General features: G+C 37.3%; 1 protein-coding gene, 2 non-coding genes and 3 pseudogenes across 4 annotated transcripts; 3 read left to right on the forward strand and 3 right to left on the reverse strand.

Moving 5' to 3' along the window:
* Positions 1 to 12,904: 12,904 nt before the first annotated feature.
* Positions 12,905 to 12,986, reverse strand: LOC140628977 (U4 spliceosomal RNA; annotated as a pseudogene).
* A 5,944-nt stretch (positions 12,987 to 18,930) lies between these two features.
* On the forward strand, positions 18,931 to 19,062 carry LOC140628947 (U11 spliceosomal RNA). Its single transcript, XR_012026860.1, has one exon. It is a non-coding gene; the product is annotated as a U11 spliceosomal RNA (small nuclear RNA).
* Positions 19,063 to 72,346: 53,284 nt separating this feature from the next.
* On the reverse strand, positions 72,347 to 72,964 carry LOC140627884 (chromobox protein homolog 3 pseudogene; annotated as a pseudogene).
* Positions 72,965 to 79,221: 6,257 nt separating this feature from the next.
* Positions 79,222 to 79,988, reverse strand: LOC140628248 (small ribosomal subunit protein eS6-like; annotated as a pseudogene).
* A 44,961-nt stretch (positions 79,989 to 124,949) lies between these two features.
* On the forward strand, positions 124,950 to 439,810 carry GABRA3 (gamma-aminobutyric acid type A receptor subunit alpha3). Of its 2 annotated transcripts, none has more exons than XM_072818120.1 (10): positions 124,950 to 125,093; positions 206,595 to 206,769; positions 231,363 to 231,484; positions 317,361 to 317,428; positions 341,999 to 342,219; positions 371,676 to 371,758; positions 387,372 to 387,515; positions 403,670 to 403,822; positions 416,834 to 417,045; positions 437,529 to 439,810. In XM_072818120.1, the coding sequence occupies exons 2-10, from the start codon at positions 206,630 to 206,632 to the stop codon at positions 437,862 to 437,864; spliced, it is 1,479 nt and encodes a 492-aa protein (XP_072674221.1). In that variant the 5' UTR covers positions 124,950 to 125,093; positions 206,595 to 206,629; the 3' UTR covers positions 437,865 to 439,810. The 2 variants fall into 2 exon arrangements, with proteins under 2 accessions (XP_072674221.1, XP_072674220.1); XM_072818119.1 differs by lacking the exon at positions 124,950 to 125,093 and adding an exon at positions 125,402 to 125,609.
* Positions 347,410 to 347,514, forward strand: LOC140628922 (U6 spliceosomal RNA). The gene has a single exon (XR_012026842.1). It is a non-coding gene; the product is annotated as a U6 spliceosomal RNA (small nuclear RNA).
* Positions 439,811 to 522,941: the final 83,131 nt, after the last annotated feature.

Raw genomic sequence — 522,941 nt, forward strand, 5'->3', positions numbered from 1 at the left:
TCTGCATAAGCATTATGATCAAAGAACATAGTTTTATGACATTAATCCTCTGGAGTCCTTTGAGGCTTCCTTTTTTCTAATTCATATTTTATTTCTGTAAGTGAATAATGTTCATCAAAAGAATTGGTATTCTCTTTTTGTTGCATGTATGTAGAGTTTTATTTTATCTATTAGCTCAAATTTATTATTGCATCTTTGATATTGCTGCTTATTTTGTTTGTTTGAACCTTCAGTTTCTGAGAGTCATAGGTTAAAATATTCAGTTATAGTTGTTAATGTATGTTTTTCCCCACAGTCTTTAAAAAATTTTTGTTTCAAAATTTTACTTAAATTTGATTTAGTTAACATATAGTGTAATATTGGTTTCAGGAGTAGAATTTAGTGATTCATGCCTTACATATAACACACGGTGCTCATCACAATACCTCTCACTGATTTAGTCATTTCCTCAGCCACCTCCCTCCAGCAATCCTCAGTTTATTCTCTACAGTTAAGAGTCTCTCATGGTTTGCTTCCCTCTCTCTCTTTTTTCCCTTCACCTATGTTCACCTGTTTTGTTTCTTAAATTACACATATGAGTGAAATCATATGGTATTGTCTCTCTGACTGATGTATTTTGCTTAGTATAATACACTGTAGCTCCATCCATGTCATTGTAAATGGCAAGATTTCATTCTTTTTTTTGATGGCTGAGTAATATATATGTATATATATCTCACATATTCTTTGTCCATTCATCATTCCATAGACATTAGGGCTCTTTCCATAATTTTGCTATTGTGGATAATGCTGCTACAAACATCAGGGTAGTATGTTCCCCTTTGAATCACTATTTTTATATCCTTTTCTCCCAATAGTCTGAAAATCTGTTGTACACCTAATGATGTACAGGTCTTCCTCAATTTATGATGGGGTTGTGTCCTGATATAGCCATTATAAGTTGAAAATATTCTATGTTGAAAGTGCATTTACTACAGCTAACATACTGAACATCATAGCTTAGCCTGGCCTACTTTAAACATGCTCAAAATGCTTACATTAGCCTACAATTGGAAAAATCATCTAACACAAAACCTATTTTATAATAAGCTACTGAATATCTCATATGATTTATTAAATACAATTAAATGTATTGAAAGTGAAAAATAGAATGGTTATATGGGTACAGAATGGTTTTAAAGTGTATCATTGTTTACCCTCATGATTGTGTGGCTGACTGGAAGTTTTAACTCGATGATGCTGCCCAGCATCATAAGTATCATACTACATACCACTAACTGGAGAAAAGATAAAAATTCAAGGTTTGAAGTGCAGTTTCTACTGAATGCATACTGCTTTCACACCATTGTAAAGTCAAAAATCATATATTAAAACATTGTAAATGGAGGACTGTGGACTAAAAATACAAGAGTAAAAATTGACATAATTATTAGAAGAAATGAGCAATGGTAGTTGCATATTTTAACACATTTTTCCATAATTGATAGAACAAGCATAACAAAAACCAATAAGTATATAGGCAAACTGGGAAAAAATTTAATAAACTTGACCTAATGGAGACATGTATCTATATGCACCCATATCTGTATATCTATTTCCATACCTATTCCTGTATCTATACCTACATCTACATCTATGCCTATATCTACTGGAGAGTGTAATTTTTCCCAGCACATGTGTAACATTTACAAAAATTGACTATATTATGTCCAGAAGGCAAGTCTTGACAAATTTCAAAGAATTGAAACCATACAGAGTATGTTCTCTAGCCACATTGGAATTAAGCTAGACATCAGTAGTAAATGCTAACTAGAAAAATCCCCATATTTTGAAAATTGTCAATTTAACTCATAGATAAAAGGAGAAATCATAATAGGAGTTTGAAAATAATTTGAACTGAAAACCAATGAAAGTACCAAAAAGCAAAAGTTTAGGGATGTAAAGTAGTAATCAAGTGAGAGAAGAAAGTTTGACAATTCATGAGCTAAGTATTTCCTACCAAGAAGTTAGAAAAAAGACAGGAATATCAACTCAAGAAAATAGTTCAGGAAAGGAGAAAAAATGAGTGGGAAATATCAGAAAGGGAGACAGAACATGAGAGACTCCTAACTCTGGGAAACGAACTAGGGGTGGTAGAAAGGGAGGTGGGCGGGGGGTTGGGGTGACTGGGTGACGGGCACTGAGGGGGGGGCACTTGATGGGATGAGCCTTGGGTGTTATTCTATATGTTGGCAAATTGAACACCAATAAAAAATAAATTTATTAAAAAAATAACAAAACAAAACAAAACAAAAAAGTAAAATCTTTATGTTAGATGCTGGCAAAAAAAAAGAAAATAGTTCAAAAATTAAATTAAAAATTAAAATTTGATATTAAAAATTAAATTTTGATATTAAAAATATAAAGTACTCAGGAACAACTCTAATATAAAATGTGTAAGACCTTCATAGAGAAAATGATGGACAATGGGAGACATGAAATAGGCCTGAAATAAATACAGATGCCATATTCATAGATTAAAAGATTCAATATTGTAATATGTCAATATTCTCCTAATTTATTGATAATTCAATGAAAATGCAGTAAAAATTCTAATAGATTCTATTTTGTGAAATTTATCAATCTAACTTTAAAATTTGCATAGAAAAGCAAAGGTCCAAGAATAATCAAGATAGTTCTAAAGAACTTGGTAGAAGATTTTACTTTGCCTAATATCATTATAAGGCTATAATGATTAAGACAGTGAAGTCCTAGCAGGAGGATAGATAAATACATCAATTGAAAAGAACAGGGAACCTAGGACATTTTCACTCCAACCTGTCTCTGAATGATCTCTTCATCTTTAGGCCTTAACTGCACCCCAGTTATTTGCTAAGGATATAGGTTACCCTGAAGTCACAGCTTATCCTGAAGTCCTTTCCAGTGGAGGCTTTGTTTTCCCAAACACCTTGTACCTTAGGGCTGGAAAAAAGATGGGTCTTCCTCACTCCCACGTTGTTTCTAGGCCAAATAATATCTGCCTCTTTTGAGGTTTATGCTATTTTGCTATGTCATCTATGTTTCTTCATGCTATCATCCATTGGCTTCCTAATTGTTCTATCTTATCAAGGACTTGGGAGTCTGGCTCATGATCTTCCTCTCCACACCATCCCATCATCTCCCAGATGATTTAAACATCCATATTAACCACTTAACAATTTAGACTTCTCATTTCCATGAACTTCTCTACCTCATACTAGCCACGCTCTCCCACAGACATATTCTGGTTTATTCTTCACCAGAAACTACTCTACCTCTGAGTACATACGTTAAAATATCACAGATCACAACCTCCTAGCCATTCTGCTCTCTCATTCTTCTATATCTCTTCTCTGATCTTACTGAGGTCTCTGTAGCTTGATATCTCTATTTCCTGCCTATCTGTCCTCTCCCTCTTCTCTTTCATCTCCTCATTGATTTGGTTCAGTGAAAGTCTCTTCTCTACTTTCTTTTCCTGTTTACATGTAGGCTTACTAAGTTGTCAACACATCCACTATCACTTATGTTCCTATAATAGCAACATCTCCTGTATTTCCATATCCAGTCATGGACCACATGCAATCAATTATTGATTCCAAATTCTATGTACTTCTCATTGTGTCTTCTAATACTACTCTCAGCATTTCTCACATAAATTTTGCTATAGTCTGTAATACATTGTTGCCCTTTGATCCTTTCTTCACAGTGCTTCCAGAGTGATACTTCTAAAACACAAATCACTTCCCTAATTGAAGCCTTCTAATGGCTTCTCATAGCCTTAAAGATAAGTCCAAATTAGTGACTCTGGTATCCAAAGCTCTTTCTTGCTTCTTTACTCATGCCTCCTTACCATTCCACCTCTCAAAATCCTTTGGTACACTCATACTGAAACATACCCCAAATGTATAGTACTCTTTCATGACTCTGATTTTCTTTGAACATGGTATTCCCTCTGCTTGGAAGTCCCCTTTCCCTTTACTACTTCTCTAAGTACCTCCTCATAATTCAAAACTTAGCCTTCCTCATATTCCTGTGTGCTCACTTTGCACTATTATGACATCTATCCAACTGAACTGTGGTTATTTCCTCTGCTAGTTGAGAAACTTTTTACCACTAGATTTTGAGCAGCTCTGAGATCAGAAATCATGTCTTGTTCTTTCTGTTCCTAGTTGTGAGACCAAGGCCAGGATACACAGTTTTTTTCTCTCTCTCTGCAATAGCAGTAGCTCACACTTATTGAGAGCTTACTTGAACTATGTGCTGTGCTCAATTCACTGACTCCTTTACAACCCTGAGGATAATAATTATTATTATCTCCATTTTACAGATGAGGTGCTTGACTTCTAGAGAAGTAAACAGAGTTGTCCAAGGTCATATCCCTAGTGGCAGAAGCTAGGATTTGAACCCAAGAGGGTTTTTTTTTAAAGATTTTATTTACTTATTCATGAGAGACACACACACACACACAGAGACAGACAGACAGACACAGACACAAACACGACACAGACAGAGGGAGAAGCAGGCTCCATGCAGGGAGCCCAATGTGGGACTCGATCCCGGGACTCCAGGATCACGCCCTGGGCCGAAGGCAGGCACTAAACCGCTGAGCCACCCAGGGATCCCCATAAAAAATATTTTATTCACTTATTCATGACAGACACACAGAGAGGCAGAGACATAGGCAGAGGGAGAAACAGGCTTCCTGCAGGGATCCCAATGTGGGACTTGATCCTGGGACCCCAGGATTACAACCTGAGCCAAAGGCAGATGCTCAATTGCTGAGCCACCCAGGTGCTCCCTGAACCCAAGAGGTTTACTCCAAGGCTAGGGTCCTTAAGCACTATGGACCTTCCTGGAGTTGCAAAGAATTTAACCATGTATTAAAGGAACAAGCATCATTTTTGGCAAATTGAAGTCATTTCCCCTAACTAACATTGAAGTTACAATCTCAGGAAGACTACAGTTAACATCCCATTGGCTGGAGACTTTTGAGTAGGCCTAAAACTTGATATCCTGGTGTCAGTAGATGTTCTTTTTTTTTAAATATCTTATTTATTTATTCATGAGAGACACAGAGAGGCGGGGCGGGGGTGGGGTTGGGCAGAGACAGGCAGAGGAAGAAGCAGGTTCCATGCAGGGAGCCCAACGTGAGACTCCATCCCAGGACTCCAGAATCACGCCCCGGGCCAAAGGCAGGCACTAAACCGCTGAGCCACCCAGGGATCCCTCAGTAGATGTTCTTGAAATAAATTTTTGTTGGTTGAATGAAGAAATGAACTAATGTGGTCCTAATTATGCCTTGGAAAAAGTAACACAATAGTTTTTCCAGGTTTTAGAGACTTTGTTTCTCACAAGACAGAGCTTAGTCAGAATAAAACCTCTTATTTTGTACCTCAAATTAAATGTGAGTCAGCTAGATTGCTGTTAAGGCTGTCCAGAGACCTGTCATCTAGATACAGCTTGGCAAAAGACCACCTCAAAATAAATCCTTGAGTTTATCAATAAATCTTTAGAGAGCAAGAAACAAATTTGAATTCTTGGAAATCTGAATAGGTAGGATACATGATGGAGATTGATATAAAGATCTGTGCAGTTTTGGGCCTCGGCAGACCAACTCCTCCATGGTTTATGATACACCAGATAATGCTACTTTGTCTAAAGTAGCTTCAATGTCATTGACTTTCCTCAGCCACATAATAAGGGACCAAAAGCCCAGCCTCACTTAAAGACAAAGTTATTAGCCCGAGTCAGCTGTAAGGAGACTAGCAAGGTAGTCTCTTAAGGTAAAGAGTCAGGAAAAGAAAATAATTTTAAAGAAATGCAGTCATGACTGGTCATTACCCAGAGCATAGAGTAGGAAAAGATTAGGTGGAAGTTGGCAACCTTTAGACAGGGCTGGCTTTCCAGATTTTCTTTCATTCCTTTTCCCAAACCAGGGAGTTAAAGACAGCAGTTTTTCTTTTCACATTGGGTGGGCAAAGGAAAAGTTGAAAGAAGATACAGCAAGGGGAAGCCTTTTTCTGCCTTCTCTCATTGTAGACCTGGATCAGGCTGGAGGTTCCCTAAGGCTCCACTGTGCCCTCCCCCCTGCCACAGCTTCATTGGACCCAAGATCCAAGCCACAACACAAGGAGTGGAGTACATGGCTCTTGTACTGCTCCCTTTCCATAGTCTCCTTCAGCTCTTCCTAATGGCCATCAAGGACAGAATGGAAACAAGAGGGGCCTAGAGCACCTAGGGAAAGTCCAAAGAGAGAGACTGATTATACACCTTGCCAGCTAAAGCTAACCCAGGAAGCTCAGCTCTCCCCTTCCTGCTCCTCTGGAGCTCTACAACCCTTTTGAATGCCCATATGAAAAATCTTGACTGAAGGGCAAATTCTGATGGATGGGAGCCCAAGGATTGGTTGGAGACTGGAAAAAATTAGGCTCCAAGCTCTGGATGCTTCCTGGAATCGATCTTGGGGGCTACTTCTAAGTTTAGGGGATTGGGGTGGGGAAAACCATGAAAGGAACAGGCAGAGAGCTGTATTGGCTGTTCTGTTTATTGCTATACCTCCAGCATTTAGAATTGTTCCTGGCACATAATGGGTACTCAACAAAGTATGTGATTATTAATTGACTGAATGAATGGACACATGAATGAAGAAACAAATGACTATAAGAAAGAGTAAGACTTCAACAATAAAGATGACACAGAGAGCAGAGAAAGGCCAAAGCTAGGGCTACCAAACAGATTGGTATTGCTAGGTATACAGAACTAATGGAGCCTTTCTGTGTAATTCCTGAATGATATGCTTATTTTGTATGCAGTAAGTCCACAAAAGTTTCCTCACAGGAATTTCGCATGCTCAGAGTTGGGTTTTAGAAAGTTTAATTTGGCATTAATATGAAGAATGGGCATGTGGGGAAAGAGATGAAAATAAGAGAAAAGTTAGGTTGGAAAGTATGAGCAAAAGTTCAGGCAATAAGTAGTGAAGGTAATGACACAGAGTTCATGAGTGGAACATGGAACATATAGAGCTCTTATCCTCCGACATCAGGAGTGCAAATTGGTACAACCACTTTGCAAGATAATTGGCATCACCTAGTAAAGTTTAACTAGCAAGACCTGATGACCTGGAAATTTTGTGCATAGGCATATACTCTAGATCAGGGTTGCTCAACTTCAGCATTATTGACATTTGGGGCCAATAATTCTTTGTTCTGGATTCTGTCCTGTGCACTATAGAATGTTTAGAGCAGTATTCCTGGCCTCTACCCATTAAATGCCAGTAGTACCTCCATAGTCATAACCAAAAATGTCTCCAGAGATTGACAAATGTCCCCCAAGGGGACTAAATTGCCCCCCATCGAGAACTATTGTGGTAGAGATACTCTTGTACGTGGGCATCAGGAGATAAGCATGAGAAGGTTCATAGCACTATAATTTGCAAAAGCATAAAACTGGAAACAACCCACATGTCTATCAATAGGAGGATGAATAAATTATGGAATTTTCATATAATGAATAACTAGATAGCAGTGAAAATTAATTACTATAGCTATACACATCAACATAGATCAATTTCAAAGTTGGGAGAGCAAAGGAAGAAGGAAAAATATAATACAAAAAGCATGATTATATTTATATTAAGTCCCCAATGGACATGAAAAATAACACATTGTTTAACAGAACATACTAATAAAGTGAACTTAAAAAGAAAAGCAAGAGAATGATAACAAAATTCAAGACAGTGGTCTGGTAGGGAATGAGGAGTAACTCAGTGAGAACACATGTGGGCTTCAGAGGCATTGATTATGTTCTAGTTCTCAAGCTTGGTGATAGGTATACAGGTTTTCATTTTATTATGATGCATACTGTTGTGAAAGCAGCTATTCCAAACCTGCTGCCTTTTTTTGGGATTGTCCAATTACTGCCCTGAGCATGGAACATTCTTCTATATGAAATATAGCTATCTTTTGGCCTTGAATTCTTTCTTACTAGAAGAAGAAAATGACTAGGGTCATCAGGTCTTGCCAGTTAAACTTTTCTCTATTCTGAGTATGAAGTGAATGTCCTTGTACTGCTTAATTGTGAGTGTCATATGGCACCTGGCCAGCTCTAACTAGTACATCCGCCCCACTGTGGGAAATGGACAGGGTCTTAACCTTTCCCAAGTGTGTGGGTGGAAAGGAAACTAGCCTTTTTCTAGAAAAGGCATAAGGTTTTCAAGGTTGAGGGACTGAAGGACTCGCTGAGCACAGATTTTACCCACATGAAAATAGAAAAACCCACAAATACGCAGATAAACAGGAAATGGCCCTGACCTGATATAGGGATGAGCACTCAGAGACGGAGAGAAACCTGTAATATTAGAGCTGTATCAAACTGCACAGAGCAGCAAGTCTAACTTCTGAGTATGGACATAGGAGGGGGGAGCAGGGCCCAGGGAGAAAGTTTCTCAGTTACCCAGAGGTAGTGCTGAGGTTAGAGCCATACAGATCTCTTACTCCAAGCTCAATGCCTTTGTTCTAGAGGTTAAGTTTCCCATCAAAAGCCATGGATAGGGGATCCCTGGGTTGCTCAGTGGTTTGGCGCCTGCCTTTAGCCCAGGGCGTGATCCTGCAGTCCCGGGATCGAGTCCCACATCGGGCTCCCTGCATGGAGCCTGCTTCTCCCTCTGCCTGTGTCTCTACCTCTCTCTCTCTCTCTGTGTGCGTCTCTCATGAATAAATAAATAAAATATTTTTAAAAAAGCCATGGATATTGCAATTCTGAATGTTAAAACAGGAAGTAACCTACGATTTTGTAGATTTGGTAAAATTCTTCCTTTATACTGGTGAGAAAACTGAGACTAGAGAAGAGAAGTAACTGGCAAAATTTACATACACCCAGGGTAAGCAATGGGGAAGGGAAGATGAATGTGAGGTGTGGGAGAGCAAGGATGAGCTGGGCCCCACAAGCATGGGTTAGAACCCACAGGATAGGCTAAAACCCATCTTAGTTATTTTTGCCTTTTCCTTTGATGATGTGCCTTTGCCTTCTGCCCTGCAGAGGTTGGATATTTGGCCCTTTGTCATTAATTAAACATATACCTGGTCCAGAGGTCAGAAAATTTGAAATAGAGTCTAGAAGAAGGTGGAGGATTTGCAGGCTTGGGTACTGTCTTATGTCAACAAGGTGAGTCAACAGGTAAGGGACAGTGTATGTAAGCTACAAAATGGTGGCTGCTTCCTTCCACCATCTAAATCTCTCATAAGAATCTCTTGTGGCCTATTGTAACCTACGGGAAAGGTAATTCTGTGAAATGCAGTTAAGTTTAGCCAGGTTGACACCATTATGAAGCTAAGTGCTATGTGAAAACAAAGGTGAGGAATACCACCTGATTAGAAGAGGAAGGAGATATAAGCCTAGGAGGCATTGATGGGAGGTATGGAATATGTTTGGGAACCAGCAAGTAGTCTAGTTTGTCAAATACTCAGGTTATATGTAGGAAATATGCAGATATTAACTTGAAAAGGGAGGTTTGGAACAATATTAAGTGGATCTTGAATGCCAGAGTGATGAAACTAATACCATAATAAGTGGACAAATTATTGAAGTTTGTTGAGCAGGCAAATGGCATATTTGGAAACTTAATCTGTCAGCAAATAAAGGATGGATCAAAGGGAAGATACTGGTAGGACAAAATCATGGGGTAAACAGAAGACTTTAGCTCATTTCTGCTTTATTCCAGCCTTCAAGCATTAGAGAGGCTTGAGAAGGAACAGGAATTGCTCAACTTCTCCATGGCACTCAGTTATCAACTCTTTTCTATCTGATCCTGCAGGCTCTTTGGTCCTAGTCACAAAATGCTCTCATCTCTCAAATATTCTTCTCCATATTATGAGGTTTTGCAACTATTGGTGGTTAGTCTGAAAATGAAAGAGGCAAGGTTTTCCTGAGAGTATGGGTGTCCAGAGATATCTCAAGAGGTTGTTAGAAGCTGGCTGTATACCCAAACCAATTAAGCTCTGCTTTGGGAGGTACAGATGGACATGTTTGCAGATTAGGGGGAAAGAAGATGAAATAAGCCTCCTCTTGGCTTTAGACATTGCAATAACTCTTCAGTTCTCACTTTAGTAGGTAGTGGAGAGCAAGCATCTCACCAGTGAGTCCACCACACTTAGTATGTGATTGAAGAGTCCAAGCAGATCAGTACCCCAGCCCCAGCTCTGGAACTTGGAGTCAGAGCTCCAGTTCCAAACAACCACTCTTCCTCTTAGACCCTCAGTTTCTTCAAGTGTAGAATTGAAGTAAAAAATAATCCCTGCATTGCCTACCTCAGAGCTGCAGTAAGGGTCCTGTGAGATGGCAGCTGTGAAAGTACTTGGTAAACTGTAAAGAGCTGAGTCATCATTGTGGTTATTATAAAAGAAGATCTTTAGTGGGAAGAGCAATGCTGTGGAACTAGTAGTGCTTAATAAAGAATTCCTGGTGGTGCTGCTGCAACTGAGCATTTGGTTTATGAGAAAAAGAATTACAGTTGGAAACAGAAACTGGGTAACTTTCATTGTGAAGTAAAAGTAACACAGAAGCCATCAGTAGAGGGACCTGGGAAAAGGGGTCCCTCCTGCTGACTCCATTACCCCTTCATTCCCTCTTTCGGATGTCTCTCTTTTGAGCTTTTCTCCTCTCCCTTTTTTTAATCAACTGAATTAATCTCATAGCCTATCTCTTGAACCTCTCTCCATTTCACCTTTCCTCTAAATTCATTCTCATTCTCTCATTTCTTTTCTTTGTTTATTAAATTCTCCTCTTTTCTCATCTTTGTCTATTAATCTTTAAATTTCACTCTTTTCTGTCCTTTTCTCTTTTTCCCTTTCTCTCTCTCTCCCTCCCTCTCTCTCTCTCTCTCTCTCTCACACACACACACACACACACACACACACACACACAAAACCAATTCTTTCTGCTGAGAGGCTCAAGGAGAGCCTCCCAGCCAGTGTTGCTAGGCAACTGAGTATCACATGGCCAGCCCCACATTTTCTGTCTGCTTCTTCAGAACGCTATTGCTCAGACTCTGTACTATATAGCTCACATTGAGTATATCTGAGTAAAGAAAGGGCTCAGGTGATACACTTACGGTTGGCCAAAGGTGTCAGCTTGCTTTGGGGTATCTAAGTTGCTGTAAATATAGTAGGAAGGGGAGGAAAGCTAAATAAATGAGAACTACAATAGGATGTCATGAGTTCTTGAAAACAACTCTTCAGAGTGGGGGGTTCTTGTATCCATGGAACTCCTAGGTACAATATGGAAAGGCTACAGGTACTGTATATACTCATGTAAAAATCAAATATACTCAATTGATTCTTGTTATTGTGAAAGTTTATAGCTTTTATCAAATTATCAAAGGGAGAAAGTCTTTCCAGGAAGTTCTTACATATATTTCCAATTCCTATCAAGTTGTCTGTGCTGAATGTTTTCTATTGCCCACCTCCATACCCAAGATTCCTATTTCTACATCCTGCTTTGATTTGCATGTGCTACTTCAATGGATTCCCTTGTCCTGTGGCTTCCAGGTGGGTCCAGCCAATGGGAAGTGCTAATAGAAGATCAAAAAGAGGGGTTGGAGAAGAGTAAGGACAGAGCCTCCTCCCTGCCAGCTTGCCAGAGGTTTGTTGTACTCCTCAATTGAAGAGCACAGATCATGTCTCGAAGCCTTCTCCATATAGCTACCATCTACCTCTGGGCTCTGGTAACTGCTATGTCCTCTTGCCCCTTCAGGCTCAAGGACAGTAAGGGCTCTGGCAGTTAACATTTCCAGGGAAACTGGTTGGTGTCTTTAAACCATGATCACACCTCAGTAAATATTAAATTTTATTAAACTCTCCTCAAATGATCCAGTTTGAAAGGGTTATACACTTCCTATAATAGGACCCTCCTAATAAATGGAGTCTTAAAAAATTAAAAGGTGGAGGCAAGAGATAAGGATTTTGAAATTATCTGCAAATAGCTATATAATTCTCTCTGAGATATCTTCATCTTGTTCTACGAAGATTCATTGCCAGGAAAGGAAGAAACATGACTAAGTTTGATGGTTCCTAACTCTGACATAATTCCAATGGATCAACTGATGGTACTTGCCTCCACAACAATGACAACTTCAGATTAAGAGGGAACCTTATAGCAATGGGTATTTCAACACTCTTGATTCCATGGGTTTTTCTCAAGACGGTTTTCTCATGCCACCTTGCTCAGTTGTTCAGGAGTTTATGAGGGTCCAGGACTGCTGAATAGTTATATCCAGGTATTACTCTGCTTGACAATTAATCAGTTGAGCAATGGGCTCCTTGGCATATGGCTTTCTGGTGTTGGCCACTGATGGAGTTTTCTTCAGTAAAGTCTCTGACTCTCCTCTACTTCTACTCCCGCCCTCTGACTCTACCCCTTTCCCTGTACTCTGTCTCTTCTTTTCTCCCCAGTCTGTGGAATCTGGGGCAGGAGAGAAAAAGTAGGTTACAAATGCTTCCAAAGCTTCTCTGTCTTACACCTGAACCTCTGGCTTTTGAAAAACTCAACAGCCAAGATTTAGACACCTTTTTTTCTCTGGTTACACTCTGACAACTTTCCCTAAAGCCATAGGTGACTCATGTCTAGCATCTTGACTGGGAGGGATAGGGTCTTGGGGAAATTTTAATGAAGCACAGAAAAAGAAAATGCACAGGTTAATGTTTCAATACCTTATCTTGTCATGGTCACTTTATGTTGACTGTAGATGTCTTGAGCATTCAGGGTCATTTAGACTTAGAAATTCCTCTTTTTTCTCAACTGGTAGCCTTTTTTGAATAAGATTGTGGAGGGTGGGCAATATGAAGAAAAAAACAGGGAGAACAAATAATTTCTGGGCTCTTCATATGTGTAGGAGGGTTTCATTTGTTTTTAATTAGCAATAATCGCACTTCGGATAAACCTCATTGGCTACAATAATGCCACTGCGCAAAGCTGGAGGGTTTCATTTGTAATTGAGGATACCACTTGGGAAGTCCTTAGCAATCTATCAGACAAGGTGATTTGATCCAGAGATCCCACTTTTATGAGTCAATTGAACATTTTCACATTTTTATGTTCCTGATTTCACATCTAACTGGTTGTTCTAGAGATATTGCAGTAGAGCTTGTAGCTGGCTAGTCATGTTCACCTAATGTAATAGAAAAGACTAAGATATTGTCCTGACAGTGATAAGCTGGTTCATTAAGTCTCTCGGGATTTTGCTGGAAAGGCTGGGAAATTACACAGCAAAAACAGCATAGTGCTGTATGCAAAGAGTCTTGTCTCAGGAAGAATGCTGTGTTCCATTTATTGCCTTTGTGCACCCAGACCTGATTATAGATTCCCTGGAGGTTTTACTTTGTGAACCATCTGGCCTATCAAAAATGTTTGAATAATTCAGGGATGAGAGGAAGCACTTGCCCATTTCTTACAGTAAATTGGCTGAGTATAGTAATCAATATGGAAGAATTTTTTTCAGTTTTTCATTATTTTTCTTAGTGCAATACCCTGGCTAATGACGTTTGAGATTGTGTAAGGGGGTGGGAGAAGGAGCAGACTGAATAAATACATCAGTTCCCCATGAAATTTCTTATATTACAAGTAGATGATTGAGTCTTCTAGGGAGCAGATGCTGGATTGGAGATATAGGAGTGCAAGAGGCTCAACATCTGTGAAAAATAAAAGAGGCATGAAGCATGACTGGGCTGGAGGCCCCTTAGATTTCAGTGCACATCTGACAGTTTCAGCCAATCTAACAGAGAGCTCTGGAGCAAAGATTTCCCATTACAGGAATTCTTTGTTGGGCAGAAATGGCCAAGGCCTTGTTAGTCATTGGCTAGGGACTACCTAGGAACTGTGTGGTCTCCTTTCAAAAAGTGAGATGGATCATGAATGTGCTAATAGCTGGAGGCTGTCAGATAACTGCAGTCTTTTCAGGTGAACTGCAAGTTCTTACTTGAAGGGAGACTTGAATGGTACACCTCTGTAGCTGCCACAATGATCTGCTGAATTTGGTAGTAGAAATGTTTTGGTTATTCTATTCTGTCATTCATCTCACTTCACAAACATTTGACCCTGTGGCCATTGAATGGCATGAATAACATATAAAGAAGCTTGAGCCTTCAGATAAGTAGTATGTTCTTTATGTAGCCTTAGTATGGAAGTGAGTCATTTGGAAGAGGAGATAATGCATATAGAGTTGAACTCTGTTCTAAAGAATTACAATGTCCAAGACTTCTAAGAACCAAGAGAATGCAGGATTCAGAATATCTTTGGAAAGAAAACTCCAAATTTTGTTAGTGTGGCAGATCCAGAGGTGAAGGCCTCTAAACAATCTTACCCATAGCCACCAAGAGTACTTGTGCCATAAAATGATATCTGTCCTATAAACCTGCCATTTATGGAACTAGTTGGAGCCTTAGGGACACTCAAAGTCAATATAGATAATTTCTCAAGTATTTGACCTCATAATGGATATGTGTTTCCTTGGAGGCTTTCATCCTAACCGTCTACTCTATGATACACTAAGGCTTTGGGGCTCTCTGCTGAGAAAAAAATCTTCATAATAATCTGGTTCCTTGGAAGGCCATTTTTCAACCTCTGGGAGGCTTTACTTCTACTTATTTGGTTTCAGAGTTACCAACCTCTATGGCCCTTTCACGGAAACTCTACCTATGCCATCCCCTACTCCTAACTTAACATAACTAGTGTCAGTTAAGCTCCTCTAATTCTATGGTATTGTAATTTGTGCAGGCTCATTCCTCATAGTCTGACTCCTAGTCTGGTGTAGAAGAACTTGGTCAACTCATTCCATATGGTATATGAAGACTAGAAATAATGATGGGCTAATATTATTGATGATACCTAATAATTATTAAGCGTTCATTATTTTCCAGGGGCTGTATACAAACACACACACACACACACACACACACACACACACACACACAGTATATATAATTATTATCCTTGTTTTACATATGAGAAACTGGAGATTTGGTAGATTAACTAACTTGTCCTAATTTACCTCAGCAAATGAAAGGTAGAGCTGGGATTCAAATCCAGGCTTTTAATCACTACACTGATGCAGAGTCTGTAGGTCACCTCAGCCATATGGAGTGAATCTCTCTCTTTCAGAAGATTCAGGAAATAATAAAAGACAAGGAGTAAATAATTTAGATGGGAGTCATAAGACTTAAAGTTTAATTCTATTGGAGAAGAAAGATATTTGGACAGCCACAGAAATGGAGATGGCAGTAACAGTTAGGCAAACTAGTTAGGGAAAAACATGGTAAAGGGGAATTGCTCATGAAGGAGTCTGCCTTAGCCCACAAGGGAATTCACTACAAGGCATGTTCTGGCAGTCAGTTATTTTACTTCCTGCCTGTACCTAGAAGGAATGTCATATCAAAATATGGTCAGCATACAACAGGGGTACCTGGAAGGTCCTAGTTATTGGGAACCTAGCTATGCAAAAAACTATGGCAGAAACCCAGTTCTAGCTAAGCCACAAATCAAGTTTTGAGGAGTTAAGAATGATAAGCAGAAGCAAGCAGATGCTACAAGTTCAAGCTGGTTGGTAGGTAAGATCCAGAAACCAGAAAGTCAGAGCTTACAAGTAACCAACAACAACAATAAGTTGGATGTTGATTCAAAATAGAAACTCTCTGGCCTCTGCTATTTCTATCCTCCCTTTTAAATCAGGCCTTCTAATGCCAGCAGTCTGAATTGTAGTTAGAAAACTTGCTGGCGATCCCACCCTTGAGTACAGAGAGTTACTCTCATGCTTCAGATATTGTGAAATTGTCAATGTGACTTTTAGTTTATTTATGTTTTACATATATCTACTATGATTTTAGTCATGCTTTATAGAAAAAAAGAAGCAAATTCAGTGTTTTTTTTTCAAATACAGTGCTTTTAAACTTTACATTAGGCAGAAATTCAGCCATCCTACCAATGTCAAAATGAGTCTTGGTTTTCAGTGAATTAATTCTTCACAAGAAAGATAAAAAAAAATACAACTTCGAGTTTACCAAAATTGAATTAACAAGGTTAAGAGGTTGAATAAATAGAGCTAGAAAGAAATATAAATTTTCGTGAAAAGTAAGTTTTGTTTCAAAATATAATTTGAATGTAAATAGAACCAGACAGAGGATCAGAGTTGGGGCCATTGCAAGAGTTTTGAGGAAGTGCAGATTAAGCACTATTTAAGTTGGAGCAAGCATTTAGACTAAAGTGAAAAAACAACTTCTTTCCAACTATGCTTTCCCCAGAAAATCAAAGTGAATCTAGCCTCCTAGTTGTTCTCTAAGTTGGATCTGGCCATAACAACTACCAGGAAAGTACAAAAATCAGACCAAGAATTGGGCTTTATGTTTTGGGGACCAAATGATACAAAATAACAGATTCTGCTGACTTCTTACTGAATATCTCTTTCATTCTCTTTCTTGTCTTTCTTCCTCTTCTCTTTGTCTCCAGCCTTCCCTATTTCAACCCTTGACTCTTTGGTAATGAATCCGAGTAGTTAATACATTCTATTCCAAATGGCTTTTGGCTTCCTGGTAGTGATTGCTTTTAGCAGGCATCCTTCTTTCCAAATATGTGTCATCAATAAATATTTTTAGAAGAAGAGTGGATTGAAGGTTGAAAAAAACCTCAGTCCAACAGTGTTCTATTCTCCTTTGCTCCATTTAAGAATTATTAGTACTTGTTAAGCACTATGTTCTTCTCTTACTGAGTCTAGATTTGTCCTTGCCAGGGCCCCATTTTTCATCTTATTTCCTACAGGACTACACATCTTTTTGAGGGCAAAGTCTGTATCTCATTCATCTCTACTTTTCCAGGCCCTAAAGAAGCACTAGTGCTTAGCAAAATATTGTTGAATGAATACTATCTTATTCTTGCCTCACCACAGGACTTCTTTTTAAAAAAAATTATTTATTTATTTATTTATTTAGTTAGTTAGTTAGTTAGTTTTTATTTAACTGGAATAACTTATTCCAGTTAGTTAACATACAGTGTAATATTTATTTCAGGTGTACAATTTAGTGATTCGACACTTACATGCATCATCCGTGCTCATCACAAGTACATTCCTTAATCTCCATCACCTATGTAACCCATCCTCCTACTTACCTCCCCTCTGGTAACCATCAGTGTGTCTCTATAGTTAAGAGTGTGTTTCTTGGTTTGTCTCTCTCTTTATCCCCCCCATGATCATTTTTTTTTGTTTCTTAAGTTTCACATATGAGTGAAATCATATTATATTTGTTTTCCTCTGACTGACTTATTTTGCTTAGCATAGTATTCCCTAGATCCATCTATGTCATTGCAGATGGCAAGATTTCATTCTTTTTTATGGCTGAGTAATATTCCATTATTATTTCATCATATATAACATATCCTTATCCATTCATCAGTTGAAGGACATTTGGCTGTCTGTATAATTTGGCTACTTCTGATAATGCTGCTATAAACATTGGGGTGCATGCATGTATCTCCCTGAATTAGCACTTTTGGGTGCTTTGGGTAAATATCTAATAGAGCGATTACTGGATCACATGGTAGTTCTATTTTTAATTTTTTGAAGAACTTCCATACTATTTCCCAGAGTGGCTGCAGCAGGTTGCATTCCCACCAACAGTGTAAGAGGGTTCCCCTTTCACCACATCCTTGCCAACATCTGTTGTTTCTTGTGTTGTTAATTTTAGCCATTTTGACAGTTGTGAGGTGATATCTCATTGTAGTTTTGATTTGTGTTTCCCTGATGATGAATGATGTTGAGCATCTTTTCATATGTCTGTTGGCCATTTGTATGTCTTCCTTGGAAGAATGTCTATTTATGTCCTCAACCCATTTTTTTAACTGGGTTATGTGTTTTTTGAATGTTGACTTTGATAAGTTCTTTATATATTTTGGATGCTAACCCTTTATCAGTAAAATCGCAGGACACAAAATCAACATAAAGAAATCTGTTGCATTTCCATATACCAATAATGAAGCAACAGAGAGAGAAATCAAGGAATCAATCCCATTTACAATCACACCAAAAGCCATGATACCTAGGAATAAACTTAACTGTAGAGGTAAAGGACCTGTTTTCTGAAAATTATAAAACATTGATGAAAGAAATTGAAGATGACACAAAGAAATGGAAAAAGATTCCATGCTCATGGATTGGAAGAACAAATATCATTAGAATGTCTCTATTACCCAAAGCAACCTACACATTTAATGCAATCCCTATCAAAATACCACCAGTATTTTTCACAGAGCTAGAACAAACCATCCTAAAATTTGTATGGACCCACAAAAGACCCTGAATAGCCAAAGCAACCTTGAAAAAGCAAAGCAAAGCTGGAGGCATTAAAATTCTAGACTTCATGGTATATTACAAAGCTGTAGTGAATAAAACAGTATGGTACTGGCACAAAAATAGACACATACATCAGTGGAATAGAACAGAAAACCCAGGAATGAATCCACAACTATATGGTCAGGGAAGAACATCCAATGGAAAAAAGACAGTCTCTTCAACAAATGATGTTGTGAAAACTGGACAGCCGCATGCAAAACAATGGAACTGGACCACCTGCTTACATCAGACACAAAAATAAATTCAAAACGGATGAAAAACATAAATGTGAGATAAGAAACTATTAAAATCCTAGAAGAGAACTCAGGCAGTAAGCTATTTGATATTTGCCACAGCAACTTCTTGCTAGATATATCTCCTAAGGCAAGGGAACCAAAAGCAAAAATGAACTATTGGGACTTCATTAAAAAAAAAAAAAACTTCTTCACAGTGAAGGAAACAATCAACAAAACTAAAAAGCAGCCTACAGAATGGGAAACGATATTTGCAACATGGTACTTCTATCTTTGAAACAGTCAAGAAGTATAAAGGACTTCTCTTGTGAGTGGCATGTGTAGGACAGTTCCATATCTCTTCTTGCAGAATTGACATCAAGAGATTTTAGAAGCATGATTTTTGTACCTGGGCAGCTGGTGATTGTTGGTCTCAGTGCCTCCCCCAAATAAAATACAGATTTAGAGATACATGCACCCCAATGTTTATAGCAGCATTACTAACATTAGCCAAACTATGGAGAAAGCCCAAGTATCCATCAACTGATGAATGGATAAAGAAGAAGTGGTATATATAATGGAATATTACTCAGCCATCAAAAAGATGAAACCTTGGCATTTCTAATGACACGGATGGAAAACAGATGAAAATATGGGGAGGGGGAAAAAGAAAAAAAGGAGAGGGGATCCCTGGGTGGCTCAGTGGTTTAGCACCTGCCTTCGGCCCAGGGCGTGATTCTGGAGTCCTGGAATCGAGTCCTACATCAGGCTCCCTGCATGGAGCCTGCTTCTCCCTCTGCCTGTATCTCTGCCTCTCTCTCTCTCTCTCTCTCTGTGTCTCTCATGAATAAATAAATATATCTTTAAAAAAAAGAAAAAAAAGGAGAGAGGGAAACAAGTCATAAGAGACTCCTAAAGATAGAGAACAAACTGAGGGTTGATGGAAGGAGGTGGGTGGGGAATGGGAAAGATGGGTGACGAGTATTAAGGAGGGTACCCATTATGATGAACACTATGTGTTGTATGTAAGGGATGAATCACTGAATTCTACTCCAGAAATCAATATTGCGCACTGTATGCTAACTACCTAAAATTTAAATTAAAAAAAGAACAGAAAAAAAGTCAAGTAGCCAACTTCCATTAATCAATTAATTGATTAACTAATTAAAGTGTTTAGTTTTTTATTACTCTTCTGCTAGGGACTGTGCTGTAACAAAGCCTATAGGCAAGAAAAGAAATAAATAGGGAATCTATTGCAATATGTAAGATAACCGCTGGAGGTATCTAGGAACAGAATCTAACTACGGAAACAGTGCCAGGTTTGTTTCTTAAAGGGAATATTTGATCTGATTCCTGAAAAATGCATAGAATTTGATTATCCAGTTGAAATAAGAGAGAGGTGAGTAGGGAGAGTAATATGTGTAAAAGCACAAAATCAGGATAGAATATAAAGAGTTTAGCAAGTGGCATGGCATTCAAGATGACCAGAGAGTAGAGTATGGAATGGAGAGATTAGGTTTGTGAAGTATTGAGGGCCATGTAACTTACCACACTATATAAAGGCTTTAGGAGATTAAACTTTATTATGTGTGCAATGGAAAGTGGCATCAGTTTGTCTGTTATGACTCATGTGGCACTATGGAATATAGACTAAAGAAAGCTCGGCTCAAGAGATACTTGGAAGGTCGAACTAAAAATAATCAGATGCGAAAGGGTGAGAGAAATAAGAGTCATGGATCACTTAAAAATTATGGTGTCAATAACTAAGGTGGAAACAGGAACAGACAGAAGGCAGGAAAGGTGAAAACAGTTTTGATATGAATTTAAAGGATATGTAGTACATCAGAGTCAAGATCATATTCTTCAGGAAGTTGGATAGGAAAGATAGTTCAGGAAAGAATATGGTAGATAAAGATTTTCATGTCATCAGCATAGAGGTGATACTTGAGATTGTAATATATGAGGTCAACCAGGGAGGGAGAAAAGAAGAGCGCCTAGGAGAGCCTTGATAAACACTAATGTTTATTTTTTTTTTTTTTTTTTTTTTATGATAGTCACACAGAGAGAGAGAGAGAGGCAGAGACACAGGCAGAGGGAGAAGCAGGCTCCATGCACCGGGAGCCCGACGTGGGATTCGATCCTGGGTCTCCAGGATCGCGCCCTGGGCCAAAGGCAGGCGCCAAACCGCTGCGCCACCCAGGGATCCCAACACTAATGTTTAAAAGCAGGTAGAAGAAGAGAGCTTCTGAGGGAGGCTGAGGTGGATCAGCCAGAGAGGCTGTCAGCTGTTAAAACCAAAGGATATAATGTTTCTGGAATTGGAAAATGACCCCAGGCCTCTTTCTGCCTTCTATCTTCCCTTGCTGGAAAAGGGTTTTAACTGGTTTTAACTCCTGGTGATTGGCTTTATTTTCTTGCAAGGTTAGTTATACATTTATATGGAAATTCACTGTAATTTATCCAGATTTTGGTTTGTGGAGCAAGAAAGTATTTCAGAATACTAATCCACCACACTGGCAGGAGTATTCCACTGTATTGCTTTTAAAATTAAAAACAGCTGGTTACAACTTGATAAAAGCATTCATGCAAAACCTATAGCCAGCATCACACATAAAGGTGAAAGACTGAATGCTTTCCTTTAAGATCGAGAACAAGACAAGGATGTCAGCTCTCACCATCTATTTGAGGTTGTACTGAAGAGTCTAGCCAGTGCAATAAACAAAACAAAACAAGACAAAAAAACCCCAAGAAGTAACAGGTCACATTGGAAAGGAAGGATATCAAAACTGCATTTTGCAGATGACATGTTCATCTATGTAGCAAATTCTATGACTTCTACAAAGAATATTAGAAGAAATTAGTGAGTTTGGCAAGATGCCAGATCAATATACAAAAAACAACTGAATTTCTATATACTAGCAATGAACAATTAGAAATTGAAAAAAAGGTTCCAGTTACAATGTTATTAAAATATGAAATACTCAGGACCTGTGCAGTGAAAATTAAGAAACATCATTGAGAGAAATTAAAGAATACCTTAAAAATGGAGAGATGTGTTTACAGGACAAGAGACTCAATATTATTAAATGTTATTTATCTCCCCAGTTGACCTATAAATATAATGAAATCTCAATCATAATCCTAGCAGGCATTTGTGTGGAAATTGACAAGCTAATTCTAAAGTTCCCATGGAAGTGCAAATGACCTAAAATAGCCAAACCAATTTTGGAAACACCAAAGGAAGGACTTACTTTAATTGATCAAGAGATAGTATTTATACAATATAAAATACAATATAAAACCATAGTAATCAAAGCAGTGTGATATTGGCATAAAGACAAGTGGAACAGAACAGATAGTACAGAAATAGAACCACATATTTATGCCCAATTGATTTTTGACAAAGGTACAAATACAATTCAGTGGAGAAAGTATGGTCTTTTCAATAAAAATAGTGTTGGGGGTAATTGGATAACCATATGCAAAAAAAAAAAAACTTTGACCCATACCTTGCACCATATAAAAAATTAAGTCAAAATGAATCATAGGCCTATATGTAGAACTTAAAACTATAAAACTTCTAGAAAAAATATAGGATAAAATTATTGAGAGCTTGGGTTAGTTAGTTAAGCAAAAAATAATTTGATAGATTACAAAAAAGCATGATCCATATAAGAAAATTTGGATGAATTAAACTTTATAAAAATTAAAAGCTTTTACTCATTGAAAGGCTCTGTTAAGGGAAAGAAAAAGCAAGCCACAGAATTGGAGAAAATATTTGCAAATCATATGTCTAAGAATGGACTTGTATACAGAACATATAAAGTACTCTTATAATTCAATAAGACAAACAATAAATGAGCAAAGGATATGAATGCTTCACCAAAGAAGATATGTTGATGACAAGCATACAAAAAAATCCTAAATATCATTAGTCATTAATCAAATGCAAATTAAAACCACAGTGAGGTGTAAACACCCACTCACTAGAATGGCTAACATTCAAAGACCAATTACAACTGTTGGTGAGGATATGAAACAAGTGGAACACTCATATATTGCTTTTGGGAATATAAAATTGTACAACCACTTTGGAAAATATTTCATCAGTTTCTTAAAAGTTAAACAAACATACATCTACCATATTACTAGGCATACTACTCCTAGGTATTTACCCAAGTAACTAAAATATCTGTTGATTCAAGACTAGTAACAAATGTTAATAGTAACTTTATTTGTAATAAAAAACTGGAAATGGACAATCCAAATATCCATCAACAAGTCAATGAATAAACAAGTTGTGGTACATATATAAAATGAAATAATACTCAGCAATAAGAGCGAACTACTGATACATGCTACTGCATGGGTGAAACTCAAGATAATTATGCCAAGTTTAAAAAGCTAGACAAAAAGAGTACATGCTGTAATTATTTATATAAAATACAAACTCATCATAGTGACAGAAAGTAGGTCAATGTTTGTTCAGGGATTAGATTATGGGGAGGTACAGAAAGGAAGGGTACAGGGGAATGAGGAAAACTTTTGAGGATAATGGATATGTTCACTCTCTTCATACTATGGTTCCATAGTATGTATGTACATATGTCAAAACTTTAAATATTTAAATATGTGCATTTAATTACATGTCAATTAAACTTCAATAAAGCTATTAAAAACAATTGATTAAAAAATATACATATTTTAAAAATAGGGTCCCACAGACTGGTCACTTGGAACATAAACTTACAAATTTGTATGAATACTCACTTTATCTTATGTTCTCAATCTCAGGCAAACTTCCATGAATCCACTACCCAGTTTTACAGATAGATAGTCTCACCCCAGCAATTCTGCCTCTGTGAAAAGACCTTCGTGGGCATCTGGGTGGCTCAGTCAGTTAAACGTGCAATTCTTGGTTTCACCTCAGATCAGGATCTCAGGGTCCTGGGATCAAGCCCTGCATTGGGCTCCACACTCAGCAGGGAGTCTGCTTGAGAATTCCCTTCCTCTCCATCTTCCTGTCCCTACCTAAATAAATAAATAAGTAAATAAGTAAATAAATACATATTTTTTAAAAAGAAAGAAAAGACCTTTCATATTTACTCTTTTCTCTGTCCCTATGAATCTAGACTCATTCAAGAAGTTTTTAGCAGTGCCTTTCAATTTAACTATAAAAGCAACATCAGAAAAAAATCAAATGAACTACTATAAAAAAAGAACTACTATATAGGATGAATGCAGGCATAAGCTATAGCGTATTTTATTTTGTAATAATAATACCAGGAATCCAAGTGAAAACTGGTTTAAATGTTGCAGATAAAATGACTAGAGATGCATAAATTGGATGACTTCTTTTATGAGCACAATCTTAAAATATGACCCCTTCTTACCCTTAGAAGCTCATTTTCATTTGGTCTATTTTAATCCTCCCAATTTATTTTAAAGCTGACATCATAACCACTCTGCTCTGAGTATTATAATGGCATTTGGCCAAAAGCAATACAATCTTGATGTGATCAGAATATCAGGAAAATGTTCTAATAAAGAAAATGGTCAAACAGCTGAGCTGTCAGAGGGTTTCATTGATAGAGTCCCTTCCTGCTTCAACTTTTGAGGATTCTATAATCTCTTATACTACGTGGGTTCTTAACCTGGAGTCTGATCACCACTTGAGAATGCAAGCAAGTTTTTGAAGTTTCTGGAGAAAATGTTCAAATTTTTCATCACTTCTCCCTTCCTTTGTGAGGTATGCCCAGGTCATACTCTCTATCCCAAATGTAAATTATTCGTGGACTTATCCTTTTATGAATATAAAGAGAGAGATTGAGAGAGAGAGAAGGAGAGAGGAGTTCTGGGGCTTCCTATTTGAAGACACAGCTGTGGCATTTGAAATCAACAGGCCTGGGTCTGGTTCTGATTCTGCCATGTACCGTGTGTGTGGCTTTATTCAAGTGCCCTCCCCCAATCTTGGCCTGTTTTGTTATCCTTTCAAATTAAGAAGTTGAATTAGATGACTGCTAAGAGCCTTCTCTTCCAGTTCCAACTTTTTGGGGTCCTATGTTCTAAGGAAGGATTTTTAAAAAGATTTTATTTATTTATTCTTGAGAGACACAAAGAGAGAGAGAGAGAGGGAGGGAGAGAGGTAGAGACACAGGCAGAGGGAGAGAGAGGCAGAGACACAGGCAGAGGGAGAAGCAGGATCCATGCAGGGAGACGTGGGACTCAATCCCAAGACTTCAGGATCAAGCCCTGGGCTGAAGGCAGGCGCTAAACCACTGAGCCATCCGAGCTGCCCCTAAGGAAGGATTTAACCTTGATTTTACTTCCAGTTTCCCAGGTTTTTGGTGTTTTCCTCCTCTCTATCAAGGATCTGCATCAGAGTGATATATTTGTTGAGTTATATTGGCTTCTAGCCTCAGTTAGTACCATTGCTCTGCATGGCAAAGACAAAGCTATCACAATGAGAAGGACTGCTGCCTTTCCCACTGAGGCTACAGGGTCTGAGGCACTGTTTAACTTTCACATTCTCTGATACAGGGTGAACCTTGAATTCCATGATGGCTTGCCCTACAGCCATATCCTAACTCGCTGTACTTGATAAATTCACTGTTTAGCAAGTTGTGGTCTCTCTTGTCATAGGACATCAAGTCAATAGGAGCCCTTAGAAATCACCTAGTCCATCACCCTCTCCACCATTACCCCATTGTTTTCCAGATATGTGTAAGGATAAGGGGAGGGAGGGGACTTGCATAAAGCCACAAATGGAATTTATAGATCAGGATGAAAGCCTAGGTGCTCTGACTCTGTGTTCAGTGCTATTTCCAAAGCACTTTGTTCCTAATCATATTGCCAGGCATAATATCCTATTTTATCTGGTTCTTCATTCATTGTGTTATTAAAAACAATCATGAACCACTATTATGTGCCAAACACTGTGCTTGCTAGGGAAAATGCTAACAGGAGCAAGCCATCTCTGTCCTAAGGTTTTCCCAGTCTGTAGACCAACATATTTTCTTGTAGTATTGTCTTGGGCTTAGTGCAATAGAACAAGTTGATTATCATCATTTCCATTATCCTCACCACCAAGCACCCACCCACTTGCACTTAGCTAACTGTGGTCTAAAATTATTTGAAACATAAGCACCACATAGCATTTAACACCACTTCATTGATTCACTTGAATACCCAAGCATTTACTGAGCACCTGCTGATTCAATCCTCACATAGATGGAATTAATCATCAAAAGAGAAAGCTCAGGTTCCCACAGTGTTTGCTATGAAAATTAATTTTATTTTAACCATGAACATTCTTTGCAATGGTCATTTTCATGTTGTATTAGATTTTTACAACTGTGTCAACTGGGAGGTTGAAAATTATTATCCCCAATTTACAGAGGCTTAAAGTATCTCAGATGTGCTAGAGCTGAAGCTCTTGAGTTCTACTCCCTTATAATTCTCTGCCTATATTTTTCAATGAAACTACCACATAGAGCAGTTTATATTCATTTAGAAAATGTGAAAACCAATGCAATTAGCTAAGAAACACAGTTTTCTGCTTTGACAAAAAAAAAAAAAAAAAACAAAAAAACAAAAAAACAAACAAAAAAAAAAAACAAAAAAAAACAAACAAGTCTTCCAGAGAGCAGCTGTATTTTAGGGAGGAGATTCCAAGCGAATGACACACAAAAGAATGGGTACAAATAACAGGGGCCAAATTCAGGAAGTAAAGGATGTAGGAGACACCTGGAAAATTTCCCAGTTTGTGGTATGCATCAGGCCAAGGTCTAGTGGAAATAGAAGGAGTAGTAAGCTGGTGCCAGAGAACCAGGGGAAGTGCAAGTTCTAAAAAGGAAGTAAAGGTGGGAAGAGCAGGCAAGTATCATGAGCAAATATCCTCTCTGACAAAGGGTAAAATGGAGGGAGGAACAAGCAAGTCACCAATAGTTGGATAGAAGAGTCATTGTCTTTTAGGAATTAAACTTACATTCAAATATACTTGCTGGCAAAAGACATGGGATAGGGGAGGAAGGAGGGTGATTGACGCTGCCTGTTGATGAATTTGTAGCCTAGGGTGCATGTGAGGCAGAGACATAATCCAGATGTAATCTCAGTTGGCCTTACTCCTGAGAGCTTCTAATCTTGGGCAAAGCAGTGTCTGAGCATGATTCCAGTAGATAAGATAGACATTTTGCAACCAGTATGATTATTGCTCCTGAATGCATGCTAAAGGCATCACATGGTGCTCAACTGGACACAGTGGTCTCTTCCTGTGCTGAGGGGAAGCTGGTGGTGATGGACATACTGGCACATGGTATGCCTGTACACTCTACTTGATGGTAGCAGCTGAAGTGAGCCTTTTAAAACCAAAGTCCCATTAGAAGGAGCTCTCCACAGTGGCTAAGTGGGTGGACTTTGGGGCCAGCTTACCTGGCTTTGCAGCCTGGCTCTTCCACATACTAGCTGTGTAGCCTTGGGCAACTTGCCTAGCCTTGCCTGCCTCACTTTCCTTGTTTGAATAATGTGGATGGTAATAGCACCTATTTGCCAGAGGAGTGCTGTGAGGATTGAATATATTGGTATCTGTAAAGTCTACATATGAGTTTGTTATCATTATTTTGTCACTTCTTCACTCAAAAATCTGCAATAGTTTTGTTGTTTTGTCCCTCAAAGTAAAAGCCAAAATTCTTACAATAGTCCTATAAAACCCTACACAATCTGGCTTCCATCGCCTCTCTGCCTTCTCCTCCTCCTCCCCTTTCCTTGTTTCACTCAGTTCCAGTCTTGTTGGCCTCCTCCCTGATCCTCTAACATGCCATGCATGCCCCTGCCTCAAGGCCTTGTCACTGGCTGGTCACTCCGCTTGGATCTTCAATGCAAACTCCCTCACCTCCTTTAAATTCCTGTTCCAATGTCAGATGCTCAATGAGGCTTACCCTGACCATCTGGCTCAAAGTTGCAGCTCCACCTCAACACTCCTGATCCTTTTTTATTTTGTTTTGTTCTTTTCTTAAATAGCACTTACTATCTTCTAACATGCTAAGTCACTTAATCATTATATTTATCATTTATTGTCTGTTTTCTGTTGGAAGTGAAGCTCCACGGGCAGAAAACTTTGTTTTGTTCATTGTTGCATCTCAAGCATTCAGAGCAGTGCCTAGCACAAATCAAGTGCTCAATAAATATTTGTTGAATAAATGAATGAATTGTGGTTTAAGGATTTTCAAGAGTAGACTGACTACACTTAATTTTCAGTCTTTGTGTGGCCTTGTTTTCTTCCTTTAGATCTTTGGATGCACAGAACCAAATTGATCATACTCTGTAGTTCAAAGCACACCAATGTCATCAAATGGTGTGGGGTGCCCTTTTATTTTCTTCCTTTGTTTTCCATTTCATTTCCCATCCCCTTTCTAATTTCTCTTCCTAGCCCACTCTTGTGTATTTAGTGTATGTCCTTCTAATCCAATTTCCATATGAGTGTTTAGATGTATATCATTGAAAAAAAACATAGCATTGTATTTAATTGAAAAAATATCATTGTATTTTAAATATCCATTCATTCCTTGCCCTTTTCTTCCTTTTGTTCATGCATTATGTTTTGAAGTCTATCCTCTGGCTGCACATAAATGTAATTCCTTACTTGTAACTATTACTTACTACTCTACCAACCTAATGATGGACATCAAGGATACTTCTGTCTTTACTCTACAAAACACCACTTCAGAAAACACTTTTTTACATGTCTCTTTTGGATCTTGGTGTATAATCCCAGGTACAGGGTTGCCTATCATACTCTTTGCTCATTTTCCTAGTGGAATTCATATCTTTCATTTACTCCTTGGAAGAGATTTCTTGTCCATCCTAGATATTATTCCTTTGTTTATAGACATGACAAGTATCTTTCTCACCCTTTAATTAACTTTGTCTATGGTGTTCACTGTTGAAAATAAATCTTTAATTTTAGCATAGCCAAATCCATTGCTTTTTTTTTTTTTTTTTTTACCTTGCTATCTGTGCTTTTGGAGGTTTAAGAATCCCCCTATGGTGAAGTCTTAGAGATATTCTTAGTTTGCTTTTATTATCTCAAGATAATAAATAGTTTTACTTTTTTTTTAGATTTTATTTATTTATTCATGAGAGACACACATACACACAGAGGCAGAGACACAAGCAGAGGGAGAAGCAGGTCCCATGCAGGGAGCCCTACGACGTAGAACTTGATCCCGGGTCTCCAGGATCACACTCTGGGCCGAAGGTGGCGCTAAACCGCTGAGCCACCTGGGCTGCCCAATAGTTTTACTTTTTATCTTTATTTCTTTAATCTATTTGAAGTTTATTTTTATACATAGCGTAAAAAGTCAACAAAGTCCTATTTCTGTATGCAGTGAGCTAATTTTATCAATAATGTTTACTAGATGATCTATCTTCCCTACATTAATTTTTGATACCAGCTCTCATATACTAAGATCCCATGTATACATAGATGTTTCTGGACAATTTTGTTCCACTGGACTGATTTCTAGTTCCTGAACCACTGCTGCACTACTTTTTTATTACTAGGGTTTTACAATAATTCTTAATGTCTGTGAGGTGCTTAAAGAAGATGCTTTCTAATTATTTTTAAAAACAGTCTAAAGATTGCTGCATACATTTCTTCCAATATTTTTGCCAGCACTACTGCTTCACACAATCACTTGAAAAAGGTTTGTCCTTCAACCTCAGATCTACAAATGTGGCAATGAGGCAATGCAATTGCTTACCATTTTCAGCATCTTCCCTGGAATACAGTAATGGGAGTACCTTTACAGCAATTGCATGTAAAATATACTCCCAGTCTCAAGACATGTCAGTTTGGTGACTTTTTCAGCAGATTCTAGGGAACTATTTTCTCTGCAAGCAACCAGTAGTTGTCAGTTAGTCCTGCTTTGTTGGTATGTTGCCTCCAAAGTATTAAGGCTTTCTTCTCTTCAATAATTCCCCTTTTAACATGTAACATCTGCTGCTGTTCCATGTTGTTTGAATATCTTTATAAATACACAAACGAAGCATTTCCCCAGTTCTATATGACATGCAGGTAGAATGGTCCACTACCTTTCTGCTGAAGGCCTAGAGTTCTGATGTGTTACTTGTGGAACTTTTTAAGCATTGGAACTATCATGTGAGAAAATTAGTTTCCTCACCATAAACTAACTGTAAAATTTGTAACCTTGGAAATTTTCCCCCTTTAAATCCATTTAAGCCATGCGTCTTTCAAAGAAGTCTTATTTGAGAATTCTTCATATCTAGTAAAGATTGAAAATTTACTGAAAACCAGATTGTAAATTTAGATAATTAGTATACCCTAAATCGCACAATATTAGGATTATACTTTAATCATTGTTATTCCTTTTTGTAGGATTAAATTTAAGATCTAAGCAAAAACAACAACAAAAGATTTGAGCAACAAAGGAAGCCTCAGGGGCGAATGGTTTTAGGAAAGCAAAGGAGGTTAAAAGGTTTGCAAGATAGTCAAGAGTCTAAAAGGAGTAGTGAAGTGTTTAAGGAAGGGGAGGAGTAGGGTGATATTCTGTATGTTGGCAAATTGAACACTAATAAAAAATAAATTTATTATAAAAAATAAAAAATAAAAAAAAACTGAAAAAAAAGAAGGGGAGGAGTAAAAACAAAAAGAAACAGATTTACAAGGTGGTTACTGAGCTTACATTTAGTTTATAGTGGAAAACAACAGTTTTCTAACATGATTACAAATTTTTAAAAGGATCATAGCATATCTGTAGGCATTGGCATCATTAAAGGGAGATAACTGATTTTGTTAGTCAGTAGCTGACAGGAAAGGCTTAAAGATTCATCTATTTTGGGGGGACTAAAATTAGAAAGGGTGACTCTGGTTTTTTGTTAGTTTATCTCAGAGTATGAACTGTTTCTTTCCCCTTTCAACTATGGGATGTAAGATCTATAATTATTAATGATGACTTCAGAGCAAGGTAGCATTTCTGCATCCACATGATTAATAGGAATTCTAGAAAGAAACACCAATGGGAGGAAATTACCAAAATAATAATACAAGTAAATTTCCTCAAACTGAAGAATAATATCAACCTTAAGCTTGAAAGAGCCTAGCAGGCACCCACTATAGTAAAGAGGAAATTTTTAAGAACTTGAAAGCAGATTAACATGAGATTCCCAAACACCAGTCATAAAATGTAGACCTAAATACATCCAAAAAGGAGTGAAAATAGGTTACATTCAAAAGAACAAATGTTGTGCCCAAGATTGCGAATCCAAGAAACCACCAAGGAGCCGACACTGATACAAGTACACGAGGGTTTATTTGCAAGCTCGAGCTTGGGTCCAAGTATACCCGACACAGTAGAGCAGGGACTTGGATCCCAAGGTGGGTTCCAGCTTAGTTTTCTGGGCTGGTCTAGGGGACCTCCAGAAGGGGTGGAGGAATTTCTCAAGTTCTGTTTACATTCTGATATGGGGCTTTCAAGGGCATTAAGCTCTGTTCTCATTCTAATATGGGGCTTAACTGAAGTAAGGTAAAGTTCAGCTCTTATTCACAAGGGCCTGAGATGGCTGTACTTGTGCTAACGCTGAACTTAAGGTGGAATGGCCTTAATTTTCTCGGCCTCCACATAAACTTCCAAATCTGAGGGAAAATTAGTTTTGACCTAAAATCTAAGACTTGAAAATTATCAATCAAATGTGAGAGTAGAATAAAGACATTTAAAAAGTTAAATTAAATTAAATTGAGACAATTGAATGTACATGCACCTTTTCATAGTCTGTTCCTTGTGTATGTGTGTAAAACTGAGGTGTAACAAGTCAATCCAACTGAGTGAATCAATGAAAGGAACTCCTGGGATATCAACTGAGCAATAATTCTACAGAGAAATTAGTCCCCATAGATGTAGGAGGACATTCAGAGGGGAGCATCTGGAAATAAAGATTTCAGAGACTTATTAGGATCCTTAAGAATATGGATCATGCTAAGAAGGAGATAAAGGCAGTAAAGGGAACAAGATATGCAAATAGATCCTCAGGAAAGTGAAAAAAGTTGTACTAGGAAAAGAATATAACACATTACTGAGTTGCACAGTAAGCAATATTTAATAGTCATAAAAATACAAATATTGTATATTGATTTTCAGCTTTTAAAACCAACTATAGACAAAGCACTGATAGACTTATAGAACAGAATGTAAGTGTCATCAACCTTGACAATATAAAAATATAAATACAGAAGCAGTAATGACTAGATAGAAGAAAGAATAAATGAAGGGAAGAGTAAGAGTATTATATATTCATTTTACATGGGAATCAGGGAATTTTATGATAGTTCAAGAACAAGAAATGGAAGTGTAAGTATAGGAATTCCTCATTATCCAAATCTAATTCATTCCTGAAAACATGTTGGAAAGCAAATATTCAGATAGTAGAAGAATTTTTCCATTATTTAAATAGAAAAAAACACTTCATTAATAGCCCATTCAAAAACCCTAACCCATTTCCCTAAATATTACTGAACACTCTGAGACATCTATATAACAACGTACCAAAGACTTCCACATAACATAAAGCATTTTAAGCACCAATTACCTAATTATTCAATAGTTAAAGACTCATTAGTGGGCATGTTTGTGAACAAAAGGCAACAACAAATGGGGGTTGCTTCCAGAACTCTCTGGTCTGAAGGGCTGGTGAGCACCATGGTTTATGTTCCTTCTTCACCTTGATAGCACAGATGGGAGCAGGGTCTTGATGCCATAGTTGGCCTGCTGCCTCATCATGCCCCAGGCCTCTAGCTTACACTAGCCCCAGACACCCTGGGGCACAGAAAAAAAATCTGTGGTTTAAAAGAGCAACTAGAATATAGAGGAACTAGTCCAAGAACCTTGCTAAATGGCAGGGGAGCTGCTGGAACTTTCTCCAGGTTGGAGGGGCTGGTGAGTGCCATACTTCACATTTCCCATCAACCATGGACAGAAGCAGGATCCTGGTACCCTAGCTGGCCTACCACCTCAGTAAGCCCTAGGCTCCTAGCCAACACCAGCCCCAGTCATGCCATCCAGGTGACCCCAGTGTACATGCACAATAGGATACTGCTGGTCAGTGTTCACTATAGCTTTAGCCATTGTGCCAAGTTTACACAGGTTCAAAGCACCCCAGAACACTCCATGCCTGTACCACTTAGGCTCCCAATGGCTTGCTAGGGCACCCTTGGCACAAAATGCTCCAGGACCTCCTGACTCACAAATGCTTCAGCTGAAGCTGCCTCACCAGGGTGCCCCCTGTGCAGAGTGCCTCAGGAACCCTTAGCCCTTGCCCATCTTAGTTCCAGCTGCCCCTCTAGGGTACCTCTTGTATGGAATACAGAAACCTGTATTAGCCTCCAGCTTCCCTGCCAGGGTGCCACCAGTGTGGAGTGACCCACAACACCCCAGCTCCAGTTGCCCTTGTCAGGACATCGCCTGTACTAAGCACCCATCAGCAATCAGCTTATTTTTCAGCAGAAAAATAGCAGGCCAGAAGAGTGGCATGATATATTCAAAGCCCTGAAAGGAAAAAACCCACAACCAAGAATACTCTACCCAGCAAAATTATCATTCATAATAGAAGAAGAGACTTTCCCAGACAAACAAGAATTAAAAAAGCTCATCCCCACTAAAACCAGCCTTACAAAAAATATTAAAGGGACTTCTTTTTAAAAATTTATTTATTTATTTATTTATTTGGCAGAGAGAGGGAACTAGAGAGCACAAACAGGGGGAATGGCAGAGGGAGAGGTAGAAGCAGGCTCCCTGCACTGGGATTGATGCGGGGCTCAATTCCAGGACTCTGGGATCATGACCTGAGCCAAAAGCAGATGCTTAACCAACTGAACCACCCAGGCACCCCAAAGGGACTTCTTAAATGGAAAAAAAAGCCATAATTAGATTAAAAAATAATGAATAAAAAGTTGTAAAATATAACAACATATACATAAAACATGGAGGGGGGAAAAAGGATGTTATTTTAGAATGTGCTCTAATTTAGTTGCCCTAGGAAGCATGTATGAATTAAAGCATGCTTCGCATATCAGCAAGTTACCCAAGGGCAAGTACAATGTCAAAGGTTTGGGCAAAACTATCCCTGACCCTTCAGCTAGTATTACTATGGATGGTGTAGAAGTTTCTCTTAAGGCTGGGATTTCATCAGGCATTAACAACAGCTATCTGCTGCATAATGAGTATCTTGTGTTTGACATTGCTTGGGTAAATCTGAAATACCTGCTGAAGCTGAAGTTCAACTCTAAGACATCCCTGCCGTGAGCTCAGGGGTGTGGCTAAGGCACACCCCAGTGACTGGTATGAATGTGCCTGGCACTCTTGTTGCTTACTGACCAGGCAGAGACCTCTGTGCAGCTGCCAAGAGATCATACCTTCAGTAAATTTCCTTAGGATTTTCTGTGAATGTTTGGTCACATGTTAAATGATTTTCCCCAGATTTTCAAATCACAAGTTTATATTGTTCTGGGTGTGGGATGGGGGTTGAGATCTTCCTGCCAGCCAGAATCCTGGTGGGGACAACTGACAATAGAGGTGATGTTGGGTCTCCCTAGAGTTCTGTTTAGACTAGTCCTATGGGAAGAACCACACATGTCAGAAAGTCTCCCTTACTGGCTTCCCCAGGGAAGGAAAAAATAATCTTCCACCCTTCTTTCTAAGTGTTCACCTTTAGTTTTGGTTTTGGAAATGTGTTAAGCATTTATTTTGAGGTAAAAACAAAAGCTCATTTCATACTACTTAAAAAATATTATGTGTTCCAACTTAAGTGACCAACTTAATATAGACTGCTATATACTTAAGATGTTATATGTCAACCTCGTGGTAACTGCAAATCAGAAATCTATGGTAGATACACAAAGAACAAAGAGAAAGAAAGCCAAACATTCCACTACAGAAAGTCATCAATCATAAGGAAAAGGAACAAGAGAAGAAAGGAAGAGAGAATAACTACAAAAGCAGTCAGAACACAGTTAACAAAATGGCAATAAATATATACCTATCAATAATTACTTTACATATAAATGGTCTAAATGCTCCAATGAAAAGTCTTAGGGTGACAGAATGAATAAAAGAACAAGACCATCTATACGCTGCCTACAAGAGACTCACTTCAGAACAGGCACATACAGACTAAAAATGAAAAGATGAAAAAAGATAATTCTTGCAAATGTAAATGAAAAAAAGCCATGGTAGCAATACTTCTATCAGACAAAATAGACTTTAAAACAAAGACTATAACAAGAGACAAGGAAGTACAATGCATAATGAAAGGGGGGGTTCAATCCAATAAGAGGATATAACTTGTAAATATTTATGCACCCAATATTGGAGCACCTAAATACATAAAGCAAATATTAACAGATATAAATGAAGAAATTGACAGTAATATATTAGTAGTAATGTATTACTATCAATGGATATATCATCCAGGCAGAAATCAATAAAGAAACTGTGTTTTTTTTAATTTATTTATGATAGTCATACAGAGAGAGAGAGAGAGAGAGGCAGAGACACAACAGGCAGAGGGAGAAGCAGGCTCCATGCACCAGGAGCCCGATGTGGGATTCGATCCCGGGTCTCCAGGATCGCGTCCTGGGCCAAAGGCAGGCGCCAAACTGCTGCGCCACCCAGGGATCCCCAAGAAACTGTGTTTGAACAACACATTAGACTAGACGGATTTAACAGATATATGCAGAATATTCCACCCAAAAATAACAGAATACACATTCTTTCAAGTGCACATGGAATATTCTCCAGGATAGACCACATGTTAGGCCACAAAACAAGTCACAATCAATTTAACAAGATTGAAATAATATCATGCATTTTTTCCAACCACAAATAGAAATCAACTGAAAGAAAAAACTGGAAAAACCACAAACATGTGGAGGCTAAACAACATGGTACTAAACAGGCAATGGGTCAACAAAGAAATCAAAGAGGAAATTAAAAAACACATGGAGATAATTAAATAAAATCACAAAGTCCAAAACTTCTGGGATGCAGTGAAAGCAATGCTCAGAGGGAGATTTATAATGATACAGCCTACCTCAAGAAACAAGACAAATCTCAAAGAAATCTAACTTATACTGAAAGGAACTAGAAAAAGGAGAGCAAAAAAAGCCCAAGATGAATGAAGGAAAGAAAATAATAAAGATCAGAGCAGAAATAAATGAAATAGAGACTAAAAAAATCAGTGAAACCAAGAGCTGTTTTTTTTTTTAAAGATAAACAAAATTGACAAATCTTTAGCCAGACTCATCAAGGAAAAAAAGAGAAAGGACCCAAATTTTAAAAACTAGAAACAAAACAAGTGACAACCAACACCACAGAAATACAGAGGATTATAAAAGAATACTACAAAACTTATATGCCAAGAAATTGGGCAGCCTAGAAGAAATGGATAAATTCCTAGAGTCATACAATCTTTCAAAACTGAACCAGGAGGAAACGGAAAATCTGAATAGACCAATGACTAGTAATGGAGTTGAACTGATAATTTAAAAAAACAACTCCCAAAGAACAAAAGTGCAGGACCAGATGGATTCACAGGTGAATTTCACCAAACATTTAAAGAACAATTAATATCTATTCTCCTCAAAATATTCCAAAAAATAGAAGGGGAAGGAAAGCTTCTAAATATATTTGGAAAGGCCAGCATTACCATGATACCAAAACCAAAGACAATACAAAAAAAAAAAAAAAAACAAACCAAACCAAAACAAAACAAAACAAAAAACAAGAAAAAAAGAAAACTACAGGCTAACATGCCTGGTGAATATAAATGCAAAAATCCTCAACAAAATATTAGTAAACCACATTCAACGATAAATTAAAAGGATCATTCCCCACAATCAAGTGGGATTTATTCTGGGGATGCAACGATGGTTTAATACCCACAAATCATTCCACAGGATACACTGCATCAACAAACTGAGGGATGAAAATTTTATAATCATCTCAATAGATACAGAAAAACATTTGATAAAAATCAACATCTGTTCATGATAAAAACTCTCAACAAAGTACATTTAAAGGAAACATACCTTAACATAATAAAAGCCGTATGTGAAAAACCTACAGCTGATACCATACTCAACAGTGAAAAACTGAGAGCTTTTCCTCTAAGATCCGGGACAAGACAAGGATGTCCATTCTCACCACTTTTATTCAACATAGTACTGGAAGTCCTAGCAATCAGATAAGAAAAAGAAATAAAAGGCATCTAAATTGGTAAGGAAGAAGTAAAACTTTCACTACTTGCAGGTGACATAATACTATACATAGAAAACTATAAAGAATCCACTAAAACACTATAAGGAGTAATGAATTCAGTAAAGTCGCAAGATACAAAATTCCCAGAAATTGCTAGCATTTCTATACACTAATAATGAAGTAGCAGACAGAGAAAAAATGATAAGGCACAAAACAAGAGTAAAAGAAAATGATTTAGAGATGTGGTACAAGTCTTCTGGTGAGAAGATAAAATTCAGATAGGAATGTTCAAAAAGTTCCTTCTGGGGAGCAGGACTGGGGTTATGTAGAAGACTACTGCTTTGCATTATTAAATTTGTATATTGTTTGATTTTTAAAATTTGGATATTTGTTTTTTAAAAGGCAAATCTGGCCAAGTCACACCATAGGCTATAATAATCTTCAAAGTTGCCTCCACCCTCTCTCATTCACTTCTTTTTGTTTGTTTTGTTTTTTGGATATAGCCCTCTTATGACCGTATTTATTTTATTTTATTTTATTTTTCATATTTATTACATACATTTATAAATACTTCTCTACATTTATTACAGAGTGACTATCACATCCAGTGCCTTAAATAAAACTCTTCTCAGTGTAGCAAATGGGTATTACTCTTATGAAAATAGTTATTTCATATATTTTTAGTTTTAAATATTAATTTATTTTTAAACTGAAATATAATTGATCTTTAACATTGCATAAGTTTAAGGTAACATGTTGATTTGATGAATTTCTATATTGCAATATGATTACCAGAGTATCTTTTCACACCTCTATTACATCAGTTATCATTTCTTTTTTGCTGTGAGAACATTTTAAATTTTAATCTCTTAGCATCTTTAATGTTTACAATACAGTATTGTTGACTATAATCAGTATGTTGTGCGTTAGATCTCCAGAACTTATTCATCTTCTAGTGGCAAGTTTTTACCCTTTAATAATACCTCTCCAATCCCACATACCCTAGACTGTGGCAACTACTATTCTACTCTGTTTCTACAAGTTTCGCTTTTTAGCTCCTTTTTTAAGAAAGATTTTATTTATTCATGAGAGACATGCAGGGAGAGGCAGAGACACAGGCAGAGGGAAAAGCAGGCTCCCTGCAGGGAGCCTGATGTGGGACTTGATCCTAGGTCCCCAGGATCACAACCTGAGCCAAAGGCAGATGCTCAACCACTGAGCCACCCAGGTGCCCCTGGCTTTTTAGGTTCTATGTATAAGTGATATCATATTATATTTGTCTTTATCTAGCTGATCTCACTAAGCATAATGCCCTCAAGGATCATCCATTTTGTTGCAAATGCAATATTTTTTTCCTCATGGCTGAATAATATTTCATTGTCTATATAACATATCAGATCTTCTTTATCCACTCATTAATTGATGGATATTTAGGTTGTTTCCATATCTTGGCTATTGTGAATACCACAATAAACAGGGTAGTGCAGATATCTCTTCAAGATTGTTTTCATTTTCTTTGAATAAATACCCAGAAGCGGGATTGCTGGATCCTATGGTAATTCTATTTTTAATTTTTTGAAAAACCTCCATACTGTTTTCCATAATGGTTGTACTGATTCACATTCTCACTAACAGAACAAAAGTATTCCTATTTCTCTATGTCCTTGCCAACACTTATCTTTTGTCTCTATGATAATAGCCATTCTAACAGATGTGAAGTGATAACTCACTGTGGTTTTGATTTGCATTTCCCAGATGATTAGTGATGTTGAGCACCTTTTTATTTACCTGTTGTCCATTTGTGTGTCTTGTTTTGAGAAATGTCTATTCAAGTCCTTTGCCCATTTTTAAATCAAGTTATTTGTTTTCTTATGGAGTGGCTTGAGTTCTTTTTTTTTTCTTTTTTTTTTTTTGAGTTCTTTATGTATTTTGGATATTAACCCTTCATCATGTATATGATTTGCAAATATTTTCTCCTGCTTCATAGGCTGTCTCTTCACTCTGTTGATTGTAATAAATTGTAATAGCCCATGTGTAGTTTACCTGAAATTTATAGTGATGATCGCAACGGCGTGCTTGTACCTGGTATGACAACTAGAGGAGGAGAAGAGAATAACAAAAAATGGCACCTTGAGCCCCTCCCAAGCTTAGGTATTATGGTATTATAAGCAGGAGCAGTCAGCAACTGCCATGTTTGCTACCCTCAAGGAGGTGAGCAGTAAAGTGGTAGGGCTGGCAGACACACCCTAAGATGACTTTTAATGAGTCCTACCCTTCTATAACCTTTTCCCTAGAGTATGAGCAAAATATCTGAAACTTGCTTTTAAACAACAATATGAACAAGGTAATGGGATACCACTTTCATGACTATGTTATGTTAAGACTCTATCCTAGCAGTCTAGATTCTAATGCTGGTCTTGAAGAAGCAAACAGCCATGTTGTAGCTGCGTTAGTCCCTGGGACCTGAGGGATGCCTACAGTTAAAAGCCAGCAAAAATCAGGGCTCTTAGTTATATAGCACAGTGAAATGAATTCTGCTAACAACTACAGGAGCTTGGAAGGGGCACCTAAACTCTAGATGAAAAGGCAGCCTGCCTGAAACTTTTATTGCAGTCTTGTAAGACCCTGAGCAGAGGGACCCAACTAAGCTGTACCTAGACCCCTGACCTGCAGAAATTGAGCTAATAGATGTGTGTTGTTTATTGCTGCTAAATTTAGTAATTTGTTTCATAGCAATATAAAACTAATACAGGGTGAGAGAGGGTAGGAGGGGGATAGAAGATAAATATAGCCAGCTGGTGTCCAACAAATAGGCTGGTAACTTTGCTGTAGGTGATCACTTTTGTTTCCAGGCCTGGGGCAAGCAGTTGCTTCTGAGAAGGCCCCAGTTTGGAAGAAGCTTGAGAACATCAGTCTGGGCCCAAAGTGGAGGCTGATGTAAACACTTCTTTTGCACAGAATTAATTGGCAACTTTGAGACTTCTAACTTTAGCAGTGCCACCTCAGCATCTCACCACATTTGACATTCAGTGACTCAGGAACCCAGGAGCCAGCTTGCATGCTTGTGACAGGGCTAAAAACTATTGGTTTGAAGTAAAGGAACTCTAACTATGGGGTGCTAATTTAGTTTCACTCATGTCTAGGTTGCAATTATTCCTGCTGCCTGGGGAAGGCTCTCAAAAGGAGCTCTTGTGCTCATAATGATAAAGCATGAATTTGATTACCCAGGTTTTTCACTCACTATTTTCTTATGAAATCCAGTACCTAGAGTCAGGGCTCATCCTTTGAATCTTACAAACCTAGTGAAAGGCAAGTCATAGGAAAGGCTATAACAAGTCGGTTTTGTATATGGAAGGGTAGAGGAGCAGAGTGGGCAGCAACAGTAGTAGCAGCAGCATTTCCTTAGCTGTTATAGAGGTCCATTGATGTACCTGCCCAGCCAACACTGAGATAGATCTGAAGGTTTTCCCCAGACTCCCCAGGAGTCCTAATGAAACTCTTGGTGTACACTAGAACTCTTCCCCTTAAGGACCTCTGTATTCATTTGCATGGGCTGATATAAGAAAGTACCAGGATAACTTTATCAGACCCTCCTGGTCTGGAGCTCACTTTGTGTCCAGTAGATCTAAAAAATTCTAGGCATTCTCCTTTCCCTAGTGTTCAGTGACCCTGACACAGAGATAAGGTTCATTTTCAGAAGGATTTGAGGAAATCTATTTCCATCAACCTATCATCTGTCTATCCATTTATGGGTTTTTTTGTTTTTTTTTATAAATTTATTTTTTATTGGTGTTCAATTTGCCAACATATAGATGTGGAATTTAAAAACAAAACAAATGAACATGGAAGAGGGGTGGAAAAGAGAGAGGCAAACCAAGAAATAGACTCAACTATAGAAAACAATCAGATGGGTACTAGAGGGGAGGTGGGTGGGAGGATGGGTTAAATGGGTGATGGGGATTAAGGAGGGCACTTGTAATGAACACCAAGTGTTGGAAGTAGGTGTTGGTTGAATCACTAAATTCTACACTTGAACTCATATTACACTGTATGTTATATGGAATTTAAATAAAAACTTGGAAAAAGAAAAAAAAAGAAAGTACCATAGACTGGATGGCTTAAACGACATATATTTATTGTCCCACAGTTTTGAAAGTCTTACAGTTGTGAGTCTGAGATCAAGGTGTCAGCAGGCTGGTTCCTTCTAAGGCCTATCTCCTTGGCATATAGATGACCATCTTCTCCCTGTGTCTTCACATGTTCCTCCCTCTGTGTGGCTGTGACCTAATTGTTCTGTGTGTGTCTGTGTCCTAATCATTTTGTAAGGATACCAGTCATATTGCATTAGGGCCCACTCTAATGACCTCTGTAAAGACCCTATATCCAAATACTAGAGGTCAAATCTATTGATTTCCAGTCCACTCCTCTCTTCAAAGGTCTAGTGTACCACTTCCAGTTCAGTTCTCCACTACAATACCCTTTAGAATAGTGTTATTTGTCCACTTTTCATTAGTGTTATACTCTTTTCTTTGAGTGATTTTATGCAGTCAGTCTATCCATAAAACCTTTCCAGATTCTTAATATGATACATGTACCAATTTGAGTTCTATGGGAAGCAGACATTGGGATGGAGTTGGGAGTACAGAAGTTGTTGGAGAGTAATATCTGTGAAAAGAAAAGGGAGGAAATAGAACTGGATAGAGGTAGCAGTCAGATTCTAATGTAGACATGACAATGTCTCTGCTATCCCAAAGGAGAGATAAAAGCAAAGACTGCCTCTTACAGGAGTACTACTAAGATGTCCTGCTAAGTCCCACTGGATGCAAACAGCAAGGTCTTTGTATTACTATTTTTCTCAGTCATTAGTTGAGCCATCTTGTTAAGAGCATGCTGGCACAAATGCTGAGGTGGGCTCTGAAGGGGTTCACAACTGAAGGATGTCTTTTACAGCTGGGCAGGAAATCCTTTATTGAAGGCTGTTCTAAGTGGCATATCCCCATATCTGCTAAAACACTCAATATAATATCAATTTTATACAAACACAACGTTTTTCTTTTGATTTTAAAGTTTGAACTCATACTTCTAGAAGTACAGCCAAATAAATGTTCCTCAAAAGCCCTTAGAATACCCATAAAGGGTAAAATACCCTCAGAAATGTTGTATAAAATACAATAAACCTCTTATCTTAGTTCAGGAGAAAGTAACAAGCTAGTACCAAGTGTCCTGAGTGGAGATGAGAATGTGGAATATATACTTGGTATATAACAGAGGTTATTCCCAGGCCTGTACATTCATGCCAGGGACCAGACCCAGGAAATGCTACTGGAGCTCTCTTTCCAATAGATATGGATTTAGTGTAGCCTTGTGATATGTATAAAAGCCCCTTAAGTATTTCAGAAAATGTCCTTACATTTTCAGCCCCTGGGATTGTGTCAGAGAACTGGAGGTGAGAGTTAAGAAGTGGTACATCAGTGCTTGTATGGACCTCCAGTTGGGACTTGATTTCTAGTTGACAGAAAATTCTGAGTCATAACACTCAAGCCTCAATAAGCAGTTGATTTTAAGCACTTCTTGCTAAATGGGAATACGTATTTACTTTATGTAAAAGTCAGAGTTTTTAATTGTTTGAAAAGCTACTGGATTTCCTTTTCCTGAATGTCAGTCCAGCTAAGGTGATCTTTCTAGTTCCTTCTCCAAATACCACAAAGAGTTCAGTATCCCAGGAGAGAGATTTCAATATTGAATAAAATAAAATTACTCAACCATGCTACTGATTCTCAATTGGGTATGTATAGATAAGAAAGAAGAACTTGGGGAAATGTACTCAAATTACACATCCCTCCCATTTCTCCCCTTCTTCTGGTTCCCTGCCCATACCCTCCAAATGAAAACTGTTAATTTATGCAATCCTTACCCCTCTTTTCCCACCCATAATTCTATAGGTTTCGTGGTTGTCATACTGAATTTTGATGTTCTCTCAATGGACACATTCATGTGGGCTAGTACTTGGGGCAAACTTTAGGAATGGTGGATGCAGGCAGTGGAGTTAAACTTTAGGGTCCACCACATAGTCAAGAAGTGTATTAGATAATATCTGTAGGTAGTTATAGAGTTGAAACTTATTATTCCATGGGAGCACTAGCTTTTCAGATATGCAGTGAGGCTGACTGTACTGGTTTGTCAATTTTGTTAGCTTAGGATGCACTGTACTGTAGGCAGGGCAGCTGCTAACAAGAGAACTTCCCTTGACCTTTAGCCTGGTAGCTGAGGCTTCATACCTGCTAGTGAATCTCTCTGTTGCCGAAAGATTGTTTCCCTGGAACATACGCATTATCTTCCTCTAAATTTCCTATCATTATACTTGGGCCACCTGTTGTGATACTCAGTATCTACTTAGGCTTGGACTCTTGCCATCCCACTTCTTTAAGCTATAGCTGTCGCTGTACAACACCTTTAACTTCCAGACCAAATTGTCTTCCAGAGGGATCCCTGGGTGGCTCAGTGGTTTAGCACCTGCCTTTGGCCCAGAGCGTGATCCTGGAGTCCCAGGATGGGGTCCCACATCAGGCTCCCTGCATGGAGCCTGCTTCTCTCTCTGCCTGTGTCTCTGCCTCTCTCTCTGTGTGTCTCTCATGAATAAATAAATAAAATCTTTAAAAAAATTGTCTTCCAGAATCTAAAGAAGGGCCTCGTGCTTATTTTGCTTCATTAATCCAGCATATTTTCAGGTCTTGGTCCCATCTAGCTTATTTTGTCTTGCAATAAAGCAAGCCATACCCAGCTCTATTCTGAGCTAGAATAGAAGTGTTCATAAACATGGGAAGCTGAAACTATAGTTCCACTATGTAAGTTCAGATGCACTTATAATTGGGTTATGTTTATTTGTTCATATATCTTTCATTCTAGGCAGTGAAGTCTGTAAAGAGAGTTATTCTGTGTCTATAGGATTTGGATATGGAGTAGGCCCTCTATGAATGTTAGTTGAAATGAAAATGAAAAGTATAACTGTGCACATGCCTTCTTAGTGACTTGTGAGTCTCCTCAGAACATCCCCAGTGGTGCTGCCACTGACCTGAGAGGACCATAAAACTTTTTGGGAGGAACAAAACTTCCTTGAGGGTAAATGAGGAATGGATGGAAATTTGCATTCATGGGATGCTTCCTCCAAATTCTTTCCTGTTAGATGTAAGCTCCTCCTGAGGATTTTTGAGAAGTGACAACTGTGGACAAGCTAATTTTATTTAAAAAATTAGACAATAGTCATTTTTAAAAAATACCCACCAGTGATTTTTAAGTTCCAACAATTTGGCCAGGTAGAAATACATTGTTTGTGGGCACTTGTGTTGTGAGGTGACCATCAGCAGAAGATAGCATGGGGATATGGAGTAGAGATCACTCCAAACAACCTCATTTCATCATTCTTTTTAAGTTTTCAACAGGCTTCTTCCTATTCCTGTAGATCAAGGAAATGTTGAGCACAGTGAATGTGAATTTGGCATCTGGCAAAGTCCTTCATGATATTTTCATGGACATGGTAGAGAGAACGGGGCTAAATGAGAAAATTATTAGGTCAATTTCTTTTTTTTAATTTTTATTTATTTATGATAGTCACAGAGAGAGAGAGAGGCAGAGACACAGGCAGAGGGAGAAGCAGGCTCCATGCACCGGGAGCCTGATGTGGGATTCGATCCCGGGTCTCCAGGATCGCGCCCTGGGCCAAAGGCAGGGGCCAAACCGCTGCGCCACCCAGGGATCCCTTAGGTCAATTTCTAATTGAGTGGCTATACCCCCAAATAAGCTGCTTAAATTACCAATATTATCACCATTTACAGATGAAGAAATAAATTCAGGGAAGTAAAGTGACACTCATGGTCACATAACCAGCATCAGGCTGTTTTCAAAGCATTTTGTATAAATCCAAGGGATTATTACTGACATAGGTTTTTCCTTATTGGACATGATACAAAGTAATCAAAATTTGACTCCTTTCCTCACTTTTGCCTCCTGATGAAATCTGTGACCACCCAGGGCCTGTCTACCTATGAAGATCAATTTGAAAGAGAAAATAGAAGAAAGAAGGAAAACTGAGAGGCTCTTATATAATTGGATTACAAAAAGATTCTAAATGCTAACACTGGGTATGAAGAAGATGAAACTAAGTGGCTGGATAACTGCCTATCAACAGATGCTTTAAGATGATTTAGTTCCTCCTCAATTCACATTAAAATAGAAACAGAACATGTGAAATTGGTGGAGCATCTCATTGGGTAAAATAATCTTTGGATGAACAAATTAACAACATAACCTATATTGCAAGAGTTTTCTTCCCAAGGACCATGTTACCCCAATATTGTGTGACATGCTAGGTGTAAAAAAGAGGGTAAAGACTTCGCTGTGGGGTGTGTGTGTGTGTGTGTGTGTGTGTGCATGTGCATGCATGTGTATGTGTGTGTATGACAGAGATAAAGCATGTATGCATTTGTGTTTATATATTTAATCATATGTGTGGGCCCAGGTCTACACTGTACGCATTTAAGGTATCACTAGTATATGTCCTTATGCAACACTACACAAATAATCTAGGAATCATTTCCCTTTCTCCTTTTTTGGCCTCATGAAGAAGAACTCAGGGCATGTTTGCCTACAAAGATGAGTTCAAAGTAGAAACTGAGAAAAAAAGATAAAGAAAATCAAAGGCTGTTAGATGAATAAATTATAAAAATATTCTAGATGATAATACTGGGATATAAAGAATGTGAAACTAAGTGGCACATGAGGGAAAAAAAACAAATGTCATTTTTGTTCTGGCTTTGTTGGTACTTATGTAAATCTTCCATCACTAGCCCCTTAGATAGGCTTGGCTCTTGATGGTTTGCAAAATCTTTTTACACATGTCGTGTTATGGGATTTACAATGTATATTAGGTAAAAATCAGAGATTAAAAAATACTGCCAACATTTAGGTTGGTTCCATTTTACAAAAAATCAAACTGAGAAGCAAAGAGTAGTAGAGTTTTGCCCAAAATCACACATGCTGGAAGGTTTTTTTCTGCCTTCCCTCTCTGCATTACTTTTGTTTTCATTTCTTTACCTTCCAACTCCTCCATTGGCCATTTGTCTTCCTTACATCTTATTTCCCATCTGATTTGGAAAAATCCAAAGCAGAAAATAGATGTGTAAGCTGATATGGCAAAGCAATTTATATTTCCAAACTTTAATCCTGTGTGGAAAAGAATAGGGATATATGACAAATGTGAGTGCAGGGAATGGGGAATGCAAGAGGTGAGGTTTAGGCTAGGGTTGAGATCAATAAGAGAGAAGATCAGGACAAGAATAGAACTTCAATCTGACCATAATTCCCAAGTTTCATAGAAGAAGCATCAGCCCTACTAATCTCTCTTTTAAAAAATACCCACCATTTGCTTCAACGTGGATGGAACTGGAGGGTATTATGCTGAGTGAAGTAAGTCAATCGGAGAAGGACAAACAGTGTATGTTCTCATTCATTTGGGTAATATAAATAATAGTGAAAAGGAATATAAGGGAAGGGAGAAGAAATGTGTGGGAAATATCAGAAAGGGAGACAGAACATAAAGACTCCTTTTTTTTTTAAATTTTATTTATTTATGATAGTCACAGAGAGAGACAGAGACATAGGCAGAGGGAGAAGCAGGCTCCATGCAAGGAGCCTGACATGGGATTCGATCCCGGGTCTCCAGGATCGCGCCCTGGGCCAAAGGCAGGCGCCAAACCGCTGCGCCACCCAGGGATCCCAGAACGTAAAGACTCCTAACTCTGGGAAATGAACTAGGGGTGGTGGAAGGGCAGGAGGGCGGGGGGTGGGGGTGAGTGGGTGACGGGCACTGAGGGGGACACTTGACGGGATGAGCACTGGGAGTTATTCTGTATGTTGGTAAATTGAACACCAATAAAAAATTATTTTATTAAAAAAAAAACCTCTTTTATGGAGGTATGATCGGCATACAAAAATCGGTATGCATTTAATATAAACAGCTTGATGAGTTTGGAGATAATTTTACACCCTTAAAACCATCACCACAATTGATGTTATACACATATCTATCACCTCCAAAAGTTTCCTCCTACCTTCCTTATTAATTATGATTATTTGTGTGTGTGATAAGAACACTTAACATAAAATCTACCCTAGTAGCAAGTTTTTTTAAAGATTTTATTTATTTATTCATGAGACACAGAGAGAGAGAGAGAGAGAAAGAGAGAGGCAGAGACAGAGGCAGAGGGAGAAGCAGGCTCCATGCAAGGAGCCCGTGGTGGGACTCGATCCCGGGTCTTCAGGATCACACCTGGGCTAAAGGCGGCACCAAACCACTGAGCCACCCGGGCTGCCCTACTCTAGTAGCAAGTTTTAAAGTATACAATATGGTACTATTTACTATAGGCACTGTGATGTAGAGTAGGTCTCTAGGACTTATTCATCTTGCATAATTGAAACTTTGTTCCCTTTGACCAACATCTCTTATTCCCCCCTCCCTACCTCCCACCCTCTGGCAGCCACGATTCTACCTTCTGCTTCTATGAGTTTTACTATTTCAGATTCCTCATTATAAGTAGTATCATGTAGTATTTGTCTTTCTGTGCCTGGCTTGTTTCACTTAGCATAATGCTCTCCAGGTCCATCTATATTGCTACAAATGGCAGGATTTCCTGCCAATATATTGCTATATTGCTATAAATGGCAGGATTTTTGGATATATATATTGTATTTTCTTGATCTATTCATCCATTGGTGAACATTTAGGTTGGTTCCAAGTCTTGGCTATTGTTAATAATGCTTCAATGAACATGTAAGTACAGTTTTCTCTTCAAGATCCTAATTATAATTCCTTTGAGTGTACAACCAGAAATGAGACTGCTGGATCTTATGTCTATGAGTCTTTTGACAGGCTGGTTACCAAAGCATACAGAAACCTGCTCTCAGTAAGTAACACAAACCATCACATTAACAATTGTTTAGTAGTATCCTGATAAAAAAATCTCAGGTAAAATAAATTCTGTAAGTTCCTTCACTTCAGGTTTCAGTAGACCACACTGGATCTACAGAATGGATTTCCTAACCCCAAACTCTTACAGTACAACTGGAGGCCATCTTCGGTTTGGCAGAGAACATCTTCCTGAAAACAAGCATACCTTCACACTGTGCAGAGAAACCTGGTGCCAGCATACCTCCAAATAGCTTTTGTAATGTAAACTCAAGTCTGGGAAGAAGACAGATGAAAAGCAGTTGGGATTTCCAGACTGGAAGAGGTGGGCATTTTGGCTCTCTGAAATGCCACTGCCTACGCAACAACAAAAAATAGAAAACGAGGACCAAGGAAGGAAGAAATATGCTACCAAAGGGGTTGATATTATGCTGTGATTTAAATTCAGATTGGATTTTGAGTTTCTTGACAGCCATGACAAAAATGAAAAATGACCTGAAACACCCTTCCTGTCCCTGATAATGTGACTAGGGCTGAAGTTACCCAAACAGTTATTATATCACTTCTTTGAAATGTTAAAAAAAATCAAAGACTTTTCTTTTGCTGTTTATTGTATCTACCTCTGATTTAACCTCTAATCTCCTGTCATCTTTTTGTGAGTATTTTTCTTCTATTAAAAATAGGTAACTAGGATTTTGATGGACCAAATGCTTTTAAAAAATACATTGATATGGCTAATTTAATTCATCTATCTCTGTCATTCATTGGGGTGGAATTTATTTATAGAAACAGTAAGATAAGGTTGTTTTTGTATCAGTGATTTACTCGTGTAGATATGAAAAAACAACATGCATGTTACTTGCAGAGCAATTCTACCCTAAGGGACTAATTCTTTTTTTTTTTAATATTTTATTTATTATTTATTTATTTAAGTCACAGACAGAGAGAGAGAGGCAGAGACACAGGCAGAGAGAGAAGCAGGCTCCATGCACCAGGAGCCCGATGTGGGATTCGATCCCGGGTCTCCAGGATCGCGCCCTGGGCCAAAGGCAGGCGCCAAACCGCTGCGCCACCCAGGGATCCCGTAAGGGACTAATTCTTGTAAGGCTTATTAGTCTGATGATGTTTCTCCATGTTGGCAACTCTAACAGCTATGCTATTTGTAATCTCTGTGTACCCTTTGCTATGTAAAGGCTAATGCTCCAGAAACTGTACATTTCACTCTGTTCTCTCTGCAGTTTGAATAAGCTGCCAACAAGTGGAAGGTGTGTTTTGGTTATGGTATCATGTCATGAAGAGCTCAGCATGATAAACAGAATTAAAGAGAATTATCATGATTTTTCACTAATTTACATTTTTTCCATAGAGAGAGAACACTTTGCTAAATCAACTGTGCATAAATAGTAACTAGTATTGGCATAAATATTAAATATAAACAGGATATAATTTAAAGCAAGATTTAGAGAACTACAAACACCTGGGTACAATTAGGCCTCTTACTCATCTTTGTTACAAATTGTAATTTTTTTACTTGTTTTGCATCAGGTTTTAGTGAGAAAAATATTTAACTCTCTTTTACCTAAGTGCAGCGTGTGAAAAGGCTCTGGCCTTGTATTCAGCATTCTGACTGTTGGAGTGAAAGTTATAGCATTCTTCTGGGGTCAGAGATGGCCCCCTGCAATTGAGTGGAACGTTAAGATAATTCTCCTTGATTCTGTGAATATATCATAGACTGCTATTGAATTAATTCCTCCAAGTTTTCCTCTTTACAGAGATCTTCTTCCTTATAGGCTGCTGTGCAAAAATTAGCATAGAAATTCCATAGTGGAGCAGCTGTGGCCCAGTGGTTTAGCGCCCCCTTGGGACTGGGGCGTGATCCTGGGGCCCCGGAATCGAGTCCCGCATGGTTCTCCCTGCATGGAGCCTGCTTCTCCCTCTGCCTGTGTCTGACTCTCTCTCTCTGTCTGTCTATCATGAATAAATAAATAAATAATATTTAAAAAAAAGAAATTCCATAGTCATTGTGGAGTGTCCTATAGCTTAGGCCCTTTTTTTTTCCAAAGATTTTATTTATTTATACATGAGAGATGCAGAGAGAGAGAATGAGAGAGAGAGGCAGAGACCCAGGCAGAGGGAGAAGCAGGCTCCATGCAGGGAGCCCGATGTGGGACTCGATCCGAGACTCCAGGATCACACCCCGGGGCAAAGGCAGGCGCTAAACTGCTGAGCCACCCAGGGATCCCCTAGCTCAGGCCTTTTACTACACTTTAATCCTGTACACTTTCATCTAGTGTTACGGATTTAAATATTACCTCTGTGTATGCATGTAATTTATAACTCTATTCCAACTGTTTACCTGATTTTTTTCCACCTAAATGTATCATAAGTATTTCAAACATTATATCCCTATTTGAACTCTTGATTACCACCATCTCAATCCTCCCCAGTAAGTGGTACCACTATCAACCCAATTGTTTAAGATTTCATTTATTTATTCATGAGAGACACACAGAGAGAAGCAGACACACAGGCAGAGGGAGAAGCTGGCTCCATGCAGGGAGCCGGATGCGGGACCCCATCCCGGGTCTCCAAGATCAGGCCCTGGACCGGAGGTGGCATTAAAGCGCTGAGCCACCCAGCCTGCCCTCAACCTAATTGTTTAAACCCCAAACCTAGGAATCATCCTTGATCCCTGCCTTTTCCTCATAATCCACAGAAAATGTGTCTTAATCTATCTCTAAAATATATCTTTAGTGCACCTACTTCTCTTTGTATCCAATGCTGCCACCCTGGTCCCAGCCACCATATGTGTTACTTGGACCATGGCAACAGCTTCTGGCTGGAGCTCATGTCTCCTCCCTTGCTCCCTTAAATTCCATTCTTCATAGGCAGCCAGAATTATCCCTTAAAAAATAAACCAGTCCATTTATATCCTCTTATGAAACCATTTAAAGGTTTTCCATAACATTTAGTATAAAATTCCATCTTCTTTCCACGACCTATAAGGTTTACCTGGTCTAGTTCCTGCCTAACTTGCCACCCGTCTCCTTCATGGAACTGCCACCTATCTGGATCTTTGTTGTTTGTTACACAAAGTTCATTCTAGTCTCAAGACTACATTGCAATTGCTATTCTCTTTGCCTGAAACTCTTTCCCAGACTCTTTGAGTGCCTGTCTCCTTGCTATGCTTCAGATTTTGGCTCAGATATCTGTTCTTAGAGTAGTCTTCCTTGACAGCTCTAAAATAGCCTCACACCCTTCACTCTATCACATCCTCCAGTTTTCTTTCTTTCATATCAACTATCACAACTTTTATTTACTTTGTCTTATCACAAATCTTATTTACTTATTTCTGGTATGTCTATCCATTATTAGAATGTAAGCTCCTGGAGGACAAGGATCTTATCTATATCGACAGGTCTGTATTCCAGAATCTTAAGCTCTACCAAGAACTCATGCATACTTAATAAATATGAAACATGCAAACTAAGAATAGTCTATCACCAGTAGTATGAATACAAGATTCTTTTTTAAAGATCAATATGGGAGTATTATGGCCTTTCAAAAGAGTAAAATTTCTTTATCTCTTCAAGCATTTCTTTGGGATACATATAATTAAAATATGCTGAGTAAGATATTTTCTGTTGTATCTGTGGCTGAAGGACCAACTCTGCCAAAAATAGCTTCTGAGCAACCCTATGATCTAAATAGGGCCACATTGCCCTCTTTGCACACATTCCATAGGACTAAGAAATCATTTGCATATATAAGCAGAAAGGGAGACCCAGAGGAGGGAGGGGTAGTTGGCAGAGGGCAACCTCTTTCTCACTGCAAATTCTCCTGGGAAAGCCTAGCTGGCACCTGCTTAGGAGGGAAGGCTCTGAGATTAAAATTTGCAATTGACTGAATTAGCCTGCAATGGAATTTTTCCTGCTGCAAGTGACCTAAATGCTGTGAGAACTGCCTGAGATGTCATTAGGAAACAAGGACATAGTTGAAGGCAGTGATGAGGCTGGGAGGGGCATGGTGGTGATAGCATGGACTTCTTGTTTATTATAACTCATTACCTTCTGACTTATCAATAAAGACATTATAATAACAAAGCTCACATTTCCTTGATCAGCACTAAAATGATAAAGACTACATGGTTTTTACTACATGGTTTCTTTAAAAATATCTATGTCCATTCCCCATCCATCTTCCTTCTGGTAGCTATAAGTTTCTTAAGTGATGGGGATTAAGGAGTACACTTGTGATGAGCACTGGGTAATGTCAGGAAGTATCGAGTCACAATATTGCACACCTGAAACTAATATTACATTGTATGTTTACTAACGAATTTAAACAAGAACTTAAAACAAACCCATGCCCTTTATATGTTTTGGATACTAATCCTTAATCAGATACGTCATTTGCAAAGATTTTCTCCTATTCCAGAGGTTGCCTTTTAGTTTTGTTGATTGTTTACTTTGCTATGCTGAAGCTTTTTATCTTGGTGGAGTTAAAGGAGAATATTTTCTTTTTGTCACTGCTTCTAGTGACTATTGATTGTCCTGAATACAACTGACATTATGCTGAAATGAATTAGATACAGACTTGCTCAAATGGCATGCATTTCAGTTAATTATGAAAGTTTGAGAGTTGACAAGTTTTACAAATTTGATGTTTAACAAGTTCTGTTAGCCCTTTTCATAAATATATTGATTTCTGAAAAAATATTTTTAGTAACTATATTTAGTTTTAAAAAATACATATTGATCAGAAGTGCAAATTAAAACTCTACTTATTAAATTAATAGTACTTATGATAATTAAAAATGGATTCACCTCTCAAACGAATGGATTCATCTCTCCACAAGTCTTTTTTTTTTAAAGATTTTATTTATCCAAGTTTATTTTTGCTTTTGTTTCCCTTGCCTCAGGAGATGTATCTAGTAAGAAGTTGCTATGGCCAATGTCAAAGATTTTAGGTTTCTTGTCTCACATTTAGGTTTTTCATTCATTTTGAATTTATTTTTGTGTCTGATGTAAGAAAGAGGTCCAGTTCCATTCTTTTGCATGTGGCTGTCCAGTTTTCACAGCACCATTTGTTGAAAAGACTATCTTTTTTTTCCCATTGGATATTCTTCCCTGCTTTGTTGAAAATTAGCTGACCATATAGTTGTGGGTTCATTTCTGGGTTTCCTATTCTGTTCCATTGATGTATGTGTCTATTTTTGTACCAGTGCCATACTGTCTTGATCACTATAGCTCTGCGATATAACTTGAAGTCCAGAATTGTGATGCCCCACTTTTGCTTTTCCTTTTTTAAGATTGCTTTGGCTATTCAGGGTCTTTTATGGCTCAATACAAATTTTAGCTAGCTCTGTGAAAAATGCTGGTGGTATTTTGATAGTTTTCAGAGTACAGGTCTTTTACCTCTTTGTCAGGTTTATTCTTAGGTATCTTATGGCTTTTGGTGTGATTGTAAATGGGATTGATTCCTTGATTTCTCTCTCTGCTGCTTCTTTATTGGTGTATGAAAATGCAACAGATTTCTGTATGTTGATTTTGTGTCCTGAGGTTTTACTGATAAGGCATTAATGTCCAAAATATATAAAAACTTATTAAAGTCAACATTCAAAAAAACATATAACCCAGTTAAAAAATGGGCTGAAAACATGAATAGATATTTTTCCAAAGAAGACATACAGACAGCCAAGAGACACATGAAAAGATGTTCAACATCACTTATCATCAGGGAAAAACAAATCAAAACTACAATGAGAAAAAAAAAAACTACAATGAGATATAATTTTATACCATTCAGAATGGCTAAGATTATCAACTCAGGAAACAACAGGTGTTGGCAAGGATGCAGAGAAAGGGTCACCCTCTTACACTGCTGGTGGGAATGCAAACTGGTGCAGCCACTCTGGGAAACAGTATGAAGGTTTCTCAGAAACTTAAAAATAGAATTACCCTATGATCAAGCAATTTCACTACTAGGTATTTACTCAAAGAATACAAAAATGCTGATTTGAAGGGATAAATGCACCCCCGTGTTTATAGCAGCATGATCAACAATAGCCAAATTATGGAAAGAGACCAAATGTCTATTGACTGATGAATCGATAAATAAGTGGTATATACATACAATGGAATATTACTCAGCTACAAAAAGAATGAAATCTTGCCATTTGCAATGACATGGATGGAGCTAGAGAGTATTATGCTAAGCAAAATAAATCAGTCAGAGAAAGACAAATACCATATGATTTCATTATGTGGAATTTAAGAAACAAACAAAAAGTGAGCATAGGTGAAAAAAGAGAGGCCAGCCAAGAAACAAACTTTTAACTATGGAGAGCAAACTGATGGTTACCAGAGGGGAGGTGTGCAGGGGATGGGTTAAATAGGTGATAGGTATTAAGGAGTGCACTTGTGATGAGCACTGAGTGTTGTATGGAAGTGTTGAATCACTAAATTCTATACCTGAAACTAATATCACATTGTATGTTGACTAACTAGAATTTAAATGAAAACTTGGAAGAAAAAAAGATGCTAAAAATTGATGCCAAGTTACAAAATGAATATAAGAATATAACTAGAATGAATATAGAATAAAACTAGACAAAAGGTATAGGTTAGGTAAAAATGGAGGTTGAGTAGATGTCCTTTTTTTAATCCAAAAGTCCTTAATACACTAGAAAGATAGCTCAGTGGCTAGACGAAGTTAAGATTTACTTTTGGCACAGAGTCTGATGTGAGTTGAGTTGTGCTCATATGTCTTGTTCCCTCTGGAACATGTGGGCTTCTATATTACCAAGGCAGAAGAAGAGAGAACTTTGAACCCTTATGTTAGCCCTACTTGAGCCATAAAATCTAAAGTTTTTTCCTAGGGCAGCCCCAGTGGCCCAGCGGTTTAGCGCTGCCTTCAGCCTGGGGTGTGATCCTGGAAACCAGGGATTGAGTCCCACGTCAGGCTCCCTGCATGGAGCCTGCTTCTCCCTCTGCCTGTGTCTCTGCCTCTCTCTCTCTCTCTCTCTGTGTGTGTGTGTCTGTCATGAACAAATAAATAAAATCTTTAAAAAAATAAAGTTTTTTTCCTAAAAATAAAAAAGTGAAATTGGTTAAGTGTGATTTTAAAAGTAAGAAAAACACAGATGATATTGGAAATGATAAATGAGGCATAACCCAGAAGATGTTTTATTAAATAATACTATATTAAACATCTGCTAGGAATTTTGTAAATTTTTTCAAGAAGGGATAGAAAATCTAAATAGAAATAATTCCTGAATTACTGATAGAATTTCTGAATTAATCTTATATAAGAATAACTAATAGCTATAGATAAATTGGAAACATATGCAAAAGTTTATCCCTAAAAAATAATAATAGGTCCAAGTAATTTTATAGGTAACTTGTATCAAATCTTCAAGAAACAGATAATCTCTATGTTATATAAAAGGTTCTAGAGGATAGAGAAATGTGGAATGCCATCCAACTTATTTTCCAAAGCTGTCACAATAATGACACAAAAACTAATCAAGGATAACACAAAAAAGGAACTGTAGACTAATTTTATGTATAATAATAGCATAATCTCATTGAGTACATACTATCATGCCAGACTTAGTTCAAAGTCTTTTAAGCACTATGCTGTCTCCCAAAATAATGGAGAAATTCCACTTCCAGTAATGGTGGAATAGGTTGTTCCATATTAACCCTCCCATTAAGGATAATTACCACTGAGAATGGCTTGAGAAGCTGAACAAAATATTTTAAAACACTTCTTAAATTCATCAGGGAGCTGCTAAGAAAAGATTTCCAGGGCCAACATCCCAGAGAAAATGGAAGTCAATAAGAGGAGTCTGGCATTTGGTGGGGCTTCACCATTCTAGGAAATAGCTGATTCTGAAAACCTGTGTATAAGAGACTAAGAAGTTGGCCTGAGCTTTTGCCAGACTCGTGGAAATCAATAAATCAAGAGTTTAATAGATATGTGTAAGAACTGATTTAAGTATAGCTGAAGAGAAAACTAGTGAACAGGAAGATAATTGTAAAGAACAATTTTTAGACTAAAGGACAAAGGGACAAAATGATAGAAAATACAGAAATGAAGGTTAGAAAGTATGGCATAGTGTGAAAAATATCTAACGTATCTGGGATTAGAATTTCAGAAGGAGGGAAAAGAGAGAAGCAATGTTTGATGAGATAATAGCTGAGATTTTCTAAAATTGATGCAACATGTTAAGCCAAAGATTCAGGAGTTTCTCCCACACACATCATAGTTAAGCTTCTGAAAACCAAAGACAAAGCAAAAATCTTAAAAGCAGCCAGAAGAAGAAAAGATATATTCTCTTCAAAGGAGAAACCGTAATGATAATGACTTTTCGTAAAAATAACAGAAGCCAGAAGCAAACAAAATGACATACTGAAAGTAATTAAATAAAATAACTGCCAATTTGGAGCTCTGTATTCATGAGGTTATCTTTTGTAAATAAAGGCAAAACAAAGACTTTCAAATAAAAAATGCTTTAGAGAATTCATCACCAACAGGCTGACACTAAAGGAAAAACCTTAAAGAGCATTCTTCAGGCAGCAGGAACATTACCCAAGAGGAAGCCAATAGATTTACAGAGCAATGGAAAAGTAATTATTACTATATAGAAAAATCTAAATAAATGTTGATTATGTTAAACAGAAACCATGTCATATAAATATAAATATTATATGTATACCTCACCATAAATAGCTCAAGTGACAGGAGAGAGTTAATGAGATTAAAGTGTTTTAAGGCCCCATATAGCCAGCCCTGTACTACTTCATAATTCACTCTGAAAATTCAGCCATACATTTGCATTCCCTAAATTAATTACTAAAAGAATAAGCAGATAAAAACATCTAAGTATATAGAACATGTATATGGTTAACATGCTTGGCCAATTGACATTTAACAATGGTGGAATGTACTTTTTTTCAACTGCACATGGAATATCTACCAAAATTGAGCATATATTGGACCATAAATGAAGTTTCAAAGAATTCAAATCATGCAGAATAAATTGTCTAACCATAGTAGAATTGAGCTAGAAATCGATAACAAAAAGATAACTGGAAAATCCCCACATATTTGGGAATTCAGCGACATATTGCTAAATAACCAATGGATCAGAAATGGAATCATAGTGGAAATTAACAAATACTTAGAAAGGCAAGGAAAATGAAATATAAAACTGTAATGGAAAGGAAAAAGGCAAACTGTCATTATGTACATTTCTAATTATAAAATCCAAGAAAATCAACCTGAAGACTATTGGAACTAATAAGCACTGAAAGAAATGACTTATGACCACATAAAACTCAATAGCTTTTTTATATGCTAGCAAAAGCTAATTGGAAGATATCATGGTAAAAATATTCCACATCACAATAGCAAGAAATCCTATCAATACCTAGAAAGAAATCTAACAAGAAACATTATACCTTACTGATAATGGATAGAAAGACATGAATAAATGGAAAAGCCTGAATGGGATGTAGTGTAGAGTTCAGAATACTGACTCTGGCTCCGGGAATCTGGAGCTTATAATGCTCAAGTTCAAATCCTGGATCTGTGACTTCCTAGCAGTCAGGCCTTAGCCAAGTTACTTAACCTCTTTTTGCCTTAGTTTCCTTTACCTGTAAAGGAGTGATAATTATGATAGTTTGTACCTTATATAGGAAGTACTAAATGAGATACTGTTCCACAAGTAATGTATGGAAAGCTATGACCTGTACCCTGCTGTCCTGACCCCTTTATTACCTTTTAACATGCTATGCCATTTACTTATTTCTTATATTTTTGCTTATTGCCTGCCTATTTCTGCGAAAATATATGCCCACTGAGGGCAAGAATCTATTATTATTTTTCAATTTTTAGAAATTTCTGTATTTTTTTGCAAATATATCCCAGATGCATAGAAAATTACCTGGCAAATAACAAGCACTATTCTTAAAGTGTCAATTCTCTAGAAATTATAAATGTAATTCAATCCCAATAGCTATCCCAGTGAGATATTTTATAGAGCTTGAGAAGCTGACTCTAAAATTCCTTAGAAAGAGAAATCAGGCAACAACAGCCAAGAAAAATTGTACAAAGAACATGGGGGAAGGGCTTGTCTTACTAATAATTAGCACAGGGCAGCCCTGGTGGCCCAGCGGTTTAGCGCCACCTTCGGCCTGAGGTGTGATCCTGGAGACCCTGGATCGAGTCCCATGTCAGGCTCCCTGCATGGAGCCTGCTTCTCCCTCTGCCTGTGTCTCTGCCTCTCTCTCTGTGTGTGTCTGTCATGAATAAAATAAATAAAATCTTTAAAAAAAACTAATAATTAGCACAACGAGTTATTGGCATGAGAATAGACAAAAAGATCAGCGAAATTTTCCCTGTGTGTGTGTGTAAAAATGGAATTTCATATAAGTGGGGGAAGAATAAACCCTTCCATACATAATGTGGAGGTAATTGGCTGTTAGTTATTTATCTATGAGATCACTCCCACACACTACAAGCTTAAAAGCAATTCTCAATGGTTTAAATAGCTTTTGTGTTTGATCATCTACTATCATGTTTTTTAAATTAAATCAATATTTTCTCATTACTGCTTACAACGATTTGAAGGTAGTTATGTATGAGCTCTGTACATATATTAAGCTGGACCCCAAATCAAAAGAGCCCTGGTTTAAACTCTTGCAGCTGCTACTAATTTTCTTTGTGTCCTTGAGCAAATCACTTCCCCTTTCAGTGCTCAGTTCCATTGTCTACAAAGTGAGAACATTTTATTAGATTAATTGATGCAGATCCAGACAGGTTCAACTATAATCTCTTGAGTTCCTGCAACTGTTTGGTGATATTAATTAATCCTCACAACTCCATTTTCTCCCTGTTTAGTTGAGGAAAGTAGGGGTGGTAAGAACATTTAGCCAACTTTGGGACCTACTGGGTTAAGGCACTGAAGGCAAAATATTGATGAATTAATTATTATATTTGGTACCATTATATCATTATGACATATAAAGTATTTATAATATTACATACTATTATTATTATCAATAGAATTTTCCATCAGCTTCCCCATGAATGGGTATGAAGGCTGGGAGGCTGTGTCACAAGCACCTTGCCTGCAGAGAACCAAGTAACCCAGAGGTTATCACACATTAAGGAGTTTGCCTCCTTCCTTGCCAGAGGGTGCCATATTTGGAAGAGCCTAACTTATTGGTGCTGCATCCTCCATTAGCACTTTCACAAGGTGCTTTAGCACACATTTGAGGCTTCCTGGGTTGAAAAGCCAACACAAGCAATTTGCAAAGATGTATCTCCTGGGATTTACAAAAGTACTTACAAATAAATCTCTTCTCTCTTATCCCCTAACTAGTGGGTCAGGTAGCTTTGTTTCACTTCTGTGTAGGATCTGCGCTGCACAGGGGTTAAGAGTCCAGCTGTAGAGTTGGTAGTGTCAGTGGACAAGGCTGGACCTGCTCTGGAGCTAGTGAGGAAGCCAAGCTCTGACTGGAGTTCCAGGCCAAGGTGTGGCTCAGGAGCCAGTGCAAATCTGGAACTCACCTCTCATCTTTGCAACCAGCTTCCTGCCTTTCCCAACACAGAGGCTGGAGAAGCAGAGGTAAGTGACCATCATCTGGGTAAATTAGCTCATTACCAGTAAAATTTGCCTTGCTCAGTGTAAATTTTTGTGGGTTGTCACAGAAAAAGATGCAATTAGGGTGAAAGCCTACCTCTGGCTGCCAGGTAGGAGAAGAGTGTGAACAAGGGGTCTGCAGAGGCCAATCAGGCTCAGTTTACAAATGGGAGCTGAAAGTGCCTTGTCTGTTGGTCGAATTTATTTATAAGCCATATATTTTTGGACATGGGTAGAGGCAGCTTACAAAAAAGACACAATGATGCATAAACTATTTAGTTTAGTAAAAGTTAAAGTAAATAGCATTTGTTATTTCAGTATTTCCTCATCAAAGTCTCACCAGAACAATAATTCTGGAGCGCATTCAGAGTGGATGGATCAGTCCAATTACTAAACTACTGTAATTAAGGCTGAGCAAGAGGGATTTGCTATTACAAGGATAAGGTGCAGGAAAAAGAGAAAGGGCAATTGTTGATCTGTAGCGGGAGGTATTCATTACCCCAGTGAGGGCCAGGTTTGCTGAAGAAAGAAGCCTATCTATAAAGGTTTTGGTCTAAATGTTAATAGCATGGATACCACAAAAGCTTTATCAAGGATACTTTCATCAAAAGATAGATAAATTATGGAAAGTGAGAAAAAAGAGAGGCAGTTGGAGAAGGACATGAATGTATTTCAAGAAGAGATTTTGGACGATTTATTTATTTTTTAAGATTTTATTTATTTATTCATAGAGACACAGCTAGAGAGAGAGGCAGAGACACAGGCAGAGGGAGAAGCAGGCTCCATGCAGGGAGCCCCACATGGGACTCGATCCCGGGTCTCCAGGATCATGCCCTGGGCTAAAGGCAGCACTAAACCACTAAGCCACCGGGGCTGCCCCAGATTTTGGATGATTTAGAACAAGTTTGCTGGTTAAGTAAACAGAAAAGTAATGGTTAATAATCACCTAGTTATAACTACATATCAGACACTGTTCCAAATATTTTTTAAGATTTTATTTACTTATGAGAGAGAGAGAGAGAGAGAGAGAGAGAGAGAGAGAGAGAGAGAGGCAGAGACACAGGCAGAGGGAGAAGCAGGCTCCACGTAGGAGCCCAATGTGGGACTCAATCCCAGGGCTCCAGGATTGCGCCCTGGGCCAAAGGCAGGCACCAAACCACTGAGCCACCCAGGGATCCCCTGTTCCAAATATTTTACAGGTATTAACTCATATTTATGCTCACACTAATCTTATGTGGTAGATACTAGTATTATCATTCCCATTTTATAGTTGAAGAAACTATAGACAAAGAGAGGTTAAATAATTTTTCAAGGCCAAAATGCTAGTAAGTGTTGGAACCAAAACTTGATACCAGAAAGTCTGGTTCCAGACCCCATTCTCTCAATCAGGGGCATTCAAAGTGTGGTTCCTGAACCCACAGCATCATGAGCACTTTGGAACTTATTTAAAATGCAAACTCTGAAGCCACCTCCAACCCCCACAGACCAGCTGAGTCAGTAACCTCATTGGAGATCAACAATTTGGTCTAATCTAAGTTACCTCTCTTTCTCTCTGCATTTGTGTCTGGTAAAAATGTCAACACCGTGTGAACATAGAAAATAGAAGTCTCGATCCTATAATCCCACTTGCCAGAAATTATATATTAGTTTTTGATTGCTGCTATAAGAAATTACCACAGGGATCCCTGGGTGGCTCAGTGGTTTAGCACCTACCTTCAGCCCAGGGCGTGATCCTGGAGTCCCGGGATCGAGTCCCACATCAGGCTCCCTGCATGGAGCCTGCTTCTCTCTCTGCCTGTGTCTCTGTCTCTGTCTCTCATGAATAAATAAATAGAATCTTTAAAAAAATTTTTTATTGGCGTTCAATTTGCCAACATATAGCATAACACCCAGTGCTCATCCCACCAAGTGCCCCCCTCAGTGCCCATCAGTGAGGGTGACAAAACATGAGAGACACCTAACTCTGGGAAATGGGGTGACTAGGTAATAAATATAATCTGTATAAAAAAAGAAATCACCACAAATTTAGTGGCTTAAAACAGGATACATTTATTATCCTACAGTTCTAAATATCAGAAATCTGCTACAGGTCTTATTAGGCTAAAATCAAGTTGTTGGCAGGTTGCAGTCCCTTCTGAAGGCTCTAGGGAAGAATCTTCTTGTAAACTCATTCAGGTGTTGACAGAATTCAGTGACCTGGCAATCCTGAGGTCCTCTTTGCATCACTGACTGTCTTCCAGGGGCTGTCCTTAGCTCCTGGAAGTGTCTTTCTGGTCCTCTCGCATGGCTTTGTACTTCTCAGAACTAGCAAAGGGTTGTCAAGGACTTCTCACACTGCCATCTCTTTGATTCATCTGGGGTTTTTCCACTTTTAAGGACACATGTGTTTAGATTGGGTTTACCCAGATAAACCAGCATGATCTCCCTATTTGAAGGGCCACAGCCTTCATCACATCTGCAAAGTCATTTTTGCCATGTAAGGTAACATATTTACAGATACCAGGGATAAGGTGTGAATGTTTTTGAGAGACACATGTGTTTCTAGTAGATATGAATGTGCATGCATGTGTGCATGTCTATGTTTGCCCTATATATTTTATCTCTTTTGTTTTTAAGTAAACAAAGATTTTTACCATTTTGTTGTGCACGTGGCTTTTTGTTCACTTAACAGTATATCATATACTTCTTTCCAAATCATTACATATGGTCCTGCCTCATTCTTTTGAATGACTGCCTAGTGATCCAGGAGACGGTTTCACCACCATTTCTATTAACCTATTATCATTAATAGACACATGAACTATTTCTATGCTTTTAAATGCAGAGGTAGTGATCATAATTGTACAATTCTACATGTTTGTTTTCTTTTTTTTTTTTAATTTTGATTTTTTTTAAATTTTTTTTTAAATTTATTTATGATAGTCACAGAGAGAGAGAGAGAGAGAGGCAGAGACACAGGCAGAGGGAGTAGCAGGCTCCATGCACCGGGAGCCCGACGTGGGATTCGATCCCGGGTCTCCAGGATCGCGCCCTGGGCCAAAGGCAGGCGCCAAACCGCTGCGCCACCCAGGGATCCCCTGTTTTCTTTTTTTTAAATTTTTATGATAGTCAGAGAGAGAGAAAGAGAGAGGCAGAGACACAGGCAGAGGGAGAAGCAGGCTCCATGCACCGGGAGCCAGATGTGGGATTCGATCCCGGGTCTCCAGGATCGCGCCCTGGGCCAAAGGCAGGCGCCAAACCGCTGCGCCACCCAGGGATCCCCATGTTTGTTTTCTTAAAGTCTGTCCTCCACATAGCAAACAGGTTATGATCATTATATAATATAAGCTTAATGAATACCTTTCAATGTCTTCCCATCTCACTTAGCTAGAATTTAACTTCTTTACCATGGTCTATCAGGGCCTTCAGGATATGGCTACCTGTCACCTCCATGACCATCATTTTTCCTATTGCTCACTCCACTCCAGCCACAATGGCATTTTCTTAAACATACCAAGCCACTTTCTGCTTCAGAACCTCTGAATTTTCTGTGTGGCTCACTCCCTGACTTGCTTCAGGTCTCTCTGACATGTCATCTTATTAGAGAAGCGTTCCCTAGCTGTCCACCCAACAAACAATGATATCGCTCCAGTCCTCCTATTATGTTTTCTCTTTCATTTGTTATATATTATTTCATACATGTGAAATGCATACAAAATAAAGCATGCCATGTATATTTAGGTTATGAATGATTATGAACAAGGCAACAAAATGAACACAGCTATACTTTATTTTCCTTCAGAGCACTGATTACCATCTGACAGTTTTTGTAGTCTTACTCTCTACTGGAATATAAGAACCCTGTAAAGGATGCCTGGGTGGCTCAGCGGTTGAGCATCTGCCTTTGGCTCAGGGTGTGATCCCAGATTCCTGGGATGAGGTCCCACATCGGGCTCCTTGCATGAAGCCTGCTTCTCCTCCCTCTGCCTGTGTCTCTGCCTCTCTTTCTGTGTCTCTCATAAATAAATAAATAAATAAATAAATAAATAAATAAATAATCTTTTTAAAAAAAGGAACCCTGTAAGACTGTAGCTTTAAGTTGTTTACTGCTATCTCTTCAGTGTTCAGCTCAGTATCTGGCACACAGTAGGTGTTTATTTGTTGGACAAATACATTTGTGAAGATGAATTACTAGAAGTGTAATTTCCAGATCAAAGGAATTTCAAATTACCTTTTAAAAGGCCACACTACTATACACTCCCACCAACAGTATATTGTTTCCATTTTAATGACTTTTTATGTGAGATACTGTTTTTGAAATATGTAGGTTGTTAGTTATAAATAAAAATGAATCATAGGACTCTGGCAGTAAAGAATAACTTTTTTTCTTACAGAGGATGTGCTGAAAGCTTGACAATGGAGGAGTTTATCTTCAGCTTGCTTTCCACAATTTTGGAATAGAAGGGCTTCTCTCTCACAATGTTTTTCAGCTGGAAGAAAACATAGAGAGCAAGGAAAGAGAGTAAATTTCTGTGAAATAAAAGATTAGAGGTTAAATGCAGTCAGATAAAATGTTTTCTTCTCATGAAAGTCTTCTCAGACTAGTCTGTATAATATCATAACTCCCATCCTATTAGTTTTTTTATTTATCAGTTGTATTGAGGCTTTATTTACATAGAAATTCATACATTTTAAGTATTTTAAATGGTATATGGCCCTGAGGTACTTCTCTGGATAATTAGAAGATTGTTTCCTACCAGGAGGACACCCTGGATTTGGTGTTTAACAATTAGCACTTTAATGTGAGGAGCTTGATGTAGGCAAGACAACTGGACTAGGAGATAGAAGGCCTGGTCTAGTTGCCATTAACTCCTGAATTCACAGACTACTTAGATATTTAAATCTATATGACATATAACTGTGATATGAAGCAAAAAGAGCGTAAAATTTTCTAGAATATTCTTAGAAAAGTTCAGATGACAGAGAGATTAACTCCAGCTACTGGAATCAAGGGAAATTCCATGGAGGTGGTGGCATCTGAACTGGCACTTTGTGATTCTGGCAATCTGAATGTTTGGAAATACAGAAACAATCCAGGCAGAAACAGAGGACAGAAAGTTTGGTATATGTATAGGGAGCATTGGGTAATTGTTTTCTGAAATGTGGATTATATTGAGTAAAGAATCTGAGATGAATATGGAAAGATTAGTTAGAATAAGATCATGGAATGGATAACATTTTCCTTTAAAACTCCAACCGTGTATGATCCTACTCTTCCTTCCTTTGGCTTCTCTTGCTTGGTTGAATCATGTTGGTCTCTTCAAAACTAACTTGGCTAAATACTCAAAGAAGCCAGTAAAGAAACTGTCAAAATGCAAATGGGCACATGAAAAAATGTTCAACATCGTTATCCATTAGGGAAATGAAAATTGAAAACACAATGAAATGTCACTACACGTGGTATAGCTAAAATAAAAGACAGTGACAACACCAAATGCTGGTGAGGATGCAGACAAACTGGTGGAATGTAAAATGGTACAGCCATTCCAGAAAACATTTTGGCAGTTTCTTAATTAAAAAAAACTAAACACACAACTATAATCCAACTCAGCAATTGCATCTCTGGGCATTTATCCCAGAACAATAAAAACTTATATTCACACAAAAATCTATTCAAGAATGTTTACAGCTAAATATTGGGGGGAAACATTCATGTGTCCTTCAGTGGCTAAATGGCTAAATAATCTATGGCACACCCATATCATGAAATACAGCAAGCAATAAAAAATAATACACTTCTGATACATGCAAAAACTTAGATGTATCTCAGGGGCATTATGTTGAGTGAAAAAAATGAATCTCAAGTGGTTACACAGTGGATTATTCCATGTGTATAACATTTTCAAAATGAGAAAATTTGAGAGATGAACAATTGTTGGTTTCCAGGGACAGAAATAGGGATAAGAATGTGGGAGCAAAGTAAGCAAGGTTATAAAAGGGGAACATGAGGGATCTGTGTGGTGATAGAACTATTCAGGATCATGACTATCATTTTAGTCACACACACATATACACAAATGAGTAGAGATAAAACAGGAAATCTGAATAAGATTGGTGGATTGTATCAATGTCAGTATCCTGGTTGTGATGTTATACTATAGTTTGGTAAAAATGTTACTGTTTGAGGAAACCAGATAAACTGTACCTGGGAACTCTCTGTATTAGTTCTTGCAACTGCATTAGAATCTACAATTAATAAAAATTTCTTTCTTTCCTTTTTAAAGATTTTAGTTATTTATTCATGAGAGACACAGAGAGGCAGAGACATAGGCAGAGGGAGAAGCAGGCTCCCTGTAGGGAGCCCGAAGTGGGACTTAATCCCAGGACCCCGGGATCACGTCCTGAGCCAAAGGCAGGCACTCAACCACTGAGCCACCCAGGTGTCCCTCAATAAAAATTTCAATTAAAAAATACCAATAGTACTTAGTTCTCAAACCCAATTTTTGGAACTACAGTAATTAACATGAAGCCTTAAAAAGCACACGTCTTCATAGTTCCTCTGCCTGGCCCCCAAATCCCTAATTAATGTTTATGTGGTCATCTTATATTCCGTTTCTCAGAAACTGGTCAACGTATTCTCTCCTTTGAACATGTCAAAAGTCCATATTCTAACAGTGTCACCTACCTAGGATTCTCCCATTAAGCCTTGTTTTCTAATTCAAAAGACCTGCTTCAGTCACAGATGATTAGAATGAGTGGCTATAACTTCTGGGTGAAATTTGATCTCCTTGTGTGGCAGCCATGACAATGCATTGGTTGGATCTCTCTTTAAGAAATAGCTTGCTGGTCATCTGCAAGGAGTGCAGTGATCTGTGTTGAGGAACATCATCAGAAAGACTTGACATCCAATTGGTCTGTAAGCTGGACTCTGGCACTTGATGCTCCTCATCTCCTCTCCTGTCCTCGGAATTTGGGTTCCACTTGCCTTTTCCACTCCACTCCCAGAGGCTGTCCCAAGGACATAGCCTTGAGATAGTGATGTGGTGTTGGGAACACCTGCCTGGTATACATGACTGAACCAGTTAAAGCCTCTTTATAAATTTTTAAGATTTGGCAGATAGGTACAGGGACCCATTTATCTTGCCTCTGCCCAAGACAAGCCTCATATGTAACTTCCCATTGCTTATTAATACTGCTACTTACCAACCTGGGGTCTTTTGGGTCTTTCTTTGCCCTCTGAGTACAGGGGCTAGTTTCAGATTCTACCAGGGAAATTTCTGGGAGGTTATAAACTAACAAGCTGACACCCTCCAGGTGTAACATCTTTATGATCTGCCTTAGTGTTTGAGGGGAGGCTCAAGAGTGTCTTAGACCTGCATTTTGATCTGAAGCTCTCCTTGCCAAGTCTTTTTTCCTCCCCATTTTCCTTTCATAGATCCCAGATCTGCAGCACAGTTGGAAGGCTTTTTCTGCTCATCCTGTTTCTTTCCTTTCCTTTCTTTCTTTCACAGGCATTACTCCTCAGTAAGCCTCTTACACTCCTAAACTCTTCAAGACTTGCTTCCTGGACACCCAGACTGACATACAATAAAAGTACCTTTAAAAAGTCCTCCAGTTATATGCTTGCCATACAGTAATTCTTTAGCTGAATAGTAACCATGGCAACTCTACTCCAAGAATTATGAAAATTCAATAATAGGATGCTTGTCTTCTCATAGTAGTGGTTATATTCAGTACAGTCAGATGCTGTTTTATAGTAAAGTTGGCATAAGGTGATATGTGGCTGGAATGAAATGCAGATAAAGGAAGGAGGTCAGTGGGGTTAAAGTGTGAGGAGAACAGCATGGTTCAAGCATTCATTGGGACACTTATGGATGTCAAACTTCCAACGTCAAAAGTACAAGACAAATACCATACGATTTCACTCATGTGTGGAATTTAAAAAACAAAAAATATGAACATAGGGGAAGGGAAGGAAAAATAAAATAAATGAAAATAAAGAGGAAGGCAAACCATAAGGGACTCTTAACTATAGAGAACAAGCTGACGGTTGCTAGAAGGGAGGTGGGTGGGGGATGGGGTAATTGGGTGATGGGCATTAACGAGGGCATGTGAGCTGATGAGCACTGGGTGTTATATACAACTGATAAATTATTGAACACTACATCTGAAACTAATAACACACTATATGTTAACTATCTTGAATTTAAATAAAGGATTTTTTTAAAGTACAAGATAGGAAAGAAGAATCTCAGCAGTCATGCGAGACACCTACTTATTGGATTGGTTGAAATTTATGTTTCTTGGAAATTGAGTGGTGATCTCATTAAGGGCAAAGTTTGCAATCAATATGACTTTGCCAACTTCCCCCTCACTGCTTTAGAGAGAGATTTTGACTTAAGCTCATGACTGTTTATAAAATCCATGATAACTTAAAATTAGTGCAAGAATATTACAGGCTCTTAATTAAAAAAAAAAAACAGGAAACCTAGAGGTTCCTGGGCAGCATATATATATATATATTTAATCAGAAAGTCATTTCATATTTTGAAAAAGACACTCCTCCTCACATACTTACTCTGCCCTCTTAGGAAATGACTCCACTTCTGTTACTCCTTTTGATTTGTCAGATTTTCTGGCATGTCATTCTGACCCTACTGATCACAACTAGAATTCATGCTGGCAGATTCTCTGGGTACAGTGGGTCAACTAGAGAAAGAAAATAACTGTATTTGGTGAAGATGTTTTCTTCTCTGTTCTTAATGCAAATTAGGACTGTCTGAATTAGTTTATTTTGTGTAGTTCAAATTCTTTTAACTTTGCTTTAATTTTTGCTATTCATTGGGATTTTGAATTCATGATATTTTAATCATTCAGAGCTTATTTTAAGTAAACTAATGTGGGAATCAATTTTATTTTCCATATTAAGTATCTCAAGAAGGATCCAGAAATTGAAAGGCTGGGTAACCTGTGTATTATACATAACATATCTGGCTTGATACTTTTATTTTAGTTATGATGTGAAAATTAAGAATATTTAGGTTTCAGGTGACTCAACTTGACATGTGACTCTCTAGACCTAAATCATTCATCGATTTGTTTATTCTTTCAACAAAGTTTTGAGTACTTGCTGCATGCCAGGCTTGATTCTAGGTCCTGGAGTTTGCCACAGTAAATAAGACAATATCCCTGTCCTAATTTAAGCTTATAGATTAGTGGGAGAAAGAGACAATTAGATTTTTGATATTGTTTTTTTATATAATGGATATTGTTAAGTGTGAAGAAAAATAGAGCAGGGTGCAGGGCTAGAGATATCTAAGGCATTCTGTTTTAGAAAAGCTAGTCAGAAAAGTTCTTTTCAAGGAAGTATCATTTGGACACAGATTTCAAAGAAGTGAGAGTAAGCCATGAAGATTTCTAGGGAAGAAGTGGTCCATTTAGAGGAAACAGCAAAGGTGAAAGCACTGAGTAGGAGTTGCTTGGTACCTGTGTAGTAAGACTGCCATGTTTGGAGTATAGTGAGGTTTTGAAAGTCAGCAGAAGCAAGATACTGTAGGACTCATGATAAGGATAAGAATTGTTTCTAAGCATCACACTTCCATCATCTTTATCACCTTAATCCATCAGTCATCATATTTATCAGCGTTGTCAATAAGTGTCTGATCCCCTCACTCTAAATTGCCATTGGATTATTTAACACTCATTTGCTAGGCACCTATTTTGACTTAAGCACTGTGCTTATTGTGTTTAGCTGTGGACATAAAAAGAGAAACAATACCTAGTCTCTGCCCTTTGATTGCTAACAGTCCAGTGAAGAGATGCAGACACATGCAATATCACCACCATTTGCTTCTTGTTAGCAAACCTTGAGAAAAGTATGAGGCACTATGGAATACTGTCTGCTAATTTTCCTATTGTAAGGGAGAGAGTGCAGCATTAACACACCACAAAAGTAATTTCTTACATTTTTAAAGTGTTTACTGTTTATAAGGTATTTTTCATTATGGTTATAATCTTTACTGAGATAATCTTTTATTTATTTATTTATTTATTTATTTATTTATTTATTTATTTATTTATTTATTTATAAATTCCTGCACAGATTCAGAGAGAGGAAAACACATAGACAATAGTGAAAGGAATATACAGCATGTTGGGGCCTTTCACTCTAATGAGTTGGGGGATATGAATGTGCATGGCTGATATATATACAGAATCCCCAGACAAAAGGGAAAATTTTACTTAGCATAATGCCCTCCAGTTTCATCCACGTTGTCAAAAATGGCAGATTTTCTTCTTTATTAATGCTGAATAATATTCCATTGTATAAATACAGTACATGTTCTTTATCCATTCACCTGCCAACCTAAGTTACTTCTATACCTTTGCTACTGTGAATAATGCTGCTCTGAACATGGAAGTACAGGTATGTCTTTTATATAATGGTTTTGTTTTCTTTGGATATATTCCCAGATGTAGGATTTCTGGATCATAATGGTAGCTTCCTGCACCCATTTAAAAATTTCTTTGTTATATCCTATAATATTTATTAATGAAAGCCCTATTGGCTGTCAGAGTTAGGTGATTTGGAGTCTCATCCTGGGTGGCAGCTGCAAAAGAGTGACCAGTTTGTGTACAAGCTCTTTCCAGGGAGATACTGGTGGCTTGGTTTATCATTTGAGCCAGGAGGAAGGAAGGGGTGAGGGCAGTTCCCACTGGCTTCCCTATCTCTGAGGAGGATTGCAGCCAGCCTCTAAATGCATATTAAAGTTAGGATCCAGACTTTCAGGCAACACCTTGTAAAATACACAGACCACTTTCATGGAAAGACTGGGAGATGGGTGTTTCTGTCTGCTATCTCTGTGCCAAGACCTGGTGTACCTATGCTGAGCCTGCTTGTACCCATTAAGAATTGCCTCTTTGGGGCAGCCCAGGTGGCTTAGCGGTTTATTGCTGCCTTAACCCCGGGGCCTGATCCCGGAGACCTGGGATTGAGTCCCACGTCGAGCTCCCTGCATGGAGCCTGCTTCTCCCTCTGCCTGTGTCTCTGCCTTTCTCTCTCTGTCTGTCCCTCATGAATAAATAAAATCTTTAAAAAAAAAAAAAAAGAATTGCCTCTTTGTTTGCTATAGTTGTCCAGGTCTTATGAATGAAAACCCTGTTGTCTTTCAGATATAGGTGTTTTGGGGGGCCCATTTGGGGGTAAGAGTCTTAAAAGTTGGGGCACTAGAAGCAAAGCGTCAAAACGTCAAAGCGTCCAAACGCTTTGCTTAGGGCGGGGGTGGGGGTGAATGGGTGACGGGCACTGAGGGGGGCACTTGACGGGATGAGCACTGGGTGTTATTCTGTATGTTGGCAAATTGAACAACAATAAAAAATAAATTTATTATTTAAAAAAAACGCTTTGCTTCTCAGTGAGAAGCTGGGGACTGGGGGGTCCCTCCCAATTGTACAACACTTTGCTTGGGTGGGATTTTTGGTGAGAGTGTCTCAGCCTTTCCTACCCATTTTGCTATGGGTATTTTCTCAATTGCCTGATGTATAGAAGTTGCTCAGCTAGTTTCTGGGTTTCTTTCAGAGGAAATTGCTCCATGTGTAGCTGTACGTTTGGCATGTGCATGGGAGGAGGGAAGTCCAAGAGCCCTCTATGTCACTATCTTGTTTTTTGTTTTTTTTTTAAAGGAATGTGAAACTATTTATTGACCACTGTTTACCAGTATTTACAATAAAGTAAACAATATACAGTTGGATAACATTCTGACTACAAAGTTATTGTTTTTCCTGGTTTCTGCTGAACCAGTAATTCAAATACTGAGAAGATTGAGCCTACATGTTAGGAATGAGTTGGGGTGAAGAAAAAACATGCAGGTCAAGAATTTGGATTATAGAAGTCTGTCCACCCATTTATCCCAGTAGGTGCTAAATTGCCAACATTTCTAACACCTGGTTATGATTAGGTTTCCACGAATGAAGTCTTAGACACTCCATGAATCATGACCTTTTAGTCAATATAGCACAAGGGTTTTCAACTTCTTGGAAAGGAATGGTTCACTAGAAGGAACCTTTAAATGCCCATTTAACTAAGTTTTGCTTACCTAATTAAAGTACACCAAAACTTATCTAGTTTTGCCCTTTGAGTGGGGAGGTTGTCCTTTCAGGGATCTTGCAAATAAACTTGCATTTATATGACTGTAACTAGGGATATGGATTCTTTTTTTGGGAGGGGTATGGATTCTTATATGGCTGCTTTAAAATTGTCCAATTCAAACTCTTTAATTATATTTATATTGTCCTAATTACAAAATTTGAAAGGCTTCAGGAAAAATTTCAATGTAACTTAAAATGATTTATTTCTTAAGTTGCTGAAAATTATAGCATCCCAGAAACATGGGCTTATCCATGGTTATAAAATGCTGTTTTTGGTTCGGTGAATGTTTCAAAAATAACAAATAGAAAAGAAAACCATTTATGTATGTACTTTTAAGTATACACACAAGAAGCCCTAAATAAACAAGAAACCCAGAATGGTCCTTAGGCATATAGGAGTTAAACACCAATTCTGACTGAATAACGACTATGAAGATTTCCCCCAACATTTAGAAAAGGTGTTCTCTAATGCAGGGGGATAGTATGCCATGGTCTCAAATATTCTTTTCTGATAAAGGAAACAACTACAGAAAGCTTTTATTTGTTCAAAGTAACTAGTGCTATAGATGCAAAAAACCCCAACAACTCCCCCAATACTACTTCAAAACAAACATATCAAACTTGATTTTCATTAGAATGTTATTTCTTCACTAATAAATAAAAAACAAAGACCCAGATTTTATATATATATACATAAATATATATAAAAAGCAACACAAACAATTACTGAGCTTCATCTTCTGGACAAGAATGACAAGTTAGTCTCTCTTCATAAAACACAATTACAATTTGAGAACATTTCATATTTGCCTCTTTTGCCAGCACCAAGTCTGCCTCATCTGAATCTTTCCATTTCATGAGAAACATTAATTCTCCACTGCTGTCTGTGGCACCAATTATTCGTTCAGGATCAAGACCTCTGGCAAAGCCTCTTGGTTTATTAGCCTTTTCACTTTGGCTGCTAAAGCATCCAGAACCAAATTTGTAGTCAACATTTTTGCTTCTCATAGCATCTCTTTTCTTCTTTGATTTGCTATCATGTGATTTGCTGTCAGATAAAGATTTTCTTTTTGTACCATCTTTTTCTTTACCAACTTTTTGAGAATTAAGAAATGTTTCAGTTAACCCTGGACAGTCTAAATTTTCTTCAGGTTCCCAAGTATAGTCAGCATCTATAAATCCCTTCCACTTCAGGAAATACTCCACTTTCCCATTCACTACACGGTGGTCCAGTAGGTTTTCCACCACAAATTCTTCAGGCTCCGCCTCTTCTACTTTTTTACTCTTTCCATTCTGTTTCTTTCCAATTTTTTTTTGCAATGTAGTTTTATTGGAGGCCATTTTTTATTGCAGACTTGAAGAGCTATTTATTACTCACCGCCTCCAAGGTGCTCCAGGGCCACGGTCTGCAGGGTCTCCTGTCACTATCTGGTTAAAGTCCTCTGGATGCTTTCTATTTTGATTGGACCATTTGCTAATTTACCCAGTTGACTGGAATTGTAAACATGTAGGAACTGCCAATGGAGGCAGAAAGCAACAAAACCTCTCAAGAAGCATTGCTCTTTTGGTTTGCATGTTAGATTATCACTGAGGAACTTGGTTCAGACAAATTTGAGTTAAATAGTTCAGCATATTTGGTCATTTGATACTTGAATGGAAATTTGTACCAGTCCTCAGGGGCAAGAGCTGAGAACATTGCCAGGAAGAATTTATTTAAGACTCTAAATCTATCTTTAAACAGGCATTACACCTCCTGCTCTGTTCTAGAGTTTCCAATTGCATGCAATGTCTGGAAAATTACAGAGTCCAGGAGACCTGGGAGAGTGGCTGAGCATAGCTTCTAGCAGCTGTTTCCTCTGTATTCCATTTCTCTCTGGGAATCCTATAAGACCTTTTGATTCAGAGTTCTATGAAGAAGAGGGCTGCTTTTGTATCTGGAGTCGCTTTTCCCTCTTGGATGGTCCTTCCTTTCCTTATTTTCCCTTTCATATTTACTAAGTGCTTGCTATGAACCAGCCCCTGCTCTGCCTTCATCCTCAATCACGAACACATGAGTTGATTCATCATCCTAAAGCTTAGCTCTGATTTATGCCACTTGCCTATTTAAAAAATCTTCGTGAATTTCTCTGTAGCATCTAACAGAAAGCTCGATCTCTGCCTTGGGCACTAGTCTTGATCTTTGCTTTGTGATCTTGGACTAGAGATTATCTGAGACTTCTCTCTTGGGGCTTGTGTGATTCCGGGCTAGGGGGCCCAGCTTAGGTTCCGACCTCGTTTATTTGTTTACTACTATATCCCTTAGTCAATACAACAGTGTATGATCCGTAGTAGTCACCCAATAAATACTAGTTGAGTGTATAAGACAAAATAAATTGCTTGTCTAATCTACCAAATCATGGCTCCCTGGAAAGATCCAGTTCTATATGTTGTCCCTGATCATTAATCATAAGAAAAGATGCTTAACTTCGTTTACATAAGAAACATGCAAATTAAAATTGCAATTATAGGGGCACCTGGGTGGCTTTGACAATTAAGCATCTGCCTTCATGATCCCAGGGTCCTGAGATGGAGCCCTGGATCAGGCTCCCTGCTTAGCAGGGAGGAGCTTCTCCCTTGCCCTCTGCCCCTCCCCCCCATGCTAGCTCATGCTCTCTCTTTCTCTCTCTCTCTCTCTCTCAGATGACTAAATCTTAAAAAAAGAAATAAAATAAAATTACAATTATATTACCTTCAACTGTTGGATTGGGAAAGGTGAAAATGTTTGATAGCATACCGTGTTGGCAAAAGCTTGGGAAAGCAGGCATTATTATATGTGGGAACGTGAACTAATACAACCTCAGAGGGTAATTAGGTAGTATTTAACAAAATTAGAATTGTATTACTCATGTACATATAGCAGTTCTATGTGCAGGATTGTTTTTTTTTTTGTACAAATGTACTAGTTCTTTCACCTTTAAGATCTTCTGAACAACAATTTGATTTTTTTCTCCTGGAATGTTGTGTCATAGCAGGAATGAATGTATCGCATACTGAATTTCTGTCCTTACTCCCAAACACAGTTATTGCACAATCTTCCCTTGTTAATATATGGCAAAGCAACCTTGTGGTTGTTCAGATCTAAAATCTTGTAGTCACTTTTGATTTCTCACTTTCATATATTTATTTAGGGCAGGGGACCTGAGTAGACGGTTTTCCAAGGAAGACATACAGATGGGCAACAGACACATGAAAGATGTTCAACGTCACTAATCATAAGGGAAATGCAAATTGAAAACATTTAAAAAATTTTCCTCTAGTTGTTGTAAGTTTTTATCTAGTTTATAGTCTTGCAAAGTTGATTCTGATATTTTTCGCCAGTTTATTGGTTGCTTTTGTGGAACACAGAGCTATGGAGTGCCCATTCTGCCATTTTCTGTGATAACATTATGTTCATTTTGATAAATTTATTGAATTTTCCTTATTCTTTTTTATTCTTCAGTGCTTGGTTGATTTTCATTTTTTACTTGTATTCTACTTGTGGTTACTTGAAATTTTTCTTTTCATCAATTTTATAAAAAGCAAATACCTGTGTTTATAAAGCTAAGACCTGTGTAATCATGATTCAGCTCAATGATAGAATATTAGCAGCACCCTGAAAGTTCAATGCATGTCCTTTAGAATTCATTTCCCTCTATTTCTTTCATAGGAGAAATAGATATCCTGAGTTTTCTGATTAGAATGTTTTTGTTTTCATTACAGTTTTACCATACATATATGTATCCCTACACAATATTGTATAGTTGTACATATTTTTTGAACATTATATAAGTATAATCACAGTGTATATATTTTATTATATTGGTTCTTGCTGCTTTCTCTCAATGTGAAATTTATGAGATTCATGCATATTTGGTAAAATGAGAGTTCAAGGATTTTGCCCACTTAAAGAATTAGGCTGTTTGCCTTTTTATTCTTGAAGTGTAGGAGTTTGATATAATCTCTATACAATTCCCTTGTCAGATATATATACTTTTTTCCAAGTTCTTTGTAAAAAACTTCTCTTAGTCTTCTTTTTTTTTTTTTTTTAATTTTTATTTATTTATGATAGTCACACAGAGAGAGAGAGAGAGGCAGAGACACAGGCAGAGGGAGAAGCAGGCACCGGGAGCCTGATGTGGGATTCGATCCCGGGTCTCCAGGATCGCGCCCTGGGCCAAAGGCAGGCGCTAAACCGCTGCGCCACCCAGGGATCCCTCTCTTAGTCTTCTTAACAGTATCTTTGGAAAAGAAAAAACCTTTAATTTTAATGAAGTCCAATTCATCACCTTTTCTTTTGTTTAAGATTTTATTTATTTATTCATGAGAGACAGAGAGAGAGGCAGAGACATAGGCAGAGGGAGAAGAAGGCTCCCTGCAAGAAGCCCAATGCGGGACTCGATTCCGGAACCCCGGGATAACGCCCTGAGCCAAATACAGACGCTCAACCGCTGAGCCACCCAGGCATCCTGCATCACCTTTCCTTTTAGATTTGTGGCTGTTGTGTCCTATTTAAAAAATATGTTCCTATTCCAAAGTCACTCAAATTTTTAAGTTTTCTTCTAGAACTTTTATAGTTTTAGCTATTACATTTAAGTCTATGATTGATTTCAAGTTAATGTTTTTATATGCTGAGAAGTATCGGTCACGGCTCTTTTTCTTCATATGGATATTTAGGTATTCCAGTACCATTTTGTTGAAATGATTATTCTTTTTTCACTTTATTGCCTTTTCATTTTGTCTGTATGTCAATTGGCCATGTATGTGTGAGTCTACTTCTACACATTTCACTCTGTTTTTTTTTAAATTTACTTTTTATTGGTGTTCAATTTACCAACATACAGAATAACCAGTGCCCGTCACCCATTCACTCCCACCCCCCGCCCTCCTCCCCTTCTACCACCCTTAGTTTGTTTCCCAGAGTTAGCGGTCTTTACGTTTTATTGAACCATATGTTTATATTTATACCAATGCTACACTGTCTTGATTACTGTAGTTTTATAGTAATTCTTTCTTTCTTTATTTTTTATTTATTTATTTTTTATTTTATATTTTGTAAGATTTTATTTATTCATTCATGAGACACAGAGAGAGAAGCAGAGACATAGAGGGAGAAGCAGGCTCCTCACAGGGAGCCCTATGCAGGACTTGATCCCCAGACCCAGGATCACTCCTGAAGCCAAAGGCAGATGCTAAACTGCTGAGCCACCCAGGCATCCCTATAGTAATTCTTTAAATAATTATAATTATTTTCTTTTTCAAAATTGTTTGGTTATTTTGCATTTCCATATGAATGTTAGAATCAGTTTGTCAGCTTCTACAAAATAGTTTGCTGGGGTTTGATTGGCATTGCATTGAATATATAGATCAATATTAACAATAATAAATTTTTTATCTATGAATGTAGTATATTTCTTCATTTATTTTGGTCTTCTTTGGTTTCTCCCAACAAGGCTTTGTAAATTCTATTTTTCATGTCTTGCATATCTATTGTCAAAATTTTCCATTTTATTTGAACATTTTCTTATGCTATTTGAGAGTATTTAATTTTTCATTTTTGGGATGGTATTTTAATGGTAATTTGAAATTTGTATGTCAATTTCTAAGTGTTTATAGCTAGTACCTAGAAATGAAATTAATTTTATATATGGACCTTATATATTCTCTAAATTTTTTCATAGTTCATATTAGTTCTAGCAGCTTATTTGTGGATTCTCTAAAATTTTCTACACAGATAATCATGTCTCTACACAGATGACCATGTCTTCTGCTAATAAATACAATGTTTAATCTTTTTCTTTTCAAGCCCTATGCTTGTTTTCCTTGTATCTTTTCTTAATGCAGTGGATAGCACCTCCAATACAACTTTAAACAGAAGTCTTACCTTAAAAATGTTATACCACTTTTCATGTCAGAACAATACAGCAGTATGCTTCCATTTTTTCCTCAAGCTTTTGTGTTTTTTTTAAATACATTTTATTTAAATTCAATTTGATTTTTGTGCTACTTTTGTTGCACATTTTACTGCTCTGTGTTTCAAATGCCATACTCAGTATGTTGTCATTATTTTTTGTTAAAAAATTATATTCCCCCCTTTTTCACTTTTAACTTTTTTTGGCAAGATAACACTGCACAAACTGTTCAGTAACTATAACACAGCTCACACTGCATGCTAAATTCATGTACATTATCAGCAGCAAATTAAAAACAGAAAAAGACATTATTGAGCTATAAATCTTTTTTTTTTTTAAAGTAAAAGGAAGAGGGATCCCTGGGTGGCGCAGCGGTTTGGCGCCTGCCTTTGGCCCGGGGCGCGATCCTGGAGACCCGGGATCGAGTCCCACGTCGGGCTCCCGGTGCGTGGAGCCTGCTTCTCCCTCAGCCTGTGTCTCTGCCTCTCTCTCTCTCTCTCTGTGACTATCATAAATAAATAAAAATTAAAAAAAAATAAAGTAAAAGGAAGAACAATATTAGTTAAGTCTGATCTGAACAGCTGAAGATTTGAAGGAGCTTCTTCACCTGCCATCTTCTTAAGTTTTAATATTTACAAATGCCTAATTTAAAGGTAACAAATCAGCTGGTTGTATCTACGGCATACTATTCTGGTACCACATTAAAAAGCTTTCAGACATTATATGTTCTCATTCATTTGGGGAATATAAATAGTAGTGAAAGGGAATATAAGGGAAGGGAGAAGAAATGTGTGGGAAATATCAGAAAGGGAGACAGAACGTATAGACTGCTAACTCTGGGAAACGATCTAGGGGTGGTAGAAGGGGAGGAGGGCGGGGGGTGGGAGTGAATGGGTGACGGGCACTGGGGGTTATTCTGTATGTTAGTAAATTGAACACCAATAAAAAATAAATTAAAAAAAAAGCTTTCAGAAAGGAAGTTCATGTATATTTTCTTAGTAGCATCTAACAGATATCCAAATACCAAGAATCTTAACTTATGAATTATAGTGTTCTGATACTCAAAAGCAATCTGATAAATTAGTATCGGAATACAATTAAGTGTCTAAGAAAAGAAAAATCCCTTGTCAAAATCAGAATTCACAAACTAAGTTTTCCATTTTGCAGAACTACTTTTAATATTGGGCTTGGATCTATAAGATTATAGTTTTCATCAAATTTGTAAATTTGGCCATTATTTTTTCAAATAATTGCACTCACTTCTCAGTCACCAGTTATGCATATGTTAAGCCACTTGTTGTCCAATAGGTCTCTAATACTCTAATAATTTTAAAAAATATTCTTTCCCTCTGTTTCATTTTGGATAGTTTCTATTGCTATGTTTGAAGCTCTAGCAGGGTTTTTTTTTTCTGCAATGCTTAATCTGTTGCTAATTTAATCCAGTGATTTTTCATCCCAGATATTATATTTTTCTCTAAAATTTTAATTTGGATCTTATATCATCTATTTCTTTGCTCATCATGTTCATATTTCCTCTACCTTCTTATATATATGGCATATACTTATAATTGATGTTTTGTCATCTTTGTCTACGAATTCTTTTTGGTTTTTTGTTTTTTTTTTTTTGTTTTTTTTTTTTTTTTTTTTGGTGTCTGATCTTATTTATTTTGTCACTCTTAGAAAATCTCATTTTTGACTGGACTCAGACTTAGAGGTAGAAGCTCTCAGAGAGGACAGCCTCCGTCTCTTGGCAATCTGTTCCTGGCGTTTTTCTTTGGCCTCCTTCGTTCTCTTGGCCAAAAGTTTAGCATATTCTGCAGCCTCTTCCTTATTTTTCTTAGTATGCTGTTTCTTCAAAGCAATACGCCAACGTTTGTATTGGAGGACACGTGGAGTAACAAGACACTGAATCTTGGGTGCTTTGGTTCTAGGTTTCTTACCTTCTTTGTTTAGGGGCTTTCTAACAACATACTGGTGAACACCGTCTTCTTTTGACAGATTAAAAAGCCTTCGGATGCTGCTGGCTCTTTTGGGCCCCAGGCGAGGAGGCACAGTAGTATCAGTGAGTCCAGGAATATCCTTCTCCCCTTTTTTCACAATAACCAAATTGAGAACACTGAGATTGGCATCCACAATGCAACCCTCCAACAGATTTGCGCTTCCTCTCTCCAGTCCTCCTGGGTCAGTAGCAGGAATGCCTCTTTACTCAACAGCAGGCGCACATGGCCATGGGTCAAGACACCCTGCTTCATGGGGAAGCCTTGTTTGTCATTGCCACCACTGATTCGCACCACGTAACCCTTCCATTCCTCGCCCAGAGCATCGGCAGCAACTTCTGTCGCCATAGGCTTCTTATAAAAGGTACGCAGTTTGCACTCATCATCCACTTCAATGAGTTTCTAGCAGCCAGTAGCTGGGAAAGAGATGTTCAGCTTCATCCTGAAGCGGCCTACCGCCACGGAAGCGCCACGAAAAAGAGCTTTGTTGTTGTTCTTGCTTGTTTTTTAGTTTTTTAATTTAAATTCAATTTATTTAACATATAATGTATTATTAGTTTCAGATGTAGTGTTCAATTATTTATCAGTTGTGTATAATACCCAGTGCTCACCACATCACATGCCCTCCTTAATGCTCATCACTCAATTACTCCATTCCCCTACCCACCTCCCCTCCAGCAACCCCCAGTTTGTTTCCTATAGTTAAGGGTTGTCTACTAATTATATCATGTGTCATTTATAGTTCTTTTTCTGTGGATTGATTTTTCTTACCATTAAGGATTTTAAGTTTTTATTTTTTTAAGTTTTTATTTTAATTACAGTTAGTTAACATACAATGTTGTATTCGTTTTAGGTGTACAATATAGTGATTCAACGCTTCCATACAACACCCTGTTCTCATCAGGACAAGTGCACTCCTTAATCCCCATCACCCATTTAACCCATCACCTACATCCTCCTCTCTGGTAACCATCAGTGTGTTTCTATAATGAAGAGTCTGTTTCTTGGTTTGCCTTTCTCTCTCTTTTTTTTCTCTCTGCTCTTTGTTTTGTTTCTTAAATTCTACATGTGAATGAAATCATATGGTATTGTCTTTCTCTGATTTATTTTGCTTCATGTCATACTCTAGTTCCATCTATGTCATTGTAAATGGCAATATTTTATTCTTTTTTATGGCTGAATGATATTCCACTGATGGACAACACTTGGGCTGCTTCCATCATTTGGCTATTGTAAATAATGCTGATATAAACATACAGGTGGATGTATCCCTTTGAATTAGTGATTTTGTATTCTTTGGGTAAATATCCAGTAGTACAATTGCTGGATCTATTTTTAATTTTTTGAGGGATCGCCATACTGTTTCCCACAGTGGCTGTACCAGTTTGCATTCCCACCAACCATATATGAGGGTTTCTTTTTTCTTCACATCCTTGCCAATACCTGTTGTTTCATATGTTGTTGATTTTAGCCATTCTGACAGGTGTAAGGTGATATCTCATTGTCTGATAAAGGGCTACCATCCAAAATATATAAAGAACTTATAAAACTCAACACCCAAAAATGAATAATTCAATTAAAAAATGGGCAAAGACATGAACAGATATTTCTCCAAAGAAGACATACAGATGGCCAACAGACACATAAAAAAATGTGTATCATTACTTATCATCAGGGAAATGCAAATCAAAACTACAATGGATCATAGTTTTTATTTTTTGCATGCCAGGTAATTTTTATTGGATGCCAGACATTGTGTTGTAAATTGTGCATTGGATTATTTTTGTATTCCTCTAAATATTCATATATTTTTTTCTGAGACAAAGTTAAGTTACTTATAAAATTTTTGATCTGTTCAAGCCTTGCTTTTCAGTTTTATTAGGCAAGTCCAGAATAGATTTTAGTCTAGAGCTAATTTGTCCCCACTATTAAGGCAATATTCTTTTGAGGTCAACTCTTGATAGATTTATTCCAAACTAGTTTAGTTTTTATGGTATTGTAAATAGTATTTTTATTTTATTTTATTATTGTTAATGGCTGTTATGTAGAAATACAGAAACCGTGCTACATTTATTTATTCTAATAATTTATAGATTCTTTTGGATTTTATATATATGCATGCTTATGCTGAGAATGGTAGTTTTATTTCTTCCTCTCAAATTGTACTCCTTTCTATTTTTATTGGCTATGACCTCTAGTACAATGCTGATTAAAAGTTGAGCTAGAAAAAAAAAAGTTGAGCTGGTTATCATCCTGGCTCTCTCCTGATCTTGGAAAATTACTAAGATTATATTAAATATGATATTAGCTATAGATTTATTTGTAGCTACTCTTCATTAGATTAAGGAAATTCCTATCTATTCATAATTTTTAAGACTTTTTTTAAAAAAAGATTTATTTATTTTATTGGAGAGAGTGAGAGAGACAGAGAATGAGAGAGAGCATGAGCAGGGAGGAGAGGGAGAAGCAGGCTCCCCACTGGGGAGCCTGTGGCAGGGCTCCATCCCAGGACCCCAGGATCATGACCTGAGCCAAAGGCAGGTGCTTAACTGGTTGAGCCATTCAGGTGTTCCCCTAATTTTTAAGACTTTAAAAATATCATTGATGGAACACTTTTTATTTAACTATTGAAATGTTACATATTTTTTCTTCTTTATTTTGTTAATGTGATGAATTATATTGATTTAAAAATTTGTAGCCACCTGTGCATTTCTGAAATAGATTTAACTTTCTCATGATGTTTTTAAATCTTCTTTATATATTCCGTTATTCAGCTTGCTAACCTTTTGTTTAGGACTTTTGCTTCTATATTTATGAGTAATAATCACCTCTAATTCTCTTTCCCATACCATTTAAAATTTTTTTTTAAGATTTGTATTTATTTATGAGAGACCGAGAGAGAGAGAGAGAGAGACAGAGACAGAGACACAGGCAGGGAGATAAGCAGGCTCCATGCAGGGAGCCCGAAACGGAACTCGATTCCGGGTCTCCAGGATCACGCCCTGGGCTGAAGGCGGCGCTGAACCGCTGAGCCACCCGGGCTGTCCTCCCATACCATTTTTATCAGGTTTTGGTATCAAGGTTATGTTGATCTTATAATATGAGTTGAAATATTACCTTATTTTCTCTTTGCAGAAAGAGGTTACGTAATATTGGCCTTTTTTTTCTATAATTGTTTGATTGAATTCACCAAAGGTATTTTGAACTGAAGCTTTATCTGTGGGGAAGTTTCAATTACAGGGAATTTTAAATCACTATAGGATTAATCAAATAATATACTCCATCTGTTGTCTTTGTCTTGATTGTTATATTATTTTCCTTTCTTAGAGATTTCAGGGAGAATATCCTACTTAGGTCTTGCAAGTCACTAATTTAATCTTTAGCTATCGTTTTCCTCAGTTTTATTTTATGTTGAATTATTAAAACTTTAATAATAAGTATTTTAATTTATTAGAAATCAGGTCAGTACAGTTTCATAGCAGCATGTTCTTGTTTTATTGTTTTTGAATTCCTGTTCCTGTTGACTTTTTTTAAAAGATTATTTACTTATTTATTTATGAGAGACACAGAGAGAGAGGCAGAGACATGGACAGAGGGAGAAGCAGGCTCCTTGCAGGGAGCCTGATATGGGACTTGATCCCCAGAGCCGGGATCACTCCCTGAGCTGAAGGCAGACGCTCAACCGCTGAGCCACCCAGGTGTCCCTCCTGTTGACTTTCTAAGAAGTTATTAAGTAAAATCATTGTAAAGTCTTTCTAAAAAATTATCTCTCTTAGGGAAATTGTTGAATTTGTTCATCTTGTCTTTTGTCTTTGATTGCCATGGTTTTCTTCAAATATCTGGTGATTCTTGATTGCCTATTCATATTCACCAAGGAAGGTCTTGGTTCATGAATACTAGCCGAAATGGATTTATTTTGCAGTTATGAAGGGTACATTGTCTCAGTAAACCTCTTCAGTGAATGGAAGATTGAGTAGTTTTCCCTGTGTATAATTGAGTGGATGTGTTGATAGGCTTCCCTCCAGTGTACTTTGGTATAAAGCTGCTAGGCAAGCCAGAGATTGTCATTACTGTTGTTATTGCCAAAGTAAGGAAGTCTTCATCCTGGTGTAGAATACTTTAGTGTACTTACCTCCTATGCAAAGCCGTATTTCCACATATCCTACCTTTTTTTTTTATTTGAAGCTAACACTTGTAGTCCCAATACACATAATAGAAGTCTATCATGGAATATACTCCATGTTTTCAAAACTTACAACTGACGTTAGAGTCAAAATACTGTATGCAGGTACTCCCTATACATATCTTGGTATTTGTATTGGTGTTGGGAGATGTAGATAATTGTTTCAGCTGTTCTCCAGTATTTTGTCACCATGATGACTTTTCTATGACCTGCTTATGCTTACAGCTTTTGCTTCCTCAAAGCTTGTAATTTCCTCTTATCTCTGCAAGAGTTGCCTCCCTACTCTTCCTATTTCCTATGCTCTGGTTTTACCATCAATATTATACTTGCTTTCTATCTTGTAAAAGTTCTTCAGGGTTTCTTTTTTGTCTAATGATAGTTCCCCTATTTGTATTTTTCATTGTAATATATCATTTTCTTTACATTTTTCTATTATTTCAATGGGCACTTGGAACTCAAAGAGGTAAATAACTGAGCGCAATTCACAGACTCAAGAAAGAAATCCATGTTATCTCTCTAATATTGATCTCCTTTGCATTCCTTTTCCACTGGACTTTTCTTTCTGAGTTACAAGGAGGTAGTAGGTATTTCTTGTTTGTGTGTGTGTGTGTTTCTTTGCTTTATAGAATAATTGTCGCCTAATTTCAAAATGTTGAACTAATTTAATATACTTTTTTTTTTTTTTTACAGATAATCTTCTACAGCCCTTGGTGGTTGGGAGAACTTCTAAGATATTATTTCCAAAGTTTTCCTCCTCATGAAACAGAGTTATTAGCTTAAAGCCTTAAGTAAAGCTATTAATATAGGCTGCAGATAAATAGATGTCACATATAGTCTTGACCAAGGAGAATAGGCTAAACTTTTCCAATCACATTGTGTCAGAGGAAGATGGGCCTTTAAAGACCATTCAGACTAACTCCTTCATACATATGTGGGATAAACTGAGTTAAATAAATTGTTCAGGTTCACACAGATAGCTAGAGATAGAACCAAGGGTGAATCTTAGACCTTTTGTGCCTTACACTCTAACATGATGCTTCTTACCATAAAATAATGATAGTAAGCTCTGTTATTTAATGTTATCAGAGTGGTTTAAAGTCCAAATTCAATTTCCTGACTTTCAAATATTCTAGTCATGTGACCACCCCATCTGTTTTTTATTACTTTATCTGCTCTATCTAGATAGATTGTTACTTGCAAACTTATCTTTCTGTATACTTTCCCTTTCTTTTGTGAACATCTTTTCCCCTTTTATCATGGATTATTTAATTTTTAATTAAATTATATATTTAATACTTTAAATAAAAATTTAATTAATTAAATTTTAATTAAATTATTAAATATTTAATAAATTAAAGATTTATTTATTTTAGAGAAAGAGAAAGCAAGTGAGTAGGGGAGGGGCAGAGGGAGAGGAGCTTCAAGCAGGCTCCTCACTCATGGCCCCTGATACAGGGCTTAATTCCATGACCCATAAGATCATGACCTGAGCTGAAACCAAAAGCTGGATGCCCAACCAACTGAGCTACCCAAGTGCCCCTTAGTTGTTTATTATGCAGGGACACATTTCCCATGAAGACTTTTCAACCTTTCCCAGTCATCAGCAATGGTTACTATATTTATGTTCCTATAGTACTTCTTCATGTGCTTGTCATGGTGCTTATTTCATGATGCTCTTCAAAACTTGTGAGTTTTAAGATAGATTAGAGATTTTTATTTTATAATGGTTCCTTTGGGTTGACAATAGACCTCTTTCAGCTCCAATCTTGTGCCAAGAAGTGTAGAGGAGTCATATTACCTTATCGTGATATGACAGAAGAAGAGATACAATGTCAGTTTTAGAATTGGACTTAATATTCCCATTAAGGACAGGAGGTTGGGAGACAGAAGTCACTAGAATGGGTTAGACACTAGAGATAACAGAAATAGACCTGCGAAGTTCCCCTGTGGATATGAAGAATTCTCTGGTGAAGCCTTGACACCCTGTTGAATTCTGAGCAGACTTTACCTGAGTAAAACTGTTCGGAGTAGACCTGAGTAGACCATCAAAGACACAAATTTATTTGAGCCTGATAATAATGACTAATTTATTCTTGAAGGGAGATTTGTGATTGGTTCTGTCCAGTAACAAGACTATTCCTATGACATGCTTGTTGAATGTGCCAACAGTGAAAGAAATCCCATGAAGAAGTCTTACTTTCAAAGGCTAGGAGTTATGTTGGGTACTACTCACTGGGAGCTTGGAAGAACTGAGCATATGCAAATAGTTTTGAGAGATCAAAGAACATTGGCAGAACTTTGAGAGACTAAGAAATTTGGTCTTAATCTGTTGATGCTATTTTCTTTTAAATCAGATCTCTACCCACTCTGCCATCCAGGGGTGATATTCTAGGTGTAGGTTCAGCCAAACAAAGGGTGATAAATCTCTTAGTATGTAAATTATGCCTTTCATCCTAAATGAGTTGTTTTATACTTGTGTTATTCTCTCTGTTCAAATACAAGCACAGATGGAGCTGATACAGAGCAGATTGCATTTGTCTCAATGTTCCTTTCCTAGCTTTTCTTTTCTACTTTCAAACCCCTGGCTTGGCACAGAATTTGGTTCAGGGAGATGTTATTGACAGGATCGAGTGCATGTTGTAAGTTTCATTTTGTAAGCTGTATTGCTGGAGACATGGCCATGATGGGGGCAAAGTTGCTTTCTAAATATTTTCCTAAAATCTTAGTGACTTATTAAACATTTTTCTCTTTCTGTTGAAGACCAGGTCAGACCATTCATCCCAGTCCCATTAAATGATGGAGAAAAGTTTTTTTTTTTTTTATAGCAGTGTGAGAGGCACCTCTAGTTACCAATGACCTTTCCCAAAGTTACAGATGGGCCAAATATTGCAAAGTTTGTATTTTAATTAAACAGTTTAACTTTTTGTTGGACAGCTTTATCATGCTCTCATCAATTCATCTATCTACCTCTCATTATCTGTACTCAATAACCTGCATCACTTCTATTTCTTTGAACTATGTGCACTTCCAATGTTAATCCCTCCACTTGTACAGCACTCCATTAAGTTTCACCTCTCTCTTGCATCACCAACCTTTCCTTTTCTACTGAATTATCTACATCTGTTGACTAACATGCTACAATACCTTCTATCTTAAAAAAAATGAAAAATGACTCCTTGGACTTCACTTTCACCTTCTGATTCCTTAAGTATGTCTTTACTTTTCTTTACAGCAAGTTTTCTCAGAAGAGTTTTCTATGCTTTCTGTTTCCTCTTTCTCTGTCCATTGTCTCATAAATCCATTGCAGTCAGGTTTTCAGCTTCATCACTGCAATGAAATTTCTCTTGTCAAGTTTGCCAAAGAACTTTATCAAATCCAATGGTCAAATCTCATTCTTCTTTGTACCCAATTTTTCAGAAGCATCTGAAACTTTATTTTCCTTTCCTTTTCTTCTTGAAATTCTATCTTCCCCTGGCTTCTGTCACCCCATTCTCTCTTTATTTTCCTGCCTTATTGGCCACCCTCCGTTTCTGTCATTCATTTCCTTTCCTACTTTCCAAATATTGGGGTGTCCCTAGGTTCAGTCCTAAGACCTCTTATCTCGATTTAGTCTCTTCCTAGGTTATCTTCTCAATGACTTTAAGTATGATCTCCATGGTGACAACTCATATCTCCAGGCTTATCACCTTTCCTAACAGGTATATTTCCAACTACTTAGCATTTCCACGGAGAAGCATGTCCCAAATCCAACTCCTAACTGTCTATGTCTCCTAAAACAGAAAACAAAAACCTAACAGCAATAAGCCATCACTATATACACCCTTCATTTTCCCTACCTAAATTATCCTTGAGGTTACCTTTATCAGCTACATAATTTGGAACAGCTGGTATAAAGTTAACAGATGTCAGACAGAAAGCAGAACTACTCAGCTTTCATTTTGTGCCCATATTTTCCAATAAGGAGAAGAGTCATCAAACTGGAAATGATAGATTGAGTCTCAACCAGCAGAGGTACTATTCCACTAGTGAGTGTTTGTTATCATATGTGTAGGTTCTATAGTTACACAATAACTGAAGGAGGGGAACATGTTGCTGGCGTTTAGTAGGCAGGACCTAGATATGCTAAAAGTCCTTCAAATTGCAGGATGGTATATGATAGAGAATTGTTCTACTCCAGATGCTACCAGTGCCCTCATTTCAAAAAAACTAGAGTACATTTTTTAGAGAAAGAATTACATTCTGAGAGAAGATGGAAAACAAATAAATACATAAATTCAGTTCATAACACAGGTGAATTTCATCTTAGAATGCTGAAAGAACTTTATGATATTATATTTGAAGCTTCGTCAATCTCCTTTGTAGAATTATAACCAGCAGATGGGAGCAGATCCAGTTTAGTAGTCAAACAAAAAATAGTCTTAATGTGTTATAGACCCATCTCATTCCTTATCAAACTTGTGTTCCTAAGCCCACTGTAATTCATTTTAGTTTAAATATAGGAATATTTATTGAGCATCTATTGCTTCTTAGCCAATGGTTAATCTTCTGTCCTTATCTTACTTGATCTCTCAGCTGCATAATCTTTGAAGTTCCTTCTAACCGTGGAATGTGAATATTCTGAATTTTGGGCTCTAAATGGTAAAAGCATTACTTGAAGCTTCTTCCAAGAAGAATAGCCTCTTATTGGGCATCAGCAACTTGAAGCATGTCTGTTTGGTTTGGGTAGAGCTATGCCTTGCTGTTGTGAAAGTAGTTATTGAATTATGAAGTTTTATATCCTTTGGGCAGCTGAATTAATAGCATGGGATGATGGGGCATACGTGTGTCCTGCTTTGGTTCTACAGAGAAAAATGGGCACTGCCTTCCCTGGCCAATCTTCCTTTCCAGTGCTTTTTCTATATGATGTACCAGCTTCTGCCATTAGGAAGAAGTGCAGAAGCATGGCTTCCATTACAAACCATTCTCCAATTCCTCCTTAGATGGGGAGGAGGAAAAAGCAGTTATAATATAATATATGATTAATAACACAATTATAACTGCTTTTCCTTCCTCCCTAACTGGGTATTTGGTGGAGGGGTGGAATTGGAGAATGGTTTATAATAGTGATGCATAGAGCACACAACTTGGCTGCTGGTTTTAGTAAACAAACATACTCTAGTTATAGAGAATCTGACAGGTCATAGGTTTGTGTTGTTTTTCACAAAGACCAGTGACTGTGAGATAAATTGGTCCTAGAGCTTCTCCCAAGTGTCACATACAGTCTCAGTTCTGAAAATTCTCCAGGTAGTTTTACATTTCCTTGGAATTTTGATTCTACGTTTCAGCTGGCTGATTGTTAAGGCCTTAGTAGGTTAATATCTTACCTTCCAACCCTGATAAATCATCTATAATTTTTATGGGTTCTTCAATGTATAAAGATAATGGGATAGTTCTAATGGTGGACACAGCAATGTAACAGACTTGTGAGGACAGAGTTCTTTCTGGGGCATAAAATTAGACTTAGAGCCCATTCTCCCAAGTTTTCAGAGACCCTGAGGTTTTTTTTTTTTTTTTTTTACTGCTCTATTTTATTTATTTATTTATTTATTTATTTATTTATTTATTATTTTTAGAAACACAGCATGTCCGAGTGTGTGTATTTATAGTACAATTTTTTAATAAATTTATTTTTTATTGGTGTTCAATTTGCCAACATATAGAATAACACCCATTGCTAATCCCATCAAGTGCCCCCCTCATTGCCCGCCACCAAGTCACCCTCACTCCTTCCCACCTCCCCTTCCACCACCCCTAGTTCATTTCCCCGAGTTAGGAGTCTCTCATGTTCTGTCTCCCTTTCTGATATTTCCCACTCATTTTTTCTCCTTTCCCCTTTATTCCCTTTCACCATTTTTTATATTCCCCAAATGAATGAGACCATATAAGGTTTGTCTTTCTCTGATTGACTTATTTCACTCAGCATCATACCCTCCAGTTCCATCCACGTTGAAGCAAATGGAGGGTATTTGTCGTTTCTAATGGCTGAGTAATATTCCATTGTATTCATAAACCACATCTTCTTTATCCATTCATCTTTCGATGGACACCGAGACTCCTTCCACAGTTTGGCTATTGTGGACATTGCTGCTATAAACATCGGGATGCAGGTGTCCCGGCGTTTCATTGCATCTGTATTTTGGGGTAAATCCCCAGCAATGCAATTGCTGGGTCGTAGGGCAGATCTATTTTTAACTCTTTGAGGAACCTCCACACAGTTTTCCAGAGTGGTTGCACCAGTTCACATTCCCACCAACAGTGCAAGAGGTTTTCCATTTTCTCCACATCCTCTCCAACATGTGTTGTTTCCTGCCTTGTTAATTTTCCCCATTCTCACTGGTGTGAGGTGGGATCTCATTGTGGTTTTGATTTGTATTTCCCTGATGGCAAGTGATGCGGAGCATTTTCTCGTGTGCTTGTTGGCCATGTCTATGTCTTCCTCTGTGAGATTTCTCTTCATGTCTTTTGCCCATTTCATGATTGGATTGTTGGTTTCTTTGGTGTTGAGTTTAATAAGTTCTTTATAGATCTTGGAAACTAGCCCTTTATCTGATAGTCATTTGCAAATATCTTCTCCCATTCTGTAGGTTGTATTTCAGTTTTGTTGACTGTATCTTTTGCTGTGCAAAAGCTTCTTATCTTGAAGAAGTCCCAATAATTCATTTTTGCTTTTGTTTCTCTTGCCTTCATGGATGTATCTTGCAAGAAGTTGCCGTGGCCAAGTTCAAAAAGGGTGTTGCCTGTGTTCTCCTCTAGGATTTTGAAGAATTCTTGTCTCACATTTAGATCTTTCATCCATTTTGAGTTTATCTTTGTGTATGGTGCAAGAGAGTGGTCTAGTTTCATTCTTCTGCATGTGGATGTCCAATTTTCCCAGCACCATTTATTGAAGAGACTGTCTTTTTTCCAGTGGATAGTCTTTCCTCCTTTGTCAAATATTAGGACCATAAAGTTGAGGGTCCACTTCTGGATTCTCTAATCTGTTCCATTGATCTCTGTGTCTTTTTTTGTGCCAGGACCACACTGTCTTGATGACCACAGCTTTGTAGTACAACCTGAAATCTGGCATTGTGATGCCCCCAGCTAAGGTTTTCTTTTTTAATATTCCCCTGGCTATTCAGGAGACCCTGAGGTTTATATAGTGATGAGCAGTTCCTTAAGGAAGCTGATGGTGGAGGAGCAGGAGGCCAACTTTTTGGATATGGCAATTGCTGCTAAAGGAGATCTGAAGCAAATGTACACAATTAAAATTGAAGCACCATAATAATGATAGCTACCACTTATATGCAGCCTACTACATGCTGAGTATTACTCTAAGTACCCCTCCCATATTAATGCCTTTAAGGTATGTGGCAGGTTAGGTCTTATTCCCCATTTTACAGTTCAGAAGCTGAGGTACAGAAGCATCCAATAACTTTCACAAGATCACAGAATTAGAAATGATAGAACTGGGATTTTAACATAGCCACCTCTGGCTCCATAGTCTAGGCAATTTATTACTTGTTAATTTCTGCTTCCTCCTCCCACACTTCTCTTTGAGACTAGAACATTGTCTTTTTTTAAAAAAAATATTTTAGGTATTTATGCATGAGAGACACACAGAGAGAGGCAGAGACACAGGCAGGGGGAGAAGCAGGCTCCCTGTAGGGAGCCTGATGTGGGACTTGATCCCAGGACCCCAGAATCATGACCTGAGCCAAAGGCAGACACTCAACCACTGAGCCCCCCAGGTGCCTCCACATTGTCCTTTAAGCTTTAACTCTAGTAACTGCCTTTAGTAGCTGCATAACTTTGGGAAATCACTTTACTTCTCTATGTCTCCATTTTCTTGAGAGCAAAATGAGACCTTTTTGACAGGGCTGGTGTAAAGTTTATAGGAGTTCATGTATGTCAAAGCATACTTCAGAGCACTTAATAGGTGTTTTGTGTTAACATAATCTGAATTTAATCATCTAATTTTGCCTGATTTACTCGAGGGACTCTGGAACTTCCAGGTACATCAGAATCATCTGGTGTGTTATAAAGATGCAGAGTTGTGGGTTTCATCCCAACACTGACTCAGTAGTCTTTTGCAGCACACAGGAATTTTTATTTTGCAAGAGGTTCTGCTATACATAATTTTGGAACTACATTTTGAGAAGCATTGTATATGATAAAATGTCCTTTCCCTCCATACCTGCCCTGTTACTCTCTCTAAATATATTTAAATATAGGTATATGGATACTTCATTTGGGTAGTGTTCTATCTGTATTTGGCATGGGACTACAGCCTTTATGTAAGAGTAGAATACCATCTGTGAGGTCATTCACCAGGGAGAGAGAGGAGTATGATTTAGCCTAGAAGCCAGAAAGCCAGATCTGAGTGAAAGGATTATAAGTAGTTAATATAGGGGAATCAATTTCTTGTGTGTCTGTCTCTCTTTCTCTTTCTCTGTCTCTCTCTCTCTCCATTCAATGGATGTTATTAGCTTGTCCAGGGGGAATCTTTGGGTGGTAGGTTGATGTAAAAAAGAAAACACAATAGTCATAAGGTAAAGAAGGAATCAAGGCAAGGTGCTGCAAGGTTGTGTCAGTTCTTTAGATCAAGACAGTGGATGGAGTCGGTGGGGACTTTTTGTGTTTTGTACTGTTTATGTTTGTTTTTAAAAATTCCTCTTTTTTCAGATGATTATTCCATTTTATTTTTTATTTTATTTTGTTTTTTTATTGGAGTTCAATTTGCCAACATATAGCATAACACCCAATGTTCATCCCATCCAGTGCCCCCCTCAGTGCCCGTCACCCAGTCACCCCAACCCCCTGCCCACCTCCCTTTCCACCACCCCTTGTTCATTTCCTAGAGTTAGGAGTCTCTCATGGTCTGCCACCCTCACTGATATTTCCCACTCATTTTCTCTCCTTTCCCCTTTATTCCCTTTCACTATTTTTTATATTCCCCGAATGAATGAGACCATAGAATGTTTGTCCTTCTCCGATTGACTTACTTCACTCAGCATAATACCCCTTAATATTTAAAACAGGGTTTTTTTTTCTTTGAAAAAAATTCTGATCTTTCTTAGTTATGTTAAGGGGAAACTAAGTGATAGGATTCTGGGGGGCCAAAGTGTTAAATTGCACCCTTGAAGAAAAAGTGAGAGTCAGGGTGATGTAGAGTTAGTACTTATTAGGTATCTTCAACTTGAAATTCAATTTCTAGTATTAAACTTTTGTCTGTGTTTGATTTTACCACAGTAAGTACATGAGTCAACTTAATCCTACTAAAGATATGTTTAAGCAGCATCCATTCCCAGGACAAGAGCAGACATGGTTAGCATAGTTTAAGACTGGTAATATGTGTAGGGCATGCCAGAGTCTTCTAGTAGCCTTGTGTAGAAAGTTTTGGGTCCTACCTCTAGGGCCACCATCATCCGTATTTATGACATAACAGTTCTGAGATCTTGACCAAATTTGTCTTGAATGCATATACATTTTAGTCCCTCAAATCCTTGCCAATGGCACTAAATATTGTTTTGATATAAGATGTACTTTGTTTAAAACTATTGAAAGATAATAGACTTCTTGAATCATTCACTCCCTCAGAGCATACATGTCCAAAACAGCACTGATTTGATTCTACCTAATATTGTATTTAGGTGACTAGCTTTCTACCTCCCTATTAGACTTTGATCTCCTTGAGAAAAGACACTGTGAGTTTCAATCTGAATCATTTCCCATAATTTATTCTCAGGAAATGCTAAATTGAAAAAATATAAGGAAACCAAGAAACAGCTGCATACAAAACTCATCTGTAAAAAACTAGTTATAGACCTAAAGGTCACCTTCATTTGTAGCAAACTGAGATGAGACTGTGCTCTAAACATTTCTGAGCATCTGGTCTCAGGAGGAGATACGGTCAGGCCCCACATTACTCTTCCTGTGGAGATCAACACAACTAGATGTTCTGTTCATTTCTCTTAGAATAAATCTCCCCAAGTGGCTTTCTTTAGCTACGTCTTCAGACAGAAACTATATATGTCTTACTCGGTTGCTGAGAGACTGACTTCAACCTGAGTCACTTGGCAAAGGACTTGGAGATGCCTGTCAGTGAGAGTGTGTTAGTCAGGTTTGGGTAGGCAATGCTGTGGTAACATATTCCTCCCTCTCCTCATCTTAATATCTAAACACAACTGACATTTGTTTCTTCCTTTAACTACCTTTCCAGTGCTGATTAGCTTGGATAGCTTTGCTCCAGTCACTCAGGGACTCAGACTGATGGCATCTTATGGCTGCATCATTTGGCACATTGACCTTCGTGGTTCTCATGGCAAAATAAAAGAACTGAGGAATGATACAGGAGCTTTTCAGAACCTCACCATAGAAGTGGTACATACATACATTGAGTTGGCCAGAACTAGTCATGTGATGCTACTCAACATGAAGGGAACTGGAAAATATAGGAGAGCAAAAGAATATTTGGTGAACTTTAATGTCTCTGTCAGATAACCCAAAAGCATCTGGGACATCGAGTGGTAAATTCTGGCATTAGAGGAGAAGCCTGGATGACTTACGGCTGGTGAGTAGTAGTATATATGAATAGTTGGCAGATGGATGGTTTTGAATTTTATATCAATAGAAGCAGCAGAGCGTCTTTTTGCCTTCTTTATGAATGTTATTGGTCCAATTAAAAAACCACCAGAATCCTAGTTGGAAAATACCTTACTGGTTACCTAATCCGACCTCCTATTTGGTGCACTAACCCCCTGGAAAAAAACCCTGTTAAATAGCCATCAAGGCTCTCTTTTCTCCCCGATGTGTATTGGTAGAGAAACTATGTAATACATAATCCAAATTGTAATACTTTTGTGAATAAAAGTGGACACTATGAATAATTATGCTGGGACAACAGGTAGAACCTGAGAGTTTTCTGCGCAAAATGGAATGTATGGTCACCATAGATATTGAAGACTCACTTACCATTTCTTATAATTCATTCCATTTAGAACAATTCTTTTAAAATTATTTTTTAAGGTAACATGTACATATAGTTATATCAAATAATACAGTCAACCTCCAAACTTAGATAAATGCCTGATACTAGAGCAGCTGACTAGCACTGGCAAAAAACTACAAAATTGGATAATTTGGTGGTTTGGTGCCAGTAAAACATCATTTTTTTCTTCCATTCTCGACTAAAACCTCAACACTGACATTATTTTTGTCTTGTGGTTGGCATATTGTTTTTCTTGTCCAAAAGTCATACAACAAACCATGAAATAATGCTGAGACCTCCACCCAATGTGCCTCAGAGAGACTTTCACAAAGCCTTTTTTTCCTATCAACATCACACATATACATGGTTTTATTTTTTTATATTTTTTATTTTTTTAAAGATTTATTTATTTATGATAGACTAGGGAGAGAGAGGCAGAGACACAGGAGGAGGGAGAAGCAGGCTCCATGTCGGGAGCCTGACTCAGGACTCAATTCTGGGACTCCAGGATCGCGCCCTGGGCCAAAGGCAGGCGTTAAACCACTGTGCCACCCAGGGATCCCCCATACACATGGTTTTAAAAGTCTGATAGTAATATTAAACTTCAAAAAAAGTTGTCTCCTTCCCTAATTCCCTTCATATCTAATTCTCTGTACCCGAACATAATCACTTGAAATGACACTTTTCTGTTAATTCCATATTTCTAAATAACTTTTATAAGCTGTTATTTCTTTATATTTTTCTATTTTTTATATTATCTATTTGCTTTTCTATATGAATGATAAGGACAACTTTCTCATATTCATTCTGATCAACCAACACACACACACACACAGAGACATATACACACTCAGACACACCCACATATCTTTTTTTTCCATCCTCTCAATAGAACTTGGTAACATAGTATAACATGGTCACAGTTCTGTTATACAACCTGTTGTCTTCCCAGGAGTTCATGGTATCTTGTTTATTTGTCTGTTTCCTTTTACCCTGATCAATCATGAAGCATAAATATCTTTTATTTTCATTTTATTTTTTTATTTATTTATGATAGTCACAGAGAGAGAGAAAGAGAGGCAGAGACACAGGCAGGGGGAGCAGCAGGCTCCATGCACCGGGAGCCCGATGTGGGATTCCATCCCGGGTCTCCAGGATTGCGCCCTGGGCCAAAGGCAAGCGCCAAACCGCTGCGCCACCCAGGGATCCCATAAATATCTTTTAAATATGTTAATTCTTTCAAGAATAAATATTAGGTAAGCTCTCAATTACATATTTTTGGTTGGAGCCCTCAGTGTTGCTTTAGTTTGAACTGGTTGCTCTTCTAGGTCTGCTACACAGCTATTGTCCTAGGAATATCCATTATCAGGACAATTTGGGAATTTCCTTTTGTACTATTTTGGACTATAATTCTTGTTTATTTGTTTCTCATTTCTTTCTGTTTCTTTTTTTTATGATAGTCACACAGAGAGCGAGAGAGAGAGAGAGAGAGAGAGAGAGAGAGGCAGAGACACAGGCAGAGGGAGAAGCAGGCTCCATGCACCGGGAGCCCGACATGGGATTCGATCCTAGGTCTCCAGGATCGCACCCCGGGCCAAAGACAGGCGCCAAACCGCTGCGCCACCCAGGGATCCCTTCTTTCTGTTTCTTAAATGATGACTATTTTACTGGAGCATCTCTTCTAGTAGCTCCCTGAGAAAGAATGTATTGGTGATAAAATGTTTTAGCTCTCAGATGTCTGTACAAACATTTATTTTGTTTTACTTTATTTTATTTATTTATTTTTGAAGTAATCTCTACACCCAACGTGGTGCTTGAACTCACAACCCTGAGACAGAGTTATGTGTTCTTCCAACTGAGCCAGCCAGACACCACTAAAAACATTTATTTTAGGGGAGAGGGGCAAGATGGCGGAAGAGTAGGGTCCCCAAATCACCTGTCCCCACCAAATTACCTAGATGACCTTCAAATCATCCTGAAAACCTATGAATTCGGCCTGAGATTTAAAGAGAGACCAGCTGGAATGCTACAGTGAGAAGAGTTCATGCTTCTATCAAGGTAGGAAGAGGGGGAAAAAGAAATAAAGAAAGAAAAGGCCTCCAAGGGGGAGGGGTCCCCGAGGAGCCGGGCTGAGGCCGGGGCGAGTGTCCCCAGGACAGGAGAGCCCCGTCCCGGAGAAGCAGGAGCTGCACCAACCTTCCCGGGCGGAAAGGGGCTCCAGGGAGTTGGAGCAGGACCCAGGAGGGCGGGGATGCCCTCGGGCTCCCGGGGACACTAACAGGCACCTGGGCCGCGGGAGAGTGCGCCGAGCTCCCTAAGGGCTGCAGCGCGCACGGCGGGATCAGGGAGCAGCTCGGAGGGGCTCGGGGGCGGCTCCGCGTAGGGGGCTGCGGGGCAGGAGCAGCTCGGAGAGGCTCGGGGGCGGCTCCGCGGAGGGGACTGAGGGGCGGGAGCAGCTGGGGGGGGGCTCAGGCGGCGGCTCTGTGGAGGGGGCTGAGGGGCGGGAGCAGCTCGGAGGGGCTCGGGGGCGGCTCCGCGGAGGGGGCTGCGGGGTGGGAGCAGCTCTGGGGGCTCGGGGGCGGCTCCGCAGAGGGGGCTGCGGGGTGGGAGCAGCTCTGGGGGCTCGGGGGCGGCTCCCCGGAGGGGGCTGCCGGGCGGGAGCAGCTCGGGGGGGCTCGGGCGGCTCAGCGGAGGGGGCTGCAGGGCGGGAGCAGCTCGGGGAGCTCGGGGGAGGCTCCGCGGAGGGGGCTGCGGGGCGGGAGCGCGAATCCAACAGCGCAGGCCCCGGGGCACAGGGCGCCGGGACACAGCCCAGGATCCGGCCTCCCCCCGGGACAGGCAGAGGCCGGGAGGGCCCAGGACAGCAAGGACGCTCCTGGCCCGAGCTGAGCAGATCAGCGGCCCCGCCCCGGAGCCTCCAGGCCCTGCAGACAGAGAGCTCCAGAGTTCCTGCGGGAGCTGACTCCAGGGCTCCAGAGCTGGCCCCGCCACTGGGGTTCTTCCTCCTGGGGCCTCACGGGGTAAACATCCCCCACTAAGCCCTGCACCGGGCAGGGGGCAGAGCAGCTCCCCCAAGTGCTAACACCTGAAAATCAGCACAACAGGCCCCTCCCCCAGAAGACCAGCTAGACGGATAAGTTCCAAGGGAAGTCAAGGGACTTACAGTATACAGAATCAGAAGATACTCCCCTGTGGTTTGTTTGTTTGTTTGTTTGTTTTTTTTTTGATTTCTGATTGCTTCCCCCACCCTTTTTTTTCACCTTTCTTTCTTTTTCTTTCTCTTTTTCTTCTCTTTTTTCCTTTTTTTCTTCCTTTTTTCTCTTTTCTTTCCTTCTTTCTCTCTCTTTTTCTTTTCCCAATACAACTTGTTTTTGGCCACTCTGCACTGAGCAAAATGACTAGGAGGAAAACCTCACCTCAAAAGAAAGAATCAGAAACAGTCCTCTCTCCCACACAGTTACAAAATCTGGCTCACAATTCAATGTCAGAAAGCCAATTCAGAAGCACTATTATAAAGCTACTGGTGGCTCTAGAAAACAGCATAAAGGACTCAAGAGACTTCATGACTGCAGAATTTAGATCGAATCAGGCAGAAATTAAAAATCAATTGAATGAGATGCAATCCAAACTAGAAGTCCTAACGACGAGGGTTAACGAGGTGGAAGAACGAGTGAGTGACATAGAAGACAAGTTGATGGCAAAGAGGGAAACTGAGGGAAAAAGAGACAAACAATTAAAAGACCATGAAGATAGATTAAGGGAAATAAACGACAGCCTGAGGAAGAAAAACCTACATTTAATTGGGGTTCCCGAGGGCGCCAAAAGGGACAGAGGGCCAGAATATGTATTTGAACAAATCATAGCTGAAAACTTTCCTAATCTGGGAAGGGAAACAGGCATTCAGATCCAGGAAATAGAGATCCCCCCCTAAATTCAATAAAAACCGCTCAACACCTTGACATTTAATAGTGAACCTTGCAAATTCCAAAGATAAAGAGAAGATCCTTAAAGCAGCAAGAGACAAGAAATCCCTGACTTTTATGGGGAGGAGTATTAGGGTAACAGCAGACCTCTCCACAGAGACCTGGCAGGCCAGAAAGGGCTGGCAGGATATATTCAGGGTCCTAAATGAGAAGAACATGCAACCAAGAATACTTTATCCAGCAAGGCTCTCATTCAGAATGGAAGGAGAGATAAAGAGCTTCCAAGACAGGCAGGAACTGAAAGAATATGTGACCTCCAAACCAGCTCTGCAAGAAATTTTAAGGGGGACTCTTAAAATTCCCCTTTAAGAAGAAGTCCAGTGGAACAATCCACAAAAACAAGGACTGAATAGATATCATGATGACACTAAACTCATATCTTTCAATAGTAACTCTGAATGTGAACGGGCTTAATGACCCCATCAAAAGGCGCAGGGTTTCAGACTGGATAAAAAAGCAGGACCCATCTATTTGCTGTCTACAAGAGACTCATTTTAGACAGAAGGACACCTACAGCCTGAAAATAAAAGGTTGGAGAACCATTTACCATTCAAATGGTCCTCCAAAGAAAGCAGGGGTATCCATCCTTATATCAGATGAACTAAAATTTACCCCCAAGACTGTAGTGAGAGATGAAGAGGGACACTATATCATACTTAAAGGATCTATCCAACAAGAGGACTTAACAATTCTCAATATATATGCCCCGAATGTGAGAGCTGCCAAATATATCAATCAATTAATAACCAATGTGAAGAAGTACTTAGATAATAATACACTTATACTTGGTGACCTCAATCTAGTGCTTTCTATACTTAATAGGTTTTCTAAACACAACATCTCCAAAGAAACGAGAGCTTTAAATGATACACTGGACCAGATGGATTTCACAGATATCTACAGAACTTTACATCCAAACTCAACTGAATACACCTTTTTCTTAAGTGCACATGGAACTTTCTCCAGAATAGACCACATACTGGGTCACAAATCGGGTCTGAACCGATACCAAAAGATTGGGATCGTCCCCTGCATATTCTCAGACCATAATGCCTTGAAATTAGAACTAAATCACAACAAGAAGTTTGGAAGGACCCCAAACACGTGGAGGTTAAGGACCATCCTGCTAAAAGATGAAAGGGTTAACCAGGAAATTAAGGAAGAATTAAAAAGATTCATGGAAACAGGGATCCCTGGGTGGCGCAGCGGTTTGGCACCTGCCTTTGGCCTAGGGCGCGATCCTGGAGACCCAGGATCGATTCCCACGTCGGGCTCCCGGTGCATGGAGCCTGCTTCTCTCTGCCTGTGTCTCTGCCTCTCTTTCTCTTTCTGTGACTATCATAAATAAATAAAAATTAAAAAAAAGATTCATGGAAACTAATGAGAATGAAGATACAAGCATTCAAAATCTTTGGGATGCAGCAAAAGCAGTCCTGAGGGGGAAATACATCACAATACAAGCATCCATTAAAAAACTGGAAAGAACTCAAATACAAAAGCTAACCTTACACATAAAGGAGCTAGAGAAAAAAACAGCAAATAGATCCTACACCCAGCAGAAGAAGAGAGTTAATAAAGATTCGTGCAGAACTCAACGAAATCGAGACCAGAAGAACTGTGGAACAGATCAACAAAATCAGGAGTTGGTTCTTTGAAAGAATTAATAAGATAGATAAACCATTAGCTAGCCTTATTAAAAAGAAGAGAGAGAAGACTCAAAATAATAAAATCATGAATGAGAAAGGAGAGATCACTACCAACACCAAGGAAATACAAACAATTTTAAAAACATATTATGAACAGCTATACGCCAATAAATTAGGCAATCTGGAAGAAATAGACGCATTCCTGGAAAGCCACAAACTACCAAAACTGGAACAGGAAGAAATAGAAAACCTGAACAGGCCAATAACCAGGGAGGAAATTGAAGCAGTCATCAAAAACCTCCCAAGACACAAAAGTCCACCGCCAGATGGCTTCCCAGGGGAATTCTATCAAACGTTTAAAGAAGAAACCATACCTATTTTACTAAATCTGTTTGGAAAGATAGAAAGAGATGGAGTACTTCCAAATTCGTTCTATGAGGCCAGCATCACTTTAATTCCAAAACCAGACAAAGACCCCACCAAAAAGGAGAATTATAGACCAATATCCCTGATGAACATGGATACAAAAATTCTCAACAAGATACTAGCCAATAGGGTCCAGCAGTACATTAAGAAAATTATTCACCATGACCAAGTAGGATTTATCCCCGGGACACAAGGCTGGTTCAACACTCGTAAAACAATCAATGTGATTCATCATATCAGCAAGAGAAAAACCAAGCACCATAGGATCCTCTTATTAGATGCAGAGAAAGCATTTGACAAAATACAGCATCCATTCCTGATCGAAACTCTTCAGAGTGTAGGGATAGAGGGAACATTCCTCAACATCTTAAAAACCATCTACCAAAAGCCCACAGCAAATATCATTCTCAGTGGGGAAGCACTGGGGCCTTTCCCCTAAGATCAGGAACAAGACAGGGATGTCCACTCTCACCACTGCTATTCAACATAGTACTGGAAGTCCTAGCCTCAGCAATCAGACAACAAAAAGACATTAAAGGCATTCAAATTGGCAAAGAAGAAGTCAAACTCTCCCTCTTCGCCGATGACATGATACTCTACATAGAAAACCCAAAAGCCTCCACCCCAAGATTGCTAGAACTCATACAGCAATTTGGTAGCGTTGCAGGATACAAAATCAATGCCCAGAAATCAATGGCATTTCTATACACTAACAATGAGACTGAAGAAAGAGAAATTAAGGAGTCAATCCCATTTACAATTGCACCCAAAAGCATAAGATACCTAGGAATAAACCTAACGAAAGAGGTAAAGGATCTATACCCTAAAAACTATAGAACACTTCTGAAAGAAATGGAGGAAGACACAAAGAGATGGAAAAATATTCCATGCTCATGGATTGGCAGAATTAATATTGTGAAAATGTCAATGTTACCCAGGGCAGTTTACACATTTAATGCAATCCCTATCAAAATACCATGGACTTTCTGCAGAGAGTTAGAACAAATTATTTTAAGATTTGTGTGGAATCAGAAAAGACCCCAAATAGCCAGGGGAATTTTATTTTATTTTAATTTTTTAAAAATTTATTTATTATAGTCACACAGAAAGAGAGAGAGAGAGGCAGAGACATAGGCAGAGGGAGAAGCAGGCTCCATGCACTGGGAGCCCAACATGGGATTCGATCCCGGGTCTCCAGGATTGCGCCCTGGGCCAAAGGCAGGCGGTAAACTGCTGCGCCACCCAGGGATCCCAGCCAGGGGAATTTTAAAAAAGAAAACCATATCTGGGGGCATCACAATGCCAGATTTCAGGTTTTACTACAAAGCTGTGGTCATCAAGACAGTGTGGTACTGGCACAAAAACAGACACATAGATCAATGGAACAGAATAGAGAATCCAGAAGTGGACCCTCAACTTTATGGTCAACTAATATTTGACAAAGGAGGAATGACTATCCATTGGAAGAAAGACAGTCTCTTCAATAAATGGTGCTGGGAAAATTGGACATCCACATGCAGAAGAATAAAACTAGACCACTCTCTTGCACCATACACAAAGATAAACTCAAAATGGATGAAAGATCTAAATGTGAAACAAGATTCCATTAAAATCCTAGAGGAGAACACAGGCAACACCCTTTATGAACTTGGCCACAGTAACTTCTTGCAAGATACATCCACGAAGGAAAAGAAACAAAAGCAAAAGTGAACCATTGGGACTTCATCAAGATAAGAAGCTTCTGCACAGCAAAGGATACAGTCAATAAAACTAAAAGACAACCTACAGAATGGGAGAAGATATTTGCAAATGACATATCAGATAAAGGGCTAGTTTCCAAGATCTATAAAGAACTTATTAAACTCAACACCAAAAAAACAAACAATCCAATCATGATATGGGCAAAAGACATGAAGACAAATGTCACAGAGGAAGACATAGACATGGCCAACATGCACATGAGAAAATGCTCTGCATCACTTGCCATCAGGGAAATACAAATCAAAAACACAATGAGATACCACCTCACACCCGTGAGAATGGGGAAAATTAACAAGGCGGGAAACCACAAATGTTGGAGAGGATGCGGAGAAAAGGGAACCCTCTTACACTGTTGGTGGGAATGTGAACTGGTGCAACCACTCTGGAAAACTGTGTGGAGGTTCCTCAAAGAGTTAAAAATAGATCTGCCCTATGACCCAGCAATTGCACTGTTGGGGATTTACCCCAACGATACAGATGCAATGAAACGCCGGGACACCTGCACCCCGATGTTTATAGCAGCAATGTCCACAATAGCCAAACTGTGGAAGGAGCCTCGGTGTCCATTGAAAGATGAATGGATAAAGAAGATGTGGTCTATGTATACAATGGAATATTCCTCATCCATTAGAAACGACAAATACCCTCCATTTGCTTCAACGTGGATGGAACTGGAGGGTATTATGCTAAGTGAAGTAAGTCAATCGGAGAAGGACAAACATTATATGTTCTCATTTATTTGGGGAATATAAATAATAGTGAAAGGGAATATAAGGGAAGGGAGAAGAAATGTGTGGGAAACATCAGAAATGAAGACAGAACATGAACACTCCTAACTCTGGGAAACGAACTAGGGGTGGTGGAAGGGGAGGAGGGCGGGGGTGAATGGGTGACGGACACTGAGTGGGGCACTTGACGGGATGAGCACTGGGTTTTATTCTGTATGTTGGCAAATTGAACACCAATAAAAATAAATTTATAAAAAAATTTATTTTAGCTTCAAAATTGCTTAGTACTTTGTCTGGTACAGAATTCTAGGTTGGAAATAATTATTTTCCAGAACTTTACGGTAATATCCCATTGTTTTCTAGCTTTCAGTGCTGATCTATAGAAGTATTTTTTTTATTAAACATATTGGATATTTGGTGATCAAGTTACCTGATTTTTCTGTTACTTAGTTTCCTAATGCATTAGAATTTGAGGTAATAATAATAACTATCAATTAGCATGATTTAGGATAGTAACAACTAATTAGTGTGGCTTTACATATAGCATCTTAAGGAATTAAGATTCAATAAAATTCAATTTAAATCCAAAAAATTGCTGCATGTAAAGTGTTTAGAACAATGGCCTAGTGCACAGTTAACACTATATAAGTGTAACCTATTTTACTTTTTGAATTACTCTTCTACCTTGTTGTAGGCTGAATGATGTCCTTCAAAGATGTCCATGTCCTAATCCCAGGAATCTGTTAATACTCTACCTGACATAGCAAAAAAGGACTCTTGCAGATGTCATTAGGTTAAGGATCTTGAGATGGGGAGATTATTATTCATTATCTGGGTGGGCCCAGTGTAATCACAAGAGAAAGGTAAGAAGGTAAGAATCAGAGAGATATATTACAATGAAACAAGGAGAATAGAGGAGAGGAGAGGAGAGAGAGAAAGAGTGACAAAGATGTTAAGAATTGAAGATCCTGTGCTGCTGCTTTGAAGTTGATGGAAGGAGCCATGAGACAGTGATTGAGGGTAGGCACTGGAAGCTGGTAAAAACAAATAATAGATTCACCCCTAAAGCCTCCAACAGAAAGGTAGATTTTAGTTTTCTGACCTCTATAATTGTAAAAGAGTAAGCTAGTGTTGCTTTAACCCAGTAGGTTTCTGGTAATTTGTTATAACACTTTCAGGAAACGATTTCATTCCTGAATTGTATATCTCATCAGAATTCCTTTTAAAAACTAGGTAAACAAACCACTTATTTTTTCATTATTTTGCTATTGTTTATTAGAATGCTTTATATGAGGGAAGAGGGAATAATAGGTACAATGTTTCATTTGTTCATGTATTCTTTTTTTAAAAAGATTTTATTTATTTATTTATGATAGACACACACACACACACACACACACACACAGAGAGAGAGGCAGAGACACAGTCAGAGGGAGAAGCAGGCTCCATGCAGGGAGTCTGATGCGGGACTCGACTCCGGGACTCCAGGGTCATGCCCTGGGCGGAAGGCAGGCACTAAACCCCTGAGCCACCCAGGGATCCCTGTTCATGTATTCTTTCAATAAATATTTATTAGAAACTTTTTGTATGTGAGGAGCTATTATATTTTCTGAGGATGAGCAAGTATAAAAAATTCAGGCAAGTTGTTTGCCTTGATAAAGATTATATTCTTGTGAAAGGATAGAAAATAAAGTAATAGATTTGGTCAAATGGTAAGCGCTATGGAGAACATAACACAGTAAACGGGAAAGAGTATGTGAGTATAGGTTATTGTTAAGTTTTAACTTAGTAAGATAGTAAACCACTCTATCGAAGTTACATCTGAGCAGAGACCTGAGTGAAGGGAGGGAGCCATGTGGGCAGAGTGTTCCAGGAAGAAGCGAACTCACACTTGATGTATTTGAGAATGGCAAAGAGTGAAGTGATGGAAAAGGAGAGTAGTAGTTTAAAAAGATAAAGTTTAAAAAGTTATTTAGGGTTTTGTAGGACATTATGAAAACTCTATCTTTGTTTTTTAAAAAGAGAGACACAGAAAGAGGCAGAGACACAGGCAGAGGGAGAAGCAGGCTCCCTGTGGGGAGCCGGATGTGGTACTGGATCCCAGGACTCCAGGATCATGCCCTGAGCTGAAGGCAGATGCTCAACCACTAAGCCACCCAGGTGCCCCAAAAACTCTGGCTTTGACTTTGAGTGATGTGACAGGTTGTAGAATTGTAAGCAGATGAATGACATAATATTTTGTATATTTTGAAAGGCTCACTCTGGTTGCAGAGAGAAGAGGCAGTAGGGGTTCAAAGGTAGATGCAGGAATTCATGAGGCTATTACAATAGGCCAGGTTAAAGATAAGGATGGCCAAGACTATAGTGGTAGCAGATAAAATGGATGTAGTGAGATGTGATTGGATTATTAGTGTACTTCAGAAGCAGGGTCAAAAGGATTTGCTCATGGATTGGATGTAGGATGTGAGAAAAAGAGTGAAGTTAAGATAACTCTCAAGTTCTTTGTGGCATCTGTAATGGGAAGGTTGTAGTTGTTATTTTATGAGATTATGAAGACTGTAGGTTGAACAAGTTTAGTGGTAGAAATCTGTATTTTTGGTTTTGGATATGTTAAGTTAGAGGTGCCCTTCAGGGAAGTGATCCAGTCTAGAAATATAAATTTTGGAGTCATAAGCATATAAACATATTTAAAATGAAGAGGCTAGATGATATTACCTAAGGAATGAGCACAAAAAGAAAAGTTAAAAAAAGAAAAGTTTTAAGCACTAAACTCTAGGGTTTTCCAATATTAGTAGCAGAGAAATGAAGAATGGACAGCAAAGGAGACTAATGATAAGCAGCCAGTGGAGGAGGTGGAAAATAAAGAGGGAAAAGTAATGGTATTCTGGAAGCCAAATAAAGAAAATGTTTCAAGGAGTCAGTGCAATACTCATGTTGCTGAAAAGTTGTGTGCATTGTCCATCGGATTTGGATTTGGCAAAAGATTCAGCAAGGGTGAAGTTAAGTGATATTCTATATAAAATTATCAGTGGAGTGGTGGTGGTGTTCTCTCTCTCTCAAGAGAGAACAGAAGAAGAGAAATTTAGGATAGTGTGTTTAGACAACACTTTGAGGAGTTTTACTGTACAGGTGAGCAGAGAAATGAGGCTGTAGCTGACAAGAGATATGGAATTTAAAGAATGTTTTTACTGATGGGATATATTACACAATACTGATGAGGATGATTCAGTCAAGAGGGAGAAATGATGACACACAAGACAGAGGGTAGAATTTTTGCAGTTCTGTGCTTGAAGAAACATAGATGGCAACCAGTGCGGAAGTGGAAATGTAGGAGCAAGGATAGTTTATCCACAGTACTGAAAAGAAGGCATGATATATAGGCATGATGCTAGTTAGTGAATAGATATTGTAAACTGGTAGACATTTTCTTTGAATCCCCTGTCTTTTCTCAGTGAAACAGGAAGCAAGGTTACAAAGTGAGAGGGTGGGATGGAAAAAAGTATTGATGGTTTCAATAAAGAGAAAGTAGGACATAGTCTTCTAGGAGAGTCTGAGAATGGATCGAAAGGACATGTGGTTGGATTGTTGAGTACCATCAAGGACCTATTTGTGTTCAGACAGGCCAATTTGATTATATTTATTTTTTTGTCAAGCCACAATCACAGTATTTGTAAAAATGTGTAATGCACAGCAATCTAAATCTTACAAACAAAATGTTGAGGAAAAGAACATAAGCTTTGGGCATAAACCACATACTCAGAAATAGAAATAGCTTTTTAACCCAATTATTTAACCTCTCTAAGCTTCAGTTTACTGATTTGCAAAATGGGGATAAAAGTAGCAATTTAGAACATGTTTACATAAGGATTATGAGACTATACACATAAAGTAATTAAAATAATGTCTAGAGCATAAAAAACACTCAATAATAGTTTTAACATTATTGTTGTTTTTATTACTATTGTGACTAAGAAAATCCTATTCAGGTGAATTTTAAATTGTTTTTTATTTGACATCACAAGTAAAGACAGTAAAAGCAAAAACAAACAAGTGGGAATACATCAGATTGAAAAGTTTCTGTACTGCAAAGGGAATAATCAACAAAACCGAAAGGCAACCTATGGAATGGGAAAAGATATTAGCATATGACATACCTAATAAAGGGTTAAAATCCAAAATACATGGGCAGCCGGGGTGGCTCAGCGGTTTAGCACCGCCTTCAGTCCAGGGCCTGATCCTGGAGACCCTGGATGGAGTCCCACATCCGGCTCCCTGCATGGGGCCTGCTTCTCCCTCTGCCTGTGTCTCTGCCTCTCTCTCTCTCTCTCTCTCTCTCTCTCTCATGAATAAATAAATAAAATCTTTTTAAAAAGCCCAAAATACATAAAGAACTTATAAAACTCAACATGTATATGATGAGATGAGCACTGGGTGTTAGACTATATGTTGGCAAAGTGAATTTGAACAAAATTTTAAAAACACAACTCAATACCCCAAAATGAATAATCCAATTAAAAATGGGCAGAAGACATGAATAGACATTTTTCTAAATGTCTATTGGCTAATAGACACAGGAAAAGATGATCAACATCACTGATCATCAGAGAAATGCAAATCAAAACAAGATGAATTATCACCCCATGTGTCAAAATGGCTAAAATCAACAACACAGGAAACAACAAGTGTTGGCAAGGGCGTGGGAAAAAAAGGAATCCTTTTGCATTATTGGTGGGAATGCATATTGGTGCAGCCACTTTGGAAAGTAGTATGGAGTTTCCTCAAAAAGTTAATAATAATAAAACTAGTCTATGACCCAGTAATCATACTACTGGGTATTTACCCCCTTAAAACCAAAAACACTAATTTGGGCTAATGTTCAAAATACATAAAGAACTTGTAACACTTAATATCAAATAAACAAATAATCTAATTTAAAAATGGTCAAAGGACCTGAATAGACATTTTCCCAAAGATATACAAATAGCTAACAAGTACATGGAAAGGTAATTTTTTAAACCTTTTTTCACTTCTAAATAGATTTCATAATCAACCTATATAGTTGCACAAAATAAAACAAAAACCACTGCTAATATTTTTACTGTCTCATAGTTTTGCCTTTTCCAGAGTGTCATATGGTTGGAATCATACAGTACGAAACCTTCCCAGATTGGCCTCTTTCACTTAGTAATACACATTGAAGATTGCTCCATGCCTTTTCATGGCTTGATAGCTCATTTCTTTTTTTTTAAGTTTTAATTTTAATTCAAGTTAGTTAATATCTAGTTTTATATTAGTTTTAGGTATATAATATAGTGATTCAACACTTCTAGACATCACCCTGTGCTCATCATGACAAGTGCACTCCTTGCTCATTTCTTTTTAACACTGAATAAGATTCCATCTTCTGATTGTATCATAGTTTATCTATTCACCTACTAAGGGACATCTTGGTTGCTTACAGGTTTTGAAAATTATGAATAAAGTTGCTATAAACACCTGTGTGTAGCTTTTCATATGGTCATAAGTTTTCAACTGCTTTAGGTAAATGCCAAGGAGCATGATTGCTGGATCATAGAGTAAAATTAGATTTAGTTTCGTAAGAAGCCTCCAAACTGTCTTACCATTTTTTTTTTATTCCCAACGGCAATGAATGAAAATTCCTGTGCTCCACATCCTCACCAGCATTTCATGTGCCCAGGATTCTGGATTTTGGTACTCTAGTAATTTTTTACTGCAAGTCATGCACCATGTATAAAAGAACCACAAAGGCTCTTGAGGAGATTTTTTAAAAAAGATTTTACTTATTTATTTATGAGACACACACACAGAGGCAGAGGGAGAAGTAGGCTCAATGCAGGGAGCCCAACGTGGGACTTGATCCCGGGTTTCCAGGAAGTCCTGGGTCTCCATGATGAGGCCCTGGGCTGAAGGTGGCACTAAACCGCTGAGCCACCCGGGCTGCCCTTGATGAGATATTCTAAAGAGAGTTACACCTTTCCCCTTTTAGGCAGATAGGGTGAGGGGAATGCTTACCTCAGTCCAATTAGATATTGAACTGAGTGAGGGCTAGACTGCAGTTTTAGTAAATCTCAGTTTACTGGTTTGTTCTTCTTATCTAAAATATAAAACCTAAAAAAAATAAAAAAATAAAAAAAATAAAATATAAAACCTTGGTGGGTCTTTTTTTTTTTAAGTTGTTGAAAGACTGCAAAGGATCCACATCTGCCATTCACAGTTTACAGCCTCCCATGACTTCAAATTCTAGCACATTTGTTTCCTAAAAACTGGGTGGTTTCTGGAGATTTCACTTTACTTTTTAGAAGTATTTGACCTAGCTCCCTGTATTCTTGTGTAGTACCAGAAGTCAGCAAATGTCTGGTAGGGGAAATCTGCTGAGCATTTAAGTCTCATCAACTTTTCAATTTGTCAACTAGCCCTGTCAAACTGTTAAAGGCTTTGTTGGTTTTTCTTTCTCCCAGTAGAGGCTTTTTGCCTGGGTAAGCCTGATCCTCAACCTGTTCTTAGTGTTGGTACATTTTCCAGAGGAGAAAAACAGTTGGGGATTGTCATTCCACTTTGGGAAAGTTTTGCCTTCCTTGGAATGTTGATTTATTTAATCCTTATTGTTTCTGTCACTGGTACATTTAAAATTATTTTTGTCAATTATTTAGTTTTTTTCTAGTTATAGAAGGATTTGTTGGCTCTCATGACTTCTCAGAGGTATATCTGAATAAATATTTTTGATCTTATAACTGGAATCTTTTAACTGCTATGTTTCCTGCTCATTTATAGAAAATTGATTTTTGTGTATCATTTTTATATCCAGCAATTTTCCTAAAGTTCTATCTTAATGTAATAGTTTATCCATAGTTTCTTTTATTTTTTTTTAAAGATTTTATTTATTTATTCACAGACACAGAGAGAGAGAGGCAGAGACACAGGCAGAGGGAGAAGCAGGCTCCATGCAGGGAGCCCGATGTGGGAATCGATCCCAGGTCTTCAGGATCACAGCCCAGGCTGCAGGCGGCGCCAAACCGCTGCGCCACCGGGGCTGCCCCATAGTTTTTTTTTAGATTTTTCGATGTAATTCATATAATCTATGAATAATGATAATTTTATATTTCTTTTCCCATATTTATGTTTGAATTTCTTTTTTGGGAGGCAGGCTGGGTGGCTCAGCAGTTTAGTGCCGCCTTTGGCCCAGGGCGTGATCCTGGAGACCTGGGATCAAGTCCGGGATCCAGTCCTACATCGGGCTCCCTGCATGGAAGCTGCTTCTCCCTCTGCCTGTGTCTCTGTCTCTCTCTTTCTGTGTCTCTCATGAATAAATAAATAAAATATTTTTTAAAATTTTCTTTTTTTGTTCTTAATGAACTGAACTAAATAGGGCTTCCACTATAATGTTGAATAGTAGTGATGATGGCAGTCACCTTGTCATATTCTCAATGTCAAGGGAGTATTTTAATATATTACAGATAAGTGTGATGTTTTCAATAAGTATTTTTATAGATACATCCTACCATATTAAAGAAGCTCTTTTATATTCTTTGTTTTTTTGGAAAAGAATGATCATCAAATTTTATCAAAAGCTTTTTTTCTATGCCTTTTTGCATAATCAAAATATTCTTCTCCAAAATATTAACGTGGTGATTTACATTTTAAAATTTTTGACCAGAATAGCATTTCTGAGATAAACCCAACTAGGTCATGATATATTAGGCTGTTTATATATTGTTAAATATGATTTATGAACAATTTTTAGGATTTGTTCATTCATGACTATGAATAAGAAAAGACTTATAATGTTATTTGCCCATATAGTCCTTGTCAGGTTTTAGTGTCAAGGTTATGCTAGTGTCATAAAATTATTTTGGTACTGTTGTACCTTTGTTTACTCTATGGAAGAATTTTGTTAGATTATAATTATTTCTTTCTTAAATGATTGGTAGAAATTGCAGTAAAGCCAATTTGGCCTAGGGTTTCTCTGTAAGAAAATTTTAGTTTTTCACTTAATAGTTATAGTAATATTCAGATGATCCTTTTGTTTTTGTTTTCTAACAGTTTTATTATTATGTAATATGCATACAGGGGAAAATCCCCAATCTCAAATAAAGAAAAAGATGAATTTTGAAAAAAAGATACATTCATTTAAGCATTATCTAGATTGAGATAAAGAACATTCCATGATCCTAGAAAGTTCTCTGGGCCCCTTCTAGTCACTCTCCACTCCCTTAAGTTACCATTGTTCTGACTTCTCATTTATAGATTACTTTTGCCTGTTCCTGCTCTTTATAAAAATGGAACCATAGAGTATATACTCCTCTTTTATCTCACTTCTTTTGCTTAGCATCATGTTTTTGAGATCTGTGCATGCTGTATTTGTGAGTAGCTTGTTTATATATTCTATTGCTGTGGACTTTGTTTATCCTCCATTTTTTAGCTATTACAAATATAGCTGCTATGAGTTTTCTTGTACAAAGCTTTTTGTGAAAATATAATTTTCTTTCTATTGGTTATATAGCTATGAACAGTATTACCAGACTATAGGTATAGGTTTATGTTAAATTTTATGAGAAACTGCCAAAGAGATTTTTCAACCATTTTGTACCATTTTATACTTCCACCCTTAATGTATGAGAGTTCCATTTGTTTACATACTTAATACAGTGAATATAAGTTTATCTTTATCCATCCCAGTGAATTACAGGGATATCTCATTGTAGTGTAAATTTGGCTTTCTATAATGACTAATGATGCATCTATACTTATCAGCCACTGTTTATCTTTTTTTAAAGAATTTACTTATTGACTTGACAGAGAGATAGAGTCAGAGAGCACAAGCTGGGGGAATGGAAGATGGAGAGGGAGAAGCAGGGTCCCCACTGGGCAGGGAACCTGACATGGGACTCCATCCCAGGACCCCAGGATCATGACTTGAGCCAAAAGTAGATTCTTAACTGACTGAGCCACTCAGGTATCTTCAGGTATCTTAACTGACTGAGCCCCCTGTGTATCTTCATGTATCTTCTTTTTGCAGTATCTATAAACGTATTTTTCCAACTTTTTGTTATTTATAGGTCATTTTGAAACTCTAGTATAAATGTCAAAAATATTAAAAATAAATGTGACTATAATAACTTTCAATGGATACATAACATAAAAAGATGTAAATTATGACATAAAAATATAAAATGTGTTTGGGGGAGTAACAGGGTAGTTTTTGTATGCAACTGAAGTTAAGTTGTTATTAGCTCAAAATAGGCTATTGTAACCATAATATGCTTTTTAAAAAGAGTTTATGTATTCATGAGACACACAGACAGAGAGGGGCAGAGACTTAGGCAGAGGGAGAAGCAGCCTCCATGCAGGGAGCCCGATGTGGGGCTTGATCCCAGGACTTCGCGTTCACGCCCTGAGCTGAAGGCAGAGCTGAAGGCAGACGTTCAACCGCTGAGCCACCCAGGCATCCCACCATAATACGTTTTATGTAAGTCTGGTGATAACCACAAAGTGGAAGCCCATAGAAGTTATACAAAAGAAAAAGAGAAAGGAATGAAAGTGTACATAAATCATCAAATCATAAAGGAAGATAGTAAGAGATGAAGATGGGAACAAAATGCTATAAAATAGAAAACAACAGGATGATAATATTAAGTTCTTATATATCGATAGTTACTTTACACATAAATGGATTAAATATTCCAACCAAAAGACACAGAGTTGCTGAATAGAGTTAAAAAAAAAACCTGAAAAAACAAGACCTAACTCTATGATGCTTATCAGAGATTTATTTCAGTTTTAAAGACACTCATAGACTCAAAGTGAAGGAACGGATATCAGGTGTAGCTATAATCACATCAGATAAAGTAATCTTCAGTATCCCAATTTCAATATTGAATAGATAATCCTGACAAAAAATCAATAAGGAAAACAGTAGATTTGAAATACACTAGGCCAAATGAAGCTAATATATACAGAACATTCCATTCAATGGCAACAGAATACACATTCTTCTCAAGTGTACATTGTACTTCCTCTAGCACACATCATATGTTGTGCCACAAGCGAATCTTAACAAATTTCAGATAAGTGAAATCATATCAAATATTTTTTTTGACCACAATGGCATGAGACTAGAAATCAATAATAGCAAGAAAAGTGGAAAATTTACAAATGCATGGAAAATAACACAGTGCTAAAAAAATCAGTGGGTCAGAAAAGAAATCAAAATGTAAATCAGGGAACCCTGGGTGGCGCAGCGGGTTTAGCGCCTGCCTTTGGCCCAGGGCGCGATCCTGGAGACCCGGGATCGAATCCCACATCGGGCTCCCGGTGCATGGAGCCTGCTTCGTCCTCTGCCTATGTCTCTGCCTCTCTCTCTCTCTGTGACTATCATAAATAATAAATAAATAAAAAAATAAAGTTTAAAAAAAATGTAAATCAGAAAGTATCTAGAGACAAGTGAAAATGGAAACGCAGCATATGGAAACATATGGGATGCAGCAAAAGCATTCTAAGAGGGAAGTTTACGCTGATAAACACCTACAATAAGAAAAAGAGACCTTAAATAAACAACCTAATTTTATACCTCAAGGAACTAGAAAAAGAATAACAAATTAAACCCAAAGTTAGCATACAGAAAGATATAATAAAAATTAAAGCAGAAATAAATGGAATGGAGACCAGAAAGAAAATAGAAAAAAAAATCAAAACCAAGAGTTAGGGTTTGTTTTTTTTTTTTTTTTTTAGATTTTATTTATTTGAGAGAGAGAGAGAGAGAGAGAGAGGAGCAGGCATATGCATAAGGGGGTGAGGGGTAGAGGGGGAAGCAGACTCCCTGATGTGGGGCTTGATCCCAGGATCCTGAGATCATGAATTGAGACAAAGGCAGATGCTTAACTGACTGAGCCACCCAGGTGCCCCGAGAGTTAGTTTTTTAAAAAGATAAACAAAATTGACAGATCTACCTAGATTAACCAAGAAAAAAAGAGAGGAGTTAAACATAATTATAAATGAAAGAGGAAACATTATGACTGATACCACAAAATATAAAGAATCATAACACTACTATGAACAATTATATACAAATTGGATAACAGAAAAAAAAAGAAAAATTCCTAGAAATATATAATCTACTAAGACTGAATCATGAAGAAGTAGACAGTATGAACAGAACAGAGTGAGGATATTAAAGCAGTAATCAAAGATCTCCCAACAAAGAAAAACCCAGGAGAAACAGGTTCACTGGCAAATTGTGCCAAATATTTAAAGAAGAATGAAGGCTGATGCTTTTCAAATTCTTCCAAAAAACTGAAGAGAAGGACCACTACTGAACCGATTTATGAGGCCAGCAATACCATGATACCAGTGCCAGATAAGGACACTACAAGGAAATGAAACTGATGAATATAGATGCAAATATTACAACAAAACACTAACATACTAAATTCAGCAGCACATCAAAAAAAAAAAAAAACCATACACCATGATCAAACTGGATTTATCCCTAGGATGCAAGGATGGTTCAACGTACACAAATCAATAAATGCGATAACCATATTAATAGAATGAAGGATAAAAAAGCATATGATAATCTCAAAAAAATGCAGAAAAACCAGTTGAAATAATTCTATATCTTTTTATGATAAAAACTCTAAACAATTTGGGTATAGAAGGATTGTACCTCAACATATTAAAAGCCACATATGAGAAACCCACAGCTAACATGATACTCAATGGTAAAAGGCTGAAAGCTTTTCCTCTAAGATCAGCAATAAGACAAAAGATCCACTCTCACCACTCCTATTCAGCATAGTATTGGAAGTCCTACCCAGACCAACTAGGCAAGAAAAATCAAAAGCATCCAAATTATAAGGAAGAAGTTAAATTTTCTGTTTGTAGATGACATAATCTTATATTTAGAAAACCCTAAAGTTTCCACAAAAATTGTTAGAATTAATAAATAAATTCAGCAGAGTTGTAGAGTACAAAATTAACACACAAAAATGAATTGTATTTGTATATCTTAAAAGTGAATGATCTGAAAAATAATGTAGAAAACAATTCCATTCACAATATCATCAAAAAATAATATCCTTAGGAATAGATTTAATTAAGGCGGTGAAAGATCTGGACACTGAAAATGATAAGACATTGGTAAAAAAAAAAAAAAACTGAAGGAAATACAACTAAATGGAAAGAGATCCCAAGTATACAGATCAGAAGAATTAATATTGTTAAAATGCCCATACTACCCAAAGATATCTATAGATTTAATGCAATACCTATCAAAATTCCAATGGTATTTTCAATAGCAATTGAAAACAATACTAAAATTTGTATGGAACCACCAAAATCCCTAAATAGCTAAAGTGATTCTGAGAAAAAGTATCAAATCTGGAGGCATCATGCTTCCTAATGTCAAACTGTTTTAAAAAAGATATAGTAATCAAATCAATATGGTACTAAGAACAGATACATAGACCAATGAAACAGGATTGAGAGCCCAGATAAAAACCTACATATATATGGTCAACTAATACTTGCCAAAGCAGCCAAGAATACTCAATGGGGGGATCCCTGGGTGGCGCAGCGGTTTGGCGCCTGCCTTTGGCCCAGGGCGCGATCCTGGAGACCCGGGATCGAGTCCCACGTCGGGGTCCCGGTGCATGGAGCCTGCTTCTCCCTCTGCCTGTGTCTCTGCCTCTCTCTCTCTCTGTGACTATCATAAATAAATAAAAATTAAAAAAAATACTCAATGGGGGAAAGGATAGTCTCCTTAATAAATGGTGCTGGAAAACTGGATATTCACATGCAAAAGAATAAAATTGAGATGGATTAAATCTTAAATGTGAGACTGGGAACCATAAAACTTCTTGAAGAAAATATAGGGGAGGGCAGCCCTGGTGGTGCAGCGGTTTAGCGCCGCCTGCAGCCCAGGGCGTGATCCTGGAGACCCTGGATCGAGTCCCATGTCAGGCTCTCTGCATGGAGCCTGCTTCTCCCTCTGCCTCTCATTCTCTCTCTGTGTCTCTATTAATAAATAAATAAAATTAAAACAAATATATAGGGGAAAAAAGCTCCATGACATTGGGATTGACAATAACTTTTTGGATATTATACCAAAAGTGCAAGCCACAAGTTAACAAATGGGAATACATCAAACTAAAATGCTTCTGCATGGAAAAAGAAACAATAAACACAATGAACAATGAAAAGGCAACCTACATGGGGATCCCTGGGTGGCTCAGCGGTTTGGCGCCTGCCTTTGGCCCAGGGCGCGATCCTGGAGTCCCGGAATCGAGTCCCGCGTTGGGCTCCCGGCATAGAGCCTGCTTCTCTCTCTGCCTCTCTCTCTTTCTCTATCATAAAAAAAAAAAAAAAAAAAAAAAAAAAAAAAAAACTTAAAAAAAAATCTCCCTGGAGAAAACCTGGACATTAAAAAAAAAATGGCAACCTACAGAATGTGAGAACATATTTACAAGCCATGTATTTGATAAAGGGTTAATATCCAAAACGTAAAAAAATATCCAAAACATATTTTAATAACCTTCATAATATTCAATAGCAAAAACAAAAAAACAAATAAACAAATAATTCAGTTAAAAATGAGCAAAGGACCTGAATAGACATTTTCTCAAAGAAGATATACAAATGACTGACAGGTACATTAAAAGGCTCTCAACATAAAAAAAATTCTCAATCAAAACTACAATTCAAAAAAGATAAGAGGCAACAAGTGGAGGATGTGCAGAAAGTGCAACTGCTACGCACTGTTGATGAGAATTTAAGTGGTACAGCCATCATGGTAAGCAGTATGGAGATCCTTCAACAAATTAAAACTACCATATAATCCACAAATCTCACTTCTAGTTATATATCTGAAGGAAGTGGCATTAATACCTCCAAGAGAAGTCTGTATTCTCAAGTTCAGTGTGGCATTATTTACAATATCCAACACATGGAAACAATCTAAATGTCTATTGATGGATGAATGGATTTTAAAAATGTGGTATATATATGCAATTGAGGGGATCCCTGGGTGGCTCAGCAGTTAAGCATCTGCCTTTGGCTCAGGGCATGATCCTGGAATCCCGGGATCAAGTCTCACGTCGGGCTCCTTGCATGGAGCCTGCTTCTGTCTCTGCCTCTCTCTCCCTCTGTGCCTCTTATGAATAAATAAATAAAATCTTAAAAAAATATACATGCAATTGAATATTAGCCATAAAAAAGAAGGAAATCCTGACATTTTTGACAATATGGATGGATGTTGAGGTCATTTATACTCAGTGAAATAATCAAGCAGAGAAAGACAAATACTGTATGATTTCACTTATATGTGGAATCTAAAAAAGCTGAACCCATGGAAACTAAGAGTAGATTGGTGGTTGCTAGCGGTTGGGCAAAAAAGGAAGGAACACTCCCAAAGTAATTTTAGGAGGCCAGCATTAATTACCCTGATACCAAAACTGGAAAAGGATACCACAAGAAAAGTATAGACCAATATCCCTGGTAAATATAGATGCAAAAATTCTCAGCAATTATCAACAAATTAAATTCAACAATTAAAGAATCACATACCATGATCAAGTGGTATTTATCCCTGGGATACAGGATAGTTCAACATACAAAAATCAATAATTGTGATACACCACATTAATAGAATGAAAGACAAAAATCATGTGATCATCTCAATAGGTGCAGAAAACGTTCTTGTGAAAAGACAGCATCCTGTCATGATAAAAACTCAACAAATTGGTTATAGGAAAAATGTACCTCAACATAATAAAGATCATATATGACAAAACCACAACTAACATTATTTTCAAAAGTGAAAGGTTGAAAGCTTTTTCTCTAAGATTAGAAACAAGACAAGGGTGCCTACTCTCACCACTCTTATTCAACATAGTACTAGAAGTTTTTTTTTTTTTAAGATTTTATTTCTTTATTCATGAGAGACAGAGAGAAAGAGAGGCAGAGACACAGGCAGAGGGAGAAGCAGGCTCCATGCAGGGAGCCCGACGTGGGACTCGATCCCAGAACTCCAGGATCACGCCCCGGGCTGAAGGCAGATGCTCAACTACTGCGCCACCCAGGTGCCCCAGTAATAGAAGTTTTAGCTAAAGCAATCAGGCAAGACAAAGAAGTAAAAAGCATCCAAAAAGAAAGGTAGAAGCAAATTGTTATTTGCAGATGATATAATCTTATATATAGAAAATCACAAAGCAAAATCTGTTGGAACTAATTAACGAATTCATTAAAGTTGCAGGGTTTAAGATCCATATGAAATTAGTTGCTTTCTATACAGTAGCAATAAAATATCTGAAAAAGTAATAAAGAAAACTATTCCATTCACAAAAGCATCAAAAACAGTAAAACAAATTTCAATATTTGATTAAATCATTTATTTTACTAAATAAATTTATTTTTAATAAATAATAAATTTTTATTAAATAAATATTAGTGATATTTATTAAAATTCATTTTATTGTTTAAATAAATAAATTTAACCAAGGAAGTGAAATATCTGTACAGTGAAAACTATAAATTTTGATGAAAGATGTTAAAGAAAACACAAATAAGTGGAAAGATATTTTGTATTCATGGATTGAAAGAATTAATATTGTTAAAAAGTCCATGCTACCCAAAGCCATCCATATATACAGTGCAATCCCTATTAAAATTCCAATGACATTTTTCAGAAAAAAGAAAAACTATCATAAAATTAGTATGGAACTACAAAAGACCCCAAATAGCCAAAACAATCTTGAGAAAGAAGAACAAAGCCAGAGACATCACACTTTCATGTCACATTTTATGATTTCAAACTATACTACAAAGCTATAGCAATTAAAACATGATTTTTTTTCTTTATCTTCAATTTTTCGTAGTTTGAGAATGATATACCTAAGTGTAGTTTATTTTTGTTGGGGGCATTTTTCATGCATGGCGTTCTATGAGCTCCTGGAACAGTAGTTTGGGAGACATTCTCAGTCAATATTGTTTCAGATATTTCTTTTGTTCCTTTTTCTTCCGTATCTGGTATTCCTATTATGCATATGTCACAGATTTTGTAGTTGTCCCAAATCTTTGGATATTGTGTTCTATTTTTTTCAGTCTTTGTTCTTTTTGCTCTTCAGTTTTGGAGTTTTTATTGATATATGCCCTAGTGTAGAGATTCTTTCCTTAGTAGACTGTGTCCAGTCTACTAATAAGCCCATCAAAGCATTCTTCATTTCTATTACATTACTTTTGATCTTGCATTTCTTTTTTTTTTTTTTTGGCATTTCTTTTTGGTTCTTAGGATTTCTTTTTTTTTTAAGATTTTATTTATTTTATTTATTCATGAGCGACACATAGAGAGAGGCAGAGAAATAGGTAGAGAGAGAAGCAGGCTCCCTGTAGGCAGCCCTATGTGGGACTCCAGGATCACTCCCTGAGCCTAAGGTGGATACTCAGCCACCCAGGCATCCTTGGTTCTTTCTTAGGATTTCCATCTCTGTTTACATTGCCCATTTGTTCTTCATGCTGTTTTATCCATGAGAGCCCTTAGTGTATTTATCACAGTTGTTTTAAATTCTTAGTCCAATAATTCCAACATCCTTGTCATGCCTGTTTCTGATGCTTGTTCTGTTTCTTCAGATTGGGTTTTTTCACCTTTTGGCATGCCTCGTTATTTTTTCTTGGTAGTTGGGCATGATATACCACCTATAAGGAACTGCTCTATATAGGCCTTCACTAATGTGATGGTGAGATGTGGGGGGAAGTGTCCTATTGTCCTATGATTAGGTCTTAGTCTTTAGGAAGCCTCTGCCCTTGGGCTGTGAACTTCACATGTGCTTCTCAGTTCTTTTCTCTCAGGGGAGAATGAGTAGCCTGGGCTGGAATCAAACTAGTGCTGATTGGAGTTGGGTATTTCCTTTCCCCCAGTCACTCTCTGATAATACTCTAGCAGATTAGGCTGTGATTAACTAGGTTCTCCTGAGGGCGGGCCTTGTTAAGAACAGAGAGCTCAGGCATATTTCAAAATGGTTCCTTTTTCCCCTCCCACTGCCAGAAGCCCAAGGGATTTTTTTTCTCCGATATTTATCGTGAGAACCTGGTCAAGCTCTCCGAAGTAAATGTCACAATATTGTGAGGGCCCCCCTATTAATGAATTTCCCCTGGGATTTTTAACTCTCATACTTGCTCACACTGAACCTCCAAGAATTCATGAAATTGTAATTCAGATTTTCCTACCTTGGCATTGGGTTCTTTGCCAGTTTCAGTGAGGAAGTCTCTGTTGTGAGTCCCTAAATTAATTTCTATGTCTCTCCAGTCTTGGAGGCAGCAGTTTGCTCTGTGTCTTCACCTCTTTTATGGATCCAAGACTTGTGTTTTTTTTTTCAGTCTGTTCAGGGTTTACTTGTTAGAATGAAATGGTGATTTCCAAGTTCTTCACATGGGGAACTGGAATATATATATATTTTTTCTTAAATTTCAGCACTTTAGAGATAACTTTTTTCTAGTGAGAGGTCAACAATTGTATTGTTGTTCCTCAGTATGTTATTTTTTCTAGATTCTTTTAAGATTTTGTCTTTATATTTGATTTTGAGTAGTTTGACCAATTTTTTTTTCAAGATTTTATTTATTTATTCATGAGAGACACAGAGGGAGAAGCAGGCTCCTCGCAAGGAGCCTGACATGGGACGCAATTCCCAGACCTGGGATCATGACCTGAGCTGAAGGCAGACAGTCAACTGCTGAGCTCCCCAGGTGTCCCTAGTTTGACCCATTTATCTGGCTGTGGTATCCCGCTTAGTAGGGGGCTGACTTTCTTGAATATACTAATTAATGTTTCATTATATTTGGAAATATTTTAGGCATTATTTTTCAAACATTTTCCCTCTCTTATTCTTTGCCTTCTGAGACTCCAATTATATATGTTAGAGTTTGAAATTATCCAACAAATTACCTAGGCTCTGTTAATCTTTTTTTTAAATTTTTATTTATTTATGATCGTCACACAGAGAGAGAGAGGCAGAGACATAGGCAGAGGGAGAAGCAGGCTCCATGCACCGGGAGCCCGACGTGGGATTTGATTCCGGGTCTCCAGGATCGCGCCCTGGGCCAAAGGCAGGCGCTAAACCACTGTGCCACCCAGGGATCCCTGTTAATCTTTTTCAATCTTTTCTTTCTCTGTAGTTCAGATTGAATAATATTTATTAATATGTCTTCAAGTTAACTTATTCTTTCTTTTCTCATTTCCAGTCTGCTGGTGAGCCCACTCAGGTAATTTTATTTCAGATATTTTCATTTTCAGTTCTGGAATTTGCATCTGACCATTTTTAATTGTTTCTATATCTCTGATATGAGTTTCTATTTGCTCATTTGTTAAAATGTATTGTCCTTTATGTTCATTAGTGTAGTTATGATAGATGACTTAAAATTCTTTTCTGCTAATTCCAACATCTGGTCCACATGGAGCTGTTGTCCCCTGATTGCCTTTTCTCTTGAGTAAATATTTTCCAGTCTCTTTGTGTTCTTTTTCCTAGTAATTTTGGAGTATACCCTGAACTTTGTGAATCTCTACATTCTTTTCTCTAGAAAGTAATGCTCTTTTAACATTTTTTTTTAATTTTTAATTTTTTTTAGGAGTCTCATGCTCTAATGACTGAGCTAGCCAGGTGCTTTTTTTCCTTTTTTGTTTTTTTTTAAGTAGGCAGTTAACTGAACTGAAACTCTAAACTCTCCCTTGTGGTGGGCAGCAGTGAAAACTGTTTAATTCGTTCAGCTTTATTTAGACTCTTTGGAATCTGTCCCCACATGCATAATTTATGGTTCCAACAGAGATTTGGTTGGGCAGTTTATACAAAGAATTGGGGTCTCCCACTGTGGTGTTCTCTCCATTCTTGAATTTCTCTCATCGCATTCCAGCTTCAGTGGTTATCCTGAATTTTGTCTTCTTGTTCTTCAAGCCACTAGGACTGTGAGCAATTGTGTTAGGCAGCTGAATGGCACTGGCTTGTGAGAGCCAACTGTGTACATCTCTTCCCAACTCTGTGTTGCTGGAATTGGCCGTGGTGGGAATATTTACACTATGGAAATTGAGAAATGCTATGAATCAGGCTTTTATTTATTTTATTTTCCTGAAGAGCCAGTTGTTTAACATTTAACAGCTGCAACACTTACAGTTTTTCTAAGTTTTAGTTACTGTTTTGGCATGGGACCTGCCCACAGGCAAAAATTCCTTAAAAATGGAAATTCACTTTCTTATAATTGTCAATCTTTCATTGTTAACTCTTTCAATTTATGCCTGCTTATGATCAGTTTCCAAAGCATTCAGATTGTTGTTTTATTTTTGTCCAGAATTTATTGTTATCTGCAGCAGGATAGGCTTGATAGAAACTGCTTTATCACTACCAGTAGTGGTCTAGTAAAGTTTTTCTGTGGTTTGCAGTGAACTGAGAACGTTTATGAAAATGCTATTAATTTTACCCAGAGCTAAAATTGTATGATTTAAAAGAATAGCTTTTATTATGAGAATATCTTCATCTAGCTTATTTGAGTTAAAATATCTTTTCTTTATTTTTTTAGACTTTATTTATTTATTCATGAGAGACACAGAGAGAGGGGCAGAGGGAGAAGCAGGCTCCATGCAGGGAGCCTGATGTGGGATTTGATCCCTGGACTCCAGGATCACACCCTGGCCGAAAGCAGGCTCCAAACCACTGAGCCACTCAGGGATCCCTAAAGATTTTATTTATTCATGAGAGACACACACAGAAAGGCAGAGACATAGACAGAGGGAGAAGCAGGCTCCCCATGGGGTATCTGATATGGGACTCCATCCCAGGACCCCAGGATCACAACCTGAGCCGAAGGCAGATGCTCAACCACTGAGCCACCCAGGCGTCCCAATATCTTTTCTTTAAAAAGGATATAACAGATGGCTTATTTGTTAGTATCTTTATTTCACAAAAATAAAGTTTGCCACCATAGTGCGTTGAATAGCATTTCTCCCCAAATTCATGTACACTCAGAACCTAAGGATGTAATCTCATTTGGATGTGTGATCTTTGCAGAATTAAAGATCTCAAGATAAAATCATTCTGGACTTAGGATCGGCCCAAATCTAATGACTGGTGTCTTTATAACAAAACAGATGGGGAAATTTGGTCATACAGAGACACAGAGGAAAAGACAATTTGAAGATTGAGGCAGAGATTAGAGTGATTCTTCTACAAGCCAAGGAATGCCAGGAGCTACCAGAAGCTGGAATAAGCAAGGGACAATTCTCCTCTAGAGCGTTTGGGGGAAGTGTGGCCCTGCCAGCCAGCACTTTGATATTAGACTTTAGGTGGCCTCCAAAACTGTGAGACAATAAATTGTTGTTGTTTTAAGCCATCAAATTTATTGTAAGTTGTTATGGCAGACCTAGGAAATAACACAGCAGCCTTATGTCAGTTCATACATTTCTTTTTGCCATTTTGCTAATCCATTAAATCCAACAGACATTTATGTAAACAAATATGCTTGCTTTATGTAAAACTTACCTGTTGCTTTGGTGGAGAAAAATACTATGGGACCAGCAGACTGAGTGCTGGTTTTGATTTTATCACTAATTCACTATAAGATTGTGTGAGCTATATCAATTTCTCTTTTCTGCAGGTCAATTCTCTTCTGCAGGTCAATTTCTCTTCTGCATAATGAAATGGTTATCTCTCTGGGTCCTTTTAGCTCAGTGACTCTGAGCCTATGGATCCCTAACTCTCTGTATAATCAGTATAGGGGTATATGCTTTAGAAGAAGTGTGTTAGTTGAAGTGAACACATGTTTCTCACTGGACAAGAGTAGAGTATTGGGAATTCGGGGTAGGGGATAAAAATAGCCCACTGTGGGATAAATTTTAAATGCTTACCATGTCTGAGTCACTGTAGGTACATTGAGACCAGTATTTTTATGCTAAACATTGTATGTAGGCTAGGAGTAGCTCTTAAAACATATGCTTATATTCGTATTGCCCTTAAAACATTCAAAATGGAATGTCATGTCGTGATTTGGGATCCCATTTGAGGACCCATCTTTGGAGAAATCTTGAAATTTGGTAGTATTTTTTTCACTATCAACAAATGAATTTCTTCATCACCTGGGATTTTTTTTTTCCTGTTTTAGAGCCTAGATTCTTAGGTATCAAAGAGTCTTTCAAGATCATCTACATCTCACCATTCGTTTTGCCATTGAAGATATACGTTGAGAGCCAGATTAAAGAAGTAACTTGTCAAGGTACAGTGGAGCAATTTTTAGAGGCAGGATTCAAACCTAAGTTCCTTTATTTTATTCTTAGCCTAGGTCTCTTTACCCTCTGCTACAATTCTTCTATTTTAAAGAATCTCCTTCTCTTCTCCGTCCCATTCCCCCATGTGCAAATGCACATGAGGCTCACACACTTACCTATACCTATATTCCCTTCTGAGGTTCTTGAAAGGAAAGCATTGTGGTTCTGCAGCCTGTCTGTTTTGCCTAGAGGGAAGCTCCAATTGACAGTTCTGAATTGGTTTCACACCTACTTGGTGGGGGGTGGAGGTGGCAGTTAGGTCGTTAGGGAATCGATGTGGCTGAACCCTTTCTTCTTAGTGGAGAGGGAATGACAACCTCTTTGATGTAATTTTTTTTTTTAGCTCATTACTGTTCGTAGAGATGGAATGTGAACAGACAGGATTGTGAAACCTTTATTTGGAGCCTGAGCTAAGAAGACACACCCATAGGGATATAAGGGAGACAGACCGCTTGTTTTCTGTCTTGGAGCAGCTAGCAAGCATTACACATCAGCATGGTAATCCATACTTCCTTTATCCTCCTATTCACTGCTCTTACCCTTTTGCTCTCTTTCTCTTTCCCTTGCTTCCTCTGCTCCTCCCCTTCCCTCTGAGCTTCTCTCTATTTCTCTGCTGGAAACCTTAAATAATAAAATACTACTTTAGTCTTTCCTAAAAGCACCACAGATCCAAAGCCTTGCAGCACTGTATTCCGGAGCCCTAGCACAGCCGCGTGCTCAGCACCAGGGAATGGTGAATCTAAAGCCAGCAAGGGGGAGGGGAGGAGGGAAGAGAGAAGAGATAGGGAGAGGCGGGAGAAAGAGAGAGAGAGGGAGAGGGGGAGGAGAGAGAGGGAGAGGGAGAGCGTGAGCGCGCGCAAGCTAGCGAGCAAAGCAGAGAGACGAGAGGGACCAGGAGAGAGACCCAGAGAAAGAGAAGAGGAAGCCGAGCTCTGTGAGGACTCAATCTCCAACTTGTTTCAATACATTCATCCTTCTCTTCTCTCCGCTTCGGGGAAGTGACTGTGGCGCTTGGTAAGGAGCATAGCTGGCCCTCCTTCCCCCTCCCCCAAGCCCAGGTCTCCTTTAGCGATAGCATCTCTCCCCCGTACTGAGAGTCTCCTTGGGTTGGCCGGGGAGGCGAGACACGCTCTGCAGCTGTGATGCTATCCTGGGTTCCCCTGTGGGGCTGGTGGGAGCCCAGAGTTGGCATCTGGGCAGGGAGGAACTGGGGTAAAACCTGATTTGGGGAGGGGGGTTGTGATGTGGTGTATGCGTGATTTGCTTCATTGTCAGTGAATTGTTTTGTTCCTTTTTGGAAACAGGTCAGCCTTGACCTTGCAAATTGCTTGGGGGGCCCGGCAGCTGCTGCAGAAAGCCACCCAGTGTCCCCTAGCCAGAGCAGACAGCACAGTCATGACCCCCCAGACAGCCCTAGGCACGGGGATGGGGTAATGGCTGGAGCTTCCTTCCTCCTTTAACTCTTTCTCTGCAGCTGTTTCTCATTGCTGGAATTGAGAAAGAGGGAGAACACCATGCAGCCCTTCCCCTCCTCTCCCTGTTACCTTTCCCAGATGCAACTGAGTAGAAAGTTGTAAATAACTGCTTCCTTTGAAAGCAGCTTGAGACCTCCCCCCTTCCTTTAAGGGGTTCATTGTGGGGTTGGGCCTGAGTTCCTTTACAAACTTGGGAGGCTTCTCTTGCTTCCCCGTGGGAAGCCCCATTGCCTGCGCACTCCCCATCCTAGGTAGTTGAACAGATAGGCTAGACCAGGGATTCAGATACCCTACCCCATCCCACTGGCAGGTTTGGTATTAAGTCCAGCTATGTCCTTGAGAAGGAAGAAACACCTGATGGTTTGTCTGGAATTGGCCTCGCAGTTTGCTGGTCCTCTAATTGTGGCCGAGGGTGGCATAGGCAGGAGGACTGGGGGAGGGGTGGCTTTTGGATTTAGAGCAGGGTGAGGAGCCAGCATTCCTGGTGCGAATTGTATGGTTTATCGAGGATCAGCTGGTTCTGGATGTCTGGAGGATTGGCTGAAGCTGTTGTAGTAAGCCCCTCTGAACTGGTAGGAGAAGGGATCTGGATGCTTGATGGAGCTTTCTGAGTTAGCAACACTGCCATGCTTATGGCAGTAATTATTACATCAATACTAATCGCTAACATTGTTGAGTGCCCAGTATGTTTTGGATCTCAGGCTGAGGGTTTAATGTGTATTCTTACACCAACACTATGAAGCAGATACTATTATTATCCTTGGTTTACTGATGAGGAAACTGAAGCACAGAGAGGTTAAGTAACTTGTCTAAGGTTACAGAGTAATTAAATGTCCCAGTTAGGAGTTAAAACACAAGCACCCTGGGCCTAGAATGCATAGTCTTGACGTTAAGCACTACTGCTTCCTTGGGGAAAATTTTGCACCTCTGTTGGTTAAGCAAGTGTAGGTGTAGTAGGAAGGGTACTGCTTGGCAAAAGAATTTTTTTTGGAAAGTAGTAGCCTAGCCTTTGTGTAAGGTAATAGGAACTTAGAGTGGGGGGGCCTAGAGGCTGGCCTAGTGGCTGGCCCAAGCTTCACCTGGGTTTCCTGGAGTTGCCGCCCAAAAGGCTTCCTTGGCCAGCCTTCTTTCCTTGGAAAGGCTACCTGGAAAGACTTCACTTTTTCAGTCGTCTATCTCATATCCACAAAGGCTGCCTTTTCTCAGGACCAGATCTTTCTCTTATTTTCTGAGGGCTTAGAGTCACCTTGTCCTGAAAATTTTAGAATATTAAAAACTTGGAACTGGAAGGTCATTAGGCTTTACTTCTCCACCCAGTTCTTCAATTTGTCCTAAGCATTCAATTCATTGACTGATTTCTATTTGATCTCCCTGCAGTGACAGGGAGCTCATTAGATGGCTCTTTTTATCTTTGACCAATTCTGGTTGCCAGAAAGTAATCCCCATTATAAGCCAAGGTCTGTCTTCCTGTAACTTGTATTCATTGGTTCTTTGGGACTAGCTGCAACAAATTTGCTTCTTCTTAATAATAGCTCTTCAGATAGTTGAAGACAGCAGTCATACTTCTGCCCTCAAAGCCTCAGATATGACAAGATCACAAGTAAAGGATCATCGCTTGCCTCATTTTGGAAGCTAGACTTTTATTAATATGGCGCAGTATCCCATTCTCTTGTTTGTCAGTCACAAACTGAGCATACTGAGCTTTCTTAAGCAGTCTTAATGGTGTATGTTGTCTTCCTTGGAAAAGCTTGCTTTTTGGTATCAGGTGGACTCGTGGGAACAAAGAAGCTCTCTTTTTTCCCCTAAAGACCAGAATCAGTTAGTGTTAGTCCTTCTGAAGCTCCAGAATGTCCATTATAGCAGCCAGAGAATAGGCATGTGGGAAGATTTGAGCAACAGGGATTAAGGGCAATTAGCATAAAGGAGACACTTGAAATAGTGGTGATTCAAGGTTCACACAGTATATGGAAGGTAGAAGAATATATTCTTGAGTCAGAAAGTATCTCAGAAACAGTGACATCACCGAGGGGATGGTGCAGAATGAGACTGGGTGGAGTAGGAGTGAACACCCAGTGTGTTAGAGTGGAGGACTGAGCTGGGAGTTAGGGAATTTGAGTTCTATTCCTAGCTCTGCTAATTTGCCAGTTTCCTTGGACACCTGAGTCCTTCTCCATGGACCTCAGTTTTACATCTAAAAATGATAAGGTGGATTGTATCACCAAGGGACTTTTCAGATCCATGATTCTCCATCTGAAGTAAATTATAAAATCTCAGGGTTCTTAGGGATTCCAAAATCATCTAGGGGAGTGCTTCTCAAACTTTAATATGCAAAAGAATCTCTTGGTGATCTTGTTAAAATGCTAATTCTGATTGATAGGGTCTGGGGGTATAATCTGAGATTTTTCCATTTTAACTAATTACCAGGTAATCCTGAATCTGCTGTTCCAGTGCTTTTCAAACTACCTTGTTCAAAGACCAGTTTTTAAAAATCTTTCAATCCATCATAGACTGTTAGTTCAATAAAATACATTATGAATTATTAGAAAATGAAAGAGAAGGCAAAATATAAGCCCACATTTTTATTACTAGATTCAATAGACATAAAAATAATTTTTAGGAACGCTTGGGTGGCTCAGTGGTTGAGTGGCTGTCTTTGGCTCAGGTCCTTATCCTGGGGTCCTGGGATCGAGTCCCACATTGGGTTCCCCATACGGAGCCTGCTTCTCTCTCTGCCTATGTCTCTGCCTCTCTTTGTGTGTCTCTTATGAATAAATAACTAAAATACTTAAATATTTTTTAAATTGCTATAATATTTTATAAGTGCTTATTCTCAATTTCTGCACCTAGGTCATTACTGCCTGGCAATAATAGTTTGCAGACAGGCATTGATCTGTAGACCACACTTTGAATGGCAATGCACTAGGCTGCCACTAATTTAAGAGGCCCACTTATAATTTCAAAGTCATTTTTGCTAAATGATTTTTCACCATCAGGTTAAATGTCTCCTTTGACAGAGAACTTAATATTCTTACAAAGTAGCATCACTTGTTGTGACTGTCATAAACATTTTTTTTTAGATTTTATAAATGCCCCTCTTAGATATATATTACAAGTAAATTGTCACTCCAATTTATTGTACTAACAGCCACTATCCTAGTGTGTGGTGTAGAGTAGATGTTTAATAAATGTTCATTAAGTGAATGAACAAGTTACTTGGTGTTGGTTATGCCTTTTGAAGCCATACATTCCTTAAAGAAAGGTAATTTTGGTTTCCTTCTAGTATTTGGGAGGCAGTATTTATTCTATTTTATAAATCTCTAATGATAGATATAAGGCCAGTTTACCTGGCATCCCTATTTTATTTTATTTTATTTTATTTAGATTTTATTTATTCATGAGAGAGACACACAGAGGCAGAGACACACAGGCAGAGAGAGAAGCAGGCTCCTCACAGGGAGCCTGATGCGGAACTCGATCCCGGGACTCCAGGATCACGCCCTGAGCCAATGTCAGGCGCTAAATGGCTGAGCCACCCAGGGATCTCCCCAATTTTATTTTAAATGAATTATAGCAAGCCAGGCAAAGATTTTATACACCCTAAGTCCCAAATCTTTACCTTTAAATTGGTTGTTCATCAATTTAGTGGTTCAACAGCTATTTATTCAGTGATGTGATTAAGCACCATGCAGATGATACAAGGGTGAGCAAAACAGATATGGCCTTTGCTTGCTTGGAACTTATAGTTTGATGGGGAAGAGGCCATAAATCAGATACTCACACAACTGTTATTTCAGTCAGTAATAAATGCTATGAAAGAAAAATATGAGGTTGGGGCTATAAAAGTATATAACAGAAAAAAAACTGATCTAGTGTGGGGTTTAAGAAAACCTTCCAAAAAAAAGAAAACCTTCCTTGAGGAACTGATCTTAAGGTTGAGTAGAGACATGGGGGCGGGTGGGATGAGGTTATGGTGGGGTGGAGCAGTTTTGTAGATTAAGAGAAGAGCATGCATGAGGGCCTTGAGATGCACAGTGAATTTAAGAAATCAACAAAAGCTGGTGTGGCTGAAGTGGGACATTTTAGGGATTTTGATGTTTATTCCAGAAACACAGGGACTGATTAAAGGCTTTTTAAGCAGGATGACTGATATCGCCTAAACTGAATCCATTCAGTATAAGGTTACTAAGTGCTATGAACCAAAGGCAATGTGGGAGATACAGGCTGATTTAGGAATAGCTTCTGCCCTCTGAGATGACAGAGTCAAGTAAGAGAGCGAAGAAATATATAAACAACTATAATTCTAGGAGAATGAAATCCACACACATAAAAGAAGGGCATGCAAGGAGATCAAAGACAGCTTCCCAGAAGTGCTGTTTGAAGTGGGCTTCAAAGATTAGGCAAACTTTGGAGACACAGTTTGCTGTTCTAGGAAGAGGCCAGAAAAGCAGAGGACATGGATTAGGAACAGTGAGGAGCTTAGTTATGTTAGAGTAAAATGTATGGTAAAAGTATGTAAGGAATATTCGGCTTGGCTGTAAAATAATGTTAAATGCTAGCTTGGAGAATTAGAACTTCTATATGCAGTAGAGAAGCAATTCCCTTATTTTATGGGTGATCCTGACTGATCCTGAGACGGGGAGTCACTTGATTTGACTGAGGTCACACAGGCCAGCTAAAGGTACTGGGTACAGTTGAAAGAAATGTGGAATTGGAGCTCTCAAAATAAGTCAGCTGGAGAGTGATTTGGGAGTCATTGATATAGACACAGTACTTGAAGTAGAAAGAATGGATCCAAAGATCTCTTCTTTGAGGAATGCTTATGCTTTAGGATATGAGAAAACAAAGATGAGCTTGTGTGAAGGCTACAGAGGAGAGGACAGGCGTGTGGAAGGAGCATTTGAGAATACAGCATGATGAAAGAGCCAGTAGAGGAGAGGTCTCATCTATTAGTTGGACAAATATTTCTTGAATACCTATCATTTACTAACATGGAGAATGTAATGGTGAGCAAAATAAACATGGTTTTTGCTGTTTGGGCTCACGAATTAGATACTGAGATAGACCTTATTCTACAAACTATTGAATTATGTGCTTGTACATTGTGATTAGTGTAGAGAGGAAAATATACTGCTCTAAGAAGGAAGGCTGGGTTACCATTATTAGACTTTTCAGCAAAACTGTGTACTGACAACACCCAGTTTCTAATAGTCCTCCCCGTTATGATGCTCACAGTGCTTACTAAAAGACTGGATGATCATATCCATTTTGCTGTTGTTTGGCAGATGATAGTGCTGTAAGGAAAGGTAAGATTCCCTCTAGTCTCATGTCCTCAAGAACACAGGCTTACTTGAAACCAGGTTATATGTCGTGCTGCTTAACTGAAATTCTCAATGAGTCAGCACTCTTTCCAGATGTTCACTCTTCCCATTCAACAAGTGAGAGAAAGACACACTTGATAAGACAAAAATATGAAGAGTTGGATATTAAAAAACTCTCTGAAGATGAGATTTCAGATAGCCTAGTCTAGATTCTAGTCTTAGTTTGGATGCTTAGTTTCTTGTGACAATCACTTGTTTGAGCCTGTTTCCATAACTGTAAAATGAAGAAAATTGGACTAAACCACACTGAAAGATTGTATAGTTTATGCTCTATTCTTTACTACATTCTGATGGTCCAGTGCTGGTAGTTCAGGCTCAGTCACTTATTTGAGCAACACTCAGGATTTTATATGGAATTCTGAAGGTTGCTAATTTTGTTGGAAGTATTCATAGGGCTTAGAAGAGATCACAGGAATGCCCTTTCCTGTTCTATTCCTGAGATGGCTGAAATCATCACTGTTCTGAAAGCTAAGAAAAGAACTGACTGTGTTTTAAAATCTGTAGTAACTGAGTACTGGGTGATATTTTCACCACTGCTGATTATAATATGAACTAAGGGCACTGTAAAGAAAATGGTACAGGATACTGTGGAACAGAGGCAAGGTGATTATCTCATATGCTGAAATGTAGTGGTCCAGACAGTCTCTTCCTATGTGAAACATAGATGTGGTAAAGGGAAATACTGGTTGGTAATAGAAAAACATTTTTTATACTTAAAACATGATTTTAAAGGTATTGATGTTTGTACACAATGTCTCCTCACTATACACAGAAAGAAGAATAAAAATCTCCAGGATGTATATTTTGAAGGGTATTCTTTTCTGTTTAAAAATGATTTCTTAAAAGGAATCAAGTATTACATAGATTTTTGGAAGGGAAGGGGAGGTGGATGGGGGTGGAATTATGTAAGTGATCATAGCATAAAATAACTTTTTAAAATAGTACAAGAGGAGCTCAGAAATAGCAGGGTCCTTACCAATCATATAAAGGCAGTCTTATCAACTGATACATATGGTCATTTATTTTCAGTATGAATAGCTCTGGGAAAGGTTGCTTAACACCACCTGATAACTGTGATTGTTAGCAAGTTCTTTATACTGATCTGACATCTGTCTTCTGAATCTAACCCATTGGTTGCTCCTTGGAGCAACAGGAATGCTGACTAATTTCCATTTCCTTGCCCTGTAATTAGCCATTCAAAAGTTTAAAGAGAGTTTGTTCTTTTCATCTTTTCTTCAGTCCATATATTCCCAATTCTTGAGCTCATATGACATATATTTTGAGTATCTTCTATAGGAGATACTTAAGTTTTTAATATCACTCTTAATATAAAATATCCAAAGCTGGACCCAGTGTCCTTGACATGGCTGATTAGCACCACCATTTAAAAAACTTTGTACATTTATTAATCTTCCTTGAGACTGTAATATCTACTTCTAATTCTTTCTACTTATAAAATGAAACAACCTCATAATGGAAAATTTTTAAAATGGAGAGAAAACACAAATCACCTCTAAATGCCTTGTCCAAAGACAACTTGCTCTGCTTCCTCCCAGGTGTGTTTCCATGTTTACATAATTGGGATCATACCTTACATGTATTATTTCGTATCTGGCTTCTCCATTGGTATTACACTGTAAGCATTTCATCATATCATTCACCAGCCTTCAGACAGTTTTTAATGGCTTCATAATTTTCATTTGTACAGTTGTACCTACATTATTCAACAGATCCTTTATCAGTCATTTAAATTACTTTTAATCATAAGTTATCATGAATAACCCTGCAATGTATACCTTTATGCACAAAACTTTGCTTCTTTGAACCTCACCTGTTTTAGGCCTTTAATTCAAATGTTACCTCCATAAGGTCTCCTATAACAATATCCATAAAAATGTAAGCCCTACACCTCCAACACTCACTCTTCTCTTTTCCTACTTTATCTTTTTCTCCCTGATCTGTATCATAACCTAATAGTTCAGATAGTTTACTAATTTATTGTCTGGATCTTTGTATTAAATTGCAAGCCCCTTAAGCACAGAGATTTTTCTTTATTTTGCATTCACTATTGTACCTTCCAGTACCTAGAGCAATTTATTGATACATTATAGATCCTTACTAGATATTTGTTGAATAAATGATTTTCTTAAGATGGGTTTTTATAAGAGGCATTATTGTACCAAAGAATTAAATTTTTAAAGGCTCTTGATATATGTGTGAAGTTGTCTCACTGTATAAGACAGACCATTGCTCATACACCTATACTAATACTGGGTGTTTGTTCTTTTAAAATCTGCAAATATAATAGAGGCAAAATGATATCTTACTGGTTTAATATGTTTTTTTATTAAACTGAGTATGAAGACTATCTTGTGTTTCTTGGTCACTTTTGTTCCCTCCCCATGAACATATATTCATGACATGTATACATTTTTCTATTGAGAACTTACATGTCATTCATTTGTATGGACAGTGTATAGATTTAATAGACATTAGACCTTTCTTTGGTATATGTGGAAAATATTTCCCAGGTTTGTGTTTTAAATGAAATTTTATGCACAAATTAACATTTATGTAATTACATATATCTTTCCATTCGTATTTTTTAAGGTTTTATTTATTCATTTATGAGAGACACAGAGAGAGGCAGAGACACAGGCAGAGAGAGAAGCAGGCTCCATGCAGGAAGCCGGATGCGGGACTTGATCCCGGGACTCCAGGGTCATGCCCTGGGCTGAAGGCAGGCGCTAAACCACTGAGCCACCCAGGGATCCCCTCATTTGTGTTTTTTTCTGAATTCATGTGTAAGTTTTTCCCCACCCAAGTTAGATAAGTGCTTAAATGGATTTTTTTCATTTTTATTGCTTACATTTAATTGTTTAATCCTTTTGGAATTTATTTTGGTGTGTGATACGACATAATTTTCTAAATTGTTTTCCCTTTCAATGTTTTCACAGTAACAAATACTGAATAATTAATCCTTTTCCACTGTTCTGTGATGCCACATTTAATATATATAAATTGTTATATATATAGTGGATTCTCTTTGGGATTTATTTAATTTCCATATTTTGTAGCCTGACTCTTTCTGTCCTAGTTACAAAGTTTAAATATTTTGTAGCTTTAAAATAATTTTTATTACCTCAGCTCTTCTACTTACCAGCTGGGTGGAATCTGACCCTCTATATATCTATCTCTATAGAGTGTATAATAGTAAGATTTATGTTATGCTTTTAATTTTGTGAAAGGGATCTTTCATTATTTCTGCTAATTTATTATGGCTGGTATACAGGAAATTTGCTATTTATAATTTTAATTTCTATTTCTTCATTTTGCTCAAATTTATTATTATAAATTTATCATTTATACATTTATTTTATGTTTCTTTTTTAAAGTTTTGAATACTCTGAAGTATTTAGAAACTCAGAGAAGCATCTAAAACAATGAGCAGATTACTACATATATTTGCCTGTATGTTGATCGGGACATTGGCTTGTAAGTTCTCTTTTTTAGTGGTGTCTTTACCTGATTTTGGTGTCAGGGTAATGTTACCCTCATGGAATAATTTGCAAGTTTTCTTTCCTTTCCTATATTTTGCAGTAGTTTAAGAATAGGTATTAAATCTTCTTTAAATAGTTGATAGAATCTGCCTGTGAAGCCATCTGGTCCTGGACTTTTGTTTGTTGGGAGTTTTTTGATTATCAACTTAATTTCTTTGCTGGTTAATGTTCTGTTCAATTTTTCTATTTCTTCCCTTTTAAGTTTTGGTAGTTTATGTTACTAGGAATTTAACCATTTCTTTTAGGTTGTCCAATTTGTTGGCATATAGTTTTTCATAATATTCTCTTATGACTGTTTATTTCTGTGGTGGTGTTTATTATTTCTTCTCTGTCATTTGTGATTTTGTTTGAGTCCTTTCACTTTTTTTCTTGATAATTCTGGCTAGAGGTTTATCAGTTTTGTTGATTTTCTTGAAAGAACCAACTTCTTGTTTCTTGATCTCTTCTATTTTTTTATTTTATTTTTCAGTATCCATTCATTTATTTCTGCTCCAATCTTTATCATTTCCTTCCTGCTGCTGGCTTTGGATTTTGTTCTTTTTCTTACTCATTTAGGTATAAGGTTAGGTTGTTTGAGATTTTTCTGGCTTCTTGAGGTAGGTCTGTATTGCTATAAACTTCCCTCTTAGAACTGCTTTTGTTGCATCTCAGAAGTTTTGGACCACTGTGTTTTCATTTACATTTGTTTCCATGTATTTTTATTTCTTCTTTGATTTCCTGGTTGACTCATTCATTGTTTAGTAGCATGTCATTTAACCTCCATGTATCTGTGGTCTTTCCAGATTTTTTTCTTGTGGTTGACTTCTAGTTACATAGCATTGTGGTCAGAAAAGATTCATGGTATGAATTCGAACTTCTTGAATTTGTTGTGGTTTGTTTTGTGGGCTAGTATGCGATCTATTCTGGAGCATGTTCCACGTGTACTTGAAAAGGATGTGTATTCTGCTGTTTTACGATAGAATGTTCTGAATATATCTATTAAATCCATCTGTTCCAGTATGTCATTCAAAGCCCTTGTTTCCTTGTTGATATTCTGTTTAGATTATCTGTCCATTGATGTAAGTGGGGTGGTCAAGTCTGCTACTGTTTTTTTTAAAGATTTTATTTATTTATTCATGAGAGAGAGAGAGAGAGAGAGAGAGAGGCAGAGAGACACAGGCAGAGGGAGAAGCAGGATCCATGCAGGGACCCTGATGTGGGACTCGATCCTGGGACTCCAGGATCACGCCCTGGGCCAAAGGCAGGCACCAAACCGCTGAGCCACCCAGGGATCCCCCTGCTACTGTTATTGTATTATTATTGATTAGTGCCTTTATGTTTGTTATTAACTGTTTTATGTATTTGGGTGCTCCTGTGTTGGGCTCAAAAATATTTAAAATTGTTATATATTCTCGTTGGATTGTCCCCTTTATTATTATTTTTTTAAAGATTGTATTTATTTATTCATGAGAGGCAGAGACACAGGCAGAGAGACAAGCAGGCTCCATGCAGGAAGCCTGATGTGGGACTCAATCTCGGGACTCCAGGATCACTCCCTGGGCCAAAGGCAGGCGCTAAACCACTGAGCCACCCAGGGATCCCCATCCCCTTTATTATTATATAGTGTCCTTCTTTGTCTCTTTTTACAGTCTGTTTTATTTTTTATTTTTTAAGAGATTTTATTTATTTATTTATTTATTTATTTATTTATTTATTTGAGAGAGAGAAATAGTGAGAGAGCATGAACAGAGGGGAGAGAGAGAAGCAGACTCCCTAATGAGCAGGGAACCTGATATGGCACTCCATCCCAGCACCCCGGGATCATGACCTGAGCCGAAAGTAGACATTCAACTGACTGAGCCACTCAGGTGTCCTACAGTATGTTTTAAAGTCTTTTTTTTCTGATATAAGTATTGCTACTTCAGCTTTCTTTTGACATTCATTTGCATGCAAAATATTTCACCATCTTCTCACTTTCAATCTGCAGGTGTCTTTAAGTCTAAAATGGGCCTCTTTGTAGGCAGCAGATAGATGGTCTTATTTTTTATCCATTCTGTTACCCTATGTCTTTTGATGGGAGCATATAGTCCATTTACATTCAAAGTAATTGTTGATAGCAGTGTACTGTCGTTTTGTTATTTGTTTTGGGTTGTTTCGGGAGATTTTCTGTGATTCTTTCATGTTTTGCTGATTTTTAAATGATATATTCTTTCTCCTTATTCTTTGCATATTTATTAGTGGTTTTTGATATATTGTTGCCATTAGGTTTGTAAATAACCTCCTGTGTATGTAGCAGTTTACATTATACTGATGGTCATTGAAGTTTGAACTCATTGTTTTCTCCTCCCCACATGTTAGGTATATATCCTTTTTTGTGAGTTCCTTGACTGATTTTTAAAGTAGAGCTCATTTTGCTGATTTTTACTACTCATTTTCTGACACCATACTGTCGCTTTTGGTCTCTCCTTTCCACTTAAAAAGTATCCTTTAATATTTCTTGCAGAGCTGGTTTAGTGGTCATGAAGTCCTTTAGTTTTTGTTTGTCTGGGAAATTCTCTTATCTCTCCTTCTATTTGGAACCATAGCCTTGCTGGATAGAGTATTCTTGGCTGCAGATTTTTCCCATTTAGCACTTTGAGTATACCACGCTACTCCCTTCTGGCTTGCAAAGATTATTTTGAAAAATCTCTTGCTCGTCTTGTAAGTAATGACTTCTTTTGTCTTGCTGCTTTTAAACTTTTTTCTTTATCACAATATTTGCAAATTTAATTACAATATGTCTTGGTGTGGATCTGCTTTTGTTGATTCCGTTGGGAGTTCTCTGTGCCTCCTGGAATAGGATGTCTGTTTCCTTCCCCAGATTAGTGAAGTTTTCAACTATTCTTTCTTCAAATAAATTTTCTATCCCTTTTCCTCTTTTTCTGGGACTCCTATAATATGAATATTACTCTGTTTGATGGAGACACTGAGTTCCCTAAGTCCATTCTTGTTTTGCATAATTCTTTTCTCTCTCTTTTGTTCAGTTTATTTTCCATTACTCTGTTTTCTAGGTCACTAATTCATTCCTTTGCTTCTTTTTTTTTAAAGATTTTATTTATTCATTTGAGACAGAGAAGGAGAAAGAGAGAGAGAGAGAGAGAGAGAATGAGAATATGAGAATACATGCATGAGAAGAGGCTGAGGCAGAGGGATAGGGAGAAGCAGATTCCCTACCGAGCAGGGAGCCCCACACAGGGAGCCCCACACAGGGCTTGACCCCAGTACCTAGAGGTAGATGCTTAACCATCTGTGCCACCCGGGTGCCCCCATTCCTCTGCTTCTTGCATTCTACTGTTCATTCTATCAAGTGTATTTCTCATTTCATTTTTTTGTGACCTTTATCTCTGCTACGTTATTCCTCATCTCTGTATTAAGCATCTCCCTCATGTCTTCCACTCTCTTCTCAAGTCCAGTGATTATCGTTATGATCTTTGCTTTAAATTATCTATCAGTTATGTTACTTCTATCTTCTTCTCTGGCGGTGGCCTTGTCTTGTTATTTCATTTGGGATAAATTTCTCTGTCTCCTCATTTGCCCCTCTGTGTCTATTTTTCTGTGTTAAGAAAGTCAGCTGTGCCTTCTGCTCTTGAAGGTAGTGATTTTATCAAGAAGAGATCCTGGAGTGCCTTGCAGTGCACTGTCCCCTGTTCACTAGAACCTGGCACTTCAGGAGAGTCTCCTATGTGTGTTGTTTATACCTTGCTATTCTGTCTATGTAGCTTTGCCTTTCAGTCCAGACTACTGCACTGACTCTCTGCCTGTTGTGAGCTGTTCTTGCTCTCTGTGGTGTTAGTGGGACACAGGCAGGCCAATTCTGAGGGGGTGTGCCCATTAGAGAACTTGGGAGCAGGGCAGCAGCATTAGCAAAATTTGTGCTGGGCCACTAGTCCTATGCTGGATCACCTGAAGCTATGTAGCAGCTGGGGGCCACATGCAAGGTTGGCCAGGGGTGTGAGGCTGGGTGTGACATGCTACAGTGGCTGAGGCCATGCAGGGTGGCACATGAAGTAGGCTGTGGGTGAGCAACTAAGTGCTGTGTGCAAAGGAGGGTTGGGCATATGCTCCATGGTGTGTGATGGCAGCTGAGGGCTTAAGGCTGGGTACAGCATCTCAGTGTCTGGGGATGTGTGGCCAGGCACATCACAGTGGATGTGTGCAGTGCCTGATGGCAGCTGGGTACCCAATGGTTGGGCAGGGTCCCTACATGGCTTTAACAAAATTTGCCATGAGCTCAGGGCTGAGTCCAGCAGGCTTGGAGTAGGTAAGTCCTTAGGATAGCTCATGGGTTTGGCACACTGCTAGCAGATTAAGTAGCAAGTGTCTATGCAGCCCTACATCTCACAGGTGTCTCTGTACTTATGCTGGGGGTTGGGGGAGAAAAATGGTGTCTGCCAAGTACTTTGTTTTCAGAGAACTCCCCTAACAAGCTCCAAAATCAGTATAGACAGATCTATCTCCTGTTTGCCCCAGGCATTGTGTAAACTGCCATTTTTATTTTGGTTCATCTCTACAAGCTGCTGTCTCTTTAAGGGCCAGCACTCAGCTATCGCTTGCCCTCTGAGGTCACCCAGTGCTGTCAACTGGCTTTTAAAGATCCAAGCTTCAAGTCCCAGTGGTTATACAAACTTATGGAATTCAGCCCCTCTGATTTTTTTTTTAAAGATTTTATCAATTTACTCATGAGACACACACACACACACACACACAGAGGCAGAGACACGAGCAGGCTCCATGCAGGGAGCCCGACATAGGACTCCATCCGGGTCTCCAGGATCACACCCTGGGCCCAAGGCAGCGCTAAACCGCTGAGCCACCCGGGCTGCCCAGCCCCTCTGATTTTTAAAGCTATGTGGATTAGTCTTTAGTCTTCCCTGTGTGAGCTCCCTGGTTCAAGGGCCCATTTTTCTGCCCTCTGCATGCCCAGCTCCCTCCCTTCTGTGGGCAGCCTCCTTTGCCTTTCACCTTTTGCCTTTCTGACTGTCCCAATGTTTCAGATGCAGCTTCTTCTCTATATTTGGTTGTAGAGTTTTTCTGCCAGGCTTGGAAACATTGTCCAGTTTATTGACTTGGAAGTGGATGATATCTGGTTGTAAACATGGGACATGGTGAACTTAGGGTCCTCCTACTCTGCTATCTTCACAAGCTCCCAATAGAAAAAAAACCAAAAAAAAAAAAAAAAAGCTCCCAATAGTGTCGTGTTTTTAATTTCAAATTTCAATTGTTTATTGCTGGTATACAGGAAAATAATTGACTTTTGTATATATTAACCTTCTATCTTGCCTTGTCTGTCTTTATTTTAGCCCTTCTAGTGAGTATATAGTGGTAGCTCATTGTAGTTTAATTTGCATATATATCTCTGTGACTATTGATGTTGAACATCTTTTCGTGTGCTTACTGGTCATCTATACGTCTTCTTTGGAGAAATGTCCATTCAAATGGTTTGCCTATTTTAAAATTGAGATATTTGTATTATATTTCTTTTATTAAGTCGTAAAATAAATGTATATTACAATCCTTTAAGAGACAGGTATTTTGAAAAATATTTTCTCTCATTCTGTGATTTGTGTTTTCATTTTCTATGTGGAGTTTGTATTATGACTTTATCTTTTGTATTCTGAGAAATCTTTGCCTTAACTAAGTTCAAAATGGTTTTCTCATTTGTTTTCTAAAATTTTATAGTTTCGGTTCTTTGATTTACATCTTTACATCTTAAAATAAGTTATTATGGATCTTTCAGCTTTGTTCTTCACACAAAAATATTTTGCCTATTCTAGGTCCTTTGCATTTCCATGTCAATTTTATAACCAACTGATCAGTTTCTTCTCCCAAAAAATCCAGCTGAAAGTTTTAATGGGACTGAAATCAATTCATACATTAATTTGGGGATAAATTACATCTTAATAATCTCGAGTCTCCTGAAATATGAACACGGTATAGTTTTGCATTATTTATTTCTTTAAATTCTCTCAATGTTTTTATAGTTTTCAGTGTACAAGTCTTGAATATATTTTGTTAAATTTATTCTTAGTATTACATTTTTGATGCTTTTATGGCATTTAAAAATTTCAACTTTTGAATGTTTATTTTTATATACAGAAATATAATTAATTTTTATATAGTGACTGCATTCTGTGACCTTACATAACTCACTAGTTCTAGTGACTTTTTTTCTTAGATTGTATTTTCTATGTAGATGATTATATTGTCTAAAAATACATTTTTAGGGGATCCCTGGGTGGCGCAGCGGTTTGGCGCCTGCCTTTGGCCCAGGGCACGATCCTGGAGACTCGGGATCAAGTCCCACGTCGGGTTCCCGGTGCATGGAGCCTGCTTCTCCCTCTGCCTGTGTCTCTGCCTCTCTCTCTCTCTCTCTCTCTCTGACTATCATAAATAAATAAAAAAATAAAAAATACATTTTTATTTCCTCTTTTCTAAATTGTATACTTGTTTTGTTTTGTTTTTGCTGTATTTGAACTGAATAGAGCCTGTAATACAATGTTGAATTGAAGTGGTTAGAGCAGATCTCCTTGCCTTGCTCTTGATCTTACTGGGGAAAGTATTCCATCTTTATCCATTCAGAGCATTAGACTTGTCTTACATGTCATTTTTAAGTTTGAGGGAGTTCTCTTCTATCTGAAGTTTGCTGAGGAATTTTATCATGAATATATGTTGGATTTTTTTTTCAAATGATTTTTCTGTATCTATTGAAATAATCTTTTAAAAAAATCTGTTGATGTGCAGAATTACAGTGATTATTTTTCCAGTGTTGAGCTACCTTTGCAGTCTCAAGATAAAACTCTACTTGGTTATGATGTATTATTGTCCTTTTACATATTTCTGGATTCCAGTTGCTAATATTTTGTTAAAAGATTTTTATTTGTATGCTCATTAGGATTATTGGCCTTTAATTTTCTTTTCTTACATTTATTTGGATATGGTAGTTATTCTTGTCTCATAAAGTGAGTTGGGCGGTGTTTCTTCCTCTTTTATTTTTCTAGAAGAGTTTGTGTAAAATTGGTGCTATTTCTTCCTTAAGCATTTGGTAGAAATCATTACTGAAGCCATCTGGGCTTTTCAGAGTTTTTTTTTGTTTGTTTGGAATTTTCTTTATGATCAAAGTTTTAAACTATGAATTTAATTGATTTAATACCGAAAGGTCTATTCATATTATATATTCTTAAGAATTGGTGATTTATGTCTTTAAAGAAATTTGTTCATCTCATCTACATTATCTCTATAAACTTATTCATGTTTCTTTGTAATCCTTTTAATGTTTGTAATGTCTATAGTGACATACTTGTCTTCATAACTGATAATGGTAATTTTTATCTTGTCTTTTTCTCTATACCAGTTTGTATAAAAGTTTACTAATTCTATTGATCTTTTCGAAATACCAACTTTTTGCTTCACTTATTTTAAAAATTGTTTTCCTATTTTCTCTTTTATTGAATTCTTGTTTCCTTTCTTTTCTTCTGCTTTCCTTGAATTTAATTTGCTCTTCATTTTCAAGTTTCTTTTTTTTCTTTAATTTATTTTTTATTGGTGTTCAATTTACTAACATACAGAATAACCCCCAGTGCCCGTCACCCATTCACTCCCACCCCCCACCCTCCTCCCCTTCTACCACCCCTAGTTCGTTTCCCAGAGTTAGCAGTCTTTACGTTCTGTCTCCCTTTCTGATATTTCCCACACATTTCTTCTCCCTTCCCTTATATTCCCTTTCACTATTATTTATATTCCCCAAATGAATGAGAACATATAATGTTTGTCCTTCTCCGACTGACTTACTTCACTCAGCATAATACCCTCCAGTTCCATCCACGTTGAAGCAAATGGTGGGTATTTATCATTTCTAATAGCTGAGTAATATTCCATTGTATACATAAACCACATCTTCTTTATCCATTCATCTTTCGTTGGACACCGAGGCTCCTTCCACAGTTTGGCTATCGTGGCCATTGCTGCTATAAACATCGGGGTGCAGGTGTCCCGGAGTTTCACTGCATCTGTATCTTTGGGGTAAATCCCCAACAAGTTTCTTTTTTCTTTAATCCCCTTTATCTATTTCATCTACCCCCCTGCCCTGTTCCAATCCACCTCTCCTCTGACAACCATCAACTCTCAGTATTTAAGAGTTTGTTTTTTGTTATCTGTGTTTCTTTGTTTGTTTTGTTTTTTAGATTCTACATATAAGTTAAATCATATGGTATTTGTCTTTCTCAGTCTGATTTATTTTACTTAGCATATTACCCTCTAGATCTATGTTGTCACAAATGGCAACATCTCATTCTCTTCTATGGTTGAATATATATATATATCTCACATCATTTTTATTCATTCATCTGTTGATGGACACTTGGGTTATATCCATATCTTGGCTATTGTAAATAATACTTCAATAAACATGATGTACATTTATCTTTTCAAATTAGTGTTTTTGTTTTTGGGGGATAAATCCTAGTAGTGAAAGTATGTTAGAGAAATTAGTGCCTGTGTTCTCTTCTAGGATTTTTATGATTTCAGGTCTCACTTTTACGACTTTAATCCATTTTGAATTTATTTTTCTGTATGATGTAAGAAAGTGGTCCAGTTCATTCTTCTGCGTATTGCTGTCCAGTTTTACCAGCACCATTTTTGAAAAGACTTTCTTTCCCCCATTGCATATTCCTGCCTCTTTTGTCATAGATTAATTGACCATATAATTGTGGGTTTATTTCTGGGCTATCTATTCTATTCTATTCTGTTGATCTACATGTCTATTTTTGTGTTTTGGTGTTCTTTTTAATGAAACCTTGGAGAAATATTTAACTTTAAATTCAATCTCCATATAATTTTGATAAAGGTCAAAACAGATTTAAAAAAATCATGACAGTATTATGAATAGTTTTAGGCCATTACATTAAAAAACAAAATAAATGGATAAATTCCTATGAAAATAATATAAGAAATTGCAAACTGGAAGAAACAGAAAATTGGACCAGGAGGTTAAACATTAAATCTCCCTCCATATACCCTGTATAAAGAGGGAATGGGATCACACAAGAATCAAGTCAGTGGTGTTAAACTATTATGAAAGTTAATCTTGACTTCTGCAAACTGTTCCAGAAACTGAAAAAAATTGAGCTATACAACCCGTTTTGTGAACTTAGCATAATGTTGATTTCAAAATTGAAGAGAAATAATAAAATCAACTTAATGAACACAGATAAATTTTAAAAGCGAAAACAAATACAGTCACATATAGTACATAGCCAAGTAGATTTATCCAAAAAATGAAAGGACAGTTCAGTATTAAATAATCTATCAATGCAATTCACCATTCTGAAAAAATGAGAAGGGTCCAGAAGGGGTTGAATTACCTACAGTAATTTAAAAATATGTATGTTAACATTATATTAAGAGAAATGTGTGAACAGCTCAATAAATGAAGAAAAAAGCATGCAATGAAAGTCTCCTCTTATTCATGATAAAAATCTTAGCATAGAGCCACAAGGAAACTTCTTTTATTTGAACAGTATCTACCAAAATCTACACCAAATGCTGTACTTAATGAAGACATTTTCAAAACAATCTCACTTAAATCAGGAACAAAACTAAAACTGCTGTATCCCTATCTCTAAGCAATATTCTTTTCTATGTCCTAGCCAAAATAATTAGAAAAGAAATAATACATCAATATAAGAATTTCAGAAGGGAGAAAACATAGTTAATATATGCAGGAGATATGAAACACCATAGAATTTTTAAAAATAACATAAGAATGAATAAGAATCTTCAAAATTATATATCTCTCCAATTTTATACATTGGACTCCCCATAGAGAACCTGCTTCTCCCTCTGCTTGTGTCTCTGCCTCTCTGTGTCTTTCATTAATAAATAAATAAAATCTCAAAAAAGAAAAGCAAAGAAAAAGGATCCTAATTGAAATGGACGTGAAAATAAAAGGCATTTATCAAAAGTTATCAAATACAGCTAAATAAGTATTGAAGTATTTATAGCACTAAATGCATCTATTAGACAAAAACAAACATGAATCAATGACCTAAGATTCTACCTAAGAAATATGAGATCTAAAAAACATCTAAAAACTAATCAAGATCTAATAAACCTGAAAATGCAGAAATGAACCCATGCTTATATGGATCAATTGATCTGTCACAGAGGAGGCAAGAATTTACAGTGGGGAGAATACCGAATCTTTAGTAAATGATGCTGAGAAAACTGGGCAGCAACATGCAAAAGAATGAAATTGGACCACTTTATTATACCATATACAAAAATAAACTAAAATGGGATTAGAGACCTAAATGTGAAACCTGAAACCATAAAATTCCTAGAAGAATACATAGGCAGTAATTTCTTTGACATCGGCCTTAGCAACATTTTTTAAGATAGGTCTCCTAAGGCAAGGGAAACAAAAGCAAAAGTAAGCTATTGGGACTACACCAAAATAAAAAGCTTTTACACAGTGAAGAAGACCATCAACAAAACAAAAAGACAACCTTCTGAATGGGAGAAGATAGTTGCAAATGATATATACAATAAGGAGTTGATAGCCAAAATATACAAAGAACTTATGCAATACAACACCAAAAACCCCCCAAACAATTTGATTTAAAAAAATGGCAGAGAACCTGAATAGATATTTTTCCAAAGAAAACATATATGGTCAACAGACACATGAAAAGGTGCTCAACATCAGTTATCTGGGAAATGCAAATCAAAACCACAATGAGATCTCTCCTTTTACCTGTCAGGATGGTTAAAATCAAAGACGAGTGTTGGTGAGAATGTGGAGCAAAAGGAGCCCTTGTAGTTGGTGGGAATGTAAATTGGTATAGCCATTGTGGAAAACAGTATGGAGTTTCCTCAAAAAATTAAAAATAGAAATACCATATGATTCAATGCTTTTACTATTGAGTATTTACCCAAAAAAAAAATGAAACACTAATTTGAAAAGATAAATGCACCCCTATGTTTATTGCAATATTATTAACAATAGCTAAGATAAGGATACAACCTAAGTGTCCATCAATAGATGAATCAATAAGGAAAATGTGTGTATATGTACACACACACACACACACACAATGAAACATTATGAAGCCATAAGAAAGGATGAGATTGTGCCATGTGAGACAACATGGATGGAGCTAGAGTGTATTATGCTAAGTGGAATAAGGCAGGCTGAGAAATACAAATACCACATGGGTCCACTCATAAATGGAATTTAGAAAAAAAAAACCCCCAAAAGCAGAATCAAAAATGTAACTACACAGAACAAATGGGATGGTTGCCAGAGGTTAAGGGGGGGTGGGGGATTGCATAAAATGAGAGAAGGGGAGAGGGAGATACAGGTTTCTAATAATGGAATGAATAAATCACAGGAATAAAAGGCACAGCATAGGGAATATAGTCAATGATATTGTAATAGCATTGTATGGTGACTTGTCAAATCACTAAATTGTACATCTGAAACTAATGTAACATTTTGTGTCAACTGTATGCAAAACCCCCCACCAAAATCAATAAGGCAACGTGCTCATTCCCAACACTTCTATTAAAAAAGAAAAAAAAAACAGTAGTTCCCTGCCCTCTTCCCAGACACAACCAATTTCAACCCTTTTAGGTAATTTTTAGGTATTTATAACCTATCCGTAAATGACATGCTTATTATTGATCCTTCTTAATTTTAAATGTTTAGGCACTACTTCTTAACTTTCCACTCTGGAAGATAGAGATTTTGGTACTTTTAAAACCCCCTATCTGGACAATCTTCACACTGTTTAATCACAGCCTAATATTGATTTAATTTTGTGTTATTGTGACTATGTTAATCCCATTCATAGCTGAGCCTGATAATATATTGTATTCATTTTCTGTTGTCACTGTAACAAATTGCCACAAATCTAGTGGTTTTAAAAACAACACAAATTTATCTTCTTATAGTTCTGGAGGTTTTCCAGGGCTAAAATCAAGGTGTTGGCAAAGCTGTGTTCCTTTCTTGAGGCTCTGGAGGAATATTCATTTCCATGCCTTTTCCAGCATCTAGAGGCTACCCACCTTCTTGGTTCTTCTGCTTCTTGGTTGGTTGTTCCTGTTGAAGAGTGGAACATTAAAACTGATTAGAAATGCTGAGTGAATTGATAGGTATATTATATGCTGAGGTTATTTTGTTGAGAACTAGGATGTCGATGTTTGTAGGTCCTTTCTTTTGTACTAACAAGGTTCAACGGAAATTAATATTCTAAGTATCTCCCTTGAAGGATAAAGATCTAATTCCTTGTATTCTGAGTGATAAATAGGGTTGAAGAAGTCTTGTACAATTTTTTTTGTCCCATCTCCCTTTCTCTTTGTTGGTTTTTGAATTAAATTCTTTTACTGCCAATTTACTGGGGTTTCAGTACAAAGCAGAAACAAATGCTTATGTTCAATTGACTATCTGTAGCTGCAAAGGACTCTTAAGTTTTTAAAAATCTTGTAGTTTGTAATTTTTTATAATTATTTTCTCTATTGAAAGTCTGTAGGTGGTAAATTCTCAGTTTAGTATATATACAAGTATCTTTCCTTTGCCATCACTATTCTGATAGTTTAAATTAGTCTAAAATTTGCCATTATCATTCCTCTGTACTCGTTATTTTCTACTTCTGGAACCATTATTAGGCTTTGTTGGAGCTTCTAAGTCTGTTCTCCAGGTCTCTTAACCTCTTTTTCATTTTATCAGGTTCTTTGTCTTTATCTCTCAGTGTTTCATTCTCAGGCTGGTTCTTAGAAACATCTTAAAGTTGACTATTTCTTCATCCATATCCAGTTCAGGGTTTATGCTCTCTTTTGCGCTTTTTTTTCAGAGTCTGTAGACTTGATTTACAGCATTTGTATTTTTTAATTTACACATTTTCTGATTTGCATGTCTTTTTTATTTTATAATCTCTGTTCTTGCTCTTCATAAGCTTATTCCTATTTTTGGAGGATGTCAAACATTTGTTTTAAAGTCTTTTTCAAATTGCTATATTTCCCTAGGACTTCAACCTCACACTTCTTGAATTTATTATTTTTTCAAGATTTTTTTATGGGCTTGGAATTTTGCTGCAAACTTACCTTAAATGAGAAAATTCAGTTATTCTATCTGCTTTACTAATCCCTTTTAGGTCTGGCTGGATTATGTTTTATTTGATCAGCTCCCCATTCAGAAGAAGTGCTTATGTTGTCAGTTTGGAATTTTTGTTCCATGAGGATACAAAGGTCCAGTTTTTTTTTTTTCAAAGGTCCAGTTTTTGAGCCAGTGGATGGTATGACACAAGTCTCAGTTGCATAGCTATCTCTAATACTTCCTATCACTCTGGTAACACCTCAGTTGCCAATCTCAGCTATGCATACATATCATAGAACATTTTTTTAAAGATTATTTATTTATTTATTTATGGGGGGGGGGCAGAGACACAGGCAGAGGGAGAAGCAGGCACCATGCAGGGAGCCCGATGTGGGACTCGATCCCGGAACTCCAGGATCACGCCCTGGGCTGAAGGCGGCGCCAAACCGCTGCGCCACCGGGGCTGCCCTCATAGAACTTTTTAAGTCATAATGTACAGCTAGGAAATCCTTGTTTCCCTTTTTAGTTTTCTTTAGTAACCTAGCTTTGCTACTGTGCCACAATTCCCACAGAATTTGAACTCCTTTCTGCCTCTGCGTGTTTCCTAGTAGGTGAGTGACTTTAGGTAACTCTATTGCTAAGTTTCTTTTTTTTGTTTGTTTCAGCTCCATGGACATATTTTCTCTCTTTTTTTTCTATTTTCTTATAAAGCAATTGTGGTTGTGTTTTTATTCTTAAAGTATGTTTTATGATGTAGTTATCATTACTATACATTGTTTGGAGCTGAGGAGGGAATTTTTCCTATCTGAACCTACAATGCTAGCTTAATGTAATGATACCTTGGGATTTCTAGATGGACAATAATTTTCCTTTCAAATAAATGACTACTCACCATTTGAAGCCTTAGTTAAAAGAGTTCTCCTTGATTAGTTTTCCATGCGTAATCTGTAATCATGGATTCTAACATTTATGTATCTGAGTTTCACTCTAGATTGTGAAGCAAGGGAGGCATGAGTCCACCTCAAACAGCAGGTGTTTTTGACAATAGAGGCAGGAACATTTGACTTGCCTAAAATTAGGGCTACAGACTGATTGCAGAGGATTTTTGTAGGTCAGGTGGACAGCAATGGTCACCCAAGCAGGAGGGTCTTGTGACAGATAGGAGGAAGAGACAATAGTAGTAAAAAAAAAAAATCAGGATCCCTGGGTGGCGCAGCAGTTTAGCGCCTGCCTTTGGCCCAGGGCGCGATCCTGGAGACCCGGGATCGAATCCCACATCGGGCTCCCGGTGCATGGAGTCTGCTTCTCCCTCTGCCTGTGTCTCTGTCTCTCTCTCTCTCTCTGTGTGACTATCATAAAAAAAAATCATGGTCACTAGGTTGATGTTGGAACTTGAAACAGAACTGGAGGAAATTGATGAGGTAACAACTAACCTTTGGGGAGAAGACAATGGTTTTCATTGGTTCCAGAAGGGTGAATGGCCCAATGGAGGTTTTTCTATGGTCTTAGGTCATCTGTAAGGTTGGGAGTCAATGGTGCCAATGCATTAGAGATAGTGAGAGGAAGCTTATGTGGCATTGACACTGAGAAGCCAAGTACTAGGAGTTCAGCCTGGAGGCCTAGGATTTTGCTAATTATTAAAGGACCTTTTAGGCCAAATTCAAGAGTTTATAGTCTTTTCCCAACTGCAGTAAGGAGGCTTTGAAGAGTTTTAAGCAGAGGAGTAAAATAATTTGATTTGCATTTTAATAGGTCCCTCAGATTGCTGTGTGAGGAATGAATTAAAGCAGTTTAAAAGTAGAGTGAATGTAAGGAGGCCAATACCACTTAAAAAGGTTGGTATATGGAAAGAGGGAGAGGGAAGGAGGGAAGGAGAAGGAAGATGGGTTTGAGTGATATATTAGAAGTAGATTAATAAGAATAGTCATTTGAATGTTTAGCAAACATTTGGATGTCCCACATGGCTGAACTTGTTCCAATTGTGTTTCTTTGCTTAAATTTATTTCCGACCAGTTTTTCTGACCTGTCTCATTCGCCTGTATATACTATAATTCTTCTTCCTCTCTTTTAATTCCATTCTTTTCTTCTCCTCTAACCTTTTAAGCTTCTGCTTTCTCTCACTGACACACAGGCTTGGCTATATTTTTGTATTTTTGTGCCTGAATCCCTTAATCAACCTCTCATTTTTTTTTTTTTATTCTGCTTCCATGTTGGTGACTCATTAAGAGAATTCTTCATTTTCAGTGGTCTGTATTGCTTTCCCCCATTCCTTGCTTTCTTTCAATACATCTTTCTCAGTTTTTAGCTGGGTTTATTTTGAGAAAGAAACTCTTGTTCTAGGAGAGTGGGTGTATGCTTGCCAAATGTTTGCAAAAGGTATCTCATTGTTACAAGCAGCATTCCAGCAGCATTAACATCCAGGCAGAAATAAGTAGATATTCAGCCTTAGAAGTCATTCTCATCTTTACTACAGGAGTGATTTCCTCCTGCTTTTCGGGTGCCTGTTTAGCAATCCAGTCTCCAGAAACATTTGGGGATCCAGGACAATATCCATGTTACAACAATGCTCCCAGTTATATTCTCAGTGTGGTCTGGAAGCTGAAATTGGTATATATGAGCATAACCTTTCTGTGTTTTTATGTCTGGTCTGTAGATTTCCCATTTTTAGATAAAGGTATGTTGCCTGAACAATGAACATTGCACATTCCTGTTTATAGCTTCTGCACCCTGGAGACAAACTACAAATCTGCAGTTACTCTTCAGTATACAGTTTCATCTGTCTGCCTGCAGCCCCAGAGACAACTATTGAGAGAAGCTCTTTAGATGAGAGGCAGGACACAGCAGCATAGCATAGCTCCAGGGCTCTGAATCATTGTCTGTGGGGTGAATGTTTTGGAATCTGGATGCTGAGTTGGAAGGGACTATGAGTCAATGCACTCTTATAATAGAGCTAGTTGTAAATCAGGCCAGCAGTGATTGTGTAAATTACACATGGTATCTTCTCTTCTTTGGTGATTTGGTTCTTGAATTACTGTCTCTAATTGGTGGGTCTGTGAGTCTCTGTCTATAAGTGGTTTTGTTGCTTTGCCAAGTACCTCCCAGAGGTAAGTAAAAAAAATAATTTGAATTATCACCTGTTAGGGTCATTTAAGTGATACATATGGATGGGTGACAGTTTCCCAGATGTTTTGGTGTGCTATAGCCCTAAGCAGAATTTACCTGTAAATATTGTGGCCAGAGTTGACAAGGTCAGTGTTCACTTATTAGAGCTTCTGTGTCATCAGTCTCTGCAGAACTTCTTGGATGTCTTCAAGTTCTACTTTATGCATCCCTTTCTTTATTTTAAAAATGTTTTAAGGTTCTATTTATTTATTTGAGAAGAAGAAGAAAGAGAGCAAGCGAGAGAGCACATGCACGTGCACGAGTGAGAGTGTGAGAGCAGGGAGAGGGAGAAGCAGACTCCCTGCCAAGCAGGGAATCTGACTCAGGGCTCCATCCCAGGACCCTAAGATCATGACCTGAGCCAAAGGCAGATGCTTAACCCACTGAGCCACCCAGGTGCGCCTCTGAACCCCTTTCTTGAGTATTTTTTCTTGGTGAGAGAGAAAAGAACTTATAATTTTCGTTTAAATATCTATTTATTGAGTATGTTAAATACATCAGTTCACTGTGTTAGGTATTAGGGATATGATAGTGAATTATATAGACCTAGTCCTTGTTCTATTGGAGCTTACAATCTAAAATGGAAGGAATACTTTGAATAAGTAATTTGAAGGTTAGCTGAATGTTGTGGAGTAGGGTGTTATAGAGCAATTAAAATACACACTTAGCTTAGTTGGGGATATGAGAGACAAAGTTTCATTAGTGAAGTGATACTCAAGCTTAGAACATAAAGATCTACAACTGTTAGCCACTTCAGTAGTAATGGGGGTGCGAGGCAGGAGATGGAAAAGAAAATATTTCAGGGAGAGGAAATAGGTTTTGTGAAGGTCTTGGATTATTAGAAAATTCACATCTCATTTTAGGAGGCAAGAGAAGGCCAGTATGTCTTGAGTGTAGACAGAGAGAGGGATGAGAATAAAGAGAATATTATTCAGGTCATATCATGGTGTCTTATGGGCCATATCAAGTTTAGATCTTATTCTGCTGTCATAGATGAGTCATTAAAGGGCTTTAAATATAAAATGACAGGATCAAAATTGCATTTTTCAAAACTAATTTTGGCAGCAAAGAATGGGTTGGCTTTCAAGAAAGTCAAAAGTAGATACGAAGGAAGAATTAAATGATGGACAGATATGGAGGGAGATGAGAGCTCATGATGGTAACTTTTTCTCCACATTCTCACCAACACCTGTTGTTTCTTGTGTTGTAGATTTTAACCATTTTGACAGATGTGAGTTGATGTTTCCTTATAGTTTTGACTTGCATTTCCCTGATGATCAGTGATATTGAGGCTTAGGCTGCTGGTGTGGATCCTGAGCTCTGGCAGAGATTGTGGGGTAGGGAACAGGGAAGGACTCAGGTGCTTGCCATCTGTGAATGCTATTACTTGTAGGACAATAGCCAGTGAAATCTACAGGAAGTTTATGACAGCTATGCTGGCCATTGGTTTCTTCAGTGGGAAAAGTTATTGGAGTCCTCTGCACAGCAGATTGTGGATAACTAATACTGGGAGCCCCTCTTTTCTTCTTTGTTTCTATTCATCTCTATATGTCTCAGCTTTGCCAGCCTGGGTGAGCTAAAATCAAAGCACATTCTTTGTGTGGTATTTTGAAAGGCTGAGGAAGATGGTCACTCACTCCAATCTCCCTTTCCCAGAATGGGGAACTCTTTCTAGCTGCACCAGCACTGAACAGTGCCAGCCTAGAAGACAGGATATTGCCAGTCAAAACAAACTGTTCATCTTTTCCTTTGTGTGCAGTTATTCTCAGGTTTTTGTTCTACTGTGTTGCTGGTTTCTTCAATGGGCTCTTGAGCTCTCCCAGAGCTATTTTAGTTTATAAATAGTTATCTATGATCTTTTGGGGGAGATGGGGCCTAGGGCTTCCTACTTTGCCATTGTGGTGATGTCTTTAAAAGGGTTTTAAGTTACAGGTTCCATTTCTTTAATATTTTGGTACTGTTCTGATTTTCTATTTTGACTTGAGCAGGAATTTGTACATTTTAATTATAATTTTCAAATCAAAGACATAAAGTATTTCATAGTATCTTATATATTTAAAAAGTGTTATGTTTATTATTTTTTAAGTGAACCCTATACCCAAAGTGGGGTGCTAACTCATGACTCTGAGATCAAGAGTTGCAAGCTCCACCGACTGAGCCACCCAGGTGCCCCTATCTTATGATATTTTTAATATCTGTAGGACCTGTAGTTATATCTCTTTTATGTTCCACATTTTATTTGTGCTTTTTCTCTTTTTTTTAATTCATTGGTCCTTATCAAGTTTTATCAATTTTGTTATTTTCAAACAAACAACTTTTGTTTTGGTTGACCTTCTTGATTATATATTTGCTTTCTGTTTCATTTCTTTCTGGTCTTATTTAGTTTATTCCACTTTCCTTGATGAGATGATGTTTAGCTTGTTGATTTTCAACACTTCTTTGCTAATTTTTTTTAAGATCACAAATGTCCCTCTGTGCATGACTTTAGCTGTAGCCTATAAGTTTTCATATCTATCATTTTCAATATTATTCAGTTTATTTTTTTAATTTTTATTTATTTATGATAGTCACACAGAGAGAGAGAGAGAGAGAGAGAGAGAGAGAGAGAGAGAGAGGCAGAGACACAGGCAGAGGGAGAAGCAGGCTCCATGCACAGGGAGCCCGATGTGGGATTCGATCCCGGGTCTCCAGGATCGCGCCCTGGGCCAAAGGCAGGCGCTAAACCGCTGCACCACCCAGGGATCCCATATTCAGTTTAAAATATTGTCAAATCTTCAGTGTGATTTTTTTTTTCCTAGACCCAGGGTTATTTAGAAGTGTATTTCTTTTTTTTTTTTTTTTTTTTTTTTTTTAGAAGTGTATTTCTTAATTTGGAAATGATGTGGATTTTCTAATTGTCATTTGATTATTTCTTTCTTGCTTAATTGCACTGTGGTCAGAGTATACTCTGTAGTATTTCAATTTGAAATTTGTTGAGAGTTGCCTACAACAGAGGTCAGCAAATTGTGGTCCACAGGCCAAACTTGGCTTGTGACCCTCAATCTAAAACCATTTTTTTTTTACATTTTTAAAAGGTGATTAAAAAATATGTGACAACAATATCATGAAGCTCACAAAGCTTAAAGCATTTACTGTCTGGCCCTTTATAGAAAGAGCTTGCTGACCTTTGTCCTAAAGTATGTTCAGTATATGTCAATGTTCCATGTGTTTATGAAAAGAATGTGTATTCTTCAGTTGTTGAGTATCGTGTTCCATATATGTCAGTTAGGTCCAATTTGTTAATGTTATTCACTTGCTGTATATCCTTACTCATTTTTTTCTCCTTGTTTTATCAGTTACTGAGAAAGATGTATTAAAATCTTCCACTATGGGATCCCTGGGTGGCGCAGTGGTTTGGCGCCTGCCTTTGGCCCAGGGCGCGATCCTGGAGACCCGGGATCGAATCCCACATCTGGCTCCCGGTGCATGGAGCCTGCTTCTCCCTCTGCCTGTGTCTCTGCCTCTCTCTCTCTGTGACTATCATAAATAAATAAAAAATTAAAAAAAAATCTTCCACTATGATATTGTATTTCTTATTGTGGTTTTGCCTGGTTTTTCTTCATCTCGTATCTTCCTCATATCTTTTAAGGCAATATTAGGTACATACAAATTTAGAATTGTTATATCTTTCTGGTAAATGGAATCTTTTATCATTCTGGAATGTCTCTTTTTATTGCTAGTAATGATTTTTGTCTTAATGTCTACTTTTGTCTGATATTGATTTAGCTGAGCCAGCTTTCTTTTTTTTTAATTGAAGTATAATTAACATACAATGTTATATTAATTTCAGGCATACAACATATTGATTCAACAATTATATACATTACTCACTGCTCATGATGATAAGTGTAGTCCCCATCTATCACCATATAACATTATTATAATATTATTGATCATATTCCCTATGCTGTACCTTTCATCTCTGCAATTTATTTATCCCATAATTGGAAATTTGTACTTCTTAATCCACCTTTATCCACTTTACTTATCCCCACATATACCTCCCCCTTGGCAACCACCACCTGGTTTTCTGTATTTAAGAATTTGTTTTTTGTTTGTTTGTGAATGTAAATTGGTGCATACTGTGGAAAACAGGATAAAGGTTCTCCAAAATATTAAAAATAGAATTACCATATGATCTAGTAATTCCACTACTAGGTACTTACCCAAAGAAGATAAAAACATTAATTTGAAGATACATGCACCGCTACATTTATTGTGGCATTATTTACAATAGCCAAGATGTGGAAGCAACCCAAATGTCCAGTGATAGATAAATAGATAAAGAAGATGTGGTGTACATACACAGCAGAATATTACTCAGCCATGAAAAGAATGACATCTTGCCATTTGTGACAATACAGATGGACCTAAAGGACTATTATATATAGTAAGTGAGCAAGTCAGAGAAAAACAAATACCATATTATTTTATTTTTTATTTTTTAAAGATTTTATTTATTCATGAGAGACACACAGAAAGAGGCAGAGACACAGGCAGAGGGAGAAGCAGGCTCCACCCAGGGAGCCCGACGCGGGACCCGATCCTGAGACCCCAGGACCACGCCCTGGGCCAAAGGCAGGCGCTAAACCACTGACCCACCCGGGGATCCCCCCTTATTATTTTACTTATATGTGGAATCAAATTAGCTTTTTAAAAATTAATGTTCGGTGAATCTCTTACCAACCTTTTATTTTCAACCTTTCTGCATCCTTCTATTTTAGATGTTATATCTTGTAACAGTTTTTGTGCATTTAGTCTGATAATGCTTGCTTTTAATAAGAGGATTCAGTTTATATATAGTGCAATTATTGGTGTGTTTGATTGCAAATACTAGTTATTAAAGAATGCTTTCTATTTAGTTCTGAGTGCTTTTTTTAAATTAAGAGTTTACTAGGCAAAGGGCTATTGAGTTTATGGGGATATGATGTCTATGCAAAATAAACAATATGGTGCATTGTAGGATGTGAAAGGAGGACCGTGTGGCTTGAGATTATGGTAGACCTGAGCCTGGTGTAGATAAAGGCTGAAAAAGTAGTTTGGACCTGATCATGCAGTTAATTTTTGCCTGGGTTAATAATTATTAATTCACTTAAGGTTATAGGCATATCTCATTTTATTGTGCTTCACTTGATTGTGGTTTGCAGATTTTTTTACTAATTAAAGGTTTACAGCAACCTTGCGTCTGGCAAGTCTATTGGCACTATTTTTCCAAAGACATTTGTTCACTTCATGTCTCTGTTATGTTTAGGTAATTCTCGCATTTCAAACTTTTTCGTTATTATTATCTTTGTTCTAGTGATCTGTGATCATTGATTATGACTCACTGAAAGCTCAGATGATGGCACTTTTTTAGCAATGAAGTATTTTTTAAATTAAGGTATGTACATTGCTCTTTTAGACATAATGCCATTGTGCACTTAACAGACTACAGTATAGTGTAAACATAGCTTTTAAAAAATATTGTATTTATTTATTCATGAGAGACAGAGAGAGAGAGAGAGAGAGAGAGGCAGAGAGCTGGCAGAGGGAGAAGCAGGCTCCATGCAGGGAGCCCGATGTGGGACTCGATCCTGGGACTTCAGGATCACGCCTTGAACTGAAGGCAGATGCTCAACCACTGAGCTGCCCAGGCATCCCCAAACATAACTTTCATATGCACTGGGAAACCAAAAAATTTATTTGACTCACTTTATTGCTATATTTGCTTTATTGCAGTGGTCTGGAACCATACTTGCAATATCTCCAAGGTATGTCTGTACTTTGAAGTCACTAATGTATTTAAAGTGGTGGGGGAGCTGCTGACAAAATCAGATTTTGAAATGCTAAACTTGACTGCAGTGTGTAGGTTGGTTTAGAAAGAAAGTAGGTTCCAGAAAACCAGTTAGCACTGTATCAGATACAAGGTAGATGCTTAGTAAATATTCCTGTGTGAATAAAGTTTTAGCAGTGGTAAAAGAGTGAGTACATGACAGCTTGCACTAGGGTTGAAATGGAACATGTGAAGAGAAATAATGTTTTGAGAAGGACTTGGAAGTAAAATTGGTAGAACTTTAAATAGAATAGTGTGGAAATGTTGGAGAGGGAGATGTGAAAGATGATTCTAGGTTTCTGATTCTGTAGTTGATAGATGATGGTACCATTCACTGAGATAGGGAATAATGGAAGAGTATTTGGTTTTGAAAAAATGCTGGGACTCTGAGAAAATGAATAGTACAAAAATAAAATAAATAATGATATAGAACATAAATTTTGTTCCTTTCGCAATCCTCATCAATCTTGTTTTCTTCCCCAACTCTACAACAGCTAACTTTTAAATTAATGTATTAGTTATCTTTCCATAGTTTTTAAATGCAAATGTCTGGTTGTTTTAGTTCGTATATCTCTAATTGCTATTGAGGTTGGGTATATTTTTATGTTTATTATTCATTTGTAATATTCTCTTGTGAATTGTTTTTTTTACATCCTTTGTTCAATTTTGTATTTTGTATCATCTTTTTGTTCCTGATTCATATTAACCCTTTATATAACAGAAACATTAATATTTTGTTTATAAATCCCAGTCTCTTGCTTTTCTCTAACTTTATCAGTGAGGGCTTTTTGTTGCAGAGAAGTTTAAAACTAACGTGTACTTAAGACTCTTGGTCTTTCCTTTCATGGCTTCTGAGTTTTAAGTTTTACTTTGGAAGCTCCTCTGTACCTCGAGTACATTTACTATTTGCTGTTTATATGTAGTAGCACTGTATTCCATTGTTCATGTGGGTGTGACATTTTTAAAATAAGTAGCCATTTGTCCAGTGCAATTTATTAAATTGTCCATAATTTCCTTATTGATCATAAATTGCTTGTTAATGCTACACTAAACTCCTATATACATATGGATCTGTTTCTGGGAACCTATGTTTGATTTCACTTATTCTTTTCCTGTTTTTACCTAAATATTAAGGTTTAAATTTTGTTAAACTTTTATTTCAATTCTAGTTAGTTGACATACAGTGCAATATTGGTTTCAGGAGTAGAATTCAGTGATTCATCACTTACATATAACACCCAGTACTGCAATATTGGTTTCAGGAGTAGAATTCAGTGATTCATCACTTACATATAACACCCAGTACTCATCATAACGAGTACCCCGTTTAGTACCCATAACCCATCTAGCCCCAACCCTACCCACTTCCCTCCACCAACCCTCAATTTGTTCTCTGTCATAAGAGTCCCTTATGGTTTATTTCTCTCTCTCTTTTTTCCTCCTTCCCCTATGTTCCTCTGTTCTGTTTCTTAAATTCCACATATGAGTGAAATCATATGGTGTTGTCTTTCTCTGACTGATGTATTTTGCTTAGCATAATACACTCTAGCTCTATCCAAGTCACTGTGAATGGCAAGACTTCATTCTTTCTTATGGCTGAGTAATAAGCCATAATTACTCCTTCCTTATCCATTCATCAGTTGATGGACACTTGGGCTCTTTCCATAATTTGGCTATTGTTGATAATGCTGCTATAAACATTGGGGTGCATGTACTCCTTCAAATCTGTATTTTTGTACCATTCAGATAAATACCTAGTAGTGCAATTGCTGGGGTGTAGGGTAGCTCTATTTTAAAATTTATGAGGAACCTCCATACTGTTTTCCACAGTGGCCACACCAGTTTGCATTCCTACCAACAGTGCAAGAGGGTTCCCCTTTTTCTGTACCCTCATCAACACCTGTTATTTCTTGTGTTTTTAATTTTAGCCATTCTGACAGGTGGAAGGTGGTATCTCATCATGGTTTTTATTTGTATTTCCCTGATGCTGAGTGATGTTGAGCATTTTTCATGTGTTTGTTGGCCATTTGGATGTCTTCTTTGGAGAAATGTCTGTTCATGTCTTCTTACCATTTCTTGACTGGATTTTTTGTTTATTGAGTGTTGAGTTTTATAAGATCTTTATTGATTTTATATATTAACCATTTTTCTGATAAGACATTTGTAAACATCTTCCATTTCATAGGTTGTCTTTGAGTTTTGTTGACTGTTTGCTGTGCAGAAGCTTTTTATCTTGATCAAATCCCAATAGTTCATTTTTGCTTTTGTTTCTTTTGCCTTTGATAAGTTCTTTATAGGTTTTGAATTTAACTCTTTATCAGATATGACATTTGCAAATATCTTCTCCCATTCTTTAGCCTGCCTTTTAGTTTTGTTAACTGTTTCCTTTGCCGTGCTGAAGTCCCACCAGTTCATTTTTGCTTTTGTTTCTCGTCTCCAGTGATGTGTCTAGTAAGAAGTTGCTACAATCAAGATCAAAGAGGTTGTTGACTGTGTTCTCTCCTAGTTTAATGGTTTCTTGTCTCACATTTAGATCTTTCATCCATTTGGAATTTATTTTTGTGAATGGTGTAAGAAAGTAGTCCAGTTTCATTCCTCTGCATGTGGCTGCCCAATTTTCCCAACATCATTTGTTGAAGAGACTGTCTTTTTTTTCCTTTGGATATTTTTCCATGCTTTGTCAAAGATTAGTTCACCATATAGTTGTGGGTTCATTTATGGGTTTTCTATTCTGTTCCAATGATGTATGTATCTCTTTTTGTGCCAGTACCATACAGTCTTGACCACTATAGCTTTGTAATATAACTTAAAATATTGAATCATGATGTCTCCAGCTTTGTTTTTTTTTTTTTTTTTTTTTTCAGAATTGCTTTCACTATTCGGGGTCTTTTGTGGTTCCATAGTCATTTTAGGATGGTTTATTCTAGCTCTGTGAAAAATGGTGGTATTTTGATAGGTATTGCATTAAATGTGTAGATTGCTTTAGGTGGTATAGACATTTTAACAATATTTGTTCTTACAGTCCATGAGCATGGCTGTATTTCCATTTCTTTGTGCTCTTTTCAATTTCTTTCATAATTGTGTTCTATAGATTTCAGAGTAAAAATCTTTTACATCTTTGGTTAGGTTTATATCTAGGTATCTTATGGGTTTTGGTGCAAATATAAATGGGATTGACTCCTTGATTTCTCTTTTTGCTTGATATATAGAAATGCAATGCAACAGATTTCTGTATACGGATTTTATATCCTGTAACTTTGCTAAATTCATGTATTAGTTCTAGCAATTTTTTAGTGGAATCTTTCAGGTTTTCTACATAGAGTATCAGGTCATCTGCAGATAGTGAAAATTTGACTTCTTCCTTGCCCATTTGGATGTTTTTTTTTGTTTGTTTGTTTGTTTCTTTTTGTTTGATTGCTGAGGCTAAGACTTCCAGTATTATGTTACATAGTAATGGTGAGAATGGGGGATCCCTGGGTGGCTCAGCGGTTTGGCACCTGCCTTCGGCTTGGGGCTGGGGCGTGATCCTGGAGTCTCGGGATCGAGTCCCACATTGGGCTCCCTGCATGGGGCCTGCTTCTCCCTCTGCCTGTGTCTCTGCCTCTCTCTCTCTCTCTCTCTCTCTCTGTGTGTCTCATGAATAAATAAATAAAATCTTAAAAAAATAGTAATGGTGAGAATGGACATCCATGTCTTGTTCCTAACCATAGGGGAAACGCTCTCAGTTTGTCCCTATTGAGGATGATATTAGCTGTGGGTCTTTCATATATGATCTTTACCATGTTGAGGTATCCTTCTATCCCTACTTTGTTGAGGGCTGAATGGATGCTGTATTTTGTCAAATGCCTTTTCTGCAAGTATTGAGAGGATCATATGGTTCTTATCCTTTCTTTTATTCATGTGGTACATGAGGTTGATTGATTTGCGAATATTGAACTATGCTTGTAGCTCAGGAATAAATCCCACTTGATTGTGTTGAATAATTCTTTTAATGTACTGTTGGGTTTGATTTGCTAGTATCTTTTTGAGAATTTTTGCATCCATATTCATCAGAGAACTTGACCTATAATTTGTCTTTTCAGTGGGGTTTTGTCTGGTTTTGGAAAGAAGGTAATGTTGGCCTCATTGAAGGAGTTTGGAAGTTTTCCTTCAATTTCCATTTTTTCGAGCAGTTTGGGAAGGGTAGGTATTAACTTTTCTTTAAATGTTTGGTATAATTCCCCTGGGAAGCCATCTGGCCTTGGACTCTTGTTTTTTTGGGAGATTTTTGATTACTGAATCAATTACTTTGCTGGTTATGAGTCTGTTCAAATTTTCTATTTTTCCTTTTTGGTAGCTTGTATGTTTCTAGAAATTTTTCCATTTCTTTTAGATTGTGCAGTATGTTGGCATATAATGTTTTTAATATTCTTTTATAATTGTTCATATTTCTGTGGTGTTGGTTGTGATCTTTCCTCTTTCATCTGTGATTTTATTTTTGGGGGTCCTTTCTCTTTTGTTTTTGAAAAGTCTGGCTATGGGTTTATTAATTTTATTAATATTTTCTAAGAATCAATTCTTAGTTTTGTTGATCCATTCTCCTGTTTTCTTGTTTGTTTGTATCTATATTGTTAATTTCTGGTCTAATATTTATTATTTCCCTTCTTCTGGCTTTAGGCTTTATTTGCTATTCCTTTTCCAGCTCTTTTAGTTGTAAGTTTAGGTTGTGTATTCGAGACTTTTCTTGTTTTTTGAGGTAGGCCTGTATTTCAATATCCTCTCTCTTAAGACTGCCTTTGCTGCATCTCAAAGGTTTTGGACTGTTGTGTTTTCATTTGCCTCCATGTACTTTTTAATTTTCTCTCTAATATCCTGGTTAACCCATTCATTGTTTAGTAGGATGTTCTTTAATCTCCATGAATTTGTGGACTTTCCAATTTTTTTCTTGCAGTTGACTTCAAATTTCATAGCATTGTAGAAAACATGCATGGTATGATCTCATTCTTTTTGTGCTTGTTGAGGGCTGATTTGTGATCCAGTATGTGATCTATTGTGGAGAATTTTCCATGTTCACTTGAGAAGAATGCGTATTTTGCTTCTTTAGGATGAAATGTTCTGAATTTATCTGTTAAGTCCATCTGGTCCAGTGTGACATTTAAAGCCCTTGTTTCCTTGTTGATCTTGTGCATAGATGATCTGTCCATTGCTGGAGGTGGGTGTTAAAATCTCCTACTATTATTGTATTATTATCAATGAGTTTATTTATGTATGTTATTAACTTATTTATATATTTGGGTGCTCTCAGTTTGGGAGCATAAATAATTACAGTTGTTAGATCTTGATGGATAGATCCATTAATTATGATGTTATGCTCTTCTTCATTTCTTGTTATAGTCTTTGGTTTGAAATCTAGTTTTTTTGATATATGTATGAATAGTTCTGCTGTCTTTTGGTGCCCATTAGAATGATAGGTGGTTTTCCATTCCCTCCCTATCAATCTGCAGGTGTCTTTAGATCTAAAATGAGTCTCTTGTAGGCAGTATATAGACGTGTCTTGTTTTTTTTTCCCCCATTCTGACACCCTATGTCTTTTGATTGGATCATTTAGTGCATTTGCATTCAGAGTGATTATTGAATGTTATGAATTTAATGCCATTCTGTTACCTATAAAGTCGGTATTTCTGGTGATGTTCTCCATTGCTTTCTAGTCTTTGTTGCTTTTGGTCTTCCGCCACCAAAGAATCCACTTTAATATCTCCAGCAGGGCTGGTTTAGTGTTCATAAACTCCTTTAGTTCTTTCTTGTCTGAGGAAGCTCTTTATCACTCCTTCTATTCTGAATGACAGCCTTGCTGCATAAAGTATTCTTGGTTGCATATTTTTCCCATTTAGCATATTAAATATATTATGCCAGCCCTTTCTGGCCTGCGAGGTGTGTGGACAGATCTGCTGTGAACCTGATGTCTTCCCTTGTAGGTTAAAGACTTTTTTCCCTTTGCTGCTTTCAGGATTCTTTCCCTGTCTGTGTTTTGTGAATTTGACTATGATATGTCTTGGTGATGGCTGGCTTTTGTTGAATTTAATGGGAATTCTCTGTGCTTCTTGGATTTCAATGTCTGTTTCCTTCCCCAATTAGGGAAGTTTTCAGCTATAATTTGCTCAAGCAAACCTTCTGCCCCTTCTCTCTGTTTATCTTCTGGGACTCCTATAATATGAATGTTGTTTCACTTTAAGGAGTCACTGGGTTCCCTAAATCTACCTCATGATCAATACCTTTTTTTTCAGCTTCATTATTTTCCATAATTTTATCTTCTATATTACTGATTCATTCCTCTGCTTCATCCATCCTCATTGTCATGACATCTATTCGGGTTTTCATCTTGGCTATAGCATTTTTAATTTTGGCCTGACTAGATTTTAGTTCTTTTTTCTCTGCTATAAGGGATTCTCTAGTGTCTTCTATGCTTTTTTTCCAAATCCAGCCAGTATCCTTATAATTGTTGTTTTATTTTATTTTATTTTAATTTATTTATTTATTCATGAGAGGCACAGAGAGAGAGAGGCAGAGACAGGCAGAGAGAGAAGCAGGCTCTATGCAGGGAGCCTGATGTGGGACTTGATCCCGGGACTCTAGGATCACACTCTGGGCGGAAGGCAGGTGCTAAACAACTGAGCCACCCAGGGATCCCCTGTTGTTTTAAATTATATTTTAGACATCTTATATCTGTATTGACTAAATCCTTGGCCGTTACTTCTTCCTATTCTTCCTTTTGGGGTAAGCTTTAATTTTTTAAAATTTGTCTTTTTCATAAGTAATTCATGTACAAGGGTCATAATCTAATGGGTACAAAGTGGTATAGAGTGAAAAGTAAATATTCTTATTCTTACCCAGTCACTCAGTTCCCTTTCCAGAAGGCAACATCTGTTACTAGTGCTTTGGTGCATACAGATATCAGCATGCAAGTGTTCTAGTTCTATAATGTTTTATTTTGTTAGATCTATAGTATGTTTTCTTTATTAGGTCAAATTCCCTTTTAAAAATTAGTTGCAAGCATTTTCCTATGAACTTTAAAATAAACCTGGCAAGTTTTATTTTAAGGAAATTGTTTTGGGACTTTTATTATGATTACATTGAATTATAAATAAGCTTGGGAACATCGGTGTCTTTTAATTAATTAGTTCTTCCCAGCCAGAAAACATGCTATGTTGTCATTTATTCTGGTCTTCTTTTCAGTAGTTTGTTATTGTTGTTTGTTTAAAGTAAAGTTTTTAATTGAAGTACAGCACATGTAAAAAATTCAAAATCATAAATGTATACCTCAGTGAATATTTTTCAAATGTACAAATTCCATGTAACCACCACCTGGATTGGGAAATTGAAAAATAACACCTCAAATCATTCCTCATGTGTTTTCTCAGTCACTGTCCATATTCCCCTTCTCAAAGGTAACTGCAAGCCTGAATTCTTATGCTACAGATAATTTCATCTGATATTGAACTTTATTTAAGCAATAATACAGTAGACGCTCCTTTGTGTATGGTTTGACACAATATAATGTTTTTGAGATTCATTCATGTCATTGCATTGGCTATAGTTAATTAATTTTCAGTGCTGTATATGATTCCATTCTATAAATAAATCACATTTTATATATCCATTTTACTATTACCAGGAATTTGGATTTATTATTTTTTTGCTGAATACATGTTTTCAATTCTCTTGTTTGTATAACTAGGAGTGAGATTGCTGGGTCATAGGCTATGCATATACTCAGTTTATTATAAACTGCCAAGGAGTTTCCAAAGTATTCACAGAAAGTTACATGTCCACCAATACTATACAAGAGTGCCTATGGCTCTCCATTCTTTCCAGCACTTAGTACTGTTATACTTTGAAATTTTAGCCATTATAATATTCATGTTTTGGCATCTCATAGTAGTTTATGTTTGCACTTCCCTAATGCCCTATGGGTTTGATTATGGTTTCATATGCTGTTTGCCATTTGAATGTCTTGAAAAAAATTTTTTGAAAGCCTGTCGAAATCATTTTTGCATTTGTCTATTCAATTGTCTATAATTTAACTGATTTGTAGTTCTTAATATACTGAGTACTATACCATGGTAAAATGTACGTATTGTATATATCTTTCCCTACCCTGTTAAGTTTGTCTTTTTACTCTCTTAATGTTGTGTTTTGATGAACAGTGATTCATAATTTTAGTGTAATCTAATTCATCAGTCTTTATTTCCTGGTTCGTACTTTTTTGTTCCATTTAAGAAATCTTTGCCTAACCCAATGTCATGAATATCTTTTTTTCTAAAAGCCACACACAATACACACAATTTATATGTTGATAAACAAATACATAGATATACATATATCAATATATACATATATATAGCATATAATATCAATATATATGCATATGAGAGTATATGATGTAAGATATTATTAAAGAGCCTTTCATTTTGATGTGGATAGCCAAAAGATATTCAATTAATTGCAAAATATTTTAATAAGTCTTATAGTCTGGTAGTATAATTCTCTAACTTTGTCCTTCTCCTAAATTTTAGAATCAGGTTGCCAATTTCCATATAGTAAAGGACCTTCCTGGAATTTGTATTGCAATTGCACTAAATCTATTGTTCAGTGTTAGGAATAACTGTTATTTTACCAAATGGGGTCTTCCAGTCTGTAGACATGAATATCTGTCCATTTATTTAGATTTTTACTTTTCCTCAATATTTTATGTGGTTTATTACATATGGACCTTGCACAAGTTTAAAAAAAGATTATTTATTTGTTTTTTTATTTGTTCATTCATTCATTCAAGAATGTGAGAGAGACACTGTGAGAGTAAGGGGAGGAACAGAGGGAGAGAGATAAGCAGACTGTGCTGAGTGTGGAGCCTAATGTGGGACTTGATCAGGACCCTGAGATCATGGGCCAAAATCAAGAACCAGACGCTTAACTGACTAAGTCACCCAGGTGCCCCGATCTTGCACAATTTTAAAATTTATTCTTAGTTATTTAGTGTTATTTGGTACTATTATAAAGTGTTTTTAAATTTATAAAGGTCTTTAAAAATTTCATTTTCTTTTTCTTTTTATTTATTTATTTATTATAATTTTTTTTAAATTTTTTTTATTTATTTATGATAGTCACAGAGAGAGAGAGAGAGGCGCAGAGACACAGGCAGAGGGAGAAGCAGGCTCCATGCACCGGGAGCCCGATGTGGGATTCGATCCCGGGTCTCCAGGATCGCGCCCTGGGCCAAAGGCAGGCACCAAACCGCTGCGCCACCCAGGGATCCCTTTTTATTTATTTTTAAAAGATTTTATTTATTTATTCATGAGAGACACAGAGAAAGAGAGAGGCAGAGACAGGCAGAGGGAGAAGCAGGCTCCATGCAGGGAGCCCGACGTGGGACTTGATCCCAGGTCTCCAGGATCAGGCCCTGGGCTGAGGGCGGTGCTAAACCACTGAGCCACCTGGGCTGCCCTAAAAATTTCATTTTCTAACATTTTTGTCGTTAGACAGAAATATAATTGAGTCTTGAATATTGATCTTACAATCAGAGATACTGATGAGCCCAGTTATTAATAGTGCCAATTTATTTGCAGTTTCATGAAATCTTCAGATAATTCTATATTCATTTATTTCAAATTTTTATATGTTTAATTTTTCATGACTTATTTTATTGCCTAGTTCCTGTGGTACAATGCTGAATAGAAGTGGAGATAACTTATTTGTGGCCTGAGAAAAGATTTTCATTGTTTCACCATCAAGCATTTTTTTTGCTATAGCTTTGCAGGTGCTCTTCATCAGATTTAAGGAAATATTTTTTAATTTTTGGTTTACATAGAATTTTTTTTTAAATCATGGACAGGTGTTGAATTTTTTGCCCAGCTTTATTGAGATATAATTGACATATAACATTGTATAAGTTTAAGGTGCACAGCATGATGATTTGATATAAATATATATTGAAAAATGACTACCACAAAAAGATTAGTTAACACATAAATGCATGTTGAATTTTAACAGATTTTTTCTGTTGAGTTAATCACATTTTCTCTTTTGTTCTGTAAATGTGGTGAACTGCATTAATTGATTTTCAAGAGTTAAGCCAACATCTTATTCTCAGTATAAACCCTGCTTTTCCAGTTATTTTGCATAACAGCATGGAATATGTATGAATATTCATATGTGTGTGTGTATTTTAGAATGTTTGAATCCCTGTTCATAAGTGAGATTGGCCTTCAGTTTTCCTTTATTTGTCAAGTTCTTTGTTAGGTTTTAGTATTAAGGTTATGTTAGCTTTTAAATTGAATTGCAATACAAAATTTTTTTTATACTCTGGAAGAGATTATGTAAGACTGATGCTATTTATTCTTTAAATGTTTAGAAGAATTCATTGGTAATGCCATCTGGACCGCAGTTTTTCTTTTTGGGAAATTCTTTAGTTATAGATTCAATATTTTGGAGGATATAAGAGTATTCGGATTTTTAATTTTCTTTTATTGGTTATACTTTTTAGGAAATGTCCATTCTTCTAAATCTTTATATTTATTGACATAAAATCTCTTAAAAATAACATCCTTTCATCTTTTTAATCTCTATTGGATTTTTAATGACATATGCCTTTCCATTCTGAACATTGGTTATTTGTTTTCTTTGTTATTCATTAATCTTACTGGTGGTTTTTCATTTTCATCAGAACTTTTTTTAAATTGAGGTATAATTGACATACAACATTATGTTCATTTCAGATGTACAACATGATAATTTAATATTTGTATATATTGCAAAGTAATCACCACAATAAGGTATGGTTAACATCCATCACTATATGTAGTTCCACATTTTTTCCCTGAGAACTTTAAAGATCTACTCTCAGCAACTTTTATTTTTTTAATTTTTTAAAGATTTTATTTATTTATTCATAGAGACAGAGAGAGAGGCAGAGACACAGGCAGAGGGAGAAGCAGGCTCCATGCAGGGAGCCCGACGTGGGACTTGATCTCGGGTCTTCAGGATCACGCCCTGGGCTGAAGGTGGCGCTAAACCGCTGCACCACCGGGGCTGCCCTACTCTCAGCAACTTTTAAATATGCAATGCAGTATTGTTAATTATTGTCAACGTGATGTACATTACATATGCATGACTTATTTATTTTATAAGTGGAAGTTTGTACCTTTGACCCCCTTCACCCATTTCACCTTTGCCAATCCCCTACCTCTGGCAACCTGTTGTTTGTATCTATGAATTTTGCTGTTTTTTTTGTTTTAGATTTCACATGTAACTGAGATCATAAGTATTTGTCTTTTCCTTCACTTAGCATAATACCCTCAACATCTATGTTGCCACAAATGGCAAGATTTCATTCTTTTTTATAGATGAATAATATTCCATTTTTTTTGTGTGTATCACATTTTCTTTGTCCATTTATCTGTTATTGGACACTTAGGTAGTTTCTGTATCTTGGCTATTGTGAATCATGCTGCAATGAACATGGTGCATATGTCTTTTCAAGTTAGAATTTTTATTCTTCAGATAAATATCTATAAGTGGAATCGCTGAATCATATGGTAGTTCTATTTTTTTTTTTTTATGTTTTGAGGAAACTCCATATTGTATCACAGCCACACCAATTTAAATTCCCACCAACAGGGATGCCTGGGTGGCTCAGTGGTTGAGCATCTGCCTTTGGCTCAGGGCGTGATCCTGATCTGAGGATCGAGTCTCATGTCAGGCTCCCTGTGAGGAACCTGCTTCTCTCTCTGCCTGTGTTTCTGCCTCTCTCTGTCTCTCATAAATAAATAAATAAAATCTTAAAAAAAATTCCTACCAACAGTACACAAGAGTTTTCTTTTCTTCACATCCTTGATGATACTTGTATTAACTAGGCCACAAACCTCATTAACTGTATTGTACTGTAGTCATACGAGAATGTTTTTACATGCACTTATTTTTGTTTGTGTGTTTGTAGTTCCTTTTGTGTATGTTTGTGTTTGTAGTTATATGCAATTTAATCCCATGTATAGATTTGTATAACTACCACCACAGTCAAGATACAGAACTGTTCAATCACCACAAAGAAATTCCTGTGTGTTACCCTTTTAAAATAGCACCTAAGGGGATCCCTGGGTGGCTCAGCAGTTTAGCGCCTACCTTTGGTCCAGGGTGTGATCCTGGAGTCCTGGGATCCAGTCCCACGTCGGGCTCCCTGCATGGAGCTTGCTTCTCCCTCTGCCTGTGTCTGCCTCTCTCTCTCTCCCTCTGTGTGTGTGTGTGTCCCTGATGAATAAATAAATAAAATCTTTAAAAAAATAAAAATAAAATAAAATAAGATAGCACCTAATACTTCCCACCCCTGTCTCTTACCCTGGAAAACATTAATCTGTTTTCTATAGTTTTGCCAGTTTGATAATACTATATAAATATAATTCTAGGAGTGCCTGGGGGGTGCAGTCAGTTGGACATCTGACTCTTGGTTTCTGCTCAGGTTGTGATCTCACGGTCATGCAATTGGGACCTGTGTTGGGCTTGGCACTCAATACAGAGTCTGCTTAAGACTCTTCCTCTCCCTCTGCCTCTCTCCCCTGCTCTCTCTTGCTTCAATCAATTAATCCTTTTTAAAAATGTAATTATATATTATGTATCCTTTTTGGGATTTGCTTTTAAAAATTAAAGAACTTTATTTTTAGAGCAACTTTAGGTTTACAGAAAAATTGAGCAGTAAGTACAGAGTACCCTTTTCCCCTCCCCTCCCAGTCTTCCTTATTATTGACATCTTGCATTAGTGTGGTACATTTGTCATAATTGATGAACAAATATTAATATGTTACTACTAACAAGAGTCCATAGTTTGCAGTTGGGTTTACTCTTTGTGTTCTATAGTTCTATGAGTTTTAATACTATATCTATGGGCTTATCTACCATTATCTGTACCATGCACAATAGTTTCACTAACCCTAAAAATCCCTGTGTTCTACTTATTCATCTCTTCCTCTCTCCTCCTTGAACTCCTGGCAACCACTGATCTTTTTAGTCTTTATATTATCACCTTTTCAAGAAGGTCCTGTAATTGGAATCATATAGTATATCGCCTTTTCAGACTGTTTTTTTTTTCACTTTGCAATATGCACTTAGGGATCCTCCATGTATTTTCATTGCTTAATAGCTCATATCTTATTGCTAGATAATATTAAGTTGTATGGATGTACCAAAGTTTTTCAGTCATCCATTGATGGACATCTTAGTTGCTTCTATTTTTGGCAATTATGAATAATGTTGCTATCAACATTCATGTGTACATTTTTGCATGTAAATAAGTTTTCAGCTTGTTTGGGTAAATACTAAGGAGCACAATTGCTGGATCATATGGTAAGGCTCTGTTTAGCTTTGCAAGTAACTGTCAGATTGTCTTCTGAAGTGGCTGTACTATTTTGCATTTCTACCAGCAATGAATGAGAGTTCTGTTGCCCTTCATCCTTGCTAGCATTTGCTGTTGTCAGTATTTTGGATTTTAGCCATTCTAACAGGTGGTAGTGATATCTCATTATTGTTTCAATCTGCAACTCTCTAATGAGAAATGATATTGAGAATCTTTTCATATTCTTATTTCTCATCCGTGTATCTTCTTTGGTAAAATACTGGCATTTTTACTAAACGTGATACTTTTGAGATCCATTCAAGTTGTTGCATGCATCAACAGTTGATTCCTTTTATTGCTCAGTGGTATTCTATAGTATATAGTTATCAAAACTTGTTCAGCAATTTACCTGTTGAAAAACTTTTATATTGTCTCCAGTTTGGGCCTATTAAGAATAAGCTGTTGTAAGTATATATGTTTTTGTGTGTACATAAAATTTCATTTCTTCAGGACAAATGCCCAAAAGTGTGATCTTATGGTATGAAAATGTTTACGTTTTTAAAAAGCCGCCAAACAATTTTCCATAGTGCTTATATAGTTGACCTTTGAACAATAGGGGTTTGAACTATGAACTATATCCATTCATATGTGGATTTGTTTTTATAAATACAGTGCAGTACTATAAATACATTTTCTCTTCCTTATGACTTTCTTAAAATTGTATTTAAAATCAAGTAATTAATGTATAGTGCATATTAGTTTTAGAGGTAGAATTTAGTGATTCATCCATTGCATGTAACATCCAGTGCTCATTACATCAAGTGCCTTCCTTAATGCCAATCACCCAGTTACCTCATTCCCCCAACCTACTCCCCTCTAGCAACCCTCAGTTTGTTCTATAGAGTTAAGAATCTCTTATGGTTTGTCTCTGTGACTTTGCCTTATTTTATTTCCCCTCCCTTCCCCATGTTCATCTGTTTTGTTTCTTAACATTTTCTTTTCTCTAGCTTACTTTATTATAACTATGCAGTATATGATACATATAACATATAAAATAGGTGTTAATCAGTTATTTATGTTATTAGCAAGGCTTCCACTCAACAGTAGATGATTAGTAGTTAAGTTTTTAGAGAGTTAAAAGTTATATGTGAATTTTTGACTGTGAAGGAGGTCAGTGCCCCTAGCCCCTGTGTTGTTCAAGGTCAAGTATATAGTATTTTATATTCAACCAGAATTGTTTTTTTAAAATTTTGCTTTACACATTAGTTGGTATTGTATCAAAGTACTAGTGTTGCAAGTTTTTATTACAAAAAGATGTTGGAATTTCTGAAGTTATTTTTCTATGTCGGTTGATATGATTCTATGATTTTGCTTCTTTAGCATTTGTTATGGTGTATTAAATTGATACTCAAACATTGAACCAACCTTGCATAACTGGAGTAGATCCTATTTAGTTATAGTGTACAATTGTCTTTATATATTATGCTGGATTCAATTTACAAATATTTTCTTAAGGGTCTAAGAAACCTATATTCATGTAGAATATTGGCTTGTAATTTTCTTTAAAAAATACTGCCTTGGGCAGCCTGAGTGGCTCAGCGGTTTAGTGCTGCCTTCAGCCCAGGGCGTGATCCTGGAGACCTGGGATCGAGTCTCACGTCGGGCTCCCTGCATGGAGCCTGCTTCTCCCTCTCCCTGTGTCTCTCTCCTGTGTTTCTCATGAATATATAAATAAAAATAAAAAAAATACTGCCTTTGGTTTTGGAATCAGGACAATATTGGCTTCATAAAATGAGTTTGCTACTGTTCCCTCCTCTTCTAATTCTAGAAGAAAATTTGTCAAATTTGTGCCATATCTTTAAAGTATTTGGTAAATTTTCTAGTGAATCATCTGTCCCTGGGTTTATTTTCTGAAAGTTTTTTTTTTTTTTTTTTTTTTTTTTGTTGTTGTTTTTTTTTTTTTTTTTTTTTTTATTTTCTGAAAGTTTTTGATGAAAAATTAGGTGATAATCTTATTGAGGATCACTGGTATGTGATGCCACTTTTCTTTTGCTTGTTTCACAGTATTTTCTTTGTCTTTGAAAATTTGCCTATAGCATGTCTTGGTTTGGGATCGTTTTGAATTTGACCAATATGTAGTTTGTAAATAAAAAAAAAAAATATGTAGTTTGTTTAGGTTCTTGGGTGTGTAGATTTGTGTCTTTCTTCATATTTGGAAAGTTTCCAGTCGTTATTTCTTTAAACTCTTTTCTGTTTTTATACTCTCCCTCTTCCTTTGGAGTACTCATGCAGATGTCCCACAGGTCTCTTGGGCTTATTTATTGATTTGTTTATTACCACTTTAATTATTTTATTGTATATACTTCAGTGAGATTTAGTGTATTCACATTGTTTTGCACTATCTATGTCCAGGTCCAGAATATTTTGTCACCTCAGTAGGAAAGCTTATGTCTATTACTAGGCACTCCATTGCACCCTTTCTCAAGCCCTTGACAGCCTACTAATTGGCTTTGTCTATCTATGAATTTACCTGTTTTACATATTTCATATAAGTGGAATCATACAATATGTGGCCTTTTGTGTCTTGTTTCTTAGAATGTTTTCAAGTTTCATTCATGTTGTAGCATGTATCACTACTTCATTACTTTCTATGCCTGAATGACATTTGATTGTATAGATATGCCACATTTTATTTATTCATTCATCTTTTAATGGACATTGGGTTATTTCCATCTTTTGTCTATTGTGAATAGTGCTATCTGTAAACATTTATGTACAATTTTTTGTTTAAACACCTGTTTTACAATTTTTTAGTTGTATTCTCAGGAGTGCAGTTGTTGAGTCATATACTAATTCTATGTTTAACTTATTGAGGACTTACCAAACTGTCCATTTTGCGTTCCCACCAACACTATATAACAATGCCAAATTCTCCACATCCTTACCAGTATTTGTTATTTTCTGTATGTTTCCTTTTCTTTATAGATATTTTAGTGGCTATGAAATGTTATCTTATTTATTATGGATTTAATTTTCATTTCCTGAATGACATTAGCATCTTTTCATGTGTTTGTTGGTCATTTGTATAGCTTTGGAGAAATGGCTATTCAAGTACTTTTGCCAATTTAAAAAGAATTGGTAGAAAGAAGGGAATTTTATGTGATACTTCTTTTTAACGGCTTTATTGAGATATAATCCACATACCATAAAATTTACCCTTGGTCCATCTTTTATAATTGGGTTGTTCGGCTTTGTTGTTGAGTTGTAAGAACTCTATATTCAGGATACTAGATCTTTATCGGATATACGATTAGCAAATGTTTCTCTCATTTGTCTTTTCACTCTCTTGATTGTGTCTTTTGATGCACAAGAGTTATTAATTTTGATGGAGTCCAATTTATCTATTTTTTCTTTTGTTTCTTGTGTTTTCGGTGTCTCTGAGAAACTGCTGCTTAGTCCATATTTGTGAAGACTTACTTCTATTTTTCTTCTAAGAATTTCATATATCATAAATTTAGCTCTTATATTTAGGCCTCTGATTCATTTTGAATTAATTTTTGTAAATGCTGAGTAAAAAGGATCCAACTTCCTTTTTTTTTTTTGCGTGTCTACATTCAGTTGTGTTCATTTTTCTCATTCTTTCATTTCTTTTTTCCTTCAGACTGAAAAACTTAATTGAGCTGTCTTCAAGTTTGATTTCTTTTTTTCTGCTACTCAAATCTGCTGAACCCTTCTAATGAATTTTTCATTCCAGTTATTGTATTTTTCAACTTCAGAATTTATAACTTCTATTTCTTTGTTGATATTCTCTGTTTGGTCAGACATTGTTCTCTTGTTTTTTTTTTAGCATATTTAAAACAATTGAAGTCTCTGTTTAGTAAGTCTAATATCTCAGCCTCATTTGGGATAGTTTCCATTTCTTGTTTTTCTATGAACATACCATATTTTCTCTTATCTTTACATGCCTTCTGATTTTTTTTTTTTTGTAAAGTAGACATTATGGGAATATACTGTGTTAACTCTGGAGACCAAATACTCTCTGCCTCTACCACAGGGTTTGTTGTTGCTGCTTTTTGTGGGTTATAGTTTTTGTTTGTGTAGAAGTTCTTTTAAGCTAGTTTCTAAATACTGTATTCTTTGTTCTTGTGGTTGATGAAGTCTGTGTTTTGTTAGCTAGTCAGCTAGTGATTTAACAGAAATTTCCTTAAACAATGAAAACTAAAAATATCTTCTGATTCTTCTGCTTTCCCTCTGTTTAGAGTCCAGACCCCTCACTCAGCCACTACTGGTGCTGTATCCACAGAGGAAGGGATCATGAGGTCAGATTGTCTGTACTGTTGGATAGAGTTGGAAGTTCAAACTCCTTACTTGGACTCCTCTAGCCCTCACTGCTGGTGGTGGGGGGTTTGTAGTGGTTGGATAGGGTAGAGCAGGTATTATCAGTAAGTTTTCTGTTTTGCTGAACTGCTGTCTTTTTTCATTCTTTGGCTAGAGTGAGCAGGCTTTTCTTAGGGTGTTGTGTTTTTTTGTTTGTTTTTGTTTTGTTTTTGGTCTGCTGCTTTGTTGCAGGGATAGTTTGGGATAATTGGGAGGTAAAAAGAAAATGTAAGGAACTCATTGCTGTGTTGTTCCATAAGTCCCAAGGTCCTTAGCCAGTCTGCCTTTCTCTTTCTACCTCTCAGCATCCCTTAATGATTTTCTATTGCTTTATGCCTAGGGTTTTAATTATAATGACTTGGAAGGAATAGGGAGAAATAAATTTATTGTCATCTGGAAACAAAAGTTCTCCGTTATAATTTTTAGAAAGTATTTGCTTTAGCTTCTGGCAGGCAATTAAAATGGAAGCAGGTTACTTTAGTCAGATATTAAGATACGTCAAGGATGAGGTTGGTTGGTTGTTGTTTGTTTTGGTAAGGCATTGTATCTTTGTAGTCCACTTTTTACTCTTTGTGTAGTTCTTTAGCATCTGAACTGAAAATTTAGATGCTTATTATGGACTCCTCACCATCTTGGGCCCCAAGCTCCCTAAGACTGCTGATAACTGCCCACTTTGTCGTCATTTTAATATCTCTTTTCTATTTGTGTTCTCCAGTACAGCCATTTAGAAATAAGTGAATTTCCCACTATGGAAAATGTGGTGCAGACTATCATACTCATTTATTTACTCTTCTCCCAAATCTTGTTATTTAAACCAGAGTTACTTGAATTTCTGAACTTTGATTTTTGTCTCATCATCTCCATGAAACTGTAAAAAGCTCTGTTCACCTTGTCTATTTCTTAGTAGCTGCTTTCTCCTTAATTTTTAAGCTTTTCTGCCTATGTTTCTTGCCAGCCAGCTAATTCCTACAGAGATTAAGAGGTGTAGTAGATCAGATCCACATCAGTGAGTTTCCCTTTACTCCGAGGCCTGTGCCCCTCAAATTCTGTTTGTCTTGCTAGCTTTTTGATGGAATAAAACATACACATACTTCACCTCAATTTTCTAGATTTTCTTAGTGGGTGTATTGGTCTGTATAAAGTCTTTCCCAACCATTTCAGAAGTTCTAAGTAAAGTTTTATAGTGTCCTTTAAATAGGTTTTTAAATATATTTCTCTATTTATTAAAGGCTCTACCTATTTATTTTACACACAGAGAGACAAACAAGCAGGGGGGAGTGGCAGGCAGAGGGAGAGGATGAAGCAGGCTCCCTATTAAGCATGGAGCCCAGCATGGGGCTGAATCCTCAGACCCTAGTACCGTGACCTGAGCCAAAGGCAGACACACTTAACCAAATGAGCCACCCAGGCACCTCATATTTCTCAATTTTTATAGTTTCATTTCTAATGTTAAATGTTGCTTTTTTTCCTGTTACATTTTCCAATTAGTTATTGCTGGTGTTTACAAAGGGTGTTAACTGGTATGTTTTTATAGCATAGAAATTCTTTATTCCAAAGTGATAGTTTTTTCTCTTGTAGTATTTATCCATTTTCCTTTCTTAGCTTAATTTACTGGCTTGGGTTTTATAATAATATATGATATAATACTGTTAAAAGTCAATTTTATCTTTTTTCTCACTTTATTGAGAAGTCTTTTAATGTTTCAACATCAAGTCTGAAGTTTTCCATAAACTTCATATGGATGTATTTTTACTGAATTTAGATGTTTAAACAAATATTCCTTGTTAAGCCAGGCTGTTTTTTTTAAAACAGGTATAAAGTATTAACTCTTACAAACATCTATCCAATTTCTTGATATCTTTTTCAAGTTTCACTAAGTTGTAAACTTCTTTCTCTAATTCTACACTCTTTTTGGTCTTTCCAAATCATGATTGATTTTTCGTTCTCCATTTGGCTAGCATCACATTGCTTATAATGTTGTTTCAGTTATTTATTTCTGCCTTAAAGTAAATGTTATTCTTTGTTTTTCCCCTTAAGGACTTTTTGCCTTTTAAAAATATCAGTATTCCCATCCCTAGTACAGAATTTGTCCCTTGCTATATAGTCAATAATTTCATGAAATAAATTTTCATTAATATTTTTACTATTACCTCAGAATTAATAGAGGTGGAGGTTTCTAATCCTAAGCAAAGCTTAGAGCTAGGGAAAAAAAGGTAAATATGGACTCAATGCTGCTTATGTTCCTGCTTCATTCTCAGTTGATATTTCTCTGAATTATGGAATATTGGACCTGGAAATTTAGTTATCATCTAGTTCAAGCCATATATCAGTGATGTCTGTCTATGTACCATGGTTACTTCAGCACTTACCATGGTCATCTTTTCTTGATCTTCTTTAGGTAGAGCCAGGGCCTATAACTTCCAGTGTTCTGTACAACTTACATTTTTGGTAGTTCACCTTAACACAGACTATGACATTATATACTATTATTGGAGCTTTAAGCTACTGTAATATGATTATAAGCTCATGAATCATTGTTTTCTTGATATGTTACATTATTTAAATATACATATATGTATATACATATATATAAAGTCTTTTTATATACAATGTTGACTACAGTTAAAGATAGATACTTGTAAATGACTACACTCCACTTCTAATAGATAAATGTCAGCACACTTTACTTGACTGATATATATTCACTCATATATTATGGCTGACTGATAATATTTGGAGGTTTTCTGAGTGTGCATTTTGTTCAGATAGTAAAACTATAGAGAGATATATTTTTATATATTTACTTATACATTTAATCATGTACCATGACCTCTCCTTTTGCAACAATGCTATTTATATTAGTTTTTATTTATTTTTTAAAAGATTTTATTCATTTATTCATGAGAGATACACAGAGAGAGGCAGAGACATAGGCAGGGGAGAAGCAGGCTCCCTGAGGGGAGCCTGATATGGGACTCGATCCCAGGATCCCGGGATCATGCCCTGAGCCAAAGACTGATGCTCAACCACTGAGCCACCCAGGCACCCCATATTAGTTTTTAAAGGGCTGCTGTAACAAAGTACAACAAACTGGGTAGCTTAAAACAATAGAAATTTGTTTTCTCACGGTTCTGGAGGCTAAAAGTCCAAAATCAAGATGTTGGGAGGGCTATTCTCCCTCCAAAGGCTCTAGAAGAGTATCTATCCTTGCCTCTTCAAGTTTCTGGTAATCATCACTGAAATCTTTGCCTCTGTTGTTACAGAACGTTCTCTCTAAATTTCCCTCTTCTTATAAGGATACCAGCCATTGGATTTAGGACCTACCCTAATCCAGTATGATCCTCATCTTAAATTTGATTATATCTTCAAAGTCACTATAACCAAATCAGGTCACATTTATAGATACTAGGAGTTAGAACTTCCAAGTCTGTTTTTGGAGGAGACATAATTCTACCCATAACAGCATCTACACTTAAAGATATTTATTCTTTAAAGCTTTTCAATAATATTTATTATTTACTTAAAATGCATTTAAAATTTTATACATGATGAAGCACTGAATAGAATTTTTGAAGAACCAAAATTGGTAGACCATTGCAATCAAGATTTAGAGTCTATCTTGATGAAGATGTGACATACTTACTGAAATGAGAGAATAACATTTTGGAAAATATGGTGAGTAAGATAATGAAATCTTCATCACTATTAACTGATACTTAACAGTTTCAACATTTGCTTTTCTTTGTTCTTCATGTTATGGTTTATTTATCTTAATTTTGTTATAATATGGAAGTAAGCATTTTGTACATTATGTCTCTGAATATGTATAATTTAAAAATTATTATTTATTTTGTGTTGGCACACAGAGTTACATTAGTTTCGGGTGTACAATATAATGATTTGACAAGTTTATACATCATGCTGTGTTCACTACAAGTGTGGCTGCCATCTGTCCTGATCCATTGCTATCATAATATCATTGATTATATTCCTTATGCTGTGACGTTTATTCCCATGATTTATTCATTCCAAAACTGAAAACTTGTATTTCTCACTCAAAATTTGCTTTTATGTTTGTTTGTTTATGTATTTATTTATTTTTTAAAAGTTTTTATTTATTTATTCATGAGAAGCAGAGAGAGAGGCAGAGGCACAGGCAGAGGAAGAAGCAGGCTCCCTGCAGGGAGCCAGACGTGGGACTTAATCCCAGAACCCTGAGATCACAACCTGAGCTGGAGGCAGACACTCAACCACTGAGCCACCCAGGTGCCCCTGGGTATTGACTCTTATATTGTGGTCATTAGTTCCTACACAATGGTTGTTTCCTCCGTATTTGCTGTCTACTTCTGTACCATGTCTACTAACTGTATCATAGCTGTTAGCTCACATAATGGCGTAGTTTGAGTATATAACAGGCTCAAACACAAATTCTAGATATTCATGATTATTTTTAGTTAGGCATTATGTTAATCTGAGTCTCCCTTTGTACCATTGTCCTCTTCTCCCAGACCAAAATCCTTCATTGCTTGTATGGTAACTTTTTTTTAAAATCACGTATCATATTTATCTGAGTAAGAATCATACCATAGTTTATTTCTATATCTTGTACATCTATGCCTGTATTGTAATTAACATCTTATGTCCTATAGGTGTGTGGTTGTGCATGTCCTACAGGTGTGTGGGTGTGATCTGCTCCTGGACTAATGCCATACATTCCAGTAACTAAAAAAACTTATCTGAGCAATTTTTCACTCTATGGTTCTTTGTTGGTGTACCATATAAGTCCCCTCTTTCATATATGAATTGACTCATTTTCCATGATAGTCTAAACGTGCATAATGAATTTCTGCTTATATACTATGTTTGACGTTATACTATGCATTTCCACTTAAACACTCTGCTTGTTTGAAAATACACTATCACTGTGTACTCTTATACTGGGAATTTCTATTTTGTACCATGTATATTAGTTTGTGCACCATGGTTTTGCTATTATAATGAGTTTTCTCTCCTTTTTCATCACTGTTTACTCCTATAACCTGGATGTCACTCATGTTGCAGGTTCTTCTGTGTGTGCATCATGGTCAAATGCTCAGACTCCTTGGTGGCTGCTTATGCACCATGAATGTTTGAGCATGTGCTATGGTGTCTACTTGTGCAACATCACCATCTGCTTTTGGAACAATGCCATTCATTATTCTGTTTTTAAATCTTCTATCATGTCTGTCAAAAGAATCACAGCATATTGACATTTATTGTAGTATTTAAGAGCCAAAATGAGTAGAATTGAATCCTGAATTATCCACTTACTAGCTGTGGGATCCTGGGGATATCAATTCATATTTCTATGCTTTGTTTTCTTGCAAAAAGACAGAAATAATACCTCATTAGATTATTGTGAGGATTATGTGAGTTATTATACATAAATATCTTGAACACTACCTGGCATGTAGTAAGATGTATGTGGTGATGATTATGATAAATGATACTGTGTCCCTTGATTCTCTATCATGATTGTCAGCTCAAATTCTGGAGTTCTCTAGGTATCCATTATGGCATAATACTCAGACATTGTGCATTATACTAGCATTTAATGCACCATGACATGAGCGTATGCCATCGAGTCTCCCTTTGAATAACTGCTATCTGCACTACCCTATTAGCTCCTGCGTAATTGTTTTCAGCTCTTTTATCATCATTATCTCGCTTAATATTCTTGTTCATTTGCCCCTATATTGTGGTCCTCAGCTCCTTTTCATGGAGTGTCTGGGTGTACATCACAGTAATATGCTCAAACATTAGTGGTAGTTGTTTATGCACCATGATTGAACATTTGCCATGATATCCCCTCTAGCATTATTGCCATATGCTGCTGACCTAAAGAAAATGTATTCATGTATTGTTTCCTTTATCCATATGCCCAGTCTATCTAAGCCTATTCCACTACATGTTTGCTTTTGTATCACGCCCCCATACTTTTGTATTCTAGGTTTTTGCTCACACACATTGTTGTCTGAGCATGCAGCATGCTTGTATACTCATATCCCATGGTTCCTGAGCAGAAAACTTCATTGCCTACAGCTCCACAGGGAAATGGTGTTTCATGCATCGTGTATATGAGTTTATGTTTTATAGTAATTTGCTCCTATTCTGTGGCTCTCTACTCCTTCATCACTCCTGCTTTTTCCTGCACTATATATGTTCAAAGATGATAGATGTTTTTGCATGTCACTGGCTTCTCTGAGTGTGCATTACAGTGAAATGCCTGTGGTGGCTGTTCAGGTATCAGGTTGTTTGAACATGTACCCTAATTCCACCTGTTTCATCATTGCCATCTGCTTCTAAAGAAATACGTTGTGTTTTTAAAAATCACCAACCTTGTCCATTTCAGGAAGCATACTGGCATGTTTATTTGCTTCTGTGTCATTGCTTTTGATTCATGCTATAGGTTTGTATAGGTAAGCGTCATAATCAAGTGCTCAAATACTAGGTGTGGCTCTTAATGCAACACGGTCATCTGAGTATCTGGTGTCAGGTCTCCTTTGGCAAATCTAACTTATAGTTATGGACAAAACTATTCACTCCTCTACCATGGCTTTTATGTAAAGCACAGTATCTGAGTATCAGATATCAGCACCATAACATGGTTTTCTTCTCCAAAAACAAGTTTTTATATCATAGCCTCTGTCTTGTGGCTCCTGTATCAAGACTGCTATAATATAGTATAGAGGGTTTTTGTTTACCTGTATACATTATAATCAAATGATAAAGCATTGCTGATGGCTTTCATCAAGTGTTATGTGAACATATTTCATGGTGTCTCTATATGGTATTGACATCTGATTCTGAAACAATCATTTATGTATTGAGATGTTTTGATTGTGTACCAAATTCATCTGTGATGTCTCCACTCATGGTTATTTTCTGTTGTACTTTGTCTCTTGACTCTAAATAGCTGTTGGTTCATCCTCTATAGTTATATAAAACTGCATAATGCATTCTACTTTTCTATTGTGCTTGAAGTTTTACTATAACGTTCTGTTTATTCATCATGTGTGTTAAAATGCACCATCACTGTCTGCTTTTTACTAAGAATGAAAATTTCTGTACCATAAATATCATTTTGTGCACCATGGGTATTTACCTCAATGTGTTTACTTCCTCCTTCGTCTTCAGTATCTACTCCTATACACTGGATGTCAGCTCATGTTGCAGGATCTTCTGAGTGTGCATCGTAGTCAAATGCTCAGACTCCTGTGGTGGCTGCTCATGCACCACGGATGTTTGAGCATGTGCTACGGTGTCTACTTTTGCTACATTGCCGCCTACTTCTGGACCAAAGCCATTTGTTCCTGTACTTTGTATTTTTAAATCTTGTACCATGTCCATTTGAGGAAGCATGGCACCATCAGTGTATATGCACAGTGCTGACTCTGAAGTTAGAATGCTTGTATTTAATCCCAGTTCTGCCATTTAATAGCTTGGTGTCCTTGCACAAGTCATTTCACCCCTTTGTGTCCCTGTTTTCTCAACTGCAAAATAATAGTAATGATAATACCTACCTCATAGGGTTGTTGTGAGGATTCAAAGTGTTACATGTAAAATGCTTAGATTAGTGCCTGGCATATAGTAAATGCTGACAATATTAAGTTAGTACGTCTTTTTGTTCTTTACTGTGATTGTCAGCCTGCATTCTGAGATTATCTGATTGTACGTCTCAGTCATATGCTACATTACTGGTGGTGGCTCTGCTTCCAACATGGTCATCTGATGTTATGCCTTATTTCTCCTTTCTGTAATAATGTCTCCCTCAATAAAGTCATTTATTGCTGTGTTATGTTCTTCATTACTCATCACATCTACCTGAGCAAGAACAGCACAAAGACTACTTTACCATTTCCACCTGTATTTGTATAATTGATATATGTTCAAAGCATATTGATATGTGTCATGTTCAAACAATTAACAGTGATTGATTGATTTTGCATTGTGATCATCTGAGCATATATCATATTTCCCCACCATTACCCTCTGCTCCTGGAGCAAGTAATTCCTTCCTGTGTTGTGGCTTTTTGATCTTATATTGTGATTATCTGTGCAATTTTCGCTAAGTGGTTATTTTCTTTGTTTTATATAGGTGTTGGCTCATTTTTCCTGGTGGTCTGAACATGCATAAGGAATTTCTGTTCATATGATATGTTTGGGTTTATAGATTTCTACTCATATACTATGATTCTGTAAAAATGTAGTTATTGTCTACTTCTGAATTAGGAATGGAATCTTCTGTATCATGAATAACAGTTTATTAATTTTGACAGCATCTGGTTTGCCTATACCTGTGTAATCCTGGTATTAGCCCACATTGCAGGATGATTGGATTGTGCCTTGTGGTCAAATGTTCTACCTACTGTGGTGGCTGCTCATGCACCTCGGATGTTTGATAATGGGCTATGAATCTACTTAGGCAACAGTGTTCACTGTCTGTGTGAACAATATGGCCATTAGCTTCTTTACTGTGTATTTTTGATCACCCACCATGTATATCAGAGATAGCACAGCATCATTGATATATAGTGTGGTTAGACTGATGTAAAAGTCACTTCCTACCTTTATACCTTAGTTTCCTCAATCCTAAAATAATAGTAATAGTAATACCTACCTCATGTACCTGTTGTGAAAGTAAAATAATTATTATATGTAAAGTTCTTAGTTCCTGGTATATAATAAGTACTAAATAAGTATGAACTATTATCATCATCATTGGCATTATTATTATACTAGTATTGTTTTCCTTTCTCCATATTATGAGTGATATCCTATGTTCTGAGATTGTCTTGGTTTACATTATAGTCAAATGTTTAAGCACTCATGGTATCTTCACAACACACAAATGTCTGAGCATTTGCCATGATGTCATGTATTGAGTAATTGCCATCTGCTCCTGGACCATTCCATGTCATCTTATTTTATAATTTCTTAATTATTATATTAAGCCTACTTCAGTAAGTATTATTCTATGGCTTTCTCTACTTACTAACTTCTCTTATATGTGCATCATGTTTATCTGATATGTTCATATACCATATACCATGTTTTTGTGTATGACATAATCATGTCTACTGTTGTAATGAGATTGCCATTTTCTGTTTTACAGAAATAAGTTTATATAGCAAATTTATTTTGAACTCCCTTTTTATGGCTTCCAATTATTGCTGTCAGTTTCTTTTTTAAACATTTTTTTTAATTTTTATTTATTTATGATAGTCACAGAGAGAGAGAGAGAGAGGCAGAGACATAGGCAGAAGGAGAAGCAGGCTCCATGCAGGCTCCATGCACCAGGAGCCTGACGTGGGATTCGATCCCGGGTCTCCAGGATCGCGCCCTGGGCCAAAGACAGGCGCTAAACCGCTGCGCCACCCAGGGATCCCCAGTTTCTTTTTTAAATATTTTTTTTTATGAGAGAGAGAGAGAGAGAGAGAGAGAGAGAGAATGAATGAGCAGGGGGTGAGAAGAGGGAGAAGCAGGCTCTCCACTGAGCAGAAAACCTGATGTGTGGTTCCATCCCAGGACTCTGGGATCATAACCTGAGCCAACGGCAGATGCTTAACCAACTGAGCCACCCAGGCATCCCTATTGCTGTCAGTTTCTATATTACCCTTTTGCCTCTGTATCCTGGCTCTTAGCATATAATTTGATTGTACATTATAATTTGATTGTACATTAGAAGCTCAAGTGCCAGGGATCTTTGTTCATGCCCCATTGCTATTTGAGTATATACTGTGATGTTTCCCTTTTCACTATTTGCACCTGCTTTTGCCCCCAAATTTCTGTTCCTGTATTGTATTTTTGATCTCATACCATATCCATGTGAACAAGCTCTAAACCATGATTCTCTGCTCCTTTAAGTTTTTGATCATTCACCATGCTTCCATTTGTGCCTTTTGATCATTCACCATACTCATACTCCATATGACATATCATACTTTTCTTAGCATGAATCATTATCATTTGATCCTATACTGAAAATGCCATCTTCTGTACCTTGGACTATGTATTAGCTTATGCATGCTGTTTTTCAGGTCCGGGCTGAGGTATTCTTCTCCTTCACTGCTGTCTGCTCCTATACCATCTAAATAAATCATGGCTAAAAGCTTGTTTTGGAGTTTTCTGAGAAGTATTATGATTATGTAGTGTTCATGGTCTCCTTTTGCCTTATTGCTATCTACTATATTCCTTCATATGTCAATTACTGCCTGCACTTGGGTGATAGATATCTGCTCTTGAATCATTGCTCTCTCCTCTATAATAACTGGCTTCTTGTTCACAGGGCTTTCTGATTGTGCATCATTTTCAGATGCTCACACTCCTATAGTGCATCTTCAAAATGCACTGTAGTTTCTTGGGTATGCACCATGGAATCTCCATTTACATTAATTCCTTTAGCTCTTGGAGCAAAGCCATTTAAAAAAAACCCATGATCCATGTTTTAATCACATAGCAGCATTTGTGATTGCATCTTTACTATGTCCATTTATTCCTGCACTATGGCTGTTTCCTCCTGTTTCATAAATTTCAGTTAAGTTCTGAGATTGTGTGGTATGCATGATGGTCAAATTATCAAAAAGCTGTTGGTGGATATTCATGTGCCTTTTTGATCTATGCTAGAGTGGTCCCTTTTTACACTATTACCCTCTATTTCTGGGTCAAACTCATTTCTTTCATGTTTTGTGCATGTTTAATTCATGCAGCATATATACCTCAGTAAGCAGATCATTAATATTATTTCCTTCTGTCTTAAGTTGTAGAAGTGTACTTCTTTACTATGTGCTTGAACTTTGATTGTCCATACCAGTCCTGAGAATGAAGGATTTTTTAAAAAGATTTATTTATTTATTAATGAGAGATACAGGGAGAGAGGCAGAGACACAGGCAGAGGGAGAAGCAGGCTCCTCGCAGGAAGCCCGATGTGGGACTCGATCCCAGATCCTGGAATCATGCCCTGAGCCGAAGGCAGATTGCCCAACTTCTGAGCCACCCAGGCGTCCTGAGAATGAAGGATTATAAGCATTAGATAATTGGCTCATGTACCATGATTGCCTACTTTTCTATCACTATTCTGCCCCTTTCTCATGTTCAGATGTCTATTGCTTCACACCTTTCAGCATGTATTGCAGATTGTTTCAGTGTTCATCATGATCAACTGCTCAAACTTAAGTAGTAGCTGTTTTTGAACCATGGGTGCTTAAATATGTATCAGTGTACTCTTGCATTGTTGCATCTGTTCCTGAAGCAAGTTCATTTGTTTCAATGTTTTTAAATTATATGCAATATCTATCTGAATAATTACTATTCTATCATTATGTGCTCCAGCACTACCATGACATGTTCCATGGTTGAATGACTTCATGGTAATATCATGGATTCTTTAATTCACCATGGTCATCTACTCATTTACTATTGACACTTTAGCATGCTTCCTGAGTTTATTAAAATATTAATGATTTCTCAAACACAATGGTTGTCAACTTATATATATGAATATCTGCTCCTTTATGATCAAGTTCATTTGAGCACATGTAAGTTGATAATCCATAGTTGGGTCCTGATTATCATAACAGATCACTAATTCCTTTGGTTCTATGGCTAAACTCTTAGTAATGTCTATTTATCCACTGTAGCAATTGTATATAGGCAATGTACCATGATCAGAGGGGCACTCATATTGGTTATATGCTCCTATACCATAGTTATTCTCAGAGCGTTTCTATGTTCAATTCCATTCCCTGTTTTAACTGGTATTGTGACCTTCAGTAAGTCACTGCCCAAGTGACTTTGGGCAAAAACTTACCTTTCTGGATTACATATCCTGGTTTTGCACATATTTATATATCATATACATTTTCCCCATGTGAAAAGAGTTTTAAAATGTAATCTTCATTTATAGAACATTAATCGTTTTACCAATTTCTTAATATATTTAAATTATTTTAAATTTCACTAATATAGTATTGTAATAAATATTTTAAACATGAATTATTTTTTGCATTTCTGAATTTTTCTGTATAGTAGATTCCTAGAAGTAGAGTTGTAGAATCAGAGCATTTTTTATAGACTTTTTATTCATGCTGCCAAATTATTTTCAAGGAAAGTTGTATAGACTTATGCTCTCCTTAGCATAAAATTCCTTTCTTGTCCTGTCTTTAACAGGACTGTTTACCATTTTTTATTAAGTTTTTAATTTAATTTTAATTCCATTATAGTCAACATATAGTGTTGTATTAGTTTCTGGTGATTCAACAATTCTATACATTACTAAGTGCTCATCTTGATAAGTATACCCTTTAATTCACATCACGAGGGATCCCTGGGTGGCGCAGCGGTTTAGCGCCTGCCTTTGGCCCAGGGCGTGATCCTGGAGATCCGGGATCGAATCCCACGTCAGGCTCCCGGTGCATGGAGCCTGCTTCTCCCTCTGCCTATGTCTCTGCCTCTCTCTCTCTCTCACTGTGTGCCTATCATAAATAAATAAAAATTAAAAAAAAAATAATTCACATCACGTATTTTACCCATCCCCCCCCCCCATCAACTTCCCCTCTGGTAACCATCATTTTTTTCTCTTTAGTTAAGAGTCTGTTTCTTGGTTTGTCTCTCTCTCTTTTTTCCCTTTGCTTGTTTTGATTATTAAATTCTATATATGAGTGAAATTATATGCTATTTGTCTTTCTGACTAATTTCACTTAGAGTTGTACTCTAACTCCATCTACGTTGTTGCAAATGGCGAGGTTTCATTCGTTTGTTTGGCTGAATAACATTACACTGTGTGTGTGTGTGTGTGTGTGTGTGTGTGTAATCACTTCTTTATCCATTCATCTATCCATAGACACTTGGGCTACTTCCGAAATATCTTGGTTATTGAAAATGCTGCTATAAACATAGGGGTGCATGTATCCCCTTGAATTAGTATTTTTGTATTCTTTGGGTAAATACCCAGTAGTGTGATTGCTGGATCATAGAGTAGTTCTATTTTTAACTTTTTGAGGAAACTCCATACTGTTTTCCAGAGTGGCTACACCAGTTTTCATTCCTACCAACACTACAAGAGAATTTTCCCACTACGAGAGAATCCTCGCCAATACCTATTGTTTCTTGTGTTGTTCATTTTAGCCATTCTGACAGTAGTGAGATACTATTTCATTGTAATTTTGAATTTGCATTTCCCTGATGATGAGTGATGTTGAGTATCTTTTCATGTGTTTGTTAGTCATCTGAATGTCTTCCTTGGAGAAATGTCTTTTCATGTCTTTCTGTTTTTTAACCAGGTTATTCATTTTTGGGGTGTTGAATTTCATAAGTTCTTTATATATTTTGGATACTAACCTTTTATCAGATATGTCATTTGCAAATATCCTATCAGTCCATAGGTTGCCTTTTAGTTTTATCGATTGTTTCCTTTGCTGTGTAAAAGCTTTTTATTTTGATGTAGTCCCAATAGTTTAGTTTTGCTTTTGTTTCCTTTGCCTCAGGAGACATATCTAGAAAAATGTTGCTAACAGTTGATGTCAAAGAAATTACTGCCTGTACTCACTTCTAGGATTTATATGATTTCAAGTCCCACATTTAGGTCTTTAATCCGTTTTGAATTTATTTTTGTGCATAAGAAAGTGGTCTAGTTTCATTTTTTTTTTGCTTGTTGCTATCCAGTTTTCCCAGCACCATTTGCTGAAAAGACTGTCTCTTTCCTATTATATCTTCTTTCCTGCTTTGTCAAAGATTAGTTGACCATAGAGTCAAGGGTACTTTTCTGGGTTTTCTATTCTGTTCTATTGACCTATATGTCTGTTTTTGTGCTGGTATTATACTGTTTTGACTACTAAAGCCTTGTAATATAACTTGAAGTCTGCAATTATGATGCTTCCATCTTTGCTTTTCTTTTTCAAGATTGTTTTGGCTATTTGGGGTCTTTTGTGGTTCCATATGAATTTTAGCGTTGTTTGTTCTAGTTTTGTGAAAAATGCTCTTGATATTTTGATAGGGGTTGCATTAAATGTGTAGATTGCTTTGGGTAGTATAGACATTTTAACAATACCTATTTCAGTCCATGAGCATCGAATGTCCTTCCATTTCTTTGTGTCATCTTCAGTTTTCTTTGTCGTTGTTTTATACTTTTCAGATTACAGGCTTTCAACCTCTTTGGTTAAGTTTTTTCCTAAGTATTTTACATTTTTAGTGCAACTTTAAATGAGATTGTTTTCTTAATTTCTGTTTCTACAGCTTCATCATTAGTGTATAGAAATACAACAGATTTCTCTGGATTGATTTTAGCCTATCACTTCACTGATCATTTATCAGTTCATGTAAGTAGTCTTTAGGGCTTTCTATACAGTCTCATGTAATGTGCAAATAGTGAGAGTTTTACATCTTCCTTTTTGATTTAGTTGCTTTTTATTTTCTTATGTTGTCTAATTGCTATGTTTAGAATTTATAGTATTTTGAATAAAAGTGGTGAAAGTGGACATCATTTTCTTGTTCCTGACCTTTGAAGAAAAGCTCTCAGATTTTCCCCATTGAGGATGATGTTCATTGTGGGTTTTGCATATAAAGCCTTTATTATATTGAGGTATGCTCCCTCTAAACCTACTTTGCTGAGAGTTTTTATCATGAATGGATGTTGTACTTTGTCAAATGCTTTTTCTGCATTTATTGAAATGATCGTATATGGTCTTGATACATTCTCTTATTGATGTGATGTATCATGTTGATTGACTTGCAAATATTGAAACACCCTTGTATCCCAAGAATAAATCTCACTTGATCATGGCAAATGATTTTTTTTAAATGTGTTGTTGAATTCAGTTTGCTGATATATTGTTGAGGATTTTTGCATCTATGTTCATTAAGGATGTATACCTGAAGTTCTCTTTTCTAGTGGTGTCTTTATATGGTTTTGATATCACAGAAATGATGGATATGTAGAATGAATTTGGAAATTTTCTTTCCTTTTCTATTTTTTTTTGGATAGTTTGAGAAGAATAGTTATTATCTCTTCTTAAATGTTTGGTAAAATTTACCTATGAAGCTCTCTGGTCCTGGACTTTTGTTTGTTTGGAGTTTTTTTTTTTTATTACTGATTTCATGTCATTGCTGGTAATCATTCTGTTCAAATTTCCTATTATTTCCTACTTCAGTTTTGGTAGGTTATATGTTTCTAGGAATTTATCCATTTCTTCTATGTTGTACAATGTTTTGGCATATAGTTTTTCATAATATTCTCTTAAAATTGTATTTGTGTGATGTTGTTATTTTTCCTCTTTCATTTCTGATTTGTTTGAGTCCTCTCTCTTTTTTGATAAGTCTGGATAGAGGTTTATCATTTTATTTTATTTAAAAATTTTTATTTATTTATTTATTATAGTCACACAGAGAGAGAGAGAGAGGCAGAGACATAGGCAGAGGGAGAAGCAGGCTCCATGCACCAGGAGCCCAACGTGGGATTCGATCCAGGGTCTCCAGGATCGTGCCCTGGGCCAAAGGCAGGCGCCAAACCGCTGCGCCACCCAGGGATCCCGCATTTAAAAAAAATCTTTGCAAAGAACCAATTCCTGGTTTCATTCTACTATTTTTTAGTTTCTATAACCTTTCTTTCTTTCTTTCTTTCTTTCTTTCTTTCTTTCTTTCTTTCTTTCTTTCTTCTTTCTTTCTTTCTTCTTTCTTTTTCTTTCTTTCTTCCTCCACATTGTTTGTTTGTTTGTTTATTTATTTATTTATTTATTTATTTTATTGGAGTTCAATTTGCCAACATAAGGCATAACACCCAGTGCTCATCCCATCAAGTGCCCCCCTCGGTGCCTGTCACCCAGTCACTCCCACCCCCCGCCCACCTCCCTTTCCACCACTCCTTGTTCATTTCCCAGAGTTAGGAGTCTCTCATGTTCTGTCTCCCTTTCTGATATTTCCCACTCATTTTTTCTCCTTTCCCCTTTATTCCCTTTCACTATTTTTTATATTCCCCAAATGAATGAGACCATATAATGTTTGTCCTTCTCTGATTGACTTATTTCACTCAGCATAATACCCTCCAGTTCCATCCACGTCAAAGCAAATGGTGGGTATTTGTTGTTTCTAATGGCTGAGTAATATTCCATTGTATCCATAGACCACATCTTCTTTATCCATTCATCTTTCGATGGACACCGAGGCTCCTTCCACAGTTTGGCTATTGTGGACATTGCTGCTATAAACATCAGGGTGCAGGTGTCCCGGTGTTTCATTGCATCTGCATCTTTGGAGTAAATCCCTAGCAGTGCAATTGCTAGGTCCTAGGACAGATCTATTTTTAACTCTTTGAGGAACCTCCACACAGTTTTCCAGAGTGGCTGCACCAGTTCACATTCCCACCAACAGTGCAAGAGGGTTCCCCTTTCTTCACATCCTCTCCAACATGTGTTGTTTCCTGCCTTGTTAATTTTCCCCATTCTCACTGGTGTGAGGTGGGATCTCATTGTGGTTTTGATTTGTATTTCCCTGATGTCAAGTGATGCGGAGCATTTTCTCATGTGTTGTTGGCCATGTCTATGTCTTCCTCTGTGAAATTTCTGTTCATGTCTTTTGCCCATTTCATGATTGGATTGTTTGTTTCTTTGGTGTTGAGTTTAATAAGTTCTTTATAGATCTTGGATACTAGTCCTTTATCTGATCGTCATTTGCAAATATCTTCTTCTATTCTGTAGGTTGTCTTTTAGTTTTGTTGACTATAACATTTATTTCTAATCTAATCATTATCATTTTCTTTCTTCTGCTGGTTTGGGATTTTGTTTGTTATTTTTCAGCTCATTCAGATATAAGGTTAGGTTGTTTATTTGAGATATTTCTTGCTTCTTGAGGTAGACCTGTATTGCTATAAACTTCCTTCTTATGGTCTTTGTTTTATTGTCTGTTTTGTCCAGTATACTTATTGCTACCCTGGCTTTCTTTTCACTTCCATTTGCTTGATAAATGTTTTTTCCTTCCTTTTCTTTCAATCTGCAGGTGTCTTTAGGCCTGAAATGAGTCTCTTGTAGGCAGCATATAGATGAATCTTTTTTTTTTTTAATATACTCTAATACTCGATGTCTTTTGATTGGAGCATTTAGTTCATTTACATCTAAAGTAATTATTGATAGTTACGTGTGCATTGCCATTTTGCTACTTGTTTTATGTTTTTTTGTAGTTTTTCTCTGATTCTTATCTCACTTGCTTTCATTGTTTACTGGCTTTCGTTAGTGATATACTTGGAATCATTTATTCTACACATATCTATTACTGGTTTTTAATTTTGATTTGTGGTTACTATTACATTTGTATATAACGTCTGCATATAGCATTCTATATGAAATTGATGGTCACTTAAGTTTAAGCCCTTTCTTTACTCCTCTACCGCCTCCCCATTTTTAGGTATATGGTGTCATATTTTATATCCTTTATTTTGTGAATCCCTTGACTGATTTTTATAGAAATAATTATTTGTACTACTTTTGTGTTTCTTATTTTTCATATTCTCACTTATGTCTTTCCTTTCTATTCAAAGAATCCTCTTTCATATTTCTTATAGGGCTGGTTTAGTGCTCCTGAATTCCTATAGTTTTTGTTTGAGAAATTCTTTACCTCTCCTTCTATTCTGAATGATAGCCTTGCTGGATAGAGTATTCTTGTCTGCAGATTTTTCCCTTACAGCACTTTGAATATATCGTGTCACTGTATTCTAGCCTGTAAAGTTTCTGCTGAAAAGTCTGCTCATAGCCTCACAAGGTTTCCTTTGTGTATAACTGTCTCTTTTCTCTTGATACTTTTAGAATTTTTTCTTTTTCACTACTTTCCCCCATTCTAATTGCTACGTTTCTTGATGTGGACCTCCTTGGGTTAAATTTGTTGGGGGATCTTTGTGCCTCATGGATCTGGATAGCTGTTTCCTTCCCCAGATTTGGGAAATTTTCAGCTATTATTTCTTCAAATAAAATTGCTGTCTCCTTTTTCTCTCTTCTGGTATCCCAATAATATGAGTGCTATTACACTTGATGGAGTCGCTCAGTTCCCTAAGTCAACTTGTGTATTTTTTTTCCTCTCACTTAAGTAATACTCAGGTTGATTTCTTTCCTGTTCTCTGGCTTCCATTTCACTGATTTGTTCTTCTGCTTCATTTATCCTGCTGTTTATTCCATCAAGTATATTTTTAATTTCATTTATTTTGTTCTTCAACTCTTATTGGTTCTTTTTTATTTCTTTGTTATGGGTCGCACTGATGTCCTCTACTCTTATCTCAAGTCCAGGGAGTATCTTTATGATCATTACTTTAAATTCCCTTTCCAGCATATTACTTATGTCCATTTTGCTTAGGTCTCTTGCTGTGGTTTTGTCCTCTGCTTTTATTTGGGACATATCCTCTGTCTCCTAACTTTATATAACTCTCTGTGTCTGTTTCTCCCTGTTAGGAAAGTCAGCTGTGTCTTCTATTCTTAAAGGTAGCAATTGCCCTGCAGTGCAATGTCCCCTGTTCTCTATTACCTGACACTTCAGGGAGTGTCCTCTGTGTGTGTTGCCCTTGCCCTGCTCTTGGGTCCTGGTGCACCCCCTTTAGTCATCCACAGAGGTTCTCTTTGTCTGTTGTGGGTAGTGTTTGGTCCCAGCCACAGCAGAGCACATTTTAACAAGGAGTGTGCTGGTCTGCCTGTGAAATGAGACGTCCTATTGTTGGTGGAATTGAGGCCCTGAAAAATGTGTGGGTCAGGAGATACAGTGTTGGCAGTGTTTTTGCCAGTCTTCTGGGGATGGAGATCTGCAGCAAGAGCACTGAGGCAAGCATGACTGGGAAAGGTGGGTCTGTTGAATCATAGGAGGCCAGGGCTTGGTGTAAGCATGAGAGTAGGGTGTGTAGGTGGTGGGCTGGTTATTGTAGATGGCTGTGTGTTTATGCTGGGGTGGGGAGGGGAGTGGCACCTGCCAGCTCCCTTTGTTCCTGGAGGAGTCTACCTGCGATCCCTTCCTCTCTGAAATATGCTCTGAGATGGGTAAATAACTCTCTATCCCATATGTCTAGCAGTAGAAATGTGGATCATGGATATGTGTGTTATCAACTTGACAATCTACTGCCAAACTTTTCTCTAAGGAGTTTGTGACATTTTAGACACCTGCCAAGAGTGTAGGAGAATTCCTTTTGCTTCATATCTTTGTCAAACTTGATGTTTATGAGACTAAAATTTTTGTCAATCAATGGAGGTGTAATGAGAATTTATTATGGCTCTAATTTTAATTTCCATGATTACTAATAAAACACTTTTTCTTGAAAACAATATTTTGTAGTTCCTCTTTCGTGAAGTACCTCTTCAAGTCTTTTGTCCATTTTTGTTATTGGATTTTCTCTCTTTCTTATGGTATTATAGGAATTCTTCACATATTTTAGATGTTTCTTTATTTTTTTTTTAATTTAAATGTATGTTGTGTGACAAGAATATACCATTTTATGAGCTTCTTTTACTCTTTTTCTTACGTCTTTTGATGAACAGAGCTCTGAATTTTAATATGTTGTTTTATTAGTTGCTTCCTTTATAATTTACACTTTGTGTATGCTTAAGAAATATTTTCTTACTTTAGTTTGTGAAGAAGTTCACTTTTATTATGTGGTCTTATAATTTTGACTTTCATGTTTAAATCTTCAACCCACCTTTAGTAAATTTTTTCATGCTCTTGGTAAGGTTCCAATTTAATTGTTGTATGAGGTATGAAAATAAACAATGATCTTAGCACCATTTATTGAAAATCCTGTATTTACCAGACAATTCTTCAGTGCTACCTCAGCCATAAATCAAATGTCCATATATGCCTAGATTTTTTTTTCCTGAATATACTTTTCTCTTTGCCTCTCCTGGCATCAATACCCTTCTGCCCATTACAATTTTTAAAATCAATCTTGATATTAGTAGAAAAAATCCTGTTACTGTATTCTTCTTTAAGACTTCAGAAAGAGGGACACTTGGGTTGCTTGGTGATTGGGTGTCTGCCTTTGGCTCAGGTCATGATCCCGGAATCCGGGATCAAGTCCCGCATTGGGCTCATGTGAGGAGCCTGCTTCTCCTTCTGCCTATGTCTCTGCCTCTCTCTCTCTACTGTCTCTCTCATGAATAAATAAATCTTTAAAAAAAGACTTCAGAATGATATTCTTGGCCCTTTGCATTTCCATGCAAAATTTTAGAATCAGCTTGTCAAACCTGACCAATCAGTCAAAAAATAAACTGAGCAGTATTGACAACTTGACAGTATTCTGTTTAAAGTTGTATTTCTGCATTTATTTAGGTCTTCATCATCTCTTTACATTTTATAGTTTTATCTTACAGAGGCGTTGTACATCATTTGTTAGATTTATTTATAGGCCTAGGTGATTTTTAAAATTGAAATATAATTAGCATGCAGTGTTATATTAGTTTCAGGTATACAGTATAATGTTTCAACAATTATATATATATATATTACTCCGTACTCATGATAAATGTGCTTTTAATCTCCTTTATCTCACCCATCAACCCCAACCACCTCCCCTCTGGTAACCACCAGTTTATTCTCTGTATTTAAAAGTCACTTTTGGTTGTTATTTGCCTGTATTTTTTTTCTTTGTTTTGTTTCTTAAATTACACATGAGTGAAATCACACAGTACTTCTCTCTCTTTCTGACTTATTTCACCTAACATTATACCCTCTGGGTTAATCCGTGTTGTTGCAAATAGCAAGATCTTATTCTTTTTATGGCTGATTAATATTCCATTATGTATGTATGTATGTGTGTGTGTATACACACACACACACACACACACCATGTCTTTATTCATTAATCTATGGATGGACAGTGGACACTTGGATTGCTTCCATATCTTGGCTATTGTAAATAATGCTTCAATAAACATAGGGGTGCATATATCTTTTGAAAATAGTTTTTTGGTTTTCTTTAGTTAAATACCCAGTAACAGAATTACTGGATCATATGATACCTCTTTTTTTTAAGATTTTATTTATTTATTCATGAGAGACAGAGAGCGAGCGAGCGAGAGAGAGAGAGACAGAGACAGAGACACAGGCAGAGAGAGAAGCAAGCTCCATGCAGGGAGCCCGACATGGGACTTGCTCCCGGGACCCCAGGATCACACCCTGGGCTGAAGGTGGCGCTAAATCACTGAGCCACCTGGGCTGCTTCATATGATACCTCTTTTTTAAATATATATATATATATATATATATATATATATATAAATTTACATTTATTTATATAAATTTATATATATATAATTTACTTTTATTGGTGTTCAATTTGCCAACATATAGAATAACACCCAGTGCTCGTCCCGTCAAGTGCCCACCTCAGTGCCCGTCACCTATTCACCCCCACCCCCCGCCCACCTCCCCTTCCACCACCCCTAGTTCATTTCCCCGAGTTAGGAGTCTCTCATGTTCTGCCTCCCTTTCTGATATTTCCCACTCATTTGATCCCCTTTCCCCTTTATTCCCTTTTATTATTTTTTATATTCCCCAAATGAATGAGACCATATAACGTTTGTCCTTCTCCGATTAACTTATTTCACTCAGCATACATAATACCCTCCAGTTCCATCCATGTCAAAGCAAATGGTGGGTATTTGTCGTTTCTAATGGCTGAGTAATATTCCATTGTATCCATAGACCACATCTTCTTTATCCATTCATCTGCCGATGGACACTGAGGCTCCTTCCACAGTTTGGCTATTGTGGACATTGCTGCCTAGAAATATCGGGGTGGAGGTGTCCCAGTGTTTCATTGCATCTGCATCTTTGGAGTAAATCCCCAGCAGTGCAATTGCTGGGTCGTAGGGCAGATCTATTTTTAAATCTTTGAGGAACCTCCACAGTTTTCCAGAGTGGCTGCACCAGTTCACATTCCCACCAACAGTGTAAGAGGGTTCCCCTTTCTCCACATCCTCTCCAACATTTGTGGTTTCCTGCTTTATTAGTTTTCCCCTCCTGCTTTGTTAGTTTCCCCCCCATATGATACCTCTTAACTTTATGTTATACCATATGGATTTTAAAATTAAATATATAATTATTCATCTTGAGAATTTGATTTCTGGGTATTAATTTTGTATCCAGCTATTTTGATAAAGTCTTTTACAAGTTATAATAATTTATCTGTTGATTATATAGAATTTTCTATATACACAGTCATAGAATATCCAGGTAATGAGTTTTGTTTCTTCCTTTCCAAACTACCTCTTTTCTTAGTCTTATTTTCTTCTGCTACCTAGGACTTAGAATAGCAGTTGCATTATGTCCCTGATTTCAAAGGGACAGTTTTTATAATTTTTCTTTTTTGGTATGTTGTTTTCTATATGTTGTTTTGTAGATTCCCTTCAATAAATCAAAGAAATCCCCTTCTAGTCTTACTTTGATTGATATGGTCATAACTTAAAAAAAATCTGTTGATGTAGGTGAATTTTATTAATTAATATTCTAATATTCAACATTTTGAATATCTAGGATAAGCCCTATTTGGCTATGATGTATTATTCATTTTACATATTGTATACAATTTGCTAAATTTCTTCTGGATTTTTACTGGTAATTTTCTGTTCTCATGCTGTCATTGTCAGGATTTGGTATTAAGGTTATGTTAATCTAGTAACACAAATTTAGAGATGTTGTACCTTTTGTTATTTTATGAATAAATTTACATATAATTTACATTATTTCTTCCTTGAGTGTTCAGCAAAACTCACTGGCTAAATCATCTGGGCCCTGGGTTTTCTTTGTGGGCATATTTTTTACTACTATTTCCATTTATTTACTGTTTACAGGACTATTATTTTCTCTAATTTCTTGATTCTGTTTTAGTGAGTTATATTTTTCTAGGAATTTGTTCATTTCATCTAAATCTTCAAACGAGTTGTTAGAAAGTTGCTGAACTATGCACATGATCTGCTTCTTAGTTATTTTCAATGAATCAACTTTTGGCTTTCTTAATCATCTCTTTTATAAATTATTTATTTTCTATTTCAAAAATTGATGCTCCATCTTTATTAGTATCTTTACTCTATGAGCTTATTTTGATCATCTTCTTCCCTCATTAAGTTTTTTTTTCTTTTTGATATACAGGCCATGTCTTTTTCTTTAAGTACTGTTAGCTGCATACCCTAAGTTTTAATAGTGATTTTGGTTTTGTGCATTTATGATGTTCTCATTTGTATTTTGATTTTATTTGGCCATGAGTTTCATGTATATCCATATCCTATGTATATATATCCTATATTATTTTAATCATTTGAAATTTGTAATTTATTTTATAGTCTTGTACATTTTTGTAAATATATCCAGTGAGATAAAAAAATAAGGTGTATTTTTGCCATCAAAGGATACAGTATTCTGTATATTTCCCATTGTTCAGATTTGTTATTCATCTTGTTAAAATCTTTTCTATCCTGATTTTTAAAAGCTTTCTAATGTGTCAATTTCTGAAAGAGGTATGTTAAGGTACTCCATTATGGTCATAGATATGTCTATGTTTCTTTGTAGTTCTTTCCATTTTTGCTTTACATATTTTAGAGCTGTGTTATTAGGGATGCCTGGGTGGCTCAGCAGTTGAGTGTCTGCCTCTGGCTCAGGGCGTGATCCTGGGGTCCAGAATTGGGTCCTCCATTGGGCTCCTTGCAGAGAGCCTGCTTCTCCCTCTGCCTATGTCTCTGCCTCTCTTTCTGTGTCTCTCATGAATAAATAAATAAAATCTTTAAAAAAATAATAAAGCTGTCTTATTAGATGTATAGAATTTTATTATACTTGTTAAATTGAACCTTTTACCATATGGAATTTTCCTCTTTATCTTTAATAAGCCTTTGAATTATAGTCTTTACTTTCTGAATATTAAAAAGTGTTTTGGTTAATATTTGCATAGCATTACTTTTTACTTTTACTTTCAATTTTTCTGTTCCTTTGTGTTTGAGATATGACTCTTATAAACAACATGCAGATAATTTAGTTTTAGTATTTTTAATCTAGTCTGATAATCTTTTTATTTCAAATGGGCCTTAGAGACTAAAGTTGCTAATATATCTGAGTTAGAAACTACCATCTTTTAATGTTTTCTATTTAGCATGCTTATTTTATGTTTTTTCTTTTATTTCTTATTTTGATTGGCATTTCTTAAGTCATTTTATTTTTTCTCCTCTTCTAATGTAAAAGATATGCAATCTGTTTCTATTTATATGTAACATGTGTCCTGCTAAGATATACATTTGACTTTTCAAAGTCTTTTTATTTCCAGAAGTTATATTTGATTCTTTTTCAAGTCTCCTGGTTTATTATTCATAATATTCTGTTCTCTGCAGATGTTTTAAGCTTTTATGGGTAGAGGTTATAGATATTTCATCATTCGTGTCTGATAGGGGATATATTTTGAATTGTATTAATCCCAAGCCAGGGAACCTAAAGTTTTAGAGGGTTCCCTCTAAAGGGGAAGCCCACTAAGAAGATAGAATAGAAATGGCCAGAGGTGTAGTATAACTAGGGTGGTAATATGGAGTTTAAGGAATTTCAGAGGAGGAGGTTGTGGCCAGTGCTGATTTATGTTTTTCCAGGCAGGTACAACAGAGTAAGAGAGAGGCAAGTGTGTTGAAGATACATACCAGAGAATGATTTTAATGATATTAATTATAGACTATGGGGATCCCTGGGTGGCGCAGCGGTTTGGCGCCTGCCTTTGGCCCAGGGCGCGATCCTGGAGACCGGGGATCGAATCCCACGTCAGGCTCCCGGTGCATGGAGCCTGGTTCTCCCTCTGCCTGTGTCTCTGCCTCTCTCTCTCTCTCTCTCTCTCTCTCTCTCTCTCTGTGACTATCATAAATAAATAAAAAAAATAAAAAAAATTATAGACTATGTATATAACAAGTACTGCAAGAAAGGAAATAACATGAAGGTGATGATGGGCAATTTGAAGGTGGTGGGATCAAGGTATTACAGATTGGGAGGGTAGAAGAATTGACAGTAGGGTTGAGAGGATGTGGTCATATAGTTATTTGAGATCATGGATTTGTAATGACAAGATTTAGTATTTGACCATGAGAAAGTTTGACTGGATTAGGGTGAAGCCGAGGCTCATTGGAAGGCAAGAGGTCAAGGAATTGACCTGCATTTTATAGTGACCAAAGATTACTATATGTCAAACATAATGCTTAATTCTGCCCACAAATTATTCCATTTAATTGTCATAACACTCCTGTATGGCAGTATTATCATTATCAACATTTTATAGAGGAGAATGTTGAGTCAAATCATTCACCCAATGTCAGGTTTCTGTGTGGTATGTCAAGAATTGGCACTAAGATGTTTCTGGCTCCAGAGCTTTTAATAATGGTAGTACTTTGAGGCTAAGTGGAATTAGATGGCCTTAAATGAAACTGTTGTTTCAAACTGAGGCAACAAAATGTCAGAGTTTTGTAGTATGTGAGTAGCAACAATTGCGATGCCTCTGTTTAGGTAAAGTACTGGCAGATAGTGCCTCATAGCATCCAAGTGGGGTGCTGGTGGGTAGAGTGTTAGTATCTGGTAGTTTCTAGGCACTGAGGTAAAGAAGTTTTAAGAATCCCATTTGAAGTCCATGCCTTTTACATAGTAGATGCTCAAAAGTTTGTGATAAAATGAATTTGTATGTTGACAGGATCTAACAGCAAACTCATCCTGGTAGCAGGTCTTTTTTTTATTTATTTTGAAGATTTTATTTATTTATTCATGAGAGTCAGAGACATAGGCAGAGGGAGAACCAGATTCCCTGCAGGGAGCCTGATGTGAGACTCTATCCCAGGACCCTGGGATCATGCCCTGAGCCGAAGGCAGATGTTTCAACCACTGAGCTACCCAGGCGTCCCTGGTAGCAGGTCAGGTATTTTATGTATATTATTTAATCTAGAATTAGATTATGAGTATTATTATTCCCATTTTACATTGAAGTAGGAAGTCTTTTAAAGCCTAACATGACTAGTATTTGGTAATGCTGAGTAGTCTCTTGATCTGGTAGTATGAAGGTGATCTTTATACTATTTTACCCCATTTATGGATGTGACTTTTTCAAAATAACATTCATTAATTAACTATTTATTAAGTATACATTATTTATTAGGCATTCTTCTGTGTATTGGGCATATATATGTGAATAAGATAAGCAAAATTCCTTGTCCCTGTTGGGCTTGTATTATACTGGAATAACAGACAATAACAAAAAACATGAAATATATCTTAGAAGTGCAAATGATGAAAAATAGAGCAACTGCATAGGAAGTATCCAGGATGTGAAGAAAGATTGAAATTTTAGATAGAGTGAAATTTTAGATAGGCCTCATTGAGAGAGGTGATCTTTGAGCAAAAACATGAAGTGAGAGAAGGAACAAACTATGTGGAAATTAGATGAAGAACATTCCCAGTGGAGGCAAAGGCCCTAGAGCTGGAACATGCCTGATATATCCAATTGGCAGCAAGGAGGTCACAGTGGCTGAAGTGGAGTGAGTAACAGAGGATGGTAGAAGAGGATAAGGTTAGCCAGCTATTTGGAGATTAGATCCTGTAGGTCCTTGTAGATCATAACATGGCTTTTGACCTGGGAAGCAATTGGAGGATTTTGAGCAGAAGAGAGACATGATCTGACTTAACACTTTTAAAGTTCACTCTGTTATATAGAGAAAAGACTTAAGGAAGCAAGAGCAGAGTCAACAAGCCCAATTAAGAGGCTTTTACAATGATTTCAGCAAAAGATGCTGAGCCCAAGTAGTAGCAGCAGAGGTGATGACCAGTGGTTTTATTTTGGATATGTTTCTTTTTTTAAATTTTTTTTATTTATTTATGATAGTCACACAGAGAGAGAGAGAGAGGCAGAGACATAGGCAGAGGGAGAAGCAGGCTCCATGCACCGGGAGCCCAATGTGGGATTCGATCCCGGGTCTCCAGGATCGCGCCCTGGGCCAAAGGCAGGCGCCAAACCGCTGTACCACCCAGGGATCCCTGGATATGTTTCTTTTTAAATGGAATACCAATGAGACTTGTTGATGGATTGAATGTGGGATATGAGATTAAAAGAGGAGTCAAGAATGATATCAGGGTTTTTACTTTGAGCAAATGGAAGGGTAATTACTGTTACCTGAGATTAAGGGATTACAGGGGGACAGTGTTTTTGTATGTGTGCGGAGGTGAATGAATATCTGAACCTCAGATTTTAACATGTTATTTCTCAGACATCTAAGTGCAGGTGTGGGTTTCAGGACATATCTTGGATAGAGATATTAATTTGTAAGTTTATAGATAGTATTTCCCTCTGGTTTGTTACTTGTACTCTCCTTTAGATCTTGAGCAGAGTGAATTGGTTGATCATTTGCTATTTTGGCTGTGCAATCAGGTATTATGGTGGCTGGAGCATGTGTCATAATTGTATGTTCATGTACCATGGATAATCCATTCTAACACCAAGATTATCTGAGCCTGCACAAAGGTTATCCCCTCCTATTTCATAGTCAACCTGCTTCTTTCACAGGCATCTGCTATTGTGCCCATGGTTATCTGAATATGCTTATTGTTTGTAAGTTCATATGTCATTGGTGTTTATCCATGTGCTGTACTTATAGGAGCACATGTCATGGTTGTCTGCTTTTGCAATGTGGCCTGGCTTCTTTATACTAATTTTAAAACTAGTATTAGGGTTACATTCTGTTTGTGCAGCATAGTTGTTTAAATATCCATGGCATTATATGATGTTCCTTTACTGTAATTTTCAGTTTATTCACCATGGATGTGTGTATGCTATACTTCTTTGTTCATATGTTATAGCTAGCTCTTTACTATTGGTCATCATTACTAAAGAGATACTAGTTATTCATTGTGGCCACATGCATCTATATCTTATCTCTCTACTGCAGTGAGAAAAATTTTGAGCATGTCTGCTTACTCTTGGACCATGCCCTTCTGTTCCTGCACCATGGCAGTCTACTCCACAAGTATGGCCATCTACTCCTAAACAATGTCACTTAATTCCTGATCATGGTTGCTATGATACACACAGTGTGTGCACACATTATGGTTAAGGACTGATATACCAAATATCTCTAAGCATACTATAATTATCTATAGCTACATGGATACTTTATCATGTTTAAAGACTTTAAAGTATTACAGTTTTTGCACTACGGTCTGCTGTCTTACAGTCCTTGTTTGCTCTTCTTTGCTGGTCATCTGAGCATGTGTCATGGATACATGTTCATTTAATACTAGTTACTGCTAATGTGCCACATTTCTGTGTATACATGCCACAGTTGGTGACTGTTTTGTAGCTATTTGCTAACTTGCTAAGGCTACCTGTTCCAGTACAATTTTTTTAATTAAAAATTTAATTGTGGTTAAAAAGCACATAAAAATCTTAACCATTTTTAAATGTGCAGTTTTTTATTTTTTATTTTATTTTTATTTATTTTTTATTTATTATTTATGATAGTCACAGAGAGAGAGAGGCAGAGACACAGGCAGAGGGAGAAGCAGGCTCCATGCAGAGAGCCTGACATGGGACTTGATCCAGGGTCTCCAGGATCATGCCCTGGGTTGAAGGTGGCACTAAACCGCTGAGCCACATGGGCTGCCCTAAATGTGCAGTTTAATAGTGTTAAGTATTCACATTATTGTGCAACAGTCAAGTGGCATGCTTTTGATCATGTATAATGTCTTAAGGAAGTGTTTACCAAGGTTCTGTTGTCTTGTTCGGTGATCATTAGGCTCACGTACTTTGGTTTTCTGACATATAGTGTGATCAAATGGTTTTATACATACATGTCTTCACATGCATTATAATAATGATGTTTGTTAACAAAATGTTATGGTAGTTGGAGGACACATATTATGTCCAACCTCCTCTATATGTGACGGCTGCCTTCTCATAGTTATGCAAACATGTACCTTAGTCTGAGTATATATAACATTGTTGTCCTCTTATGCATCATATGATATATCATAGTTTTCTTCTTCCAAATCATAAACGTTTGCTTCTGTATCATTTGCATCTATTCTTAGTGTGAGAACAATTGCTGCTTGTTTACCATAATCATGATCCATAGTATAGAGTAGGATAGTGTAGTTGAGCACACACTATGGTTTTCTTTGCTCATGCAGCATAGCTGTTTTCTTCTATACACAGGATTATTGCTCATATACTTAGGTTTTCTGAGGATCCATCATAGTTCTTTTTTATATTCCATGGGTTATTTTTGCATTTTGGGCTTCATACCGTGTACCAAGTGTTTTTGTTCCTATAGGGTAATTGTCAATTTTGTATTATGATTATTTGAGCATTAACATTTGTCATGTAATCATACAACATTAGGGTATGCTAAAGCACTGTGGATGGTTAAGCATATATCATGGTTACTGTTCATACTACAGCTGATTTTCATGCCCCAGAATCATCTGCTCATGTACCATATTTTCTTACTTATATACTATGCTTTTCTGAACTGTACTGTTTGTTCATTTCTGTAAAATAAGCATTAACTCTTGTGTAGTTACTGAATCATGGATGCCACAGCCTATATATTAGATTTACCATAAAAATTTGCTGTTTTTGTAAAACAAAAATTGTCAAATATTGGCAATTTTATAAGATACAACCTAATTTTATGACTATTTTTATCTGTAATGTGGACACTTTCTCATGTCAAAAGTTCATCTTCTCCAGTATCATAGTTTTCTATGCCTGTACCAGATTCTGTTGAGAGAGAACCATAGCTCGTGTATTAAGAATATGAAGATTATACCTTGATAAATTAAGAGGCACAAGCCACCCATATGAGGTCGACAGGTAGCTCCCCCAGCATCTGAGCTTCCACTTTGGGGAAGTGAAAACCCTGGGATTGTTTTGATTGCAGGTGCAGTTTTAATACATTCACACATAAAAAGTAAAGTCACAAGATTTATTTACTTACAAATCCCACAATTGGGCAGTAAAATGAGCTGGGGGGAAGGTCAGGTCATAAGCTAGCAAGAGATAGAAAGCAGAATTACGAGCATCTATTACTTATAAAGTGGTTGAGGTGGAGATCACTAACTTTTTGTGGGCTCAACTCTAAGGGGTTATTTTTAAAAGATACCTTGGGAAAAGCAAAGCAGAAACTTGTGGTGGGAATCCTAAGCTTGGGTCCTTATCTAAATGTCCAGACTCTGGGTATGTGCAAGGTTGCCATACTGTAAAATGCCTAGGCAACAACTCAAGAATAGATGTTTTCTCATCACAAAGATTCAAGAAGACAATTGAATATAGAGCCTAGTGGCTACTTTTTTGGGGGTGGGATAAATTTAAAAAGACTTGTTCTTCATTTTCTCATCAACCGTAATAGCTCTCCAGCATGTATCTGTATTACATATTAGTCAATTGCATAAACTTTCCTTGGAAAAAAAGTTTTTAAATCCTTTCTTTCTCACTGGAAGTTAAACCACTGATATAACTTAAAAAGAATATGATATTGGGTCAGAATTAGGTCTCCTTTAAGTGGGCAATGTATCAGATTCAAAGAAGCCATAATCTTCAGAGAGAGCAAGAAAGTGCCATTTTATATTGTTTTTTTCCTTTTTTTTTCTTGTGCTATCCAAATGAGAAGTCTTTTTTTTCAAATAAATTTATTTTTTATTGGTGTTCAATTTGCCAACATACAGAATAACACCCAGTGCTCATCCCGTCAAGTGCCCACCTCAGTGCCCACCACCCAGTCACCCCCACCCTCCGCCCACCTCCCCTTCCACCACCCCTAGTTCGTTTCCCAGAGTTAGGGGTCTGTCATGTTCTGTCTCCCTTTCTGATATTTCCCACTTATTTTTTCTCCTTTCCCCTTTATTCCCTTTCACTATTTTTTTATATTCCCCAAATGAATGAGACCATTTAATGTTTGTTATATTGTTTTTTTTTAACTCCATGTCTTAGGTAAATGTCCACCAGTCCAGAGTTCATAAAATAGCCTTGAACATAGGCAAATCTAAATCACGTAATTCTATCATCAGTATAATTTGCTGGCCTTTTTGAGTCTTCTGTACTAGGAGAATAGACTTGGATTTCTTATGTTGTGGCCCCTACATGGAGTTAACTTTGCCCTCAAATATCTTTACGGGGAAACATCCTATTTCAGAGGAAACAGTTCATCTACTCCAAGACCTTTGATCTTTTAGAAAATTGCTTAACTGTATTGAAATGAGAATCAATCTCAAAAATGCTATAGAGTTCAGGTCTTATAATATTCTCTACAATACTACACAGTTAACTATGGCAAAGATATTTGTGAGTAAAGATAAAATGGGATTTGGGGAAAATAAAATGAAGACATGAGAGATTCTTTTAAACTCTTGGATTATGAAAAAGTAACTAAAGCTGAGAGGAAACAGGGAAAGAGATGAAACTGCCACCTAAGACTGAATTAGTGATTTAGAGCTCTTTACTCTTTCTTGAATGGGTTTTGGTATATTCAAGAAAGGAGTTTGTTGGGAATGAATTTTGGTGGCATTTATAAACCGAGGAAAGGGGATTGTCATATTAATCATTTAGTAACTAGATACTAGGGAAGTTAAATGACTCTAATACAGTTGAATAATATATATATTTTTTTACCTTGTTTTTTTTTTTTTTTTTTTTTTTTTTTTTTGTCTTCTACTCCTTTTTCTTCCTCTTTTCCCCAAACACAGATCTCACAGGTCTCTCCAAGTTGTTGCCTAAGAAGATGATAGTCACACAAATGAGTCACTTCTACACAATCATCCTTGGGCTTCTTTTCCTGATTAATATTTTTCCTGGAACAACTGGCCAAGGGGAATCAAGACGACAAGAACCTGGGGATTTTGTGAAGCAGGATATTGGCGGGTAAGAACCCTTACCTCTTAAAAAAAAAAAAAAAAGAAAACTGTGATAGATTCTTGCCTTAAACCAAAACTTTTTATTTTTTTCCTAGATGAACTCAGGTACACTAGTTCCTGCTGCTTAAACATTATATATATATATATATATATATATATATATATATATATATATATTTAAAACATCAACTCAGACTCTCAAAGTAGAAATAGATCTCAAAGGTCTTCTTGAGCAGCTCCTTAGTCCATGCTGAAATTCCCTTTGCAACATCTTAAAAGCACTTCTCTCCAGCCATTTGCACTCAATTGTTTTTTTTTTCTTTCTTAGATCTTCAACTTGTCCCTTTTTATTTGCTGTGTCTTATTAGCATATAAATGTGATCTAGAAGCTCCCATGTTAAGTTTGAAAATCTGCCCTCTAAATAGTGCCTTAAGTATTTCCTCTTTTTCACACTCCTACTTTCTGACAAAACAGTTTTCTTTACTTTCTCTACTTACCTCTCATCCATTCTTCCCATGCTGCTGCCTGACTTCCAAGCTCATGACTTTTTTTTTTTTTTTATTGGTGTTCAATTTACTAACATACAGAATAACACCCAGTGCCCGTCACCCATTCACTCCCACCCCCCGCCCTCCTCCCCTTCTACCACCCCTAGTTCGTTTCCCAGAGTTAGCAGTCTTTACGTTCTGTCTCCCTTTCTGATATTTCCCACACATTTCTTCTCCCTTCCCTTATTTTCCCTTTCACTATTATTTATATTCCCCAAATGAATGAGAACATATAATGTTTGTCCTTCTCCGACTGACTTACTTCACTCAGCATAATACCCTCCAGTTCCATCCACGTTGAAGCAAATGGTGGGTATTTGTCATTTCTAATAGCTGAGTAATATTCCATTGTATACATAAACCACATCTTCTTTATCCATTCATCTTTCGTTGGACACCGAGGCTCCTTCCACAGTTTGGCTATCGTGGCCATTGCTGCTAGAAACATCGGGGTGCAGGTGTCCCGGCGTTTCATTGCATTTGTATCTTTGGGGTAAATCCCCAACAGTGCAATTGCTGGGTCGTAGGGCAGGTCTATTTTTAACTCTTTGAGCAAGCTCATGACTTTTAAGCAATCCCTGCAACCAAGATAGCCAATGTTGGCTCTGTTACTAAAATGAACACTTATTTGTTCTTATATTACTCAACTTTTTATTTTTTACTTTTTTAGCAGCATGTAGCAACATTTAGCATTGTTTATTCTTCCTTCCCTCCTTAACTTCTTTTTTTTTATGAAATAACACACACATATATAAACATGCATAACATAAAAATATGTGGTTTAACAATAATTCTTTTACTTCAGAGACATCACAATTCTCTGTTTCTTAGATTAAATTCTTTAGAAAAAAAAAGAAAAAAGAAAAATAAATTCTTTAGAAGCAGGGCCTAAGACAAGTATTCAAAAGCGAATAATTTAGAGTGCTCTAAGAGAAACTTGTAAATGAAGCAAGGAAAGCAACATAGAGAAGGGGAAAAGGTAAACCAAAGATGTGATTTCACTTGAAGAGTAGCCTCTATTTGACCCCTCCGAGACGAATGGCACTACAGATTTGGCCCACCTTCAGGCAAGGGGCTGGACTTCTCCTATAGTCTCTTCCTAATCAGCCATTGCCTGTGGGCTACCTGGAGGAAGGCATACATTTCCAGGCATTTTAAAGCAAGGTGGCATCCTTCAGGCAATGTTAATATTCTGAAGTAGGAGAGAGATAGTTTCACTGGCCCAGTAAAAGGGATCTGGACATAGTACCAGTAGTGAATACTACACCTGATTTTCTTCATACTTTTATGGCTGTGTTTTCTATAGTATTTTCCACAATATTACACAGCTGTATTAAAGGCCTTTGTGATATAAATATCTTTTGTAGTCTTTTTGGTAATCTTCTTTTCCTTTGTTCACTTATATGCTGGTGTTTGTTTTGTTCTAGTAGTTATTACCGCACAGACTCTGGGTGATTTAATCTATCCCCATGACCTTTTATATATACCAATGACTCTCATCTCAATTGTTATTCCTAACTTGTCTTGAGTGTCAACCTCTATGTTCAACATCTATTAGACATGTCCACTTGGCTATTCCATAAACTCCTTTAAGTACGTTCAAATTAGCTTCATCATCTCTATCGCCCTCTTCTACTCTTAAAATAACAAACAAACATGATATGCTTATCTTCCATTTTCCTTATTTTAGTCAATAGCACCAGTATGCACCCCATTGCTCAAGCTAGAAACTTGGAATTATCTTTCCCAATTTTTTACCCTTTGCTTTCTAGATTGAATTATTCATCAACATATGTAATTTCTACCTCCCACATCTTTTGGATTCATTTACTCTTCTCCAACTTTCCAGCTACTACTCTAGTTTGATCCAGTATTGTCTTCCACTTGGACTACTACAAAAGTCTCTAGTTGGTCTTACTTCCTAAAGTCTTGCTCCCACCCAAACTAACCTCTATTCCGTATCCAATATTTCTTCTACAATGCAGGTTGAATCACAGCTATTCCAAGTCATTTAACAGGATCCTATTGTCCCTAGACTAAAGTCTGAATTCCTTAACATGATTTTATTAGGCCCATTGTAACCCAGGCTCTACCTATCTTGCAGACTTATTTCTTAGTTCTCCTGTCCTCAAACTCTGTGTTCCTCAGCTCTATTAAACTTCTTTTGATTTTAAAACCCTATCTCATTCAGAGAATATTATTACTAGAAATGATCCTCTTAAACCTTGACATATTTAAGTATTACACAGGATATTTTATTCTTTAATGGTGGCTTTTGTGTTATTGTTTTACACTTGGTTACTACCCTGTATTCTTGAAAGTATTAGGACCTATTCCTAATTATTTTTGCAGGGTTACTTAATACACTATGAGTCTTTCTATCCATCAGAAATAATTTTTGAGGCTGAGGGCTACAGAACTGGATTAACATGTCCTTAGGAGTTTGGGCAATGAGGCCCTCTTTGTTCTTTAATCCAGTCTGGAAAAACAGACTAATTCTATTTTATTAACTTGTCATGTATCTGATAGATGGTCTAAATAAGATGGAAGTTCTAAGTAAATGACCTTTATTTCTTCAAGTGTGAAGCCCTCTAAATTTTAATTCTGAGAATAAAGTTCTCTAAGAATATATTGCATCTTATAATCTTAAATAAAAATATTGAACACAATAGTCCCTTCTCTTTGTGACTTTATGACCATCATAAAGAACATTCATTATGTTAATTCTGTATTTGTCTTTTTCTTCTTATATCTTCATGCTCAGTGTTAGTTGTAGCCTCTCCTGTTTACACTGGTTTGTTTACATCCTACTGGTGCTTAGGAAACCAGATAGCCAAACCTTTTAGTACTTATATTAAAGAAGACTTCAAGAAATCCTTGAAAAAGCCAAAATAGTGCTTAGATTTAATATATGGGCATTAGAAACTTTTTCAGGGAGATTACTTTCTTCCAAGTTCAGGGCAATTCTGATTTGGAGGGATGAGACTACTAAAATCCTGGCTCTAAATATTAGGGTTAGCACTGTATTTGTATTTTCTAGAAATAAAGAAACCAATACAACTTAGAACTATGTGGTATATACTGGTAGTTCTGATACTTGGCAGAGCTGCTTCTTTTTGTCTGCTTGTTTTCATACCTTCTTAATGATATTTTGTGTGTTGAAAAAAATCCATTTGCTGCATTGTTTTATCTTTTTTTCAAGATTTATTTATTCCAGTTAGTTAACATACAATGTAATAATAGGTGTAGAACTTAGTGATTCATCTTACATATAACACCCACTGCTGATCACAAGTGCCCTCCTTAATCCCCGTACCTATTTAACCCATCTTATCCTTCTCCCCTCCCCTCTAGTAACCATCAGTTTGTTCTCTACAGTTAAAAGTCTGTTTTATGGTTTGCCTCTCTCTTTTTTCACCCTATGTTCATCTGTTTTGTTTCTTAAATTCCATATATTAGTGAAATTATATGGTATTTCTCTTTCTCTCACTGACTTCTTTCACTTTACATAGTACAGTCTAGCTCCATCCATGTCTTCACAAATGACAAGATTTCATTCTCTTTTTATGGCTGAATAATATTCCTGTGTGTGTGTGTGTGTGTGTGTGTGTGTGTGTGTGTGAGAGAGAGAGAGAGAGAGAGAGAGAGAGAGAGAGAGAGAGACTTCCTTATCCATTCATCAGTTGATTGAAATTTGGGCTCTTGATATGAGTACTGGGTGTTATATGCAACTTAAGAATCACTAACATCTACCTCTGAAACTTATAATACACTATATGTTAACTAATTAAATTTAAATTAAAAAAACATAAAAAGATTTGGGCTCTTTCCATAATTGGGCTATTGTTGATAATGCTACTAAAACATTGGGGTGTGTGTGTCACTTTGAATCAGTATTATTGTATCCTTTGGATAGATACCTAGTAGTACAATTGCTAGGTCATAGAGTAGTTCTATTTTAACTTTTTGAGGAACCTCCATACTGTTTTCCAGAGTTACTGCACCAGTTTGCTTTCCTATCAACAGTGTAAGAGAGTTCCCCTTTCTCTGAATGCTTACCAACATTTGTTGTTTCCTGTGTTGTTAACTTTAGCCATTCTGACCTGTGTGAGGTAATAATTCTTAGTAGTTTTGATTTTTATTTCCCTGAAGATGAGTGATGTTAAGCATCTTTTCATGTCTGTTACCCATCTGGATGTCTTCTTTGGAAAAATGTCTATTCATGTCTTCTGTGCATTTCTTAACTGGATTGTTTTTTTTTTGAGTGTTAAGTTTGATAAGTTCTTTATAGATTTTGAATATTAACTCTTTATCAGATATATCATTTGCAAATATCTTCTCCCCTCCCAACGGTTGCCTTTTATTTTATTTTTTATTTTTTAGATTTATATTTATTTTTTAAAATTTATTTTTTATTGGTGTTCAATTTGACAACGTATAAAATAACACGCAGTGCTCATCCCATCAAGTGCCTATCACCCAGTCACCCCCACCCCCCACCCACCTCCCCTTCCACCACCCCTAGTTCATTTCCTAGAGTTAGGAGTCCCTCACATTGTGTCTCCCTTTCTGATATTTCCCACTCATTTTTTCTCCTTTCCCCTTTATTCCCTTTCATTATTATCTATATTCCCCAAATGAATGAGACCATATAATGTTTGTCCTTCTCCGATTGACTTATTTCACTCAGCATAATACCCTCCAGTTCCATCCACGTTGAAGCAAATGGTGGGTATTTGTCGTTTCTAATGGCTGAATAATATTCCATTGTATACATAGACCACATCTTCTTTATCCATTCATCTTTCGATGGACACTGAGGCTCCCTCCACAGTTTGGCTATTGTGGTGATAGGGATCACATTAAATCTGTAGATTGCTGGGTTTTATGGACATTTTAACAGGATTCTTCCACTCCATGAGTATGGTATATGTTTCCATTTGTTTGTTTTTTTTTTAATTTAAGTAAATTATTATGTTTCCATTTGTTTGTGTCATCTTCAATTTCTTTCATGTCTTACTGGTTTTCAGAGTATAGGTCTTTCAACTTCTTGGTTAAATTTATTCCTAGGTATTGTGTTCATTTTGATGCAATTATAAGTGGAAATGTTTTCTCAATTTCTCTTTCTGCTACTTCATTATTAGTGTATAGAAATGTAACAGAATTCTGTATATTAATTTTATATCCTGCAACTTTACTCAATTCATTTATCTGTTCTAATAGTTATTGAGTGGAGATTTTAGGGCTTTTTATATACTGTCATGTCATTTACAAATAATGACAGTTTTATTTTTTCCAAACCAATCTGGATGCCTTTCTTTTTTTTCTCTCTCTCTTATTTGATTACTGTGGATAGGACTTCCAGTACTATGTTGAATAAAAAGTGGTTAGAGTGGACATCCATGTCTTGTTTCTGATCTTAGAGAAAACACTTTCAGTTTTCCCCCATTGAGTATGATGTTAGCTGTGGGTTTTTCATCTATGGCCTTTATTATGTTGAGGTGTATTTCTTCTAACCCCACTTTGTTTAGAGTATTATGAATAGATGCTGTATTTTGTCAAATGCTTTTTCTGCATCTGTTATGAACATCATATGGTTTTTATCCTTCCTTTTGATAATGTGATGAATTATATAGACTGGCTATCATTGAACCATCCTTCATCCCTGGGATACATCCCACTCAATCATAGTGGATTATTCTTTTAGTTTATTGTTGAATTTGATTTGCTAATATTTTGTTGAGGATTTTTGCATCCATGTTCGTCAGAGATATTGGCCTGTAGTTGTGTTGTTGTTGTTGTTGTTTTTTATAGTGTCTATCTCAGGTTTTGGTATCAGGATAATGCTGGCCACAAAAAATAAATTTGTATTTTTTCCTTTCTCTTCTATTTTTGGAATAGTTTGAAAAGAATAGATATTAACTTTTCTTTAAATGTTGGAGGAGAATTCCCCTGTGAAGCCATCTGTTCCTGGACTTTGTTGTGAGGTTTTTAAAATTATTATTATTGGTTCAATTTCATTATTAGTAATCTGTTCAAATCTCCTAATTCATCCTGATTTAGTTTTGGAAGACTGTATGTTTCTAGGAATTTATCTATTTATCCTAGATTGTTCAATTTGTTAGCATATACTTTTTAATAATATTGTCTTATAATTCTTGTTATTTCTATGGTGTTATTTGTTATTTCTATTTCATTTCTGATTTCATTCATTTGACTCATCTCTCTTTCCTACTTGATGAGTCTGGCTAAAGGTTTATCAATTTTGTTGATCTTTTCAAAGGACAAACTTCTGTTTTTATTGATCTTTTCTATTATTTTTTAAGTCTCTATTTCATTTATTTTTGCTTTAATCTTTATTATTTCCTTTCTTCTACTGGCTTTGGGCTTTGTTCTTTTTTCTAGTTTCTTTGGGTGTAAAGTTAGATCATGTGAGACTTTTCTTATTTCTTGAGGTAGGCACATAAACTTCCATCTTAGATCTGCTTTTGCTGTATCCCAGTGATTTTGGACTGTTGTGTTTTCATTTTCATTTGTCTATGTATGTTTTGGTTTCCTGTTTGATTTCTTTATTGACTTATTGGTTGTTTAGTAGCATGTTGTTTACCTGTGTGTTTGTGTCTTTTCTGGTCCTCTTCTTGTACTTGATTTTTACACATTTTATTGTGGTTGAAAAAAAGATGCTTAATGTGATTTCTGTCGTTTTTAGATGGAATATTCTGTATATATCTGTTAGATCCATCTGGTCTAATGTGTCATGCAAAGCCATAGTTTCCTTATTGATTTTTCTGTCTGGATAATCTATCAATTGATATAAGTTAGGTGTTAAAGTCCCTTACTATTTTTTAAAAAATATTTTATTTATTTATTTGTGAGAGAGACAGAAGTAGAAGGAGAAGCAGGCTCCCTTTGGGAAGCCTGGTGCAGGACTCAATCTCAGGACCCCAGGATCATGACCTGAGCCAAAGGCAGAGGCTCAACCACTGAGCCACCCAGGTTCCCCAAAGTCCCTTACTATTATAATTACTATGAAATTCTCCTTTATGTCTGTTAATATTTGCTTTTTGTATTTAGGTGCTCCTATTTATATTACAAAAACATTTACTTTTGTTATATCTTCTTGTTGGATTGATCTCTTTAACATTGTGTAATGTCCTGGTTTGTCTCTTTGTTTTAAACTGTATTTTGTTTAATTGCATCTGTATAAATTTATTTAAAAACCCTCTATTTTGTCAATGTTATTTCCACACTGACTTTTTTTCACTTCCATGTGCATGGAGTATCTTTTTCCTTCTCTTCACTTTCACTCTATGTGCCTTTAGGTCTGAAGTGATTCTCTTGCAGGCAGACTATAGATACGTCCTGTTTTTTTGTTTTTGCTTTTTTTGTTTTTTGTTTTTTTGTTTTTTAAATTCCATTCAGTCACCTTGTGTTTTTGATTGGAGCATTCACTTTATTTACATGTAAAGTAATTATAGGTACATATATATTGCCATTTTGTTAATTGTTTTCTGGTTCATATTTATTCCTTTCTTTTCTTGCTCTCTTCCCTTGAGATTTGATGGCTTTCTTTATTGTTATGCTTGGATTTTTTTCTTTTTTCTTTTTTGTGTATATATTCTAGATTATTTTTATATTCTAGATTTTTGATTTGTGATTACCCTTGAGTTCATATGTAACATCTTATTTATATAGCAGTCTATATAGTAAGTTTATTATTACTTAAGTTCAAACACATTCTAAAAGCACTACACATTTATTTACCCTCTCTATGTTTTATGTATATGATATCTTTTTTTAAATAATAAATTTATTTTTTATTGGTGTTCAATTTGCCAACATACAGAATAACACCCAGTGCTCATCCCGTCAAGTGCCCCCCTCAGTGCCCATCACCCATTCATCCCCACCCCCCGCCCTCCTCCCCTTCCACCACCCCTAGTTCGTTTCCCAGAGTTAGGAGTCTTTATGTTCTGTCTCCCTTTCTGATGTTTCCTACCCATATATGATATCTTTTTATTGTGTATATCCCTTGACTAATTTTTGTCAATACAGTTTTTACTGCTTTTGTGTTTTAACCTCCATACTAGGTTTATAAGTGATTAATCTACTAATTTCACTATATGTTTGCTTTCACCTGTGAAATTTTTCCTGTTCATGGCATTTATTCTTACTTCTATTTTTCACTTTCATTTAAAGAATTCTCTACAATCTTGTAAGGCTGGTATAGCAGGGTGAGCTCTTTTAACTTTTATCTGGGAAATTCTTTATCTCTTTTTCTATTCTGAATAATAATCTTGCTAGGTAGAATATTCTTGGGTCTAGGTTTTTTCCCTTTTAGCACATTGAATGTATCAATATATCTCTTTTGACCTACAAAAGTTCTGCTGAAAACTCAACTGATATCTTTGTGGGGTTTCTTCTGTATGTAACTTTACTTTTCTCTTGCTGTTTTTTAAATTCTCCCTTTATCGTTATATTTTGCTATTTTAATAATTATGTGCCTTGGTATGAGCCTCCTTGAGTTCATCTTGTTAGAGGTTCTCTGTGCTTCTTGCATCTGAATGTTTGTTTTCTTCCTCAGATTAAAAAGTATTTTACCTATTATTTCTTCAAATAAGTTTCCTGCCCACTTTTCTCTCCCTTCTTTGATCTCTATAATATTGCTATGCTGGATGATGTCTTGGAGTTCCTGTACCCAATTTTCATTGATTATTATTGTTCTTTATTTTTTCTGTTCAGGGTTGCTTTCCATTACTGTGTCTTCCAGCACAATGATGTGTTCTTCTGAATCCTCTAATCTGGTGTTGCTTCCCTCTAGTGTATCTTTCATTTCAATTATTGAATTATTCAGCTCTGACTGGTTCTTTTTTTTTTTAACATATTCTGTCTAAGTTCTCCTTGAGTTCACCTACTCTTTTCTTAAGTCCAATGAGTAACTATGATCATTACTTTGAACTTTTTATTAGGTGCATTGCTGACTTCCATTTTGTTTAGCTCTTTTATTGTGATTTTATTATCATTTTCCATTTGGAACATATTTGTTCTCATTTTGTCTAACTTTCTGTGTTTGTTTCTATGTATTAGGTAGGTGAGATACATTTTCCTGGTCTTATAAGTAGCCTTGTGTAGTTGAGGTCCTATTACACAATCTCTCCTGGTCACCAGAACCAGGTACTCCAGGGGTGTTTGCTGCATGGGCTGCATGCACCCTACTATTGTGGCTGACCTGCAATTGCCTTCAGCTCAGCCAGCTGCAATGAACCACCTTGCTGTGGTGGACACACTGTGTAGCATTTGCTCTCTATGATGTTGAGATGCCTGGATGCAGCTGCCTTGGGATTGTTGGTGGGTGGGGCCAGTATTCAGCCTGCTTGTTTGCAGTTAGCCTCTCTGCTACACTACAGGCACACTGTAGGGCAAGGCTTACTTCCTGTGTGACCAGCTAAGAGGCCCAGCTACAGCAACTGCAGGCACATTGGTGTCTGGAATTATCTATCCTCTTCCCCAGGGTGGGAATTCCCAGGTGCCAGTCCCAATTGGGTCTGCCTGCAAGGTGTGGTGTGGCAAGTGCTGCTTTGGAGGGACTTCTGTTGAGGCAGGTGGGTGAGCCTGTAGAAGAATGCCAGGGCAAGGCATATGGTGCAAGTGAGGTAGACAGAGGGCATTAGAACAGGCTCTAGCAAGCATCTGGCTATCTCAGTTAGGGGAAAGAAAGGGAAATAGTGCCATCTAGTCTTTTTTCCCCCAGAAAAATCAATGCCTCTCTCATAAATGTTCTAAAGTTAGTCAACATATCTCCTTCATGTATTCACCAGGCACTTTTCAAACTGCTGATTTGGTGGTGTGTCCTGAGCTGAATTATTTCGTACACTGGCTCTTTAAGGGCAGGAAGTAAGTTTTCTGTTCCTTAGTTTCTCTCTCTCCCTCTCTCTCTCTCTTTTTTCCTTTGTTCATTTGTTTTGTTTCTTAAATTCTACATATGAGTGAAATCATATGGTATTTGTCTTTTCCTGACTTATTTTGCTTAGCATTATACTTTCTAGCTCTATCCATGTTTTTGCAAATATCAAGATATTATTCTTTTTATGGCTGAATAATAGTCCACTCTATATACCACATCTTCTTTATCCATTTGTCTATCAATGGACACTTGGGCTGCTTCCATAGTTTGGCTATTGTAAATAATGCTGCTAAAAACATAGGAGTATTTGTATTCCTTTGAATTAGCAATTTTGTATTCTTTTGTTAAAAACCCAGTAATGTAATTGCTGGATCATAGGGTAATTCTACTTTTAACTTTTTGAGGAGCCTCCATACTCCATACTCCATACCACTACATTCCCACAGTGGTTGCACCAGTTTTCATTTACACCAACAATGCAAGAGGGTTTCTTTTTCTCTACACCTCAGCCAACACTTGTTTCTTGAGTTTTTGATTTTAGCCGTTCTGAGATGTGTGAATATGTCATTGTAGTTTTGATTTCCATCTCTCTCATGATGAGTAATGTTGAGCATATTTTTATGTGTCTGCTTGCCATCTGGATATCTTCTTTGAAGAAATGTCTGTTCATGTCTTCAGCTCTTTTAATTGGATTATTTATTTTTTGGGTGTTAAATTGTATCCATTCTTTATGTATTTTAGATACCAATCCTTTATCAGATAAGTCATTTGAAAATGTCTTTTCCCATTTAGTTGGTGGCCATTTAGTTTTGTTGATTGTTTCCTTCACTGTGCAGAAGCTTTTTATCTTGATGCAGTCTCAGCAGTTTATTTTTTCTTTTGTTTCACTTGCCTCAGGAGGCATATCTAGAAAGATGTTGTTAAAGCCAACATCAGAGAAATTACTGTCTTTGTTATCCTCTAGGATTTTAATGGTTTTAGGTCTCACATTTAGTGTCCTTAATCCATTTTGAGTTTACTTTTGTTTATGGTGTAAGAAAGTGGTCTGGTTTTATTCTTTAGCATGTAGCTATCTAATTTTCCCAATGCCATTGGTAGAAGAGACTGTCTTTTCCTCGTGGCATATTCTTGCCTCCTTTGTTGAAGATTAATTGACCATACAATTAAGAATTTATTTCTGGGTTTTCTAATCTGTTCCACTCATCTGTGTTTCTATTTATATGTCAGAACCATACTATTTTGATTACTATAGCTTGTGGTATAACTTGAAGTCTGAAATTGTGATGCCTCCAGTTTTGTTTTTCTTTTTCAAGATTGCTTTTGTTATTCTGTGGTTCCACACAAATTTTAGGATTGTTTATTCTAGTTCTGTGAAAAATGCTGTTGGTATTTTGGTAAAGACGGCATAATGTATAGATTGCTTTGAGCAGTATAGACATTTTAACAATATTTGTTCTTCTGACCAGTGAGCATGGAATGTCTTTCCATTTCTTTGTGTTGTCTTCATTTTCTCTTATCAATATTTTATAGTTTTCAGAGTATAGATCTTTCACCTCTTTGATCAAATTTATTCCTAGGTATTTAATTATTTTGTGAGAGAGAGGCAGAGACACAGGCAGAGGGAGAAGCAGGCTCCATGCACCGGGAGCCCGACATGGGACTCGATCCCGGGTCTCCAGGATCGCACCCTAGGCCAAAGGCAGGCGCCAAACTGCTGCGCCACCCAGGGATCCCTCCTTTAGCACTTCTTATAGGGAAGGTCTAGTAGTTATGAGTTCCTTCCTAGTAGTTTTCTACGGAAAATTTTTCATTTCTCCTTCATTTCTAAATGACAGCTTTGCTAGGGAAGGTATTCTTGGTTGACAGTTTTTTCTTTGAGTATTTTATATATATCATTTCACTTTGTCATGACTACAAGGTTTCTGCTGAGAAATCTGCTTATAAGTCCTATCAGAGTTCACGTGTATGTGATAATTCTTTTTTCTTTTGCTGCTTTTTTTATTAATTATTTTTTACTGGAGTTCAACTTGCCAACATATAGCATATCATCCAGTGCTCATCCCGTCAAGTGCCCCCCTCAGTGCTCATCACTCAGTCACCTCAACCCCCTGCCCACCTCCCTTTCCAGTACCCCTTGGTCATTTCCCAGAGTTAGGTGTCTCTTATGTTCTTTTGCTGCTTTCAAGTTTGTATTAATTCTTGAGAGCTTGATAATGTGTCTCAGTGAAGATATTTTTAAGTTGAATTCTGTTTGAGGATCTATGAACTTTCTGTACCTGGATAACCATAACTCTCCCCAGATTTGAGGAGTTTTCAGCCACTTTTTCTTTAAATAAAATTTCTATCCCCTTTTCCCCCTCTCTCCTCTCTTAATACAAATATTTTTTAAAAGATTTTTAAAAAGTTTTTTTTCATGAGAGACCTACAGAGAGAGACAAAGAGGCAGAGATGTAGGCAGAGGGAGAAGCAGGCTCCATGCAGAGAGCCTGATGTTGGACTTGATTCTGGGACTCCAGGATCACATCCTGGGCTGAAGGCAGGCACTCAACTGCTGAGCCACCCAGGCGTCCCCAAATATTGTTTCTTTTGATTATGTCCTACAGTTCATGTAGTCTTTTGTTCACTCTTTTTCATTCTAATTTCTTTATTCTCCTCTGACTGGATAATATTAAGAGACCTGTTCTCAGGCTCACAGATTCTTCTGCCTAATTGATCCTACTGTTGAAAGTATCTATTGTGTTTTTTATTTCATTCATTGTATTCTTCATCTCCAGAATTTCTATTTGGTTCTTTTAATGATTTCTAGTTCTTTGTTGAATTTCTCGTTTTGTTCTTGTATTATTTTCCTGAATTCATTGATTTGTCTGTGTTCCAAAGCTCACTGAGCTTCCTTAAAATCATTATTTCAAATTCTTTTTCAGATAACTCACAAATCTCCATTCCTTGGGGTTCATTACTGGAGTATTATTTTGTTCCTTTGATAGTGTCATATTTTCTTGCTTTTTCATGTTTTTGATGGATTTGCATTGATGTCTGTGCATTTACGTGTACTGTTACCTCTCCCAATCTTTTCAAATTGGCTTTATTAGTAAAAGACTTTCACGTATAGATGACTCTAAAGGTGCCAGCTGGGTGGGATCCAGCATCTTTGGTTCCTGAGAAGGCATAGTGGTACAGTCTCTATGCTATTCTACTGGCTGAGATTGCCATTGGCCAGACTATAGGGATCTTCTATGGCTAAGGCTATTGAGGCCCTGCAGGTAGTAGTAGCAGGTAGGGCTTTTTATATCTTCAGAGGCTGAGGCTGCTGGGGTCTTCCTGTTCTCCCCTCTCTCCTTTTATGCCCATGGGAAGAATTTCTAGCTAAGAAGATCCTTCCCAGTGCCTGGTTGGGTTTCCTGATACTCAGAACCAATGTTGTAGAATCAGGTCATGTGGAACTACCATAGCACCAGGGTCTTGGGGCATAGGCACAGTTGCTGCAGCTATGGCACTAGTATCTAGGGTGTGGGCCTACATATATGTCTCATGGAACCAGTACATGGGTCTCAGGGGATTACTGCTATAATTCTAGCTGGTAGGAGAGAATACAGCAGTGGCATGGGCCCTGGGATGACAGAGTACAGTGGTAGCTTGGATCCAGGGGTCAGGATGCTGTACTAGCACAATCTGGATATGGTTGGTCAAAGTTTCAACTGTGTCCTCCAGGGGAAGCCACAGGATAGCAGCAGCACAACTTTTTGTGGCCTGTTACAAACATATGTAGGGATTCAGGGAACTGGGTACAACAGTGGCAGCACAGCCCTGGCAATGTCAGTTGAGAGCCAAGTGACATAGGATCCAAGGAATGAAGCTCAGGGCAATGGTAGCCTGGTTGTAGCTCTTAGGGGTCAGACACCCAACCTGAAACCTTAGGGGTAGGGCTCACATTAGCAGTAGTACCTTGCAGTGATGGCTCAGAGCTTTGATTTATCGCAGTATAGAAGGAACCTGGCCCCAGCAGTTGGTCAGAGCCCTCTTTCTTGCTGGTGTCATCTTTTGTGCAGTAATTTTGAATTTGTTTTATTTGTTTTAATTTTTTATTTAAATTCAATTTGGTCAACATATTCTATATTATTAGTTTCAGAGGTAGAATTTAGTAATTTGTATACAACACCCAGTGTTCATTACCTCAAGTTCCCTCCTTAATGTGCATCACCCAATTCCCACCTTCCCCCACCCACCTTCCTTCCAGCAATTCTTTGTTTCCTATAGTTAAGAGTCTCTTATGATTTGCCTCCCACTCTGTTTTTGGCTTATTTTATTTCTCCTTCCCTTCCCCTATGTTCATCTGTTTTGTTGCTTAAATTCCACATGAGTGAAAACATATGGTGTTTATTTTTCTCTGACTTATTTCACTTAGCATTATACCCTCTAGTTCCATCCACATCATTTTGCAAATGGCAAGATATCATTCTTTTTTGTGGCTGAGTAATATTCCATTGTATAAATATACCACTTCTTCTTTATCCATTCATCTGTCTAAGGATATTTGGGCTCTTTCATAGGTTGACTATTGTGTATATTGCTGCTATAAACATTGGAGTGCTTATGCCCTTTCTTTTTTTAAACGATTTATTTATTTATTTATTTTTCTGTGACTTTTTTTATTTTTATAAATTTATTTTTTATTGGTGTTCAATTTGCCAACATATAGAATAACACCCAGTGCTCATCCCGTCAAGTGCCCCCCTCAGTGCCCATCACCCATTCACCCCCACTCCCTGCCCACCTCCCCTTCCACCACCCCTAGTTTGTTTCCCAGAGTTAGGAGACTTTCATGTTCTGTCTCCCTTTCTGATATTTCCCACTCATTTTTTCTCCTTCCCCTTTATTCCCTTTCACTATTTTTTATATTCCCCAAATGAATGAGACCATATAATGTTTGTCCTTCTCCAATTGACTTATTTCACTCAGCATAATACCCTCCAGTTCCATGTGGCTTATGTATACAATGGAATATTACTCAGCCATTAGAAACGACAAATACCCACCATTTGCTTCAACGTGGATGGAACTGCATGTGCCCTTTCAAATCACTATGTTTGTATCCTTTGGATAAGTACCTAAGAGTGCAATTGCTGAGTTATAGGGTAGCTTTATTTTTAAATTTTAGAGGAAATTCAATACTATTTTCCAGAGTGGCTGAATCAGTTTGCATTCTTACCAACAGTAATAAGGTTCCTCTTTCTCTGCATTCTTACCAACATCTGTTGTTTTCCTAAGTTGTTAATTTTAGCCATTCTGATGAGTGTGAGATGGTATTTCAGTGTGGTTTTGATTTGTATTTCCCTGATGCCAAGTGATGTGGAGCATTTTTCATGTGCTTGTTGGCCATTTGTATGTCTTCTTTGGAGAAATGTCTGTTCATGTCTTCTGCCCATTTCTTGACTGGATTTTTGTGTTTTGGGTATTGAATTTGACAAGTTCTTTATAGATTTTGGATACTAGCCCTTTATCTAATATGTCATTACAAATATCTTCTCCCATTCTGTAGGTTGCCTTTTAGTTTTGTTGACTGATTCTTTTGCTGAACAAAACCTTTTATCTTGAGTAAATCCCAATAGTTCATTTTTGCTTTTGTTTTCCTTGCCTTTGGAGGCATGTCTAGCAAGAAGTTACTGCAAACAGAGTCACAGTAGTTGCTGCCTATATTCTCCTCTAGGATTTTGATGGATTCTTGTCTCACATTTAGGTCTTTCATGCATTTTGAGTTTATTTTGTGTATGGTGTAAGAGAATGGTCCAGTTTTATTCTTCTGTGTTTGGCTGTGCAATTTCCCAACAACATTTGTTGAAGAGACTATCTTTTTTCCATTGGATATTCTTTCCTGCTTTGTCAAAAATGAGTTGACCATAGAGTTGAGGGTCCATTTCTGGGTTCTCTAATCTGTTCCTTTGATCTATATGTCAGTTTTTGTGCCAGTACTATACTGTCTTGATGACTACATCTTTTTTTTAAATTTTTATTTATTTGTGATAGTCACACAGAGAGAGAGAGAGAGGCAGAGACATAGGCAGAGGGAGAAGCAGGTTCCATGCACCGGGAGCCCGACGTGGGATTCGATCCCGGGTCTCCAGGATCGCGCCCTGGGCCAAAGGCAGGCGCTAAACCACTGCGCCACCCAGGGATCCCGATGACTACATCTTTTAAAACAGCTTGAAGTCAGGAATTGTGATGTCTCCAGCTTTGGTTTTCTTTTATTTTTTTTTATTTTTATTTTTAAATTTTTATTTATTTATGATAGTCACAGAGAGAGAGAGAGAGGCAGAGACACAGGCAGAGGGAGAAGCAGGCTCCATGCACCGGGAGCCTGACGTGGGATTCGATCCCGGGTCTCCAGGATCGCGCCCTGGGCCAAAGGCAGGCGCTAAACCACTGCGCCACCCAGGGATCCCCTGGTTTTCTTTTAACATTATGTTTACATTGTCATGTTAACATTAACCACATTATTTTGGCTATTTGGGGGTCTTAACTGGTTCCATACAAGTTTTATTTTTATTTATTTATTTATTTTTTATTTATTTATTTATTTATTTTTATTGGTGTTCAACTTACTAACATACAGAATAACCCCCAGTGCCTGTCACCCATTCACTCCCACCCCCGCCCTCCTCCCCTTCCAACACCCCTAGTTCGTTTCCCAGAGTTAGCAGTCTTTACGTTCTGTCTCCCTTTCTGATATTTCCCACACATTTCTTCCCCCTTCCCTTATATTCCCTTTCACTATTATTTATATTCCCCAAATGAATGAGAACATATAATGTTTGTCCTTCTCTGACTGGCTTACTTCACTCAGCATAATACCCTCCAGTTCCATCCACGTTGAAGCAAATGGTGGGTATTTGTTATTTCTAATAGCTGAGTAATATTCCATTGTATACATAAACCACATCTTCTTTATCCATTCATCTTTCATTGGACACCGAGGCTCCTTCCACAGTTTTAGAATTGTTTGTTCCAGCTCTGTGAAAAATGCTCATGGTATTTTGATAGAGATTGCATTAAATGTGTAGACTTCTTTGGGTACTATAGACATTTTAACAGTTTTTGAGCATGGAATGTTTTGCCATTTCTTTGTGTGTTCTTCAGTTTCTTTCATAAGTCTACTGTAGTTTTCAGAGTCCAGATTCTTTATCAATTTGGTTAGGTTTATTCCTAGGCATCATATATTTTTTGGTACAATTGTAAATAGGATTGATTCCTTGATTTCTCTTTCTTCTGCCTCATTGTTAGTGTCTAAAAATGCAATTGACTGCTGTGCATTGATTTTTATATCCTGTGACATTACTGAATGCCTTTATCAGTACTAGCATTTTTTTTCTAGAGTCTTTTGGGTTTTTTACATAGAGTATCATGTTGCCTATAAAGAGTGAAAGTTTGACTTCTTCTTTGCTAATTTGAATGCCTTTTCTTTTTGTTTGATTGCTAAGGCTAGGAATTCTAGTACTGTGTTGTGTAACAGTGGTGAGAGTGGATATCCCTGTCATGTTCCTGACTTTAGGGGAAAAGCTTTTTCTCCATTGAGGATGATATTTGTTTTGAGTCTTTCATATATGGCCTTTATGATGTTGAGATATGTTCCCTCTATCTCTACATGGTGGAGGGCTTTTATCCAGAAAGGATGCTATTTTGTCAAATGCTTTTTCTTCGTCTATTGAGAGGATCATAATGTTCTTGTCCTGTCTTTTATTAATGTGGTGTATCACATTGATTGGTTTGTGGATGTTGAATCACCTCTACAGCCCTGAAATAAAACCCACTTGGTGGTGGTCAATAATCCTTTTGATGTACCATTGGATGCTATTAGCTAGTATCTTATTGAGAATTTTTACATCCATGTTCATCAGGGATATGGGCCTGTAATTTTCCTTTATATTGGGCCTTGCCTGGTTTGGGGATCAAGGAATTGCTTGCCTCATCAAAGGAATTTGGAAGTTTTCCTTCCATTTCTAATATTTGGAACATTTTCAGAAGAATAGGTGTTAATTCTTCTTTATATGTCTGGTAGAAATTCCCCTGGGAAGCCATCTGGCCCTGAACTCTTGTCCACTCACAATAATAGATCATCTAAGCAGAAGATGGACAAGGGAGCAGTAGCTTTGAATGACACAATGGACCAGAAGGAAATAACAGATATATTCAGAACATTTATCCTAAAGCAGCAGAATATGCATTCATCTCAAGTGCACATGGAACATTCTTCAGACTAGGTCACATACGGAGTTACAAATCATGTCTCAATAGGTACAAAAATATTGAGATATTCCATGCATATTTCAGACCACAATACTTTAAAACTTAAAGTCAACTACAAGAAACAATTTGGAAGGACCACAAATACATGGAGGTTAAAGAGCATACTATTGAAGAATGAATGGGTCAACCAGGATCTAAGGATAAATTTTTAAAATATATGGAAGCAAAAGAAAATGAGAACAAAACAGTTAAAAATGTTTGGAATGCAGCAAAAGCAGTCCTAAATGAAAGTATACAGTGACGCAGGCTTTCCTTATGAAACAAGAAAAGTCTCAAATGCACAACTTAAACTCACACCTAAAGGAGCTGGAAAAAGAACAGCCAATAAAGCCTAAATTCAGCAGAAGAAGAGAAATAATAAAGAGTAGAGCAGAAATCAATGCTATAGAAATAAAAAAAGAAATCAGTAGAAAAAATCAACAAAGCTAGGAGCTGATTCTTTGAAAGAATTAATAAAATCAAACTTATAACCAGACTTAGCAAAAAGAAAAGAAAAAATAAAATCATGAATGAAAGATCACAAGCAACACCACAGAAATACAAGCAATTATAAGAGAATATTATGAGCAATTATATGCCAACAAATTAGGCAACATGGATGGATGCATTCCTAGAAATACATAAACTACCAAAACTGAAACAGGAAGAAATAGAAACAAGAACAGATCTATAACCAGCAAAGAAATCAAGTATCTTCTGACAAACAAGAGTCCAGTCACTCTTGTCTCCTTGGTTTCTGTCTGAACTATGTTCATCCATCCTGTAACTGAGTGTTTTTATTCAGGCACACAACTAAATTTCAAGTCTCCAGATTTTCCTGACTCCTCCAACATGGACTCCCCACTGTTCCTTCCAGAGGAGGGAGGGGAGTCTCACTATGCTCCTGACTTTTGCTGGACCCCTGCCTGGAGAGTAGTCACACAATTGTGCGTCAGTTTGCAGTTTATGAGCAAAAGGCCGGTGCCTAGGCTGTTTTCAGCTGGCTTCCCCACTCTGTTGCCTGGGAGCTCTGCTGCACTCAGGCACCTCCCTTCTTCTTGCGACCCCGGGGATCCTGAGATCACACTGTTACACATGAGGTTTCTACCCATTTCACCACCTGAACACCTTTAAGCCATGGACGTCCCCCACTGTAGCAGACTTCTAAAAGTTCTGATTTTGTACTCCACAGCTTATAATACTTTGTGATAGACTCCATAAGCTGGCTCCCTCCACTCCACCATATCCTCTGACATATCACCCAGGATTCAAGTCTCCACACCTCCTACCTTCCAAAATGTGGTCACTTTTCTATTTGTAGAAAAGAATTGCAGCATTTCTTTTTCTCAATCTACAATTGATTTTCAGGTGTTCAGAATGATTTGATAACTGTCTTGCTGAATTCCAGGGACCAGATGAACTTAGGGTCCCCCACTCTTCCACCATCTTAATTCCTCCAATTTGTTTTATTTTTAAAAATCTCTTCTCTTCCAGGAGATATACAGTATTAAGGAAAATGCCATCCTTTTAATAAAGTAAAATTCTCTTCTCTTTGGGTTGTTATATGAACTGTATCAGCAGCTCCATCTGTGCCTCTCCTGCTTCCCCCCAACATATATATACCTACATCCTCAAGGTAGTTGAAATAATGCTGTTACTACCAATATCCTGGGCTTAGTCCCAAAATGGTTAATGATCTTAATTGTCCCATAGCATAAGGGTGCCTGTATTTCTTTTTGTATATTAATCCATTTATTGAAGTATATTTCCTTGAACATAACTTATTTTTTTAAAAGACTAAGAAGGTTCAGTTATACTACTTTTAATTTGAAATATAGTTGGCATACAATGTTATATTAGTTTCAGGTGTACAACATAGTGTTTTGACAGTTCTATACATTAATCTATGCTCAACAGGATAAGTATAGTTACCATTTATCACTATGTAATGTTGTTACAATATTATTGATTATATTCCAAAGGTTTCTCACTACATTTTCAGAAGTTTGTGTGTGTGGGGGGGGGGGGGCGCAGCAGGGAAAGGAAAGAACAACCCTCAATATATATGGAGCTTTACCATTTACAAAGCAAATTTATATTTGTTATCTTATTTACTTATTTATTCCAAAACCTTTCTAAAATAGGATATTATTATCTGCATTTTACATGTAAGGAAATAGGTTACACAGTTAGTGGCAGATGCAGGACTAAAACTCTGTTCATTTTACTCTAATCCTATGGACTTACCACTATTACATCTTTAGAACTAAAAAATGACTAAAACTTCCATACCTACACATTGTATATGAATAACATTATTTTCATGTTCAAACGATGGATTATTAATATTAAATCCAATTGGTAATAACAGATATGAGGCAAAACAGGCACAGTCACATCAATTTTATCAACTTAATATGCATGTGGCTTTGAACAGTGTCTTTCTCTCATCAGTGTCTTAGGTGCTTCATTTGTAAAATGAAAACAAAATAGTCATATGATCTCTAAGTCTCTCCATAATTCTGACATACCAAGAGTCTTTGTTGTTCCCAAAGACTACTTTGGATTGGAACAAACTACAGAACTTTCAGTTCTGACTTGAGTTCTAGATTAAAGCTTCCAACTCTGCAATAATTTAGTGCACATTAGAAGAAAAAATAACCAATAACTAAGTGCAAAATCACAGAAAAAGCTATTGAAAGTTGCTTTGGAGTGATATTTAATAGAAATATTTTTTTTTGCTTAAAAGTTTAAAGGTTATTAGTGTGGAATTCTGCTAGCATAATCAACACATCAGCAAAGAATGGAAATGCATTGCCATGGAAGTTAGTATTTTAGTAAAAGAGGTAGCATAGTGTATTAGCCTCATATTCAAGAATTCTAGTTCCAAATTTTAGTTTTCCCCATTAACATTCGGGGCAATTAAAAAATTATGTTCGGGGGTTTAGAATTCCCATCTATCAATCCACCTGGAGTGGATATAATCTCTGAAGCCCTTTATAGTTCATCTATAACTCTGTGAGGATTCTCCTTTCTAACTACTTCAATAATCAAGGAAATTGTTTTTCATTCAATTTATAGATCTATTTTCCAGGAATTGAATTAGGCTAACCAGGGCTAAGGGCACCCACAATGAAAGTTAAGGGATAATGAGTAAGTAATGTGCACAAAATCAATTGAGCCTCTCTCTCCACAGCCTATGTAAGATGGATTCAGAATATTGGTGGATTGAGCTAAGTGTGGGCTGTCACCTGAAGGGTGTCTGTATTTATCTCTTCAACATATTAGTGTCAGTTTGTTAGCTCTGCACTATAGTTCTCTTCTTTCTTCCCCCTTCCCAATGAGGTAATGGTATCACTTCTAGTGCTCTGTCCACTAAACCAGCCAATCATCTCTACTCTCCTTTGGGCTCCAGTGCCTCTCTGGCCAGAGTTTTCTTTATGGTTTTTGGCTGATAGCGGTGCCAATATTTGTTGTTACTATTTGCATTTGAATAATGCACTGAAGTGCATACAGTACTATTTCAAAAAAAGAAAAAAAATCTTTGAATACTTCCAGATATTAAACATTAAGCCTGGCAATTTTAATATATTATTTAATATTAATACAATTTATATGTGAAGTTATTTTACTTTTAAAGATGAGAAAGCTATTACTAGAGGTGTCATATGACTTGCCTAAGGTCACACTAATAAATTCAAATGTATGTCTTTAGACTCTTTAGGCCAAGTTCCCTTTTTCCTTCTATATATATCTATCTTATCATTTGATGCTCTCAGCAACCCTGTAAGCAAGGGAATGATTACTTCTCTTGTTTTACCTTTTTTTATTCTCTATCACAACACCTAAACAGTTAGAGGCACATAGATGATGCTCATTAAAGTTGTATTGAATGATTAAGTGAATTGAATTAAGTTTATAAATTAAGGAAATTGAGGTCTAAAACGAAAGATGAATGGATAAAGAAGATGTGGTTTATGTATACAATGGAATATTACTCAGCTATTAGAAATGACAAATACCCACCATTTGCTTCAACGTGGATGGAACTGGAGGGTATTATGCTGAGTGAAGTAAGTCAGTCGGAGAAGCACAAACATTATATGTTCTCACTCATTTGGGAAATATAAATAATAGTGAAAGGGAAAATAAGGGAAGGGAGAAGAAATGTGTGGGAAATATCAGAAAGGGAGACAGAACGTAAAGACTGCTAACTCTGGGAAACGAACTAGGGGTGGTAGAAGGGGAGGAGGGCGGGGGGTGGGAGTGAATGGGTGACGGGCACTGGGTGTTATTCTGTATGTTAGTAAATTGAACACCAATAAAAAAAAAAGAATAAAAAAAAAATAAAATAAAAACTTAAAAAAAATAAAATAAAAAAAATAAAACTACTTTTCCAAGATTATCTGCTGGAGAGTGGCAGTTTAGAGTGAGAACTATTCAATTTTGATGTTTCTATTCTGTAGATTTTTCTCAGGGTCTTTTTCATAAAAGGAACTTTTGTAGCCACTAAGAATAAATATTTGTGGGAAGACATATAGATTCTCTTGAGACTCCTTCTCAACTGTTACCTTATATTTTTTATAGACATGACTGGCTGCATGCTGGGAACAATTATAATATATCTATTAATGGAAACTTTCTGGGTCTATGGTAAGAATGGAGATTCAATAGTATAACTTGTTTAATATTCTATTTCAAATTATGAATACAGCTGGGAGTAGAACCAGGATTCCTGGCTCTTAGTTTATTGATTCTACACCATGCTTCTTGATCCTTAGCAACAGCCATCTGTTTCACTATACCTCCTTTTCTCTTAAACTACCCAGAGAGTTTCATTTTTAGTTCTGTCAAACACAACAAGCCCCTCCTCACAAAGTGAAAGTATCAGTCAATCTGGACCTGAGTAGGTGGTTAGCAAAGTGCCTGGCGCTTGGAAAGGCTTACAGAAGGCATCCAAACTGGAGAAGCAGGCAGTAGCTGAGGGTCAACAGAAAATCAGAAAACTTGGATTCCAGTTCTATTTTCTACCTCTCACTAGCAATATGATTGTGGGCAGATTTGGTGGTGTCCTCTTTGAGCTTATTTCCCCATGTATAAAATGAGAAAAATTAGGGAATCTCTTAAGAGGCCTGGTAGCTTTAACATTTAATGGAGTACTATTGTTTTGTTGCTCTATCTCTATAGGGTGGTAGGTAGGTAGACTAAATGTACTTCAACAGTCTGTCTCGCTCTGTTGTTCTGTGAACTTATGCTTCTCTAGGTTAGAAAGGATAAGTTCTTTGTAACAATTTTCTTTTTTTAATTTTGAGGACTATTCATTCATGTACACAATTTGGTGAATACTTCTTGAAGATTTATTTATTTATTTATTTATTTATTTATTTAGGCAGGGTGGAGGAGGGATAGAGGAGAGAGAGTATTAAGCAGATTCTGGGCTAAGTGTGGAGCCCAACCCAGGGCTCAATCTCATGACCCTGAGATCACAACCTGAACTGAAACCAAGAGTTGGACACTTAACCAACTGTACCACCCAGGTGCCCCTTGGTGAATGACTTTATGATGGGTACTGTTCCCAAACACCTTCTGTTAACAATTGCTGTTTGTATTTCTTCAGTACTAGGTTGGGGGTAGAGCATATTTGGTTAAACTCTTGCCATTGCTGAAGTAAGAGCTCAAGTATAGTGACCACCATCTGCCTTTTATTACAGATAATCATTGTGATGAATAGGAAGCGCTGATTTGGTTAAGATACAAGGCTATTTAATTGGCCCACTCTTTTGATGGAAATCTTCTTAAAGTGTTTAACCATGTAATTGTTTCCTTTAAGAATTCTTATATTTTTATCTCTTTTTCTTCTACTGTCTCAGACTCTCTCCTAAGCATGCCCCAGATATTCCTGATGACAGCACTGACAACATCACTATATTCACCAGAATCTTAGATCGTCTTCTGGATGGCTATGACAACCGACTACGACCTGGGCTTGGAGGTCAGTTACTATTTTGAGATCTTTTCTTGCCTATTGCCATCTAAAAAGATTCTTAAGGTAACTTCAGCACTCTATTGACCAATGATTTTAGTGCAAAGTTGACTTTCTTCCCTCTGAGCACTAGAAATTAGTTCTAACCCTTAATTTTAATGCTCAATCTCTCTGGTGTGGTTTTGGAAACTTTTGAATTTCACTTAGCTAAATGCATATAGGGCATCATACCACAATATTTGGCCAAGCCCATTTCTGGTAACAAAATACCAATCATTGCCTGAATGGGAGGCATGGCCCAGGCATATCTGAGAAACATGCTTTTGTTTTCAAAACCCCAAGCACATATCAGCCTGAAATTCCAATGAGGAGCAAGCTAGTGGCTAGGTGAGATCTTAGTTGGCCACTAGTTTACTAATGTCAGCAATATGATCACAATAAGATAAATGTGCTGTAATACATGATGGGCTATATTGAAATGGTTAAGTATGCAGATGTGTGAATTTAATTTTTTCCTGAACCATTTGAGAACTAGTTGCAGATATCATACCCTTTTGTCCCTAAATACTTCAATTTGTATTTACTTAGAACAAAGAAATTAATTTATAAAGCTGATGACTAATAAAGTCCAAATAGTTCATTTTTGCTTCTGTTTCCCTTGCCTCTGGTGATGTGTCTAGTAAGAAGTTGCTATAGCCGAGATCAAAGAGGTTGCTGCCTGTGTTCTCCTCTAGGATTTTGATGGATTCTTGTCTCATATTTAGGCCTTTCATGCATCTTGAGTTTATTTTATGTATGGTGTAAGAAAGTGGTCCAGTTTTGTTTTTTTGCATGTTTCTGTCTAGTTTCCCCAACACCATTGTTGAAGAGACTTTTTTCCAGTGGATATTCTTTCCTGCTTTGTGGAAGTTTAGTTGACCATAGAGTTGAAGGTCCATGTCTGGATTCTTTATTCTGTTCCTTTGATCTATGTGTCTCTTTTTGTGCCAGTAGCATACTGTCTTGATGACACAGCTTTGTAGTGTAATTGTGATGCCTCCAGTTTTGTTTTTCTTTTTCAGAATTGTGTTGGCTATTCCAAGTTTTTCATGGTTCCATACAAATTTTAGGATGGCATGTTCTAGCTCTGTGAAAAATGCTGGTGGTATTTTCATAGTGATTGCATTAAATATGTAGATTGCTTTAGGTGGTATAGACATTTTAACAATATTTGTTCTTCTAGTCCATGAGCATAGAATGCTTTCCCATTTCTTTGTATCGTCTTCAATTTCTTTCATAATAGTTTTCAGTGTACAGATTTCTTGCCTCTTTGGTTGAGTTTATTCCAAATAAACTGGTATCTTATTGTCTTTGGTGCAATTACAAATGGGATCAATTCCTTAATTTCTTTTTCTGCTGCTTTGTTATTGGCATATAGAAATGAAATTGGTTTCTTTTTTTATAATTTTTTATTGGAGTTCAATTTGCCAACATATAGCATAACAGTGCTCATCCCGCCAAGTGCCCCCCTCAGTGCCCATCACCCAGTCACCACAACCTCCCACCCACCTCCCCTTCCACTACCCCTTGTTAATTTCCCAGAGTTAGGTGTCTCTCATGTTTTGTCACCCTCACTGATATTTTCACTAATTTTTATATTTTTATATTCCCCAAATGAATGAGACCATATAATGTTTGTCCTTTTCCGATTGACTTATTTCACTCAGCATAATACCCTCCAGTTCCATCCACGGGGAAGCAAATGATGGGTATTTGTCGATGAAACTGATTTCTGTGCATTGATTTTATATCTTGCAACTTTGCTGAATTCATGTATTCTAGCAATTTTTTGGTGGAGTCTTTTAGGTCTTCTACATAGAATATCATGTCATCTGCAAAGAGTTAAAATTTGACTTCTTCCTTGCCCATTTGGATGCCTTTTCTTTTTGTTGTCTGATTGCTGAGGCTAGGACTTCCAGTACTATGTTAAATAGTAATGATGAGTGGACGTCTTTGTCTTGTTCCTGACTGTAGGTGAAAGGCTCTCAGTTTTTCCCCAGTGAGGATGATATTAGCTTTGGATGTTTCATATATGACCTTTATGATGTTGAAGTATGTTCCCTTTATCCCTACTTTGTTGAGGGTTTTTATCAAGAAAGGATGCTATTTTTGTTGAATGCTTTTTTGGCATCTACTGAGAGGATCATATGGTTCTTGTCCTTTTATTAATGTGGTGTATCACATTGATTGATTTGTGGATGTTGAATCACCTCTACAGCCAAGGAATAAAACCCGCTTGGCTATGGTCAATAATCCTTTTAATATACCGTTGGATGCTATTAGCTAGTATCTTACTGAGAATTTTTACATCCATGTTCATCAGGGATATTATCCTGTATTTCTCCTTTTACCAAATTCCTATTTCCTAATTCCAAATCCAGAATTAAGGTAATGCCAACTTCATTGAAGGAATTTGGGAGTTTTCCTTCCATTTCTAATATTTGGAACATTTCAGAATAGGTATTCTTTAAGTGTTTGGTAGAATCCCCCTGGGAAGCCATCTGGCCCTGGACTCTTGTTTGTCAGGAGATTTTTGATTACTGATTCAGTTTCTTTGCTGATAATGGGTCTGTTCAAACTTTTTTTTCCTTATTTTATTTTATTTTATTTATTTATTTTATTTTTCTATTGTGTGTGTGTGTGTGTGTGTGTGTGTGTGTGTTTTCCTGTTTCAGTTTTGATAGTGTATGTGTTTCTAGGGATTTATCCATTTCTTCCAGAATGCCCTATTTTTTGGCATATAGTTTTTTCATAATATTCTCTGATAATTGTTTGTATTTCTGTGGTATTGGTTGTGATCTCTCTTCTTTCACTCATGATTTTATTTATTTGGGTCCTTTCTTTTTTTCGATGAGTCTGTCCAGGGGTTTATCAATGAAAATCATCAATTTTGTTAATTCTTTCAAAGAACCAGCTCCTAGTTTCATTGATCTGTTATGCTGTTTTTAATTTTAATTAATTAATTAATCAATTTATCAATTAATTAATTTGACAGAGAGCCCAGGCAGGCAGGGGAAGAAGCAGAGAGCCTGGTGTGGGGCTCAATCCCAGAACCCGAGATCATGACCTGAGCTGAAGGCAGATGTTTAACTGAGGCACCCAGATGCCCCTATATGTATATCATTTATTTCTGCTCTAATCTTTATTATTTCCCTTCTGCTGGTTTTAGGCTTTATGTGTGGTTCTTTTCCAACTCCTTTAAGTATAAATTTAGATTGTGTATTTGAGACTTCTTGTTTCTTGAGGAAGGCCTGTAACACTATATAGTTCTCTCTTATGACCACCTTTGCTGAATCCCAAAGGTTTTGAACTGTTGTGTTTTCTTTTTCTTTTGCTTCCATGTATAAAAAAATTTTTTTTCTTTAATTTCCTGGTTGACACTTTCATTCTTTAGTAGGAAGTTCTTCAACCTCCCTGTATTTTTGGCCTTTCCAAATTTTTTCTTGTTGACTTCAAGTTTAGTGTTGTGGTCTGAAAATAGGTGTGGTATGATCTTGATCTTTTTGTACTTGTGATCTATTCTGGAGAATGTTCGATGTGCACTTGAGAAGTATGCATATTCACCTGCTTTTAGGATGAAATGTTCTTTATCTGTTAAATCTATCTGTTCCATTGTGTCATTCAAAGACATTGTTTTCTTGTCCATCTTCTGCTTAGATTATCTGTCTGTATCTGTAAATGGGTGTTAAAGTCCCCTACTGTTGTTGTGTTATTATCAATTAGTTTTTTAAAGTTTGTTATTAATTGATTTATATATTTGGGTGCTCCCAATTTAGGAGCATAAATATTTATAACTGTTAGATCTTCTTGTTGGATAGAATTCTTATAATATAGTGTCATTCTTCATCTCTTATTACAGTCTTTAGTTTAAAATCTAGTTTGTCTGATATAAGGATTGCTACTCTAGCTTTTTTTTTTTTTGATGCCCATTAGCGTGATAAATGCTTCTCCATACCCTCCTTTTCAATCTGTAGGTGTTTTTAAGTCCAAAATGATTCTCTTGTAGGCAGCCTATAGATGGGTCTTGCTTTTTTAATCCAATCTGATACCCTGTGTCTTTTGATTGGAGCATTTAGTCCATTTACATTCAGAGTAACTATTGAAGGATATGAATTTAATGTCATTGTATTATCTGTAAAGTCATTGTTTCTGTAGATTGGCCCTGTTCCTTTCTAGTCTTTGTTGCTTTGGTCTCTCTTTTCTGCTCAACGGGTTCCCTTCAATATTTATAGCAGTGCTGGTATAGTGTTCATGAACTCCTTTATTTTTTGCTTGTCAGAGATTCCCTGACAAGGAATCTTGTCTATCTGTCCTATTCTGAATGACAGAATTGCTGGATAAAGTAGTCTTGGCTGCACATTTTTCCCATTTAGCACATTGAATATACCATGCCTCTTTCTTCTGGCCTGTCATGTTTCTGTGGACAGGTCTTTTGCTCACTTTATGTGTTTACCCTTGTAGGTTAAGGACCTTGTATCTCTAGCTGTTTTCAGAATTCTCTCTTTGTATTTTGCAGGTTTCACTATAATTTGTCTTGGTGTTGAGGGGAGTTCTCTGTGCCTCCTGGACTTGAGTGCCTGTTTTCTTCCCTCAGATTAGGGAAGTTTTCAGCTATGATTTGTTCAACTAACCCTGTCCCTTTTTCCTGCTCTTCTTGGATTCATGTGATATGAATATTATTGTACTTTATGGAATTGCTGAGTTCCCTAAGTCTATGTTTGTGATCTAATAGTTTTCTTTTTTTTTTTTTTCAGCTTCAGTATTTTCCATAGTTTTATCTTCTATATCACTGGTTCATTCTTTTCTTCTTCCATCCTCTTTGTGATTACATCCAGTTAATTTTGTATCTCAATTATAATGTTTTTATTTGGCTCTGACTAGTTTTTAGGTCTTTTATCTCTGCAGTAAGGGTTTCTCTGATGTCTTCTATGCTTTTTTTTTCTAGTCAGTGTTGTTATGGCTGTTTTTTAAATTCTTATTCAGACGTATTGCTTATGTCTGTTTTGAGAAAATTCCTGGCTGCAGTTTCTTCCTGATCTTTCTTTTGGGGAGAATTCCTCTGTCTTGTCACTTTATCTAGGTTTGTGTCTTTTGCATGTTATAAAACCTTTTCATGTTTCTTGCTCCTGAAAGTAATGCTGTATTAATAAGGGGTCATACACCATACAGGACCTGACACTTCAGGAAATGTTTCTGGTGTATGCTGTGTGCACTCTGCTGTTGGGTTTTGGTTGTTCTTTCCCACAGGTCAATGCTTGGCAGAGTTCTTCCTTGCTTTCAGTGTGGATGTGTTTGGACCTTTAACTAAGTGTGTTTTGATTTGTCTGTTAAAATAAGCCTGGTGAAAATAAATAAAGAAATAATATAAGCCTGGTAAAACAAACAAACAAACAAACAAACAAACAAACAAACAAACAAACGCCTGATCCAAAAATGAGAAAAGAAAAAAGAATAAGAAAAACAAGCAGACAAAAAAGTATAAGCCTGATTCCAAAGAAAAAGAAATAAAAAGAAAAAAGCCTAATCCAAAAAAGAGAAAAGGAAATAAACAAGCCAAAAATTGTAAACCTGATTCCAAAGGGATGGAAAAAAAAAACCCTGGTCCTATTTCCACCAGAACTGGAACTGACACTTTGAAGCACTCTATGACCAGTAGACCTGGTGCATGTGGGGGCCCTGTGCTGGTCCTCTGGGAGAGATACCTGCTGTAATGGCTCACAGTCAGTCCAACCCTACTAAAGATGACTCTGGAGGGCATGGGGGGTGGGGTTTGGTGTAAATGGCTCCACCTCCAATGGGGGGCGCTCTGTTGTTCCATGAAATCCCACCATGATAGTGTGAGACTACTCATCACATCACTCTCTTGTACCCATGAGGGAAAGTCACATCTACCACTGTTCAGAAAGCCCTCACAGACAAGTGAACAGTCTCCCCTCTTGTGTCCAAGGCTTCCATCAGATCCGTGCCCTCCACTTGCCTATGCCCAGGCCATCAGCATACCTGGATCCACACTCTTCTGTGTTTTATCTCTGGCATATGGCTGGGATTTAAAACTCCAAATCTTAAAAGAGCTGGCAAGGCACAGAGCCTCTCCTCTCCTCTAGAGAAGAGCCTCACAGCACTGTGTCTGGTGCTGTTTGGTCCCAGAAGAGCAGTTGCCTGGCCACACAAGTGCTTGGAGTTTATGGTGAAGCACCATAAAAAGATGAGACCAGGTTATCTGCCCTTTGCACATGATTGTGTCACTTGCTGATGAACGACCACTCAATGGTGCCTGGTGGGTCTTTTATTCTTGGAGAGGCAATATGTCCTCTTTCAGATGTACTCCAGGAAGGGAAACATTCTCTTCCAGTGCAACTCAGGGGATCCCTACACCATGTCCCCCACCATCCCAGTGGACAGTTGTCCACTGTCTGCTCCTTGGCCTCTGCCCTCTTTCTCCCCAAGTGCTGCTGCCCACCCAGCTTGACTCTTGTGAATGGTATGGACTTCTAAAACCTCAAAATTTGAGGTCCCCTGTTTGTAAAAACTTGTGATAGTCAGTTCCTCCATATTTCCCAGTCAGTGGTTTTGGGGGAGTGTTTTTATTGTGTGACATGATGCACTGCTCTCTCTTCCTTTCTCTCGCTCTTTCTCCTCTCTGTGGAAAGGCCCCCTCTCCTCCACAGCACTGTGGATTTTTTTCTCCCCCAATTCACATCTTTTGCACCTCTTACCTGCCATGATCTCTGCTTCCTATTGTGCAGATTGTTCTCTTAATACTCAGATCAATTTCCTAGGTGTTCACAATAATTTGTTGTTGATCTAGCTGTGTTTGATGGAATGAGGCAAGCCCAGGGTCCTCCCCATCTTAAGTCCCTCCCCAGTGTTATTTTCTAAAATAGGGAACATCAGATGAGGAACATGGCTATTTAGTTTTAGTCTATTTCTTTTGGAGTTGTGGTTGAAACATACAAGGTAGGGGAAGAGGTGGAAAATAATTGGTTGTAGACATGTAGAGTTTGACTACTCATGAAAAATATGGTCCTTCTGGCTAACATAGAGTAACAAGGATCATATTTACCTGTATCACTAGTTCTAAGCAATTTGACCACATCACTTTGTGTAATTGTATTTATGTTTCTTATTTGTTAAGCTTCTTTGTGAAAATTATAATTTTCATCAAATTTAGAATGTTTCAACATTTTCTACTCCCCTTCAGATAAACAGAAAATCTTAAAAGCAAACAGTAGAATAAGATGTCCAGAGGGAAAAATGTTAGAAGGACAGCAGACTTCTTGTCAGAAATAGGCAAGCAAGGAGCACCTGGGTGACTCAGTGGCTGAACATCTTCCTTTGGCTCAGGTAGTGATCCTGGGGTCCTGGGATAGAGTCCCACATCAGGATCCTCACAGGGGGCCTGCTTCTCCCTCTGCCTATATCTCTGCCTTTCTCTCTGTGTCTCTCATGAGTAAATAAATAAAAGCTTTTAGGGAAAAAAAGGAAGAAGCAAGCAAAAATGTAGTTAGCAACTGCTTTGAAGTACTGGAAACAACATGTCAGTCTAGAATTCTATAATCAGAGATAATATATTTTAAAAATATAGGCACAATAAACACCTTTTCAGATTCATAGAAGCTGGAAAAAACACCAGTATAAGTACTACAAGAAATGTAAATGGGTGCTCGGATGGTTAAGTGTCTGCCTTTGGCTCAGGTCATGATCCCAGGGTCCTGAGGTTGAGCCCTGTGTCAGGCTCCCTGATCAGCAGGGAGCTTCTCCCTCTCCCTCTGCTCCTCCCCAACTTGTGCTCTCTCTCTCATTCACTCTCTCTCCAATAAATAAAAAGATAAAATCTTAAAAAAAAAGAAATGTAAATGGACATGTGTCAGGCAGAAGGAAAATAATGCCAGATAGGAATATGGATCCATAAAAAGGAAGAAAGAGCAACAAAAATAAAGACATGAAGAGAAATCTCACAGAGGAAGACATAGACATGGCCAACATGCACATGAGAAAATGCTCTGCATAACTTGCCATCAGGGAAATACAAATCAAAACCACAATGAGATACCACTTCACACCCGTGAGAATGGGGAAAATTAACAAGGCAGGAAACCACAAATGTTGGAGAGGATGCGGAGAAAAGGGAACCCTCTTACACTGTTGGTGAGAGTGTGAACTGGTGCAGCCACTCTGGAAAACTGTGTGGAGGTTCCTCAAAGAGTTAAAAATAGACCTGCCCTACGACCCAGCAATTGCACTACTGGGGATTTACCCCAAAGATACAAATGCAATGAAACGCTGGGACACCTGCACCCCGATGTTTATAGCAGCAATGTCCACAATAGCCAAACTGTGGAAGGAGCCTCGGTGTCCATCGAAAGATGAATGGATAAAGAAGATGTGGTTTATGTATACAATGGAATATTACTCAGCTATTAGAAATGACAAATACCCACCATTTGCTTCGACGTGGATGGACCTGGAGGATATTATGTTGAGTGAAGTAAGTCAACCGGAGAAGGACAAACATTATATGGTCTCATTCATTTGGGGAATATAAATAATAGTGAAAGGGAATATAAGGGAAGGGAGAAGAAATGTGTGGGAAATATCAGAAAGGGAGACAGAACGTAAAGACTGCTAACTCTGGGAAATGAACTAGGGGTGGTAGAAGGGGAGGAGGGCGGGGAGGTGGGAGTGAATGGGTGACGGGCACTGGGGGTTATTCTGTATGTTGGTAAATTGAACACCAATATAAAATAAATTAAAAAAAAACTATTTGGGTAATTTTAAAATAGTTTTTCCCCCAAATCTCTGTAAATGATAAATGACTACTTAGAGCAAAAATAGTAACAGTGTATTGTGTGGTTTGAAGTATAGATATGATTAAAGCAAAAATAGTAACAGCGTATTGTGTGGTTTGAAGTATATATATGAGGAAGACATATGACAACAATAGCATAAGCCCAGGAGAAGATGAAATGGAAATATACTGTTGAAAGTTTTGTATACTGCACATGACATAGTATAATATTACTTGTAGGCATATTGTGATAAGGATGTGTGCTGTAGAACTTAAAGAAAAATTATGGCTAATAAAGAATGAAATGTTATGAAATGGAATAATAAAAATAATTTATAAGAAGATAGAAAAACAGGAAAATGTAATAAAAATAGATGAAACAAATAGAAAAGCAATAGCAACCATATCTATGATCACATTAAATATAAGTAATTCAAACATCCAATTTAAAAGGCAAAGATGGTGAAGTTGGATCATTTTAAAAAGCAAGATCCAAAATTACTTACTGAGAGAAACCCACCTTAAATATAAAACTGTAAATAAGTTAAAAATAAAAGGCTGGAAATGTCAAATCTAATCAAAAGAGGGTTGGAATGACTATTTTAATATCAGAAAAAGAACACATTACAGCAAAAAAACATTGCTAGTAATAAAGAAGGCTGTTTCACAATGAAGGGGTCAATTCATTAAGAATACATAACAATCCTAAATATTTATGCACCTAATCACAGAGCATCTAAGCACATGAAGTGAGATGCCTCGGTGGCTCAGCAATTTAGTCTGCCTTCACCTCAGGTCATGATACCAACATCCTGGGATCAAGTCCTGCATTGGGCTCCCTGTGGAGAGCCTGCTTCTCCCTCTACCTATGTCTCTGCCTCTCTCTCTGTCTCTCATAAATGAATAAATAAAATCTTAAAATAAAAACACATGAAGCAAAGACTGAAAACTGAAATGAGAAAGAGGTGATCTCTAATTACAGAGGTTTCAACACTCCTCAATAAGCCATATAATAGCAGACAAAAAATAGGTAAAGGTAGCAAAAACAGGAACCATACTATCAACCAGCCTGACCTGATTGGTATTTATGGAATACTGTAGCCAATGACAGCAGAATACACATACTTGTCAAGTATACCTACAACATTGACCAAAATAGACCATATTCTTTGTCATAAAAAAATTAAAGGAACTTATATAAAGTATGTTCTCTGGCCACAATGGAATAAAATTAGAAGTTAAAAATAGAAATATATCTTGAAAATCCCCATGTACTTGGGAACTAAGAAATATACTCCTAAATAAACCATGAATCAAAGAAGAACTCAAAATGTAAAACTTTTTTCAATTGAACAAAATAAAAAATATTATATAAAGCAGTGCTGAGAGGAAAACTTACAACACTAGATGGCTATATCAGAAAATATTAACCTTAAATTAATGTTCTAAGCCTCCACTTAGGACATTAGGACACTCACTAGAAAAAAGAAGAGCTAACAAGAGAGATATAAGTAATAAATATAACAGCAAGAATCAATAGAGCAAAATCTCCAAGTCATGGCTCTGATTCTGAGGGTGAGAACAATGTCTCTGAGGGACAATTCTGCTTTAGTTACCAAGTGATAGATGAAGGGGTGTTGGTAGCAGCCCCAAGTTTTCTCAGCTTTCATTTTCCAGCATGGACCACTGACCCACAAACCAGATCAAGGGCACTTGAGACTACAGTACTCTAAGCAGTGCCTTGCCCAAATTACAGTCACTAGTAATGATGTACTCAAAGTGCTGAAAAAAAAAAAAAACCAAAACCAAGAATATTCTATCTGGCAAGGTTATTATTCAGATTTGAAGGAAACTTCATTTTCCAGACAAGCAAAAGTTAAAGGAGTTTGTCATCATGAAACCAGCCTTACTAGAAATATTAAAAGGGCTTCTTTAAGTGGAAAAGAAATAAGCTTAATTAAACATCAGAAAATTATAAATAAACACATGTAAAATATAACAGCATATGCATAAAACATGGAAGAGGATAGAAGGAGTAAAAAACGTAGTTTTTTTTTAAAGAATGTGTTTGCACTTAAATGAGCATCAACTTAACATAGATTGTTATATACTTAAGATTTTATATATTGAAGCTCATGGTAACTGCAAACCAAAATCTCTAATAGATACACAGTAAGTAAAGAGAAAAAAAGCCAAACATAACACAATGGAAACTTACAATCACTGCAAAATAGAGCAAGAGAAAAAAGAAAGGAAAAGAGAAGAACTACAAAAACAACCAGAAAACAAGATTTCAATAAGTACATACCCATTAACGATTACTTTAAATGTAAATGACCTAAATGCTCCAATGAAAAGACATAGGGTGGTGGAATGGATTTAAAAAAGCAAGACTCACTTTTATGTTGCCTATAAGAGACTTGTCTCAAACCAAAAGACACATACACACTGAAAGTGAAGGGATGGAAAAAATATTTACCATGCAATTAGAAGTGAAAAAAAGAAGCATGGGCAGTAGTACTTTTATCAGAGAAAACAGACTTTATTTTTTTAAATTTTTTTTATCTTTTTGATTTTATTTTATATTTTATAGGGGGAGAGAATAAGAGAAGGAGAGGAAGGGCAGAGAGAGAATCTTAAGCAGGCTCCACCACACCCAGTATGGAGCTTGATGTGGGGCTATTTTTTAAATTGTTTTATCTTTTTGATTTTATTTTATATTTTATAGGGGGAGAGAATAAGAGAAGGAGAGGAAGGGCAGAGAGAGAATCTTAAGCAGGCTCCACCACACCCAGTATGGAGCTTGATGTGGGGCTGGATCTCACAACGCTGAGATCATGACCTGAACCAAAATCAAGTATCAGATGCTCAACAACTGAGCCACCCAGGCACCTCCAGACAAAACAGACTTGAAAAGAAAGGCTGTAACAAGAGACAAAGACAGGCATTACATAATGATAAAACAGTCAATCCAGCAGAAGGTATAAAAACTGTAGATATCTATGCACCCAAAAATGGAGTACCTAAATACATAAAGCAAATATTAATGGACATGAAAAAATGGTAATACAATGATAGTAGGGGATGTCAACATCCCATTTACATCAGTGGATAGGCCATCTATGCAGAAAATCAATAAGGAAGCAGTGTGTTTGAATGACACATTAGATGGATGGACATAATAGATAAATATAAAACATAAATCTTAAAACAACAGAATACACATTCTTTTCAAGGGCACATGAAATGTGCATCAGGATAGATCACATGTTAGGTCACAAACAAGTCTCCATAAATTTAAGAATATTAAAATCGTACCATGCATCTTTTTCAACTACAATGATATGAAACTAGAATCAATCACAAGAAAAATAAAAAGGAAAAAAACACAAATATGTGAAGCCTAAACAACTTGATACTAAATAACCAATGAGTTGATGAAGTAATCAAATTAAAAATTTAAAAGATACATGGAGACAAATGAAAATGAAAACTGCGTTCCAAAATCCTTGGAGCACTGTGAAAGCAGTTCTAAGAAGGAAATGTATAGAAATATAGGACTACCTTAAGAAACAAGAGAAGGGCAGCCCAGGTGGCTCAGTGATTTAGTGCCGCCTTTGGCCTAGGGCCTGATCCTGGAGACCTGGGATCGAGTTCCACGTCGGGCTCCCTGCATGGGGTCTGCTTCTCCCTCTGCCTGTGTCTCTGCCTCTCTCTGTCTCTCATAAATAAATAAAAATCTTTTAAAAAAGAGAAAGAAACAAGAGAAAACTCAACTTCTATCTAAAGGAACTAGAAAAAGAAGAACAAAGCCCAAGGTGATTAGACGAAAAGAAATAATAAAGATCAGAGCAGAACTAAATGAAATCAAGACAAAATCAATAGAAAAAACAATAAAACAAGGAGCTGGTTCTTTGAAAAGATAAGCAAAATTGATAAACCCTGAGCCAGACTCATCAAGAAAAAAAGAGAAAGTACTTAAATAAAATAAGAAAGAAAAAAGAAGTAGCAACTGACCCCACAGAAATATAAAGGATTATAAAATAACACTCTTGAAAATTATATACCAATGAATTGGACAACTTAGAAGAAATGGATAAACTCCTAGAAGCATATAATCTTCCAATACTGAATCAGGAGGAAATAGAAAATCTGATCAGACCAATTATTAGTAATAAAATTTAATTGGTAAGTAAAAACTACCAAAAATAAAATTCCAGGGCCAGAAGGATTTACAGGTGAATTCTATCAGACATTTAAGGAAGCATTAATACTTATTCTCTTTAATCAAACAAATAGAAGAAGAAGGAAAAATTTCAAATTTGTTTTATGAGGCCAACCTTATCCTGATACCAAAAATAAAGACAAAGGCACCACAAAAAATAAAAACTACAGGTCAATATTTCTGATGAACAAAGATGAAAAAATTCTCAACAAAATATTAGCAAACAACATTCAACTATATGTTAAAAGGATCATTTACCACAAACAATTGGGATTTATTCTGGGGATGCAGCTGTGGTTCAATATTCACAAATTAGTCAACATGATATGCCACATCAGCAATGAAGAATAAAAATTATATGATCATTTCAACAGATGCAGAAAAAGTATTTGACAAAATTCAACATCTGTCCATGATAAAAACTCTTACCAAACAAAGTAGGTTTAGAGGAAACATGCCTAAACATAATAAAGGACAAATATTATATGAGCTCATTCATTTGGGGAATATAAAAAATAATGAAAGAGAATAAAGGGGAAAGGAGAAAAAATGAGTGGAAATATCAGAAAAGGAGACAGAACATGAAAGACTCCTAACTCTGGGAAATGAACTAAGGGTGGTGGAAGGGGAGGTGGGCAAGGGGTAGGGGTGACTGGGTGGACGGGCACTGAGGTGGGCACTTGACGGGATGGATGAGCACTGAGTGTTATTCTATATGTTGGCAAATTGAACACCAGTAAAAAAATAAATTTATTAAAAAAGCATAATAAAGGCCACTTATTAAAGGCCAGCTAATATCATACTCAGTACTCATCATACTTAGAGAAAAAGAGTTGCTCACAGAATTAAATAACACTAAAATTTGCATGAAACCACACACACACACACACACACACACACACACTCATTTAAAAGAAGAACCCCAAATAGCCAAAGCCATCTTGCGAGGACAAAGCTGGAAATATCACAGTTCTGGATTTCAAGCTGTAGTAATCAAAACAGTATGGTGCTGGCACAAAAATAGATGCATTTATGAATGAAACACAATATGGAGCCCAGAAATAAACCCGTGTTTATTTGGTCACTTAATCTATTATAAAGCTAACAAGAATATACAATGGGGAAAAGACAGTCTCTTCAACATGTAGTATTGGAAAAACTGGAGAGCTATATGCAAAAGAATGAAACTGGATTTGCACAAAAACAAATTGGATTAACAACCTAAATGTGAGACTTGAAAGCATAAAAATGGTAGAAGAGACATAGGCAGCAATTTCAGTGACATCAGCCCTAGTAACATTTTTTCTGGTTATGTCTCCTAAGGCAAGAGAGATATAAGCAAAAATGAACTATTGGGACTACATCAAACAAAAAGCTTTTGCACAATGAAGTTAACCGACAAAATTGAAAAGGCAACCCACTGATTGGGGGGAAAATAATTGTGAATGATATATCCAATAAGGGGTTAACACCTAAATACATAAAGAACATGCACAACTCAAAACCAAAAAGCCAAATAATCTGATTATAAAATGGGCAAAGGACTTGAATAAACATGTTTCCAAAGAAGGCATTTGGATGACCAACAAACACATGAAAATATGCTGAACATCACTCATCATCAGAGAAATGCAAATCAAAACTACAATGAGGTCATCTTATGCCTATGAGAATGGCTAAAATGAAAATACAGGATATAATAAATTTTGATGAGGATGTGGAGAAAATGGAACACTTGTGCACTGTTGGTGGGAATGTAAATTGATATAGCCACTGTGGAAAATAGTATGGAGGCTCCTCAAAAAATTAAAATAGAAATACCATATGTTTCAATAATTTTGCTAGTAGGTATTTACCCAAAGAAAATTAAAACACTAATTTGAAAAGATATTTGCAGCCTTATGTTTATTGTAACATTATTTACAATAGCTAAGATATGGAAGCAACCTAAGTGATCATTAATAGATAGATGGCTAAGGAAGATATGGTTTATGTACACACACACACACACACACACACACACACACACACTGGGATATTACTCAACCATAAAAAGATAAAGTTATATCATTTGCAACAACATGGATGGACCTACAGGGTATTATGCTAATAGAAATAAGTCACACAGAGTAATACAAATGTCATATGATTTAGCTCCAATGTGGAAACTAAAAAAAAAAAAGAGTAAACCAGCAAAAAAGCAGAAACAGATCCATAAATACAGAGCAAAAACTGATAGTTGCGAGAAGGGAGAGGTAAGGAGGATGAGCTAAATGGGTGAAGGGGAGTGGAAGATATATGTTTTCGTGTATGGAATGAATGATTCATGGGAACAAAAGATACAGCATAGGGAAGATAGTAATACCACAATACTGTTGTATGGTGACAGATGGTAGCTACACTTGTAGTGAGCAAAGTATAACATATAGAGAAGTTGCTTTATTATGTTGTACTCCTGATACTAATGTAACGCTGTGTGTCAACTATACTCAAATACAATTTTAAAAACAAACTATGAATGATAAATCACCTTTGCATTCCTAGAACTGATCACAGTACATTATTATTTTATATATCATTGTATTTAATTTGCTAATACTTTGTTTTGGAGTTTTGCAATTTTTAAGTAGGCATTGGTCTATCACTTTCCTTTGTAATATACTCATTCAATTTTGGTAATAATTTTATGCTGATATCATTAAAAGAGCTGGAAAAAAGTTGTCCCTCCATACCTATTCTCTGAAAAAGTCCATCTATTTTCTGAAAAATTCCAAGTGATATTAGTGTTATATTTTCCATAAAAATTTAGAAGAATTCACGGGTGAAACTATTTGAGCCAGTTGTTTTTATTTGTGAAACATTTCTTTAAAGCTCTTTGAAGTAGTTAACATTTTCAAAGGCTTTTCTTTTTTTTAAGATTTATTTATTTATTCAGAGAGAGAGAGAGAGAGAGAGGCAGAGGCAGAGACCCAGGCAGAGGGAGAAGCAGGCTCCATGCAGGGAGCCCGACGTGGGACTCGATCTCCAGTCTCCAGGATCACACCCCGGGCTGCAGGTGGCACTAAACTGCTGCGCCACCGGGGCTGCCCGTGAAACATTTTTAAATCAAGTATTAAACATCACTACTAGACATTAGACTATTCACATTTTCTATACCTTCTCTCATTTCTGTAGAAAGTATTTTTCAAGGATTTTGTCCATTTTATACAAGTTGTGAAATTTATTGCCAAGAAACTCAATATCCTCGCGCTCTCTCTTTTTTTTTTTCTTACATTCTGTAGCACCTGTCATGATAATCAACTTTCCATTCTTAATATTGGTCATTTTTGTTTTCCATCTTTTTTTTTTAATCTCCCTTACAAGGGAATCATCAATTTTATTTTTTTCAAAGAACTACCTTCAGCTTTATTGTTTTTTTTTAAATTTTTAAATTTTATTTTTTATTGGAGTTCGATTTGCCAACATATAGCATAACACCCAGTGCTCATCTCAATCAAATGCCCCCCTCAGTGCCTGTCACCCAGTCACACACCCCCCCTTTCCACCACCACTTGTTCGTTTTCCAGAGTTAGGAGTCTCTCATGTTCTGTCACCCTCACTGATATTTCCCACTCATTTTTTCTCCTTTCCCCTTTATTCCCTTTCACTATTTTTTATATTCCCCAAATGAATGAGACCATATAATGTTTGTCCTTCTCCGATTGACTTATTTCACTCAGTATAATACCCTCCAGTTCCATCCACGTCGAAGCAAATGGTGGGTGTCTGTCGTTTCTAATGGCTGAGGAATATTCCATTGTATTCATAAACCACATCTTCTTTATCCATTCATCTTTCGATGGACACCGAGGCTCCTTCCACAGTTTGGCTATTGTGGACATTGCTGCTAGAAACATCGGGGTGCAGGTGTCCTGCCGTTTCACTGCATCGTATCTTTGGGGTAAATCCCCAGCAATGCAATTACTGGGTTCTAGGGCAGCTTTCTCTTCAATTCTGCTGCTTTTGTATTTTGTTGATTTCCTCCTATTTATTTTCATTTTTAAAATTCTCTAATATAAAATATCAAGGCTATACATTTCATCTAAGCACTGACTTAACTGCACCCTATGAATTATAAAATGTATCTTCATTATTATACATATTCAATGTAAAATATTTTCCAATGTCTGTTTTTAATTTCTTTTTAATCCATGAATTATTCAGAAGTTTATTGTTTGATTTATATAAAGTTTGTGATTTTCTTATTATTTTGAAACAGCTTAATTTCACTATGGTTAGAAAATAGTCTAAATGATTTTAATGTTGTGAAACATAAGGTAAATACACAGACAAATCTCTCTTAAAGACATTATATTAAGTAAAATATTTTTTTTAGTTTTATATCAAATCACTTTATTACCACCTTATTTTCATATTTTTCTCTATTTTCTTCAGTAGTTTTCTATATAAATATTTTTATCAGCAAGTAGTGACAATTTATTTTCTTTTATCCCTATTTCTATTCCATTACTTTGTTTTTTTTTAAAATTTTTATTGGTGTTCAATTTACTAACATACAGAATAACCCCCAGTGCCCATCACCCATTCGCTCCCACCCCCCGCCCTTCTCCCCTTCTACCACCCCTAGTTCGTTTCCCAGAGTTAGCAGTCTTTACGTTCTGTCTCCCTTTCTGATATTTCCCACACATTTCTTCTCCCTTCCCTTATATTCCCTTTCACTATAAGTCAGAGAAAGACAAACACTGTATGTTCTCACTTATAAGTGAAAACTAAAAAATCCAAACTCATAGAAATAAAGAGTAGTATGGTGATTTCCAGGGGCTGAGTTAGGGAGTGGAAAAATAACTTCCAGTTATTAAGATGAATAAGTTCTGGAAATCCAACTATGGCATAGTGGACTGTAATTAATTAACAGTGTACTGTTGAAAGTTGGTTGGAGAGTAGAACTTAGATATAATCACCCCCCCCTACACAAAAAAGGTAATTATGTGAGAGGATGGAGGTGTTAACTAACCTTTTAGTGGTAATCATTTTACAATATATGCATGTATCAGATCATCACATTTCAGAGCTTAAACTTATATATGTTATAGGCCAATAATATCTTAAGCTGGAAAAAACTATCCAATGTGTATATTTCTCCTTTTACTCATTTCAGTTTTTATTTTACAGATATAAATGTAAGATATTGACTACATACAGGTTATAATTGTGATATCTTCACGTCTGATTAACTCCTTTATCATTATAAAGACTCCCTCATTTTTTTTTCCAGTAATGCTTCTTGCTCTAAAGTCTATGCACCTTGACTACAATCTGTATAGCTACACACTGCTTTTTTGGAGAAGAGGGGGAATTAGTATTTGCATTGTACATCCTTATCCATTCTTTGTTTTCAAAGTTTATACTACTTAAATATTTTTTCTACTTGGTCACCTTCTTTTCTATTTAATTGAGTATAGTTGATACACAATGTTACATTAGTTTCAGGTGTATAACATAGTGATTAAACTTCTGTATATGTTATACTATGCTCACTACAAGTGTAGCTACCACCTGTCACCATAAAACCCTATTACAATACCACTGACTATATATTCTCTATGCTGTACCTTTCATCCCTATGACTTATTCATTCCATAACTGGAAGCCTGTTTCTCCCACTGTCCCTCACCCATTTTGCCCACCCCTCTCCACCCCTCTGGAAACTATCAATTCATTTTCTGTATTTAAGGATCTATTTCTTTGTTTATTCATTTGTTTTATTTTTTTGGATTTCACATAGGGGTTAAATCATATGGTATTTGTCTCTCTCTGACTTATTTAACTTAGCATAATACCCTCTAGCTCCATCCATGTTGTTACAGATTCTAGTTGCCCACCTTCTTGTGTTTATTTTTGCCTTATTTCTTGCCTTTTATTGGATTAATTTATTTATATCAATTTACATATGTATATATACATACATATATATACAAACATCTAATAAATTTTGTTTATATGTTTTATGTTATAAAGGAGCCAAAGAACATTCAAATAATTATCTTCCACAAGAGACTTTTACCCTATCCTCTTATAGGCAAGAGACTGATGAACTTAATGATCTGATGTGAGGCTTGATAGAAGTTTTAGTGAGACTCAATCTATTTCCCATTCTGCTCTGTTCCTAAGTTGTGGCCCTCAAAGGTTTTTAATTAAGACCCCTGTATTGGCCTTTGTCTTCTCAGTGCTGAAATAGAGCTAGATATTTGGTTCTACTATTCAGATATGTTTAGCTTATTGCTTTAGCCTTCCACTTGTGAACATCTTCAAAATTTTGCAAGTGCTTGAGAGAGAAACTATTTGAAGCCCCTCTAATTTTCAATATTGTTACTCCAACCTCATTTGAACTCCAAATTCTCATCTGGCTATTCTCTTTCCCTATAATGGCCTTCTTCCAGGGGTCAGATGTGGATTCTCAACCACTCTCCATACCTAGGATCCTCAGATGAAAAGTGGCTGTAGGTCTTTTATAAGTCTTTTAAACTCTTGACTTTTTTGCTTTTGGTCCTCTGCTCCCTGGTGAGTCCTTGTTTCCTAAGCACTGTGAGACTACAGGTTATTTTACTATCCTTTTCAGATGTTTTTTGACTACCCTTTCAGCCTTTTGTGCAGCTTCACAATTCAACAAATGTTCTGTGGGAGGAATCTTGGAAAATTTCAAGTTCTATTATACCAGTCTCATGTAATCCCTAAGAGCTTTGGTGGTTTCTAAACAGTGAACCTTTCCCAGAACTATACCCAGATTATTGGCCTCTAGGAATTGCCTAGGATTAGAAAATGCCCTAGGAAGAAAAACAATTGCACATTCTCCTCTCACAGTTTGCATCTCAATGATTTTCCTCTCTTTGAATTGGTACATCTAAGCAAAGTTGACTTATACAAATGAAGAGGACCCATGCCTGTAGGAAGAAATTTTCAATAATTAGCTGGGTTTAATTTGGTGAATTTAGTTCCAAAGCTTCCAAAGAGAATATCTGACTATAAAATTCTAAAATGAGAAGCAAGATAATGTTTGTGGGTAAAAGCAAAAGCATTCTAGGGCTATGTCATGCTTATAGTAGGACAGCTTCTGTGTACTCTACCTTGACCTGTATCTCTTCCCCTTCCAACAGGGATGGCAGCAGAGAACATTGGCTTTTTAGTCAGATAGAATAAGAGGTCTGTCCTATCTCTGCCAATTGTTCTAGCTATGTGAGCATGGAGCAGTTTCTTATCTTAGATCCCAAGTCTTTTTCTCATCTGTAAATATAGGGTTGAGATACATACTCTGTCAGGTTGTTCTGGAGATTAAGAAAATAAATTACATAAATCACTAGACAAACTCAATGAGTGTGAGTTAGTTTTGTTCCTCTTCTTCCACCTAAGTACTGCGAAGGAAGGTACTTGGAAGGTGCTTGCTGGGAGTGAAATAATAAACACAAGGTGGACAGAAAGGGTAAAACCTTTCCCAATTGGCAATTTTAATATAACATTCTTTTAGGGAAATGGTTTTCATTCTCCACAGGAAAAGAGACAAGAGGAATCAATGAATGGCTGTAAGCATTCTCTCCTCCATGAATTATGAAGAGAGAAGCCATATAAATAACATATCTGACAGGGTAATGTTCATAGTATTAGATGGCAAGGAATAACACATAAATTATTTTCAAGTTGAAAGAGATATAATCTTATATATAACCAAAATAGCTTTTCAATTCAAGAGATAACTACAGCATTTTGGTTTTTAGCAAAAGCGAGTTAAATAGAAAATGTGGCAGTGTAACACACCAAGTCTAAACTTGGTTCATGGGGCACTTAACTCCTCAGGGAAAATTTTAATAACTAAACATAGATTTTTTTTGAACATTAATTAGATTTATATTAGAACCAAAGGGTAAGTTCCTTCTTAAGAGGACTCCACATAGACCCCTGTCATAGGATCTGAGGGGTTTGACATTGTGGGGATTGGGGATAGCTTAGACTGAGAGAAGACTTCAGTTATAGCCATAATTCTTCTACCAATGGCTTATTAACTTTGAGCAAACCCATTCCTGTCATTTACTTGATGAACTGTAAATGAGTTTAGATCCCCCCTCTTTTTTTCTTCTGTTTGAAAATTCTGGGTGTTAGACTATATGTTGGCAAATTGAATTTAAATAAAAATGTAAAAAAAAAGAAAATTCTAAAGCGCTGCATCTATTGTCTTACTGCCATGTAAGTTCTCACCCACTGTGTATCCTTTTCTGACCCCCTAGTATGCAATGACTTGCATAGTATGAAATTAAGTGTGGCACCTAATCTTTACTTTGCCAAGGAGCACACCCTGTGTATCCTTGCGTAAACACAGTCACCTAGTTGCAGTTCATTACTGAATCACTCTGTATATCAGAAACATAGTTGGAATGTCTGTTAAATCATGAAATGCCTATAAGCTGGTTAGTGAAGCACGGAATATTATCTCTTGAAGGAACTTCCAACTTTTTCTGGACCAGTCTCTCTTCCAGGATAGTAATTCCTTTTGTAGTGACTCTAATGGTTAGCGTTCTAGATTCTACTTGAAGATTTCTAGTAAATGGGGTAGTATTTCCACTTTAAAACTCTGTAGGGAATTCTTTCCATTGTTGAGCAGTTTTGTTTTTATTTTTTAAAAGATTTTATTTACTTATTCATGAGACACACAGGGAAGGCAGAGACATAGGCAGAGGGAGAAGCAGGCTCCCTTTAGGGAGCTTGATGTGTGACTCAATTCCAGGACACCAGGATCACGCCCTCAGCTGAGGGCAGATGCTCAACCCCTGAGCCACCCAGGCGTTCCTATGTTGAGTAGATTTAATCAGAGAATTACTCCTATTTTGAAGAAGTTGACTATTTTTACCCTCTAAAATCTATTCCCCTTTACACATGACGAGCCTCTGGACATTTGAGGGGAATTCTATCTCCAGTGTCTTCAAGTATCTGGTATATTATCTAGTTTCAAGGCCTTCCACAAACCTGATCCAGTCAGCATTCTTCAAAATCTGTTTCACTAAATATTAATATCCTATGAGAAATCAATAAGTGACCCAGTCTTTTTAAAAATTATTTTATTTTTATCAAATGTTTGGGTAACTTAACAAAGTCAAATAGATTTTTATTTATTTTTTATTTTTTCTGTGTTCAAAGCATTTTCTTTTTTTAAAATCTAAATTCAGTTAGCCAACACATAGTATATACTTAGTTCAATAATTCATCAGTTGTGTAAAACACCCAGTGCTCATCACATCATGTGCCCTCCCATTACCCAATTACCCCATCTACCCACCCACTTCCCCCTCCAGCAACCCTCAGTATGTTTCCTATAGTTAAGAGTCTCTCATGGTTTTTCTCCCTGATGACTTCCCATTAATTCCTCCCTTCCCCTATGATCCTCTGTGTTGCTTCTTATATTCCACATATGAGTGAAATCATATGATAATTGCCTTTCTCTGATTGGCCTATTTCACTCAGCATAATACCCTCCAGTTCTATCCACATTGATGTAAATGGTAAGCATCCATCCTTTTTAATGGCTAATAGTCCATTGTGTGTGTGTGTGTGTATGTGTGTGTGTGTGTGTATGCCACATCTTCTTTATCCATTCATCTGTTGATGGACATCTCAGCTTTTCCCACACTTTGGCTGTTGTGGACATTGCTGCTATGAACATTGGGGTGCAGGTGTCCCTTGAGATCACTACATTTGTATCCTTGGAGTAAATACCTAGTAGTGCAATTGCTGGGTTATAGGGTAGCTCTATTTTTAACTTCTTAAGGAACCTCCATGCTGTTTTCCAGAGTGGCTGCACCAGCTTGCATTCGCACCAACAATGTAAGAGGGTCCCCCTTTCTCCTCATCCTTGCAAACATTTGTTGTTTCCTGTCTTATTAATATTAGCCATTCTGACTGGTTGATGTGGTATCTAATTAAAGTTTTGATTTGTAATTTCCTGATGCCAGTGATGTTGAGCATTTTTTCATGTGTCTGTTGGCCATCTGTATGTCTTCTTTGGAGAAATGTCTATTCATGTCTTCTGCCCATTTTTTGACTGTATTATTTGTTTTTTGGGTGTTGAGTTTAATAAGTTCTTTATATATTTTGGATACTAGTCCTTTATCTGATATGTCATTTGCAAATGTCTTCTCCCATTCTATAGATTGCCTTTTAGTTTTATTGACTGATTCCTTTGCTGTGAAGAAGCTTTTTAAGTTGATGAAGTCCAATAGTTCATTTCTGCTTTTGTTTCCCTTGTCTTTGGGGACATGTCTAGCAAGAAGTTGCTGTGGCCAAGGTCAGAGATATTGCTGCATGTGTTATCCTCTAGGATTTTGATGGATTCCTGTCTCACATTTAGGTCTTTCATCCATTTTGAGTTTATCTTTGTGTATGGTATAAGGAAGTGGTCCAGTTTCATTCTTCTGCATGTGGCTGTCCAGTTTTCTCACCACCACTTATTGAAGACACTATCTTTTTTCCATTGGATGGTCTTTCCTGCTTTGTCAAAGATGAGTTGACCATAGAGTTGATGGTCCACTTCTGGGTCCTCTATTCTGTTCCATTGATCTGTCTGTTTTTGTACCAGTACTATACTGTCTTGGTAATCATGGCTTTGTAATATAGCTTGAAGTCATGTATTGTGATGCCCCTAGCTTTGGTTTTCTTTTTCAATATTCCTTTGGCTATTCAAGGTCTTTTCTTGTTCCATGTAAATTTTAGGATTGTTTGTTCCAGCTCTGTGAAAAATGCTGATGGTATTTTGATAGGGATGGCATTGAATATGTAGATTGCTTTGGGTAGCATAGACATTTTCACAATGTTTATTCTTCCAATCCATGGGCATGGAGTATTTTACCATTTCTTTGTGTCTTCCTCATTTTCTTTCATAAGATTTCTGTAGTTTTTAGAGTACAGATCCTTTACTTCTTTGGCTAGGTTTATTCCTAGGTATCTTATGGGTTTTGGTGCAATTGTAAATGGGATTGGTTCCTTGATTTCTCTTTCTTTTGCCTCATTGTTAGAGTATAGAAATGCAACTGATTTCTGTGCATTGCTTTTATATCCTGCCACATTGCTGAAATGCTGTATGAGTTCTAAAAATTTGGGGGTGGAGTCTTTTGGGTTTTCCATGTAAAGTATCATGTCATCTGTGAAGAGTGAGAGTTTGATGACTTCTTTGTCAATTTGAATACCTTTTATTTCTTTTTGTTGTCTTGATTGCTAAGGCTAGAACTTCTAGTACTATATTGAACAACAGTGGTAAGAGTGGGGTATTTCTGTTATATTTCTGAACTTAGGGTTAAAGCTCTCAGTTTTTCCCCATTTAGAATGGTATTTGCTGTGGGCTTTTCATAGATGGCTTTTATGATATTGAGATATGTTCCCTCTATCCCTACACTGTAGAGACTTTTAATCAAGAAGTGATGCTGTATTTTGTCAAATGCTTTTTCTACATCCGTGAGAGGATCATAGGGTTCTTGTTCTTTCTTTTATTAATGTGATGTATCACACTGATTGATCTGTGAATTTTGAACCACAACAGACCTATCCACAGAGACCTGGCAGGCCAGAAAGTGCTGGCATGATACATTCAGGTACTAAATGAGAAAAACATGCAGCCAAGAATACTTTATCCAGCAAAGCTGTCATTCAGAATGGAAGGAGAGATAAAGAGCTTCCAGGACAGACAGAACCTAAGAGACTATGTGACCACTAAGCCAGCACCACAGGAAATATAAAGAGAAATCACGTAAGCAAAGAGAGTGCCCCAAAGTAACATCGACCAGAGAGAAACAGGGACAATCTACAGAAACAGGGTCTTTACAGGTAATACAATGGCACTAAACTCATATTTTTCAATAGTTACTCTGAATGTAAATGGGGTATTCTTTGTTCCCATCAAAAGACATAGGTATCAGATGGGATAAAAAAGCAATAACTATCCATATGCTGTCTACTAGAGACTCATTTTAGACTCAGAGACACCTCCAGATTGAAAGTAAGGGTGTGGAGAACAATTTATCATGCTAATGGACTTCAAAAGAAAACTGAGGTAAGAATCTTCGTATCAGAAAAATTAGATTTTAACTCAAAGACTGTAGTGTGGGATGCAGAGGGACAGTATATCATACTTAAAGGGTCTTTACAACAAGAAGATCTAATAATTATAAATATTTATGCTCCTAACTTGGGAGCAGCCAATTATACAAACCAATTAATAACCTATTTAAAGAAACACGGTGATAATAATACAATAATAATAGGTAACTTTAACTCCCCACTCACTGCAATAGACCGATCACCTAAGCAGAAGATCAACAAGGAAAAGGGCTTTGAATGTCACACTGGATCAGATGGATTTCACAGATCTACACAGAACATTCACTGCGTCCTAATGCAACAGAATACACATTCTTATTGAGTGCACATGGAACATCCAGAATAAATCACATACTGGATCACAAATTGGGTCTTAACTATTGCCAAAAGATATTTTTAGATCACAGTACTTTGAAATTTTAAGTCAATCACAAGAGGAGATTTGGAAGGAACTCAAACACTTGAGGGTAAAGAGTATCCTGCTTAAGAATGAATAGGTCAACCAGGAAATTAAAGAAGAATTTAAGAAGTTCATGGAAAGAAATGAAAATGAAAGCACAATGATTCAAAACCTTTGGGATGCAGCAAAGGCGGTCCTAAGAGGGAAGTACATTGCAATACAAGCCTTTTTCAAAAAATTAGAGAAATCTCAAATACACAAGCTAACCTTACACCTAAAGGAACTAGAAAAAGAGCAGCAAATAAAGCCTACACCGAGCACAAGAAAATAAACAATAAAAATTAGAGCAGAAAATCAATGAAATAGAAACCAGAAGAATAGTAGAACAGATCAAAGAAACCAGAAGCTGGTTCTTTGAAAGAATTAATAAGGTCAATAAACCCCTAGCCAGACTAATCAAAAAGAAAAGGATCCAAATTAGTAAAATCATGAATGAAAGAGGAGAGATCACAACTGATACCAAGTAAATACAAATGATTTTAAAAACGTATTATGAGCAACTATATGTCAACAAATTAGGCAGTCTGGAAGAAGTGGATGCATTCCTGGAAACTTACAAACTACCAAAAATGAAACAGGAAGATATAGAAATTCTGAACAGACCCATAACCAGGAAGGAATTTAAAACAGTAATAAAAAATATCCAAAAAAGAAAAGTCCATTGCCAGTTGGCTTCTCAGGGGAATTCTACCAAACATTTAAAGTGGAAATAGTACCTATTATTTTGAAGCTGTTTCAAAAAATAGAAATGGAAGGAAAACTTCTAAATTATTTCTATGAGGGCAGCATTACCTTGATCCCAAAACCAGACAAAGACCCGATCAAAAAGGAGAATTGCAGACCGATATCCCTGATGAATGTGGATGCAAAAATACCAGGATACTAGGCAATAGGATCCAACAGTACGTTAAAAGGATTATTCACTATGACCAAGTGGGACTTAGTCCTAGGCTGCAAGAGTGATTCAACACTCAGGGGGGTTTTAATGTAGGACTACACAGATTCCTTAATATTTTAATAATAATTATGACTATAGAGGAAGCAATTTCAGTATGTATTCTTATGACCATGGGACTTTTCCCCACCTCCAAGTACCTATTAACATTTCATTTAAATGTGAGTAATCCATAGATCAGTTTGGGATATACTGCTCTGGAAACTTTCCAGTTTATTAATATCCAATGTAAGCTGTACCTTGTGGAACTAAGCACAATACTCTAGATGTTTTCTAGCTATTTCACTGTACAATTAGGACTATTACATCTCACATTTTATGTATCATATTTTTATTAATGTAGCATAAATATAATTAGTCTATTTGTTGATAACATTACCCTCTTAGATTACTTTGAGCTTTTCAATCAAATAAAATCCACCAGATCTTATTGTCATGGCTGTTGGCTAGCCAATTGCTTCAATCTTATATATTACAATATTTATTTTTGAACATCGATGCAGGAATTTCAATTTATCCCTATTAAATTTCATCCTATACATTTCTCTCTAATCATTTCAACTCACATAAAACTTTGGAAATTTTCAATTTATTGACTATTCAATTATTGACTATTGGTTTTAGCTTAAAGCTATCTTTGTATTTGAATCAGCATGCCTTCTACATCTTTGAAGTTTTTAGCTAGCTTTACTGAGATATGAGTGACAAAGTTATAAAATATTTAAAGCATACATTGTGATGAATTGATATATGTATATATTGTGAAAGGATTTTTCCCATCTAGTTAATTAACACTTCCATTAGCTCACATATTTATCTTTTTCTGAGGGAGGCATGAGAATACTTAAATTCTACTCTCTGCAAATTTCAATTATACAATAAACTATTATCAACTTTAGTCACCATATTTTACATTAGAGCTTCTGAACTAATTTATCTAGTAGGTAAAGATTTGTACCCTTTTTCCAACTTCTATTTCCTCCACACTCAGCCCCCAGCAATTAGTTTGCTACTCTCTTTTTAAACGAGTTTGACTTTTTTTTTTTTTTTAAGATTTCACATAAAAGTGATACCATGCAGTATTTGTCTTTCTCTGTCTGGCTTATTTCATTTAGCATAATGCCCTCATGATCCATCCATGTTATTGAAAGGGCAGAATTTCCTTTCTTTCAATGGCTGAATAGTATTCCTGTGTGAGTGTTTGTGTGTGTGTGTGTGTGTGTGTGTGTGTGTGTGTTACATCTTCTTTATCCATTCATTTCTTGATGGGCACAAGTTGTTTCAATATCTTGGCTATTGTGAATAATGCTACAATGAACACAGAGGTGCAGTTATCTTTTCTAGCACTCCGGCACTGTACTTCAGGGCCATTTTATTTTTTATTTTTTTTCCAGGGCCATTTTAAATGGTGAAGTCACCAACAAAAAAAACAAATGCGAAAAATGTGGTAGTAAGTAAACCACGGAAAGGACATTTACTTATTTATAGTGAGAGAGCTGAAACAAGAAGGCAGGGGGTTGCCTTGCTAACCTTGGCTGGGAACATGCCTGGGTGACTCCAGTATTTCCCTGCTAAATGCACGCACATGTCCACAAATAACCACAAAAGTGCAGGGAGCACTGGTTTTGTGGTTGTGCATAAGAGGGTGGACTGTATTTCCTTCTGGAGGTTTGTGCACATGTCTAAGCACATGTTAAGAGCTCAGAACACCACCTGGCACATTATTATATCACAGTAGATCTAAAACAAGGAAGCCCCTTTGGGGAGTAAAACAGACAGGAAATAAGTGGTCATCCTTTTAGACTTACAGGTGGTACATTAGAGCCACTTACTGACAATATGGCCTATGGTCTCGGAGGCCAGCTCCACAGTGTTCCCTTTGTGATCTGAGGCTGCCTGGTGGAACACAGCAAAGATGTTTAAATTTTATATATATACACATACATACATATACATACGTACATATATATGTGTATATGTGTATATATATATATATATATATATATAAGATGTGAGATATATTGAGATATTTATCTATATATATTTATCTATTGATGGACACAAGCTGCTTCCACAATTTGGCTATTGTGAATGATGCTGCAATAAACAAAGGAGTTCATATATCCCTTTGAATTAGTGTTTGTGTATTTTGGGGCTAAGTACCAAGTAGTGCAATTACTAAATCCTTGCCAACACTTGTTTCTTGAGTTTTTGATTTTAGCCATTCTGACAGGTGTGAGGTGATATCTCACTGTGCTTTTGATTTGCATTTTCCTGATGATGAGGGATGTTGAGCACCTTTTCACATACCTGTTGGCTATTTGTATGTCTTCTGTAGAAAAATATATAATCAGGTCCTTTGTCCATTTTAAATGGATTATTTTCTCTTTTGTTATTGAGTTGTAGGGATTTGTTATGTATTTTGCATGTTAGTCCCTTATTCAATATATGATTTGTGAATATTTTCTCCCATTATGTGGGTTATATTTTCAATTTATTTATTATTTCCTTTGCTGTGCAGAAACCTTTTAGTTAAACACCGTCCCACTTATTTATTTTAGTTCTTGTTGCTTGTGTTTTGGTGATCCAAGAGATCATTGCCTAGACCAATGTCAAGGATCTTTTCTCCTATGTTTTCTTCTATATAGTTTATGGTTTTTAGTTTTACATTTAAATCTTCAATTTCAATTTAAGTTTTGTGGTAAGTATAAGGTATGGGCCCATTTTCATACTTTTGCAAGTGGACATTCAATTTTCTCAGCACCAGTTATTAAAGAGACATTTTCCCCCCTATTGCATGTTCTTGGCAACATTATCAAAGATAAGTTGACCATAAATATGTAGATTTTTTCCTATGTCCTTTATTCTGCATTTTTCTATGCCAGTAGCATATTGTTTTTATTACTAAGGTTGTAATGTAACTTGAATTCAGGTATTGTGATGCCTCCAGCTTTGTTCTTTAATTCCACTATAGTTAACATAGTGTTATATTAGTTTTGAATGTACAATATAGTGATACACAGTTTTATTCATTACTCAGTGCTCATCATGATGAGTGAACTCTTAATCCCCTTTACCTATCCCACCCATCCCCCTACCCACGTACCCTCCAGTAAACATTAGTTTGTTCTCTATAGTTAGGAGTCTGTTTCTTGGTGTCTCTCTCCCTCCCTCTCTCTCCCTCCTGCTAATTTTGTTTCCTTAGTTCTACATATAAGTGAAATCATATGGTATTTGTCTTTCTCTGACTTGTTTTGCTTAGCATAATAGTCTAGATTTATCCATGTCATTGCAAATGGTAAAATATCAGTCTTTTTAATGGTTGGATAATATCCCATTGTGTATATATATTACAGCTTCTTTATCCATTCTTCTATTGATGGACACTTGGGCTGCTTCCTTATTTGGTCATTGTAAACAGTGATGCAATAAATAAGGAGTGAATATATCTTTTGAAATTGATGTTTTTGCATTCTTTGGATAAATACTCAGTAATGGAATTAATGGAAAGGGTAGTTCTAATTTTATTTATTTTTAAAAAATATTTTATTTATTCATGAGCGACAGAGAGAGAGAGAGGCAGAGACATAGGCAGAGGAGAAGCAGGCTTCCTGCAAGAAGCCCAATGCGGGACTCGATCCTGGACTGATCCAGATTCAGATCCTGGGATTCAGATCCAGTCTGAGCTGAAGGCAGACTCTCAACCACTGAGCCATCCAGGGGTCCCAGGTATTTCTAATTTTAATTTTTGAGGAACCTTCATACTGTTTTCTGCCGTGGCTATTGCAGTTTGTATTCCCACCAACAAATGCATGGGGTTACTTTTTCTTCACATCCTTGCTGACCCTTGTGGTTTCTCGACATTTTGATTCTAATCATTTTGATAGGTGTGAGGTGATATATCACTGTTTTGATTTACATTTCCCTGATGATGAGTGATGTTGATCTTTTCATGTTTTTTGGCCATATGTATGTTTTTGGAAAAATATATATTCATGTCTTCTGCCCATTTTTTAATTGGATTATTTGGTGTTGAGTTGTATATTTATATATTTGAATACTAACCCTTTATCGGGTATGTCATTTGCGATTATCTTCTCACATTCAGTAGGTTGTCTTTTCATTTTATTGGTTGATTCCTTCACTATGCAGAAGCTTTTATTTCTTAAAAATTTTTAAATATTTTATTTATTTGAGAGAGAGAGAAAGAGAGTGAACACAAGAGCAAGAACAAGTGGCAGGGAGGGGTAGAGGAAGAGGGAGAAGCAGACATCCCACTGAGCAGAGAGCCCAATGTGGGCCTCAATCCCCAGGATCATGACCTGAGCTGAAGGCAGACACTTAACCAACTGAGTCACCTAGGCACCCCAAAATATTTGTTTTGATGTAGTTCCAATAGGTTATTTTTGCTTTTGTCTTCCTTGCCTCAGAAGACATGTTGAGAAAAATGGTCTTATGGCTAGTTTCAGAGAAATTACTGCCTGTCCTCTCTTTCAGGATTTTTATGATTTCAGGTCTTACATTTAGGTCCTTAATCCACTTAAAATTTATTTTTGTGGTAGCATAAGAAAGTGGTACAGTTTCATTCTTTCACATGTAGCTGTCCAGTTTTCCCAACACCATTTGTTAAAGGGACTTTTTCCCATTGGATATTCTTACCTGCTTTGTCGAAGATTAAGTGACCATACAATTGTGGGTTTATTTCTGAATATTCTGTTCTACTGATATATGTCTATTTTTGTGCCAGTACCATACTGTTTTGATTACTATAGGTTTGTAGTGTATCCTGGAATCTGGGATTTTGATGCCTCTGGTTCTGTTCTTTTCCAAGATTGCTTTGGCTATTCCGTGTCTTTTGTTGTTTCTTAATAATTTTAGGATTTTTCTTTAGGTCAATGAAAAATGCTTTTGGTACTTTGATAGAGATTGCATTCAATCTGTAGATTGATTTTAGTAGTATCAACATTTAACTATGTTCTTCCAATCTATGAGCATGGAATATCTTTCCATTTGTTTATGTTGTCTTCAATTTCTTTCAAAAATGTTTTATAGTTTTCAGAGTACAGGTATTTCATTTCTTTGGTTAAGTTGATTCATAGGTATTTTATTCTTTTTGGTGCAGTTGTAAATGGGGGTTGTTTTCATAATTTCTCTTTCTTCTACTTCATTATTACTGTATAAAAACCACAAAAGATTTCTATATATTGATTTTATATCCTTACTGAATTCATTTATTTCTTCTATTAATTTTTTGGTGGAGTCTTTAGGGTTTTCTATTATCTGCAAATAATGTGATATTATCTGCAAATAATGAAAGTGATACTTCTTCCTTACCAATTTAGATGCCTTTTATTCCTTTTTGTTGTCTGATTGCTGTGGCTAGGACTTCCAGTACTGTGTTGAATAAAAGTGGTGAGAGTGGACATCCTTGTCTTGTTCCTCACCTTAGGGGGAAAGCTCTCAGTTTTTGACCATTGAGTATGATGTTAACTATGGGTTTTTCATCTGTGGCCTTTATTATGTTGAGGCATGTTCCCTCTAAACTTACTTTGTGGAGGGTTTTAATCTTTTTTTTTTTTTAAGATTTTATTTATTTGTGTGTGTGTGTGAGAGAGAGAGAGAGAGAGAGAGAGAGAGAGAGAGGCAGAGACACAGGAAGAGACACAGGCAGACATGGAGCCCAATGTGGGACTCGATATCCCCCCCCGCGCCCCCCCCCTCCCCGCCCAGGATTACACCCTGGGCTGAAGGCGGGTGCTAAACCGCTGAGCTACCCGGGCTGCCTGCAGGGTTTTAGTCTTGAATGGATATTGTACTTTGTCAAATGCTATTACCATCTATTGAAACAATTATATGGTTTGTATCCTTTCTCTTGTTGATGTGAACTGTTACGTTGATTAATTTGTAAACATTGAACCACCCTTGCATCCCAGGAGTAAATCCCACTTGATCATGGTAATGATTTTTTTAGTGTATTGTTGCATTTTGTTTGCTAATATTTTTTTTTTTTTTTTTTTGCTAATATTTTGTTGAGGAGTTTTGCATCTCTGGTCATGAAAGATATTGGCCTCTAGTTCTCTTTTTTGTGGTTTCTTATATGGCTTTGCTATGCTGGGTCACACTGGCCTTGTATAATGAATTTGGAATCTTTTTTCTTCTTTTTATAACTGTTTGATAAAATAGGCATTAAATCCTCTTTAAATGTTTGATAGAATTGCTCTGTGAAGCCATCTGGTCCTGGTTTTTTGTTTGTTGAGAGTTTTTTTTTTTTTTCTGTTTCAATTTCAATCTGTTTCAGTCTGGTACTCTGTTCAAATTTTCTATTTCTTTCTGAATCAGTTTTGGGAGGTTATATGTTTCTAGGAATGTTTCCATTTCTTCTATGTTTCTAGTTTGTTGGCATATAATTTTTCATCACATTCTCTAATAATCCCTAGTATCTCTCTGATGTTGGTTGTTATTTCTCCTGTTTCATTTCTGATATTGTTTATTTGAACCCTCAATCTTTTTTTTTTTATGAATCTGGCTAAAAGTTTATCAGTTTTGTTGATCTTTTCAAAGGACCAGCTCCTGATTTCATTTATTTGTTCTATTGTTTTTTAGTCGCCATTTCATTTATTTTTGCTCTGATCTTTAGTTCCTTCCTTTGACTGGGCTTGGGGTTTGTATGTTTTTCTTTTTCTAGCTCCTTTAGATAGGTGTAAGGTTAGGTTGTTTTTTTTTTTTTTTAAATATTTTTTTTAATTTTTATTTATTTATGATAGTCACAGAGAGAGAAAGAGAGAGAGGCAGAGACATAGGCAGAGGGAGAAGCAGGCTCCATGCACCGGGAGCCCGATGTGGGATTCGATCCCGGGTCTCCAGGATCGCGCCCTGGGCCAAAGGCAGGCGCCAAACCACTGCGCCACCCAGGGATCCCAGGTTAGGTTGTTTATTTGAGATTTTTCTTGCTTCTTGAGGTGGGTCTGCATTACTATAAACTTCCCTTTTATAATTGCTTTTGCTGCATCCCAGAAGTTTTGGACCATTGTGTTTTCATTTTCATGTGTTTTTAGATTTTTTTTTTTGGTATCCTCTTTGATTACTTGGTTGATCCATTCATTGTTTAATACCATGCTCTTTTTTTAAAGGATTTTATTTTTATTTATTTATTCATGAGACACACACACAGAGAGAGAGAGAGAGAGAGAGAGAGAGAGAGGCAGAGACACAGGCAGAGGGAGAAGCAGGCTCCATGCAGGGAGCCCGACGTGGGGCTCGATCCCAGGTCTCCAGGATCAAGCCCTGGGCTGAAGGCGGCGCTAAACTGCTGAGCCACCCGGGCTGCCCTAATACCATGCTCTTTAAGCTTCATGAATTTGTATTATTTCCAGATTTTTTCTTATGGTTGATATTTAGTTTCAAAGCATTGTAGTAAGAAAAAAATGCATAGTATGTGTTCCATGTTTTTTAATCTGGTGAGACTTGTTTTGTAATATATTCTGGAGAATGTTCTATGTACTTGAAAACGTGTATTCTGATCTTTTAGGGTGCAATATTCTGAATATATCTGTTAGATCCATCTGGTCCAATGTGTCATTAAAACCCACAGTTTCCTTATTGGTTTTCTGTCTGGATGATCTATCTTTTGATGTAAGTGGGGTGTTAATGTCCCCTAGTATTATTGTATTACTATCAATTACTGCCTTTATGTTTATTATTAACTCCTATATGTATTTGATTGCTCTCATGTTAGGTGTATAAACATTTAAAATTGTTAAATCTACTAGTTGGATTGTTCTCTTAATCATTAAGCAGTGTCCTTCTTTGTCTATTATTACAGTCTTTATTTTAATGTCTATTTTGTCCAAATTAACAATAACATTTACAATTGCAACCGAAATAATAAGATACCTAAGAAAGGGATCCCTGGGTGGCTCAGCAGTTTAGCACCTGCCTTCAGCCCAGGTTGTGATCCTGGAGACCCGGGATTGAGTCCCACATTGGGCTCCCTGCATGGAGCCTGCTTCTCCCTCTGCCTGTGTCTCTGCCTGTGTCTCTCTCTGTGTGTCTCTCATGAATAAATAAATAAAATCTTTTAAAAAAAAGATACCTAGGAATTAACCTAACCAAAGAGGTGAAAGACCTGTACTCTCAAAATTATAAAACACTGATGAAAGAAATTGAAGATGACACAATGAGATGGAAAGATATTCCATGCTTATGGACAGAAGAACAAATATTGTTAAAGTGCCTATACTACCCAAAGCAATCTATAGATTAAATGTAATCCTTATCAAAATGCCAACAACATTTTTCAGAGAACTAGAACAAACATTTTATATGGAACCATAAAACACCCCAAACAGCCAATGGAATCTTGAAAAGCAACACTCAAGGCATAACAATTCTGAACTTTAAGTTATGTTACAAAGCTGTAGTAATCAAAACAGTACAGTGCTGTACAACCAATAGACACATAGATCATTGGAACAGAATAGAGAACCCAGAAATGGACCCTTAACTCTATGGTCAACTAATCTTCAACAAAGCAAGAAAGAATATACAATAGAAAAAAAAACAGCCTTAGGACATCTGAGTGGCTCAGTGGTTGAGCATCTGCCTTTAGCTCAGGGCATGATCCCAGGGTCCTGGGATTGAGTCCCACATCAGGCTCCCTGTAGGTAGCCTACTTCTCCCTCTGCCTATGTCTCTGCCTCTGTGTGTTTGTCATGAATAAATAAATAAAGTCTTTTAAAAAAAGAAAAGAGATAGTCTCTTCAACAAATGGTGTTGTGAAAACTGGACAGTAAGATGCAAAAGAATGAAACTGGACCACTTCATTACACCATACACAAAAATAAATTCAAAATGGATTAAGGACCAAAATGTGAGACAGGAATCTATCAAAATCCTAGGAGAGAACATAGTCATCTAACTTGATATTGACTCTAAAACCCTAATTCAAAGGGATATGTGCACATTTAGAATAGCCAAGCTATGGAAGTGTCCATCAGTAGATGAATGGTTAAAGATGTACACACACATAATGGAATATTACTCAGCCTTAAAAATGAATGAAATCTTGCCATTTGCAACAATGTGGATGCAGCTAGAGAGTATTATGCTGAGTGAAATATGTCAGTCAGAGAAAGACAAATACCATATGTGTAATTTAAGAAACAAAGTAGATGAACATAGGGGGAAAAAGAAAGAAGTAGACCAGAAAACAGACTCTCAAATATAGAGAACAAACAGGGTTACTGGAGGGGGAGGAAGGTAGGAGAGGTTTAAGTAGGTGATGAGGATTAAGTAGGGCACTTTAATGAGCACTGGGTGTTGTATGTGATGAATCACTAAATTCTACAACTGAAATTAATATCACTGTATGTTAATTAACTGGAATTTAAATAAAAGCTTGAAGGAAAAAATTAAACAGTAAAAAAAATCTGTCTTTCAAAGATTAAAAAAACAAGCAATGGAAAAAAAATAAGAGAGAGAGAGGGAGAGGGAGAGGGAGAGGGAGGGAGGGAGGGAGGGAGAGAGAGAGAGAGAGAGAGAGATGTAAAGCAAGAAACAGATTTAATTTTAGAGAACAATCTGATGGTTACCAGAAGGCAGATGGGTGGGGGGATTGGTTAAATAGGTGATGGGAATTAAGGAGTACAGTTGTCCTGATGAGCACAGAGTGATGTATGGAACTGTTGAATTACACTTGAAACCAATATAACACTGTATGTTTACTAACTGGAATTAAGATAAAAACTTAAATAAAAAAATTTTAAAAACTTAAATAAAAAAATAACATCTATTTTGTTCAATGTAAGTATTGCTACTCGGCTTTCTTTTCACTTGCATTTGCCTATGTCTTTAGGTCTGAAATATGCCTCATAAGCAGCATATAGATGGTTATAGATGGTTCTTGCTTTTTAAAACCATTCTGTTAACCTATGTCTTTTAATTGAACCATTTAGTCCATTTACATTCAAAGTTATTGTTGATAGGCATATACTTTTTTATTTTTTTTATTTTTTTTTTAATTTATTTATGATAGTCACACAGAGAGAGAGAGAGAGAGGCAGAGACACAGGCAGACGGAGAAGCAGGCTCCATGCACCGGGAGCCTGATGTGGGATTCGATCCTGGGTCTCCAGGATCGCACCCCTGGCCAAAGGCAGGCGCTAAACCGCTGCGCCACCCAGGGTTCCCTGATAGGCATATACTTATTGCCATTTTGTTACTTGTTTTATATTTGTTTTTGTAGTTCTCTGTTCCTTTCTTCTCTTGCTGTCTTCTCTCATGGTTTGTTGGCTTCCTTTAGTGATATACTTGGGTTCCTTTCTCTTTATTTTTTTTCATATCTATTACTAGTTTTTGATTTGTGGTTATTATTAAGTTTGTATATTATGCATATGGCATTTTTAAAAAAGATTTATTTATTTATTCATTCAGAGAGAGAGAGAGAGAGGCAGAGACACAGGCAGAGGAAGAAGCAGGCTCCACGCAGGAAGCCCCATGTGGGACTCGATCCCAGGTCTCCAGGATCACACCCCGGGCTGCAGGCTGTGCCAAACTGCTGTGCCACCAGGGCTGCCCTGCATATGGCATTTGATGTTAAGTTAATGATTCCTTAAGTTTCTATCCATTCTTTATTACTCCCCCTCCATGTTTAAGGGATATGGTGTCATACTTTACATCCTTTTATTGTGTGAGTCCCTTGACTCGTATTTTAGATATATTTAATTTTATTGGTTTTGTGCTTCCTACTTTTCTTTGTGTGTGTGCGTGTTTCCTATTTTTCTTAGTTCTACTTATGGCTTTTCCTTTCCACTCAAAGAGTCCCCTTTAACGTTTCTTGTAGTGCCAATTTAGTGCTTATGAATTCCATTAACTTTTGTCCAGAAAACTCTTTAACTCTCTTATTATGCATGATAACCTTGCTAGATAGAGTATTCTTGCTGCAAGTGTTTTTCTTTCAGCAATTTGAATAAATCATACTACTCCCTTCTGGCTGGCAATGTTTCTGCTGAAAAATCACCTGAAAGCCATTTGGGGCTTTCCTTGTATGTAACTATTTTCTTTTGTCTTGATGATTTTAAAATTCTCTCTTTATCACTACTTTTTGCCATTTTAATTTCCATGTGTATTGGTGTAGACCTCTTTGGGTTGGTTTTCTTGGGGTCTCTCTGTGCTTCCTGGATATGGATTTCTGTTTCCTTTCTCAGATTTGAGAAGTTTTCAGCTATTATTTATTCAATTAAATTTCTGCCCCCTTTTCTTTTTCTTCTCCTTCTGGGATCCCTCTAATTCAGTTGTTAATCAACCTTGATGGGTTTACTGAGTTCCCTACATCTATTTCCATTTATTATTTCTGTTTCTCTCTCCTGTTCAGCTTGATTGCTTTCCATTACTCTCTCCTCCATGTCACTGATCTGTTCTTCTGCTTCCTCTGGTCTACTATTTATCCCATCTAGTGTATTTTTAATTGCATTTATAGAGTGCTTCATCTCTGATTGGTTCCTTTTTATGTTTTCTATCTCTTTGTTAAGGGTGTCACTGAGGTCCTCCACTCTTTTCTCATTTCCAGGGAGTGCCTTTATGACCATTACTTTAAATTCTCTATCAAGCATGTTATTTATCTTTGTTTTGCTTAGATCTCTTGCTGTGATTTTTGTCCTATTCATTTCTTTGGGACATATTCCACTGTCTTCTCATTTTATCCAATTCTCTGTGTCTGTTTCCCTGTGTTAGGAATGTCAGATAGGTCTCTTGCTCTTGAAAGTAGTGGCCTTATGAAAAAGTGGTCTTGAAGTGCCCTGCAGTGCAATTTCTCCTGTCACCAGAACTTGAAACTTCAGAGACGTCTCCTATGTGTGTAGCATGTGCCCTGTTGTGGCTTAGCTATTTTGCCTTCAGTTCAGTCATCTGCATGGTTCTTTTAGCCTGCTTTTGGCAAAGTTTGGACCCTGTGTTGTCAGTGAGCCAGTCTGGGTCTGCCTTGGGCTTAGGATGAATAAGACCAGGCATTTGCCAGACATGCAGTAGCTGTGAACTGCAGGAGAATGCCAACAAAGTCTAAGCCATCAAGAGGGGACCTTCAGCCACCATCAACTTGGGCAGACCAAGTTGAAGGGGTGGGCAGATGGTGTTAGCAAGGTTTTGGGGGGTCTACTATGGGAGGGGACAGAGCATCATGGCCTGGGACAGGAAGTATGTCTATAGGAGAATGTGGGGGCATGGTGCACTGTTAACAAACTATATAGCAAGTGTTGGTGATGCATTGGTATGAACAGGTGTCCGTGTGTTTATGCTGGATGGTAGAGGAAGGAAATGACACTGCCAGCTTTGTTCCTAGAGAAGTCTCCTAACAATCTCTGTCCTTCCAGCACATGCTCTGAGATTAGTAAACAAATCTCCTTCTTGTATACCCCATGAAAATTTCAAATTGCTGCTTCTATACTGTATGTATGTGGGCTGTTTGTTGTGTTGTCCCTTTAAGAGCAAGGGCTCAGTTTCTTCTCACCCTCCTGGCTCTTCCTAGGAACCCACTAATCTTTAAATTTGCAGGTTTTAAGATGATTTTAAGACTTTGCAATATTTGGACCCTCTGTTTTTTTAATGTTTTATTTATATGAGGGATAAAGAGCACAAGCAGGGGTAGGGCAGAGTGAGAGGGAGAAGCAGGCTCCCCACTGAGCAGGGAGTCCAAAGTGAGGCTTGATCCTAGGACCCTGGGATCATGACCTGAGCTAAAGGCGGATGCTTAACCAACAGCCACTGGCACCTCAGGCTCTCTGGTTTTCAAAGCCAAATGTTACTGGGGATTTGTCTTCCCCATCTGGGCCACCTAGTGTAGTTTTTTTCTCTTCCCCTCTCCACATCCACAGCCCCTCCCTCCTGTGGATAGTCCTGCAGATCTATTTAGCTCCCTACCACATCTCTGCCCTTATTACCCTCTTCAATGTAGGCTCTTCTCTATATTTAGCTGTGGAAAATCTGTTCTGACAATCTTCCTGTTTTTTTTTCTGGGTTATTTACAATGATAGGCCTGACATCTAGTTGTATCCATGGGATGGGGTGAGCTTAGGATTCTCCTACTCCACCATTTTCTCTGGGCATATTTTTTGATGTCAAATTAAAATTTTTACCAAGATCAGTGTCAAGGAGCTTACCTCTTATGTTTTCTCATACCAGTTTTATAGTTTTAGGGCTTATGTTTACATCTTTATCCATTTGAGTCAATTTTTGCATATGATGTAAGCTGGGGTCCAGATTTGTTCATTTGTGTGTGGCTCTCCAGTGTTTCCAAAATCACTTATTGAGGAGAGTATCTATTCCTCATTGTATATTTTTGGTCCCTTCGTTATAATTAATTGACCATAAATGCATGAGTTTGTTTCTGGGCTCTCTGTTCTGTTCCATTCATTGATGTGTTTGTTTTTGTGTCAATATTTAGTATTTTAAAAACACAATTCTTGCATTATTTAAGTACAAAAGCTTATTTTAACCATCAGAGTGTACATAAATATTTGACATTGACCTGATAAGTAAAATCTTTGGATATGTTTTCACCAGCTAAAAATATACATAAATATATTCCAATCTATTCCTTTTTTATATGTCCTCATAGATGAACAATAGTTTGTTAGTGCCTTGATGAGATTCAGATATACCTTTTCAACAGATCCTCTCTCCAATGTACCAATTTCATTTTCCATAAAAGATAGCCTTGCCATAATTTATATTTTAGTGAACTCACGACAGCTCTTGCTAGTGATTATCTTTTTCCAATGTTCATGGTGTTTTTATGTACCAATCTGATCTGGAATTTTACTGTGGATTGACTTAACTTTACATAGATTGAACTATTTGTTTTATTCATTTACTAAGTCCCTATTATAAGCCAGATGTACTGCTAGGTGCTCTGAAGTATAAAAGAATGAATAAGATGTATATTTTTCATAAAATATTATAGATAAATATAATTAGCTCAGTGAGACAAAGGGTAGTTTCCAAAGTTAAGATGTTGTGTTATGGGAAATAAACTTAGTGAAAATAAGGAGAGGGACCCTTTGATCTTTTGGGAGTTCCTTTGTTCTGCTTTGTTTTTTTCAAATAGTGATTTAATGTTCAGGTAAGTTATGTGTTTCAGCCTTCTGAAAAGATAACAGTGTAAATGTAAATAGTATTATGTGCATATGTCTTATTAGAATGTTGGTGTTAATTCTTTTTTAAATAAGAAACAATTACAATCAATTTTCCCTTTAGGAAAGTTGCTTCAAAGAATGTGAAGATAAACATATACCCAAGAATATATTACTGATTTATAAATTGCTACTAATAAATAAATAATTCATTCTCTATTTAGAAGAGGAAATGGAGATTCCCAGTGTCCTTTTTACCCTTCATAAATGTATAGAGTGACACTTTTTTTTAAAGATTTTATTTATTTATTCATGAGAGACACAGAGAGAGACAGAGACACAGGCAGAGGGAGAAGCAGGCTCCATGCAGGGAGGCCAAGGGACTCAATCCCAGGTCTCCAGGATCATGCCCTGGGCTGAAGGCGGTGCTAAACCACTGAGCCACCCAGGCTGCCCGTGTGACACTTTGATGTCTATTTAGTCTTTCATTTCTTACTTTGTTCTCACAATATCACTGAGAGAGTGCAAAGTCATAGATGGTGAAACCAAGGCAAATGGAAGAAAAGAAATATGCCCAAGTTGACTCAGTTCAAGGAATAGAACATTAGCCTCTTAAACTCTGGTTCACTGTGTTTGCTGCTATCCCACTGCTACCTATGCTAGAGCTGAAACTCAAGATAAAGTGAAAAATAAAAGTAAAAAAGAATAAACGATAACCATGATGGAGGTAGGTATGAGAATAATAATAAATCATATCCCACTCCAAACTATTTGGTAATGGTTTGATAGAGATAAGGCCATTGGGATGACTAAGACTTGAGGCTAAGTCTTATTTATTTTAAATAATTTATTGGAGTAAAATCTACATAGCATAATACTAACCATTCTAAAGTGAATGATTCAGTGGCATTAGTACATTTACAATGTTGTGCAACCATCACCTCTACCTACTTCCAAAGCCTTTCATCATTCAAAGTAAAACCGCATACCCATTAAACAGTTTCTCTTTTTTCATCCCTCTCCCCAGTCTTTTGCAACCATCAGTCTCTGTTTTGTCTCCATGTATTTGCTTATTCTGGATATTTCATATATGTAGAATCATATGATATGTGCCCTTTTGTGTCTGAATGTTTTCATTTATAATGTTTTGGAGATACATCCATGTTGTAGCATATATCAGCATATTATTCCTTTTTCTGGCTGAACAATATTTCATTATGTGTATATACAATTTATTTATTTGTTGATGACTATTTGGGCTGCTTTTTGCTATTGTGACTAGTGCTCTATGAACATTCTTGTACAAACTTTTGTTTGAATAATTTTCAGTTCTCTTAGGTTTTGTTAAATTGTGGGCTCAAAAGGTAATTCTATGTTTAGGTTTTTGAGGAATTGTTACACTGTTTAATTAATTTATGGTGGGGAAAGGGAAAGAGAAGTCTATGTTTGAAATGAAGGTCTGCGTAATTTGTATAAATCTCACTATTTGTCATCGAAAATTGTGAGGAGGATTCTTTTGCATAAACACCCAAAAAATGGAAAGATGCTTATGGACATTTTCTGGATCACTGACTGATGAGGAGGGACAGTTTATATGGCAACGGGAAGACTACAACCATATATTCATAAATGGTTTGACTTTCTGATGAAGAGGTTGAATAAAATTAGGGCTTAATATAAATCTCCACAGAGTGGGTTTGGATCTGGAGTTAGACCAAAGAGATACCTAAGGGTTAATACAGGGAGTCATGTGTCATATCACCAATGAGGCCAGGAAGTCTTCAAGCCAGTGGTGCCCAAATTTTGATGCACATTATAATCCCCTGGGCTTATTTTTAAAATACTGATTTCCTTGTATTTTACTATAACAGAAATAACTGATTCCTGGCTCCTATCCTCAGATGTTCTGATTTAACTGGCCTAAGGTGGAACCAGGACACCAAGAGATTTAAAAGCTTTGTAGGTGATTCTAATATGCAGCTAACTTTGGGAACCACCACTTTAACTTTATGAGTCCCTGCCTAGAGAGGTATAGGAAAGTAATCTTTTTTGTGCTTTATCTTTTCTTTTTATTCTCCACCTTGATATTTCCAATTTCTTTCAACCACATCCTAAACTCCATACTAGAGAAGACTCTAGAACATGAAAAAACAAAACAATTTATGATCAAATAGATGATTACCAGATGCTCAGTAGATGAGCAGACTTTGCCACAAATAATCAAGCAGCATAGAAGCAGTTTTTGTTGTTGTTGCTGTTTTTTGTCAAAGCCTTTATTAGGTTGGTCAGGGTGGGGTAGGGGGAAAGAACAACAAACTATTGAAGATTATAAAGACCTGAGAAGCTTGATTCTCTACCTGATCAGTGTTAAGAATGACTGACAGTACGGTCACCCAGGTGACTTAAAGGAAGATATGTCTGACATCTTTCCATTTATATGCCTGCCGATCCTTTCATTCAACACTTCTTTTGATCACCAGCTATCTGCCAAACATTGTGCTTGGTGCCAAGGTTAGATTAGTAAATAAAATGGCAAAAATTTTTCATATTTATAATATAGTCCATGGGAGAGACTAACATTAAAAACAATCACACAATTTCTAATTACAAACTGATGGGAGATAAAATAACAGTACAACTGAATTCAGATTCAGGAGAAGGAATCAGGGAATACCTCTCTGATATAGTACCATTTATGCCAAGACCCAAAGAATAAGTGAATATTTACCAGCATTCCTCAGATGGAGAGAGCACAGTATGTAAAGAATCTGAGGTTGATAAAGGCCTTGATTACAGAGACAAAGAAACAGTAAAACAGCTATTGGGGCTGGAACATCATAAAAAAAAAAAGAGATGGAGGAGACAATGAAACTGTAGAGGTGGACCAAAACCAGATCATGCAGATCTTATAAGTCATGATAAGGACTTGAGTTTTATTCAAAGTATGTTCTGAAGATACAAGGTTTTGAATGGGAAAACCATCCCTGTAGGGAAATGATAAGATTTTGCTTTTAAAATAAATCATTCCTATGGGGAATGACCAGTTTGACAGCTTCATTCATTTATTTAATTCAATATTTATAGGTCTCTTGGTATTGGGGCACTACATAGACACAAATGAGCAATATTTGATTCCTACCCTCAAGAAGCTAAATGTAGGTATTACGCTAAATAAGTCAGAGAAAGACAAGTACCATATGATTTAACTTATTGTTGAATCTAAAAATAAAATAAATGAACAAACAAGAAGCAGAAATAGACCCAGAGAATAAACTGATGGTTGTCAGAAGGGAAGGGGTGGGGGGTGCAGAATGGGTGAAGGAGGGTGGAACATATAGGCATCCAGTTATGGAGTGAATAAGTCATGGGGATAAAAGACACAGAATAGGGAATATAGTCAATGGTATTGTAGCTCACAGTAGCTATGCTTGTGAGCATAGCATAGCATACAGACTTGTTGAATCACTATATTGTACACCTAGCATAACATCGTGTGTCAACTATATTTCAGTTAAAAAATAAGCTAAATGTATTGGGCAAAGCTGAAGTTTATAAAATTACAATAGGGTGTGATAAAGACAATAGAAGTATGTGTATGATACTGAGAGAGCAACAAGGGGTGTAGCCAGGGAATAAAGAACCAGAAAATGCTTTGAAAGGGGAAATATGTGTATGTTAGAGGAAAAGTATTTGATAAACAGACAAGATGGCAGAGGGCATCCCAGGAAAAGAAGTACAGAATACAGGATGTATAAAATACTGCATATGTGCCTAGTCATAGCAGAGCTAGCTATCATGGACTCTTCTCACAAACTAACCTTGCTGACAATCATCCTGCCAATAAGCTGCCTTTGAGCTGATTCATCTTCTGAATACATTCCACATCACACTCCATCTTCTACATTGTCACACATTCAAGGGTTTTCACCCTCTCATCCATCACCAACATTTCCACATTTTAGTCTCTCTTTAATTTGATACATGAGCAGAAGATCCATTTTTAAAACTCATCCCTACAATAGTAGCTCTTGCAATTGCTTGCCATTTCTATAAGTTATCTGCAGTTCTCTTTTATAGTCTTCCTTTAAATGGATCTGAGACCTAGCTGTTACCACAAATCTGCTGTTAATATAGCTTCTTCCTGCTATAACTCTTCTCTAGACCGTTTCTTTCCTGAGATCCTATTATTGTGAAGAAGTAGAGAGCTACTAACTACTGTTAGAGAAGGCATAGGTCTAGAAAGCTAGAATAGGCCTAAGGTCAGAACTGCAGAAATTAAATCATGTGTTTGGCTTTAAGACCAACTTATCATATAACATCAAATGAGTACTTTGTCTTATAGTACAAAAGTTACCACACAAGAATTTTAGTATATGTGCTGCCAAAGCGAGCACATTATCACACAAGAATAAACTATTTTTCTGATAGCAATAGCACATAAGTAACTTAAAAATTCACTTTCAAATAACCAGAACAGTGTTTCCATATCATGGTGATTATTTAGGATCACCAGATGGTCACCACTATTTCTGAAAACATGACAGAAGGAAATAATAGCAGAATGTATTTAAGATAGAAGAACTGGGAAGAACTTTTGGAATATCAGAACATTACCTTTTCTGCCTTTCTAATGAGGCTTTATGGACATAATTAACACTAATGTTTTAGTCAAGCTCTGATGGGATTTCTCCATTGGGATTCTTTGCCAGATCAGTCTCCCTTTCTGTCACTGAAATTCATTGGTTTTAGGTACAAATAGCAATCTGGAAGCCTTCACACTGAAAGGAAAGGCATAAGGCAAATCAATGAGTAGAAAGTCTCTTCTGTCATTCAATCCAAAGTACCACCTTTGCAGTCCAATATAATGGATTTTGGAAATGATTTCTAAGAGAAACAGTACTAGCTACATAGTGGACAATAACATGGTTCTGTATTCTATCTTCTTTGATCGTCCTCTTCCCCAGCAAATTACCTTAGGGTAAAAACCATGTCCTATCAATTGCTCTATACCCCTGCAGTGCTGAGCATAGGGCTTTGCCCATAGAAGTATAGGAAAACCATAAATGAGAAATAATTGATAGATTCCTCTTGTAATCCACAGGCCATGATTTTTCTCTCTCTTTTCTTCTTTTTATTTTTTTTTAGTTGAGTACAAAGCTCATATAAAAGATTTCTTTTCTTTCCCTCCTTCTCCTTTTTTCCTTCTCCTCCTTCTCCTTCTTCCCTCTGTGGTATTACCTTCTCATTCTGTCTCACTTAAAGAGAGTTGCAAATGGATTTCTTGTGCCTGTCTACTCACTGATTTCTGTCTTGGATTCTTTGTCAGTTCACCATCTGAACTGTGAGCAGCAAGGTTCCAAATCAGTACACACCAGCTTTTTGACTAGTTCCTGTTCACTGTGACCTTTCACTGCTTTTTGTCTGATCTGTTTCTATTAGTGTCTCTCATCTATCATCTTTTGGTTTCATGCTTGATTTCTTTGCTCTCTCACTCTCTCTCTTTTTCTTTCTCTTTTAATTATTAATCTTTCTCTTCCTCTGTGTTAGGTGATTCCGCATTCAACATAGGAGCCTCCCTAATAGAAATGCCATCAGTAGTTTAGAAACCTAGAAATGGATTCACTCAGGCCATGCATGTCCTCATAACTCTTTACCATTCAATATCTTATTGTTTCTTCAAAACTTGATACAAGGGCTTCTATGTGGGCTAGAAGATTAAATTCACAACTTTATTTCAGTTTATTCTGGCTAAGTGACCTCAAGAAAGTCACTTGACTGACCTTTCTGAATCTCCTTGTCCTTCCTGTGGTTACAAAGTGAGGATAACCAGTATACCTTCTAGCTCTTGAGGAAACTTGGGTTCTCTTCCAAATCCAATTCAGTAATAAATTATACATCAAAACATCCAAAAATCTGATCAATTTCCACCACCTCTATCACTACCAACTTGGTCTGAGCGACCATCATTTATCACCTGAATTATTATACAAGTCTCCTCTTGCTGAAATAGCACCTTCTCGGTGAGGCCTTTTCTAGTGATCCTATTTAAAATTTCACATCCCATTCCCAGGTTTATTTTATCTATAGTACTTATTGCATTATAATAGTTTATTTATATATTATCTGATTTTCCCCCACTTACAAGAATGCTTTATAGGGTGTCGATTTTTGACTGCCTGGTTCATTGCTAAATTGCCAAATGCTGCCCAGTCCATAGTAACTCCTCAATATTTATTTAACGAGTGTATACTTACATTACAGATTTAGTGTGAAAATCCAATGAGGGATCCTTGGGTGGCTCAGCAGTTTAGCACCTGCCTTTGGCCCAGGGCGTGATCCTGGAGTCCCGGGACTGAGTCCCACATCAGGCTCCCTGCATGGAGCCTGCTTCTCCCTCTGCCTGTGTCTCTGCTTCTCTCTCTATATAGCTCTCATGAATAAATAAATAAAATCTTTAAAAAAATCAAATGAAATTATACACACACACATATATAAATATAAATATATATGGAAGAGCTTCATAAGATTAAACATTATAAATGTGAGCTGTCATTTTTATTATTTCCCTCAGTTGGAGTTGGACATTTCCTATCCAAAACTCATGTCTGTTGGTAAAATCCCAGTAGCACTTCTTTGCTTGAGGAGGGGTTATTTAGGTGTCTATATTATAATTTTTTTCTCTCTAGAAAAAGTGAAGGTCCAGTATCCTAAATTTAGGTTGGAATTGTTAATGTCAGACCTGGGTAGATAGTAACTAACATGTGGGCTACAAACGTGGAGATAAGAAAGATCTGAAAGGGGGCACTGGGCTGGCTCAGATGATTAAGCATCTGCCTTCAGCTCAAGTCATGATCTCATGGGATCAAGCCCCATGTTGGGCTCCTGGCTCCCTGGGGAGTCTGCTTCTCCCTCTGCCTCTCCTCCTGCTTGTGTTCTCTTTGTCTCTGTCTCTGTTACTCTCTCTCAAATGAATAAATAAAAAAAATATTTTTTAAAAAAAGATCTAAAAGGTTGTCCTCAGGACTGAAATTGAAAGAGAGAGCTCAAGCAGACAATCCAACTAGTACAAACAATGCAGAGTAAGAAACCAGTTACCAGGCAACAACATGGAATATCATAACAGCAGAGCAAGAAAAGTAGGTTTTCTGAGTGAGATAAATAGAAGGAAAGGTAAAAGAAACTGGGGAGTTTTCTGAGATGTTGTTGCAAAACCACAGAAATACGCTATACATTATCTTTGGCCTTGCCTATGGGAGCTACTGATAGTTATGAGCTGGTTCAGATACCACCTCTCTGTAACCATTGATGTAGGTAGAATAAGACCATTGTTTCCCTGGAGACATTAATTAGAAGACTTGGACAGTCTGTAACATTCTGAAAGTGGGAGACAGCATCATTATGGCTTTTCTGGGGATATCCCACTGAATCAGATATCAGAGCTAGCCAATGAATTGTATGTTTAACATCTCCTTTGAAATATGCCCTACTTTTCTGGATTATCCCAACTGATCCCTAAGAAAGAGAATCTAGATGAAAGCATTAATGAGTAGAAATGCCCACAAGTCAGCTCCAGAGTCAGAAGGGAACTAGATTGATGATTACTGTTATCTTCAAGGGCACAGGAGTGTAAATGGTCATTCAGCTTTGAACACTGAGCTCAGATTTGGGATCGTAATTTAAATCTATTGAGAGGAGTGCCAAGTATCATCTTTTATTTCCCCAAGGTCCAGTATGGGTCAGCATACCTCTTATCCTAGCCCTTGGTCTGCCAGATATAATGAAGGTCACTTTGGGAAACCTCATTTACTCAGGGAATGACAAGCTACCAGGGTGTCACTTATGGTAGTCATTTTGAGGAAATCATGTGGGTAGAAACTGCTCTGCTTTATGGAAGAGAGTCTTTTATAAGAAGGAGTGCACCAAGATAGATTGGTCAGGGGCAGTATCACTGGGAATATAGTAGTGTTGCAGTTTTTCAAGGACCCAGCTGATAAGCTCAAAACCCATGTGGACAGAAATGAGGTAGTTTGGTTGCCCATTGAGTATAAACACATTTTGAAAAACAGGATAAGAACGAGCAGCAATGAGTGGTGCATCATCCCATTGGAATATGAGATCAAAGATCAAAATCCAAGATAATAATGCTCAGGGGATACTGAGGGTTGGGAAAAGTTGCAGTAAATTCTAGGGCCACATAGGTGTCACAGATAATGATATAATGTAGCATGATATTTCTCACTTGAGGCCATCAAAGATACCTGAGAGCCATACTCATTGTTATAAGTGAGATTGATTTACTGGAGTGGCTTATTGGAATGCCTAGATATAGATTTCCTCTTTCAAAATATACATTGATTGACAGTTGTCAGCGTTCTATGTCTCTAAGGACTGCTGTTTATACAAATATAAATATTTAGGTGATTCCACTGAGTATTGGTACACTTCCTATGCATGCTAGACTACTTTCAGCAGACATACAGGATTAAATGACCGCAAAATTTTCTATTATTACATCAAGTTCTCTATCTCATAATCTTTCAGCTTCCAGGAGAAGAATCAGAGAGATCATAAGTAGAAAAAACTGAAGAATAAACCATCCATCAGTGGTATTGGTCAAACCCAAGAATTTCTGAGTATATTTAATGGACAGGGGATGAAAAGCCCTCACTTCAGAACTATTGACACCTTGCTAAGCATCACACAGACCCTGTGAAGGATAAGATGTGGCTCAGAAATTCCATCTTAGGAGTAGCAGATATGTATTCCTTTTGGTTGGCCCAGAGAAGATGCTGATATAAGTAGTACAAAATAAACTGAGTCAGGTATTCAAGAAATTTTGAGTTTGTAATGACAAACGGAAGGCTGATCAAATAAACTATTGTATCCAGAAGCATTATTTAAAAATATGGAGGTCATGAAGACTGAAAGGTAGCTTGGATGTTACACAGATCGTTATAAGCATACCCCTCTTGGTGAAGACCTATCTGGAAGACTGTCTTCCAATCATTACTTTTTTTATATGCATGAAATGGACTAGACTTATTGAATCACTGTGTGTGTACCTGAACCTAATATAACATTGTGTGTCAACTATACACAAATTGAAAAAGATTCCTGTTTCCAAACTCATAATAATACTTTTTAAAAGCATGTTAAGTTCATAGAAGTCAATGTGGTCAAGGACAGTTCAGTATTTGTTTGCTCAAAAAAGATGAGATCACAAATGTGTTAGCAAAAAAACCCTACTCTAACTAATAAATAAATTCAGGAAAGTTGCAGGATACAAAATTGATACCCAGGGATCAGTTGTGTTTTTTATACACTAATAATGAAGCAACAAACAAAACAAAACAATGAAGAAAACAATTCCATTTACAATTGTGCCAAGAAGAATAAAATATCTAGGAATGAACTTAACTGAGGAGGCAAAATACCTGTACTCTGAAACTATAAAACACTGATGAAAGAAATTGAAAATGACATAAATGGAAAGATATTCCATGCTCATGGATTGAAAGAATTAATATTTTTTAGATGTATGTACTACCCAAAGCAATATACGGATTCAATGCAATTCCTGTTAAAATACCTACAACAGGGGATCCCTGGGTGGCGCAGCGGTTTAGCGCCTGCCTTTGGCTCAGGGCACGATCCTGGAGACGCAGGATCAAATCCCACGTCAGGCTCACGGTGCATGGAGCCTGCTTCTCCCTCTGCCTATGTCTCTGCCTCTCTCTCTCTCTCTGTGACTATCATAAATAAAAAAAAAATACCTACAACAGTTTTCACAGAACTAGAACAAACAATCCTAAAATTCATATGGAACCACAGAAGATCCCAGATAGCTGAAGCAATCTTGAGAAAGAGGAACAAACCTGAGTATATGACACTCACAGATTTCAAGATATACTACAAAGATGTAGTGATAAAAACAGTATGGTACTGGTACAAAAGTGGACACATAGATCAATGGAATAGAATAGAGAGCCCAAAGATAAAACAATGCTTATATGGTCAATTAATCTATAACAAATTAGGCAAAAATATACAATGGGGAAGAGATAGTATCTTCAATAAATGGTGCTGGAAAAACTGAATAGCAACATGCAAGAGAATGAACCTGGACCACTTTCTTAGACCATACACAAAAATAAACTCAAAATTTATTAAAGACCTAGGTGTGACACCTGAAAACATAACAATCTTAGAAAAAATATAGACAGTAATTTCTGTGACATTGACCATAGAAACATTTTGCTAGATATGTCTCCTGAGGCAAGGGAAACAAAAGCAAAATTAAACTACTGGGACTAAACCAAAATAAAAAGCTTTTGCACAGTGAAGAAAACCACCACCACCAACAAAAAAAGGCAACATGCTGAATGCAAGAAAATATTCACAAGTGATATATCCAATAAGCAATTAAAATCCAAAATATATAAGGAACTTATAACACCATAAAAACCTCCAAATAATTTGCTTTAAAAGTGGGCAGGGTGGGTGGAGTTAAGATGACAGAGGAGTAGGGGGCCCCTAAGTTTGTCTCATCCCTGGAATACAACTAGATAGGTATCAAATCATTCTGAACACCTGATCAATCAATCAGCAGTCTGAGAAAACGAATGCTGCAAGTCTACAAGTAGAAAAGTGACCACTGTTCGGAAGGTAGGAGGTACAGGGACTTGAATCCAGTGTGGAATAGTTGAGGATACAGTGGAGGGGAGGGAGCCTGCTTAAGGAAGCTACCACAAATTATTATAAGCAGGGGAGTGCAGAACTGGCATTTTTTTCTTTTTCTTTTAATTAAAAAAATTTTTATTGGAGTTCAATTTGCCAACATTTAGCATAATACCCAGTGCTCATCCCGCCAAGTGCTCCCCTCAGTGCCCATCACCCAGTCACTCCCACCCCCCTGCCCACCTCTCCTACCACTACTCCTGGTTCATTTCCCAGAGTTAGGTGTCTCTCATGTTTTGTCACCCTCACTGATATTTTCACTCATTTTCTCTCCTTTCCCTTTATTCCCCTTCACTATTTTTTATATTCCCCAAATGAATGAGACCATATAATGTTTGTCCCTTTCCAATTGACTTATAGCACTTTTAGAAGTCTGCTACAGTGGGGAACCTGCCTGGCTTAAAAGTGCTCAAGTGACGAAGCAAGGTAGAACCCCAGGTATAACAGTATGGTCTCAGGATTCCCCAGGGTCCCAAGAAGAACAGGTGGTGCCTGACTGTGGCAGAGTTCCCAGACATAGGAGTGGGGCAGCTGGCTGAGGAAGGAGTCTTGGTGCCAGCTTTCTGCTGAGTGTTGCCACAAACTGAATGGTCATGTGACAGCTTTCATGGGAGGGGTCCAGTAAAAGGCAGAAGCTTGGTGAGACCCCTCTCCCTCCGTCAGTAGAAACAGCATGGTGTGTGCCTTAGGAGTCCATAAAATTTGGAGTTTTGAAACTCAGTTGTGTGCTTGAGATAAAAACGCTTGGTTACAGGCCAGGTGAAAACAGAGTTCTGATAGAAACTGGGGCCACAAGAGTGATTGATTGCTTTTCTATGAAGACTCCCTAAAGCATGAGGGGTGTGAATTTTCAGCTCTGGGGCTAGAGAGCAGGGCGCCACCATATTCATCCTACCCATCAATGCTGAAAGCCATCAGAGAGTAAAATAGCATCACGTAATAGAGTCCATTTGACCCAGCCATGCCTCTGCATACTGGAGGCACATTTCCACTAGGGCAGTCTACCCAAGAATCAGCACAGTAGGCCCCTCCTCCAGAAGACCAGCACAACAACAAGCTTATATAAAGTTTACTGATCATAGAGGGCTGCAAAGCTTCAGCTCTTAGGGAAGACCATATATAGCATCTTTTGTGTTTTTAATTCTTTGGTCTTTTACTATTTTTTTTCAGTGATTTTCTTATTTTTTCAATTCTTTGTTTATTTTTTATTTTTATTTTTATATATACTTTATATATTTCTTAACTTTGTTTCCTTCCATTGTATTTTATGTTTTTAAAATATCTTATATTTATATATATTATTTCATATATTTTAAATATTTTTATATTTTTTATATTTATACTATATTTATATCATATACACTTATATGTTTTTCTTTCTTTTTTTGGGGAATCAGTTTCTTTTAACAGGCAGATCAAAACATACCCAGGATCTCTTCTTGTTTTTATTGATCTTTTTGTTTTTGTTGTTTTTTTCTCTTTCTTCTCCTTTTCTTTTCTGGATAAAAGAATGAAATGGAGAAATTCACCATAAAGCAAAGAACAGGTGGTAATACTCACTGCCAGGGATTTGATCAATATGGATATAAGTAAGATATCTGAACTAGAATTTAAAACAATGATTATAAAGATACTAGCTGGGTTTGAAAATGCAGAGAAGATACTAGAGAATCCTTTACTGTAGAAATAAAAGAAATAAAATCTAGTTAGGCTGAAATTAAAAATGATACTACCAAGATGTAATTCCAAGTAGAGTCTGTAAAAACAAGGATGAATGAAGCAGAGAGGGAATCAGTGATCTAGAAGGGAAAAAAATGATGGAAAATAAGGAAGCTGAAAAGAAGAGGAAAAAAAAACCTGTTAGGTCACAAAGGTAAACTTAGGGAACACAGCAATTTCATAAAGCAATATAATGTCCATATTATAGGAGTCCTAGAAGATGAGGAGCAGGAGAAAGGGGCAGAAAGTATATTTGAACAAATTATAGGTGAGAACTTCCTAAATCTGGGGAAGGAAACAGGCATTCAAGTCCAGGAGGTACAGAGACACCACCCCCCAAGATCAACAAAAATAGGTCAGCCCTTGACATATTATAGTGAAGCTTGGAAATTACAAAGATGAAGAGAAAATCATGAAAGCAGCTCAGGACAAGAGGTCCTTAAACTACAAGGGTAGACACATAAGGCTGGCAGCAGGCACAGGGACCTGGCAGGCCAGAAATGACTGCCATGATAATTCAAAGTGCTAAATGGGAAAACCATGCAACCAAGCATACTTTATCCAGCAAGGTTAACAAGGAAACAAGGGTTTTGAATGACACACTGGACCAGATGGACTTAATAGATAAATTCAGAACATTTCATCATAAAGAAGAATACACATTCTTCTTGAGTGCATGTGGAACATTCTCCAGAATAGATCACATACTACATCAAAAATCAGGTCTCAACTGGTACAAAAAGATTGAGATCATACCATGCATATTTTTGGAATATGATGTTATAAATCTTGAAGTCAAGCACAAGAAAAAATTTGGAAGGACCACAAATACATGGAGGTTAAGGAATATGCTACTAAAGAATGAATGGATTATCCAGGAAATTAAAGAATTTAAAAGTGCATGGATGCAAATGAAATGACAACAGTTTGAAACCTTTGGAATGCAGCAAAGGCAGACCTAAGAGGGAATATAGGCCTTCCTCAAGAAACAAGAAAAGTCTCAAATGCACAACCTAAACTTACGCCTAAGGGGGATTGAAATAGAACAGCAAATAAAGCCTAAATCTAGCAGGAGAAGAGAAATAATAAAGAGTACAGCAAAAATCAGTGATATAAAAATAAAAAAAAAACAGGGATCCCTGGGTGGCGCAGTGGTTTAGCGCCTGCCTTTGGCCCAGGGCGCGATCCTGGAGACCCGGAATCGAGTCCCACATCAGGCTCCTGGTGCATGGAGCCTGCTTCTCCCTCTGCCTGTGTCTCTGCCTCTCTCTCTCTCTCTCTCTCTCTCTGTGACTATCATAAATAAATAAAAATTAAAAAAAATAAAATAAAAATTAAAAAAAACAGTAGAACCAATCAACAAAGATAGGAGTTGTTTCTTTGAAAGAATTAATAAGATAAATAAACCCCTAACTAGACTTATAAAAAATCATAAATGAAAGAGGAGAGATCACAGCAAATACCAAAGAGATAAAATCATAAGAAAATATTATGAGCAATTATATGCCAACAAATTAGGCAATCTGAAAGAAACGTATACATTCCTAGAAACATATAAACTACTACAACTGAAACAGGAAGAAATAGAAAAGCTGAAGAGACCCATACCCAGCAATGAAATTGAATCAATAATCAAAAATCTCCGAACAAACAAGAGTCCAGGGCCAGATGGCTTCTGAGGGGAATTCTACCAAACATTTAGAAAATTAATACATATTCTTCTGAAACTGTTCCAAAAAAAAATAGAAATGGAAGGAAAACTTCCAAACTCATTCTCTAAGCCAGCATTACCTTGATCTCAAAACCAGACAAAGGCCCCACTAAAAAGGAGAATCACAGACCAATATCCCTAATGAACATGGATGTAAAAATTCTCACCAAGCTAGCTAACCAGATCCAAGAGCACATTAAAAGGATTATTTACCACAACCAAGTGGGATTTATTCCTGGGCTACAGAGTTGGCTTAACATCCACAAATCAATGTGATATACTGCATTAATAAAAGAAAGGACAGGGGATCCCTGGGTGGCTCAGCGGTTTAGCACCTGTCTTTGGCCCAGGGGTGATCCTGGAGTCCCGGGATCGAATCCCACATCAGGCTCCTGGCACGGAGCCTGCTTCTCCCTCTGCCTGTGTCTCTGCCTCCCTCTCTTTCTCTCTCTCTCTTTCTTTCATGAATGAATAAATAAAATCTTTAAAAAAAATAAAAGGACAAGAACCATATGATCCTCTTTGTAGATACAAAAAAGGTATTTGACAGAATACAGCATCCTTTCTTGATAAAAACCCTCCACCATGTAGGGATAGAGGGAACATACCTCAACATCATAAAAGCCATCTATGAAAAGCGCACAGCGAATATCATTCTCAATGGGGAGAAACAGAGCTTTTCCCTGAAGGTTAGGAACATGACAGAGATGTCTATGCTCATCAGTGTTGTTCAGCATAGAACTGGAAGTCCTGACCTTAGCAATCAGACAACAAAAAGAAATAAAAAGCATTAAAATCAACAAAGAAGTGAAACTTTCACTTTTCACAGACAACATGATACTTTATGTAGAAAACCCAAAAAACTCCACCAAAAAATTACTAGTACTGATAGAGGAATTGAGCAAAGTTGAAGGATGTAAAATCAATGCACAGAAGTCAGTTGCATTCTCGGTGTTCATCAAAAGATGAATGGATAAAGAAGATGTGGTCTATGTATACAATGGAATATTCCTCAGCCATTAGAAACAACAGATACCCACCATTTGTTTTGATGTGGATGGAACTGGAGGGTATTATGCTGAGTGAAATCAGTCAATCGGAAAAGGACAAACATTATATGGTCTCATTAATTTGGGGAATATAAAAATTAGTGAAAGGGAATAAAGGGAAAGGAGAGAAAATGAGTGAAAATATCAGTGAGGGTGACAACATGAGAGACTCCTAACTCTGGGAAATGAACAAGGGGTAGTGGAAGGGGAAGTGGGCCGGGGGTTGGGGTGACTGGATGACGGGCACTGAGGAGGGCACTTGGCAGGATGAGCACTGAGTGTTATGCTATATCTTGGCAAATTGAACTCCAATAAAAAATTAAAAAAAGAAGCCAGTTGCATTTCTATATGCTAATAATGAGACAGAAGAAAGAGAAATCAAGGAATTGATCCCATTTACATTTACATGAAAAACCATAAGATGCCTAGATATAAACCTAACCAAAGTGGCAAAGAATCTTTACTCTGAAACAATAGAATACTTATGAAAGAAATTGATGAAGACACAGAGAAATGGAAAAACATCCCATGCTCACAGATGGGAAGAATAAATATTGTTAAAATGTCTATGCTACCCAACGCAAACTACACTTTCAATGCAATCTCTATCAAAATACCATCAACAGGGCAGCCCAGGGTGGGGGTAGGGGGGCTCAGTGGTTTAGCGCCGCCTTCAGCCCAGGGTGTGATCCTGGAGACCCAGGGATCGAGTCCCACGTCAGGCTCCCTTCATGGAGCCTGCTTCTCCCTCTGCCTGTGTCTCTGCCCCCCCCTTCTTTGTGTGTTGTGTGTCTCATGAATAAATAAATAAAATCTTTAAAAAAATACCATCAACATTATTCACAGAGCTGGAACAAATAATCCTAAAATTTGAATGGAACCAGAAAAGACCCTGAGTAATCAAAGGAATCTTGAAAAAGAAAATCAAAGCTGGGAGCATCACAATGTCTGACTTCAAGCTGTATTACAAAGCTGTGATCATCAAGACAGTGTGGTACTGGCACAAAAAAAGACACATAGATCAATGGAACAAAATAGAGAACCCAGAAATGGGCCCTCAACTCTGTGATCAACTCATCTTTGACAAAGCAGAAAAGAGTATCCAATGGAAAAAAGACAGTCTCTTCAACAAATGGTGTTGGGATAAACTGGACAGCAACATGCAAAAGAATGAAACTGGGCCACTTTTTTACACCATACACAGAAACATCAAAAATGGTTGAAAGACCTGTGAGAGGGGAATCCATCAAGTTCCTAGAGCAGAAGAGAGCAGGACTTCTTTGACCTTGGCCACAGCAACTTATTGCTAGGCATGTCTCCAAAGGCAAGGGACACAAAAGCAAAATGAAGATTTGGGACTTCATCAGAATAAATGTGTTCTTCACAGCAAAAGAAATAGTCAATAAAACTAAAAGGCAGCCTACAAACTGGGTGAAGATATTCATAAATGACATATCAGATATAAGGCTAGTATCCAAAATCTATAAAAACTTATTGAACTCAACACTCAAAAAAACAAAAAATCAAAAAAAAAAAATCCAGTCAAGAAATGGCAGGAGACATGATCAGAAATTTCTCCAAAGAAGACATACAGATGGTCAACAGACTCATGAAAAAATGCTCGATATCACTCAGCATCAGGGAAATACAGATCAAAACCACAATGAGATACTACCTGACACTGGTCAAATTAGCTAAAATTAACAATTGAGAAAACAAAAGATGTTGGTAAGGATGTGGAGAAAGTTGGTGTGAATGCAATCTGGAAAGCAATCTGTGAAACGACTCTGGAAAACAGTATGGAGGTTCTTCAAAGGTTAAAAATAGAACTACACTGAAATCTAGCAATTGCAATACTAGGTATTTATCCAAAGAATACAAACATAATGATTCAAAGGGGCACATGCACCCCAATATTTATAGCAGCAATGTCCACAGTAGCTAAACTATGGAAAGAGTAATATTGGAATATTACTCAGCCATCAAAAAGAATGAGAGCTTACCATTTGCAATGACATGGATGGAACTAGAGGATATTATGCTAAACGAAATAAGTCAGTCAGAGAAAGACAGATGCCATATGATTTACTTCATTTGTGAAACTAAGCAATAAACTAATAAAATAGATGAACATATGGAGGGGAAGGAAAAATAAAATAAGATGAAAACAGAGAGGGAGACAAACCATAAGAGACTCTTAACTATAAGAAACAAACTGAGGGTTGCTGGAGGGGTGATGGGTGGGGGGCTGGGGTAATTGGGTGATGGGCATTAAGGAGGCCACTTAATGTAATGAGCACTGCGTCTTATATGTAAGTGATGAATGAGTCTCTAAATTCTACCTCTGAAACTAATAATATAGTATAATGGTAACTAAATGGAATTTAAATAAGACAATTGTAAAAATTGGCAGAGGGGGATCCCTGGATGGCTCAGAGGTTCAGCGCCTGCCTTTGGCCCGGAGCGTGATCCTGGAGTCCTGGGATCAAGTCCCGCATCAGGCTCCCTGCATGGAGCCTGCTTCTCCCTCTGCCTGTGTCTCTGCCTCTCTCTCTCTCTCTCTCTTTTTCTCTCTTTCTCTCTCTGTCTCTCACGAATAAATAATAAATAAAATCTTTAAAAAATAAAATAAAAAATAAAAATAAAAATTGGCAGAGGATCTGAATAAACAGTGTTACAGAGAAGACATGCAGATGGCCAATAGACACATTAGGAGATGCTCAACATCACTTAATCATTAGGTAAATGTAAATCAAAACCATATTGAGATACTACCTTGCTCCTGTTAGGGTGACTAGAATCAAAAAGATAAGTAATGTAAAAAGATGTATGCACCCTTTATTTATTATATAATAATTTACAATAGCCAAGATATGTAAGAATTCATAATCCATCCATAGATAAATGGATAAAGAAAATGTGATACATTTTCATATACACATACTTATATATAATGAAATATTACTCAGCCAGTAAAATGATGATATGTTTCCTTTTGCAACAACATGGACACACCTAGAGGGCACTATGCTAAGTGAAATAAGTCAAACAGAGAAAGACAAATACCATAAGAATTCACTTATATGTTGAATCTAAAAAGCAAAACAAATGTATAAAATGCAGAATAAGACCTATAAATATTGATAATAAGCTGACAGGAAGGAGTGGCATGATGGGCAAAATAGATGAAGGCGAGTAGGACATACAGGTTTCCAGGTATGGAATGGATAAGTGTGACAAGAAATACAGCATAGGGATACAGTTAATGATATTGTAATAACTTTGTGTGGTGACAGATGGTAACTATATAATGTATAGACTTGTTGAATCACTATGTTGTACACTTGACATTAATATTGTAAGTCAAGTATACATCAATAAAGAAAAGGAAAGAAAAAAGTGCTAGAGGAAGTGAGGTTATCTGCATATTAAACATGGAGCCACTTATCAGGGATGCAGAAGGATACATAACCCTGGGCTATAAATTGAGATGCAGATTAATGGAGAGGCCCTCTGCTTCAGAAGTGAAAATGTATATTTGATTGCTGGAATTTGAGCCTAATAGGCCAAAACCACTCCTCAGTCACATTCATAATGAGAATGGGGAACTGAGAGGTAAGGAAAGTCAGGAAGCAAATTCTTTGCTTCCAAATCTCTTAACAATCTTTTAATGGTCTAGAATCTTTGGCAATAGGATAATAGGCAGAGGTGGCCTAGCATGGGAACAAAATAATGTTGGCAGTAAAAGTCCAAATTGAAGTCATAAGGTATAGGTCTTCCATAAACTGCAACCAGAAAAGGCCAAGACCAGTAATAAATGTAGACATCAAATTACAAATAACAGCTGCCTTTCAACATTATTATTGTTTTCTTTAGTTATTTCCTTGTCTCCTAATGAGGATATGTTTACTGGGGAGGCAGCATTAGATCAGGTGGGGAGCAGAGCCAAGGTTTAATCTGTCAACAATTTTATCTGACTCAAGACTTTACTAAAGATCCTACACTATGAGTGCCACTTAAGAATTTCAGAGTATTTTTTTCCAATCTAGCATTTTTTATCTAACTTTATCTAATTTATTATTTAACTTCTCTCAATGGAACTGTGAGGGCAATTTAAAAAAAAAATCTTTGTTTTATTGCTATTGAACCCTTACTGAACCCTTGTGCACTGTTGGTGGGAAGGTAAAACAGTATGGAGTTTCCTCAAAATATTAAAAAATAGTCATACCATATAAACCAGTAATTTCACTACTGGCATTTACCAGAAGAAAATGAAAACACTAACTCTGAAAGATATATATACCCCCATGTTCCTTGTGAGGGCAAGTATTGATATCCTCATTTCATAATAGCAGAAACTAAGACTAAAATGATTAAGGTGCTTAGTCAGAAAATAGGAAATCCAGGACCCAATGTCAGGGCTACTGATTCTGTGTTTTAGGGAAAGATTAAAGCAGGGTAAGAGTGAACAGCATACCCTCACAGTCCCAGTCTTCCAATCTATGAATGCCTGGATTTGGTGAGATGTGGTATGTTTTCTAACAAAGGGTACTGAATCAAGGCCTAGCTATTTAAAAGCTGGAATAGGCAAAACTAAGAGCAGCGTAGGTATATGTCAACATAGAGGATGGCTCCTTAAGAAAATTTAAAAAGAGCATGTTCTAGCTAATACTGATGTAAGAAAATAATATGAGAGTTTTCTGGCTTAACACAAGGTTAAGAAAAGACAGCTTGGCTGACAGTATGTTTGGAAGATGAAATTCTTCAGAATGGGGTCAAAGGTATAGGAAAACAGTAATAAAGACATGGGAGGAGGGACTCCTGGGTGTCTCAGTGGTTGAGCGTCTGCGTTCGGCTCAGGACCTGGTCCCAGAGTTCCGGGATTGAGTCCCACATCAGGCTGCTGCATGGAGCCTGCTTCTCTCTCTGCCTGTGTCTCTGTTTCTTTCTTTGTGTCTCTCATGAATAAATAAATAAAATCTTAAAAAAGAAGACATGGGAGGAAAAACTACTGATTTTGAGTTGCAAAACAAAGATGTCTGATTCTAGGCAGAAAGCCTGGGTTATGCTCAATTCAGCCAAGCATATCTCATTAATTCATCCCATGACAAAGAATGAAACAATATCTTGCTGGCCACACATTAATCTACAGTGATTGCAAAGGAATACCTATTTCTGATGGAAATAGCCAATCCTTTTTGCTGAAAGATACCTATTAACTACCATTAAATCTAAACAGTACCGCTTTCAAACACTGAATGGACATGGTTGTACATGTCTCTTTGTACACATGTGTGAGGGCTTCTGTTCTGTTTCACTTCCTTACCAACAGTTGGTACAGTCATGCTTCTAAATTTTTACCAGGTTGATAGCTATAAAATGCTACTTCCTTTTAACTTGCATTTCCTTGAATATCTAATGATTTTGGTTGTCTTATATTCATTGACTATTCAGATTCCTTTTCATGAACTGTTGTTTCCTACTTAAGTTATTCAATACACTGGCAATTAATGTTTATGTGTGTTCTGGGATAGGAATGTAGTTTTTACACATGAATAACCTGTATTCCTGGCACATATTTCAGCAGCACATGCTTTTCTGATATATAATACCTTTCCTGCCATGTATCAAGTTTTCATATATTTATAGTTTCTGCATGTACTATTCTGTTTCATTGGTTTTAATGTGTAGGCTCACTTCGAATGGGAGTGTTTGTGCTTCTTTTTACTTTTTTTGTTTTTATTTTATATTTTTAAGATCTTATTCATTTATTCATGAGAGACACAGAGAGAGGCAGAGACAGAGGCAGAGGGAGAAGCAGATTCCCTGCGGGGAACCCAATGTGGGACTCCATCCCAGGACTCTAGGTTCATGACCTGAGTCAAAGGCAGATGAGCTCGCTCAACCACTGAACCACCCAGGCACTCCCTTTTTTGTTTATTTTAGTTAAATTTTGTATTTAAAAAAATTAATGTATAATTTACATACAGTATAATTTGCTCTTTGTGGTAAACAATCATTTAACTACCAATACAAACCAGACATAGAACAGTTCTATCAACTGTAAAAATTCACTTATGCTTCTTTTTTGTTATTCCCCCCCCCCATCAGCCTGTAGCACCCACTGATCTGGTTTTTGCCTCTACAGTTTGGCCCTTTCCAGAATGTCATATTAATGGAATCATATAGTAGTAGCCTTCTGTGTCTGGCTTCACTTAGATAATCCATTGAAATTCATCCATGATTGTTGCATCTATTAGTAGTTCCTGTTTTTGCTGAGTAGTATCCTATTGTAGTTTATGGATTTACCACTGGAAAAACATTTGGAATATATTTATGGAATAAAGATTCTATAAACATAAACCTAAAAGTTTTAGTGTGACATAGTTTATATTTATCTTGGGTTAATACCTAGGAGTAGGATTGCTGAGTTGTATGCTTAACTTTATTAGGAATTAGTAGCCTCTTTTTCAAAATGGACATACCATTAAATTCCTACCAGCAGTGTATCATAATTCTAGTTTTGAATCCTTGCAAGCACTTCATATTGCCTTTTGTTTTTTTTTCTTTTTAAAAAAATCCTAAAGCTCTTTGAATAAGTTGCTAATGGTACCACATTATGGTTATAAATTGCATTTTCTGATTGCAGTTTTTCAAGTGTTTGTCATCTATGTATTTTCTTTGGTGAAATACCTATTTAGACCATTTGCAAGAAATTATGGGTTGTTTTTGGTTTCTTATTACGGAATTTTAAAATTTCTTTCTATATTCTATATACAGGTCCTTTGTTAGGAATAGAATATAAAAATATTTCTTCTAGGGACATCTGGGTGGGTCAGCTGGTTAAGCATTTGCCTTTGGCTCAGGTCATGATCTTAGGGTCCTGTAATTAAGTGCCATGTTGGGCTTCCTGCTCAGCCAGGAGTCTGCTTCTCCTCTACCTCTCCTCTGGCTTGTGTTCTCTCTCTCTTTCAAATAAATAAATAAAATATTTAAAAAATATTTCTTCTAGTCATTGAATTTTTTAAAGCATTTAATAAGTGTCCCTGAATAAATTCTGATTTTCACTAGTATTTCTTTTATTTATCTATTTATTTTTCATAATGGTAAATATAATCTTTTATCCCCATCACCTATTTCACCCATTCTCCCACCCCCCTTCTCTCTAGTAATGAACATTTTACTCTCTATAGTTGAGAGTCTGTTTCTTGATTTGTCTCTTTTTTTCCTTTGCTTATTTGTTTTGTTTCTTAAATTCTACATATGAGTGGAATCATATGGTATTAGTCTTTCTCTGACTGACTTATTTAGCTTAGCATTATAACTCTCTAGCCCTATCTATGTTGTTGAAAATAGCAAGATTTCATTCATTTTTATAGCTGAATAATATTCCATTGTGTATATATACCACATCTTCCTTATCCACTCATCTATCAGTGGACACTTGGGCTGCTTCCATAGTTTGGCTATTGTGAATAATACTGCTATAAACAAAGGAGTTCATGTAGCCCCTTGAATCAGTATTTTTGTATTCTTTGGGTAAATATTCAGTAGTGCAATTGTTGGATCATAGGGTAATTCTATTTTTAACTTTTTGAGGAATCTCCATACTGTTTTCCACAGTGGCTGCACCAGTTTCCATTTACACCAACAATATACAGAGGGTTCCTTTTTCTCTGCATTTTTGCCAACACTTGTTTTTTCTTTAGTTTTTTATTTTAACCATTCTGAGAGGTGTGAGGTGATGTCTCATTGTAGTTTCGATTTTCATTTCCCTGATGGTGAGTGATGTTGAGCATCTTTTCATGTATCTATTGGTCATCTGAATGTCTTCTTTGGAGAAATATATGTTCATGTCTTCAGCCGATTTTTATTTTTATTTATTTATTTTTTTAAAAGATTTTATTAATTTATTCATGACACACACACACATATATGTGTATAGAGAGAGAGAGAAAGAAAGAGGCAGAGACACAGGCAGAGGGAGAAGCAGGCTCCATGCAGGGAGCCTGATGTGGAACTCAATCCCAGGTCTCCAGGATCAGGCCCTGGGCTGAAGGCAGCACTAAACTGCTGAGCCACCCGGGCTGCCCTTCAGCCCATTTTTAATTGGATTATTCATTTAATGTGTGTTGAGTTTTATGTTTTTTTTATTTTTTGAGTTTTATAAGTTTTTAATATATTTTTGGATTCTAACCCTTTATTGGATATGCCATTTGCAAATATATTTTTCTATTCAGTTGGTTACCTTTTAGTTTTGTTGATTGTTTCCTTCACTGTACAGAAGCTTTTTTTTAATAAAAGATTTTATTTATTTATTCATGAGAGACTTAGAGAGAGGCAGAGACACAGGCAGAGGGAGAAGCAGGCTCCCTGTGAGGAGCCTGATATAGGACTTGATCCCAGGACCCCGGGATCACAACCTGAACTAAAGGCAGACACTCAACCACTGAACCATCCAGGCGTCCCTGTACAGAAGCTTTTTGTCTTGATGGAGTCCCAGTAGTTTTTTTTTTTTTTTTTGTCTTTTTACAATTTCTGAGTAATTTACTTTTCCAAGTATGATAAAGTAAAGCTCTGTAATATATTACATATTAATAGACAGTTGTAAAGAGAAGATTTTCTGTATCTGGTTGATGTGTGAGTGTGCACCTGCATACAAACATATAAATATACAAACAATATGTATTTTTTGTTTTCCTTACCTCAAGAGACATATCTAGAAAGATATTGCAACTGACATCAGCTGTGTTACTGCCTGTGTTCTTTTCTAGGATTTTTATGGCTTCAGGTCTCACATTTTGGTCCTTAATCCATTTTGGGTTCATTTTTATGTATGGGTGTAAGAAAGTGGCCCAGTTTCATTCTTTTGCACAAAGCTGTCCAGTTTTCCCAACACAATTTGTTGAAGAGATTTTTTCCCATTGGATATTCTTGCTTCCTTTGTCAAAGATTAATTGACCATATAATTGTGGGTTCGTTTCTGGGTTTTTTCTTTTGTTTCATTAATCTTTTTTATAAATTTATTTTTTATTGGTGTTCAATTTGCCAACATACAGAATTACACCCAGTGCTCATCCCATCAAGTGCCCCCCTCAGTGCCCATCACCCAGTCACCCCCACCACCCGCCCATCTCCCCTTCCACCACCCCTAGTTCGTTTCCCAGAGTTAGGAGCCTCTCATGTTCTGTCTCCCTTTCTGATTTTTTGCACTCATTTTTTCTCCTTTCCCCTTTATTCCCTTTCACTATTTTTTATATTCCCCAAATGAATGAGACCATATCATGTTTGTCCTTCTCCGACTGACTTATTTCACTCAACATAATACCCTCCAGTTCTATCCATGTCAAAGCAAATGGTGGGTATTTGTCGTTTCTAATGGCTGAGGAATATTCCATTGTATACATAGACCACATCTTTATCCATTCATCTTTCGATGGATACCGAGGCTCCTCCCACAGTTTGGCTACTGTGGACATTGCTGCTATAAACATAAAACATTGGGGTGCAGGTGTCCCGGCGTTTCATTATCTTTGGGGTAAATCCCCAGCAGTGCAATTGCTGGGTCATAGGGCAGATCTATTTTTAACTCTTTGAGGAATACACTCTTGATTTGTATTTCCCTGATGCCAGTGATGGGGAGCATTTTCTCATGTGCTTGTTGGCCATGTCTATGTCTTCCTCTGTGAGATTTCTGTTCATGTCTTTTGCCCATTTCATGATTGGATTGTTTGTTTCTTTGCTGTTGAGTTTAATAAATTCTTTATAGATCTTGGAAACTTAGCCCTTTTTCTGATACGTCATTTGCAAATATCTTCTCCCATTCTGTAGGTTGCCTTTTAGTTTTGTTGACGGTATCTTTTGCTGTGCAAAAGCTTCTTGATGAAGTTCCAGTAGTTCATTTTTGCTTTTGTTTCTCTTTCCTTCATGGATGTATCTTGCAAGAAGTTACTGTGGCCAAATTCAAAAAGGGTGTTGCCTGTGTTCTCCTCTAGGATTTTGATGGAATCTTGTCTCACATTTAGATCTTTCATCCATTTTGAGTTTATCTTTGTGTATGGTGTAAGAGAATGGTCCAGTTTCATTTTTCTGCATGTGGATGTCCAATTTTCCCAGCACCATTATTGAAGAGACTGTCTTTTTTCCAGTGGTTAGTCTTTCCTCCTTTGTTGAATATTAGGTACCATACTTTCTTGATCACTACAGCTTTATAATACAGCTTGAAGTCTGAAATTGTGATACCTCCACTTTTGTTTTTACTTTAGATTGTTTTGGCTCTTTGAGGTCTTTTTTGGTTCCATACAAATTTTAGGATTGTTTGTTCCAGTTCTGTGAAAAATGCTGTTGGTATTTTGATATGTAGATTGCTTTGGATATGTATGCATATTTTAACAATATTTGTTCTTCTAATTTTTGAGTATGCAATGTCTTTTCATGTCTCACCTTCAACTTATTTCATTAGTGTTTTATTGTTTTCAGTAAAGGTCTTTTACTTATTTGATCAAGTTTACTCCTAGGTATTTTACTATATAGGTACAATTGTAAATGGGATTCTTTTCTAATTTTTCTTTCTGCTGCTTCATTATCAGTGTATAGAAATGCAGTGGATTGGGGATCCCTGGGTGGCTCAGAGGTTTGGCTCCTGCCTTAGGCCCAGGGCATGATCCTGGAGTCCCAGGATGGAGTCCCACATCCGGCTCCTTGCATGTAGCCTGCCTCTCCCTCTGCCTGTGTCTCTGCCTCTCTGTCTCCCTCTCTCTCTCTGTGTCTCTCATGAACAAATGAATAAAACCTTCAAAAAAAAAAAAAAAGGAATGCAGTGGATTTCTGCACATTAGTTTTGTATCCTGTGACCTTCCTGAATTCATTTATCAGTTTCTAGTGTCTTTTTGATGAAGTCTTTAGGGTTTTGTATATATAGTATCATGTCATATGCAAATAGTGCGTTTTACATCTTTCTTACTGTTTTGGATGCCTTTCTTTTCTTGTTTGATTGCTGTGGCTAGGAATTCCCGTAATATATTGAATAAAAATGGTGAGGGTGGACATCCTTGTCCTGTTCCTGATCTCAGAGGGAAAAGCTCTCAGTTTTAACCCATTGAGTATGATATTGGCTGCAGGTTTTTCATATAAGGCCTTTATTATGTTGAGGTATGTGTCTTCTATACTTCTTTTGTTGAGGGTTGTTATCATAAATGGATGTTGTACTTTATGAAATACTTTTCCTATATCTATTGAAATGATCATATAGTTTTTATCCTTTCTTTTATTGATGTGATATATCAGATTGATTGATATGTAAATACTGAATCATCCCTGTATACCAGGAATAAATCCCCGTGATTATGGTGAATGATTTTTTTTAATGTTTTGGTGGATTTGGTTTGCTAATATTTTGTTGAGGATTTTTGTATCCACGTTCATCAGAGATACTGACCTGTAATTCTCTTTTTTGTTGTTGTCTGTTTGGGGGTTTTTGTTGTTGGTGTTGGTGGTGTGTGTGTGTGTGTGTGTGTTTATTGGAGGTATGCTGGCTTCAGAATGAGTTTGGAACTTTTCCTTCCTCTTCTATTTTTGGAAAAGTTTGAGAAGAATAGATATTAACTCTTATTTAAATAGTTAGTAGGGTTTACCTATGAATCCATCTGATCCTGGACTTTTATTTTTTGTATTTTTTTGATTACCAATTCAATTTCATTAACCAGTAATCAGTCTGTTCAGAGTATCAATTTCTTCTTGATTCAGTGTTGGAAGATTGTGTTTCTAGGAATTTGTCCATTTTTTTCTACGTTGTGCAATTTGTTGGCATATACTTTTTCATAATATTCACTTATAATTCTTTGTATTTCTGTGGTGTTGGTTATTTCTTCTCTTTAATATCTGAATTTATTTATTTGAGTTCTCTCTTTTGATGAATCTGGATAGAGGTTTATCAATTTTGTTGGTCTTTTTGAAGAACCAGCTCCTGGTTCCATTGATCTGTTCTATTTTTTTTTCATTTCTGTATCATTTATTTCTGCTCTAGTCTTCATTATTTCATTCCTTCTGTTGGTTTTGGGTTTCTTTTCTTTTTCTAGCTCCTTTAGGTGTAAGTTTTTGTTGTTGATTTGAGATTTTTCTTACTTCTTGAAGTAGGCCTGTATTGCTATATAGACTTCCTTCTTAGAACCTTTTTTGCTCCACCCCAAAGATTTTGGACCATTGTGTTTTCATTTTCATTTGCCTCCAGGTATTTTTTTATTTCCTTTTTGATTTCTTGGTTGACATATTCATTGTTTAGTAGCATGTTTTTTAACTTCCATGTATTTGTGCTCTTTCCAAATTTTTCCTTGTGATTGATTTCTAGTTTTATTGTGTTGCAGTCAGAAAGATGCGTGGTACAACTCTTATCTTCTTAAAATTGTGGAGACTTGCTTTGTGACTTAACGTGATCTATTCTGGAGATTGTTCCATGTGCCCTTGATAACAATGTGCATTCTGCTGTTTTAGGATAGACTGCACTGAATATGTCTATTAAATCCATCTGGTACCATGTATCATTAAAAGCCATCGTTTTCTGGGATCCCTGGGTGGCGCAGCGGTTTAGCGCCTGCCCTTGGCCCAGGGCGCGATCCTGGAGACCCAGGATCGAATCCCATGTCGGGCTCCCGGTGCATGGAGCCTGCTTCTCCCTCTGCCTATGTCTCTGCCTCTCTCTCTCTCTCTCTATCATAAATTAAAAAAAAAAGCCATCGTTTTCTTGTTGATTTTCTGCTTAGATAATCTGTCTGTTGATGTAAGTGGGGTGTTAACGTCCTCTACTATTATAGTATTACTATGGATTAATTTATTTTTATTTGTTAACTGTGTTTTGTACTTGGGTGGTCCTATGTTGGGTACATAAATATTTAAAGTTGTTGTATCTTCTTGTTGTATTGTCTCCTTAAATGATTATATAGTGTCTTTCTTTGTCTCCTATTACAGTCTTTGATTTAAAGTCGATTTGGTCTGATATAAGAATGCTATCCTGACTTTCTTTTCACTTACATTTGCATGTTTAATGTTTCCTCATCCCTTCACTTTCAATCTACTTGTGACTTTAAGTCTGAAGTCTCTCTAGGCAGCATATAGATGAGTCTGTTTTTTATCCATTCTCTTAACCTATATCTTTTTATTGGAGCATTTAGTCCCATTTAAATTCAAAGTAATTATTAATAAGTGTGTATTTATTGTAACTTGTTATTTGTTTTGTGTTTGTTTTTGTGGATCTTCTCTGTTACTTTCTTCCCTTGCTCTCTTCTCTCGCCGTAAGTTGCTTTCTTTAGTGATATACTTGGATTCCTTTCTCTTTTGTTTTTGTATATCTGGTACTGGTTTTTGATTTGTTGTTACTATTTGGTTTGTATATAACATCCACTGTATATAGCTTTCTATACTATGTCAATAATTGCATAAATTTGAACCCATTCTTCCTCTTTTCACCACCACATTTTAAGTATATGGTGTCATACTTTATAATCCTTTTATTTTGCGAGTCCCTTGACTGAGTTTTACAGATATATTTACTGCTTTTGTTTTTCCTATTTCTCTTACTCTTACTTATGGTCTTTCCATTCCACTCAAAGGGTCCCCTTTAACATGTCTTTTAGGGATGGTTTAGTCATCATTAAAGTCACCTTTAATTTCTGTTTGTCTCAGAAATTCTTTATCTCTCCTTTTTTCTGAATGACAGCCTTCATTTTTTCCCTTTTTTTAAAAAAATATTTTATTTATTCATGAGAGACACACAGAGGCAGAGACATAGGCAGAGGGAGAAGCACTTGAAACAAGCACTTTTAACAAGGTGGTGCTGATCATCTTCCACAGGGGACATGCATCTGCTGTGGAGACTGGGGTAGCCTGGACTTTCTTTTGCAGGGTGTGCAGTTTTAACAAGGTGCATGCATCCTCTGCAGGAAGTGACCAGCTGCCACTGCCACTAGGACCGATGCCCCACAAAGTATACAATGGGAGATGTTCTGTTGGCAAGGTTTGTACCTGTTTTCTCAGGGAGGTTACCCACAGTGCTGGAACTAAGGCAACCTTGAATAGAGGAGGCTGGGTAAAGTATCAACAAGTTAGGTAATGAATGTCAGGTTGTGCTGGTTACAGCAGGTGGCTATGTGTTTATGCTGGGGGTAGAGGAGGGAAATGGCTTACCATCTCCTTTATTCCTGGAGAAGACCTCAGGGAACTCTAAGATTAGCAAATAACTCTCCCTACCAAATGCCTCAGGTGGTTTTCAAACTGTTGCCTCTATACCATATATCTGTGGACTCTTTGTTGCACTGTCTCTTTAAGGGTAGGGACTCAGTTTCCTATTGCCTTCCAGGCTGTCCCAAAGCTGAGCCACCAATTTTTAAAGTTCTAGGCTTTAAGTCCCACTGGTTTTAAGAACTCAAGAAATTAGGTCCTTGTGGTTTTCAAAGCCAAATATGGGGATTCATCTTTCCCAATCAGACTCCACACTGTGACAGTCTGTTTCTCTTCCCTCTCTGCACCTGTAGCTCTCTCCCTCCAGAGGTCAGGCCCACCATGTCTTCTCCTTTCCTACCCTCTTCTGTGCAGCCTCTTCTCTACATTTAGTTGTGGAGTTTTTTCTGCCAGTTTGGGTTATTTTCTGGATTATTTACACTAAGGTGAGTATTATTTATAGTTGTGTCCATGGGATGAGGTGTGCTTAGAATCCTCCTATTCCACCATCTTCCCCAAAAGTCCTCTTGTTTTAGCGGACAATCCACTTGATTAAATTCAGTCTGCAAGGTTTGCCTTGGTCTCTGTGGGTGGTGATGCCCATCTTTTTCAGTTTTCAAAGCCTTTGCTACCTTTGCTATGGTGCATTTGTTTTATCTCACACATGTATCTGTAGAAGATAGTCTAAGACTCAAGCCGTGATTTACATATTAGCTCATATTTCAATTTTCAAAATCTTTGCTGTGCTTCTTTTGGTCTGTCCTATACTTTACTACTTAAGATTAGTCTGATATTGAGGTTGTAGTTTAAATCATTGTGTACTTCTCAAAGTCTTTGGTATGGTGCCTTTCCTATGCATGTGCTCAAGGGTAAGCCTATGATTTTAGGGGTTCATATACTGAATGAGTGCATCCTTTTCTTTAACCCCCTTCCCTTTTGGATCTCCCCCACTGTCTTGTCTGCAGTGGCCCTTTTCCCCTGACTGTCTGGCAAGACAGATAGGGCTTTTTATTCAGAGGTTTGGCTGCTTGTGCCAGTGTCCCACTATGCAGCATTGCCTTTGAGGCGGAACTGCAAGAAAAAAGAATAAATCCAGGAAACTTATTTCCCTGTAGATTGCTTCTCCAAGTTTTAACTTCCCTTTATAACCTTTATAACCCACCTGTTCTTTTTAACTTTTCACAGTCCTTGGGTAATTGCTTTTATATTTTGTCCAGAGATTTTATTTATAATCAGAGGAAAATAAAGGCTGTAGTACACTTACTCCCTTATTCCACAATGCCAGAAACTAGTTTGGGGCAAGATGGTTTTGTTTTAATTTTAGTTTTTACTTTTACTTGCTGTATAGTGGTTTTGTGGTTTGCTTATATCCTGATCACTATCCTAAAATGGACTTAAAATAATATTTTGAAGTTTCTTCTCCTGTGATCTGCTGATCCATTCCTATTCTAACAAGCCACTTGGCTTAATTCCTAATCCCAAGACTATGTCTTAATACATCATGTCAAAAAAAAAAAATACATCATGTCATCCCAACCCACCTGCTAACCCTAGCCTGTGGCCTCAATCAGAGCCTTATACTAGGCATCAATCCAGCTTCACTTTTCTAGCCTCTTTATGAGGAGAGCCCCAAATCTGACAGGTACTCAGCCTGCTTCCAGCCACCCCTTTTGTACAGAAAAAGTATTTTAGTCTTCTTAAATTATTAGTTTTTACTATTATTATGTTTTACTATATTATTTTTTTAATTTTATGACTGTCTTAATTTTATTTTTTTCTTTTTTTTTTAATTTTTTTAAGGTATTTATTTATTTATTTTATGATAGTCACAGAGAGAGAGAGAGGCAGAGACACAGGCAGAGGGAGAAGCAGGCTCCATGCACCGGGAGCCGGATGTGGGATTCGATCCCGGGTCTACAGGATCGCGCCCTGGGCCAAAGGCAGGCGCCAAACCGCTGCGCCATCCAGGGATCCCAATTTTATTTTTTTCTTATTTTAAATGTAAGCATAATTAACACACAGTGTTATATTGGTTTCAGGTATACAATAGAAGGATTTAACAATTCTATATGTTAGTCAGTGCTTATCATAAATGTACTCTTAACCCTCTTCACCCATTTAACCCATCTCCCTCTCCCCTCTGGCAACCACCAGTTTGTTCTCTATATTTAAGAATTTATTTTGTTCATCTCTTTTTTCTTTGTTCATTTGTTTCTTAAATTCTACATAACATGGTTTCATATGGTATTTGTCTTTCTCTGACTTATTTCACTTAACATTATAACCTCTATATCCCATCAAATCCCATCTATGTTGTTACAACTGGAAGATTTTATTCTTTTTTTTATGGCTGGATAATATTCGTGTGTGTGTGTGTGTGTGTGTGTGTGTGTACATCACAATGTCTTTATCCAGTTATCTATGGATGGACATTTGGGTTGCTTCCATATCTTGGCTATTGTAAATGATGCTGCAATAAACATAGGGGTGCATATATCTTTTTGAATTACTGTTTTTGCTTTCTCTGGGTCCAGTACTGGAATTACTGGATCATATGGTAATTCTATTCTTAAATTTTTGAAGAATATCCATACTGTTTTTCAGGGTAGCTGTACCAGTTTACATTCCCACCAACAGAGCATAATGGTTCCCTTTTCTCTACATTCTTGCTAACACAACCTATTTCCTGTGTTTTTTATTTTAGTGATTCTGACTGCCATGAGGTTATATCTTATTTTGGTTTTAATTTGCATTTCCCTGATGATGAGTGATACTAATCACTCTGTATGAGCACTGTTGGTCACCTGTATGTCTTCTTTGGAAAAATGTCTCTTCAGGTCCTCTTCTCATTTTTAAATTGAATTTGTGTTTTGGGTATTGAGTTGTGTAAGTTCTTTATATATTTTGGATATTGACCCCTTATCAGATACGTCATTTGCAAATATCTTCTTTCATTCAGTAGGTTTCCTTTTCATTTTGTTGATTGTTCCCTTCACTGTGCAAAATCTTTTTATTTTGGTATAGTCTCAGTTTAATTTTCTTTTGTTTTTTACACATTTCTTAAGGAAAACAGTGTATGTGCCTCTGGTACCCTTTTCTAATCTATTATGGCCTTGTAAGCCATAATATTTTTGGTATTAGAATCATGGCAAAGTCAACCCCCCCGTTTTTTTACAGATAATAAAACTAAGTTATAATTTGAGTCAGAGGAATTAGGCAAGAAACAGAAATAAAAGATATCCAAATTAGAAAGGAAAACATAAAGCCATCACTATTCATTTATTTTTTAAAATAATTTATTTATTTATTTATTTATTTATTTATTTATTTATTCATGAGAGACACAAAGAGAGAGAGGCAGAGACACAGGCAGAGGGAGAAGCAGGCTCCATGCAGGGAGCTTGACGTGGGACTTGATCCTGGGTCTCCAGGATCACACCCTGGGCTGAAGGCGGTGCTAAATTGCTGAGCCACCCGGTCTTTCCATCACTATTTATAGATGACATGACAGATCTATAGAAAACCCTGAAGACTCAACCAAAAAAACTGTTAGAACTAACAAATTAATTTAGTAAAGTGGCAGCAAACAAAATCGATATACATAAATACATAAATCTGTTGTTTCTATACACTAATAACAAAATACCAGAAAGAGAAATTAAGAAAACCATCTCATTTACAACTGCATCAAAAAGAATAAGATACCTAGTAATAAATTTTACCAAGGAGATGAACTACTTCTACACTAAAAACTATAGGACACTGGTGAAAGATATTGAAGCTGACACAAATAAGTGGAAAGATATTCTGTGTTCATGGATTAGAAAAATTAATATTGTTAAAATGTCCATATTACCCAAAGCAACCTACAGATTCATGCAATCTCTATCAAAACACCAAAAGCATTTTTTCACAGAACAAAAAATACTAAAATTTGTACAGAATCACAGAAGACCCCAAATAGCCACAACAATTGTGAGAAAGAACATAGCTGGAGGTATCATGCTCCCAGATTTCCAACTACACTACAAAGCTTATAATAATCAAAATAGGGGGGGAGGAGCAAGATGGCGGAAGAGTAGGGTCCCCAAATCACCTGTCTCCACCAAACTACCTAGAAAACCTTCAAATTATCCTGAAAATCTATGAATTCGGCCTGAGATTTAAAGAGAGACCAGCTGGAATGCTACAGTGAGAAGAGTTCGCGCATCTATCAAGGTAGGAAGACGGGGAAAAAGAAATAAAGGAACAAAGGCCTCCAAGGGGGAGGGGCCCCGCGAGGAGCCGGGCTGAGGCCGGGGCGAGTGTCCCCAGGACAGGAGAGCCCCGTCCCGGAGACGCAGGAGCTGCACCGACCTTCCCGGGGGAAAGGGGCTCGCGGGGAGTTGGAGCAGGACCCAGGAGGGCGGGGATGCCCTCGGGCTCCCGGGGACACTAACAGCAACTGCGCGCCGGGAGAGTGCGCCGAGCTCCCTAAGGGCTGCAGCGCACTGGGGACCCGGAGCAGCTGGAGGGGCTCGGGCGGCGGCTCCGCGGAGGGGGCTGCGCGGCCCCGGGAGCAGCTCGGAGGGGCTCGGGCAGAGGAAGAGGCTCCGTGCAGAGGGGCCTGCGCGGTTCCAGGAGCAGCTCGGAGGGGCTCGGGCGGCGGCTCCGTGGAGGGGGCTGCGCGGCCCGGGAGCGCGAATCCAACAGCGCAGGCCCCGGAGCACAGGGCGCCGGGACACAGCCCAGGATCCGGCCTCCCCCGGGACAGGCAGAGGCCGGGAGGGCCCAGGACAGCGAGGACGCTCCTGCCCCAGCTGAGCAGATCAGCGGCCCCGCCCGGAGCCTCCAGGCCCTGCAGACGGAGTTCCTGCCGGAGCTGAATCCAGGTTTCCAGAGCTGCCCCGCCACTGGGGCTGTTCCTCCTGGGGCCTCGCGGGGTAAACAACCCCCACTGAGCCCTGCACCAGGCAGGGGCACAGCAGCTCCCCCAAGTGCTAACACCTGAAAATCAGCACAACAGGCCCCTCCCCCAGAAGACCAGCTAGACTGACAACCTCCAGGAGAAGCCAAGGGACTTAAAGAACACAGAATCAGAAGATACTCCCCGGTGGTTCTTTTTTTGTTTGTTTTTGTTTTTGTTTTTGTTTTTGTTTTGTTTTGCTTTTTGATTTGTTTCCTTCCCCCACCCCCTTTTTTTCTCCTTTCTTTTTCTTTCTCTTTTTCTTCTTCTTTTTTTTTTTTTCGTTTTTTTTTTCTTTTTCTTCCCTTTTTTTTTCTCTTTCTCTTTTCTTTCCTTCTTTCTCTCCTCTTTTTCTGTTTTTCCCAATACAACTAGCTTTTGGCCACTCTGCACTGAGCAAAATGACTAGAAGGAAAACCTCACCTCAAAAGAAAGAATCAGAAACAGTCCTCTCTCCCACAGAGTTACAAAATCTGGATTACAATTCAATGTCAGAAAGCCAATTCAGAAGCACTATTATACACCTACTGGTGGCTCTAGAAAAAAGTATAAAGGACTCAAGAGACTTCATGACTGCAGAATTTAGAGCTAATCAGGCAGAAATTAAAAATCAATTGAATGAGATGCAATCCAAACTAGAAGTCCTAACGACGAGGGTTAACGAGGTGGAAGAACGAGTGAGTGACCTAGAAGACAAGTTGATAGCAAAGAGGGAAACTGAGGAAAAAAGAGACAAACAATTAAAAGACCATGAAGATAGATTAAGGGAAATAAACGACAGCCTGAGGAAGAAAAACCTACGTTTAATTGGGGTTCCCGAGGGCGCCGAAAGGGACAGAGGGCCAGAATATGTATTTGAACAAATTCTAGCTGAAAACTTTCCTAATCTGGGAAGGGAAACAGGCATTCAGATCCAGGAAATAGAGAGATCCCCCCCTAAAATCAATAAAAACCGTGCAACACCTCGACATTTAATTGTGAAGCTTGCAAATTCCAAAGATAAGGAGAAGATCCTTAAAGCAGCAAGAGACAAGAAATCCCTGACTTTTATGGGGAGGAGTATTAGGGTAACAGCAGACATCTCCACAGAGACCTGGCAGGCCAGAAAGGGCTGGCAGGATATATTCAGGGTCCTAAATGAGAAGAACATGCAACCAAGAATACTTTATCCAGCAAGGCTCTCATTCAAAATGGAAGGAGAGATAAAGAGCTTCCAAGACAGGCAGCAACTAAAAGAATATGTGACCTCCAAACCAGCTCTGCAAGAAATTTTAAGGGGGCCTCTTAAAATTCCCCTTTAAGAAGAAGTTCAGTGGAACAGTCCACAAAAACAAAGACTGAATAGATATCATGATGACACTAAACTCATATCTCTCAATAGTAACTCTGAATGTGAACGGGCTTAATGACCCCATCAAAAGGCGCAGGGTTTCAGACTGGATAAAAAAGCAGGACCCATCTATTTGCTGTCTACAAGAGACTCATTTTAGACAGAAGGACACCTACAGCCTGAAAATAAAAGGTTGGAGAACCATTTACCATTCGAATGGTCCTCAAAAGAAAGCAGGGGTAGCCATCCTTATATCAGATAAACTAAAATTTACCCCAAAGACTGTAGTGAGAGATGAAGAGGGACACTATATCATACTTAAAGGATCTATTCAACAAGAGGACTTAACAATCCTCAATATATATGCTCCGAATGTGGGAGCTGCCAAATATATAAATCAATTATTAACCAAAGTGAAGAAATACTTAGATAATAATACACTTATACTTGGTGACTTCAATCTAGCTCTTTCTATACTCGATAGGTCTTCTAAGCAAAACATCTCCAAAGAAACGAGAGCTTTAAATGATACACTGGACCAGATGGATTTCACAGATATCTACAGAACTTTACATCCAAACTCAACTGAATACACATTCTTCTCAAGCGCACATGGAACTTTCTCCAGAATAGACCACGTATTGGGTCACAAATCGGGTCTGAACCGATACCAAAAGATTGGGATTGTCCCCTGCATATTCTTGGACCATAATGCCTTGAAATTAGAACTAAATCACAACAAGAAGTTTGGAAGGACCTCAAACACATGGAGGTTAAGGACCATCCTGCTAAAAGATAAAAGGGTCAACCAGGAAATTAAGGAAGAATTAAAAAGATTCATGGAAACTAATGAGAATGAAGATACAACCGTTCAAAATCTTTGGGATGCAGCAAAAGCAGTCCTAAGGGGGAAATACATCGCAATACAAGCATCCATTCAAAAACTGGAAAGAACTCAAATACAAAAGCTAACCTTACACATAAAGGAGCTAGAGAAAAAACAGCAAATAGATCCTACACCCAAGAGAAGAAGGGAGCTAATAAAGATTCGAGCAGAACTCAACGAAATCGAGACCAGAAGAACTGTGGAACAGATCAACAGAACCAGGAGTTGGTTCTTTGAAAGAATTAATAAGATAGATAAACCATTAGCCAGCCTTATTAAAAAGAAGAGAGAGAAGACTCAAATTAATAAAATCATGAATGAGAAAGGAGAGATCACTACCAACACCAAGGAAATACAAACGATTTTAAAAACATATTATGAACAGCTATACGCCAATAAATTAGGCAATCTAGAAGAAATGGACGCATTCCTGGAAAGCCACAAACTACCAAAACTGGAACAGGAAGAAATAGAAAACCTGAACAGGCCAATAACCAGGGAGGAAATTGAAGCAGTCATCAAAAACCTCCCAAGACACAAGAGTCCAGGGCCAGATGGCTTCCCAGGAGAATTTTATCAAACGTTTAAAGAAGAAATCATACCTATTCTCCTAAAGCTGTTTGGAAAGATAGAAAGAGATGGAGTACTTCCAAATTCGTTCTATGAAGCCAGCATCACCTTAATTCCAAAGCCAGACAAAGACCCCGCCAAAAAGGAGAATTACAGACCAATATCCCTGATGAACATGGATGCAAAAATTCTCAACAAGATACTGGCCAATAGGATCCAACAGTACATTAAGAAAATTATTCACCATGACCAAGTAGGATTTATCCCTGGGACACAAGGCTGGTTCAACACCCGTAAAACAATCAATGTGATTCATCATATCAGCAAGAGAAAAACCAAGAACCATATGATCCTCTCATTGGATGCAGAGAAAGCATTTGACAAAATACAGCATCCATTCCTGATCAAAACTCTTCAGAGTGTAGGGATAGAGGGAACATTCCTCGACATCTTAAAAGCCATCTATGAAAAGCCCACAGCAAATATCATTCTCAATGGGGAAGCACTGGGAGCCTTTCCCCTAAGATCAGGAACAAGACAGGGATGTCCACTCTCACCACTGCTATTCAACATAGTACTGGAAGTCCTAGCCTCAGCAATCAGACAACAAAAAGACATTAAAGGCATTCAAATTGGCAAAGAAGAAGTCAAACTCTCCCTCTTCGCCGATGACATGATACTCTACATAGAAAACCCAAAAGTCTCCACCCCAAGATTGCTAGAACTCATACAGCAATTCGGTAGCGTGGCAGGATACAAAATCAATGCCCAGAAGTCAGTGGCATTTATATACACTAACAATGAGACTGAAGAAAGAGAAATTAAGGAGTCAATCCCATTTACAATTGCACCCAAAAGCATAAGATACCTAGGAATAAACCTCACCAAAGATGTAAAGGATCTATACCCTCAAAACTATAGAACACTTCTGAAAGAAATTGAGGAAGACACAAAGAGATGGAAAAATATTCCATGCTCATGGATTGGCAGAATTAATATTGTGAAAATGTCAATGTTACCCAGGGCAATATACACGTTTAATGCAATCCCTATCAAAATACCATGGACTTTCTTCAGAGAGTTAGAACAAATAATTTTAAGATTTGTGTGGAATCAGAAAAGACCCCGAATAGCCAGGGGAATTTTAAAAAAGAAAACCATATCTGGGGGCATCACAATGCCAGATTTCAGGTTGTACTACAAAGCTGTGGTCATCAAGACAGTGTGGTACTGGCACAAAAACAGACACATAGATCAGTGGAACAGAATAGAGAATCCAGAAGTGGACCCTGAACTTTATGGGCAACTAATATTCGATAAAGGAGGAAAGACTATCCATTGGAAGAAAGACAGTCTCTTCAATAAATGGTGCTGGGAAAATTGGACATCCACATGCAGAAGAATGAAACTAGACCACTCTCTTTCACCATACACAAAGATAAACTCAAAATGGATGAAAGATCTAAATGTGAGACAAGATTCCATCAAAATCCTAGAGGAGAATACAGGCAACACCCTTTTTGAACTCGGCCATAGTAACTTCTTGCAAGATACATCCACGAAGGCAAAAGAAACAAAAGCAAAAATGAACTATTGGGACTTCATCAAGATAAGAAGCTTTTGCACAGCAAAGGATACAGTCAACAAAACTCAAAGACAACCTACAGAATGGGAGAAGATATTTGCAAATGACATATCAGATAAAGGGCTAGTTTCCAAGATCTATAAAGAACTTCTTAAACTCAACACCAAAGAAACAAACAATCCAATCATGAAATGGGCAAAAGACATGAACAGAAATCTCACAGAGGAAGACATAGACATGGCCAACATGCATATGAGAAAATGCTCTGCATCACTTGCCATCAGGGAAATACAAATGAAAACTACAATGAGATACCACCTCACACCAGTGAGAATGGGGAAAATTAACAAGGCAGGAAACAACAAATGTTGGAGAGGATGCGGAGAAAAGGGGACCCTCTTACACTGTTGGTGGGAATGTGAACTGGTGCAGCCACTCTGGAAAACTGTGTGGAGGTTCCTCAAACAGTTAAAAATAGACCTGCCCTACGACCCAGCAATTGCACTGTTGGGGATTTACCCCAAAGATACAAATGCAATGAAACGCCGGGACACCTGCACCCCGATGTTTCTAGCAGCAATGGCCACGATAGCCAAACTGTGGAAGGAGCCTCGGTGTCCAACGAAAGATGAATGGATAAAGAAGATGTGGTTTATGTATACAATGGAATATTACTCAGCTATTAGAAATGACAAATACCCACCATTTGCTTCAACGTGGATGGAACTGGAGGGTATTATGCTGAGTGAAGTAAGTCAGTCGGAGAAGGACAAACATTATATGTTCTCATTCATTTGGGGAATATAAATAATAGTGAAAGGGAAAATAAGGGAAGGGAGAAGAAATGTGTGGGAAATATCAGAAAGGGAGACAGAACGTAAAGACTGCTAACTCTGGGAAACGAACTAGGGGTGGTAGAAGGGGAGGAGGGCGGGGGGTGGGAGTGAATGGGTGACGGGCACTGGGTGTTATTCTGTATGTTAGTAAATTGAACACCAATAAAAAAATAAATAAATAAATAAAAAAAAATAATAATCAAAATAGTATTATATTTGCATAAAAACAAACACCTAGATTAATGGAACAGAATAGAGAGCACAGAAGTAAACTCATACCTATATTGTCAATTAGTTTACGACAAAGGAGCCAAAAATATACACTGGGAAAAGGACATTCTCTTCAATCAGTGATGTTGGGAAAACTGGATAGCCACATGCAAAAGAATAAAATCTGACCGCTATCTAACACCATACACAAAAATCAACTCAAAACGGATTAAAGACTTGAATATAAGACCTGAAACCATAAAATTCCTAGAAGGAAATGTAGATGGTAAGTTCCTTGACATCAGTCTTGACATTGAATCTTTGGATCTGATGCCAAAGCAGAGACAACAAAAGGAAAAAATAGAGTAGTGGGACTACATTAAACTAAAAAGCTTCTCCAAAGCAAAGGAAACCATCAACAAAGTAAAAAGGCAACCTATTGAATGGGAGAAAATATTTACAAATTATATATCTAATAAGGGGTTAATATCCAAAATACATAAAGAATTCAACTCAATAACAAAAGAAACAAACATATAAATAAACCAATTAAAAAATGGGCAGAAGATCTTAATAAAAACTTTCCAAAGAAGATGGCTTCTTATATCTTCTATAGATGATAGGCTTCTATAGGCTTCTTCATCTTCTATAGATGGCTAACAGGCACATGGAACAATGTTCAACAATACTAATTATCAGGGAAATAAAAGTCAAAACTACGATGAGATATCATCTGACACTTGTTAGAAGTTATTATTAAAAAGACAAAAAATAACAGATGTTAGGACATGGAGAAATGGGAACCCTTGTACACGGTTGTTGGAAATGTAAATTGGCACAGCCACAGTAGAAAACATTTTGAAAGTTCCTCAAAAAATTAAAAAAAATAGACCTACCATGTGATCCACCTATTCCACTTCTGGATATTTATCTGATGAAAATGAAAAGAGACAAGAGAAAATACTAATTCAAAAAGGTATGTGCACCCTTGTGTTCATCACTGATAGATGAATGAATAAAAAAGATGTTACACATATATACAATGAAATACTACTCGGCTGTTTAAAATAAGGAAATTTGGCCATTAGTGACAACATGCATGGCCTTGAGGGTATTATGCTAAGTGAAATAAGGCAGACAGAGAAAGACAAATACCGTGATTTCATATATATAGAACAAATGAACAAACAAAATAAAAAATACTCATAGACACAGAGAATAGATTGGTGATTATCAGAGGGGAAAAGAATTTGTGGGGTGGGAGAAAAGGGTGAAGGGGGTCAATTGTATTGTGATGGATGGTAACGAGACTTATTGTGGTGATCACTTTGTAGGGTATACAAATATCAAAATCTCATGTTGTACGCCTGAAACTAATATTCTGTTACTTACCAATTTTACCTCACTTTAAAAAATATATTTGCTGGGACATCTGGGTGGCTCAGTGGTTGAGCATTTGCCTTCTGCTCAGGGCATGATCCTGGGGTCCCGGGATCGAGTCCCACATTGGGCTCCCCAAATATATGTTTATTTGCTGTACATTCCAGGTACCTGACACTAGATGGAGTAGCATAAACACAGTCCTAGGCTGCTAGCCTACCAAATATTAAAAGCTGTGAGCCTTGCCCAAACAGTCTGTAAAAGAGGGTGTGAGTCAATTGCAGAGATTAGATTAGAGCTAACACAGACTCTTGTAATTTCTACTCCCTTAAATCACCTTTTTGTTACTTCTCTGGAGAGTTTATCTGTAATTAATACTATTGGGGGGTGGAGTCACTGAGGACTTACGGTATCTTAGTCCCAAAGAGTTGTCAAACAGAAAGGCTATTAACATAAGAGAGCATTCCAGCTCTCAGATCTGTGAAAACCTGTCCATAAGTCACTGTAACTCACTCTCTAAATTCATGTAACTAACCAATCCAGACAGTCACATGGGAGCTCATTTCCTCCAGTCCAGTCTCTCTTCCAGATAAAAAGTATATACAACAATAAGTGCTGCTTCTTCAATGTTCTCAGTGATCTGCAAATAAGAAAATGAAAAGTTAAGGTTTTGTTCTCCTAGCCAAGGTTCCAGGCCTCGAAGTCTCACTGTTCTTAGGAAGATTGTCATTAAAAAGAATTGAAGAGCCCATTGTGGCCTATAATGAGAAAAAGGGTATAGCTAGTAGGCTTTTGTTCATAGCATTCATCTTATGAGCTTGTCTCTAATGGAATTGTGACAAACTTTCACCACAAATCATTTTGGTGTCAGTAAAAAGAAAAAAAAATCAGACCGGAGCCAGAAGAAAGTGAGTAAGGGATAGTGAGGATGCATAAAACCATGTCAAAGGGAGAGGAGACATAGTCAAAAGAAGTCAGAATATTTAGTCTGGAAAGAAACAAGAAGAGCAAATTTAGGGGTATCACTATCACTTTCTTTCAATCTCTGCAGGTCTTTAAATCTCACAAGATTAAGAAGCAAACTTTGTTGTGTGAATCCAAAGGGCGGTGCTAAGACCAATGTTGATATGTGTGCTAAGGCGAAACAGCTAGAGTTGGGAAACCTACTTTGATTTTTGCTCAAAGGAGAAAATTCGTGATTTCTTGGGAACCTATTTGTTTGTTTGTTTTATTGATAATATTTAAGTATATATCCTTTTTTAATGTATAAATTTATTTTTTATTGGTGTTCAATTTGCCAACATGTAGAATAACACCCAGTGCTCATCCCGTCAAGTGCCCCCCTCAGTGCCCGTCACCCAGTCACCCCCCACCCCCCGCCCACCTCCCCTTCCACCACCCCTAGTTCGTTTCCCAGAGTTAGGAGTCTTTCATGCTGTCTCCCTTTTGGGAACCTATATGAAGTCCAACTAGAAAATACAGAATGTTATGAACAACATGTTCAATGTAAACACAGTGATCACTCACTGATTGGCTTATCTTTACTCTTTCAGATCAAAGTTAGCAAAAATAATATTGGGACTGATTGGGAGTACAACTGAGGGCTAAAATCATATGCGTTCAGGAGCTTCAAGCACTTCCAATATCATGGCAAATTTGCAAAAGGAAAGCATAATTTTGTTCTCCTTTTGTTTCAAAGGAAGGAAGGAAGGATCCACAAATCAAATAAATCACCAAGGAGCATCTGAAAATAATTGTTAAGCAGTGGAGGAGAGGCCCTTTTATCTCTCCATAAACTCATATCTCACATTTGTTTCTCCTAAGACTATGAATAGGGGCTATACTATGAATTGTAGCTCTCAGCAGTTCTAGTCTAATTCACTGGTCTTTTCATTGATTTAAATGAAAGAGCCAACTCCTAGTCATTCTTTCATACAGAGAAGCAGGAATAGTGAGTGGACACTCTCTTCTATGTCTGGGACCCAGGACCTTAGATTTTTGGGTGACTTTTGTCTATTTTTCTTTTACCCATTTATTCTTCCTTGCTTTTTCCTTCAATCCTTTTCTGCTTATCTCTTCTCTCCACCCCCCCCCCCCAGTTATTTACTTTCCTTTTTTATACCAGTGTACTAGACCAAACTTCCCAACTCTTTCCTTGCTGCAAAGGCAGGAAAATGTCTGAAGCTTGAATGAGCCCTAATTCATTGGGAAAGCATCTATTCTCCACTGTTTCCTTCTTAGCAATCAAGGGGTGCCTTTTAAGTAAAAGTGAATAGTTGAGAGACAGGAGGGGCACCAAATTTCCATAAAACCTCCTACTTTCCTCAGGCAGCTTACTTCTTCTTGTTACCAGTGGGTACCTTTAGTCAGATGCTTTTTGCTTGGCCTTACAGTTAGAGTTCCTAGTTAGTACAAAAAAAATCAGAATTTGGATGGTCCCATACCCTCATTGTACAAGAACACAGCTGAAAGGAACCCGTCAAGGTGTGTGTTTTGATGAGTTGACTATAGTGCTAATTATTCTTCTTCTTCTGAAAATGTAATTTTAGTGGCTATGCACTGTGGCCTTGAATATACTCAGTGCCTGAGTAGAAGAACAGTGTATTAAGCCCAAGGGATGGTTCTAGAAAGTAGGAAGCCAACAATATCTAAAGTACATCTGGACCAGAACCCAGGATGGGATGAATAGAGTGAACATGTTTCACATGGAGTGTGTTCCCTACCTCTCTGTAAGATAAAAGAAATAGTGCTATAGACTACATAATCAGCCTCATTTATATTATTTATATTTATATTTATAAATATATAGATGTATTTAAATATATATAAATATGCATCACATCTTATGTAGGCCCTATTGGTATCGGCTGTGCTACTGGTGTACTCTACTGGGGTTTGGTGTGCTGGGCCAAAGTGGGATTTATTTGAATTTAATATAATGATGAGGTATTTTGTAGGCTGGAATAGGCTGCCCTGTGTTCTATTTTAGGAATGCTGGAGTATGTGGGCTAGTTTGAGCTACAATGGGGTAAACAGGGCTGGCTGAAGCAGGAAGAGAGAGAAATTTAGCAATGAAATCACTTCACTTCTCTGAGTATCATTTTCCAACTTGTCAAATATGTGAGATTCATTCATTTATACCAAAAATGTTCAGTGAGTACCATCTAAGTAATAGGCTCCTTTTTAATGTACTGAGAATACAGAGATAACAAAACAGGGACACTGCCATACAGGAGCTTTTGGGTAAGTTGGGGGAGGTAGCCAAGTAAATAGACAGTACAATAAAGAAAAATAAATGCAAAGAGAATGTATCAGGTAATATCAGTCATTTTCAACTCTCAGTCACTTAACCCAATGAAAGTTTATTTCTCATTCATGCAAAGTCTGTTATGGACCCAGGCAACTTTCCAGGGCAGTTATCCTTTATGTGTTAGCTCATCATTCCAGGCTGTTTCAATCTTATGGTAGTCTATAACGATATGTTTCCATGATGGCCATGGCAGGAAGGGTCTTGCATTGGATATTAATTGTTCCAGCCAGAGAAGGACACATATAACTTCCTCCCACAGCCAAAAATAGTCACATAGCCTCTCCCTATGTTAAGTGGGCAGGGGAGTGGGGGTGCAAACATTCTATGTTTCTGGAAGTATTAAAGTTGGATATTAGAACATTTGCAACTTACCACAGGTAAGAGTAATCCGGATGTGGGGGTCCAGCACATATAAATGCCAATGATCTCTCAGGGCTTTTCTTAAACTTTGGAGCTTGGGGATTCTGTTGTCATTCTCAATGATATCTAAAGGGATAAACTTTGTACCTGTACCTAGCACATAACGTGAAGAAATAGTACAGGTCAGAGGTTTTCCATCATATGTCAGGTAACCTTTCTCAGAAGTAGCAAGTTAGCTGTCATTTGGAATACTGCACTGGACTCTTTCTGAGCTTAGGGAACTGATTTTCATGACACTCTGCTTTTCTGCTTTCTTTGGCCTAGATGCGGTGACTGAAGTGAAGACTGATATCTATGTGACCAGTTTTGGCCCCGTGTCAGACACTGACATGGTAAGTATAATTCCTGCAAAGGTAAAAGTGAAAGATGATGCAACAAATCAAAGAAAACAAATTGGAGTTTATAGCTATGTTCTAGGGAGAAGCCTTCTCTCGTATGAATTCCCTATCTTCACTATCCTACATTTCGCGAAATTCATCTTTTTCCCTGCTCTCCCTACCCATTCACATATAAAGCATATACCTTCATCAGGAATACCCTTTCTTTCCACAACACATCTTTCAAAGTTCAGCTTGTATCCCTATCCTCAATTAAACTTTCCCTGTCTTCTCATTTTGTCAGCACTACACACATATTTACAGAGATAAGTCATGTGAGGAGAACATTGTGGTGGGGACTTTCAAAGAGTCAAGCAGCCTGTGGTATCATCCAAGAAGTCTGCTCCTTGTAAACAGGCCCTATTCACAGGGGTAATAGACTGACCATGGTGATGCAAAATATTTGGAGAAGGAGTCAAAATCACTTCTGGAAATTCGTCCTTCTACAGATGTGAGCAGGGGAAAGCTTCAGAGTAGAGTCAAGGAATAGAGCATGGCACAGCAGAGCTAGTAAGGGGAAACTCATGAGCCATCTTCAAGGACTTCTCCTTCCATTACCTCTTGTTGTCAAAGCAAAGAATGCAGTGGAAAGTTGAGGCAGGAGACCCCATCCTAATGGGCCACCTGATCAATACCTACTAAGTATCAGATATTTGATTGAATAATGATCATGTAAGCAAACAAAGAACTATTATATGCTCAGTATGCCTGGCAGTTAATAGATGCTCAAAGAATTTTTGTTGAGTGAGTGACTTTGTATGGAAAATAAAAATCTTAAAATCAGAAAATGTTTAAAGAATATGAAGTGTCCAAAAATATGAAATGTCCATGTTCATTACTTAAATTTTTTTCTGTGTATCTTCATTGGGACTACTACTTAGCAGAGGATAAGGCTTCTTTAGACCTTTTGGGTAAATATAAACAGTTGTATAGGAATGTGATAGAGTTTACCTGTAGGTAATATAGAATGATTGAGTGTATTCGAGTAGGGCAGTCAAAATATACATGTGTTGTTTTAGAATGATTGAGAATGACCTATCAGTCTGTACAGGATGGACTGCAGGGGGGAAAAGATTGGAGGCTGAGAGTTGGTTTAGGTATGTTGACTTTACATGGCTCTTTCTTCAATCAGGCAAGGTCTACAAGTCAGTTGGACAAGAAGACTAGTTTTCAGCAGAGGGAGTCATGAGTGGTTGTGAGGCAACGCCTGTACTTTGTCTTTTAAGTGCGGAACAAAGAGGATACTGAGATATAACAGATTCCCTGTATACTCCTTAAGGGCAAGTACCAAGTCCTCATGGCTTCCCTGATACTTAATAGAGTACTTGACACATAGGGAGAGCTCAGTAAGGGGCATGTTTGATGTACGAGGGGTGGAGGAGACAGGTCTCTCATAGGGGTATCAGGAAAGCCTGTGTATCTAGATTGCTCCCTCTCAACTGCTCCTGGTCTCAACTTGACTACTAATGCCCACAGTCTCAGATCCAGGCATGTGTTAAAAATATTGTCAGTTGGTCATTCAACAAGTACTCCTCAGAAGCCTAACTTTGCATTTCGGGCTCTAAGGATCCCTATATTTAGAGAGCTTATAGGCCACTGGAGGTAATCAGATTCACCAGGGATATGCAGCTCTCTCTTTGTATTGCTGGGAACTACTGATGGATTAGGATTTTTACAAGAAAGTGACTGTAGCTACTCTTTGAACACATTTACGCTTACACTCACACACTCTCCTTTACTCTCACTCATGCACCAACATCCACAAATACATTCAGAAAAATATACATGCACACAAGAAAATACATACAGAATAAAAAGAGTCCAGATGCTATCCCAGGTACTTCATGAACACATGTGTGCAAACAGATACCTAAATCCAGGAATACTACAGAAACACACATGTAGCCCTTACCGAAACCAGCTCCTCTCCTTGCTCCTTCCCCACCCAAGTAGGCACACATAGGAATGCGGAGGCCCTGGAGACATTTCAAACACTCCAGATTTTATATATCTTGAAGTTTCATATTCTACTTTATTATTTGTTTTTTTCCCCTTATGTTTTTTTTTTAATTTTTTATTGGTGTTCAATTTACTAACATACAGAATAACCCCCAGTGCCCGTCACCCATTCACTCCCACCCCCCGCCCTCCTCCCCTTCTACCACCCCTAGTTCGTTTCCCAGAGTTAGCAGTCTTTACGTTCTGTCTCCCTTTCTGATATTTCCCACACATTTCTTCCCCCTTCCCTTCTATTCCCTTTCACTATTATTTATATTCCCTAAATGAATGAGAACATATAATGTTTGTCCTTCTCCGACTGACTTACTTCACTCAGCATAATACCCTCCAGTTCCATCCACGTTGAAGCAAATGGTGGGTATTTGTCATTTCTAATAGCTGAGTAATATTCCATTGTATACATAGACCACATCTTCTTTATCCATTCATCTTTCGTTGGACACCGAGGCTCCTTCCACAGTTTGGCTATCATGGCCATTGCTGCTATAAACATCGGGGTGCAGGTGTCCCGGAGTTTCACTGCATCTGTATCTTTGGGGTAAATCCCCAGTAGTGCAATTGCTGGGTCGTAGGGCAGGTCTATTTTTAACTCTTTGAGGAACCTCCACACAGTTTTCCAGAGTGGCTGCACCAGTTCACATTCCCACCAACAGTGTAAGAGGGTTCCCTTTTCTCCGCATCCCCTCCAACATTTGTTGTTTCCTGCCTTGTTAATTTGCCCCATTCTCACGGGTGTGAGGTGGTATCTCATTGTGGTTTTGATTTGTATTTCCCTGATGGCAAGTGATGCAGAGCATTTTCTCATATGCATGTTGGCCATGTCTATGTCTTCCTCTGTGAGATTTCTCTTCATGTCTTTTGCCCATTTCATGATTGGATTGTTTGTTTCTTTGGTGTTGAGTTTAATAAGTTCTTTATAGATCTTGGAAACTAGCCCTTTATCTGATATGTCATTTGCAAATATCTTCTCCCATTCTGTAGGTTGTCTTTTAGTTTTGTTGACTGTATCCTTTGCTGTGCAAAAGCTTCTTATCTTGATGAAGTCCCAATAGTTCATTTTTGCTTTTGTTTCTTTTGCCTTTGTGGATGTATCTTGCAAGAAGTTACTGTGGCCGAGTTCAAAAAGGGTGTTGCCTGTGTTCTTCTCTAGGATTTTGATGGAATCTTTTTTTTTTAATTTTTATTTACTTATGATAGTCACAGAGAGAGAAAGAGAGAGAGGCAGAGACATAGGCAGAGGGAGAAGCAGGCTCCATGCACCGGAAGCCCGATGTGGGATTCGATCCCGGGTCTCCAGGATCGCGCCCTGGGCCAAAGGCAGGCACCAAACTGCTGCGCCACCCAGGGATCCCGGATTTTGATGGAATCTTGTCTCACATTTAGATCTTTCATCCATTTTGAGTTTATCTTTGTGTATGGTGAAAGAGAGTGGTCTAGTTTCATTCTTCTGCATGTGGATGTCCAATTTTCCCAGCACCATTTATTGAAGAGACTGTCTTTCTTCCAATGGATAGTCTTTCCTCCTTTATCGAATATTAGTTGACCATAAAGTTGAGGGTCCACTTCTGGGTTCTCTATTCTGTTCCACTGATCTATGTGTCTGTTTTTGTGCCAGTACCACACTGTCTTGATGACCAGAGCTTTGTAATACAACCTGAAGAAAGAGAAATTAAGGAGTCAATCCCATTTACAATTGCACCCAAAAGCATAAGATACCTAGGAATAAACCTAACCAAAGATGTAAAGGATCTATACCCTCAAAACTATAGAACACTTCTGAAAGAAATGGAGGAAGACACAAAGAGATGGAAAAATATTCCATGCTCATGGATTGGCAGAATTAATATTGTGAAAATGTCAATGTTACCCAGGGCAATATACACGTTTAATGCAATCCCTATCAAAATACCATGGACTTTCTTCAGAGAGTTAGAACAAATTATTTTAAGATTTGTGTGGAATCAGAAAAGACCCCGAATAGCCAGGGGAATTTTAAAAAAGAAAACCATATCTGGGGGCATCACAATGCCAGATTTCAGGTTGTTTTTCCCCTTATGGTTAAGTAGAAGCAATAGAATGGCTTTCCTGATAGGAAGGGCAGATTTGATCAAATAAATTTCAGGTTATTTTTAGCTGCACTTCCATCTTGTTACAAGGTAGAATAGCTATGATCACTCTGGCTGGGAAACACATTAATGGTGCTTTTAAAAATTTCTTCTTCTGTACTACTTCATATACTGTGGCAATTGACCCTGGGTCAGGGATGACTTTGGGTGAAGCATCAGAAAGTTGTCTGACTTTAGCAACTAGCTGAAGCAATAACCCACACTCCCCTGAGACTACAGACTGCTTGGATGAGTAGATGAAAACAAGAGCTGGCTGTGTTCTTGACTCAAAACAGCCAAATGGAATTTTGGTCCAGAATACTTTCCTAAGGAAATAGAGACAAGTTTCTTGTTCATAAAGAGGAAGAATTGTGGTGCCAATTTGAGCATTGAACTAGTATCACCCAAACCCTTTGCAGCCATTATATTCCTTACTCAAACACTGATCCCCACAGACATAGATCCTGAGTTTGACAAAAAGCTCCATGAGGGCCATACCTATTTTGTTAATCCTGTACTACTAATACCTAATGAATGTTTGGCACTTGGTAGACTCTCAACTATTTGTTAAATGCAAGAATAAATGAGATGGAACAAATTAAATTTGAGGGGAAAATTATGACTGTGTTCCTTCACTTGACTGAAAGTCCTTCAAAGGTGGAGAACATGTCAGGTATATTTCTGTGTCTCTAGTACCTAGCATAGAACCTGATACAGATTCTTTGTAAATGTTATGAAACATTAATAGCAAGTTGTGCAAAGAGTAAAAGTAGCTTTCTTTAGAAGACACTATGGAGTAGCAAGAGTAATGAGTCAATGATTGATGGCTCCAAGCTTTGGGCTACTGATTTTGGTGGCTGCTCCACTTTTTTAATGTAAGGAACTGTGACAATAGGGAATTAGGCAGAGACAAAAGCGAACAATAGTAGATATTTCTAAGGGAAAAGTCAGAGAATGAAAATGTATTAAAGAGTACAAGATATAAATTGGAAACTACAATGGGAATTTTACAGGCATCACAAATGAAAGCCTTGTGTTAACCATTTTAACAAATAAAGCTTGATGGTCAAAAAAAAATACATGCTGCTCCTCAGCAGTAATATCAATCCTGTACCTATGGTCTTCAAGGAGAGAAACAGAATAAGGGATACAATCCCAATTTGAATTATCTAAGGCCATATGACCTTCTATTACTTTCTATTTTCAGAAGAATTTACACCATTTTCTCAATCCATGTATGGGAAGACAGTATAGTGGCAATGAGGGGAAGACTGCAAAAGATTTAGTGAAAATGCAGTTTCATTGCCACTTCTCTCTCAAATTGGGTATGTCCATTCCTTACCAGTGAGCAATGTCTCTTGGCAAGTGGAAATTTTCCCTGGTTTCCCAAGATCCTTTGAATTAGAATGTAGAGAAAGTGGGATACTGACTTAAAAACGGAATGCTATGCATATGGTCAGTGATTGAAAAGGAAGGTAGAAAGGTGACAGTTGATATTTTCTGAGAGACCTTAGGTGTTCTTACCACACATACAAACACACACACACACAGGTGATAAATGTGTTAATTTGATTGTGATAATCATTTTACAATGTATACATATATTAAATGATCACATTATACACCTTTAGAAATCACATTGTACAACCTAAATACAATTTTTAGTTGACAATTGTATCTCAATAAAGCTGGGGGAAAAAGAAAGCTAACAGCTGAAAAAAACTTTGGATGCTCTTCTGCTCCGAAACATCTTCTGAGGGACGCCTGGGTGGCTCAGAGGTTGAGTGCCTGCCTTCGGCCCATGGCATGATCTGGAATCCTGGGATCGAGCCCACATCAGGCTCCCTGCATGGAGCCTACTTCTCTCTCTGCCTGTGTCTCTACCTTTTTCTCTCTGTGTGTCTCTCATAAATAAATAAATAAAATAAAATAAATCTTCTGAAAAAAAAAAACTATTCTAAATCTTATCCTAAGGTCCCAGGTTCTGACATGCCACAGGTTCGGGGACCCGGTGTCCTGAATTATGTATTTAATGAGTATTTATCTGAATATACTGATAAAACTAGTGAGCAAATAAAGAGGACAAAGAGTAGTGTTAGTAGAGTCAGAACAAGAATAACTGGGAAACTTAAGATGCCAATTCTATGTATTGTCAATTTCAGTCTTTTCCCAGGGATACTTTAACTCTTTAGATACCTGCTAGGTAACAAGTGCCAGCTGCTGCTTGCCAACAGAGAAACTTCCTAGAGTATACAGTGGACAGCTAGGTAATGAAGCAAGTACAATTCAATAAGAGAACTAATCATATAGCATAATGAAAAAAAAAGAAAATAGAGGCTTGGGAAATATGAATTCATGAAAGATATAATTCTTGATACAGATGGCATATATTTTGATGTGACTTCTTGTGAAAATCATGCAAAGTTACCAGAGTATCAAAGACCATAGAGGAAAAAAATGATGTTGATTAAAAAGAAAGTAGTAGCAAGGGACCTCTTTCTTGGTGGCAGTGGCCATGAAATTATTGTTTCCCACCTAGCACTGGAAAAGTGTCAATATTCACTTTAAGCCCTCACTTACTGGTAGTCTCAGGCACAGAATGAAAGGGGGCCTTTATCTATTTTGAAAGCCTGTTGGGCTGTCAGTTTCCTTTTATTCTATAGGATACCATGTTTCTAGTTACATTATAGAAAGGAGTCCATGTCTGTGGGGTTTTGCCTAGGAGTCCATGACCAGGAATCTTCTGGGCTACTTTTATGTAAAATATGCAGGACACATAAACAATGCTAATAAGACTATTTCAAGGATTAAATGCAACTGAAAGGGGCAGGTGGACTATGATTCTTCAAAATTCAGAATGATAGTAAGAAGGCAAAGAACAAAGAGAAGACTGGATAGTCAAAATAAGGGGGGGCAGTGTCCTGCCTATGAGGCACTAACAATGCCTTCACTGTAATGCAGTTGTCAAGTATCTTGGCTCCAGACTCTGCTAAAGCTAAATCAGCCTTGCAGTCCCTTTCTGGCAGGCTGCTTTGATACACTGCACAGTGTTAAAGAATTGAAGACATTCAGGGTCTAACACCAAACCAGAAATTTCCTCCCAAGTGGTACATATCATCTTTGCCTAGTGTAGTACCTTTCCCAGGAGGCAGATTTAGCCAGCCTTATTATCTGGAATATTTTATTTCAGTGCCTCACAAAACAATGAAATTTATTTGTCAATTTGGAGGCCACCATTTTTGGAAAGTATATGATTCAATCTGCAAGGAAGGAATTGATTACATTGCTAGAATGGTCAGTTCAAAATTGATTGCTTTTGGTCAAAGGTCATTGGATACTTATGGAGCAAATAATCACTATCTGATTTTCCCCAGTAGTTCTGACTGTACAGAAAATAATATATTAAAAAATAGGTACTCATCACTCAACTTTTTAAATCTTAAAAATCTTGCCATATTTTTTCTCATAAGAAAAAATCTTTACTGATACAGATGAAGTCCCTTGTGTACCTTATCCTGATCCCATTTTTCTCCTCCCCCCCAACTAGAACTAATTAAAACAATGAGTTTTCTTTTCTTTTCTTTTCTTTTTTTTTTTTGGTAATTTCCACACATATTATAGACTTAAAACTAAAGATGTATATATCACATGCAGTGACAAATATAATAAATGACACAAAGTGGTTTTCATGCTTTCAAACTATAAATATATTTCAAACTGTAAAGTGCATCATAGCTTCTGTATTATTTTACAATTCATTTTTTCTTTTTTTTCCTTTTTTTTATTGGAGTTCAATTTGCCAACATATAGCATAACACCCAGTGCTCATCCCGCCAAGTGCCAATTCACTTTTTCAACCATGTATTGGAAGCATTTCTTTCTGATGCATTTAACTCTGATTGATTTATTTTAACTGCTATAGACTATTCCAGTGTATGCATATTTTTTATTTATACATTTGTCCAATTCTTGTGACAATGTGCATTTAGACTCTTTCCAAATTTTTCCTACTACGAACACTGATAACAACAAACATTCTTGTATACATCTTCTTGAGAATATGTTTGAGTTTCTGTAGGGTATGTACCTGCAGATAACATTTTTTATTTGTACATTTTTAACTTTCTTCAGATAGGACCAAATTACTCACTTGATGGGCTGTGCCAATTTATAATCCCACTGGCATTGTATGGTCCATTTCGCTGCACTTTTGCTAACTTTCTATTATTATAGTTTTTTGCCATTCAGATGAGCATGAAATGGTGTCTAATTGATATTAGTGGAATTTTCCTGATTACCTTTGAAGTTAAGCACTCTTTTATGTGTTTAGTGGCCATATTGGCCACTAAAAACAAGGTGCCTTTGCCACCACCTGCACTACCCCACAGCAAAAGTAGAAACTCCATGCAGATCCTATTTCTTGTTGACATTTCTGAAGTTTCCTGTGGGATGCATGTGTACATGCATGTGTGTGTGCATGTATTTGAGTGTGTATGTTTGTGTGATTGCTATTTCTTAGGTCACTAATCTGATTCTAGATAAAAAAATGGCAATTTAAGTTTTGACTCCTTTTTTTAAATAATAAATTTATTTTTTATTGGTGTTCAATTTACCAACATACAGAATAACACCCAGTGCTCATCCCATCAAGTGCCCCCCTCAGTGCCCATCACCCATTCACCCCCCACCCCCCGCCCTCCTCCCCTTCCATCACCCCTAGTTCATTTCCCAGAGTTAGGAGTCTTTATGTTCTGTTTCCCTTTCTGATATTTCCCACACATTTCTTCTCCCTTCCCTTATATTCCCTTTCACTATTATTTATATTCCCCAAATGAATGAGAAAGGATGTTTTGACTCCTAATTTAGGAGAGCAGAAGTCATGGGAATGTCTACAAGATTTTCTAGAAAGGCCAAATGACAGTAAACAGTAATAAATATGATAGATAGATCTACTCTACATCTGTTCTTAGTTTTTTAAGGTGTGTATGTGTGTGTTATATATGAAAATTTGCAACTTCTCTTTTGATCCCTATTAAGATGATTGCATGATTTTTCTCCTTTAATCTCTTAATGCAGTTAATTACATTAATAGGTTTCTCTGATGTTAGGTCATCTTTTACATTCCTTGAAAGAATCAAACTTGATAATGATTTTTGAATACATGTATTGATTTTAACTATTATTTTATTCATGGTTGTTTGTATCTGTGTTCATAGGAGTTCCCAGCTTAAACTACTTCTCATTACCTCAACTGGTAGTACTCTGATTCAGGCCACCCTTGCCTCTAGCATATCCAACTGTAAAAATCCCTTAACTGATTTCCTTGTCTGTACTCTTGTCACCCTATTATCTATAGGATGGTAGTGATTATATATATATAATACAAATATACACACAATAATTTAATGCAATTGCTCAGTTCAAAAATTAACATTTTTTGCAAATCTTATTTAATCTGTATTCTTACCCCTAACCCCATGTGTTCTCCCCATTTTATCTCTTTTTCTTTATTAAATTTATCAGAAGTTTTCTATATTGTTAATGTTCCCAAAGTAACCTGTTTGGGGTTTTTTTCATCACTCACATGTATTATTTATTTTTGTTTTTTGTTTCACCACTTTTTGCATTTGTCTGGGTCATTTTTTTCTTTTATTCTTCCTTCTCTTTCTCTCTCTCTCTCTCTCTCTCCTGTCCATCCATATTTACTTTCTTTTCTTTTCTTTTTATTAGAAGCTCATCAGATCTCCACCATCTATTGGGCCATGTGGAGGAGCACACAGTGAGGGGACTAACACACACATCGTGAGCAGTGGGAGGGGGTGGAGGCAGCAGGGTGGCTCCAGGGTGCCCATGGATGGTTGGAGGTTGGGGAACAGGGGCAGAAATCAGAGATTTCTCCTGCCCCTGCTGTACCCCTGCCTTCCACACAAACGTCAGTTATCTTTTTCTTTACTTTACTTGGGTACTCTGTGGTCCTTCTGGTTTCTTGAGGGAGATTAGCTTTAGGCTTTTACTTTTTTAAGGCAATCTTTAAGGCTTCTTTACAGCTATCAATTTCCTTCCAAGTACCACTTGAGTGTCCCACTACAAGATTTCATATTTTATAAGCATCTTTACTGTTGTTCAGTACTACGTATTTTCTAATATCCTTTATGATTTTTCTTTGCTTCTTGAAATCTTTATAGTAGGATTTTCAATTTTTACATATAAAACTTTGTTATTAATTTCTAATTCAATGCCTCATATTGAAAAAGGATGGCTTGAAGGTTATGAAATATTTTTGTATCTTGAGATTTGCTTTATGACTTAGCACATGATCACTTATTTTTGGTAAAAAATGTATTTTTACTAAGTGTCAGGTGGATAAGTCTATATATATATATATATATATACAGATACGCAGTGTTTTTTTTAATTTTTATTTATTTATGTATGATAGTCACAGAGAGAGAGAGAGGCAGAGACACAGGCAGAGGGAGAAGCAGGCTCCATGTACCGGGAGCCTGATGTGGGATTCGATCCTGGGTCTCCAGGATCGCGCCCTGGGCCAAAGGCAGGCGCCAAACCACTGCGCCACCCAGGGATCCCTATATATACAGATACGAAAAAAATATATATACAGATATGTATCTATATAGAGATATAGAGATAGGTTGATAGATATCTGCGTATATATACATATATGTCTATATATCCCTTAGCTCATCTTGTCAATGGATTGTATGCATATTTTAATCATGCAAATTGTTGTTCTGATCATTTATTGAGAATCTATGGGTTTGTCACATTCTCCTTGTAATTCAAATTTGCTTTATGTTTTTTAAGTCTATGTTATCTTATACATAAAAATTTAGAATTGTTATTTTTCCACTGAAGATACTTTGCTTTCTAATGTAATGATATTTTATCCCAAAGAAAAATGTTTGTCTTACAGTCCACTGTGTACTTTATAATTCTACCACATTATTTTGATAGTATTTGCTCATATATATGTTTCTATTACTTACTTTCAACCTGTGTTTTTAGGTTTCTTTAGGAGTGACTCTTGTATATACATAGCATGTAGCTATACTGTTTATTTATCCTTAGAGTACAGTAAGTTTGTTTCTACTATCTTATGGCTTCTTTTCCCCATATTTTTCCATGAATTATTTTTATTTGTTTTCTATAGATTGAAGCATTTTCTATATCGCCAATTGCTTTTCTCTACTGCTTTATAAGCTTTATATTTTATGTCTGGTACATTCTTTAGTGGTTTCTTTAAACATTAACATACATACTTGACCTGAAGTTTAGTATCTCCACCCTCCTCCCAAGTAATACAATAATGCATTAATCAACATATCCCTACTCCCTCCTTCCATTAGGTTTACTCAAGTTATTTATTCCACCTAGTTTTTATAGTCCTTATTATTATTTGTAGAGAGCCATTATTTGTTTAATTTAACCATATGTTAGTTAATACTTGGTGCTGGCTATTTCTACTTCCATCTTCCTGCTGTTTTAGTTTTCAACTACATAAAGAACTTATTTTAATAGTTCTTTTCATGAGGATATAGTCAATCATTTATTTATCAAAAGTATTTATATTTTCTGAATCTCTTTGGTAGAGGGGTACAAGATGGTGGAGTAGGAGGACCCTAAGCTCACCCCTTCCCATGTTTACAACTAGATATCACATCTAAGTCAATAAACCTGAGAGTAATCCAAAGACTGGTAGAACAAACTCCACAACTAAATGTAGAGAAGTGCATCAGAGAGGTTAGGAAGGGCAGAATCTGTAGTGTGGAGCTGCCCACAGAAGGGAAGGAACAGCAGTCATGGAAAGGAGAAAGGACAAAGCAGCCCACAAAGGGAAAATGAATCCCAGTAACATCTGGCCTTGAAAACCAGAGGGGCTGAATTCCATGAATTTGTATAACCAGCAGGACTTGGAGCCTGCAGCTTTAAAAGTCACCTGACTCAGGGCTGGGTAAGCTAGGAGGATGAGTGATAGCCAGGTCCCTGCTCTTAAAGAGACAACAGATTCAGGAAAGGCAACATAGAAGTAACAGCTTGCACAACTGGAGGGAGATCTGTTTATACTGTTGTGGATTTTATTGGGAGACTTCTCTGGGAACAAAGGAGCTGGCAGCTGCCATTTTCCTCCCTACCCCCATCATAAACTCAGAGCCACCTATGACAGGTGGTACCATGCAGACACTTGCTACCTAACCTGTTAGCAGTGTGTCCCACCCATGAGTTTTCCTGAGGATTGTCTGACTCCAGACCTGCTGGCCTCTGCCCTGGACCTAGTATAAGCTTTGTTAATACAACACATGTCCTGCCCAGCTGCTGCCTTCCTATGTTCCACCCATATGGCGACTATACTTAGGAATCCTGCCTAGGACTAGTGGCTCAGTGAAAATATTGTTAATGCCACATGTGTGCCTTGACCAGTGGCTGAGTGCATAGTTACCTTGTACGCCTGACCACCTCTGCTGTTGCATGCCACACCCCGAGCTACCACCATGATTCGAGGAATTAGCCTAGGACTAGCAGCTCAATGCAAATTTTGCTAACACCAACACTCCACTCCCCAGCCCTCTTATGGTTATGCTCTACCTCAGAGCTAGCCTGTATGGGTCTCACACTACAGAGTGCAACCAAAGCTGACAATGGGCAGAGAGTCAGTGTAGAGTCTGGACTGAAAGGAAAAGCTACACACACACACAATAGCAGGACATAAGCAACACACATAGAATACTGCCCTGAAGTGCCAGGTTCTGATGAACAGGGCACACTGCACTGCAGGGCACTACAAAACCTCTTCTTCATAAAGCCACTACTTACAAGAGCAAAGATGTAGCTGACTTTCCTAACACAGAGAAACAGACACAGAGAAGTAGACAAAATGAAGAGACAGAGAAATTTGTCACAAATGAAAGAACCCAACAAAATCACAGCAAGGTATCTAATTGAAACTGAAATAAGTAATATGCTTGATAGAGAATTTAAAGAAATGATCATAAAAGGTACTCATTGGACTTTAGAAAAGAGTAGAGGACATCACTGAGACCCATAACAGAGATAAAAAATAACATATCAGAGATGAAGAACTCTGATATAAGTATTGCTACTCCAGCATTCTTTTGACATCCATTTCCATGATAAATGTTTCTCCATCTCCTCACTTTCAATCTACAGATGTCTTTTAAGTCTGAAATGAGTCTCTTATAGGCAACATATGCATTGGTCTTCTTTCTTTTTTTTTAATTTATTTTTTATTGGTGTTCAATTTACTAACATACAGAATAACACCCAGTGCCCGTCACCCATTCACTCCCACCCCCCGCCCTCCTCCCCTTCTACCACCCCTAGTTCGTTTCCCAGAGTTAGCAGTCTTTACGTTCTGTCTCCCTTTCTGATATTTCCCACACATTTCTTCTCCCTTCCCTTATATTCCCTTTCACTATTATTTATATTCCCCCAATGAATGAGAACATATAATGTTTGTCCTTCTCCGACTGACTTACTTCACTCAGCATAATACCCTCCAGTTCCATCCACGTTGAAGCAAATGGTGGGTATTTGTCATTTCTAATAGCTGAGTAATATTCCATTGTATACATAAACCACATCTTCTTTATCCATTCATCTTTCGTTGGACACCGAGGCTCCTTCCACAGTTTGGCTATCGTGGCCATTGCTGCTATAAACATCGGGGTGCAGGTGTCCCGGCGTTTCATTGCATTTGTATCTTTGGGGTAAATCCCCAACAGTGCAATTGCTGGGTCGTAGGGCAGGTATATTTTTAACTGTTTGAGGAACCTCCACACAGTTTTCCAGAGTGGCTGCACCAGTTCACATTCCCACCAACAGTGTAAGAGGGTTCCCTTTTCTCCGCATCCTCTCCAACATTTGTTGTTTCCTGCCTTGTTAATTTGCCCCATTCTCACGGGTGTGAGGTGGTATCTCATTGTGGTTTTGATTTGTATTTCCCTGATGGCAAGTGATGCAGAGCATTTTCTCATATGCATGTTGGCCATGTCTATGTCTTCCTCTGTGAGATTTCTCTTCATGTCTTTTGCCCATTTCATGATTGGATTGTTTGTTTCTTTGGTGTTGAGTTTAATAAGTTCTTTATAGATCTTGGAAACTAGCCCTTTATCTGATATGTCATTTGCAAATATCTTCTCCCATTCTGTAGGTTGTCTTTGAGTTTTGTTGACTGTATCCTTTGCTGTGCAAAAGATTCTAAAGCTGTTTGGAAAGATAGAAAGAGATGGAGTACTTCCAAATTCGTTCTATGAGGCCAGCATCACCTTAATTCCAAAACCAGACAAAGACCCCACCAAAAAGGAGAATTACAGACCAATATCCCTGATGAACATGGATGCAAAAATTCTCAAAAAGATACTGGCCAATAGGATCCAACAGTACATTAAGAAAATTATTCACCATGACCAAGTAGGATTTATCCCTGGGACACGAGGCTGGTTCAACACCCGTAAAACAATCAATGTGATTCATCATATCAGCAAGAGAAAAACCAAGAACCATAGGATCCTCTCATTAGATGCAGAGAAAGCATTTGACAAAATACAGCATCCATTTCTTATCAAAACTCTTCAGAGTGTAGGGATAGAGGGAACATTCCTTGACATCTTAAAAGCCATCTATGAAAAGCCCACAGCAAATATCATTCTCAATGGGGAAGCACTGGGAGCCTTTCCCCTAAGATCAGGAACAAGACAGGGATGTCCACTCTCACCACTGCTATTCAACATAGTACTGGAAGTCCTAGCCTCAGCAATCAGACAACAAAAAGACATTAAAGGCATTCAAATTGGCAAAGAAGAAGTCAAACTCTCCCTCTTCGCCGATGACATGATACTCTACATAGAAAACCCAAAAGTCTCCACCACAAGATTGCTAGAACTCATACAGCAATTCGGTAGCATGGCAGGATACACAATCAATGCCCAGAAATCAGTGGCATTTCTATACACTAACAATGAGACTGAAGAAAGAGAAATTAAGGAGTCAATCCCATTTACAATTGCACCCAAAAGCATAAGATACCTAGGAATAAACCTAACCAAAGATGTAAAGGATCTATACCCTCAAAACTATAGAACACTTCTGAAAGAAATGGAGGAAGACACAAAGAGATGGAAAAATATTCCATGCTCATGGATTGGCAGAATTAATATTGTGAAAATGTCAATGTTACCCAGGGCAATATACACGTTTAATGCAATCCCTATCAAAATACCATGGACTTTCTTCAGAGAGTTAGAACAAATTATTTTAAGATTTGTGTGGAATCAGAAAAGACCCCGAATAGCCAGGGGAATTTTAAAAAAGAAAACCATATCTGGGGGCATCACAATGCCAGATTTCAGGTTGTACTACAAAGCTGTGGTCATCAAGACAGTGTGGTCCTGGCACAAAAACAGACACATAGATCAGTGGAACAGAATAGAGAACCCAGAAGTGGACCCTGAACTTTATGGTCAACTAATATTCGATAAAGGAGGAAAGACTATCCACTGGAAGAAAGACAGTCTCTTCAATAAATGGTGCTGGGAAAATTGGACATCCACATGCAGAAGAATGAAACTAGACCACTCTCTTGCACCATACACAAAGATAAACTCAAAATGGATGAAAGATCTAAATGTGAGACAAGATTCCATCAAAATCCTAGAGAAGAACACAGGCAACACCCTTTTTGAACTCGGCCATAGTAACTTCTTGAAGATACATCCACGAAGGCAAAAGAAACAAAAGCAAAAATGAACTATTGGGACTTCATCAAGATAAGAAGCTTTTGCACAGCAAATGGTCTTCTTTCTTTATCCACTCTGACACCCTGTGTCTTTTGATTGGAGCATTTAGTCCATTTACATTCAAAGTAATTACTTTTATTACAGTAATTACATCTATTTTATAAAAGTAATCACATCTATTTTATAATAGTAATTACATTTATTTAAATGCAAATAAAAATGCAATAGATGGAATACAGAGTAGGCTACAAGAAGCAGATCATCATATCAGTGACCTGAAGGATAGAGCAATGGAAAGCTGAACAGATGAGAGACAAATATAGCATCGTGAGACTAGAGTTAGGGAACTCAGTGACTCCATTAACCATAATCACATTGATATTATAGGGATCCCAGAAGGAAAAGAGAGAGGAAGGGAGGCAGAAAATGTGTTTGGAGAAATGGTTGAAAACTTCCTGAATCTGGAGAGGGAAACAGATGTCAAAATTTAGGAGGCATAGGGATCCTCCAACAATTTCAACCTGAGGAAGTCCACATAGTAATAAAATGCCAAAAAAATGATAAAGAATTTTAAAGATTACAAGAGTAAAGAAGACAATTACATACAAAGGAAACCCAATAAGGAAATAAGCTGATTTTTCAGCAGAAACTGTGCAGGCTAGAAGAGAGTGGTATGATATATTCCAAGTGCTGAAAGGGAAAAAAATCTGAACCCAAAATACTCTATGCAGCAAGGATATCATTCAGAATAGAAGGAGAGATAGAGTTTCTCAGACAAACAAAAAAGTAAAGGAGTTCATGACAACTAAGCCATATTTACAAGAAATACTAAAGGGGATTCTTTGACAGGAAAGGAAAGACCATAACTAGGAGTAAGAAAAGTAAAAAACACAGAAGCAGTAAAAATAAGTATATCAGTAAAAATCAGTCAAGGGATTCATAAAATAAAAAGATTTAAAATATGATATCAAATATCTGAAACAAAGAGGGGGCAGAGTAAAAAATGGATTTAAAATTAAATGACCATCAGCTTAATATAGACTGCTATATGCAGATGTTATATTTAAACCAGATGGTAACCACAAATAAAAAAAACAGTAATATAAATGCAAAAAATAAAGAAAAAGGAACTCAAGTATATCACTAAAGAAAACCAACAAACCATGAAAGTGAGAAATAGAAAAAAAGATGAGAAAAAACTACATAAGAATAAAGCTACAACAAACACAAAACAAATAACAAAATGGTAATAAATACATATCTACCAGTAATTACTTTTTTTTATTTATGATAGTCACAGAGAGAGAGAGAGAGAGAGAGAGAGAGGCAGAGACATAGGCAGAGGGAGAAGCAGGCTCCATGCACCGGGAGCCTGATGTGGGATTCGATCCCGGGTCTCCAGGATTGTGCCCTGGGCCAAAGGCAGGCGCCAAACCGCTGCACCACCCAGGGATCCCACTACCAGTAATTACTTTGAATGCAAATGGACTAAATGCTCCAATCAAAAGACACAGGGTGTCAGAGTGGATAAAAAAAATAAGACCAATCCATATGTGGCCTATAAGAGACTCATTTCAGACTTAAAATACACCTGTAGATTGAAAGTGAGGAGATGGAGAAACATTTATCATGGAAATGGATGTCAAAAGAAAGCTGGAGTAGCAATACTTAGATCAGACAATATAGAGTTTAAAACAAAGCCTATAAAAAGACACCCAGAAGGACACTAGGTAATCATAAAGGGAACAATCCAACAAGATGACATAAGAATTATAAATATTTTTCACCCAACATGGGAGCACCCAAATACATAAAACAGTTAATAACAAAAAGGAACTAATTGATAGCAATTCAATATTGGTACAGGACTTTAACAACACATGTCAATGGACAGATCATCTAAGCAGAAAATCAATAAGGAAACAGTGGTTTTGAATGACACACTGGACTAGATGGATTTAACATATATTTAAAATATTCTATCCTAAAAGATCAAAATACATATTCTTTTCAAGTATACATGGAACATTCTCCAGAATAGATCACATATTAGGCCATAAAACAAGTCACAATAATTTAAAAAAAATCAAAGTAATACCATGCATGTTTTCTGACCACAATGCTATGAAACTGGAAATCAACCACAAAAAAAAAAAATATGGAAAAAAGTAAAGATTCATGGAGGTTAAATTACATGCTACTAAACAATGAATGGGCCAAACAAAAAATAAAAAAGTATGTGGAAACAAATGAAAATGAAAACACAATGGCCCAAAACCTTTGGGATGCAGCAAAAGTGATCCTAAGAGGGAATTTATAGTAATACAGGCCTACCTAAAGAAGCAAGAAATATCTCAAATAAACAGCTTAACATTATTCCCAAAGGAGCTAGATAAAGAACAAACAAAACCCAAAACTAGCAGAAGGAATGAAATAATAAATATTAGAGCAGAAATAATGATCTAGAAACTAAAAAAGAAATTGAACAGATCAATGAAACCAGGAACTGGTTCTTTGAAAAGATCAATAAAATTGAGAAACCTCTAGCCAGATTAATCAAAAAGAGAGAGAAGTACTCAGAAATGAAGGATAAATAATAACCACAACAGAAATACAAGCAATTATAAGAGAATATTATGAAAAGCTATTTGTCAACAAATTAGACAACCTAGAAAAAATAGATAAATTCCTAGAAATATATAATATACCAAAACTGAACCAGGAAGAAATAGAAAATTTGAACAGACCAATTATCAACAAGTATATTGAACCAGTAGTCAAACCACCCCACCAAAACAAAAAAACAACCCAGCAAACAAAAGTCTAGGACCAGACAACTTCACAGGGAAATTCTAACAAACATTTAAGTAAGAGTTAATATCTATTCTCAAACAATTCCAAAAAATACAAGGAAAGCTTCCAAATTCATTCTGTGAGGCCAGTATCACCCTGATACCACAAAAGAAGAGAACTACAGGCCGATATCTCTCATAAACATGGATGCAAAATTCCTATACAAAATATTAGCAACCAGATTCCAACAATATATTTTTAAAAAATCATCACAATCAAGTGGGATTTATTCCCAGCATTGAGAGTGGTTCTGTATTCACAAATCAATTAATGTGATACATCACATCAATGAAGGGTTAAAAACCACATGATCATTTCAACAGATGTAGCAAAGTACATCAGTTTCACAAAGTACAACATTCATTCATGATAAAAGCCCTCAACAAAGTAGTTTCGGAGGGAAGCATACCTCAACATCATAAAAGCCACATATGAAAAACCCACAGCTAATATCCTCAATGGGGAGAAACTGAGAGCATTTCCCCTAAGGTCAGGAATAAGACAAGGGTGTCCACTCACCACTTTTATTCAACATAGTACTGGGAGTCCTAGCCACTGCATTAGACCAAAAAAAAAAAAAAAAAAAAAAAGCATACAAATCAGTAAGAAGTAAAATTTTCACTCTTTGTAGATGACATGATACTATATGTAGAAAACCCTAAAGACTTCAGCTAAAACCTACAAGAACTGATTAGTGATTTCAGCAAAGCCACAGGATACAAAATCAATGTGCAGAAATCTGTTGAATTTCTATACATTAACAATGAAACAGCAGAAAGTGACATTAAGAAAACAATCCCATTTACAATTGCACCAAAAATAATCAGACACCTAGGAATAAATCTAACCAGAGTGTGGAAGGCATATACTGTGTAAACTAGACAATGCAAAGAAATAGACATTCCATGCTCATGGGTTGGAATAACAAATATTGTGAAAATGTCTATACTACACAAAGCAATCTACACATTTAATGTAATCCCCCTCAAACTACCAACAACTTTTTCACAGAACTAGAACAAACAATCCTAACATTTATATGGAACCACAAAAGACACCAATAGCCCAAGCAATTTTGAAAAAGAGAAGCAAAATAGGAAGTATCACAATTACAGATTTTAAGTTCTATCACAAAGCTGTAGTAATCAAAACAGTGTGGTAGTGGCACATAAATAGACACATAGATCAGTAGAATGGAATAGAAAACCCGGAAATAAACTCACAATTATATGGTCAACTAATCAACAAAGAAGGCAAGAATATCCAATGAGAAAAAGACAGTTTCTTCAGCAAATAGTGTTGAGAAAACTGGACCACTTTCTTTTGCCATGCACAAAAATGAATTCGAAATGAATTAAAGACTTGAGTGTGAGACCTAAAACCATAAGAATTCTAGAAGAGTGCTCAAGCAGTGATGTCTCTGACATTAGCCATAGCAACATTTTTCTAGATATGTCTTCTGAGGCAAAGGAAACAAAAGCAAAAATAAACTATTAGGACTACATCAAAATATAAAATTTATGCACAGCAAAGGCAACAACCAACAAAAGTAAAAGGCAACCTACTAAATGGGAGAAGGTATTTGCAAATGATAATCCAATAAAGGTTAATAATCAAAATATGTAAAGAACTGATACAATTTAACACCCAAAAAAACCAGATAATCCAATTAACAAGTGGGCCAAAGACATGAACAGACATTTCTCCAAAGAAGACATCCAGATGGCCAACAAACACATGAAAAGATGTTCATTATCATTTAACATCAGGGAAATGCAAATTGAAACTACAGTGAGATGTCACTTACACACCTGTCAGAATGGCTATAATCAAAACCATAAACAACAAGTGTTGGCAAGGAAGTGGAGAAAAATGAACTTTCCTGCACTGTTGGTCAGAACGCAAACTGGTGCAGCCACTATGGAAAACAGTATGAAAGTTCCTCAAAAAGTTGAAAATAGAACTATGCTACAATTCAGTAATCATACTTCTAGGTTTTTACCCCCCAAATGCAAAAATATTAATTTGAAGTGATACACGCACTCCTATGTTTATGGCAGCATTATTTACAATAGTTGAACTATGGAAGCAGCTCAAGTGTCCACTGATACATGAATGGATACGGAAGATGTGGTATATATACACAATGGAATACTATTCACCCATAAAATGAGCTCTTGCCATGTGCAAGGTGGAGAATATACTGCTAAGTAAAATAAGTCCAAGAAAGACAAATACTATATGATCTCACTCAAATGTGAAATTGAAGAAACAAAAGAAAGGAACAAAGGGGAAGGAGAGAGAGAGAAACCAAGAGACAGGCTCTTAACTATAGAGAAGAAACTGATGGTTACCTGAGGGGGGAGGTAGGTGAGGAATGGGTGAAATAGGTGATGGGGATTGAGTGCACTTGTCATGATAAGCACTGGGCGATGTATGGAATTGCTGAATCACTATATTGTATACCTGAAACTAATATAACACTGTATGTTAACCCTAGTGGCATTAAAATAAAATTTAAAAAAATGTTTATGGAGCACCTATTGTATGCCAGGTGCTAGAGTTATAGTAGCAAATAAACCAGTCTCAGCTCTCATGAAGCTTCCATGCTAGTGAAATGAAAGAAATAGTAACCCCCCCCAAAAAAAGAAAAATAGTAACCAAATAAAAATATATTTTATCAGTGCTGACAAAATAATGCATGAAGAAAAATAATACAAGGGAAAGGGGAATTAGTGTTTATGATAGAATATTGCTTCTTTGATATGATTACTTCTGAATAAGATCTGAATGCTGTGACTGATGTAGCCATGAAACTATGTTACTTCTTTCATTAAAAAAATGATCTATATTTGGCCTTGCTCTTAAATGATAATCTTGTTGGCTATATAATTCTTTTGGTTTCTGTTACTGTTTTCATGAAGTCTTCTATCAGTGAAATTGTTATTTCTTTGTAGGTAATATGCCTTTTCTGTTTTGCCATTTTTAAGATCTCTTCTTTGATATTCTCCAAATCTACTATGTGTTGGCTTGGGTCTATTTTATATATTGAGATTGTAACTCATTATGGGCCTCAAAGCTAGGGATGCATATATTTTAGCAATTTTAAGAAACCGTCATCTATTAGTCCTTCAAATATTGTTTCTCACTCATTTTCTCTATTCTCTAACTTTCAAATTTTATTAGATTATGCTGATCCTTTTCATTTTATCCTCCTGGTACTATACCTTTCTTTCATGTGTGTTTTTCATCATTTATCTGTCTGAAATGTGCACTGAGCCATTTTTCTTCAAAAGCATTTCCAGTTTTCTAATTTCTCTTCATTGATGTATAACCTTGTACGTAACATATTCATTGAGTTTTTATTTTCAATGTTCTTAATCCCTCCTTTGGAACCTTTATCATTTTAATTATATTTCTTTTATAGTATCTATTTGAGTATTCTGTTATGTGAAGGAGGGGTCTAATTCAGTTACATGTTGTATCAGCTAACTCTCTCTCATAACCATTTCCTTAGGTGTTCTGTTGTGCATTGTAAGCTTATTTTAGCAAGCATTTATTTATGGTCATGTCCTTCCAGAAATGTTTTTTCGTTTTGTTTTTTAGATTTTTTTTTTAAATTTGTTCATGAGAGAGAGAGACAGAGAGAGACAGAGAGACAGAGACAGGCAGAGGGAGAAGTAGGCTCCATGCAGGGAGCCCCATGCAGGACTTGATCCTGGGACCCCAGGATCATGCCCTGGCCCAAAGGCAGGGGCTACACTGCTGAGCCACCCAGGGATTCCCCCCCCTCCCCCGGAGTGTTTTTGTGTTTGCTTTTGCAAGTCAATATAGAGTCATCCCCACTTTGAGGCAAATTCATGTGTTAATTTCTCAGTTTGTAAGCTCAAAACCAGGCAGATACTGTGTATTTAAACATCAATAATCCCATATAAGTATGGACTTAAGGTTGCTAAATCTCAGTAGAAATGCTTCCCTTAAACCTCTCTCCATTCTGAATCTATGCTTCAATAGACAAGTTTCCTTTTTTAATTTTCATGTTGTAAATTGGTTTTGTCTAGTTCATTTTATCTAACTCTCTTTTGCTGAAGTTAGAGCCATTCAGGGTCTTGGTTTTAGGTAGAGGTCTAGTTCCAGCTTTTTACCTGGCACAGTCCTGGTTTACACCTCTTGTCCTGGTGTAATTTTTGATAAAAACTCTTCTGACTTTGAATGTGTCCCAAGTTAGATGATATTTATAGACTATTCTAATCCTTAGTCAGTAATGTACTTGGTATGCTAGAGAAAGAGAAAACCCAGACTGGCTAATTGTTAGAGGACAGAATGGTTGGAGAAGAGCTCAGAGAAGAGAAGGGTCATATTTTTTAAGTATGGGAAGGATATTTAAACTTATTTTATATTATGAGTAAAAGCCATTAAGGGATTTTTAAGGCACAGGATTTTAGGCTACTTCTTTAGTTTACCTGGATACCTAGAAGTGTCCGCTATGCCTTGTGTAGTTTAGTGGTCAGAGATTTGGGCAGGATTTGCACTCAGATTTGGGGACTCACCCTCTCAGTGGCTCTCATCCTTCCAGGGCCTTGTCATGAATTTTCAGCCCTTTGACCAGGCTTGGGGTCTATCCTCTGAGATAATAAGCCAATACATTTTCTAATTTCTGCTAAACTTACAAGCATTACTCAGCACAGTTTTGTCATCTGTCATTTTGTGGAAGATTCCCCTATAGTTTCTGGCTGCATTTTTTTAACAGAGTCCCCAAGTCTTGCTTATGTGTGTATTGTATAATAGCCAAAATTTGGGGCAGGGTATATATACACAGACTTGAGGTCCCATCCCTTCTGTCACTGTCTTACTTCCAGGAGTACCACCCCTAAATCTCCAGATTATCTGCCAGCTTGAGCCAGTAAAACTGTGGTATCTGCCATGGGAATTCTAGATTTGGGGGAGCACCCACTGCTGCTGCCATCTTTCAGGAGTAAACTTTCCTCAAGTTTTTGTCTGCTTTTAGTTGCACCCCATTGCTTTTAATAGATTCTTCCTCCCTTCTTCTCCCCTTCTCCTTTTATGTTTTAATTTTATAATTAATAGCTACAAGAAGATACAGTCAAGCAATTTAGTCTGCTGTTGCCAAAACCTGAAACATTTATTGTTATTTTATGTTTAGATTAACAGCAATTTTGAAATTTTTTGTGCATGCTTCTTAGCAATTTTTATCTATTTTATGATTTTTTGTTATTCTATTTACCATTTTCTATTTGTTTTTATTTATAGGTAAGCATTCCTTATTTATTGAAGATAATAAAATATAAACTCATCAGATGTATCATTTTCTTGAGACTCAAATGTGTTTTAAAGTTTAAGGTTTTGGTTTTATGATGATTGTTATATTGGCCTTTGATATTCATATGGGATCATTTAGTAAAAGAGATGAGGTAAAGAATTTGTTATTATTAGAGATGCCACTGAACAAAGAAGGGAGCTCTTGCCTTTTCATAAGGCAGAGTCTTATGGTCAGCTTGTATGATGCCCATGGCAGTGTTGGTAACAACCTCCCTAACAAAATCTTGTCAGATGTAATATTTTCATACTTATTGATCACCATAGCTTTATTTTTCAATCATAATCATTTGCCATACTTACCAGTAAGTACTATTAATAGACTGCTGCTTCTGTGCATTGGAGGAAATATTGTATTGCAAGGTGATTAATATTTGCTAAGTGCATTGTGTGCACCAGAACTCTGTTCAAACATTGTTCTCTCTTTTTGTCTGTAGGAGTACACCATTGATGTATTTTTTCGACAGACATGGCATGATGAAAGACTAAAATTTGATGGACCCATGAAGATTCTTCCACTGAACAATCTCCTGGCTAGTAAGATCTGGACCCCTGACACCTTCTTTCATAATGGCAAGAAATCAGTAGCCCATAACATGACCACACCTAACAAGCTGCTCAGACTGGTGGACAATGGAACCCTCCTCTACACAATGAGGTCAGAGAGTGGTACCTCCCATCTAAAGTATATGGGGGGTGGGGTGAGGGGTAGGACTGGACTTGAAAGCAGTGTTTTAGGCTATCTATTGAAAGTTCTATAAAAAACAAACAAAGTTCTATCAAGTTTACAGATTAGAAAAACACATGTAGGTATATAGTTCTTAACATATTTGCAGGTACACATGTTCACAGACATATATTATAGATATACAAATAAATAGAGAATTGAACATATGAACATTCTCAGATACACAGAGATATATGTTCATGATGTATAAAATGTATGCATATGCAGAGACACATATGGACCGACACATAAACATACACATTCAAGGACCCGTAAATATAGATTCATAGCTGTATACACAGGCAGAACATTGTGACAAAATAAGCTATTTAACTGTAGCAACAAACTTCCCCTGTGATGTAGAATTGTGAGAATCAAATGAGATAATGAAGGATATTTTCTGAAGCATACAATGTTATATATAATATATCCAAAATTACAGCAACACATCTTTTATGCCACATTGCCTGGGAATGCTGAGGAGTTTGATGTAAATGAGGTTTCCAAGCAACCTAACAATGTTTCATTCATTCATTCATTCATTCATTCATTCATCTATTTTTAAGATTTTATTTACTTATTTGAGAGAGAGGAAGGTAGAGAAAGAGAGTGGACAAGCAGGGCAGGGGGCAAAGGGAGAAGCAGACTCCCTGCTGAGCAGGGAGCCCAACACGGGCCTCAATCCCAGGACCCTGAGATCATGACCTGAGTTGAAGGCAGCCACTTAGCCAACTGAGCCGCCCACCCAGGCACCCCAGAATGTTTCCTATAAATATCATTTATATACAAGGGCACCTGGGTGGCTCAGTCAGTTAAGCATCCAATTCTTGGTTTTGGCTCAGGTCAGTATCTCAAGGTCATGAGATGGAATCATGCATCAAGTTCTGCACTCAGTAGGGAGTCTGCTTGAGATTTTCCCTCCTCTTATATTCTCTCTCTAAAATAAATAATCTTTAAAATAAATAAAATCATTCATATACATATATACACATATATACACACATACACAATTATATGTATTACATATAATTTTGCTTTCAAAAATAATGACTTTAAAAACATTTCCAGTTCCATAATATTCTTTGCTCCAACACCAAAAAAAGTCCTTGGTTCTTGTTTTATGTTTTTGCTAGCTCCTGTACTGACAGTTATCCTGAAGATCCCTCATACATGAATGAGTGTCAGTTTTAAGTAACTGGATTCATATTATTGAATGGAGAAATGTGATTTTTCAGTGCATATTCTGTGGCTGTTTTAAATTTGAGTATTTGTTATTTTGTACAATGAAACTGAAATATGCGGTGAATACATGAAGTGTCCTTGTCCATATGCTAGTCTTTCATTATATTAACTTTGTTGTTTATTAGTGTTTTTTTCTGAAAGAATTTGGTAGATGAGAGGATAGGCAAAGAAGAATGGATAGCAAATGGATACTTGGAGAAAAATTGAATTAGACAGGAGGAGCTGAGAAACTAGAGGAGAAATGAGAATAGAGGAGATAATGATGGAGAAAAGAAAGTGAATAGAAATGGGTGAAAAGATGGTGAAAAGAAGGGAAGAGTAATCTGGAGAAAGGGTCAATAAAATCAACACATATATTTTATTGATCTCTTTCCAGATCGTACATATTTACGTGTGTGTGTGTGTGTGTGTGTGTGTGTGTGTGTATAGAGCACCTGATTATTAGTATTAGCATTCATTTTGGTACTATTCAGTAAGTAGAATGTATTCAAAATAATTATAGATGTAAAGTGGAGTAAAGACAGGAAGTACATTCTAGGCAGAGAAAACCAAGTGAGCAGTTGTAAGAAATGGAATTGTTTCCTTCAATAGAAACAAGAGAATGAGGTGATCAGTTTTTTATTTTATATATGGCTTTCCAGTTACTGTATAAAGCATGTATTTGAAAGGAACAGGGTACTTGATGGGATGAGCACTGGGTGTTATACTATATGTTGGCAAATCAAACTTCAAAAAAATAAATGAAAAAAATGAAAGGAGCAAAACTGGAATTATGGAAACTGGTTAGCAGACAGCTTAAATAGTCTAGGCAAGGAGTGGTAAAGTTCTAATTCAGAGCAGTGGATTAAGATGGAGAAGGAGAGAGACGCTGAAGAAATGGTAAAAAGAGCCATTGTTAGAATGACAGGAGGTATAGGAGTCAAGGTAGTCAAGTATCCAAATAACATGGATGAAAGATGGTGCTACAAACTGGGGCAGATCATATAAAAGTTAGGAGAAATTTAGATAGGATAAATCTGCAAGGTTAATTTTGGGCAAGACAAGCCTTAAAAGATTGTGGTTATCCAGGGATAGAAGTCTTATAGCATTTGGATATACAAATCTTAAGATCAGGAGATGATATGAGCTAGAGATGTAAAGTTTGGTATTGTTAGTATATTGGGATGACCATGGGATTGGATGTGATCATTTCAGGAAAGTATACAGAGTGAGAAGAAAATCATGCCAAGGATCCAATCGTGTAGTATCATATCATTAAGGCAGAAGGTGAGAAAGAGGAACCTGTGAAGGAGACCAAGAAGAAAAATTAAGAAAGGTGTTGATAGAACCTCTAGTGTGCAGTATCTTGGAAGCTAAGTTTGATAGTCAGTACTGCTACTTTTTATTCTAATTCATGTTCTTCTGTGTACATGGTCGTATTGTACTTCCATAAAGCCTTGAAGTTAGGCATGTGTAGATGACTTTGGCTAACCAAATGTAACTAGAAATAACATGTATCAGTTCTGAGGGACGATGGGAAGCTTTTAAGAGTAGTACATATTTTTTCATGTTCCTGACCACAGTGAGTAACATTATGCCAGATGTCCTTGGCTTTATCATTCTGTGCCCCTATTGAAGATGACACAGAAGATAGTGCCCCTCCCTACAACCTGAGATAGACAAATAGTATGAGTGAGAAATAAATCTTTGTTGTTTGAGGACACTGAGATTTGGGGATTTTTTTTTTGTTAGTGCATACTAACCTGACCCATTTTGACTGAAATTATATCAAAGAGTAAAAGGTTTCAAAAAAGCTGACATTGATCAATAATAATAACAACACCAGTAATAGCACAAATATAATAGTTAACATCAATATAGTATTTATAATGTGCCATGCACCGTTCTTATCCCTTCACTTTTGTAAACTAACAACTCTGTAAATAGAATGATAGGTAAAATAGGTACTATTATTCTCACTTTTCAGATGAGGAAACTGAGACACAGGTAGATAAGAAAAAATTTTAAGATCACTTAGGAGTAAATGGTTGAGCCAGCATTCATACTCTACAAGTTTGGCTGCAAGTTCATGATATTCACCATTATTTGTACATTTTTACAGCATTGTTGATTATTACAAAGAGATCAAGTAATATAGAGAATTAAATGTATTAGTTTTGGCAACATGGAAAACATTGGTATTCTTCACATGCACAGTTTCAATGTAGTATTTAGTGCAGTGGTGAGTTTTTAGGAGTTGACATAGAAGTAGTGAAAATACTAAACAATACTTTCTGAGTCTTGTTTAAAAATGAAAGGATGAATATATAATAGATACATTCAGAAGTAAAAGAAATAGTTGCTTTTTTTGAATGCAGATACTGGCACTTTTTCATGAGATAGCAGAAAGAGAAAGATTGAAGATATAGTAGAAATGGAGTTCTACTGACATCAGGTTGCCAGAGAAAACTGTAAGTGGAATGGTATCAAAAGTATCTTGAAAGTTTTACTTATAAAGGAAGAGGGACACCTCTTCTCAACACTGCATGAAAGGATATGAGGTTAGATAAAAATGGAAAAGGAGATAGGGAGGGTGGGACAGAGTAGAAGTATGAATAGATAATGTATGAAGGAGAATTAGGGGCATAAGTGGAAAAATATAAGAGAGACATACTTGTAACAAAGTGCACAAAAGAGTTTGAAGAAGAGATGGGAGTGTGCAAAGTTATTGAAAGAATGAAGCAGAGTATACATAAACAGAGGAGGGGATTGTGGAATGAGGTAGTTGGACAGACGGATAAGGATGATTATTAGATATGAATGGGTAAAAAGATATAAGAAAATGAAGACAAAGGGGTGCCTGGGTGTCTCAATTGGTTAAATGTCTGCCTTTGGCTCAGGTCATGGAGTTGAGCCCTGTGTCAGGCTCCCTACTCAGCAGGGAGTCTGCTTCTCCTTCTCCCTCTGCCCTTCCTCTTGTTCTTATTCTTATTCTCTCCCTCCTTCCCTTAAATAAAATTAAAAAAAAAACAGAAAATGAAGAGAAAGTGATGAGCAGGAAGATCGAAGAGAAAGAATAGAGAGTGAATGAGAACAGGAGAGTGGAAAGAGTGAATAATAAAAGAAAAAGGATCAATGATAGGTTTGAGTTTTGGAGGAGGAGTAGAAAAGAAGAAAGAAGGGAGAGTGGGAATGTTGAAATATGAAGAAGATAGAAAAATGATGAAATACGAAGATTGAGGAGTACAGAAGATGAAGCAGATCAAAGGATTAGTCACCTGATAATAAAGTTAGATGAATGGGAAGAAGATGACCATTGAGTCCTTCATTCTATTCTGAATTGGATAAGAAAGTGGAGTTTGATAAAATAGGATTCTATGTGGGATGCCCTTGTGTTTATTCTGAAGTACAGAATAAAAGAAACACAGAAATTCAGAAGCATGATAAAGTCATTGGTTCCCTTACATAGTAGATGATTCACTATGGATCCAGGAAGGTGGGTCTGGAGGAAGACCTAGGTTCAAAACTGAAAATATTAAAGCTTGGCTCTATTCATGGCCCCACAATTTATTCATTTAGTGACTTTTTCAAGACACAAATTATCTACTTTCTTATTCTGATAATAATGTAGCTACTGCCTGTCTTACAGACAGATGAAAAGTATGAATTAGATAAGGCCTAAAAGAACACTTTGAATTTTTCAGGTAGTGTTATTCTATAACATTATCATTATTATTTTGACCCTTGGAAATCTTACCTAGATTTCATGGAAAGCTACCGAAGGTCAGCTTCTTAGAAAAATCTGACCAAGGATTGCATAGCTATGTAACTAGGACAGTTTAGAATGAAACCTCATCTTGGAACCTCGGAACAAACATAAAAATGCAGGCTCATTACCTGGTGCTTGCTTCAGCAACACACATACTAAAATTGAAACAGTACAAAGGAGATGAACAGAGCCCAGATTAGGATGATATATAAGTTCAGTAAGTGTTTTACATTTTTTCCATACATGGATATATAGGAAAAGCTCATTTCTATTAATGACATTTATTGATGAAGATATAGGTAAATATAGTCATCGTATTGCTCTTTATATATATTGTACATAAATGTCCATAATATATAATGCAATAAAAGCAAGTTACACTGATTATTTGAGTAGGAGGGATAAGTACTCATTTGATTTAGATTTTATCCCATTTTATTAGATTTTAAATCTAATATCCAAATTAGATTTAATTAGATTTAATTTATTCATTCAACACATTTATGAGTGCTTATTATGTTTAAAGCTTTGGGATGTGTGCTGAGCTACGAGATAAAGAAGATGCAGCTTATGCTTTTAATGACCTTACAGTATAGTAGTTAAAGCAGACATTGTATACATATAGCTGCACAATAATATAAAAGCCCTTAAACTGAAGGAGGTGCAAAATGTGATGGAGTCACAGGGTAAGGATCATCCATAATTATATAGAGGCAAGGAAAGTTGTATAAAGGAGCCAATTAATCCTGTATCTTGAATCTTGAAGGAGGTATAGGTAATTATTAAGCAGCTGAGAGATGAGGTAAGGTATAGGAGGGTATTCCAGGCAGAGGAAATAGCATGCACAAACATAGGTATTCATGAATTGACGTCATGCATCAGAAAATTCATATCTCTTGTTAGAGGTTTCATTTATTTATTCTTCCAAAAACCATTTCTAGAGGGCTTAATGACATCTAAACAATATTCTGGGTACTAGGAATAAAGTGGTGAGCAAAAATAGATGTGGTCTTTGAACTCACATAACTTACATTCTAGTGGGAAAAACAATTAAACCATAATGATAACATAGAATAAGATCAGGGAGCTAGGGACGCCTGGGTGGCTCAGTGGTTGAGCGTCTGCCTTTGGCTTAGGACATGATCCCGAAGTCCCAGAATCGAGTCCCACATCAGGCTTTCTGCATGGAGCCTGCTTCTCCTTCTGCCTATGTCTCTGTCTCTCTTTCTCTTTGTGTCTCTCATGAATAAACAAATAGAATCTTTTTTAAAAATCAGGGAGTTACAGAGTGCTATGGAAGCATCTAGCAGGGATAATGAAGGGAGTCTGTGGGGGAATATCCACAAAGAATTTCAGAGGAAATCTTTTTTTTTTTAAGAGAAAGAGAGAGAGTGTGAGGGAGGAGGTGGAGAGGGAGAGAGAATCTCACGGAGACTGTCTGCTGAGCACAGAGCCTGATGCAGGGCTTGATCTCACAATCCTGAGGTCATGACCTGAGCCAAAATCAAGAGTCTGATGCTTAACTGATAGAGCTCCAGAGGAAATTGCTTTTAAATAGAGACATAAACGATGTGTAGAAATAAATTAGACTAAAATATAGGAAAGACATGTTTCAGAGAGGGAAAGGACAGCAAATATAAAGTTGAGGGGGATGAAGTGTGTGTGGGGGTGGTGGTAATAATACACTAAAGAAATGAAAGGAAGTTAAGTATGACCAGACCATAGAATAAAGTGCAGAGAAGTGACCTCAGGTGGAGAGGAATGCTACATTGGCATAAAAGTGATAGGGATCCATTAAAGAGTTTATTACAGGAGAATGGCATAGATTTGCATTTTAGACAGATTGATTGCTTTGGAAACCATGTGGAAGGTAGATTGGAAGAAGGCAAGGATGAAGATGAGTGATAATACTCTAACATAATAACTAATACTTTGTGTTGGACACCTACTATGTGCCAGACGCTTTATGTAAAACATCTCTAATCTTCGCAAACTATTCAGTATAGGCATTATTATCCCTATTGAACTGATCCAGAAAGTGAAGCTTAAAAAATTAAAAATGGGAGGGGTTCCTGGGTGGCACAATTGGTTAAGCATCCAACTCTTGTGATCTCAGGTTCATGAGGTCAATCCCCATGTCAGACTCTGCTCTCAGCATTTAGTTGGCTTAAAATGATCTCTCCCTCTCCCAACCCCTCTCACGTGTGCTCTCTTTCTCTCTCTCTAAAATCAATCAATCAATCAATCTTTTAAAAAATGGGAGAAGTGTTAAGATGGTGGACAATCAATAATCTTTAAAAAATGGGAGAAGTGTTAAGATGGTGGAGGAGTAGGGGGACCCTATGTTTGTCTCATCCCTCAAATACTTCTAGATAGTTATCAAATCACTCTGAACACCTGAGAAATCAATTGGAGATCTGAGAAAAGAAATGCTGCAAGTCTACATGTAGAAAAATGACTATCTTTTGGAAGGTACGAGATGTGGAGGCTTGAATCTAGGTTGATATAGCTGAGGATACTGTGTAGAGGAGGAAGCCTGCTTAAGAAGGCTACTGCAAAGTATTATAAGTTGTGGAGTGCATAATCGGAACTTTTAAGATTTTTATTTATTTATTCATGAGAGACACAGGGAGAGAGGCAGAAACACAGGCAGAGGGAGAATCAGGCTCCTCGCAGGGAGTCCGATGTGGGACTGTATCCCCAGACCCTGGGATCATGCCCTGAGCCAAAGGCAGACACTCAACTGCTGGGCCACCCAGGCATCCCCAGAACTTTAGAAGTCTGCTACACTGGGGGACATCCTGGCCTCAAAGGTGCTCAGGTGATGAAGCAGAGTGGAATCCCAGGTGTGCTCTCAAGTTCCCTGGCATCACAAGGTGTGCTCTCAAGTTCCCTGGCGTCACAAGAAGAATGGGTGGCATCTAAGTGTTGCACTGTTCCCAGGCAGAAATGTGGAAGCTGGGTAAAAACAGCAAGCATAGGTGCCAGCTTTCTGCTCTGCAGAGCTATAAACTGTGAACTGCTACACAGTTGTGTGACTGCTTTCCTAGGCAGTTTCCAGCAAAAGGCAGAAGTGTGGTGATACCCCCTTCTCTCCCCTGGAAAGAACAGTATGGGTCCATGCCACAGGAGTCCATAAAATTTGGAGCTTTGAAACTCAGTAATGTGTCTGAGATAAAAACATTTGGTCATAGGGCAGGAGAACATAGAGTTCTGATTGAAACTCAGAGACAAGAGTGATTGATTGCTTTTCTGTGAGGCCTCACTGAAGCGTGGAGGGTATGAACTTTCAGCTCCAGGGCTACAAAGTGGGGCACCACCATAGTCATCCCACTCATCATTGCTGAAAGCCTTTTGGGAACAAAAGGGCATCATGTCCAGAGCCGCTTACCCTGAGCCCTCCTCTGTGCAAGGGAGGTGCATTTGCAATAGGCCAAGTCCACTTGAGAGTCAGTACAACAGGCTGCTCCCCCAGAAGACCAGGACAATCAACTGGCTCACTTCAAGTTTACTGATCATAGAGGACTGCAAAGCTTCAGCTCCTGGGGAAAATTGTATACAGCATTCTTTGTATATTTATTCCTTAGTCTTTTATTTTTTTAAAGATTTTATTTATTTATGCATGAGAGACACAGAGAGAGAGGCAGAGACACAGGCAGAGGAAGAAGCAGTCTCCATGCAGGGAGCCTGATGTGGGACTTGATCCCTGGACTCCAAGATCACGCCCTGGGCCAGAGGCAGGCGCTAAACCGCTGAGCCACTCAGGGATCCCCTTCCTTAGTCTTTTAGTATTTATTCACTTATTTTCCTGTTTTTTAATTTTTTTAATTTTTAAACTTTTATTTTTATAAATACATTATGTATATGTTCTTATTTGTTTCCTTTCGTTGTATTTCATATATATATATATGAATGTATATATGGTTTTCTTTCTTAATTTGGGATTTAGGTTTTTTTTGACATGCAGACAAAAATGTATCCAGGATCTAGTTTTTATTTTTTCCTGTTGTTACTGATCTTTTTGTTTTCGTTTTCTCTTTCTTCTTTTCTTTTCTGGACAAAATGATGAGATGGAGAAATTCACTGCAAAAGAAAAACGGGAGGGAGTACTCACTGCCAGGGATTTAATAAATATGGATATAAGTAAGATGTCTAAACTAGAATTTAAAACAATGATTATGAAGTTACTAGCTGGGCTTAAAAAAGCAGAGAAGCCACTAGAGAATCATTTACTGTAGAAATAAAAGAACTAAAATATAGTCAGGCTGAAATTAAAAACACTATTGCCAAGATGCAATTCCAAGTGGAGGCCATGAAAATGAGGATGAACAAAGCAGAAGAGTGAATCAGTGATCTAGAAGATAAAATGATGGAAAATAAGGAAGCTGAAAAGAAGAAGAAAAGAAAACTATTAGATCATGAAGGGAGACTGAGAGAACCCAATGATCCATAAGGAGAAGTAATATCAATATTATAGAAGTCCTAGAAGATCGGGAGTGGAGAAAGGGACAAAAAACTTACTTAAACAAATTATAGCTGAGAATTTCCCTAATATGGGAAAAGAAATAGGCATTCAAATCAAGGAGGCATGGAGACCTCCCCCTCAAAATCAATAAAAATAGGTCAATATTTTGACATACAATATTGAAGCTTGCAAATTTCAAAGATAAAGAGAAAATCCTGAAAGCACCTCAGGACAATAGGTCCTTAACTTACCAGGGTAGACACATAAGGCTGGCAGCACACCTGTCCATAGGGACCTGGTAGGCCAGAAAGGACTGGCATGATAGATTCAACGTGCTAAATGGGAAAAATATGCAGCCAAAAATACTTTGCCCAGCAAGACTGTCATTCAGAATAGAAGGAGAGATCAAGAATTTCCAGGACATTGGGCAGCCCGGGTGGCTCAGTGGTTTAGTGCCGTCTTCAGCCCTTTGAGTCCCACATCAGGCTCCCTGCATGGAGCCTGCTTCTCCCTCTGTCTGTGTCTCTGACTCTCTCTCTGTCTCTCATGAATTAAAATAAAATAAAATAAAATAAAATAAAATAAAAAGAATTTCCAGGACAACAAAAACTAAAGGAATTTATAATCACTAAACCAGTCCTGCAAGAAATATTAAAGAGGATTCTTTGAGCAGAGGCCAAAAGTAATAAAGACCAGAAAGGAACAGAGACACTCTACAGGAACAGCAACATTACAGGTAATACAATGGCATTAAATTCATATCTTTCAATAATTACTCTGAATGTAAATGGACTAATGCTCCAATTAAAAGACATAGGATTTTAGGTTGGATTAAAAGAAAAAGACCAATCAATATGCTGCTTATGAGAGACTCACTTTAGACCCAAAGATGACACCTCTGAATTGAAACTGAGGGAATGAAGAACCATGTATCATGCTAATGGACATCAAAAGAAAGCTAGAGGGGTACCTAGATGGCTCAGTCAGTTAAGCATGTGCCTTCAACTCAGGTCATGATCTCAGGGTCCTATGATTGAGCTCCACATCAGGCTCCTTGCTCAGTGCAGAGTTTGTTCCTCCCTCACCCCCCCCATCTCTGCCCTTCTCCAAACTACTTTGCTCTCTCTTACACACACACTCTCTCTCTCTAAAATAAATAAATGTTTAAAAAAGAAAGCTAGAGTAGCCATCTTTATATAAGACAAAATAATTTTTATTTTTTAAAAGATTTTATTCATTTATTTGAGAGAGAGAGAGAGAGAGAGAGAGAGAGAGAGAGAACAAGAAAGTATACAAGCCAGGGGGAGAGGCAGACTCCCTACCAACCAGGAAGCCCAAAGTAGGGCTCGATCCCAGGACCCTGGTGATCATGACCTGAGGTGAAGGCAGACATTTAACTAACTGTGCCACCCAGGCACCCCAACAAACTAGATTTTAAACCAAAGATTGTAGTAAGCGATGAAGGACACTACATTATAATAAAAGGGTCTATCCAACAAGAAGATCTGACAATTGTAAATATTTATGCCCCTAACTCGGGAGCAGCCAAATATATAAACCAATTAATAACAAAATTAAAGAAACTCATTGAAATACTACAATAATAGTAGGGGCCTTTAACACCCCACTCACAGCAATGGACTGATCACCTAAGCAGAAGGAAATAAGGACTTTGAATGGACCAGATGGGCTTAACGGATATATTCAGAGCAATCATCCTAAAGGAGCAGAATACACATTCTTTTTTAGTGCACATGGAACATTTTCCAGAATAGATCACATACTGGATCACAAATAAGGGCTGAACTGTTACAAAAATACTGAGATCGTACCATGCATATTTTCAGACCACAATGCTATAAAACTTTTGAGGTCAACAACAAGAAAAAATTTGGAAGCACCACAAATACATGGAGGTTAAAGTATATCCTACTAAAGAATGAATGGGTCAACCCAGAAATTAAAGAAGAATTTAAAAGTCTATGGAAGCAAATGAAAATTAAAACATGACAATTCAGAACTGTTGAGATAGCACAAAGGCAGTCCTAAGAGAGAAGTATATAGTGATACAAGCCTTCCTTAAGAAAAAAGAAAAGTCGAAAATATACAACCTAAATTTACAGCTAAAGGGGCAATGATATAGAATTAAAAAAACACAGTAGAACAGATCAACAAAGCTGGGAGCTTGTTCTTTGAAAGAATTAATAAGATCAATAAACCACAAACTATATTTATCAAAAAGAAAAGAAAACATAAAATCATGAATGAAAGAGGAGATAATAATCAACACTGAAGAAAAAGTATAAGAGAAGTATAAGAGAATATTATAAGCAATTGTATGCCAACAAATCAGGCAATCTGGAAGAAATGGGTGCATTCCTAGAAACATATGAGCTACCAAAACTGAAACAGGAGGAAATAGAAGAGCTAAGCCGACCCATAACCAGCAAAGAAATGGAATCCATGATTGTCCTTCTCTGATTGACTTACTTCACTCAACATAATACCCTCCAGTTCTATCCACGTTGAAGCAAATGGTGGGTATTTGTCATTTCTAATGGCTGAGTAATATTATATGGTTTCACTCATATGAGGAATATAAAAAATAGTGAAAGGGATTAATGGGGAAAGGAGAGAAAATGGGTGGGAAATATCAGAGAGAGTGACAGAACATGGGAGACTCCTAACTCTGGGAAATGAACAAGGGGTGGTGAATGGGGAGACAGGGTTACTGGGTTATGGGCACTGAGGGGGCACTTGACAGGATGAGCACTGGGTGTTATACTATACGTTGGCAAATCAAACTCCAATAAAAAATATACCAAAAAAATGGGAGAAATATAAAAAAATAAAATGCTTGGATGGATCCAGGGAAGGAAAAAAAAAGAATTAATATCTATTTTTTGAAACTGTTCCAAAAAACAGAAATGGAAGGAGACCTTCCAAACTTATTCTATGAGGCCAGTATTACCTTGATCCCAAAACCAGACAAAGATCCCACTAAAAAGGAGAATTATAGACTAATATCCCTTATGAACATGGATGCAAAAATTCTCAAGACACTAACAGGATTCGATAGTACTTTAAAAAGATTATTTGGGCAGCCCCTGTGGCTCAGTGGTTTAGCTTTAGTGCCGCCTTTGGCCCGGGGCGTGATCCTGGAGACCTGGCATCCAGTCCTGTGTCAGGCTCCCTACATGATGGAGCCTGCTTCTCCTTCTGCCTGTGTCTCTGCCTCTCCCTCCCTCTCTGTCTCATAAATAAATAAAATCTTAAAAAAAGGATTATTCACCACAACCAAGTGGTATTTATTCCTCAGTTGCAAGGGTGTTTCAACATTTGCAAATCAATCAATGCGATACACCACATTAACAAAAGAAAGGAGAAGCACCATATTATTGTCTCAATAGATGTAGAAGAAGCATTTGACAAAATATAGCATCTCTTCTTGATAAAAACCTTCTACCATGTAGGGATAGAGGGAACATACCTCAACATCATAAAAGCCATATACAAAACCAAAAGACTCACAGCAAATATCCTCAACAGGGAAAAACTGAGAGCTTTTCTTCTAAGGTCAGGGACATGACAGGGATTTCCACTCTCACCACTCTTGTTCAACATAGTGCTGGAAAACCTAGCCTCAGCAATCAGACAACAAAAAATAAATAAAAGGCATCCAAATCAGCAAAGAAAAAAAGTGAAATTTTCACTCTTCACAGATGATGTGATACTTTATGTAAAGAAACCAAAAAATTCCACCAAAAAAATTTCCGAGAACTAATACAGGAATTCAGTAAAGTTGAAGGATATAAAATCAATGCACAGAAGTCAGTTGCATTTTTATACACTAACAATGGAGCAGAAGAAAGAGAAATCAAGGAATCAATCCCATTTACAATTGCACCAAAACCCATACGATGCCTAGGAATAATACTAACCAAAGAAGTTTCTGTACTCTGAAAACTATAGAATACTTATGAAAGAAATTGAGGAAGATAGAAGGAAATTAAAAAAAAAAACATTTGAACCTCATGGATTGGAAGAACAAATATTGTTAAAATGTCTATGCATTTTAGAATGCATAGACATTTTAGAATGCTACCTAAAGCATTCTACACATTCAATGCAATCCCTATCAAAATACCATCAGCATTTTTCACAGAGCTGTAATAAACAATCCTAAAATTTGTGTAGAACCAGAAAAGACCCTGAATAGCCGGAGGAATGTTGAAAAAGAAAACCAAAGCTGGAGGCATCACCAATCAGGACTTCAGGCTGTATTACAAAGTTGTGATCATCAAGATGGTGTGGTATGGGCACAAAAAGAGACACTTAGATCAATGGAACAGAATAGAGAACCCAGAAGTGGACCCTTAACTCAATGGTCAATTAATCTTCAACAAAGGAAGAAATAATATCCAATAGAAAAAAGACAGTCTCTTCAACAAATTATGTTGTGAAAATTGGACAGCCACATGCAGAAGAATGAAACTGGATCACTTTCATATACCATACACAAAAATAAACTCAAAATGCATGAAAGACCTAAATGTGAGACAGGAATCCATCAAGATCCTAGAGGAGAAGGCAGAGGCAGCATCTTCTTGTTAGACACATCTCTAAAGGTGAGAGAAACAGAAGCAAAAATGAACTATTAGAACTTCAGGATAAAAAGCTTTGCACAGCAAAGGAAACAGTCAACAAAACTAAAAGACAACCTACAGAATGGGAGAAAATACTTGCAAATGCCTATCCAATAAAGAGCTCGTATCCAAAATCTATAAGAAACCTATCAAACTCAACATCCGAAAAAAAAATCTGGTCAAAAATGGGCAGAACAGCTAAAGCTTGACATTTAATATTTTGAAAACAAAGCCGGCAGAAATTTAAAGAAGAGTTTTTCACATAGCTGGGGTATATTCTGCAGCTGTAGTTGAAGAAGCAGTCTTTAAAAGTTGGTATGAGCACAAGCCAGCAGGTAAAAATTTAAGCTGCACTGTTAAGCTATATTAGAGGTAAAAACAAAACAAACAAACGAAAACTAGTTTTCATACTGGGCAGGCATTGGCCAGTTGGTGTAGAATTGGAAGTTTCAAGAAAGTTAGTTTACCTTTGCTTTAGGTCATAAGTTTCTTATGTGATTGCTGTATATGAACACACAGTTCTTTTTAACATTCTCTATTTGGTGATTTGAAACTACTCAAGACACCAGTGTCCTGCTTCAGGGTACATTGTAGAGCTGAACTTTGAGTTACTGTGCAAGATTTTTTTCTTTTCTTTTCTTTTTTTTTTTGCAATATTTTTTTCATGCTGTCATTTATAATATGTTTGTGAAAATCCTTGGGATTAAAGTTTTGGTTACAAAAAAAAATGGGCAGAAGACATGAACAGACCTTTTCCAAAGAAGATGTACAAATGACCAACAGACACATGGAAGATGCTCAACATCACTGAGCATCAGGCAAATACAAATTAAAAGCACAATGAGATACTACCTCACACTGGTCAGAATGGCTAAAATTAACAACTCAGGAAACAGCAGTGTTAGTGAGGATGCAGACAAAGGGGAACCCTCTTACACCGTTGGTGGGAATGCAAACTGGTGCAGCTACTCTGGAGAGCAGAGTTTTTGTGGAAGTTCCTCAAGAACTACTATAAGCTACTCTATGATCCAGCAATTACACTACTAGGTACTTATCCAAAGGGTACAAACCTAGTGATTCAAAGAGGCACATGCACCCCAATGTTTTTTTTTTTAATTTTTATTTATTTATTTATGATAGTCACAGAGAGAGAGAGAGAGAGAGAGAGAGAGAGGCAGAGACACAGGCAGAGGGAGAAGCAGGCTCCATGCACCGGGAGCCCGACGTGGGATTCGATCCCGGGTCTCCAGGATCGCGCCCCGGGCCAAAGGCAGGCGCCAAACCGCTGCGCCACCCAGGGATCCCCACCCCAATGTTTGTAGCAGCAATGTCCACAATAGTCAAACTATGGAAAGAGCCCAGATGTCTATAAACAGATGAATGGATAAAGAAGAAGTGATATATTTGTACAATGCAATATTACTCAGCCATCAAAGAGAATGAGATCTTGCCATTTGCCATGATGTGGATGGAACTAGAGGGTATTATGCTAAGTGACATAAGTCAGTCAGAGAAAGACAATTATCATGATTTCACTCATATATGGAATTTAAGCAACAAAACAGATTAACACAGGGGAAGGGAAAGGAAAATAAGAGAAAAACAGAAAGGGAGTCAAAACATTAGAGACTCTTAACTATAGGAAACAAACTGAGGGTTGCTGGAGGGGAGATGGGTGGGCAGATGGGGTAACTGGGTAATGACCATTAAGGAGGGTACTTTGAAATAGCACTGAGTGTTATATGCAACTGATGAATCACTGAATTCTACCTCTGAAACTAATAATACAGCATATGTTAATTAAACGGAATTTAAATAAAAAGTAAAAAAATAAATGAATAAATAATTTTTAAAATAGATTATTTGCTGAAATGATGCATTTATTGAGCAAATGCAGGTCTGTCTCAAGCTACTGCTTTTTCCACTAAATAAGTTTGAAAAAGGAGATGGATATACAACATGTAGCATTGGTGGTATTTGGTGCCTAATTGGAAGTTGGTGATGATCAGTATGTCGTGAGTGCTCCCAATAAGTAAAGAAGTCCCTTGGGATAATGGAAGTATGGTTAGAGAAGTGATAATAATTCAAGTATTAACATTCATATTGAATGTGGAGCAGTAAATAAGCTTTTGGAGAATGGCAGTGATAAGGTGGGGTAATGCTAAATATAGCCACATAGCATGCCTATTTGGAAGAATTTTGCATAACAGATAAGGGATAATAATCTGGAAGAGATACAGAGTATATTCATTCTGTACTTATAGGGAAGCATTATTAGTTTTTCTAAAAAGGAGCAGCATGCTCAGATCATTTATGTGACAATTTTGTGAACCCAAAAATGTGTAGTAGTTTAAACCTGATGGAAGTGTATTTTTTGCTCTATAAATTTCAAAGCAGGTGGCTCATTCCTAAGTGATGTTTCAGGGACCCAAGCTCCTTTCATCTGGTGTTTCTACCATATTCAATACATGTCTTCCAAGACCACTGTGCTTCTCTTTATCAAGTGAGTTGAAGAGGAAAGAGCATGGAGGATTGTATGTGGGAAGTGTTTAAAGTCTGGATTTGAGTAGTATACTTATTTCTACTGATATTTCTTTGACTAGAATGAGATCACATGGACATGCCTAACTGCAAGACAGGCTGGGAAAAGAAATGGATTTGGTGAACAGCTGACAATTGTCTGCCAATTCCAGAGGTTTTTTTTTTGTTTTTTTTTTTTTTTTAATTAAAATGTCAGGTTGCACTCTGGAGAATCAATTCGAAGCAGGGATACCAGTTAGTTGACCATCTTGTAGTCCAGAGAAAACTATTTATGGATGAAGCAAAGGCAGCAAAAAGTAAGAGTGGAGAAGAAAAGAGAGGTTTCAAAAGAACTTGGTGTCTAGCTAGATGTGGGATAATGAAGAAGAGAGCATAATGAGAATGTCCCTTACAACTCTCCCTGGGTACTGAGAGGATTGTGATGGTATTTTTTTAAAGCAATGTAAAAGAAGCAGCAGATATTTTATAGAGAGGAAAGTGTGTTTAGAGAATTTACACTTATTTAAGATTTTCTATATACCAGGTGATGTGCTAGGTGCTTCACATATATTTATCTCATTTCTCATGGCAGTGATTGTGCATTATTGCACACAGCAATGTGATTAAGAAGATAGGTTCTGCAGTAAGACTACTGCTAATCCTTTATCTATGAAAAGGATCATTGTTATGATTCACAGTGCCTGTCTCATATGGCTGCTGTGGGACGTAAATGTGATAAGCCTTATGAATTGCTTGATACATGTCCTGGCACATGTCCACTCTGGAGATTTTTGTGTTAATAACCCCCACTTTTATATTTAATAACTGAAGTTTCAGTAGAGCCAAAGTCATACCAGTAGTAAGTGGTACAGCTGGTACAGAAACCCAAATCATTCTTAGGTTAAAGCAAAAAGTTTTTTCTCTAATCCATCCTACCCTTTTCTCTAACAAAGGAATGTAAGGGATATAAAACTTAAGCATAATGAGTCTGAGGTGCACATGGCAAGCTGCAGTTGGAAATTCAGTTCTGAAACTCAGAACTTCAACACAATGGGATTTTGATAAAATTGAATACATTGCACAAGATGTCTTTTTGTGTTAAGCTACACAGTAATATTGTCCTACATTTAGCTGAAAATTAGAGAAAACAAGAACTCACTTTCTATGTTGCATCATTGAGAAGAAATGAAAAGAGGCTTCCTGCCATATTCTGACCTTCATGCCTTCTTTTATTCTTTGATTGTACAATTGGGTCAGTTTTGCTTATGTACTTGGGATTTCCAAAGACAAATTATTTCAAAGGTAAATGGTGAAAATGATAACAGGAAAGCTAGTCTTTTCCTACTTTAGATGCAAATAGCTTGCACATGAATCTTTATTATAGAGATTGCCTCTGAAATGGCCAGGAACCAGGGAAGGCATTTGGATCACACTGTTAGCTCTGTAGGATTTAATGTAATCGAATCAGCCACGCGCCAATAGCTTTGTTTCCCAGTCCTTTTTTTTATGGCTTTTGCCCTTTCTACCTGTAGTTCCTCTTCCATTAAGCTAGAAACTGACTCACGGAACCATACTTAGTGAGCCTCACTCTAATGAACAGAGGTAAGGGCATAGAAGATGTGGAGTGGCTCATTTTGGGCTCTGAGAAAGCTTACAATGAGGTGAGAAGCAAGTAATAGTAGAAGTCCTCAATCAATCACAAATTATGCCACATACTCTGTGTGGTGATATCAATTCCTACCTTCCATGAACTCATATCCTGGCAGGAAAGATGGGACAGATCATTCATTGTACTACGAGGCATATTAGAATTTTCACAAAAAGCCAACAATGAAGTGCTTTGAACTAAAGAATACAGGTTTCCTTATGACTTGGAGGCAAGGGTCTAAATGTGGAAGGGTTTCACAGGAGAACTGGCATTGAGCTGGAGGGAGGAAAGGAAGAATGTATTAACAAATGGTCAGCTGCAAGAGGAAATCAGGGCCTCGAAATAACAAGAATTGCCTTTATTCTTAAAGGCAAGAAGCTGATCTCCAGACAGATTGAGTCTGTTTAAAAAGCTCATTCTAACACAAAGGGGGAAGGGATTTACAGATCACCAGAAGAGAGAGTCCCTCTAATCCCACAGAATGAAGCTATTTTAGATGCTACTCCTAGACATAATGGAGACTGTATGTCCTAGTGAAATGAACTTTATTTTTTTTAAATTTTTATTTATTTATGATAGTTACAGAGAGAGAGAGAGGCAGAGACACAGGCAGAGGGAGAAGCAGGCTCCATGCACCGGGAGCCCGATGTGGGATTCGATCCCGGGTCTCCAGGATCGCGCCCTGGGCCAAAGGCAGGCGCCAAACCGCTGCGCCACCCAGGGATCCCTGAAATGAACTTTAGAGTAGGAAGTAGGAGCTCTGGGTAAGAGCCCCAACTCTGGCCCATATCAGGATGTAACCATGGACAAGGCATTTCCCCTCTCTGGGCCCTAGTTTCTTCTTCTGGGAAACAGGATTGAAAATAACTGCTTTATCTTACAGAATATTTATTAGGTCAAGAAGCATTTATTGCCTATCTCCTATGGGCAAACCACCATAATAGGTGTAGGATTATAATGATAGAGACTCTTCTTTCAAGTTACAGTCCTGTTCAGGAGGCAGACACATAAACAGATCCTGATAATCTTATGTGCTACTAAAAATGATTAAAGAAAACAATTTAGTAATACTAACAAACTTTATTTCACTTCATGAAGTGGACAGTCTCTTTTTGCAAAATTGAAAAATGAGGCAGAAGATAGAAAGCTTTCATAGGATAAAGAATAAAGAAGTAGGAAGAGAAAGGTAGAAAATATCTGATTGGCCAGGGCCACATAGTCAACCTTGTTTGGGATGAAAAGGTCCAGTGTTGGCTTGGCATTTGGGGATTGGCTGACTAGATATACTGTGTTTCTGGTTAAGTAGAATATTTATAGGAACACAGAAGTCATCTAAGTTTCAGTTTGTTGACGTAGCTTCCAAAGCAGGAACAGCTTCATCTTGGGCCTAGAAAGTTTTTTGAACAGTACTAAAAACTAAAGTATTTGTCCAAAGAACTCTGGGATTCCTGTGGGCTGGAGAACTCACTATGCCTACAGCACATATACAAAGCATTATGGAAGAGGTAATATTTGAGCAAGGACTTGAAGGAAATTTGTTACACATATCAAGGGAAATGACATTTTAGGCAAAAAAAAAAAAACAAAACAAAAAACACAATGTGTCCAAAGACAGAAACATGAGAGCTTTGTGTGGTGAAGTCACACATATCTGCAGATGGCTGGAGAGTCAGGGAAAGTGTGAATGTTAGAAAATGAGGCTGGAGCTACGCGTCTGAGGTAATTGTTAAAACTTATGTGTACTCCCTAAAAGGCTAAATGCAGTGGTAAGTGGCGGTCTTCCAATTAGGAAGCCCAAGGGCCTTCCAGTGTACTAAGCCTTTTGCCTATACCTCAAGGATTTAATGGTAAGCCTGCAGACATGTGGGATTCTTATGACTAATGTGCTGCTTGGTTTGGGTGTTTGGTAGTTGTATATCTGAAATGGCTCATCCTCTACTGATAATGGCTAGTAATGATTTACTCTCTTTTCTTTTTTAGCATAGATTTCACATCCTGTCCTTTATTCTATGGTCATAGAAAGAGACTGCCTCGCCTCTCAATCACTTCTGGAATAGTGTTTTTTACCCTTTGGTTTTTAGAAAGAACATTTCTCAGAATTCAGAGCAGATTATTCCATTTGTAAAACACCAGGTGACATATTGTCTACAGTGAGACTCATACTGAACTCCAGAGACCCTTGTGCCAACTAAATTTAAGCTTCTCCTTCCTTTATTAATGTGTTGACTATCTCACTGAACAATGAGTGCATATACTCAATAAAATTGAGTATACCCAAAAATACTCAAAAATCTTTAACCTTTAAAGCTTCAGTTCAGAAACTTCTCTAGATTTGTTTCCTATGTTATGCCTCTACTTTAAAAAAATTGGTATTCTATATGCATAAATCTAGAAATAATGTGATGTTTTTCTGTGTGGCAGTTGAGAACTAGGTGATTCATTTTGATTCATATTCATTTTATAGTTTCTAGAACTCTTGAGGTATGACATGCATATTTTGGGGTGTACAAATGTTATGCATATAGCTCCACAGTGTTCTAGATAAGGAATGTGTTGTAGGCATTGCAGTAGTAGAAGGCTAAAGAAATGGCATGTAGCTTATTAAAGTGAGAAGTATTATCAAGATATGAGGACCAGAGACTCATTTTCCAGGAGGATTGCTTTCTTGGGCCTAAGGCAAATGGGTACTGAGAACATGGATGCATTAAGCATCTGAGTTGGAGATTTTTTCTTGTTGGGTTAGTACATTTGGGTACATTACCACCTAAAAGCAAATGACTTATGTGTGGTATTCAGTCTAGTTCAGGAGACAAGTACCAAAAAAATTCTAAAAATGCAAAGCACTATATAATAAATATAAAGTAAGCCTTGGCTTTTGTGTCAATGATATAGTAAAAAAAAATCAGCAAATCACATAGTAAGAATAGTCTCTGATATGTGTGCTCATTTTGGAAATGTACTTAGATATTTCCATTGGGGATGAGATAGGGCACCAAATAACCAAGTCACAAATTTGTCTCAGTTCCAAAGGAGTAGAAAAGAAACTATTGACTCAGTGGCTCTAAGTCACTAGCAGGTATTCTAAATGAGATGGCATAGCATGATCATTGGAGTAAACATTTTCAGACCACCATAGTCAGCCTGTCATTTACCTCCTTATTTCATGCTTCCTTTCCGCTTTGAGATTCTGATACATACCTTCTAAGAGAGGTAAAATTTATACTATCCATTGGTAGCATAATATAGGAAATAGATGAGATCTTGACAATCACTGGTATTAGGATCCATTGTAAAAGACATTAATCCAATTGTTGTACCCTGAATCTCAGCCCTTAGACTTCTTGTCTTCCTTCATAACGTTATCCATTTTTAGAACTTTAATTAGCATTTGTAAAATGTAAGCTAACAAAGCACAGAGAACTGAAATAACTTGCATATAGCTACTAAAAGGTAGAGTTGGGCTGTAAATATTATAGTCTAGCTTTGGAATCCATGCTCTTAAAAGCTATGCTATAATGCCTCTCTTGCTTTTTTTTAATTTTATAAGAGCTCTTTTTGAAATATTATTTACATATGATAAATTTACCTGTTTTAAGAGTACAATTCAATGATTTTTAGTAAATTTACAGAGTTGTGCAACTATAACCACAGATTTAGAATATTTCTATCACCTCTAAAAAATTCTCCATGAATCTGTAGTCATCATTGATTCCCAACCCCAGTCTCAGGTAACCACTAATCTACTTCATGTCTTTATAGATTTGCCTTTCCTGGACACTTAATGTGAATAGAAACATACAGTATGTGACCTTTTGTGTCTGGTTACTTTCACGTAGCATAATGCACTTGAGAATCATCCATGTTGTCCTTATGTTTGTTTGTTTTTAGAGAATGAGTGAGAATGTGCAAGGAGGAGGATGGGGAAATGGAGAGTAAGAGGGAGAGAGAGGATTTTAGGCAGGGTCCTGCCCAAGTGCAGAGTCTGCACAGGGCTCTATCTTGACCCTGAGATCATGAACTGAGCTGAAATCAAGAGTTGGGTGCTCAACTGAGCCATCCAAGTGCCCTCATGTTGTTGTCCTTATTCCTTTTCATTAATGATTAATATTCTATTGTGTGAATCTACCACATTTTGTTCATTCATTATTTGGTGGACATTAGGTTGTTCCCAACTTTTGGCTATCGTAAATAATTCCATGAACAAGTCTTTCCATGGACATATGTTTCTCTCTTGGATAAAAAAGAATTAGAGTGGAACCACAGGCTTTTAAAGGAAGTATATGTTTAATTTTTTAAGAAACTGCCAAAATGTTTTCCAAAGTGTGCTTTAGCATTATACATTTCCACCAATGATTTATGAGGTTACATTTTATCCAAATTCTTGGAAACACTTGATATTGTCAGTCTTTTTTTATTTTAGCCATTCTAATACACATGTAGCAGTATCTCACTGTGATTTTAATTTGTATTTCCCTAAATGACTAATGAGGTTGTGTATCTTTTTAAGTCCGTATTACTTGACAAAATTTTTTTAATTAAATGTATATTTAAATATCTTCCTCATTTTCAAATTGGGCTGTTTTTCTCATTTTTGAGTTGTAAGAATTATTTATATTTTCTTAATACAGATTCTTTATCAATACATGATTCACAAATATATTTACCCATTTTATGGCTGTCTTTTCATTTTCTTTTTTTCTGTTTTTTTCTTATGGTGTCTTTTGAAGAGCAAAATGTTTAAATTTTGATGAGTCCATTTTTTCATACTTTTTATTTTTTATAGCTCATATTTTTGTTGTTCTAAGAAATCTTTGACTCCAGATTATAAAGATTTTTCTTCTATGATTTTTTAGTACTTTTAGCTCTTAAATTTTAGTCTATGTTCCATTAGAGTTGATTTTTGTTTATGATATAAGAGTCTATGTTCATCTTTTTTTGCATGTAGATATTATCCCAGCACCATTTATTGAAATTGCTATTTTTTTATGCATTGAATTGCCTTGAACCTTGGTCAAAATCAACTCACCATAAATGTGGAAGTTCATCTCTGGACTTTCTATTCTTTTCCTTTCATCTATATTGCCTATCTTTAGACCAAGTCCATGCTGTATTGATTACTGTAGCTTACTGGTATATTTTGAAGTTGGGAAGTAAAAGTACTCACAGTTTTTTTTTCTTTTTAAATATGTATTACCTATTCCAGATTCTTTGTATTCCTATATAACTTTTAGAATCAGCTTGCTATTTTTACAAAAAGAAAAGCTTCTGAGATTTTGATAAGGAATGTGTTGAATCTATTGATTAATTTGGAGAGAATCTTAATGATGTTAGGACTTCTATAAATATGGAATATCTAAAAACTGTTACTTGAAATTAAAGACAGTTTTGCCTCTTATTTTCCCTTTTTTATGTCTTTAACTTCTTTAGCTTGCCTAAATTTTTTAAAAGATTTCATTTATGTATTTAAAAGAGAGAGAGAGAGAATACACACCTGAGCAAGGGGGGAGGAGCAGAGGGAGAGGGAGAAGCAGACTCCCTGCTGATCAGGGAGCTCAATGTGGGGCTCCATGTGGGGCTCCATGTGGGCCTTGATCCCAGGACCCTGAGAACATGACCTGAGCCAAAGGCAGATGCCTAACCAACTGAGCCACCAGGCACCCATAGCTTGCCTAAATTTGTAAATAGCTTTACTGAAATATGATTCACATGTCCCATAATTTACCCTTTTAAAGTGTATAAGTAAATGTTTTCTGATATATTTACAGGGTTGTGCAGCCATCACCAATATGTAACTTCAGAATATTTTAATTGCTCTAAAAAAGAAACTCCATAACCATTAGCAGTCACTTCCCATTGCTTTTCTTCTTAGACTGATTAAAATCTCCAAGAAAATGCTTAATGAGAGAGAGTGGACATCATTATCTTGTTCATGATTGTAAGAGGAAGTAGTCTTTCATCATAAAGTATGATTCTAAATGTAGATTTTTCATAAATATTATTTATCAGTTGACAAAGTTACCTTCTATTTGTGGTTTTTTGAGAGTTTTGGATCATGAATGGGTGCTGAATTTCATCTTCCTGCTGTTGCCCTGCAAGTTATTCTTTACATAGCTGCCAGAATAATCCTAAAACATTAGATCAAATCACCATTCTACTAAAAATCATGCAATACCTCCATATTTCATTTAAGGTGAGAACCAAAATATTCTAGGAAGGCCATTTTCCCATAATTTCCTCTTTAAATTTGTCTTTTATTAATCTTTTCTCTTCATGTCTCCACTATAGCCACAGTGGTCTACTTGCTATTCCTTGAATATACTGGACAAACTTCTACCTCAAGGCCTTTGCATTTATTACTCCCACTACTTTTAATGTTCTTCCTCCAAGTGTCTACAAGGCTCAGTCTCATTTCCTTCAGGTCATTGCTCCAATGTCACCTACTCAGTGAGGTATTCCCTAAACACCCTATTGAAAATTGCAATCCCTCTCTAATACTTTTTACTCACATATTATTTTTCTTCCTGAGGCATATTACCTTTTACTAATGATTTATTTATTTATTTTCTTACTTACTTATTTACCTTTTAATTTTTTTTTGGTCTTCCCTCTACTCAAATGTAAGCCCTAGAGAGCAGCATTCTTGGTATGTTTACTAATGTACTTAAATTGCTTAGAATAATAACTGACACCTAGTAGGTGGTCAAAAATCTTGATGAGGGACGCCTGGTTGGCTCAGTGGTTGAGTGTCTGCCTTCAGCTCAGGGTTTGATCCTGGAGTCCCAGGATCAAGTCCCACAATGGGCTCCCTGCGAGGAGCCTGCTTCTCCCTCTGCCTATGTCTCTGCCTTCTCTCTTTGTCTCTTATGAATAAATAAATAAAATCTTTAGAAAAAATATTTGATGACTCCACCAAAGAATCAGGAAATTTTTAGTCAGCTCTGGACCAGACTTGTTAGGTGATATGGACAATTTCCTTCCCTTCAGTTTCATCATATGTAAAACACCTGAGGAAATAAAACCAGATGTTTTCAATAAGGCAGCAAGGAAGCCAGTGTGGCTAGAACAAAGTGAACAATGGAGGGCATTGTAGGAGATAAGCCAGAGGGGAACAGAAGGTCATACAAGACCCTCTCAGCCATGACAAGGACTTTGGCTTTTTGTCTGTAGGAGATGAGGAATCATTAGGGGCACCTGGGTGACTCAGTCTGTTAAACATCTTGCCTTTGGCTCAGGTCATGTCCTGGGCTCCTGGGATTGAGCCCCATGTCAGGCTCCCTCCTCAGCGGGGAGTCTGCTTCTCCCTCTCCCCCTGCTTGTATGCATCCTCTCTCTCTCTCTTTGTCAAATACATACATACGTATGTACATACATGCATGCATACTTAAAAATGATAAGGAAGCATTAGAAAGCTATTGTGTGGAGAATACACTGTAAAAGCAAAGGGTGACAGCAGAGAGACCAGTTAGGGGGCCATAGCAGTAATAAAACTGTAACTTTTTACTCTGGTGTAATAGAAACCAACTGTTGAGCAGCAAAGGGTAGGGTGACAAGGAAGCCAGGATGCTGCAAAACACAGTAATGGAGGGGAGGGGGAGTGTGTGCATGTGTACACATGTATGCACACATGCAGTGCTAAAAAGGGCTTCCTTTCTATCCTGTATCCTTTACCCCTAGAGAAAGAGATTTCCTGAATTGCCTCTTATTTCCTGAATTGCCTCTTACTTCCTGTCTTGTTTTTTTCTTTTTTTCCTGTCTTGTTTTTGCATAAGAATCAAAGCAGGCCAAACCTTGGACTGGAACACAGTCCCTATGATCTGAATGTCACATTTTGAGGGGCCTCTGGCCTTTCATGAAAAACCCACTAAAGATAATTTGCTGTACAATAGGTCTCTAGGACTTATTTACCTTGTAAAACTAAGACTTAGTACTGTTTCACTAATATCTCCCCCTTCCCTCCCCACCAGGCCCTGGCAATCACCATTCTACTCTCTGCTTCTATGAGTTTGACTATTTTAGATTCTACATCTAAGAGAGATTATAGTATTTGGAGTTATTTATCTTTCTTTCTCTGGTTTATTTCACTTAGCATAATGTCGTCTAAGTTCATCAATGTGGTTGAAAAGGCAGGATGTCCTTTTTTTGTTAAGGCTAAATGATATTCCATTGTATGTTTATATACATTTTCTTATCCACCTATTGATGAATACTTAGATTGCTTCCATGTCTTGGCTATTGTGGATAATGCTGTAATGAACATGGGAATGCAGATATCTCTTTGAAATCCTGATTTCAGTAACTTTGTATATATATTCTTAAAAGTAAGATTGCTGGATCCTAAGGTAATTCTATTTTTAATTTTTTGAAGCACCTCCATACTGTTTTCCCTAGTGGCTGCACCAATTTACATTCCCACTAACAGTGCACAGGGTTGCCTTTTCTCCACATCCTCATCAACACTTGCTATCTCTTGTCTTTTTTGATAATAATCTATCTAACAGGTATGAGGTAATATCTCATTGTGGTTTTCATTTGCATTTCCCTGATGATTAGTGATATTGAGTACCTTTTAATATACCTGTGTTATATGTCTTCTTTGGAGTAATATCTATTCAGGTCCTTTTCTCAATTAACAATATTCTATAGTATACTTAAAAATTTGCTAAGTGGACAGATCTTATGTTAAGTGTTCTTGTCATATGAAACAACAACAATAACAACAACAATAATAAAAAGAGAGTGGAAGGAAACTTTTGGAGGGGATGGAAATGTTTATGACATATAGTGATGAGGATATTAGTCTGAGTATAGTTAGTCTGCTTTCTGCTGCAGAGAAGCTTGAAGGGGTCTTGAAAGTTCTAACAAGGTAAAGAGAAGGAAGAAAGGAAGAAGACAGTATGACATGGGATGTCAGAGAGCATTAGGATGTGCTTAAGAACCAATGAGAAGGGATGCCTGGGTGGGTCAGTGGTTGAGTGTCTGTCTTCGGCTCAGGGTGTGATCCTGGGGTCCTGGGATTGAGCCCCACATAGGTCTCCCTGCAGGGAGCCTGCTTCTCCCTCTGTCCATGTCTCTGCCTCTCTCTCTATCTCTCATGAATAAATAAATAAAATCTTTTTTAAAAAAGGACAACATTTTTAAAAAAGAACCAATGAGAAGAACACGGCACATTGGGGCACCTGGGTGTCTCAGTCAGTTTGGCATCTGCTTTTGACTTGGGACATGAACCCTCGGTCCTGGGATAGAGCCCCACATTGGGCTCTCTGCTGAGCAGGAGCCTGATTCTCCCTTTCCCACTGCCCCTCCTTCTGCTTGTACTCTCTTTCTCTCTCTTAAATAAATAAAATCTTAAAAAGATCACAGTATAATCTGGCTTGTGAAATACCCTGCTCTCACCCACATCTGCTCTCTCTTCTCTGCTGTGTGCCTAGGTAGGATGAGCGCAGAGTGTGTGGGAAAGAAGACAGAAAAGTTATATAAATAAGATCCTCCATTAATCAGAAATCAGTACCCTTTGCATCTTGCTTTGATAATCTATTTGTTGTGGTCTTATTTGCCATGTCTCCAGGACTGCTGGGTAGACATAAAGTAATTTCCCCTTGGTATTACTCATAAAAGGCAGTGTCTTAGAAATACTAATATAAGTGGAAAGAAGGAACACAATTTTCTTTATTAAACCCTCATGAAATCTTTTAAGTATCCAACACAAGGAACAGGTTTCTGAGTAAAATACATTTCCGTGTGTCAAATTCCTTGAATTATGAAACCCCCTTTATTCCTTGAGAATAAAGAGTGAATTGGTAGGATATTGCAGGCTGACTTGAGAATTAAGCTTTTGTCCAAGACACATGGAAAATTTTATGAATATCAAAGGGATTAATTAGGTCTACAAGGACACTTGCCATCTAGTTTCTATCTCTTACCGTTTAGATAGGAGAACTAAAAATAAGAGATGGGCATATACTTGTTTTCTGCCTTTTATCCTAGAGTTGTTGCTAATACACACCTGAACATATTTTTTTTAAATCAGCCTGCTTTGTACATTGTCTAGTATTGTTCCTCTGATCATTTGTGAAGTGTTACACATTCATCAGGTTTAACAATTAACTAGGGTTGGAGATGCTGGCAAGTTGGCCACCTAGAACTCCAAGAGGATGGCATAGATTGAATCCAGTATAACTGGGAGATATACTGATTAACTAGAAATAACTAATTAGAGCTAGGCTCCAAAGAACTCTGAATTTTTGCTGTGTAGGTCCCATTTCTACATAGGAGGCTACTATCTATGTAGGAAAGGAAAACTAAAGCTCAAAATTCTTTAAAGAACCCAGAGGGGAAATCTTGAATAGATAATTTAAGCAGACTAAAGCAGAAAAATGAATATGTGGGCATGGCAAATCATACCCCATTCAGATTTTCATTGAGGAATCCATAAAGTCTCTCCTACATGTTATTCCTATAAAGAAAGCATGAGATCTTTAGACTTAACCTCTGAGGTTTTTGATGTCCCCTATTACCTTTATATATTTTTTCCTGACTAGTTGTGTGTGTGTGTCTGTGTGTGTGCACGTGTATGCATGTGCATGCATACACAAGTGTGTATATGTGTTCCCCAAGAGTCATCTTCTTCAACAAAGCTATCGCAGTTGCTGTACGCAGCAGAGCCATCTTTTGTTCTTATTCATTATCAGGGTAAAGATATTCATCTTTCCAGTGCAGTCTTTAAATTGGTTAACTTACTTGATAGCCTGTTGAGAATTACTTAATAAATAACTAAACTGCTACCAGGAGTGAATGAGTCAGGATCTTGTGTTTTCAGGCTTCTTTGAGGAGGAGAGCTGAGTAAAGGAACTCAGCTACAGAAGATAATTATATTTGTTTCTCTAAAAGCGGTAAGATGGGATTCAAATCTGATCTAAAAATCTGAATGCTGCTTTGAGAGACTCTCTAGTTCATTTAATTCATCCCTTGTGTTCATAAAGACTTCAATCTCACTAAACCTAAATAAACAAAACCCCATTATTCTTAGAGGCACCCCATTGTTGATGAATAGGAACTCAGTTCTGTTTTTAACCCCATTCAGTTTAGCTTAATCTCATTTTCTGTTCTCCTTTCTTTTAGGTTAACAATTCATGCTGAGTGCCCCATGCATTTGGAAGATTTTCCTATGGATGTACATGCCTGCCCACTGAAGTTTGGAAGCTGTACGTATTTTGTCACTTTCTGTTTACCTGATCTTCTTCCAAAAGAAACAGTATTTCCTGTTCTGTCCCCTAGTAGTTTTTAAAGCTGAAATCTAAAGCTGAACCAGGCTGGTATGGGAATGGGGTAGGAGCGTGGGGTTGAATAGTACTAACTGGTCAGGAGGAGACTTAGCTTTTAATTGTTTTCTTTCTAGATAGCAAATATTATCTCACCATTTCAGACTCATTTTTGTCATTAGATTGAAACATTAACATCTGTTTCCTAATTGTCCAGAAGGTATAGCAAGACAGAGTTAATATATTGTGATGAACACTGAGTGTTGTACATAAGTGATGAATCACTACATTGTAACACCTGAAACTAACAGTACACTGTATGTTAAACATTGTAACACCTGAAACTAACAGTACACTGTATGTTAACTAACTGCAATTTAAATAAAAACTTGAGAATGAATGAATGAACAACAACAACAACAACAACAACAACAAAAAACCAGAGCCAATATAGAGTATAGTAGCAGCTTCCGAAGGACAAGATCTCCAAAAGAGAACGTGTTTATATTTTTGAAATGCCTATTTTACTTGCATCTCATATAGTTCTATCTAATTCTCTGCAGTAAATGGTAGATAGAAAGAGACCCTGGAAATTTTCTCATTTTTACAGAGTATTGCCTTTACCATTAACTGTAAATCTGACAGAGAAATGAGTAAATACATAGCCCATTTTCAAGAAAGTTAGAAAAATCAAAATTGAATAGAATTTGAGTGAGTTTCTAACTCTAAGAATTTTAAAGTAAATTTCATATAGGGAGTCATCTGAGCAATATATCAAGGTCTGTGTTGATTGTGTCTAAATTAAATTTAGCTCTATATTTTAAAGTAGAAAGTACATTTGAAATGACCCAAATAATTACATGTGACATATTTTTTCAATCATTGTAAAATACTTATAGATTGTCTCTTATGTGCCAGGCTCTATTGTAGGAGCTTAGAATACATCCATGAATAAAACAAAGACCCTGTCTTTGTGGAGCTTATAGAGGAGAGAGGGATGGTGGAAGAGAAAATAAACAACAGATTGAAATGTAAAGTATAAAGTGTGTTGTAAAGTGAAAATTACCATGGGAAGACATAAAAGTACTGCAGAATAAGGGGTATCAGTCTTGTCTAGGTGGAAGATAGGTGTTGCCATTGAAATTTAAAATAGGGCAATCAGCATAGGCATCTTTGAAAAAGTGACAATTAAGCAGAAATTTTAAGGAGATAACAGCATTAACAATGCAGATATTAGAGGAAACTGCTCCAGGTAGAGGGAACATCCAGGGATAAGACCCCAAGTCAGAAAAGTGTCTGGCTTCTCCAAGGAACATCCAATATAGCTAGACACAGTAAAGGGGAAAGTACTAGGAGAGGATGAGATCAAAGAAGAGGCCATGTCATCCAGAGTCTTGTAGGACATTAAAGGGCTTTGAATTTTAAGAGAAAATGAGGAGTGGTTGGAACATTTGGAACAAAATGATTACATTATATGACTTATGTTTTAAAAGAATCATTATGGATACTCTATTAAAAATATAAATATAAGAAGAATAGAAGAAGGAAGTCCAGTTAAAAGGTTATTGCAGTAATTCAGATGAGAAATGATAATAACTCAGATTACAGTGACAGTGGTAAAACAGTGAGAAAGAGTGTCTGTGGGTGAACAGTGCTCCCCTCATGAACAATTAGAAAACCTAGTACAGTAGAAGCAATGAGAACCAAAAGACAAAAATTCTGGAAAAAGAATAGAATCTCTTATAGATGAATTTGTGATCTGCAGCTTCTTAATTTTTTTGTGGTATTTGACAATTCTGGCCACAGATTGCAGGTTAGAATTCAAGTTTGGCCCTAAGCTTGGGGCTGCTGCTAGATGATAGGGGAAAAAACAATAGTTTTGATGGTCATGATGGTCACAGAGAGCTAACGTGATAAAAATAGAGATCTAGATGGTCTCAAACTCTTGGCTAATGTCCCTCTCAATACAATTGCTAAATTTTGAATATGCACAAATCATAAGGCTAAAAAAAAATATGAACACCTCTGAAAAGTGAAGCTGGTTTACCAATGCTATAAAAAATAAGTCATGCCAGGCTATCAGTTTAAAACTCCATAGAAGCTATGTCCTAGTTACAGGGGAACAGCAGAGACATACCAAATTTAACCAAAACTATAATCCAACTCAGTCTCTTATGGGATTAAGGTAATAATTCTCCCACACTAGCTGTTTAGCAAGGAAAGAATGAAGCCTTTCTGGTGGAAATCAACATCATCTGAAAATTCTACAGTTTGTTATACTATGTCTGCAAATCAATAGAAAAATCATTAGGCATAGCAACAGAGGACCATATGACCTTTACCAAGATTTTAAAACAAAAATGGAATATGGGAATAGATCAGCAGGTGACCCAGATGTGAGTTTATAGACGAAGACTTTTAAAAACAATGGTTAATATGTTTAAGAAAAAGAAGAAAAGATGAATAAAATAGATAAGAGATAAAACAGAATTTCAACAGAAAATTAGAATATATAAAGAAAAACAAATTAGATATTACTTATATGCAAAATTCAGAATTCAATGCATAGATTTAAAAGTAAAATACAGAATTGGATAACATTAAAAAATGGGTAAACAAAAAAGAACAAAACTGAGCACAGAGAGATGAAATACAGAAAAGAGTAAGAAACATGTGGGATACAGCAAAATAAATTGTAGTGAGTGTAATTTTGCAGAAGAAAAACAGAAGAGAAAGGAGCAAAAACAATAATTAAGTAGCTAAAGGCTAAATGCTTTTAAAGTTATCAATCCAGGGCACCTGGGTGGCTCAGCAGTTGAACATCAGCCTTTGGCTCAGGTTGGACTCCCTGTTGGGCTCCCTGCAGGGAGTCTGCTTCTCCCCCTGCCTGTGTCTATGCCTCTCTCTCTGTGTCTTTCATAAATAAATGAATAAAATCTTTAAAAAAATAAAAAATAAAGTTATCAATCCAAAGATTCAAGAAGTTGGTAAACACCAAAAAGGATAAATGCAAAGAGAACAACACTGATTCCAAAGTTGTTTTTTTTTAAAGACTTTATTTATTTATTCATGAGAGACAGAGAGAGACAGACAGAGAGAGAGGGGCAGAGACACAGGCAAAGGGAGAAGCAGGCTCCACCCAGGGAGCCCGATGTGGGACTTGATCCCAGGACTCCAGGATCACGCCCCAGGCCGAAGGCAGGTGCTCAACCACTGAGCCACCCAGGGATCCCTGATTCCAAAGTTTATATAGAAATATAAAAGTGCCAAAAATAAATAAGGCAATCTTGAAGAAGAAAAATAAAACTGGAGAACCTACAATCAAATCAAATCTAGTACCAGTATCAAGACTTATATTTTAAAGTTTTAAAGCTGTAGGTATTATTGTTGGAAAGATAGGCAAGTAGGTTAATGGGATATAATAGAAAGTCCAAAAAAGAGAGGAAAAGGGAAAAGGAGGGAAAGAGGGAGAAAAGGAAGGTAGAAGAAAGAGAAATCTTGACTTGTATCTCTCATTATACATAAAAATGAATTCCAGATGGATATAAATAGATATAAATATAAAATGGTGAAAGGTAAAACAATAAATTTTTTAGAGGAAAATATTAGAGAATGTCTTCATGATCTTGAAAGAGGTAGAGATTACTTAAACAGGACTTAGTATAGTGCCAATCACAAACGTAAAAGAGGATGACTTAGAATATATTAAAAATTCATTCTTTTTATCAAAAGACAATGGTGAAAAGGCCAGCCATAGGATGAGAGAAAATTTTGCATTGCATATACATGACAAATGACTCAAATCCATAATTATTAAGACCCTCCCCCTACAAATCTATAAGTAGTAGACAGAAACCTCAATAGAAAACAAAAGTCAAAGTGTTGAACAGGCACCTTGTAAAACAGGGTTTCCCAATCACACACACATGTAAAGTGATCCATTACATTAGTCAGCAGGGAAATGCAAATTAAAATCCAGAGGGTACTACTCCATACCCACTCGAATAACTAAAATGAAAAAAGATAGAAAATACAAAATCTTGGTGTGGATATGGAACACAACTGTACTCTTATGTACTGTTAATAGGAATGTAAAATTGTACAAAGTTTCTAGGAAATTGGTGTTATCTACTAGTATTGGACAGACACATATAATCTAGCATTTGTAATTCTGAATATCTCTCTCTTCTTTTGAACATTTATTTATTTATTTGAGAGAGAGAGAGAGAAGGCAGGGAGGGGCAGAGGGAGAGGGAGAGACAGTTTTATGCAGACTCCACAATGAGCGTGGAGCCCAACTCAGGGCTTGATCTCACGACCCTGAGATTAGGACCTGAGCAGAAACCAAGAGTCTGACGCTTGAACCAACTGCATCACCCAGGCACCCACTAGTCCTGTGTATATTTCTAAAAGTCAATCAGTATTTAGGTCTACCAAAAGGCATACACTGAATGTTCATAACAGAGCTAATTTTAGTTGAGCCAAACTGAAAACTAATATCCATCAGAACAGATTAAAAAATCTATGACATATTCACACAATGAAATGCTATACAATGACAAGTATATCATACTCAGAAACATGAATGAGGTTACAGATTTGATGCTGAGCAAAAGCTAGACACATTAGGTATATGGTGTATGGTTCCATTTATATCATATACAAAACCCAGCAAAATTAATCTGTAGTATTAGAAGTCTTTAATAGTTTATCTACCATTGCTATTGATAATATTTTTTTAACTTATTTTTTATTGGTGTTCAATTTACTAACATACAGAATAACCCCCAGTGCCCGTCACCCATTCACTCCCACCCCCCGCCCTCCTCCCCTTCTACCACCCCTAGTTCGTTTCCCAGAGTTAGCAGTCTTTACGTTCTGTCTCCCTTTCTGATATTTCCCACACATTTCTTCCCCCTTCCCTTATATTCCCTTTCACTATTATTTATATTCCCCAAATGAATGAGAACATATAATGTTTGTCCTTCTCCGACTGGCTTACTTCACTCAGCATAATACCCTCCAGTTCCATCCACGTTGAAGCAAATGGTGGGTATTTGTCATTTCTAATAGCTGAGTAATATTCCATTGTATACATAAACCACATCTTCTTTATCCATTCATCTTTCGTTGGACACCGAGGCTCCTTCCACAGTTTGGCTATCGTGGCCATTGCTGCTATAAACATCGGGGTGCAGGTGTCCTGGCGTTTCATTGCATTTGTATCTTTGGGGTAAATCCCCAACAGTGCAATTGCTGGGTCATAGGGCAGGTCTATTTTTAACTGTTTGAGGAACCTCCACACAGTTTTCCAGAGTGGCTGCACCAGTTCACATTCCCACCAACAGTGTATGAGGGTTCCCTTTTCTCCACATCCTCTCCAACATTTGTTGTTTCCTGCCTTGTTAATTTTCCCCATTCTCACTGGTGTGAGGTGGTATCTCATTGTGGTTTTGATTTGTATTTCCCTGATGGCAAGTGATGCAGAGCATTTTCTCATGTGCATGTTGGCCATGTCTATGTCTTCCTCTGTGAGATTTCTGTTCATGTCTTTTGCCCATTTCATGATTGGATTGTTTGTTTCTTTGGTGTTGAGTTTAATAAGTTCTTTATAGATCTTGGAAACTAGCCCTTTATCTGATATGTCATTTGCAAATATCTTCTCCCATTCTGTAGGTTGTCTTTTAGTTTTGTTGACTGTATCCTTTGCTGTGCAAAAGCTTCTTATCTTGATGAAGTCCCAATAGTTCATTTTTGCTTTTGTTTCTTTTTTTTTTTCATTTATTTTTTATTTTTTATTTTTTTATTGGTGTTCAATTTACTAACATACAGAATAACACCCAGTGCCCGTCACCCATTCACTCCCACCCCCCGCCCTCCTCCCCTTCTACCACCCCTAGTTCGTTTCCCAGAGTTAGCAGTCTTTACGTTCTGTCTCCCTTTCTGATATTTCCCACACATTTCTTCCCCCTTCCCTTCTTTTCCCTTTCACTACCTTCGTGGATGTATCTTGCAAGAAGTTACTATGGCCGAGTTCAAAAAGGGTGTTGCCTGTGTTCTTCTCTAGGATTTTGATGGAATCTTGTCTCACATTTAGATCTTTCATCCATTTTGAGTTTATCTTTGTGTATGGTGAAAGAGAGTGGTCTAGTTTCATTCTTCTGCATGTGGATGTCCAATTTTCCCAGCACCATTTGTTGAAGAGACTGTCTTTCTTCCAATGGATAGTCTTTCCTCCTTTATCGAATATTAGTTGCCCATAAAGTTCAGGGTCCACTTCTGGATTCTCTATTCTGTTCCACTGATCTATGTGTCTGTTTTTGTGCCAGTACCACACTGTCTTGATGACCACAGCTTTGTAGTACAACCTGAAATCTGGCATTGTGATGCCCCCAGATATGGTTTTCTTTTTTAAAATTCCCCTGGCTATTCGGGGTCTTTTCTGATTCCACACAAATCTTAAAATAATTTGTTCTAACTCTCTGAAGAAAGTCCATGGTATTTTGATAGGGATTGCATTAAACGTGTATATTGCCCTGGGTAACATTGACATTTTCACAATATTAATTCTGCCAATCCATGAGCATGGAATATTTTTCCATCTCTTTGTGTCTTCCTCAATTTCTTTCAGAAGTGTTCTATAGTTTTGAGGGTATAGATCCTTTACATCTTTGGTTAGGTTTATTCCTAGGTATCTTATGCTTTTGGGTGCAATTGGCAAAGAAGAAGTCAAACTCTCCCTCTTCGCCGATGACATGATACTCTACATAGAAAACCCAAAAGTCTCCACCCCAAGATTGCTAGAACTCATACAGCAATTCGGTAGCGTGGCAGGATACAAAATCAATGCCCAGAAGTCAGTGGCATTTCTATACACTAACAATGAGACTGAAGAAAGAGAAATTAAGGAGCTATTGATAATATTATCCAAACTTCTGACATATTGAACTATAGGATTTAGGAATAAGAGTTGGAATGCCTAAAAATTTTATAAATCAAATATTATTCATAAAACATTTCCAACCTTCTTCATGTTCCTTACTCATTGCTATGAATATCCAACTTTTTAAATAAATAAGACATAGTTTATAAGCAGTAGCAAAGACCAGTAGCATATAAAAGATACTCAAAAACTGAAAAACACCAGGAAATCTTACTATATAGTATTTGAATAACAATATTTTTGGATCTCTTAGCAAGGTAAACAGCACTACACAGGATCAAAAGTCAAAACTGCCAATTTAAGGGTTTATTTTGCTTCTCAAACTAATTCTTGAAAGAACACTTGCAGACTATGCATGTATATATTGTATATTGTATACTATGCATGTAGATTTATTAATGTACAATTTATAAGAATGACTCACCATTACCAGAATACAGGGCCACAAACATACACTTAAAATAAGCAGAATCAACTGATAAGATCATCATATACTTCTTTACTGATACCTGGACATTTTACAACTTCTGACTTGATATGCCAGCATTTCTTGGTCTTGCTTTTGACTTGACATTGGTAGGTTTCTTCAAATAAGTAATATGTCTATGTCCATTGTTAAGCTTTAGTAGTTATAGAATTATAAAACTTTTTCCATTTTGCTCATTTTCAACTATTTTTATCAGTATTTAATATTCAGAAAAATATATAAATTTTCTAATAAATGCCAGGAAAGAATTTCCACATAGAAACAATATTCAGGAAAGTGGTTACTTGTGGTGGGGTTGTGTTTAAAAAGGGACACAAACAGTGCTTCTGAGTGCTGATTATATGGGATGTTAATCTGGTGTTCAGAAAAGATGACTGGAGATTTAATTTAGGTGACATCCATAAAAATAGCATTTAAAGCCATAGGTGGGGAGAGATCACTTAGGAAATGACTGTATATAGATAGAAGTATCAAGGATTGTCTCCTTAGTATAATATTTAAAGGCTACAGAGAAGAGAATAACTCAGGAAATATGGAGGCAAGGAAAGGTGAAGTATGAGGAAACTTAAGGAAGCACATCATCCTGAAAGCCAAAGAAAGTGTATTAAGAAGGAAAGAGTAATTTAAGTTCTTAAATTCTTAAGTGGGCAGTGAAAATCAGCCTTAAAATAATCTCTAATGAGGGATGCCTGGGTGGCTCAGTGGTTGAGCACCTGCCTTTGCCTCAGGTGGTGATCCTGGGGTCCTGAGATCGAGTCCCACCTCGAGCTTCCCACAGGGAGTCTGCTTCTCCCTCTGCCTATGTCTCTGCCTCTCTCTCTCTGTGTCACTCATGAATAAATAAATAAAACATTTAAAAATAAATAAATAAAGATGGCCTTCCTAACCCCGAAGTCATGGCGCATCATGATAACTTTTAAAAAGTAATAATCTCTAATGAGAACAAAATGGTGATTACCAGAGGGTAGGTGGATGGGAGGATGGGTGAAATAAATGATGAAGATTAAGAAGTATACTTGTAATGAGCACTGGGTGATGTGTGGATTTATTGAATCACTGTAATGCACGCCTGAAACTAATATAACACTCTATGTTAACTATACTGGAAATAAAATATAAAATAAATTGACAAAACCCCCATCTATAATGAGGAAGCAATTCTGAAATGGTAGAGTAAGGACTTCTGAAAAATCTCTTCCATAAAACCAAGGAGAACTGAAAATTATCAAAATAAACTTTCTCTAAACTCTCACCAAAGGCTCACAGCAATCTACGGGGTGTTATTCAAGAAAAGTGCTTATTCTCAGTAAAATCAGGGAGTCCTGTTCCCATCGTCTTCCTCTGCATTCTGACGAAGCCTTGAAGATTTTGTAATAATAGAAAGATCAATCCATCAGGAAGTTATCATGATTATAAAGATATATGTACCTAACCACAGAACCCCAATATACATGAAGTAAAACTGAAAGAATTTAAAGGATAAATAGACAACAGTAATAACTAAAGATTTCACTACTCCACTTCCAACAGATCACTAGACAGAACATCAACAGAGTAATAAAAGCCTTGAACAAAATTATAAAACAACTAGATCTGACAAACATACCACACTCTACCCAACAGTATCAAAAAACACATTATTCTCAAGAGCACACGGAACATTTATCTGGAGTAGACCATATGGGTTTTTTTGTATATTCTTTATTGGAGTTTGATTTGCCAGCATATAGCATAACACCCAGTGCTCATCCTGTCAAATGCCCCCCTCAGTGCCCATCACCCAGTCACCCCGTCCCCCCGCCCACCTCCCTTTCCACTACCCCTTGTTCATTTCCCAGAGTTAGACCATAAAACAAGACTGAGTACATTTAAAAGTATTAGAATAACATAAAATGTGTTCAGTTGAATGAAATTAGAAATAAATAAGGGAATTTGAGAAATTCACAAATGTGTTGAAACATGCAGTTCTACATAAACAGTGCACTCCTAGATAAAGAATGGGTCAAAGAAAATATCACAAGGGAAATTAGAAAATATTTTGAAATGAATGAAAATGATGCACAATATACCAAAATCTATGGAATGTATCAGCTTAAAGCAGTGTTCATAGGGAAATTTATAACTATAAGCCTATATTGAAAAGACAGATAAAGAAGTAATAATCTGACCTACTTTAAGAAGCTAGAAATAGAAGAGCCAACTAAACCCAAAACAAGTAGAAGGAATAAAATAATAAATATTGGAGTGAAATTAAATTAGAGAATAGAAAAATATTAAAGAGAATCAAAGAATCTAAAAGTTGGTTCTTTGAGAAGATTAACAGAACTGGTAAACCTTTAGCTAGACAGACAAACCCAGAAAAGAAGAATTGAAACTACTAAAACTAAAGGAAGGGACATTACTACTGACCTTACAGAAATAAACAGGATTATACAGGAATACTATGGGCAACTGTAGGCCAACTCCTTAGACACCCTAGACAAAATGGAAAAATTCCTAGAAATATACAAATTACTAAAACTAACTAAAGAATAAATAGAATTTTTATTGGACCTATAACAAAGCGATTAAATTAGTATTGTAATAATTCCCCCTGAAAAAACAGACCTAGATGGCCTCACCATTGAATTATACCAAATATTTAAAGAAGAATTAAAACTGTCTTCACAGAGTATTGCAAAATATAAAAAAGGAGGTAACGTTTCTTAACTCATTCAATCTGGTCATTATTACTCTGAAAAAAAAAAACACAAAGACACAAGAAAACCACAAATATTTATTATGAGGATAGACAGGAAAAATCTTTAACAAAATACTAGCAAACTGAATCAAGCAACTTATAACCAACTGATTAATTTTTCTTTAAAACCTATTGTGTTCCATTTCTTAATTTATTAGATTCTGCATTCTGGTCGTTATATACCTCTTTAACTTTATTTCCCTTTTCCCTTTTGCATAGCAAAGCTAAAGTAGCAGAAGGAGGCAATGAAATGCTTGTGCCATCATAGTCCATCCAGTATATGTTGAAAGGGCCATTCTGGGAATGTGATAGTTCTAATCCTCTGGTAGCTCTCCTTTCTTCAGCATCCATCCCCCAATACACACACTCTATCCCTGCTTTTCCGTGAAAATAGAATGATTGGAACTGAGAAGAAAGGGTAGGGAGGAAAGGTGTGGGAGGAAAGCTGAGACGTTAAAGGAGCCCAAGGTACATGAAGGAAAGAGAGAAGAAAGAGAAAGGCTACAGGAGAAGAGTTCTATTCCCCAGTGAGTGAATGAATTTCATCATTATCTATGACTTGCAAAAGCTACAATTTTAAGGTCATGTAAAATTCTTCCTTAAATGTCCTCCATTCCTTTCTTAATCTTAATGAAAAGCTATCAGTTATAATCCATTCTACCTCTGAAATCTCTTCTCTGTCCCACTCAGTTCAGCCCACTATCTGTTACCATATGTTATGCTGTAAGGGTCACTTACACCAAACATTGTGATGGCTTAACTGATGTCTTAGCTTTAGTTTCACTATTTCTAGCCAGTCATTCATACTGCAGCTAGCACAGTCCTTCAAAAGCATATATTTTGCTATATCATCTCTCTACTTCAGGCACCTCCACAACTAATAGCCTATGGACTAAAACTCTCATTTTTATTGTAGGCAACTAGGGCAATATTACCTCAGCTTCTCTCTAGCCTGTAAATCCAGGGATACCATTAATTTCCTTAATACTGGTGCCCTTGTATGCTTTTTGCCTTTGCTGTATTATTCTTTTGCTAGGAATGTCCTTCTGTCACCTTTTAAAAGTGGTCTCATTTTCTAAGCATTTTCTACTTTATGAACCCTTCCCTCATATTCTACTCTGGGCAGAAGCAATGGCACCACCCCCACCTACCACCACCATGAGTGCTTTTAACTTCTGTTTACTATTACAGAGTTAGGCTGTGAACAGTCAAATAGTTTTCAATTTGTTTTTTGAATTTATTTCTCCTTCTTCCTTCTCTTCCTTTTTTAGTTCCTGCCTTTCCTGCTTTGACCTTCTTCATACAAGAAGACATATTTCTCCATAAATCCCTCTGTTCCCATATATTAGTGTCAAAGAAATGAAACTATTTCTTTTTGCTTAATGCAAATTGTTACTCTGGGCCCAATGAAGTTTCTAAGGTACTGATAGCTGCATGTTTTATTGTCACATCTGTACTAGGACATGCTAGGATTTCTAGGCCCAATATTCAGGATTATCTGCTCAAAGCAGTCAGCTTAAGTTAAGAGGCCCACCAAGAAATTCCTTCTCTTTCTTAGGGGTGAAAAATATCTTCCATCTGCTACACTTTTCCTGAACAGACATGTTCTAGTCTTTACATTGTCAAGATCTTGAGTATATTGGGCAGAGCATCTCATTATCTTTTAAACATAGGGAATGGGCACCTGAGTGGCTCAGCGGTTGAGCATCTGCATTTGGTTCAGGTTGTGATCCCAGAGTCCTGGGATCGAGTCCCTCATCAGGTTCCCAGCAGGGAGCCTGCTTCTCCCTCTGCCTATGTCTCTGGCCCCTTTCTCTGTGTGTCTCATGAAAAATAAATAAAATCTTAAAAAAAAAAAACATAGGGAGTTAACGGTCACGGTATAACGGTAGTGAAGCGGTCACAGTCCCTCAGCAAGGTGCGCAGGGGGGCGGGTGGGGACGGTGCGGCCACCCCACCTCCACCCGACACAGAAGGGCAGGCTCCCTCTGTAAATCAGCTCGCAGGCATCCCCCAGCTATGCGTGAGTGATAAGGGGAATAACTCGGCACATAATGAGCAGAATTCCCAAACACCATCTCCAACGGACTGCCTATCGTTTATTCTTAGGAGGCAAAGTGTCTTGACCTTGCACGGCCCTGACCCGGAGCAGGCCCGATGGAGCTTGCTGACCGCCATCCGCTCGGGGGAGGCCGCAGCCAGGCTGAAAAGGGTTACTGTTCCATCAAATACAATATCTGTGAACGGAAGGTCAAGACTCAGCCATTCCATGTCCTCTGATGCCCAGGATGGCCACTAAATGTTGCCCTGTTACAATGCACACTTCACCTCTGCTTCACAGAACAACTTCATACTAATGGAGAATGTTGGCAAATGTATATCCAGATGTACACTAATATATTGTCAAAGTGTAAGAATTTGTGCTGTGGCATTTAATGCCAAAAGAAGAATTACAGAATTTATAAGTTATGATATTTTTTGGCCTTTTTTTTGCCTTAAAAGCTGAATATGCTGCTTTAGAACTTTAAGACAAGGTGTTAATGACTTTCATTTTTTTTTCAAATGAGAAATAGTCACCTTTTGTTGATTTCACTTACTGACACATTCTCTACAATGGTGACTTCAACAAAAGGATACATGAAGATTCGTAGACTTATATTTGTGTGACACATAGCAAATGTAGATCTAACATTTACTGCCTCAATGTTACAGTTTAATTGGAAATGTTTATAAGTTATATTAAAGTCTCTTTTGGCTGAAAGTATGATCTAGAGAACTAATATCAAACAAGTATATTCGGTTCAACAGTTAATTAAAATGATGAATCACTTAAATATATATATATATATTGGTAATTCTCTGTTTAGGAAGAGTAGAACCCCAAACATATATACTGAAGATGGAAGGCACTGGGGAAAATGAGAGGACAGGGCCTTGTGATAGTCTTCACTTAAAAGTCTTAAATACAGGAGTGAGAAAAGTCCTGAGGAGAGGATTTCCCTTTCCTCTTGGTAATAATAGTGTAAAGATCTACAATTCCATTTGGGGCCCCTAGATACCCCATAGGCAACAGTGGATGCTTTATTTCCAAGGTTGAATCACAAAGGACCATAGCTGTCTATAGGGAAGATCTCTAGACCAGAAGTTGCAAATTGGTGATTTGCAAATGTGATTTGTTTGATCCATGTAGTGTTTATAACTTTTAAAATTATTAGCAAAGATTTGAAATTTGGGAGATGTCACATAAAACCCCAGATTTGTTTGTGTTTTATGAAATCAGAAGATATGACAAAATTGGTCTCAAATTCTCACATTGTCACAATCAGCTAAGTGGTGGTTGTCCTTGTAAGTGGGCACGTGCTTGTCCATTCCCCCAAATCTCCATCCCTTTCCCTGAAAAAGGGTCCAATGTCATTTGCCATTAGTCAACTCATTTGCACCTTTGTATTACATATAGTAGAATTAACAGCTCCTAGGAGAATTAAGAGGAAAGTGACATAGTTCTTGCTATCAAAACTTAAGGAAAAAAAACAAAGACTGAGAGAACTGGGTGTCAGGCACTGAAGGGGACACTTGACGGGATGAGCACTGGGTGTTATTCTGTATGTTGGTAAATTGAACACCATAAAAATAAATTTATTATTAAAAAAACAAAACAAAACAAAACCAGGGGAGTTTGCATTTCCTTATAGAAATGAAGAATATTTCTGCATCTTTACTATGCATACAAAGTATGCCTTTGTTGGAGAAATAAAACCAGATATTAACATTATGTAATTTGTTATAAGGAACTATATATAATTGATATATAAAAAGGATGTACAATGAAAGTCTTAATTAGCTTTAAAACAGACTGAAAGTTCAACAGGTTTTGTGTTTAAATGCATACACTGAGTGTTGCTGCTGGGAAATACAATTGTATATTAAGCAACAAAACTTCCCAGGTATCAAAATATTTTATAGATGCCAAATTTATTTTAAAAATGTCTATTGCAGAAAAATTATATGTTGAACTACAAGTATTTTTGTTTGTTTTGAATAAATGAGACCATATATAGGGCATATTATGTGGAAAGCTGGATTTCTTGTGGTATTTTCTTCTGTAGCTTATGAAAGCGCAGATATTAAAAAATACTGCAGAGTTGTGTATATTTTTTCATGATTTCAATGAGAATTTTGATGTGAATGAAGAAATTTTTGGCTGTTGCCTATTACAACCAAATCAGAAGATGGTTGGAGTATATTGAAAAAAGTCTTAAGAAGTATAATAAAAGCAGACCACAATTAGTACATGTGAGTGTTAATGTCAAACTTATTAAATGTATGTCCAATGTTGCAAAGTTTTGTAGAGACACAGAATTTATGTTTGTTCACTGGTAGATTCACTAGGAATTATTTGCTTTGTGGTAAAAGGCTTAAATAGAGCATATTATATAGACAGCAGCTGTCACCACCAGCCGGAGACCTCCCACTGACTTGAAGGACAGCTCAAAAGTTGGGTGAAATGAGTGAATAGTATGGTTTGGCTTCTCTTTATGAACCTAGGTGCCTGAGTTAGGTCAAGATGCTCACCCCAAACATAAAACCCACTGTACAAAGAGTAAATCCATGTCTGGAAAGAAAGCGACGTTCTTCCTTTAAGATACTGACTTAAACTAAATAACCTCACTCCTTATTCTTCCACCATTTCCCTTACCCACAGCCCTATTAAAACTAATCCATACTTAAATTCTGTACACAACATGGGAATTCCAAATACAAGACCTGACATTAATACTTTGGTGCAGAAGTAAAGGGGACAGATTTCCATTTTGCAAATCAAAATGGTAATAATTTTTAAAAGAACATTGTAATAATTAATTATTGCTATTTTTAATTTGAGGTTTTTATGTTTTTAATTTAAAACATCTCTACTATAATTTTTTGACCTTATATGCTCATCCCATGATAATTAAAATTGTACTACACTTCTGACAGTTGATTTTTACAACTATCCTGATTTAATTATTTAAGATCCCACGCCTACAGGCATTTGATTTTGGGACATCTGCATTAGATAATATTTTAGCTATTCCACCCCTTGCCTCTACTGCCTATCCTCCAACACAAGGAAAAGTTTAACAATTTATTATCAGTCCAGAATACTGTGAAAGTAATTGAAAGAAGAGACCACTTTGGGTTCACTCCTGTCTACCCAGCATAAACTATAGTAGTTATTCGGTGAGTGTTTACTAGATGGATGGATAAATGTAATTCAGTTGAAGACAGAATGCATACCCAGAACTCTTCCAGGATGGAAGCCGTATTTCAATCTCCTGCAAGTTCAGTTTTAAGGATAATTATTTTCTTTTCCCTTAAACTTCTTCTTGACCCTTTTCTCCCGTAGATGCCTATACAACAGCTGAAGTGGTTTATTCCTGGACTCTTGGGAAGAACAAATCTGTGGAAGTAGCGCAGGACGGCTCCCGCCTGAATCAGTATGACCTGCTGGGCCATGTTGTTGGGACAGAGATAATCCGGTCTAGTACAGGTATTTATTTATTTTATTAATAAGCATTTTTGTAACCAGACCACATACCAGTGCTCTTAACTATGATACCTTGCTTTCTAAATGGGTTAGAAGGTTAAGGACATTAAGGGCTGTGGACCGCTCTCTCTGAGAGGATTTTGGGGTTTGGCCATGGAGTTGGTAATTGCTGGACCAGGCTGACTAGCTGGGCAGACACTAATGCACATAGCTGGCCCAAGTCCAAGAGTTCTCCCTCCAGCCAGTGTGAGTTAGCTGCTGGAGCCAGGTGCCTGGTTTTGGAGAAAGTATACAGGTGCTAGAGATGAATGTGCCCAGGCCACCTGGATTTCATTACTTTGCTCCAAAGAGCACTCCATGCCTCCACGGGTGGTCTACTCTGCTCCTAGGGCTCAGATTCTGGCTATGCCTCCTATCCTCTGGAAGCATTGAAAGTGTGGTCTGGGGCCAGTTGCCCAACTTCCCCAACTTGGTTTTTTCACACTGGATGTGTACCATGGTATAAGTATTGCCCACTGGTTGCAGACCTAGTGCTAAGTTTGCATGTCCTGACCTGTGAACTGGGCACAGGCCTTATTATTAGAGTGCTCAAAACCCACTTACTTCCTGGGACTCCATGAAAGGGTAGGGCCAAGGGTACCTCAGCTGGACTTCAGTTTTATGAGTGTGTATATGTAGGGGGTAGTCTTCCCTACCTAGACAGTGGTTCTGCTCTCCCCAAGCAGGAGGAGGGATCAGAATCTTCAGCACCCGCATGTGCACACTGCATTCCTTCTGTCGTTTGGTACCCCTTAATGTTTTCAAGCAGAAGCCTTTGTCTTGCTCCCGGGTGCATCTGCATTGTGCTGCCTTTGCAGCTGGGGCCAGGACCTCCCTTCTGTGATCACATACTTGAAAGCATGCCTGTTCTCCATCCCACTTGAGCTGTGGGCAAAGGATCCAGGATCATAGAGGAGGTCATGTGTGTTTCCATGGGTGACAAGGCTCTGCTCAGAGCAGCACAGAGGGACCCTAGAGGCCCAGGGCACACATGACCATTGAATATCTATGCTGGGGGAGGGAAGAGAATTCCCTGCTACATCCTCACTTCCCAGTCCTTCCTTGGCATGGCTCACTTGGCATCAACTTTTGAGATCCATCATTAGCTCTCCAAGCATCCCCAGCTCCCATTTCATTTGGTTAAGCTCCTATTTGTTTAGTTTTTATCACACAGGCAATGCACATTCATTATAGGAAAAATAGAATACACAGAAGAGCAAAATATGGAAATTAAAATATTCTTTAATCCCATCATTAACTGATTATTGTACATTTTGGTGTATAATCTTTAAGAAGTTTCCCTTTGCATTTTTTTACATAAATACCATTGATACTGTTTTTAATTTAATTTTATATTTTAAGTTAGTTTTCTTGTCACCAAATATACAAAATCCAAATAAAATATACATGCATTAGTAATATTTGTATTGAAATATACTTGACATTATATTAGTTTCAGATATACAACCTAATGATTCCATTTTTATATATATAGCAAAATGATTATCACAGTAACTCTGGTTACCATTTGTCAACATATATAGTTACATTTTCTTTTCTTGAGAACTTTTAAGAACTACTCTCAGCAACTTTCAAATATGCAATACAGTATTATTAACTATAGTCACCAGGCTGTACAGTACATACCCATGACCTATTTAGTTTATAATGGAAGTTTGTACCTTTTGACCACCTTCACCCATTTTACCCACTGCCCCTCCCATACTCCTGGCAACCACCATTCTGCTCTGTGAATCTATGAACTTGGTTTGTTTGCTTGTTTTTTGTTCTTTTTTAAAAAAATTCCATATATAAGTGAGCTCATACAATGTTGGTATTTATCTGACTTTTTTAGCAATAATGCTAAATAAGGTCCACCCATGTTGTGGTAATTGGCAAGATTTCCTTCTTTTGATGGCTGAATAATATTCCACTGCATATATGTGTGTGTGTGTGTGTGTGTGTGTGTGTGTTTGTGTGTGTGTGTATATATATGTATATGTATATATATATATATACATGTATATATCTGTATAAAATGTATATACATTCACAGCACATTTCTTTACCATTCATCTATTGATGGACAATTAGGTTATTTCTGTATCATCTTGACTATTGTAAAAATGCTACAATTAACATGGGAGTACATATATCTTTGCATTAGTGTTTTCATTTTCTTTGGAAAAATACCCAGAAGTGGCATTGCTGGATCATATGGTAGATCTATTTTTAACTTTCTGAGGAACCTCCATACTAGTTTCCATAGTGGCTGCACCAATTTATATCCCATCAACCAAAGCGCACAAAGGTTCCCTTTGCTCCACATCCTTGCCGATACTTGTTGCTTCTTGTTAGTCAGTTATAAATAATAATATTTAAGCAATTAGAATAGGTATAATAAACATTTATTATTAGTTGTTTTAGGTACTTTAAAAAGAAAATTAAGAAGCACTCCAAGGCTACAGAATTCTTGACAGTGATTTGATTAGTATTGTTATCACTGGAAAGTGTACCATTTCATCGTGAAACTCAATAAAATAAGATCTTCATTTTAATAGCCTCATATGTGTGGATCATCATCCATTTAACTAATCATTTAGTATTATCGTCTGTGTTTTATGCTATAAACAACACCGTGAAGACCTTCTTTTCCTATATCACATTTTGTCCCTGTGTAATCATCTGCCTAGGAAAGTCAGAATATTGAGATTACTATTTCAGAAAGTAGACACATTTTTCACAATTTCAATACATATTGACAAATTGCCATTTTAAAAAAGGTTAAACAATTCATGCTCCCATTTTCAGTGTATTAGCATGTCAATTTCCCTTCACTATTGGCAATGCAGATGTAATGGGTTGAATTATGTCCCCTCAAAAGATATGTTGAAGTCCTGATTCACAGTACCACAGTAAGTGACCTTATTTGAAAATAGATATAATTATATTACATCTCAAATTAGTTTTGAAAACTGATACAACATGTATCAGTAAAGAGGTGGTTTAATGTATTAAATTTGTTGACATAATACTATGCAGCTGTAAGAAGGAATGAGGACATTCTTGATGTATCATTCAAAGGAAATGTCTTCAGGACATACTGAGTGAAAGAAAGCAAAACACAGAACACTGAACAGTTAGGGATATATACTGGTATAAAGATAATATTTCTAGAAGGATACACAAGAGGTTGTTGTTTTTGTTGTTGTTTTGTTTTTTAAAAAAGAATATTGTAGAAATTACAACTTTTTAAAAAAGATTTCATTTATTTATCTTGAGAGATGGAGAAAGAGTGCATGCAAGCCATGAGCAGGGGATGGGGCCAAGGGAGAGAATCTCAAGCAGACTCCATGCTGAGCACAAGCCCTACACAGGGTTTGATCCCACAACCCTGAGATCATGACCAAGAGTCAAAAAAAAAAAAAAGTCAAAATAAAAAAAAAAAGAAACCAAGAGTCAGACAATCAACTGACTGAGCCACCCAGGTGCCTCAAGAGGCTGTTAATCATAGGAGGAGAAATGAGAGGGGTGGTTTGGGGGCTTCTATGGGAGGGAGACTTTTTGCTGCACATTCATTGATACCCTTTGATTTAGGAACCATATTAATATTATTACCTCACATATATGTGTATTGTTTTCATGTGATTATAAATTATGGACATTATTTTCTGGATTCTACTCCATGTGGGGTCCAGCACATTAATGGAATGCTGGACCAGAGAAAGACCCATAATCTGTGGATGTTCAGTTTTATGAGTGGCTTTCCTCTCTGAATGCTCTCAGTCCTCAGTATGAAGTACAGACATACCTCGGAGATGCTGCCAGTTGAGTTTCAGACCACCAAAATAAAGCAAATATTTCAATAAAATGAGTCAAGTGAATTTTTGGATTCCCTGTATATATAAAAGTTATGTTTATAATACATTTTAGTTTATTAAGTGTACAATAGCATTATATATATTATGTCAAAAAAATGTATATACCTGAATTTTGAAAATACTTTATTCCCAAAAAGTGCTAGCCATCACCTAAGTTTTTAGCAAGTCATAATCAGTGATCACAGATTATCATAATAAATATAAAAATAATGAAAAATTTGAAACATTGCAAGATTTACCAAAGTGTAACACAGAGACAAGAAGTGAGCAAATGCTTTTGGAAAATTGGCACTATAGACTTGTTTGACAGAGGGTTGCCATAAACATTCAATTTATTAAAGACACAGTATTGAGGTATTTACTTAAAGAAAACAACAATAATTAGAAAAGATATATGCACCTCTATGTTCATTGCAGCATTATTTATAATAGTCAAGATATGGAAGAAAATGAAGTGTCCACAATATACAAATGGATAAAGAAGATATGATACACACACGCATATGCGTGCACACACACACACACACAAACACTCACACATACTAGAAAATTACTCAGCCATAAAAAATGAAATCTTGCCGTTTGGGACAACATGGATGGTCATAGGGGGTATTATGCTAAGTGAAATAAGTCAAACAGAAACACAAATACCACATGATTTCACTTACACGTGGAATCTAAAAACAAAACAAAAGAAATTAACAAGATATAGAGAAGACTCATAAACACAGAGAACTGGTGGTTTCCAGAGGGGAAGGGGTGGGTTATGGGCAAAATAGATGAAGGGGATTAAGAGGTACAAAATTCTAATTATAAAATAAATATGTTATGAGGATGAAAGGTAAAGCATAGGGAATATAGTTCATAATATTGTAATAACTTTGTATAGTGACAGTAACTACGCTTATCATGTGAGCATTGTGTGATGTATAGTATTGTCAGATCACTCTTTTGTGCTCTTAAAACTAATATAACATTTTATGTAAACTATACTTCAATAAGATAAATAATCAAGTAAATGAAATGAGATATGCATGTAATTCTAAGCAGAGGACTCCTCTTCTTTGCTCCAGATTCAATATTGTGTTAAATAAATGAATAAAAAGTCCTCAAACTCTGTGTTTAGCTGTTCATACCATTCCCTATTTCAGCACCAATTCCATTTTCTCTCATTTGGCAAAATTACATTAATTTTCTAAGTAGAGGATGTGGATATATGATCTTATTTTTCCATTCCTAGAAATTTGACCATTTGTTAGAATAACATTTTTATTACTGTCATTGTATATATTATGTTTCTAGACATGTAGTCTAGATAAATAATCAGAAAATAAGAGTAAGACACAAAGACAAGTCAGAGAGATGGAGATGAAAGGAATAAAGAAGGAAAGATAAAAGTACAAGGAACAGAAAAAGAGAATTGAAAGATGAACAAATTTAAGAAAATATATCCACTCAGTATAATGAGTTAATTTGCCAAGCTATTTAAAAAAATCTTCTTGTGTCTTTCACAACCTTTGATACTAGTTAAATTGTGAATGTGTTTTACATTGTGTTGTCAAATATTTCACATTTAACACAAATGGAACTTAATAGGCTGGAATGCAAAGGCAGGGGAAAATTCCCCAAACCACTTAGAGGGTCGTCTTTCATAATCAGACACACAAAGAGAGGCATCAAGAAGAGGGGGAATATAATGATCCACTTTATAGAAATATATTCAGTTATATAAAGCATTAATTTGCTGAACTGTTCTGTGTTTCTAATCCATAGATAAAAACTAATTTGTGAATACATATGCATTTTATGTTTTATATTGTACCCTTCAACATTTCACACACAACACAGATGGTACTTAATAAGCTTAATAGTAAGTTCTGTATTTCTAATCCATAGATAAAAACTAACTTGTGAATACTATGCATTTTATGTTTTATATTGTACCCTTCAATATTTCACACACAGCACAGATGGTACTTAATAAGCTTAATAGTAAGCTGAGAGTAAGGGTGGAAATAAAATGAAGAAATTGTAAAAAAAATCTTCCAATCTGATCAAAGCTTTGGTTCTTGCTTAGGTAGAGAAGAGTATGTAAAGAGATACAAAATTATCAGAGTTATATTAAGAGAACCTAGTCAGTTAATTGACACAGTGAATTAATTTGCTAAGCTTTCTAAACATTCACTTGTGATTTTTTCACCCACAGAAAGTATCTAGGCTATTAAAAAAATTTATTGGAGTTCAATTTGCCAACATATAGCATGACACTCAGGGCTTCTATGGTTACAACTGTTTTAGATCCCACACAGTATTTGTCTTTGTCTTTGCCTTATTTCACTCTCAATAATGTCTTCTAGGTTCATCCATATTGTCAAAAATGGCAAGATTTTTTCATTTTTTACAGCTGAGATAGTACTCTTTGTGTGTGTGTTTAACTATATATCACATTTACTTTATTCATTCATCCAGTGATGGACAGTTAGGTTGTTTCCATGTCATGAATATTGTGAATATGCTGCAATGAATATAGGGGTGCAGATATCTCTTCTATATACTGATTTTGTTTCCTTTGGACATACCCAGAAGTGAGCCCGCTGGATCATATTCTATTTCTATTTTTAAGTTTTTGAAAACCTCCCATAGTAGTTTCCATAATAGCTGTGCCAATTTATATCCCACCAATGATGCACAAGGGTTCCTCTTTATCCACATCCTTTCTAACACTTGTTATCTCTTGTCTTTTTGATGGTAACCATTCTATTAGGTGTGAGGTGATATTTCATTGTGGTTTTGATTTGCATTTCCCTGATGATTAGTAACATTGAGCACATTTTCATGAACCTATTGGCCATTTGTATGTCTTCAAAAAATTCCATTTAGGTCCTTGGCCCATTTTTAATTGGATTTTTTAGTTTGTTTTGTTTTTTTGCTATTGAGTTGTAAGAACTCTTTATATATTTTGGAGTATAATCTTTTTTAAAGATTTTATTTATTTATTCATAAGACACACACACACACACACACACACACACACACACAGGCACAGACACAGGCAGAGGGAGAAGCAGGCTCCATGCAGGGAGTCCAATGCGGGACTCAATCCCGGGACTCCAGGACCACACCCCAGGCTGAAGGCGGCGCCAAACCACTGAGCCACTCGGGCTGCCCTAGAGTATAATCTTTTATTTTTTTTTGTTTTGTTTTTTTGTGTTTTTAATAATAAATTTATTTTTTCTTGGTGTTCAATTTGCCAACATACAGAATTACACCCAGTGCTCATCCGTCAAGTGCCCCCCTCAGTGCCCGTCACCCATTCACCCCCACCCCCACCCTCCTCCCCTTCCACCACCCCTAGTTCGTTTCCCAGAGTTAGGAGTCTTCATGTTCTGTCTCCCTTTCTGATATTTCCTACCCATTTTTTCTCCCTTCCCTTCTATTCCCTTTCACTATTATTTATATTCCCCAAATGAATGAGAACATATAATGTTTGTCCTTCTCCGATTGACTTATTTCACTCAGCATAATACCCTCCAGTTCCATCCACGTCAAAGCAAATGGTGGGTATTTGTCATTTCTAATGGCTGAGTAATATGCCATTGTATACATAAACCACATCTTCTTTATCCATTCATCTTTCGATGGACACCGAGGCTCCTTCCACAGTTTAGCTATTGTGGACATTGCTGCTATAAACATCGGGGTGCAGGTGTCCCGGCTTTTCATTGCATCTGTATCTTTGGGGTAAATCCCTAACAGTGCAATTGCTGGGTCATAGGGCAGGTCTATTTTTAACTCTTTGAGGAACCTCCACACAGTTTTCCAGAGTGGCTGCACCAGTTCACATTCCCACCAACAGTGTAAGAGGGTTCCCCTTTCTCCACATCCTCTCCAACATTTGTGGTTTCCTGCCTTGTTAATTTTCCCCATTCTCACTGGTTTGAGGTGGTATCTCACTGTGGTTTTGATTTGTATTTCCCTGATGGCCAGTGATGGGGAGCATTTTCTCATGTGCATATTGGCCATGTCTATGTCTTCCTCTGTGAGATTTCTCTTCATGTCTTTTGCTCATTTAATGATTGGATTGTTTGTTTCTTTGGTGTTGAGTTTAATAAGTTCTTTATAGATCTTGGAAACTAGCCCTTTATCTGATACGTCATTTGCACGTATCTTCTCCCATTCTGTAGGTTGTCTATATATAAAATTATGTCATCTGCAAAGAGAGACAATTTTACTTCTTCCTTTCAAATTCTGATGCCTTTTATTTCTTTTTCTTACCTGATTGCTCCAGCCAGGACTTTCAGTATTATGTTGAAAGGAGTGCTAAGTGTGGAGACTTATGTCTTCTTTTGATCTTAGAGGAAACGTTTTCAACCCACCATTGAGTACAATGTTAGTTGTGAGCTTGCCATATATGGACTTTTTTATATTGAGGTACATTTCTTCTATACTCAATTTGTTAAGAGCTTTTTATCATGAATGAATATTGAATTTTGTTAAATTATTTTTCTGCATCTGTTGAAATGATCATTTGATTTTTTTCTTTCATTCTATTAATGTGATGTATCACAGTTATGGAATTGCAAATGTTGAACCATTCTTGCATCCCAGGGATAAATCCCACTTGAATCATGGTGTTTGATTCTTTTAAAGTGCTGTTGAATTTCTTGTCAGTATTTGTTGAGAATTTCTGTGCCTGTATTCTTCAGGGATATTGGCCTGTACAGTTGACCCTTGATCAACACAAGTTTGAACTGTATGATTCCACTTGTATGTGGGGTTTTTTCAAGAAATATATTGGAAAAATATCTGGAGATTTGTAACAATTTGAGGAAACTCACAGATGAACCACATAGCCTCAGAATATCAAAAAAATTAAGAATAAGTTTGATATGTCATGAATACACAAAATATATGTAGATACTAGTCTATGTTTTTATTTACTACCATAAAATATATACAAATATATTATAAAAAGTTAAAATTTATCAAAAGTTATGCACATATACAGAAATGGCTCAGGGATCATTCACAGTTGAAAGAAATGTAAACAAATGTAATGATGCAGTGTTAAATCATAACTGCATAAAATTAACCACAGTACATACTGCATTATATTAAGAATTTTATAGCCACCTCCTGTTGCTCTTATAGTGAGATCAAGTGTTGTGAGTATCCACTTAAAACACTATGTGATACTAATCATCTCCCTGTGAGCAGTTCGTCTCTACAGTAAATTGTGTGTCACAGTAGAAGGTGATCTCTCATGGTTCTTGCATATTTTTCATCATGTTTAGTGCAATACCTTGAGTAACACCATGGAAACCATACAAAGTGCCACTAGTGATTCTAAGAGAGCTTCTAAGATGCAGAGAAGTCATAACATTACAAGAAAAGTTCAATTGCTTGATAATGTACCATAGACTGAGGTCTACAGCTTCAGTTTCCCACCATTTCAAGGTAAATAAACCCAACATAAGTAAGGACCATTACAAAAAGAAAAAAGGAAATTTGTGAAGGTATCACTGCAACCACATCTGCAGGTAAAAACCTTGTATTTTTTGTGAAATATCTTTGTTTTTTTCATTGAAAGTGCAGCTTTTATGTGCAGGATTGCTATAAGAAAAGCATATCTGTAATATGATTTAAGAAAAAGTGAAATCATTATATGTCAATTTAAAGTAAAGGGAAGGTGAAGGACTTAAAGTATGGGAAGTTAATGGCAGCAAAGGGTGGTTTGATAATTTTAGAAAGAATTTTGGCTTTAAAAATGTCAAAATAACAGGAGAAAGAGATCTTGTAACCAAGAGGCAGCAGATGAGTTCCCAGACACCATTAAAAAATCATTAAGGAAAAAAGATATCTGCCTATACAGGTTTCTAATGCATAATTTCTAATGCACAAAATGAAAGTGACCTATCTGGAAAAAAATGCCACAAAAGACATTTATTAGTAAGGAAGATAAGGGAACACCAGGATTTAAGGATGGGAAGGACAAGACTAACTCTACTGTTTTGTGAAAGTGTAGTCAGGTTTATGATCAAGACTGCTCTTATCTTTAAAACTGTTAACCCTCCAACCTTAAAGGGAAAAGATCAATACCAGCTGCCAGTCTTTTTGTTGTATGGTAAGAAGGCAAACACTTCTTCTGGATTCTTCCATCAATGTTTTGTCCCTGAAGTCAGGAAGTACCTTGTCAGTAAGGGACTGTCTTTAAAGTTTTTTTTTTTTTTTTTTTGATATTTAACAATGCACCTGGCCACCCAGAAACCCATAAGTTCAACATCAAAAGTATTGAAGTGGTCTACTTGCCCCCAAACACAACACCTCTAATTCAGCCTCAGCATCAGAAGGTCACAAGGACCTTTAAGTTTCATTATACATGGTACTCTATGTTAAAGATCATCAACAATACAGAGAACAACATGAAAATCTGGAAGGATTGTAACACTGAAGATGCCATCAAGTCTGAAACAATCAATTCCTGCTGGAGAAAACTGTGTCCAGATGTTGTGCATGACTTCACATGATTTATGATAGAACCAAAGAAATAATGAAAGAAATTGTGGTATGGCAAAAAAAAAAAAGTGGGGATTGAAGGGTTTCAAGATATGGATCTTGTAGAAATTCAAGAGCTAATAGACACCACATCTGAGAAATTAACAGAAGACAACTTGATGGAGATGAGTGCTTCTGACCAGTGCCAGACAATGAGGAAGATGATGTAGAAGTAGTGCCAGAAAACAAATTGACATTAGACAATCTGGAGGAGGGGTTCCAATTATTCGAGACTGCTTTTGACTTTTTTATGACATGGACCCTTCTATAATATGGACACTGAAACTAAGGCAAGTGGTGGAAGAAGGATTGGTACCATATAGAAATGTTTTTAGAGAAATGAGAAAACAAAAACAAGTCAGACGGACATTAGAATGTATTTCTGTAAAGTTATGCTGAGTGTGCCTGCCTCTCCTACCCCCCCCTTCTATCTCCTCCACCACTTCCATCTCTGCCACCCATGAGGCAGAAAAACCAATTCCTCCTCTTCCTCTTCCATGTACTCAACTGGAAGACAAGGAGGATGAAGACCTTTACAATGATCCAATTCTACTTAATGAATAGTAAATAATCATCATGGCCTATAGTTAATTAACTTATCTGTTATGTGTTTGTGTCCTTAAGTGAATATCTAATAACTGTACAGCAAGAATTGTATGAGACATTATTGTGTCATCATCATTACCTAAATATTCATTGTGAAGAACATCCTGTGTTAAGGCTTGCATGGAAGTGGATAGCCAATCCTTACATAAACATGAAGTGAGTGATATTTTATATAAAACTAATAATGTATTAGTTTTCTGTTTTATAACTTTGCTTTCAAAGAATTACATTAACATACAGTAATTCTCTCTTCTAATTGGAGATAATGCATATCAGTCTATCATCACAGGCAAGTGTTTTCTTTTAAGTATCAGTGTTTCCAATACCACATTATGAATATGACTATAATACTGTATCCATAAAAATGTTATGATGATTCATTCATCAGTGTATGGGCTAAGCCACCATGAAGCAATTGTATTGATTATACTAGGCTACCATAAAGCAATCACATTGCTGCTTCTTTGATATCAATGCATGAATTGTTATATTTGTAAATAAATATTAATTTCTTTTTCACATTTTCATTTTTGATGTCTAGTGTCAGTTACATGTATAGCATTTATAATGTTTTGTATTATAAAGACAGTATTGATGTAGGCACCAACAGATGGTTTGTCTTATAAATAGATGAGGTAAACTTATAGTATCAATAAATACAGTACTATAAATATATTTTTTCATCCTTATGATTTTCTTTTTTTTTTTTTTTTTTTTATTTATGATAGTCACAGAGAGAGAGAGCAGCAGAGACACAGGCAGAGGGAGAAGCAGGCTCCATGCACCGGGAGCCTGATGTGGGACTCGATCCCGGGTCTCCAGGATCGCGCCCTGGGCCAAAGGCAGGCGCCAAACCGCTGCGCCACCCAGGGATCCCATCCTTATGATTTTCTTAATAAAATTGTCTTTTCCCTAACTTTATTGTAAGAATACAGTACATGATACTTATACAAATTGTATGTTAATCCAATGTTATTGGTAAGGCTTCTGGTCAACAGTTGATTATAGTAGTTAAGTTTTGGGGGAATCAGAAGTTATAGGCAGATTTTCCATCATGTGAGGCTTTGGTGCCACTAACCCCAGCATTATTTAAGAGTCAACTGTAATTTTCTTTAATTCTAAATCTTTATCTGGTTTTGGTGTTAGGGCAATGCTAGCCTTCTAAAATGACTCTGGAGGCACTTTCTCCTTTTCAATTTTTTGGAAGAGTTTAAGGAGGATTAGCATTTATTATTCTTTAAATGTTTGGTTACCCATGAAGCTATTTTGTCCTCAGCGTTTCTTTGTTGGGAGTTGCTTTATTACTGATTATATCTCCTTGTACCATATTGCTCTGTTTAGGTTATCTATTCATGATTCAGTGATCCATGCTCTACTATTCAGCAGGGCCACAGGAGGCCTCTGTTGCATGGGGAACTAGCTACTTGGCAGCAGTTGGGTACCGCACTATTTTGAAACACAGGTTAACCCTGGCATGCTCTACTGCTTGAGGGCAGAGATCCCTAGGTATTACAATGGGCCTGTTTCAACTTACTTATGGAGGTCATCACTTTGGGGATTAGAATGCCATGATCCCTTCCCCCTCTCAGCAGTGCAGCAGGAGGTATTGACCTGTGGGGGTTTCCATTTTGGTAGTTGGGGGTCACCATGACCCCCAGGCAAGACAGCCAGGCTGTTTTAGACCTGTGCAGGTCACTATTTTGGTAGGTGGAGACAGGACATCAAGGGGTATGATCGTTTTGTCTAGACTACCACCATTAGGTAAGGCCTCTGCTGGAGTTTTGCTACTGGTCCAAACTCTGCTGTTGGATAGTACCTCTGCCTGTACTCATCTGTTTGCCAGAGTTGCAGGCTGCTTTCAGAGGTTGAGTTTCCTGTACAGGTGGGGACAGACTGCTGGCTGGATTCTGATCAGGCAAGTTTGCTAGCAGGGACCCCGTATTACCGCCAAGATCCAAGCACAGGTGGCTGTAAGTTTCATCACCCTCCTTCTTTCTTCCTAGTTGACTCCAAATGGTCTAGCCTTCCTGATTCCTCCAGTAGGCAAGACAGAAATGGGCCTCCACAGGAATACTCTGGAATACTGGGGGAAACTGGTTATCTGCCTTAGGCTCTCCTTTTCCCACTAGAAAAACCCCAGACCCAGAGGAATCCTCTAGGTGCTACATTGGCCTGGCCTGGGGGAGTGAAATAGGTGGCGAAGTGAAGCCATTTCTCTTACCTTTCTAATGTGGCTTGTCTTGGATTTTGTGCTCCAAGAGGATGCTTCAGTTTTACTCCCCTGGTTCTCAGACTTTAACAAAGGTATTATTGTCTGTAAATAATTACTAATCTATATATTTGTGATAGGATACTGGAGCAGGGATGTCCTATTTCACCATCTTGCTCATCTTAGGCATACTCTTTGCTTCTTTGGAAATGAGATAGGAAGACAGAAATTGAAAGAAAGAAGGTTATAAAAGAAGATTGAAGGAAATATATTCAGTTATTTAAAACTAATGCCTGATTTGATAAGTTTTTTAAAAGTCCACTTGCTTTGTCTTTTAGATCTACAAATATAACTAATTTATGAATAATATTTTTTTTAAATTTATTTATTTATGATAGTAACAGAGGGAGAGAGAGAGGCAGAGACACAGGCAGAGAGAAGCAGGCCCCATGCACCGAGAGCCCGACGTGGGATTCGATCCCGGGTCTCCAGGATCGCGCCCTGGGCCAAAGGCAGGCGCCAAACCGCTGCGCCACCCAGGGATCCCAATTTATGAATAATATTTATTATACATTTTATATATTAAATATTCCACATGATCAGATACAGGATTAATAGGAGTTTAGAGATATGAGACTAAGATGTGGAAGAGGAAAAATTGTCCTAGTTAATCAAAGTCCAACTTTCATTAAAAATAAATCTTCAGTGCATTTTCTTTGGAGAGAGAGAGGCTGAAGGGAAGAATAGGGGGAGAAAGGAGTGGAAATGCAAGCAGACAAGAGAGGGGGATGGGGAGAAGGAAAGAGCAGATGAGTACAGGGAACAAAGGCAGAAATAAAAGCATTGAAAAAGAAAAGAGAAACTCCAAAGTTAAAATGAAGAACACATTTTATAATTTTGTATGAGAGTTCTTTGCTAAATTAAAAATAAGCCAATTTTTATTTTCCATATTCACATAAACAAGTTGGAAGCTGAATACACACACAATATAGATTGTATATCAGGGCTCCTGAGTGGCTCAGCTGGTTAAGCATCCAACTTTTTTTTTAGATTTTATTTATTTATTCATGAGACACACACACACACACACACACAGAGAGAGAGAGAGAGAGGCAGAGACACAGGCAGAGGGAGAAGCAGGCTCCATGCAGGGAGCCCAATGCGGGACTCGATCCCGGGACTCCAGGATCATGCCCTGATCATGCCCAAAGGCAGGCGCCAAGCTGCTGAGCCACCCAGGGATCCCAGCATCCAACTCTTGATCTCAGTTTAGATCTTGATCTCAGAGCCATGAGTTCAAGCCCAGCACTGGGTTCCACTCTTGGCATGGAGCCTACGTAAAAGGAAAAAAAAAAAAAAGGATTGTATCTTAAGCTTTGGATGACCAGAGCTGCTTCCTATGCTTAGGTATGAGGAAGTGGGTGGGGTAACAAAGTGGGAAATTGCCTATGGGAGACCTGCCAAAACCAAATGTGGGTAGAGGGAGAGAGATGAAAAATAATAAGCTCTAATAAGTAAAATAGTAGAGCAATCAGATTGCATGGGCCTTTGGGGACTATTTTGGGGAATTTGGCTTTTTTTTTTAACTCTGAAAGATGGGAAGCCACTGGAGTCTTAAGCAATAGAGAGACCAGATCTGACTTATGTTTTAATATGATCGTTTTTGACTACTATACTAAGAATGCTTTGAAGGGGGTGAGACGAATTAGAATTAGAAAGCTATTACAGGATCTAGGGAAGAGATGAGTGGTAGTAGTGGAGGTAATGAGAAGTAGTCAAAGTATGAATTTTTTTTAAGAAGGAACTGTCAGGGTTTGTTGATTGATTGGATACCTCTGTGTGTGCACATAGATGCACGCATGAAAGAAGGAGGGAGAAAGAGAAGTCAATGATGGTTGCCAGCAATTTGTGGCATTCCCTGGCTAATGGATGCATCTCTCCAATCTTTGCCTCTATCATCACATGCCATCATATATCTCCCTGTGTGTGTCTATCTTCTTTTTATACAAACATCTGTCATAGTGGTTTAGGGACCATCCTACTCCAGTATGATCTCATCCCAACTAATTATACCTGCAACAACCTTTTTAATTTTTTTCTAAAGAAGGTTACATCCTGAAGTCCTCAGGGTTAGGACTTCACCATATCTTTCTAGGAGACACAATGCAACCCATAACAAGTAGGAAGCCTAGGTGGAAGATTTTTTTTTTACTTTTTTAAAATGTATTTGAGAGAGAGGGCAGAGGCAAAACACTCAAAGTTGTTTGTCACATAGTAAGTAAGTGTTCACTATTCTTTTGGAATGGGGTGATATATGCCAACCCACATTCTGCTATATGAACTTTTGGTTCTAACTCTGTAAGTCCATTCAAACAGCAGAGTGTAGTGGTTTAAAAAGTATAACCTGTGGAACTCATATGGCCTTCAATTCAGGCTCCACTGCTTAGTAGCTGGATAACCTTGTATAAGTTGTTCAATGTCTCTTTGCCTCAGTTTATTGGACTATAAAATAAGGATAGCAATAGTATCTACCTTATAATATTTTTATAAACGTTAAGTATTTTAAGATATTAAATGTTAAAGTGCTAGAAGAGTGCCAATCACATAGCAAATGCTGTAGAAGAGACTGGTTTTTTATTATTATTTAAGACACTGATTTATTTGGATGAATCTGTATCAAAATTGCTCTGAACAAGCTGTGTTGGTACAGTGTTAGCATACATTTTTGCACAAAAAATTGTACTACTTCATGATTATTAAAGAGATCTGGATATGTGAACTTGGGAGGTGCTGGAATGTATTGGAGCCCACCTTGGTTTAACAATGTTTATGCAGCTATGTATTGCCTAATTTTACTCTCTCTCCAGGAGAATATGTCGTCATGACAACCCACTTTCATCTCAAACGAAAAATTGGCTACTTTGTGATCCAGACTTACTTGCCATGTATCATGACTGTCATTCTGTCACAAGTGTCTTTCTGGCTCAACAGAGAATCTGTCCCTGCCCGCACGGTCTTTGGTGAGTGTTGTTTTATGGATAATGAGCAGGTGGGGGCATTGGCAAAGTCATACAATGGACTGTCAGAGTAAGGATAAGGAAAGTGGATGGGAGCAATGCCTCAGCCCAATGTTAGTAATTGAGACATCAGATCCTGGTGTTTCAAGCAACTGAATTCTTAACAAAAAAGTGGAAATAAGAAGAGTGTTGGAGTAGTAAGATTACTAAAATGCCTCCTGTCTCAGTCACGTTTGCTTCAAGAACTGGGGAGGGACTGAGCCTTCAGTGAAAAAGAGGAAATTAGTGAGCAGAGCTAGAGATGGTGACAAGTGGGAAACTAAGTTGACAGCAGAGAATTGGATTGAGTACTTTTTTATGATCATTTTTTTATAATCATCTGACATTGCTGTTTCTCCTCTAGCTTTTTTGAAAGTACAAATTATCAGTAAATGCTACACGAAGTTTGAAGGGTTTTTCAATAGTACCCACAATCAGGGAAATTTACTTCAATAGAAAGTTACTGATGTCTTAAAAGAGATTTATACATCATTAGCATTTTCTCCTGGGAGACTTAAAACATATAGAACATTTTCTGCTTGTTTTCCCTTCATGGCAGTGGTGTCTGTGAGGCATACACATGGATATACTGAGTACCCACACAGAAGGCCAATATTTCCTACCAATATCCTGAAGCTATACTGTGTAGTTAAATAGTAAATAATGTCTTAGAAAGAAGCAGTATTTAGGTCAGGTAGAAGAGACAGCAGTAGAGAAAATGAAAGAGTAACCTGTAAAGTAGGGGGAAAAAAACTAGAAGGATGTGATAGCATGGATGTCAAGAGGAGAATGTTTCAAAAAGCAGGAAATAATAATCTGGTGTAAATTCTGTGTTTTTTAGGTAAGAAGCATGTAGAGACTGTTGAGTATGGTGATATGCTTGGTTCTTGAAAAGTTCTAATGAAGTGGAGAGAGCAGAATCTATAAAGGAGTCAACAATTTTTAGAAATATAACAAACTACACACCCTGAAAAGTCTTCTACAAAATCCTAGAAAAGCTAGACAAAATATAAAAAACATTATTTTTAAATATCTTAGCTGATAAGAAATTAAAGGAAATACTCAAGGACCCAAATGGAAGAGGGAACTAAAAATTGGAGTGTTAATCACATGAACTGATACTGTTATAGTTTAGTTGGAAGATGGACTACTAGTCTTAGTAAATAATATTTTGAGTTTTAAGGTTACACAAGAAAGGCTTTGAGCCCGAGTGAAGTTTAGGATTATAACTAGGGCTGTGGTGGACTAAATCATGGCCCCCAAATAGTTCCATGTCCTAATCTCTGGAACCTGTGAATGTTATCCTATGTGGCAAAGGGACAGTGCAAATGTGTAGTAAATTAAGAATCTTGAGATGGAGAGATTACCCTGGGTTATCTGGTTGGGCCCTAAGTATAATCACAAGTGTCCTTATCAGAGGGAGGCAGAAAGATATTTGAATACAGAGCAAAAGGCAGTGTGATGTAGGAAGGTGGAGAGATTTGAAGATACTATATGCTATTGGCTCTGAAAGAGGGGGAAGGGGTCCATAAAACTGCCAGACCTCTGGCCTTCAGTAGTGTAAGAAAAAATATTTGTGTTGTTTTAAGCTACTAAATGTGTGGTAGTTTTTTCACATAAACCATAGGAAATGAATACAAAGATTCATCCCATAAATCCAATACCTTTGAAGGATTATGCCCTAGAAAGAACATTAAGAAAAAATACAGTAATCAGTGCAGGGAGAGGAATGTCTATTTTGACCTGATCTCTGTATAAAATATAGGATTCCTTAAGAATTTATTATTTAATTTAAACGTGGCCCCACATGAGTTTAGAGTTCATATTTACACTAACTGCATTGATGTAAGAACCTCCAACATAAAAGGTTAATTTAAAAAGTGATTACAGGGATGCCTGGTTGGCTTAGTGGTTAAGCATCTGCCTTTGGCTCAGGTGGTGATCCCAGGACCCTGGGATCAAGTCCTGCATCGGGCTTCACGTGGGGAGCCTGCTTCTCCCTCTGCCTATGTCTCTGCCTCTCTCTCTGTGTCTCTCATGAATAAATAAATGATCTTTTAAAAAATAAAAAGTGATTGCAGACTTTTTATGAAAGAAGAGCCAAGAATAGCCAATATCTTCCTGAATAAGGACAAAGTGGGGGCACCTGGGTGGCTCAGTCAGTTAAGCATCTGACTCTTGATTTTAGCTCAGGTCATAATCTCAGGGTTGTGAATGTTGGGCTCCACATTCAGCAGGGAGTCTTCTGGAGATTCTCTTTCCCCCTACTCCCAATTATGTGCTCTCTCTCTCTCTCTCTCTCTCTCTCTCTCTCAAATAAATAAATAAATCTTTTTTTAAAAAAGAACAAAGTGGAGGGATTTGCCCCACTAGATGTCAAAATGATTTAAAAACTATAGCAATTAAGAGTGTGTGTTATAGACATAAGGGAAAAAAACAAATACTATAAAGAGAGTAAAAGTAGGCCCACGTAAATGAAAACTTGATTTATGACAGAAATGGCATTGTAGAGAATTAAAGATTGATCACAGGTTTAAATATAGAAGCTAAAAATGTCATGCTTTTAGAACATGTCTTTGTAGCCTTTGGAAGGCAGAAATTCCTTAATGTACAAAGAATAAGTGAAGAATAAAAGAATAAGTTGTATTTCATTAAAATTAAAATTTTCTACTCATCAAAGAATAACATTAAGAGAATGAGAAAGCAAGCCATAGACTAGAAGAATGTGTGTGTATGTGTGTGTGTGTATGTGTGTGTATGACAAAGTATATATTGGAGATCCTAAATTTCAATGATAAAAATACAAAGAGTCTAATTTTAAAACTTGGCAAATACATGGTTAGACGTTTCATCAAGAATAAATGTAAATTCCCCATAAGAACATGAAAAGATATTTAACATCATTTTATATCAGGAAAATACAGGTTAAAACCACATGGAGACATCACTTTATAAATACCATAGTAGCTAAAATTAAAAAGACTGACAATTCCAAATATTCATGAGGTTGAGGAGCAATTGGAATCCTCATACACCACTGGTGAGGATATAAAAGGGTACAACCACTTAGGAAAGACAGTTTTGCCATTTCTTATAAAGTGAAAAAATACATTTACCCTAAAATCTAGGTACCCAATCTTCATACCCAAGTGAAATGACAATATATATATAAAAGGCTTATACATATATAAAATGCTTATACAAGAATGTTCACAGTAGCTTTATTTGTAAAATCTTAAATTTGAAAATATCCAGATATACATCAACAAGTGAATGGGTGTTTATTTTTAAAGATTCTATTTATTTATTCATGAGAGAGAGAGAGAGTCAGAGACACAGGCAGAGGGAGAAGCAGGCTCCATGCAGGGAGCCCGATGTGGGACTCCATCCCAGGACCCCAGGATCACGCCCTGGGCTGAAGGTGGCGCTAAACTGCTGAGCAACCCGGGCTGCCCTGAATGGGTGTTTATATTGTGGCATATTCATACGGCGTATTGACAACTATTGATTCACAAAACAGTATAAGTTAATATCAGAAATTATGTCAAACTAGAAGCCAGACACAAAATAGCATATATGATTTCATTTATAGAAAATTCCAAGACAGGCGAAACTAAGCTACAATGTTAAAAACCAAAGCAGTGCTTTCCTCTGGAGTGGTAGATTGACTGAAAATGGGTATAAGGGAACTTATTGGTTTGGTAGAATATTCTATATCTTCATTGGGGTAGTAATTATACAACTGTGTACATTTGCCCAATTTGAAATGCACAACCACACTATTTTTACTTTGTTACATATAATTTATAGCCCAATTAAAAATACTAACCTACTATAACTCCAGATATTTGAGTTATCAAACTTTCAAATAGCTGTGATGAACATGTTTAAGTAGGTGGAACTAACATGATAATTCTATCATGTAGACAGTGTGTTGTGTAGAGAAAACACACGAGAGAGTAAGCATACTGGAAATTCTAAAACTTGAAAATATAGATAAAAACTCAGTGGTTTACATACAGTTGAAGGGAAAACCCATGAACTGAAAGAAAATAGTTAGAATGAGACTCAGAAAGACAAAAATGTATAAAATGCAGAAGAGTGAGAAACAATATATAATTTATTGAAAAGGTATAACACAGAAGTAATTAGAATTCTAGAAGAAAAGTGAGAGAATGGTATAAAAGCAAGTTTTGAAGAAATAATGGCTGAATCCTATCTAAGCCTGATAAAGGACATAAAAGGAACAAGTACAAAAAGGCTTTATGAATCCAAGTAGGATAAATTAAAAGACAAGAGACATATTATGGTGAAACTTTTGGAAACAAAGAAACAAAGAGAAAAATCTTTAAAGTAGCCTAGGAAAAAGTGCATTGCCTTTAAAGTAATAATAAATAGACTATCCTGACTTCAACAAAATAATAACCCTTTCAAACAAAAAAATAAAACTAAAAATTTATTATCATCAAACCATCATTAAAGGGAGTTCTTCAAGCAAAAGGAAAATTATCCCAGAAGGAAGGTTTAACATGCATTTAAAAAGTAAAATTAACAAATATATGGGGAATGCTAAATGACTATTGAATGTATAAAATAATAAGTGGGCATACAATATATTTTGAATAAAAGACTAGACCATAATGTAGCATATTTAAGTTGAGATAGAGATAAAATGCTCTAAGGACTTTCATTGTCAGGGTTTATGTATATAAAGGTACCAATTAATATTTAATTTGCATAAGTCAAAAGTCTATGCTGACTGAAACTCATACATCCAATGGAAATGTTAAATGGTACGAGCACTTTAGAAAACTGTTTGGCAATCTCCTATAGTTACACATATACTTACAATATAATCATGTAGTCCCATCCCTAAGTGTTTACTAAGAAAAATGAAAACATGCTCACACAAAGACTTATATGTAAATCTTCCCAGCAGCTTTATTCATAATAGTTGAATACTGGAAACAGTCCAAATGTCTATTAATAGCTGAATGGGTAAACAAATTATATCAATGCAGTGGAATGGCACTCTGAAATTAATAGGAATGAACTACAGATAGATGCAACAACATGATGAACCTAAAGAATACTATGCTGAGTGAGGAAAGCCATACACAAATGAGTACATACTGTATGATATGTATGAAACTCTAGGGGGAAGAAATCTAACCATACTGGAAAAAAAGCAGAGAAGTGGTTACCTGGGGCCAAGGAGGGGATGGAATGGTCACAAAGTAGCCTTTAGGTTGATGAAAGTATTCTATAGACAATATCTATGAGAAAGGATGAAGAGGGGGTAATGGTAGAAATGGTTATGGTAGAAATAGAAATCTCACAGCACAGATTACCATAGACTATGATAGTGTAATGGCCTAAGCAATACTAGAGATCAAGGAAAATACATACCTCTATATCTTGAGTTCTTGATTCTGAAGGATCAACCATGTTTTGAGAACTGAAACTAGTACATTCAATATGAGGGTCAAGTTTTAGTTAAGATCAAAAGAGGTTGTGCTTTTGAAGAAGTTGGGAATATAAGTGAATCTGCTGGTCATAGAATAGCAGAGTTGGAGAATTAGAAGAGTTTGGGAGAAAGGGGTTGTAAAGAAGAAATGAGTGACTGGGTCATACTCAGTAATGTACTTTCTGGATCAGGATTAAGCCTGAGTGACAGTGAATTAACAAAAAGCTTTGCCCCCCCCCCCAAAAAAAAGCTTTGCCTTTGTGGTGGTGTCTGAGTTCAACAGGTACATGATGTATGATTAACTCTAATTGTCTCCTGGTGAAAGTAAGCACTCATTTTGAATGTTGTGGTCTGAAATGTTTTGGTTTTTGTGTCCCTAGGACCTAACTCTGTATGGCACAGAATAGACAACTTGTTAATGTTGGGAGAAAAGAAGAGAATAAGAACTAATATAATAATAACAATATAGTTACTCTAAGAAAAGTAGTACATTATTCACTCTGATGGGAACACATGTATTGCAGTGCCACACGGGTTGCAGGCTGGGTGGAGCAATTTCAGTCATCACATCACACATGTACTATGCACTTACTCTGTGCCAGGTATTCTATTCAGGGTTGAGGGGATAGAGATAGATTACTCATGATCCCTATTCTTAAGCAACTCCTGCTTTAGTAGTATAGACAGACATGTGTTATCAAAGAAGTGTCCTAGCTTTTAGAAGTTCTCAAAATAAATGCAGTTGGAGCAGTCATAAAATTCTAGAAGAGTCTTGAAAAAGAAGCACTGGGTGGTAGGACTGGATCTCTTACAATGCCAAACCTCATTTCCATCTGTAAAGTGTAAATGCTTGATTGAGGGTCCTACCAGCTGACTAGCTAAGAGCTTAGAGCTCTTCACAAGATAATTATTCTAATTAAGCTCTAGAGGCTAGAATTCTAAAAACTTCTACTGAGATATGGTATAGAAACATTTATATTGCAGTATAGTTCTCCCCATTTATCCAGTGACACACTGCTATTACTGTGCCAAGGTAGACAATTCCATTTGTTAATAACCATAAATGAGGTAGCTTGTTTCTCCCATGAATCACTCCTTGCCCAGTGTGGTCAGAGGATTACTGAGCCTTGGGATCCATTCCGGAACTTACCAGGCTACAAATTCAGATAGTTTGTTAATAAGTCCTAGTTATGTGGCTAATTCCTGACAGGGCTTAAAATTTGATTTGCTAATCAGCCTTGATAACTACTTTGTTTGTACAAAGGCAATAATTTGGAGTCCTCTGTTGAAATCATACTATCATTTCCAGTATGAATTGTCATTTACATAATAAATGAGTAAGTAAGGTACTGGAGGTAACAAGATATGAAAGAAAACCAAGAGGCTATAGCACACACAGCTGACTCTCTTGGCAGACTTAATAGGCCTTTTCTCCTTGCTTTTCAATTTTTTCAACTTTTTACTTAAATTCAATTTAATTAAAATACTGTATTATTAGTTTCAGAGGTAAAATTCAGTGATTCATCAGTTGCATACAACATCCAGTGATCATTACATGAACTCCCCTCCTCAATGCCCATCTTCCCACCCACCTCAGTTTGCTTCCTATAGTTCAGAATCTCTTCTGGTTTGCCTCCCTCTCTGTTTTCCTCTTACTTTATTTTCCCTTCCTTTCCCCTATGTTCATCTGTTTTGTTTCTTAAATTTCACATATGAGGGAAATCATATGGTATTTGTCTTTCTCAGATTTACTTATCTCGCTTAGCATTATACCCCCTAGTTCCCTCCACGTCATTACAAATATCAAGATTTTGTTATTTTTGGTGGCTGAGTAATATTCCATTGAACAAACATACCACTCCTTCTTTATCCATTCATCTGTCTACAGATATCTGGGCTCTTTCCATAGTTTGGCTATTGTGGACATGGCTGCTATAAACATTAGGGTGCATGTGCCCCTTCAAATCACTACATTTGTATCCTTTGGATAAATACCTAGTAGTGAAATTGCTGGGTCATAGGGTAGTTCTATTTTTTTACTTTTTGAGGAACCTCCATACTGCTTTCCAGAGTGGCTGCACCAATTTGCATTCCCACCAACAGTGGAAGAGGGTTCCCTTTCTCTGCATCCTCACCAACATCTGTTGTTTCTTGAGTTGTTAACTTTAGCCATTTTGACCAGTGTGAGGTGGTATCTTATTGTGGTTTTGATTTGTTTGTTTGTTTTTAATTAATTAATTTATTTTACATTTTTAAAATTTAAATCCAATTTGCCAACATAGAGTATAACACCCAGTGCTCATCCCATCAAGTGCCCTCCTCATTGCCCGTGCCCCAGTTACCCCATTTCCCTACCCACCTCCCCTCCCACAACCTTTGTTTGTTTCCCAGAGTTAGGAGTCTCTCGTGGTTTGTCTCCCTCTCTAATTTTTCCCACTCAGTATGCTGAGTGAAATAAGTCAATTGGAGAAGGATTATAAAGGAGAGGAGGGGAACTGAGTGTGGCTTGATTTGTATTTGCCTGATGCTCAGTGATACTAAGCATTTTTTACATGTCTGTTGGCCATTTGTATGTCTTCTTTGGAAAAATGTCTGTTCATGTCTTCTGCCCATTTCTTGACCAGATTTTGTTTTGTTTTGTTTTTTGAATGCTGAGTTTGATGAGTTCTTTATAGATTTTGGATACTAGCCCTTTAATATGTCATTGCAAATATTTTCTACCATTCTGTAGATTATCTATTAGTTTTGTCGATTGTTTCCTTTGCTGTGCAAAAGCTTTTTATCCTGATGAAGTCCTAATAGTTCATTTTTGCTTCTGTTTCTCTTGCTTTTAGAGATGTGTCTAGCAAGAAGTTGCTGTTTTATTTGGGTCCTTCCTTTTTTCTTTTCAGTAAGTCTGTCTAGGGGTTTATTGATCTTATTAATTCTTTCAAAGAACAAGCTGATCTGTTCTTTTTTTTTTTAATTTCTCTATCATTGTTTTCTGCTCTACTCTATTATTTCTCTTCTCCTGCTGGGTTTACATTTTATTAATTGTTCTTTTTCCAGCTCCCGTAGTTGTAAGGTTAGGTTTGTATTTGAGACCTTTCTTGTTTCTTGAGAAGGGCCTTATTGCTATGTACTTGCCTCTTAGAACCATCTTTGTTGTATCCCAAAGGTTCTGAATTCTATGTTTTCATTTTGTTTCACTTCCATGTTTGTTTATTTTTAAAGATTTTATTTATTTATTCATAAGAGACAGAGAGGCAGAGACATAGAGAGGGAAGCAGGCTCCCTATGAGGGCCTGATGTGGGACTCAATCCCAGGACCCTGGGATCATGACCTGAGCCAAAGGTAGACACTCAACCACTGAGCCACCCAGGTGCCCCACTTCCATGTATTTTTTAACTCTTCTTTAATTTCCTGGTTGGCCCATTCATTCTTTTGTAGGATGTTCTTTAATCTCCATGTATTTGTGGTCATTCCAAATTTTTTTTCATGTAGTTGACTTCAAGTTTTAAAGCACTATAGTCTGAAAATATGAATGGAATAATCTCAATCTTTTTTATACTGCTCAAGACCTGATTTGTGACCCAGTATTTGATCTATTCTGGAGAATGTTTTATGTGCACTTGAGAAGAATATGTATTTTGCTGCTTTGGAATGAAATGCTCTGAATATATCTATGAAGTCCATCTGGTCCAGTGTGTTATTCACAGGCCTTCTTTCCTTGTTGGCCTTCTGTTTAGATGATCTGTCTATTGATGTCAGTAGGGTACTAAAGTCCCCTACTATTATTGTATTGTTATCAATGTGTTTCTTTAAATTGTTGTTAATTGGTTTATAGATTTGGCTGCTCCCATGTTAGGGACATAAATACAACTGTTAGATCTTCTTGTTGGATAGACCCTTTTAGTATGTTATAGTGTCCTTCATCTCTTCTTACAATCTTTGATTTAAAATCTAGTTTGTCTGATATAAGGATGGCTACTCCAGCTTTCTTTTGATGTCTATTTGAATGATAAATGGTTCTCCACCCCTCACTTTCAATCTGGAGGTGTCTTTGGGTCTAAAATGAATCTCTTATAAGTAGCATATCAATGGGTCTTCTTTTCTTTATCCATTTTGATACCCTATGTCATTTGAGTGGCACATTTAGTTCACTTAAATTCAAAGTAATTATTGAAAGATATGAATTAGTGCCATTTTATTACCTGTAAAATCGCTGTTCCTGTAGATTGTTCCTTTCTGGTCTTTATTACTTTTGGGCTCTCTCTTCACTGAGAGGATCCCCTTTAATATATCTTGCAGGGCTGGTTTAGTGTCACGAAATCCTTTAGTTTTTGTCCTGGAAACTCTTTATCTCTCCTTTTCTGAATGACAGCCTTGATGGATACACTATTCTTGGCTGCATATTTTTTCCATTTATCATGTTGAACATATCATGTCAGTCCTTTCTGGCCTTCCGGGTCTCTATGGACAAGTCTGCTTGTCAGCCTTATATGTCTATCCTTGTAGGTTAAGGACCTCTTGTCCCAAGCTGCTTTTGCTTTTAGAATTTTCTCTTATTCTTTGAAATGTGCAAGTTTCACTATTATATGGCGAGGTGTTGACCTATTTTTATTGATTTTGAGAGGGGTTCTCTATGCCTCCTGGATTTGAATACCTATTTCTTTCCCCAGATTAGGGAAGTTCTCAGCTATAATTTGTTTAGATAAACCTTCTGCTCCTTTCTCCACTCCTGATCTTCTAGGACTCCTATAATATGGATATTACTTCTCTTTATGGAAGCACTAGGCTCTCTCTGTCTCCCTTCATGATCTAATAGTTTCTTTTCCTCTTCTTTTCAACTTCCTTATTTTCCATCAGTTTGTCTTTTATATGCTCTCTATTCTGTCTCATTTATCCTTGCTGTTAAAGCCTCCATTTGTGACTGCATCTCAGTAATAGCATTTTTAATTTCAATCCGATTATATTTTAGTTCTTTTATTTCTATAGTAAGGGATTCTCTAGTGTCTTCTATGCCTTTTCAAGCCCAGCTAGGATCTTTATAAGCACTGTTTTAAATTCTAGTCCAGACATTTTACTTATATCTAACAATTCAGATAAATCCCTGGCAGTGAGTATTACCTCTTGTTCTTTCTTTTGAAGTGAATTTCTCTGTCTAGTCATTGTGTCCAGAAAAGAAAGGAGGAAAGAAAAAAAAGAAAAGAAACCAGCAAAAAACAGCAATAACAACAACAGCAACAACAAAAACTTCCCAAAGTCTTTCTGGTGTATGCTATGTACGTTCTGCTCTAGTGTTTTGGCTGCTCTTTCCCACTGGCTCTTCCTGCTTCCTTGTAGTTGGGAGTGTTTGGACCTTTAAGTAGGTGTGCTTTGATTTGTTTGTCAAAATAAGCCTTGCATCTGCCAGATTGTCTCCCTCCAACTGTGAAGATTGTTTCCTTAATCCTCAGATCATCTTCCTCATTGTTCAAAATAGTTGATGTTGGTCTAGTTGTATTTGAAGGACAAGGCAAGTTCATGGTCACCCTAATACTCCAACATCTTAACTCTGCCACTCTACTTGCCTTTCTATGTAATATATCTCACCTCATTAGGACTCCTTCCACTCTCTACTTAACCCAGACTCACATTCCCCATCCTCTTGAGCATGCCCACACTCAGAAAGAGGATCTGATTACTCCTCCTTCCTCAATTCTGGATTGCTTTGGGTACAATTGCCTTGTCAATATCCTAAGGTATAGAGACTGTAGGAAATATTGATAGATGAGGAGAATGGAGGCACAGAGAGATCAAGTAAATTGCCCAAGATACAAAGCAAGTAAGTGGCAGAGCTCAAGACTTACAATTTCTAGTGTAGATATTGGAGGCTAGAATACTACTGCTAACAATAATAAAATAATTATTATAATGTTATTATTTATAATGTGTTTATAATATAATTATATAATTATGATATTGTTAACAGTAAAAATAGGAGCAATGTTAATTGTAGAAGCTACTATTTCTTGAGTGTTTACTCTGTGCCATATATTATGCTATGGGCTTCATAAACATCATCTCATTGGATCCCCCAACAAATTTCTGAGTCTGGTATAATCACACATTTTACACATAATAAAACAGGCTTAGTGGGATACATTATCTTGTTCAAGGTAGTAAGTGGAATTACCAGAATTTCAGCCTATTTTCTTTCTTTTTTTTAAAGATAGTTATTTATTTATTCATTCATGAGAGACACACAGAGAGAGGCAGAGACATAGGCAGAGGGAGAGGCAGTGATGTGGGACTTGATCCCACGACCCTGGGATCACGACCTGAGCCAAAGGCAGACGCTCAACCACTGAGCCATCCAGGTGCTTCTCAGCCTATTTTCAATCCGACTGTAAAGCTCATGTTGTTAGCCACAATACTATATAGCTCATATGTAAATTTAAAATATAAACAGATTAGAAAAATAATTTTAGGGGATCCCTGGGTGGCGCAGCGGTTTGGTGCCTGCCTTTGGCCCAGGGCGCGATCCTGGAGACCCGGGATCGAATCCCACGTCAGGCTCCCGGTGCATGGAGCCTGCTTCTCCCTCTGCCTGTGTCTCTGCCTCTCTCTCTCTCTCTCTCTCTCTCTCTCTCTCTCTGTGACTATCATAAATAAATAAAAATTAAAAAAAGAAACTGCATTTATAAAAAAAAAAAAGAAAAATAATTTTAATAGAATTTGAAAGTAAATAAAGAGAAGTCTTAAATTTAGTTTAATAACACCACCAAGAAGAAGAATCAATAGATCTAAAAGCAAGCTCTGGTTTGACAAAAACTCACAAGAAATAGGTTTTGGAGTAGCTTTGGTTGTCCACAAAGCTCAAAAGGACCTAGACTGCGATGCAGCTAAAGTACCATTTTCTACAATGGTTGTTGCAGTATTAAGAGAATAGTGTTCACAGTAAGGGAAGTGAAAATCCTGAGTCTTGGGCTCATATTCTGTGTAGTTCAGAGGAGAACTACCATTATGAGGAAGGAAGAGAAACAAGAGAAGGAAGTGGCCATGTCCATTATGGAGATTAACAGACTCATGAAGAATCATGACCACCCTCTCCAACTCTCTGAAGGCCTGTCCTGGAAAGGAGGGAGCAGGCTTCTCTTTCCTGTGTTGCCACAGAAAGAACTCTGAAATCAGTTAGTGGGCTAGGAGTTAAAGGAAGGCAGGTTTCAGCTCAGCAGGCAAGGTTTTCTGCTTGAAAAGTGCTCTTACCATGAAACAGATTACTTGTTCTTCACTAGAAGTGTTAAGCAGAGGCTAGAGGACAACTTTTAGAAGTGCTTTACTGGAGATTCCTATTTCTGTGATAACTGGGATGGAGTAATTACTAGGTAGAACCATCCCATGTTAACATTCCCTGTGTTTTACTTTAAAGGGGCCATTTTGAATGGGGTATAGCTCCTCCTTATAAGTAAGAAGTTGGTGATCTCATCATGTATGCTCTAAATGTCTCCCAGTGGCAACTGGTTCTCATCTTTTCTCTCCCCAGGTGTCACCACTGTTCTCACCATGACCACTTTGAGTATCAGTGCCAGAAACTCCTTACCTAAAGTGGCATACGCGACGGCCATGGATTGGTTCATAGCCGTCTGTTATGCCTTTGTATTTTCTGCGCTGATTGAATTTGCCACTGTTAACTACTTCACCAAGCGGAGTTGGGCTTGGGAAGGCAAGAAGGTGCCGGAGGCCCTGGAGATGAAGGTGAGATACAGTGAGGGTGGGGGCTGGGAAGCACTCCCTGAGAGAACTGTATTGGAACCAGGAGTGGGCAGCCTGCAGCCTGTGGGAACTGGCCAAGGCTGTGTGCTATTCACTGGGGTCATCAATCCAATTCTCAACTGGAGTGCTTCTTGGCAATGTGGAGTGTTTTCTGGGGTCAAAGAAAAGAGGGTAGGTATCATAGAAGGTTGATGTCTTGTGATGAGGGACCGACCCTGAGTACGATACTGCTAGAATCAAGGGGAACACATTGTGTACTTTTCTGAGTGGCTCTATAAATACAATCTCTAGGGCTAACTCTGCCCTTCACTTTTCAGTGTATTCCCACTACAATCAAACTAAAGTGACCATTATTCCTTCTGGGTCTATGCTTATTTATTTATGCTGTACCCAGAATATTCTTTTATTTTTTCCTGCCTAGTGAAGATCTACTCCTTTTTTTTCCTACTCATTCTTCAAGACACAGATTAAAAGCTATTTTCTCCATAGAATCTTTCCAAGAATCATCCAAATAGTTTTAGCTTTTCTTTCAGTAGGGAGAGGGTGCTCCTACTATTAAAATCCTGTATTTGTATTAGAGTTGTTTATCCACTTACTCATTAGACTGAACATCTTGAGGGCAGGGGCTTGTCTGCATCATCTTTCTAACTAGCCAGTATTCTTGCACAACACCTGATTCATAGTAAAAGCTGAATAAATGTTAGTTGGATTGGTGGAGAAATGGGAAGGAGGGGGATTAAAAACCCAATAAACCAACTAGAGTTGGTAGGAATAAAACAAATACTGTGAAATCAAGATTATTGTCCTTGGCTGCTTTAAAAGAGTTCAGATCTCTAGATCTAGATGAAGACTATCCAAAGAGGCTAAAAAGAACTGGCAGATGTGGTCCCAGAACCATTCCAGTACTATGAAGAATCATGGAGAAGAGAAAAGATAATGAAGATTTTTCAAACTGGAGGAAAAGATATATTTCATAGAATACAGACTGGTGAGTTGGCAAAATTTTAGAATAGATTTTCACTATATAGATAGAATTTATTAAGTCCTTGCTATAAATTATGAAGAAATAAGCTTATTTCTACTAACTATATCTACTCTATCATAGGAAATTTTGGTTGGTTTTATTATTATACTTAGTGTAGTTGTTTCCTTTGTATCCTTAAAATATTTTGATCCATCTAATACTTGATTTGTCATCTATGAACAACGTCTATTGACCCCTCACACACTACAAGACAAGGAAAATAGTATACTTATCTCTCACCTTCTCTGTTCTTGTCATTTCCTAATTTTTGTTTGTTATAATGCTGTCAATGCATTGTCAAACTATTTCTGCATTGTTGAGGCTTATAACATTTACATGCTTTTGTGCATCCATAATTCCTATAGTTGTTTAGTCATAGTTCTACATTTAAATGGATAAAAGGACTATTTTAAGAAGATAGCCCATTTTTCCATTCATTGCTTAGTTACCTCAAGGCTATCTTCTAGAATTTTTTTTCCTTTTTAAAGCTCATGGGAACTTTATTTCCTACTATCTTGCATGTGTTAAATTATCTGTCAATTGTGTTTATACTTGAACTGTAGTTGGGCTGTTGTACAATTCATGGGTCCCATTCTCTCTTTGATGTCCATGTAGACACTGATTGCTATGCTCAATTCTATCACTGTTGTTCTGAAGAATTTTTAAAGAAGAGTTTATGTATTTATTTGAGAGAGAGAGAAAGAGCAGGTAGGAGAGGGCAGAAGGTGGAGGGAGAAGCAGGCTCCCCACTGAGCGTGGAGCCCAATGTGGGGATCAATATCAGAACCCTGAGATTATAACCAGAGCCAAAGTTGGATGCCTAACCAACTGAGCCACCGAGGCACCCTTGTTACGAAGAAATTTAAAAGCCAAACTGAAAATCTCTTACAGAATAGAGGATTTGATTTTATGGCCTAGAAGCCCATACATATGTATCTTATTACAAATTCCAGTTACTTTACAAGGATATATTTTGGTCTATCTGTATGAAATTTTTCCTAGGAGAGCATGTGGGTTTTTTTTCAAGTTTTTATTTAAATTCCAATTAGTTAACTACAGTGTTAATATTAGTTTCAGATGTCCAACTTAGTAATTTATCACTTACATACAACACTCAGTGCTCATCAAAACAACTGCCTTCCTTAATCCATTTAATCCACCCCCCTACCCACATCCCCTCCTGTAACCATCAGTTTGCTCTCTGTAGTTAAGAAGTTTTTTTTATAGTTTGCCTCTCTTTCTCACTCTGTGTTCATTTGTTTTGTTTCTTACATTCATCATATGAGTGAAATCATGATATTTGTCTTTCTCAGACCAGTTTATTTCACTTAGCATTATACTCTCCAACTCCATCAATGTCATTGCAAATGTCAAGATTTTGTTCTATTTTATGGCTGAGTAATATTCCATTGTATGTATGTGTGTCTATATGTACAAATACATATATACAACTTTTTAAAAACTCAAATTCAATTAGTTAACATATACTGTATTAGTTTCTAATGCAGAGTTCAGTTATTCATCAGTTGCATATAACAGTGCTCATTAGTCTACGGCCATACCACCCTGAACGCGCCTGATCTCGTCTAACAGTGCTCATTATATCACATGCCCTCCTTAATGCCCATCACCCAGTTATCCTGTCTTCCCACCCTCCTCCCGTCTACAACCCTTAGTTTGATTCCTATAGTTAAGAGTCTCTTATGGTTTGTCTCCCTCTATGATTTCATCTTATTTTATTTTTCCCTCCCTTCCCCTATGATCCTGTTTTATTTCTCAAATTCCACATATGAGAGAAACCATGTTATAATTGTCTTTCTCTGATTGACTTATTTTGTTTAGCATAATACTCTGCAGCTCCATCTACATCATTGCAAATGTCAAGATTTTGTTATTTTTTATCCTCAGTAATATTCCTTTATATATAATGAAAGTTGTGAGGTATATATATCTCACACAACTTCTTAATTCATAAGTTGATGGACATTTGGGCACTTTCCATAATTTGGCTATTGTGGACATTACTGCTACAAACATTGGGGTGCATGTTTCCCTTACAATCAATATTTTTTGATCCTTTGCATTGATACCTAGTAGTACAATTGGTAGATCATGGGGTAGTTTTATTTTTAACTTTTTGAGGCAACTCCATACTGTTTTCCAGAGTGGCTGCATCATTTTGCATTCCCACCAACAGTGCAAGAGGGTTCCCCTCTCTCTGCATCCCCACCAACATCTGTTGTTTCCTGAGTTGTTAATTTTAGCCAATCTGACTGGTGTGAGGTGCTATCTCATTGTGGTTTTGGTTTGTATTTCCTTGATGGTGAGCGATGTTGAGCATCTTTTCATGTCTGTTGGCCATCTGAGGTCTTTGGGAAAATGTCTTTTCATGTCGTCTGCCCATTTTTTAACTGGATTATTTGGTTTTGGGATGTTGAGTTTTATAAGTTCTTCATACATTTTAGATACTAACCCTTTATCAGATATGTCATTTACATATATATTTTCCAATTCTATAGGCTGCCGTTTAGTTGTGTTGTTTCCTTTGCTTTGCAGAAGCTATTTTGATGAAGTCCCAATAATTCATTTTTGCTTTTGTTTCCTGGCTTTGGGAGACATACTTTAGTAAGAAGTTGCTCTGGCTACATCAAAGAGGTTGCTACCAAAAAAAAAAAAAAAAGAGAGAGGTTGCTACCTGTGTTCTCCTCTAGGAATTTGATGATTTTCTGTCTCACATTTAGGTCTTTGATCCATTTTGAATTTATTTTTGTGTATGGTTTAAGAAAGTGGTCCAGTTTCATTACTTTGCATGTTGTCCAATTTTCTCAACACCATTTGTTGAAGAGATTATCTTTTTTAAACTGAATATTCTTTCCTAGTTTGCCAAAGATTAGCTGACCATATAGTTGTGGGCTCATTTCTGGGTTTTCTATTCTTTTCCACTGATCTATGTGTCTGTGTTTGTGCCAGGAGCATACTGTCTTGATTACTACAGCTTTGTAATATAACTTGAAATTCAGAATTGTGATGCCTCTAGATTTGCTTTTCTTCTTCAAGATTGCTTTGACTATTCAAGGTTTTTCGTGGTTCTATACAAATTTTACTATGGTTTGTTCTAACGCTGTGAAAAATACTGTTGGTATTTTGATAGGGACGGCATGAAATGTGTAGATTGCTTTGGGTGGTATAGACCTTTTAGCACTGTTTATTCTTCCAATCCATGAGCATATAATGTTTTTCCATTTCTTTGTGTCATCTTCAATTTTTTTCATCAGTGTTTTATAGTTCTTAAAATACAGATCTTTTATCTCTTTGGTTAGGCTTATTCTCAGGTATCTTATGGTTTGGGGTACAATTGTAAATGGGATCAATTCTTAGATTTCCTTCTGCTGCTTCATTGGTGGTATATAGAAATTCAACAGATTTCTATATATTGATTTTGTATCCTACATCTTTACTGAATTTGTAATTCACTTCTAGTGATTTTTTTTTTTTTTTTGGTGGAGTCTTTGGGTTTTCTATATAGAGTACCATGCCATTGCAAGTAGTGAAAGTTTGACTTCTTCCTTGCTGATTTGAATGCCTTGTATTTCTTGTCTGAATGCTGAAGCTAGGACTTCCCTATTTAAATAACAGTGGTAGTGGTGAGAGTGGACATCCCTGTCTTGTTCCTAACCATAGAGGAAAAGCTCTCAGTTTTCCCCCATTGAGGATGATATTAACTGTGGATTTTTCATATATTGCCTTTATTAATGATGAGGTATGTTCCCTCTATCCCTACTTTGTTCAGGGTTTTTATCATGAGTGAATGTTGTGCTTTGTTAAATGCTTTTTCTGCATCTATTGAAAGGAATATATGGTTCTTATCCCTTATTAATGTGTTGTATCACAATGATTGATTTGCAAATATTAAACCACCCTTGTAGCAACAGAATAAATCCCACTTGGTCGTGATGAATGATTCCTTTAATATACTGTTGGATTTGACTTGCTAGTATTTTATTGAGAATTTTTGCATTCGTGTTCATAAGATATTGACCTGTAGTTCTATTTTTTAGGGGAGTCTCTGTCTGGTTTTGGAATCAGGGTAATGTTGGCCTCATAGGATGAATTTGGAAGTTTTCCTTCCATTTCTGTTTTTTGAAATAGAAGAAGCTTGAGCTTTCCTAAAACATATCTATCTGTGTTCTGTTCTCTTCCTAGAGCACAAATTATACATATCATAGAGCTTTGTCTTCCATATCTATTATTTTTCTCTAATAATTTTTAACTTATTTTCCATTTCACTTTGCTCATTTTTCTCAAGCCTGTCTTCGATGTCTCTGATCATTTTTACCAGTGTGTCTTCATCTTCATAAAATTCATGTAACGAAAAATAACATGCCACAAAATGGTCTTTGTTAACCTATTTTTTATGTGTTTTATGTTTGCTTTTTCATGCTGTTCCACAACCATTTATTGGTAACTTCCTTCCTTTTGCAACATATTTTACGTCAGTACCATATTAGTTTGTTTTCAGTTATTACCTGAGTTGCATTAAGGGAATTCTTTACTAGCCCTGCTATGCGTGACAGTATCATTTTGGGGAGGGACTGAGAGAGTGAATAGGATAGTAGGAAGTAGTTGAGACTACTTAATTTGAGTACTATTATCTATATAAATTCTTGGGAGTACTCCTCATTGTAGTTTTGATTCTGCTTCTACCTACCAAGATGTTTTCCTTGCTCATAGGAAAATCCTCTATGTATGGTGTAGAGGTGTGTGTGTGTGTGTAGTATTATATCCTTTAATTTTTCTAGTCTCTACCTCCTCTGACACGAAATGGTGGTCAAACAATGTTTCAGGATGTTCTCACCGTCAGTCTGAAAACTTATTTTGTTTCAAAATGGGAGTCATTTGTTTCCTCACTCAGGTCTTGCCACTTACATTTTAAGACTATTCTTGACCCGAAATCCAGAGTAGGAGGCATGCTCAGTGTCTTTTTTACCCTGATCCAATTTTACTGCTCTTGGGAGCCTTACTTTTTGGGATCAGGATTAAAAATGCTTTCACATTTCATCAAAACTAGAGTTTGAGTTTCTGTCTCCCATTTTCCTTACAGTTTTTACTTGGTTCCAGAGAGGAGAAGGAAGCAAAGATGTCCTTACTCTGACATATTAAACTGAAAGGTCCCTAGAATATATTAGTAAGCAGATGTTTAAGAGCAATTAGCACTAATCACTGATATTCAGCCTGAATTCACTAAGAAGAAATTATGCCAAACTAACCTTAAGAAATTATATTAAAAGTTTACTAGGCTGGTAGACCAGGGAATATCATATACTTTATCAAAACATCTAACTACGTTTTTTAAAATTATGACTTCATGAAGAAGAAATAGCAGTTGAAAAAATAGTACAATTAGACTGATGTCACTGGTTAACTAACTGAAGTCAAATAGAATTGACTGATGGATGGGAGTCAACCTGAATGGACATCCCTGTGATAATACACAGAGGTCCATTTGATCCTTTCCTCTTAATTGTTATCAATAATTCAAATTTATAAGTTCCATTAATGAATGTTGGTTGGAGAAGATTATCTTCTGAATTATGAATCAAAAATAATTTCTCAAGTTCAGAGAACAGGCTGAAATCAAGAGATTAATATTAGCTGAATCAAACAAATTCTTACACATAGATTTAAAAACATTAGTTCTTGATAGGAAAGCTTAATAATAATTGCCCATTATAAGTAGGATGCTGGGGTATAGGGGAAAAGCAAATTTAATGTAAGCATTCCATGTGGGACAACTTTCAAAAAGCCAAATTTGATTTGAGTTTGAGTTAACAATTACCTAGAACAAGTGAGATAATAATCTCTTTTTATTCTATACTGTCTGAGCCATGTTTAAAGCATACTGTTCTAGTTTGGTTACTATACTGGAGAAGGGGCACATACTTCAAGGGAATTATGATCACTAATTTCAGATATCTGAAAGACTGTCATGTATGTCTTTTGAAAAACATGGTGGACTTTTTTTCCCCATAGCTCAGAAGAGATGCAGGAATGGTTTGAAAGCAGAGAGAGAGAGAGAGAGAGAGAACTAGAATAGATTAGTAAGAGACTTTGGATGACCGTTTCTCCAATTCCAAGGAGGGCTGAAAATGAAAAAAGGACAAAAAGAATAATCTAAAACTCTTCTGCAAAGATGGTGATATCAGTCTTTTTTCCTAGTCCCTCTCCATGGTCAATCTATTTAAGCTATCTAAAAGAAAGCGATTATGAGATTTGGAGGGAAAAAACCCTACGGAACACAAAAATCATGGATCTTTAATATGAAGATGCTATGTTATGTCTATACCACTACAAGTAAAGGATCTAACAGTGAGAACCACTGACCCACATAAAAAGTGAAATGCATTGAAAATTAAAATACTGTTACCTAATTATAACTCAGTTTAATTTTTTCCTCCTTTAAAGAAACATATTAAACTTTATTTGCTTTATAAAGCTAGAATGGATTTAAAAATAATATAAATGATTCAAAATTTATTTCTGATTTATACTATGATTAGGGATTAGGTAAAATGTGAGGGGAAAGATTATAAAGGAAAGGAAAAGAAGGAATAGGTAAAAACAAAACCTAATTTACAAATGAAGACAAATGACGACCTTATAATTGCATTCTGAAAAGTAGATGAACTGTGGGCTTCTGAGGATCAACTATGTATTTATCACTGCTTTCTCTGACAATCCCACTAAAATGAGAGTAAAGAAATAAAATAGGTATAAATAAGTACCAGGAAAAGGAGAGAAGGGATTTCAGTCATACAAGAGATTTTAAAACATTGTTTTAGAAGAATGAATGTGGTAAGTGAAAATAAGAACTAATCTATTAAGCTGGAGTAAGATAGAATCCGAGAGAAACTCAAGGATTGAGGTGCTTGGTATAACAGAGAATAAAGCAACTAGGGAGATTGCTTAAAAGCCTTTGTATAGAGTAGTCAAGACCTCAGAGCATGCCCAACATGTGAAATATCTGCAGCCAAATGTATACTTTCCAGAAAAACGGCAGAAGTTTCTAAAGAAGCTGAATGTCTCCAGAATAAAGACCATGACATACTGACAGTTTGAAGTACCCCATAAAGTACCTGCTTCCAAATGATCTTAAGTCATCCACCAGTCAACAAGCTCAGCTCAGATACACTTAGTATACAGACATCTTTTATGTTGTCAAATGACATTGGCAAGGATTACCAAAGTGAAGTTTGCAATATGAAAGAGAAACGATTTTTTGTAAAAACTCATCTTGGAGGAACAGAGATAATTTAGGGAATTAAAGAAAATTCTAACCTTTATATTTGTAAATATATCCATAAAGCAATAAAATACTAATATAAAAGGAAATTGAGATAAGGAAGAGCTCTTGAAATTAAAAAGAAGTGCCAATATAAAAATTTTAACAGAGAGATGGGAAAATAAACTGAGGAAAATCTCCCTACAAGCAGGGCAAAATGAAAAAAAAAATACTGAGAATGTACAAGAAAAAGTAAGAGACAGGAATGAATCCAGGAAGTAATCCAACTCAGAAGGTGCAGAGTGAGTGAACAGAGAAAAGGAATGAAGGAAATTAACAAAGAACTAATAATAAGACCTTTTTATAAACAGAAATACATAAGCATCCAGATTGAAAGTGACTTCATAGGCCCACATAAAGGCACATTATCATGAAATTTCAGAAAACAAGAGATAAAGTGATAGTCTATAAAGATTCTAGAAAGAAATTTTTTTGCAAAGGAATGGTTAACAGAATTGCATCAGACTTCTCAAGTATACTAGATGGTGGAAGACAGTGGAGTAATAAATTTCATAAATCTGAGAGACAAATGATTTTCAAACTAGAGTCCTGTGTTCAGACCTCTAAGATCTCAGAAATGTCACTTCCCATTCACTCTACCTTAGGAAGATACTGGAGGATGTGTTCTACTAAAACAGAAGAATAGAACACAAGAAAAGGACATTGGATCCAGAAAAGAAAGTATCCAACAGAGGACATAGTGAACAGAAGTCCTTTAAAATGAAAGCTATGCAGCAAGCAAACAGAGAGCGCAACTAGTCCAGTTTGGTTGGGGCAGGAGGCTAGATATAGTTATATAGTCATTTATAATGATGTTATCATTGATTATTGATTGAACTAAAAAGTTATAATTGTATTGGAGGATGGAGGAAGGGTTGCATTAATGAGGTAAGTCATTATCAAAAAAGATTGGTTATGTGTGAAACTAATAACAGTATAAGCATATTATTTAGAAATTTAGAAACATCACTTAAGAGAATTAAAAATAATTAAGACTTGCTGGACAAGGTGAGTACATTGAGGTAAGCCTTTAAGTTCTTTTTAAAAATATGTTACTTTGATTAACCTTTTGAAAATTAAAGATAAGAGCAAATAAAACGAAGAAATAAGCCTCTACATGTAAAAGGATTATTCTTAGAACTGCCTTTTGAGGCACCTGGGTAGTTCAGTTAGTTAAGTGTCTGACTCTTGATTTTGGCTCAGGTCATGATCGCCCAGGGTCATAAGATTGAGCCCCATGTTGGGCTCATGCTGGGCGTGGAGCCTGCTTGAGATTCTCTCCCTCCCTCTGCCCTTCCCCCCCTAAAAATCTTTTTAAAAAGAACTGCTTTTTTTTAATAAATTTATTTATTTATTTATTTTTTATTGGTGTTCAATTTACCAACATTAAAATGGTCATATATTCTTACCTAAATCTTGGAAATACAGTAATTCTTAGCCTTTTTCTTACTATAAGAATACTTGAATACTCTAGAATAATATTTTACTTTAGTGAAAGTACTCAATCTCCATCCACATCATGAAAATCTTAGTTTATTGTTATTAATGGCTTTTAAATCTGTAGGGCATTCCTGTAAATATAGCCAAAAATTAGAGACACCTCTTGGTATTTTCTCTGTGGGGTAAATATTATTCCCTGTGGGTTAAGTTGTGGTCATAAACTGGTAATCCTCCCACCCTGTTCTATGGTAGATATAAATGCCCTAACAACAATAGTACTCTATCATTGGTGAACTGATTGAAACAAAAACAAATAGCAATCATTTCTGGAATATATGTGGGATGCAGAACTAAACATAGGATGGTCCTAGTACTCGGAAGCTGATGATCTAAAGAGGAAAGTAAGATATATATGCATATACATACTAGCCCTGATACAGGACCAAGTGTGGACTATCACAGGAGAGAGAAAACCAAAATACTTTCTCTCCATTTTTTTTTCTGTTTACCTTAACTTGGCTGTTTCTTGAAGGAACTTCTTCCTCAACTAATATTTCAAGTGAAGGCCACTCATCCATTCCTTCCTTGCTGCTTCCTGGTCATTACCTACACCTTTACTTCATGGAAACTGCTTTGTCCTTTAATGCTCACCTCATGTGGCTATCTCTATTTTTCTTTATCATCTTTCCAAAGTTATTGTCTCCTGCCTGCTCATTTTATATATAGGATTTTTACAACTAGTTTACATTATTTGTAACCATTCCAAGGTCAGTCTTTGTTTTTCACTTGGATGACACATGTGACATCATAAACTAGTATTGAGCCTATGGCCAGCTCTATCAAATGAACTCTGTGTTGTCCCACTTGCCAAGCATTGTTACTGTTTCCACCACTAGGTAAGGACTTTGGAAATAAATTGGTCTGATAGCCTGTATACTTGTTCTAGGGTTTTGTTTTTCCAGGAAGACCATAAAAGTTAAGTCAGCCAATGGTATTAATATGTTAGGAACGGCCACCAGATATCAAAGCCTCATGAGAAATTTCACTGTAGACATGTGAGGTTATGTGCTCTACAGGGCTTACCTCAAAGTCACCCCAAACAGTGTTTTAATTATTTCTTGTATGGTTATTTATCCTCCCCTCACTTCTTTTAAGATTTATTTATTTAAGAGAGAGAGCGCTCACAAGTCGGGGAAGGGGCAGAGGGACAGAATATTCCTGAGTGCAGAGCCTGATGTGGGGCTCTATCTCAAGCCATGAGATCAAGACCTGAGCTGAAACCAGGAATCAGATACTTAACCGACTGCACCACCCAGGTGCCTCTAATCTTCCCCTCACTTATTATCTTTATACTGTACTGTGCTTTTTTCTAGACTTATCCTCCCATCCTTTATAAGCTTCCCCCTACTTCTCTCAGGAATTCCTGTTAACTGGGAAATAAACCATTCTGTATTATTAGCTTTTTTTTTTTACTGAAAATATTTATTTTTTACTCCAGTAACTCCTGTCTTAACTGACACTCATTTCTCAGCTGAAACTTCCCTTTTGCTGCCTTTTTGCTTGGCAGAAGCTGTTAATCTCACCCCATTTTCTAGAAGTGTAGTTCACATCTACCTAACCCCAATATTGCTTTCACACCATTAATCTTTCACTCTTTTATACTAAAGATGTCTCTTCTGAAGCTCCAGATGTTCACTTGGATTCTCATATATCGGGATTTCATGTTGTTCCCTTTTTCCTTGATATTTTTCTTTTCACATAAGTCTCCATATCTGTTGCTAGCCTCACGGGATTGGACTCTTAATTTTATTCCTCCACTAACCATTTATTTCCTATTCAATAGTCAGAATGATCATTTAAAACTATAAATTAGAAAAATTTTGCTCAAAATACTTTAATGGCTTCCCAACACACTTAGATCAAAATCCATAATCCTTACTATGACTTTCAAGGCTTTATAGGATCTGGTCCCCAGATCTATGATGCTACCTTTTACCATTCTTTTTTTTTAAGATTTTATCTATTCATGAGAGGCACAGAGAGAGAGAGAGAGAGAGGTAGAGACACAGGCAGAGGGAGAAGCAGGCTCCATGCAGGGAGCCCGACGCGGGACTTGATCCTGTGTCTCCAGGATTACACCCTGGGCTGTAGGCGGCACTAAACTGCTGAGCCACCCAGGCTGCCCTATTCTTTTTTATTATTATTTTTTATCATTCACTCCACTTAGGTCACAGTAGCCTCCTTTATTATCTTTATACAAGTCATTCTCCTTCTAATGGCAGATGCTTTGTCAGTACTATCCTTTCTCTCTGAAAGTTTTGTTGTTCAGATCTTCTCATGGCTTGCTTCCTCATTTTATTCAGATTTCTGAATTTTATTTAGATCTCTGCTTACCTTCTTAGAGAGATTTTCTCTGACTAGTATATATTATACTGCTCTACCCCTGATCTGCTTTTAAATACTATGTTTTCGTGGGTAAAAAGGTACACAGTGAGTTAAAGTAAATTTCATATAATGGTTCTTACATCCTTCCTGGAGAAGGTAAAAGGAATTGTCAAGATTTAAAATAGATTTTACAGGAAATAGCAAACGGAATTGATTATGGACACAGAGAAAGATTGCAGGCATAGATTGAAGGACTAAAAGAATTCAAGAATAGAAGCTTATAAATGCCACCAATCCATCAATGGCAATGGAAATTTTTTTCAGAAACAAGTAGAAGAATTGAATTGAAATGACTGAGGAGGTTGATGATGCTGGGGAGTAAGTACAATAATACATCATCTGGCCAGGTCTAGTTAAGAAAGCATAGAAAACAGAATAATGGATTTTGAGAAACTGCAGAGTTATTCATTCATCTAAGTAGTTACTGAATGTCTACTACATGGTAGGTTCTGTGTTAGTTGCTGAGGGTACAGCAGTGAACAGTAAAACATGATCCCTTCCCTCAAGGAGGTCACGTTGCAGAACTTTTTCTCTTACAAAATTGAAACTCTACTCATTAAACAGTTCATCCCCATTCTCCCCTCCATCTTCCCCCTAGCAACCATTATTCTACTGTCTCTTTGAATCTGACTACTCTAAGTACCTTCTTTAAGTGGAATCATATAATATTTGTCATTTGTGACTGGCTTATTTCACTTAGCATAATGTCCTCAACATTCATTCACATCATAGCATGTGTCAGAGTATCCTTCCTATTTAAAGCTGAATAATATTCCATTGTGTGGATAGACACATTTTGTTTATCCATTTTTTTTTCTCTATAGACATTTCAGTTGTCCGCCTTTTGGCTTTTGGCTCTTGGAATTATGCTGCTATGAACATGAGTGTACAAATATCTCTTTGAAACCTTGCTTTCAATTTTGGTGGGTATATACCCAGAAGAATTGCTGGGTAACATTTTAATTCTATTTTTCATTTTTTTGAGGAACCAACATACCATTTTCCATAGTTGCTGTACCATTTTACATTCCTAATAATAGACAAGGATTCCATTTTTTCCACATCGTTGCCAACACTTGTTATTTTCTGTTTTATTGTGATTGTTGTTGATAGTAGACATCCTAATGGCTGTGAGGTGGTATGTATCTCATTGTGGTTTTATTTTTTTAATATTTTAATTATTTATTAGAGAGCACAAGCAGGGGGAGGGGCAGAGGGACAAGCAGACTCCTGCTGAGCAGGGAGCCCAACTCAGAGCTCCATCCTAGGACCTAGAGATCATGACCTGAGCTGAAGACAGATGTTTAACTAACTGAGCCACCCAGGTGCCCCTCTCATTGTGGTGTTCATTTGCATTTTCCTAATGACTAGTGCTGTTAAGCATCTTTCCAAATGCTTGTTGGCCATTTGTATATCTTTAGAGAAATGTTTATTCAAGTCCTTTGCCATTTTAAAAATTGGGTTGATGGGATTTTTTTCAATTTTGTTTTTGATGTTTTTTTGCCTTTTTTGTTGAAGTATAACTGATAATACCTTATTAGTTTCAATATTTTACATACTTTCTTAATAGTATCTTATTAATTTTGAGAGTATACAGTGATTTAACATATTTTATACATCATGAAACAATCCCCATACGTGTAGTTACTGTCACCATACAAAGTTATTATTGACTGTATTCCCTATGCCATATATTACATCTCCATGGCTTATTTATTTATAACTGGAAGTTGGTACCTCTTAATCCTTTTCACCTATTTTACCTGTTCCCCCAATCCTTCCCCTCTGGTAACAAACCTGTTCCCCCAAACTTTCCCCTCTGGTTTCCTATATCTATGAGTCCGTTTCTGTTTTGTTTGTTTTCTTAGATCCCACATATAAGTGAAATGATATGGTATTTGTTTTTCTCTGAGTTATTTCACTTAGCATAATACCCTATAGGTCCATCCACGTTGTGGCAAATGATAAGTTTAAATTATTATGGGTGAGTAATGTTCCGTTGTAGATATATGCTATATCTTTACCCATTCATCTATTAATGGGCACTTAGGTTGCTTCCATATCTTAGCTATTGTAAATAATGCTGCAATAAACATAGGGTCTATGTATCCCTTCGAGTTAGTATTTTCTTTTTCTTTTCTTTTTTTTTTTAAGATTTTACTTATTTGACATTGAGAGAGCACAAGCAGGGGGAGCAGCAGAAAGAGAAGGAGAAGCAGGCTTCCCACTTCCCACTGAATAGGGAGCCCAATGTGGGGCTCCATCCCAGGACCCTGGGATTATGACCTGAGCCAAAGGCAGACACTTAGCCTACTGAGTCACTAGTGTTTTCATTTTCTTTAGGTAAATAACCAGTAGTGGAATTACTGAGTCATATGGTAATTCTAATTTTTTGAGGAACTTCGATACTGTTTTCCATAGTGGCTGCATTCATTTACATTCCTACCAACAGTATGTTCAGGTTCCCTTTTCTCCACAACTTCACCAAGGCTTTTTTTGCGTCTTTTTGGTAATAGCCATCCTGACCAATGTGAGGTGATATTTCATTGTAGTTTTGGTTTGCCTATCCCTGATGATTAGTGATATTGAGCATCTTTTCATATGTCAATTGACCATCTGTATGTTTTCAAGTTCTGTGCCAATTTTTTAATTAGGTTTTTTTTATATTAAGTTGTGTAACTTCCTCATATATTTTGTATATTAACCTCTTAGTGGATGTATGATTTGCATATATCTTCTCCCATTTAGTATGTAGTCTTTTCATTTTGTTGATGGTCTTCTTTGCTGTGTAGAAGCTTTTTAGTTTGCTATAATCCCATTTGTTTATTTTAGCCTTTGTTGCCATTTCCTGAGGAGATTTGTCTTTAAAAAAATTGCTAAGACTGATGACAAATAGCTTACTGCCTGTTTTTTTCTAGAAGTTTTATGTTTCAGGTCTTCCACTCAGGCCTTTAATGCATTTTGAGTTTATTTTTGTATAAGATACTGGTCTAGTTTTGTTCTTTTTCCTAGAATCATTTATTGAAGAGACTGCCTTTCCCCCATTTGATCTTTTTACCTAACTTTGGTCATAGATTATTGGCTATATATTCATAAGTTTATTTTTGGACACCCCTATTCTGTTCTATTAGTCTGTGTATCTATTTTCATACCAGTACCATACCATTTTGATCACTATAACCTTGTAGTATGGTTTGAAATCAGCATGATACATCCAGCTTTGTTCCACTTTCTCCAGATTGCTTACCTATTTGGGGTCTTTTGATGATTTCATACATATTTTATAACTTTTTTTGTTCTAGTTCTGTGAAAAACACCATTGGTGTTTTGACAGGGATTGCATTGAATTCATATATTGCTTTGGGTAATATGGACATTTTAAAATTGTTAATTCTCCGAATCCATGAACACAGTATATATATTTTTCCATTTGTTTGTGTTGTCTTCAATTTCTTTCATCAATGTCATAAATCACCTTTGGTTAAATTTGTTCCTGGATATTTTATTTTTTTAATGTAACTGTGAATGAAATTGTTTTCTTTCTTTGCGTTTTTTACCTAAAACTTTTTTTTAATTTATTTTTTTTAATTTATTTTTTATTGGTGTTCAATTTACTAACATACAGAATAACCCCCAGTGCCCGTCACCCATTCACCCCCACCCCCGCCCTTCTCCCCTTCCACCACCCCTAGTTCGTTTCCCAGAGTTAGCAGTCTTTACGTTCTGTCTCCCTTTCTGATATTTCCCACACATTTCTTCTCCCTTCCCTTATATTCCCTTTCACTATTATTTATATTCCCCAAATGAATGAGAACATATAATGTTTGTCCTTCTCCGACTGACTTACTTCACTCAGCATAATACCCTCCAGTTCCATCCACGTTGAAGCAAATGGTAGGTATTTGTCATTTCTAATAGCTGAGTAATATTCCATTGTAGTCAACAAAACTAAAAGACAACTTACCTAAAAATTTTAAATTCAATTTAATCAACATATCCTGTATTACTAGTCTCATAGGTATAATATAGTGTTCATTGGTTGCATACAATACCCAGTGCTCATTACATCAAGTGCCCTCCTTAGTGTCCATCACCCCATTCTCCCACCCTCCTCCCCTCCAGCAACCCTCAGTTTGTTTCCTAGAGTTAAGGGTCTCTTATGGTTTGCCTCCCTCTCTGTTTTTATCTTATTTTATGTTTCCTTTCTTTCCCCTATGTTCATCTGTTTAGTTTCTTAAACTCTACATGAGTGAAATCATATGGCGTTTTCTTAATTTCTCTGTTAGCTCATTAGAAGTGTAGAGAAATGCAAGTGATTTCTGCATGTTAATTTTGTATCCTGCAACCTTCCTGAATTTATTAGTTCTAGTAGTTTTTTTTTTTAGTGGAGTCTTTAAGGTTTTCTATATATAGTATCATGTCATCTACAAATAAGAGCAGTTTTATTTCTTTTGTAATTGGAATGACTTTTATTTCTTTTTTGCTGTGGCTAAGACCTGTAATACTATGTTGAATAAAATATGATGGGAGTGGACATCTTTGTCTTGTTCCTGATCTTAGATAAAAAGCTTTCAGCTTTTCACCTTTGAGTATGTAAACTGTGGGCTTGCCATATATGGTTTTTATTATGTTGAGGTACACTTTTATCCTCCATTTTTTGAGAGTTTTAATCATAAATGGATGCTGAATTTTGTCATATGCTTTTTTTCTGCTTCTGAGATAATCATATGATCTTTATCCTTTTTTTGTTGTTGTGGTATATCACATTCATTGATTTGTGGATTTTGAACCATCTTTGCATCAGTGGAATAAATCTCACTTGATCATGGTATTAATCCTTTTAATTTATTGTTGAATTTGATTCCATAATATTTTGTTGGGGGTTTTGGCATGTATGTTCACCAGGGATTTGGGCTGTAGTGTGTGTGTGTGTGTGTGTGTGTGTGTGGTGTCTTTGGTTGTGATATCAAGGTTAATGCTGGCCTCATAAAATGAATTTCAAAGTGTTCTCTCTTTTATTAAATGTTTAATAGAATTTACCCATGAAGCCATCTGATCCTGGACTATTTTTGTCACTTCTCTGATATGTCTTTGAATCCCTCATAGCATATATGCCATTACTTTGCTCCACTTATGAAAACTGGAGTTCAGGAAAGTTGGATGTCTGTTAAAGGATAGATTCAGAAGTACTGGGCCATATCTGCATATACTCTGAGGTCCTGGCTGAGTATCAAGTACATTCAGAGCTCCAACTAACCCTGTAATTAGCACTTCTAGAACAATAGACAAGAGTGCCATCTGAGGAAAACCCTTGAGTTGGACATGCATTGGTCCACAAAAGTTTTCATTGCCTCATCCCAAAATCCACATGAAGTGGCTTTCTAGAAGGAAAGGTGTCCTGAGAGCCATACTGCTTGGGGGAATTTGGAGTCAATTTCAGTTTGGTGGTGTGGGAATTACTCCAGCTGAACTATAAAGTTATGTTCTCTGTATAGGAGAGGTCAAGACTAAGGAGTAACAAACTGGAAATCACATTGAGAATCTTCGATGGGAGAAGGGTTTTCTTTTTATTCAGGAAACATCTATCACATGCCTAAGTCAGGCACTGGCTAGGAAGGAAGGAATAGAATCACAACTTGATCAAAATTAAGTCTAGTTTGTATCTATCAAATTCCAGAGCATAGGAAAGTATTGAAAACTAGATACAGAAATGGATAAATATTAACCATTAATATCTGCCTTCTGTTTCTGTCTTCTTGACTCTACAGCTTTTGCTTTGATTTTCTTCTTTGACAATTTAGGTAAAAATTAGAATGGTTGACTAAAATGTGCCATGTTGGCAAGGGAAATTAAAAGGTAATTTTCCTTTATTGCTTTAAAAATCTGAGATTAAATCAACTGCTGCTTCTCTTCACCTATAGAACACAAAGTACTTATAGAGCTAAAGAAAGTGTTTGCTGTTTGGAATGATTGTTTCAGAGACTTGGTCATAACCAGTTTATATGGTGACTAAATGAAATAACTTGAAAGCTTCTAGCAAAGTCAAGGTAGTGGGGTTCTTTTCTTTCCTTTCTCATTTTTGTCTATCCACAAAAACAGAGATTAGTAAGCAAATTAATAAGTAAGCAGGAAAACAAGTAAAGTGCTATTTAATAACAGAGGCATTTAGCAGCAGGCCTCTATTCACACAATGAAGTTACTAATTATAAATGAGTCCCATGTAGTATTTAAGGCATTTACAAGGCTCTTAGAAGTCTTAGAGCTCTGTCCCCCTTCTACTTGTAGCAATGTGGCTGCAATTCTTAAAGAGAAAGAACAGTATTGCTTTATAAAAGTCCTATTAGTGAGATGGTTCATTTACTTAAACCAACACTCTCTCATTTATCCCACACCCCCTCCCTGATTAAAAACCCCAAAGTCAGCATGGGTAGGCAGAGAAGGACACAGCATACAAGGCTTTTGCCATGTCCACTGTGATCCAGCTACAGCAGACTTCTTGTCATCTCCTCAAACAAGTAGTGCCCTTGGCTTGTGCTGCATCTTCATCTGACAAGCTCCTGCTTATCTTCTGTAACCCAGCCCACAAACCTCATTGCCTTCTCTGAGCTACCTTTTCCAACATCTGTAGGTATTTTCCCATACGTGTTAGAACTACTGATCATATTATATAGCACTAATGTGTTCCTACAGCCCTCTTCCCCACTGGACTGTAAATTCCTGGAAAACAGGAATTGAGATGGATTCATCTTTTAACCTTCCCATTTAGACCCTAATACCTAGCATAGTTTTGACCAAGTAGATATTCAGTAAATAATTGGCAAGGTTATACTAGGACCAGGAAGGTAAATGGCAGTATGGTCAAAAAGGGATAAAAGATCAAAATGGTGGGGACTCTGATGTAAAGAAGAAAAAAGAGATTAGGAGAAAGAGGTCAGAGGAGAAGGTGGCAGAGAAACCCTGGAAGGATATAAGTAATAAGCAGAAGAGTAAAGTAAAATACAGATGCTTCAAGGCAAAGTAACATTGAGAAAGGAAACAAATGAGGTGTATGCAATTATAAAAATGCAAGTAGTTGTCACTTTTTATCAGATATTCTTGGGCATTTCTGAAGCTCATCTATCCACACTTTTTCCTAAAAATAAAAAGAGATGAAAAGGAGAAAAGGCCAGAGTGCAGAGGGAGGCAGCAAAAACTATAGACTATGACCTCGGCCACTCTGTTCTGATCTAGACCTGAGCTTTGTTTCCTCTTCTTGTTTACACAAATCATATATGTGGGAAAAAATGAGCACATGTGTGCATGTTTGTTTCCCGTTGTTTTTTGTTTTTGTTTTTGTTTTACAAAGGGGAGTTTCTTAACAAAAGCAGAAACATCCAGGGGCTTGCTGTGTCAGAGGGAAACATTTGCATAGCTCCCTGGGGAGGCCTTGGCTCCTGCCTGCAGCCATGTATGAGTGGAAAACCCTGGTGTGCCTCCTAGGTTGCTGAACACATTTACAGTGCATGAAGGGTGAGATACTGTTGTAATGATGCATGTAAACATGCCATGGTATTTATTATGTCTTTAAGATGAAATGACTTTCAGACTCACATAGCTCTCTTCCTCACAGGGGATGTGCCACTTGATGGTTGAAGCCTTTTGGAGTTATTTCTCGGGTAACCAAAAAGTGCCTCGCACCTATAGAAAGCAACACAGTACAGCCTGGATAAAAGTCAGGAGCCCAGGTTGCTAGTGTGGGCTCTGCTACTCAGTATGAGGCTAAGTTTTATCATCTGTCAAATAGGAGTAATCTCACCTACCTACTTGATAGGGTTACTGTGAGGATCAAATCATGTGATTATATAAGACCCTACATGTGACCAACATTTCAGTTTTCCAGTGATTCTTACCACCATTCTTTCATATGATCCTCTCAACAACCCTGCCAAATATTTTGATTTTCATTTTACAGATGAAGAGCCTAAAACACAAAGAGGAGTGAATTGGCCAAAGCCACATTGCTAGTAAACCAGGATGATACAAGTTTTCTGTTTTCAAGCTCATCTTCAATTATCCTTAGACACAAACCTGGCTACTCAGTGCTATTGGCTTCCTGGCCCCTGTTTCTTAACTTCCCTCATGGCTCCTCCTTCCTACAGCCTCTAAAGGTGCTCTGTATAATGAATTAATTAGCTTTTGTTTTGTCCCCCCTTCTCCCCTACGTTTTCTGGCTCCTAGAAGAAAACACCAGCAGCCCCAACAAAGAAAACCAGCACCACCTTCAACATCGTGGGAACCACCTATCCCATCAATCTGGCCAAGGACACTGAGTTCTCTACCATCTCCAAGGGCGCTGCTCCCAGTGCCTCCTCAACCCCAACAATTATTGCTTCACCCAAGACCACCTACGTGCAGGACATCCCGACTGAGACCAAGACCTACAACAGTGTCAGCAAGGTTGACAAAATTTCCCGCATCATCTTTCCTGTGCTTTTTGCCATTTTTAATCTGGTCTACTGGGCCACCTATGTCAACCGGGAGTCAGCTATCAAGGGCATGATCCGCAAACACTAGATAGTGGTGATGCAGCAACCAGAGCACTGTATACCTTAGGAAGCATCCAGGCACCCAAACCCCAGGGGTCCCCTTTCTGTGTTTCAGGATTCTTCTTTTTAACTATCAAGTTGTGACTCTCAATTCATATTTATGAATCTCAATGAAAAAATAATAACAAAAATTACTTGTCCCTCTGACATTGCTGAGTATACCCTCATCAGAGCCAAACACTGCCATTTGTTCAGTTGCTCATCTTAGCCTGCCAGTCTCCCCCAGCTGAGGGCACTGCATGTATTTTATTGCACTCTGCCCACTGCAGAAAGAATAGGAGACTCTACTACCTATAGTGGGAGCCTTGGCTATTTGAGTGGTCCAGACCAAGGAGGATTATTGACTGGTCCAGATCAGATGATTCTGACTCACCTGGGAGACAGGCTATCCCATGTGGTCCTGGCTTGCCATTTCCTTTTGCCCAGTAGGCAAAAAGGTACTGATAGCAAAGGCAGGAGCCAGTGCCAACCTCTAAACTTGGCCCCAGCCTCTTTATTGGCTTGGAGGTTAGTGGGGACAGTTGAGGCTCACCACTGTCAATAATATATTGCCAAAACAGATAGAACCAACTATACCAGCCTGGCCCCAAGATGGCTGATGCTCTGTCGTGTTCAGCCCCTCAGGAAAATAGTATCTTTCTTGGTATATCTCTCCTTCAGGAAAGCCCTTTGACACCACCGCCCCCATCTCCTAGGCCTTGTAGCCAGCTGGACACTGCTTAGTTTGGACTCATTACTGCCTGCAAATTCTTCAGGAAAAGGATCAAGTATTTTTGTAATTTATACTAAAAAGGGACAAACAGAAACAAAAAGATCTAGATCAAATGCCTACACAATATTTTTTTTTTAAATTAGATCAGAAAGTTATCTTCCTACAAAAGTAACTAGTCAAATACTGGATGGGGCAAGAGATTTGAGCTGGGTGGTAAAAGCTTAAAGTCTGGTTCAAAAGAGAAGGCCAATGGAAAGTAAAAGTCAAATTCTTCCTTCCATGCCCTCTAAACCTTAAATGCTATCCCAGGCCTAAGAACTCTGTTCTCACTATGTCAGTGAACTCTGATCCTCTGTTGATGGCAATTCTTAGAGGGGTGAATTGGAATCTAGTTGATTTTTTAGTCAAGTGAATCACTATTACCAGTTTGCTAATGTATTATTTAGGGGCCATTTGATCTCATTTGTTCTTAATGTAGTATAATTGTAAAAATTTGTATAAGGTAGATAAACTGAGTCTCAAATGTTTGAATGACTTGCCTGGGCACCTTACAAGTGTCTGAAATAAAGAACTATAATGGGTCTCTTTCCAAAGACCAAAATGAAGACAGGACTGAAAAGCCAGGTCCACTTGACCTCTGAATCAGGACAACCTCAACAGTCCTGCTGACTCCTGAATACAGTTTGGCTGGACACCAAAAAGATTTGTAGAAAGAAGTGATAATATGTCCAAGGAGACCACTTCTAATAGTCATGGCTCAATGGAATGATACTGTGTAAGATGGCAGTCCCAGCCACTAGTCTAGAGTAACCTAGAAGCTCAAAGTAAAGCAACGATGGCACCAAAATCAGACTCCCCCTGTCCACTCCCTAAGCAAAGCTCCTAAGGGATCTATCATTAGCCACTGGTTGCTTTTGTACCCATTCTTCTCCCCCATCCCCCGCTTCCTTGCCATTGCTGGGATAATGCATGCCAGTCCCATTATTTCTAAGAGTATGTCTGTAGGCAAATTCATGACTAGATGAGTGTAGTGTTGTGGATATGTGGGGTTGGGGGGTGGTGGGGTGGGTGGGGCTGTTAATGATCGTCTAAAGGAGTTTAGAATGAAAGCCTGACCTTTGCCTTTCTGTAGAAATTGTGTTTCCAAATGCTTTGGTGCAATGTTTAGCGGCTGTTTATTAAACTTCTGAATTGTACTCAGACTGAAGGACTTTTTTTTATTTTAGATTTATTTATTTATTTATTTGAGAGAGTGTGCATGAGTGGGGTGGGGAGGGCAGAGGGAAAAGGAAAGAATCTCAAGCAGATTCTACAGAGTGCAGAGCCTGACCTGGGATGTAGGGCTTGATCCCATGACCCTGAGGCCATGACCTGAGCCAAAATCAATAGTTGGATGCTCAACTGAATGAGCCACCAAGGCACCCCAAGGTAACTTTTTTGGTTACTCTTTGCCTATGATAGGCAGTACTCTTGTCTTTCACCCCTACTCTCAAGACACCCTTACTTTATATTTCTTAACACCACTGAAAAGGTGTTATCTGGAAAAGGGTTATCTCCAGAACAAGAGACCTATTACAGTGATCCAAAATGGAACCCATGTGCAAACATAGCTTTGATTGACTCAAGGGTCTCATTACCTAATGAGAAAGAGAAGGAAACACTTGCATTGTTTCCTCTACTAAATTCACCCACTTCCAGGAAATAGTTATTCTCATTGAAATTCTAAAGGCTTTCTCTTCCCCTTTGATTACCATTTTTCTTAGGTAATAGTTCCCTTAGGCAATATATATTAGGCAGAGTGGGTATCTGGTTGACACATGGTTGATTCATGTGTTGGGAAATGGATGATGACCCTTATTTCTTACAGAGTTAGGAAAAGCCTGGGAAATAATCTCATGATATCTGCTTGAGGAAATCAACTGGCTCCTAGATGATGGGGGTAATCTCTTTTTAAGAGCATTTCAAATCACATAAAAAGTTTTCTTGTCTGAAATAAAATTAGAGACTTGGCCAATCTGACCCTCATTGCATGTTCTAGCCCTGTGGCCATCTAATGGATGCCCTGCTGCTGCAACAACCTCATAGTTCCTTGACCAGTTCAACCCTACCCCCATCATCTAGGAGCCAGGTGATTTCCTCAAGCATAGCTCATGGGCCTGTCTAGGATGCATCTGTGTTATGACACCCTTCAGAGGGCTTCCCAGTCTGAGCTTAGGAAGGAGGCCCTCTGGAACTCTGAATTCTTCCAACAAGTCTAGCAGAACATGGAACAAGAAGGAAAACAGGAAAGGAAGAATGCAATTAGGGGAAATTCTGTCAAATGAGTCCTAGAATTGGAGGCAGGGATCTTTCTTCAGTCTCAACAAGAATTATACAGGCTCTCTTCTACCTAGAAATGTTAATCCTGTGGCCATCCATTAGAGTGAAGTTTAAAGGTGTCTGTCCTTGTTGACTGGGCAAGCTGCCCTCTCAGGCCTAACTACTCTTTTCCATCAGAGAGCAACCTGGATCTTTTTTGCCTTGCTTCTGGACCTCCAACAATTTGATATCATGAGGAAAACACTGGGAAGAATGAACACCTGGATTTTAGCCAGGGCTCAACCCCATCACAGATTGGGCTCAGAGTTAGTTTCCAAATTAGTAAAATGGAGTTCTGATTAGAGCCAAGTCAAGAGAGTATGCTTTCTTTCTAGCAGCCACCCTAGTAGCTCACTCTACCTCTGCATGTCACCATATCCTGGGGCCCCCACATCAGCCCACCTCAGGAACACAAACCCCATCCTTTGGTTGCCTGTCACACAACTCGTATGTATTAGCAGCTTCAAAAGAATTTGGTTAAACACCAAGACAACAACATAGCTAAATGGAGGAATGCAGGGGCCAAACTCAGGTCTAATAATGACCTCTCCAAGTCCCACATCATGTCCTTGGCCTGATCTTGATGTGGCAGGGTCTTATAATGACATATAGGATTTTTAGTAGTTCAGCTCTGGTCCTATCATGAGAAAAGCTGGATCCTACCTTGAGAAGATTAAGGGGGTGCTGGCATCAGGCAGAGGTCCTCCAGGTAAGCTAAGAGCACATGCTAGGAAATAAACACCTCTCCTTTTGTTTTCCCCTCTAAAGGTTCAGCTTTGGGGAGAACAGAAACCATCAGAAGGAACTCTAAACTTCTTGTGAAGAAATCAACAGAAATTGTGGTATCTTCACATATTATCACTCCCTTCCCTTTTGTCATAGGCAAAAGCTGGCCTCCCTTCCAAGACCAGTCTTTCCTTTGTTCTTCATCCCTGCTCCTCTCTTCTAAAAGAATTCTATTTCTATTATTTCCTTTCAATAAAGCTACTCCTGCTGAGTCACCACTGCCCTGGTTAACTAAAACCTAAAGGCATTTTTTCAGTTTTCTCACTTGACCTATCAGCAGCACTTGACACTGTTGACAATTACTTCATTTTTTGGTTTGTATGACATCACAGTCTCCTGATAACCCCTACTTTTTCCCCTGTTACCTTTTTTTTTTTTGGTCATGATTTTCCTATTCAACTTCTCTCATCTCTTAAAGCCTGGGCTTTCCTAAAGTGTTTTTCCTCTTCTCTTGTCACTTTATACATTTGTACTGAATGATCTTACCTGTCTTGATAGCTTCAGTGACTACATATTTCAATTATCTTTTGTTATGTGACAAACTACCCCCAAATTTAATATCATAAAACAGCAACTGTTACTATTTCTACGGGTCAGGAATGTGGACAGGGCACATCAGAGATGGCTTGTCTCTCTGCTCCACAATGCCCAGGACCTCAGAAAGGAAGACTTAAATAAGCAGAAGTGACTTAATTGACAGGAACATCTGGTGATGAAGAATATTCTTTAAAGTTCCATGTGGCAGGGGATTTTGTGGTAAGATAGAGGCATAATAGTTGCTCATCTCCAGTCCTGTCCATCAGGGCAAAGGCCGGGTTCTAATCCAAGAAGATAAGGGAGGTTCTGGGTGCCAAACCAGGTAGGAGGTAGTGTCCTTAATTCATATGTCTGGCAGCCAGGCTGTGATGGTTGAAGGAAAGTTTCAACTTTGATTATTGACTGGAGCATCCATACATGGCCTTTCCTTATGGTTTCTCACAGCATGGACACTGGATTCTGAGAGGTACTATCTCTAGAAGAAGCCTCATGGAGAACAGTGTTCTGAGAGAAACAGTTGGAGGCTGTCTGGGTTTTACTGTCCTAACCTGGGAAGTAACTGTGTTTTGTTGGTTACAACAGAATTATTAAGGCTAGCCCAGATTCAAGAGGAAGGGCACAGACCTCACCTATTAATAGGAATGCCAAAAAACCTGTAGACATGTATAAAAACTGTCACACCCCCTTTATATTGTTGATTAGCAAATCAACATCTCTAGTCTAGCTCATTCACATCAAATTTAGTATGTTCAAAGAAAAACTATTGACTCCTCAACCCACATAATCCTTCCCTTGGTCATTATTACTTCATCTTTAACAAAAGCAGCAGCATTTGCCCAGATGCTCAAGCCTAAAAACATAGAAGGAATTCCTGACACCTCTCTCTCATCCCCACATTAATCACATCTAACAATCTTGTGCACTCAGCCTCTAATTTAAATATCATATTGGACCACCTCTGCCCCACTTCCATTACCAGCACCCCAGTCCAAGCCTTCATCATGATCCCACCTGGATCACAACACGGCTAGCCTTTTAAACTATAAACCAGATCATGTTACTTGTCTATTTAATACCCTTTAAAACTCTTGCTTAGCCTCCTGTTACCATAATGCCTGCCTCACTCATAACGCATCAGCCATATCAACAGCACATCAAGTATTAATATGTCTCAGGGCCTTTATGCAGAGTGTTTTCTCAGTCTGGAATGTTTCTTCCCTTCCTGCCTTGACCTCATTGACTCCTACTTATTCCTCAGTTTGTACTTGAAAGCTCATGTCTCTCATGCCTTGCCCTCCATCGAATAGCCATGTGCTTGCTCCCACTCCATTCTGTATTGCTCTCAGTATCCCAACAGTTACTATTGCAATCTCCCACTAGACTAAGCCGTATAAAGAGGAGATGCCCCCGCACACCACCATGTGGAACTAAAACCACAGTCCAAATTAAGCAAATAACTTATTGAATTAAATAACTATTTAGTTGAGCTTTTTTTCCCATTGGAGTTCAATTTGCCAACATATAGCATAACACCCAGTGCTCATCCCATCAAGTGCCCCCCTCAGTGCCCATCACCTAGTCACCCCCACCCCCCACCCACCTCCCTTTCCACCACCCCTTGTTCGTTTCCCAGAGTTAGGAGTCTCTCACGTTCTGTCTCGCTTTCTGATATTTCCCACTCATTTTTTCTCCTTTCCCCTTTATTCCCTTTCACTAATTTTTATATTCCCCAAATGAATGAGACCATATAATGTTTGTCCTTCTCCGATTGACTTATTTCACTCAGCATAATACCCTCCAGTTCCATCCACGTCGAAGCAAATGGTGGGTATTTGTCATTTCTAATGGCTAATATTCCATTGTATACATAGACCACATCTTCATTATCCGTTCGTCTTCTGATGGACACCGAGGCTCCTTCCACAGTTTGGCTATTGTGGACATTTCTTAGCTGAGCTTTAAAGGATGATTTATAATTTGCCAGGCAAAGAAAAGAAGAGCATGCAAGACAGTTGCACAAAGGCCCAGAAATGCAAAAGACCATAATGAGATATATGGCTAAATTTATTTGTCCTGTCTAGGCATTCTACTCATTAGAATGGATGGTGAGTATAGTGGCTCTGGACCTAGAATGTGATGTGGGGGGCATAACCTATTATCTACCTGAGAACCTGACTACAGACCATCATCTTACTGGCCTATGACAGATGGTTGGCTTCTATAAACATTGAAAGATGATAGCAGTACATGTGAGCTGCTTTGGGGAAAGCCACTTGCTGGTGCCTAGAGTTGATGGCTCCATTCCAGGCCAACTTCTTACAGACCCAGAATCTTAGAGTCTCTCATGCTTACAGCCACTCTCCAGCCTTGCTATACAACAAGCACTTTTACTCACACTATTCCAAAGCCTACAGACCTTTTCTCACATCATTAAAGTTTCAAATGAAATGAACAGAAGTCCATGAAGGAGAATATTAATAATACTGCTAGGTTCCACTGCAGACCACTAAATTTTGTCATGGTCTCAGGACAACCCTGCAAGCTGCACCAGGCTGGGGCTTAGGACTCTGCATTCTAGCAGATGGAGTTTTGTGCCTACTAGTGTCATGTTGGGCAAGGGCTCTCAGATCTCTATACACTTTAAGCTGGGTCTCCTTTCTGAAAAAGAGATCTAGCCTATAATAATACCAGTGCCCTCCCTGCCTCTTCATGGGAGGAGAACTAGGAAAGCTTAACAAATGTTTATTGGCAAAGTGGAAAGCTAGAGAGCTCCTAGTAGAAATAGTATCATCCAGTGAAATCCAATCTCATTCATCACCAAACTCCCTCTGTGCTGATGTGAGGAATAGCTAATACTGACTCTGAAATTAATTTCCTCAAGCCACATTCATGCTGTGCTTATCTTCTATGATGAGCTACAAACTTTTCCAGGCTTCTATGGCACTAGCAGGCCTCTACCAGGTTAAGATCAGTGGAAAATTATACCCAAGGCTGGTGGCTCAAGTTAGTGGTGTCTCATCTGGGAATTTGTTCTATATACTTTGGTCTTAGGTCACAAACCATACTACTATACCCTTGAAAGAGCCATGATGACTGGTGCAGAATAATCTCAACCTTGGGCAGATGACCACCTCCTCTTATAAGTATTAATATGTGGCCATGTGAGAGGTTTGATTCAAATTAGCCTCTCTCCAAACCCATGAGAAGAATGAGATATCAACTAGGTCATAGAGGAAAGCTGGTGGTTGTTAGAACAAGTATGAGTGGTAAAAAGACACAGGAACTGGAAAGCAAGAATACTGAATTGTAATCTGGGTTATACCATAGTCTCACTTGTAGGACCCTGGGGAGTCACTTATTTCTATATAATATGAATGTAGTAAGAAAACTTCCAGGGAACACTAGGACTGAATGAGCTACTGTACATGGAAGATCACTGGAATCTTTAATTGCTACTCATACATAGGGAATAAATATTTTAATCCAAACACTGTTATTGAGAGTGATGTCACCAAGATGGTGACATAGAAGTCATTCCTGATTTCACCCCCCCCCCATAAGAGGAACAACTGATAACTATTCACAGACAAGATGCCACTGAGAAAACCCAGGACATAGGACTGAGGCTGAAGCCCCACAATCCTGTATCACAGAGGCCAAGACAGATAACATTGGAAGGGTAAGACTACACGTTAACTGCACACTGCCCCTCACCCAGGACAATCCATCTCTATACAAAGAGGTCTCACCTGAGCCTCCAGTTCCTTCATTGGGAAAAGAGAACCCATGGGGGACAACCAGCCTTCCCCAGCTTTGTGGGATCCCCTACTCTGGTCTCACACCATGAGGATTGCAGGGGAATTTGCATGAACCAACCACTGGGAATCTGACGGTGAGGGAGAACAAGGAGGGGCCTGTAATAACGAGCAGACTGAGTTTGTCCCAGCAGGTCACAGGTAGTAATACCAACCAGTGACTTTACTCATGTACAGCACCAAGTTGGGGACATAGTCTGCCCTAGGAACTCAGTGTGGGTGCAGATCTATCTGATTTGGATCCTTGGTGGATCCAAGGAGTTTTGGTGGCACTACAGCTTAGTTTTCCCACAGCCTGGCCAGGTGCTGAGCAATAACCCTGCCCACTGTGGAAAGTGCTTTCCAGTTCCACCCAACTGGAAGGACTGGTGAGAACTCCCAGACTATGTGAAGCCCAGAGTTGCCTGAGCCAAGAGGTGAGCAGGTGGAGTAGATCGTCCCCAGAGCAAAGGAATGCCACACATAAAGAACTGCAATGTTACACATGGGCAGTGGTATTAAGTAATAGAAATGGCCGAGGATAGCTCCCAGCCTCTTCCAATCAAAGCCTTCTTGGGAAATTGAGGTAGTCTAGAGCAGCCGCTCCCCTCTCCTATCCAGGTAAGGGGGCTAAGACATAGTCCTACCTGCCATAGAAAGCCCCATCTGACCAGAAGGGCTGTTTAAAACCACCTAGAAGCTGTGAAGCCCAGCAGTTCTCAAGCTGAGAGAAGGGCAGGCAGAGATCATAGTTTGCAGGGCAAATCCAGAGGCCCTATTCAGCCAGGGAATTTGGAATGTGGGTAGGCTTGAGTTCAGACAACAAATAAAGAGCTCTACTGGTTTTAGAGCTGCTTCTCCCACTGAACCCAAGTTAGAATAATTAACGTGTAGCCTGCTTGATTAGGGAAACTTACCAAAGCACAGAAGCTGCATAGCCTATTCAATAGCCCTACATACAGCGGCACCTGAACAGAAAGCACAGCCCATGGCCTTCCCTATCTCCAGAGCAAAAGCAGTGGCCTTACATGACCAGGAAATTCAGTGCACACCTTGGTCTGATTTGGATCCCCAAATAATGAGCCATGCAGGCCCTAGGTCCTGTCCTGTTGTTCTACCAGGTCAGAAAAACTAATTCATAGCCCCACCTGCTACTGAATATAGCACCCAGTGCTGAACATCTAGTAACTCTGCTCAGAGATTCTAGGAAACCACAGAGCCCATCCTACAGACTCACTTGGGTAAGGAACCAAGTCAGCAGTTTTATCCAGCTGGTCTCAGCCAGAGGCACACCACCCACCCCTCACCTCAGAGTTCAAATGGTTTCCTCACCCCAAAATAGACCCTAATGGCAGGCCTCACCAGCCCAAGGACATTACTGGAAGATAAATCCAGAAACTGAATCTGAGCTGCCTGGCAAAGAACTACATCTGCCAAAGCAAACATAAAAAGTCCTATGAGGAGACCACTTTTTTTTTTTTATTTTTATTTATTATTTGTGATAGTCACACACACAGAGAGAGAGAGAGGCAGAGACACAGGCAGAGGGAGAAGCAGGCTCCATGGACCGGGAGCCCGATGTGGGATTCGATCCTGGGTCTCCAGGATCGCGCCCTGGGCCAAAGGCAGGCGCCAAACCGCTGCGCCACCCAGGGATCCCTGAGGAGACCACTTATTCAAATGTGCAGATATCAGTACAAGGAATCAAGGGTCATGAAAAAGCAGGTAAATATGGTGCCACCAAAAGAAATTGGTAAAGCTCTAATAACTAACCTTAAGAATACAGAGATCTGTAAAAATATCAGACAAAAAATAATAATCTTTTAAGGACGTTTAGTATGGGGTACTTGGGCAGTACAGTCAGTTAAGCATCTGACTCTTGGTTTCAGCTCAGGTCATGATCTCAGGGTTGTGAGATGGAGCCTACATTGGATTCCATGCTGAGTGTGGAGCCTGCTTGGGATCTCTCCCTCTTCCATTGCCCCTCCCCCCCACCCACTCTCACTCGCACTCTCTCCCTTTCTAAAAAAAAAAAAGAATGAAACCTTGCCATATGCAATGATATGGACAGAGCTAAATAGCATAATGCTAAGCAAAATAAGTCAGTCAGAGAAAGACAAATTCCATATGATTTCATTCATATGTGGAATTTAGGAATGAATAAAATGAACAAAGAGGAAGAACAGAGAGAGACAGAGACAGAGACAAACCAAGAAACAGATTCTTAACTATGGAGAACAAACTGATAGTTACCAGAAGTGAAGTTGGTGGGGAGATGGGTTAAATAGACGATGGGAATTAAGGAGTGCACTTGTGATAAGCACTGGGTATTATATGGAAAGTGTTGAATTATTATACTGTACTCCTGAAACAGATATGATACTGTATTTTAACTGAGCGGAATTTGTATAAATAAAAACTTAAAAAAGAAAGAAAGAAAATTGAGAACAGGAAGACAATAGGTAATATTAACTAAACTTTGAGTTGGTTCTCTGAAATATCAAAGTGACAAAACTTTAGCTAGACTAACCAAGATAAAAAGAGAAGACCCAAATCACCAGAATTACATATGAACAATATCCCATAAATTACATATGAACGTACCCCATAAATACATAGGATCCTAAGAGAATAGTATAAACTATGTACCAAAAAACTGGACAGCCTAAAGAACATAGAAAATTCTTAGAAACATAGAATCTACTGAATACATACTGGAATATACAAAGACTGACTCAAGAAGAAACAAAGTATTAATATATTAATTACTAGTAAGGAGATTGACTCAGTAATCAAAAATTCCTCAATGAAGATAAGGCAAGGACCAAATGGCTTCACTGATGAATTTCCCAGACATTTAAAAATTAATGCTAATCCTTTTCAAACTTCTCCAAAAAAAAATGAAAGAGGGAGAAGCACTCTCAAACTTATTTTATGTGGCCAGCATTACCTGATACCAAAGCGATGAAATGACACTACTAGAAAACTATAGATAAATATCCCTGATAAATATAGATGCAAAAATTCTCAATAAAATACTAGAAAAATAAATTCAGCAACACATTAAAAGAATCATTCAATGGAATTTATACCTAGGATGCAAGGATGTTTCAACATACACAAATCAACTAATGTAATACAGCACATTAATAGAGTGAAAGAAAAAAATCTTATTATCATCTCAGAAGTAGAAAAAGGATTTGATAAAATTTAGCAGCCATTCATGGTAATAACTAATTAGGTATAGAAAGAACATACCTCAATATGATAAAGGTCATAAATGATAAGCCCACAGATAACATCATACTCAACAGTAAAAGGTTGAATTTTTTTTTCCTTTAAGATCAAGAAAGAGATAGGGTATGCACTCTCACTGCTCTTATTCAACATAGTATTGGTAGTCCTTGCCAGAGCAATCGGGTAAGAGAAAAATAAAAGGCATCAGAATTGAAAAGGAAAAAGTAAAACTGCCTCTATTTGCAGATGGCATGATTATATATAGAAAATCCTACTTCAGAAAAAAAAATGGTTAGATCTAATCAACTAATTCAGTAAAGTTGCAGGATAAAAATTAACATGCAAAATGAGTAACATTTCAATACACTAACTGAATTATCTGAGAAAGAAATATAAAAAATGACCCCATTTACAATAACACTAAAAAGAATAAAATACTGAGGTATAAACTTAACCACGGAGGTGAGGGATCCCTGGGTGGCGCAGCGGTTTGGCGCCTGCCTTTGGCCCAGGGCGCGATCCTGGAGACCTGGGATCGAGTCCCACGTCGGGCTCCCGGTGCATGGGGCCTGCTTCTCCCTCTGCCTGTGACTCTGCCTCTCTGTGTGTGTGTGTGTGTGACTATCATAAATAAATAAAAATTAAAAAAAAACAAGAAAAAAAAACCACGGAGGTGAAATATCACTATTCTTAAAACTATAAGACTGATGAAAGAGGGATCCCTGGGTGGTGCAGCGGTTTGGCGCCTGCCTTTGGCCCAGGGCGCGATCCTGGAGACCCGGGATCGAATCCCACGTCGGGCTCCCGGTGCATGGAGCCTGCTTCTCCCTCTGCCTGTGTCTCTGCCTCTCTCTCTCTCTCTCTCTCTGTGTGACTATCATAGATAAGAATAAAAGAAAAAAAAAGACTGATGAAAGAAATCAAAGGCACAAATAAATGCAAAGATATCCCATGTTTATGGATTGAAAGAATATGTTAAAATCATATACTACCAAAAACCATTGATAGATTCAATGCAATCATTATTAATATTATTTTTATTTTTCATTATAAATACTCTAATGAGATTTTTCAATAGATGTACAAGGAAGAATCCTAAAATTTATATGGAACCACAAAAGACACTGAATAGCCAAAGCAAGCCTGAAAAAGAACAGAGTGGGAGGCATCACACTATTTTATTTCAAGGTATACTATAAAGCTATAGTAATCAAAACAGTATGTTACTGGCATAAACAAAGAAATAGACCAATGGAAAATAATTAAAAGCCCAGAAACAAAACCAAGCATATAAAATCAATTATATTTGAGAAAGGAGTCAAGAATACTCTCTGGAGGAAAGAGTCTCTTCAATAAAGAGTGTGAGGAGAGACGCCTGGGTAGCTCAGTGGTTGAGCATCTGCCTTCAGCTCAGGGTGTGATCCCAGGGTCCCAGGATTGAGTCCCACATTGGGCTCCCCCAAAGAGGAGCCTGCTTCTTCCTCTCCCTATGTCTCTCCCTCTCTGTGTGTCTCTCATGAATAAGTAAATTAAATAAATAAATATCTTTTTAAAAAAATGTGGGGAAATTGGATATTTGCATGTAAAAGAATGAAACAAGATTGCTATCTTATACCACTCACAAAAAAGTAACTCAAAATGGATTAAAGATTTAAATGTAAGAAGTGAAACCATGAAAATCCTAGAAGAAAATATAGGAAAAAACTCCTTGACATGGGTCTTGGTAATTTTTCGGATATGACACCAAAGAAAGCAAAAGTGACATAACCAAAAATAAATGAGGGTGATTACATCAAATTGAAAATCTCTTGCACAGCAAAGGAAACCATCAATAGGGTGAAAAGACAACCTATGGAACTGTAAAAAAAATTGCAAACCATATATCTGATAAGGGGTTAATATCCAAAAAATAAATTCATACAAACCAACAGCAAAATAACAATAATCCAATTTAAATTTGGACAAAAGGGGCATCTGGGTAGCTCAGTTGGTTCAGTATCTGATTCTTGATTTTGGCTCAGGTCATGACTTCAGGGTCATGAGATAAAATCCCATTTGGAACTCCACACTTAGTGGGGAATCTGCTTAAAATTCTCTCTCCCCCTCTCTTTCTGCCCTTCCCCAAGCAAGCACTCTCTCTAAAATAAATAAATTTTTGTAAAAAATGGACAAAAGACCTGAGTAGATATTTTCCCAAAGAAGATATAGATAGATGGCTAACAAGTACATGAAAAAATTTTCAAAATCACTATTAGAAAATTCAAATAAAAAACCATAATGAGTTATCACTTCATGCCTGTTAGAATACCTATCATCAAAAAGACAAGAGACAGGAAAATGGTGGAGTAGGGAGATCCTGACCTCACCCTATCCCACAGGCACACTGAAATAACAGCTACATCTGTACATCTGTACAACTAATTATTTAAATTACCGGAAGACTAGCAGAACAAACTCCACAGTTAATCTTAGAGTAGAGGCCACATCGAAAAGGTAGAAGAAACAAAGACACAGTTGGGAGCCAAACCACCCATGAGACTAATAACAAATGAGAGGGACACCACAAGCACTGAGAAATGAGAAGATTAAACACCATACCAGGCACCTCAGGCTCAGGGGATCCACACTGGGAAAGCAAGTTCCCATAACATTTGGCTTTGAAAACCAATGGGGGGATCCCTGGGTGGCGCAGCGGTTTGGCGCCTGCCTTTGGCCCAGGGCGCGATCCTGGAGACCCGGGATCGAATCCCACGTCGGGCTCCCGGTGCATGGAGCCTGCTTCTCCCTCTGCCTGTGTCTCTGCCTCATTCTCTCTCTCTGTGACTATCACAAATAAAAAAAAAAAAAAAAAAGAAAACCAATGGGGCTTAACTTTGTGAATTTTTACAATCAGTGGGGATTAACTCTGGCTTGAAAAACAGTGGCTTTTGCTTCATGAGAGCTGGAGGGTGATATGAAACAGTCCCCATACTCAAAAAGCTGGCATAATAAATAATCTGGCTGAGACACAGCATAGAAGCAGCAGTTTGAAATACATCTGGGATATATATCAAGGAGGTTTATTTACTAATTTCATAATATGTTCTGGAGGGGCAGAAATCTTTAGGAAACTTTTTGAAGAACAAAGGTGCTAGCAGGTACCATTTCTCTTTCCCCCATCTAGCCTATATAGCCACACACATGCAGAAATGAGCCAGAACACTCCTGCTCTATCTTGTTAGCACTGGATGCCCCACTCCTACATTCCCCTGTGGATCTGCCCCATCCAACTGTCCCACTTATCAGGCATCCTTCCAAAGTGGCTCCTGCCCTGATATAGCCTACAAACAACCCTGGTGGGGACCTGGCACCACTCCAGAGACTCCTGCCTGGGGAGAGGAAAAATAACACAGACCGTGCACGCACAGTCCCAGCAGCCAAACCTTATAGGAGACAGCACAAAGACATCATCCTGCTGATCAGTGCAACTACACCTTACAGATGGACTAGGGATAGGCACCTGGTCTAACTGACAGCTCTGCCCATCAGTGAAAGCCTCTCAGAGGGCAGCACAGGGAAAGTGCCCTGCAGTTCAGTTTGACTACAGCTCCAGCATATGAACTGGGGGCAGGAATCTTGTCTGACTGTTGGTTATGTCCACCAACAAAAGCCTCTTTGGAGTAGCACAGGGATAGAACCCTCCAGTTTGGCACAAATGCAGATGGGTTGAGGTGGGTATCTGGCCTGTGGTGGCCTCAGACAAGCCTCTTAAGAGCACAGGTACCAAATCCTGCCCAGAGTGCTCACAACAGTCAAACTGGGCCATTGAAGCCAACTGGACTGAAGGAAAATGTAGCTCAGTTACAGCAGTAGAATGCATGCAGCCCACATAAGGAGATAGCCCTGGAGAGCCTGGCTCTGGTGAACAGGGTATATTATGCTACAGGGCACCACAGAACTTCTTTATAAGGCCATGTCTTTCTCCTTTCCCTTCCTCTTCCCTTTTCCTTCCCTTTCCCTTCCCTTCCTTTTCTTCTTTTCTTCTTTCCTTCTTTCCTTCCTTCCATCCTTCCTTCCTTCCTTCCTTCTTCCTTCTTTTCTTCCATTTTTCCTACTTTCCTACTTCCCTAATACATAGAAACAAATTCATAGAGGGTTAGGCAAAATGAGGACACAGGAAAATATATCCTAAATGAAAGAACAGGACAAAACTACAGCAAAAGAACTCAATGAAGTAGAGAAGAGCAATATGCCTGATAAAGAATTCAAAGTAATGTCCATAAAGATACTCACTAGACCTGAGAAGATTGGAGGATCTCAGTGAGACCTTCAAAAAAGAGATATAAAATATAAAAGGGAACCAGTCAGGGAAGAAGAGCTCAATAACTGAAATTAAGAATACACTAGAGGATAGCAGTGGTAGATTAAAGGATGTAGAACAGATCAGTGATCTGAAAGACAGGACAATGAAAAGCAACCAAGCTGAACAACAAAAAGAAAATAGAGTAAAAAATGAAAATAGGTTAAGATAACTCTGCACATCATTAAGCATAATAATAACATTCATATTATGGGGATTCCAACTGAAGAGAGAGAAAATGGCTGAAAACTTATTTGAAGAAATAATAGCAGACAATTTCTATGAAAACAGACATCCAGATTCAGGAAGCACAGAGAGCCCTCAACAAATGACTCCAAGAAGGCCCACACCAAGACACATAATTAATATGGCAGCCACTCTAGAAAACAGTATGGGGGTTCCTCAAAAGATTAAAAATAGGGATGCCTCGGTGGCTCAGGACTTGAGCATCTACCTTTGGCTCAGGGTGTGATCCCAGGTCCAGGGATCGAGTCCCACATTGTGCTCCCTGCGAGGAGCCTGCTTCTTTCTCTATGTCTCTGCCTCTCTCTGTGGGTCTCTCATGAATAAAGAAATAAAATCTTAAAAAAATTAAAAACAGAACTACTCTATGATCCAGCAATTGTACCACTATGTATTTACACAAAGGATACAAAAATACCGATTTGAAGGGACCCATGTATCCTGATGTTTATAGCACCATTATGAACAATAGCCAAATTATGAAAAAAGCCTAAATGTCCATTGACTGATGAATGGATAAAGAAGAGGTGGTACACACACACACACACACTGGAATATTACTCAGCCATCAAAAAGAATGAAATCTTACCATTTGCAATGACATGGATGGAGCTAGAGTGTATTGTGCTAGGCAAAACAAGTCAGAAAAAGGCACATATCATATGATTTCATTCATATGTAGAATTTAAGAAACAAAACAGACAAACATAAAGGAAGGGGGAAAATAAAAACAAACCATAAGAGACTCTTAACTATAAAGAACAAACTGAGGGTTGGTGGACGAAGGTAGATAGAGAAGGGTTAAGTGGGTGATGGGTATTAAGAAGGGCACATGCTGTGCTGAGCACTGAGTATTATAAGTGCTGAACACTGAGTATTATAAGTAAGTGCTGAATTACTAAAATTCTACTCCTGAGACCAATATTATACTATATGTTAACTAACTAGAATTTAAATAAAAACTTTAAACAAAGACATAAAATTTTTAAAAATAATTACGATAGCAAAAAATAGTGATAGAGAACTTTAAAAGCAGTAAGAGAAAATAAAACATTTATATAAAAGGGAAACTCTATAAGTCTATGAGCTGATTTTTCAGCATAAATTTTGCAGAAAAGTGGCATGATATATTCAAGGTGCTGAAAGATTAGAAACTTATAGCTAAGAATACTCTACCCTACCATGTCTGTCATTCAGAACAGAAGAAGAGACAGTTTCTTGGAGAAACAAAAAGTTCACCATCATTAAAATACCCTTATAAGAAATATTAAAGGGAAATAAACGGCCATAATCAGGAGTAAGAAAATTAGGAAAGGAAAAAATTTCACAGGTAAATATGAACATATAAAAAAGGTAATAATAAAAGTAATAGATTAATTACCTATAAACCAGCATGAAGGTTAAAACACAAAAGCAGTAAAATCAATTATATCGATAAAAATCAGTCAAGAGATTCACAAAATAAAAGGATGTGTAATATTATGACATCATATGCATAAAATGTGTGTGTGGGAAGTAAACATTTAGTGCTTTTAGATTGGTTTCTTTTTTTTTTTAATTTATTTTTTATTGGTGTTCAATTTACTAACATACAGAATAACACCCAGTGCCCGTCACCCATTCACTCCCACCCCCCGCCCTCCTCCCCTTCTACCACCCCTAGTTCGTTTCCCAGAGTTAGCAGTCTTTACGTTCTGTCTCCCTTTCTGATATTTCCCACACATTTCTTCTCCCCTCCCTTATATTCCCTTTCACTATTATTTATATTCCCCAAATGAATGAGAACATATAATGTTTGTCCTTCTCCGACTGACTTACTTCACTCAGCATAATACCCTCCAGTTCCATCCACGTTGAAGCAAATGGTGGGTATTTGTCATTTCTAATAGCTGAGTAATATTCCATTGTATACATAAACCACATCTTCTTTATCCATTCATCTTTCGTTGGACACCGAGGCTCCTTCCACAGTTTGGCTATCGTGGCCATTGCTGCTATAAACATCGGGGTGCAGGTGTCCCGGCGTTTCATTGCATTTGTATCTTTGGGGTAAATCCCCAACAGTGCAATTGCTGGGTCGTAGGGCAGGTATATTTTTAACTGTTTGAGGAACCTCCACACAGTTTTCCAGAGTGGCTGCACCAGTTCACATTCCCACCAACAGTGTAAGAGGGTTCCCTTTTCTCCGCATCCTCTCCAACATTTGTTGTTTCCTGCCTTGTTAATTTTCCCCATTCTCACTGGTGTGAGGTGGTATCTCACTGTAGTTTTGATTTGTATTTCCCTGATGGCAAGTGATGCAGAACATTTTCTCATATGCATGTTGGCCATGTCTATGTCTTCCTCTGTGAGATTTCTGTTCATGTCTTTTGCCTATTTCATGATTGGATTGTTTGTTTCTTTGGTGTTGAGTTTAATAAGTTCTTTATAGATCTTGGAAACTAGCCCTTTATCTGATATGTCATTTGCAAATATCTTCTCCCATTCTGTAGGTTGTCTTTGAGTTTTGTTGACTGTATCCTTTGCTGTGCAAAAGCTTCTTATCTTGATGAAGTCCCAATAGTTCATTTTTGCTTTTGTTTCTTTTGCCTTCATGGATGTATCTTGCAAGAAGTTACTATGGCCGAGTTCAAAAAGGGTGTTGCCTGTGTTCTTCTCTAGGATTTTGATGGAATCTTGTCTCACATTTAGATCTTTCATCCATTTTGAGTTTATCTTTGTGTATGGTGAAAGAGAGTGGTCTAGTTTCATTCTTCTGCATGTGGATGTCCAATTTTCCCAGCACCATTTATTGAAGAGACTGTCTTTCTTCCAATGGATAGTCTTTCCTCCTTTATCGAATATTAGTTGCCCATAAAGTTCAGGGTCCACTTCTGGATTCTCTATTCTGTTCCACTGATCTATGTGTCTGTTTTTGTGCCAGTACCACACTGTCTTGATGACCACAGCTTTGTAGTACAACCTGAAATCTGGCATTGTGATGCCCCCAGATATGGTTTTCTTTTTTAAAATTCCCCTGGCTATTCGGAGTCTTTTCTGATTCCACACAAATCTTAAAATAATTTGTTCTAACTCTCTGAAGAAAGTCCATGGTATTTTGATAGGGATTGCATTAAACGTGTATATTGCCCTGGGTAACATTGACATTTTCACAATATTAATTCTGCCAATCCATGAGCATGGAATATTTTTCCATCTCTTTGTGTCTTCCTCAATTTCTTTCAGAAGTGTTCTATAGTTTTGAGGGTATAGATCCTTTACATCTTTGGTTAGGTTTATTCCTAGGTATCTTATGCTTTTGGGTGCAATTGTAAATGGGATTGACTCCTTAATTTCTCTTTCTTCAGTCTCATTATTAGTGTATAGAAATGCCACTGACTTCTGGGCATTGATTTTGTATCCTGCCACGCTACCGAATTGATGTATGAGTTCTAGCAATCTTGTGGTGGAGACTTTTGGGTTTTCTATGTAGAGTATCATGTCATTGGCGAAGAGGGAGAGTTTGACTTCTTCTTTGCCAATTTGAATGCCTTTAATGTCTTTTTGTTGTCTGATTGCTGAGGCTAGGACTTCCAGTACTATGTTGAACAGCAGTGGTGAGAGTGGACATCCCTGTCTTGCTCCTGATCTTAGGGGAAAGGCTCCTAGTGCTTCCCCATTGAGAATGATATTTGCTGTGGGCTTTTCATAGATGGCTTTTAAGATGTCGAGGAATGTTCCCTCTATCCCTACACTCTGAAGAGTTTTGATCAGGAATGGATGCTGTATTTTGTCAAATGCTTTCTCTGCATCCAATGAGAGGATCATATGGTTCTTGGTTTTTCTCTTGCTGATATGATGAATCACATTGATTGTTTTACGGGTGTTGAACCAGCCTTGTGTCCCAGGGATAAATCCTACTTGGTCATGGTGAATAATTTTCTTAATGTACTGTTGGATCCTATTGGCCAGTATCTTGTTGAGAATTTTTGCATCCATGTTCATCAGGGATATTGGTCTGTAATTCTCCTTTTTGGTGGGGTCTTTGTCTGGCTTTGGAATTAAGGTGATGCTGGCTTCATAGAACGAATTTGGAAGTACTCCATCTCTTTCTATCTTTCCAAACAGCTTTAGGAGAATAGGTATGATTTCTTCTTTAAACGTTTGATAAAATTCCCCTGGGAAGCCATCTGGCCCTGGACTCTTGTGTCTTGGGAGGTTTTTGATGACTGCTTCAATTTCCTCCCTGGTTATTGGCCTGTTCAGGTTTTCTATTTCTTCCTGTTCCAGTTTTGGTAGTTTGTGGCTTTCCAGGAATGCGTCCATTTCTTCTAGATTGCCTAATTTATTGGCGTATAGCTGTTCATAGTATGTTTTTAAAATCGTTTGTATTTCCTTGGTGTTGGTAGTGATCTCTCCTTTCTCATTCATGATTTTATTAATTTGAGTCTTCTCTCTCTTCTTTTTAATAAGGCTGGCTAATGGTTTATCTATCTTATTAATTCTTTCAAAGAACCAACTCCTGGTTCTGTTGATCTGTTCCACAGTTCTTCTGGTCTCGATTTCGTTGAGTTCTGCTCGAATCTTTATTAACTCCCTTCTTCTCTTGGGTGTAGGATCTATTTGCTGTTTTTTCTCTAGCTCCTTTATGTGTAAGGTTAGCTTTTGTATTTGAGTTCTTTCCAGTTTTTGAATGGATGCTTGTATTGCGATGTATTTCCCCCTTAGGACTGCTTTTGCTGCATCCCAAAGATTTTGAACGGTTGTATCTTCATTCTCATTAGTTTCCATGAATCTTTTTAATTCTTCCTTAATTTCCTGGTTGACCCTTTTATCTTTTAGCAGGATGGTCCTTAACCTCCACGTGTTTGAGGTCCTTCCAAACTTCTTGTTGTGATTTAGTTCTAATTTCAAGGCATTATGGTCCGAGAATATGCAGGGGACAATCCCAATCTTTTGGTATCGGTTCAGACCCGATTTGTGTCCCAATATGTGGTCTATTCTGGAGAAAGTTCCATGTACGCTTGAGAAGAATGTGTATTCAGTTGAGTTTGGATGTAAAGTTCTGTAGATATCTGTGAAATCCATCTGGTCCAGTGTATCATTTAAAGCTCTCGTTTCTTTGGGGATGTTGTGCTTAGAAGACCTATCGAGTATAGAAAGAGCTAGATTGAAGTCACCAAGTATAAGTGTATTATTATCTAAGTATTTCTTCACTTTGGTTAATAATTGATTTATATATTTGGCAGCTCCCACATTCGGAGCATATATATTGAGGATTGTTAAGTCCTCTTGTTGAATAGATCCTTTAAGTATGATATAGTGTCCCTCTTCATCTCTCACTACAGTCTTTGGGGTAAATTTTAGTTTATCTGATATAAGGATGGCTACCCCTGCTTTCTTTTGAGGACCATTCGAATGGTAAATGGTTCTCCAACCTTTTATTTTCAGGCTGTAGGTGTCCTTCTGTCTAAAATGAGTCTCTTGTAGACAGCAAATAGATGGGTCCTGCTTTTTTATCCAGTCTGAAACCCTGCGCCTTTTGATGGGGTCATTAAGCCCGTTCACATTCAGAGTTACTATTGAGAGATATGAGTTTAGTGTCATCATGATATCTATTCAGTCTTTGTTTTTGTGGACTGTTCCACTGAACTTCTTCTTAAAGGGGAATTTTAAGAGTCCCCCTTAAAATTTCTTGCAGAGCTGGTTTGGAGGTCACATATTCTTTTAGTTGCTGCCTGTCTTGGAAGCTCTTTATCTCTCCTTCCATTTTGAATGAGAGCCTTGCTGGATAAAGTATTCTTGGTTGCATGTTCTTCTCATTTAGGACCCTGAATATATCCTGCCAGCCCTTTCTGGCCTGCCAGGTCTCTGTGGAGAGGTCTGCTGTTACCCTAATACTCTTCCCCATAAAAGTCAGGGATTTCTTGTCTCTTGCTGCTTTAAGGATCTTCTCCTTATCTTTGGAATTTGCAAGCTTCACAATTAAATGTCGAGGTGTTGAACGGTTTTTATTGATTTTAGGGGGGGATCTCTCTATTTCCTGGATCTGAATGCCTGTTTCCCTTCCCAGATTAGGAAAGTTTTCAGCTAGAATTTGTTCAAATACATATTCTGGCCCTCTGTCCCTTTCGGCGCCCTCGGGAACCCCAATTAAACGTAGGTTTTTCTTCCTCAGGCTGTCGTTTATTTCCCTTAATCTATCTTCATGGTCTTTTAATTGTTTGTCTCTTTTTTCCTCAGTTTCCCTCTTTGCTATCAACTTGTCTTCTAGGTCACTCACTCGTTCTTCCACCTCGTTAACCCTCGTCGTTAGGACTTCTAGTTTGGATTGCATCTCATTCAATTGATTTTTAATTTCTGCCTGATTAGCTCTAAATTCTGCAGTCATGAAGTCTCTTGAGTCCTTTATACTTTTTTCTAGAGCCACCAGTAGCTGTATAATAGTGCTTCTGAATTGGCTTTCTGACATTGAATTGTAATCCAGATTTTGTAACTCTGTGGGAGAGAGGACTGTTTCTGATTCTTTCTTTTGAGGTGAGGTTTTCCTTCTAGTCATTTTGCTCAGTGCAGAGTGGCTAAAAGCAAGTTGTATTGGGAAAAAGAGAAAAAGAGAGGAGAGAAAGAAGGAAAGAAAAGAGAAAGAGAAAAAAAAGGGAAGAGAAAAAAAAACGAAAGAAAAAAAAGAAGAAAAAGAAAGAAAAAGAAAGGAGAAAAAAAGGGGGGTGGGGGAAGGAAACAAATCAAAAAGCAAAACAAAACAAAACAAAAAACAAAAAACAAAAACAAAAACAAACAAAAAAAAAAGAACCACAGGGGAGTATCTTCTGATTCTGTGTTCTTTAAGTCCCTTGGCTTCTCCTGGAAGTTGTCCGTCTAGCTGGTGTTCTGGGGGAGGGGCCTGTTGTGCTGATTTTCAGGTGTTAGCAGTTGGGGGAGCTGCTGTGCCCCTGCCTGGTGCAGGGCTCAGTGGGGGTTGTTTACCCCGTGAGGCCGCAGGAGGAACAGCCCCAGTGGCGGGGCCAGATCTGGAAACCTGGATTCAGCTCCGGCAGGAACTCCTTCTGCAGGGCCTGGAGGCTCCGGGGCGGGGCCGCTGATCTGCTCAGCTCGGGGCAGGAGCGTCCTTGCTGTCCTGGGCCCTCCCGGTCTCTGCCTGTCCCGGGGGAGGCCGGATCCTGGGCTGTGTCCCGGCGCCCTGTGCTCCGGAGCCTGCACTGGTGGATTCGCGCTCCCGGGCCGCGCAACCCCCTCCGCGGAGCCGCCGCCCGAGCCCCCCGAGCTGCTCCGGTCCCGCCGTGCGCGCTGCAGCCCTTAGGGAGCTTGGCGCACTCTCCTGGGCGCGCAGTTGCTGTTACTGTCCCGGGGAACCCGAGGGCATCCCCGCCCTCCTGGGTCCTGCTCCACCTCCCTGGAGCCCCTTTCCGCCCGGGAAGGTCGGTGCAGCTCCTGCTCCTCCGGGACGGGGCTCTCCTGTCCTGGGGACACTCGCCCCGGCCTCAGCCCGGCTCCTCGCGGGGCCCCTCCCCCTTGGAGGCCTTTGTTCCTTTATTTCTTTTTCCCCGTCTTCCTACCTTGATAGAAGCGCGAACTCTTCTCACTGTTGCATTCCAGCTGGTCTCTCTTTAAATCTCAGGCCGAATTCATAGATTTTCAGGATAATTTGAAGGTTTTCTAGGTAGTTTGGTGGAGACAGGTGATTTGGAGACCCTACTCTTCCGCCATCTTGCTCCTCCCCTCTTAGATTGGTTTCAAACACAAGTGACCATCAACTAATATAGTCTGCTATATACATAAGATGTTATATATAAACCTAATGGTAATCAAAAATTTAAAAACCTATCAGATACACACAAAAAAGAAAGAAGAATTCAAGCATAACTTTAAAGAAAGCCATCAAATCACAAGGGAAGTGACAAAAGAAGAAAGGAATGGAGAACTACAAAACCAAGCATAAAACAAAGAACAAAATAGCAATGAGTACATACCTATCAATAATTACCTTAAATGCATATGGAAGGAATGTTCCAATCAAAAGACATAGGGTAACTAAATAGATAAAACCAAGACCCATTTATATGCTGTCTATAAGAGACTCACTTCAGATCTACAGACACATGGAGATTGAAAGTAAAGGGATAGAAAGACATTTACCATGCAAATGGAAGTGAAAAGATAGCTGAGGTAGCAATACTTCCATTGGACAAAATAGACTTCAGAACAAAGACTGTATCAAGAGACAAGGAAGGACACTACTTAATGATAAAGGGAACAATCCAACATGAGAATATAACAATTATAAATATCTATGTGCCCAACATGGGAGCACCTATAGCAACTATTAATAGGCATAAAGGAAGAAATTTTTGGTGATATAATAATAGTAGGGGACTTTAACATCCACTTATGTGAAAAGATAGATCATCCAGACAGAAAATCAAAAGGAAATGGTGGCTTTGAATGATATATTAGACCATATATACAACAGATTATATATAACATTCCATCCAAAAAAGAACAGAATACACATTCTTTTCAAGTGCACATGGAACATTCTCAAGCATAGATCACATGCTAGGTCACAAAATAAATCTCAATAAATTCAAAAAATTGAAATGATATTATGCATCTCTTCTGACTACAATGATATGAAACAAAATCAACCACAGGGAAAAATAATCTGGAAAGAATACAAATACACGGAGGCTAAATAACATGTTACTAAAATAATGAATGGGTCAACCAAGGAATTAAAGAGAAATTTAAAAAATACATGGAGACAAATGAAGATGAAAACACAATGGTCCAAAATCTTTGGGATATAGCAAAAGCTATTCTAAGAGGAACTTTAGTAGCAATGTATGCCTCCCTCAAAAAAACAAGAAAAAATCTCAAATAAACAACCTAATCTTACATCTAAAAGAGCTTAAAAAATAAAAAGAAGAGAAAATGAAGCCCATAGCCAGTAAAAAGAAGGAAATAATAAAGATTAGAGCAAAAAGTAATTGATATGCATAGGCATATAGGTAAAAAAAAAAGAAAAGATGAATGAAAACAGAAGATGTTTCTTGGAAAAGATTAAAAAAAACTTGATAAAACTTTAGCCAGACTCATCAAGAAAAAAAGGGAAAGGACTCAAATCAATACAATCAAAAATGAAGGAAAAGAACTCATCAACATTACAAAAATACAAAGAATTATAAGAGAATATTATGAAAAAATTTATGTCAAAAATTGGACAACCAAGAAATGGACAAATTCCTAGAAACATATAATCACCCAAAACCAAATCAGGAAGAAAAGAAAATTTGAACAGACCAACTACAAGCAATAACATTGAAACAGTAATCAAGAAACTCCCAACAAATACAAGTCTAAGATCAGATGGATTCACAGGTGAATTCTATCAAACACTTAAAAATACATTACCTATTCTTCTCAAACTATTCCAAAAAACAGAAGAGGAAGGAAAGCTTCCAAATTTACTCTACAAGGCCAGCATGATCCTAATACCAAAATTGGATAAAGATACCACCAAGAAAGACAACTGCAGGCCAATATTCCTGATGTACGTAAATGCAAAAATCTCCAAAAAATATAAGCAAACTGATTCCAACAAAACATTTAAAAAATTATTCACCACTGTCTAGTGGGATTTATTCCAGGGATGCAAGGGTGGTTAAATATCTACAAATCAATGTGATACATCACATTAACAAAAGTAAGGATACAAACCATATGATTGTTTCAATAGATTCAGAAAAAAAACATTTGATAAAGTGCAACATCTATTTGTAATGAGAAAATCCAACAAAGTAGGTTTAGAGGTCACATACCACAACATAATAAAGGCCATATATAAAAAATCCATGGCTAACATCATACTCAATAGTGAAAACCTGCGAGCTTTTCCTCTAAGATCAGGAACAAAACAAAAATGTCTACTCTTACCACTTTATTTCAACATAGTACTGGAAGTCCTAGCCACAGCAATCAGACAACAAAAAGAAATAAAATGCATCCAAACTGGTAAGGAAGAAGTAAAACTTTCACTATGTGCAGATGATATGATACTATACATAGAAAACCCCAAAGACTCCACCCAAAAAATACTAGAACTGATAAATGAATCCAGTAACATCACAGTATACAAAATTAATATACAGAAACCTGTTGCATTTCTGTATACTAATAATGAAGTACAATAAAGAAAAATTAAGCCAGATTTCAGGTTGTACTACAAAGCTGTGGTCATCAAGACAGTGTGGTACTGGCACAAAAACAGACACATAGATCATGGAACAGAATAGAGAATCCGGAAATGGGCCTCAACTCTATGGTCAACTAATATTCAGCAAAGCAGGAAAGACTATCCACTGGAAAAAAGTCTCTTCAATAAATGGTGCTGGGAAAATTAGACAGCCACGTGCAGAAGAATGAAATGACCATTCTCTTACACCATACACAAAGATAAACTCAAAATGGATGAAGGATCTAAATGTGAGACTATATTCCATCAAAATCCTAGAGGAGAACACAGGCAACACCCTTTTTGAACTTGGCCACGGCAACTTCTTGCAAGATACATCCATGAAAGCAAGAGAAAGAAAAGCAAAAATGAATTATTGGGACTGAATCAAGATAAGAAGCTTCTGCACAGCCAAAGAAACAGTCAACAAAACCAAAAGACCACCTACAGAATGGGAGAAGATATTTGCAAATGACGTATCAGATAAAAGGCTAGTTTCCAAGATCTATAAAGAACTTATTAAACTCAACAGCAAAGAAACAAACAATCCAGTCATGAAATGGGCAAAAGACATGAACAGAAATCTCACAGAGGAAGACATAGACATGGCCAACAAGCACATGAGAGAATGCTCCGCATCATTTGCCATCAGAGAAATACAAATCAAAACCACAATGATATCCCACCTCACACCAGTGAGAATGGGGAAAATTAACAAGGCAGGAAACCACAAATGTTGGAGAGGATGTGGAGAAAGGGGAACCCTCTTACACTGTTGGTGGGAATGTGAACTGGTACAGCCACTCTGGAAAACTGTGTGGAGGTTCCTCAAAGAGTTAAAAATAGACCTGCCCTACGACCCAGCAATTGCACTGCTGGGGATTTACCCCAAAGATACAGATGCAGTGAAATGCCGGGACACCTGCACCCTGATGTTTATAGCAGCAATGTCCACAATAGCCAAACTGTGGAAGGAGCCTCGGTGTCCATCGAAAGATGAATGGATAAAGAAGATGTGGTCTATATAAACAATGGAATATTCCTCAGCCATCAGAAACAACAAATATCCACCATTTGCTTTGACGTGGATGGAGCTGGAGGGTATTATGCTAAGTGAAGTAAGTCAATTGGAGAAGGACAAACATTATATGTTCTCATTCATTTGGGGAATATAAAAAATGTGAAAGGGAATAAAGGGCAAAGGAGAGAAAATGAGTGGGAAATATCAGAGAGGGAGACCGAACCTGAGAGACTCCTAACTCTGGGAAACAAACAAGGGGTAGTAGAAGGGGCAGGGGAATGTGGTGATTGGGTGATGGGCATTGTGCGGGTCACTTGATGGGATGAGCACTGGGTGTTATACTATATGTTGGCAAATTGAACTCCAATATAAATATATACAAAAAAAAAGAAAAATTAAGAAAACAATCCCATTTACAATTGCACCAAGAAAGTTGCCTACAAAATAAACTTAACCAAGGAGGTGAAAGTCTGGTACTCTGAAAACCATAAAACACTGATGAAAAAATTGAAGATGACACAACCAAATGGAATGATAATCCATGCTCATGCTCATGGATTGGAAGAATATTCAAATGTCTATACTACACAAAGCTATCTATAGATTTAATGCAATCCACATCAGAATGGCACTATTTTTCACATGACTAGCACAAATAATCCTAAAATTTGTATGGAACTACAAAAGATCCTGAATAGCTAAAGCAATCTGGAAAAAGAACAAAAATGGAGGTATCACACTCCCAGATTTCAAGATATACTGCTAAGCAAAATAAGTCAGTCAGAGAAAGCTAAATATCATATGATTTCACTCACACATGGAGTTTAACAAAACAAACAAAGAAAGGAAAGAGAGAAAGAAAGAAAGAGAAACCAAGAAACACACTCTTAACTGTAGAGAACAAACTGAGGGTCACCAGAGGGGAAGTGGTGGGTGGGGTATGGGTGAAATAGCTGATGGGGATTAAGGAGTGCGCTAGTGATGAGCACTGGGAGATGTATGGAAGTGTTAAATCACTATATTGTGCATCTGAAACTAATATAACATTGTAGGTTAACTATACTGGAATTAAAATAAAATTTAAAAAATAAAAGACAGGCAAAAGAAACAAACATTTCTCCAAAGAAGACATTCAGATGGCCAACAGACATATGAAAAGATGCTCAAAAAAAGAAAAAAAAAAAGATGCTCGTCATCACTCATCATCAGGAAAATGCAAATCAAAACTACAATATCACCTCACACCTGTCAGAATGGCTAGAATCAAAAACATAAGAAACAACAAATGTTGGCTAAGATGTAGAGAAAAAGAAACTCTAATGCATTATTGGTAGAAAAGCAAATTGGTGTAGCCACTGTGGAATACAGTATGGAGATTCCTCAAAAAGGTAAAACTTGAACTACTTATGATCCAGTAATCTCATTACCGAGTATTTATCCAAAAAATACAAAAACACTAATTCAAAGGGATACACACACCCTTATGTTTATTGCAACACTATTTACAATAGCCAAATTATGTAAGCAGCTCAAGTATCCATTGATAGATGAATGGATAAAGACAATGTGGTATAAATACACAATGGCAAGTTTTTCAGCCATAAAAATGAATGAAATCTTGCCATTTGCAATGAAATGGATGGAACTAATGAGTATAACACTAAGTGAAATAAGACAGTAAAAGAAAGACAAACATCATATGATTTCACTCATATGTAGAATTTAAGAAACAAACAAAAAAAACAAGCACAGAAAAAGAGGGGGGAAAGAGAGAGAGAGCAAGAAACACTCTTAATCTCTTAATTCTGGAGAACAAATTGGTAGTTATCAGAGGGGAAGTGGGTGGAGGACTGAATGTGTGAAATAGGTGACCAAGATTAAGGAGTTCACTGCTTCTGAGGAACACTAGGTGATGTATGGAATTATTGAATCACAATATCAGAATAGTAGACCTGAAACTAATATAACATTATGTCTTAAGTATACTGGAATTAATTTTTTATTTTATTTTTTTTATTTATTTTTTTTTAATTTTTATTTATTTGTGATAGTCACAGAGAGAGAGAGAGAGAGAGAGAGAATGAGGCAGAGACACAGGCAGAGGGAGAAGCAGGCTCCATGCACCGGGAGCCCGATGTGGGATTCGATCCCGGGTCTCCAGGATCGCGCCCTGGGCCAAAGGCAGGCGCCAAACCACTGCGCCACCCAGGGATCCCTGGAATTAATTTTTTAAAAGCTATAGTTCAAAGTTATAGTGATCTAAACCATATGGTACTGGCACAAAAACAGATACATAGATCAATGTAACAGAATAGAAAGCCCAGAAATAAACCCAAGCTTATATAAGTCAATCTATGACAGAGGCAGTCAGAATACACAATGAGGAAAAGACAGTCTCTTCAACAAATAGTGTTGGGAAAAGTGGAAAATTACATGAAAAGAATGAAACTGGACTACTTTCTTACACTAAACACAAATAAAAACTTAAAATGTATTAAAGACCTAAAAGTGATGTCATAAAACTCCTAGAAATATAAGCAGTAATTTCTTTGACTTTGGCTGTAACAACACTTTCTAGATAGGTCTCCTCAGGCAAGGGAAACAAAAGCAATAATAAGCTATTGGGACTATACCGAAATAAAAAGCTTTTGCACAGTGGGAGATACCATCAACAAAATGAAAAGGCAACCTACTGAATGGGAGAAGATATTTTCACGTTGTGTATCCAATAAAGGATTAATATCCAAAATATACAAAGAGCTTATATAATGCAACACCAAAATAATAATATTCTGATTAAAAAATGGACAGATGACTTGAATAGGCATTTTCTCCAAATCAGACATACAAATAGTCAACAGACACATGAAAAGATGTTCAACATCACTAATCATCAAGGAAATGCAAATCAAAACCACAGTGAGATATCACCTTATGCCTGTCACAGTGCCTAGAATCAAAAAGACAAGAAATAATAAGTGTTGATGAGGATGTGGAGAAAAAGAGACCTTTATGAACTCTTAGTAGGAATGCAAATTGATGTAACCACTGTGGAAAACAATATGGAGTTTCCTAAAAAAATTATATATATAATATAGTAATTCCACTACTGGGTATTTACCCAAAGAAAGCAAAAACACTAACTCAAAAAGATATGTGCACCCCTATGTTAATTGCAGCATTACTTACAATAGCCAAGATATAGAAGCAACACAAGTGTCCATCAATAGATGAATGGGTAAAGAAGACGTGGTGTATATCTACAATGAAATATTACTCAGCCATTAAAAAGAATGAAATCTTGACATTTACAACAAATGGATGGATCTAGAGGGTATAATGCTAAGTGAAATAAATCAGGCAGAGAAAGACAAATACCATATGATTTAATTCATATGAAAATAAAAAACTAAAGAAATGAACAAAGAAAAAAGATACCAAAAAAACATATTTTTATTTTTTTAAGATTTTATTTATTTATTCATGAGAGGCACAGAGAGATAGAGAGAGGCAGAGACGCAGGCAGAGACGCAGGCCGAGGGAGGAACAGGCTCCATGCGGGGAGCCCAACATGGGACTCGATCCCGGGTCTCCAGGATCACATCCTGGGCTGAAGGCAGCACTAAACCGCTGAGCTACCTGGGCTGCCCAAAACCAGACTTTAAAATATAGAGAACAGTAGCACCTGGACGGGTCAGTGGCTGAGCATCTTCCTTCAGCTCAGCCATAATCCTGGATCCTGTGTCAGGGCAGGGCATAATCCTGGATCCTGTGTCCTGGGATTGAGTCCCACATTGGGCTCCCTGCATGGAATCTGCTTCTTCCTCTGCTTGTGTCTCTGCCTCCCTGTGTGTGTCTCTCATGAATAAATAATTAAAATAAAATCAATCAATCAATCAAACTGGTGGTTGACAGAGGGAAAGCTGGGGAAGTGAGAAAAATAGATAAAGGAGATTAAGTGTACACTTATTATGAGCACTGAGTAATGCATAAAATGTTGAATCATTATACTATATGACTCAAGCTAGTATAACACTGTATATTATTTACAGTTCAATTGAAAATATGAACATAATTTTTTAAATCCCCCAAAGATAAAAAAGATAACAAATGCAGTTGTGTACTGTTAATAGGATTATAAATTGATACAGCCACTATGGAACAGTATGAAGGATCCTCAAAGAATTAAAAATAGAACTACCATATAATCCAAGAATTCTACTTCTGGGAATATATCCAAAGAATTGAAAACATTAATTCAAAAAGATCTGCACTCCCATGTTCATAGCAGCATTATTTACAATATCCAATACATGGAAGCAACCTACGTATCCAACAATGGATGAATGGTTACAGAAGTTGTGGCAGACACACATGTAGGCACACATAATGTAATATAATCCAGCCATAAGACATGAGGAAATATTACCATTTAGGACAAAATGGATGGACCTTGAGGGCATTATGCTAAGTGAAATAAGTCAGACAAAGAAAGATAAATAGTATATTATCTCATTTATATGTGGAATCAAAAAAATCTCAAAGAAAGAGAAATCAGATTGGTGTTTATCAGAGGCAGGGCTAGGGCAACAGGGAATTGGATACAAGAGGTCAGAAGTACAAACTTCCAGGTATAAAATAAGTAAGTACTAGGGATGTCACATTCAACTTGATGACTATAGCTAACACTGCTGTATGATATATAAGAAAGTTATTAAGAGAGTAAATCCTAATATTTCTCTTACAAGTATTTTTTCTTTTTATTGTATCTATATAAGAAGATGGACGTTCACTAAATTTATTATAGTAATAATCATTTCACAACATGTTAGTCAAACCATTATATTGTACACATTAAACTTATACAGTGATGTATGCCAATTATATCTTAACAAAACTGGTGCAAATAACCCAAAACCAAATACTGTTCATAACCTGGGCTAGGCCCCTCTACATTTCTGGGTCTTAAATATTGCCCTATATAATGAGTATTCTGAGCTATGTGATCTTTAAGGGCCTTTCTGGTCTGATCATTGAGGATTCTAGCCAATTATATTGGAGTTGAAGTCAATTGTCTGTGTACAAGACAGTGTGAAATGGTTTTTTATTGTTTATATTAAGGAAATATGCAGTGTGCATTTTGGGTGCAAATGACAGCAAGGTAGGCATTGAAGGGAGGGAAATCCAATGCTCCTGAAGTCCCAGAGTCCTGGTGCCTGGAAGGGTAAAAATTGACTGCCGTGCTCATGTTTGTCCCTTGAGCTGTAATCAGATCAAAGTAAAGTGTAAGGTATTATCACATTTCTCAGTGCAATTATTTGCTTTAGAATATGGGTTGGTAATTTATGGCTTTCTTAATTTTGAATTTTTAAATTTCATCTTGGTTGTCTGTCCTTTGAGAACAAAAATCCCTTCCTTGGGAAAAAGTCTGCTTTTTTGAGAGGAGGGGTACTGGCCTAATTAAGAAAACAGTATGTATTAAATACCTAATATGTAGTAGGCATTTGAATTTCCTTTTTTTCTACCTCCCTCTTTGTATCTCTTCATTCACAGACACCAGCACATAGTAAAAGGCTCAAGAAACGGGTGTTAAATAATAAATGAATATGATGGGAACCCTTTTCCCCAAGTCCTAACCCATAATAATTTTAGAGGATGAAAGGCTTACAGAGGATCATATGGCCAGATTAAGTAAATAAATGCACTGTAAGGAATAGCAATCATAACAAGACTAATGCTGAGAGCTTCGGGTGTCAGTTGGTTAGCCAAGTGCTAACAATAAAACTTTGGAATGGATACCATTATTATCTCCATTTGACAGATTATAAAACTGAGGTTCAGGGAAGTCATATGATCCACTTAAGGCCTCATATACTGAACAAAGTTCCATCCCATTTATTTAGCAACTATAGTTAGGAAAATTTCTGATGCTTCTTGAGACTTGCCATAACAGTGTGAGTCAGGTTGACTGGTTGGGTTGGGAGATATGGAGTCCTTCTGTTCTAGGACCTGGCTGTGGGTATGTATCTCCTGGCATCCAGACATTCTGAAGATCATGGAGAAGGTCCAAGGAGTAGGTTAGAAGTTGTGTTTGTGTATTGTCCATGGGCGAAGTCCTCTGCATGGCCTCAGTGGCTAGTATAATTGTTTTCAAGATGCTGGCCAATTTTATTAATGTTAGGTGTAACAAATGGAAAGGGCTTTATTTGCTTAGCAGATATTTATTGAAAGCCTTTTATTCTGCATGAGTGCCAAGTCCTCTGCAAAGTTCTGAAGTTTCCTCAGTGAAGACAGGCATGGAGTATGCTCTACAGAGGTACAATATAATGGTAGAGAAACAGGAAAAATGGCATGATAACATCGAGTGTTAGGGGTTGGGGGAGCCTGAGATGCTCAGGGAAGGCCTTCCTTGAAAAACTGTCACTTAACCTGCGACTTGAACTAAGTTAGTCTGTCCTTATTCAAAATGGAGTGAGGATAAAGTGGAAAGGCGGAGAAAGAGAAGTAATTGAGCAGAAGGAATATGTGTAAAGATTACAGCCTCTAAGAGCATAAAGATTTCAAGAAATGTAAAATGGCTAATTATGGCTAGAGGGTAGACTAAAAGACAAAGAGGGATATTAGATGAGGCTAGAGAGCAAGGAAGAGGCTAGGTCATTTGTAAAGAACTCTGTAAGGGTAGGACAAGGCCATTAGACCTTATTCTCAAAGCCATGAGGAGACACTAAAGGATGTTAAACAGGAGGGGTGATGGTAGTAGGTGGAGTGGCAAGAAAATTACAGGGTCTGACTTGTGTATTAGATGAGATTCTCAAATTCCAGTGGGAGAATAGAATGAGAAGGCAAGTGTAGATACAGTAAATATAGGGCAATCATCTGCTTATGAGATGATGGGTCCTGAATCATAGTAGTGGAACCAGAAGTGAAGAAGGAAGGACCTGAGACTTAGGATCTGAAATCAATAATACATTAATATACAAAAACTAACTGAATTTGGGGCCTAAAGAAGAGGAAGCATCAAGGACGACAACTAGGCAAGCATCTGATTTGAGTGACTGGAGGAATGTAGGTAACATTTCTGGATATGGGGAACACTGGAAGAGCAAGTTTGAATAGAAGATGGTAAGTTCAGTGCTGGACACATGAAAATGAATGTGTCTATGGAGAAAGTTTGGCAGAAGTGTCCTGAAGACACTTCGGGTATCAAAGTCTGGAACTAAAGACATTATTCAGAGATAAATAAAGGCTTGTAGTAAAGGTAGTAACTGAAGCCTTAGAATCTCCTGAGGTGCCCTTCCTCCACTCTACACCCCTAGCCATGAGAAGGAGAACAGAGGAAGAAGAGAATGTGGCCCAGATGAAGCCCAAAGAGGAAGGGTAGTACTTAATGGGTGAACCTAGGATCAGCAGCCTCCAATGGAGACTGAGAATGGTTAGCCAAACAAAGAGAGAGTAAGAGGAGGTGATCCTATGGTCGGAAGTAGAGGGAGGGAAGAGAGTGTTTCCAGAAGGATAGAGGGGTAGGGATGTTTGATGCTGTCATCTGCTGCTGCTGATTTCAAGAAGGACAAGGATTGAAAAATCTCTTGAATTTATGGACAAATATGTCTTTGGTGAAGTTTGTAAGAACACTTTCTGTGGGGTGACAGGAGCAGAAGCCAAACTGCAGATATATTACCTTATGTGGTAAAAAGGAATAAAGGGTGTTAATCAGCTGACCTTCAAATAGGAAGATGATCCGGTATTTTCTGGGTGGGACCAATGTAAAAACAGGAGTCCTTAAAAGTGGAATAGGGAGGCCAAACAGCAAACTGGAAAGATGGCAGCCTAAGAAGGACTCAGGCCAATGTTGCTGGTTTTGAAGATGGAGGAAGGCAGCCAGGAGTCAAAGAATACAGGAACATTCTAAACACAGAAAAAAGCAAGGAAACTGATTCTTTCCTAAAGCCTCCAAAAGGAATACAGCCCAGTAAGATTCAGTTTGGACTTTTGACCTCTAGAATTATAAGATAATAAATGTAGGTTAGTTCCCTAAGTTTGTGATAATTTTATTACAGTAGCCATAGGAAAGCAGCACACCTCCCCTCAGTTTTCTTGCTTTTCAGGGTTCTAATCACTGGAAAATAACCAAGGCTCACCAGTTGAATGTGAGATTCAGTGCTGGCTTATTAATTTTTGCATATATTTCGTACCCGCAGAATACAAGACCCTTGTTTAAGTTCTGTTGAAAAATATGACTTGGGGCAACAGGAAACCAATTCCACAAATATCTATTGCACACACAGCACTATACTAGATACTAGGAATATAGCAGAGAACAAAACAGACAAGACTGAATAGTGCTAGCCTAGAGGGAGTTTTCTCATAACATACAATAAGAATGGGGCATCTGTAGCACAGGTGTCCAATCCTTAGCTTCACATCTTTAGAAAGATCCTGTCCTATGGCACAAAAACAAAAATCATGTCCATTGGCACATAGATCAATGGAACATAACAGAGAACCCAGAAATGGATTCTCAACTCTGAGATCAACTAATCTTCAACAAAACAGGAAAAAATCTCCAATGGAAAAAATATAGTCTCTTCAACAAATGGTGCTGGGAAAACTAGACAGCAACATATAGAAGAATGAAATTGAACAATTTTCTTACACCAGACACAAAAATAGACTCAAAATGTATGAAAGATCTAAATGTGAGATAGGAATCCATCAAATCCTAGAGGAGAACACAGGCAGCAACCTCTCTGACCTCGACTGCAGCAACCTCTTGCTAGACGTGTCTACAGAGGCAAGGGAAACAAAAGCAAAAATGAACTATTGGGACTTCATGAGGATAAAAAGCTTTTGCACAGCAAAGGAAATAATCAACAAAATTAAATGGCAACCTACAGAATGGGTGAAGATATTTGCAAATGGCGTATCAGATAAAGGGCTAGTATCCAAGATCTATAATGAACTTATCTAACTCAACACCCAAAAAACAAAAAACAAAAAAATCTGGTCAAGAAATAGGCAGAAGACATGAACAGACCTTTTCCAAAGTCACGTAAGGAAAATACATTCAAAACACAACTATATGAAAAATATCTGATAGCCAGTATGTATTTAAAAATCCAGTCAAGAAATGGGCAGAAAATATGAACAGATATTTCACCAAAGAAGACATACAAATGGCCAACAGATATATGAAAAAATGCTCAAAATAATTCGGTACCCGGGAAATACAAATCAAAACCACAATGAGATACCACCTCACACCTGTCAGAATGATTAACATTAACAACTCAGGAAACAACAGGTGTTGGTGAAGATGCAGAGAAGGGGGAACCCTCTTATACTGTTGGTGGGAGTGCAACCTGGTGCAGCTACTCTGGACAACAGTGTGAAGGATCCTCAAAAGGTTTAAAATAGAGCTACCCTATGATCCAGCAATTGCACTGCTGGGGATTTACCCCAAAGATACAGATACAGTGAAACGCCAAGACATCTGCACCCCAATGTTTATAGCAGCAATGTCCACAATAGCCAAAATGTGGAAGGAGCCTTGGTGTCCATCGACAGATGAATGGATAAAGAAGATGTGGTCTATTTATACAATGGAATATTCCTCAGCCATCAGAAACGACAAATACCCACCATTTGCTTCGATGTGGATGGAACTGGAGGGTATTATGCTAAGTGAAGTAAGTCAATCGGAGAAGGACAAACATTATATGGTTTCACTCATACAAGGAATATAAAAAATAGTGAAAGAGAGTAAAGGGGAAAGGAGAGAAAATGAGTGGGAAATATCAGAGAGGGGGATCCCTGGGTGGCGCAGCGGTTTAGCGCCTGCCTTTGGCCCAGGGCGTGATCCTGGAGACCCGGGATCGAATCCCACGTCGGGCTCCTGGTACATGGAGCCTGCTTCTCCCTCTGCCTATGTCTCTGCCTCTCTCTCACTCACTGTGTGCCTATCATAAATATAAGATAAAATAAAAAAAAAAAAATAAATAAAAAAAAAAAAAAAAAGGAAATATCAGAGAGGGAGACAGAACGTGAGAGACTCCTAACTCTGGGAAACGAACAAGGAGTAGTGGAAGGGGAGGTGGGCAGGGGGATGGGATGACTGGGTAGCAGGCACTGAGGGGGGCACTGGACGGGATGAGCACTGGGTTTTATATTATATGTTGGCAAATTGAACTCCAATTAAAAAAAATATACAAAAAAAGGTTAAAAATAGAACTACCTTATGGCCCAGCAATTGCACCAGTAGGTATTTATCCAATGGATACAGTGATTCGAAGGAGCACATGCACCTCAATGTTTATAGCAGCAATGTCCACAATAGCTAAACTATGGAAAGAGCCCAGAAGTCCACCAAATTATGAATGGATAAAGAAGTGGTATGTATATATACTGGAATATATACTGGAATATTACAAGGGATATATGCTGGAATATTACTCAGACATAAAAAAGAATGAAAAAATCTCCATTTGCAATGATGTGGATGGAACTAGGGGGTATTATGCTAAGTGAAATAAGTCAGTCAAAGGAAGACAAATACCAAGTTTTCACTAATATGTGGAATTTAAACAACAAAACAGAAGAACATAGGAGAAGGGAAGGAAAAATAAAATGAGATAAAAACAGAGAGAGAGGCAAACTATAAGAGACTCAACTATAGTTGCTGAAGAGGGGGTGATTGGAGGGATGAGTTAATTGGGTGATGCACATTGGGTAGTGAGCACTGGGTGTTATATGCAACGGATGAATCACTAAATTCTAACCCTAAAACTAATAATTACTTTGTTAACTAAAGTGAATTTTTAAAAAAAATTTTAGTTATTTATTCATGAGAGATACAGAGAGAGAGAAGCAGAGACACAGGCAGAGGGAGAAGCAAGCTCCATGCAGGGAGCCCGACATGGGACTCGACTCCGGGTCTCCAGGATCACACCCTGGACCAAAGGTGGCGCTAAACCACCGAACCACCTGGGCTTCCTAAAGCGAATTTAAATAAAAAAAAAATTTTAAAGAAAATCCTGTCCTAGTTCAGTGATTTTGTCAGCAATGTTGTTGTCTCATGAGTAAATGAGGAATACCTTTAAGATAGAGGAATACCTTTAAGACTGCCCAGGCTTTTTCCTAAGAAGTGAAGGACGTGTGTGGGTAGGGAGAAGCCATACAAGTTGAGGTTTTGACAACTGCCAGAGCAAAAGGGCAAGGGGCCAAAGCACAAGAATATATGTAAAAACAACAGAGGTGATTAAGGACCTGGAGGGCAGTGATGCCAGGAAGGCAATGTCACACCAGGAGAAATTATAGGGACTGATGTTCTGGATGTCCAAGGATATATAACTGTTCACTGTGGATGTTCCTGTTCTAGTTCTCCCACCCATCATGCTCTGATTGCTCTAGCTCTGACAGCAGTGTGTTGTTAGTGATGGTTACCTGGCTATCTCTCACATGACTGCTTATGTCTAGACTTTCCAGGTCCATGCAAGTGCCAGGCACAGAATAGTCCCTTTTTCTCCTCCTCTAGGAAGTGTGGGGACAGAGAGATGCACAGAGACTACAAGCCACAGAGTATGAGATAGATAACTCTGAAGGGGAGACAAGGAGGGAGCAAGGATGGGAGGAAAAGGTCATAATTTTTTACCTTTCATTGTGTGGCTGCCAGCCCTCCAAACCCCTTCCTCCATTATTGACCTTTTCATTCCCTCCAACCTCCTCCTTGAGAGATTGACAACTAAATGAAACTACTTGAAAGATGTCTTCAGTGAGCAGTCAGGGAGGGAAATCCCAGCAGCCACAGGATTGTGGGAACAGAGACTGGTGCATTTAGGGTTTTATCTGTGAATCTTTTGGGACAGCCCCTGAGCTCTGGCTTCTAGGAGGGCTGCTCACTTCTTAGTAAATCACTTAGGGCCTCAGATTCCCAGGTTATAGCAGGCCCAGGGACCAAGAAGAGTGAGCCCCTGATCAGCAGTGTCTCAGCGGAGCCCCCCTGGAGTAATCATGGTACAGGAAGGACCCTGAGCTTATCACACTGTATCAACTAGGAAAGTTAAACGCATCTTTCCAGAGAAGGGGCTTTCCAGGGAAGAGAGGACTGGTTCTGGTTCTTCTGCCATAAGTACCAGCCTGCTTTTACAGCCTTGTCCCATCACCCTGGTTCCCAGAAAAACATTAAATTGAAGCCAGTAACTGCTTAATTTTATGACATCAGCTCAATGTATTACAGTTATCCATATCAGAACATTTTTGTATAGTATAACTTTCCTCTGATGTAAATATATATACATATTTTTTGTGCAGAATGAATTTTTATTTTTATTTTTATTTTTATTTTTATTTTTTTTTTTTCAGAATGAATTTTTAAATTGTCTTTTATAAGGTGTGTAAATCAGCAAACCAGACCAAGGCTACTGCATTAATGTTTCTTCTGTCTCTGTGGATCTCATACTTCAGAGTTAGCAGAAGTTTCACAAGTTTCACAATTTGTTCCTGAGGGAAGAGTGTTCTCAGGACCAGGGTTAAAGGATGCAGCTTGAAACCAAGAAAGAAAAATGATGCAGCATCATCTAGGAGCTATGTGGGAAAAGGTCTTTTTGGAAAAATGCCCCTCTTTAGTTCTCAGCCCTAGGCTTGACACAGAGTAAGGTCAAGAGTTCTCAGCCCTAGGCTTGACACAGAGTAAGGTCATGAGTAAGTGAATGAATGCATTAATAAATGAATGAATGAACTAATAATTTAAGGGATTCTAGGAGTCCTCCTAGAAAAATGTGGGGCCCAGTCAAAATGATTCCTGTTTCAGAACCATATTTAGGATCAATAAGGTAAAGAGAAGAGCTTTGAGAAATTCCCAAAGTCACCCTAAAAGAATTATGTAGATTCCCCAGGGGTTCATCCCACGTTAGCTTTGAAACTGGTCACTAATGCCCTAAACCCTATTCCAAGACCTTGCTCAAAGCATCCATGGGAGTATTGAGCCTGTCTATGGAGGATGAAGTCTGGAAAAAGATAGAGACACCCACTCTGCCATCTGGAAAACTCCTGCTTCCTGTCCCTACATGCCACTTGGCCTAATTAGAGTTCAGGATTTGGGAGTGTTTGCTCTTTTGGGTCCCCTTAGAAAAGCTTCTGAGGATGGAGTTGTCCCTGAATAGGTCTCATTCTATAGGAAGTTAGGGCTTTCTGATCTAAGAAGGCCTTTAACATACCCCCAAATCTTTGTAGCAGAGGCCCTAGTAACTCCAGTTTGAAATATGAAGTCTAAATTTCACAGTAAAACAGGCTTCTGTTTACTGACTTCCTATTATTCTGATGTCACTTTTGGTAAGGGTTATAAACACAAATAATTGCAACAGAATTTTTAAGAGTGTTATAGGTATGGAATGAAAAAACACTAATGATTGCATTAATGGGTAGAAATGATATTAGGCTATGTAACTTTTTCTGGTATAGTAACTGCAGAATGTAAAGATAATAAATACAACATTAAATGTCAACAACATGAGGACTGGGTAGAGCAAAAGCTTAGTCATCATTGTGAAAACTTTACTTCCCATTCAAACTGTGCTTGCATCCACACAGAATGAAAGCAAGTGTTTAAAGTCAGGTACCTCACACTGTAATATATCTATGGACCCCTTGGAGATCTTGTTAAAATGCAGATTCTGATTTGGGGCAGGCCTGAGACACTGCATTTCCAACAAGCTCCCAAAGGTTGCTTCTGCTGCTGATTCCTGCCTGCAGCTGGGGTAGCAGAGACTGAACAAGGCTCAAACCCAATCCTACATGGGCCAGGAAAGGGCAGCCACCTGGTGCCTGATGGGAAATGCCCAGGTGGGAGTGCCATCCTTGGGGATTAGGTAAATAAAAATGTTCACAATAATGATCACTACTAGTACTAGACTCACAGCTGGGATTCCAAGGGCCTGATCTAAAGGACCTCCCTTTCCTTATGAAGTTCTGGATTTAGAGAGGCAAATATGTGAATCATATGGGTGAAGATGGAAGTAACAGCTCTGTAACTGGTAAAGTGTGGATGAGAGGTCTTGGTTTAGATAGGTGGTCACTGTGGGCTTGCCAGTCTCTCTTGCAGTTCTGCAGATGAGCCCACCAGGTATTAGTACAGTTTGGTCAATCCTCTGCTTTCTCCTGAGTCTAGGCCTTTTTCTGACTGGCAGAGAGCACATAATATAAGCTTAACTGCATCCTGAAATGGAGAAGGAGGAGGGGACTGTGCAGGAGGGAAGAAATTATAAAGTTTTTTTCCATACTTATCTTCCACTTGAGTTAGATGTGTCTGTGACTCAAAAAGTTATGGGTCAGGCACTGTGGCAGAGTCAATAGACGGGGAGCTGGCTGTGAGATTGTAAGAGCCTGTCACGAGGACCAGAGAGTTAGGAAAAGTATCAGAATGATGTGAACTCCAGTTGACCCATGAGCTTAACCCAGATGATCAGGGGCTCCTCACCCCCTCCCCTGTCCTTAGAATGTGGGTTCCAATTTCCTTTCCCACTCCCAGAGGTTGCTCTAAGTACATAGCCTTGAGATATTGATGTGGTTTTGAGAACACCTGCACCATATATGTGACTGAACCTAATTAAGGCCTCCATATAAACTTAAGATTTGACATATAGGTGTGGAGATCTACTCATTTTACTCCTGCCCAACATGAGCCTAGTATGTAAGCTCCCTTTGTTTATTGATAAAACTGCTATCTACCAACCTGGAGTAGCCTGCCTCTTTCTTTGGTCTTTCCCATACCTCCATGTTTGGGGGACAGTTTAAGATTATACTTGGGAAGCTCCCAAGGAGTCTAGAAAACCAACACATTGATAATCTACTCTCAAAGCAGCTTATTGTGTTATTTTCTTCAGCTAAAGTGTGAGTCTGCTATGGTAGTTCTGCACGTATCTTCAATGTGCATAAGGGATATAGAGCCCCTGCAATGCTTGCCCCCAATTCCAACATAGTCAATATTGTATAATCAGAATCTTGAGTCAGTGCATAAGTAACAGGGAATTTTACTTATTCTGTGGTATTACACAGAGCTATTAATATTGATCAGTCTAGATCAGATTCTCTACTTCCCTGGCTTTTTGTAATCACTTGGATAGCTTTAAGTACTAACACTGAATAGTGGTTACCTTTGGGAAGATATTAACTGAAAGGGACAAAAAGTTTTCTGGAGTTCTAGACATGGTGTATATATGGGGTCAGACATGCTCATTTATCTATATATTTCCCCTGGCTGCTTTTCAACAACAAGGGTTGAGTAGTTGTAACAAAGAATAGCTGAATATTTGGCCCTTTCCAAAAATGTTTGCCAACCTTTGGTCTATATATTTATCTCAGTCATGATGTATTATGTATGTGTGTGTATATGACTCGGATAAAGATCTACTGAACTACACTTACTGCTTTTACATTATACCATGTGTAAACTATACCCCCAAAAAAGTAGTAAATAAAAAGAGAAAATTCAAGTGCTTGGACACCACTTCCAGATAAACTTTGTTTAATTGATCTATGGTATGGTCTGCATATCAGGGTTTTTTAAAGTTCCCAAGGCAATTCTAATGAGCAAACATGGTTGAAAACCACAGAGTTGGGTCCTCATTTATATGAACAAACAAGGATCACCAAATATTTGATGAAAACTAACAGCATGGATGTAAGACACCAAGTGCACAAAAATAAGGACCAACCCCTGAAGAAATAGTAAAGAAAATAAAGAGAACCCCAAAATAGATGCCATTATTATTCCCTAAAAATATAAGAGGGTAGCACATTCACTAAACAAGAAGAGTCAGCTCTGGAAAAAAATTAATCAGAGAAACCAGTTATTATGAACTGACAATCATTATTGTCAAAATGCCAGTAGAATAATTAAATAGCAGAAAGATAATATATGTATCACAAACTAGTGATTTGGAAAATTTATTGGTATCATTCTCCCCATATGTGGTATTAAACAAAAAGATTATGGCAGAAAAGTTAGGAGACTAGGAAAACAGATCTAAAAAAAAACAAAGGTCTATTTAACAGGAGTTCTAAGAAGAAAGGAACAGAGAGAATGGAGAGAATAAAATAGAACTGAATAGTGAAGCAAAATTTCCCTGAATTAGAGAAGGTCCTTAGTCTTAAGATAGAAAGTGTCCACCTGATTAGATAGATGTATTTTCCTCAGATCAACACTATTTGAAGAGGGAAATGGGAAAGGTTTGGCTAACAAACCTAGAATGCACTAAGTTGGTATATCAAGAGAGATCTAGAGAAAACAGAGTATGATACATTGAAGCCTGCTTATTAACTTACTCCACTGACCAAGACAAGTCAAAACACAATTGGAGTTCAACTTGAATGTTCCAGTGAGACTTAACTATGCAAATATCGCTCCCAAAAGGGAACCCTCTTGCCCTGTTGGTGGGAATGTGAAATGGTGCAGCCACTATGGAAAACTGTGTGGAGGTTCCTCAAAGTGTTAAAAATAGACCTGCCCTACGACCCAGCAATTGCACTGCTGGGGATTTACCCCAAAGATACAGATGCAGTGAAACGCCGGGACACCTGCACCCCGATGTTTATAGCAGCAATGTCCACGATAGCCAAACTGTGGAAGGAGCCTCGGTGTCCATCAAAAGATGAATGGATAAAGAAGATGTGGTATATGTATACAATGGAATATTCCTCAGCCATTAGAAATGACAAATATCAGAAAGGGAGACAGAACGTAAAGACTGCTAACTCTGGGAAACGAACTAGGGGTGGTAGAAGGGGAGGAGGGAGGGGGTGGGAGTGAATGGGTGACGGGCACTGGGGGTTATTCTGTATGTTAGTAAATTGAACACCAATAAAAAATAAATTAAAAAAAAAAGAAATGACAAATACCCACCATTTGCTTCAACGTGGATGGAACTGGAGGGTATTATGCTGAGTGAAATAAGTCAATCGGAGAAGGACAAACATTATATGGTCTCATTCATTTGGGGAATATAAATAATAATGAAAGGGAATAGAAGGGAAGGGAGAAGAAATGGGTAGGAAATATCAGAAAGGGAGACAGAACATAAAGACTCCTAACTCTGGGAAACGAACTAGGGGTGATGGAAGGGGAGGAGGGCGGGGGGTGGGGGTGACTGGGTGACCGGCACTGAGGGGGGCACTTGACCCCGGATGAGCACTGGGTGTTAATTCTGTATGTTGGCAAATTGAACACCAATAAAAAATAAATTTATTATTAAAAAAACAAATATTGCTCCCAGGTATTCTGATTTTAGGCTACTTCTTTATATGAATTATATTGCAGTGAGAAGAGCTACGTGGAAGTAAAATAACTAGCAATTTGGAAAAAAAATCACATGATCTAGCTAAGCTTCCCCTTAGAGGAAGATCAGGGCAAGAGATTTAGAGGGAATTGTGTAGATGAGATGGGATAAAATAACATAAGTATATTCTTAGGCTAAGTAAAAAGGATTTTACTGAGCCTGTGTGGACTCATAGAGAAAACAGTCCATGTTTCTGCACAGCTAGGGCTTGCTGAGCAAATCTTACTGAAACTTGGACCCTGGGATAAAAAAGGGAAGCCTTTGAAGGTAATTTACAATTGTACAGTGAGAGAACTCCAGAGAGATTTATCATTAGATGAGTTGCATTTCATCCCTAGATTGTAAAACTGGAGACAATGGTCTTATCTTTCCCCTAGAGAAATTTATTTAGATTCCAAAAGGTTAGAGTAAGAATACCAGATTCTTTCCAAGGGGCAAAGTTTTTTCTCCCTCCTTTCAAAAGGGACAGCCCCTCTCTCTTCTGTATAAATGACCAGGTTCACTTCTTCTGCATCTCTTGCCTGCAGTATAAATTCTGTTTGTGTAGGGTGACATCCAACCCTCGTCCTGTCATCCTCAGTATAAGAAATCAGAGCAGAGGAAAACTACAAAATTATTATGTGCTTGAAAAGTAAGTGATGATTAATCTACTCTGTTCCAGAAATCTCATATGTGCATTCAGAATAATATTATAAATAGGGATACTAAAAACTTAACAGCCTACAAACTCTGGACCTTCTTCACCTCTCATTAACATGGTTGCATGGTTGCAGTGAGTATAAGTAAATCAGATGTTTGCGCATCTATTTTTTATTGTTGAAATATCTTTTTTTATTTTAAAATTTTAGTTCATTAGTTAACATAGAGGGTTATATTAGTTTCAGGTATACAAGATAAGTGTACTCTAATCCTCTTCACTTATTTCACCCATCTCCTCACTCCCCTCCCCTCCGGTAACCATCACTTTTGTCTCTATACTTAAAAGTCTGTTTCTTGGTTTGTCTCTTTTTTGTCCCTTTGTTCAATTTCTTAAATTCCACATATGAGTAAAATCATATGGTATTTGTCTTTCTCTGACTGGCTTATTTCACTTGGTATTAAACTCTCTAGATCCATCCATGTTGTTGGAAATGGCAAGATTTCATTATTTTTTATACTGGAATAATATTGCACAGTGTGTGTGTGTGTGTGTGTGTGTACCATATCTTCTTTATCCATTTATTTATCGATGGACGCTTGGGCTGCTTCCATATCTTGGCTGTTGTAAATAATGCTGCTATAAACATGGGGTGCAGGTATCCCTTTGAATTAGTGTTTTTTATATTTTTTATTTAGCAGGATTACTAGATTGTAGGGCAGTCCTATTTTTAATTTTTTGAGGAATCTCCATACTGTTTTCCACAGTGGCTGCAGCAGTTTGTATTCCCATCAGCACTGCAAGAGGGTTCCTTTTTCTTCACATCCTTGCCAACATTCGTTATTTCTTGAGTTTTTGATATTAGCCATTCTGACAGGTATGAGATAATATCTCATTGTGGTTTTGTTTTACATTTCACTAATGATGAATGATGTTGAGCATCTTTTCATTTGTCTATTGGCCAGCTTATTTTGTATTTGTCCTGTGTACACTTGTACTTTCAGAAAGAGCCTATGTGTCTAATTTCTAATTAGCCTGCTCCTAGGCCTGCTCTGGACTTGAAGGCAGTTACTTATTTTTTGTTGTTGTTGTAGAAAGAACTTCTAACATAATAGTTATTTTTAAACACAATTTTAAGTGTACAATAGAGTATTGTTCACTATAGGCACAATGTTATACAGCTGATCTCTAGAACCTATTCATCTTGCATGACTGAAACTTTATACATTGAATAGAAACCCCATTTCTCCCTTGTCCCAGCTCCTGGCAACTACATTGTACCCTGCTATTTTAGATACCTCATATGTATTAACTAGGGTGCTCTAGAGAAACAGAACCAATAGAAGATGTATAAAGGAAGATATGTGATAGAAAGATAGAAAGATAGATAGATGATAAATAGATATAGATATGTACATACATACACAGATTTATTATAGAAATTGTCACACATAGTTTGGAAATTGAAAAGTATCACAATTTGTCATCTGCAGACTGTAGAGACAGGAAAGTCAGTGGTATACATCAGTCCAGTTCCAAAGGTCTGAGAATCAGGGTGCTGCTATTGCAAGTCTAGAGTCTGAAGGTCCAAGAACCTGGAGCTCTGACGTCCAAGAGCAGGGAAAGATGGACATACCAGCTCAATAAGAGAGTGAATTCATCTTTCTTCTGCCTTTTTGTTCCATTCGGGCCTTTATTTATTTATTTATTTATTTATTTATTTTAAATTTATTTTTCTTTTTTTAATAAATTTATTTTTTATTGGTGTTCAATTTTTCAACATACAGAATAATACCCAGTGCTCATCCCGTCAAGTGCCCTTTCAGTGCCTGCCACCCAGTCACCCCCAATCCCCATGCACCTCTCCTTCCACCACCCCTAGTTCGTTTCCCAGAGTTAGGGGTCTGTCATGTTCTGTCTCCCTTTCTGATATTTCCCACTTATTTTTTCTCCTTTCCCCTTTATTCCCTTTCACTATTTTTTTATATTCCCCAAATGAACGAGACCATATAATGTTTGTCCTTCTCCGATTGACTTATTTCACGTTGAAGCAAATGGTGGGTATTTGTCGTTTCTAATGGCTGAGTAATATTCCATTGTATACATAAACCACATCTTCTTTATTCATTCATCTTTCAATGGACACCGAGGCTCCCTCCATAGTTTGGCTATTGTGGACATTGCTGCTATAAACAGACACATAGATCAATGGAACAGAATAGAGAATCCAGAAGTGGACCCTCAACTTCATGGTGAACTAATATTCGACAAAGGAGGAAAGACTATCCACTAGAAAAAAGACAGTCTCCTCAATAAATGGTGCTGGGAAAATTGGACATCCACATGCAGAAGAATGAAACTAGACCACTCTCTTGCACCATACACAAAGATAAACTCAAAATGGATGAAAGATCTAAATGTGAGACAAGATTCCATCAAAATCCTAGAGGAGAACACAGGCAACACCCTTTTTGAACTCGGCCACAGTAACTTCTTGCAAGATACATCCACAAAGGCAAAAGAAACAAAAGCAAAAATGAACTATTGGGACTTCATCAAGATAAGAAGCTTTTGCACAGCAAAGGATACAGTCAACAAAACTAAAAGACAACCTACAGAATGGGAGAAGATATTTCCATTCAGGCCTTTAAAGGATTGAATAATGTCCACATGCATTGGTGAGGGTAGATCTCTTTACTCAGTTTACTGACTCAAATGTTAATGTCCTCGAAAAACATCCTCACAAATACACCCATACATGTTTTATCAGCCATTTGGGCATCCCTGAGCCCCTTCAAATTGGTGCATAAAATTGACCATCACATCATATTTAAGTGAAATCACGTGGTATTTGTCTTTCTGTGACTGGCCTATCTCATTGAGCATGGTATCTCCCAGATTCATCCGTGCTGTTTAATGTTGCAGAATGCATATACACATTTTATTTATCCATTCATCCATGAATGAACATTTAGGTTGCTCTATTATCTTGGCTACTGTATATAATGCTTCAATGAACATGGGAGTGCAAATATCTCTTCAAGACCCTGCTTTCAATTTTCTTGGATAAATACGCAGAAACAGGATTGTTGGATCACATGGTAGTTCTATTTTTAGTTTTTTGAGGAATTTTCATACTGTTTTCCATAATGACTGAACATTTTGCATTCCTACCAGTAATATGCAAGGTTTCAATTTCTTCCCATCTTCTCCAGTGCTTGTTATTATTTTTTTATAATGGCCATCCCAACAGGTGTGAGTTACTATCTCATTGTTGTTCTGATTTGCACCTCCCTCATGATTACTTATGTTGAGAATATTTTTACATATCTGTTGGTCATTTGTATATCTACTTTGGAAAATGTCTATTCAAGTCCTTTGCGCACTTTTAATCACGTTGTTACTTTGTTTTTCCTATTGAGCTGTAGGAGTTCTTTATATGTTTCAGATATTAACCCCTTGACATCTCTGTGATCTGCAACTATTTTCTCGCATTCCATAGGTTGCCTTTTCACTATGTTAATTTTTTGCTGTGCAGAAGCTTTTTAGCTTGATGTAGTCCTGCTTTTTTAGTTTTGCTCTTATTGACTGTTTTTTTTTTTTTTGGTGTTAAATCCAAGAAATTATTGTCAACACCAATTTAATGAAACTATTTCTTTCACTTTTTCATCTGCTTCTTACTTTCCAAAATAATGCCTCTTTTATTCCTGTCAATACTCCTTTATTGTTCAAGAAGTGGCAGTAAATATGTGTATTCAATCTGCCCTACTCTGCTACAGCCCTAATGTTTGTTTTGAATTTCATATATATCTGGATTCACAAAGAAGTCAAACTATTACACTTCAGTTGTGTTGTTAGTGACAATAACAAAAAGAGCTATTATTGCTGAACACTGCTATTTTCCAGGTACTACCTTAAGAACTTTGCATTCATTATCTTATATAAGTCCCCAAAACAACACAGAGATTAGTACAGTTATTACCCACATTTTATAAAGAAATTGGGGCTTAGAGGTTAGACATTTATCTAGTATCATAAATCTCTTAACTGTAATTTTCCACAAGGCGTGGAGTGAGTATTGACATCCAGGTACTTCCATTTCACATCTCAAGCTTTAACCAGAATGAACCAATGTTTTTATGATAGCTTAAAGGGGTATATGTACATCATCATTAATACCAGTATAGATAGGCTTTCCTGATAACCTATACTGCATATTTCTTGGCAGAGGTGATTTAGAGCAAAAATCAGAAGACTATAAATTATATCTTGTTTAACAGTAGTTTCCCCATTATATAGCTCTACATTTTCAATGTAATCCAAAGGAGGAAATAAGCATCCCCTCTTAACTAGAGTCCTCACACTTTCTAGAAAGAACTAAAAAATTATTCATTGTAAACCAAAATGACTTTTAATTTTCCAGGTTAATATACTTTAACTAGAAGTACAAAATATCAAACTAAACTATGCTGGTAGATAGATAACAAAATTACCACAATACTCCAATCCTCCCTGTATCTTAGTTTTTGCAATGTGACTTTGTAGTTTTTCCATCCAAGAGGTGGGGTCTTCCTTCCTATACTTTAACTCTTTTATAATTCTTTATTTTAGTTCCAGTATAGTTAGCATACAGTGTTATGTTAGTTTCAGGTGTACAACACAATGATTCAACAATTCTATACATTACTCAGTACTCATCATGATAACTATAATCTTTAATCCCCATAATCTATTTCACCCACTGCCCCATCTGTATGTATTCATTGAAGAAATATCTATTCATGTTTTCTGCCCACTTTTAATTGGATTCTTTTGGTGTTGACTTAACAGAAGTTCTTCATATATTTTGGATATGAACCCTTTATCGGATATGTCATTTGCAAATATCTTCTCCCATTCCATAGGTTGCCTTTCAGTTTAGTGGTTGTTTCCCTTGCTGTATGGAATCTTTTTATTTAGATGTAGTCTCAATAGTTTATTTTTGCTTTTGTTTCCATTATGTCAGGAGACCAATGTCAGAGAAATTACCGCCTGTGCTCTCTTCTAGGATTTTTATGGTTTCAGGTCTCACATTTGGATCCTTAATCAATTTTGAATTTATTTTTATGTATGGTGAAGTGGTTCAGTTTCCTTCTTTTGTATATTGCTGTCCAGTTTTCCCAACACTATTTGTTGAAGAGATTATCTTTTTTTCCATTGCATATTCTTGCTTCCTTTGTCAAAAATTAATTGACTATATAATTGTGGGTTTGTTTCTGGACTCTTTTCTATTCTATTGATCTATGTATCCATTTTTGCACCAGTACCATATTGTTTTGACTACTACAGTTTTGTAATATAAGTCGGGAATTGTGATACTTCCAGGGTTTCCCCCCCTCCTTTTTCAAGATTGCTTTGGCTATTCAGGGTCTTTTGTGGTTCCATATAAATTTTAGATTTGTTCTAGCTCTGAGAAAAATGCTGGTGGTATTTTGATAAGGATTACATGAAATGTATAGATTGTTTTGGTAGGAGAGACATTTTAACAATATTTGTTCTTCCAATCTAAGAAAATGCCATATCTTTCCATTTCTTTTGTGTAATCTTCTATTTCTTTCATCAGGGTTTTATAGTTTTCAGAATACAAGTCTTCTACTCTATTGGTTAGGTTTATTCCTAGGTATTTTATTTTTATTGCAATTGTAAATTGGATTGTTTTCCTAATTTCTCTTTCTCCTGTTTCATTATTAGTGCATAGAAATGCAACAGATTTTTGTACATAGATTTTGTATCCTGAAACTATCAAATTCATTTATCAGTTATAATAGGCTTTTAGTGGAGTTTTCAGGATATTTTATATGCACTATAATGTCATCTGCAAATAGTGAAAGTTTTACTTCTTCCTTACCAATTTGGATGTCATTATTTCTTTTTGCTGTCTGGTAGCTGTGATTAGGATGTCCAGCATTGTGTTGAATAAAAATGGTGATAGTGGACATCCTTGTCTTGCTCCTGACCTTAAGGGAAAAGCTCTGTTTTTCCCCATTTTAGTATGATGTTCACTGTGGGTTTTTCATATTAAAGCCTTTGTTATGGTGGGATGTGTTCCCTCTAGACCTACTTTGTTCAGGGCTTTTATCATGAGTGGATGTTTTATTTTGTCAAATGTTTTTCTGCTTCTGTAATGATCATATGGTTTTTATCCATTCTCTTACTGATGTGATTTGCTGCGCTGATTTGATAAAACAGCAGAATGCACATTCCTTTCAAGTGCACATGGAACACTCTCCCGAATATATCATATATTAGGCCACACAAAAAATTCAACAAATTCAAGAAAATTGAAGTCATACCATGCATCTTTCCTGACTATAATGTTATGAAACTAGAAATCAACCAGAAGAAAAAAAAATCTAGGGAAAGTACAAATAATGGAGGTTAAATAACATGATACTAAACAATGAATGGGTCAATGAAAAATTTAAAAATACATGGAGAAAAAAATACATGGAGAGAAATGAAAATGAAAACACAATGATCTAAAATCTGTGGGATGTAATGAAAGCAGTTGTTAGTGGGAAGTTTATAGCAATACAGGCAAGGGAAACTCTCAAATAAACAACCAAACCTTACACCTAAAGATGCTAGAGAAAGAACAACACATGAAGTCTAAATCCAGCAAAAGGAAGGAAATAATAAAGATTAGAGTAGAAATAAATGATATAGAAACTAAGAAAAAACAATAGAACATAAGAAGCTAGGAGATGATTCTTCAAAAAAAAATTTAAAAATTGATAACCCCTTAGCCAGACTTAACAAAAAGAAAAGAGAAAGGACCCAAATAAATAAAATCACAAATGCGAGAGAAAAAATAACAGTAATACTACAGAAATACAATTAGAGACTATTATGAAAAACTATATGCCAACAAATTAGACAACCTAGAAGTAATGGATAAATTCCTACAAGCATTTAAACTACCAAAACTGAAACAGGAAGAAATAAAATACTTGAACAGACTGATAACCAGCAGAGAAATTGAATCAGTTATCAAAGAACTCCCAAAAAACAAAAGTCCAGGACCAGATGGATTCACAGTTGAATTCTACCGAACATTTAAAGAAGAGTTAATATCTATCTTTCTGAAACTATTCCAAAAAATATAAACGGTAGGAAAACTTCCAAATTCGTTTGATGAAGCCTGATACCAAAACCAGATAAAGCATCCTTTAAAAAAGAGGACTACAGGCCAATATCCCCAATGAACATAGATGCAAAACTTCTCAATAAAATACTAGCAAACCAAATCCAACAGTGCATTAAAAAATCATTCACCATGATCAAGTAGTATTTGTTCCTGGGTTGCAAGGGTTTTTCAAGAAAGGATAGAAACAATAAATATGATTATCTCAATAGATACAGAAAAAGCAATAGAAAAAGTACAATATCCATTCGTGATAAAAAGCCTTGAGCAAAGTAGGTTTAGATGGAACATACTTCAACATAATAAAGGCCATATATGAAAAACCTACAGCTAATATTCATCATCAATGGTTAAAAACTGAGAGCTTTTCCTCTAGTCAGAAACAAGACAGATGTCCACTCTCACCACTATACTATTTAACATAGTACTGGAAGTCCTCTGTTAACAGAAAGAAGTAAAGGCATCCAAACTAGTAAGGAAGAAGCGAAATTTTCACTATTTTAAATAACATGATATTCTATATAGTAAACCCAAAAGACTCCACCAAAAAACTGCTAGAACTGATAAATTCCATGAAGTCACAGTATACAAAATCAACATATAGAAATCTGTTGCATTTCCAAATGCCAATAATGAAATAACAGAAAGAGAAATTAGGAAATCAAAGCTATTTAAAATTGTTCTGGGCATCCCGGTGGCTCAGCGGTTTAGCGCCGCCTTCAGCCCAGGGCGTGATCCTGGAGTCCCGGGATCCAGTCCGGCGTTGGGCTCCCTGCATGGAGCCTGCTTCTCCCTCTGCCTGTGTCTCTGCCTCTCTCTCTTTCTCTCTCTCTCTCTGTCTCTCATGGATAAATGAGTGGAATCTTAAAAATTTTTTTTTAAATTAATAAATAAAATTGTTCTTTCTCCTTTTAAAACTCTCACTACATTTTTTGCTGTTTTATGCACTATGTATTTGAGGGTGGACCTTCTTTTGGGGGCTCTCTCTGCCTCCTGGATCTGCATATTTGTTTCTTTCCCTGGATTAAGGAAGTTTTCAGCTATTATTTCTTCAAATAAGTTTTCTGCCCCTTTTCTCTCTTCTTCTTCAATACCTATAGTGTGAATATTATTATTAATGCTTGATAGAGTCCTTGACTTCCCTAAGTCTATTCTTATTTTGCAACATTTCTTTTCTCACCTGCTCAGCTTAATTATTCTGTCTTCCAGATCATTAATTCCCTCCTCTGCTTCCTCAAGCCTACTATTTATTCCATCTAGTGTATTTTAAATTTCATTTATTGTGTTTTTCATCTCTGGTTATTTGTTTATGTTTGTTATAGATCTCACTGATGTCCTCCATGTTTTTCTCAAGTCCAGTGAATATCTCTATGATCATTACTTTAAATTCCCTATCAGGTATGTTACTTCTATCTGTTTCACCTAGATCTCTTGCTGTGGTTTTGTTCTGTTATTTAATTTGGGAAATATTCCTCTGTTTCCTCACTTTGTCTCTCTGCGTCTGTTTCTCTGTTAGGAAAGCCAGCTATGTCTCCTGCTTTTGAAGGTAGTGGCCTTATGAAGAAGGGGTCCTGTAGTGCCAGTGTTCCCTTTTCATTAGAACCTAGGACTGCAGGGGCTATCTCCTATGTGTGTTGTGTTCTGGATGCTTTTTCCTTCACTCCAGTCATCAGTAGAGGCTCTCTTAACTGTTGTGGGTAGTGTTTGGTCCCCAGCTAGGGTGGGGTACAGTTTTACAAAGGTGCATGATGATCTGCTTGCAAATATGATTTGCTGCTGCCAGGCTAGGACAGGGCCAGCATGAGAGATTCATAAAGTGAGCAAAGTGTCCAGGGCATGTAATTTTAACAAGGTATACCTCAACCTTCCACAGGATCCACTGGCACCTCTGCTGCCACCACTGGGACCAAGACCCCATAAAATGCACAGGTTGGGAGACAGTGTTGACAAAATTTGTGCTCGTCTTCTGGATGAGGGGATCTGCAATTCCAGGACTAATGCAAGCATCACTGTGAAGGAGGGATCCACCAGGCACAGGGAATAGGTGGTGCTTGGTGTAAGCATGTTATGTAGTGAGTGTCAGCACCAAGGTGATTTTGCAGGTGGCTGTTTATGCTGAGGGGCATGAGGGAAAGGAGATGGCACTTCCCAGCTCCTTTGCTCCTGGGGTAGTCTCTCAGTGATCCCTGACCCTCCAAAACATGCTCCAAGATGAATAAACTACTCTCTCTCCTGTATGTCCCAGGCATTTTCCAAAGTGCTGTGTCTATGCTAGAACTCTGTGGGATTTTTGTCATGCTGTCTCTTTAAGGGTGGGGACTCAACTTCCTATAACCCTCTAGGCTCTCCCAGAAGGAGCCTGCTGATTTTTAAAATTCCAGGCTTTGAGTCCTGCTGATTTTAAGAACTCATGAAATTCAGCCCTTCTCCGCTTTCAAAGCCAAATATCATGGGGATGCATCTTCCCCATGTCTGGCTCCCCAGTGTGATAGTCTGTTTTTCTCCCTTCTCCACACCCACAGCTCCTTCCCTCCCTCTGTGTACCACTGCAGTCTCATTGCCCATTCATCTCCACACTTTCTACCCCCTTCGATATGGCCTCTTCTTTATCTTTAGTAGTGAAGTTTTTTCTTCCAGGCTTTGGGTTGTTTTCTAGATTACTTATGCTGATGTGAGTGTTATCTAGTTGTATCCATGAGACAAAGTAAGCTTAGGGTTCACTTACCTTACCATATTCCTAGCCTCCTTTGTGTGCAGTCATATGATGCCATGCTTTCTACCAGTTGTTTTGCTACACAGGAGGAAATCCCAGAGATGGAAGATGGGAGATATCATTCTCCTTATGGCTTTTATGGATTTCCTTGGACAAATAACTGTGGCACCACCTTACTGACTTGATTGTTTAACATGTTCCTGACTGCCACTAATGAAAACCATGCTTACCCATAGACTCAGAATGAGTAGATTCAACACCCAAATGGCATAGGGCAGCTGAAATGGGGAAGAAGAATTAAAAAGAAGACAAAAGACCAAACTGCATTAGTCAGGCTAGGCTCTAGCCTGGTAGAGCCAGGTAGTAAACTACCTCAATCACAGAGCTTAACCCAACAAAGGTTTATTTCCTTCTCAAACTATGCATCCATTACAGGTTAACACAGGACTCTTCATTATAACCACCCAAGGACCTACACTGATGGAGACTTTATCATAACACATTTCCATTATCACATAGGGTAAAACAACGTGGAAGATCATGGTTCTTAAAACTTGTCTTCAGGTGAAAAATATAACTTTGGTTCACATTTCTTGGGCAAAGAAAATCACATGGCCACATCTGACTTCAAGGGGTGGGGAAGAGCAATTCTACCTACCATGTGCCTGAGAAGAGAACTGGAATGTTTGGTTGATAGCACTTAAAACTACTCCAGTCTTCCTTTCTCGTCACTGAATACTTTGTCTACTCTCCTTTCTTCATGTAGAACACATTTACCCCTACCCAAGAGAGGAATATAAAGTCCCATTCGATCACTCTTTCAGTCTCAAAATCTAGGCTTTCTGAATAGTGTTTAGAGGGGTTTTTTAAATCTGTGTTGTAAAAATAAATAAATAAATAAATAAATAAATAAATAAATAAATAAATAAATAAATAAAAATAAAATCTGTATTGTAGTGTCCCTTCTTAGTCCAGAAAACTATGAACTAAAAAGAAAAGTTGTCTGCCACTTCATATTCAATATCCACTGGTGAAATAGGAAAAGATAACTGCAATAAACAATCACTTTTGGAGAGAAGAGTAGGAATCACAACACAATCACTGGTTAATAGCAACTCTTAAATCCCACTAGACAGAGGCAAAAAGAGTCCCCTGTGTAGGAAGTTAGAATGTTCCTTAACTAAGCCCTGATTCTGCTCCCTGGGAAGAGATTCCTGGTCAATTTTTATCCATGAACCTTGTTTCTGTCTTCAGAGGGTTTCTTTCTTTTGTGTCACACTCCTTGACCACATCTGGAATGAGCATTGGAAAATATATATTCCTTAGAGGCTGAAAAGCTCATAACCTGCATCCTGTTTATAGTAGATTTGGAGCCCAAGGGTCATTTTAAGCCTTAAACAGTAACAGTAATTTATTCCAGGCTTCTTATTTAATTTGATTCAGCTCCAAATGTCAATAACCATACCCACAATTCATTACTACACACACTTTGCATATTTGCTATATTTATTTGCTTTCTCATGGTCATGTTTCTCACAACTTGTGAGTATTTGGAGCCTATCAGGTTTTTATGGGAGAGCTAGACTGTAAGTTTATTTTCCCTCAAACATTTGTCCAAGAGAAAAGATTTATTTGCGGCAACAGCCCTAATTTGATCTTTCCTTTGAGATAACACAGTCCATTCAGACATTTTTACAATAGTCAAATGGCCATGCCCTTGATTTAATCCTTCTATAAGGCTGTTTTAAGAAGCTTTTGTCACCAAAATACTTTGTTTTGCCTTTTACTCATTGAAGTTAGAAGCAATTGCCTCTTCCCATCATACAAGTCCTCACATTTCTGGATTCTATATTCCCTTTCATCACACTGCTTGCAAAACAGCCAATTCTCTTCTGACCTCAGCACTTTCTTGTAATAACTTGTCAAATGTGGTGAACAATGACTAACACACAGTGCCAACATTCTGTATTACAATCTCTTCCCTTAGAGCTAAACATTCATTAGGTAAATTATGTGCCTTACAAATTAATGCAGGCAACAGTTTCAGCAAATATTTCATCACTACAAAACACGGATCACCATTCTTCCAGCCCCTGATAACAGTTTATTTTGTATCCACTATCTGGTACCTCAGCCAATGCTACTTATTATTTTTTTGTCATGGTAATATTGTCCTGTTTCAGTCAGAATAGGCTAGATTATGCAGTAAAAATAAACAATCCAAAAATATCAGTGGCTTGAAACAATAAAAGATTTATTTCTTTCTCATACTGCTTGTTCAATGTTGGGCAGCCAGAGGGCTTTGCTCATTGTAGTTACTGAGACCAGGCTTACAGACACTTTAGATCAATGTGGGTTTTCACAATTACTATTGCAGAGAAAAGAGGATATGGCAAACTCTATACTGTTCTTAAAGCTTCTCATGGAAGAGATATGTCATTTCTTCTCAAATGTTAGCCAACATATGTCACATGGGCACAGATAACTTCATGGGGTTTGGGAAATACAATTTACCATTTGCCCAGGAAGAGAACCAGAAACATATGGATGGTGGCACTAATAACTTATCACGGGAAAGCTAGACACATCCTAGATCATTTTTCAAATTTCATTGTGAAGAGGAAACACTAATTTTCTACAGAGAAAGAAGGGATTCTCTATAAAAACAATGTGAATGAATCCAAGTCATATCAGACTTCTGATCTACAATGCAAGGTGTTAGAAACAGTAGAGTAAGGTCTATAAAGTGTCAAGGGAAGAGGGCTTTTAAACTAGAATTCACTAGCTAGGAAAATTATCAATCAAGTATGATGGCAAAATAAAGGCCATCTCAGCCATACAAAGACTCAAGAAACTCACATGCCATTTAGTATCACTGAAATAATTATTCTGAAACATACTCTGGCAAAAGGAAAACAGAACTCAAGCAAAAGAAAGGTAAAATGGAGGAAATAGTGGTAAGCAAAAAAATAAAAATTGCAGTTCACAATAGTTATTAATAATAAAGCTATAAAATTAATAATTTTATGTAATGGTTTATAAAAGAGAAGGGAAATACTATTAAAATGATTTGAAATTTAGTTGATGTCAATAAAACCTAGATAATATGGGAGGGGCAGAAAATAAACAAAAGCTTACAAAAGTCTTATTTGGGAGAGAAGCTAAAATTGTTGATGGAGATTGTAAACTTAAATGTATTTGGGAAATTTTTTTAATAAATTAATTTTTATTGGTGTTCAATTTACCAACATACAGAATAACACCCAGTGCTCATCCCGTCAAGTGCCCCACTCAGTGCCTGTCACCCACTCACCCCCACCCCCCGCCCTCCTCCCCTTCCACCACCCCTAGTTCGTTTCCCAGAGTTATGAGTCTTTATGTTCTGTCTCCCTTTCTGATATTTCCCACACATTTCTTCTCCCTTCCCTTCTATTCCCTTTCACTATTATTTATATTCCCCAAATGAATGAGAACATACACTGTTTGTCCTTCTCCGATTGACTTACTTCAGGGAAATTTGAAGGCAACAACTTGCAGAATGGAAATAAAAAGTAGAATTTACAAAATAGCAGATTATGGTAGAGGGGAGAAATACAATGCTATCCATCTAGAAAAAATGAGGGAAGAAGAAAATGGAGAAATTACATGGAAACCAAGATAAACACAAAAATTAAAACCAAGTAACAAAAATTATATCAGGGGAGTTCCATTTCTTGCACTGGTAACACGATGAGCTCCATGGGTTTATTCTCCAGTGAAATTTGTGGAAATTATTTTTAAAACAATCATTTTAAATATTTGGAAATGGTCCTAAGGACATATACAAATGAAACTTATTCAAACACATTTACTGACACTTAGTAAGAACAGGGAGGGTTTATGGCACTGACCATATGAACCATGACCCACTCCCTCCCACCTGCCTCCCAGAACAGTCTGAAGGTAGCTGCAATCCAGATGGGTGCAGCCAAGAATATAAGGCTCCCACTCCACCCCAACTCACACATAAGGGCTTCAGTTTTTTTCTGGGAAGAATGGGAATCAGCATTTCTCATCTCATCCCAAGCTACCTGTTGCAGAGGCTAAATTCCAGGAGAGTGAGGCTAAGAAGTGCAGGCTCCGTTTTTCCATCCAGCCCTCACTTGTGTAACAGAGACTTTATTTACCATGGGAATAGTGTACTGTGAGTACTGGGACTCAAATTTACCTCTCCCTGGCATAGTTACCATTCCAGGAGAGACAAGCCAAAAATATCTCAGGCTACTGATCACTTCCTCTCCATGCCATGCACCAAGCTAGGAAACTAGGGTCATTACTAAGAAATAAGTAATCCACTGTCCCTACTTACAGCTTCAGAACCATGGCTCAGAGATTACGACAATGAAGAGGCAATCCATAAAAACAGACCTCCGAAGCTCTTTCTAAAAGAACTGACTTCATTTGATCTCGTTTGTACAGATAAGGGAGAAGTCCAAGCCTAAAAGCACTCTCAAAAGCAATGGAGGTTGTTTTTTTTGTTTTTTGTTTTTTGTTTGTTTGTTTTTTTTTTGCTAGCAATGGAGGTTGTGATGAAAACCTAGTAAGTGGATACTGTAGATAAACACCATGGAGGTTGTGATGAAAACCAAGTAGATTGATACTGCAGATCCATTACAGATATAAGCTAAACAAGACATGTAATAGTCATACACTGAAAACTATAAAACATTGCTGAAAAAAAGACTTAAATAAATGGAAAGACATACTGTGTTCATGGATTGGGAGACTTAATAGTGTTAAGATGGCAGTGCAACATGAATTGAGGTACAGATTCAATATATTCCTTACTGACATTCCAATTGCTTTTTTTTTGCAGAAACGTAAAATATAAAATTTCCCTTCCTAAAATTTGTATGGAATCATAAGGTACACTGAATAACCAAAATAATCTTGAAAAAGAATGAAGTTGGAAGATCCAGATATCCCAATTTTAAAATGTACTATAAATCTACATCATAGAAACAGTATGGTATTGGCACAAGGATAGATGTATATAATAGGAATAGGAATAGGAGAGCCCAGAAATACACTTAAACATTTATGTTCATTTGATTTTAGACAAGAGTACCAAGAAAAATCAATGCAGAAAGTATAGTCTTTTCTTTTTTTTTTCATTTTTTTTTATTTTTTTTATTGGTGTTCAATTTACTAACATACAGAATAACACCCAGTGCCCGTCACCCATTCACTCCCACCCCCCGCCCTCCTCCCCTTCTACCACCCCTAGTTCGTTTCCCAGAGTTAGCAGTCTTTACGTTCTGTCTCCCTTTCTGATATTTCCCACACATTTCTTCTCCCTTCCCTTATATTCCCTTTCACTATTATTTATATTCCCCAAATGAATGAGAACATATAATGTTTGTCCTTCTCCGACTGACTTACTTCACTCAGCATAATACCCTCCAGTTCCATCCACGTCAAAGCAAATGGTGGGTATTTGTCATTTCTAATAGCTGAGTAATATTCCATTGTATACATAAACCACATCTTCTTTATCCATTCATCTTTCGTTGGACACCGAGGCTCCTTCCACAGTTTGGCTATCGTGGCCATTGCTGCTAGAAACATCGGGGTGCAGGTGTCCCGGCGTTTCATTGCATTTGTATCTTTGGGGTAAATCCCCAACAGTGCAATTGCTGGGTCGTAGGGCAGGTATATTTTTAACTGTTTGAGGAACCTCCACACAGTTTTCCAGAGTGGCTGCACCAGTTCACATTCCCACCAACAGTGTAAGAGGGTTCCCTTTTCTCCGCATCCTCTCCAACATTTGTTGTTTCCTGCCTTGTTAATTTTCCCCATTCTCACTGGTGTGAGGTGGTATCTCATTGTAGTTTTGATTTGTATTTCCCTGATGGCAAGTGATGCAGAACATTTTCTCATATGCATGTTGGCCATGTCTATGTCTTCCTCTGTGAGATTTCTGTTCATGTCTTTTGCCCATTTCATGATTGGATTGTTTGTTTCTTTGGTGTTGAGTTTAATAAGTTCTTTATAGATCTTGGAAACTAGCCCTTTATCTGATATGTCATTTGCAAATATCTTCTCCCATTCTGTAGGTTGTCTTTGAGTTTTGTTGACTGTATCCTTTGCTGTGCAAAAGCTTCTTATCTTGATGAAGTCCCAATAGTTCATTTTTGCTTTTGTTTCTTTTGCCTTCATGGATGTATCTTGCAAGAAGTTACTATGGCCGAGTTCAAAAAGGGTGTTGCCTGTGTTCTTCTCTAGGATTTTGATGGAATCTTGTCTCACATTTAGATCTTTCATCCATTTTGAGTTTATCTTTGTGTATGGTGAAAGAGAGTGGTCTAGTTTCATTCTTCTGCATGTGGATGTCCAATTTTCCCAGCACCATTTATTGAAGAGACTGTCTTTCTTCCAATGGATAGTCTTTCCTCCTTTATCGAATATTAGTTGCCCATAAAGTTCAGGGTCCACTTCTGGATTCTCTATTCTGTTCCACTGATCTATGTGTCTGTTTTTGTGCCAGTACCACACTGTCTTGATGACCACAGCTTTGTAGTACAACCTGAAATCTGGCATTGTGATGCCCCCAGATATGGTTTTCTTTTTTAAAATTCCCCTGGCTATTCGGGGTCTTTTCTGATTCCACACAAATCTTAAAATAATTTGTTCTAACTCTCTGAAGAAAGTCCATGGTATTTTGATAGGGATTGCATTAAACGTGTATATTGCCCTGGGTAACATTGACATTTTCACAATATTAATTCTGCCAATCCATGAGCATGGAATATTTTTCCATCTCTTTGTGTCTTCCTCCATTTCTTTCAGAAGTGTTCTATAGTTTTGAGGGTATAGATCCTTTACATCTTTGGTTAGGTTTATTCCTAGGTATCTTATGCTTTTGGGTGCAATTGTAAATGGGATTGACTCCTTAATTTCTCTTTCTTCAGTCTCATTGTTAGTGTATAGAAATGCCACTGACTTCTGGGCATTGATTTTGTATCCTGCCACGCTACCGAATTGCTGTATGAGTTCTAGCAATCTTGGGGTGGAGACTTTTGGGTTTTCTACGTAGAGTATCATGTCATCGGCGAAGAGGGAGAGTTTGACTTCTTCTTTGCCAATTTGAATGCCTTTAATGTCTTTTTGTTGTCTGATTGCTGAGGCTAGGACTTCCAGTACTATGTTGAACAGCAGTGGTGAGAGTGGACATCCCTGTCTTGTTCCTGATCTTAGGGGAAAAGCTCCTAGTGCTTCCCCATTGAGAATGATATTTGCTGTGGGCTTTTCATAGATGGCTTTTAAGATGTCGAGGAATGTTCCCTCTATCCCTACACTCTGAAGAGTTTTGATCAGGAATGGATGCTGTATTTTGTCAAATGCTTTCTCTGCATCCAATGAGAGGATCCTATGGTTCTTGGTTTTTCTCTTGCTGATTCGATGAATCACATTGATTGTTTTACGGGTGTTGAACCAGCCTTGTGTCCCAGGGATAAATCCTACTTGGTCATGGTGAATAATTTTCTTAATGTACTGTTGGATCCTATTGGCCAGTATCTTGTTGAGAATTTTTGCATCCATGTTCATCAGGGATATTGGTCTGTAATTCTCCTTTTTGGTGGGGTCTTTGTCTGGCTTTGGAATTAAGGTGATGCTGGCTTCATAGAACGAATTTGGAAGTACTCCATCTCTTTCTATCTTTCCAAACAGCTTTAGGAGAATAGGTATGGTTTCTTCTTTAAACGTTTGATAAAATTCCCCTGGGAAGCCATCTGGCCCTGGACTCTTGTGTCTTGGGAGGTTTTTGATGACGGCTTCAATTTCCTCCCTGGTTATTGGCCTGTTCAGGTTTTCTATTTCTTCCTGTTCCAGTTTTGGTAGTTTGTGGCTTTCCAGGAATGCGTCCATTTCTTCTAGATTGCCTAATTTATTGGCGTATAGCTGTTCATAATATGTTTTTAAAATCGTTTGTATTTCCTTGGTGTTGGTAGTGATCTCTCCTTTCTCATTCATGATTTTATTAATTTGAGTCTTCTCTCTCTTCTTTTTAATAAGGCTGGCTAATGGTTTATCTATCTTATTAATTCTTTCAAAGAACCAACTCCTGGTTCTGTTGATCTGTTCCACAGTTCTTCTGGTCTCGATTTCGTTGAGTTCTGCTCGAATCTTTATTAACTCCCTTCTTCTCTTGGGTGTAGGATCTATTTGCTGTTTTTTCTCTAGCTCCTTTATGTGTAAGGTTAGCTTTTGTATTTGAGTTCTTTCCAGTTTTTGAATGGATGCTTGTATTGCGATGTATTTCCCCCTTAGGACTGCTTTTGCTGCATCCCAAAGATTTTGAACGGTGTATCTTCATTCTCATTAGTTTCCATGAATCTTTTTAATTCTTCCTTAATTTCCTGGTTGACCCTTTTATCTTTTAGCAGGATGGTCCTTAACCTCTACGTGTTTGAGGTCCTTCCAAACTTCTTGTTGTGATTTAGTTCTAATTTCAAGGCATTATGGTCCGAGAATATGCAGGGGACAATCCCAATCTTTTGGTATCGGTTCAGACCCGATTTGTGACCCAATATGTGGTCTATTCTGGAGAAAGTTCCATGTGCGCTTGAGAAGAATGTGTATTCAGTTGAGTTTGGATGTAAAGTTCTGTAGATATCTGTGAAATCCATCTGGTCCAGTGTATCATTTAAAGCTCTCGTTTCTTTGGAGATGTTGTGCTTAGAAGACCTATCGAGTATAGAAAGAGCTAGATTGAAGTCACCAAGTATAAGTGTATTATTATCTAAGTATTTCTTCACTTTGGTTAATAATTGATTTATATATTTGGCAGCTCCCACATTCGGAGCATATATATTGAGGATTGTTAAGTCCTCTTGTTGAATAGATCCTTTAAGTATGATATAGTGTCCCTCTTCATCTCTCACTACAGTCTTTGGGGTAAATTTTAGTTTATCTGATATAAGGATGGCTACCCCTGCTTTCTTTTGAGGACCATTCGAATGGTAAATGGTTCTCCAACCTTTTATTTTCAGGCTGTAGGTGTCCTTCTGTCTAAAATGAGTCTCTTGTAGACAGCAAATAGATGGGTCCTGCTTTTTTATCCAGTCTGAAACCCTGCGCCTTTTGATGGGGTCATTAAGCCCGTTCACATTCAGAGTTACTATTGAGAGATATGAGTTTAGTGTCATCATGATATCTATTCAGTCTTTGTTTTTGTGGACTGTTCCACTGAACTTCTTCTTAAAGGGGAATTTTAAGAGTCCCCCTTAAAATTTCTTGCAGAGCTGGTTTGGAGGTCATATATTCTTTTAGTTGCTGCCTGTCTTGGAAGCTCTTTATCTCTCCTTCCATTTTGAATGAGAGCCTTGCTGGATAAAGTATTCTTGGTTGCATGTTCTTCTCATTTAGGACCCTGAATATATCCTGCCAGCCCTTTCTGGCCTGCCAGGTCTCTGTGGAGAGGTCTGCTGTTACCCTAATACTCTTCCCCATAAAAGTCAGGGATTTCTTGTCTCTTGCTGCTTTAAGGATCTTCTCCTTATCTTTGGAATTTGCAAGCTTCACAATTAAATGTCGAGGTGTTGAACGGTTTTTATTGATTTTAGGGGGGGATCTCTCTATTTCCTGGATCTGAATGCCTGTTTCCCTTCCCAGATTAGGAATGTTTTCAGCTAGAATTTGTTCAAATACATATTCTGGCCCTCTGTCCCTTTCGGCGCCCTCGGGAACCCCAATTAAACGTAGGTTTTTCTTCCTCAGGCTGTCGTTTATTTCCCTTAATCTATCTTCATGGTCTTTTAATTGTTTGTCTCTTTTTTCCTCAGTTTCCCTCTTTGCTATCAACTTGTCTTCTAGGTCACTCACTCGTTCTTCCACCTCGTTAACCCTCGTCGTTAGGACTTCTAGTTTGGATTGCATCTCATTCAATTGATTTTTAATTTCTGCCTGATTAGCTCTAAATTCTGCAGTCATGAAGTCTCTTGAGTCCTTTATACTTTTTTCTAGAGCCACCAGTAGCTGTATAATAGTGCTTCTGAATTGGCTTTCTGACATTGAATTGTAATCCAGATTTTGTAACTCTGTGGGAGAGAGGACTGTTTCTGATTCTTTCTTTTGAGGTGAGGTTTTCCTTCTAGTCATTTTGCTCAGTGCAGAGTGGCCAAAAGCAAGTTGTATTGGGAAAAAGAGAAAAAGAGAGGAGAGAAAGAAGGAAAGAAAAGAGAAAGAGAAAAAAAAGGTAAGAAAAAAAAACGAAAAAAAAAGAAGAAAAAGAGAAAGAAAAAGAAAGGAGAAAAAAAGGGGGTGGGGGAAGGAAACAAATCAAAAAGCAAAACAAAACAAAAACAAACCAAAAAAAAAAAAAGAACCACAGGGGAGTATCTTCTGATTCTGTGTACTTTAAGTCCCTTGGCTTCTCCTGGAAGTTGTCAGTCCGTCTAGCTGGTGTTCTGGGGGAGGGGCCTGTTGTGCTGATTTTCAGGTGTTAGCAGTTGGGGGAGCTGCTGTGCCCCTGCCTGGTGCAGGGCTCAGTGGGGGTTGTTTACCCCGTGAGGCCGCAGGAGGAACAGCCCCAGTGGCGGGGCCAGCTCTGGAAACCTGGATTCAGCTCCGGCAGGAACTCCGTCTGCAGGGCCTGGAGGCTCCGGGGCGGGGCCGCTGATCTGCTCAGCTCGGGGCAGGAGCTTCCTTGCTGTCCTGGGCCCTCCTGGCCTCTGCCTGTCCCGGGGGAGGCCGGATCCTGGGCTGTGTCCCGGCGCCCAGTGCTGCGGGGCCTGCGCTGTTGGATTCGCGCTCCCGGGCCGCGCAGCCCCCTCCGCGGAGCTGCCGCCCAAGCTCCTTCGAGCTGCTCCTGAAACCGCGCAGGCCCCTCCGCACGGAGCCTCTTCCTCTGCCCGAGCCCCTCCGAGCTGCTCCCGGGGCCGCGCAGCCCCCTCCGCGGAGCCGCCGCCCGAGCCCCTCCTGGCTGCTCCGGGTCCCCCGTGCGCGCTGCAGCCCTTAGGGAGCTCGGCGCACTCTCCTGGGCGCGCAGTTGCTCTGTTACTGTCCCAGGGAACCCGAAGGCATCCCCGCCCTCCTGGGTCCTGCTCCACCTCCCTGGAGCCCCTTTCCGCCCGGGAAGGTCGGTGCAGCTCCTGCTCCTCCGGGACGGGGCTCTCCTGTCCTGGGGACACTCGCCCCGGCCTCAGCCCGGCTCCTCGCGGGGCCCCTCCCCCTTGGAGGCCTTTGTTCCTTTATTTCTTTTTCCCCGTCTTCCTACCTTGATAGATGCGCGAACTCTTCTCACTGTAGCATTCCAGCTGGTCTCTCTTTAAATCTCAGGCCGAATTCATAGATTTTCAGGATGATTTGAAGGTTTTCTAGGTAGTTTGGTGGAGACAGGTGATTTGGAGACCCTACTCTTCCGCCATCTTGCTCTCCTCTCTAGTCTTTTCAATAAGTGGTTCTGGAAGAACTGGATAGCCACAAGGAAAAAAAACTGAAGTTGGACCACTGCCTCACTACATATACAAATATTAACTTAAAATGGAAGAAAAACCTACATGTAAGAACTAAAACTATGAAGTTCTTAAAAGAAAACATAAGGGTAAATCTTCATGTTCTTGTATTTATTATTTTTTTATGTTCTTGGATTTAGCAATGTTTTCTTTGATAGGACAGCAAAAGCACAAGCAACAAAAGAAAAAGTAGATAAATTTTCTCAAAATTAAAATTTTTGCACTTCAAAATGACAGTATTGAGCAAGTGAAAAGTATTGAGCATGGAATGGGGAAAATTATTTACACATCATGTGTTATATCTTGTGTGTATCTAGAATATATGAAGAACACTCATAACTTAACCACCCGAAGATAAGCAACTCAATTTAAAAATGAGGAAAGAATTTAAATAAGTATTTGTCCAAAGAAGATATTTAAATGGCCAACAGGCTCCTGAAAAGATGCTTCATATAAAAATAGTCATAATGGAAATTAAAACCACAATGAGATACCACTCAACACTCAGTAGGATGGCTACAATCAAAATGAAAGATAGTAACAAGTGTCAATGAGCATATTCAGTAATTGGAACCTTTATACACTGCTAGTGGAAATGTAAAATGGTACAACTACTTTGGAAAACAGCTTGGTACTTCTTCAAAAAGTTAAACATAGAGTTGTCATTTGACTCAAAATTGCTACTCCTAGATGTATGCTCATGAGAAGTAAAAACTAATGAATAAATAACTTGTACATGAGTACTTATAGTGGCATTATTTATAATAGGCAAAAGGTAAAAACAATCCAAATATCCATCAATGGATAAGTGGAGTTAGAATATGTGATAGATCCATACAATGGAATATTATTCAGCCTTAAAAAGGAATGAAGTACTGATACATTTTAAAACATGGGTGAAAAAAAAAAAAAAAACATGGGTGAACCTTGTAAACATGCTGCATGAAAGAAACTAGTCATAAAATATTGCATGTTATATGATTCAACTCACATGAAATGTACAAAGTAGAAAAATCTATAGAGACAGTATGGATATGAATGGTCTTCTATATTTAGCAAAAATGGAGCACATTGAGAAATAATAATTACAGTATACGGAGTTTTTCGGGTGATAAAAAATGTGCTAAAATTGACTTACTTTGGTGATGGTTATACAGCTCTGAATATACTAAAAATCATGGAATTATACATAGGTAAATTGTATGGTGTGTGAAAGTATTAGATCTCAATAAAGCTGCTATAGAAATTTGCATTAAATATATGTGTGATTTAAGTATAGGTAAGTTAACTAAACATATCCTATTAAAAGAGAAAGACATGCATACTTATTTTAAAAAGGAAATCTAGTTACATACCCTTTCTATGACGTTGCTAAAACAAAATGATAAGAAAGTAGGAAAATATACAGAAGGCGAATGCCAAAATAAAGGAAAAAGTAGGGACAATATTATCATCATACAAAATAGATGTCAAGGTAAAATGCATTAAATATATTAAAATATATAGTTTTTTATAATCCTTAATATTTATTCACTTAAAAATATAACTTTAAAATGTTCAAAGCAAAAAAAATCAGTAATACAAGAAAAAAATGGACATATGCACAATTAGAGTGGGAAATTTTGGCAATTCTTTCTCAGAAATGAACAGGTTAAAGAGATAAAATTAATAATAAACATATATAAGATTTGATAAACATTATTTAATAATTCTGAATTCACATATATAGAAAAAAATTTGTCACATATTGTGACAGACTTGTTACACCTGGCTATCCAGTTAGTCTCTTATTTCCAGCCTTCCTTTTAACAAATAAGGCCATGTCACTAAGTTTTTTCGTATGTCACATAAGCAGCTATGATGTGTACAAATTCTGCATAAGTTAATGAAATTTTTTAAAACTTGCATTAGACATCTTCTTTCTCTCACAATGCCTGGAATAAATATGTGCTTGAGTCCCAGCTCAAATCTTCTAAATAAAGAAAACATTCAAGAGATAGTAAAGCAGCAAAATGGAAGGACTGTGGGTCTCAGAATGAGTAAGTAAAGAAAAGCTGTCTGTACACCTATGTTACATCATAAAGAATTGCATGAAAGAGAAATTAATGACTATTTTCCTTAACTCATATTGTTTCAGGCTATCTTTGTTATAGGAGCTTGGACTTAACCATAGATAGATAGTAGACAGCTAATAGATGATATTTAAATATACATAAATAGATAGAGCTTTGTACCCAAACTACCAAAAAAAATGTTCTTTTTAAATGTTCATGGAACATTTGCAAAAGTTGATCATGCACTAGCAAACTAAAAATTCTTTCATTTTCCCAAATAGAAACACACAAGCCATATTCTTGTACCATAATGGACAGGAAAAATAAGCAAACATACAATAGACTGATAATGAAATAGATGGATGATAGAGAAGTAATTAATGATGGATGGATGGTTGAATAAATTAGATAGATAATAGATAATAGATAGATAGATAGATAGATGATAGATAAAAAGAAAGCACCTAGAAAATATCACTATGTTTTTAAATATCTCTTGGGTAAAGAGGAAATAAAACTAAAATATCTGAATTTGTATGCAATATAATGAGGCTACTACATATTAAATACCTATGGAATTCATGCAAGTGACGATATTCAGAAAAAATATATAGTCTTAAATGCATTCATTAAAAATTATTTAGAAAACAAAAAAACACTGAAATTAAATAAATTAAAGATTCAATTCAGGAAGCTAGAATTTAAAAAAAACAATATTATCCAAAGGAATACAGGACAAAGGAAACAATCAAAATAATATTAGACACTAATAAAAAAGAAAATATACAAACAAAAGCAAATAAAAAGTAAACTTGACAAATAAATGTAAACATCAAGGTACTTCTTTAAAATAATAAAACAGGGGCACCTGGGTGGCTCAGTCCATTAAGCATCTGCCTTTGGCTCAAGTCATGATCTCAGGGTCCTGGTAATCAGCCCCTCTCTGCTCCATGGGGAGTTTGCTCCTCCCTCTCCCTCTGTTCTCTCTTTTTCACTCTTACACTCTCCCTCTCTCAAATAAATAAATAAAATCTTAAAAAAATAAAAATAAATACAATAAAATAATAAAACAAATCTCTAGCAAGTCTTGAGAAATTAAACTAAAATGAACAGGAAAAATAAGAAAAAGGGGCCCTTAGACACAGTTGGAAGATAGCAGCAGAATAGAAGGACCTTAGGCTTGCCTCATCCCACAAATACAACTAGATAACTATCAAATCATCCTAAATACCCCAGAAACTGACCTGAAAACTGGCAGAACAAACTCTACAACTAAAGATAGAAAAAAGACCACAAAGATAGTAAGAAGTACAGAAATGTGGTTTGGAAAACAGATCATGGCCACCTCTGCAGTGGGGAGGGAGCTGCAGTTGCAGAGAAAAGCAAGATACAGACCAGCATACAGGGGAGCATATGAGGAAAATGAATCCCCATAGCGGTTGGCTTGGAAAGGAAGAGGGGCCAAATTTTGTGAGTTCTGGCATCCAGCAGGGCCTAAAGCCTGGAGTTTTAAAGGTCAGCAGACTTGGCTGGAATGGAGCCTGGAGGGCATTGCACTGCTCCTTGGAGAGAAGGCAGGCAAACAACCTGTGCACATACAGCATGGGAACAGCAATCTAAAGGGCACCTGAGACACACAGTGAGGAAAGTTATTCATTCATCTCAGAGAACATCCCAGAAAGACAGCATTCACAGAGACACTCTTCCAGTAACAAAGGAACTGGCCAGTGCCATTTCCCTCATTCACCACTCAGCATAAGGACAAGGCCACCTGCAAGAAGCAGCACTGCACTGACATTTGCTACCTAAATTGCTTACACCAAGCCCTGCTCCACTCCTGCTGTGGTGGAACCACCCCTCCCAGTCACACTTGCCTCAGTCCCAGCCTAGCAAACCCTTTCTCTCAAAGACAGTCCCAAACCCCTACTCATACTGTATCTTCTGATACAGGAGTCTATTGGCACCTCAGTTCCTGCAGCAATAGCAACAAGTCACAAGCAGACAAGAGCATACCTAGTTAAAACTCATCACATTCAGGCCAGGGAACAAACACTGTCCATAAGAGGCAAAGAGAGCCTCTACAGATGACTAGCCTAAAGCAGCCAGGACACAACAGCAGAGTACATGCAGCACACATTGGAGACACTCTGGAAACAACAGGCCCTGGGAAACAGAGGACACTACATAGTAGGGCACTAAAGGAACTCTTTTTCATAAGGCCATTTCCTCAAGAACAGGAGATATAGCTGACTTTCCTAATATGCAAAAATAGGCACAGAGACCTAAACAAAATGAGAAAATAGAGAAATTTAGCCCAAATGAAAGAATAGGAGAAGGTCATTGCCAGAGATCTAAGTAAAACAGATATAAATAACATGCCTGACGAAGAATTTAAAGTAATGATCATAAGGATACTCACTGGGCTTGAGAAAAGAGTGGAAGAGTGAGACCCTTAATACAGAGATGAATAACATAGCAGATATAAAAGGATCAACATAAGAAATGAGAAACACACCTGATGGAGTGAACAGAAGGATGGAAGAAGCAGCGGAACAAATTAGTGGCCACAAAGACAGAGTAATGGAAAATAATCAAGCTGAACAAAAGAGAGAAAAATAATTATGCAAAACAAAAATAGATTTAGGGAACTCAGTGACTCCATAAAAGGTAGTAACATTGGATTAAAGAAGCCCCAGAAAAAGAAAAGAAGAATAGAGGACACAAATTTTTTTGAAGAAATAATACTTAAAATTTTCCTAATCTGGGTAAGGAAACAGCTATCCAGATCCAGGAGGCACAGAGAGCTCCCAACAAGATCAACAAAAGCAGGTCCATACCAACACATACCATAATTAAATAGGCAAAAAATAGTATAAAGAAATAATTTTAGCACAGCCTGGGTGGCTCAGAGGTTTAGCACCACCTTCGGCCCAGGGCCTGATCCTGGAGACCCGGGATCAAGTCCCACGTCGGGCTCCCTGCATGAAGCCTGATTCTCCCTCTGCCTGTGTCTCTGTCTCTTTTTCTCTGTGTGTCTCTCATGAATAAATAAATAAAATCTAGAAGAAGAAGAAGAAGAAGAAGAAGAAGAAGAAGAAGAAGAAGAAGAAGAAGAAAGAAGAAGAAGAAGAAGAAATAATTTTAAAAGCAGCAAGACAAAAGAAGACTAACCTACGAGGTAAAATCCCTAAGGGTAGCAGGAAATTTTTTAGCAGCAACTTCCCAAGCCAGAAGGCAGTGGCATAACATATTTCAGGTATTGAACAGGAAAAATCTGCAGCCAAGAATATCTTCCCCAGCAAGACTATAACTTAGAATAGAAGGAGAGAGAGAGTTTCTCAGACAAATAAAAACTAAAGAACTTCATGTCCACTAAACCAGAGCTGCATATATAAGGGAAGGGAGAAGAAGTGTGTGGGAAATATCAGAAGGGGAAACAGAACATAAAGACTCCTAACTCTGGGAAACGAACTAGGGGTGGTGGAAGGGGAGGAGGGCGGGGGGTGGGGGTGAATGGGTGATGGGCACTGAGGGGGGCACTTGACGGGATGAGCACTGGGTGTTATTCTGTATGTTGGCAAATTGAACACCAATAAAAAATAAATTTATTATAAAAAAATAAACCAGAGCTGCAAGAAATATTAAAGGAGATCGTTCAAATGGAAAAGAGAGACAAAGAGTGACAGCATAAGGGTAGGAAAAACAAAAGCAGTAAAAATGAATGTTTCTGTAAGAAATCAGTCAAGGAACTCACACAATAAAATTATGTAAAATATAAAAACATATACCTAAAACATGGGGAGGAGAGGAGTAAAAATTGAACTCAAACCTAAATGACTACCAACTAAATACAGACTGCTATATGCAGAAGAATTTATATACAAACCTAATGATAGCATATATAAAAACTACTAATAAATATGCAAAGAGTAAAGAGAAAGAAATTCATATATATCACTAAGGAAAATAGCAAGTCATAAAAGATAAAGATCAGAAAGGATCATAGAAAATCCTCAGAAACAATCACAAAACAAATAATAAAATGACAATAAATACATTGCTATCAATAATTACTTTGATTATAAAAGGACTAAATGCTCAAATCAAAAGATATTGAGTATGAGAATAGGTAAAAAGGGAAATCCAAGACCCATCTATATTCTGCCTACAAGAGATTGATCATAGACCTAAAGACACCTGCTGACTAAAAGTGAGGGGATAAAGAAGCATCTATCATGCAAATGGATATCAAAAGAAGGCTAAAATAGTAATACTTATATCAAACAAAATAGAATTTCAAACAATGACTGTAACATGAGGCAAAAAAGGACATGATATAATAATAAAGGGGACAATTCAACAAGAAGATGTAACAATTGTAAATAATTATACACCCAACATATGAGCACCCAAATGCATAAAACAGTTAAACATAAAGGAACTAATTGATAATAATATAATAACAATAGGGGAGTTGAACATCCTTCTTACATCAATGGACAGATCATCTAAACAGAAAATCAACAAGGAAGCAATGGCTTTGAATGACACACTGGAAGAGATGGATTTAACATATATTCAGATATTCCATCCTAAAATATCAGAATACACATTCTTTTCAAATGCACATGGAACATTTTTCAGAACAGATCATATAATAGCCAACAAAATAAGCCTCAACAAATTCAAGAAGATCGAAGTCCTACAATGCATCTTTTCTGACCACATGCTTTGAAACTAGAAGTCAACCACAAGAAAAAAACTGGAAAGACCACAAATATATGGAGGTTGAATAACATGCTACTAAACAATGAGTGGGACAATCAGGAAATATAAGAAGAAATTAGAAAGTACATAGAAATGAAAATGAAAACACAATGGTCTAAAACCTTTGGGATACAGCAAAAGTGGTTCTAAGAGGGAAGTTATAGCAATACAGGCCTACCTCAAGAATCAGAAAAAAATCTTGGGGCACCTGAGTGACTTAGTTGGTTTAAACAACTGCCTTAAAAAAAAAAAAATTAACAACTGCCTTCAGCTCAGGTCATGATCCCAGTGTCTTGGGATCAAGTCCCATTTTGGGATCCCTGTTCAGCAGGGAGCCTGCCCTCTCCCCCCACTCATTCTTGTCCTCTCTCTCTTTTAAATAAATAAATAAATAAATAAATAAATAAATAAATAAATAAATAAAATCTTTTACAAAAATGAATCAAGAAAAATTCTCAAATAAGCAACTTAACCTCATACCTAAAGGATCTAGAAAAAGAACAAATAAAATGTAAAACCAGTAGAAGGAAGGAAATCATAAAGACTAGACCAGAAATAAATGATTTAAAAAACCCTAAAAAACACAATAGAACAGATAAATGAAACCAGGAGTTGGTTCTTTGAAAAAAATCAATAAAATTGATAAAAGAGAAAGGACTCAAATAAAATTGCAAAAGAAAGGGGACAAACAACAACCAATACCACAGAAATACAATTATAGGAGAATATTATAAAAAACCTATTTACCAACAAATTGGACAACCTAAATAAAAGAAGTGGATAAATTCCTAAAAACATATAAACTACCAAGACTGACAAAGGGAGAAATAGAAAATTTGAATAGACTGGTAACCAGCAAAGAAACAGTCAGTAATCAAAACACTCCCAACAAACAAAAGTCCAGGACCAGACAGTTTCACAGCCGAATTCTACCAAACTTTGACAGAAGAGTTAATACCTATTCTGCTCTAAATTATTTTTTTTAAAAAGGGGGAAAATATCATTGAAAAACATCATTCACCATTATCAAGTAGGTTTATTCCTGTGTTGCAAGGGTTCTTCAATATTCACAAAGCAATCAATAAGATACATCACATCAATGTAAAAAGATAAAAACCATGTAATCTTTTCAATAGATGCAGAAAAGGCATTTCACAAAGTACAACATGAATTCATAATAAAAACCCATATCAGGGACACCTGGGTGGCTCAGCAATTAAGCTCCTGCCTTAGGCTTAGGACATGATCCCGGAGTCCCGGGACTGAGTCCCACATCAAGCTCCCTGCTCCTGCTCCCTGAAGCCTGCTTCTCCCTCTGCTTATCTCTCTGTGTCTCTCATGAATAAGTAAATAAAATCTTTAAAAAAACCCATATCAAAGTAGGTTTGGAATGAACATATCCTCAATATAACAAAAGACATATACGAAAAACCCACAATTAACATCATCTTCAGTGGGGAAAAACTGAAAGGACTTCCCCTAAGGTCAGGGACAAGACAAGGATGTCCACTATCACCACTGTTATTTAACGTAGTCCTGGAAGCCCCAGTCAGAGCAATCAGACAACAAAAAGAAATAAAGTCATCCAAATCAGTAAGGAAGAAGTGAAACTTTCACTATTCATATAGGATATGATACTATATATATTGAATACCCAAAAGACTCCACCCAAAAACTGCTAGAAATGATAAACAAATTTATTAAAGTCGCAGGATACAATATCAATGTACAGATATCTGTTGCATTTCTATACACCAATAATGAAATAGCAGACAGAGAAATTAAGAAAACAATTCCATTTACAATTGCACCAAAAGTAAGATATCTAGGAATAAACCTAAGCAAAGAGATGAAAGACCTATATTCTGGAAGCTATAAAAACCTGATGAAAGAAATTGAAGCTGACACAAAGAAATAGAAAGACATTCCATGCTCATGGATTGGAAGAACAAATATTGCTAAAATGTCTATACTATTCAAAGTAATTGACACATTTAACGCAATTCCTAACAAAATACCAACAGCATTTTTCACAGAGCTAGAACAAACAATCCTAAAATTTGTATGGAACCACAAAAGACCCTGAATAGCCAAAGCAATCTTGAAAAAGAAAAGCAAAGCTGGAGGCAACACAATTCTAGACTTCAAGCTGGATTACAGAGCTGCAGTGATCAATACAAGGTGGTACTGGTATAAAAACAGACACATAATTCAGTGGGAAAGAATGGAAAACCCAGAAATGAACCCACTACAATGTGTCAGCTATTCTTCAACAAAGCAGGAAAGAATATCCAATGGGAAAAAAGAGCGTCTTCAACAAATGATTTTGGGAAAACTGGACAACAACATGCAAAGGAATGAAACTGGACCACTTTCTTACATCATACAGAAAAATAGATTCAAAATAGATGAAATACCTAAATGTGAGACAGGAAACCATCAAAATCCTAGAAGAGAACACAGGCAATAACCGCTTTGACCTGGGCCATAGCAACTTCTTACTAAATATATCTCCTAAATCAAGGGAAACAAAAGCAAAAATAAAGTATTGAGATTTTTTCAAAATATAAAGCTTCTACACAGTGAAGGAAATAATCAACAAAACTAAAATGCAACCTATGGAATGGGAGAAGATATTTGCAAATGACATATCTAATAAAGGGTTAGTGCCCAAGATATAAAGAACTGATACAACTCAACACCCAAAATACAAATAATCTAATTTAAAAATGGGCAGAAGACATAAACAGTCATTTCTCCAAAGAAGACATCCAAATGGCCAACAGACATATGCAAAGATGCTCAACATTGCTTACCATCAGGAAAATGCAAATCAAAACTACAATGGGATAGCTCCTCACGCCTGTCAGAATGGCTAAAATCAACAACAGGTGCTGGCGAGGATGTGAAGAAAAAGGAACCCTCTTGCACTATTGGTAGGAATGCAAACTGGGGCAGCCACTCTGGAAAACAGGATGGAGGTCCTCAAAAAATTAAATAACATCTATCCGATGATCCAGCATTTGCACCACTGGGTATTTACCCAAAGAATAGTAATTCAGAGGGATACATGAACCCTTTTGGTTATAGCAGCATTATTTACAATAGCCAAGATGTGGAAGCAGCCCAAGTGTGCATCAGTTGATGAATGGACAAAGATGTGATACATTTTATATATATACATACATGTATATACATACATACATATATATACACACATATATTCTATTATATGTAATGTTCCATATAATTCCATTATAATGGAATATATATACACATTACAATTATATATACATTATAATGCATATAGTTATAATGGAATATATATAATATATAAATGTGTATATATATTCCATTATATATTGTATATATGTGTGTGTATATTGTATGTATAATGTGTATATATATAATGTATATATATTCCACTATAAATATATGCATTATAGTATGTGTATATAATTGAATATATTGAATATTTACACACTTTATAATGTATATATGTATAATGTATAATGTATTATAATGTGTATATACACTATATATGTATACATTATAATATATACATGTATTATAATGTGTATAATTATATTGTATATACATGTGTGTATATATGTGTATACACAATGTGTATATAATGTATAAGGTACTGTAATATAGAGGGAGGCAAGATGGTAGAAGAATAGGAGACCTTGTTTCACCTGGTCCCTTAAATTTATTCCTGGGTTGTAATGGTGATTCAACATTCACAAATCAATCAACATGATACATCACATTAATAAAAGAACAAGAACCATATGATTCTCTCAATTGTTGCAGAAAAAGCATTTGACAAAATACGGCATCCTTTCTTGATTAAAACTCTCCACAGTGTAGGGATAGAGGGAACATACCTCAATCTCATAAGCCATATATGAAAAGTACACAGTGAATATTATTCTCAATGGGGAAAAAAATATAAGCATTTCTCCTAAGGTCAGGAAAAGACAGGGATGCCTACTCTCACCACAGTTGTTCAACATGGTACTAGAAGTCCTAGCCTCAGCAATCATACAACAAAAAGAAATAAAAGGCATTCAAATTGGCAAAGAAGTCTGATTCTCACTCTTTGCAGATGACATAATTCTTTATGTAAAAAAAAAACATATTAGACTTCACCTCAAAATTGCTAGAATTCATACAAGAATTTAGCAGTGGCAGGATAGAAAATCAATGCACAGGGGCAGCCCGGGTGGCTCTGCGGTTTAGCGCCACCTTCAGTCCAGGGCCTGATCCTGGAGACCTGGAATCGAGTCCCACATCAGGCTCCCTGCATGGAGCCTGCTTCTTCCTCTGCCTGTGTCTTTGCCTCTCTCTCTCTCTCTTTCTCCGTGTCTCTCATGAATAAATAAATAAAATCTAAAAAAAAGAAAATCAATGCACAGAAATAAGTTTCATTTCTATACACTAACAATGAGACAGAATAAAAAGAAATTAAGGAATTTATCCCATTTAAAATTGCACCCCAGGAAAGGGGAACACTCTTGCACTGTTGGTGGGAATGTGAACTGGTACAGCCACTCTGGAAAACTGTGTGGAGGTTCCTCAAAGAGTTAAAAATAGAACTATTCTATGATCTAGCAATTGCACTGCTGGGGATTTACCCCAAAGATACAGATGCAGTGAAACACCGGGACACCTGCACCCCAATGTTTATAGCAGTAATGTCCACAATAGCCAAACTGTGGAAGGAGCCTCAGTGTCCATCGACAAATGAATGGATAAAGAAGGTGTGGTCTATATATACAATGGAATATTACTCGGCCATCAGAAACGACGAATACCCACCATTTGCTTCGACGTGGATGGAACTGGAGGGTATTATGCTGAGTGAAATAAGTCAATCAGAGAAGGACAAACATTATATGGTTTCACTCATACAAGGAATATAAAAAATAGTGAAAGGGAGTAAAGGGGAAAGGAGAGAAAATGAGTGGGAAATATCAGTGAGGGTGACAGAGCATGGGAGACTCCTAACTCTGGGAAATGAACAAAGAGTAGTGGAAAGGGAGGTGGGCGGGGAGGTGGGGTGACTGGGTGACGGGCACTGAGGGGGGCACTTGATGGGATGAGCACTGGATGATATGCTATATGTTGGCAAATTGAACTCCAATAAAAAAAAATAAAATAAAATTGCACTCCAAACCATAAGATATATAGGAATAAAGCCAACCAAAGAGGTAAAGAATCTATGCCCTAAAAACTACAGAACACTTATGAAAGAAATTGAGGAAGACACAAAGAAATGGAAAAAACATTCCATAATCCATAATGGATTGGAAGAATAAAATTTGTTAATATGTCTATGCTACCCAGAGTAATCTACACATTCAAAGCAATCTCTGTCAAAATATAATCGATAATTTTTTCACAGAGCTGGAACAAATAACTCTGAAATCAGTATAGAATCAGAAAAGACCTTGAATAGCCAAAAGAATGTTGAAAAAGAAAACCAAAGCTGGTGGCATCACAATGCTGGACTTCAAGCTATGTCACAAAGCTGTAATCACCATGACAGTATGCTATTGGTAGAAAAAAAGACACACAGACCAATGGAACAGAATAGAAAACCCAGAATGGACCCTCAACTCTGAGGTCAACTAATCTTCAACAAAACAGGAAAGAATCTCCAATGTGAAAAAGTTAGTCTCTTCAATAAATGGTGTTGGGAAAACTAGAGAGCAGCATGCAGAAGAATGGACCATTCTTGAAGAAACTGGACCATTCTCTTATACCATACAAAAAGATAAACTCAAAATGGATGAAAGACCTAAATGTGAGACAGGAAACCATCAAAATCCTAGAGGAGAACAGACAGCAACCTCTGTGACCTCGACTGTAGCAACTTCTTGCTAGACACATCTCCAGAGGCAAGGGAAACAAAAGCAGAAATGAATTATTGGGACTCCATGAGGATAAAAAGCGTTTGCACAGCAAAGGAAATAATCAACAAAATTAAATGGCAACCTACAGAATGGGAAAAGATATTTGCAAATGACATATCAGATAAAGGGCTAGTATCCAAGATCTATAAAGAACTTACCACTCTGGGAAACGAACTAGGGGTGGTAGAAGGGGAGGAGGGCGGGGGGTGGGAGTGAATGGGTGACGGGCACTGGGTGTTATTCTGTATGTTAGTAAATTGAACACCAATAAAAAAATAAATAAATAAATAAAACCTCTTAAAAAAAAAAAAAAGAACTTACCAAACTCAACACCCAAAACACACAGAATCCAGTTAAGAAATAGGCAAAAGAGGGATCCCTGGGTGGTTCAGCGGTTTAGCACCTGCCTTCGGCCCAGGGCGTGATCCTGGAGTCCCAGGATCGAGTCCCATATCAGGCTCCCTGCATGGAGACTGCTTCTCCCTCTGCCTGTGTCTCTGCCTCTGTGTGTGTGTGTGTGTGTGTGTGTGTGTGTGTGTGTGTCTCATGAATAAATAAAATCTTAAAAAAAAGAAATAGGCAAAAGACATGAATAGACATTTCTCCAAAGATGGCATACAAATGGCCAACATACACATGAAAAAATGTTCCACATCTCTTGGCATCAGGGAAATGCAAATCAAATCTACAATGAGATACCACCTCACGCCAGTCAGAATGCCTAAAATTAAGAAGACAGGAAACAACAAATGTTGGAGAGGATGCAGAGAAGGGAAACCCTCTTGCACTATTGGTGGGAATGTAAGCTGGTGCAGCCACTCTGGAAAACTGTATGGAAGTTCCTCAAGATGTTAAAAAAAAAAGCTACCCTATGACCCAGCAATTACACTACTAGGTATTTACCCAAAGTATACAAATGTGGTGATCTGAATGGGCACATGCACCCCAATGTTCATAGCAGCAATATCCACAATAGCAAAAGTGTGGAAAGAGCTGAGCTGTCCAAAAGATGAATGGATAAAGAACACACACACACACACAAACACACACACACACAAGCACACACACAATTGAATATTAGTCATCAGAAAGGATGAATACCCACCATTTGCTTCAATGTGGATGGAACTGGAGGGTGTAATGCTGAGTGAAATAAGCCATTCAGAGTAAGACAAATACCATATAATTTCACTCATGTGGGAATTTAAGAAATAAAACAAATGACCAAAGGGGATGAAAAAAAGGGGGGGGGGTTAACCAAGAAACAGACTCTTAATTATAGGGAATACATTGATGGTTACCAGAGGGGAGGTAGGTGAGGAATTAAGTTAAATAGGTGATAGGGATTAAGGAGTGCACTTGTAATAAGCACTGGGTGAGGCATGGAGTTATTGAATCACTATACTGTACACCTGAAACTAATATAACACTCTATGCTAACTAGAATTAAAATAAAAACAAAATCACAAAAAGGAAAAAGAAGAAAAAGTAACATGTAGAAATATATTAAAGAATTCAAATCTTAAGATAAAAACATTGAACAATCTGCAGCCAGAAGACTTGAAAATTTATATTAATTGGAATATATTTTAGGAAATATATCACTAATATATTACCAAGGTTGACTAAAGAATAGAAAATGTACATATCCTTTGATCTTGAATCATTCCACTACTATTAATTCATTCTAAAGATGTACTCACATATATGCAGAACAACATACATGCAAGGTTACTGGTAGTGTCAGGGTACACAACGGTAAATAATAGAAATAACCAAACCAAATGACCCATTGAAGCCACAAATTCTGCTCTTACAACACCATACCTCTCTTAGTACAGACCCAGAAATATTGTAATAGACTGGCCTTAAACTTCAGTCTCAGATCCTCAAATTAAGCCATAAACTGTGGTTATAACAATCTGTTCAATATAAAATCTGGTATTGGGTACTCAGATGTCTGTGACATTATTTTGTACCTATTTTTTTAAGTTGTCAAAATAAAGTTTTAAATTTTTATTAAAAATGTGGCAGACTTTCCATTTCTGCTGTCACATGTAAAGTTCTTAGAAGTTTTCACTCCTATCATTCCAACAATAACAACAACAAATTCTGAATTAACTGAAAATCAATACCTTTTGTCATCAGAGAACTGAAGTTGCATGTAAAACTGTCACTCCAAAATTGGGAAAGATTGGTGAATAAAGACAAACACAGTGGAGATCAGCTTAGCAGTAGTAGAAGTCATCAGAGTTATAAACTGGTAGAAATACTTAAGTGATGTTACATTAATTAAATAAGGAGTCCTTTAGACTGAGGAAGCTCTAATGCCATGGTGGCCTACATAAGCAAACAAAAATCTTAGCCTTTAAATGCATACATTCAATGAAATTGAAACTTAAAGACAACCAATCACAAACAGTCAAGTAGGCTTTAAGATATGGCCAATCAATAATTTCCTTACTTTGCTTCCATGTATCCTCTATAAAATATCTTCCTGGGCTCCTGTAGGTAGAGTGCTGCTAATCACTTCTGGTTTGGGGCTGCCTGCTTGAAGTTAATCTTTATTCAAATAAACTCTTAAAAATTTTCAAAAAAAAAATTTTCATATGCCTCTGTTTATCTTTTAACAATGGAAACATTGACAAATTGCTAGAGGCTGAATATGAACTAGCATTAAAATGAAAATCTCTTGGATATACATTTTTAAGGGAGCCTCATACTTTCATGGATTTTTACTTCCAAAAGCCCCATTAAACTCTCACAGTGAGAAGCCAGGAAAAGTCATCTTAGTTATTTGGCAGTGGGAACGGTAAAATAATCATTTTTAAGTACACACAATGAATTCTCCAAATCAAAGAATTACTCTCCAGTGGAAAAAAAAAACTTAACAAGATGGTCTTATTTCATATAGGCAGAAGGCAATTACCCTACTTCAGCCACCTTTAGCATGAATGTCTTACCTAAGTGGAGAGGGAAGGTAAGAAAAATTTCTGAAGGACACAGCTTAAGAAAATAGACATAAGGGGCAGCCCAGGTGGCTCAGCGGTTTAGCGCTGGCTTCAGTCCAGGGCCTGATCCTGGAGACCTGGGATTGAGTCCCACCTCAGGCTCCTTGCATGGAGCCTGCTTCTCCCTCTGCCTGTGTCTCTGCCTCTCTCTCTCTCTCTCTCTCTCTCTCATGAATAAATAAATAAAATCTTTAAAAAATAAGAAAATAGACACAAAAGACTGAGATTTAATTATAATATAGAAAATTCCCCCTCTCCTGTACCTTACCACCATATCAATATATCTTTATTATAATAAGAGTAGATTATAGCTGAAACTATGGCAAGATATATGATCTATTTAAGATGTAGTTCCTAGGGAAACCCACAGACAACAGAGGAGAGAAAAGAGAAAAGAAAGGACATTATATAAAACATAAGTCTCTGGCTGTTGCAGCTGCAATATTAGACTACCATAAAACCTCACACTACAAAGACCTACTTACTTCAGTTTCTACTGTCCAGTATATCTGGCTTTTTGACAAGTTGCATGGTATGCTAAAAGAAAAATACAGTTTGAAGAGACAAAGCAAACATCAGAAACTGACTCAAATATGAAAAATAGGTTGAAATTATTGGACAGGGAATTTAAAATAACTAGGACATATGTTAAAGGTTTTGTAATGAGAAAAAGAGAAAATATGCAAGACAGGCAAGTGGATGTAAGCTGAGATATGGGAACTCTAAGAAAGTTTCAAGAGGAAATTCCAGAAGTTAAAAAAAAAACACTGTAAAATAAATTAAGAATGTTTTTAGTGAGCTCATCAATAGACTGGACCTGGCTGAGGAAAGAATCAGTGACTTTGAAAATATGCCAACAGTTTGTAGCAGCAATGGCCACGATAGCCAAAATGTGGAAGGAGCCTCGGTGTCCAACGAAAGATGAATGGATAAAGAAGATGTGGTTTATGTATACAATGGAATATTACTCAGCTATTAGAAATGACAAATACCCACCATTTGCTTCGACGTGGATGGAACTGGAGGGTATTATGCTGAGTGAAGTAAGTCAGTCGGTGAAGGACAAACATTATATGTTCTCATTCATTTGGGGAATATAAATAATAGTGAAAGGGAATATAAGGGAAGGGAGAAGAAATGTGTGGGAAATATCAGAAAGGGAGACAGAACGTAAAGACTGCTAACTCTGGGAAACGAACTAGGGGTGGTGGAAGGGGAGAAGGGCGGGGGGTGGGAATGAATGGGTGACGGGCACGGGGGGTTATTCTGTATGTTAGTAAATTGAACACCAATAAAAAATAAATTAAAAAAAAAAGAAAATATGCCAACATAACCCCAAATTGAAATTAAAAGGAAATAAATAGATAAATAAATAAATCTCAGAACAGAATATCCAAGAAGTGTGGACAATTTCAAAAGGTATAATACTTAGGTAACTGGAATATCAGAAGGAGAGGAAAGGTAACGTAACTTGCAAGTTAAACAACACATTTCCAAATACCCCTGAGTCAGGGAAAAGCCTCAATATAAATTTTAATATATCTTGAATTAAGTTAAAATAAAAATGCAAATTATCAAAATTTGTGGAATGCAGCAAAAACAATGCTTAGGGATAAATCGATAGCATTAAATGTATTAACGAAAAAAAGATCTCTAACCAAAACTTAAGATCGCATCTTAGAAGTCTAGAAAAAGAAGAGTGAATTAAGCCTATGGCTAGCAGAAGAAAATAAATAAGGAAAAAAATTTTTTTAAGATTTTATTTATTTATTCATAGAGACACAGCTAGAGAGAGAGAGGCAGAGACACAGGCAGAGGGAGGAGCAGGCTCCATGCAGGGAGCCCAACGTGGGACTCCATCCAGGGTCTCCAGGATCACGCCCTGAGCTGCAGGCGGCGCTAAAACGCTGCGCCACCGGGGCTGCCCCCCCCCCCTTTTTTTTTTAAAGATTTAGGAAAAATTTTTAAATCAATATAATTATAAAGAAGAATTAAAAAGAAGAAAATCAAAATCAAAAGTAGTTATTTGAAAAGATCAACAAAATTGATAATCTTTTGTCAAGGCTAATTAAGAAAAAAATTAGAAGACACCAATTACCAATATCGAAAATGAGAAAGGGGTCATCGATACTGATACTATGGACCTTAAAAGGATAATGAAGGAATTAAAGGAATACTATGATAACTCTATGTCTACAAATGTAGTAAATTAGATAAAATTACCTTTAATAACACAAACTACAAAAACTCACATAAGGATAAAAAGATAATCTGAATAAACCTATATCTACTAAATAAATTAAATCAATAATTGATATCTTTCAAAAGGCAAATCACTATGCCTAGATTGTTTGGTAGAGTTTGCCAGTGTAACTAAGAAGAACTAACAGCATTTCTTCACAAATCTTCCAAAATAGAAAGCAGAAGGAAGGCTTGAACTTCATTCTATGAGACCATTATCCTAACACCAAAAACTGTTAAAGATATTACAAAAAAGGAAAACTACAGACCAATATTGCTCATAAACATAGATCAAATTATCTTCAAAAAAATAAGCAAATTGAGTCCAACATATATAAAAATAATTATATACCATGACCAAGTGAGATTTATTCCAGGTATCCAAGGCTGGTTTAACATTCAAAATCAATTAATGAAACTGATGACATCAATAAGCTAAAG

This window comes from Canis lupus, chromosome X (genome assembly GCF_048164855.1).
Source record: "Canis lupus baileyi chromosome X, mCanLup2.hap1, whole genome shotgun sequence".
Classification (NCBI taxonomy): domain Eukaryota; kingdom Metazoa; phylum Chordata; class Mammalia; order Carnivora; family Canidae; genus Canis; species Canis lupus.

Coding starts and splice junctions, on each gene's coding strand:
- GABRA3 (XM_072818120.1), top strand. CDS start 206,630: ATGATAGTCACACAAATGAGTCACTTCTACACAATCATCCTTGGGCTT. Junction 231,485..317,360: donor ACTACGACCTGGGCTTGGAG/GTCAGTTACTAT, acceptor TCTTTGGCCTAG/ATGCGGTGACTGAAGTGAAG. Junction 403,823..416,833: donor CCCTGCCCGCACGGTCTTTG/GTGAGTGTTGTT, acceptor TTCTCTCCCCAG/GTGTCACCACTGTTCTCACC.